Raw genomic sequence first — 468,664 nt, forward strand, 5'->3', positions numbered from 1 at the left:
GATATATCCACATTACACAAATTTAAAGAGTAATCAAGGTAACCAAGGTTATAGCGGTAATCAAAAGAATGTAATCCAGGGACAAAGACCAGACATGGAAAACCATAGTATACAACAAAAAACATATAGTAACTAAAATCATACATACAAAGTATCAAAAGCAAATGAGCAACTCGGACTCCACTATAAACTGGGATGTAGGGTAAGCGTCCACTGCAACATCTAGTTTTCTAGAGGTATTTTCTAAACCAGCAAAATTAAAACAATAATCAATTGCCGACCGATCAACCCACTGGGTGTTCTATCATTAAGTCGGAAGTGCCAATAGATGCAACAAAGACAGCCTTTCTTACAGCACACACGGTTTGCTTGAATTTACCAAAATGCTATTTGACTTATCCTATGTTAAAGCCACTTGTGCAAGACTTATGACATGTGTCCTTTTAGGACTCCGATGGAATTATGTGTAGTCTACATCGATGAATTTTTCAGATAGTTTGACAAACACATTACCAGACGGAAAACAATACTTAACCGCCTTGGTCAAGCAGTTTATAAAAATAGCTCAAAAAACCGCTATCCTTCTCAGGTTACATAATGAATTCTGGGGGCATTTCACCTGATCCGGCTAAAGCAGAGGCTATCAAGAACATGCCAATTCTAACCAATGTAAACGAATTTTGTTTTTCCTGTGCTCATGCAGTTATTATAGGATTTGCAACAATATCAAAATTTGTTAGGAACTTAAAATTTTACAATAAATCACAGATCTAGTCTTAAGAAAAGTGATGTCAATAGTTGTGCCAGAACTTGAAGAAACTACACAGACTTATTGTATCGCGCTAGAATTCTAACAAGTTGGCTTTTGGAACAGGGTAATGTTGCTGCAAGATTGAAGTCATCACTACAAAAGTTTTACGGTCGTCACCATGAACTCGTGGATCATTAAGGTGTATCCATCTGCGCCATTGAATCTGTTTAAATCATTTATTCAACGTGTCATAGTTTTTTCTTTCCATGTTTGTCTACCCAAGCGGATGTTTTTAGAAAAACAGACGACGCTTACCCTATCGGTGCACCTGGTCCATTCTCCCACTTTGTAGTGGATTCTGAGTTGCTCATTTGCTTTTATTGCTTTGTGTGTATGATTTTAGTTGCTTCATGTTCTTTGTTGTGTATGTCTGTTTTCCATGCCTGGTCTTTGTCGCTGGATTGCATTCTTTTGATTGCCGCAATAACCTTTGTTCCCTTGTTTATTCTTTATCTCATTGTCCCTGTCCCATTTGTAAACATTGAGATCAACAAATAAATCATTAAAACAGAATACCTTAGCAATTGAGCTTGACTCAGACAAACCTGAAATAACCCCAACATCAAGCAACTGAATAGAAAGTAAAGCTAATCATATTTAAAAAAAACTGACAACACAATCAAAACTACCAGCATCAGAAATAATCGGTCACTACAGTTCCGGTGGACTCGATTTTGAGTAGTAATGCAAGTACTAAATAGGCAAGATTCGATGTAGTGTTATACCAAAAAAACTTAGTTTTTTTTACGAAGGGATACAATTAGGGATCGAATATCTTTTGTGAAAACAATATCCAAAGAATGAAAATAAATTGGAAATCTATCATTTTCCAATAATCTAGTAAGGGCAGTCGATAAACCCATCGGATACAGATTGAATAAAAAAAACTATATTTCCGTAAACAAATTGGATGGGAAAACCCATTTTTAATCAACAATCTGCTAGTGATATTACATTACGTATGTCAGCCAGATATTAGCATTTCGTATTGCTCCCTGGCCTAGTGACATTGTTTGACCTCACTACGATTACGTCCGTAAGAACTGATTTTACTATAACATGTATAATGTTTACAATCTACAGTCCCGTTATAAAAAAGGTGAACTATTAATTTTTAGCACTTCGGATGTGACTTCTCATTTATTATGTTACCTATTAAAGTTTCTGATGAAGTGATAATTAAGTATTATTTAATTTATAAGTGTTTTGTTCTTTGTACAAAAGTGTTACTTTCAAGTCATTTTTGCGCTACATCTAATAGTCACGTTACCAATCAGAAATATTTAGGCACACCATCAGTGTTGACCTGTCTAACCTTCACAGTAGATTTATACACAAAAATTCAATACTCACTCCAAAGGAATCTTCGTTTCATATCTGTAAATAAAAGGAAAAAAATAAACATCAACATACGTTATTGCTAATGTGTAAATATGTGGAAATAGATATGGAATTGTTGTGAGTAGTTTGATATAAGATTCACATAACCGTTTGTATATTTTCCAAATCTGACCAAACACAATATTTTAATTAAAATCGATATTCTTATTATCATTTCTTCTTTGATCTCGTCTTGATGGCTTTTTAAGCGTATTTAATTCTTATTTCTGTTTTTCTTCTTTTTGCCTTCTATTAAAGATCTAAACATAATGTGAAATTTTGTTTACACCTTTTTTATTTACAATCTGACTGTATGGTATATCAAGACAAATACAAAATTTGTTTTTCGTTTGTGTATAACAATTTTTAATTCAGATTCCAATGGCATTGGAATTTCGTATAAATTACATTATACAATTTTGTAATACATACCCACATTTCTTACAGCGATAAAGTTTCGATTTTTTCTCACCAGGTTGCCTACAAACATAACATAAATCAATTTACATGATTTTTGTTTATGTCAGATTACTTTTAAATACATCAAAATATTAATGCGTTGGTTTTATAAGAATGATATATATCATTCTGACTTAACATTATTAACTATATTTCTGAATTTATCTTGTTGGTCTAGAACAAGTTACATGTTTCCTATTTCTGAATTAATTTTGTTGGTCTAGAAGAGATTACATGTTTCCTATTTCTGAATTTATTTTGTTAGTCTACACTAGGTTACATGGTTCCTATTTCTGAATTTATTTTGTTGGTCTAGAAGAGGTTACATATTTCTTATTTTTGTTAGGTTGCATGAAAGATCTCTAGGTGGTGCATCAAATCAAAACGTGCAGCAAATGAAATTAGTAGTTTCAGTCCAAGAAACGGTTTGGTGCAAAATTGTACTCATCAACATAAAGATGATATCTGGTACCTTTACATTCCTCCTTAACTAATAAAATTGTGGGCAAAAAATATTTCAGTGGATTCTTATCAGTAGAAGTCACATTTGTACCCTTATTATCAAATAATCTAGATGTTTGTAACTCAATTGCTCTAAAGTTTAAACCATCTTGACATTTAATAAATAATGAAAATAAGAAAATGTAGTAGCCTAATCTAATTATATCACAATTATTACAATTACATGTGTTTAGTGAAATGCACTTTTCGACAATTAGCGCTAATGTCTTTACTTATTGATGTTATATGTATTTCCAGAAGTACTATCGATCCAGAATATGAAAGATACTTGTTTTTGATAATGTCTAAATATATAGCCCTGCTCAATCCAAAAATTTACATATGGTTCAATGTTAAATTTTTCTTTAGCATTTACGCGGACTTACAGTAAGTCTTTCGATTATCATTTTTTTCTCTTCCGTTACTTCTTAAATGGATTTGGCAAGGAACGTATGCGACACATTGTTACGACACTTCAGGCTATAAGTCTAAATCACTATGGCTATGCGTTCCGTACTTGCAGGGAAATGACACATTAACGTGCCTTGAGTTATCTCCCCTAACACTGAGTTATCGTTTTTGCCTCTATGCTAGCATTCCACAGTATTTTAGAACTGCCTAATTTTGGTCTTGTAATCTGATGTTTTGTAACATTTGTCACCTTGAAAAAATGTCAAGCATCTTTAAATCTTTATATCTAGAAATAGCTCACGCCAAGGCTTGCAAGGATGCAGTAATTTTTTTCTGGAAAAAAAATACCTACAGCAAATAGGATTACCACAGAAACCATGCAGAAATATGCGAAAATTTGCAAAGAAGTTGATAAAATCAGATTTTACAATATCAAATTTCCCGCAAAATATCTTAAATTTTTATTTCAGGCCCTGAAACTGTCAAAACATTTTCCTTCGAAAACCCTTCCTCATATGGGCATCACCGGTTGGATTTTGAACTATTTCACTGTGTAATCCACTTATTAAATTTGGCATACTTTCACTTTCACAATGAAGTCAAATTGTCATTGAAAAAAAGCCCTTTTAACATTGAAAATATATAAAACATTGCAAAATACTTCTAAAAGTCTCCTTTTTCAGGAAATGCTTTATCAATAATAGATTCTGCATTTTCAATCACTATAGCAACCACCTGTTTCCATGACTGTCATTTTTCATTCCTAACCAAAATTGCGAAACTAAACTGAACAGTTGAATGCTGGCTATAGGAAAAACTTGTATAGATAATGACAAACTGACAAGTGCATAACATTTGTCTTGTACTTGGCCAACAAAAATGTCCCGTCGGTCAAAGCCATCCATGGATATTCCTCGAAAACCGTATTAGATAGAAGCAAGCATGGAATTGGAAAAATTATCGTCTTGTTAAGATTTACAATAATTCTATGATCACAAAACCCTCCGACCAACTATAAGTGAGTGATTGCCCATCAATCGAATTTTGACTAAACAATTCCCATGTACAGAGCCAAAACCATAAGAGGGGTAATGTAAATAGCAAAGTTGTTCAGGATATAAAAAAAAACGTATAAGAAAAGTATAGGGTTCCATTCAGTATTTATGAACTGTAGGAGTAATCGCCCATCAATCTTTTTTTTTATTAAAACTCGCGTATAGAGACAAAATCATAAGAGATAGAGGTGTCATGTAAATGACAAAGTTGTTCAGAACAAGAAACTCTACAAGGAAAGTATAAGGTTCCATTCAGTATTTTCAACACTGTTGGAATTATTGGTCAAAACCTGTTTTTTTAACGTTTTTGTCATAGCAACGGCCATTTTCTAGTATGAAGAGTACCTAGCAACTACATATTTTCTTCCTCAGTAATTTAATTGCTTCTTAAAAATACCAAGGTCAAAGATCAAAGGTCAAGATCATTTGATAATTCAATCGAAAACTATTCGTCGAACGGATTTTTTTTCAAATTCTGCAAATTTGGTGAAAGAAAAATAATGTTAACTGCTTTCAATCGACTTCTTAGCCTTTTCTGCTTCGTTTGAAATGTCGTTATGTATTTTTATCTTAAAAAATGGTGAATTAAAGGAATTGGTGGGAAAACACCGATTCACGACATTTTGCGAAAATTCAAAAAAAGTAAAACAAATTCACCGCCTTGTGATTGCGACACCAAAATATAATTTACTTGGTCATTTCCAGTGTTTGCAACAAATTTTATTACGGTCTATCCCCACAGGGGGATGGGGACCTTACTGTAATCGCCACAGGGGAGGGGGACCTTACTGTAATCCCCACAGGGGGAGGGGGGTCTTACTGTAATTCTTTTGATTATTATTACGTTTCCTCCTTTAAATTAATTCTGAAAATTGATTTGACAAAAAACGTATGAGACAAGTTGTTATGACACTTCAACTATAGATCTAGATCACCAGGACTATCCGTTACGGACTTGCAGGGAAATTACAAATTAACGCGCCTTGAGTTACCTCCCCAAACACCGATTTGTCGTTTTTTCCTCTATACGAAAAAAAACTTGTATAGATAGAGGCAAACTGACAAGTGCATAATGTTTGTCTTGTACTTGGCCAAAATGTCCTGTAGATCAAAGCAATCAAACTACTCCTTGTATGAGTTATATAACTTTTTTTAAGCCGTAAGGCGTAGAAACATAAGACTTTCACCATTCATCCTATGTGACATATAGTGTTTCCAAAATCAACAAATTCTAGCAATAAGAACATTCGTTTGTGTTATTGCAAGTTTGTTCACTCAAGGATGCTAAAAACTGTGTTTGTCTGGAACTATTGAAGGAAAAAGTCCGTTGATATTAAGGACTATATTTGAATACAACGAATTCGCGTGGTGCGCTTTGCACGGTGAGAATTATTTAATTTTAAACTTTTTCGTCTGCTTAAGTGTCTACTGTTTATGTTGTCTTGTTACTTTTTTGGTATCCCCTTTCCTTTGTCTATGTGTCCAGAAAATAGTACCATATATCTTCATTAATAAATCATTTCGATAATAACAATTAATTAGAATATTTTAGCAATAAAGATCATTAGTCAAATAACAGTTCTTCGAAAAATTATCAACATTTTCTAAAGTTTCTCCGTGTCTTTGCGCTTTACTATTCTAAATGTACGGATGTGAATACTACTTAGTTGATATCGTTGATATTCTGATACTGCATTACCACTCTAACCGGTATGGTTTAAACGTTCTGTTCCTGTTAATTAATCGCATCAGAAAGAAATACCCATGGTCAAAATTATATTACGTAAGGACAATTAAACTACAAATGTACCAAACAGCAATTACTAGAAATAGAAACAACTATCCATTGAAATAGCTATAGTCTATTAGAGCCAACACGTTTTTTAACAGTTGAATTATTCTTCAGAAAAATGATTAAAGTTGTCAAGAAATATTTTTACCTTTGGTTTTTAATAAAAATAACCGAAATAGGATATATAGCTGTCATCTGTTTTGATGCAAAAGCTATGCTTTACGAAGTTGGCATTTATAATGAGCTGACTGGTATAAATAGAATGACCGTGATGACCGTGCAAAACATACGAATAGCTGTAGCATTTTTGTCCGTATACAAGATTATCAAAAGTTAACATGTTTCGAAAGTGGTTGATCATGACAAACGTTTAATGCAAAAGATAGTTGAGGAACCTTAGTATATGGAGAACAATTCATGGTCATTTAAACTTCATGACAAGATGGAATCACTTACAATATATTATAATTGGGCTTTTATAATTAAATTGCGACAGAAATTAGGCCTAATTTCACAGACTGTTTCATATAAAAAAAATTAAACTGTCGTAAGAGTCGCTACCCTATCTAAAGGTGTGAAAAATCCAAATTATGAGCTTAAGGTGACGGTTATTGCATTAATAACATCAGTAAATCATTGTTGTAACTGACCATCAATTACATACACCCAGACGAATGCAAATGTGAATATATCAAGTTCAATGGATAGTTTTCTTTCACACGAAGATACAAAGAATATTGCATCAAGTTCGCAATCAGGTTCCAGTGGTAGTATATCCCCACATTCGGAAACGCAACATGAATCAATGAGTGCTGGTTATAATAATGACATAGAAAATTGAAACAATCAAAATGGCGATTTTTTTTACTCAGTCAACAAAGTGTCGGCCATGATCTATCTCAAATGCCAAACCAAAACTGTATTGAACATTTAGACAATGAGCTCCATGACAAGACAAAAGATGCATTTACATAGAAACATTACTTGATCTGATTAAAGCTGATGATAACGTCATAACGTGGTACTGAACTATGCTTACGAGCCGTGCTCCTACATTGACAGTGGCCCAAAAGGGAAGTTATGTAACAGAAAAACAACAAAAGCTAGTACATGCAGTTATAAATATGCAAGATAATGTTATATCATGAATCAGTTTATCCTCGGCGACTCTACAGTAATTCATAAAGTGTTTAGTAAATCGCATAACATAACCCCTCTGTTAGTACAACTCATGAAACTGAACGTCCGAATGTTAACATTGATTTAAATGCGTTAGTTCATTCACTTATTGATAGAGTTGAAATATTAGAGAATGAAATAAAGGAACGTAAAAATCAGAAATAAAACTTTCTTCTAGTCTTTAAACTGCTAATAAAACAACTATCGGCCTCCAAAATCAGCTGCAACGTCATATTGACGAGATCAACTCAAAAGTGACAAATTTGATTTCCTACAAGAAAACAGTTGATGATAAAGCTTTTTGCGAATTTCACTATGATAAATACACAAAACGTATTGCGTTTATTGAACAAAGCCACAAACGTGACATTAAAACAAATACAAACACTTCATGGAAATCATCTCAAATTAAACCCGACGCTGATCCCCAACAGACAACTAGAGTAGTAAACAAACAAATTGCTCGTGGCGATGATCTTAATTTAGAGACAGAGCTAACGGGTTCGAGGCGTAAAGAGATAAACAACTCAAATTCGTCAAGTATACCGTATGACAATAATAACACGCAAGCGCTTGAAGCTAAATCGATACCGTTGTACATGACGAGGCAAATATTAATTATAAGATACCGGTGTGTACTGATCGGCTTTCGTCTTAACCTGTTTCTTCTAAAGACTCCTCAGGCGTATTTTTGGTGTTGTACGGCGAAAGCGAAAAAACAAGTTTTTATGTTGATAATATTGATAAAAGATCAACGAAGTCTGGAATAGTTCATTTCATTTAGAGTAAAGGTCCGAGAGTAACCCATATCGCTATATCTAGTAGTACAAACGGTAAATTCGCCGCAAAAATTAACTTACACCGTGAACACGCTGAAATACTTGAACAATCCGATTTGTGGCCAGAAAATGTGAATTATAGGGGATGGTTCAATAACAATTATTGGCAAGAAAGAAGGGATAATTATTAAATTCGTTCTGGTGGTTTTGGCTACCCAAGGAATTAAACATCCCCAAAATGACAATGAGACACTCGATTATTCGTTTAATAGAGATAATTAGTCTATTGATAATGGCGGTAAATCTCTCAATTTTAACATGGAATGTACGAGGTGTTACATCGTCGTCGTTTTGCATAAATAAAGTTCTAGATGATTATAAATGTGATATACCTGTTTTTTAACTGAGATTGAACGAGAGATGTTTTGGTTTCATCCAAACTACAAGTTATGCGACGAACTGAATACAGACTATTTTCGGTACATTGGTGGTGGTAAACACGCATTACCTATAAATAATAACTTGTAGTTCAATTTTAATTGTATTGAACCACCTATAAAAAGTCGTATCAGCGAATGTTCATCTCAGACAATCAAAATATATTTGTGTTTGTGTTGTATCTTTCTTCAGACAATGCAATGCATGACTATAAGGATTCTATCCAATGCCTTGACGACTTTTTTAAGTACTATTCCCAGTTTGGTCCAGTGATATTTGCTGGTGATTTTAACGCACAGTTTGATACTAAGCCAGCATCAGCGATCGCCCAAAAGAAAACTGAATTATTCAAAGACTTCTTGCAGGTTAATTCTTTAGTACCTGTCAATAAAACTAACCTGTGCACCAGTCAAACATACACTTTCCCGACATTGAGAACAATGATTGACTATATCTTAAAACCGGAGACATTCCGAGATTGTATCTCAAATTGTGAAATAGATTCTTATTTGATTGATTATACGGATGACTTAGAAACCCAGATATTACTGTTGGGGTTTGAAACAGTTTTTTCGTTGCATTATTCTGGTTCTCATATTCCAGGAGAAGCAAGAAACTTGAAATGCGCAAGGGAAAATTATAATATTTTGTTTGAAAAGGTTAAAAAGGGAATTAAAAGCAGGACCTGTAGCTGGTCTGTTTAAATTATAATCAATACCATTTTTATCCGTATCCCCCTTAGGCTTAGTTCCAAAGGGTAAAGAAATGATTGATTCATCATTTAATTTATCCAGAAAAGTCCCCGTCAACTACTTCATCGATTCTACTAAATGTTATTAGCCACTAATTTTAAATCTATTAGATTTCAAGGTAAACAATCATTTTTTCTTTGACAAATGCTTTTCGTGCTTGGCATCAATCAGTTGCACCTTGTTTGAAAAATGTGCCACACTTTGACTGGGTCGTAGTGAAAGACAACCTGACTGATATATAATCCATTATTTAGTAATGTTTTTTTCCTGGCAAGGAAGGTGTCGAACAAATTTGAATTTACTTGAGACCTCGTAAGGATTTGTTAGGAACTAGGCATACCAGCGGCAGAAGAAAAACATGTGCTATCTAAAACAAAAATAACCTTCTTAGGTATTGAAATTGATACATTAGAAATGAAGCTAAAATACCAAAAGATAAGCTCGATGAGCTCTAAAGAAGATTCAACTCACGCTCAGTCGCGAGAAATTACCACTGCAAAAAGGCAATCATAGTTAGGATAATTAAAATTTACTTGCAGATTTATTTCATCCAGTAGAGCTTTCTGTAGAAGGCTCATTGATTCCCACGATAAGCGTAAAAAAAGAAACATCACAGAAACGAATCACTTCATCAATGAAAGCTGACTTTAGGCTGGCTTCATGGTCAACAAACTATGATTTAGACATTTTAAGTGATACAAATGTAGTTCGGGGGGGTTGGTTTCGGAATTTACTTTAGGGGAAATTGGTTCTACAGTGTGTCCATTGTTTTGTGTGGGTCTAACTTCAAAAGTAAGATTTTTTAACACTGAAAACTAGGCAGTTGTGTATTTGGCGAATAAGAACGCGTCCAAATCACCTGTGGTGATGTTAGTTGTACGGAAACTGGTATTTAAAACGCTTAAGTTTACTATTTGTATAAAAGCTGAAGATAATCTAGGCAAAAATAATTCTATTGCCTATGCACTTTCTCGTTGTCAGTGGTCCGGCAGGTAGCTCCAGACGCATGGAAAATGCCTACAGATTTACCGAACCATCTTTGGCTACTAAAGATATAGAGTCGGATAGACTGCAGGCCAGTTCTATATGCAATAGTTCAGGAAAAACGTATGAAACAACAATATTCACTTTTAAGTCATTTTAAAAACACTTCTTGGCCAATACCAGTTGAAAAAGTTACCAAATATATAGCATACCTTTCAATGAAAAAGTTGTTTGCCGAAAAAAAGTAAAACATGTAATAGCGGGATTTCCTTTTATCACTAGACACAAAATACCCAGGACACAACTAATAATTTTGTTATTTCAAAAATGTTAAATGCCATCCATAGGCAAAATTGCAGCAAAAATAGCAGGTTATCGATCACACTCATCATTACAAAAACGTATTAAGACTCTCCAAAATGTGTGTTTAAATGAGTACGAATCTACACTTTTAAGAACTTCCTTTATTTTAGTATTCTTTGACATGCTTAGAGTTAGAGACTTCACTTCTAATCGCAAAGGAAATACCAGTACATCAGCTATTCAAATGTCTGATGTCAGCATAAACGATAAACAACTAGGTATCAATGTTTGAAGGAGTAAAAACCATCAAAGAGGTTATTTTATAGTCATCATAATTAACAATTACGCTAACGCACAAGCATTTTTCCCATCGTTAACTAGAGAAAATTTCTAAATTCACGCCTAAATATTCCGGGATGTCAACAAGTCTTCATTCACTTAAGCAGTTCTACATGAACCCAGTATCAGGTGTCAGCTGTGCTATGTAAAACAATAGAATTTTGTGAAATACGAGGAGCGCACCTATTTAAATCCCATTCCTTTACATATGTGCCGCCAAGAAATAATTACCGGTATTAGCAACGATAAGATTAAAAATTAGGTAGATGGACATCAACTATATATGACCTTACATTGGAATACACATATTAACGATAAAGTAAATTCAAATTTTGATTTTCGGTCCAATTGTAGTTTGGACAATTGGGTCAGCAGGAGATGCAGCTAAAAAGCGAACTGGCGAGGATAACCCGAACCTTAATTACAAAAAAGTAAAGATAGACGGGATAACCAAATCTGGCATTAGGTGGTCCGAATTTGACCATGTCTTCAAGACAAAGTTACGGAATTCCTCGAAGTTCACCTTGGGGCTAACGACTTAGTATAGTCAAATACTAAAAACTAATTGAGAAAACATCAAATGTTTCTTTTGTAGAGCAAAACTGTTGGTACTTGACCTAAACATAATTTGGTCCAAGATGTTGCTAAGACTTCATTGGCACAGAACCCTGACACAAAAAATTACAGGTAAATCTAGATAGTGGCATAATTGCGCGATACGGTCATATATGATTAAGGAACAACAATTTCTTATTCGTTACATGTCAATCAAAGCATCAGAATTAGAGTTTTTCAGACATGACGCTACACATTTGTTACTACTCAGCAACATTAAAGGAGCACTTGAAACTTTCATTTTTGTTACGGACAGTTTTTCTCCCCCATCAGAATGCTAAGTTTGCAGGGAAAACTGTTTTGGTCGTGAGTTCATTTCTTTTCTATACGATAGAAATATATGCATGTGACGCCTTTAGGGACACAGTTAAGTGTTTTGTATTAACATTTTTTTCTAAATTATTATTAAGAGGTGCAATATTGCCATGGCGTCTTCCATGAATTAACAATTTCAAGTTCCTCATAGTATAATTTTTTTCATTTGATTCACCCCATATCCTACAATGGCTACTAATTCTATTTTCCGGATATATCCACATTACACAAATTAAAGAATAATCAAGGTAACCAAGGTTTTAGCGGTAATCAAAAGAATGTAATCCAGGGACAAAGACCAGACATGGAAAACCATCGTATACAACAAAGAACATATAGTAACTAAAATCATACATACAAAGTATCAAAAGCAAATGAGCAACTCGGACTCCACTATAAACTGGGAGTATGGACCAGAATTAGGGTAAGCGTCCACTGCAACATCTAGTTTTCTAGATATATTTTCTAAACCAGCAAAATTAAAACAATAATCAATTGCCGACCGATCAACCCACTGGCCGTTCTATCATTAAGTCGAAAGTGCCAATAGATACAACAAAGACAGCCTTTCTTACAGCACACACGGTTTTCTTGAATTTACCAAAATGCTATTTGACTTATCCTATGTTGAAGCCACTTGTACAAGACTTATGACATGTATCCTTTTAGGACTCCGATGGAATTATGTGTAGTCTACATCGACGAACTTTTCAGATAGTTTGACAAACACATTACCAGACGGAAAACAATTCTTAACCGCCTTGGTCAGGCAGTTTATAAAAATAGCTCCAAAAACCGCTATCCTTCTCAGGTTACATAATGAATTCTGGGGGCATTTCACCTGATCCGGCTAAAGCAGAGGCTATCAAGAACTAGCCAATTCTAACCAATGTAAACGAATTTTGTTTTTCCTGAGCTCATGCAGTTATTATAGGATTTGCAACAATATCAAAATTTGTTAGGAACTTAAAATGTTACAATAAATCACAGATCTAGTCTTAAGAAAAGTGATGTCAATAGTTGTGCCAGAGCTTGAAGAAACTACACAGACTTATTGTATCGCGCTAAAATTCTAACAAGTTGGCTTCTGGAACAGGGTAATGTTGCTACAAGATTAAAATCATCACTACAAAAGTTTTACGGTCGTCACCATGAACTCGTGGATCGTTAAGTGTATCCATCTGCGCCATTAAATCTGTTTAAATCATTCATTCAACGTGTCATAGTTTTTTCTTTCCTTGTTTGTCTACCCAAGCGGATGTTTCTAGAAAAGCAGACGACGCTTACCCTACCGGTGCACCTGGTCCATTCTCCCACTTTGTAGTGGTGTCCGAGTTGCTCATTTGCTTTTATTGCTTTGTGTGTATTATTTTAGTTGCTTCATGTTCTTTGTTGTGTATGTCTGTTTTCCATGCCTGGTCTTTGTCGCTGGATTGCATTCTTTTGATTGCCGCAATAACCTTTGTTCCCTTGTTTGTTCTTTATCTCATTGTCCCTGTCCCATTTGTAAACATTGAGATCAACAAATAAATCATTAAAACAGAATACCTTAGCCATGGAGCTTGACTCAGACAAACCTGAAATAACCCCAACATCAAGCAACTGAATAGAAAGTAAAGCTAATCATATTTAAAAAAATTACATCACCATCAAAACTACCAGCATCAGAAATAATCGGTCACTACAGTTCGGTGGACTCGATTTTGAGTAGTAATGCAAGTACTAAATAGGCAAGATTCGATGTAGTGTTATACCAAAAAAACTTAGTTTCTTTTACGAAGGGATACAATTAGGGATCGATTATCTTTTGTGAAAACAATATCCAAAGAATGAAAATAAATTGGAAACCTATCATTTTCCAATAATCTAGTAAGGGCTGTCGATAAACCCATCGGATATAGATTGAATAAAAAAAACTATATTTCCGTAAACAAAAATTGGATGGGAAAACCCATTTTTAATCAACAATCTGCTACTGATATTACATTACGTATGTCAGACAGATATTAGCATTTCGTATTGCTCCCTGGCCTAGTGACATTGTTTGACCTCACTACGATTACGTCCGTAAGAACTGATTTTACTATAACATGTATGATGTTTACAATCTACAGTCCCGTTATAAAAAAGGTGAACTATTAATTTTTAGCACTTCGGATGTGACTTCTCATTTATTATGTTACCTATTAAAGTTTCTGAAGAAGTGATAATTAAGTGTTATTTAATTTATAAGTGTATTGTTCTTTTTACAAAAGTGTTACGTTCAAGTCATTATTGCGCTACATCTAATAGTCACGTTACCAATCAGAAATATTTAGGCACACTATCAGTGTTGACCTGTCTAACCTTCACAGTAGATTTATAGACAACAATTCAATACTCACTCCAAAGGAATCTTCTTTTCATATCTGTAAATAAAAGGAAAAAAATAAACATCAACATACGTTATTGTTAATGTGTAAATATGTTCCATGTGGAAATAGTTATGGACGTGTTGTGAGTAGTTTGATATAAGATTCACATAACCGTTTGTATATTTTCCAAATCTGACCAAACAAAATATTTTAATTAAAATCGATATTCTTATTATCATTTCTTCTTTGATCTCGTCTTGATGGCTTTTTAAGCGTATTTAATTCTTATTTCTGTTTTTCTTCTTTTTGCCTTCTATTAAAGATCTAAACATAATGTGAAATTTTGTTTACACCTTTTTTATTTACAATCTGACTGTATGGTATATCAAGAAAAATACAAAATTTGTTTTTCGTTTGTGTATAACAATTTTTAATTCAGATTCCAATGGCATTGGAATTTCGTATAAATTACATTATACAATTTTGTAATACATACCCACATTTCTTACAGCGATAAAGTTTCGATTTTTTCTCACCAGGTTGATTTTTGTTTATGTTAGATTACTTTTAAATACATCAAAATATTAATGCGTTGGTTTTATAAGAATGATATAAATAACTCTGACTTAACTTTATTAACTATATTTCTGAATTTATCTTGTTGGTCTAGAAGAAGTTACATGTTTCCTATTTCTGAATTTATTTTGTTGCTCTAGAAGAGATTACATGTTTCCTATTTCTGAATTTATTTTGTTGGTCTAGAAGAGGTTACATATTTCTTATTTTTGTTAGGTTGCATGAAAGATCTCTAGGTGGTGCATCAAATCACAACGTGCAGCAAATGAAATTAGTAGTGTCAGTCCAAGATTGTTCCCCTCCTCATCAACATAAAGATGATATCTGGAACCTTTACATTCCTCCTTAACTAATAAAATTGTGGGCAAACAATATTTCAGTGGATTCTTATCAGTAGAAGTCACATTTGTATCCTTATTATCAAATAATCTAGATGTTTATAACTCAATTGCTCTAAAGTTTAAACCATCTTGACATTTAATAAATAATGAAAATAAGAAAATGTAGTAGCCTAATCTAATTATATCACAATTATTACAATTACATGTGTTTAGTGAAATGCACTTTTCGACAATTAGCGCTGATGTCTTTACTTATTGATGTTCTATGTATTTCCAGAAGTACTATTGATCCAGAATATGAAAGATACTTGTATTTGATAATGTCTAAATATATACCCCTGCTCAATCCAAAAATTTACATATGGTTCAATGTTAAAATTTCTAGAGCATTTACGCAGACTTACAGTAAGTCTTTCGATTATCATTTTTTTCTCTTCCGTAACTTCTTAAATGGATTTGGCAAGGAACGTATGCGACACATTGTTACGACACTTCAGGCTATAAATCTAAATCACTATGGCTATGCGTTACGTACTTGCAGAGAAATGACACGTTAACGTGCCTTGAGTTATCTCACCTAACACTGATTTATCGTTTTTGCCTCTATGCTAGCATTCAACAGTATTGTAGAACTGCCTAATTTTCGTCTTGTAATCTGATGTTTTGTAGCATTTGTCACCATGAAAAAATGTCAAGCATCTTTAAATCTTTATATCTAGAAATAGCTCACGCCAAGGCTTGCAAAAAAATTACCCACAGCAAATAGGATTACCACAGAAACCATGCAGAAATATGCGAAAATTTGCAAAGAAGTTGATAAAATCAGGTTTTACAATATCACATTTCCCGCAAAATATCTTAAATTTTTATTTCAGGCCCTGAAACTGTCAAAACTTTTTTCTTCGAAAAACCCTTCCTCATGTGGGCATCACCGGTTAGATTTTGAACTATTTCACTTTGTAATCCACTCATTAAATTTGGCATACTTTCACTTTCACAATGAAGTCAAATTGTCATTGAAAAAAGCCCTTTCAACATTGAAAATATATAAAGCATTGCAAAATACTTTTAAAAGTCTCCTTTTTCAGAAAATGTTTTATCAATAATAGATTCTTCATTTTCAATCACTATAGCAACCACCTGTTTCCATTACTGTCATTTTTCATTCCTAACCAAAATTGCGAAACTTAACTGAACTGTTGAATGCTGGCTATAGGAAAAACTTGTATAGATAATGACAAACTGACAAGTGCATAATGTTTGTCTTGTACATGGCCAACAAAAATGTCCCGTCGGTCAAAGCCATCCATGGATATTCCTCGAAAACCGTATTAGATAAAAGCAAGCATGGAATTGGAAAAATTATCGCCTTGTCAAGATTTACAATAATTCTATGATCACAAAACCCTCCGACCAACTATAAGTGAGTGATTGCCCATAAATTGAATTTTGACCAAACAATTCCCATGTACAGAGCCAAAACCATAAGAGAGGTAATGTAAATACCAAAGTTGTTCATGATAAAAAAAAACGTATAAGAAAAGTATAGGGTTCCATTCAGTATTTTATGAACTGTAGGAGTAATCGCCCATCAATCTTTTTTTTTTAAATTAAAACTCGCGTATAGAGACAAAATCATAAGAGATAGAGGTGTAATGTAAATGACAAAGTTGTTCAGAACAAGAAACTCTACAAGGAAAGTATAAGGTTCCATTCAGTATTTTCAACACTGTTGGAGTTATTGATCAAAACCTGTTTTTTAACGTTTTTTGTCATAGCAACGGCCATTTTCTAGTATGAAAAGTACCTAGCAACTACATATTTTCTTCCTCGGTAAGTTAATTGCTTCTACCAATGTCAAAGATCAAAGGTCAAGATCATTTCATAAATCAATCGAAAACTATTTGTCGAACGGATTTTTTTTTTTCAAATTCTGCAAATTTGGTGAAAGAAAAATAATGTTAACTGCTTTCAATCGACTTATTAGCCTTTTCTGCTTCGTTTGAAATGTCGTTATGTATTTTTATCTTTATAAATGGTGAATTAAAGGAATTGGTGGGAAAACACCGATTCACGACATTTTGCGAAAATTCAAAAAAAGTAAAACAAATTCACCGCCTTGTGATTGCGACACCAAAATATAATTTACTTGGTCATTTCCAGTGTTTGCAACAAATTTTATTACGGTCTATCCCCACAAGGGGAGGGGGGACCTTACTGTAATGCCCACAGGGGGAGGGGGTCTTACTGTAATTCTTTTGATTATTATTACTTTTCCTCCTTTAAATTAATTCTGAAAATTGATTTGACAAAAAACGTATGAGACAAATTGTTATGACACTTCAACTATATATCTAGATCACAAGGACTATGCGTTAAGGACTTGTAGGGAAATGACAAATTAACCCGCCTTGAGTTACCTCCCCAAACACCGATTTGTCGTTTTTTCCTCTATACGAAAAAAACTTGTATAGATAGAGGCAAACTGACAAGTGCATAATGTTTGTCTTGTACTTGGCCAAAATGTCCTGTAGATCAAAGCAATCAAACTACTCCTTGTATGACTTATATAACTTTTTTTAAACCGTAAGGCGTAGAAACATAAGACTTTCACCATTCATCCTATGAGACATATAGTGTTTCCAAAATCAACACATTCTAGCAATCAGAACATTCTTTTGTGTTATTGCAAGTTTGTACACTCAAGGATGCTAAAAACTGTGTTTGTCTGGAACTATTGAAGGAAAAAGCCCATTGCTATTAAGGACTATATTAGAATACAACGAATTCGCGTGGTGCGCTTTGCACGGTGAGAATTATTTAATTTTAAACTTTTTCGTCTGCTTAAGTGTCTACTCTTTATTTTGCCTTGTTACTTTTTTTGTATCCCCTTTCCTTTGTCTATGTTTCCAGAAAATAGTACCATATATCTTCATTAATAAATCATTTCGATAATAACAATTAATTAGAATATTTTAGCAATAAAGATCATTAGTCAAATAACAGTTCTTCGAAAAATTATCAACATTTTCTAAACTTTCTCCGTATCTTTGCGCTTTACTGTTCTAAATGTACGGATGTGAATACTACTTAGTTGATATCGTTGATATTCTGATACTGCATTACCACTCTAACCGGTATGGTTTAAACGTTCTGTTCCTGTTAATTAATCGCATCAGAAAGAAATACCCATGGTCAAAATTATATTACGTAAGGACAATTAAACTACAAATGTACCAAACAGCAATTACTAGAAATAGAAACAACTATCCATTGAAATAGCTATAGTCTATTAGAGCCAACATGTTTTTTAACAGTTGAATTATTCTTCACAAAAATGATTAAAGTTGTCAATGAACTATTTTTACCTTTGGTTTTTAATAAAAATAACCGAAATAGGATATATAGCTGTCATCTGTTTTGATGCGGTGTTTAGGACAATAATGCAAAAGCTATGCTTTACGAAGTTGGCATTTATAATGAGCTGACTGGTATAAATAGTATGACCGTGATGACTGGTGCAAAACATACGAATAGCTGTAGCATTTGTGTCCGTATACAAGATTATCAAAAGTTAACATGTTTCGTAAGTGGTTGATCATGACAAAAGTTTAATGCAAAAGATAGTTGAGGAACCTTAGTATATGGGGAACAATTCATGGTCATTTAAACTTCATGACAAGATGGAATCACTTGCAATATATTATTATTGGGCTTTTATAATTAAAGTGTGAGAGCAATTAGGCCTAATTTCACAGACTATTTCATATAAAAAAATAAAACTGTCGTTAGAGTCGCCACCCTATCTAAAGGTGTGAAAAATCCAAATTATGAGCTTAAGGTGACGGTTATTGCATTAATAACATCAGTAAACCATTGTAGTAACTGACCATCAATTACATACACCCAGACGAATGCAAATGTGAATATATCAAGTTCAATGGATAGTTTTCTTTCACACAAAGATACAAAGAATATTGCATCAAGTTCGCAATCAGGTTCCAGTGGTAGTATATCCCCACATTCGCAAACGCAACATGAATCAATGAGTGTTGGTTATAATAGTGACATAGAAAATCGAAACAATCAAAATGGCGATTTTTCACTCAGTCAACAAAGTGTCGGCCATGGTCTATCTCAAATGTCAAACCAAAACTATTTTGAACATTTAGACAATGAGCTCCATGACAAGACAAAAGATGCATTTACATAGAAACACTACTTGATCTGATTGACGCTGATGATAACGTCATAACTTAGTACAGAACTATGCTTACGAGCCGTGCTCGTACATTGACAGTGGCCCAAAAGGGAAGTTATGTAACAGAAGAAACAACAAAAGCTAGTACATGCAGTTATAAATATGCAAGATACTGTTATATCATGAATCTGTTTATCCTCGGCGACTCTACAGAAATTCATTAAGTGTTTAGTAAATCGCATAACCTCCGTTAGTACAACTCATGAAACTGAACGTCCGAATGTTAACATTAATTTAAATGCGTTAGTTCATTCACTTATTGGTAGAGTTGAAACATTAGAGAATGAAATAAAGGAACGTAAAAAGTCAGAAATAAAACTTTCTTCTAGTCTTAAAACTGCTAATGAAACAACTATCGGCCTCAAAAATCAACTGCAACGTCATATTGACGAGATCAACTCAAAAGTGACAAATTTGATTTTCTACAAGAAAACAGTTGATGATAAAGCTTTTTGCGAATTTCACTATGATAAATACACAAAACGTATAGAGTTTATTGAACAAAGCCACAAACGTGACATTAAAACAAATACAAACACTTCACGGAAATCATCTCAAATTAAACCCGACGCTAATCCACAACAGACAACTAAAGTAGTAAAAAAACCAATTGCTCGTGGCGATATTCATAATTTAGAGACAGAGCTAATGGTTTCGAGGCGTGAAGAGATTAACAACTCAAATTCGTCAAGTAAACCGTATGACAATAATAACACGCAAGCGCTTGAAGCTAAATCGATACCGTTGTACACGACGAGGCAAATATTAATTATAAGATACCGGTGTGTATTGATCGGCATTCGTCTAAACCTGTTTCTTCTAAAGACTCCTCAGGCGTATTTTTTGGTGTTGTACGGCGAAAGCGAAAAAACAAGTTTTTATGTTGATAATATTGATAAAAGATCAACGAAGTCTGAAATAGTTCATTTCATTGAGAATAAAGGTCCGATAGTAACGCATATCGTTATATCTAGTAGTAGAAACGGTAAATTTGACGCAAAAATGAACTTACCCCGTGAACACGCTGAAATACTTGAACAATCCGATTTGTGGCCAGAAAATGTGAAATGTAGGAGATGGTTCAATAACAATTATTGGCAAGAAAGAAGGGATAATTATTAATTTCGTTCTGGTGGTTTTGGCTACCCAAGGAATTAAACACCCCCCCCCCCCCAAAAATGACAATGAGACACTCGATTATTCGTTTAATAGAGATAATTAGTCTATTGATAATGGCGGTAAATCTCTCAATTTTAACATGGAATGTACGAGGTGTTACATCGTCGTCGTTTTGCATAAATAAAGTTCTGGATAATTCTAAATGTGCTATACCTGTTTTTTAACTGAGATTGAACGAGAGATGTTTTGGTTCCATTGATTCTATTCATCCAAACTACAAGTTATGCGACGAACTGAATACAGACTATTTTCGGTACATTGGTGGTGGTAAACACGCATTACTTATAAATAATAACTTGTAGTTCAGTATTAATTGTATTGAACCACATATAGAAAGTCGTATCAGCGAATGTCCCTCTCAGACAATCAAAATATATTTGTGTTTGTGTTGTATCTTCCTTCAGACAATGCAATACATGACTATAAGAATTCTATCCAATGCCTTGACGACTTTTTTAAGTACTATTCCCAGTTTGGTCCAGTGATATTTGCTGGTGATTTTAACGCACAGTTTGATACTAAGCCAGCATCAGCGATCGCACAAAAGAAAATTGAATTATTCAAAGACTTCTTGCAGGTTAATTCTTTAGTACCTGTTAATAAAACTAACCTGTGCACCAGTCAAACATACACTTTCCCGACATTGAGAACAATGATTGACTATATCTTAAAACCGGAGACATTCCGAGATTGTAGCTCAAATTGTGAAGATGTCAGTACGGCCGATACGGACATTGCTTCAGACCATTTTGCGTGTTCACTGTGCCAGTCGTGGCTTCAATACAAATGACAATGACTGACTTCCATGCTTTGGATTGAATAAGGGAACAACTGAGCACCTGATAAACTATCAGTTACAAGTAGACTGCAATTTAACGCCGTTGTTAGAGGTACCCGGTGACCGTTATTCCGTTGAATACATAGACCTTCTAAACGAATCGATAACTAATATATTATTAACGGCATCTTATAAGGCGATCTCGTATCAACATATCAACTCGAAATATCAACTCCCCTGTCTAAAAGTACTATTAAACAACATCGGTTAACTAGAAAACATGAAATAGACTACCTTAGTAAATAGTGAATTATTTCAATTGATGATACAGTTGTCTGTATGTAAACCTGCAGGAAACATAAAATAAAATGTCTCAGTAAAACAAGGTGTTCGTGCAAATGCCAAGATAAAAACATAATGACAAGAAGTAGGACGAAATATTATTGAGTTAATAAGTATTTCATTTATCAACAAGAGAGTCAATATTAGAATCAGTAAAAATATAAATCAAAGATATGACAATAATACGGTGACAATAACCCTTTTGGTTAGTTTATTGATTTTTTTTTCAGACTAAAGGATTATTTTTAATTGACATGTTCAGAACTCATGATCAATAAGAATACATTTAGAATTTTCATATGAATATATTAGATTTACAAAACCAAATGGATTTGTTTTCATATTTGTGTAAAAACAGGTTGAGTAATTTAAAAGTGAGGTATATAGTGTAATACAGACATATCTAGTTCTGATTTTTTCTAATGAAACGAGAGATAAGCTGGCCATTGAGAATGTCATACCTTACGGCACAATGCTGCAATTTACTTAAATTAATCGGACAATCTGTACGTGCCGATTCAAAACAGAGTTTTGAATTTATAAAACGTTTACAGTAACCGAGTTTGTTTCAATCAAAATGATTGTATACTCCTTTTCCAGTTCACAAGAGGGTCACTTTTGTTATACTTTGGGTACAGCTGGAACTGGAAAATCACAAATTCATATAACTGTCTAGATTAAAAATATGTCCTACTTATGTTTTTCAGCACGCAACCCAACCCGTCTATCATAACAGTTCTAAATTAAAGATCATTTACAAGAAATACATTTGTACCATCATTTTGAATAGATTTTTAAACAAAGATGTATCCAACAAGTTGTATAAAACCACACAATTGCTAATTGTTCTAACAAATCACTTAGTTCCTACAATATGTCAAGTCGCTCATGACATTTTCGCTCATGGCTATCAATTTTATAACTAACATTGATATAGTACATTTTATAACTAACATTGATATAGAACAGTAGAATATGTATGATCCAATAATATATTAAAACTCATGGCTATCAGCTGAAGCAGTTACTATTAAAATATAGCCCAACTGGTGATAATGGGGAAGTTTGTCTTAGCAATAAATATATTCGAGTTTTAGAAATATGGTCCATTGATATAGTATATTTTATAACTAACATTGATAAAGAACAGTAGAATATGTATGATCCAATAATATATTAAAACTCATGAAAATAAGACCGATTCCAGCGGTGTATACAGGTACATAGAAAATGGTCCCCATCATCCTGTTGTTATTAATCCTTGTTTACTTGTATAGGTAGACGATTTTATTTTTATCAAAAAAATTAACTTCATATCAATGCAAACTTTTGGTGCAAACTATAGTTAAATATCTTTTTTTTTTATTTCATTTTGATTATTTCATTATGTTTCTTCCTGTTTCGATTTGTTTTGCTTTATTTTGCTTTATTTCTTTTTGTTTCAATTTTGTCTTGCAGTGTATGGGTACCCGCCATAAGAATCACCTATTAACATAAATATCTATCATATCTGGCCAACCGCTGTATAGTTGTAACATTTTTAGATCAAATTTAATTTGAGACCGATAAATAAATGGTGGTGTTTCGTACGTATTTGCCAAAAAGTATGAAATATGCTTTTTATTACATAAAACATGTATTTTCTTTGCATGTAAAAGTTACAAACCTGAAATCAAAAGTCCCCAGGAGCTGCTTAACATCATTTTCCTTGACTTTGCCTGGAATGCATGTTATAGACGGTATCTCCGGTGGTTTTGTGGGGGTCAGTTGATCAATATCAAGTTGTAAGGCCTGGGGTTTCTTTATCAAAGCACCATCTGGGCGGGCTTTCTCTAGCATTTTTCTTTCAGTGTCCATGGTTTGCATTGATTTCAATTCTGTTTTCATCGAATTTAAAACCCGTTCAATATTCATTTTCTCTTGTTTCGATTTGTCTTGTACTGATTTTATCTTTTCCGCAATACATAAATCGATCATTGCTTTCATACGATTTCCTTCCTGTTCTATTGCCCTGATAACATGTGCAATTTCGCCTTCGAATTTCTGAAGCCCAGATGATACGTTCTTAATATTACGTTCAAGGTCCCGAATCTTTGGTTCCAACTTCAGGGAATTAGCCTCTCGAAATTCTGTACCAAAATCATGGATTGCGGAGAACTTGTGACCATAATGTTTTCCGGTTACACAAGTGCTACAAACGGGAACATTACATGTTTTGCAGAAGAAAGTGTAAGTTTCATTGTGATCATCACATTTTGATTTTACTTCCGGAATCACTTCTGTTGCCAACTGAAACTCGTGACTACGTGCATATTTCTGCTTTTTGTGAAGAACCTTACAGTTGTCGCAGTAGTATTGTTCACAATCCAAACAAAAGTGAGTTCCCGGTGCCTGTTCACAGATCTCACACGGTTTCGTTGAGACCTGCGCCATATTTGGTTTAGTGTACTGAACCACAGGTAAATATATCATGTGATTTAAATATGTAAACCAGGTAATTCTTTATCGCGGATAAATATTTATCGTTTTATGTATTGCATGCCGTTATCTTATAGTTTCCTGGTTAAATTTAGGTGCAGTCATTTGTAAAGTTACTTTCTCGAGTCGGATGAACCAAATTGAACTGAGAAAAACAACTACGAATTCTAGTTAAGTTAATAGTTAGCCTATTGATATTTCATTGAAATGTAAAACTGAGAAGTGATAGATTAGTAAGACAGTTCGTCAAGCAAATACACACAAACAAACAAGGAGCTGGATCTTAAGTGTGTTCTGTAATCATTTTATCACGAGCGTCTCCAAAGTTGTATGTATTAACCTATTACCAGATGGTAAGCGTGCAATGGCCGATAATAGTGGCAACAACTTAATTCTAGAGCCGTCAAATGACATATGGATAAAATATTGATTTACTGTATTGTAGCTGAAGGGATTTGGTCCTGCCTAATTTCACGTCTCACCTTAAACACTGAAAACACTTTTTATATTTGCAACGTATTTTGTGTTGTTTCTTTATCAATTTCAAATTTCAAATTTCATCCGACTGGATTTTTATAATTTTCACCCTTCGTCAAGGCTAATCTCATGCTTATCCTGAATGTTATTAGTTTTTATGCCATATCTTTGATCTTGAATTATTACTGCAATAGAAACTTGTGCTACATGTATATTCCCGACTCTACAGGTTCATTTAAAGGCACTTGTACAGATGTAAACTCAGTATTTTTTCGTTGAACACTTTGTGCTGTGCGTTTAATGTATATAAATAGTATCATAAAATGGAAGCTAATTACCCCTACAAAACTTAGATATCAATTCATTTTTTTGACAAAAAGTACATATGTGACTAATTGAGGTGTGTTTATTTTACGCCCCACTTGGCGTGGGGTAGTAAAATAATAAGGATAGCCGTCCATCTGTATTCAAAACTGTATTCAATACCAGTTTCGGAAACGTGATACGCAGATATACTTTTTTCCTAAATGGAAATGAAACATTTAACAATTCATATTAGAAATTCATAACTTTTATATTATAAGATCAAAATCATAGTTTGGGTAGTTTTCCTGCAGGAGAGAAATTTAGTGTCATCATGATATCAAGTCCTACTAGAACACAAGGTAATAATAATTTCCAAAAATGGTAATATTTACATTTGACATTTACGTCATATTTCTGTTATTAAGGACTACGATCAAAAGTTAGTATTTTTTGAAAAGTTTCATTATAAACGAAAACCCATGTGCAGTGGAATTACCCTTATAACATATTCAAAATCCATATCAATTCTTTATTCAAAAAATGTTGGAAATAGTTTTAAACATCTTTGATAACCTTATACTGCTCTTTAGTTAGGATACGTCAAGGAAATTTGGTTGCGTCCGTTGCTGGTGTTTTACTTTTTTACTTGACTTTCCAGAAATCCTCGTTTAAATGTACTAATAAATCTTGATAAAGATAGTATTGAAGCATATCAACAAGGTTCATATTAAAAAAAAGGCTACTTTTCAGTTACTGTCAATTATTGAAAAAAAGTAATTGAATGTCTACTAAAACAGACATATAATAATGGATTGTGTTTTGAACGGTTGCCCCACAGAGTCATGCAAATTGTATACTATCCATCACACACGAGCTTGACAAAGATGTTCATATTGTTCACAAAGGGGACATTTAAAAAAAACTGATGAATTCATTGGATTCGAAAACTATTTAAACTTAAACATATACATTTTGCTTGACTTATGCGTTGCTTATATGCACAGACTATCTTGGTAATTACTTTGAATGATAAGTATAAATTCATTTACAATTCTGGAAATGGCACTGGTAAATCATGCTGCAGATAAAGTAATACAAAACAAAAAAAGCTACTTGTTCAGTCTTCAATGCTGTGTTTGCACCTAGTAGTAGTCCTTTCTGTATTTACACGTGTACCTTAGAGAAAACCATATATTCCTCACCCAAGTCAAGAATAATATCTCTTGTAAAGTGCCAATTTCATAGACAATATAGCCAATGTGTATCTCAAAAGTACAAGAACCAATCGGTTAGCTAACATTGATTGTGTGGTTTTTAACTGTGTCTGAATAAAAGTGACATCTTTGGGTTCTTTTATGTACACAAATTTACTCCTGCCTGATATTATGTAGACTACCACTCGATAGTTCGGTCTGCCTGACAAATGATATGTATTTGTATATATTTTACCATCACCTTTGATTCAAAGTATCAAAATCATATATATATAGTGTATGAAACACAAAGGAATTTTCAATCCTCGTTTTTCAAACGGTAACTTTAGGAACTTTTATTTACTTTGCCTTGTGCTATCGAAGTAAAATGAAATATATACAGCATATGTTCATTTGGTGCCCGGTAAATGATCTTTTTCGAATTTAAACAAATCAAAAAGCATGACTGAGAAGTAAATTTGAAATTCAATAGTATTAGTTTTGTGTGTACTGGCCTACTGAAGATACAGACAAGTCGTGCCCTGTATACACACATTCAGTCTGTGACCTTTATATTTTGTGCAACCAACTAAATCTGATCGTGTGAAAAAGAAAAAATCAAAAAAATGAAAAAAAAAACAAAACAAAACAAAACAAACCAGAAACAAATAAATAACAGAAACTAAATAACAGAAAGCAAAAACAAAACAAAACAAAAAAACACTCAAAGGTACAATTAAGAATAACATTACTATATTAATATAGGTAGATGTGGTTGAAAATCTGAACATTAGTATGAAACAATGTTTTGTCAAAATTGCCTAAAACCTGTTATAATTTTAATTTGAAGATACATATACCTTAAAGTTACTATGTATCTGATTTTAAACATATACACAAATTTTCTTATGATTTAAAAATAACACAGAATTGGAGAAGGGTGACCACTTTAATAAGGTAATATAAACAAAATGTTAATTAAATGTCAAAAGGAAAACGTTTAACCACTTGACCTAAATGTTATTTTCTTGGGTGTATAATTTAATGTGATGCACGCACGATTTCAAAAATGATTTCTAAAAGAAATCGTGCTCAGTTTGGTTAGATTTTATGTCGTCTCTTACTCGACGTAGGTGTTAGCAATTTCTTAAACTTGCATTAGCACTGGTGTACGGTTTTATATTGCATTAAAGTATTTCGTTATTTAGAAGATATGCATTGAACATTATTTACTAAATCTATTGCATTAAATGAATGCTTACTCTAAATCCATGAACCAGTATACTCCATCCTTTCCCAACGGAGATAATTTAGTAGACTAATATAAGATTTGTAATTGGTGAATTAACGACACACTTTTTTATTTTTTTCCTAATTTAAATGCATCGCTATTTCATGATTTATATCCTAGATGGAGATTTACGTTATGCATTGTCAAATTTATTTTATCCATGGCAACAAGACATCATCGGAGTGGTTTGAACTGTTTCTCAACTAAAGCTTCAGAACTTTACCATAGCATTGAATAAGTATTATGAATCATATGTTTGCATCCTTTAAACATTGTTTAGCTAGAAATGAATGGAAAAAGAAGAGCACATTTGATGTATTTGTCTCAATTTTGTTTTTTTTTGTTTTTTTTGTTTTTTTTTTTTTTGTTTTTTTTGTTTTTTTTTTGTTTTTTGTTTTTTGTTTTTTTGTTTATTTGTTTGTTTTTTTTATTGTAGGAAGTGTGATTACAAAAATGTCTCATTAGCTGGCTATGTTATCAGCTTTACCTTAGTTTACCTATTTAGTTGTCAGTGTACACATCGTTTTTTGTTACATTATTACAGAAACTATCAAAGTACTAAATAGAATGACAAAAAGTTGTTGTTTATTTTGTTTATTTTTTTTTAATATTGTTTTAAGTATTTATATAATATGGTGGGTCACTTTCAAAATAAATTTTCAATATTTTCTGTGATAATTATACGTCAGATACAATATATCCCAGACATAAGAAATATTTTATTCGGTAAGAAATTTGACCAATTTAGCCATCGTTCCAGTCACTGACCAGCAGAAGGTTTCCTTGAGAATCATCAATATGACATCAAGAAAGAGATTTGTTTATTGTGTGAATTCTGATAACCTCTTTACATAGCTTGATAAAGAATTAGAATCTTATACCTACTATGTATATAAAGAGCATCCAAGGGAACCAAGGCTACAGCGGCAACCAAACGAACGCAATCCAGGGACAAAGACCAGACACGGAAAACAGACACACAACAAAGAACATAAAGCAACTAAAATCATACATACAAAGTAACAAAAGCAAATGAGCAACTCGGACTCTACTAAAATTGGAGCATGGACCAGGTGCACCGGTAGGGTAAGCTTCCTCTGTTTTTCTAGAAACACCCGTCGAGTTGCTCATAAAAAGTCAAGTCCGGAGTAGACAAATGAAGAAAGGAAAACTACGACACGCCGAACAAACGAGCTCTCATGGCGCAGATGGACACACGATCCACGAGTTCATGATGACGATTAATAAAACTTCCGCAGTGATGACTTGTAGTAACATACCCGTGTTCTAGAAGCCAACTTAGTCTAGTGCGATATTAAAATGTCCAGGCAGCTACGATAATCTCTGATATAACGTATGAGTTGTGATATGAACAATTCATACGCAGGTGCTGAAGAAATACTGCCACAGAAGAAAAGGAAGTTGACAATTCTGAATAAAAAATATCACGTTTGTCATGAATGTTGGTCAATATTTGACAACAGTAGTCATCTCAGCACTAAGATTTATGATCAAAGAGACGTCTTTAATTTTAATATCATCAATTTTCCTTGCATGTGCAGCAATATCCCTACATCTACTGTATATGGTTTTATATTTCACCATTGATTCGCTACGCTTGAGCAAGTACTAACTTCTCTAACCTCCTTGAACTCCATAAATATCTGCGTAACAGACTCTTGAATCCTGGGATTGAGGAAATATGTCTTAAATGGTTTCTTACCACATTAGATATCAGTCCTTGGTTAAAAAAATACTCAGTTTCTTCTACAACAATGCGCAATGATTTTTTTTTGTAAAATGTTCTTTGTGACGTAGATTTAACCCACCATTTCGTTTGAAGTGCCTGTACCAAGTCAGGACCATTGCGGTACCAGCTGCTTCGGTGGTGTTAAATCTATATTACCAGATTTAATTTGGACATGACGTGATTGAGTCTGATTAGTGTTTGGTAATTTTGTTGTCACCCTTATTTTCATGTTTCAAGTATCGGCCAATTTCTTGAATTTTAATACGCTTTGATATTGTTTACGACAGTATATGTTGTTAGATTTTAAATTTCGGTATCAATTGTTGTCCTTTTGATCATTTTTGTTAATATTTCCATAAAGTCATTAGATATTTGTCGTTGATAGTAATAAACACAAATTTTGATTTACAAGTTAATGTTAGTATATCAATACGATTCCAATTATATTGGAAAAAGACTTACTAGGTTGAAAGAGAAATTCTGAGAACCAGGATTCTAGCGGCATTTTATACTCTGCTCTAAGCCTTCATCTGATTCTGCAACTTAACATATATCACTAAAAGATTTGGTTAGATAACTTACGAGTTTGAATATGAACACATTATCAAACTAATATGGTGTTGTAATAAATGAACGAAAAGTGAATTCATAAAATGAAAGGCGAAAAGTTGAATAAAAACAAAGCTGGTAGTCGGACTGTATATATGCAGAGTTGTTCAGAAATTATCTCAAAGTGGAGAGTTTTTGTTCAAATGACGAAATACTATGTTTAGTTTCTGTGAGTATTCATTTGGTTTCTATAAGAGTATTGTTGTTTCTATAAACTCTATGCCTTGTAGAGGACGCTTACCCTACCGGTACACTTGGTCCATACCCCCAGAATTCCGTGGAGTATGAATTGCTCATTTACTGTTGTTTCTATGTACGTTTCTCATTTTGGTTATTTCACGTTCTTTGTAGTGTGTTTATGTTTCCCTGTCTGGTCTTTGTCCCTGGCTTACACTCCTTTGATTACTGTTACAATCTCGGTTCTTTTGATCACTCTTTGTTGGTTTACTTTTGATCATTAAAGTTTGCTATAAACACGTTTTGTTTTATACAACTCATGCAACGAACTTTGAACTGCACCACCTTTTACGTGGTCAGTTGTTGATTTTTCACTAACATACCATTAATGCACATACCTTAGGTGGCGAGAAAAAACGATACTTTTTTGTTACAGGGAAAACAAATCTCGTGTTGGCCTGAACTTTGTCAATGTTTTATGGAAAACATTGACAGATCTGTATATCCCGACCCTGGGGCCACTATCAGAAGTATTGGTCATATGTGGGTAAGAATATTTCATAAACTTTTGCACGTCATGTAAAAAACACCTGTTAATACCTACAATATAAAAGTAAAACGTATAACCACGAAGACTAAGAAGACAACTTTTGAATGCATGATTAATTCATAACCATAAAGGCAACAAATGCACCAGCGTATAACTTTAATACATAATAGTAACTACGTCCAGATTTCATCAAAATGTCTTCAGCACACCTATAAGTAAGCTTTGCAAGGCCACCACAACAAAAAGATTAAAATCAACGTTTACAGAACAATGTAACTTCTTCAGAATTAATTGTAACGTCAAATCAGGCATAATGACTTATTAATGATCAACAACTTCTGACAGTGGACATGCACATGCCTAATATTTTAATGTAGGGTCAAGCTCTGGCATAACGCATGAGTTGTGATATGAACACTCCATACGCAGGAGCCGAAGGCATGTTGCCACAGATGAAAGGACAGTTGACAATTCTGAATGGAAAGTCATCACGTTTGTCGTAAAGTTTGGTCAATAGTTTTCCTTTACCATCGATTTCTAAGTGTAGGTCAAGATATGAGGCTGACTTCGCAGTGTCTGTAGTATCCTTTATCTCAGGTTCTTTTGGATAGATGCAATGTATCAAATCCCCGAAATTAGGATTGTTTAAAAATAATACGTCATCTATTTAGCGGAATCTGAGATTGAAGGATCTAGCAGTCAGGCGATATTCTTTCCTTCTAATCAGATCAGCTATAAAGCCAGCCTCAGAAGAGTAAAGGAATAGGTTAGCAAGTAAAGGAGCACAATATGTTCCCATTGGAATGCCGACCGTTTGTTGAAAAACACGTCCACCACACTGGACAAATATGTTGTCGATTAAAAATTCCAGCATTTTGTAAGCATCTTCCTCTGTATATTTGAAAGATGATTTGGAATTATTTCTTACAAAGTATAGAGAATCTCTACCAAGAACTATATATTTGAAACCAATGTTCCAAGAATAGACAATGACTTTATAATAGCATCCTTTACGAATAAATTCATTAAAGGCATTAAGGAAACTTGATAAATTTCTCGGATGTTTTTGGAAAGAATGTGCTTGATAGATTGTGTTGATAATGAACTGGGTGAACAAAACCATTGTTTAACTAAAAAGCTGCATGTTCTATTATATTTTTGTATCAAACGATTGTAACGGGTAAAACAAATTAGTAAATAAGTTTGTGATATCGATATTTCTGGTGTAAAAGCTTTTCTGCGAAGAATATTCTCCGTTCATTATTATCTGACACTTTATTACAAAGAGAACAAACCAGTTTTTAAGAAAAATCAAATATTTCCGAAACATATACTTGAACATAACAATTTGGGTTTTTTTTAGAATAAAGGAATTAACAGCATGAATGAGAACCAAGTAACAAAGAAGCTTTATTATTTCATCATTAATGGAACATAGATTACTGATCTTGTCTTTTTAAGCAGTCACCTGAGAGATTTTATTTTTTTAGTCAGTTTGGGTATCCACTGTACCCTATAGTACTCTTGCCAAACGACGCCCAGTTCATTACAGGTGATATATAGATTTCTTCTTTCAATTGATTACCCACTTTACTCTTTAGTTCTGTTTAAGTCGAGTTTATTACAGTTGATTGCTAAGTTATGTACCTGAAATAGCTTACTTACTGAACACGGTAGTTACGATGACGTTTAAATCATTATGATGATTATCTTATAGAAAGTATGTCATAAAAGAGTCCAAAATGAAATTCTGAGTTTTTTTTAAGGATTAATTAATCATTACATAATTTAATTGTTTTTTTATATTTCCTTCCAGGTTTAAAAAATGTACTGTCTTTTCTGTTTTTCCCCACTTCGTGGTGCAAAACCAATTTTTTTCACGTTTTCCCGAACAATATACTTGATTTTTTTCAGGGAATCTTCCTCCTACCAACAGAAACTAGAGACAAATGATAAATTCTAGAACTTGTTCTGACGGTTCTTTGCCCAGGCCAAAATATGGTTGGGCACAGGGACGTTGTGACTATCTCAATTTTTGCAAGTTAGTTTACATAAATCTGTTTATATCAATTACGTTTAAAATATTCACTACAAGGTAGAATAATACAAGAATACAACTTATTTACTTTTTTTTTCAAATTTGGTTTGCTTTACAAGTATGTTAAAGAGTAACATGCAGCATTTAAAATAAATACATCGGAATACCTAAATAAAAAGAATGTATACAGGAAGTATTTTAAACAACAAATATAGAAAAATGTAGTCAAATCTAACAGCTCTGCCAAATACAATACAATAAATGGAACATCAGAGTTTTAAGGTTTATCAAAAATCCTAAAATACACAATTTCGATTAATAATCTTTGATATAGGTCAGACAAGTCTATTTCTGTTGCTGGTAAATACAATTGTTCCACCAACAGTGGTATCGATCAGTGGTTGTTATATACAAAACTACAAGCATGCCGCTCATACTCATATGTTGAAATGTATAATTTTCTTTTCTTCCTGTTTTTACTACGATGTATCTACCTTCAAAGTTTGTTCAATGTGCATTGGAGTGCTATTTATTGAAATTCATGTAAAGAATGTTTAGTTATTGCGATTCAGCTTTTTGGAAAATGCCTGATATGAGTTCATTCAAATGAGAAATGTATATCAAAATATACTAAGTGATAGGGACGGAGCATTGGCGACATCACATCCTATATACGTAGATACTCTGACAGATAAGTGGCTCAAAATTGTTCTGACAGAAGTGACGTATTTTGGAAATGACGTAGGCTGTAAGAAAGTTATTGTTGACCGATGCGCATTGTGTGTTAAAGGAAATTTAGTATTTTGCCGTTGGTGGAAGGATTAGGTTAAAACAGCAGCAATACAACAACTTTGCCGTATATTATCAAAAGAGTTTACTGTTAATTGAATATAAATATGTTCGTCTTTCATGAGCAAAGTCTAAGATCATATTACTGTTACAGTAGTAGACAGAACCTGTACTAAGACTGTGTAAATACAAATCCAAATTAAGACGACAATTTTACGTATAATTTTTGTTTTTAATTGTAGGTACATTGGTATTGTAAATGGATATGAGAAGTTTGATTGTGGAAATAATCACGTGATCGGAAGGAAAGCATTTGCCTGTTTTTGTTGTCCTAATGAGCACACTGTGTCAACTTGCACTGACTGTAAAGAGCAAGGATTTGTAAACGGTTGATTGAATATGAATACAAAATAAACTAATAAAATGAATAATATTCAAGTCTATCCATTTAATAATTCGTGTCTCTAAAGTGTCAAGAAATTTATATTCTTGTAGTGAAGTGTGTAAAACGAATATTTCTTTTGTTTTCTTGGTTATTTGTTTAACCGATATAAAGACATCCTCTATCGATGAGGACAGTGGTAGTTTTGATGTTTTGATTACTGTTAGATAACATTTTATATGCTTTTACGAAACCGTTTATATCGTCAGGACAGTAATTATGCAACACTTATTGCATACCTTGTTCTGTTCTGTTCTGTTACGAATCACAGTTTATGGCTAGAATAAATAAAGACTCTTCCAAATATTATTTGGTAGAAAATTTAATAACACCTGTAGATATTCGGACGATTTTTGGCTCTAAACAACGATGGCTGCAATGTTTATACCAAAGAACTTATATCCTGTTTAACTGTCATTGAATAAAGCGAATATTAAAAAAAGAAAGATCTTTTCTTGATCTTAGTATTATTATAGATAATAGTAAATCAAATACCAAAAGTGATGATTTTTAATTCTCTTTAGTCAACTATCCGTTTTATGATGGTGTCGTCCCTTGTCACCATGCATTATATGGTGTTTACATATCACAATGGGTTCGATTTGATCGTATCTGTAACAACGTTTCGAAATGTAACGTAAGGAATCTATATATAACCAAGAAATCACTTTATCAAGGTTTTTAATATCAAAAGCTCGTAAAAGAGTAATCAAGAAAAATCAAGATTCCAGCGGATATCAAAAGAACATAATCCGGGGACAAAGTCCAAACATGGAAATCAGACACACACACACAAAAGAAGATGAAATGACCAAAATAATACACAGAAAGTAACAAAAGTAAATAAGCAACTCGGACTCTACTAAAAACGGAGAGCATGGACTAGGTGCATCGATAGGACAGAAACACCCGCCGAGTCGTATGAATTGTGATATGAAAACTCCATAGGCGGGTGCTGAAGGAATTTTACCTCAGATGAAAGGAAAGTGAACAATACGGAGTGAATAATCATCGTGTTTGCTGTAGTTTTGTCAATAGTTTTCATTTACCATCGACCTCTAAGTGTAGGTCCAAATATGAGGCTGACTTCACAATGTCTGTAGTATCCTTTATCTCAAGTTCTTTGGGTTTGATGCAGTTAATAAAATCCCTGAAACAAGGATTGTTTAATGTTTAATATGTTATATGTATGGCGTAAACTGAGATTAAAGGATCTAGCTAACGATGTTCCTTCTTTTGAGTCAGATAAGCCATAAACTCAGCCTTATAAGAGTTAAAGAATAGGTCAGCAAATAGCTGAGCACTATCCGTTCTCATTGGAATGCCGACTGTTTTTTTTTTTTTTTTTTTTTTTTTTTTTTTTTTAAAGTTGTTAATTTTTAACATTTAATTAAAACATTTACACGTTTTTTCCCCTCAAGTACATATGTGCTTATAATGGATTGATACGTGCTGGTATCTCTAACCCTTTATTTTACGGTAAGATTGTATACAAAGCTCGATATGTTCGATGCTCAACCATTAAATTTACCTAACCGTTGAATGTGCTCATATTGTAGTCAAATCTTCTAAGATAGCATTTGTTTCGCTCACACGGTCTTTACCCAGGAATTGGAAAAAAAACTATATTAAAAAGCAATTTTTGGCATGACATAGATTGTGCTCTTATTGTTGGAAGCAATATGATGTACCGTGGTTCTCAACCCTACATTGGAAGAATAAGGGTTTTACATTCGATGGGGTATTTTTTGTAGGTTTAAACTGGTCTGAAGCTGGCATGTCAGTTAACTGCTTGTAGTCCTTAGATTGTACATTTGTGTAATATGTATTTAGTTACTTAATGTTCATTGCAACAAGGTTTTTTTTCACAGTGGCCATATTTTGTAAGGGGAGGGTTGTGATTAGGCCAAAGTATTTTTTGCGCTTGTCCCAAGTCAGGAATTTCTTGCCTCTATATGTCTTGTTTGGTGTCATCTTAGGTTTATTTTGTTACTTGAGTATATAAGAGCATCTCTTTTGTTGTTCATGTGAATAATGATGTATTGGAGCCAGCTGCAGCCTACCCAGTGGTGTTGGAATTTCTTGGTCGTTGATTGAAGACCTATGGGTGGCCTTGGCTGATATTTTCATACCGCTGGGTTTGTTTGACACATTCATCATATCTTTTCTTTATAAGTGTATATTTTTAAAGTCTTTAAATTTTTTTTCTTATTTTATTTTCCAAAAGAACAAGAGGTCAAAAACTTTGAACATTTCCAGGAAAAAGAAAGATTAATCTGGTTATATTTAAAACAAAATATAAATTACTGTGTCTCACACTTTTAGGTTTAATCAAACTTAGATATGTGTTAGAATGTCAACCACCTATTTGACATAAGTATAGTCTTGTTTATTATAGTTCTTAATAAATGGTATAGGATCAGTAAACATGTGTTTTTTGTCTTCTTTTCATCATAATGTTTTAATTCGAATCCTTACTTATTTGTATCAAATCGAACTTTCTTCACATAGATACAATAATGTGTTGCTCTGGTTTTAAATAGCCAAAACAGTGTCTCCTTAGGGTTCTCAACTTATATTAAATACCAGTAAGCCCCTTTTTAATTGACGCTTATTGCTGATTTATACGAGGAAATGTGGTTGAAATATATGTAATCGTAGTTTTACATTGTGTTATTAAATGACTATTCTCAAATTAAGAGTCTGTATTAAGTTCGAGGCTGTGGTATTGGCCAAGGGTCTATACAGCTGATAAAGTCCCAAGGCGACTGTTCAAGGACGTATTACAGTTTTATGAGAAAGAAAAAAATAATTCAATGAAACTTTTATAAAAATGCTAAGAATACGGAAACGGAAGTTTAAACAATACAAATAATACAAGGCATTGATATTAAGATTAAGATTATGAGGAAATGCATCAATGTACAGCTGAGTGATTTATGATACAGTAAAGTCTTTAAGACAATCGAGTTCTCGTTTCACAAAACTGAACATGGCTTGATAAATATGTCCATGCTTTTGTTTTGCTTGTCGCGTCGATCATCTGTAATATTGCTTGAGTAAAGAATTTTCAAGGCGAAAAATCGAGATGCGATATCGATATAATAAACGATAAGCTGCATAATTGCATTGGTATTTGCAGATATGTTTTAGTTTGAACTCAACTGAATGTGATAGAATGTATCAAGCGTATTCAGTAAGAACAAATATATTACAGTTTTCGGTGGTGTGAATTACTAGAAAGTGTCTCAATAGAAATTTATTCAAATTATTTAAATAATCACGTAAAATACCTCTTCCTCATAACTAAAACTAGAATAAAAATGTTACATGAAATTAAATAAAGTTACTCCTTGTTATTAATTTTGCATTATGTAATATTTGATTGCGGTACATCATTTTTTTTTCTCGTCAGTTTTTTTTTATCTTTTATTCAATGTTACACATACGCTGCAAAATGTATTTGTTGTGAATATTTTCTTCGCAAAACATAATAATTAATATCAGTGAGAGATCAGAAATCTTCCTAATCGTCTTTTGTTTACAACCTCTCTAGCTATGCAATCACTGGAGGTCTCAAAATGAAAAGCTTCGAAAAATGATATCTGGAACCTTCATTTTAAAATCATGCTGGACGCGATTGAAAAGTGAGGATAAAGAGGGAGAGAGGAAACTGAAACTAGAACTTCTATCACTGTCAGATTAGTTAAACAAACAGTTAGGTCTGCATGCATGATCGACCTAAATCATTATTCGAAATATGTCCCCTCTCTTCATCATGAACTCGTGGATCGTTACGGTGTATTCATCTGCGCCATGACAACTGATTTGTTCAACGTGTCATAGTTTTCCTTTCCTCTTTCGTCTGCCCCGGACTTGGCTTTTGATGAGTAACTCGGCGGGTGTTTCTAGAAAAGCAGTGGACGCGTACCCTACCAGTGCACCTGGTCCATGCTCCCAGTTTTTAGTGGAGTCCGAGTTGCTCATTTGCTTTTTTTACTTTGTATGTATGATTTTAGTTACTTTATGTTCTTTGTTGTGTATGTCTGTTTTCCATATCTGGTCTTTGTCCCTGGATTGCATTCTTTTGAATACCGCTATAACCTTGGTTCTCTTGATTACTCTTTCATGAGACATATGTTGTTGTTCCTGTGATCAAAGGTAATAACAACATCGTGTTTATATGTCAAACGCAATACTGTAAATGCTTTATGCCAGAGGTAGGAATAACTGATATTCGAGTAATTCTAAAGACAAACGCAATGCGTTCAGCGACGATGTAATCTTAACTAACCACAAGTCTTTAATGGTCTCATCGAATGTTCTCTTAGGACTACGTAAAATTCTACTTAAGCAAAGGTACATAGAAGGATCATCCACTTGTTCAACAAAAGTGCGGACGCGTGCCTCACCTAACTTTTGTCCGCAGTAAAGGTAGCCAGTCAAAATTCCGTGAAACTGATTACTCTGGTACTAGTATTAATCATATGTGGATTCTGGAAAACTCAAAAAACTTTAATATAATCTTAAATCTTCCTCCTTTGCAAAAGATATATCTTTTTAACTTTTCGACTTTTAACTTCATGTACAGCCTTAGTTAGAGATAAATTGAAACCCTGTCTGAAGGAAATCATCTACAAAGCAGAAACAAGGATTGTTATACTCACATAGTTTATGTTTTAGGCTACAATTCTACATATATTACCAATACAAAACAATAAAAGAAACAAACATATTTCACCGAGCAATAAGTGATCAGTATGTAAGACCATATCACTTTTGACGAAACAAATTTTTAACAAAGTATCTGCATTGGCCTCTTACTATGCCTCTCTCCTAGCTGATCTGTTACCATTTTTATGAATTGGATTTCCTTCAAAATATCGTGAAAATAAAACAAAAGGTAAAGTGGCTAGATCCTTTAATTTCACATATCGATATTTCATTCAACGATGGGCTACTGACACAATATCATTCACGTCATATCTAGACCTTCACCCCAAGTTTGAAGACAGTAGTTTTCTAAGTATAAAAATGTATGACAAATTAGACGATTTTAATTTTAAAATTATAAACTTTCCTTTATTGTGCAGTAATATATACCAGCTGTTCTGCATATTGTGTATATATTTCCCTGATGTTAAGGTATGTCAGAGATAGTAGCGACTATTCCGAATATATAAGACACCACCGTTACCCTAGAGACAGGCTTTTTGTACGGGATTATAAGAAAATACGTCGCATACGCTGCCTTAAAAATATTTCCGATATCTCTATCTTATTAAATATGTATATTAGTGTTATTATTTCATTTTGAATTTTACTCACATTCCAAACACATTTTAATTCACCTTGAAACTCGTTACTAATATATACATAATTATTGTTGCATTTTTTCTCTTTTTGTCACTCATTGTTCATATATGTATCTTCTGTACTGTTTTGAATACTGGTTTTACCGATTTTGACCGATGACAATTTTATGCTGCCCGTTTATGTTAAAATATATCGGAAACTATGAAGTGTAAAGAATGCGGGTTGTTTGGCACTCTATAAAATCTTTCATTTTGCGTCTGTTTTCCCTGTCTTTTCTTATCCTTGGAATATCTTCTTTTGGTTACAGCTCAAATCGTGCCTCTTGATTACACTTTCAGAACTGCGCGAAAAACAGACTGTTCGTAATGACCGTGAACAACGTGACGGCGAAACAATTGTTTACGTTGTTGTGGTCCCACATTGTTGTGTTCATTTGTGATGATAATCCAATTGTCAATCGCATAAATGATGGTAAATGAAACAACCACACGAAGAAGATTTTAACTGAAAGATATATTGGAAATATTCGACAAAACAATTAGTCTGAAAATAAAGGAATACCAATAATGGGTAGCACAGGACATTTTGCACAAGAAAAATGGCAGTGAAGCTTGCAATTTAACCTATAAACAAAGGTAAGATGTTAATGAGAACTTATTCTTGGTTTCGATTTTTGCCGTATGATATTAAACACTGGAATACGAAGAAATTGGAAGAAAGGTTTCATCATATTAATATAACACTTTGCAGACTTGTATTCATTAATATATGAAGTACAGAGCAGAAGATCTTATATGTTGAAAATGAGCAATTACACCCATGATTTCAAAATGTAGAAATGATACTTATATCGTATATCGATTCGTTTGGTTCCAGTTTAGGTTACAGACCACCATTTCAACCAATGAGCATTTGGAACGTACGCAAAAATAGTCCTACGCAGAAATTACCCCTGTTCCTCATAGTGCTGTGAAAAAAGTTCTCATCTTATTTAAAAAATTTAAACAGTTTCTGAAAGGAAAAACATTTCTGTACATTTTATAGGTGCATTTTGCTTCTTGTGATGTGAAGCCTAATCTCCATAATGATTTTTAAATATACCCCTATCTTGTGAAAACACTGGGATTTCCCATGCTATTTATAGACCCTTCACTTCCGGTGATCAGTACTGCACTGCAAGTCTGCTAACCCCACATGTCATTCTGAGGATTGTGAGCTGACATATGTAGAATCATGCTGATATATAGTCCTCTGCAGGTTAAAGTTAAGGTAAAGTCCAGAAAAGCCATTGAATATTGTGAAATTAGCATAGAAGCCTATGGGAAGTGGAATTAGTGGTTTTTAGCCTTTAATGGACCTTTTTCTAGACAGTTTATACACTGATTGAAAAAATGGAAACCTTTACTTGCTATGTTTCTACAACTCTATTATGCAATTTATAAAACAAATAAAATCCATGTTGGCTAATGTCCACTGTCTGTACATGATGTTTTATTACTGAATGATCCAATATTTTGTGATTATCTGTATATTATCCCTATATCGCAAGAATTTCAACGGAACAAAAATTACCTAAACTCAACGATAGTCACAACGAAGCTGTTAGTGAAATTCCTTTCCAGTGCAATTACATTTCAGCTACGATGTTAAGTAGGTATCACTGACATTATAAACTTAACAAGGATTATTAATGATATTTCCTCAATGGACTTTTGCAACCGTCAAGTATATCTCACAGGAAGCAAGAGTACATCTTGGGGTTTATTTGGGAAAGGGTTATTCGTTTTTCTATGTGTTATTATTATTATTATTATTATTGTACTTTTGTTTTTGTCGGCGTTAGCAGGACTTGGTTATATCACCTGCATTGTCCCTTCTTTCTAGGGAATTTCAGACATTTACAAACGGACTTATAATGAAATTATATATCTCATTTCACGGATACGTTTGCATCTTATATTGGCGCAATTACAGAAGTATGCAATTAACCAGACCCAGTTTTTTCTCGGCAAAATGTTGAATTGTTTTGTATTTCACACCTATGCCTAGGTATTGAAAACATGTATTTCTTTTTTAGAAAATAACCATCATCAGAACTAGTTACTGGTTTTGAATAATGAAATTCAACTTCCCCGATGTTTGCAAAATTAACTTGAGCAACGTGTATCATACAGTTTAGAACCAGTGATGTTATTCAAGTCTAATCATGTTTTGCAAACCTTATTTTCACTGTTTTATGAAAAAGTCTGGCAAAATAAACGATTCAGATCTTTTCCCCAAGACCTAATGCTTGTTTTATCTCAAAACAATAGGCGTCACAATATCAATATCAGCTTTCCATTTGTTATTTAGACCTTTCTTATATTTTTTAAGTTCAAACAAAAAGATTTTGCACGAAAATAAAGTGTTTACAGACGACTACGTAGGAGACAAAGAAGAGCAATTATATACGACCTCAATTTTTGATGGTCCTGTATAAAGCAACCATTGTATAGTAACATGACTTTTATGGAGAATAAACCAGTATACATATCTCATCAATCGTTGAATAATCTAAGTAGTTACACATATATGATAATTTATGAAACATGTTTGAGAGTTCGGGTTTACAACTTGGTACGGAAGGAGCTTCAAATGGACAAATCAACGGGTATAATAATCACAATATACATCTGTCGTTTCAAGCAGAAAAAATATAACATCATTTAAATCCGCGTGTAGTGTTCAACGGACTGTGCATAATTTAAAGAAAAAAACCTCGCCTGCAAGAACTATGATTGTCGTAGGTTTATTACACAAGTACCTAAATAACCTCGCCTGCAAGAATTTTGACTACCGTAGGTTTATTGCACAAGTACCTAAACAGACAAAATTTGTTATTGTTACCAAATGACATGAGTTCTGAGCTGTAGTGAGTCTGTATGACATACCGACAGTAACAAAATTCATGATGGGCTTTTATATATCTTTATATTAGTTTTCAAATTGCACATTAAATCATGCACTAAGGATAAAGTACAATATTTTTTCCAGATCTTTTCATATTTTTCTTATTTATAGGATTTTTTTGGAAAAATGTCCTTTTGTTAAATCTTATTTAATTAAATCAAAATATCTTGGCTATAAAGGTTAACGATATAATGATTTGTTGAAACTATTAAAATTACAAACGACAGCACTATACAATATAATAAAATTCAATTCAATAAACAAAATGAGTTACACATGCACGAAACTTTCGACTCAAAATCCTTACATTACATTCAACAATTTCCAGGTTTACAAAGTCTTAAAAACTAAATCAACGGTTGATTGTTCTTGATTGAAATAACTTATTCATATTTTAGTGATTTTTTCCTGATATGAGTGTAATGTTTGAGTTTCGTAAATTATCCAACACGATTTAATTAGTACAATTACATGATACTTCTGAACATAAATCACATAAAACATCAAAACATCAAGTCGGATCTACAAAACACACACATTAAAAAAAAGCTTAAACTTAACAAGTTAAGTTTTGTCTTTTGTCAGTATATTTGATTATTTTCTCTCTCTTTTCATTATTCAAACTTCTCCGATATACTCTATATGCCTACAGAAAAATAAGAAATATTAAACATTAAATACACAGATATATCCATATATTGTATTACAACATACAGTCTAAGAAAGGTTAATATAAAGAACCACCTGTAAATCGTTTATTTTTAATACGTATATTTTTGAATACTTTAAGTCTTTTGATTTCCGCTAGAATATTTGTTTACTTAATTACTCTTAAAACCAGCAACATCGCTACAGTGTTGATACTATTAAACCTAACCAGCAGCAAGATGTACTACAATAATATTTAAAAATGTCACCACAATAAATTCTACATCATATTGCAACAACTTTCATTTTCAAACAATTGAAAATTAAACGGATTATGAAACATAATACTCTTGATATATAAAACTGAAATATATTATCCAATGTAAATATTTTACCACCGAGGCAGTCATAAACAGTATCTCTTTTGCAAAGTATTTGTAAAATAATGATATTGTATCTCAAAATTAAAGTATAATGTAACATGAAAACTGTTCTTTAAAGTCTCTAACAACATTTACTTCATCAAAACGTAAAACTAATAGAACAAAAAAAACGTTACACTTCTAGTGTTAAAAACAATGTTTTCACTAATTTCATCCTTTATATGAAACCTGTATGAGTTGTAAAAGTAATAACACATGTTCGTCCTGACTGTGATGTTTCTATTATAATATTGTTTCGTACTTACGTGTTACATTTTGGACACGGCCTGAAATAAAAATCAGAATATATAGGAAAACTGAAACAAAACTCTATCTAACCTACAATACCTTGTTCCTACAATATCACGAACTTCTTCTGCATCAGTTCGATCACCATTTAAACGTGTCATATCATTTGTCATTAGCAAATTCAGTAAAAAAAAACCCTCTAGTCTCAATGGTAATAACTAATTAACTAAATTGCCTTGATAATCTACCATTTAGATTTCTGATTTATAAATAAATCAAAACAGAAATGACAAATATGAACAAATAAACATGAAGCATACGAATTAAAATGATTACAACAATTATTGATTTTAAACTAAAACAAGTCCTAAGCATGTTTAGTTTACATACATAATAAACATTACTTTATGTATATATTTTTGTCATGCGTATCAACTTAACCAAACAAAATATATTTGTTGTTATAGATAGTGCATACTGTGAAATACTATTGTTCGTGGGGAACATATTTTCATGGTTTTCAAGGATTCAGTTAACCACGAAAAAAAGGAAATTTTCCATTCATTTGTTTGGTAGAGTTTCTAATTCACGATATTATATCTTTCCCCTATACCTCGAACATTGGTCCCCTAGGAATAAATATACCTACATATTTCCGTCAAAAGTATAAATCATTACAAACAAATATTTTGAACTTGAATAAAACATTTTTTAATTAAATACAACAAAATATTAGGTGTATTTTAAGTTAAGTACAACATTAATCATATAAAATGTTTATTATCGTTTTTTTTTTTTTTTTTTTTGTTTAATATTTTGGTTTTTTTTTCTAACTTTTTTCTATTTTATAATTGACCACAAGTTATTGTTTAACGGTAACATTAGCTCCAGTCCAATATATTATGTGTCTTCTATCTAATTTGTCAAGCTGTTTCGCAATTTCTATCAGATGATTATCCTATACCCCAATCATTAAATTCCATTTTAAACTCACTCGGTATGAATTAGTATATACATCTACTTGCCTTACTGTCTATTAACATATACCCCCAGAATTTGCAAACATTTTTCTTGTAAAAAATACAAACGATATAAAATGTATAGTGTTCAAGGAAACCTCAACAATTGTTAAAGAAAACAAAATAGCAAAGGATAGATTACTATTTACGAAATAATTATTTAGGTGTTTGTTGATTAGTATTTGATATGTTCATGTTTGGTCAACAATGAATGTCTCGTATAGTTTTCATTCATATTTATAACATTTGTCATTTCAATTTTTCAATTAATCAGGAGATTACTGGCTCAAAGTGTCAACAAAAAATTTATAACTTTTAAAATAAGATGCGTTATACAATTTGGTCTTTGTCCTCTTCATTTTTTTCATTAGCATCTATCATAATTGCCTGCTATAACAAACTTATCTTAAATAGTATATTGTATATACTTAACAGTCGGATGAAATAAATACATGTACTTATCTTACTTTCTCTTGATACTTACTTCCTGAAATAAACAAAACAGATATATCTTCACTAACACGGATAGTAAACAGATCTTTTGTTTTATCAAATGAAAGCAGCAATGATATACAAAGATTATAGTTTCCTAATACGTATTCATTGATATAATGACGAAAAAGAGATAAATTTTTAATAGAATGGAGGCTTATAGTATTACTCAACAAAAGAAAAAAAAGCCTCAGTATCTGACATTGAAGTGGTTAGCTTATGTCATGACTGGTTACATGTATCTCTCATCGATAGTATTATCAGAACATACATTGTTGAAAATGTCAACAAATAGTGTCTGAATGACATAGAAGTTCATTTTAGCTGGTCAAATGCTATGTTAACATACATTTATAAACTGTCAGAATTTGATCATGATCATATATGAACAATTTTGTTATTAATTTTCTTTTTAATTTTTATCATTTTCATTTGATCTAGCTTGCTAATATCTATAACGTAAATATTATCTGTATCTGACAAGTATGGTTTTTTTTTTTTAATCTACTCAGTTTCAGTTGTAAATTCCGTCAAAATTATTGTTTTAAATTTTCTAGACTTGTATATTCACTATCAAACTGAGACACTCTGCATTGATCTATACATGTACTTATATAATTTTTGTCGATATTTACATACTCAAATAAAAGTATAAATCATTGCAAAAAAAATATTTTGAACTTGAATAAAACTCTTTTTAATGATATACAACTGAATATAAAAGTACTTTTTAGTTAAATACAACATAAATGATATCAAATAAGTATTATTGTTTTTTGTTTTTTGTTTTCTCTCTTTTTTTTCTATAATTGAACACGTTATTGTTTAACGGTAACATTATCTGCATTCCGATATTCTATCTTTATCTTCTATCTAACTTTTCAAGCTATTTCGCAATTTCTAACTGATGATAATCTTATATAAATATCTTTAAATACTTTTGTTAACTTACTCGGTCTGAATGAGTATATACATCTACCTGTCTTGCAGTCTATTAACAGATACCCCCAAAATTTCCAAACATTTTTGTTGTAAAAAATACAAACGATATAATATGTATAGTTTTCAAGGAAACCTTAACAGTAGTGAAAGAAAACAAAATAGCAAAGGATAGATTACTATTTACGTCATAATTATTTAGGTGTTTGTTGATTAGTATTTGATATGTTCATATTTGATCAACAAAGAATGTCTGATATAATTTTCATATTTATAACATTTGTCATTTCAATTTTTCAATTAATCAGGAGATTACTGGCTCAAAGTGTCAACTAATAATTTATAACTTTTAAAATAAGATGCCTTATACAATTTGGTCTTTGTCCTCTTCATTTTTTTCATTAGCATCTATCGTAATTGCCTGCTGTAACAAACTTATCTTAAGTAGCATATTGTATATACTTAACAGTCGGATGAAATAAATACATGTACTTATCTTACTTTCTCTTGATACTTACGCCCTGAAATAAACAAAACAGATATATCTTCACTAACAAGGATAGTAAACAGATCTTTTGTTTTATCAAATGAAAGCAGCAATGATATACAAAGATTATAGTTTCCTAATACGTATTCATTTATATAATGACGAAAAAGAGATAAATTTTTAATAGAATGGAGGCTTATAGTATTACTCAACAAAAGAAAAAAAAGCCTCAGTATCTGACATTGAAGTGGTTAGCTTATGTCATGACTGGTGACATGTATCTGTCATCGATAGTATTATCAGAACATACATTGTTGAGAATGTCAACAAATAGTGTCTGAATGACATAGATGTTCATTTTAGCTGGTCAAATGCTATGTTAACATACATTTATAAACTGTCAGAATTTGATCATGATCATATATGAACAATTTTGTTATTAATTTTTTTTTTTTAATTTTTATCATTTTCATTTGATCTAGCTTGCTAATATCTATAACGTAAATATTATCTGTATCTGACAAGTATGGTTTTTTTTTTAATTAACTCAGTCTTAGTTGTAAATTCCGTCAAAATTATTGTTTTAAATTTCCTAGACTTGTATATTCACTATCAAACTGAGACACTCTGCATTGATCTATACATGTACTTATATAATTTTTTTTCGATATTTACATACTCAAATAAAAGTATAAATCATTGCAAAAAATATTTTGAACTTGAATAAAACTCTTTTTAATGATATACAACTGAAAATAAAAGTATTTTTAGTTAAATACAACATAAATAATATCAAATAAGTATTATTGTTTTTGATTTTTTTTCTCTCTCTTTTTTCTATAATTTCTAAATATCTTTAAATACTTTTGTTAACTTACTCGGTCTGAATGAGTATATACATTTACCTGTCTTACAGTCTATTAATAGATACCCCCAAAATTTCCAAACATTTTTGTTGTAAAAAATACAAACGATATAATATGTATAGTTTTCAAGGAAACCTTAACAGTAGTGAAAGAAAACAAAATAGCAAAGGATAGATTACTATTTACGTCATAATTATTTAGGTGTTTGTTGATTAGTATTTGATATGTTCATATTTGATCAACAAAGAATGTCTGATATAATTTTCATATTTATAACATTTGTCATTTCAATTTTTCAATTAATCAGGAGATTACTGGCTCAAAGTGTCAACTAATAATTTATAACTTTTAAAATAAGATGCCTTATACAATTTGGTCTTTGTCCTCTTCATTTTTTTCATTAGCATCTATCGTAATTGCCTGCTGTAACAAACTTATCTTAAGTAGCATATTGTATATACTTAACAGTCGGATGAAATAAATACATGTACTTATCTTACTTTCTCTTGATACTTACGCCCTGAAATAAACAAAACAGATACATCTTCACTAAGAAGGATAGTAAACAGATCTTTTGTTTTATCAAATGAAAGCAGCAATGATATACAAAAATTATAGTTTCCAAATACGTATTCATTTATATAACGACGAAAAAGAGATAAATTTTTAATAGAATGGAGGCTTATAGTATTACTCAACAAAAGAAAAAAAGCCTCAGTATCTGACATTGAAGTGGTTAGCTTATGTCATGACTGGTGACATGTATCTGTCATCGATAGTATTATCAGAACATACATTGTTGAGAATGTCAACAAATAGTGTCTGAATGACATAGAAGTTCATTTTAGCTGGTGAAATGATATGTTAACATACATTTACAAACTGTAAGAATTTGATCGTGATCATATATGAACAATTTTGTTATTAATTTTCTTTTTAATTTTTATCATTTTCATTTGATCTAGCTTGCTAATATCTATAACGTAAATATTATCTGTATCTGACAAGTATGGGGATTTTTTTTAATCTACTCAGTTTCAGTTGTAAATTCCGTCAAAATTATTGTTTTAAATTTTCTAGACTTGTATATTCACTATCAAACTGAGACACTCTGCATTGATCTATACATGTACTTATATAATTTTTTTCGATATTTACATACTCAAATAAAAGTATAAATCATTGCAAAAAAATATTTTGAACTTGAATAAAACTCTTTTTAATGATATACAACTGAATATAAAAGTATTTTTTAGTTAAATACAACATAAATAATATCAAATAAGTATTATTGTTTTTTGTTTTTTTTCTCTCTTTTGTTTCCTATAATTGAACACGTTATTGTTTAACGGTAACATTATCTGCATTCCGATATTCTATCTTTATCTTCTATCTTACTTTTCAAGCTATTTCGCAATTTCTAACTGATGATAATCTTATATAAATATCTTTAAATACTTTTGTAAACTTCTTCGGTCTGAATGAGTATATACATCTACCTGTCTTACAGTCTATTAACAGATACCCCCAAAATTTCCAAACATTTTTGTTGTAAAAAATACAAACGATATAATATGTACAGTTTTCAAGGAAACCTTAACAGTAGTGAAAGAAAACAAAATAGCAAAGGATAGATTACTATTTACGTCATAATTATTTAGGTGTTTGTTGATTAGTATTTGATATGTTCGTATTTGATCAACAAAGAATGTCTGATATAATTTTCATATTTATAACATTTGTCATTTCAATTTTTCAATTAATCAGGAGATTACTGGCTCAAAGTGTCAACTAATAATTTATAACTTTTAAAATAAGATGCCTTATACAATTTGGTTTTTGTCCTCTTCATTTTTTTCATTAGCATCTATCGTAATTGCCTGCTGTAACAAACTTATCTTAAGTAGTATATTGTATATACTTAACAGTCGGATGAAATAAATACATGTACTTATCTTACTTTCTCTTGATACTTACAAACTGAAATAAACAAAACAGATATATCTTCACTAACAAGGATAGTAAACAGATCTTTTGTTTTATCAAATGAAAGCAGCAATGATATACAAAGATTATAGTTTCCTAATACGTATTCATTTATATAATGACGAAAAAGAGATAAATTTTTAATAGAATGGAGGCTTATAGTATTACTCAACAAAAGAAAAAAAAGCCTCAGTATCTGACATTGAAGTGGTTAGCTTATGTCATGACTGGTTACATGTATCTCTCATCGATAGTATTATCATAACATACATTGTTGAGAATATCAACAAATAGTGTCTGAATGACATAGAAGTTCATTTTAGCTGGTGAAATGATATGTTAACATACATTTACAAACTGTAAGAATTTGATCATGATCATATATGAACAATTTTGTTATTAATTTTTTTTTAAATTTTTATCATTTTCATTTGATCTAGCTTAGTAATATCTATAACGTAAATATTATCTGTATCTGACAAGTTTGGGTTTTTTTTAATTAACTCAGTCTTAGTTGTAAATTCCGTCAAAATTATTGTTTTAAATTTCCTAGACTTGTATATTCACTATCAAACTGAGACACTCTGCATTGATCTATACATGTACTTATATAATTTTTTTTCGATATTTACATACTCAAATAAAAGTATAAATCATTGCAAAAAAATATTTTGAACTTGAATAATACTCTTTTTAATGATATACAACTGAATATAAAAGTATTTTTAGTTAAATACAACATAAATAATATCAAATAAGTATTATTGTTTTTTGGTTTTTTTTCTCTCTCTTTTTTCTATAATTTCTAAATATCTTTAAATACTTTTGTTAACTTACTCGGTCTGAATGAGTATATACATCTACCTGTCTTACAGTCTATTAACAGATACCCCCAAAATTTCCAAACATTTTTGTTGTAAAAAATACAAACTATATAATATGTATAGTTTTCAAGGAAACCTTAACAGTAGTGAAAGAAAACAAAATAGCAAAGGATAGATTACTATTTACGTCATAATTATTTAGGTGTTTGTTGATTAGTATTTGATATGTTCATATTTGATCAACAAAGAATGTCTGATATAATTTTCATATTTATAACATTTGTCATTTCAATTTTTCAATTAATCAGGAGATTACTGGCTCAAAGTGTCAACAAATAATTTATAACTTTTAAAATAAGATGCCTTATACAATTTGGTCTTTGTCCTCTTCCTTTTTTTCATTAGCATCTATTGCAATTGCCAGCTGTCAAAAACTTATCTTAAGTAGTATATTGTATATACTTAACAGTCGGATGAAATAAATACATGTACTTATCTTACTTTCTCTTGATACTTACAAACTGAATAAACAAAACAGATATATCTTCACTAACAAGGAAAGTAAACAGATCTTTTGTTTTATCAAATGAAAGCAGCAATGATATACAAAAATTATAGTTTCCTAATACGTATTCATTTATATAACGACGAAAAAGAGATAAATTTTTAATAGAATGGAGGCTTATAGTATTACTCAACAAAAGAAAAAAAGCCTCAGTATCTGACATTGAAGTGGTTAGCTTATGTCATGACTGGTTACATGTATCTCTCATCGATAGTATTATCAGAACATACATTGTTGAAAATGTCAACAAATAGTGTCTTAATGACATAGAAGTTCATTTTAGCTGGTCAAATGCTATGTTAACATACATTTATAAACTGTCAGAATTTGATCGTGATCATATATGAACAATTTTGTAATTAATTTTCTTTTTAATTTTTATCATTTTCATTTGATCTAGCTTGCTAATATCTATAACGTAAATATTATCTGTATCTGACAAGTATGGGTTTTTTTTTTTCTACTCATTCTCAGTTGTAAATTCCGTCAAAATTATTGTTTTAAATTTCCTAGACTTGTATATTCTCTATCAATTTGAGACACTCTGCATTGATCTATACATGTACTTATATATTTTTTTCGATATTTACATACTCAAATAAAAGTATAAATCAATGCAAACAGATATTTTCCACTTGAATAAAACTCTTTTTAATGATATACAACTGAATATAAAAGTATTTTTAGTTATATACAACATAAATAATATCAAATATGTATCATTCTTTTTTTTCTTTTTTTTTTTTTTTTTTTTCTCTCTCTCCTTTTTCTCTAATTGAACACGTTATTGTTTATATTGTTTAACGTTAACATTATCTGCATTCCGATATTCTATCTTTATCTTCTATCTAACTTTTCAAGCTATTTCGCAATTTCTAACTGATGATAATCTTATATAAATATATTTAAATACTTTTGTTACCTTACTCGGTCTGAATGAGTATATACATCTACCTGTCTTACAGTCTATTAATAGATACCCCCAAAATTTCCAAACATTTTTGTTGTAAAAAATACAAACGATATAATATGTATAGTTTTCAAGGAAACCTTAACAGTAGTGAAAGAAAACAAAATAGCAAAGGATAGATTACTATTTACGTCATAATTATTTAGGTGTTTGTTGATTAGTATTTGATATGTTCATATTTGATCAACAAAGAATGTCTGATATAATTTTCATATTTATAACATTTGTCATTTCAATTTTTCAATTAATCAGGAGATTACTGGCTCAAAGTGTCAACTAATAATTTATAACTTTTAAAATAAGATGCCTTATACAATTTGGTCTTTGTCCTCTTCATTTTTTTCATTAGCATCTATCGTAATTGCCTGCTGTAACAAACTTATCTTAAGTAGCATATTGTATATACTTAACAGTCGGATGAAATAAATACATGTACTTATCTTACTTTCTCTTGATACTTACGCCCTGAAATAAACAAAACAGATACATCTTCACTAAGAAGGATAGTAAACAGATCTTTTGTTTTATCAAATGAAAGCAGCAATGATATACAAAAATTATAGTTTCCAAATACGTATTCATTTATATAACGACGAAAAAGAGATAAATTTTTAATAGAATGGAGGCTTATAGTATTACTCAACAAAAGAAAAAAAGCCTCAGTATCTGACATTGAAGTGGTTAGCTTATGTCATGACTGGTGACATGTATCTGTCATCGATAGTATTATCAGAACATACATTGTTGAGAATGTCAACAAATAGTGTCTGAATGACATAGAAGTTCATTTTAGCTGGTGAAATGATATGTTAACATACATTTACAAACTGTAAGAATTTGATCGTGATCATATATGAACAATTTTGTTATTAATTTTCTTTTTAATTTTTATCATTTTCATTTGATCTAGCTTGCTAATATCTATAACGTAAATATTATCTGTATCTGACAAGTATGGGGATTTTTTTTAATCTACTCAGTTTCAGTTGTAAATTCCGTCAAAATTATTGTTTTAAATTTTCTAGACTTGTATATTCACTATCAAACTGAGACACTCTGCATTGATCTATACATGTACTTATATAATTTTTTTCGATATTTACATACTCAAATAAAAGTATAAATCATTGCAAAAAAATATTTTGAACTTGAATAAAACTCTTTTTAATGATATACAACTGAATATAAAAGTATTTTTTAGTTAAATACAACATAAATAATATCAAATAAGTATTATTGTTTTTTGTTTTTTTTCTCTCTTTTGTTTCCTATAATTGAACACGTTATTGTTTAACGGTAACATTATCTGCATTCCGATATTCTATCTTTATCTTCTATCTTACTTTTCAAGCTATTTCGCAATTTCTAACTGATGATAATCTTATATAAATATCTTTAAATACTTTTGTAAACTTCTTCGGTCTGAATGAGTATATACATCTACCTGTCTTACAGTCTATTAACAGATACCCCCAAAATTTCCAAACATTTTTGTTGTAAAAAATACAAACGATATAATATGTACAGTTTTCAAGGAAACCTTAACAGTAGTGAAAGAAAACAAAATAGCAAAGGATAGATTACTATTTACGTCATAATTATTTAGGTGTTTGTTGATTAGTATTTGATATGTTCGTATTTGATCAACAAAGAATGTCTGATATAATTTTCATATTTATAACATTTGTCATTTCAATTTTTCAATTAATCAGGAGATTACTGGCTCAAAGTGTCAACTAATAATTTATAACTTTTAAAATAAGATGCCTTATACAATTTGGTTTTTGTCCTCTTCATTTTTTTCATTAGCATCTATCGTAATTGCCTGCTGTAACAAACTTATCTTAAGTAGTATATTGTATATACTTAACAGTCGGATGAAATAAATACATGTACTTATCTTACTTTCTCTTGATACTTACAAACTGAAATAAACAAAACAGATATATCTTCACTAACAAGGATAGTAAACAGATCTTTTGTTTTATCAAATGAAAGCAGCAATGATATACAAAGATTATAGTTTCCTAATACGTATTCATTTATATAATGACGAAAAAGAGATAAATTTTTAATAGAATGGAGGCTTATAGTATTACTCAACAAAAGAAAAAAAAGCCTCAGTATCTGACATTGAAGTGGTTAGCTTATGTCATGACTGGTTACATGTATCTCTCATCGATAGTATTATCATAACATACATTGTTGAGAATATCAACAAATAGTGTCTGAATGACATAGAAGTTCATTTTAGCTGGTGAAATGATATGTTAACATACATTTACAAACTGTAAGAATTTGATCATGATCATATATGAACAATTTTGTTATTAATTTTTTTTTAAATTTTTATCATTTTCATTTGATCTAGCTTAGTAATATCTATAACGTAAATATTATCTGTATCTGACAAGTTTGGGTTTTTTTTAATTAACTCAGTCTTAGTTGTAAATTCCGTCAAAATTATTGTTTTAAATTTCCTAGACTTGTATATTCACTATCAAACTGAGACACTCTGCATTGATCTATACATGTACTTATATAATTTTTTTTCGATATTTACATACTCAAATAAAAGTATAAATCATTGCAAAAAAATATTTTGAACTTGAATAATACTCTTTTTAATGATATACAACTGAATATAAAAGTATTTTTAGTTAAATACAACATAAATAATATCAAATAAGTATTATTGTTTTTTGGTTTTTTTTCTCTCTCTTTTTTCTATAATTTCTAAATATCTTTAAATACTTTTGTTAACTTACTCGGTCTGAATGAGTATATACATCTACCTGTCTTACAGTCTATTAACAGATACCCCCAAAATTTCCAAACATTTTTGTTGTAAAAAATACAAACTATATAATATGTATAGTTTTCAAGGAAACCTTAACAGTAGTGAAAGAAAACAAAATAGCAAAGGATAGATTACTATTTACGTCATAATTATTTAGGTGTTTGTTGATTAGTATTTGATATGTTCATATTTGATCAACAAAGAATGTCTGATATAATTTTCATATTTATAACATTTGTCATTTCAATTTTTCAATTAATCAGGAGATTACTGGCTCAAAGTGTCAACAAATAATTTATAACTTTTAAAATAAGATGCCTTATACAATTTGGTCTTTGTCCTCTTCCTTTTTTTCATTAGCATCTATTGCAATTGCCAGCTGTCAAAAACTTATCTTAAGTAGTATATTGTATATACTTAACAGTCGGATGAAATAAATACATGTACTTATCTTACTTTCTCTTGATACTTACAAACTGAATAAACAAAACAGATATATCTTCACTAACAAGGAAAGTAAACAGATCTTTTGTTTTATCAAATGAAAGCAGCAATGATATACAAAAATTATAGTTTCCTAATACGTATTCATTTATATAACGACGAAAAAGAGATAAATTTTTAATAGAATGGAGGCTTATAGTATTACTCAACAAAAGAAAAAAAGCCTCAGTATCTGACATTGAAGTGGTTAGCTTATGTCATGACTGGTTACATGTATCTCTCATCGATAGTATTATCAGAACATACATTGTTGAAAATGTCAACAAATAGTGTCTTAATGACATAGAAGTTCATTTTAGCTGGTCAAATGCTATGTTAACATACATTTATAAACTGTCAGAATTTGATCGTGATCATATATGAACAATTTTGTAATTAATTTTCTTTTTAATTTTTATCATTTTCATTTGATCTAGCTTGCTAATATCTATAACGTAAATATTATCTGTATCTGACAAGTATGGGTTTTTTTTTTTTCTACTCATTCTCAGTTGTAAATTCCGTCAAAATTATTGTTTTAAATTTCCTAGACTTGTATATTCTCTATCAATTTGAGACACTCTGCATTGATCTATACATGTACTTATATATTTTTTTCGATATTTACATACTCAAATAAAAGTATAAATCAATGCAAACAGATATTTTCCACTTGAATAAAACTCTTTTTAATGATATACAACTGAATATAAAAGTATTTTTAGTTATATACAACATAAATAATATCAAATATGTATCATTCTTTTTTTTCTTTTTTTTTTTTTTTTTTTCTCTCTCTCCTTTTTCTCTAATTGAACACGTTATTGTTTATATTGTTTAACGTTAACATTATCTGCATTCCGATATTCTATCTTTATCTTCTATCTAACTTTTCAAGCTATTTCGCAATTTCTAACTGATGATAATCTTATATAAATATATTTAAATACTTTTGTTACCTTACTCGGTCTGAATGAGTATATACATCTACCTGTCTTACAGTCTATTAATAGATACCCCCAAAATTTCCAAACATTTTTGTTGTAAAAAATACAAACGATATAATATGTATAGTTTTCAAGGAAACCTTAACAGTAGTGAAAGAAAACAAAATAGCAAAGGATAGATTACTATTTACGTCATAATTATTTAGGTGTTTGTTGATTAGTATTTGATATGTTCATATTTTATTAACAAAGAATGTCTGATATAATTTTCATATTTATAACATTTGTCATTTCAATTTTTCAATTAATCAGGAGATTACTGGCTCAAAGTGTCAACAAATAATTTATAACTTTTAAAATAAGATGCCTTATACAATTTGGTCTTTGTCCTCTTCCTTTTTTTCATTAGCATCTATCATAATTGCCTGCTGTAACAAACTTATCTTAAGTAGTATATTGTATATACTTAACAGTCGGATGAAATAAATACATGTACTTATCTTACTTTCTCTTGATACTTACGCCCTGAAATAAACAAAACAGATATATCTTCACTAACACGGATAGTAAACAGATCTTTTGTTTTATCAAATGAAAGCAGCAATGATATACAAAGATTATAGTTTCCTAATACGTATTCATTTATATAATGACGAAAAAGAGATAAATTTTTAATAGAATGGAGGCTTATAGTATTACTCAACAAAAGAAAAAAAAGCCTCAGTATCTGACATTGAAGTGGTCAGCTTATGTCATGACTGGTTACATATATCTCTCATCGATAGTATTATCAGAACATACATTGCTGAGAATGTTAAAAAATGGTGTCTTAATGACATAGAAGTTCATTTTAGCTGGTCAAATGCTATGTTAACATACATTTATAAACTGTAAGAATTTGATCATGATCATATATGAACAATTTTGTTATTAATTTTCATTTTAATTTTTGTCATTTTCATTTGATCTAGCTTGCTAATATTTATAACGTAAATATTATCTGTATCTGACAAGTATGAGTTTTTGTTTTTTTTTTAATCAACTCAGTCTCAGTTGTAAATTCCGTCAAAATTATTGTTTTAAATTTTCTAGACTTGTATATTGTCTATCAAACTGAGACACTCTGCATTGATATTTACATGTACTTATATAATTTCTGTCGATATTTACATACTCAAATAAAAGTATAAATCATTGCAAAAAATATTTTGAACTTGAATAAAACACTTTTTAATGATATACAACTGAATATAAAAGTATTTTTAGTTAAATACAACATAAATAATATCAAATAAGTATTATTGTTTTTTGGTTTTTTTTTTTCTCTCTCTTTTTTCTATAATTGAACACGTTATTTTTTAACGGTAACATTATCTGCATTCCGATATTCTATCTTTATCTTCTATCTAACTTTTCAAGCTTTTTCGCAATTTCTAACAGATGATAATCTTATATAAATATCTTCAAATACTTGTGTTAACTTCCTCAATCTGAATGAGTATATACATCTACCTGTCTTACAGTCTATTAACAGATACCCCCAAAATTTCCAAACATTTTTTTGTAAAAAATACAAACGATATAATATGTATAGTTTTCAAGGAAACCTTAACAGTAGTGAAAGGAAACAAAATAGCAAAGGATAGAATACTATTTACGTCATAATTATTTAGGTGTTTGTTGATTAGTATTTGATATGTTCATATTTGATCAACAAAGAATGTCTGATATAATTTTCATATTTATAACATTTGTCATTTCAATTTTTCAATTAATCAGGAGATTACTGGCTCAAAGTGTCAACAAATAATTTATAACTTTTAAAATAAGATGCCTTATACAATTTGGTCTTTGTCCTCTTCCTTTTTTTCATTAGCATCTATCATAATTGCCTGCTGTCACAAACTTATCTTAAGTAGTATATTGTATATACTTAACAGTCGGATGAAATAAATACATGTACTTATCTTACTTTCTCTTGATACTTACGAACTGAAATAAACAAAACAGATATATCTTCACTAACAAGGATAGTAAACAGATCTTTTGTTTTATCAAATGAAAGCAGCAATGATATACAAAGATTATAGTTTCCTAATACGTATTCATTTATATAATGACGAAAAAGAGATAAATTTTTAATAGAATGGAGGCTTATAGTATTACTCAACAAAAGAAAAAAAGCCTCAGCATCTGACATTGAAGTGGTTAGCTTATGTCATGACTGGTTACATGTATCTCTCATCGATAGTATTATCAGAACATACATTGTTGAGAATGTCAACAAATAGTGTCTGAATGAGATAGAAGTTCATTTTAGCTGGTCAAATGCTATGTTAACATACATTTATAAACTGTCAGAATTTGATCGTGATCATATATGAACAATTTTGTTATTAATTTTCTTTTTAATTTTTATCATTTTCATTTGATCTAGCTTGCTAATATCTATAACGTAAATATTATCTGTATCTGACAAGTATGGGTTTTTTTAAATTAACTCTGTCTCAGTTGTAAATTCCGTCAAAATTATTGTTTTAAATTTCCTAGACTTGTATATTCACTATCAAACTGAGACACTCTGCATTGATCTATACATGTACTTATATAATTTTTTTCGATATTTACATACTCAAATAAAAGTATAAATCATTGCAAAAAATATTTTGAACTTGAATAAAACTCTTTTTAATGATATACAACTGAATATAAAATTATTTTTAGTTAAATACAACATAAATAATATCAAATAAGTATTATTGATTTTTGTTTTTTTTCTCTCTCTCTTTTTTCTATAATTTCTAAATATCCTTAAATACTTTTGTTAACTTACTCGGTCTGAATGAGTATATGCATCTACCTGTCTTACAGTCTATTAACAGATACCCCCAAAATTTCCAAACATTTTTGTTGTAAAAAATACAAACGATATAATATGTATAGTTTTCAAGGAAACCTTAACAGTAGTGAAAGAAAACAAAATAGCAAAGGATAGAATACTATTTACGTCATAATTATTTAGGTGTTTGTTGATTAGTATTTGATATGTTCATATTTGATCAACAAAGAATGTCTGATATAATTTTCATATTTATAACATTTGTCATTTCAATTTTTCAATTAATCAGGAGATTACTGGCTCAAAGTGTCAACAAATAATTTATAACTTTTAAAATAAGATGCCTTATACAATTTGGTCTTTGTCCTCTTCCTTTTTTTCATTAGCATCTATCATAATTGCCTGCTGTCACAAACTTATCTTAAGTAGTATATTGTATATACTTAACAGTCGGATGAAATAAATACATGTACTTATCTTACTTTCTCTTGATACTTACGAACTGAAATAAACAAAACAGATATATCTTCACTAACAAGGATAGTAAACAGATCTTTTGTTTTATCAAATGAAAGCAGCAATGATATACAAAGATTATAGTTTCCTAATACGTATTCATTTATATAATGACGAAAAAGAGATAAATTTTTAATAGAATGGAGGCTTATAGTATTACTCAACAAAAGAAAAAAAGCCTCAGCATCTGACATTGAAGTGGTTAGCTTATGTCATGACTGGTTACATGTATCTCTCATCGATAGTATTATCAGAACATACATTGTTGAGAATGTCAACAAATAGTGTCTGAATGACATAGAAGTTCATTTTAGCTGGTCAAATGCTATGTTAACATACATTTATAAACTGTCAGAATTTGATCGTGATCATATATGAACAATTTTGTTATTAATTTTCTTTTTAATTTTTATCATTTTCATTTGATCTACCTTGCTAATATCTATAACGTAAATATTATCTGTATCTGACAAGTATGGGTTTTTTTTAATTAACTCTGTCTCAGTTGTAAATTCCGTCAAAATTATTGTTTTAAATTTCCTAGACTTGTATATTCTCTATCAAACTGAGACACTCTGCATTGATCTATACATGTACTTATATAATTTTTTTCGATATTTACATACTCAAATAAAAGTATAAATCATTGCAAAAAATATTTTGAACTTGAATAAAACTCTTTTTAATGATATACAACTGAATATAAAATTATTTTTAGTTAAATACAACATAAATAATATCAAATAAGTATTATTGATTTTTGTTTTTTTTCTCTCTCTCTTTTTTCTATAATTTCTAAATATCCTTAAATACTTTTGTTAACTTACTCGGTCCGAATGAGTATATGCATCTACCTGTCTTACAGTCTATTAACAGATACCCCCAAAATTTCCAAACATTTTTGTTGTAAAAAATACAAACGATATAATATGTATAGTTTTCAAGGAAACCTTAACAGTAGTGAAAGAAAACAAAATAGCAAAGGATAGATTACTATTTACGTCATAATTATTTAGGTGTTTGTTGATTAGTATTTGATATGTTCATATTTGATCAACAAAGAATGTCTGATATAATTTTCATATTTATAACATTTGTCATTTCAATTTTTCAATTAATCAGGAGATTACTGGCTCAAAGTGTCAACAAATAATTTATAACTTTTAAAATAAGATGCCCTATACAATTTGGTCTTTGTCCTCTTCCTTTTTTTCATTAGCATCTATCATAATTGCCTGCTGTCACAAACTTATCTTAAGTAGTATATTGTATATACTTAACAGTCGGATGAAATAAATACATGTACTTATCTTACTTTCTCCTGATACTTACAAACTGAAATAAACAAAACAGTTATATCTTCACTAACAAGGATAGTAAACAGATCTTTTGTTTTATCAAATGAAAGCAGCAATGATATACAAAGATTATAGTTTCCTTAATACGTATTCATTTATATAATGACGAAAAAGAGATAAATTTTTAATAGAATGGAGGCTTATAGTATTACTCAACAAAAGAAAAAAAGCCTCAGTATCTGACATTGAAGTGGTTAGCTTATGTCATGACTGGTTACATGTATCTCTCATCGATAGTATTATCAGAACATACATTGTTGAAAATGTCAATAAATAGTGTCTTAATGACATAGAAGTTCATTTTAGCTGGTCAAATGCTATGTTAACATACATTTACAAACTGTAAGAATTTGATCATGATCATATATGAACAATTTTGTTATCAATTTTCTTTTTAATTTTTATCATTTTCATTTGATCTAGCTTGCTAATATCTATAACGTAAATATTATCTGTATCTGACAATTATGGGTTTTTTTTAATCTACTCAGTCTCAGTTGTAAATTCCGTCAAAATTATTGTTTTAAATTTCCTAGACTTGTATATTCACTATCAAACTGAGACACTCTGCATTGATCTATACATGTACTTATATATTTTTTTCGATACTTACATACTCAAATAAAAGTATAAATCAATGCAAACAAATATTTTCCACTTGAATAAAACTCCTTTTAATGATATACAACTGAATATAAAAGTATTTTTAGTTATATACAACATAAATAATATCAAATATGTATCATTCTTTTTTTTTTTTCTCTCTCTCTTTTTTTTCTCTAATTGAACACGTTATTGTTTATATTGTTTAACGGTAACATTATCTGCATTCCGATATTCTATCTTTTTCTTCTATCTAACTTTTCAAGCTATTTCGCAATTTCTAACTGATGATAATCTTATATAAATATCTTTAAATACTTTTGTTAACTTACTCGGTCTGAATGAGTATATACATCTACCTGTCTTACAGTCTATTAACAGATACCCCCAAAATTTCCAAACATTTTTTTGTAAAAAATACAAACGATATAATATGTATAGTTTTCAAGGAAACCTTAACAGTAGTGAAAGAAAACAAAATAGCAAAGGATAGATTACTATTTACGTCATAATTATTTAGGTGTTTGTTGATTAGTATTTGATATGTTCATATTTGATCAACAAAGAATGTCTGATATAATTTTCATATTTATAACATTTGTCATTTCAATTTTTCAATTAATCAGGAGATTACTGGCTCAAAGTGTCAACAAATAATTTATAACTTTTAAAATAAGATGCCTTATACAATTTGGTCTTTGTCCTCTTCCTTTTTTTCATTAGCATCTATCATAATTGCCTGCTGTAACAAACTTATCTTAAGTAGTATATTGTATATACTTAACAGTCGGATGAAATAAATACATGTACTTATCTTACTTTCTCTTGATACTTACAAACTGAAATAAACAAAACAGATGTATCTTCACTAACAAGGATAGTAAACAGATCTTTTGTTTTATCAAATGAAAGCAGCAATGATATACAAAAATTATAGTTTCCTAATACGTATTCATTTATATAACGACGAAAAAGAGATAAATTTTTAATAGAATGGAGGCTTATAGTATTACTCAACAAAAGAAAAAAAGCCTCAGTATCTGACATTGAAGTGGTTAGCTTATGTCATGACTGGTTACATATATCTCTCATCGATAGTATTATCAGAACATACATTGCTGAGAATATTAACAAATGGTGTCTTAATGACATAGAAGTTCATTTTAGCTGGTGAAATGCTATGTTAACATTCATTTATAAACTGTAAGAATTTGATCATGATCATATATGAACAATTTTGTTATTAATTTTCTTTTTAATTTTTGTCATTTTCATTTGATCTAGCTTAGTAATATCTATAACGTAAATATTATCTGTATCTGACAAGGAGGGGTTTTATTTTAATCAACTCAGTCTCAGTTGTAAATTCCGTCAAAATTATTGTTTTAAATTTCCTAGACTTGTATATTCTCTATCAAACTGAGACACTCTGCATTGATATTTACATGTACTTATATATTTTTTTTCGATATTTACATACTCAAATAAAAGTATAAATCATTGCAAAAAAATATTTTGAGCTTGAATAAAACTCTTTTTAATGATATACAACTGAATATAAAAGTATTTTTAGTTAAATACAACATAAATAACATCAAATAAGTATTATTGTTTTTTGTTTTTTTTTTTCTCTCTCTCTTTTTTCTCTAATTGAACACGTTATTGTTTATATTGTTTAACGGTAACATTATCTGCATTCCGATATTCTATCTTTATCTTCTATCTAACTTTTCAAGCTTTTTCGCAATTTCTAACAGATGATAATCTTATATAAATATCTTTAAATACTTGTGTTAACTTCCTCCGTCTGAATGAGTATATACATCTACCTGTCTTACAGTCTATTAACAGATACCCCCAAAATTTCCAAACATTTTTTTGTAAAAAATACAAACGATATAATATGTATAGTTTTCAAGGAAACCTTAACAGTAGTGAAAGAAAACAAAATAGCAAAGGAAAGATTACTATTTACGTCATAATTATTTAGGTGTTTGTTGATTAGTATTTGATATGTTCATATTTGATCAACAAAGAATGTCTGATATAATTTTCATATTTATAACATTTGTCATTTCAATTTTTCTATTAATCAGGAGATTATTGGCTCAAAGTGTCAACAAATAATTTATAACTTTTAAAATAAGATGCCTTATACAATTTGGTCTTTGTTCTCTTCCTTTTTTTCATTTGCCTCTATCATAATTGCCTGCTGTAACAAACTTATTCTTAGTAGTATATTGTATATACTTAACTTTCGGATGAAGTAAATACATGTACTTATCTTACTTTCTCTTGATACTTACTTCCTGAAAGAAACAAAACAGATATATCTTCACTAACAACGATAGAAAACAGATCTTATATTTATCAAATGAAAGCAGCAATGATATACAAATATTATAGTTTCTTGAGTACGCAATACATACTCATTTATATAATGACGAAAAAGAGATATTTTTTTTATAAAATGGAGGCTTATAGTACTAAAGAAAAGGAAGAAAGCCTCAGTATCTGACATTGACATGGTAAGCTAATGTCATGACATGTATCTGTCATCAATAATCTTAACAGAACATGAACTGCTCGGGATTTTAATAAATATTGACATAGAGGTTCATTTTAGCTGGTGAAATGCAATGTTAACATACATTTATAAACTGTTAGAAGTTCATTTTAGCTGGTGAAATGCAATGTTAACATACATTTATAAACTATTAGAAATTGAGACTGATCTTTTATGAACAGGTTTGCTTTTACTTTTTTTTTGGATCGTTATGATGTATCCATCTGCGCCATGAAAACTGAAAACTGAATTATTCAACGGGTCATAGTTTCTCTTTCTTCGTTTGTCTACCCCGGACTTGACTTTGTATGAACAACTCGGCGAGTGTTTCTAGAAAAGCAGCGGACGCTTACCCTGCTGGTGCACCTGGTCCATCCTCCAAGTTTCTAATGGAGTCCGAGTTGCTCATTTGCTTTTGTTACTTTGTATGTTTGATGTTAGTTACTTTATGTTCTTTGTTGTGAATGTCTGTTTTCCATGTTTGGTCTTTGTCCCTGGATTACATTCTTTTGATTACCGCTATAACCTCGGTTCCTTGATTACTCTGTCAGAAGTGATTTATTTTCTGATTGTAATTAATTTAGTTGAATTTGAAGGTATTCAATATTGTGTATGTTGTAAACATCTTCCTCTGTATATTTGGAAGATGATTTTGAATTATTTCTTACAAAGTATGAGGAATCTCTACCAAGAACAATATATTTGTATCTAGGTATACTATCTTCTTTTTTAAAAAAAAAAAAAAAAAACAACGATGTATAGTGTTTTAAGAAAGGATAAATGTTAACTAAATCTGGTTTGTCTACCAGAGGGTGGTCAGTTCCCTCAACGCATTGTCTTTTAGCGTCTTTACAAACAGCAGAGTAAACTCGACTGGATTATTTGATGTCAAACCGAGTGTACTCTGCTGTTTGTAAAGATTTTCGTCTAGTGTGTTTTCAGCATATTCTTTATTATTGTCTACGCTGGGCGCAAAAACTTTGCAAACAACAAGTTCCTATTAGCTTCCAATGCAATTTTTTATTGGCTCGATTCATTTATTAGAAGCGATTTGATTGGCATTACATTTCATTGACGGCGATGGCTCGTGCCACGTACTTTCATTCATTTTTGTTTGTTTGTTTGTTAGGGTTTAACGTCCGAGAAGCAATATTTCAAATATATTCAGACGATGAACATGAAATGATGATGAAACGGGAAAAAAAGATGGGACACAAGGATAATAGGGTCGACAAATTTTGATTGCCACTAGAAAAAATGGGCGATGGTAAGGTCGGGCAATTTAGCCTCCTGTGGCGGAGCGCAAGGGTTGCTACTCCTATCGAATACCACAGCAGGGTTCTTTAACGTGCGAGGAACGTGGCATCTTTCCCAACACGGTGCACCACTGTGGTTTGCGGTCAGGTTTTCCATATTATAGCCTGACAACCCCAGCATGTAACCAGAGGTACCCCTTTTCACCAACTGGGGCACACATCCCAGTTGCTCTGTGCAAAAAGCGCCTAGCCCCCGGCTACGTTTCTGAGCACTATTTAGTCGCCTTTTACGACAAGCTTAGCGCTGCTGCAGGCCTATTCATTTGACACCCCGACCTGCACGGGGCACTTTTATTCATACATTTACCTCGAGAGTGCAATATGATATTTTAACCCACAAAAACATCTTTATGCTAAACAATATGTTAGAAAATTGAATATCACGTTTACTGCTTCTGGCCAATAGAAAAACAGTTATATAGAGCTATATGAAATAATATTGGTTATATTTATATGTGATCAATATAAGTTTGTCTTTATAATTTTCACGTTTTTGGAACTTCGAATTCTATTTCTTTTTTTAAATTCTATAATTTGACAAACAATTTCAAATTATTTCATGTCATCTGTAAGAAAAGTAACAAGAATATATATATAAGTCAGAATTTCCGGAGAAGAAACTATATGTCTTTCATACTTACGATTTTTACAAACAAACATTTGATATACACATGTGAATTCGTGGGCCTAATATTCCTACATCATAATGGAAGCAGAAAAAATGGGGATACTTACATTGGCTATGTGATTTTAACTGATGTCAATATACACTAATTTTCATTAATAAAAAAATTATAAACAGAACAAAATAAAAAACAAACGCAACAAATACTGAATTCCACAACAAACAAGCAATCCTTGTTTATTTAAATAAGTTTATCAAACTGATTATGAGTACCTCTACACTACGTAACATGGTCTTATTGCTGTTTATTATTATTAATTTCTATTATTTATGTTTCATTTTTTACTTTTACAACGACAATCCCAACAATACATTGTTTGGCAATAAACAGCTGGAGCACAACGCGGTAGTCGAACCCTCAACATATGAGGCTTGATACAGATTTGAATTGCGAATTGTGATTAAAACTTCACACAATTTATATTTTATCTACAATGGGAGTGACCAGAATCGAAATAAACATTTCAATATTATCGGGTAATTTGCAACTGACAGCTGCTAAGGATCGATAAACATTTATAATTAGGAAATGATTGAGGTGGAAAGTAATATATGTGCCTTCAGAGATGCCGAGTTCAAGATGGAGATGAGTCTCCTTATACTTGTCACCGAAGATGGTATGCATGAATTGGAGGAACATACAGTAAATATATAGATAATAAGTTTCCCGAACATCCGATCTGATCTTTGACCGGTTTTGTAAATTGGTCATGCAGCGACAAATTCCTAATCAAGAAGAAAAGCATCATTATGAAATCTCAGACTTGGGTCATATGAAGCTAAAATCTTCGGACGTGGTCCATCTTAGCGCAGAATGAAAGAACAGAATCAAAAATTATTTGTAACATTGTTTTAGGATTTTAACGAAAGGAATCTTTATATTACCGAGAAATGACTGCTTCAAGGTCTTCGATATCACTAGGTCATAAAAAAAATTGTCAACCAATCAAGGATTTCATTCTCATTTTCATACAGATGTACTTCTAAAGGATTAATACGTGCGGGTATTTCTCATTCTTTGATTAACGGTAATATTCTACACAAAGTACGAAAGCTTGATACTCACCCAAAATGCTAACTAAACCGTTAAATAGGCTCATTCGTAAGAGAAAAAAGTTATGATATTGTTGTCAGATTGTTAAGGGTAGTATTTTGGTATTAAAATTGATTCGCTCATAGGTCTTTACATAGAAATTATAACACTATAGTTTATTGCATGACATGGGTTGTGGCCTTATTGTATGGCTTATGATGTACCGTGATTTTCAACATCGCATGGGAAGAATTGGGATTAATTTCACAAGCGATGGGGACATAATTTGTTGTAACAAGGGACTCAGACCATTTTTTTAACCGATGTTAAGTGTAGCTAATTGTGTAATATATTTTACCACCATGGCATGAAGAGAATACTTAAAGTACTGAAAGTAAGGTTCATGTGCCAGGAAGTTTGAACAGGGACTAATAGTTATCTATGTTCGAAAACCTGATCGTTGAGTGTGGTGTGCAAGAAAGCCAATCTTTGCAAGGTGTTCTTTTGCCGAAGTAGAACGGCTATTTTGCGGTAACTTTTTAGACTCTTTCAACACAATGACAAAGCCAAGGAAGAAACATAGACACGTATCCATATTAATTACAGACAATACAATCGGTCTGAAGTTATCTATTGGTCGTCATTGGACTTATAGACTTCTTAAACTATTTATGCTTAAAGTAAAATTTTTGTAATTTATGCTTAAAGAATATCGAACATAAAATTAGCATTATGAAAGAGTTATCATTCATGATTTAACTGGTTGAAGAGTTTAAGAGAGGGGTATGTATATGGTATTCTCGAGCTCGAAATACAGATCTTTTACTGAAATGATAGTTATTGCCGACATCAGTTATTTTTTTTTTTTTGTTTTAAGATGATGTTGTCGTTCGCTTATTCGACTTTGAGACATTGTAGACTCACTAGTATAGTCCGACATTGATTGAAATTCCTTTTTTATTTTAAATTGGTTTATTATTATTTCAGAAGATGGATGTATGTCATCTTAACAAAAATAACTAAGTAACGTAATACATATGAAGAATACATACAACACTTTTGTTCGGGAAAGTTTTTTTTTCTAAACTTGTAACACCTATATAATTGAAGTATCTGGTTGTAATATAAGATTATTTAACATTTTTTTTCAGCGAGAGGGAGTTTCTCATGGTTATCTCGTCGAGCGGCTTTGCCTCGAGGCGAGATGCGCATGAGAAACTCCTGCGAGTTGAAAAAATATTTAATAATCTGTTTATCGCTGTTTTGCCGAATTGTAAGGTATTAGTTTTCTTTTATTTTCAGTTTTCTTGACGTAAATAAGTAAGTTTTATAAGCGCTGCAAAATTTCCATCTGCGATTTTTTATCTGTTGCTCTAGCTTGTATGTCACGCGGGGACATAGAAACTAGAGATAATTTTTATTCTCAATCGACTGGCGTGAAATTGAAAATTATCGTATAGCAAGATCAAAGGGATTTGTCACACAAAAAAGCGATAATACGGATTATTACTTGAAGGTTTAAAGACTTGGCTTTGAATTTGGTTAGTGCAACTCATTTGAATTTTGGTTGGTGTACCTCACTGTCTCGTACAATATATTTGACCCAACGAATTTTAATTACGAAATACACACATTGCGTTGTATTGTGCCAACTCAGGAGAAAGCATACCAATAATACCTACATACTAAAGGTATGTACATATTTAAGCAGATAAAACAGGGTATCAGACAATAATTCTGACTTCCTATCATTCAGTCTATTATCTATTATACATGTAGGATTTAGGCTTAGTAGACAGCTGAAATTTCTGTTTGATTTCCAAATAAACACATTTGTACTTAATTGAAAACTGCCTTTGTACTTAATTGAAAACTGCCTTTGTACAAAATCATCTCTCATAAGTATACAATAGAACCTTATCCTATGCATCATACAAGTCATCAAGAATCTTATAAAAATGTTCTGCTGTTTTTTTTTTTTTTTTTTTTTGGAGGTCTTAAAATTTTGATTAAACCAGATTTGATCAATCACTTCGATTCATCAAGCATGTTTTGTTTTTCTTTTTTCTATTGTTAACGCCTTGAATAAATAATTTGGCAATTTGGTAATTGAATTTCGGAATTTATATTGGCATTATAACATTATAATTACCAGTTGTTTTTACCATTAGTTTAAAATACGGACTAATTCGTGCTTGCTATAGCAATGCTCGAAGTGAGAAATCACCTAAAGGACAAAAGTCGCCATCGAAGGTGAAAGGATTAAGGAGGAGGAACGCCTTGAATTTGAGGACAAATAAATCGAGTAAGCGTGTAGGGACAGAATCTGAAAATTCGGTCGTTAGCGAAACTGAAATAGGTAAGTTCGTAATTGATTTCTCTAAAGCTCGTCAGGAAACCAGTGACTTGGGTGAAAAACCACTTCAAGCTTTTAATCAATTAGGTTTTAGGTTTTTTTGCAAAACAAATCAAGCTAACAAGAAAGCATATATGACTCTATAGGTTACTTCATTCCATGTAAAATATGAAAAAAGTCCGGAACAAAAATATGTCATCTAAACATCCTCATTAAATCTACAAAAGAGTAAGCCAATTTTCTACAGCAGAACGGGGAAGTTACTGTTAGGGACGGGCACATGCCAGTCGAATCCTTCCTTTCCCGTTCTATAACCAACATTTATTACTGGACAAGCGCGTTCATAGTATAAATGAGTTTAATGCTAGAGAAAAGACCAGGTATGTCAAAAGAATTACTGAAATACCTCCGTGACATGACGTTCGATTCGCGGCAAGTAAATCATCGTCTAAGACAAGCAAGGCGACCATGGCCATCATGGTGCATTATAAATCGAGATTTATTGTCTTTCTATATTACCTCAAGGAGAGACACTAATGATCACAACGTTCATTCCTCAGTACAGAAATTACAAACAAGTGACAATATATCCGCCATTTTTTCTTGGCAGTCTTTTCGTAGGGAATTAACCATGAATACACAAAATCATGCATTTCGTACAACTTCAACGGTAAGCGTTGTACCCAATCTGGCAAAAACCTTTTGCAAGAGTAATCAAGGGAACCAAGGTTATAGCGGTAATCAAAAGAATGTAATCCAGGGACGAAGACCAGACATGGAAAACAGACATACACAACAAAGAACATAAAGTAACTATAATCATACATATAAAGTAACGAAAGAAAAATGAGCAACTCGGACTCTACTAAAAACTGGGAGCATGGACCAGGTACACCGGTAGAGTAAGCATCCTCTGCTTTTCTAGAAACATCCGCCGAGTTGCTCATAAAAAGTCAAGTCCGGGGTAGACAAACGAAGAAAGGAAAACTATGACCCGTGGAATAAAGAAGTTTTCATGGTGCAGATGGATACACCATACCGATCCACGAGTTCATGATGACGACCATAAAACTTCTGTAGTGAAGACTTCAATCTTGTAGCAACATAACCCTGTTCCAGAAGCCTATTTGTTAGAGTTCTAGCGCGATACAAAAAGTCTGCGTAGTTTCGGCAAATTGTTGTGATATGAACACTCCATACGCAGGTGCCGAAGGGATGTTGCCACAGATGAAAGGAAAGTTGACAATTCTGAATGAAAAGTCATCACGTTTGTCGTAAAGTTTGGTCAATAGTTTACCTTTACCAAACGTAACCAAAGACTCATGCACAACATATTTGCTTGTTACCTGTAGTTCACCCATCAATATTGAAAAATAGATTCTTATTTGATTGATTATACGGATGACTTAGAAATCCAGATATTACTGTTGGGTTTTGAAACAGTTTTTTCGTTGCATTATTCTGGTTCTCATATCCCAGGAGAAGCAAGAAACTTGAAAAGCGCAAGGGAAAATTATAATATTTTGTTTGAAAAGGTTAAAAAGGGAATTAAAAGCAGGACCTGTAGCTGGTCTGTTTAAATCATAGTCAATACCATTTTTATCCGTATCCCCCTTAGGCTTAGTGCCAAAGGGTAAATAAATGATTGATTCATCATTTGATTTATCCAGAAAACTCCCCGTCAACTACTTCATCGATTCTACTTAATGTTATTAGCCACTAATTTTAAATCTATTAGGTTTCGAGGTAAACAATCATTTTTTCTTTGACAAATGCTTTCCGTGCTTGGCTTCAATCAGTTGCACCTTGTTTGAAAAATGTGCCACATTTTTGACTGGGTCGTAGTGAAAGACAACCTGACTGATGTATAATCCATTACTTAGTAATGTTTTTTTCTTGGCAAGAAAGGTATCGAACAAAGTTCGAATTTACTTGAAACCTCGTAAGGATTTGTTAGGAACTACGCATACCAGCGGCAGAAGAAAAACCTGTGCTATCTAAAACAAAAATAACCTTCTTAGGTATTGAAATTGATACATTAGAAATGAAGCTAAAATACCAAAAGATAAGCTCGATGTAAAGAAGATTCAACTCACGCTCCGTCGCGGGAAATTAACACTGCAAAAAAGCAATCTTAGTTAGGATAATAAAAATTTACTTGCAGAGTTATTTCATCCAGTAGAGCTTTCTGTAGAAGGCTCATAGATTCCCACGATAAGCGTAAAAAAGCGACATCACAGAAACAAATCACTTCATCAGTGAAAGCTGACTTTAGACTGGCTTCATGGTCAACAAACTATAATTTAAACATTTTAAGTGATACAAATGTAGTTCGGGGGGCTTGGTTTCGGAATTTACTTTAGGGGAAATTGGTGCTACAGTGTGTCCATTGTTTTGTGTGGGTCTAACTTCAAAAGTAAGATTTTTTTAACACTGAAAACTAGGCAGTTGTGTATTTGGCGAATAAGAACGCGTCCAAATCACCTGTGGTGATGTTAGTTGTACGGAAACTGGTATTTAAAATGATTAAGTTTACTATTTGTATAAAAGCTGAAGATAATCTAGGCAAAATAATTCTATTGCCTATGCAATTTCTCGTTGTCAGTGGTCCGGCAGGTAGCTCCAGACGCATGGAAAATGTCTACAGATTTACCGAACCATGTTTGGCTACTAAAGATATAGAGTCGGATACACTGCTGGCCAGTTCTATATGCGACAGTACAGAAAAAACGTATGAAACAACAATATTCACTTTTAAGTCATTATAAAAAATACTTCTTGTTAGACATTACTTGGCCAATACCAGTTGAAAAAGTTACCAAATATATAGCATACTTTTCAATGAAAAAGTTGTTTGCCGAAAAACGTAAAACATGTAATAGCGGGATTTCCTTTTATCACAAGACACAAAATACCCAGGACACAACTAATAATTTTGTTATTTCAAAAATGTTAAATGCCATCCATAGGCAAACTTGCAGCAAAAATAGCAGGTTACCGATCACACTCATCATTACAAAAACGTATTAAGACTCTCCAAAACGTGTGTTTAAATGAGTACTTCCTTTATTTTAGTATTCTTTGACATGCTTAGAGTGAGAGAGTTCACTTCTAAACGCAAAGGAAATCCCAGTACATCAGCTATTCAAATGTCTGATGTCAGCATAAACGACAAACAACTAGGTATCAATGCTTGAAGGAGTAAAAACCATCAAAGAGGTTATTCTATAGTCATCGTAATTAACAATTACGCTAACGCACAAGCATTTTTCCCATCGTTAACTAGAGAAAATTTCTAAATTCACGTCCAAATATTCCGGGATGTCAACAAGTCTTCATTCACTTAAGCAGTTCTACATTAACCCAGTATCAGGTGTCAGCTGTGCTATGTAAAACAATAGAATTTTGTGAAGTACGAGGAGCGCACCTATTTAAATCCCATTCCTTTACATATGTGCCGCCAAGAAATAATTTCCACGGTATTAGCAACGATAAGATTAAAAATTAGGTAGATGGACATCAAGTGCATATGACCTTACATTCGAATACACATATAAACGATAAAGTAAATTCAAATTTTGATTTTCGGTCCAATTGTAGTTTGGACAATTGGGTCAGCAGGTGATGCAGCTAAAAAGCGAAGTGGCGAGGATAACCCGAATCTTAATGACAAATAAGTAAAGATAGACGGGATAACCAAATCTGGCATTAGGTGGTCCAATTTTGTCCATGTCTTCAAGACAAAGTTACGGAATACCTCGAAGTTCACCTTGGGGCTAACGACGTAGTATTGTCAAATACTAAAATAAACTAATTGAGAAAACATCAAATGTTTCTTTTGTAGAGCAAAACTGTTGGTACCTGACCTAAACATAATTTGGTCCAAGATGTTGCTAAGACTTCATTGGCACGGAACCCTGACACAAAAAATTACAGGTAAATCTAGATAGTGGCATAATTGCGCGATACGGTCATTTATGATTAAGGAACAACAATTTCTTATTCGTTACATGTCAATCAAAGCATCAGATTTAGAGTTTTTCAGACATGACGCTACACATTTGTTACTACTCAGCAACATTAAAGGAGCACTTGAAACTTTCATTTTTGTTACGGACAGTTTTTTTCCCCATCAGAATGCTAAGTTTGCAGGGAAAACTGTTTTGGTCGTGAGTTCATTTCTTTTCTATACGATAGAAATATATGCATGTGAATCCTTCAGGGACACAGTTAAGTATTTTGTATTAACATTTTTTTCTAAATTATTATTAAGAGGTGCAATATTGCCATGGCGTCTTCCATGAATTAACAATTTCAAGTTCCTCATAGTATATTTTTTTTCATTTGATTCACTCCATATCCTACAATGGCTACTAATTCTATTTTCCGGATATATCCACATTACACAAATTTAAAGAGTAATCAAGGTAACCAAGGTTTTAGCGGTAATCAAAAGAATGTAATCCAGGGACAAAGACCAGACATGGAAAACCATCGTATACAACAAAGAACATATAGTAACTAAAATCATACATACAAAGTATCAAAAGCAAATGAGCAACTCGGACTCCACTATAAACTGGGAGCATGGACCAGATGTAGGGTAAGCGTCCACTGCATCATCTAGTTTTCTAGATATATTTTCTAAACCAGCAAAATTAAAACAATAATCAATTGCCGACCGATCAATCCACTGATGATGGCCGTTCTATCATTAAGTCGGAAGTGCCAATAGATGCAACAAAGACAGCCTTTGTTACAGCACACACGGTTTGCTTGAATTTACAAAAATGCTATTTGACTTATCCTATGTTGGAGCAACTTGTACAAGACTTATGACATGTATCTTTATAGGACTCCGATGGAATTATGTGTAGTCTACATCGATGAATTTTTCAGAAAGTTTGACAAACACATTACCAGACTGAAAACAATACTTAACCGCCTTGGTCAGGCAGTTTATAAAAATAGCTCCAAAAACCGCTATCCTACTCAGGTTACATAATGAACTCTGGGGGCATTTCACCTGATCCGGCTAAAGCAGTGGCTATCAAGAACTAGCCAATTCTAACCAATGTAAACGAATTTTGTTTTTTCCTGTGCTCATGCAGTTATAATAGGATTTGCAACAATATCAAAATTTGTTAGGAACTTAAAATTTTACAATAAATCACAGATCTAGTCTTAAGAAAAGTGATGTCGATAGTTGTGCCAGAGCTTGAAGAAACTACACAGACTTATTGTATAGCGCTAGAATTCTAACAAGTTGACTTCTGGAACAGGGTAATGTTGCTACAAGATTGAAGTCATCACTACAAAAGTTCAACGGTCGTCACTATGAACTCGTGGATCGTTAAGGTGTATCCATCTGCGCCATTAAATCTGATTTATTCAACATGTCATAGTTTTTTTCCTTGTTTGTCTACCCAAGCGGATGTTTCTAGAAAAGCAGAGGACGCTTACCCTACCTGTGGACCTGGTCCATTCTCCCACTTTGTAGTGGAGTCTGAGTTGCTCATTTGCTTTTATTGCTTTGTGTGTATGATTTTAGTTGCTTCATGTTCTTTGTTGTGTATGTCTGGTTTCCATGCCTGGTCTTTGTCGCTGGATTGCATTCTTTTGATTGCCGCAATAACCTTTGTTCCCTTGTTTATTCTTCATCTCATTGTCCCTGTCCCATTTGTAAACATTGAGATCAACAAATAAATCATTAAAACAGAATACCTTAGCCATTGAGCTTGACTCAGACAAACCTGAAATAACCCCAACATAAAGCAACTGAATAGAAAGTAAAGCTAATCATATTTACAAAAAAATGACAACACATCAAAACTACCAGCATCAGAAATAATCGGTCACTACAGTTCCGGTGGACTCGATTTTGAGTAGTTATGCAAGTACTAAATAGGAAAGATTCGATGTAGTGTTATACCAAAAAAACTTAGTTTTTTTTTTACGAAGGAATACAATTAGGGATCGAATATCTTTTGTGAAATCAATATCCAAAGAATGAAAATAAATTGGAAATCTATCATTTTCCAATAATCTAGTAAGAGCAGTCGATAAACCCATCGGATATAGATTGAATATATATATATATATATCCGTAAACAAATTGGATGGGAAAACCCATTTTTAATCAACAATCTGTGACATTGTTTGACCTCACTACGATTACGTCCGTAAGAACTGATTTTGCTATAACATGTATGATGTTTACAATCTACAGTCCCGTTATAAAAAAGGTGAACTATTAATTTTTAGCACTTCGGATGTGACTTCTCATTTATTATGTTACCTATTAAAGTTTCTGATGAAGTGATAATTAAGTATTATTTAATTTTTAAGTGTATTGTTCTTTGTACAAAAAGGTTACTTTCAAGTCATTATTGCGCTACATCTAATAGTCACGTTACCAATCAGAAATATTTAGGCACACTATCAGTGTTGACCTGTCTAACCTTCATAGTAGATTTATAGACAACAATTCAATACTCACTCCAAGGGAATCTTCTTTTCATATCTGTAAATAAAAGGAAAAAAATAAACATCAACATACGTTATTGTTAATGTGTAAATATGTTCCATGTGGAAATAGTTATGGACGTGTTGTGAGTAGTTTGATATAAGATTCACATAACCGTTTGTATATTTTCCAAATCTGACCAAACAAAATATTTTAATTAAAATCGATATTCTTATTATCAGTTCTTCTTTGATCTCGTCTTGATGGCTTTTTAAGCGTATTTAATTCTTATTTCTGTTTTTCTTCTTTTTGCCTTCTATTAAAGATCTAAACATAATGTGAAATTTTGTTTACACCTTTTTTATTTACAATCTGACTGTATGGTATATCAAGACAAATACAAAATTTGTTTTTCGTTTGTGTATAACAATTTTTAATTCAGATTCCAATGGCATTGGAATTTCGTATAAATTACATTATACAATTTTGTAATACATACCCACATTTCTTACAGCGATAAAGATTCGATTTTTTCTCACCAGTTTGCCTACAAACATAACATAAATCAATTTACATGATTTTTGTTTATGTCAGATTACTTTTAAATACATCAAAATATTAATGCGTTGGTTTTATAAGAATGATATATATCATTCTGACTTAACATTATTAACTATATTTCTGAATTTATCTTGTTGGTCTAGAAGAAGTTACATGTTTCCTATTTCTGAATTAATTTTGTTGGTCTAGAAGAGATTACATGTTTCCTATTTCTGAATTTATTTTGTTAGTCTACACTAGGTTACATGGTTCCTATTTCTGAATTTATTTTGTTGGTCTAGAAGAGGTTACATATTTCTTATTTTTGTTAGGTTGCATGAAAGATCTCTAGGTGGTGCATCAAATCACAACGTGCAGCAAATGAAATTAGTAGTTTCAGTCCAAGAAACGGTTTGGTGCAAAATTGTACTCATCAACATAAAGATGATATCTGGTACCTTTACATTCCTCCTTAACTAATAAAATTGTGGGCAAAAAATATTTCAGTGGATTCTTATCAGTAGAAGTCACATTTGTACCCTTATTATCAAATAATCTAGATGTTTGTAACTCAATTGCTCTAAAGTTTAAACCATCTTGACATTTAATAAATAATGAAAATAAGAAAATGTAGTAGCCTAATCTAATTATATCACAATTATTACAATTACATGTGTTTAGTGAAATGCACTTTTCGACAATTAGCGCTAATGTCTTTACTTATTGATGTTATATGTATTTCCAGAAGTACTATCGATCCAGAATATGAAAGATACTTGTTTTTGATAATGTCTAAATATATAGCCCTGCTCAATCCAAAAATTTACATATGGTTCAATGTTAAATTTTTCTTTAGCATTTACGCGGACTTACAGTAAGTCTTTCGATTATCATTTTTTTCTCTTCCGTTACTTCTTAAATGGATTTGGCAAGGAACGTATGCGACACATTGTTACGACACTTCAGGCTATAAGTCTAAATCACTATGGCTATGCGTTCCGTACTTGCAGGGAAATGACACATTAACGTGCCTTGAGTTATCTCCCCTAACACTGATTTATCGTTTTTGCCTCTATGCTAGCATTCCACAGTATTGTAGAACTGCCTAATTTTGGTCTTGTAATCTGATGTTTTGTAACATTTGTCACCTTGAAAAAATGTCAAGCATCTTTAAATCTTTATATCTAGAAATAGCTCACGCCAAGGCTTGCAAGGATGCAGTAATTTTTTTCTGGAAAAAAAATACCTACAGCAAATAGGATTACCACAGAAACCATGCAGAAATATGCGAAAATTTGCAAAGAAGTTGATAAAATCAGATTTTACAATATCAAATTTCCCGCAAAATATCTTAAATTTTTATTTCAGGCCCTGAAACTGTCAAAACATTTCCTTCGAAAAACCCTTCCTCATATGGGCATCACCGGTTGGATTTTGAACTATTTCACTGTGTAATCCACTTATTAAATTTGGCATACTTTCACTTTCACAATGAAGTCAAATTGTCATTGAAAAAAAGCCCTTTTAACATTGAAAATATATAAAACATTGCAAAATACTTCTAAAAGTCTCCTTTTTCAGAAAATGCTTTATCAATAATAGATTCTGCATTTTCAATCACTATAGCAACCACCTGTTTCCATGACTGTCATTTTTCATTCCTAACCAAAATTGCGAAACTAAACTGAACTGTTGAATGCTGGCTATAGGAAAAACTTGTATAGATAATGACAAACTGACAAGTGCATAACATTTGTCTTGTACTTGGCCAACAAAAATGTCCCGTCGGTCAAAGCCATCCATGGATATTCCTCGAAAACCGTATTAGATAGAAGCAAGCATGGAATTGGAAAAATTATCGTCTTGTTAAGATTTACAATAATTCTATGATCACAAAACCCTCCGACCAACTATAAGTGAGTGATTGCCCATCAATCGAATTTTGACTAAACAATTCCCATGTACAGAGCCAAAACCATAAGAGGGGTAATGTAAATAGCAAAGTTGTTCAGGATAAAAAAAAAAAACGTATAAGAAAAGTATAGGGTTCCATTCAGTATTTATGAACTGTAGGAGTAATCGCCCATCAATCTTTTTTTTTATTAAAACTCGCGTATAGAGACAAAATCATAAGAGATAGAGGTGTAATGTAAATGCCAAAGTTGTTCAGAACAAGAAACTCTACAAGGAAAGTATAAGGTTCCATTCAGTATTTTCAACACTGTTGGAATTATTGGTCAAAACCTGTTTTTTTAACGTTTTTGTCATAGCAACGGCCATTTTCTAGTATGAAAAGTACCTAGCAACTACATATTTTCTTCCTTAGTAATTTAATTGCTTCTTCAAAATACCAAGGTCAAAGATCAAAGGTCAAGATCATTTGATAATTCAATCGAAAACTATTCGTCGAACGGATTTTTTTTCAAATTCTGCAAATTTGGTGAAAGAAAAATAATGTTAACTGCTTTCAATCGACTTCTTAGCCTTTTCTGCTTCGTTTGAAATGTCGTTATGTATTTTTATCTTAAAAAATGGTGAATTAAAGGAATTGGTGGGAAAACACCGATTCACGACATTTTGCGAAAATTCAAAAAAAGTAAAACAAATTCACCGCCTTGTGATTGCGACACCAAAATATAATTTACTTGGTCATTTCCAGTGTTTGCAACAAATTTTATTACGGTCTATCCCCACAGGGGGATGGGGACCTTACTGTAATCGCCACAGGGGAGGGGGACCTTACTGTAATCCCCACAGGGGGAGGGGGGTCTTACTGTAATTCTTTTGATTATTATTACTTTTCCTCCTTTAAATTAATTCTGAAAATTGATTTGACAAAAAACGTATGAGACAAATTGTTATGACACTTCAACTATAGATCTAGATCACCAGGACTATCCGTTACGGACTTGCAGGGAAATTACAAATTAACGCGCCTTGAGTTACCTCCCCAAACACCGATTTGTCGTTTTTTCCTCTATACGAAAAAAACTTGTATAGATAGAGGCAAACTGACAAGTGCATAATGTTTGTCTTGTACTTGGCCAAAATGTCCTGTAGATCAAAGCAATCAAACTACTCCTTGTATGAGTTATATAACTTTTTTTAAGCCGTAAGGCGTAGAAACATAAGACTTTCACCATTCATCCTATGTGACATATAGTGTTTCCAAAATCAACAAATTCTAGCAATAAGAACATTCGTTTGTGTTATTGCAAGTTTGTTCACTCAAGGATGCTAAAAACTGTGTTTGTCTGGAACTATTGAAGGAAAAAGTCCGTTGATATTAAGGACTATATTTGAATACAACGAATTCGCGTGGTGCGCTTTGCACGGTGAGAATTATTTAATTTTAAACTTTTTCGTCTGCTTAAGTGTCTACTGTTTATGTTGTCTTGTTACTTTTTTGGTATCCCCTTTCCTTTGTCTATGTTTCCAGAAAATAGTACCATATATCTTCATTAATAAATCATTTCGATAATAACAATTAATTAGAATATTTTAGCAATAAAGATCATTAGTCAAATAACAGTTCTTCGAAAAATTATCAACATTTTCTAAAGTTTCTCCGTGTCTTTGCGCTTTACTATTCTAAATGTACGGATGTGAATACTACTTAGTTGATATCGTTGATATTCTGATACTGCATTACCACTCTAACCGGTATGGTTTAAACGTTCTGTTCCTGTTAATTAATCGCATTAGAAAGAAATACCCATGGTCAAAATTATATTATGTAAGGACTATTAAACTACAAATGTACCAAACAGCAATTACTAGAAATAGAAACAACTATCCATTGAAATAGCTATAGTCTATTAGAGCCAACACGTTTTTAACAGTTGAATTATTCTTCAGAAAAATGATTAAAGTTGTCAAGAAATATTTTTACCTTTGGTTTTTAATAAAAATAACCGAAATAGGATATATAGCTGTCATCTGTTTTGATGCAAAAGCTATGCTTTACGAAGTTGGCATTTATAATGAGCTGACTGGTATAAATAGTATGACCGTGATGACCGTGCAAAACATACGAATAGCTGTAGCATTTTTGTCCGTATACAAGATTATCAAAAGTTAACATGTTTCGAAAGTGGTTGATCATGACAAACGTTTAATGCAAAAGATAGTTGAGGAACCTTAGTATATGGAGAACAATTCATGGTCATTTAAACTTCATGACAAGATGGAATCACTTACAATATATTATTATTGGGCTTTTATAATTAAATTGTGACAGAAATTAGGCCTAATTTCACAGACTGTTTCATATAAAAAAATTAAACTGTCGTAAGAGTCGCTACCCTATCTAAAGGTGTGAAAAATCCAAATTATGAGCTTAAGGTGACGGTTATTGCATTAATAACATCAGTAAATCATTGTTGTAACTGACCATCAATTACATACACCCAGACGAATGCAAATGTGAATATATCAAGTTCAATGGATAGTTTTCTTTCACACGAAGATACAAAGAATATTGCATCAAGTTCGCAATCAGGTTCCAGTGGTAGTATATCCCCACATTCGGAAACGCAACATGAATCAATGAGTGCTGGTTATAATAATGACATAGAAAATTGAAACAATCAAAATGGCGATTTTTTTACTCAGTCAACAAAGTGTCGGCCATGATCTATCTCAAATGCCAAACCAAAACTGTATTGAACATTTAGACAATGAGCTCCATGACAAGACAAAAGATGCATTTACATAGCAACATTACTTGATCTGATTGACGCTGATGATAACGTCATAACGTGGTACTGAACTATGCTTACGAGCCGTGCTCCTACATTGACAGTGGCCCAAAAGGGAAGTTATGTAACAGAAAAACAACAAAAGCTAGTACATGCAGTTATAAATATGCAAGATAATGTTATATCATGAATCAGTTTATCCTCGGCGACTCTACAGTAATTCATAAAGTGTTTAGTAAATCGCATAACATAACCCCTCTGTTAGTACAACTCATGAAACTGAACGTCCGAATGTTAACATTGATTTAAATGCGTTAGTTCATTCACTTATTGATAGAGTTGAAATATTAGAGAATGAAATAAAGGAACGTAAAAAGTCAGAAATAAAACTTTCTTCTAGTCTTTAAACTGCTAATAAAACAACTATCGGCCTCCAAAATCAGCTGCAACGTCATATTGACGAGATCAACTCAAAAGTGACAAATTTGATTTCCTACAAGAAAACAGTTGATGATAAAGCTTTTTGCGAATTTCACTATGATAAATACACAAAACGTATTGCGTTTATTGAACAAAGCCACAAACGTGACATTAAAACAAATACAAACACTTCATGGAAATCATCTCAAATTAAACCCGACGCTGATCCCCAACAGACAACTAGAGTAGTAAACAAACAAATTGCTCGTGGCGATGATCTTAATTTAGAGACAGAGCTAACGGGTTCGAGGCGTAAAGAGATAAACAACTCAAATTCGTCAAGTATACCGTATGACAATAATAACACGCAAGCGCTTGAAGCTAAATCGATATCGTTGTACATGACGAGGCAAATATTAATTATAAGATACCGGTGTGTACTGATCGGCTTTAGTCTTAACCTGTTTCTTCTAAAGACTCCTCAGGCGTATTTTTGGTGTTGTACGGCGAAAGCGAAAAAACAAGTTTTTATGTTGATAATATTGATAAAAGATCAACGAAGTCTGGAATAGTTCATTTCATTTAGAGTAAAGGTCCGAGAGTAACCCATATCGCTATATCTAGTAGTACAAACGGTAAATTCGCCGCAAAAATTAACTTACACCGTGAACACGCTGAAATACTTGAACAATCCGATTTGTGGCCAGAAAATGTGAATTGTAGGGGATGGTTCAATAACAATTATTGGCAAGAAAGAAGGGATAATTATTAAATTCGTTCTGGTGGTTTTGGCTACCCAAGGAATTAAACATCCCCAAAATGACAATGAGACACTCGATTATTCGTTTAATAGAGATAATTAGTCTATTGATAATGGCGGTAAATCTCTCAATTTTAACATGGAATGTACGAGGTGTTACATCGTCGTCGTTTTGCATAAATAAAGTTCTAGATGATTATAAATGTGATATACCTGTTTTTTAACTGAGATTGAACGAGAGATGTTTTGGTTTCATCCAAACTACAAGTTATGCGACGAACTGAATACAGACTATTCTCGGTACATTGGTGGTGGTAAACACGCATTACCTATAAATAATAACTTGTATTTCAATTTTAATTGTATTGAACCACCTATAAAAAGTCGTATCAGCGAATGTTCATCTCAGACAATCAAAATATATTTGTGTTTGTGTTGTATCTTTCTTCAGACAATGCAATGCATGACTATAAGGATTCCATCCAATGCCTTGACGACTTTTTTAAGTACTATTCCCAGTTTGGTCCAGTGATATTTGCTGGTGATTTTAACGCACAGTTTGATACTAAGCCAGCATCAGCGATCGCCCAAAAGAAAACTGAATTATTCAAAGACTTCTTGCAGGTTAATTCTTTAGTACCTGTCAATAAAACTAACCTGTGCACCAGTCAAACATACACTTTCCCGACATTGAGAACAATGATTGACTATATCTTAAAACCGGAGACATTCCGAGATTGTATCTAAAATTGTGAAGTAGATTCTTATTTGATTGATTATACGGATGACTTAGAAACCCAGATATTACTGTTGGGGTTTGAAACAGTTTTTTCGTTGCATTATTCTGGTTCTCATATTCCAGGAGAAGCAAGAAACTTGAAATGCGCAAGGGAAAATTATAATATTTTGTTTGAAAAGGTTAAAAAGGGAATTAAAAGCAGGACCTGTAGCTGGTCTGTTTAAATTATAATCAATACCATTTTTATCCGTATCCCCCTTAGGCTTAGTTCCACAGGGTAAAGAAATGATTGATTCATCATTTAATTTATCCAGAAAAGTCCCCGTCAACTACTTCATCGATTCTACTAAATGTTATTAGCCACTAATTTTAAATCTATTAGGTTTCAAGGTAAACAATCATTTTTTCTTTGACAAATGCTTTTCGTGCTTGGCATCAATCAGTTGCACCTTGTTTGAAAAATGTGCCACACTTTGACTGGGTCGTAGTGAAAGACAACCTGACTGATATATAATCCATTATTTAGTAATGTTTTTTTCTTGGCAAGGAAGGTGTCGAACAAATTTGAATTTACTTGAGACCTCGTAAGGATTTGTTAGGAACTAGGCATACCAGCGGCAGAAGAAAAACATGTGCTATCTAAAACAAAAATAACCTTCTTAGGTATTGAAATTGATACATTAGAAATCAAGCTAAAATACCAAAAGATAAGCTCGATGAGCTCTAAAGAAGATTCAACTCACGCTCAGTCGCGAGAAATTACCACTGCAAAAAGGCAATCATAGTTAGGATAATTAAAATTTACTTGCAGATTTATTTCATCCAGTAGAGCTTTCTGTAGAAGGCTCATTGATTCCCACGATAAGCGTAAAAAAAGAAACATCACAGAAACGAATCACTTCATCAATGAAAGCTGACTTTAGGCTGGCTTCATGGTCAACAAACTATGATTTAGACATTTTAAGTGATACAAATGTAGTTCGGGGGGGTTGGTTTCGGAATTTACTTTAGGGGAAATTGGTTCTACAGTGTGTCCATTGTTTTGTGTGTGTCTAACTTCAAAAGTAAGATTTTTTAACACTGAAAACTAGGCAGTTGTGTATTTGGCGAATAAGAACGCGTCCAAATCACCTGTGGTGATGTTAGTTGTACGGAAACTGGTATTTAAAACGCTTAAGTTTACTATTTGTATAAAAGCTGAAGATAATCTAGGCAAAAATAATTCTATTGCCTATGCACTTTCTCGTTGTCAGTGGTCCGGCAGGTAGCTCCAGACGCATGGAAAATGCCTACAGATTTACCGAACCATCTTTGGCTACTAAAGATATAGAGTCGGATAGACTGCTGGCCAGTTCTATATGCAATAGTTCAGGAAAACGTATGAAACAACAATATTCACTTTTAAGTCATTTTAAAAACACTTCTTGTTAGACATTACTTGGCCAATACCAGTTGAAAAAGTTACCAAATATATAGCATACCTTTCAATGAAAAAGTTGTTTACCGAAAAAAAGTAAAACATGTAATAGCGGGATTTCCTTTTATCACAAGACACAAAATACCCAGGACACAACTAATAATTTTGTTATTTCAAAAATGTTAAATGCCATCCATAAGCAAAATTGCAGCAAAAATAGCAGGTTATCGATCACACTCATCATTACAAAAACGTATTAAGACTCTCCAAAATGTGTGTTTAAATGAGTACGAATCTACACTTTTAAGAACTTCCTTTATTTTAGTATTCTTTGACATGCTTAGAGTGAGAGAGTTCACTTCTAAACGCAAAGGAAATCCCAGTACATCAGCTATTCAAATGTCTGATGTCAGCATAAACGATAAACAACTAGGTATCAATGTTTGAAGGAGTAAAAACCATCAAAGAGGTTATTCTATAGTCATCATAATTAACAATTACGCTAACGCACAAGCATTTTTCCCATCGTTAACTAGAGAAAATTTCTAAATTCACGCCTAAATATTCCGGGATGTCAACAAGTCTTCATTCACTTAAGCAGTTCTACATGAACCCAGTATCAGGTGTCAGCTGTGCTATGTAAAACAATAGAATTTTGTGAAATACGAGGAGCGCACCTATTTAAATCCCATTCCTTTACATATGTGCCGCCAAGAAATAATTACCGGTATTAGCAACGATAAGATTAAAAATTAGGTAGATAGACATCAACTATATATCACCTTACATTGGAATACACATATTAACGATAAAGTAAATTCAAATTTTGATTTTCGGTCCAATTGTAGTTTGGACAATTGGGTCAGCAGGAGATGCAGCTAAAAAGCGAACTGGCGAGGATAACCCGAACCTGAATTACAAAAAAGTATAGATAGACGGGATAACCAAATCTGGCATTAGGTGGTCCGAATTTGACCATGTCTTCAAGACAAAGTTACGGAATTCCTCGAAGTTCACCTTGGGGCTAACGACTTAGTATAGTCAAATACTAAAAACTAATTGAGAAAACATCAAATGTTTCTTTTGTAGAGCAAAACTGTTGGTACTTGACCTAAACATAATTTGGTCCAAGATGTTGCTAAGACTTCATTGGCACAGAACCCTGACACAAAAAATTACAGGTAAATCTAGATAGTGGCATAATTGCGCGATACGGTCATTTATGATTAAGGAACAACAATTTCTTATTCGTTACATGTCAATCAAAGCATCAGAATTAGAGTTTTTCAGACATGACGCTACACATTTGTTACTACTCAGCAACATTAAAGGAGCACTTGAAACTTTCATTTTTGTTACGGACAGTTTTTTTCCCCCATCAGAATGCTAAGTTTGCAGGGAAAACTGTTTTGGTCGTGAGTTCATTTCTTTTCTATACGATAGAAATATATGCATGTGACGCCTTTAGGGACACAGTTAAGTATTTTGTATTAACATTTTTTTCTAAATTATTATTAAGAGGTGCAATATTGCCATGGCGTCTTCCATGAATTAACAATTTCAAGTTCCTCATAGTATAATTTTTTTCATTTGATTCACCCCATATCCTACAATGACTACTAATTCTATTTTCCGGATATATCCACATTACACAAACTAAAGAATAATCAAGGTAACCAAGGTTTTAGCGGTAATCAAAAGAATGTAATCCAGGGACAAAGACCAGACATGGAAAACCATCGTATATAACAAAGAACATATAGTAACTAAAATCATACATACAAAGTATCAAAAGCAAATGAGCAACTCGGACTCCACTATAAACTGTGAGCATGGACCATAATTAGGGTAAGCGTCCACTGTAACATCTAGTTTTCTAGATATATTTTCTAAACCAGCAAAATTAAAACAATAATCAATTGCCGACCGATCAACCCACTGGTCGTTCTATCATTAAGTCGAAAGTGCCAATAGATGCAACAAAGACAGCCTTTCTTACAGCACACACGGTTTGCTTGAATTTACCAAAATGCTATTTGACTTATCCTATGTTGAAGCCACTTGTACAAGACTTATGACATGTATCCTTTTAGGACTCCGATGGAATTATGTGTAGTCTACATTGACGAATTTTTCAGATAGTTTGACAAACACATTACCAGACGGAAAACAATACTTAACCGCCTTGGTCATGCAGTTTATAAAAATAGCTCCAAAAACCGCTATCCTTCTCAGGTTACATAATGAATTCTGGGGGCATTTCACCTGATCCGGCTAAAGCAGAGGCTATCAAGAACTAGCCAATTCTAACCAATGTAAACGAATTTTGTTTTTCCTGAGCTCATGCAGTTATTATAGGATTTGCAACAATATCAAAATTTGTTAGGCACTTAAAATGTTACAATAAATCACAGATCTAGTCTTAAGAAAAGTGATGTCAATAGTTGTGCCAGAGCTTGAAGAAACTACACAGACTTATTGTATCGCGCTAGAATTCTAACAAGTTGGCTTCTGGAACAGGGTAATGTTGCTACAAGATTGAAATCATCACTACAAAAGTTTTACGGTCGTCACCATGAACTCGTGGATCGTTAAGTGTATCCATCTGCGCCATTAAATCTGTTTAAATCATTCATTCAACGTGTCATAGTTTTTTCTTTCCTTGTTTGTCTACCCAAGCGGATGTTTCTAGAAAAGCAGACGACGCTTACCCTACCGGTCCACCTGGTCCATTCTCCCACTTTGTAGTGGTGTCCGAGTTGCTCATTTGCTTTTATTGCTTTGTGTGTATTATTTTAGTTGCTTCATGTTCTTTGTTGTGTATGTCTGTTTTCCATGCCTGGTCTTTGTCGCTGGATTGCATTCTTTTGATTGCCGCAATAACCTTTGTTCCCTTGTTTGTTCTTTATCTCATTGTCCCTGTCCCATTTGTAAACATTGAGATCAACAAATAAATCATTAAAACAGAATACCTTAGCCACTGAGCTTGACTCAGACAAACCTGAAATAACCCCAACATCAAGCAACTGAATAGAAAGTAAAGCTAATCATATTTAAAAAAATTACATCACCATCAAAACTACCAGCATCAGAAATAATCGGTCACTACAGTTCGGTGGACTCGATTTTGAGTAATAATGCAAGTACTAAATAGGCAAGATTCGATGTAGTGTTATACCAAAAAAACTTAGTTTCTTTTACGAAGGGATACAATTAGGGATCGATTATCTTTTGTGAAAACAATATCCAAAGAATGAAAATAAATTGGAAATCTATCATTTTCCAATAATCTAGTAAGGGCTGTCGATAAACCCATCGGATATAGATTGAATAAAAAAAACTATATTTCCGTAAACAGAAATTGGATGGGAAAACCCATTTTTAATCAACAATCTGCTACTGATATTACATTACGTATGTCAGCCAGATATTAGCATTTCGTATTGCTCCCTGGCCTAGTGACATTGTTTGACCTCACTACGATTACGTCCGTAAGAACTGATTTTACTATAACATGTATAATGTTTACAATCTACAGTCCCGTTATAAAAAAAGGTGAACTATTAATTTTTAGCACTTCGGATGTGACTTCTCATTTATTATGTTACCTATTAAAGTTTCTGAAGAAGTGATAATTAAGTGTTATTTAATTTATAAGTGTATTGTTCTTTTTACAAAAGTGTTACGTTCAAGTCATTATTGCGCTACATCTAATAGTCACGTTACCAATCAGAAATATTTAGGCACACTATCAGTGTTGACCTGTCTAACCTTCACAGTAGATTTATAGACAACAATTCAATACTCACTCCAAAGGAATCTTCTTTTCATATCTGTAAATAAAAGGAAAAAAATAAACATCAACATACGTTATTGTTAATGTGTAAATATGTTCCATGTGGAAATAGTTATGGACGTGTTGTGAGTAGTTTGATATAAGATTCACATAACCGTTTGTATATTTTCCAAATCTGACCAAACAAAATATTTTAATTAAAATCGATATTCTTATTATCATTTCTTCTTTGATCTCGTCTTGATGGCTTTTTAAGCGTATTTAATTCTTATTTCTGTTTTTCTTCTTTTTGCCTTCTATTAAAGATCTAAACATAATGTGAAATTTTGTTTACACCTTTTTTATTTACAATCTGACTGTATGGTATATCAAGAAAAATACAAAATTTGTTTTTCGTTTGTGTATAACAATTTTTAATTCAGATTCCAATGGCATTGGAATTTCGTATAAATTACATTATACAATTTTGTAATACATACCGACATTCCTCACAGCGATAAAGTTTCGATTTTTTCTCACCAGGTTGATTTTTGTTTATGTTAGATTACTTTTAAATACATCAAAATATTAATGCGTTGGTTTTATAAGAATGATATAAATAACTCTGACTTAACTTTATTAACTATATTTCTGAATTTATCTTGTTGGTCTAGAAGAAGTTACATGTTTCCTATTTCTGAATTTATTTTGTTGGTCTAGAAGAGATTACATGTTTCCTATTTCTGAATTTATTTTGTTGGTCTAGAAGAGGTTACATATTTCTTATTTTTGTTAGGTTGCATGAAAGATCTCTAGGTGGTGCATCAAATCACAACGTGCAGCAAATGAAATTAGTAGTGTCAGTCCAAGATTGTTCCCCTCCTCATCAACATAAAGATGATATCTGGAACCTTTACATTCCTCCTTAACTAATAAAATTGTGGGCAAACAATATTTCAGTGGATTCTTATCAGTAGAAGTCACATTTGTATCCTTATTATCAAATAATCTAGATGTTTATAACTCAATTGCTCTAAAGTTTAAACCATCTTGACATTTAATAAATAATGAAAATAAGAAAATGTAGTAGCCTAATCTAGTTATATCACAATTATTACAATTACATGTGTTTAGTGAAATGCACTTTTCGACAATTAGCGCTGATGTCTTTACTTATTGATGTTCTATGTATTTCCAGAAGTACTATTGATCCAGAATATGAAAGATACTTGTATTTGATAATGTCTAAATATATACCCCTGCTCAATCCAAAAATTTACATATGGTTCAATGTTAAAATTTCTAGAGCATTTACGCAGACTTACAGTAAGTCTTTCGATTATCATTTTTTCTCTTCCGTAACTTCTTAAATGGATTTGGCAAGGAACGTAAGCGACACATTGTTACGACACTTCAGGCTATAAATCTAAATCACTATGGCTATGCGTTACGTACTTGCAGAGAAATGACACGTTAACGCGCCTTGAGTTATCTCCCCTAACACTGATTTATCGTTTTTGCCTCTATGCTAGCATTCAACAGTATTGTAGAACTGCCTAATTTTCGTCTTGTAATCTGATGTTTTGTAGCATTTGTCACCTTGAAAAAATGTCAAGCATCTTTAAATCTTTATATCTAGAAATAGCTCACGCCAAGGCTTGCAAAAAAATTACCCACAGCAAATAGGATTACCACAGAAACCATGCAGAAATATGCGAAAATTTGCAAAGAAGTTGATAAAATCAGGTTTTACAATATCACATTTCCCGCAAAATATCTTAAATTTTTATTTCATGCCCTGAAACTGTCAAAACTTTTTCCTTCGAAAAACCCTTCCTCATGTGGGCATCACCGGTTAGATTTTGAACTATTTCACTTTGTAATCCACTCATTAAATTTGGCATACTTTCACTTTCACAATGAAGTCAAATTGTCATTGAAAAAAGCCCTTTCAACATTGAAAATATATAAAGCATTGCAAAATACTTCTAAAAGTCTCCTTTTTCAGAAAATGTTTTATCAATAATAGATTCTTCATTTTCAATCACTATAGCAACCACCTGTTTCCATTACTGTCATTTTTCATTCCTAACCACAATTGCGAAACTAAACTGAACTGTTGAATGCTGGCTATAGGAAAAACTTGTATAGATAATGACAAACTGACAAGTGCATAATGTTTGTCTTGTACATGGCCAACAAAAATGTCCCGTCGGTCAAAGCCATCCATGGATATTCCTCGAAAACCGTATTAGATAAAAGCAAGCATGGAATTGGAAAAATTATCGCCTTGTCAAGATTTACAATAATTCTATGATCACAAAACCCTCCGACCAACTATAAGTGAGTGATTGCCCATAAATCGAATTTTGACCAAACAATTCCCATGTACAGAGCCAAAACCATAAGAGAGGTAATGTAAATACCAAAGTTGTTCATGATAAAAAAAAAACGTATAAGAAAAGTATAGGGTTCCATTCAGTATTTTATGAACTGTAGGAGTAATCGCCCATCAATCTTTTTTTTTTAAATTAAAATTCGCGTATAGAGACAAAATCATAAGAGATAGAGGTGTAATGTAAATGACAAAGTTGTTCAGAACAAGAAACTCTACAAGGAAAGTATAAGGTTCCATTCAGTATTTTCAACACTGTTGGAGTTATTGATCAAAACCTGTTTTTTAACGTTTTTTGTCATAGCAACGGCCATTTTCTAGTATGAAAAGTACCTAGCAACTACATATTTTCTTCCTCGGTAAGTTAATTGCTTCTACCAATGTCAAAGATCAAAGGTCAAGATCATTTGATAAATCAATCGAAAACTATTTGTCGAACGGATTTTTTTTTTTCAAATTCTGCAAATTTGGTGAAAGAAAAATAATGTTAACTGCTTTCAATCGACTTATTAGCCTTCTCTGCTTCGTTTGAAATGTCGTTATGTATTTTTATCTTAAAAAATGGTGAATTAAAGGAATTGGTGGGAAAACATCGATTCACGACATTTTCCGAAAATTCAAAAAAAGTATAACAAATTCACCGCCTTGTGATTGCGACACCAAAATATAATGTACTTGGTCATTTCCAGTGTTTGCAACAAATTTTATTACGGTCTATCCCCACAGGGGAGGGGACCTTACTGTAATCCCCACAGGGGGAGGGGGTCTTACTGTAATTCCTTTGATTATTATTACATTTCCTCCTTTAAATTAATTCTGAAAATTGATTTGACAAAAAACGTATGAGACAAATTGTTATGACACTTCAACTATATATCTAGATCACAAGGACTTGTAGGGAAATGACAAATTAATGCGCCTTGAGTTACCTCCCAAAACACCGATTTGTCGTTTTTTCCTCTATACGAAAAAAACTTGTATAGATAGAGGCAAACTGACAAGTGCATAATGTTTGTCTTGTACTTGGCCAAAATGTCCTGTAGATCAAAGCAATCAAACTACTCCTTGTATGAGTTATATAACTTTTTTTAAACCGTAAGGCGTAGAAACATAAGACTTTCACCATTTATCCTATGAGACATATAGTGTTTCCAAAATCAACACATTCTAGCAATAAGAACATTCTTTTGTGTTATTGCAAGTTTGTACACTCAAGGATGCTAAAAACTGTGTTTGTCTGGAACTATTGAAGGAAAAAGGCCGTTGATATTAAGGACTATATTCGAATACAACGAATTCGCGTGGTGCGCTTTGCACGGTGAGAATTATTTAATTTTAAACTTTTTCGTCTGCTTAAGTGTCTACTCTTTATTTTGCCTTGTTACTTTTTTTGTATCCCCTTTCCTTTGTCTATGTTTCCAGAAAATAGTACCATATATCTTCATTAATAAATCATTTCGATAATAACAATTAATTAGAATATTTTAGCAATAAAGATCATTAGTCAAATAACAGTTCTTCGAAAAATTATCAACATTTTCTAAACTTTCTCCGTATCTTTGCGCTTTACTGTTCTAAATGTACGGATGTGAATACTACTTAGTTGATATCGTTGATATTCTGATACTGCATTACCACTCTAACCGGTATGGTTTAAACGTTCTGTTCCTGTTAATTAATCGCATCAGAAAGAAATACCCATGGTCAAAATTATATTACGTAAGGACAATTAAACTACAAATGTACCAAACAGCAATTACTAGAAATAGAAACAACTATCCATTGAAATAGCTATAGTCTATTAGAGCCAACATGTTTTTTAACAGTTGAATTATTCTTCACAAAAATGATTAAAGTTGTCAATGAACTATTTTTACCTTTGGTTTTTAATAAAAATAACCGAAATAGGATATATAGCTGTCATCTGTTTTGATGCGGTGTTTAGGACAATAATGCAAAAGCTATGCTTTACGAAGTTGGCATTTATAATGAGCTGACTGGTATAAATAGTATGACCGTGATGACTGGTGCAAAACATACGAATAGCTGTAGCATTTGTGTCCGTATACAAGATTATCAAAAGTTAACATGTTTCGAAAGTGGTTGATCATGACAAAAGTTTAATGCAAAAGGAAGTTGAGGAACCTTAGTATATGGAGAACAATTCATGGTCATTTAAACTTCATGACAAGATGGAATCACTTGCAATATATTATTATTGGGCTTTTATAATTAAAGTGTGAGAGAAATTAGGCCTAATTTCACAGACTATTTCATATAAAAAAATAAAACTGTCGTTAGAGTCGCCACCCTATCTAAAGGTGTGAAAAATCCAAATTATGAGCTTAAGGTGACGGGTATTGCATTAATAACATCAGTAAATCATTGTAATAACTGACCATCAATTACATACACCCAGACGAATGCAAATGTGAATATATCAAGTTCAATGGATAGTTTTCTTTCACACGAAGATACAAAGAATATTGCATCAAGTTCGCAATCAGGTTCCAGTGGTAGTATATCCCCACATTCGCAAACGCAACATGAATCAATGAGTGTTGGTTATAATAGTGACATAGAAAATCGAAACAATCAAAATGGCGATTTTTCACTCAGTCAACAAAGTGTCGGCCATGGTCTATCTCAAATGTCAAACCAAAACTATTTTGAACATTTAGACAATGAGCTCCATGACAAGACAAAAGATGCATTTACATAGAAACATTACTTGATCTGATTGACGCTGATGATAACGTCATAACTTAGTACAGAACTATGCTTACGAGCCATGCTCGTACATTGACAGTGGCCCAAAAGGGAAGTTATGTAACAGAAGAAACAACAAAAGCTAGTACATGCAGTTATAAATATGCAAGATACTGTTATATCATGAATCTGTTTATCCTCGGCGACTCTACAGAAATTCATTAAGTGTTTAGTAAATCGCATAACCTCCGTTAGTACAACTCATGAAACTGAACGTCCGAATGTTAACATTAATTTAAATGCGTTAGTTCATTCACTTATTGGTAGAGTTGAAACATTAGAGAATGAAATAAAGGAACGTAAAAAGTCAGAAATAAAACTTTCTTCTAGTCTTAAAACTGCTAATGAAACAACTATCGGCCTCAAAAATCAGCTGCAACGTCATATTGACGAGATCAAATCAAAAGTGACAAATTTGATTTTCTACAAGAAAACAGTTGATGATAAAGCTTTTTGCGAATTTCACTATGATAAATACACAAAACGTATAGAGTTTATTGAACAAAGCCACAAACGTGACATTAAAACAAATACAAACACTTCACGGAAATCATCTCAAATTAAACCCGACGCTAATCCACAACAGACAACTAAAGTAGTAAAAAAAACCAATTGCTCGTGGCGATATTCATAATTTAGAGACAGAGCTAATGGTTTCGAGGCGTGAAGAGATTAACAACTCAAATTCGTCAAGTAAACCGTATGACAATAATAACACGCAAGCGCTTGAAGCTAAATCGATACCGTTGTACACGACGAGGCAAATATTAATTATAAGATACCGGTGTGTATTGATCGGCATTCGTCTAAACCTGTTTCTTCTAAAGACTCCTCAGGCGTATTTTTTGGTGTTGTACGGCGAAAGCGAAAAAACAAGTTTTTATGTTGATAATATTGATAAAAGATCAACGAAGTCTGAAATAGTTCATTTCATTGAGAATAAAGGTCCGATAGTAACGCATATCGCTATATCTAGTAGTAGAAACGGTAAATTTGACGCAAAAATGAACTTACCCCGTGAACACGCTGAAATACTTGAACAATCCGATTTGTGGCCAGAAAATGTGAAATGTAGGGGATGGTTCAATAACAATTATTGGCAAGAAAGAAGGGATAATTATTAAATTCGTTCTGGTGGTTTTGGTTACCCAAGGAATTAAACACCCCCAAAATGACAATGAGACACTCGATTATTCGTTTAATAGAGATAATTAGTCTATTGATAATGGCGGTAAATCTCTCAATTTTAACATGGGATGTACGAGGTGTTACATCGTCGTCGTTTTGCATAAATAAAGTTCTGGATAATTATAAATGTGATATACCTGTTTTTTTAACTGAGATTGAACGAGAGATGTTTTGGTTCCATTGATTCTATTCATCCAAACTACAAGTTATGCGACGAACTGAATACAGACTATTCTCGGTACATTGGTGGTGGTAAACACGCATTACTTATAAATAATAACTTGTAGTTCAGTATTAATTGTATTGAACCACCTATAGAAAGTCGTATCAGCGAATGTCCCTCTCAGACAATCAAAATATATTTGTGTTTGTGTTGTATCTTTCTTCAGACAATGCAATACATGACTATAAGGATTCTATCCAATGCCTTGACGACTTTTTTAAGTCCTATTCCCAGTTTGGTCCAGTGATATTTGCTGGTGATTTTAACGCACAGTTTGATACTAAGCCAGCATCAGCGATCGCCCAAAAGAAAATTGAATTATTCAAAGACTTCTTGCAGGTTAATTCTTTAGTACCTGTTAATAAAACTAACCTGTGCACCAGTCAAACATACACTTTCCCGACATTGAGAACAATGATTGACTATATCTTAAAACCGGAGACATTCCGAGATTGTATCTCAAATTGTGAAGTTGTCAGTACGGCCGATACGGACATTGCTTCAGACCATTTTGCGTGTTCACTGTGCCAGTCGTGGCTTCAATACAAATGACAATGACTGACCTCCATGCTTTGGATGGAATAAGGCAACAACTGAGCACCTGATAAACTATCAGATACAAGTAGACTGCAATTTAACGCCGTTGTTAGAGGTACCCGGTGACCGTTATTCCGTTGAATACATAGACCTTCTAAACGAATCGATAACTAATATATTATTAACGGCATCTTATAAGGCGATCTCGTATCAACATATCAACTCGAAATATCAACTCCCCTGTCTTATTGGGCAGTCGACGTCAGAAAAGCACATAAATTCGGCAGAGAAAAGCGGACAATCTGGATTGACGAGGGAAGGCCGCGTGGAATAGAGGACGAATCATTTAAAAATATAAAGCTGCTAAACAATTATTTATTGACACACAAACTGACGCATACAATGAATACCAAGATAATGTTTTTCGTGAAATAGACGAGGCTACGGAATGTGATATTCGGTACTTCTGGAAATTGTGGAACGGTCAAACAAAGAAAATAACTGCTATATGTAAAGAATTGGACAATTGATAATTCCACATTCAGAAATCCTATTGACATAGCTAGCATCTTCTCAAAATTTTATAGCAAAATTGCTGATTCAACTGAAAGTCGAATCTATAGATAATCTTTTGGCAATATACCCGATGAAGTCGAAAATCAAATGTTGAACGATCATTTTTCCATAGGAGAAATAGACACTGAAGTGAAATCACTCAAGTTACATAAGGCCCCTGGAGTAGATAGAATTAATAACGAGCATTTGAGATATGCGGGAAAGAAAATGTTATTACTGTTAACAAAACTTTTTTAACGCCATCATCTCTGTTGGTTATATTCCAAATACATGGAAGAATGGTCTTATTATACCTGTACACAAAGGAGGATCAAAACCGTCTTATAAATAGCTCTGTTATGTGCGTTCTACAATTTGTTTGAAAAAGAGTGCAGAACTGGATTAAAACATTTTCAATTGATTTCCCAAACAAACAACATCAAGGATTCACAAAAACTCTAAATTGTGTAACAACGTCATTTACTCTGTCTGAGACCATCTGATCAGCTCTTTAGTCCAATAGTACTGTATTCGCCGCTTTCCTAGATATAAAGCTCGCATTTGGCACTCCGGACTTATACAAAAGCTAAAATCTTTAGGAATCAAGGGCCCGGTGTTACGAATTATAGACCAGTGTTATCTGTATATGAAAAAAGCTGTGTTGCTAAATGGTGTAACGTCAACATGGTTAACCGTCAAAAGAGGCGTTAGACAAGGGGCCGTTTTATCTACCTTCCTGATCAAACTCTTTATTGATGACTTGTTGAATCAACTGGAAGCATCAACTTATGGATTAAAACTTAGTAACATTGTCTGTGGTAATCCAGCATTCGCAGATGATTTTGCATTACTCGCCATCAGTCCAGCGTGGCAACAGTCCCTTGTTGATATATGTTACCAAAATGCTAATACGTGGTTGTTCGAATTCAGTAGTGAAAAGACTGACATTGTCATATTCCGAAAAGGCCGAGTAACTAATAAATTTCCTTATATGTTCTGACGCCGTAGTTAAGGCCTGTCACAAAGGCAGGAAATCCTTCCATGGACTTTTTGAGATTTGTAATATGAACACGGTATTTAATCCATTGACATACCATACATTTTATAAGAAAATCGTGCTTCCGTCAGCCTTATAAGGATTTGAGTTATGGACGAATTTAAGTATAAACGATACAAACTCTTTGCGTAAAATGCAACATTATTCACTAAAACGATTACTGAACTTAAGAACACTTACACAATCTGATATGGTGGAAACTTTGCTCGGTAAAATTGACATCATGTTTGAGATTGACAGAAAGAAAGTAATGTTCTTCCAGAAGTTGAGCCTAGTCATACAGCAAAGTGTGTATTCCTTCAGAGACTTTATTTGTTTTCCTGTGATACCAGTGACATGTATGGGTATATTGCAGATATATACAGGATATTTGTAAAATACAATTTGGAAAATTATTCTTGATAGTTATGTAACACCAAAACCAAAAACTTCCCACCTAAAATGGTTTGGAAACGAATTGTCACTCTCGCAATAGCTTCCAAAGCATATAATGAATATTTAACTAGAATGAACAGTGATACTGACTTCTCCCGCTTTAAAAACGTTCACACAACTGGTGTTTTCACTGGATGGTACGAATGAACTGTCTAACATATTTTTCATGTTAAAGCTGTTAACGTGTGTTCTACAAACAAACATGTCAGTGTGCAAGGTTTGTGGCAGACAATTTTACGACACAATTGAGCATTTCACTATGGACTGCTCATGTACTGACGTCATAAGAGACACATATTGGAACACAGTGTTTGAAGTTTTTGGGGTCGGAACATACGTTTACCTTGACGGGGACTTGTCTTAACTAACAGAGAACGCTTACTCCATGTGATTCTTGGTAATGTTACTGTAATATTGGAACATTGTCCAAGTCTAGAGTCTGATATCAACATATCTACAAAGTGTCTAAGAGAATCGGCACCTATCTATTTTTTTCTATTGAGTAGATAATTTGAAGAACTTTAATCGTTTTATAGTTGTCTTTTTTCAAACTGATCTGATAATTACTTCATGCACATCTCTCTTTTAATCTTTGTACATGCTTGCATATATATGACTATGTCTCAGGACAAACGAATATCATTAAGTGCTTATTTACTATTAATTAGCTAGTTGTCAATAATTGAAGTTGAAATTATTATAAAATTTAAAAAATATTATTAAATTCAATAGACAAAGTTGCGTTGCTATAAAAAGCTACAAATAGCCAACCAGATATTATGCAACTTATGGCATAACCTTATTTGATGAATAGTCATCAGCTTTTACTTTACCGAAATGAATGGAGGTGTTTTATTATGTATAGTTGTTGTAAATTCATATCAGATTTCATTTAAAATAAACATTTCTATTAACCTTCCTCAATACATTAATGCAACTTATATCTACGGAAAACTTGGAATTTTTCTAGCAAATCTAGTGCCTATATAAGAAGACTAATTACGGGATAATGAATACGGAATCATTTTGATGGGAACATTTTCAGATATATGAAGCTTAAATAAATGATAAACTCTGTTTGAATTATAAACAAATTGGAGATGTGGTATAATTGACAATGAGACAGGAATTCGCAAAATGCCAAGCAAAGAATATTTAAACTTCTACAGGTCATCATACGGTTTCAATGATGGGCGAAATCCATACAATAAAGCAAGCTGTAAAAGCCCCAAAATAGATGAATTAAAACTGTTCATAAAAGAAAAATACCAACCTAATCTAAGATAAAACGTAAAACGGGTAATAATGAACAACAACAACAAAAAAAAAAACAAAAACAAAAAACCTCTGTACTACAAGTGCCTGGCTTTGGATAGGCATGTAAAGTATGTGGCGGGTTTAATTATGTCTGTGAACGCCCATCCCTTCCCCAAACATGATACAGTAGTGAAAAATATAAACAAAAAGAAATATAAAAATATGATGAATTTGGATTTAGATTTTGAGATCGATACATAATACAAACGCACAAATAGGACAGAAATGGCAAACTGTATCTATTTCGAAAGAGTACTCGCTTTTTCTGTAAGCTATTTCAAAATCTTAAAACAACTGATAAGCACACCTTGTTTATTCAAACAAAAAATATCAATAAAAACACGTCCAACCGGATTTCATAAAACTATGTCATAGAATGTCTATAGGTAAAACAAGGTTTTCGTGCAAAAGTCAAGATGAAAAACAATAACGTTCAAATACGCTTGACATAATAATGCTATGTTGGATTCGTCTTGAACGTTGTAAAAGTACTATTAAACTACATCGGTTAAATAGAAAACATGGAATAGACTAACTTAGTAAATAATGTATTATTTCAATTGATGATACAGTTGTCTATATGTGAACCTGCAGGATTTATTAAAACATATAATAAAATATTTAAGTAAAACAAGGTGTCATGATAAAAATTTATGGCAGGAAGTAGGGCGAAATATTATAGAGTTAATTAATAACTAATTTATTGACAAGAGAGTCAATATTAGAACCAGGAAAATATAAATCAAAGTTTTAACAAAGATAACCCTTTCGGTTAAGTGTATTCATTTTTTTCAGACTAAAGGATTATGTTATTGACATGTTCAGAACTTCCGATCAATAAGAATAAATTTAGCATATTCATATGAATATAGTAGATTTACAAGACTAAATGGATTTGTTTTTGGAATTGTGTAAAAACAGGTTGATGAATTTAATAATTAGGTATATAATCCATGGTCTGGGATGGTCGATCTAGCACACCCCCTCTCATCAACTTCATGCTGATTCGTAGGTACCTTTATACCTCCCATTACAGAATCAATTTGTCGCTAAAGAATATTCTCGGATTCTTTTTCAGTATAAGCCTATATTTGTACCTCATTGGGTCAAAAAGCCAAGATTTTTCCGACTTAAATTGTATGAGAGTCTAAGCCCTCCTGGGATAACACGTGTAAAACAAACTAAGTAAATGTGGGTATCATCGTGTAGATTAGTGTTTCAGCTTTACAGTGAGACCAAGAAAGTTGCAGTAACACTTACAGTTATGGGATAAAAAAAACGTACCCCTACCCTGCCGAAAAAATACTTAAATTGACATATTTTTCAATGTCAAAACCCCTAGAGTAATAATGCTTCAGTAAAAATGGCCTATGTGGTATTTCCTGTTTAGTATTATAATAATTTATACTTCTTGGATTCTTCTGATGAATTTTGCAAGCAAATAGGATTTTCGATTTTTTTCGGTCAAACGTCACATAAATTCGACTCTACAAGTTAATGCTCAACTAAAACGTCTCAAATTTGGTATCATTCGATAGATAATTTAACTCTACATTCTACATAAATGAACCAAGATAAACTAATTTTCAAGAAAAGTGTTTAGAAAAATGTTAAAAATACTACCCCTACCCCTAGAAAACTGGTCTCAGTATCAAACAGAACTCTCATTCAAAACATATTGACATCGTAAAACTCAAGTGTAAGGTGTTCAGATTGAAGAAATTGATGTACCCAACATATATGATCAATCAAGGCGCTTAGATTTTCCTCTTGGGGTGACAATTACTATAAAATCGGAAAAAGGGGAATTTTCAGAATTTTAGAATTTTCCTCTCTATCACTTGAAATTGTTTTTTTTAGATAACCGTAGTTTAAACAAGCTTATGCCAAAAATTAACAGTTTAGTTCATGGGTAGGGGTGGCAATGTTCCACCTAACTTGACTTGGAAAAGTTCAAATATTTATTACTTGGACTCATTTAAAGCTTAGACACTATATTAAATGTACCGTATCACACAAAAGCTTGTTTGAACTACGGTAATCTTAAAAAAGACAATTTCTGATGATTTAGAAGAAAATTTTAAAATTCTGAAAAATTCCTTTGTTCAGGCTTTGTAGTAATTGTCACCCCAAGAGGAAAATCTAAGCGCCTTAATTGATCATATATGTTAGGTAAATCATTATCTTAGTTATGAATGCCTAAAATATGCGTTCCACGATGTCGATATGCTTTGAATGAGAATTCGATATTTGATACTGAGACCAGTTTTCAAGGGGAAGGGATAATATTTTTAACATATTTTTTTTTCTAAAAACCTTTCTTGAAAATTTGTTTTTCCTTGTTCATTGATATAGACAGTTAAATTATCTATCGAATGATACCAAATTTGAGACGTTTTTTATTGAGCAATAACTTGAAGAGTCGAATTTATATTACTTTTGACCCAAAAATCGAAAATCCCATCTTTATGCATTTTTTGATTAATTCTGACTACAAAAGTAGCCAAAAGTCATCAAAAGAATCACAGAAGTATAAATTGTGTTAATACTAAAAGGAAAATACCAAATAAGTCATTTGTTACTGAAGCGTTAATACTCTAGGGGTTTTGACATTGAAAAGTATGTCAATTAAAGCGAAATTTTCTGCAGGGTAGGGGTAGGTTTTTTTTCCATTTTACTGCAACATCCGTAGTGTTACAGTAACTTTCTTGAGAGTATTGTAAAGCTGAGATATTAGGCTACATGATGATACATATACCATGCCAGTTTGTAGAATCAAAAAACTTTTAGAAAAATAGTTTTTGCCTCAAAGAGGTATAAAAAGTAGCCAAAAAATACCAAAAAAATGTTTCAGTTTATATTTTGGCGACAAAAAGATTCGTAAAAGGTAAGTATTAAGGTATCTGAAAATCACATTTTGGTTGATGAGTGGGGGTGCATGGGGGTTATCTCAGCCCACGTACTAATACTGTTACACAGACGTATCTAGTTTTGATTTCTAATTTAGCGAGAGATAAGCTTGGCATTGAGAATATCATATCTTACGGCATAATGCTGCAATTTACTCTAATAAATCGGACGTTCTGAACATGCCCATTCAAAATGGAGTTTTTAGTTTATAAAAAGCTTAATTAAACCGAGTGTGTTTCAATCAAAATGATTTTGTACTCCATTTTCCATTTCACAAGTGGGTCACTTCTGTTATACTTTGGGTGCAGCTAGGACTGTAAAAGCACATATTCATACATTTTTTCTAGATTAAAAATAGGTCATATTCGTATATTTTTAGCATGCAATTACTACCCACATATAAATCTATCCTAACGGTTCTATATTAAAGATCATTTAAAAAAATACATTCGTAACATAATTTTGATCATTTTATTAACGATTAACGATAAATTGAGTGTCTCCAACAAGTTATGTAAAACCACACAATTGCTGATTGTTCTATCAAATCACTTAGTTCCTGCAATATGTGAATACATGACCATTTTGCCCATGGTTATCAGCTGAAGTAGACACTATTAAATTATAGCCCAACTGGTGATAATGGAGAAGTTTGTCTTAGCACTGAATATATTCAAGTTTTAGAAATAGTGCCCATTAATATAGTATATTTTATAACTAAAAACCCATTGATATAGAACAGTTGAAAATTTATGATTCAATAATATATTTAAACTCAAGAAAATAAGACGGATTCCAGCGGCATGTCTGTGTATACAGGTACATAGGCAATGACCCCATTATCCTGTTGTTATTAATCCCAGTTTACTGATAGAGGTTGATGATTTTATCCAATAAATTATAAAAATTTAATTTTTATATCAATGCAGTACTGTCTTGTTGGTGCAAACTATAGTTAAATATCTTTCTTTATTTCACTCTGTTTCTTCTTGTTTCGATTTATTCCTTTTTGTTTCGATCTTGTCTTGCAGTTTATGGGTACCCTCCATAAGAATGACCTGATAACATATATATCAATCATATTTGGCTAACTGCTGTATAGGTGTAACATTTTTAGATCATATTTAATTTGAGACCGATAAATGGTGTTTGGTACTTGCCAATATGTATGAAATATGTTTTTTATTAAACAAAACATATTGTCTGTGCATGTAAAAGTTGCAAACCTGAAATCGAAAGTACCCAGGAGCTGCTTAACATCATTGTCTTTTACTTTGCCTGGATTGAATGTTATAGACCGTATCTCTGGTGGTTTTGTAGGGGTCAGTTGATCAATATCAATGTGTAAGGCCTGGAGTTTCTTTATCAAACACCACCCGGACGGGCTTTCTCTAGCTCTTTTCGTTCAGTGTCCATGGCTTGCATTGATTTCATTTCTGTTTTCATCGCATTTAAAGTCCGTTCAATCTTCATTATTTCATGTTTCGATTTGCCTTGTACTGATTTTATCTTTTCCGCAACGCATAACTCGATCATTGCTTTCATGCGATTTCCTTCCTCTTCTATTGTTCTGATAACATGTGCAATTTCGCCTTCGAATTTCTGAAGCCCAGATGATACTTTCTTAATATTACGTTCAAGGTCCCGAATCTTTGGTTCCAACTTCAGGGAATAAGCCTCTCGAAATTCTGTAACAAAATCATGGATTGCGGAGAATTTGTGACCATTATGTTTTCCTGTTGCACAACTACAACAAACGGGAACATTACATGTTTTGCAGAAGAAAGTGTAAGTTTCATTGTGATCATCACATTTCGATTTTACTTCCGGGATCACTTGTGTTGCTAACTGAAACTCGTGACTACGCGTAGATTTCTGCTTTTTGTGAAGAACCTTACAGTTGTCGCAGTAGTATTGTTCACAATCCAAACAAAAGTGAGTTCCCGGTGCCTGTTCACAGATCTCACACGGTTTCGTTGAGACCTGCGCCATATTCGGTTTAGTGTACTGAACAACAGGTAAATATATCATGTGATTTAAATATGTAAACCAGGTACTTACACTGCTTCATCACGAATAAATATTTATCGTTTTATGTATTGCATGCCGTTATCTTATAGTTTCCTTGTTAGATTTACATCATACTATTTTACAATTTCATGGGTGCAGTCATTTGTAAAATTACTTTCTCGAGTCAGATGAACTAAAATGAATTGAGAAAAACAACTACGAATTATAGATAAATTAATAGTTAGCCTATTGATATTTCATTGAAATGTAAAACTGAGAAATGATATATTAGTAAGACAGTTCGTCAAGCAAAAACATACCAAAAAACAAGGAGCTGGATCTTAAGTGTGTTCTGTATGTTTTAACCTATTACCAGATGGTAAGCGTGCGGTGGGCGATAAGAGTGGAAACAAAGACTTAATTCCAGAGCCGTCAAATGATATATGGATAAAATATTGATTTACGATATTAAAGCTGGAGGGACTTGGTCCTGCCTAATTTCACGTCTCGCCTTAAACACTGAAAACACTTTTTATATTTACAATGTATTTTGTGTTGTTTCTTTATTAATTTCAAATTTCAAATTTCATCTGACTGGATTTTTATAATTCTCACCCTTCGTCAAGGCTAATCTCATGCTTATCCTGAATGTTATTAATTTGTATGCCATATCTTTTCTCTTGAATTATTACTGCAATATCAACCTGTGCTACATGTATATTCCCGACTCTACAGGTTGATTTAAAGGCACTTGTACAGATGTAAACACAGTATTTTTTCGTTTAACACTGTGTGCTGTGCGTTTAACGTATATAAAGAGTATCATAAAATGGAAGCTAATTACCCCTAAAAAACTTAGATATAAATTCATTTTTTTGACAAAAAGTACACATGTGACTAATTGAGGTATATTTATTATACGCCCCACTTGGCGTGGGGTAGTAATATAATAAGGATGGCCGTCCATCTGTATTCAAAACTGTATTCAATACCAGTTTCGGAAACATGATACGCAGATATATTTTTCCCTAAATGGAAATGAAACATAATTTTTAATAGGATTTTAAAACGATTCCGGTACGTTTGTAGATATAATATTAGTCAACATTTGTTAAAATATAGAATTGTTAGAAAGAAAAATCACTATAAAATTAGGAAACGCGGGTTCAAACGGTAATCAAGAATACTTTACAAAAAAATAACGACTAAGAAAATAGGCACACAAAACACAGATCATTGAATATCACGTTCAAAGTAACAAAAGTAATCGACTCCACTGAAATATGGGAGGATGGACAATGTGCAATGGTAGGATACGCATTCTCTGCTTTTCTAGTAGAATGTTCAGTAAAATATTTTGTCGTCTTATTTGCAAGTAAAAAGCTTCCGCTTGTCTTGGATTGTCGTTTAACAATCAATATTAGAAATTCATAACTTTTATTTTATGACATAAAAAATCATAGTTTGGGTAGTATTCCTGCAGGAGAGAAACGTCGTGTTATTATGATATCAAGTCCTACTAGAACACTAGGTAATAATAACGTTCAAAAAAGGTAATATTTATATTTGACATTTACGTCATATTTCTGTTTTAAGGACTACGATCAAAAGTTAGTATTTTTTGTAAAGTCTCATAAACGAAAAAGAAAAAGGAATTACCCTTATAAAATTCATATCAATTCTTTATTCAGAAAATGTTGGAAATATTACTTGAATTTTACTTTTTTAAATTTTACTTGACTTTCCAGAAATCCACGTTTACATGTACTAATAAATGTTGATAACGCTAGTATTGAAGCATATAAAAATAGTTCATATTAAAAAAGGCTACTTTTCAGTTACTGTCAATTATTGAAAAAAGTAATTGAATATCTAATATTGATTATGTGGTTTTTAATTGTGTCTGAATAAAAGTGACATCTTTGGGTTCTTTTATGTACACAAATTTACTCCTGCCTGATGTTATGTAGACAACCACTTGATAGTTCGGTCTGCCTGACAAATGATATTTATTTGTATATATTTTACCATCACCTTTAATTCAAAGTATCAAAATCAAATATATAGAGTATGAAACACAACCAATTTTTCAATCCTCGTTTTTTAAACGGTAAATTTAGGAACTTTTATTTACTTTGCCTTGTTCTATCGAAGTAAAATAAAATGTATACAGCAAATGTTAATTTGGTGCCCGGAAAATGATCTTTTTCGAATTTAAACAAACCAATAAGCATGACTGAGAAGTAAATTAGAAATTCAATAGTATCATTTTGTGTGTACTGGCCTACTGAAGATACAGACCAGTCGTGCCCTGTATACATACATTCAGTTTTTGACCTTTATATTTTGTGCAACCAACTAAATCTGATTTACTAAAGGGTAAAGTTGGTTTATATATTGAAAGAGTAATCAATGGAACCAAGGTTATAGCGGTAATCAAAAGAATATAATCCAGGGACAAAGACCAAACATGGAAAACAGACATACATAACAAAGAACATAAAGTAACTAAAATCATGCATACAAAGTAACAAAAGCAAATGAGCAACTCGGACTCCACTAAAGACTGGGAGCATGGACCAGGTGCACCGGTAGGGTAAGCGTCCTCTGCTTTTCTAGAAACACCCGCCGAGTTGCTCATAAAAAGTCAAGTCCGGGGTAGACAAACGAGGAAAGGAAAACTATGACCCGTTGAATAAATCAGTTTCCATGGTGCTGATGGATACACGATAACGATCCACGAGTTCATGATGACGACCATAAAACTTCTGTAGTGATTACTTCAATCTTGTAACAACATAACCCTGTTCCAGAAGCCTATTTGTTAGAGTTCTACGCAAAACATAAAGTCTGTGTAGTTTTGGCAAGCTCTGGCATAACGTATGAGTTGTGATATGAAAACTCCATACGCAGGAGCCGAAGGGATGTTGCCACAAATGAAAGGAAACTTGACAATTCTGAATGAAAAGTCATTACGTTTGTCGTAAAGTTTGGTCAATAGTTTTCCTTTACCATCGATCTCTAAGTGTAGGTCAAGATATGAGGCTGACTTCACAGTGTCTGTAGTAGTCTTTATCTCAAGTTCTTTGGTTTGATAGGATTGTTTAATGATGATACGTTATCTGTATGACGTAAACTGAAATTAAAGATTCTAACTATGTTCTTTCTTTTGGGTCAGATAAGCCATAAAGTCAGCCTCATAAGAGTTAAGGAATAGGTCAGCAAATAGCTGAACACTGTCTGTTCCCATTGGAATGAATTTTTAAAAGATTTGAATTAAAACATCTACATTTTTTCTTTCTCAAATACAGATGTAATTATAATGGATTAATAAGGGCTGGTATCTCCCACCCTTTGTTTTACGGTAAGATTGTATACAAAGCACGGTTAGCTCTATGGTCACCCATTAAATTTACTAAACCCATGAATGGACTCATTCGTGCAGGATATAGTTATGATATTGTAGTCAAATCTTTTAAGACGTAAACTACCTCTTCCTCATAACTGAAACGATTATCAAAATGTTACATGAAACTAAAATAAAGTTACTCCTTGTTACTAATTTTGCATTATGCAATATTTGATTGCGGTACATCATTTTTTTTTCTCATTTATTTTTTTTTCTTTTTTTCAATGTTTAACACATACGCTGCAAACTGTATTTGTTGTGAATAGTTTCTTTGAAAAACATGAGAATTAATATCACGATCAGGAATCTTCCTAATCGTCTTTTGTTTACTACCCCTCTAGCTATGTAATCACTGAAGATCTGAACATAATTCAAAATGAGAAGCTTCGAAAAATGATATCTGGAACCTTAATTTTAAAATCATGATGGACGCGATTGAAGATTGTGCAAAAGTGAGGATAAAGAGGGAGAGAGGAAACTGAAACTAGAACTTCTATCACTGTCAGATTAATTAAGAAAAAACAGTTAGGTCTTTGGTACAATGTCGCATTCCAAACCGCTAACGCTGCATGCATGATCGATCTAAATCATTATTCGAAATATTTCCCCTCTCTTCATCATGAACTCGTGGATAGTTACGGTGTATTCATCTGCGCCATGAAAAGTGATTTGTTCAACGTGTCGTAGTTTTCCTTTCCTCTTTCGTCTACTCCGGACTTGACTTTTGATGAGCAACTCGGCGGGTGTTTCTAGAAAAGCAGAGGCGGCTTACCCTACCAGTGCACCTGGTCCATGCTCCCAGTTTTTAGTGGAGTCCAAGTTCCTAATTTGCTTTTGTTATTTTGTATGTATGATTTTAGTTACTTTATGGTCTTTGTTGTGTATCTCTGTTTTCCATGTCTGGTCGTTGTCCTTGGATTGCATTCTTTTGATTACCGCTATAACCTTGGTTTCCTTGGTTACTCTCTCATGAGACATATGTGTTATTCCTGTGATCAAAGGTAATAACAACATCGTGTTTATATGTCAAACGCAATACTATAAATGCTTTATGCCAGTGGTAGGAATAACTGATATTCGAGTAATTCTAAAGACAAACGCAATGCGTTCAGCAACAATGTAATCTTAACTAACCTCAAGTATTTAATGGTCTCATCGAATGTTCTAGTATTAACCATATGTGGATTCTGCGTATATTATCACTACAAAACTATAAAAGAAACAAACATATTTCATCGAGCAATAAGTGATCAGTATGTAAGAATATCTCACTTTTGACGACACAACTTTTTAACAAAGGATCTGCATTGGCCCCTTACTATGCCTCTCTCCTGTCTGATCTGTTACCATTTTTATGAATTGGATTTCCTTCAAAATATCGTGAAAATAAAAAAAGGTAAAGTGGCTAGATCCTTTAATTTCACATATCGATATTTCATTCAACGACAGACTACTGACACAATATGATCCACGTCATATCTAGACCTTCATCTCGAATTTGAAGACAGTAGTCTTCTTAGTATAAAATGTATGACAAATGAGACGATTTTGATATTACAATTATAAACTTTCCTTTATTGTGCAGTAAAATATACCAGCTGTTCTGCGTATGGTGTTTATATTTCCCTGATGTTAAGGTATGTCAGAGATAGTAGCGACTATTCCGATTTTATAAGACACCACCATTACCTTAGAGACAGGCTTTTTGTCCGGGGTTATAAGAAAATACGTCGCATACGCTGCCTTAAAAATATTTTCGATATCCCTCTCTTATTATATATGTATATTAGTATTATTATTTAATATCTAATATCTACATAATTTTTGTTGCATTTTTTCTCTTTTTGTCACTCATTGTTCATATATGTATCTTCTGTACTGTTTTGAATACTGATTTTACCGATTTTGACCGATGACAATTTCATGCTGCCCATTTATGTTAAAATATATCGGAAATTATGAAGTGTAAAGAAAGCGGGTTGTTTGGCACTCTATAAAATCTTTCATTTTGTGTCTGTTTTCCCTGTTTTTTCTTATCCTTGGAATATCTTCTTTTGATTACAGGTCAAATCGTGCCCCTTGATTACACTTTCAGAACTGCGCGAAAAACAGACTGTTCTTAATGACCGTGAACAACGTGACGGCGAAACAATTGTTTACGTTGTTGTGGTCCCACATTGTTGTGATCGTTTGTGATGATAATCCAATTATCAATCGTATAAATGATGGTAAATGAAACAACCACACGAAGAAGATTTTAACTGAAAGATATATTGGAAATATTCGACCAAAAAATTAGTCTGAAAATAAAGGAATACCAATAATGGGTAGCACAGGACATTTTGCACAAGAAAAATGGCATTGAAGCTGGCAATTTAACCTATCAACAAAGGTGGAAACAAAATTTGGTCCATCTTTTGAAGAAGATGTTAATGAGAACTTATTCTTGGTTTCGATTTTTGCCGTAGATATTAAACACTGGAATACGAAGAAATTGGAAGGGTGAATGTTTTGACTATATTTTCATCCAGATGTTAAAAGAAAAGGGTTGAATCAGGAAAGCAAAGTAAACTGGTTAATTGGGATCAATCCATCAGGAAAGCAAAGTAAACTGGTTAATTGGGTATCAATCCATCAGGAAAGCAAAGTAAACTAGTTAATTGGGTACCAATCCATGAAGACTTTAGACAGCGTCAATCGTAGAGGTGATCTATGGTGCACAAAAATCCACAGAAGAAATAATGAAGTAGTCATTTATGTATTCAGGTCTGTAATTCTTAGACACCTTCCATTTATCACATCTTTGTTCTTATAATTAAGTTTCAAACTTTTAGTACCATATTGAGAAAGTAGACAATAGAAATTGTCAATGAAATGGTCAGTAATATCTGCAGTGGCAGTAAATAATTAATATTCAATTTACTTGACGTATGTAACATCAGTCACAGAGATTCCATTTACTTAAGATTTCACTTTTTTCTCTGCAAATGTTAAAAACAAACTATTTTCGGAGTGTTTCATTATATTAATATAACATTTTGCAGACTTGTATTCATTAATATATGAAGTACAGAGCAGAACATCTTATATGTTGAAAATGAGCAATTACACCCATGATTTCAAAATGTAGAAATGTTACTTATATCGTATATCGATTCGTTTGGTTCCAGTTTAATGGACCTTTTTCTATACACTGATTGAAAAAATGGAAACCTTTACTTGCTATGTTTCTACAACTCTATTATGCAAAACTTACAAAACAAATAAAATGCATGTTGGCTTATGTCCACTGTCTGTACATAATGTTTTGGTACTGAATGATCCAATATTTTGTGATTATCTGTATATTATCCCTATATCGCAAGAATTTCAACGGAAAAAAATTACCTAAACTCAACAATAGTCACAACGAAGCTGTTAATCAAATTCTCTTCCAGTGCAATAACATTTCAGCTACGATGTTAAGTAGGTATCACTGACATTATAAATTTTAACAAGAATTATTAATGATATTTCCTTTTCAACGAACTTTTGCAACCGTCAAGCATATCTCACAGAAAACAAGAGTACATCTTGGGGTTTAGTTGGGAAAGGGTTATTCGTTTTTCCATGTGTTATTATTATTATTATTATTATTATTATTATTATTATTGTACTTTTGTTTTTGTCGGCCTTTGCAGGACTTCGTTATATCACCTGCATTGTTCCTTCTTTCTGGGGAATTTCAGACATTTACAAACGGACTTGTAATGAAATTATATATCTCATTTCACGGATACGTTTACATCTTATATTGGCACAATTACAGAAGTATGCAATTAACCAGACCCATTTTTTCTCGGCAAAATGTTGGATTGCTTTGTATTTCACACCTATGCCTAGGTATTGCAAACATATATTTCTTTTTCAGAAAATAACTGAAAACGTCGCCATCATCAGCACTAGTTACTGGTTTTAAATAATGAAATTCAACTTCCCCGATGTTTGCAAAATTAACTTGAGCAACGTGTATCATACAGTTACGTTCACAATGTTAATCGTTTAGAAACAGTGATGTTATTCAAGTCTAATCATGTTTTGCAAACCTTATTTTCACTGTTTTATGAACAAGTCTGGCGAAATAAACGATTCAGATCTTTTCCCCAAAACCTAATGCTTGTTTTATCTCAAAACAATAGGCGTCACAATATCAATATCAACTTTCCATTTGTTATTAAGACCTTTCTTATATTTTTAAGTTAAAAAAGATTTTGCACGAAAATAAAGTGTTTACAGACGACTACGTAGAAGACAAAGAAGAGCAATTATATACGACCTCAATTTTTTGATGGTCCTGTATAAAGCAACCATTGTATAGTAACATGACTTTTATGGAGAATAAACCAGTATACATATCTCATCAATCATTGAATAATCTAAGTAGTTACACATATATGATAATTTATGAAACATGTTTGAGAGTTCGGGTTTACAACTTGGTACGGAAGGAGCTTCAAATGGACAAATCAACCGGAATCATAATCACAATATACATCTGTCGTTTCAAGCAGAAAAAAATATAACATCATTTAAATCCGCGTGTAGTGTTCAACGGACTGTGCATAATTTAAAGAAAAAAAATTCTCGCCTGCAAGAATTTTGATTGCCGTAGGTTTATTACACAAGTACCTAAACAACCTCGCCTGCAAGAATTTTGATTGCCGTAGGTTTATTACACAAGTACCTAAACAACCTCGCCTGCAAGAATTTTGATTGCTGTAGGTTTATTACACAAGTACCTAAACAGACCAAATTTGTTATTGTTACCAAATGACATGAGCTGTAGTGGGTATATATGACATACCGACAGTAACAAAATTCATGATGGGATTCTATATCTGTTTATGTTTATTCTTAGTTTCCAAATTTCATATTAAATCATGCACTAAGGATAGAGTACAATTTTTTTAACCATACATCTAGAAGTTCTTATGCTTTTTCTTATTCATGGGATTTTTTTTTTGGAAGAATGTCCTTTCATAAAATCTTATTCAAATAAATCAAAATATCTTGATTATAAATGTTAACAATACAATGATTTGTTTAAACTATTCAACTTATAAACGGCAGCAAGATACAGTACAATAAAATTGAATTCAATTCAATAAACAAAATGAGTTGAACATGTACGAAAAATTCGATTTAAAAACCTTATATTACATTCAACACTATCAATGTTTACAAAGTCTTAAAAACTAAATCAACGGTTGATTGTTCTTGATTGAAAAAAACAACAATCTACCATTACCTCCTTCAAAGGATTAATGTTAAAATTAGAAAGAAATAACTTATTCACATTTTAGTGATTTTTTCCTGATATGAGTGTAATGTTTGAGTTTCTTAAATTATCCAACACGATTTAATTAGTACAATTACATGATACTTCTGAACATAAATCACATAAAACATCAAAACATCAAGTCGGATCTACAAAACACACACATTTAAAAAAAAAGCTTAAACTTAACAAGTTAAGTTTTGTCTTTTGTCAGTATATTTGATTATTTTCTCTCTCTTTTCATTATTCAAACTTCTCCAATATACTGCATAGACCTACAGAAAAATAAGAAATATTAAACATTAAATACACAGATATATCCATATATTTTATTACAACATACAGTGTAGGAAAGGTTAATATAAAGAACCACCTGTAAATACGTATATTTTTGAATACTTTAAGTCTTTTGATTTCCTCTAGAATATTTGTTTTTTTAATTACTCTTAAAACCAGCAACATCGCTACAGTGTTGATACTATTAAACCTAACCAGCAGCAAGATATACTACAATAATATTTAAAAATGTCACCACAATAAATTCTATATCATATTGCAACAAATTTCATTTTCAAACAATTGAAAATTAAACGGATTACAAAACATAATGCTCTTGATATATAAAACTGAAATATATTATCCAATGTAAATAGTTTACCACCGGGGCAGTCATAACCAGTATCTCTTTTGCAAAGTATTCGTAAAATAATGATATTGTATCTCAAAATTAAAGTATAATGTAACATGAAAACTGCTCTTTAAAGTCTCTAACTACAATTACTTCATCAAAACATAAAACTAATAGAATAAAAAAACGTTACACTTATAGTGTTAAAAACAATGTCTGCACTAATTTAATCCTTTCTATTTTTAAGAAACCTGTATGAGTTGTAAAAGTAATAACACATGTTCGTCCTGACTGTGATGTTTCTATTTTAGCATTGTTTCATACTTACTTCTCACATTGTGGACACCAACTGAAATAAAAATCAGAATTTATAGGAAAACTGAAAAAACGATAAATGAACAAAACTCTATCTAACGTATAATACCTTGTTCCTACAAAATCACGAACTTGTTTTGCATTAGTTCGATCACCATTTAAACGTGTCATATCATTTATTTGTCATTAGCAAATTTAATCTTTTCACTAAAAAAACACCCTCTAGTCTCAATGGTAATAACAAACTAATTAACTAAATTGCCTTAATAATCTACCATTTAGATTTCTGATTTATAAACAAATCAAAACAGAAATTAAAAAATATGAACAAATAAACATAAAGTATACGAATTAAAATGATAACAACAATTATTGATTTTAAACTAAAACAAGTCCTAAGCATGTTTAGTTTACATATATAAGAAACATTACTTCATGTATATATTTTTGTCATGCTTATCAACTTAACCAAACAAAATATATTTGTTGTTATAGATAGTGCATACTGTGAAATACTATTGTTCGTGGGGAACATATTTTCATGGTTTTCATGGATTTAGTTAACCACGAAAAGGAAATTTTCCATTCATTTGTTTGATAGAGTTCCTAATTCACGATATTATATCTTTCCCCTATACCTCGAACATTGGTCTCCTAGGAATAAATGTACCTACATATTTCCGTAACAAGTATAAATCATTACAAACAAATATTTTGAACTTAATTAATTAAACTCTTTTTAATTAAATACAACAAAATATTAGGTGTATTTTAAGTTAAGTACAAAATTATTATCGTTTTTCTTTTTTTAATTTTTTTTCTCATTTTTTTCTATTTTATAATTGACCACAAGTTATTGTTTAACGGTAACATTAGCTCCAGTCCAATATATTATGTGTCTTCTATCTAATTTGTCAAGCTGTTTCGCAATTTCTATCAGATGATTATCCTATACCCCAATCATTAAATTCCATTTTAAACTTTCTCGGTATGAATTAGTATATACATCTACTTGCCTTACAGTCTATTAACATATACCCCCAGAATTTGCAAACATTTTTCTTGTAAAAATACAAACGATATAATATGTATAGTGTTCAAGGAAACCTTAACAGTAGTGAAGCTGATGAAATGCTATGTTAACATACATTTACAAACTGTAAGAATTCAAATGTGCTCATGTATGAAAAATGTTATTATTCATATTTTTGATAATTTTCTGGTTTTGATTTTATCTAGCTTGCTATCATTTATAACGTAAAAATTATCTGCATTTGACAAGTATGGGTTTTTGTTTTTCTTTAATCTGGAAAAGCAAAGCTGTACTGCCCTTCAAAATTAATGCTTTAAATCTCCTTAATTTGCATACTCTTTATCAAACTCAGACAATCTCCCTTGTTCAATAGATACACTTATCTTAATTTTTATCGATATTTACATACTCAAATGAAAGTATCAATCATTGCAAACAAATATTTTGAACTTGAATAAAACTCTTTTTAATAATATACACCTGAATATAAAAGTATTTTGAGTTAAATGCAACATAAATAATATCAAATATATGCTATTGTTTTTGGTTTTGTTTTGTTTTGTTTTGTTTTTCTCTTTTTTCTATAATTGAACACGTTATTGTTTAACATTTTTTTACCTTACTCGATCTGAATGAGTATATACATCTAGTTGTCTTACCGTCTGTTAACAAATACCCCCAGAATTTCCAAACATTTTTGTTGTAAACAATACAAACGATATAATATGTATAGTTTTCAATGAAACCTTAACAGTAGTGAAGAAAACAAAATAGCAAAGGATAGATTACTATTTACGTCATAATTATTTAGGTGTTTGTTGATTAGTATTTGATATGTTCATATTTGATCAACAAAGAATGTCTGATATAATTTTCATATTTATAACATTTGTCATTTCAATGTTTCAATTAATCAGGAGATTACTGGCTCAAAGTGTCAACACAAATAATTTATAACTTTTAAAATAAGATGCCTTATACAATTTGTTCTTTTTCCTCTTCCTTTTTTTCATTAGCATCTATCATAATTGCCTGTTGTAACTAACTTATCTTAAGTAGTATATTGTATATACTTAACAGTCGGATGAAATAAATACATGTACTTATCTTACTTTCTCTTGATACTTACAAACTGAAATAAACAAAACAGATATATCTTCACTAACAAGAACAGTAAACAGATCTTTTCTTTTATCAAATGAAAGCAGCAATGATGTACAAAGATTATTGTTTTCTTATACGTATTCATTTATATAAGGACGAAAAAGATATATATTTTTAATAAAATGGAGGCTTATAATATTACTCAACAAAAGAAAAAAATGCCCCAGTATCTGACATTGAAGTGGTTAGCTAATGTCATGACTGGTTCCATGTATCTGTCATCATTAATCTTAACAGAAGATATATTGTTGTGGATGTTAACAAACAGCGTCTTAATAACATAGACGTTCATTTTAATTGGTGAAATGCAATGGTAACATACATTTACAAACTGTTAGAATTTAAATGTGCTCATATATGAAAAATATTATTATTCATATTTTTTTTATAATTTTCCCGTTTTGATTTTATCTAGCTTGCTATCATTTATAACGTTAAAATTATCTGCATTTGACAAGTATGGGTTTTTGTTTTTCTTTAATCTGGAAAAGCAAAGTTGTACTTCCCTTCAAAAATAATGCTTTAAATTTCCTTAATTTGCATATTCTTTATCATCTCAGACAATCTGCCTTGATCAATAGATACACTTATCTTACTTTTTATCGATATTTACATACTCAAATGAAAGTATCAATCATTGCAAACAAATATTTTGAAGTTGAATAAAACTCTTTTTAATTATATACAACTGAATATAAAAGTATTTTTAGTAAAATACAACATAAATAATATCAAATATGTATTATTGTTTTTCTATAATAGAACACGTTATTGTTTAACGGTAACATTATCTGCATTCCGATATTCTATCTTTATCTTCTTTCTAACTTTTCAAGCTATTTCGCAATTTCTAACAGATAATTATCTTATATATAGCTATCTTTAAATACTTTTTTAACTTATTCGGTCTGAATAAGTACATACATCTACTTGTCTTACAGTCTATTAACAGATACCCCCAGAATTTCCGAATATTTTTGTTGGAAAAAATACACACGATATAATATGTATAGTTTTCAAGGAAACCTTAACAAAAGTGAAAGAAAACAAAATAGCAAAAGATAGATTACTATTGATGAAATAATTATTTAGGTGTTTGTTAATTGGTATTTGATATGTTCATATTTGATCAACAAAGAATGTCTGATATAATTTTTCATATTTATAACATTTCTCATTTCAATTTTTCAATTAATCTAGAGATTACTGGCTCAAAGGGTCAACAAATAATTTATGATTTTTAAAATAGGCTGCATTTTACAATTTGGGCCTTGTCCTCTTTCTTTTTTCATTAGCCTAAATCATAATTGCCTGTAACAAACTTATCTTAAGTAGTATATTGTATATACGTAACAGTCGGACGAAATAAATACAAGTACTTATCTTACTTTCTCTTTATACTTACATCCTGAAATAAAAAAAAACAGATATATCTTCACTAACAAGGATAGTAAACAGATCTTATTTTTTATCAAATGACAACAGCAATGATATACAAAGATTGTAGTTTCCTAATAAACAATACGTACTCGTTTATGTAATGACGAAAAAGAGATTTTTATTTTAATAGAATGGAGGCTTATTGTATTACTCAACAAACGAACAAAAGCTTCGGTATCTGACATTGAAGTGGTAAGCTAATGTCATGACGGGGTATCTGTCATCTATAATCTTAACAGAACACATATTGTTGTGGATGTTAACAAATAATGTTTTAACGACATAGAAGTTCATTTTAGCTGGTGAAATGCAATACATTTACAAACTGCTAGAATTTGAATGTGCTCATATATGAAAAATATTATCATTCATATTTTTTTTTATAATTTTCTCGTTTTGATTTTATCTAGCTTGCTATCATTTATAACAAAAATAATTATTTGCATTTTACAAGTATTGGTTTTTGCTTTTCTTTAACCTAGAAAGGCAAAGTTGTACTTGCCTTCAAAATGAATGTTTTGAATTTCCTAAATTTGCACATTCTCTATCAAACTGAGACAATCTGCCTTGATTTATACACATACTTATTTTACTTTTAATCGATACTTACATACTTAAATAAAAGTATAAATCATTGCAAAAACATATTTGAACTTGAATAAAACTCTTTTTAATTATATACAACTATATATAAACGTATTCTTTGTTGAATACAACATATATCATATCAAATGTTTATTATTGTTTTTTTCTCACTTTTTTTCTATAATGGAACACGTTATTGTTTAATCGTAACATTATCTGCAGTCCAATATTCTATATTTATCTTCTATTTACGTCATATTTCTGTTTTAAGGACTACGATCAAAAGTTAGTATTTTTTGTAAAGTTTCATTATAAACGAAAACTCATGTGCAATGGAATTACCCTTATAACTTATTCAAAATTCATATCAATTCTTTATTCAGAAAATGTTGGAAATATTACTTGAATTTTACTTTTTTAAATTTTACTTGACTTTCCAGAAATCCACGTTTACATGTACTAATAAATGTTGATAACGATAGTATTGAAGCATATAAAAAAGTTCATATTAGAAAAAGGCTACTTGTCAGTTACTGTCAATTATTGAAAAAAAGTAATTGAATATCTAATATTGATTGTGTGGTTTTTAATTGTGTCTGAATAAAAGTGACATATTTGGGTTCTTTTATGTACACAAATTTACTCCTGCCTGATGTTATGTAGACAACCACTTGATAGTTCGGTCTGCCTGACAAATGATATTTATTTGTATATATTTTACCATCACCTTTAATTCAAAGTATCAAAATCAAATATATAGAGTATGAAACACAACCAATTTTTCAATCCTCGTTTTTTAAACGGTAAATTTAGGAACTTTTATTTACTTTGCCTTGTTCTATCGAAGTAAAATGAAATGTATACAGCAAATGTTAATTTGGTGCCCGGAAAATGATCTTTTTCGAATTTAAACAAATCAAAAATCATGACTGAGAAGTAAATTAGAAATTCAATAGTATCATTTTGTGTGTACTGGCCTACTGAAGATACAGACCAGTCGTGCCCTGTATATATACATTCAGTTTTTGACCTTTATATTTTGTGCAACCAACTAAATCTGATCGTGTGAAAAAGAAAAAATGAAACAAATAAAAAAAAAAACAAAAACAAAAGCAAAAACAAAACAAAACAAAACAACACAACAAAAAGTAAAACAAACCATAAACAAATAAATAAAAGAAACTAAATAGGAGAAAGCAAAGACAAAAAACAAAAAACCACAAAAAAACAACACAAAAAAAACCTCTCAAAGGTACAATTAAGAATAACATGCCTATATTAACATAGGCAGGTGTGTTCGAAAATCTGAACATTAGTATGAAACAATGCTTTGTCAAAATTGCCTAAAACCTGTTATAATTTTAATTTGAAGATGAATATACCTTAAAGTTACTATGTATCTGATTTTAGACATACACAACACTTTTCTTATGATTTAAAAATAACACAGAATTGGAAACGGGTGACCACATTAATAAGGTAATATAAACAAAATGTTAATTAAATGTCAAAAGGAAAACATTTAACCACTTGACCTAGATATTTTTTTCTTGGCTGTATAATTTAATGTGATGTACACACGATTTCAAAAGTGATTTTTAAAAGATATCGTGCTCATGTTGGTTAGATTTCATGTCGTCTCTTACTCGACGTAGGTGTTAGCAATTTCGTAAACTTCCATTAGGACTGATGAACCAGTATACTCCATCCTTTCCCAAACAGAGATAAATTACTAGACTAATATAAGATTTGTACTTGGTGAATTAACGACATACTTTTCCATTTTTGTCCTAATGTAAATGCATCGCTATTTCATGATTTAAAATCCTAGATGGAGATTTACGTTATGCATTGTCAAATTTATTTTATCCATGGTAACAAGACATCATCGGAGTGGTTTGAACTATTTCTCAACTAAAGCTTTTTAGCAAATAATTTGAATTCAGAACTTTAACATATCATTGAATAGGTATTATGAATCATATGTTTTCATCCTTTAAATATTGTTTAGCTAGATATGAATGGAAAAGAAGAGCACATTTGATGCATTTGTGTCGATTTTTTTGTTTGTTTGTTTGTTTTATTGTAGAAAGTGTGATTACAAAAATGTCTTATTAGCTGGTTATGTTATCAGCTCTACCTTAGTTTAATTATTTAGTTGTCAGTTTACACATGGCTACCGTTCAATTCGCAAAAAACCGTTTGTTTGTTAAACCTTATTACAGAAACTATCACAGTACTGAATAGAATGACAATTTTTTTTATTTTTTTAAATTTTTTTTAATATTGTGTAAAGTATATATATAATATGGTGAATCAATTTCATAATAAATTTTCAATATTGTCTGTGATAATTATAGGTCAGATGCAATCTATCCCAGACATAAGAAATATTTTATTCGGTGAGAAATTTGACCAATAGCCATCGTTCCAGTCACTGACCAGCAGAAGATTTCCTTGAGAATCATCCATATGACATCAAGAAAGAGATTTGTTTATTGTGTGAATTCTGATAACCTCTTTACATAGTGTGATAAAGAAGTAGAATCTTGAACCTACTATGTATATAATCTGCCATCTACATACTATCTAACAGAAAGCATTAATGCTTCATAACCATATATATACTGTGGACAAGATAATTTAGATCCAAATTTAAATGATGTATGAATGAATAGTGGTTTGTTTATTACCTTAATTTCAAATTATTAATTGGGATTTCTAAAGTCTTGCAAACGTTTTTGAATCATTCGTATTTGCATTTACAAGTAATGCTCACTTGTAACATGCCATTCGGCGTGTATATTACGAGTATTTTTTTTATTATTAAACGTACAATATATGATTTCTTGAAATAAATTCAGAGAGCCAATAAACAATCATGATAGGATTGTTATAGGCATTAACATCAACAGCTCTCCTTTGCGATTGTCGCAGGTCTGGTGCGGGTATTTTGGTAAGTATTCTCGATAGATTTTTGTATTCAACCCCTGTTCACATCTCAGAATGGGAATAGTGTGCAATAGTCGTAGTTTAAAATCAATTAAATTGATTCCATATAAGTCCTACTGAGTGGTAATAACAGCTATATATATAATCTTTTGAATCGTTTTGCTGTCATATCGACGACACTATATTTGCATGGTATAAAACATGTTGAGATGGGATTATCCTGAAACATTTTCCTTTACCAAACTTTTGACCAATCAATTTGCTTGAAGTAGACAATTGGAGAAAAATCTTATTTTTTTGAGAATTTTATGAAACAGTTTTTTAAGCATAATATTGCAATCTATTCACCGACCTGCAATGATACTATGGACTTTATATTTCAATTTACAACAATGTGAATCTGGTTATTATGACATGATCACGACATTCACATCAAAGAAGGAGAAGCCAGATTTTTACAAAGAATTAAGAGTATTTTGTATGAAAACGTAGCGTATTACAATAATCCCCACAATAATGATATATATCGGACCCACATGTGGCAAGACATGAACCAGGTAATGTAATGGTTTCCTTATTATATCTTAAAGTAATCAAGGGAACCAAGATCCTAGCGGAAATCAAAAGAATGTAATTTAGGGACAAATACCAGACATGGAAAACAAACACAACAAAGAACATAAAGAAACTAATATAATACATACAAAACAAAAGAGTATATGAGCAACTCGAATTCCAATAAAAACTGGGAGCATAGACCAGGTACACCGGTAGGGTAGTTGTCCTCTGCTTTTCTAGAAACATCCGCCGAGTTGCTCATCAAAAGTCAAGTCCGGGGTAGACGAAAGAGGAAAGAAAAACTACGACACGCCAAACAAACCAGCTCTCATGGCGCAGATGGACACATCGCGACGATCAACGAGTTCATGATGACGATTAATAAAACTTCCGCAGTGATGACTTGTACACATAACCGTGTTCAAGAAGACTACTTGTAAGAGATCTAGTGCGATATTAAAAAAGTCCGCGCAGTTACGGCAATCTCTGGTATAATGTATGAGTTTTGATATGAAAACTTCATACCCAGGTGCTGAAGAAATACTGCCACAGAAGAAAAGGAAGTTGACAATTCTGAATAAAACGTCATCACGTTTGTCATAAATATTGGTCAACATTTGACAACAGTAGTCATCTCAGCAATAAGATTTATGATCAAAGAGACAACTTTAATTTTAATATCAAAAATTGTCCTTGCATGTGCAGCAATATCCCGTCATCTCCTGTATATGGTTTTATATGTTACCATTGATTCGCTACGTTTGAGCAAGTACTAACTTCTCTGACCTCCTTGAACGCCATAAATATCTCCATAATATATAACAGACACTTGAACCCCGGGATTAAGGAAATATGTCTTAAATGGTTTCTTACCAAATTCTTTTTTATATATCAGTCCATGGTTAAAAAAACTTAGTTTCTTCTACAACATTGAGTAATGATTTTTTTTTTTTTTTTTTTTTTTTTTTTGTAAAATGTTCTTTGTGCTTATGTGACATAGATTTAACCCATAATTTCGTTTGAAGTGCTTGTTCTAAGTCAGGACCATTGTGATACCAGCTGCTCCGGTGGCTTAAGTCTATATTACCAGATTTAATTTGGACTTGACGGGATTATGAGTCAGATTAGTGTTTGGTAATTTTGTTGTTACTCTTATTTTCATATTTCAAGTATCGGCCAATTTCTTGAATTTTGATACGCTTTGATATTGTTAACGACAGTATATGTCGGAGTTGTTAGATTTTAAATTTCGGTATCAATTTTTATCCTATTAATCATTTTTTAATATTTCCATAAAGTCATTAAATATTTGTCATTGGTAGTAGTAAACACAAATTTTGACTTGCAAGTTAATGTTAGTATAGCAATACGATTCAAATTATTTTGAAAAAAAGACTTATTAGGTTGAAAGACAAATCAAGAGAATCAAGATTCTCGCGGCATCTTAAACTCTGCTCTAAACCTTCATCTGATTCAGCACCTTAAAATATATTATTAAATGCTTGGGATAGATAACTTACGAGTTTGGATATAAAAAATCTATCAAACTAATATGATGTTGCAATGAATGAACGAAAAGTGACTTCATATAATGAAAAGTTGAATATAAACAAAGCTGGTAGTCGGACTGTATACATGCAGAGTTGTTCAGAAATTATCTCAAATTGGAGAATTTTTTTTTTTCAAATGAGTATTCAATTGGTTTCTATAAGAGTATTATTGTCTCTACCAACTCTAGATGACGCTTACCCTACCGATGCACTTGGTCCATCATATCCCAGAGTTCTGTGGAGTCCGAGTTTCTCATTTACTATTGTTTCTATTGGACGTTAAAGTTTGCTATAAACACGTTTTTTCTTATACACCTTCATCAAAGAACTTTGAACTGCACCACCTTTTACATGGCCAGCTTTTGATTTTTAAGTAACATACCTTAGGTGGCGAGTAAAAAGATATACATTTTTGTTTCTGAAAGGGAACAAAATTCGTGTTGGCCTGAACTTCGACAATCTTTCTATTGAAAACATTGACAGATCTGTATATCCGGACCCTGGGGCCATAATCAAAAGTAGTGGTCATATGTGGGTAAGAATATTTGATAAACTTTTGCACGTTATGTTACAAAAACCTGTTAATACCTACCAAATAGAAGCAAAACGTACAACTGTGGAGTGTAAGAACATAAGTTTTGAACGCAACAAATGCAGCAGTGTATGACCTCAAACATAATAGTAAATACTTTCAGATTTCATCAAAAGGTCTTGAGCACACCTATATTGATTACCACACTTCGTTGTGCAAAACCAACTATTTAACGTCTTCCCAAAAAATATATTTGATTTTTTAAGTAAGCGCTGCAAAGCCGCAACAACAAAAGTAATACAATCAACGGTTACAGAATACAAATTAGGACACAATGATAAATTAATGATCAACATTTTCTGACCGCGGACATGCAGATGTCTACTATTTTAATGTTAGATCAAACGAGAACTGAAACCACAAACAAATTTGATTAACAAAACATCGAATTCTCTTCATTTAATACATCATATAGACAAAATTAGAGAATTCGATTAAGGAACACTTGCAGTAACTGAACGCTGGAACTAAATATATGAAATAATGACAAAACCATCAAAATTACTAGCATCAGTAGACTGGATTGCTTTGGAGATGTGACGTCAATTACTAAATTTACACGATTTATATTTAATAAATTTAATACTTAAAAAAGATTTAATATTTTCAGGGGTCGAACATCCATTTGTGGAATCAAGGTTCAGAGAATAGACAATGAATTGAAAATAGCATCCTATACGAATAAATTTATGAAAGACATTATGGGAACTTGATAAAATTTCTCGGGTGTTTTTGAAAGAAAGTGCTTCATAGATTATGTGTTGGTAAAGAACTCGGTGAACAAGATATTTTTTTTATTAAAAACCTTCAAGTATTATATTAGTTTTGTATCAAACTTTTGTAACGGTGAATAAAATTAGTAAATAAGTTTGTGGTATCGATATTTCTGGTTTAAAAGCTTTTCTGCGAGGAATACTTTCCGTTCATTAACATCTGACACTTAATTAAAGTTACGAAGAGAACAAACCAGTTTTGAAATATTTTCAAAACAAAACTTATATTTGAACATAACAATGTTTTTTTTTTTTTGTTTGTTTTTTTTTCAGAATAAAGGAACTTAAAGCATGAATGAGAACCAAGTAACGAAGAGGCTTTACTATTTCATCACTAATGAAAGATAGATTACCGATCTTGTCTTTTAAGCAGTCAGCTGCGTGATTTTGTCACTAAGTTTGGGTATCCACTGTACCCTATAGTACTCTCGCCAAATGACGCCCAGTTCATTACAGATGATATTCAAATTTCTTCCTTCATTAAAACCTATGATTTTTCAACACTGTATACTTCTATTCCCCATACTCAGTTAAAATCCCGACTAAAAAACATTATACATCGTTGTTTTTCCAAAAAAGATGGTACACCTAGATACAAATATATAGTTCTTGGTAGAGATTCCTCATACTAAGAAATAATTCCAAATCATCTTCCAAATATACAGAGAAAGATGTTTAAAAAATGCTGGAATTTTTAATCGACAACATATTTGTCCAGTGTGGTGGACGTGTTTTTCAACAAATGGTCGGCATTCCAATGGGAACAAATTATGCTCATTTACTTGCTGACCTATTCCTTCACTCTTTTGAGGCTGACTTTATAGCTGATCTGATCCGAAAGAAAGAATATCGTTTGGCCAGATCCTTCAATCTCAGTTTCCGCTATATAGATGACGTATTATCTTTAAACAATCCTAATTTCGGGGATTTGATACATCGCATCTACCCAAAAGAACTTGAGATAAAGGATACTACAGACACTGTGAAGTTAGCCTCATATCTTGACCTACACTTACCAATCGATGGTAAAGGAAAACTATTGATTAAACATTACGACAAACGTAATGACTTTTCATTCAGAATTGTCAAGTTTCCTTTTATTTGTGGCAACATCCCTTCGGATCCTGCGTATGGAGTATTCATAACTCATACGTTATGCCAGAGCTTGCCGAAACTACACAGACTTTTTGTTTTGTGTAGAACTCTAACAAATAGGCTTCTGGAACAGGGTTATGTTGTTACAAGATTGAAGTCATCACTACAAAGGTTTTATGGTCGTCATCATGAACTCGTGAATCGTTATCGTGTATCCATCAGCACCATGAAAACTGATTTATTCAACGGGTCATAGTTTTCCTTTCCTCGTTTGTCTACCCCGGACTTGACTTTTTATGAGCAACTCGGCGGGTGTTTCTAGAAAAGCAGAGGACGCTTACCCTACCGGTGCACCTGGTCCATGCTCCCAGTCTTTAGTGGAGTCGGAGTTGCTCATTTACTTTTGTTACTTTGTATGTATGATTTTAGTTACTTTATGTTCTTTGTTGTGTATGTCTGTTTTCCATGTTTGGTCTTTGTCCCTGGATTACATTCTTTTGATTACCGCTATAACCTTGGTTCCCTTGATTACTCTCTCATGAGACATATGTGTTATTCCTGTGATCAAAGGTAATATCAACATCGTGTTTATATGTCAAACGCAATACTATGAATGCTTTATGCCAGTGGTAGGAATAACTGATATTCGAGTAATTCTAAAGACAAACGCAATGCGTTCAGCAACGGTGTAATCTTAACTAACCTCAAGTATTTAATGGTCTCATCGAATGTTCTAGTATTAACCATATGTAGATTCTGCGTATATTACCACTACAAAACAATAAAAGAAACAAACATATTTGACCGAGCAATAAGTGATCAGTATGTAAGAATATCTCACTTTTGACAAAACAACTTTTTAGCAAAGGATCTGCATTGGCCCCTTACTATGCCTCTCTCCTAGCTGATCTGTTACCATTTTTATGAATTGGATTTCCTTCAAAATACCGTGAAAATAAAAACAAAAGGTAAAGTGGCTAGATCCTTTAATTTCACATATCGATATTTCATTCAACGATAGACTACTGACACAATATGATTTTGATATTACAATTATAAACTTTCCTTTATTGTGCAGTAATATATACCAGCTGTTCTGCGTATGGTGTTTATATTTCCCTGATGTTAAGGTATGTCAGAGATAGTAGCGACTATTCCGATTTTATAAGACACAACCGTTACCTTAGAGACAGGCTTTTTGTCCGGGGTTATAGGAAAATACGTCGCATACGCTGCCTTAAAAATATTTTCGATAGCTCTATCTTATTACATATGTATATTAGTATTGTTATTTAATTTTATGAATTTTACGCACCTTCCACATACATTGTAATTCATTTTGAAACTCGTTACTAATATATACATAATTTTTGTTGCATTTTTTCTCTTTTTGTCACTCATTGTTCATATATGTATCTTCTGTACTGTTTTATACTGGTTTTACCGATTTTGACCGATGACAATTTTATGCTGCCCATTTATGTTAAAATATATCGGAAATTATGAAGTGTAAAGAAAGCGGGTTGTTTGGCACTCTATAAAATCTTTCATTTTGTGTCTGTTTTCCTTGTCTTTTCTTATCCTTGGAATATCTTCTTTTGATTACAGCTCAAATCGTGCCCCTTGATTACACTTTCAGAACTGCGCGAAAAACAGACTGTTCTTAATGACCGTGAACAACGTGACGGCGAAACAATTGTTTACGTTGTTGTGGTCCCACATTGTTGTGATCATTTGTGATGATAATCCAATCGTCAATCGTATAGATGATGGTAAATGAAACAACCACACGAAGAAGATTTTAACTGAAAGATATATTGGAAATATTCGACCAAAAAATTAGTCTGTAAATAACGGAATACCAATAAAGGGTAGCACAGGACATTTCGCACAAGAAAAATGGCAGTGAAGCTTGCAATTTAACCTATCAACAAAGGTGGAAACAAAAATTGGTTCATCTTTTGTAGAAGATGTTAATGAGAACTTATTCTTGGTTTCGATTTTTGCCGTAGGATATTAAACACTGGAATACGAAGAAATTGGAAGGGTGAATGTTTTGACTATATCTTCATCCAGATGTTAAAAGAAAAGGGTTGAATCAGGAAAGCAAAGTAAACTGGTTAATTGGGTACCAATCCATCAGGAAAGCAAAGTAAACTGGTTAATTGGGTACCAATCCATGAAGACTTTAGACAGCGTAAATCGTAGAGATGATCTATGGTGCACAAAAATCCATAGAAGAAATAATGAAGTAGTCATTTATGCATTCAGGTCTGTAATTCATAGACACCTTCCATTTTTCACATCTTTGTTCTTATAATTAAGTTTCAAACTTTTAGTACCATATTGAGAAAGTAGACAATAGAAATTGTCAATGAAATGGTCAGTAATATCTGCAGTGGCAGTAAATAATTAATATTCAATTTACTTGACGTATGTAGCATCAGTCACAGAGATTCCATTTACTTAAGATTTCACTTTTTTCTCTGCAAATGTTTAATGGACCTTTTTCTAGACAGTTTATACACTAATTGAAAAAATGGAAACCTTTACTTGCTATGATTCTACAACTCTATTATGCAAAACTTACAAAACAAATAAAATGCATGTTGGCTAATGTCCACTGTCTGTACATGATGTTTTATTACTGAATGATCCAATATTTTGTGATTATCTGTATATTATCCCTATACCGCAAGAATGTCAACGAAAAAAAATTACCTAAATTCAACGATAGTCACAACGAACCTGTAGGTATCACTGACATTATAGAGTTAACAAGGATTATTAATTTCCTTCTCAACGGACTTTTGCAACCGTCAAGCATATCTCACAGGAAGCAAGAGTACATCTTGGGGTTTAGTTGGGAAAGGGTTATTCGTTTTTCTATGTGTTATTATTATTATTATTATTATTATTATTTTTGTACTTGTATTTTTGTCGGCGTTTGCATGACTTGGTTATATCACCTGCATTGTCCCTTCTTTCTAGAGAATTTCAGACATTTACAAACGGACTTATAATGAAATTATATATCTCATTTCACGAATACGTTTACATCTTATATTGGCGCAATTACAGAAGTATGCAATTAACCAGACCCATTTTGTCTCGGCAAAATGCTGAATAGCTTTGTATTTCACACTTATGCCTAGGTATTACAAACATATATTTCTTTTCCCCAACACCTAACGCTTGTTTTATCTCAAAACAATAGGCGTCACAATATCAATATCAGCTTTCCATTTGTTATTAAGACCTTTCTTATATTTTTTAAGTAAAAAAAAAAAGATTTGGCACGAAAATAAAGTGTTTACAGACGACTACGTAGGACACAAAGAAGAGCAATAATATACGACATCAATTTTTTTATGGTCCTGTATAAAGCAACCATTGTATAGTAACATGACTTTATGGAGTATAAACCAGTATACATATCTCATCAATCATTGAATAATCTAAGTAGTTACACATATATGATAATTTATGAAGCATGTTTGAGAGTTCGGGTTTACAACTTGGTACGGAAGGAGCTTCAAATGGACAAATCAACGGGAATGATAATCACAATATACATCTGTCGTTTCAAGCAGAAATATGTAACATCATTTAAATCCGTGTGCAGTGTTCAACGGACTGTACATAATTTAAAGAAAAGAAAAAAACCCTCGCCTGCAAGAATTTTGATTGCTGTAGGTTTATTACACAAGTACCTAAACAGACCAAATTTGTTATTGTTACCAAATGACATGAGCTGTAGTGGGTATGTATGACATACCGACAGTAACAAAATTCATGATGGGATTCTATATCTCTTTATGTTTATTCTTAGTTTCCAAATTTCATATTAAATCATGCAGTAAGGATAGAGTACAATTTTTTTAACCATACATCTAGATCTTCTTATGCTTTTTTCTTATTCATGGGATTTTTTCGGAAGAATGTCCTTTCTTATTTCTTTTTCAATTAAATCAAAATATCTTGATTATAAATGTTAACAATAGAATGATTTGTTTAAACTATTCACCTTATAAACGGCAGCAAGATACAGTACAATAAAATTCAATTCAATTCAATAAACAAAATGAGTTGAACATGTACGAAAACTTCGACTTAAAAACCTTATATTACATTCAACACTATCCATGTTTACAAAGTCTTAAAAACTAAATGAACGGTTGATTTTTCTTGATTGAAAACAAACAACGATCTTCCACAATGTTAAAATTAGAAAGAAATAACTTATTCACATTTTAGTGATTTTTTCCTCATATGAGTGTAATGTTTCAGTTTCTTAAATTATCCAACACGATTTAATTAGTACAATTACATGATACTTCTGAACATAAATCACATAAAACATAAAAAAAATCAACTCGGATCTACAAAACACACAAACTTAAAAAAAAAGCTTAAACTTAACAAGTTAAGTCTTTTGTCAGTTTATTTTGTTATTTTCTCTCTCTTTTCATTATTCAAACTTCTCCAATATACTCCATAAAACTACTGAAAAATAAGAAATATTAAACATTAAATACACAGATATATCCATATATTTTATTACAACATACAGTCTAAGAAAGGTTAATATAAAGAACCACCTGTCAATCGTGTATTTTTAATATGTATATTTTTGAATACTTTAAGTCTTTTGATTTCCGCTAGAATATTTGTTTACTTAAAAACTCTTAAAACCAGCAACATCGCTACAGTGTTGATACTATTAAACCTAACCAGCAGCAAGATATACTACAATAATATTTAAAAATGTCACCACAATAAATTCTATATCATATTGCAACAACTTTCATTTTCAAACAATTGAATATTAAACGGATTACAAAACATAATACTCTTGATATATAAAACTGAAATATATTATCCAAGGTAAATATTTTACCACCGGGGCAGTCATAACCAGTATCTCTTTTGCAAAGTATTCGTAAAATAATGATATTGTAAAATTGCAAAATTAAAGTATAATGTAACATGAAAACTGTTCTTTAAAGTCTCTAACTACATTTACTTCATCAAAACGTAAAACTAATAGAATAAAAAAACGTTACACTTATAGTGTTAAAAACAATGTCTTCTTCAGTAATTTAATCCTTTATATGTATAAGAAACCTGTATGAGTCGTAAATGTAATAACACATGTTCGTCCTGACTGTGATGTTTCTATTATAATATTGCTTCGTACTTACGTGTTACATTTTCGACACCGCCTGAAATAAAAATAAGAATATATAGGAAAACTGAAAACATGATACATGAACAAAACTCTATCTTACCTACAGTACCTTGTTCCTACAATATCACGAACTTCTTCTGCATCAGTTCGATCACCATTTAAACGTGTCATATCATTTGTCATTAGCAAATTCAGTAAAACAAAACACTCTAGTCTCAATGGCAATAACTAATTAACTAAATTGCCTTGATAATCTACCATTTAGATTTCTAATTTATAAACAAATCAAAACAGAAATGACAAATATGAACAAATAAACATGAAGCATACGAATCAAAATGATAACAACAATTATTGATTTTAAACTAAAACAAGTCCTAAGCATGTTTAGTTTACATACATAATAAACATTACTTTATGTATATATTTCTGTCATGCTTATCAACCAAACAAAATATATTTGCTGCTATAGATAGTGTACACCGTGAAATACTATTGTTCGTGGGGAACATATTTTCATGGTTTTCATGGATATAGTTAACCACGAAAAGGACATTTTCCATTCATTTGTTTGATAGAGTTTCTACTTCACGATATCATATCTTTCCCCTATACCTCGAACATTGGTCCCCTAGGAATAAATAAACATACATATTTCCGTCAAAAGTATAAATCATTACAAACAAATATTTTTAACTTGAATAAAACTTTTTTTAATTAAATACAACAAAATATTAGGTGTATTTTAAGTTAAGTACAACATTAATCATATAAAATGTGTATTATCGTTTTTTCTTAATTTTTTTTTCTCACTTTTTTCTATTTTATAATTGACCACAAGTTATTGTTTAACGGTAACATTAGCTCCTATACCCTTATCATTAAATTTCATTTTAAACTTACTCGGTATGAATTAGTATATACATCTACTTGCCTTACTGTCTATTAACAAATACCCCCAGAATTTGCAAACACTTTTCTTGTAAAAAATACAAACGATATAATATGTATAGTTTTCAAGGAAACCTTAACATTAGTGAAAGAAAACAAAAGAGCGAAGGATAAATTACTATTTACGTCATAATTATTTAGGTTTTTTGTTGATTAGTATTTGATCTAATCATATTTGATCAACAAAGAATGTCTGATATAATTTTCATATTTATAACATTTGTCATTTCAATTTTTCAATTAATCAGGAGATTACTGGCTCAAAGTGTCAACTAATAATTTATAACTTTTAAAATAAGATGCCTTACACAATTTGGTCTTTGTCTTCTTCCTTTTTTTTCATTAGCATCTATCATAATTGCCTGCTGTCACAAACTTATCTTAAGTAGTATATTGTATATACTTAACAGTCGGATGAAATAAATACATGTACTTATCTTACTTTCTCTTGATACTTACAAACTGAAATAAACAAAACAGATATATCTTCACTAACAAGGATAGTAAACAGATCTTTTGTTTTATCAAATGAAAGCAGCAATGATATACAAAGATTATAGTTTCCTAATACGTATTCATTTATATAATGACGAAAAAGAGATAAATTTTTAATAGAATGGAGGCTTATAGTATTCCTCAACAAAAGAAATAAAAAGCCTCAGTATCTGACATTGAAGTGGTTAGCTTATGTCATGACTGGTTACATATATCTCTCATCGATAGTATTATCAGAACATACATTGTTGAAAATGTTAACAAATGGTGTCTTAATGACATAGAAGTTCATTTTAGCTGGTGCAATGCTATGTTAACATTCATTTATAAACTGTAAGAATTTTATCATGATCATATATGAACAATTTTGTTATTAATTTTCTTTTTAATTTTTGTCATTTTCATTTGATCTAGCTTAGTAATATCTATAACGTAAATATTATCTGTATCTGACAAGTATGGGTTTTTTTTTTAATCAACTCAGTCTCAGTTGTAAATTCCGTCAAAATTATTGTTTTAAATTTCCTAGACTTGTATATTCTCTATCAAACTGAGACACTCTGCATTGATATTTACATGTACTTATATAATTTTTTTCGATATTTACATACTCAAATAAAAGTATAAATCATTCCAAAAAAGTATTTTGAACTTGAATAAAACTCTTTTTAATGATATACAACTGAATATAAAAGTATTTTTAGTTAAATACAACATAAATAATATCAAATAAGTATTATTGTTTTTTGTTTTTGTTTTTTTTTTTTTCTCTCTCTCTTTTTTCCATAATTGAACACGTTATTTTTTAACGGTAACATTATCTGCATTCCGATATTCTATCTTTATCTTCTATCTAACTTTTCAAGCTATTTCGCAATTTCTAACAGATGATAATCTTATATAAATATCTTTAAATACTTATGTTAACTTCCTCAGTCTGAATGAGTATATACATCTACCTGTCTTACAGTCTATTAACAGATACCCCCAAAATTTCCAAACATTTTTGTTGTAAAAAATACAAACGATATAATATGTATAGTTTTCAAGGAAACCTTAACAGTAGTGAAAGAAAACAAAATAGCAAAGGATAAATTACTATTTACGTCATAATTATTTAGGTGTTTGTTGATTAGTATTTGATATGTTCATATTTGATCAACAAAGAATGTCTGATATCATTTTCATATTTATAACATTTGTCATTTCAATTTTTCAATTAATCAGGAGATTACTGGCTCAAAGTGTCAACTAATAATTTATAACTTTTAAAATAAGATGCCTTACACAATTTGGTCTTTGTCTTCTTCCTTTTTTTTCATTAGCATCTATCATAATTGCCTGCTGTCACAAACTTATCTTAAGTAGTATATTGTATATACTTAACAGTCGGATGAAATAAATACATGTACTTATCTTACTTTCTCTTGATACTTACAAACTGAAATAAACAAAACAGATATATCTTCACTAACAAGGATAGTAAACAGATCTTTTGTTTTATCAAATGAAAGCAGCAATGATATACAAAGATTATAGTTTCCTAATACGTATTCATTTATATAATGACGAAAAAGAGATAAATTTTTAATAGAATGGAGGCTTATAGTATTCCTCAACAAAAGAAATAAAAAGCCTCAGTATCTGACATTGAAGTGGTTAGCTTATGTCATGACTGGTTACATATATCTCTCATCGATAGTATTATCAGAACATACATTGTTGAAAATGTTAACAAATGGTGTCTTAATGACATAGAAGTTCATTTTAGCTGGTGCAATGCTATGTTAACATTCATTTATAAACTGTAAGAATTTTATCATGATCATATATGAACAATTTTGTTATTAATTTTCTTTTTAATTTTTGTCATTTTCATTTGATCTAGCTTAGTAATATCTATAACGTAAATATTATCTGTATCTGACAAGTATGGGTTTTTTTTTTAATCAACTCAGTCTCAGTTGTAAATTCCGTCAAAATTATTGTTTTAAATTTCCTAGACTTGTATATTCTCTATCAAACTGAGACACTCTGCATTGATATTTACATGTACTTATATAATTTTTTTCGATATTTACATACTCAAATAAAAGTATAAATCATTCCAAAAAAGTATTTTGAACTTGAATAAAACTCTTTTTAATGATATACAACTGAATATAAAAGTAGTTTTAGTTAAATACAACATAAATAATATCAAATATTTATTATTGTTTTTTTTTTTTTTTGTTTTTGTTTTTTTTTTTTTCTCTCTTTTCTATAATTGTAAACGTTATTTTTTAACGGTAACATTATCTGTATTCAGATATTCTATCTTTATTTTCTATCTAACTTTTCAAGCTATTTCGCAATTTCTAACAGATGATAATCTTATATAAATATCTTTAAATACTTTTGTTAACTTACTCGGTCTGAATGAATATATACATCTACCTGTCTTACAGTCTATTAACAGATACCCCCAAAATTTCCAAACATTTTTGTTGTAAAAAATACAAACGATATAATATGTATAGTTTTCAAGGAAACCTTAACAGTAGTGAAAGAAAACAAAATAGCAAAGGATAAATTACTATTTACGTCATAATTATTTAGGTGTTTGTTGATTAGTATTTGATATGTTCATATTTGATCAACAAAGAATGTCTGATATCATTTTCATATTTATAACATTTGTCATTTCAATTTTTCAATTAATCAGGAGATTACTGGCTCAAAGTGTCAACAAATAATTTATAACTTTTAAAATAAGATGCCTTATACAATTTGGTCTTTGTCTTCTTCCTTTTTTTTCATTAGCATCTATCAGAATTGCCTGCTGTCACAAACTTATCTTAAGTAGTATATTGTATATACTTAACAGTCGGATGAAATAAATACATGTACTTATCTTACTTCTCTTGATACTTACCCCCTGAAATAAACAAAACAGATATATCTTCACTAACAAGGATAGTAAACAGATCTTTTTTTTATCAAATGAAAGCAGCAATGATATACAAAGATTATAGTTTCCTAATACGTTTTCATTTATATAATGACGAAAAAGAGATAAATTTTTAATAGAATGGAGGCTTATAGTATTCCTCAACAAAAGAAATAAAAAGCCTCAGTATCTGACATTGAAGTGGTTAGCTTATGTCATGACTGGTTACATGTATCTCTCATCGATAGTATTATCAGAACATACATTGTTGAAAATGTCAACAAATAGTGTCTGAATGACATAGAAGTTCATTTTAGCTGGTGAAATGCTATGTTAACATACATTTATAAACTGTCAGAATTTGATCGTGATCATATATGAACAATTTTGTTATTAATTTTCTTTTTAATTTTTATCATTTTCATTTGATCTAGCTTGCTAATATCTATAACGTAAATATTATCTGTATCTGACAAGTATGGTTTTTTTTTAATTAACTCAGTCGAAGTTGTAAATTCCGTCAAAATTATTGTTTTAAATTTCCTAGACTCGTATATTCACTATCAAACTGAGACACTCTGCATTGATCTATACATGTACTTATATAATTTTTTTTCGATATTTACATACTCAAATAAAAGTATAAATCATTGCAAAAAAATATTTTGAACTTGAATAAAACTCTTTTTAATGATATACAACTGAATGTAAAAGTATTTTTAGTTGACTACAACATAAATAATATCAAATAAGTATTATTGTTTTTTGGTTTTTTTTTTCTCTCTCTCTTTTTTCTATAATTTCTAAATATCTTTAAATACTTTTGTTAACTTACTCGGTCTGAATGAGTATATATATCTACCTGTCTTACAATCTATTAACAGATACCCCCAAAATTTCGAAACATTTTTTTGTAAAAAATACAAACGATATAATATGTATAGTTTTCAAGGAAACCTTAACAGTAGTGAAAGAAAACAAAATAGCAAAGGATAGATTACTATTTACGTCATAATTATTTAGGTGTTTGTTGATTAGTATTTGATATGTTCATATTTGATCAACAAAGAATGTCTGATATCATTTTCATATTTATAACATTTGTCATTTCAATTTTTCAATTAATCAGGAGATTACTGGCTCAAAGTGTCAACAAATAATTTATAACTTTTAAAATAAGATGCCTTATACAATTTGGTCTTTGTCTTCTTCCTTTTTTTCATTAGCATCTATCGCAATTGCCTGCTGTCACAAACATATCTTAAGTAGTATATTGTATATACTAAACAGTCGGATGAAATAAATACATGTACTTATCTTACTTTCTCTTGATACTTACCCCCTGAAATAAACAAAACAGATATATCTTCACTAACAAGGATAGTAAACAGATCTTTTGTTTTATCAAATGAAAGCAGCAATGATATACAAAGATAATAGTTTCCTAATACGTATTCATTTATATAATGACGAAAAAGAGATAAATTTTTAATAGAATGGAGGCTTATAGGATTACTCAACAAAAGAAAAAAAGCCTCAGTATCTGACATTGAAGTGGTTAGCTTATGTCATGACTGGTTACATGTATCTCTCATCGATAGTATTATCAGAACATACATTGTTGAAAATGTCAACAAATAGTGTCTTAATGACATAGAAGTTCATTTTAGCTGGTCAAATGCTATGTTAACATACATTTACAAACTGTAAGAATTTAATCATGATCATATATGAACAATTTTGTTATCAATTTTCTTTTTAATTTTTATCATTTTCATTTGATCTAGCTTGCTAATATCTATAACGTAAATATTATCTGTATCTGACAAGTATGGGTTTTTTTTTTAATCTACTCAGTCGAAGTTGTAAATTCCGTCAAAATTATTGTTTTAAATTTCCTAGACTTGTATATTCATTATCAAACTTAGACACTCTGCATTGATCTATACATGTACTTATATATTTTTTTCGATACTTACATACTCAAATAAAAGTATAAATCAATGCAAACAAATATTTTCCACTTGAATAAAACTCTTTTTAATGATATACAACTGAATATAAAAGTATTTTTAGTTGTATACAACATAAATAATATGAAATATGTATCATTGTTTTTTTTTTGTTTTTTTTTCTCTCTCTCTTTTTTCTCTAATTGAACACGTTATTGTTTATATTGTTTAACGGTAACATTATCTGCATTCCGATATTCAATCTTTATCTTCTATCTAATTTTTCAAGCTATTTCGCAATTTCTAACAGATGATAATCTTATATAAATATCTTTAAATACTTGTGTTAACTTCCTCAGTCTGAATGAGTATATACATCTACCTGTCTTACAGTCTATTAACAGATACCCCCAAAATTTCCAAACATTTTTTTGTAAAAAATACAAACGATATAATATGTATAGTTTTCAAGGAAACCTTAACAGTAGTGAAAGGAAACAAAATAGCAAAGGATAGAATACTATTTACGTCATAATTATTTAGGTGTTTGTTGATTAGTATTTGATATGTTCATATTTGATCAACAAAGAATATCTGATATCATTTTCATATTTATAACATTTGTCATTTCAATTTTTCTATTAATCAGGAATTACTGGCTCAAAGTGTCAACAAATAATTTATAACTTTTAAAATAAGATGCCTTATGCAATTTGGTCTTTGTCCTCTTCCTTTTTCATTTGCCTCTATCATAATTGCCTGCTGTAACAAACTTATTCTTAGTAGTATATTGTATATACTTAACTTTCGGATGAAATAAATACATGTACTTATCTTACTTTCTCTTGATACTTACGCCCTGAAAGAAACAAAACAGATATATCTTCACTAACAAGGATAGAAAACAGATCTTATATTTATCAAATGAAAGCAGCAATGATATACAAATATTATAGTTTCTTGAGTACACAATACATACTCATTTATATAATGACGAAAAAGAGATACTTTTTTTTATAAAATGGAGGCTTATAGTACTAAAGAAAAGGAAGAAAACCTCAGTATCTGACATTGACATGGTAAGCTAATGTCATGACATGTATCTGTCATCAAAAATCTTAACAGAACATGAATTGCTCTGGATTTTAATAAATATTGACATAGAGGTTCATTTTAGCTGGTGAAATGCAATGTTAACATACATTTATAAACTGTTAGAAGTTCATTTTAGCTGGTGAAATGCAATGTTAACATACATTTATAAACTGTTAGAAATTGAGACTGATCTTTTATGAACAGGTTTGCTTTTACTTTTTTTTTGGATCGTTATGATGTATCCATCTGCGCCATGAAAACTGAAAACTGAATTATTCAACGGGTCATAGTTTCCCTTTCTTCGTTTGTCTACCCCGGACTTGACTTTGTATGAACAACTCGGCGAGTGTTTCTAGAAAAGCAGCGGACGCTTACCCTTCTGGTGCACCTGGTCCATCCTCCAAGTTTCTAATGGAGTCCGAGTTGCTCATTTGCTTTTGTTACTTTGTATGTTTGATGTTAGTTACTTTATGTTCTTTGTTGTGAATGTCTGTTTTCCATGTTTGGTCTTTGTCCCTGGATTACATTCTTTTGATTACCGCTATAACCTCGGTTCCTTGATTACTCTGTCAGAAGTGATTTATTTTCTGATTATAATTAATTTAGTTGAATTTGAAGGTATTCAATATTGTGTATGTTGTAAACATCTTCCTCTGTATATTTGGAAGATGATTTTGAATTATTTCTTACAAAGTATGAGGAATCTCTACCAAGAACAATATATTTGTATCTAGGTATACTATCTTCTTTTTTTTAAAAAAAAAAACAACGATGTATAATGTTTTAAGTCAGGATAAATGTTAACTAAATCTGGTTTGTCTACCAGAGGGTGGTCAGTTCCCCCAACGCATTGTCTTTTAACGTCTTTACAAACAGCAAAGTAAACTCGACTGGATTATTTGATGTCAAACCGAGTGTACTCTGCTGTTTGTAAAGATTTTCGTCTAGTGTGTTTTCAGCATATTCTTTATTATTGTCTACGCTGGGCGCAAAAACTTTGCAAACAACAAGTTCCTATTAGCTTCCAATGCAATTTTTTATTGGCTCGATTCATTTATTAGAAGCGATTTGATTGGCATTACATTTCATTGACGGTGATGGCTCGTGCCACGTACTTTCATTCATTTTTGTTTGTTTGTTTGTTAGGGTTTAACGTCCGAGAAGCAATATTTCAAATATATTCAGACGATGAACATGAAATGATGATGAAACGGGAAAAAAAGATGGGACACAAGGATAATAGGGTCGACAAATTTTGATTGCCACTAGAAAAAATGGGCGATGGTAAGGTCGGGCAATTTAGCCTCCTGTGGCGGAGCGCAAGGGTTGCTACTACTATCGAATACCACAGCAGGGTTCTTTAACGTGCGAGGAACGTGGCATCTTTCCCAACACGGTGCACCACTGTGGTTTGCGGTCAGGTTTTCCATATTATAGCCTGACAACTCCAGCATGTAACCAGAGGTACCCCTTTTCACCAACTGGGGCACACATCCCAGTTGCTCTGTGCAAAAAACGCCTAGCCCCCGGCTACGTTTCTGAGCACTATTTAGTCGCCTTTTACGACAAGCTTAGCGCTGCTGCAGGCCTATTCATTTGACACCCCGACCTGCACGGGGCACTTTTATTCATACATTTACCTCGAGAGTGCAATATGATATTTTAACCCACAAAAACATCTTTATGCTAAACAATATGTTAGAAAATTGAATATCACGTTTACTGCTTCTGGCCAATAGAAAAACAGTTATATAGAGCTATATGAAATAATATTGGTTATATTTATATGTGATCAATATAAGTTTGTCTTTATTATTTTCACGTTTTTGGAACTTCGAATTCTATTTCTTTTTTAAATTCTATAATTTGACAAACAATTTCAAATTATTTCATGTCATCTGTAAGAAAAGTAACAAGAATATATATATAAGTCAGAATTTCCGGAGAAGAAACTATATGTCTTTCATACTTACGATTTTTACAAGGAAACATTTGATATACACATGTGAATTCGTGGGCCTAATATTCCTACATCATAATGGAAGCAGAAAAAAATGGGGAAGCTTACATTGCCTATGTGATTTTAACTGATGTCAATATACACTAATTTTCATTAATAAAAAAATTATAAACAGAACAAAATAAAAAACAAACGAAACAAATACTGAATTCCACAACAAACAAGCAATCCTTGTTTATTTAAATAAGTTTATCAAACTGATTATGAGTACCTCTACACTACGTAACATGGTCTTATTGCTGTTTATTATTATTAATTTCTATTATTTATGTTTCATTTTTTACATTTACAACGACAATCCCAACAATACATTGTTTGGCAATAAACAGCTGGAGCACAACGCGGTAGTCGAACCCTCAACATATGAGGCTTGATACAGATTTGAATTGCGAATTGTGATTAAAACTTCACACAATTTATATTTTATCTACAATGGGAGTGACCAGAATCGAAAAAAAACATTTCAATATTATCGGGTAATTTGCAACTGACAGCTGCTAAGGATCGATAAACATTTATAATTAGGAAATGATTGAGGTGGAAAGTAATATATGTGCCTTCAGAGATGCCGAGTTCAAGATGGAGATGAGTCTCCTTATACTTGTCACCGAAGATGGTATGCATGAATTGGAGGAACATACAGTAAATATATAGATAATAAGTTTCCCGAACATCCGATCTGATCTTTGACCGGTTTTGTAAATTGGTCATGCAGCGACAAATTCCTAATCAAGAAGAAAAGCATCATTACGAAATCTCAGACTTGGGTCATATGAAGCTAAAATCTTCGGACGTGGTCCATCTTAGCGCAGAATGAAAGAACAGAATCAAAAATTATTTGTAACATTGTTTTAGGATTTTAACGAAAGGAATCTTTATATTACCGAGAAATGACTGCTTCAAGGTTTTCGATATCACTAGGTCATAAAAAAAATTGTCAACCAATCAAGGATTTCATTCTCATTTTCATACAGATGTACTTCTAAAGGATTAATACGTGCGGGTATCTCTCATTCTTTGATTAACGGTAATATTCTACACAAAGTACGAAAGCTTGATACTCACCCAAAATGCTAACTAAACCGTTAAATAGGCTCATTCGTAAGAGAAAAAAGTTATGATATTGTTGTCAGATTGTTAAGGGTAGTATTTTGGTATTAAAATTGATTCGCTCATAGGTCTTTACACAGAAATTATAACACTATAGTTTATTGCATGACATTGGTTGTGGCCTTATTGTATGGCTTATGATGTACCGTGATTTTCAACATCGCATGGGAAGAATTGGGATTAATTTCACAAGCGATGGGGACATAATTTGTTGTTACAAGGGACTCAGACCATTTTTTTAACCGATGTTAAGTGTAGCTAATTGTGTAATATATTTTACCACCATGGCATGAAGGGAATACTTAAAGTACTGAAAGTAAGGTTCATGTGCCAGGAAGTTTGAACAGGGACTAATAGTTATCTATGTTCGAAAACCTGATCGTTGAGTGTGGTGTGCAAGAAAGCCAATCTTTGCAAGGTGTTCTTTTGCCGAAGTAGAACGGCTATTTTGCGGTAACTTTTTAGACTCTTTCAACACAATGACAAAGCCAAGGAAGAAACATAGACACGTATCCATATTAATTACAGACAATACAATCGGTCTGAAGTTATCTATTGGTCGTCATTGGACTTATAGACTTCTTAAACTATTTATGCTTAAAGTAAAATTTTTGTAATTTATGCTTAAAGAATATCGAACATAAAATTAGCATTATGAAAGAGTTATCATTCATGATTTAACTGATTGAAGAGTTTAAGAGAGGGGTATGTATATGGTATTCTCGAGCTCGAAATACAGATCTTTTACTGAAATGATAGTTATTGCCGACATCAGTTAATTTTTTTTTTGTTTTAAGATGATGTTGTCGTTCGCTTATTCGACTTTGAGACATTGTAGACTCACTAGTATAGTCCGACATTGATTGAAATTCCTTTTTTTATTTTAAATTGCTTTATTATTATTTCAGAAGATGGATGTATGTCATCTTAACAAAAATAACTAAGTAACGTAATACATATGAAGAATACATACAACACCTTTGTTCGAGAAAGTTTTTTTTTTTCTAAACTTGTAACACCTATATAATTGAAGTATCTGGTTGTAATATAAGATTATTTAACATTTTTTTTCAGCGAGAGGGAGTTTCTCATGGTTATCTCGTCGAGCGGCTTTGCCTCGAGGCGAGATGCGCATGAGAAACTCCTGCGAGTTGAAAAAATATTTAATAATCTGTTTATCGCTGTTTTGCCGAATTGTAAGGTATTAGTTTTCTTTTATTTTCAGTTTTCTTGACGTAAATAAGTAAGTTTTATAAGCGCTGCAAAATTTCCATCTGCGATTTTTTATCTGTTGCTCTAGCTTGTATGTCATGCGGGGACATAGAAACTAGCGATTCTCAATCGACTGGCGTGAAATTGACAATTATCGTATAGCAAGATCAAAGGGATTTTTCAAACAAAATAGCGATAATATGGATTATTACTTGAAGTTTTAAAGACTTGGCTTTGAGTTTGGTTAGTGTAACTCATTTTGATTTTGGTTGGTGTAACTCACTGTCTCGTACAATATATTTGACCCAACGAATTTTAATTACGAAGTACACACATTGCGTTGTATTGTGCCAACTCAGGAGAAAGCATACGAATAATACCTACATACTAAAGGTATGTACATATTTAAGCAGATAAAACAGGGTATCAGACAATAATTCTGACTTCCTGTCATTCAGTCTATTATCTATTATACATGTAGGATTTAGGCTTAGTAGACAGCTGAAATTTCTGTTTGATTTCCAAATAAACACATTTGTACTTAATTGAAAACTGCCTTTGTACTTAATTGAAAATTGCCTTTGTACAAAATCATCTCTCATAAGTATACAATAGAACCTTATCCTATGCATCATACAAGTCATCAAGAATCTTATAAAAATGTTCTGCTGTTTTTTTTTGGTTTTTTTTGGGGGGGAGGTTTTAAAATTTTGATTAAACCAGATTTGATCAATCACTTCGATTCATCAAGCATGTTTTGTTTTTCTTTTTTCTATTGTTAACGCCTTGAATAAATAATTTGGCAATTTGGTAATTGAATTTCGGAATTTATATTGGCATTATAACATTATAATTATCAGTTGTTTTTACCATTAGTTTAAAATACGGACTAATTCGTGCTTGCTATAGCAATGCTCGAAGTGAAAAATCACCTAAAGGACAAACGTCGCCATCCAAGGTGAAAGGATTAAGGAGGAGGAACGCCTTGAATTTGAGGACAAATAAATCGAGTAAGCGTGTGGGGACAGAATCTGAAAATTCTGTCGTTAGCGAAACTGAAATAGGTAAGTTCGTAATTGATTTCTCTAAAGCTCGTCAGGAAACCAGTGACTTGGGTGAAAATCCGCTTCAAGCATTTAATCAATTAGGTTTTAGGTTTTTTTTCAAAACAAACCAAGCTAACAAGAAAGCATGTATGACTCTATAGGTTACTTCATTCCATGTAAAATATGAAAAAAGTCCGGAACAAAAATATGTCATTTAAACATCCTCATTAAATCTATAAAAGAGTAAGCCAATTTTCTACAGCAGAACGGGGAAGTTGCTGTTAGGGACGGACACATGCCTGTCAAATCCTTCTTTTCCCGTCCTATAACCAACATTTATTACTGGACAAGCGCGTTCATAATATAAATGAGTTTAATGCTAGAGAAAAGACCAGGTATGTCAAAAGAATTACTGAAATACCTCCGTGACATGACGTTCGATTCGCGGCAAGTAAATCATCGTCTAAGACAAGCAAGGCGACCACGACCATAATGGTGCATTATAAATCAAGATCTATTGTCTTTCTATATTACTTCAAGGAGAGACACTAATAATCACAACGTTCATTCCTCAGTACAGAAATTACAAACAAGTGGCAATATATTCGCCATTTTTTCTTGGCAGTCTTTTCGTAGGAAATTAACCATGTATACACAAAATCATGTATTTCGTACAACTCCAACGGTAAGCGTTGTACCCAATCTGGCAAAAACTTTTTTTAAAATCGCATGTTTCGAATGCAATGGACAGCATCCGGTCTACTTTTGCAAGAGTAATCAAGGGAACCAAGGTTATAGCGGTAATCAAAAGAATGTAATCCAGGAACAAAGACCAGACATGGAAAACAGACATACATAACAAAGAACATAAAGTAACTATAATCATACATACAAAGTAACAAAAGCAAATGAGCAACTCGGACTCTACTAAAAACTGGGAGCATGGACCAGGTGCACCGGTAGAGTAAGCGTCCTCTGCTATTCTAGAAACATCCGCCGAGTTGCTCATAAAAAGTCAAGTCCGGGGTAGACAAATGAAGAAAGGAAAACTATCACCCGTGGAATAAATAAGTTTTCATGGTGCAGATGGATACACCATACCGATCCACGAGTTCATGATGACGACCATAAAACTTCTGTAGTGATGACTTCAATCTTGTAGCAACATAACCCTGTTCCAGAAGCCTATTTGTTAGAGTTCTAGCGCGATACAAAAAGTCTGCGTAGTTTCGGCAAGCTCTGGCATAACGTATGAGTTGTGATATGAACACTCCATACGCAGGTGCCGAAGGGATGTTGCCACAGATGAAAGGAAAGTTGACAATTCTGAATGAAAAGTCATCACGTTTGTCGTAAAGTTTGGTCAATAGTTTACCTATACCAAACTTAACCAAAGACTCATGCACAACATATTCTCTTGTTACCTGTAGTTCACCCATCAATATTGAAAAAATAGATTCTTATTTGATTGATTATCCGGATGACTTAGAAACCCAGATATTACTGTTGGGTTTTGAAACAGTTTTTTCGTTGCATTATTCTGGTTCTCATATCCCAGGAGAAGCAAGAAACTTGAAAAGCGCAAGGGAATATTATAATATTTTGTTTGAAAAGGTTAAAAAGGGAAAAGCATGACCTGTAGCTGGTCTGTTTAAATCATAATCAATACCATTTTTATCCGTATCCCCCTTAGGCTTAGTGCCAAAGTGTAAAGAAATGATTGATTCATCATTTGATTTATCCAGAAAACTCCCCGTCAACTACTTCATCGATTCTACTAAATGTTATTAGCCACTAATTTTAAATCTATTAGGTTTCAAGGTAAACAATCAATTTTTCTTTGACAAATGGTTTCCGTGCTTGGCTTCAATCAGTTGCACCTTGTTTGAAAAATGAGCCACACTTTTGACTGGGTCGTAGTGAAAGACAATCTGACTGATATATAATCCATTACTTAGTAATGTTTTTTTTCTTGGCAAGGAAGGTATCGAATAAAGTTTGAATTTACTTGAGACCTCGTAAGGATTTGTTAGGAACTAGGCATACCAGCGGCAGAGGAAAAACCTGTGCTATCTAAAACAAAAATAACCTTCTTAGGTATTGCAATTGATACATTAGAAATGAAGCTAAAATACCAAAAGATAAGCTCGATGAGCTCTAAAGAAGATTCAACTCACGCTCAGTCGCGAGAAATTACCACTGCAAAAAGGCAATCTTAGTTAGGATAATTAAAATTTACTTGCAGAGTTATTTCATCAAGTAGAGTTTTCTGCAGAAGGCTCATAGATTCCCACGATAAGCGTAAAAAAGAAACATCACAGAAGCGAATCACTTCATCAATGAAAGCTGACTTTAGGCTGGCTTCATGGTCAACAAACTATGATTTAAACATTTTAAGTGATACAAATGTAGTTCGGGGGGGGGGGGGGTTGGTTTCGGAATTTACTTTCGGGGAAATTGGTGCTACAGTGTGTCCAATGTTTTGTGTGGGTCTAACTTCAAAAGTAAGATTTTTTAACACTGAAAACTAGGCAGTTGTGTATTTGGCGAATAAGAACGCGTCCAAATCACCTGTGGTGAAACTGGTATTTAAAACGCTTAAGTTTACTATTTGTATAAAAGCTGAAGACAATCTAGGCAAAAATAATTCTATTGCCTTTGCACTTTCTCGTTGTCAGTGGTCCGGCAGGTAGCTCCAGACGCATGGAAAATGCCTACAGATTTACCGAACCATGTTTGGCTACTAAAGATATAGAGTCGGATAGACTACTGGCCAGCTCTATATGCCACAGTTCAGGAAAAACGTATGAAACAACAATATTCACTTTTAAGTCATTTTAAAAACACTTCTTGTTAGACATTACTTGGCCAATACCAGTTGAAAAAGTAACCAAATATATAGCATACCTTTCAATGAATGAAAAAAGTAAAACATGTAATAGCGGGATTTCCTTTTATCACAAGACACAAAATACCCAGGACACAACTAATACTTTTGTTATTTCAAAAATGTTAAATGCCATCCATAGGCAAAATTGCAGCAAAAATAGCAGGTTACCGATCACACACATCATTACAAAAACGTATTAAGACTCTCCAAAACGTGTGTTTAAATGAGTACGAATCTACACTTTTAAGAACTTCCTTTATTTTAGTATTCTTTGACATGCTTAGAGTGAGAGAGTTCACTTCTAAACTCAAAGGAAATCCCAGTACATCAGCTATTCAAATGTATGATGTCAGCATAAACGATAAACAACTAGGTATCAATGTTTGAAGGAGTAAAAACCATCAAAGAGTTTATTCTATAGTCATCATAATTAACAATTAGGCTAACGCACAAGCATTTTTCTCATCGTTAACTAGAGAAAATTTCTAAATTCACGTCCAAATATTCCGAGATGTCAACAATTCTTCATTCACTTAAGCAGTTCTACATTAACCCAGTATCAGATGTCAGCTGTGCTATGCTATGTAAAACAATATAATTTTGTGAAATACGAGGAGCGCACCTCCTGACAACACAATCAAAACTACCAGCATCAGAAATAATCGGTCACTACAGTTCCGGTGGACTCGATTTTGAGTAGTAATGCAAGTACTAAATAGGCAAGATTCGATGTAGTGTTATACCAAAAAAACTTAGTTTTTTTACGAAGGGATACAATTAGGGATCGAATATCTTTTGTGAAAACAATATCCAAAGAATGAAAATAAATTGGAAATCTATCATTTTCCAATAATCTAGTAAGGGCAGTCGATAAACCCACGGATACAGATTGAATAAAAAAAAACTATATTTCCGTAAACAAATTGGATGGGAAAACCCATTTTTAATCAACAATCTGCTAGTGATATTACATTACGTATGTCAGCCAGATATTAGCATTTCGTATTGCTCCCTGGCCTAGTGACATTGTTTGACCTCACTACGATTACGTCCGTAAGAACTGATTTTACTATAACATGTATAATGTTTACAATCTACAGTCCCGTTATAAAAAAGGTGAACTATTAATTTTTAGCACTTCGGATGTGATTTCTCATTTATTATGTTACCTATTAAAGTTTCTGATGAAGTGATAATTAAGTATTATTTAATTTATAAGTGTTTTGTTCTTTGTACAAAAGTGTTACTTTCAAGTCATTTTTGCGCTACATCTAATAGTCACGTTACCAATCAGAAATATTTAGGCACACCATCAGTGTTGACCTGTCTAACCTTCACAGTAGATTTATACACATCAATTCAATACTCACTCCAAAGGAATCTTCGTTTCATATCTGTAAATAAAAGGAAAAAAATAAACATCAACATACGTTATTGCTAATGTGTAAATATGTGGAAATAGATATGGAAGTGTTGTGAGTAGTTTGATATAAGATTCACATAACCGTTTGTATATTTTCCAAATCTGACCAAACACAATATTTTAATTAAAATCGATATTCTTATTATCATTTCTTCTTTGATCTCGTCTTGATGGCTTTTTAAGCGTATTTAATTCTTATTTCTGTTTTTCTTCTTTTTGCCTTCTATTAAAGATCTAAACATAATGTGAAATTTTGTTTACACCTTTTTTATTTACAATCTGACTGTATGGTATATCAAGACAAATACAAAATTTGTTTTTCGTTTGTGTATAACAATTTTTAATTCAGATTCCAATGGCATTGGAATTTCGTATAAATTACATTATACAATTTTGTAATACATACCCACATTTCTTACAGCGATAAAGTTTCGATTTTTTCTCACCAGGTTGCCTACAAACATAACATAAATCAATTTACATGATTTTTGTTTATGTCAGATTACTTTTAAATACATCAAAATATTAATGCGTTGGTTTTATAAGAATGATATATATCATTCTGACTTAACATTATTAACTATATTTCTGAATTTATCTTGTTGGTCTAGAACAAGTTACATGTTTCCTATTTCTGAATTAATTTTGTTGGTCTAGAAGAGATTACATGTTTCCTATTTCTGAATTTATTTTGTTAGTCTACACTAGGTTACATGGTTCCTATTTCTGAATTTATTTTGTTGGTCTAGAAGAGGTTACATATTTCTTATTTTTGTTAGGTTGCATGAAAGATCTCTAGGTGGTGCATCAAATCACAACGTGCAGCAAATGAAATTAGTAGTTTCAGTCCAAGAAACGGTTTGGTGCAAAATTGTACTCATCAACATAAAGATGATATCTGGTACCTTTACATTCCTCCTTAACTAATAAAATTGTGGGCAAAAAATATTTCAGTGGATTCTTATCAGTAGAAGTCACATTTGTACCCTTATTATCAAATAATCTAGATGTTTGTAACTCAATTGCTCTAAAGTTTAAACCATCTTGACATTTAATAAATAATGAAAATAAGAAAATGTAGTAGCCTAATCTAATTATATCACAATTATTACAATTACATGTGTTTAGTGAAATGCACTTTTCGACAATTAGCGCTAATGTCTTTACTTATTGATGTTATATGTATTTCCAGAAGTACTATCGATCCAGAATATGAAAGATACTTGTTTTTGATAATGTCTAAATATATAGCCCTGCTCAATCCAAAAATTTACATATGGTTCAATGTTAAATTTTTCTTTAGCATTTACGCGGACTTACAGTAAGTCTTTCGATTATCATTTTTTTCTCTTCCGTTACTTCTTAAATGGATTTGGCAAGGAACGTATGCGACACATTGTTACGACACTTCAGGCTATAAGTCTAAATCACTATGGCTATGCGTTCCGTACTTGCAGGGAAATGACACATTAACGTGCCTTGAGTTATCTCCCCTAACACTGAGTTATCGTTTTTGCCTCTATGCTAGCATTCCACAGTATTTTAGAACTGCCTAATTTTGGTCTTGTAATCTGATGTTTTGTAACATTTGTCACCTTGAAAAAATGTCAAGCATCTTTAAATCTTTATATCTAGAAATAGCTCACGCCAAGGCTTGCAAGGATGCAGTAATTTTTTTCTGGAAAAAAAATACCTACAGCAAATAGGATTACCACAGAAACCATGCAGAAATATGCGAAAATTTGCAAAGAAGTTGATAAAATCAGATTTTACAATATCAAATTTCCCGCAAAATATCTTAAATTTTTATTTCAGGCCCTGAAACTGTCAAAACATTTTCCTTCGAAAACCCTTCCTCATATGGGCATCACCGGTTGGATTTTGAACTATTTCACTGTGTAATCCACTTATTAAATTTGGCATACTTTCACTTTCACAATGAAGTCAAATTGTCATTGAAAAATAGCCCTTTTAACATTGAAAATATATAAAACATTGCAAAATACTTCTAAAAGTCTCCTTTTTCAGGAAATGCTTTATCAATAATAGATTCTGCATTTTCAATCACTATAGCAACCACCTGTTTCCATGACTGTCATTTTTCATTCCTAACCAAAATTGCGAAACTAAACTGAACTGTTGAATGCTGGCTATAGGAAAAACTTGTATAGATAATGACAAACTGACAAGTGCATAACATTTGTCTTGTACTTGGCCAACAAAAATGTCCCGTCGGTCAAAGCCATCCATGGATATTCCTCGAAAACCGTATTAGATAGAAGCAAGCATGGAATTGGAAAAATTATCGTCTTGTTAAGATTTACAATAATTCTATGATCACAAAACCCTCCGACCAACTATAAGTGAGTGATTGCCCATCAATCGAATTTTGACTAAACAATTCCCATGTAGAGAGCCAAAACCATAAGAGGGGTAATGTAAATAGCAAAGTTGTTCAGGATATAAAAAAAACGTATAAGAAAAGTATAGGGTTCCATTCAGTATTTATGAACTGTAGGAGTAATCGCCCATCAATCTTTTTTTTTTATTAAAACTCGCGTATAGAGACAAAATCATAAGAGATAGAGGTGTCATGTAAATGACAAAGTTGTTCAGAACAAGAAACTCTACAAGGAAAGTATAAGGTTCCATTCAGTATTTTCAACACTGTTGGAATTATTGGTCAAAACCTGTTTTTTTAACGTTTTTGTCATAGCAACGGCCATTTTCTAGTATGAAGAGTACCTAGCAACTACATATTTTCTTCCTCAGTAATTTAATTGCTTCTTAAAAATACCAAGGTCAAAGATCAAAGGTCAAGATCATTTGATAATTCAATCGAAAACTATTCGTCGAACGGATTTTTTTTCAAATTCTGCAAATTTGGTGAAAGAAAAATAATGTTAACTGCTTTCAATCGACTTCTTAGCCTTTTCTGCTTCGTTTGAAATGTCGTTATGTATTTTTATCTTAAAAAATGGTGAATTAAAGGAATTGGTGGGAAAACACCGATTCACGACATTTTGCGAAAATTCAAAAAAAGTAAAACAAATTCACCGCCTTGTGATTGCGACACCAAAATATAATTTACTTGGTCATTTCCAGTGTTTGCAACAAATTTTATTACGGTCTATCCCCACAGGGGGATGGGGACCTTACTGTAATCGCCACAGGGGAGGGGGACCTTACTGTAATCCCCACAGGGGGAGGGGGGTCTTACTGTAATTCTTTTGATTATTATTACGTTTCCTCCTTTAAATTAATTCTGAAAATTGATTTGACAAAAAACGTATGAGACAAGTTGTTATGACACTTCAACTATAGATCTAGATCACCAGGACTATCCGTTCCGGACTTGCAGGGAAATTACAAATTAACGCGCCTTGAGTTACCTCCCCAAACACCGATTTGTCGTTTTTTCCTCTATACGAAAAAAAACTTGTATAGATAGAGGCAAACTGACAAGTGCATAATGTTTGTCTTGTACTTGGCCAAAATGTCCTGTAGATCAAAGCAATCAAACTACTCCTTGTATGAGTTATATAACTTTTTTTAAGCCGTAAGGCGTAGAAACATAAGACTTTCACCATTCATCCTATGTGACATATAGTGTTTCCAAAATCAACAAATTCTAGCAATAAGAACATTCGTTTGTGTTATTGCAAGTTTGTTCACTCAAGGATGCTAAAAACTGTGTTTGTCTGGAACTATTGAAGGAAAAAGTCCGTTGATATTAAGGACTATATTTGAATACAACGAATTCGCGTGGTGCGCTTTGCACGGTGAGAATTATTTAATTTTAAACTTTTTCGTCTGCTTAAGTGTCTACTGTTTATGTTGTCTTGTTACTTTTTTGGTATCCCCTTTCCTTTGTCTATGTGTCCAGAAAATAGTACCATATATCTTCATTAATAAATCATTTCGATAATAACAATTAATTAGAATATTTTAGCAATAAAGATCATTAGTCAAATAACAGTTCTTCGAAAAATTATCAACATTTTCTAAAGTTTCTCCGTGTCTTTGCGCTTTACTATTCTAAATGTACGGATGTGAATACTACTTAGTTGATATCGTTGATATTCTGATACTGCATTACCACTCTAACCGGTATGGTTTAAACGTTCTGTTCCTGTTAATTAATCGCATTAGAAAGAAATACCTATGGTCAAAATTATATTACGTAAGGACTATTAAACTACAAATGTACCAAACAGCAATTACTAGAAATAGAAACAACTATCCATTGAAATAGCTATAGTCTATTAGAGCCAACACGTTTTTAACAGCTGAATTATTCTTCAGAAAAATGATTAAAGTTGTCAAGAAATATTTTTACCTTTGGTTTTTAATAAAAATAACCGAAATAGGATATATAGCTGTCATCTGTTTTGATGCAAAAGCTATGCTTTACGAAGTTGGCATTTATAATGAGCTGACTGGTATAAATAGTATGACCGTGATGACCGTGCAAAACATACGAATAGCTGTAGCATTTTTGTCCGTATACAAGATTATCAAAAGTTAACATGTTTCGAAAGTGGTTGATCATGACAAACGTTTAATGCAAAAGATAGTTGAGGAACCTTAGTATATGGAGAACAATTCATGGTCATTTAAACTTCATGACAAGATGAATCACTTACAATATATTATTATTGGGCTTTTATAATTAAATTGCGACAGAAATTAGGCCTAATTTCACAGACTGTTTCATATAAAAAAAATTAAACTGTCGTAAGAGTCGCTACCCTATCTAAAGGTGTGAAAAATCCAAATTATGAGCTTAAGGTGACGGTTATTGCATTAATAACATCAGTAAATCATTGTTGTAACTGACCATCAATTACATACACCCAGACGAATGCAAATGTGAATATATCAAGTTCAATGGATAGTTTTCTTTCACACGAAGATACAAAGAATATTGCATCAAGTTCGCAATCAGGTTCCAGTGGTAGTATATCCCCACATTCGGAAACGCAACATGAATCAATGAGTGCTGGTTATAATAATGACATAGAAAATTGAAACAATCAAAATGGCGATTTTTTTTACTCAGTCAACAAAGTGTCGGCCATGATCTATCTCAAATGCCAAACCAAAACTGTATTGAACATTTAGACAATGAGCTCCATGACAAGACAAAAGATGCATTTACATAGAAACATTACTTGATCTGATTAAAGCTGATGATAACGTCATAACGTGGTACTGAACTATGCTTACGAGCCGTGCTCCTACATTGACAGTGGCCCAAAAGGGAAGTTATGTAACAGAAAAACAACAAAAGCTAGTACATGCAGTTATAAATATGCAAGATAATGTTATATCATGAATCAGTTTATCCTCGGCGACTCTACAGTAATTCATAAAGTGTTTAGTAAATCGCATAACATAACCCCTCTGTTAGTACAACTCATGAAACTGAACGTCCGAATGTTAACATTGATTTAAATGCGTTAGTTCATTCACTTATTGATAGAGTTGAAATATTAGAGAATGAAATAAAGAAACGTAAAAATCAGAAATAAAACTTTCTTCTAGTCTTTAAACTGCTAATAAAACAACTATCGGCCTCCAAAATCAGCTGCAACGTCATATTGACGAGATCAACTCAAAAGTGAGAAATTTGATTTCCTACAAGAAAACAGTTGATGATAAAGCTTTTTGCGAATTTCACTATGATAAATACACAAAACGTATTGCGTTTATTGAACAAAGCCACAAACGTGACATTAAAACAAATACAAACACTTCATGGAAATCATCTCAAATTAAACCCGACGCTGATCCCCAACAGACAACTAGAGTAGTAAACAAACAAATTGCTCGTGGCGATGATCTTAATTTAGAGACAGAGCTAACGGGTTCGAGGCGTAAAGAGATAAACAACTCAAATTCGTCAAGTATACCGTATGACAATAATAACACGCAAGCGCTTGAAGCTAAATCGATACCGTTGTACATGACGAGGCAAATATTAATTATAAGATACCGGTGTGTACTGATCGGCTTTCGTCTTAACCTGTTTCTTCTAAAGACTCCTCAGGCGTATTTTTGGTGTTGTACGGCGAAAGCGAAAAAACAAGTTTTTATGTTGATGATATTGATAAAAGATCAACGAAGTCTGGAATAGTTCATTTCATTTAGAGTAAAGGTCCGAGAGTAACCCATATCGCTATATCTAGTAGTACAAACGGTAAATTCGCCGCAAAAATTAACTTACACCGTGAACACGCTGAAATACTTGAACAATCCGATTTGTGGCCAGAAAATGTGAATTATAGGGGATGGTTCAATAACAATTATTGGCAAGAAAGAAGGGATAATTATTAAATTCGTTCTGGTGGTTTTGGCTACCCAAGGAATTAAACATCCCCAAAATGACAATGAGACACTCGATTATTCGTTTAATAGAGATAATTAGTCTATTGATAATGGCGGTAAATCTCTCAATTTTAACATGGAATGTACGAGGTGTTACATCGTCGTCGTTTTGCATAAATAAAGTTCTAGATGATTATAAATGTGATATACCTGTTTTTTAACTGAGATTGAACGAGAGATGTTTTGGTTTCATCCAAACTACAAGTTATGCGACGAACTGAATACAGACTATTCTCGGTACATTGGTGGTGGTAAACACGCATTACCTATAAATAATAACTTGTAGTTCAATTTTAATTGTATTGAACCACCTATAAAAAGTCGTATCAGCGAATGTTCATCTCAGACAATCAAAATATATTTGTGTTTGTGTTGTATCTTTCTTCAGACAATGCAATGCATGACTATAAGGATTCTATCCAATGCCTTGACGACTTTTTTAAGTACTATTCCCAGTTTGGTCCAGTGATATTTGCTGGTGATTTTAACGCACAGTTTGATACTAAGCCAGCATCAGCGATCGCCCAAAAGAAAACTGAATTATTCAAAGACTTCTTGCAGGTTAATTCTTTAGTACCTGTCAATAAAACTAACCTGTGCACCAGTCAAACATACACTTTCCCGACATTGAGAACAATGATTGACTATATCTTAAAACCGGAGACATTCCGAGATTGTATCTCAAATTGTGAAATAGATTCTTATTTGATTGATTATACGGATGACTTAGAAACCCAGATATTACTGTTGGGGTTTGAAACAGTTTTTTCGTTGCATTATTCTGGTTCTCATATTCCAGGAGAAGCAAGAAACTTGAAATGCGCAAGGGAAAATTATAATATTTTGTTTGAAAAGGTTAAAAAGGGAATTAAAAGCAGGACCTGTAGCTGGTCTGTTTAAATTATAATCAATACCATTTTTATCCGTATCCCCCTTAGGCTTAGTTCCAAAGGGTAAAGAAATGATTGATTCATCATTTAATTTATCCAGAAAAGTCCCCGTCAACTACTTCATCGATTCTACTAAATGTTATTAGCCACTAATTTTAAATCTATTAGATTTCAAGGTAAACAATCATTTTTTCTTTGACAAATGCTTTTCGTGCTTGGCATCAATCAGTTGCACCTTGTTTGAAAAATGTGCCACACTTTGACTGGGTCGTAGTGAAAGACAACCTGACTGATATATAATCCATTATTTAGTAATGTTTTTTTCCTGGCAAGGAAGGTGTCGAACAAATTTGAATTTACTTGAGACCTCGTAAGGATTTGTTAGGAACTAGGCATACCAGCGGCAGAAGAAAAACATGTGCTATCTAAAACAAAAATAACCTTCTTAGGTATTGAAATTGATACATTAGAAATGAAGCTAAAATACCAAAAGATAAGCTCGATGAGCTCTAAAGAAGATTCAACTCACGCTCAGTCGCGAGAAATTACCACTGCAAAAAGGCAATCATAGTTAGGATAATTAAAATTTACTTGCAGATTTATTTCATCCAGTAGAGCTTTCTGTAGAAGGCTCATTGATTCCCACGATAAGCGTAAAAAAAGAAACATCACAGAAACGAATCACTTCATCAATGAAAGCTGACTTTAGGCTGGCTTCATGGTCAACAAACTATGATTTAGACATTTTAAGTGATACAAATGTAGTTCGGGGGGGTTGGTTTCGGAATTTACTTTAGGGGAAATTGGTTCTACAGTGTGTCCATTGTTTTGTGTGGGTCTAACTTCAAAAGTAAGATTTTTTAACACTGAAAACTAGGCAGTTGTGTATTTGGCGAATAAGAACGCGTCCAAATCACCTGTGGTGATGTTAGTTGTACGGAAACTGGTATTTAAAACGCTTAAGTTTACTATTTGTATAAAAGCTGAAGATAATCTAGGCAAAAATAATTATATTGCCTATGCACTTTCTCGTTGTCAGTGGTCCGGCAGGTAGCTCCAGACGCATGGAAAATGCCTACAGATTTACCGAACCATCTTTGGCTACTAAAGATATAGAGTCGGATAGACTGCAGGCCAGTTCTATATGCAATAGTTCAGGAAAAACGTATGAAACAACAATATTCACTTTTAAGTCATTTTAAAAACACTTCTTGGCCAATACCAGTTGAAAAAGTTACCAAATATATAGCATACCTTTCAATGAAAAAGTTGTTTGCCGACAAAAAGTAAAACATGTAATAGCGGGATTTCCTTTTATCACTAGACACAAAATACCCAGGACACAACTAATAATTTTGTTATTTCAAAAATGTTAAATGCCATCCATAGGCAAAATTGCAGCAAAAATAGCAGGTTATCGATCACACTTATCATTACAAAAACGTATTAAGACTCTCCAAAATGTGTGTTTAAATGAGTACGAACCTACACTTTTAAGAACTTCCTTTATTTTAGTATTCTTTGACATGCTTAGAGTTAGAGACTTCACTTCTAAACGCAAAGGAAATACCAGTACATCAGCTATTCAAATGTCTGATGTCAGCATAAACGATAAACAACTAGGTATCAATGTTTGAAGGAGTAAAAACCATCAAAGAGGTTATTCTATAGTCATCATAATTAACAATTACGCTAACGCACAAGCATTTTTCCCATCGTTAACTAGAGAAAATTTCTAAATTCACGCCTAAATATTCCGGGATGTCAACAAGTCTTCATTCACTTAAGCAGTTCTACATGAACCCAGTATCAGGTGTCAGCTGTGCTATGTAAAACAATAGAATTTTGTGAAATACGAGGAGCGCACCTATTTAAATCCCATTCCTTTACATATGTGCCGCCAAGAAATAATTACCGGTATTAGCAACGATAAGATTAAAAATTAGGTAGATGGACATCAACTATATATGACCTTACATTGGAATACACATATTAACGATAAAGTAAATTCAAATTTTGATTTTCGGTCCAATTGTAGTTTGGACAATTGGGTCAGCAGGAGATGCAGCTAAAAAGCGAACTGGCGAGGATAACCCGAACCTTAATTACAAAAAAGTAAAGATAGACGGGATAACCAAATCTGGCATTAGGTTGTCCGAATTTGACCATGTCTTCAAGACAAAGTTACGGAATTCCTCGAAGTTCACCTTGGGGCTAACGACTTAGTATAGTCAAATACTAAAAACTAATTGAGAAAACATCAAATGTTTCTTTTGTAGAGCAAAACTGTTGGTACTTGACCTAAACATAATTTGGTCCAAGATGTTGCTAAGACTTCATTGGCACAGAACCCTGACACAAAAAATTACAGGTAAATCTAGATAGTGGCATAATTGCGCGATACGGTCATTTATGATTAAGGAACAACAATTTCTTATTCGTTACATGTCAATCAAAGCATCAGAATTAGAGTTTTTCAGACATGACGCTACACATTTGTTACTACTCAGCAACATTAAAGGAGCACTTGAAACTTTCATTTTTGTTACGGACAGTTTTTTCCCCCATCAGAATGCTAAGTTTGCAGGGAAAACTGTTTTGGTCGTGAGTTCATTTCTTTTCTATACGATAGAAATATATGCATGTGACGCCTTTAGGGACACAGTTAAGTGTTTTGTATTAACATTTTTTTCTAAATTATTATTAAGAGGTGCAATATTGCCATGGCGTCTTCCATGAATTAACAATTTCAAGTTCCTCATAGTATAATTTTTTTCATTTGATTCACCCCATATCCTACAATGGCTACTAATTCTATTTTCCGGATATATCCACATTACACAAATTAAAGAATAATCAAGGTAACCAAGGTTTTAGCGGTAATCAAAAGAATGTAATCCAGGGACAAAGACCAGACATGGAAAACCATCGTATACAACAAAGAACATATAGTAACTAAAATCATACATACAAAGTATCAAAAGCAAATGAGCAACTCGGACTCCACTATAAACTGGGAGTATGGACCAGAATTAGGGTAAGCGTCCACTGCAACATCTAGTTTTCTAGATATATTTTCTAAACCAGCAAAATTAAAACAATAATCAATTGCCGACCGATCAACCCACTGGCCGTTCTATCATTAAGTCGAAAGTGCCAATAGATACAACAAAGACAGCCTTTCTTACAGCACACACGGTTTGCTTGAATTTACCAAAATGCTATTTGACTTATCCTATGTTGAAGCCACTTGTACAAGACTTATGCCATGTATCCTTTTAGGACTCCGATGGAATTATGTGTAGTCTACATCGACGAATTTTTCAGATAGTTTGACAAACACATTACCAGACGGAAAACAATACTTAACCGCCTTGGTCAGGCAGTTTATAAAAATAGCTCCAAAAACCGCTATCCTTCTCAGGTTACATAATGAATTCTGGGGGCATTTCACCTGATCCGGCTAAAGCAGAGGCTATCAAGAACTAGCCAATTCTAACCAATGTAAACGAATTTTGTTTTTCCTGAGCTCATGCAGTTATTATAGGATTTGCAACAATATCAAAATTTGTTAGGAACTTAAAATGTTACAATAAATCACAGATCTAGTCTTAAGAAAAGTGATGTCAATAGTTGTGCCAGAGCTTGAAGAAACTACACAGACTTATTGTATCGCGCTAAAATTCTAACAAGTTGGCTTCTGGAACAGGGTAATGTTGCTACAAGATTAAAATCATCACTACAAAAGTTTTACGGTCGTCACCATGAACTCGTGGATCGTTAAGTGTATCCATCTGCGCCATTAAATCTGTTTAAATCATTCATTCAACGTGTCATAGTTTTTTCTTTCCTTGTTTGTCTACCCAAGCGGATGTTTCTAGAAAAGCAGACGACGCTTACCCTACCGGTGCACCTGGTCCATTCTCCCACTTTGTAGTGGTGTCCGAGTTGCTCATTTGCTTTTATTGCTTTGTGTGTATTATTTTAGTTGCTTCATGTTCTTTGTTGTGTATGTCTGTTTTCCATGCCTGGTCTTTGTCGCTGGATTGCATTCTTTTGATTGCCGCAATAACCTTTGTTCCCTTGTTTGTTCTTTATCTCATTGTCCCTGTCCCATTTGTAAACATTGAGATCAACAAATAAATCATTAAAACAGAATACCTTAGCCATTGAGCTTGACTCAGACAAACCTGAAATAACCCCAACATCAAGCAACTGAATAGAAAGTAAAGCTAATCATATTTAAAAAAATTACATCACCATCAAAACTACCAGCATCAGAAATAATCGGTCACTACAGTTCGGTGGACTCGATTTTGAGTAGTAATGCAAGTACTAAATAGGCAAGATTCGATGTAGTGTTATACCAAAAAAACTTAGTTTCTTTTACGAAGGGATACAATTAGGGATCGATTATCTTTTGTGAAAACAATATCCAAAGAATGAAAATAAATTGGAAACCTATCATTTTCCAATAATCTAGTAAGGGCTGTCGATAAACCCATCGGATATAGATTGAATAAAAAAAACTATATTTCCGTAAACAAAAATTGGATGGGAAAACCCATTTTTAATCAACAATCTGCTATTGATATTACATTACGTATGTCAGCCAGATATTAGCATTTCGTATTGCTCCCTGGCCTAGTGACATTGTTTGACCTCACTACGATTACGTCCGTAAGAACTGATTTTACTATGACATGTATGATGTTTACAATCTACAGTCCCGTTATAAAAAAGGTGAACTATTAATTTTTAGCACTTCGGATGTGACTTCTCATTTATTATGTTACCTATTAAAGTTTCTGAAGAAGTGATAATTAAGTGTTATTTAATTTATAAGTGTATTGTTCTTTTTACAAAAGTGTTACGTTCAAGTCATTATTGCGCTACATCTAATAGTCACGTTACCAATCAGAAATATTTAGGCACACTATCAGTGTTGACCTGTCTAACCTTCACAGTAGATTTATAGACAACAATTCAATACTCACTCCAAAGGAATCTTCTTTTCATATCTGTAAATAAAAGGAAAAAAATAAACATCAACATACGTTATTGTTAATGTGTAAATATGTTCCATGTGGAAATAGTTATGGACGTGTTGTGAGTAGTTTGATATAAGATTCACATAACCGTTTGTATATTTTCCAAATCTGACCAAACAAAATATTTTAATTAAAATCGATATTCTTATTATCATTTCTTCTTTGATTTCGTCTTGATGGCTTTTTAAGCGTATTTAATTCTTATTTCTGTTTTTCTTCTTTTTGCCTTCTATTAAAGATCTAAACATAATGTGAAATTTTGTTTACACCTTTTTTATTTACAATCTGACTGTATGGTATATCAAGAAAAATACAAAATTTGTTTTTCGTTTGTGTATAACAATTTTTAATTCAGATTCCAATGGCATTGGAATTTCGTATAAATTACATTATACAATTTTGTAATACATACCCACATTCCTCACAGCGATAAAGTTTCGATTTTTTCTCACCAGGTTGATTTTTGTTTATGTTAGATTACTTTTAAATACATCAAAATATTAATGCGTTGGTTTTATAAGAATGATATAAATAACTCTGACTTAACTTTATTAACTATATTTCTGAATTTATCTTGTTGGTCTAGAAGAAGTTACATGTTTCCTATTTCTGAATTTATTTTGTTGGTCTAGAAGAGATTACATGTTTCCTATTTCTGAATTTATTTTGTTGGTCTAGAAGAGGTTACATATTTCTTATTTTTGTTAGGTTGCATGAAAGATCTCTAGGTGGTGCATCAAATCACAACGTGCAGCAAATGAAATTAGTAGTGTCAGTCCAAGATTGTTCCCCTCCTCATCAACATAAAGATGATATCTGGAACCTTTACATTCCTCCTTAACTAATAAAATTGTGGGCAAACAATATTTCAGTGGATTCTTATCAGTAGAAGTCACATTTGTATCCTTATTATCAAATAATCTAGATGTTTATAACTCAATTGCTCTAAAGTTTAAACCATCTTGACATTTAATAAATAATGAAAATAAGAAAATGTAGTAGCCTAATCTAATTATATCACAATTATTACAATTACATGTGTTTAGTGAAATGCACTTTTCGACAATTAGCGCTGATGTCTTTACTTATTGATGTTCTATGTATTTCCAGAAGTACTATTGATCCAGAATATGAAAGATACTTGTATTTGATAATGTCTAAATATATACCCCTGCTCAATCCAAAAATTTACATATGGTTCAATGTTAAAATTTCTAGAGCATTTACGCAGACTTACAGTAAGTCTTTCGATTATCATTTTTTTCTCTTCCGTAACTTCTTAAATGGATTTGGCAAGGAACGTATGCGACACATTGTTACGACACTTCAGGCTATAAATCTAAATCACTATGGCTATGCGTTACGTACTTGCAGAGAAATGACACGTTAACGTGCCTTGAGTTATCTCCCCTAACACTGATTTATCGTTTTTGCCTCTATGTTAGCATTCAACAGTATTGTAGAACTGCCTAATTTTGGTCTTGTAATCTGATGTTTTGTAGCATTTGTCACCATGAAAAAATGTCAAGCATCTTTAAATCTTTATATCTAGAAATAGCTCACGCCAAGGCTTGCAAAAAAATTACCCACAGCAAATAGGATTACCACAGAAACCATGCAGAAATATGCGAAAATTTGCAAAGAAGTTGATAAAATCAGGTTTTACAATATCACATTTCCCGCAAAATATCTTAAATTTTTATTTCAGGCCCTGAAACTGTCAAAACTTTTCCCTTCCTTCGAAAAACCCTTCCTCATGTGGGCATCACCGGTTAGATTTTGAACTATTTCACTTTGTAATCCACTCATTAAATTTGGCATACTTTCACTTTCACAATGAAGTCAAATTGTCATTGAAAAAAGCCCTTTCAACATTGAAAATATATAAAGCATTGCAAAATACTTCTAAAAGTCTCCTTTTTCAGAAAATGTTTTATCAATAATAGATTCTTCATTATCAATCACTATAGCAACCACCTGTTTCCATTTCTGTCATTTTTCATTCCTAACCAAAATTGCGAAACTTAACTGAACTGTTGAATGCTGGCTATAGGAAAAACTTGTATAGATAATGACAAACTGACAAGTGCATAATGTTTGTCTTGTACATGGCCAACAAAAATGTCCCGTCGGTCAAAGCCATCCATGGATATTCCTCGAAAACCGTATTAGATAAAAGCAAGCATGGAATTGGAAAAATTATCGCCTTGTCAAGATTTACAATAATTCTATGATCACAAAACCCTCCGACCAACTATAAGTGAGTGATTGCCCATAAATTGAATTTTGACCAAACAATTCCCATGTACAGAGCCAAAACCATAAGAGAGGTAATGTAAATACCAAAGTTGTTCATGATCAAAAAAAAACGTATAAGAAAAGTATAGGGTTCCATTCAGTATTTTATGAACTGTAGGAGTAATCGCCCATCAATCTTTTTTTTTAAATTAAAACTCGCGTATAGAGACAAAATCATAAGAGATAGAGGTGTAATGTAAATGACAAAGTTGTTCAGAACAAGAAACTCTACAAGGAAAGTATAAGGTTCCATTCAGTATTTTCAACACTGTTGGAGTTATTGATCAAAACCTGTTTTTTAACGTTTTTTGTCATAGCAACGGCCATTTTCTAGTATGAAAAGTACCTAGCAACTACATATTTTCTTCCTCGGTAAGTTAATTGCTTCTACCAATGTCAAAGATCAAAGGTCAAGATCATTTCATAAATCAATCGAAAACTATTTGTCGAACGGATTTTTTTTTTCAAATTCTGCAAATTTGGTGAAAGAAAAATAATGTTAACTGCTTTCAATCGACTTATTAGCCTTTTCTGCTTCGTTTGAAATGTCGTTATGTATTTTTATCTTTATAAATGGTGAATTAAAGGAATTGGTGGGAAAACACCGATTCACGACATTTTGCGAAAATTCAAAAAAAGTAAAACAAATTCACCGCCTTGTGATTGCGACACCAAAATATAATTTACTTGGTCATTTCCAGTGTTTGCAACAAATTTTATTACGGTCTATCCCCACAGGGGGAGGGGGGACCTTACTGTAATGCCCACAGGGGGAGGGGGTCTTACTGTAATTCTTTTGATTATTATTACTTTTCCTCCTTTAAATTAATTCTGAAAATTGATTTGACAAAAAACGTATGAGACAAATTGTTATGACACTTCAACTTTATATCTAGATCACAAGGACTATGCGTTAAGGACTTGTAGGGAAATGACAAATTAACACGCCTTGAGTTACCTCCCCAAACACCGATTTGTCGTTTTTTCCTCTATACGAAAAAAACTTGTATAGATAGAGGCAAACTGACAAGTGCATAATGTTTGTCTTGTACTTGGCCAAAATGTCCTGTAGATCAAAGCAATCAAACTACTCCTTGTATGACTTATATAACTTTTTTTAAACCGTAAGGCGTAGAAACATAAGACTTTCACCATTCATCCTATGAGACATATAGTGTTTCCAAAATCAACACATTCTAGCAATCAGAACATTCTTTTGTGTTATTGCAAGTTTGTACACTCAAGGATGCTAAAAACTGTGTTTGTCTGGAACTATTGAAGGAAAAAGCCCATTGCTATTAAGAACTATATTAGAATACAACGAATTCGCGTGGTGCGCTTTGCACGGTGAGAATTATTTAATTTTAAACTTTTTCGTCTGCTTAAGTGTCTACTCTTTATTTTGCCTTGTTACTTTTTTTGTATCCCCTTTCCTTTGTCTATGTTTCCAGAAAATAGTACCATATATCTTCATTAATAAATCATTTCGATAATAACAATTAATTAGAATATTTTAGCAATAAAGATCATTAGTCAAATAACAGTTCTTCGAAAAATTATCAACATTTTCTAAACTTTCTCCGTATCTTTGCGCTTTACTGTTCTAAATGTACGGATGTGAATACTACTTAGTTGATATCGTTGATATTCTGATACTGCATTACCACTCTAACCGGTATGGTTTAAACGTTCTGTTCCTGTTAATTAATCGCATCAGAAAGAAATACCCATGGTCAAAATTATATTACGTAAGGACAATTAAACTACAAATGTACCAAACAGCAATTACTAGAAATAGAAACAACTATCCATTGAAATAGCTATAGTCTATTAGAGCCAACATGTTTTTTAACAGTTGAATTATTCTTCAGAAAAATGATTAAAGTTGTCAATGAACTATTTTTACCTTTGGTTTTTAATAAAAATAACCGAAATAGGATATATAGCTGTCATCTGTTTTGATGCGGTGTTTAGGACAATAATGCAAAAGCTATGCTTTACGAAGTTGGCATTTATAATGAGCTGACTGGTATAAATAGTATGACCGTGATGACTGGTGCAAAACATACGAATAGCTGTAGCATTTGTGTCCGTATACAAGATTATCAAAAGTTAACATGTTTCGTAAGTGGTTGATCATGACAAAAGTTTAATGCAAAAGATAGTTGAGGAACCTTAGTATATGGAGAACAATTCATGGTCATTTAAACTTCATGACAAGATGGAATCACTTGCAATATATTATTATTGGGCTTTTATAATTAAAGTGTGAGAGAAATTAGGCCTAATTTCACAGACTATTTCATATAAAAAAATAAAACTGTCGTTAGAGTCGCCACCCTATCTAAAGGTGTGAAAAATCCAAATTATGAGCTTAAGGTGACGGTTATTGCATTAATAACATCAGTAAATCATTGTAGTAACTGACCATCAATTACATACACCCAGACGAATGCAAATGTGAATATATCAAGTTCAATGGATAGTTTTCTTTCACACGAAGATACAAAGAATATTGCATCAAGTTCGCAATCAGGTTCCAGTGGTAGTATATCCCCACATTCGTAAACGCAACATGAATCAATGAGTGTTGGTTATAATAGTGACATAGAAAATCGAAACAATCAAAATGGCGATTTTTCACTCAGTCAACAAAGTGTCGGCCATGGTCTATCTCAAATGTCAAACCAAAACTATTTTGAACATTTAGACAATGAGCTCCATGACAAGACAAAAGATGCATTTACATAGAAACATTACTTGATCTGATTGACGCTGATGATAACGTCATAACTTAGTACAGAACTATGCTTACGAGCCGTGCTCGTACATTGACAGTGGCCCAAAAGGGAAGTTATGTAACAGAAGAAACAACAAAAGCTAGTACATGCAGTTATAAATATGCAAGATACTGTTATATCATGAATCTGTTTATCCTCGGCGACTCTACAGAAATTCATTAAGTGTTTAGTAAATCGCATAACCTCCGTTAGTACAACTCATGAAACTGAACGTCCGAATGTTAACATTAATTTAAATGCGTTAGTTCATTCACTTATTGGTAGAGTTGAAACATTAGAGAATGAAATAAAGGAACGTAAAAAGTCAGAAATAAAACTTTCTTCTAGTCTTAAAACTGCTAATGAAACAACTATCGGCCTCAAAAATCAGCTGCAACGTCATATTGACGAGATCAACTCAAAAGTGACAAATTTGATTTTCTACAAGAAAACAGTTGATGATAAAGCTTTTTGCGAATTTCACTATGATAAATACACAAAACGTATAGAGTTTATTGAACAAAGCCACAAACGTGACATTAAAACAAATACAAACACTTCACGGAAATCATCTCAAATTAAACCCGACGCTAATCCACAACAGACAACTAAAGTAGTAAAAAAACCAATTGCTCGTGGCGATATTCATAATTTAGAGACAGAGCTAATGGTTTCGAGGCGTGAAGAGATTAACAACTCAAATTCGTCAAGTAAACCGTATGACAATAATAACACGCAAGCGCTTGAAGCTAAATCGATACCGTTGTACACGACGAGGCAAATATTAATTATAAGATACCGGTGTGTATTGATCGGCATTCGTCTAAACCTGTTTCTTCTAAAGACTCCTCATGCGTATTTTTGGTGTTGTACGGCGAAAGCGAAAAAACAAGTTTTTATGTTGATAATATTGATAAAAGATCAACGAAGTCTGAAATAGTTCATTTCATTGAGAATAAAGGTCCGATAGTAACGCATATCGCTATATCTAGTAGTAGAAACGGTAAATTTGACGCAAAAATTAACTTACCCCGTAAACACGCTGAAATACTTAAACAATCCGATTTGTGGCCAGAAAATGTGAAATGTAGGGGATGGTTCAATAACAATTATTGGCAAGAAAGAAGGGATAATTATTAAATTCGTTCTGGTGGTTTTGGCTACCCAAGGAATTAAACACCACCCCCCCCCCCCCAAAAAAAAAATGACAATGAGACACTCGATTATTCGTTTAATAGAGATAATTAGTCTATTGATAATGGCGGTAAATCTCTCAATTTTAACATGGAATGTACGAGGTGTTAGATCGTCGTCGTTTTGCATAAATAAAGTTCTGAATAATTATAAATGTGATATACCTATTTTTTTTAACTGAGATTGAACGAGAGATGTTTTGGTTCCATTGATTCTATTCATCCAAACTACAAGTTATGCGACGAACTGAATACAGACTATTCTCGGTACATTGGTGGTGGTAAACACGCATTACTTATAAATAATAACTTGTAGTTCAGTATTAATTGTATTGAACCACCTATAGAAAGTCGTATCAGCGAATGTTCCTCTCAGACAATCAAAATATATTTGTGTTTGTGTTGTATCTTTCTTCAGACAATGCAATACATGACTATAAGGATTCTATCCAATGCCTTGACGACTTTTTTAAGTCCTATTCCCAGTTTGGTCCAGTGATATTTGCTGGTGATTTTAACGCACAGTTTGATACTAAGCCAGCATCAGCGATCGCCCAAAAGAAAATTGAATTATTCAAAGACTTCTTGCAGGTTAATTCTTTAGTACCTGTTAATAAAACTAACCTGTGCACCAGTCAAACATACACTTTCCCGACATTGAGAACAATGATTGACTATATCTTAAAACCGGAGACATTCCGAGATTGCTTCTCAAATTGTGAAGTTGTCAGTACGGCCGATACGGACATTGCTTCAGACCATTTTGCGTGTTCACTGTGCCAGTCGTGGCTTCAATACAAATGACAATGACTGACCTCCATGCTTTGGATGGAATAAGGCAACAACTGAGCACCTGATAAACTATCAGATACAAGTAGACTGCAATTTAACGCCGTTGTTAGAGGTACCCGGTGACCGTTATTCCGTTGAATACATAGACCTTCTAAACGAATCGATAACTAATATATTATTAACGGCATCTTATAAGGCGATCTCGTATCAACATATCAACTCGAAATATCAACTCCCCTGTCTTATTGGGCAGTCGACGTCAGAAAAGCACATAAATTCGCCAGAGAAAAGCGGACAATCTGGATTGACGAGGGAAGGCCGCGTGGAATAGAGGACGAATCATTTAAAAATATAAAGCTGCTAAACAATTATTTATTGACACACAAACTGACGCATACAATGAATACCAAGATAATGTTTTTCGTGAAATAGACGAGGCTACGGAATGTGATATTCGGTACTTCTGGAAATTGTGGAACGGTCAAACAAAGAAAATAACTGCTACATGTAAAGAATTGGACAATTGATAATACCACATTCAGAAATCCTATTGACATAGCTAGCATCTTCTCAAAATTTTATAGCAAAATTGCTGATTCAACTGAAAGTCGAATCTATAGATAATCTTTTGGCAATATACCCGATGAAGTCGAAAATCAAATGTTGAACGATCATTTTTCCATAGGAGAAATAGACACTGAAGTGAAATCACTCAAGTTACATAAGGCCCCTGGAGTAGATAGAATTAATAACGAGCATTTGAGATATGCGGGAAAGAAAATGTTATTACTGTTAACAAAACTTTTTTAACGCCATCATCTCTGTTGGTTATATTCCAAATACATGGAAGAATGGTCTTATTATACCTGTACACAAAGGAGGATCAAAACCGTCTTATAAATGTGAATCATATCGACCTGTAGCTCTGTTATGTGCGTTCTACAATTTGTTTGAAAAAGAGTGCAGAACTGGATTAAAACATTTTCAATTGATTTCCCAAACAAACAACATCAAGGATTCACAAAAACTCTGAATTGTGTAACAACGTCATTTACTCTGTCTGAGACCATCTGATCAGCTCTTTAGTCCAATAGTACTGTATTCACCGCTTTCCTAGATATAAAGCTCGCATTTGGCACTCCGGACTTATACAAAAGCTAAAATCTTTAGGAATCAAGGGCCCGGTGTTACGAATTATAGACCAGTGTTATCTGTATATGAAAAAAGCTGTGTTGCTAAATGGTGTAACGTCAACATGGTTAACCGTCAAAAGAGGCGTTAGACAAGGGGCCGTTTTATCTACCTTCCTGATCAAACTCTTTATTGATGACTTGTTGAATCAACTGGAAACATCAACTTATGGATTAAAACTTAGTAACATTGTCTGTGGTAATCCAGCATTCGCAGATGATTTTGCATTACTCGCCATCAGTCCAGCGTGGCAACAGTCCCTTGTTGATATATGTTACCAAAATGCTAATACGTGGTTGTTCGAATTCAGTAGTGAAAAGACTGACATTGTCATATTCCGAAAAGGCCGAGTAACTAATAAATTTCCTTATATGTTCGGACGCCGTAGTTAAGGCCTGTCACAAAGGCAGGAAATCCTTCCATGGACTTTTTGAGATTTGTAATATGAACACTGTATTTAATCCATTGACATACCATACATTTTATAAGAAAATCGTGCTTCCGTCAGCCTTATAAGGATTTGAGTTATGGACGAATTTAAGTATAAACGATACAAACTCTTTGCGTAAAATGCAACATTATTCACTAAAACGATTACTGAACTTAAGAACACTTACACAATCTGATATGGTGGAAACTTTGCTCGGTAAAATTGACATCATGTTTGAGATTGACAGAAAGAAAGTAATGTTCTTCCAGAAGTTGAGCCTAGTCATACAGCAAAGTGTGTATTCCTTCAGAGACTTTATTTGTTTTCCTGTGATACCAGTGACATGTATGGGTATATTGCAGATATATACAGGATATTTGTAAAATACAATTTGGAAAATTATTCTTGATAGTTATGTAACACCAAAACCAAAAACTTCCCACCTAAAATGGTTTGGAAACGAATTGTCACTCTCGCAATAGCTTCCAAAGCATATAATGAATATTTAACTAGAATGAACAGTGATACTGACTTCTCCCGCTTTAAAAACGTTCACACAACTGGTGTTTTCACTGGATGGTACGAATGAACTGTCTAACATATTTTTCATGTTAAAGCTGTTAACGTGTGTTCTACAAACAAACATGTCAGTGTGCAAGGTTTGTGGCAGACAATTTTACGACACAATTGAGCATTTCACTATGGACTGCTCATGTACTGACGTCATAAGAGACACATATTGGAACACAGTGTTTGAAGTTTTTGGGGTCGAAACATACGTTTACCTTGACGGGGACTTGTCTTAACTAACAGAGAACGCTTACTCCATGTGATTCTTGGTAATGTTACTGTAATATTGGAACATTGTCCAAGTCTAGAGTCTGATATCAACATATCTGCAAAGTGTCTAAGAGAATCGGCACCTATCTATTTTTTTCTATTGAGTAGATAATTTGAAGAACTTTAATCGTTCTGATCTGATAATTACTTCATGCACATCTCTCTTTTAATCTTTGTACATGCTTGCATATATATGACTATGTCTCAGGACAAACGAATATCATTAAGTGCTTATTTACTATTAATTAGCTAGTTGTCAATAATTGAAGTTGAAATTATTATAAAATTTAAAAAATATTATTAAATTCAATAGACAAAGTTGCGTTGCTATAAAAAGCTACAAATAGCCAACCAGATATTATGCAACTTATGGCATAACCTTATTTGATGAATAGTCATCAGCTTTTACTTTACCGAAATGTATGGAGGTGTTTTATTATGTATAGTTGTTGTAAAGTCATATCAGATTTCATTTAAAATAAACATTTCTATTAACCTTCCTCAATACATTAATGCAACTTATATCTACGGAAAACTTGGAATTTTTCTAGCAAATCTAGTGCCTATATAAGAAGACTAATTACGGGATAATGAATACGGAATCATTTTGATGGGAACATTTTCAGATATATGAAGCTTAAATAAATGATAAACTCTGTTTGAATTATAAACAAATTGGAGATGTGGTATAATTGACAATGAGACAGGAATTCGCAAAATGCCAAGCAAAGAATATTTAAACTTCTACAGGTCATCATACGGTTTCAATGATGGGCGAAATCCATACAATAAAGCAAGCTGTAAAAGCCCCAAAATAGATGAATTAAAACTGTTCATAAAAGAAAAATACCAACCTAATCTAAGATAAAACGTAAAACGGGTAATAATGAACAAAACAACAAAAAAAAAACAAACAAACAAAAAACCTCTGTACTACAAGTGCCTGACTTTGGACAGGCATGTAAAGTATGTGGCGGGTTTAATTATGTCTGTGAACGCCCATCCCTTCCCCAAACATGATACAGTAGTGAAAAATATAAACAAAAAGAAATATAAAAATATGATGAATTTGGATTTAGATTTTGAGATCGATACATAATACAAACGCACAAATAGGACAGAAATGGCAAACTGTATCTATTTCGAAAGAGTACTCGCTTTTTCTGTAAGCTATTTCAAAATCTTAAAACAACTGATAAGCACACCTTGTTTATTCAAACAAAAAATATCAATAAAAACACGTCCAACCGGATTTCATAAAACTATGTCATAGAATGTCTATAGGTAAAACAAGGTTTTCGTGCAAAAGTCAAGATGAAAAACAATAACGTTCAAATACGCTTGACATAATAATGCTATGTTGGATTCGTCTTGAACGTTGTAAAAGTACTATTAAACTACATCGGTTAAATAGAAAACATGGAATAGACTAACTTAGTAAATAATGTATTATTTCAATTGATGATACAGTTGTCTATATGTGAACCTGCAGGATTTATTAAAACATATAATAAAATATTTAAGTAAAACAAGGTGTCATGATAAAAACTTATGGCAGGAAGTAGGGCGAAATATTATAGAGTTAATTAATAACTAATTTATTGACAAGAGAGTCAATATTAGAACCAGGAAAATATAAATCAAAGTTTTAACAAAGATAACCCTTTCGGTTAAGTGTATTCATTTTTTTCAGACTAAAGGATTATGTTATTGACATGTTCAGAACTTCCGATCAATAAGAATAAATTTAGCATATTCATATGAATATAGTAGATTTACAAGACTAAATGGATTTGTTTTTGGAATTGTGTAAAAACAGGTTGATGAATTTAATAATTAGGTATATAATCCATGGTCTGGGATGGTCGATCTAGCACACCCCCTCTCATCAACTTCATGCTGATTCGTAGGTACCTTTATACCTCCCATTACAGAATCAATTTGTCGCTAAAGAATATTCTCGGATTCTTTTTCAGTATAAGCCTATATTTGTACTTCATTGGGTCAAAAAGCCAAGATTTTTCCGACTTAAATTGTATGAGAGTCTAAGCCCTCCTGGGATAACACGTGTAAAACAAACTAAGTAAATGTGGGTATCATCGTGTAGATTAGTGTTTCAGCTTTACAGTGAGACCAAGAAAGTTGCAGTAACACTTACAGTTATGGGATAAAAAAAACGTACCCCTACCCTGCCGAAAAAATACTTAAATTGACATATTTTTCAATGTCAAAACCCCTAGAGTAATAATGCTTCAGTAAAAATGGCCTATGTGGTATTTCCTGTTTAGTATTATAATAATTTATACTTCTTGGATTCTTCTGATGAATTTTGCAAGCAAATAGGATTTTCGATTTTTTTCGGTCAAACGTCACATAAATTCGACTCTACAAGTTAATGCTCAACTAAAACGTCTCAAATTTGGTATCATTCGATAGATAATTTAACTCTACATTCTACATAAATGAACCAAGATAAACTAATTTTCAAGAAAAGTGTTTAGAAAAATGTTAAAAATACTACCCCTACCCCTAGAAAACTGGTCTCAGTATCAAACAGAACTCTCATTCAAAACATATTGACATCGTAAAACCCAAGTGTAAGGTGTTCAGATTGAAGAAATTGATGTACCCAACATATATGATCAATCAAGGCGCTTAGATTTTCCTCTTGGGGTGACAATTACTATAAAATCGGAAAAGGGGAATTTTCAGAATTTTAGAATTTTCCTCTCTATCACTTGAAATTGTTTTTTTTTTTAGATAACCGTAGTTTAAACAAGCTTATGCCAAAAATTAACAGTTTAGTTCATGGGTAGGGATGGCAATGTTCCACCTAACTTGACTTGGAAAAGTTCAAATATTTATTACTTGGACTCATTTAAAGCTTAGACACTATATTAAATGTACCGTATCACACAAAAGCTTGTTTGAAATACGGTAATCTTAAAAAAAGACAATTTCTGATGATTTAGAAGAAAATTTTAAAATTCTGAAAAATTCCTTTGTTCAGGCTTTGTAGTAATTGTCACCCCAAGAGGAAAATCTAAGCGCCTTAATTGATCATATATGTTCAATATAGGCTGAATAAAAGTGACATCTTTGGGTTCTTTTATGTACACAAATTTATTCCTGCCTGTGGTTATGTAGGCAGCCACTTGATAGTTCGGTCTGCCTGACAAATGATATTTATTTGTATATATTTTACCATCACCTTTAATTCAAAGTATCAAAATCAAATATATAGAGTATGAAACACAACCATTTTTTCAATCCTCGTTTTTTAAACGGTAAATTTAGGAACTTTTATTTACTGTGCCTTGTGCTATCGAAGTAAAATGAAATGTATACAGCATATGTTAATTTGATGCCCGGAAAATGATCTTTTTCGAATTTAAACAAATCAAAAAGCATGACTGAGAAGTAAATTAGAAATTCAATAGTATCATTTTTGTGTGTACTGGCCTACTGAAGATACAGACCAGTCGTGCCCTGTATACATACATTCAGTTTTTGACCTTTATATTTTGTGCAACCAACTAAATCTGATCGTGTGAAAAAGAAAAAATGAAACAAATAAAAAAAAACAAAAACAAAAGCAAAAACAAAACAAAACAAAACAAAACAACAAAAAGTAAAACAAACCATAAACAAATAAATAAAAGAAACTAAATAGGAGAAAGCAAAGACAAAAAACAAAAAAACCACAAAAAAACAACACAAAAAAAACCTCTCAAAGGTACAATTAAGAATAACATGCCTATATTAACATAGGCAGGTGTGTTCGAAAATCTGAACATTAGTATGAAACAATGCTTTGTCAAAATTGCCTAAAACCTGTTATAATTTTAATTTGAAGATGAATATACCTTAAAGTTACTATGTATCTGATTTTAGACATACACAACACTTTTCTTATGATTTAAAAATAACACAGAATTGGAAACGGGTGACCACATTAATAAGGTAATATAAACAAAATGTTAATTAAATGTCAAAAGGAAAACATTTATCCACTTGACCAAGATATTTTTTTCTTGGCTGTATAATTTAATGTGATGTACACACGATTTCAAAAGTGATTTTTAAAAGAAATCGTGCTCATGTTGGTTAGATTTCATGTCGTCTCTTACTCGACGTAGGTGTTAGCAATTTCGTAAACTTCCATTAGCACTGATGAACCAGTATACTCCATCCTTTCCCAAACAGAGATAAATTACTAGACTAATATAAGATTTGTACTTGGTGAATTAACGACATACTTTTCCATTTTTGTCCTAATGTAAATGCATCGCTATTTCATGATTTAAAATCCTAGATGGAGATTTACGTTATGCATTGTCAAATTTATTTTATCCATGGTAACAAGACATCATCGGAGTGGTTTGAACTATTTCTCAACTAAAGCTTTTTAGCAAATAATTTGAATTCAGAACTTTAACATATCATTGAATAGGTATTATGAATCATATGTTTTCATCCTTTAAATATTGTTTAGCTAGATATGAATGGAAAAGAAGAGCACATTTGATGCATTTGTGTCGATTTTTTTGTTTGTTTGTTTGTTTTATTGTAGAAAGTGTGATTACAAAAATGTCTTATTAGCTGGTTATGTTATCAGCTCTACCTTAGTTTAATTATTTAGTTGTCAGTTTACACATGGCTACCGTTCAATTCGCAAAAAACCGTTTGTTTGTTAAACCTTATTACAGAAACTATCACAGTACTGAATAGAATGACAAATTTTTTAATTTTTTTAAATTTTTTTTTAATATTGTGTAAAGTATATATATAATATGGTGAATCAATTTCATAATAAATTTTCAATATTGTCTGTGATAATTATAGGTCAGATGCAATCTATCCCAGACATAAGAAAAATTTTATTCGGTGAGCAATTTGACCAATAGCCATCGTTCCAGTCACTGACCAGCAGAAGATTTCCTTGAGAATCATCCATATGACATCAAGAAAGAGATTTGTTTATTGTGTGAATTCTGATAACCTCTTTACATAGTGTGATAAAGAATTAGAATCTTGAACCTACTATGTATATAATCTGCCATCTACATACTATCTAACAGAAAGCATTAATGCTTCATAACCATATATATACTGTGGACAAGATAATTTAGATCCAAATTTAAATGATGTATGAATGAATAGTGGTTTGTTTATTACCTTAATTTCAAATTATTAATTGGGATTTCTAAAGTCTTGCAAACGTTTTTGAATCATTCGCATTTGCATTTACAGGTAATGCTCACTTGTAACATGCCATTCGGCGTGTATATTACGAGTATTTTTTTTTATTATTAAACGTACAATATATGATTTCTTGAAATAAATTCAGAGAGCCAATAAACAATCATGATGGGATTGTTATAGGCATTAACATCAACAGCTCTCCTTTGCGATTGTCGCAGGTCTGGTGCGGGTATTTTGGTAAGTATTCTCGATAGATTTTTGTATTCAACCCCTGTTCACATCTCAGAATGGGAATAGTGTGCAATAGTCGTAGTTTAAAATCAATTAAATTGATTCCATATAAGTCCTACTGAGTGGTAATAACAGCTATATATATAATCTTTTGAATCGTTTTGCTGTCATATCGACGACACTATATTTGCATGGTATAAAACATGTTGAGATGGGATTATCCTGAAACATTTTCCTTTACCAAACTTTTGACCAATCAATTTGCTTGAAGTAGACAATTGGAGAAAAATCTTATTTTTTTGAGAATTTTATGAAACAGTTTTTTAAGCATAATATTGCAATCTATTCACCGACCTGCAATGATACTATGGACTTTATATTTCAATTTACAACAATGTGAATCTGGTTATTATGACATGATCACGACATTCACATCAAAGAAGGAGAAGCCAGATTTTTACAAAGAATTAAGAGTATTTTGTATGAAAACGTAGCGTATTACAATAATCCCCACAATAATGATATATATCGGACCCACATGTGGCAAGACATGAACCAGGTAATGTAATGGTTTCCTTATTATATCTTAAAGTAATCAAGGGAACCAAGATCCTAGCGGAAATCAAAAGAATGTAATTTAGGGACAAATACCAGACATGGAAAACAAACACAACAAAGAACATAAAGAAACTAATATAATACATACAAAACAAAAGAGTATATGAGCAACTCGAATTCCAATAAAAACTGGGAGCATAGACCAGGTACACCGGTAGGGTAGTTGTCCTCTGCTTTTCTAGAAACATCCGCCGAGTTGCTCATCAAAAGTCAAGTCCGGGGTAGACGAAAGAGGAAAGAAAAACTACGACACGCCAAACAAACCAGCTCTCATGGCGCAGATGGACACATCGCGACGATCAACGAGTTCATGATGACGATTAATAAAACTTCCGCAGTGATGACTTGTACACATAACCGTGTTCAAGAAGACTACTTGTAAGAGATCTAGTGCGATATTAAAAAAGTCCGCGCAGTTACGGCAATCTCTGGTATAATGTATGAGTTTTGATATGAAAACTTCATACCCAGGTGCTGAAGAAATACTGCCACAGAAGAAAAGAAAGTTGACAATTCTGAATAAAACGTCATCACGTTTGTCATAAATATTGGTCAACATTTGACAACAGTAGTCATCTCAGCAATAAGATTTATGATCAAAGAGACAACTTTAATTTTAATATCAAAAATTGTCCTTGCATGTGCAGCAATATCCCGTCATCTCCTGTATATGGTTTTATATGTTACCATTGATTCGCTACGTTTGAGCAAGTACTAACTTCTCTGACCTCCTTGAACGCCATAAATATCTCCATAATATATAACAGACACTTGAACCCCGGGATTAAGGAAATATGTCTTAAATGGTTTCTTACCAAATTCTTTTTTATATATCAGTCCATGGTTAAAAAAACTTAGTTTCTTCTACAACATTGAGTAATGATTTTTTTTTTTTTTTTTTTTTTTTTTTTTTGTAAAATGTTCTTTGTGCTTATGTGACATAGATTTAACCCATAATTTCGTTTGAAGTGCCTGTTCTAAGTCAGGACCATTGCGATACCAGCTGCTCCGGTGGCTTAAGTCTATATTACCAGATTTAATTTGGACTTGACGGGATTATGAGTCAGATTAGTGTTTGGTAATTTTGTTGTTACTCTTATTTTCATATTTCAAGTATCGGCCAATTTCTTGAATTTTGATACGCTTTGATATTGTTAACGACAGTATATGTCGGAGTTGTTAGATTTTAAATTTCGGTATCAATTTTTATCCTATTAATCATTTTTTAATATTTCCATAAAGTCATTAAATATTTGTCATTGGTAGTAGTAAACACAAATTTTGACTTGCAAGTTAATGTTAGTATAGCAATACGATTCAAATTATTTTGAAAAAAAGACTTATTAGGTTGAAAGACAAATCAAGAGAATCAAGATTCTCGCGGCATCTTAAACTCTGCTCTAAACCTTCATCTGATTCAGCACCTTAAAATATATTATTAAATGCTTGGGATAGATAACTTACGAGTTTGGATATAAAAAATCTAACAAACTAATATGATGTTGCAATGAATGAACGAAAAGTGACTTCATATAATGAAAAGTTGAATATAAACAAAGCTGGTAGTCGGACTGTATACATGCAGAGTTGTTCAGAAATTATCTCAAATTGGAGAATTTTTTTTTTTTTCAAATGAGTATTCAATTGGTTTCTATAAGAGTATTATTGTCTCTACCAACTCTAGAGGACGCTTACCCTACCGATGCACTTGGTCCATCATATCCCAGAGTTCTGTGGAGTCCGAGTTTCTCATTTACTATTGTTTCTATTGGACGTTAAAGTTTGCTATAAACACGTTTTTTCTTATACACCTTCATCAAAGAACTTTGAACTGCACCACCTTTTACATGGCCAGCTTTTGATTTTTAAGTAACATACCTTAGGTGGCGAGTAAAAAGATATACATTTTTGTTTCTGAAAGGGAAAAAAATTCGTGTTGGCCTGAACTTCGACAATCTTTCTATTGAAAACATTGACAGATCTGTATATCCGGACCCTGGGGCCATAATCAGAAGTAGTGGTCATATGTGGGTAAGAATATTTGATAAACTTTTGCACGTTATGTTACAAAAACCTGTTAATACCTACCAAATAGAAGCAAAACGTACAACTGTGGAGTGTAAGAACATAAGTTTTGAACGCAACAAATGCAGCAGTGTATGACCTCAAACATAATAGTAAATACTTTCAGATTTCATCAAAAGGTCTTGAGCACACCTATATTGATTACCACACTTCGTTGTGCAAAACCAACTATTTAACGTCTTCCCAAAAAATATATTTGATTTTTTAAGTAAGCGCTGCAAAGCCGCAACAACAAAAGTAATACAATCAACGGTTACAGAATACAAATTAGGACACAATGATAAATTAATGATCAACATTTTCTGACCGCGGACATGCAGATGTCTACTATTTTAATGTTAGATCAAACGAGAACTGAAAACACAAACAAATTTGATTAACAAAACATCGAATTCTCTTCATTTAATACATCATATAGACAAAATTAGAGAATTCGATTAAGGAACACTTGCAGTAACTGAACGCTGGAACTAAATATATAAAATAATGACAAAACCATCAAAATTACTAGCATCAGTAGACTGGATTGCTTTGGAGATGTGACGTCAATTACTAAATTTACACGATTTATATTTAATAAATTTAATACTTAAAAAAGATTTAATATTTTCAGGGGTCGAACATCCATTTGTGGAATCAAGGTTCAGAGAATAGACAATGAATTGAAAATAGCATCCTATACTAATAAATTTATGAAAGACATTATGGGAACTTGATAAAATTTCTCGGGTGTTTTTGAAAGAAAGTGCTTCATAGATTATGTGTTGGTAAAGAACTCGGTGAACAAGATATTTTTTTTATTAAAAACCTTCAAGTATTATATTAGTTTTGTATCAAACTTTTGTAACGGTGAATAAAATTAGTAAATAAGTTTGTGGTATCGATATTTCTGGTTTAAAAGCTTTTCTGCGAGGAATACTTTCCGTTCATTAACATCTGACACTTAATTAAAGTTACGAAGAGAACAAACCAGTTTTGAAATATTTTCAAAACAAAACTTATATTTGAACATAACAATGTTTTTTTTTTTTTTTTTGTTTTTTTTTTTCAGAATAAAGGAACTTAAAGCATGAATGAGAACCAAGTAACGAAGAGGCTTTACTATTTCATCACTAATGAAAGATAGATTACCGATCTTGTCTTTTAAGCAGTCAGCTGCGTGATTTTGTCACTAAGTTTGGGTATTCACTGTACCCTATAGTACTCTCGCCAAATGACGCCCAGTTCATTACAGATGATATTCAAATTTCTTCCTTCATTAAAACCTATGATTTTTCAACACTGTATACTTCTATTCCCCATACTCAGTTAAAATCCCGACTAAAAAACATTATACATCGTTGTTTTTCCAAAAAAGATGGTACACCTAGATACAAATATATAGTTCTTGGTAGAGATTCCTCATACTAAGAAATAATTCCAAATCATCTTCCAAATATACAGAGAAAGATGTTTAAAAAATGCTGGAATTTTTAATCGACAACATATTTGTCCAGTGTGGTGGACGTGTTTTTCAACAAATGGTCGGCATTCCAATGGGAACAAATTATGCTCATTTACTTGCTGACCTATTCCTTCACTCTTTTGAGGCTGACTTTATAGCTGATCTGATCCGAAAGAAAGAATATCGTTTGGCCAGATCCTTCAATCTCAGTTTCCGCTATATAGATGACGTATTATCTTTAAACAATCCTAATTTCGGGGATTTGATACATCGCATCTACCCAAAAGAACTTGAGATAAAGGATACTACAGACACTGTGAAGTTAGCCTCATATCTTGACCTACACTTACCAATCGATGGTAAAGGAAAACTATTGATTAAACATTACGACAAACGTAATGACTTTTCATTCAGAATTGTCAAGTTTCCTTTTATTTGTGGCAACATCCCTTCGGATCCTGCGTATGGAGTATTCATAACTCATACGTTATGCCAGAGCTTGCCGAAACTACACAGACTTTTTGTTTTGTGTAGAACTCTAACAAATAGGCTTCTGGAACAGGGTTATGTTGTTACAAGATTGAAGTCATCACTACAAAGGTTTTATGGTCGTCATCATGAACTCGTGAATCGTTATCGTGTATCCATCAGCACCATGAAAACTGATTTATTCAACGGGTCATAGTTTTCCTTTCCTCGTTTGTCTACCCCGGACTTGACTTTTTATGAGCAACTCGGCGGGTGTTTCTAGAAAAGCAGAGGACGCTTACCCTACCGGTGCACCTGGTCCATGCTCCCAGTCTTTAGTGGAGTCGGAGTTGCTCATTTACTTTTGTTACTTTGTATGTATGATTTTAGTTACTTTATGTTCTTTGTTGTGTATGTCTGTTTTCCATGTTTGGTCTTTGTCCCTGGATTACATTCTTTTGATTACCGCTATAACCTTGGTTCCCTTGATTACTCTCTCATGAGACATATGTGTTATTCCTGTGATCAAAGGTAATATCAACATCGTGTTTATATGTCAAACGCAATACTATGAATGCTTTATGCCAGTGGTAGGAATAACTGATATTCGAGTAATTCTAAAGACAAACGCAATGCGTTCAGCAACGATGTAATCTTAACTAACCTCAAGTATTTAATGGTCTCATCGAATGTTCTAGCATTAACCATATGTAGATTCTGCGTATATTACCACTACAAAACAATAAAAGAAACAAACATATTTGACCGAGCAATAAGTGATCAGTATGTAAGAATATCTCACTTTTGACAAAACAACTTTTTAGCAAAGGATCTGCATTGGCCCCTTACTATGCCTCTCTCCTAGCTGATCTGTTACCATTTTTATGAATTGGATTTCCTTCAAAATACCGTGAAAATAAAAACAAAAGGTAAAGTGGCTAGATCCTTTAATTTCACATATCGATATTTCATTCAACGATAGACTACTGACACAATATGATTTTGATATTACAATTATAAACTTTCCTTTATTGTGCAGTAATATATACCAGCTGTTCTGCGTATGGTGTTTATATTTCCCTGATGTTAAGGTATGTCAGAGATAGTAGCGACTATTCCGATTTTATAAGACACAACCGTTACCTTAGAGACAGGCTTTTTGTCCGGGGTTATAGGAAAATACGTCGCATACGCTGCCTTAAAAATATTTTCGATAGCTCTATCTTATTACATATGTATATTAGTATTGTTATTTAATTTTATGAATTTTACGCACCTTCCACATACATTGTAATTCATTTTGAAACTCGTTACTAATATATACATAATTTTTGTTGCATTTTTTCTCTTTTTGTCACTCATTGTTCATATATGTATCTTCTGTACTGTTTTATACTGGTTTTACCGATTTTGACCAATTTTATGCTGCCCATTTATGTTAAAATATATCGGAAATTATGAAGTGTAAAGAAAGCGGGTTGTTTGGCACTCTATAAAATCTTTCATTTTGTGTCTGTTTTCCCTGTCTTTTCTTATCCTTGGAATATCTTCTTTTGATTACAGCTCAAATCGTGCCCCTTGATTACACTTTCAGAACTGCGCGAAAAACAGACTGTTCTTAATGACCGTGAACAACGTGACGGCGAAACAATTGTTTACGTTGTTGTGGTCCCACATTGTTGTGATCATTTGTGATGATAATCCAATCGTCAATCGTATAGATGATGGTAAATGAAACAACCACACGAAGAAGATTTTAACTGAAAGATATATTGGAAATATTCGACCAAAAAATTAGTCTGTAAATAACGGAATACCAATAAAGGGTAGCACAGGACATTTCGCACAAGAAAAATGGCAGTGAAGCTTGCAATTTAACCTATCAACAAAGGTGGAAACAAAAATTGGTTCATCTTTTGTAGAAGATGTTAATGAGAACTTATTCTTGGTTTCGATTTTTGCCGTAGGATATTAAACACTGGAATACGAAGAAATTGGAAGGGTGAATGTTTTGACTATATCTTCATCCAGATGTTAAAAGAAAAGGGTTGAATCAGGAGAGCAAAGTAAACTGGTTAATTGGGTACCAATCCATCAGGAAAGCAAAGTAAACTGGTTAATTGGGTACCAATCCATGAAGACTTTAGACAGCGTAAATCGTAGAGGTGATCTATGGTGCACAAAAATCCATAGAAAAAATAATGAAGTAGTCATTTATGCATTCAGGTCTGTAATTCATAGACACCTTCCATTTTTCACATCTTTGTTCTTATAATTAAGTTTCAAACTTTTAGTACCATATTGAGAAAGTAGACAATAGAAATTGTCAATGAGATGGTCAGTAATATCTGCAGTGGCAGTAAATAATTAATATTCAATTTACTTGACGTATGTAGCATCAGTCACAGAGATTCCATTTACTTAAGATTTCTCTTTTTTCTCTGCAAATATTTAATGGACCTTTTTCTAGACAGTTTATACACTAATTGAAAAAATGGAAACCTTTACTTGCTATGATTCTACAACTCTATTATGCAAAACTTACAAAACAAATAAAATGCATGTCGGCTAATGTCCACTGTCTGTACATGATGTTTTATTACTGAATGATCCAATATTTTGTGATTATCTGTATATTATCCCTATACCGCAAGAATGTCAACGAAAAAAAATTACCTAAATTCAACGATAGTCACAACGAACCTGTAGGTATCACTGACATTATAGAGTTAACAAGGATTATTAATTTCCTTCTCAACGGACTTTTGCAACCGTCAAGCATATCTCACAGGAAGCAAGAGTACATCTTGGGGTTTAGTTGGGAAAGGGTTATTCGTTTTTCTATGTGTTATTATTATTATTATTATTATTATTATTTTTGTACTTGTGTTTTTGTCGGCGTTTGCATGACTTGGTTATATCACCTGCATTGTCCCTTCTTTCTAGAGAATTTCAGACATTTACAAACGGACTTATAATGAAATTATATATCTCATTTCACGGATACGTTTACATCTTATATTGGCGCAATTACAGAAGTATGCAATTAACCAGACCCATTTTGTCTCGGCAAAATGCTGAATAGCTTTGTATTTCACACTTATGCCTAGGTATTACAAACATATATTTCTTTTCCCCAACACCTAACGCTTGTTTTATCTCAAAACAATAGGCGTCACAATATCAATATCAGCTTTCCATTTGTTATTAAGACCTTTCTTATATTTTTAAGTAAAAAAAAAAGATTTGGCACGAAAATAAAGTGTTTACAGACGACTACGTAGGACACAAAGAAGAGCAATAATATACGACATCAATTTTTTTATGGTCCTGTATAAAGCAACCATTGTATAGTAACATGACTTTATGGAGTATAAACCAGTATACATATCTCATCAATCATTGAATAATCTAAGTAGTTACACATATATGATAATTTATGAAGCATGTTTGAGAGTTCGGGTTTACAACTTGGTACGGAAGGAGCTTCAAATGGACAAATCAACGGGAATGATAATCACAATATACATCTGTCGTTTCAAGCAGAAATATGTAACATCATTTAAATCCGTGTGCAGTGTTCAACGGACTGTACATAATTTAAAGAAAAGAAAAAAACCCTCGCCTGCAAGAATTTTGATTGCTGTAGATTTATTACACAAGTACCTAAACAGACCAAATTTGTTATTGTTACCAAATGACATGAGCTGTAGTGGGTATGTATGACATACCGACAGTAGCAAGATTCATGATGGGATTCTATATCTCTTTATGTTTATTCTTAGTTTCCAAATTTCATATTAAATCATGCAGTAAGTATAGAGTACAATTTTTTAACCATACATCTAGATCTTCTTATGCTTTTTTCTTATTCATGGGATTTTTTCGGAAGAATGTCCTTTCTTATTTCTTTTTCAATTAAATCAAAATATCTTGATTATAAATGTTAACAATAGAATGATTTGTTTAAACTATTCACCTTATAAACGGCAGCAAGATACAGTACAATAAAATTCAATTCAATTCAATAAACAAAATGAGTTGAACATGTACGAAAACTTCGACTTAAAAACCTTATATTACATTCAACACTATCCATGTTTACAAAGTCTTAAAAACAAAATGAACGGTTGATTTTTCTTGATTGAAAACAAACAACGATCTTCCACAATGTTAAAATTAGAAAGAAATAACTTATTTACATTTTAGTGATTTTTTCCTCATATGAGTGTAATGTTTCAGTTTCTTAAATTATCCAACACGATTTAATTAGTACAATTACATGATACTTCTGAACATAAATCACATAAAACATAAAAAAAATCAACTCGGATCTACAAAACACACAAACTTAAAAAAAAGCTTAAACTTAACAAGTTAAGTCTTTTGTCAGTTTATTTTGTTATTTTCTCTCTCTTTTCATTATTCAAACTTCTCCAATATACTCCATAAAACTATTGAAAAATAAGAAATATTAAACATTAAATACACAGATATATCCATATATTTTATTACAACATACAGTCTAAGAAAGGTTAATATAAAGAACCACCTGTCAATCGTGTATTTTTAATATGTATATTTTTGAATACTTTAAGTCTTTTGATTTCCGCTAGAATATTTGTTTACTTAATTACTCTTAAAACCAGCAACATCGCTACAGTGTTGATACTATTAAACCTAACCAGCAGCAAGATATACTACAATAATATTTAAAAATGTCACCACAATAAATTCTATATCATATTGCAACAACTTTCATTTTCAAACAATTGAATATTAAACGGATTACAAAACATAATACTCTTGATATATAAAACTGAAATATATTATCCAAGGTAAATATTTTACCACCGGGGCAGTCATAACCAGTATCTCTTTTGCAAAGTATTCGTAAAATAATGATATTGTAAAATTGCAAAATTAAAGTATAATGTAACATGAAAACTGTTCTTTAAAGTCTCTAACTACATTTACTTCATCAAAACGTAAAACTAATAGAATAAAAAAAACGTTAATTTCTAGTGTTAAAAACAATGTCTTCTTCAGTAATTTAATCCTTTATATGTATAAGAAACCTGTATGAGTTGTAAATGTAATAACACATGTTCGTCCTGACTGTGATGTTTCTATTATAATATTGCTTCGTACTTACGTGTTACATTTTCGACACCGCCTGAAATGAAAATAAGAATATATAGGAAAACTGAAAACATGATACATGAACAAAACTCTATCTTACCTACAGTACCTTGTTCCTACAATATCACGAACTTCTACTGCATCAGTTCGATCACCATTTAAACGTGTCATATCATTTGTCATTAGCAAATTCAGTAAAACAAAACACTCTAGTCTCAATGGCAATAACTAATTAACTATAACTAAATTGCCTTGATAATCTACCATTTAGATTTCTAATTTATAAACAAATCAAAACAGAAATGACAAATATGAACAAATAAACATGAAGCATACGAATCAAAATGATAACAACAATTATTGATTTTAAACTAAAACAAGTCCTAAGCATGTTTAGTTTACATACATAATAAACATTACTTTATGTATATATTTCTGTCATGCTTATCAACCAAACAAAATATATTTGCTGTTATAGATAGTGTACACCGTGAAATACTATTGTTCGTGGGGAACATATTTTCATGGTTTTCATGGATATAGTTAACCACGAAAAGGACATTTTCCATTCATTTGTTTGATAGAGTTTCTACTTCACGATATCATATCTTTCCCCTATACCTCGAACATTGGTCCCCTAGGAATAAATAAACATACATATTTCCGTCAAAAGTATAATTCGTTACAAACAAATATTTTTAACTTGAATAAAACTTTTTTTAATTAAATACAACAAAATATTAGGTGTATTTTAAGTTAAGTACAACATTAATCATATAAAATGTGTATTATCGTTTTTTCTTAATTTTTTTTTCTCACTTTTTTCTATTTTATAATTGACCACAAGTTATTGTTTAACGGTAACATTAGCTCCTATACCCCTATCATTAAATTTCATTTTAAACTTACTCGGTATGAATTAGTATATACATCTACTTGCCTTACTGTCTATTAACAAATACCCCCAGAATTTGCAAACACTTTTCTTGTAAAAAATACAAACGATATAATATGTATAGTTTTCAAGGAAACCTTAACATTAGTGAAAGAAAACAAAAGAGCGAAGGATAAATTACTATTTACGTCATAATTATTTAGGTTTTTGTTGATTAGTATTTGATCTGTTCATATTTGATCAACAAAGAATGTCTGATATAATTTTCATATTTATAACATTTGTCATTTCAATTTTTCAATTAATCAGGAGATTACTGGCTCAAAGTGTCAACAAATAATTTATAACTTTTAAAATAAGATGCCTTATACAATTTGGTCTTTGTCCTCTTCCTTTTTTCATTAGCATCTATCATAATTGCCTGCTGTAACAAACTTATCTTAAGTAGTATATTGTATATACTTAACAGTCGGATGAAATAAATACATGTACTTATCTTACTTTCTCTTGATACTTACTTCCGGAAATAAACAAAACAGATATATCTTCACTAACAAGGATAGTAAACAGATCTTTTGTTTTATCAAATGAAAGCAGCAATGATATACAAAGATTATAGTTTCCTAATACGTATTCATTTATATAATGACGAAAAAGAGATAATTTTTTAATAGAATGGAGGCTTATAGTATTAATCAACAAAAGAAAAAAAAAGCCTCAGTATCTGACATTGAAGTGGTTAGCTTATGTCATGACTGGTTACATGTATCTGTCATCGATAGTATTATCAGAACATACATTGTTGAGAATGTCACCAAATAGTGCCTGAATGACATAGAAGTTCATTTTAGCTGGTCAAATGCTATGTTAACATACATTTATAAACTGTCAGAATTCGATCGTGATCATATATGAACAATTTTGTTATTAATTTTGTTTTTAATTTTTATCATTTTCATTTGATCTAGCTTGCTAATATCTATAAGGTAAATATTATCTGTATCTGACAAGTATGAGTTTTTGGTTTTTTTTAATCTACTCAGTCTTAGTTGTAAATTCCGTCAAAATTATTGTTTTAAATTTCCGAGACTTGTATATTCTCCATCAAACTGAGACACTCTGCATTGATCTATACATGTACTTATATAATTCTTTTCGATATTTACATACTCAAATAAAAGTATAAATCATTGTAAACAAATATTTTGAACTTGAATAAAACTCTTTTTAATGATATACAACTGAATATAAAAGTATGTTTAGTTAAATACAACATTAATAATATCAAATATGTATCATTGTTTTTTTTTTCTCTCTCTCTCTTTTTTCTATAATTGAACACGTTATTGTTTAACGGTAACATTATCTGCTTTCCGATATTCTATCTTTATTTTCTATCTAACTTTTCAAGCTATTTCGCAATTTGTAACAGATGATAATCTTATATAAATATCTGTAAATACTTTTGTTAACTTACTCGGTCTGAATGAGTATATAAATCTACTAGTCTTACAGTCTATTAACAAATACCCCCAGAATTTCCAAACATTGTTGTTTTAAAAAATACAAACAATATAATATGTATAGTTTTCAAGGAAACCTTAACAAAAGTGAAAGAAAACAAAATAGCAAAGGATAGATTACTATTAGGTGTTTGTTGATTAGTATTTGATATTTTCATATTTGATCAACAAAGAATGTCTGATATAATTTTCATATTTATAACATTTGTCATTTCAATTTTTCAATTAATCAGGAGATTACTGGCTTAAAGTGTCAACAAATAATTTATAACTTTTAAAATAAGATGCCTTATACAATTTGGTCTTTGTCCTCTTCCTTTTTTTCATTAGCATCTATCATAATTGCCTGCTGTCACAAACTTATCTTAAGTAGTATATTGTATATACTTAACAGTCGGATGAAATAAATACATGTACTTATCTTACTTTCTCTTGATACTTACAAACTGAAATAAACAAAACAGATATATCTTCACTAACAAGGATAGTAAACAGATCTTTTGTTTTATCAAATGAAAGCAGCAATGATATACAAAGATTACAGTTTCCTAATACGTATTCATTTATATAATGACGAAAAAGAGATAAATTTTTAATAGAATGGAGGCTTATAGTATTACTCAACAAAAGAAACAAAAGCCTCAGTATCTGACATTGAAGTGGTTAGCTTATGTCATCACTGGTTACATATATCTCTCATCGATAGTATTATCAGAACATACATTGAGGAGAATGTTAACAAATGGTGTCTTAATGACATAGAAGTTCATTTTAGCTGGTTAAATGCTATGTTAACATACATTTATAAACTGTAAGAATTTGATCATGATCATATATGAACAATTTTGTTATTAATTTTCTTTTTAATTTTTGTCATTTTCATTTGATCTAGCTTAGTAATATCTATAACGTAAATATTATCTGTATCTGACAAGTATGGGTTTTTTTTAATCAACTCAGTCTCAGTTGTAAATTCCGTCAAAATTATTGTTTTAAATTTCCTAGACTTGTATATTCTCCATCAAACTGAGACACTCTGCATTGATCTATACTTATATATTTTTTTTCGATATTTACATACTCAAATAAAAGTATAAATCATTGCAAACAAATATTTTGAACTTGAATAAAACTCTTTTTAATGATATACAACTGAATATAAAAGTATGTTTAGTTAAATACAACATTAATAATATCAAATATGTATTATTGTTTTTTTTTTTTCTCTCTCTCTTTTTTCTATAATTGAACACGTTATTGTTTAACGGTAACATTATCTGCATTCCGATATTCTATCTTTATTTTCTATCTAACTTTTCAAGCTATTTCGCAATTTCTAACAGATGATAATCTTATATAAATATCTGTAAATACTTTTGTTAACTTACTCGGTCTGAATGAGTATATAAATCTACTTGTCTTACAGTCTATTAACAAATACCCCCAGAATTTCCAAACATTGTTGTTTTAAAAAATACAAACGATATAATATGTATAGTTTTCAAGGAAACCTTAACAAAAGTGAAAGAAAACAAAATAGCAAAGGATAGATTACTATTTACGTCATAATTATTTAGGTGTTTGTTGATTAGTATTTGATATGTTCATATTTGATCAACAAAGAATGTCTGATATAATTTTCATATTTATAACATTTGTCATTTCAATTTTTCAATTAATCAGGAGATTACTGGCTCAAAGTGTCAACAAATAATTTATAACTTTTAAAATAAGATGCCTTATACAATTTGGTCTTTGTCCTCTTCCTTTTTTTCATTAGCATCTATCATAATTGCCTGCTGTCACAAACTTATCTTAAGTAGTATATTGTATATACTTAACAGTCGGATGAAATAAATACATGTACTTATCTTACTTTCTCTTGATACTTACGAACTGAAATAAACAAAACAGATATATCTTCACTAACAAGGATAGTAAACAGATCTTTTGTTTTATCAAATGAAAGCAGCAATGATATACAAAGATTACAGTTTCCTAATACGTATTCATTTATATAATGACGAAAAAGAGATAAATTTTTAATAGAATGGAGGCTTATAGTATTAATCAACAAAAGAAAAAAAAAGCCTCAGTATCTGACATTGAAGTGGTTAGCTTATGTCATGACTGGTTACATGTATCTGTCATCGATAGTATTATCAGAACATACATTGTTGAAAATGTCACCAAATAGTGTCTTAATGACATAGAAGTTCATTTTAGCTGGTCAAATGCTATGTTAACATACATTTATAAACTGTCAGAATTCGATCGTGATCATATATGAACAATTTTGTTATTAATTTTGTTTTTAATTTTTATCATTTTCATTTGATCTAGCTTGCTAATATCTATAAGGTAAATATTATCTGTATCTGACAAGTATGAGTTTTTGGTTTTTTTTAATCTACTCAGTCTTAGTTGTAAATTCCGTCAAAATTATTGTTTTAAATTTCCTAGACTTGTATATTCTCCATCAAACTGAGACACTCTGCATTGATCTATACATGTACTTATATAATTCTTTTCGATATTTACATACTCAAATAAAAGTATAAATCATTGTAAACAAATATTTTGAACTTGAATAAAACTCTTTTTAATGATATACAACTGAATATAAAAGTATGTTTAGTTAAATACAACATTAATAATATCAAATATGTATCATTGTTTTTTTTTTTTCTCTCTCTCTCTCTTTTTTCTATAATTGAACACGTTATTGTTTAACGGTAACATTATCTGCTTTCCGATATTCTATCTTTATTTTCTATCTAACTTTTCAAGCTATTTCGCAATTTCTAACAGATGATAATCTTATATAAATATCTGTAAATACTTTTGTTAACTTACTCGGTCTGAATGAGTATATAAATCTACTAGTCTTACAGTCTATTAACAAATACCCCCAGAATTTCCAAACATTGTTGTTTTAAAAAATACAAACAATATAATATGTATAGTTTTCAAGGAAACCTTAACAAAAGTGAAAGAAAACAAAATAGCAAAGGATAGAATACTATTTAGGTGTTTGTTGATTAGTATTTGATATGTTCATATTTGATCAACAAAGAATGTCTGATATAATTTTCATATTTATAACATTTGTCATTTCAATTTTTCAATTAATCAGGAGATTACTGGCTCAAAGTGTCAACAAATAATTTATAACTTTTAAAATAAGATGCCTTATACAATTTGGTCTTTGTCCTCTTCCATTTTGCATTAGCATCTATCATAATTGCCTGCTGTAACAAACTTATCTTAAGTAGTATATTGTATATACTTAACAGTCGGATGAAATAAATACATGTACTTATCTTACTTTCTCTTGATACTTACAGGCTGAAATAAATAAAACAGATATATCTTCACTAACAAGGATAGTAAACAGATCTTTTGTTTCATCAAATGAAAGCAGCAATGATATACAAAGATTACAGTTTCCTAATACGTATTCATTTATATAATGACGAAAAAGAGATAAATTTTTAATAGAATGGAGGCTTATAGTATTACTCAACAAAAGAAAAAAAAGCCTCAGTATCTGACATTGAAGTGGTTAGCTTATGTCATGACTGGTTACATGTATCTCTCATCGATAGTATTATCAGAACATACATTGTTGAGAATGTCAACAAATAGTGTCTTAATGACATAGAAGTTCATTTTAGCTGGTCAAATGCTATATTAACATACATTTACAAACTGTAAGAATTTGATCATGATCATATATGAACAATTTTGTTATTAATTTTCTTTTTAATTTTTATCATTTTCATTTGATCTAGCTTGCTAATATCTATAAGGTAAATATTATCTGTATCTGACAAGTATGAGTTTTTGTTTTTTTTAATCTACTCAGTCTTAGTTGTAAATTCCGTCAAAATTATTGTTTTAAATTTCCTAGACTCGTATATTATCCATCACACTGAGACACTCTGCATTGATCTATACATGTACTTATATAATTTATTTCGATATTTACATACTCAAATAAAAGTATAAATCATTGCAAACAAATATTTTGAACTTGAATAAAACTCTTTTTAATGATATACAACTGAATATAAAAGTATTTTTAGTTAAATACAACATAAATAATATCAAATATGTATTATTGTTTTTTGTCTCTCTTTTTTTCTATAATTGAACACGTTATTGCTTAACGGTAACATTATCTGCATTCCGATATTCTAATGTTATTTCCTATCTAACTTTTCAAGCTATTTCGCAATTTTTAACACATGATAATCTTATATAAATATCTTTAAAAACTTTTGTTAACTTACTCGATCTGAATGAGTATACACATCTACTTGTCTTACAGTCTATTAACAAATACCCCCAGAATTTCCAAACTTTTTTGTTGTAAAAAATACAAACGATATAATATGTATAATTTTCATGGAAACCTTAACAGTAGTGAAAGAAAACAAAATAGCAAAGGATAGAATACTATTTACGTCATAATTATTTAGGTGTTTGTTGATTAGTATTTGATATGTTCATATTTGATCAACAAAGAATGTCTGATATAATTTTCATATTTATAACATTTGTCATTTCAATTTTTCAATTAATCAGGAGATTACTGGCTCAAAGTGTCAACTAATAATTTATAACTTTTAAAATAAGATGCCTTATACAATTTGGTCTTTGTCCTCTTCCTTTTTTTCATTAGCATCTATCGTAATTGCCTGCTGTAACAAACTTATCTTAAGTAGTATATTGTATATACTTAACAGTTGGATGAAATAAATACATGTACTTATCTTACTTTCTCTTGATACTTACGCCCTGAAATAAACAAAACAGATATATCTTCACTAACAAGGATAGTAAACAGATCTTTTGTTTTATCAAATGAAAGCAGCAATGATATACAAAAATTATAGTTTCCTAATACGTATTCATTTATATAATGACGAAAAAGAGATAAATTTTTAATAGAATGGAGGCTTATAGTATTACTCAACAAAAGAAAAAAAGCCTCAGTATCTGACATTGAAGTGGTTAGCTTATGTCATGACTGGTTACATGTATCTCTCATCGATAGTATTATCAGAACATACATTGTTGAAAATGTCAACAAATAGTGTCTTAATGACATAGAAGTTCATTTTAGCTGGTCAAATGCTATGTTAACATACATTTACAAACTGTAAGAATTTGATCATGATCATGTATGAACAATTTTGTTATTAATTTTCTTTTTAATTTTTATCATTTTCATTTGATCTACCTTGCTAATATCTATAACGAAAATATTATCTGTATCTGACAAGTATGGGGTTTTTTTTTTAATCTACTCAGTCTCAGTTGTAAATTCCGTCAAAATTATTGTTTTAAATTTCCTAGACTTGTATATTTTCTATCAATTTGAGACACTCTGCATTGATCTATACATGTACTTATATATTTTTTTCGATACTTACATACTCATATACAAGTATAAATCAATGCAAACAAATATTTTCTACTTGAATAAAACTCTTTTTAATGATATACAACTGAATATAAAAGTTTTTTTAGTCATATACAACATAAATAATATCAAATATGTATCATTGTTGTTTTTTTTTTTTTTTTAATTTTCTCTCTCTCTTTTTTCTCTAATTGAACACGTTATTGTTTATATTGTTTAACGGTAACATTATCTGCATTCCGATATTCTAACTTTATCTTCTATCTAACTTTTCAAGCTATTTCGCACTTTCTAACTGATGATAATCTTATATAAATATCTTTAAATACTTTTGTTAACTTACTCGGTCTGAATGAGTATATATATCTACCTGTCTTACAGTCTATTAACAGATACCCCCAAAATTTCCAAACATTTTTGTTGTAAAAAATACAAACGATATAATATGTATAGTTTTCAAGGAAACCTTAATAGTAGTGAAAGAAAACAAAATAGCAAAGGATAGATTACTATTTACGTCATAATTATTTAGGTGTTTGTTGATAAGTATTTGATATGTTCATATTTGATCAACAAAGAATGTCTGATATAATTTTCATATTTATAACATTTGTCATTTCAATTTTTCAATTAATCAGGAGATTACTGGCTCAAAGTGTCAACAAATAATTTATAACTTTTAAAATAAGATGCCTTATACAATTTGGTCTTTGTCCTCTTCCTTTTTTTCATTAGCATCTATCGCAATTGCCTGCTGTTACAAACTTATCTTAAGTAGTATATTGTATATACTTAACAGTCGGATGAAATAAATACATGTACTTATCTTACTTTCTCTTGATACTTACGAACTGAAATAAACAAAACAGATATATCTTCACTAACAAGGATAGTAAACAGATCTTTTGTTTTATCAAATGAAAGCAGCAATGATATACAAAGATTATAGTTTCCTAATACGTATTCATTTATATAATGACGAAAAAGAGATAAATTTTTAATAGAATGGAGGCTTATAGTATTACTCAACAAAAGAAAAAAAGCCTCAGTATCTGACATTGAAGTGGTTAGCTTATGTCATGACTGGTTACATGTATCTCTCATCGATAGTATTATCAGAACATACGTTGTTGAAAATGTCAACAAATAGTGTCTTAATGACATAGAAGTTCATTTTAGCTGGTGAAATGCTATCTTAACATACATTTATAAACTGTCAGAATTTGATCGTGATCATATATGAACAATTTTGTCATTAATTTTCTTTTTAATTTTTATCATTTTCATTTGATCTACCTTGCTAATATCTATAACGTAAATATTATCTGTATCTGACAAGTATGGGTTTTTTTAATTAACTCAGTCTCAGTTGTATATTCCGTCAAAATTATTGTTTTAAATTTCCTAGACTTGCATATTCACTATCAAACTTAGACACTCTGCATTGATCTATACATGTACTTATATAATTTTTTTTCGATATTTACATACTCAAATAAAAGTATAGATCATTGCAAAAAAATATTTTGAACTTGAATAAAACTCTTTTTAATGATATACAACTGAATGTAAAAGTATTTTTAGTTAAATACAACATAAATAATATCAAATAAGTATTATTGTTTTTTGGTTTTTTCTTTCTCTCTCTCTTTTTTCTATAATTTCTAAATATCTTTAAATACTTTTGTTAACTTACTCGGTCTGAATGAGTATATACATCTACCTGTCTTACAGTCTATTAACAGATACCCCCAAAATTTCCAAACATTTTTGTTGTAAAAAATACAAACGATATAATATGTATAGTTTTCAAGGAAACCTTAACAGTAGTGAAAGAAAACAAAATAGCAAAGGATAGATTACTATTTACGTCATAATTATTTAGGTGTTTGTTGATTAGTATTTGATATGTTCATATTTGATCAACAAAGAATGTCTGATATAATTTTCATATTTATAACATTTGTCATTTCAATTTTTCAATTAATCAGGAGATTACTGGCTCAAAGTGTCAACAAATAATTTATAACTTTTAAAATAAGATGCCTTATACAATTTGGTCTTTGTCCTCTTCCTTTTTTTCATTAGCATCTATCGCAATTGCCTGCTGTTACAAACTTATCTTAAGTAGTATATTGTATATACTTAACAGTCGGATGAAATAAATACATGTACTTATGTTACTTTCTCTTGATACTTACAAACTGAAATAAACAAAACAGATATATCTTCACTAACACGGAGAGTAAACAGATCTTTTCTTTTATCAAATGAAAGCAGCAATGATATACAAAGATTATAGTTTCCTAATACGTATTCATTTATATAATGACGAAAAAGAGATAAATTTTTAATAGAATGGAGGCTTATAGTATTACTCAACAAAAGAAAAAAAAGCCTCAGTATCTGACATTGAAGTGGTTAGCTTATGTCATGACTGGTTACATATATCTCTCATCGATAGTATTATCAGAACATACATTGCTGAGAATGTTTACAAATGGTGCCTTAATGACATAGAAGTTCATTTTAGCTGGTGAAATGATATGTTAACATTCATTTATAAACTGAAAGAATTTGATCATGATCATATATGAACAATTTTGTTATTAATTTTCTTTTTAATTTTTGTCATTTTCATTTGATCTAGCTTAGTAATATCTATAACGTAAATATTATCTGTATCTGACAAGTATGGGTTTTTTTTTTTTAATCAACTCAGTCTCAGTTGTAAATTCCCTCAAAATTATTGTTTTAAATTTCCTAGACTTGTATATTCTCTATCAAACTGAGACACTCTGCATTGATATTTACATGTACTTATATAATTTTTTTTCGATATTTACATACTCAAATAAAAGTATAAATCATTGCAAAAAATATTTTGAACTTGAATAAAACTCTTTTTAATAATATACAACTGAATATAAAAGTATTTTTAGTTAAATACAACATAAATAATATCAAATAAGTATTATTGTTTTTTGGTTTTTTTTTTTTTTCTCTCTCTCTTTTTTCTATAATTGAACACGTTATTTTTTAACGGTAACATTATCTGCATTCCGATATTCTATCTTTATCTTCTATCTAACTTTTCAAGCTATTTCGCAATTTCTAACAGATGATAATCTTATATAAATATCTTTAAATACTTGTGTTAACTTCCTCAGTCTGAATGAGTATATACATCTACCTGTCTTACAGTCTATTAACAGATACCCCCAAATTTCCAAACATTTTTTTGTAAAAAGTACAAACGATATAATATGTATAGTTTTCAAGGAAACCTTAACAGTAGTGAAAGAAAACAAAATAGCAAAGGATAGAATACTATTTACGTCATAATTATTTAGGTGTTTGTTGATTAGTATTTGATATGTTCATATTTGATCAACAAAGAATGTCTGATATAATTTTCATATTTATAACATTTGTCATTTCAATTTTTCAATTAATCAGGAGATTACTGGCTCAAATTGTCAACAAATAATTTATAACTTTTAAAATAAGATGCCTTATACAATTTGGTCTTTGTCCTCTTCCTTTTTTTCATTAGCATCTATCGTAATTGCCTGCTGTCACAAACTTATCTTAAGTAGTATATTGTATATACTTAACAGTCGGATGAAATAAATACATGTACTTATCTTACTTTCTCTTGATACTTACGAACTGAAATAAACAAAACAGATATATCTTCACTAACAAGGATAGTAAACAGATCTTTTGTTTTATCAAATGAAAGCAGCAATGATATACAAAGATTATAGTTTCCTAATACGTATTCATTTATATAATGACGAAAAAGAGATAAATTTTTAATAGAATGGAGGCTTATAGTATTACTCAACAAAAGAAAAAATGCCTCAGTATCTGACATTGAAGTGGTTAGCTTATGTCATGACTGGTTACATGTATCTCTCATCGATAGTATTATCAGAACATACATTGTTGAAAATGTCAACAAATAGTGTCTGAATGACATAGAAGTTCATTTTAGCTGGTGAAATGCTATCTTAACATACATTTATAAACTGTCAGAATTTGATCGTGATCATATATGAACAATTTTGTCATTAATTTTCTTTTTAATTTTTATCATTTTCATTTGATCTACCTTGCTAATATCTATAACGTAAATATTATCTGTATCTGACAAGTATGGGTTTTTTTTAATTAACTCAGTCTCAGTTGTATATTCCGTCAAAATTATTGTTTTAAATTTCCTAGACTTGCATATTCACTATCAAACTTAGACACTCTGCATTGATCTATACATGTACTTATATAATTTTTTTTCGATATTTACATACTCAAATAAAAGTATAGATCATTGCAAAAAAATATTTTGAACTTGAATAAAACTCTTTTTAATGATATACAACTGAATGTAAAAGTATTTTTAGTTAAATACAACATAAATAATATCAAATAAGTATTATTGTTTTTTGGTTTTTTTTTTTTTCTCTCTCTTTTTTCTATAATTTCTAAATATCTTTAAATACTTTTGTTAACTTACTCGGTCTGAATGAGTATATACATCAACCTGTCTTACAGTCTATTAACAGATACCCCCAAAATTTCCAAACATTTTTGTTGTAAAAAATACAAACGATATAATATGTACAGTTTTCAAGGAAACCTTAACAGTAGTGAAAGAAAACAAAATAGCAAAGGATAGATTACTATTTACGTCATAATTATTTAGGTGTTTGTTGATTAGTATTTGATATGTTCATATTTGATCAACAAAGAATGTCTGATATAATTTTCATATTTATAACATTTGTCATTTCAATTTTTCAATTAATCAGGAGATTACTGGCTCAAAGTGTCAACAAATAATTTATAACTTTTAAAATAAGATGCCTTATACAATTTGGTCTTTGTCCTCTTCCTTTTTTTCATTAGCATCTATCGCAATTGCCTGCTGTTACAAACTTATCTTAAGTAGTATATTGTATATACTTAACAGTCGGATGAAATAAATACATGTACTTATCTTACTTTCTCTTGATACTTACGAACTGAAATAAACAAAACAGATATATCTTCACTAACAAGGATAGTAAACAGATCTTTTGTTTTATCAAATGAAAGCAGCAATGATATACAAAGATTATAGTTTCCTAATACGTATTCATTTATATAATGACGAAAAAGAGATAAATTTTTAATAGAATGGAGGCTTATAGTATTACTCAACAAAAGAAAAAAAAGCCTCAGTATCTGACATTGAAGTGGTTAGCTTATGTCATGACTGGTTACATATATCTCTCATCGATAGTATTATCAGAACATACATTGCTGAGAATGTTTACAAATGGTGCCTTAATGACATAGAAGTTCATTTTAGCTGGTGAAATGCTATGTTAACATTCATTTATAAACTGAAAGAATTTGATCATGATCATATATGAACAATTTTGTTATTAATTTACTTTTTATTTTTTGTCATTTTCATTTGATCTAGCTTGCTAATATCTATAACGTAAATATTATCTGTATCTGACAAGTATGGGTTTTTTTTTTTAATCAACTCAGTCTCAGTTGTAAATTCCGTCAAAATTATTGTTTTAAATTTCCTAGACTTGTATATTCTCTATCAAACTGAGACACTCTGCATTGATATTTACATGTACTTATATATTTTTTTTTCGATATTTACATACTCAAATAAAAGTATAAATCATTGCAAAAAAATATTTTGAACTTGAATAAAACTCTTTTTAATAATATACAACTGAATATAAAAGTATTTTTAGTTAAATACAACATAAATAATATCAAATAAGTATTATTGTTTTTTGGTTTTTTTTTTTTCTCTCTCTCTTTTTTCTATAATTGAACACGTTATTTTTTAACGGTAACATTATCTGCATTCCGATATTCTATCTTTATCTCCTATCTAACTTTTCAAGCTATTTCGCAATTTCTAACAGATGATAATCTTATATAAATATCTTTAAATACTTGTGTTAACTTCCTCAGTCTGAATGAGTATATACATCTACCTGTCTTACAGTCTATTAACAGATACCCCCAAATTTCCAAACATTTTTTTGTAAAAAGTACAAACGATATAATATGTATAGTTTTCAAGGAAACCTTAACAGTAGTGAAAGGAAACAAAATAGCAAAGGATAGAATACTATTTACGTCATAATTATTTAGGTGTTTGTTGATTAGTATTTGATATGTTCATATTTGATCAACAAAGAATGTCTGATATAATTTTCATATTTATAACATTTGTCATTTCAATTTTTCAATTAATCAGGAGATTACTGGCTCAAATTGTCAACAAATAATTTATAACTTTTAAAATAAGATGCCTTATACAATTTGGTCTTTGTCCTCTTCCTTTTTTTCATTAGCATCTATCGTAATTGCCTGCTGTCACAAACTTATCTTAAGTAGTATATTGTATATACTTAACAGTCGGATGAAATAAATACATGTACTTATCTTACTTTCTCTTGATACTTACGAACTGAAATAAACAAAACAGATATATCTTCACTAACAAGGATAGTAAACAGATCTTTTGTTTTATCAAATGAAAGCAGCAATGATATACAAAGATTATAGTTTCCTAATACGTATTCATTTATATAATGACGAAAAAGAGATAAATTTTTAATAGAATGGAGGCTTATAGTATTACTCAACAAAAGAAAAAATGCCTCAGTATCTGACATTGAAGTGGTTAGCTTATGTCATGACTGGTTACATGTATCTCTCATCGATAGTATTATCAGAACATACATTGTTGAAAATGTCAACAAATAGTGTCTGAATGACATAGAAGTTCATTTTAGCTGGTGAAATGCTATCTTAACATACATTTATAAACTGTCAGAATTTGATCGTGATCATATATGAACAATTTTGTCATTAATTTTCTTTTTAATTTTTATCATTTTCATTTGATCTACCTTGCTAATATCTATAACGTAAATATTATCTGTATCTGACAAGTATGGGTTTTTTTTAATTAACTCAGTCTCAGTTGTATATTCCGTCAAAATTATTGTTTTAAATTTCCTAGACTTGCATATTCACTATCAAACTTAGACACTCTGCATTGATCTATACATGTACTTATATAATTTTTTTTCGATATTTACATACTCAAATAAAAGTATAGATCATTGCAAAAAAATATTTTGAACTTGAATAAAACTCTTTTTAATGATATACAACTGAATGTAAAAGTATTTTTAGTTAAATACAACATAAATAATATCAAATAAGTATTATTGTTTTTTGGTTTTTTTTTTTTTTTCTCTCTCTTTTTTCTATAATTTCTAAATATCTTTAAATACTTTTGTTAACTTACTCGGTCTGAATGAGTATATACATCAACCTGTCTTACAGTCTATTAACAGATACCCCCAAAATTTCCAAACATTTTTGTTGTAAAAAATACAAACGATATAATATGTACAGTTTTCAAGGAAACCTTAACAGTAGTGAAAGAAAACAAAATAGCAAAGGATAGATTACTATTTACGTCATAATTATTTAGGTGTTTGTTGATTAGTATTTGATATGTTCATATTTGATCAACAAAGAATGTCTGATATAATTTTCATATTTATAACATTTGTCATTTCAATTTTTCAATTAATCAGGAGATTACTGGCTCAAAGTGTCAACAAATAATTTATAACTTTTAAAATAAGATGCCTTATACAATTTGGTCTTTGTCCTCTTCCTTTTTTTCATTAGCATCTATCGCAATTGCCTGCTGTTACAAACTTATCTTAAGTAGTATATTGTATATACTTAACAGTCGGATGAAATAAATACATGTACTTATCTTACTTTCTCTTGATACTTACGAACTGAAATAAACAAAACAGATATATCTTCACTAACAAGGATAGTAAACAGATCTTTTGTTTTATCAAATGAAAGCAGCAATGATATACAAAGATTATAGTTTCCTAATACGTATTCATTTATATAACGACGAAAAAGAGATAAATTTTTGATAGAATGGAGGCTTATAGTATTACTCAACAAAAGAAAAAAAGCCTCAGTATCTGACATTGAAGTGGTTAGCTTATGTCATGACTGGTTACATGTATCTCTCATCGATAGTATTATCAGAACATACATTGTTGAAAATGTCAACAAATAGTGTCTGAATGACATAGAAGTGCATTTTAGCTGGTGAAATGATATGTTAACATACATTTATAAACTGTCAGAATTTGATCGTGATCATATATGAACAATTTTGTTATTAATTTTCTTTTTAATTTTTATCATTTTCATTTGATCTACCTTGCTAATATCTATAACGTAAATATTATCTGTATCTGACAAGTATGGGTTTTTTTTAATTAACTCAGTCTCAGTTGTAAATTCCGCCAAAATTATTGTTTTAAATTTCCTAGACTTGCATATTCACTATCAAACTTAGACACTCTGCATTGATCTATACATGTACTTATATAATTTGTTTTCGATATTTACATACTCAAATAAAAGTATAAATCATTGCAAAAAAATATTTTGAACTTGAATAAAACTCTTTTTAATGATATACAACTGAATGTAAAAGTATTTTTAGTTAAATACAACATAAATAATATCAAATAAGTATTATTGTTTTTTGGTTTTTTTTCTCTCTCTTTTTTCTATAATTTCTAAATATCTTTAAATACTTTTGTTAACTTACTCGGTCTGAATGAGTATATACATCTACCTGTCTTACAGTCTATTAACAGATACCCCCAAAATTTCCAAACATTTTTGTTGTAAAAAATACAAACGATATAATATGTATAGTTTTCAAGGAAACCTTAACAGTAGTGAAAGAAAACAAAATAGCAAAGGATAGATTACTATTTACGTCATAATTATTTAGGTGTTTGTTGATTAGTATTTGATATGTTCATATTTGATCAACAAAGAATGTCTGATATAATTTTCATATTTATAACATTTGTCATTTCAATTTTTCAATTAATCAGGAGATTACTGGCTCAAAGTGTCAACAAATAATTTATAACTTTTAAAATAAGATGCCTTATACAATTTGGTCTTTGTCCTCTTCCTTTTTTTCATTAGCATCTATCGCAATTGCCTGTTGTCACAAACTTATCTTAAGTAGTATATTGTATATACTTAACAGTCGGATGAAATAAATACATGTACTTATCTTACTTTCTCTTGATACTTACAAACTGAAATAAACAAAACAGATATATCTTCACTAACAAGGATAGTAAACAGATCTTTTGTTTTATCAAATGAAAGCAGCAATGATATACAAAGATTATAGTTTCCTAATACGTATTCATTTATATAATGACGAAAAAGAGATAAATTTTTAATAGAATGGAGGCTTATAGTATTACTCAACAAAAGAAAAAAAGCCTCAGTATCTGACATTGAAGTGGTTAGCTTATGTCATGACTGGTTACATGTATCTCTCATCGATAGTATTATCAGAACATACGTTGTTGAAAATGTCAACAAATAGTGTCTTAATGACATAGAAGTTCATTTTGGCTGGTGAAATGCTATGTTAACATACATTTACAAACTGTAAGAATTTGATCATGATCATATATGAACAATTTTGTTATTAATTTTCTTTTTAATTTTTATCATTTTCATTTGATCTACCTTGCTAATATCTATAACGAAAATATTATCTGTATCTGACAAATATGGGTTTTTTTTTTAATCTACTCAGTCTCAGTTGTAAATTCCGTCAAAATTATTGTTTTAAATTTCCTAGACTTGTATATTTTCTATCAATTTGAGACACTCTGCATTGATCTATACATGTACTTATATATTTTTTTCGATATTACATACTCAAATACAAGTATAAATCAATGCAAACAAATATTTTCCACTTGAATAAAACTCTTTTTAATGATATACAACTGAATATAAAAGTTTTTTTAGTCATATACAACATAAATAATATCAAATATGTATCATTGTTGTTTTTTTTTTTTTTTTGTTTTCTCTCTCTTTTTTCTCTAATTGAACACGTTATTGTTTATATTGTTTAACGGTAACATTATCTGCATTCCGATATTCTATCTTTATCTTCTATCTAACTTTTCAAGCTATTTCGCACTTTCTAACTGATGATAATCTTATATAAATATCTTTAAATACTTTTGTTAACTTACTCGGTCTGAATGAGTATATACATCTACCTGTCTTACAGTCTATTAACAGATACCCCCAAAATTTCCAAACATTTTTGTTGTAAAAAATACAAACGATATAATATGTATAGTTTTCAAGGAAACCTTAATAGTAGTGAAAGAAAACAAAATAGCAAAGGATAGATTACTATTTACGTCATAATTATTTAGGTGTTTGTTGATAAGTATTTGATATGTTCATATTTGATCAACAAAGAATGTCTGATATAATTTTCATATTTATAACATTTGTCATTTCAATTTTTCAATTAATCAGGAGATTACTGGCTCAAAGTGTCAACAAATAATTTATAACTTTTAAAATAAGATGCCTTATACAATTTGGTCTTTGTCCTCTTCCTTTTTTTCATTAGCATCTATCATAATTGCCTGCTGTAACAAACATATCTTAAGTAGTATATTGTATATACTTAACAGTCGGATGAAATAAATACATGTACTTATCTTACTTTCTCTTGATACTTACAAACTGAAATAAACAAAACAGATATATCTTCACTAACACGGATAGTAAACAGATCTTTTCTTTTATCAAATGAAAGCAGCAATGATATACAAAGATTATAGTTTCCTAATACGTATTCATTTATATAATGACGAAAAAGAGATAAATTTTTAATAGAATGGAGGCTTATAGTATTACTCAACAAAAGAAAAAAAAGCCTCAGTATCTGACATTGAAGTGGTTAGCTTATGTCATGACTGGTTACATATATCTCTCATCGATAGTATTATCAGAACATACGTTGCTGAGAATGTTTACAAATGGTGCCTTAATGACATAGAAGTTCATTTTAGCTGGTGAAATGATATGTTAACATTCATTTACAAACTGTAAGAATTTGATCATGATCATATATGAACAATTTTGTTATTAATTTTCTTTTTATTTTTTGTCATTTTCATTTGATCTAGCTTGCTAATATCTATAACGTAAATATTATCTGTATCTGACAAGTATGGGTTTTTTTTTTAATCAACTCAGTCTCCGTTGTAAATTCCGTCAAAATTATTGTTTTAAATTTCCTAGACTTTTATATTCTCTATCAAACTGAGACACTCTGCATTGATATTTACATGTACTTATATAATTTTTTTTCGATATTTACATACTCAAATAAAAGTATAAATCATTGCAAAAAAATATTTTGAACTTGAATAAAACTCTTTTTAATAATATACAACTGAATATAAAAGTATTTTTAGTTAAATACAACATAAATAATATCAAATAAGTATTATTGTTTTTTGGTTTTTTTTTTTTCTCTCTCTCTTTTTTCTATAATTGAACACGTTATTTTTTAACGGTAACATTATCTGCATTCCGATATTCTATCTTTATCTTCTATCTAACTTTTCAAGCTATTTCGCAATTTCTAACAGATGATAATCTTATATAAATATCTTTAAATACTTGTGTTAACTTCCTCAGTCTGAATGAGTATATACATCTACCTGTCTTACAGTCTATTAACAGAGACCACCAAATTTCCAAACATTTTTTTGTAAAAAGTACAAACGATATAATATGTATAGTTTTCAAGGAAACCTTAACAGTAGTGAAAGAAAACAAAATAGCAAAGGATAGATTACTATTTACGTCATAATTATTTAGGTGTTTGTTGATAAGTATTTGATATGTTCATATTTGATCAACAAAGAATGTCTGATATAATTTTCATATTTATAACATTTGTCATTTCAATTTTTCAATTAATCAGGAGATTACTGGCTCAAAGTGTCAACAAATAATTTATAACTTTTAAAATAAGATGCCTTATACAATTTGGTCTTTGTCCTCTTCCTTTTTTTCATTAGCATCTATCATAATTGCCTGCTGTAACAAACTTATCTTAAGTAGTATATTGTATATACTTAACAGTCGGATGAAATAAATACATGTACTTATCTTACTTTCTCTTGATACTTACGAACTGAAATAAACAAAACAGATATATCTTCACTAACACGGATAGTAAACAGATCTTTTCTTTTATCAAATGAAAGCAGCAATGATATACAAAGATTATAGTTTCCTAATACGTATTCATTTATATAATGACGAAAAAGAGATAAATTTTTAATAGAATGGAGGCTTATAGTATTACTCAACAATAGAAAAAAAAGCCTCAGTATCTGACATTGAAGTGGTTAGCTTATGTCATGACTGGTTACATGTATCTCTCATCGATAGTATTATCAGAACATACGTTGTTGAAAATGTCAACAAATAGTGTCTTAATGACATAGAAGTTCATTTTAGCTGGTGAAATGCTATCTTAACATACATTTATAAACTGTCAGAATTTGATCGTGATCATATATGAACAATTTTGTCATTAATTTTCTTTTTAATTTTTATCATTTTCATTTGATCTACCTTGCTAATATCTATAACGTAAATATTATCTGTATCTGACAAGTATGGGTTTTTTTTAATTAACTCAGTCTCAGTTGTATATTCCGTCAAAATTATTGTTTTAAATTTCCTAGACTTGCATATTCACTATCAAACTTAGACACTCTGCATTGATCTATACATGTACTTATATAATTTTTTTTCGATATTTACATACTCAAATAAAAGTATAGATCATTGCAAAAAAATATTTTGAACTTGAATAAAACTCTTTTTAATGATATACAACTGAATGTAAAAGTATTTTTAGTTAAATACAACATAAATAATATCAAATAAGTATTATTGTTTTTTGGTTTTTTCTTTCTCTCTCTCTTTTTTCTATAATTTCTAAATATCTTTAAATACTTTTGTTAACTTACTCGGTCTGAATGAGTATATACATCTACCTGTCTTACAGTCTATTAACAGATACCCCCAAAATTTCCAAACATTTTTGTTGTAAAAAATACAAACGATATAATATGTATAGTTTTCAAGGAAACCTTAACAGTAGTGAAAGAAAACAAAATAGCAAAGGATAGATTACTATTTACGTCATAATTATTTAGGTGTTTGTTGATTAGTATTTGATATGTTCATATTTGATCAACAAAGAATGTCTGATATAATTTTCATATTTATAACATTTGTCATTTCAATTTTTCAATTAATCAGGAGATTACTGGCTCAAAGTGTCAACAAATAATTTATAACTTTTAAAATAAGATGCCTTATACAATTTGGTCTTTGTCCTCTTCCTTTTTTTCATTAGCATCTATCGCAATTGCCTGTTGTCACAAACTTATCTTAAGTAGTATATTGTATATACTTAACAGTCGGATGAAATAAATACATGTACTTATCTTACTTTCTCTTGATACTTACAAACTGAAATAAACAAAAGAGATATATCTTCACTAACAAGGATAGTAAACAGATCTTTTGTTTTATCAAATGAAAGCAGCAATGATATACAAAGATTATAGTTTCCTAATACGTATTCATTTATATAATGACGAAAAAGAGATAAATTTTTAATAGAATGGAGGCTTATAGTATTACTCAACAAAAGAAAAAAAGCCTCAGTATCTGACATTGAAGTGGTTAGCTTATGTCATGACTGGTTACATGTATCTCTCATCGATAGTATTATCAGAACATACGTTGTTGAAAATGTCAACAAATAGTGTCTTAATGACATAGAAGTTCATTTTAGCTGGTGAAATGATATGTTAACATACATTTACAAACTGTAAGAATTTGATCATGAACATATATGAACAATTTTGTTATTAATTTTCTTTTTAATTTTTATCATTTTCATTTGATCTAGCTTGCTAATATCTATAACGTAAATATTATCTGTATCTGACAAGTATGGGTTTTTTTTTTTAATCTACTCAGTCTCAGTTGTAAATTCCGTCAAAATTATTGTTTTAAATTTCCTAGACTTGTATATTCACCATCAAACTGAGACACTCTGCATTGATCTATACATGTACTTATATATTTTTTTCGATACTCACATACTCAAATAAAAGTATAAATCAATGCAAACAAATATTTTCCACTTGAATAAAACTCTTTTTAATGATATACAACTGAATATAAAAGTATTTTTAGTTATATACAACATAAATAATATCAAATATGTATCATTGTTTTTTTTTTTTTTTTTGTTTTTTTTTTTCTCTCTTTTTTCTCTAATTGAACACGTTATTGTTTATATTGTTTAACGGTAACATTATCTGCATTCCGATATTCTATCTTTATCTTCTATCTAACTTTTCAAGCTATTTCGCAATTTCTAACAGATGATAATCTTATATAAATATCTTTAAATACTTGTGTTAACTTCCTCAGTCTGAATGAGTATATACATCTACCTGTCTTACAGTCTATTAACAGATACCCCCAAAATTTCCAAACATTTTTTTGTAAAAAATACAAACGATATAATATGTATAGTTTTCAAGGAAACCTTAACAGTAGTGAAAGGAAACAAAATAGCAAAGGATAGAATATTATTTACGTCATAATTATTTAGGTGTTTGTTGATTAGTATTTGATATGTTCATATTTGATCAACAAAGAATGTCTGATATAATTTTCATATTTATAACATTTGTCATTTCAATTTTTCTATTAATCAGGAGTTACTGGCTCAAAGTGTCAACAAATAATTTATAACTTTTAAAATAAGATGCCTTAAACAATTTGGTCTTTGTCCTCTTCCTTTTTTCATTTGCCTCTATCATAATTGCCTGCTGTAACAAACTTATTCTTAGTAGTATATTGTATATACTTAACTTTCGGATGAAATAAATATATGTACTTATCTTACTTTCTCTTGATACTTACTCCCTGAAAGAAACAAAACAGATATATCTTCACTAACAAGGATAGAAAACAGATCTTATATTTATCAAATGAAAGCAGCAATGATATACAAATATTATAGTTTCTTGAGTACACAATACATACTCATTTATATAATGACAAAAAAGAGATATTTTTTTTTATAAAATGGAGGCTTATAGTACTAAAGCAAAAGGAAGAAAGCCTCAGTATCTGACATTGACATGGTAAGCTAATGTCATGACATGTATCTGTCATCAGTAATCTTAACAGAACATGAATTGCTCTGGATTTTAATAAATATTGACATAGAGGTTCATTTTAGCTGGTGAAATGCAATGTTAACATACATTTATAAACTGTTAGAAGTGCATTTTAGCTGGTGAAATGCAATGTTAACATACATTTATAAACTGTTAGAAATTGAGACTGATCTTTTATGAACAGCTTTGCTTTTACTTTTTTTTTGGATCGTTATGATGTATCCATCTGCGGCATGAAAACTGAAAACTGAATTATTCAACGGGTCATAGTTTCCCTTTCTTCGTTTGTCTACCCCGGACTTGACTTTGTATGAACAACTCGGCGAGTGTTTCTAGAAAAGCAGCGGACGCTTACCCTGCTGGTGCACCTGGTCCATCCTCCAAGTTTCTAATGGAGTCCGAGTTGCTCATTTGCTTTTGTTACTTTGTATGTTTGATGTTAATTACTTTATGTTCTTTGTTGTGAATGTCTGTTTTCCATGTTTGGTCTTTGTCCCTGGATTACATTCTTTTGATTACCGCTATAACCTCGGTTCCTTGATTACTCTGTCAGAAGTGATTTATTTTCTGATTATAATTAATTTAGTTGAATTTGAAGGTATTCAATATTGTGTATGTTGTAAACATCTTCCTCTGTATATTTGGAAGATGATTTTGAATTATTTCTTACAAAGTATGAGGAATCTCTACCAAGAACAATATATTTGTATCTAGGTATACTATCTTCTTTTTTTTTAAAAAAAAAACAACGATGTATAATGTTTTAAGTCAGGATAAATGTTAACTAAATCTGCTTTGTCTACCAGAGGGTGGTCAGTTCCCCCAACGCATTGTCTTTTAACGTCTTTACAAACAGCAGAGTAAACTCGACTGGATTATTTGATGTCAAACCGAGTGTACTCTGCTGTTTGTAAAGATTTTCGTCTAGTGTGTTTTCAGCATATTCTTTATTATTGTCTACGCTGGGCGCAAAAACTTTGCAAACAACAAGTTCCTATTAGCTTCCAATGCAATTTTTTATTGGCTCGATTCATTTATTAGAAGCGATTTGATTGGCATTACATTTCATTGACGGCGATGGCTCGTGCCACGTACTTTCATTCATCTTTGTTTGTTTGTTTGTTAGGGTTTAACGTCCGAGAAGCAATATTTCAAATATATTCAGACGATGAACATGAAATGATGATGAAACGGGAAAAAAAGATGGGACACAAGGATAATAGGGTCGACAAATTTTGATTGCCACTAGAAAAAATGGGCGATGGTAAGGTCGGGCAATTTACCCTCCTGTGGCGGAGCGCAAGGGTTGCTACTCCTATCAAATACCACAGCAGGGTTCTTTAACGTGCGAGGAACGTGGCATCTTTCCCAACACGGTGCACCACTGTGGTTTGCGGTCAGGTTTTCCATATTATAGCCTGACAACCCCAGCATGTAACCAGAGGTACCCCTTTTCACCAACTGGGGCACACATCCCAGTTGCTCTGTGCAAAAAGCGCCTAGCCCTCGGCTACGTTTCTGAGCACTATTTAGTCGCCTTTTACGACAAGCTTAGCGCTGCTGCAGGCCTATTCATTTGACACCCCGACCTGCACGGGGCACTTTTATTCATACATTTACCTCGAGAGTGCAATATGATATTTTAACCCACAAAAACATCTTTATGCTAAACAATATGTTAGAAAATTGAATATCACGTTTACTGCTTCTGGCCAATAGAAAAACAGTTATATAGAGCTATATGAAATAATATTGGTTATATTTATATGTGATCAATATAAGTTTGTCTTTATTATTTTCACGTTTTTGGAACTTCGAATTCTATTTCTTTTTTAAAGAATTTCCGGAGAAGAAACTATATGTCTTTCATACTTACGATTTTTACAAACATTTGATATACACATGTGAATTCGTGGGCCTAATATTCCTACATCATAATGGAAGCAGAAAAAAATGGGGAAGCTTACATTGGCTATGTGATTTTAACTGATGTCAATATACACTAATTTTCATTAATAAAAAAATTATAAACAGAACAAAATAAAAAACAAACGAAACAAATACTGAATTCCACAACAAACAAGCAATCCTTGTTTATTTAAATAAGTTTATCAAACTGATTATGAGTACCTCTACACTACGTAACATGGTCTTATTGCTGTTTATTATTATTAATTTCTATTATTTATGTTTCATTTTTTACATTTACAACGACAATCCCAACAATACATTGTTTGGCAATAAACAGCTGGAGCACAACGCGGTAGTCGAACCCTCAACATATGAGGCTTGATACAGATTTGAATTGCGAATTGTGATTAAAACTTCACACAATTTATATTTTATCTACAATGGGAGTGACCAGAATCGAAAATAAACATTTCAATATTATCGGGTAATTTGCAACTGACAGCTGCTAAGGATCGATAAACATTTATAATTAGGAAATGATTGAGGTGGAAAGTAATATATGTGCCTTCAGAGATGCCGAGTTCAAGATGGAGATGAGTCTCCTTATACTTGTCACCGAAGATGGTATGCATGAATTGGAGGAACATACAGTAAATATATAGATAATAAGTTTCCCGAACATCCGATCTGATCTTTGACCGGTTTTGTAAATTGGTCATGCAGCGACAAATTCCTAATCAAGAAGAAAAGCATCATTACGAAATCTCAGACTTGGGTCATATGAAGCTAAAATCTTCGGACGTGGTCCATCTTAGCGCAGAATGAAAGAACAGAATCAAAAATTATTTGTAACATTGTTTTAGAATTTTAACGAAAGGAATCTTTATATTACCGAGAAATGACTGCTTCAAGGTTTTCGATATCACTAGGTCATAAAAAAAAATTGTCAACCAATCAAGGATTTCATTCTCATTTTCATACAGATGTACTTCTAAAGGATTAATACGTGCGGGTATTTCTCATTCTTTGATTAACGGTAATATTCTACACAAAGTACGAAAGCTTGATACTCACCCAAAATGCTAACTAAACCGTTAAATAGGCTCATTCGTAAGAGAAAAAAGTTATGATATTGTTGTCAGATTGTTAAGGGTAGTATTTTGGTATTAAAATTGATTCGCTCATAGGTCTTTACATAGAAATTATAACACTATAGTTTATTGCATGACATGGGTTGTGGCCTTATTGTATGGCTTATGATGTACCGTGATTTTCAACATCGCATGGGAAGAATTGGGATTAATTTCACAAGCGATGGGGACATAATTTGTTGTAACAAGGGACTCAGACCATTTTTTTAACCGATGTTAAGTGTAGCTAATTGTGTAATATATTTTACCACCATGGCATGAAGAGAATACTTAAAGTACTGAAAGTAAGGTTCATGTGCCAGGAAGTTTGAACAGGGACTAATAGTTATCTATGTTCGAAAACCTGATCGTTGAGTGTGGTGTGCAAGAAAGCCAATCTTTGAAAGGTGTTCTTTTGCCGAAGTAGAACGGCTATTTTGCGGTAACTTTTTAGACTCTTTCAACACAATGACAAAGCCAAGGAAGAAACATAGACACGTATCCATATTAATTACAGACAATACAATCGGTCTGAAGTTATCTATTGGTCGTCATTGGACTTATAGACTTCTTAAACTATTTATGCTTAAAGTAAAATTTTTGTAATTTATGCTTAAAGAATATCGAACATAAAATTAGCATTATGAAAGAGTTATCATTCATGATTTAACTGATTGAAGAGTTTAAGAGAGGGGTATGTATATGGTATTCTCGAGCTCGAAATACAGATCTTTTACTGAAATGATAGTTATTGCCGACATCAGTTAATTTTTTTTTGTTTTAAGATGATGTTGTCGTTCGCTTATTCAACTTTGAGACATTGTAGACTCACTAGTATAGTCCGACATTGATTGAAATTCCTTTTTTATTTTAAATTGCTTTATTATTATTTCAGAAGATGGATGTATGTCATCTTAACAAAAATAACTAAGTAACGTAATACATATGAAGAATACATACAACACCTTTGTTCGGGAAAGTTTTTTTTTCTAAACTTGTAACACCTATATAATTGAAGTATCTGGTTGTAATATAAGATTATTTAACATTTTTTTTTCAGCGAGAGGGAGTTTCTCATGGTTATCTCGTCGAGCGGCTTTGCCTCGAGGCGAGATGCGCATGAGAAACTTCTGCGAGTTGAAAAAATATTTAATAATCTGTTTATCGCTGTTTTGCCGAATTGTAAGGTATTAGTTTTCTTTTATTTTCAGTTTTCTTGACGTAAATAAGTAAGTTTTATAAGCGCTGCAAAATTTCCATCTGCGATTTTTTATCTGTTGCTCTAGCTTGTATGTCACGCGGGGACATAGAAACTAGAGATAATTTTCATTCTCAATCGACTGGCGTGAAATTGAAAATTATCGTATAGCAAGATCAAAGGGATTTTTCACACAAAATAGCGATAATACGGGTTATTACTTGAAGGTTTAAAGACTTGGCTTTGAATTTGGTTAGTGTAACTCATTTGGATTTTGGTTGGTGTAACTCACTGTCTCGTACAATATATTTGACCCAACGAATTTTAATTACGAAATACACACATTGCGTTGTATTGTGCCAACTCAGGAGAAAGCATACCAATAATACCTACATACTAAAGGTATGTACATATTTAAGCAGATAAAACAGGGTATCAGACAATAATTCTGACTTCCTATCATTCAGTCTATTATCTATTATACATGTAGGATTTAGGCTTAGTAGACAGCTGAAATTTCTGTTTGATTTCCAAATAAACACATTTGTACTTAATTGAAAACTGCCTTTGTACTTAATTGAAAACTGCCTTTGTACAAAATCATCTCTCATAAGTATACAATAGAACCTTATCCTATGCATCATACAAGTCATCAAGAATCTTATAAAAATGTTCTGCTGTTTTTTTGTTTTTTTTTTTTGGGAGGTTTTAAAATTTTGATTAAACCAGATTTGATCAATCACTTCGATTCATCAAGCATGTTTTGTTTTTCTTTTTTCTATTGTTAACGCCTTGAATAAATAATTTGGCAATTTGGTAATTGAATTTCGGAATTTATATTGGCATTATAACATTATAATTACCAGTTGTTTTTACCATTAGTTTAAAATACGGACTAATTCGTGCTTGCTATAGCAATGCTCGAAGTGAGAAATCACCTAAAGGACAAAAGTCGCCATCCAAGGTGAAAGGATTAAGGAGGAGGAACGCCTTGAATTTGAGGACAAATAAATCGAGTAAGCGTGTAGGGACAGAATCTGAAAATTCTGTCGTTAGCGAAACTGAAATAGGTAAGTTCGTAATTGATTTCTCTAAAGCTCGTCAGGAAACCAGTGACTTGGGTGAAAAACCACTTCAAGCTTTTAATCAATTAGGTTTTAGGTTTTTTTGCAAAACAAACCAAGCTAACAAGAAAGCATATATGACTCTATAGGTTACTTCATTCCATGTAAAATATGAAAAAAGTCCGGAACAAAAATATGTCATCTAAACATCCTCATTAAATCTACAAAAGAGTAAGCCAATTTTCTACAGCAGAACGGGGAAGTTACTGTTAGGGACGGAAACATGCCAGTTGAATCCTTCCTTTCCCGTTCTATAACCAACATTTATTACTGGACAAGCGCGTTCATAATATAAATGAGTTTAATGCTAGAGAAAAGACCAGGTATGTCAAAAGAATTACTGAAATACCTCCGTGACATGACGTTCGATTCGCGGCAAGTAAATCATCGTCTAAGACAAGCAAGGCGACCATGGCCATCATGGTGCATTATAAATCGAGATTTATTGTCTTTCTATATTACCTCAAGGAGAGACACTAATGATCACAACGTTCATTCCTCAGTACAGAAATTACAAACAAGTGACAATATATCCGCCATTTTTTCTTGGCAGTCTTTTCGTAGGGAATTAACCATGAATACATAAAATCATGCATTTCGTACAAATTCAACGGTAAGCGTTGTACCCAATCTGGCAAAAACCTTTTGCAAGAGTAATCAAGGGAACCAAGGTTATAGCGGTAATCAAAAGAATGTAATCCAGGGACAAAGACCAGACATGGAAAACAGACATACACAACAAAGAACATAAAGTAACTATAATCATACATATAAAGTAACGAAAGAAAAATGAGCAACTCGGACTCTACTAAAAACTGGGAGCGTGGACCAGGTACACCGGTAGAGTAAGCATCCTCTGCTTTTCTAGAAACATCCGCCGAGTTGCTCATAAAAAGTCAAGTCCGGGGTAGACAAACGAAGAAAGGAAAACTATGACCCGTGGAATAAAGAAGTTTTCATGGTGCAGATGGATACACCATACCGATCCACGAGTTCATGATGACGACCATAAAACTTCTGTAGTGAAGACTTCAATCTTGTAGCAACATAACCCTGTTCCAGAAGCCTATTTGTTAGAGTTCTAGCGCGATACAAAAAGTCTGCGTAGTTTCGGCAAATTGTTGTGATATGAACACTCCATACGCAGGTGCCGAAGGGATGTTGCCACAGATGAAAGGAAAGTTGACAATTCTGAATGAAAAATCATCACGTTTGTCGTAAAGTTTGGTCAATAGTTTACCTTTAACAAACGTAACCAAAGACTCATGCACAACATATTTGCTTGTTACCTGTAGTTCACCCATCAATATTGAAAAATAGATTCTTATTTGATTGATTATACGGATGACTTAGAAACCCAGATATTACTGTTGGGTTTTGAAACAGTTTTTTCGTTGCATTATTCTGGTTCTCATATCCCAGGAGAAGCAAGAAACTTGAAAAGCGCAAGGGAAAATTATAATATTTTGTTTGAAAAGGTTAAAAAGGGAATTAAAAGCAGGACCTGTAGCTGGTCTGTTTAAATCATAATCAATACCATTTTTATCCGTATCCCCCTTAGGCTTAGTGCCAAAGGGTAAATAAATGATTGATTCATCATTTGATTTATCCAGAAAACTCCCCGTCAACTACTTCATCGATTCTACTTAATGTTATTAGCCACTAATTTTAAATCTATTAGGTTTCGAGGTAAACAATCAATTTTTCTTTGACAAATGCTTTCCGTGCTTGGCTTCAATCAGTTGCACCTTGTTTGAAAAATGTGCCACATTTTTGACTGGGTCGTAGTGAAAGACAACCTGACTGATGTATAATCCATTACTTAGTAATGTTTTTTTCTTGGCAAGAAAGGTATCGAACAAAGTTTGAATTTACTTGAAACCTCGTAAGGATTTGTTAGGAACTACGCATACCAGCGGCAGAAGAAAAACCTGTGCTATCTAAAACAAAAATAACCTTCTTAGGTATTGAAATTGATACATTAGAAATGAAGCTAAAATACCAAAAGATAAGCTCGATGAGCTCTAAAGAAGATTCAACTCACGCTCAGTCGCGAGAAATTAACACTGCAAAAAGGCAATCTTAGTTAGGATAATTAAAATTTACTTGTAGAGTTATTTCATCCAGTAGAGCTTTCTGTAGAAGGCTCATAGATTCCCACGATAAGCGTAAAAAAGCGACATCACAGAAACAAATCACTTCATCAGTGAAAGCTGACTTTAGACTGGCTTCATGGTCAACAAACTATGATTTAAACATTTTAAGTGATACAAATGTAGTTCGGGGGGCTTGGTTTCGGAATTTACTTTAGGGGAAATTGGTGCTACAGTGTGTCCATTGTTTTGTGTGGGTCTAACTTCAAAAGTAAGATTTTTTTAACACTGAAAACTAGGCAGTTGTGTATTTGGCGAATAAGAACGCGTCCAAATCACCTGTGGTGATGTTAGTTGTACGGAAACTGGTATTTAAAACGATTAAGTTTACTATTTGTATAAAAGCTGAAGATAATCTAGGCAAAATAATTCTATTGCCTATGCAATTTCTCGTTGTCAGTGGTCCGGCAGGTAGCTACAGACGCATGGAAAATGTCTACAGATTTACTGAACCATGTTTGGCTACTAAAGATATAGAGTCGGATACACTGCTGGCCAGTTCTATATGCGACAGTACAGGAAAAACGTATGAAACAACAATATTCACTTTTAAGTCATTATAAAAAATACTTCTTGTTAGACATTACTTGGCCATTACCAGTTGAAAAAGTTACCAAATATATAGCATACCTTTCAATGAAAAAGTTGTTTGCCGAAAAACGTAAAACATGTAATATCGGGATTTCCTTTTATCACAAGACACAAAATACCCAGGACACAACTAATAATTTTGTTATTTCAAAAATGTTAAATGCCATCCATAGGCAAACTTGCAGCAAAAATAGCAGGTTACCGATCACACTCATCATTACAAAAACGTATTAAGACTCTCCAAAACGTGTGTTTAAATGAGTACTTCCTTTATTTTAGTATTCTTTGACATGCTTAGAGTGAGAGAGTTCACTTCTAGACGCAAAGGAAATCCCAGTACATCAGCTATTCAAATGTCTGATGTCAGCATAAACGACAAACAACTAGGTATCAATGCTTGAAGGAGTAAAAACCATCAAAGAGGTTATTCCATAGTCATCGGAATTAACAATTACGCTAACGCACAAGCATTTTTCCCATCGTTAACTAGAGAAAATTTCTAAATTCACGTCCAAATATTCCGGGATGTCAACAAGTCTTCATTCACTTAAGCAGTTCTACATTAACCCAGTATCAGGTGTCAGCTGTGCTATGTAAAACAATAGAATTTTGTGAAGTACGAAGGGCGCACCTATTTAAATCCCATTCCTTTACATATGTGCCGCCAAGAAATAATTACCACGGTATTAGCAACGATAAGATTAAAAATTAGGTAGATGGACATCAAGTGCATATGACCTTACATTCGAATACACATATAAACGATAAAGTAAATTCAAATTTTGATTTTCGGTCCAATTGTAGTTTGGACAATTGGGTCAGCAGGTGATGCAGCTAAAAAGCGAAGTGGCGAGGATAACCCAGTCTTAATGACAAAAAAGTAAAGATAGACGGGATAACCAAATCTGGCATTAGGTGGTCCAAATTTGACCATGTCTTCAAGACAAAGTTACGGAATACCTCGAAGTTCACCTTGGGGCTAACGACGTAGTATTGTCAAATACTAAAATAAACTAATTGAGAAAACATCAAATGTTTCTTTTGTAGAGCAAAACTGTTGGTACCTGACCTAAACATAATTTGGTCCAAGATGTTGCTAAGACTTCATTCGCACGGAACCCTGACACAAAAAATTACAGGTAAATCTAGATAGTGGCATAATTGCGCGATACGGTCATTTATGATTAAGGAAAAACAATTTCTTATTCGTTACATGTCAATCAAAGCATCAGATTTAGAGTTTTTCAGACATGACGCTACACATTTGTTACTACTCAGCAACATTAAAGGAGCACTTGAAACTTTCATTTTTGTTACGGACAGTTTTTTTCCCCATCAGAATGCTAAGTTTGCAGGGAAAACTGTTTTGGTCGTGAGTTCATTTCTTTTCTATACGATAGAAATATATGCATGTGACGCCTTCAGGGACACAGTTAAGTATTTTGTATTAACATTTTTTTCTAAATTATTATTAAGAGGTGCAATATTGCCATGTCGTCTTCCATGAATTAACAATTTCAAGTTCCTCATAGTATATTTTTTTTCATTTGATTCACTCCATATCCTACAATGGCTACTAATTCTATTTTCCGGATATATCCACATTACACAAATTTAAAGAGTAATCAAGGTAACCAAGGTTTTAGCGGTAATCAAAAGAATGTAATCCAGGGACAAAGACCAGACATGGAAAAACATCGTATACAACAAAGAACATATAGTAACTAAAAGCATACATACAAAGTATCAAAAGCAAATGAGCAACTCGGACTCCACTATAAACTGGGAGCATGGACCAGATGTAGGGTAAGCGTCCACTGCATCATCTAGTTTTCTAGATATATTTTCTAAACCAGCAAAATTAAAACAATAATCAATTGCCGACCGATCAATCCACTGATGATGGCCGTTCTATCATTAAGTCGGAAGTGCCAATAGATGCAACAAAGACAGCCTTTCTTACAGCACACACGGTTTGCTTGAATTTACCAAAATGCTATTTGACTTATCCTATGTTGGAGCAACTTGTACAAGACTTATGACATGTATCTTTATAGGACTCCGATGGAATTATGTGTAGTCTACATCGATGAATTTTTCAGAAAGTTTGACAAACACATTACCAGACTGAAAACAATACTTAACCGCCTTGGTCAGGCAGTTTATAAAAATAGCTCCAAAAACCGCTATCCTACTCAGGTTACATAATGAACTCAGGGGGCATTTCACCTGATCCGGCTAAAGCAGTGGCTATCAAGAACTAGCCAATTCTAACCAATGTAAACGAATTTTGTTTTTTCCTGTGCTCATGCAGTTATAATAGGATTTGCAACAATATCAAAATTTGTTAGGAACTTAAAATTTTACAATAAATCACAGATCTAGTCTTAAGAAAAGTGATGTCGATAGTTGTGCCAGAGCTTGAAGAAACTACACAGACTTATTGTATCGCGCTAGAATTCTAACAAGTTGGCTTCTGGAACAGGGTAATGTTTCTACAAGATTGAAGTCATCACTACAAAAGTTTTACGGTCGTCACCATGAACTCGTGGATCGTTATGGTGTATCCATCTGCGCAATTAAATCTGATTTATTCAACGTGTCATAGTTTTTCTTTCCTTGTTTGTCTACCCAAGCGGATGTTTCTAGAAAAGTAGAGGACGCTTACCATACCGGTGGTCCTGGTCTATTCTCCCACTTTGTAGTGGAGTCCGAGTTGCTCATTTGCTTTTATTGCTTTGTGTGTATGATTTTAGTTGCTTCATGTTCTTTGTTGTGTATGTCTGCTTTCCATGCCTGGTCTTTGTCGCTGGATTGCATTCTTTTGATTGCCGCAATACCCTTTGTTCCCTTGTTTATTCTTTATCTCATTGTCCCTGTCCCATTTGTAAACATTGAGATCAACAAATAAATCATTAAAACAGAATACCTTAGCAATTGAGCTTGACTCAGACAAACCTGAAATAACCCCAACATCAAGCAACTGAATAGAAAGTAAAGCTAATCATATTTACAAAAAAATGACAACACATCAAAACTACCAGCATCAGAAATAATCGGTCACTACAGTTCCGGTGGACTCGATTTTGAGTAGTAATGCAAGTACTAAATAGGCAAGATTCGATGTAGTGTTATACCAAAAAAACTTAGTTTTTTTTACGAAGGAATACAATTAGGGATCGAATATCTTTTGTGAAAACAATATCCAAAGAATGAAAATAAATTGGAAATCTATCATTTTCCAACATTCTAGTAAGAGCAGTCGATAAACCCATCGGATATAGATTGAATAAAAAATATATATATTTCCGTAAACAAATTGGATGGGAAAACCCATTTTTAATCAACAATCTGCTAGTGATATTACATTACGTATGTCAGCCAGATATTAGCATTTCGTATTGCTCCCTGGCCTAGTGACATTGTTTACAATCTACAGTCCCGTTATAAAAAAGGTGAACTATTAATTTTTAGCACTTCGGATGTGACTTCTCATTTATTATGTTACCTATTAAAGTTTCTGATGTAGTGATAATTAAGTATTATTTAATTTTTAAGTGTATTGTTCTTTGTACAAAAAGGTTACGTTCAAGTCATTATTGCGCTACATCTAATAGTCACGTCACCAATCAGAAATATTTAGGCACACTATCAGTGTTGACCTGTCTAACCTTCATAGTAGATTTATAGACAACAATTCAATACTCACTCCAAAGGAATCTTCTTTTCATATCTGTAAATAAAAGGAAAAAAATAAACATCAACATACGTTATTGTTAATGTGTAAATATGTTCCATGTGGAAATAGTTATGGACGTGTTGTGAGTAGTTTGATATAAGATTCACATAACCGTTTGTATATTTTCCAAATCTGACCAAACAAAATATTTTAATTAAAATCGATATTCTTATTATCATTTCTTCTTTGATCTCGTCTTGATGGCTTTTTAAGCGTATTTAATTCTTATTTCTGTTTTTCTTCTTTTTGCCTTCTATTAAAGATCTAAACATAATGTGAAATTTTGTTTACACCTTTTTTATTTACAATCTGACTGTATGGTATATCAAGAGAAATACAAAATTTGTTTTTCGTTTGTGTATAACAATTTTTGGCATTGGAATTTCGTATAAATTATATTATACAATTTTGTAATACATACCCACATTCCTTACAGCGATAGAGTTTCGATTTCTTCTCACCAGGTTGCCTACAAACATAACATAAATCAATTTACATGATTTTTGTTTATGTCAGATTACTTTTAAATACATCAAAATATTAATGCGTTGGTTTTATAAGAATGATATATATCATTCTGACTTAACATTATTAACTATATTTCTGAATTTATCTTGTTGGTCTAGAAGAAGTTACATGTTTCCTATTTCTGAATTAATTTTGTTGGTCTAGAAGAGATTACATGTTTCCTATTTCTGAATTTATTTTGTTAGTCTACACTAGGTTACATGGTTCCTAGTTCTGAATTTATTTTGTTGGTCTAGAAGAGGTTACATATTTCTTATTTTTGTTAGGTTGCATGAAAGATCACTAGGTGGTGCATCAAATCACAACGTGCAGCAAATGAAATTAGTAGTTTCAGTCCAAGAAACGGTTTGGTGCAAAATTGTACTCATCAACATAAAGATGATATCTGTTACCTTTACATTCCTCCTTAACTAATAAAATTGTGGGCAAAAAATATTTCAGTGGATTCTTATCAGTAGAAGTCACATGTGTACCCTTATTATCAAATAATCTAGATGTTTGTAACTCAATTGCTCTAAAGTTTAAACCATCTTGACATTTAATAAATAATGAAAATAAGAAAATGTAGTAGCCTAATCTAATTATATCACAATTATTACAATTACATGTGTTTAGTGAAATGCACTTTTCGACAATTAGCGCTGATGTCTTTACTTATTGATGTTATATGTATTTCCAGAAGTACTATCGATCCAGAATATGAAAGATACTTGTTTTTGATAATGTCTAAATATATACCCCTGCTCAATCCAAAAATTTACATATGGTTCAATGTTAAATTTTTCTTTAGCATTTACGCGGACTTACAGTAAGTCTTTCGATTATCATTTTTTTCTCTTCCGTTACTTCTTAAATGGATTTGGCAAGGAACGTATGCGACACATTGTTACGACACTTCAGGCTATAAGTCTAAATCACTATGGCTATGCGTTCCGTACATGCAGGGAAATGACACATTAACGTGCCTTGAGTTATCTCCCCTAACACTGAGTTATCGTTTTTGCCTCTATGCTAGCATTCCACAGTATTGTAGAACTGCCTAATTTTGGTCTTGTAATCTGATGTTTTCTAACATTTGTCACCTTGAAAAAATGTCAAGCATCTTTAAATCTTTATATCTAGAAATAGCTCACGCCAAGGCTTGCAAGGATGCAGTAATTTTTTTCTGGAAAAAAAATACCTACAGCAAATAGGATTACCACAGAAACCATGCAGAAATATGCGAAAATTTGCAAAGAAGTTGATAAAATCAGATTTTACAATATCAAATTTCCCGCAAAATATCTTAAATTTTTATTTCAGGCCCTGAAACTGTCAAAACATTTTCCTTCGAAAAACCCTTCCTCATATGGGCATCACCGGTTGGATTTTGAACTATTTCACTGTGTAATCCACTTATTAAATTTGGCATACTTTCACTTTCACAATGAAGTCAAATTGTCATTGAAAAAAAGCCCTTTTAACATTGAAAATATATAAAACATTGCAAAATACTTCTAAAAGTCTCCTTTTTCAGAAAATGCTTTATCAATAATAGATTCTGCATTTTCAATCACTATAGCAACCACCTGTTTCCATGACTGTCATTTTTCATTCCTAACCAAAATTGCGAAACTAAACTGAACTGTTGAATGCTGGCTATAGGAAAAACTTGTATAGATAATGACAAACTGACAAGTGCATAACATTTGCCTTGTACTTGGCCAACAAAAATGTCCCGTCGGTCAAAGCCATCCATGGATATTCCTCGAAAACCGTATTAGATAGAAGCAAGCATGGAATTGGAAAAATTATCGTCTTGTCAAGATTTACAATAATTCTATGATCACAAAACCCTCCGACCAACTATAAGTGAGTGATTGCCCATAAATCGAATTTTGACTAAACAATTCCCATGTACAGAGCCAAAACCATAAGAGGGGTAATGTAAATAGCAAAGTTGTTCAGGATAAAAAAAAAACGTATAAGAAAAGTATAGGGTTCCATTCAGTATTTATGAACTGTAGGAGTAATCGCCCATCAATCTTTTTTTTTTATTAAAACTCGCGTATAGAGACAAAATCATAAGAGATAGAGGTGTAATGTAAATGACAAAGTTGTTCAGAACAAGAAACTCTACAAGGAAAGTATAAGGTTCCATTCAGTATTTTCAACACTCTTGGAATTATTGGTCAAAACCTGTTTTTTTAACGTTTTTGTCATAGCAACGGCCATTTTCTAGTATGAAAAGTACCTAGCAACTACATATTTTCTTCCTTAGTAATTTAATTGCTTCTTAAAAATACCAAGGTCAAAGATCAAAGGTCAAGATCATTTGATAATTCAATCGAAAACTATTCGTCGAACGGATTTTTTTTCAAATTCTGCAAATTTGGTGAAAGAAAAATAATGTTAACTGCTTTCAATCGACTTATTAGCCTTTTCTGCTTCGTTTGAAATGTCGTTATGTATTTTTATCTTTAAAAATGGTGAATTAAAGGAATTGGTGGGAAAACACCGATTCACGACATTTTGCGAAAATTCAAAAAAAGTAAAACAAATTCACTGCCTTGCGACACCAAAATATAATTTACTTGGTCATTTCCAGTGTTTGCAACAAATTTTATTACGGTCTATCCCCACAGGGGGAGGGGGACCTTACTGTAATCGCCACAGGGGAGGGGGACCTTACTGTAATCCCCACAGGGGGAGGGGGGTCTTACTGTAATTCTTTTGATTATTATTACTTTTCCTCCTTTAAATTAATTCTGAAAATTGATTTGACAAAAAAAGTATGAGACAAATTGTTATGACACTTCAACTATAGATCTAGATCACCAGGACTATCCGTTACGGACTTGCAGGGAAATTACAAATTAACGCGCCTTGAGTTACCTCCCCAAACACCGATTTGTCGTTTTTTCCTCTATACGAAAAAAAACTTGTATAGATAGAGGCAAACTGACAAGTGCATAATGTTTGTCTTGTACTTGGCCAAAATGTCCTGTAGATCAAAGCAATCAAACTACTCCTTGTATGAGTTATATAACTTTTTTTAAACCGTAAAGCGTAGAAACATAAGACTTTCACCATTCATCCTATGTGACATATAGTGTTTCCAAAATCAACAAATTCTAGCAATAAGAACATTCGTTTGTGTTATTGCAAGTTTGTTCACTCAAGGATGCTAAAAACTGTGTTTGTCTGGAACTATTGAAGGAAAAAGTCCGTTGATATTAAGGACTATATTTGAATACAACGAATTCGCGTGGTGCGCTTTGCACGGTGAGAATTATTTAATTTTAAACTTTTTCGTCTGCTTAAGTGTCTACTGTTTATGTTGTCTTGTTACTTTTTTGGTATCCCCTTTCCTTTGTCTATGTTTCCAGAAAATAGTACCATATATCTTCATTAATAAATCATTTCGATAATAACAATTAATTAGAATATTTTAGCAATAAAGATCATTAGTCAAATAACAGTTCTTCGAAAAATTATCAACATTTTCTAAAGTTTCTCCGTATCTTTGCGCTTTACTATTCTAAATGCACGGATGTGAATACTACTTAGTTGATATCGTTGATATTCTGATACTGCATTACCACTCTAACCGGTATGGTTTAAACGTTCTGTTCCTGTTAATTAATCGCATTAGAAAGAAATACCCATGGTCAAAATTATATTACGTAAGGACTATTAAACTACAAATGTACCAAACAGCAATTACTAGAAATAGAAACAACTATCCATTGAAATAGCTATAGTCTATTAGAGCCAACACGTTTTTAACAGTTGAATTATTCTTCAGAAAAATGATTAAAGTTGTCAAGAAATATTTTTACCTTTGGTTTTTAATAAAAATAACCGAAATAGGATATATAGCTGTCATCTGTTTTGATGCAAAAGCTATGCTTTACGAAGTTGGCATTTATAATGAGCTGACTGGTATAAATAGTATGACCGTGATGACTGGTGCAAAACATACGAATAGCTGTAGCATTTTTGTCCGTATACAAGATTATCAAAAGTTAACATGTTTCGAAAGTGGTTGATCATGACAAACGTTTAATGCAAAAGATAGTTGAGGAACCTTAGTATATGGAGAACAATTCATGGTCATTTAAACTTCATGACAAGATGGAATCACTTACAATATATTATTATTGGGCTTTTATAATTAAATTGCGACAGAAATTAGGCCTAATTTCACAGACTGTTTCATATAAAAAAAATTAAACTGTCGTAAGAGTCGCTACCCTATCTAAAGGTGTGAAAAATCCAAATTATGAGCTTAAGGTGACGGTTATTGCATTAATAACATCAGTAAATCATTGTTGTAACTGAACATCAATTACATACACCCAGACGAATGTAAATGTGAATATATCAAGTTCAATGGATAGTTTTCTTTCACACGAAGATACAAAGAATATTGCATCAAGTTCGCAATCAGGTTCCAGTGGTAGTATATCCCCACATTCGGAAACGCAACATGAATGAATGAGTGCTGGTTATAATAATGACATAGAAAATTGAAACAATCAAAATGGCGATTTTTTTACTCAGTCAACAAAGTGTCGGCCATGATCTATCTCAAATGCCAAACCAAAACTGTATTGAACATTTAGACAATGAGCTCCATGACAAGACAAAAGATGCATTTACATAGAAACATTACTTGATCTGATTGACGCTGATGATAACGTCATAACGTGGTACTGAACTATGCTTACGAGCCGTGCTCCTACATTGACAGTGGCCCAAAAGGGAAGTTACGTAACAGAAAAACAACAAAAGCTAGTACATGCAGTTATAAATATGCAAGATACTGTTATATCATGAATCAGTTTATCCTCGGCGACTCTACAGTAATTCATAAAGTGTTTACTAAATCGCATAACATAACCCCTCTGTTAGTACAACTCATGAAACTGAACGTCCGAATGTTAACATTGATTTAAATGCGTTAGTTCATTCACTTATTGATAGAGTTGAAATATTAGAGAATGAAATAAAGGAACGTAAAAAGTCAGAAATAAAACTTTCTTCTAGTCTTTAAACTGCTAATAAAACAACTATCGGCCTCCAAAATCAGCTGCAACGTCATATTGACGAGATCAACTCAAAAGTGACAAATTTGATTTCCTACAAGAAAACAGTTGATGATAAAGCTTTTTGCGAATTTCACTATGATAAATACACAAAACGTATTGCGTTTATTGAACAAAGCCACAAACGTGACATTAAAACAAATACAAACACTTCACGGAAATCATCTCAAATTAAACCCGACGCTGATCCCCAACAGACAACTAGAGTAGTAAACAAACCAATTGCTCGTGGCGATGACCTTAATTTAGAGACAGAGCTAACGGGTTCGAGGCGTAAAGAGATAAACAACTCAAATTCGTCAAGTATACCGTATGACAATAATAACACGCAAGCGCTTGAAGCTAAATCGATACCGTTGTACATGACGAGGCAAATATTAATTATAAGATACCGGTGTGTACTGATCGGCTTTCGTTTTAACCTGTTTCTTCTAAAGACTCCTCAGGCGTATTTTTGGTGTTGTACGGCGAAAGCGAAAAAACAAGTTTTTATGTTGATAATATTGATAAAAGATCAACGAAGTCTGGAATAGTTCATTTCATTTAGAGTAAAGGTCCGAGAGTAACCCATATCGCTATATCTAGTAGTACAAACGGTAAATTCGCCGCAAAAATTAACTTACACCGTGAACACGCTGAAATACTTGAACAATCCGATTTGTGGCCAGAAAATGTGAATTGTAGGGGATGGTTCAATAACAATTATTGGCAAGAAAGAAGGGATAATTATTAAATTCGTTCTGGTGGTTTTGGCTACCCAAGGAATTAAACATCCCCAAAATGACAATGAGACACTCGATTATTCGTTTAATAGAGATAATTAGTCTATTGATAATGGCGGTAAATCTCTCAATTTTAACATGGAATGTACGAGGTGTTACATCGTCGTCGTTTTGCATAAATAAAGTTCTAGATGATTATAAATGTGATATACCTGTTTTTTTAACTGAGATTGAACGAGAGATGTTTTGGTTTCATCCAAACTACAAGTTATGCGACGAAATGAATACAGACTATTCTCGGTACATTGGTGGTGGTAAACACGCATTACCTATAAATAATAACTTGTAGTTCAGTTTTAATTGTATTGAGCCACCTATAAAAAGTCGTATCAGCGAATGTTTCTCTCAGACAATCAAAATATATTTGTGTTTGTGTTGTATCTTTCTTCAGACAATGCAATGCATGACTATAAGGATTCTATCCAATGCCTTGACGACTTTTTTAAGTACTATTCCCAGTTTGGTCCAGTGATATTTGCTGGTGATTTTAACGCACAGTTTGATACTAAGCCAGCATCAGCGATCGCCCAAAAGAAAACTGAATTATTCAAAGACTTCTTGCAGGTTAATTCTTTAGTACCTGTCAATAAAACTAACCTGTGCACCAGTCAAACATACACTTTCCCGACATTGAGAACAATGATTGACTATATCTTAAAACCGGAGACATTCCGAGATTGTATCTCAAATTGTGAAATAGATTCTTATTTGATTGATTATCCGGATGACTTAGAAACCCAGATATTACTGTTGGGTTTTGAAACAGTTTTTTCGTTGCATTATTCTGGTTCTCATATTCCAGGAGAAGCAAGAAACTTGAAATGCGCAAGGGAAAATTATAATATTTTGTTTGAAAAGGTTAAAAAGGGAATTAAAAGCAGGACCTGTAGCTGGTCTGTTTAAATCATAATCAATACCATTTTTATCCGTATCCCCCTTAGGCTTAGTTCCAAAGGTAAAGAAATGATTGATTCATCATTTAATTTATCCAGAAAACTCCCCGTCAACTACTTCATCGATTCTACTAAATGTTATTAGCCACTAATTTTAAATCTATTAGGTTTCAAGGTAAACAATCATTTTTTCTTTGACAAATGCTTTTCGTGCTTGGCATCAATCAGTTGCACCTTGTTTGAAAAATGTGCCACACTTTGACTGGGTCGTAGTGAAAGACAACCTGACTGATATATAATCCATTATTTAGTAATGTTTTTTTCTTGGCAAGGAAGGTGTCGAACAAATTTGAATTTACTTGAGACCTCGTAAGGATTTGTTAGGAACTAGGCATACCAGCGGCAGAAGAAAAACATGTGCTATCTAAAACAAAAATAACCTTCTTAGGTATTGAAATTGATACATTAGAAATCAAGCTAAAATACCAAAAGATAAGCTCGATGAGCTCTAAAGAAGATTCAACTCACGCTCAGTCGCGAGAAATTACCCCTGCAAAAAGGCAATCATAGTTAGGATAATTAAAATTTACTTGCAGATTTATTTCATCCAGTAGAGCTTTCTGTAGAAGGCTCATTGATTCCCACGATAAGCGTAAAAAAAGAAACATCACAGAAACGAATCACTTCATCAATGAAAGCTGACTTTAGGCTGGCTTCATGGTCAACAAACTATGATTTAGACATTTTAAGTGATACAAATGTAGTTCGGGGGGGTTGGTTTCGGAATTTACTTTAGGGGAAATTGGTTCTACAGTGTGTCCATTGTTTTGTGTGGGTCTAACTTCAAAAGTAAGATATTTTAACACTGAAAACTAGGCAGTTGTGTATTTGGCGAATAAGAACGCGTCCAAATCACCTGTGGTGATGTTAGTTGTACGGAAACTGGTATTTAAAACGCTTAAGTTTACTATTTGTATAAAAGCTGAAGATAATCTAGGCAAAAATAATTCTATTGCCTATGCACTTTCTCGTTGTCAGTGGTCCGGCAGGTAGCTCCAGACGCATGGAAAATGCCTACAGATTTACCGAACCATCTTTGGCTACTAAAGATATAGAGTCGGATAGACTGCTGGCCAGTTCTATATGCAATAGTTCAGGAAAAACGTATGAAACAACAATATTCACTATTAAGTCATTTTAAAAACACTTCTTGTTAGACATTACTTGGCCAATACCAGTTGAAAAAGTTACCAAATATATAGCATACCTTTCAATGAAAAAGTTGTTTGCCGAAAAAAAGTAAAACATGTAATAGCGGGATTTCCTTTTATCACAAGACACAAAATACCCAGGACACAACTAATAATTTTGTTATTTCAAAAATGTTAAATGCCATCCATAGGCAAAATTGCAGCAAAAATAGCAGGTTATCGATCACACTCATCATTACAAAAACGTATTAAGACTCTCCAAAATGTGTGTTTAAATGAGTACGAATCTACACTTTTAAGAACTTCCTTTATTTTAGTATTCTTTGACATGCTTAGAGTTAGAGACTTCACTTCTAAACGCAAAGGAAATCCCAGTACATCAGCTATTCAAATGTCTGATGTCAGCATAAACGATAAACAACTAGGTATCAATGTTTGAAGGAGTAAAAACCATCAAAGAGATTATTCTATAGTCATCATAATTAACAATTACGCTAACGCACAAGCATTTTTCCCATCGTTAACTAGAGAAAATTTCTAAATTCACGTCTAAATATTCCGGGATGTCAACAAGTCTTCATTCACTTAAGCAGTTCTACATGAACCCAGTATCAGGTGTCAGCTGTGCTATGTAAAACAATAGAATTTTGTGAAATACGAGGAGCGCACCTATTTAAATCCCATTCCTTTACATATGTGCCGCCAAGAAATAATTACCGGTATTAGCAACGATAAGATTAAAAATTAGGTAGATGGACATCAACTGTATATGACCTTACATTGGAATACACATATTAACGATAAAGTAAATTCAAATTTTGATTTTCGGTCCAATTGTAGTTTGGACAATTGGGTCAGCAGGAGATGCAGCTAAAAAGCGAACTGGCGAGGATAACCCGAAGCTTAATTACAAAAAAGTAAAGATAGACGGGATAACCAAATCTGGCATTAGGTGGTCCGTTTTTGACCATGTCTTCAAGACAAAGTTACGGAATTCCTCGAAGTTCACCTTGGGGCTAACGACTTAGTATAGTCAAATACTAAAAACTAATTGAGAAAACATCAAATGTTTCTTTTGTAGAGCAAAACTGTTGGTACTTGACCTAAACATAATTTGGTCCAAGATGTTGCTAAGACTTCATTGGCACAGAACCCTGACACAAAAAATTACAGGTAAATCTAGATAGTGGCATAATTGCGCGATACGGTCATTTATGATTAAGGAACAACAATTTCTTATTCGTTACATGTCAATCAAAGCATCAGAATTAGAGTTTTTCAGACATGACGCTACACATTTGTTACTACTCAGCAACATTAAAGGAGCACTTGAAACTTTCATTTTTGTTACGGACAGTTTTTTCCCCCATCAGAATGCTAAGTTTGCAGGGAAAACTGTTTTGGTCGTGAGTTCATTTCTTTTCTATACGATAGAAATATATGCATGTGACGCCTTTAGGGACACAGTTACGTATTTTGTATTAACATTTTTTTCTAAATTATTATTAAGAGGTGCAATATTGCCATGGCGTCTTCCATGAATTAACAATTTCAAGTTCCTCATAGTATAATTTTTTTCATTTGATTCACCCCATATCCTACAATGGCTACTAATTCTATTTTCCGGATATATCCACATTACACAAATTAAAGAGTAATCAAGGTAACCAAGGTTTTAGCGGTAATCAAAAGAATGTAATCCAGGGACAAAGACCAGACATGGAAAACCATCGTATACAACAAAGAACATATAGTAACTAAAATCATACATACAAAGTATCAAAAGCAAATGAGCAACTCGGACTCCACTATAAACTGGGAGCATGGACCAGAATTAGGGTAAGCGTCCACTGCAACATCTAGTTTTCTAGATATATTTTCTAAACCAGCAAAATTAAAACAATAATCAATTGCCGACCGATCAACCCACTGGCCGTTCTATCATTAAGTCGAAAGTGCCAATAGATGCAACAAAGACAGCCTTTCTTACAGCACACACGGTTTGCTTGAATTTACCAAAATGCTATTTGACTCATCCTATGTTGAAGCCACTTGTACAAGACTTATGACATGTATCCTTTTAGGACTCCGATGGAATTATGTGTAGTCTACATCGACGAATTTTTCAGATAGTTTGACAAACACATTACCAGACGGAAAACAATACTTAACCGCCTTGGTCAGGCAGTTTATAAAAATAGCTCCAAAAACCGCTATTCTTCTCAGGTTACATAATGAATTCTGGGGGCATTTCACCTGATCCGGCTAAAGCAGAGGCTATCAAGAACTAGCCAATTCTAACCAATGTAAACGAATTTTGTTTTTCCTGAGCTCATGCAGTTATTATAGGATTTGCAACAATATCAAAATTTGTTAGGAACTTAAAATGTAACAATAAATCACAGATCTAGTCTTAAGAAAAGTGATGTCAATAGTTGTGCCAGAGCTTGAAGAAACTACACAGACTTATTGTATCGCGCTAGAATTCTAACAAGTTGGCTTCTGGAACAGGGTAATGTTGCTACAAGATTGAAATCATCACTACAAAAGTTTAACGGTCGTCACCATGAACTCGTGGATCGTTAAGTGTATCCATCTGCGCCATTAAATCTGTTTAAATCATTCATTCAACGTGTCATAGTTTTTTCTTTCCTTGTTTGTCTACCCAAGCGGATGTTTCTAGAAAAGCAGACGACGCTTACCCTACCGGTGCACCTGGTCCATTCTCCCACTTTGTAGTGGTGTCCGAGTTGCTCATTTGCTTTTATTGCTTTGTGTGTATTATTTTAGTTGCTTCATGTTCTTTGTTGTGTATGTCTGTTTTCCATGCCTGGTCTTTGTCGCTGGATTGCATTCTTTTGATTGCCGCAATAACCTTTGTTCCCTTGTTTATTCTTTATCTCATTGTCCCTGTCCCATTTGTAAACATTGAGATCAACAAATAAATCATTAAAACAGAATACCTTAGCCATTGAGCTTGACTCAGACAAACCTGAAATAACCCCAACATCAAGCAACTGAATAGAAAGTAAAGCTAATCATATTTAAAAAAAATTACATCACCATCAAAACTACCAGCATCAGAAATAATCGGTCACTACAGTTCGGTGGACTCGATTTTGAGTAGTAATGCAAGTACTAAATAGGCAAGATTCGATGTAGTGTTATACCAAAAAAACTTAGTTTCTTTTACGAAGGGATACAATTAGGGATCGATTATCTTTTGTGAAAACAATATCCAAAGAATGAAAATAAATTGGAAATCTATCATTTTCCAATAATCTAGTAAGGGCTGTCGATAAATCCATCGGATATAGATTGAATAAAAAAACTATATTTCCGTAAACAAAAATTGGATGGGAAAACCCATTTTTAATCAACAATCTGCTAGTGATATTACATTACGTATGTCAGCCAGATATTAGCATTTCGTATTGCTCCCTGGCCTAGTGACATTGTTTGACCTCACTACGATTACGTCCGTAAGAACTGATTTTACTATAACATGTATAATGTTTACAATCTACAGTCCCGTTATAAAAAAGGTGAACTATTAATTTTTAGCACTTCGGATGTGACTTCTCATTTATTATGTTACCTATTAAAGTTTCTGATGAAGTGATAATTAAGTGTTATTTAATTTATAAGTGTATTGTTCTTTTTACAAAAGTGTTACGTTCAAGTCATTATTGCGCTACATCTAATAGTCACGTTACCAATCAGAAATATTTAGGCACACTATCAGTGTTGACCTGTCTAACCTTCACAGTAGATTTATAGACAACAATTCAATACTCACTCCAAAGGAATCTTCTTTTCATATCTGTAAATAAAAGGAAAAAAATAAACATCAACATACGTTATTGTTAATGTGTAAATATGTTCCATGTGGAAATAGTTATGGACGTGTTGTGAGTAGTTTGATATAAGATTCACATAACCGTTTGTATATTTTCCAAATCTGACCAAACAAAATATTTTAATTAAAATCGATATTCTTATTATCATTTCTTCTTTGATCTCGTCTTGATGGCTTTTTAAGCGTATTTAATTCTTATTTCTGTTTTTCTTCTTTTTGCCTTCTATTAAAGATCTAAACATAATGTGAAATTTTGTTTACACCTTTTTTATTTACAATCTGACTGTATGGTATATCAAGACAAATACAAAATTTGTTTTTCGTTTGTGTATAACAATTTTTAATTCAGATTCCAATGGCATTGGAATTTCGTATAAATTACATTATACAATTTTGTAATACATACCCACATTCCTCACAGCGATAAAGTTTCGATTTTTTCTCACCAGGTTGATTTTTGTTTATGTTAGATTACTTTTAAATACATCAAAATATTAATGCGTTGGTTTTATAAGAATGATATAAATAACTCTGACTTAACATTATTAACTATATTTCTGAATTTATCTTGTTGGTCTAGAAGAAGTTACATGTTTCCTATTTCTGAATTTATTTTGTTGGTCTAGAAGAGATTACATGTTTCCTATTTCTGAATTTATTTTGTTGGTCTAGAAGAGGTTACATATTTCTTATTTTTGTTAGGTTGCATGAAAGATCTCTAGGTGGTGCATCAAATCACAACGTGCAGCAAATGAAATTAGTAGTGTCAGTCCAAGATTGTTCCCCTCCTCATCAACATAAAGATGATATCTGGAACCTTTACATTCCTCCTTAACTAATAAAATTGTGGGCAAACAATATTTCAGTGGATTCTTATCAGTAGAAGTCACATTTGTATCCTTATTATCAAATAATCTAGATGTTTATAACTCAATTGCTCTAAAGTTTAAACCATCTTGACATTTAATAAATAATGAAAATAAGAAAATGTAGTAGCCTAATCTAGTTATATCACAATTATTACAATTACATGTGTTTAGTGAAATGCACTTTTCGACAATTAGCGCTGATGTCTTTACTTATTGATGTTCTATGTATTTCCAGAAATACTATTGATCCAGAATATGAAAGATACTTGTATTTGATAATGTCTAAATATATACCCCTGCTCAATCCAAAAATTTACATATGGTTCAATGTTAAAATTTCTAGAGCATTTACGCAGACTTACAGTAAGTCTTTCGATTATCATTTTTTTCTCTTCCGTAACTTCTTAAATGGATTTGGCAAGGAACGTATGCGACACATTGTTACGACACTTCAGGCTATAAATCTAAATCACTATGGCAATGCGTTACGTACTTGCAGGGAAATGACACGTTAACGTGCCTTGAGTTATCTCCCCTAACACTGATTTATCGTTTTTGCCTCTATGCTAGCATTCAACAGTATTGTAGAACTGCCTAATTTTCGTCTTGTAATCTGATGTTTTGTAGCATTTGTCACCATGAAAAAATGTCAAGCATCTTTAAATCTTTATATCTAGAAATAGCTCACGCCAAGGCTTGCAAAACAATTACCCACAGCAAATAGGATTACCACAGAAACCATGCAGAAATATGCGAAAATTTGCAAAGAAGTTGATAAAATCAGGTTTTACAATATCACATTTCCCGCAAAATATCTTAAATTTTTATTTCAGGCCCTGAAACTGTCAAAACTTTTTCCTTCGAAAAACCCTTCCTCATGTGGGCATCACCGGTTAGATTTTGAACTATTTCACTTTGTAATCCACTCATTAAATTTGGCATACTTTCACTTTCACAATGAAGTCAAATTGTCATTGAAAAAAGCCCTTTCAACATTGAAAATATATAAAACATTGCAAAATACTTCTAAAAGTCTCCTTTTTCAGAAAATGTTTTATCAATAATAGATTCTTCATTTTCAATCACTATAGCAACCACCTGTTTCCATTACTGTCATTTTTCATTCCTAACCACAATTGCGAAACTAAACTGAACTGTTGAATGCTGGCTATAGGAAAAACTTGTATAGATAATGACAAACTGACAAGTGCATAATGTTTGTCTTGTACATGGCCAACAAAAATGTCCCGTCGGTCAAAGCCATCCATGGATATTCCTCGAAAACCGTATTAGATAAAAGCAAGCATGGAATTGGAAAAATTATCGCCTTGTCAAGATTTACAATAATTCTATGATCACAAAACCCTCCGACCAACTATAAGTGAGTGATTGCCCATAAATCGAATTTTGACCAAACAATTCCCATGTACAGAGCCAAAACCATAAGAGAGGTAATGTAAATACCAAAGTTGTTCATGATAAAAAAAAAACGTATAAGAAAAGTATAGGGTTCCATTCAGTATTTTATGACCTGTAGGAGTAATCGCCCATCAATCTTTTTTTTTAAAATTAAAACTCGCGTATAGAGACAAAATCATAAGAGATAGAGGTGTAATGTAAATGACAAAGTTGTTCAGAACAAGAAACTCTACAAGGAAAGTATAAGGTTCCATTCAGTATTTTCAACACTGTTGGAGTTATTGATCAAAACCTGTTTTTTAACGTTTTTTGTCATAGCAACGGCCATTTTCTAGTATGAAAAGTACCTAGCAACTACATATTTTCTTCCTCAGTAAGTTAATTGCTTCTACCAATGTCAAAGATCAAAGGTCAAGATCATTTGATAAATCAATCGAAAACTATTTGTCGAACGGATTTTTTTTTTTTCAAATTCTGCAAATTTGGTGAAAGAAAAATAATGTTAACTGCTTTCAATCGACTTATTAGCCTTTTCTGCTTCGTTTGAAATGTCGTTATGTATTTTTATCTTTAAAAATGGTGAATTAAAGGAATTGGTGGGAAAACACCGAAAATTCAAAAAAAGTAAAACAAATTCACCGCCTTGTGATTGCGACACCAAAATATAATTTACTTGGTCATTTCCAGTGTTTGCAACAAATTTTATTACGGTCTATCCCCACAGGGGGAGGGGGACCTTACTGTAATCACCACAGGGGAGGGGGACCTTACTGTAATCCCCACAGGGGGAGGGGGTCTTACTGTAATTCTTTTGATTATTATTACTTTTCCTCCTTTAAATTAATTCTGAAAATTGATTTGACAAAAAACGTATGAGACAAATTGTTATGACACTTCAACTATAGATCTAGATCACAAGGACTATGCGTTAAGGACTTGTAGGGAAATGACAAATTAACGCGCCTTGAGTTACCTCCCCAAACACCGATTTGTCGTTTTTTCCTCTATACGAAAAAAACTTGTATAGATAGAGGCTAACTGACAAGTGCATAATGTTTGTCTTGTACTTGGCCAAAATGTCCTGTAGATCAAAGCAATCAAACTACTCCTTGTATGAGTTATATAACTTTTTTTAAACCGTAAGGCGTAGAAACATAAGACTTTCACCATTCATCCTATGAGACATATAGTGTTTCCAAAATCAACACATTCTAGCAATAAGAACATTCTTTTGTGTTATTGCAAGTTTGTACACTCAAGGATGCTAAAAACTGTGTTTGTCTGGAACTATTGAAGGAAAAAGTCCATTGATATTAAGGACTATATTCGAATACAACGAATTCGCGTGGTGCGCTTTGCACGGTGAGAATTATTTAATTTTAAACTTTTTCGTCTGCTTAAGTGTCTACTCTTTATTTTGCCTTGTTACTTTTTTGTATCCCCTTTCCTTTGTCTATGTTTCCAGAAAATAGTACCATATATCTTCATTAATAAATCATTTCGATAATAACAATTAATTAGAATATTTTAGCAATAAAGATCATTAGTCAAATAACAGTTCTTCGAAAAATTATCAACATTTTCTAAACTTTCTCCGTATCTTTGCGCTTTACTGTTCTAAATGTACGGATGTGAATACTACTTAGTTGATATCGTTGATATTCTGATACTGCATTACCACTCTAACCGGTATGGTTTAAACGTTCTGTTCCTGTTAATTAATCGCATTAGAAAGAAATACCCATGGTCAAAATTATATTACGTAAGGACAATTAAACTGTACCAAATGTACCAAACAGCAATTACTAGAAATAGAAACAACTATCCATTGAAATAGCTATAGTCTATTAGAGCCAACATGTTTTTTAACAGTTGAATTATTCTTCAGAAAAATGATTGAAGTTGTCAATGAACTATTTTTACCTTTGCCTATGTTTTAATGCAAAAGCTATGCTTTACGAAGTTGGCATTTATAATGAGCTGACTGGTATAAATAGTATGACCGTGGTGACTGGTGCAAAACATACGAATAGCTGTAGCATTTGTGTCCGTATACAAGATTATCAAAAGTTAACATGTTTCGAAAGTGGTTGATCATGACAAAAGTTTAATGCAAAAGATAGTTGAGGAACCTTAGTATATGGAGAACAATTCATGGTCATTTAAACTTCATGACAAGATGGAATCACTTGCAATATATTATTATTGGGCTTTTATAATTAAAGTGTGAGAGAAATTAGGCCTAATTTCACAGACTATTTCATATAAAAAAATAAAACTGTCGTTAGAGTCGCCACCCTATCTAAAGGTGTGAAAAATCCAAATTATGAGCTTAAGGTGACGGTTATTGCATTAATAACATCAGTAAATCATTGTTGTAACTGACCATCAATTACATACACCCAGACGAATGCAAATGTGAATATATCAAGTTCAATGGATAGTTTTCTTTCACACGAAGATACAAAGAATATTGCATCAAGTTCGCAATCAGGTTCCAGTGGTAGTATATCCCCACATTCGCAAACGCAACATGAATCAATGAGTGTTGGTTATAATAGTGACATAGAAAATCGAAACAATCAAAATGGCGATTTTTCACTCAGTCAACAAAGTGTCGGCCATGGTCTATCTCAAATGTCAAACCAAAACTATTTTGAACATTTAGACAATGAGCTCCATGACAAGACAAAAGATGCATTTACATAGAAACATTACTTGATCTGATTGACGCTGATGATAACGTCATAACTTAGTACAGAACTATGCTTACGAGCCGTGTTCGTACATTGACAGTGGCCCAAAAGGGAAGAACAACAGAAGAAACAACAAAAGCTAGTACATGCAGTTATAAATATGCAAGATACTGTTATATCATGAATCTGTTTATCCTCGGCGACTCTACAGAAATTCATTAAGTGTTTAGTAAATCGCATAACCTCCGTTAGTACAACTCATGAAACTGAACGTCCGAATGTTAACATTAATTTAAATGCGTTAGTTCATTCACTTATTGGTAGAGTTGAAACATTAGAGAATGAAATAAAGGAACGTAAAAAGTCAGAAATAAAACTTTCTTCTAGTCTTAAAACTGCTAATGAAACAACTATCGGCCTCAAAAATCAGCTGCAACGTCATATTGACGAGATCAACTCAAAAGTGACAAATTTGATTTTCTACAAGAAAACATTTGATGATAAAGCTTTTTGCGAATTTCACTATGATAAATACACAAAACGTATAGAGTTTATTGAACAAAGCCACAAACGTGACATTAAAACAAATACAAACACTTCACGGAAATCATCTCAAATTAAACACGACGCTAATCCACAACAGACAACTAAAGTAGTAAACAAACCAATTGCTCGTGGCGATGATCATAATTTAGAGACAGAGCTAATGGGTTCGAGGCGTGAAGAGATTAACAACTCAAATTCGTCAAGTAAACCGTATGACAATAATAACACGCAAGCGCTTGAAGCTAAATCGATACCGTTGTACACGACGAGGCAAATATTAATTATAAGATACCGGTGTGTATTGATCGGCATTCGTCTAAACCTGTTTCTTCTAAAGACTCCTCAGGCGTATTTTTTTGGTGTTGTACGGCGAAAGCGAAAAAACAAGTTTTTATGTTGATAATATTGATAAAAGATCAACGAAGTCTGAAATAGTTCATTTCATTGAGAATAAAGGTCCGATAGTAACGCATATCGCTATATCTAGTAGTAGAAACGGTAAATTTGACGCAAAAATTAACTTACCCCGTGAACACGCTGAAATACTTGAACAATCCGATTTGTGGCCAGAAAATGTGAAATGTAGGGGATGGTTCAATAACAATTATTGGCAAGAAAGAAGGGATAATTATTAAATTCGTTCTGGTGGTTTTGGTTACCCAAGGAATTAAACACCACCCAAAATGACAATGAGACACTCGATTATTCGTTTAATAGAGATAATTAGTCTATTGATAATGGCGGTAAATCTCTCAATTTTAACATGGGATGTACGAGGTGTTACATCGTCGTCGTTTTGCATAAATAAAGTTCTGGATAATTATAAATGTGATATACCTGTTTTTTTAACTGAGATTGAACGAGAGATGTTTTGGTTCCATTGATTCTATTCATCCAAACTACAAGTTATGCGACGAACTGAATACAGACTATTCTCGGTACATTGGTGGTGGTAAACACGCATTACTTATAAATAATAACTTGTAGTTCAGTATTAATTGTATTGAACCACCTATAGAAAGTCGTATCAGCGAATGTTCCTCTCAGACAATCAAAATATATTTGTGTTTGTGTTGTATCTTTCTTCAGACAATGCAATACATGACTATAAGGATTCTATCCAATGCCTTGACGACTTTTTTAAGTCCTATTCCCAGTTTGGTCCAGTGATATTTGCTGGTGATTTTAACGCACAGTTTGATACTAAGCCAGCATCAGCGATCGCCCAAAAGAAAATTGAATTATTCAAAGACTTCTTGCAGGTTAATTCTTTAGTACCTGTTAATAAAACTAACCTGTGCACCAGTCAAACATACACTTTCCCGACATTGAGAACAATGATTGACTATATCTTAAAACCGGAGACATTCCGAGATTGCTTCTCAAATTGTGAAGTTGTCAGTACGGCCGATACGGACATTGCTTCAGACCATTTTGCGTGTTCACTGTGCCAGTCGTGGCTTCAATACAAATGACAATGACTGACCTCCATGCTTTGGATGGAATAAGGCAACAACTGAGCACCTGATAAACTATCAGATACAAGTAGACTGCAATTTAACGCCGTTGTTAGAGGTACCCGGTGACCGTTATTCCGTTGAATACATAGACCTTCTAAACGAATCGATAACTAATATATTATTAACGGCATCTTATAAGGCGATCTCGTATCAACATATCAACTCGAAATATCAACTCCCCTGTCTTATTGGGCAGTCGACGTCAGAAAAGCACATAAATTCGCCAGAGAAAAGCGGACAATCTGGATTGACGAGGGAAGGCCGCGTGGAATAGAGGACGAATCATTTAAAAATATAAAGCTGCTAAACAATTATTTATTGACACACAAACTGACGCATACAATGAATACCAAGATAATGTTTTTCGTGAAATAGACGAGGCTACGGAATGTGATATTCGGTACTTCTGGAAATTGTGGAACGGTCAAACAAAGAAAATAACTGCTACATGTAAAGAATTGGACAATTGATAATACCACATTCAGAAATCCTATTGACATAGCTAGCATCTTCTCAAAATTTTATAGCAAAATTGCTGATTCAACTGAAAGTCGAATCTATAGATAATCTTTTGGCAATATACCCAATGAAGTCGAAAATCAAATGTTGAACGATCATTTTTCCATAGGAGAAATAGACACTGAAGTGAAATCACTCAAGTTACATAAGGCCCCTGGAGTAGATAGAATTAATAACGAGCATTTGAGATATGCGGGAAAGAAAATGTTATTACTGTTAACAAAACTTTTTTAACGCCATCATCTCTGTTGGTTATATTCCAAATACATGGAAGAATGGTCTTATTATACCTGTACACAAAGGAGGATCAAAACCGTCTTATAAATGTGAATCATATCGACCTGTAGCTCTGTTATGTGCGTTCTACAATTTGTTTGAAAAAGAGTGCAGAACTGGATTAAAACATTTTCAATTGATTTCCCAAACAAACAACATCAAGGATTCACAAAAACTCTGAATTGTGTAACAACGTCATTTACTCTGTCTGAGACCATCTGATCAGCTCTTTAGTCCAATAGTACTGTATTCACCGCTTTCCTAGATATAAAGCTCGCATTTGGCACTCCGGACTTATACAAAAGCTAAAATCTTTAGGAATCAAGGGCCCGGTGTTACGAATTATAGACCAGTGTTATCTGTATATGAAAAAAAGCTGTGTTGCTAAATGGTGTAACGTCAACATGGTTAACCGTCAAAAGAGGCGTTAGACAAGGGGCCGTTTTATCTACCTTCCTGATCAAACTCTTTATTGATGACTTGTTGAATCAACTGGAAACATCAACTTATGGATTAAAACTTAGTAACATTGTCTGTGGTAATCCAGCATTCGCAGATGATTTTGCATTACTCGCCATCAGTCCAGCGTGGCAACAGTCCCTTGTTGATATATGTTACCAAAATGCTAATACGTGGTTGTTCGAATTCAGTAGTGAAAAGACTGACATTGTCATATTCCGAAAAGGCCGAGTAACTAATAAATTTCCTTATATGTTCGGACGCCGTAGTTAAGGTCTGTCACAAAGGCAGGAAATCCTTCCATGGACTTTTTGAGATTTGTAATATGAACACTGTATTTAATCCATTGACATACCATACATTTTATAAGAAAATCGTGCTTCCGTCAGCCTTATAAGGATTTGAGTTATGGACGAATTTAAGTATAAACGATACAAACTCTTTGCGTAAAATGCAACATTATTCACTAAAACGATTACTGAACTTAAGAACACTTACACAATCTGATATGGTGGAAACTTTGCTCGGTAAAATTGACATCATGTTTGAGATTGACAGAAAGAAAGTAATGTTCTTCCAGAAGTTGAGCCTAGTCATACAGCAAAGTGTGTATTCCTTCAGAGACTTTATTTGTTTTCCTGTGATACCAGTGACATGTATGGGTATATTGCAGATATATACAGGATATTTGTAAAATACAATTTGGAAAATTATTCTTGATAGTTATGTAACACCAAAACCAAAAACTTCCCACCTAAAATGGTTTGGAAACGAATTGTCACTCTCGCAATAGCTTCCAAAGCATATAATGAATATTTAACTAGAATGAACAGTGATACTGACTTCTCCCGCTTTAAAAACGTTCACACAACTGGTGTTTTCACTGGATGGTACGAATGAACTGTCTAACATATTTTTCATGTTAAAGCTGTTAACGTGTGTTCTACAAACAAACATGTCAGTGTGCAAGGTTTGTGGCAGACAATTTTACGACACAATTGAGCATTTCACTATGGACTGCTCATGTACTGACGTCATAAGAGACACATATTGGAACACAGTGTTTGAAGTTTTTGGGGTCGAAACATACGTTTACCTTGACGGGGACTTGTCTTAACTAACAGAGAACGCTTACTCCATGTGATTCTTGGTAATGTTACTGTAATATTGGAACATTGTCCAAGTCTAGAGTCTGATATCAACATATCTGCAAAGTGTCTAAGAGAATCGGCACCTATCTATTTTTTCTATTGAGTAGATAATTTGAAGAACTTTAATCGTTTTATAGTTGTCTTTTTTCAAACTGATCTGATAATTACTTCATGCACATCTCTCTTTTAATCTTTGTACATGCTTGCATATATATGACTATGTCTCAGGACAAACGAATATCATTAAGTGCTTATTTACTATTAATTAGCTAGTTGTCAATAATTGAAGTTGAAATTATTATAAAATTTAAAAAATATTATTAAATTCAATAGACAAAGTTGCGTTGCTATAAAAAGCTACAAATAGCCAACCAGATATTATGCAACTTATGGCATAACCTTATTTGATGAATAGTCATCAGCTTTTACTTTACCGAAATGTATGGAGGTGTTTTATTATGTATAGTTGTTGTAAAGTCATATCAGATTTCATTTAAAATAAACATTTCTATTAACCTTCCTCAATACATTAATGCAACTTATATCTACGGAAAACTTGGAATTTTTCTAGCAAATCTAGTGCCTATATAAGAAGACTAATTACGGGATAATGAATACGGAATCATTTTGATGGGAACATTTTCAGATATATGAAGCTTAAATAAATGATAAACTCTGTTTGAATTATAAACAAATTGGAGATGTGGTATAATTGACAATGAGACAGGAATTCGCAAAATGCCAAGCAAAGAATATTTAAACTTCTACAGGTCATCATACGGTTTCAATGATGGGCGAAATCCATACAATAAAGCAAGCTGTAAAAGCCCCAAAATAGATGAATTAAAACTGTTCATAAAAGAAAAATACCAACCTAATCTAAGATAAAACGTAAAACGGGTAATAATGAACAACAACAACAAAAAAAAAAACAAACAAACAAAAAACCTCTGTACTACAAGTGCCTGACTTTGGACAGGCATGTAAAGTATGTGGCGGGTTTAATTATGTCTGTGAACGCCCATCCCTTCCCCAAACATGATACAGTAGTGAAAAATATAAACAAAAAGAAATATAAAAATATGATGAATTTGGATTTAGATTTTGAGATCGATACATAATACAAACGCACAAATAGGACAGAAATGGCAAACTGTATCTATTTCGAAAGAGTACTCGCTTTTTCTGTAAGCTATTTCAAAATCTTAAAACAACTGATAAGCACACCTTGTTTATTCAAACAAAAAATATCAATAAAAACACGTCCAACCGGATTTCATAAAACTATGTCATAGAATGTCTATAGGTAAAACAAGGTTTTCGTGCAAAAGTCAAGATGAAAAACAATAACGTTCAAATACGCTTGACATAATAATGCTATGTTGGATTCGTCTTGAACGTTGTAAAAGTACTATTAAACTACATCGGTTAAATAGAAAACATGGAATAGACTAACTTAGTAAATAATGTATTATTTCAATTGATGATACAGTTGTCTATATGTGAACCTGCAGGATTTATTAAAACATATAATAAAATATTTAAGTAAAACAAGGTGTCATGATAAAAACTTATGGCAGGAAGTAGGGCGAAATATTATAGAGTTAATTAATAACTAATTTATTGACAAGAGAGTCAATATTAGAACCAGGAAAATATAAATCAAAGTTTTAACAAAGATAACCCTTTCGGTTAAGTGTATTCATTTTTTTCAGACTAAAGGATTATGTTATTGACATGTTCAGAACTTCCGATCAATAAGAATAAATTTAGCATATTCATATGAATATAGTAGATTTACAAGACTAAATGGATTTGTTTTTGGAATTGTGTAAAAACAGGTTGATGAATTTAATAATTAGGTATATAATCCATGGTCTGGGATGGTCGATCTAGCACACCCCCTCTCATCAACTTCATGCTGATTCGTAGGTACCTTTATACCTCCCATTACAGAATCAATTTGTCGCTAAAGAATATTCTCGGATTCTTTTTCAGTATAAGCCTATATTTGTACCTCATTGGGTCAAAAAGCCAAGATTTTTCCGACTTAAATTGTATGAGAGTCTAAGCCCTCCTGGGATAACACGTGTAAAACAAACTAAGTAAATGTGGGTATCATCGTGTAGATTAGTGTTTCAGCTTTACAGTGAGACCAAGAAAGTTGCAGTAACACTTACAGTTATGGGATAAAAAAAACGTACCCCTACCCTGCCGAAAAAATACTTAAATTGACATATTTTTCAATGTCAAAACCCCTAGAGTAATAATGCTTCAGTAAAAATGGCCTATGTGGTATTTCCTGTTTAGTATTATAATAATTTATACTTCTTGGATTCTTCTGATGAATTTTGCAAGCAAATAGGATTTTCGATTTTTTTCGGTCAAACGTCACATAAATTCGACTCTACAAGTTAATGCTCAACTAAAACGTCTCAAATTTGGTATCATTCGATAGATAATTTAACTCTACATTCTACATAAATGAACCAAGATAAACTAATTTTCAAGAAAAGTGTTTAGAAAAATGTTAAAAATACTACCCCTACCCCTAGAAAACTGGTCTCAGTATCAAACAGAACTCTCATTCAAAACATATTGACATCGTAAAACCCAAGTGTAAGGTGTTCAGATTGAAGAAATTGATGTACCCAACATATATGATCAATCAAGGCGCTTAGATTTTCCTCTTGGGGTGACAATTACTATAAAATCGGAAAAGGGGAATTTTCAGAATTTTAGAATTTTCCTCTCTATCACTTGAAATTGTTTTTTTTTAGATAACCGTAGTTTAAACAAGCTTATGCCAAAAATTAACAGTTTAGTTCATGGGTAGGGGTGGCAATGTTCCACCTAACTTGACTTGGAAAAGTTCAAATATTTATTACTTGGACTCATTTAAAGCTTAGACACTATATTAAATGTACCGTATCACACAAAAGCTTGTTTGAAATACGGTAATCTTAAAAAAGACAATTTCTGATGATTTAGAAGAAAATTTTAAAATTCTGAAAAATTCCTTTGTTCAGGCTTTGTAGTAATTGTCACCCCAAGAGGAAAATCTAAGCGCCTTAATTGATCATATATGTTCAATATAGGCTGAATAAAAGTGACATATTTGGGTTCTTTTATGAAAAAAAGTAATTGAATATCTAATATTGATTGTGTGGTTTTTAATTGTGTCTGAATAAAAGTGACATATTTGGGTTCTTTTATGTACACAAATTTACTCCTGCCTGATGTTATGTAGACTACCACTTGGTAGTTCGGTCTGCCTGACAAATGATATTGATTTGTATATATTTTACCATCACCTTTAATTCAAAGTATCAAAATCAAATATATAGAGTATGAAACACAACCAATTTTTCAATCCTCGTTTTTTAAACGGTAAATTTAGGAACTTTTATTTACTTTGCCTTGTTCTATCGAAGTAAAATGAAATGTATACAGCATATGTTAATTTGATGCCCGGAAAATGATCTTTTTCGAATTTAAACAAATCAAAAATGACTGAGAAGTAAATTAGAAATTCAATAGTATCATTTTTGTGTGTACTGGCCTACTGAAGATACAGACCAGTCGTGTCCTGTATACATACATTCAGTTTGTGACCTTTATATTTTGTGCAACCAACTAAATCTGATCGTGTGAAAAAGAAAAATGAAAAAAATGAAAACAAAAACAAAAACAAAAACAAAAGCAAAAGCAAAACAAAACAAAGTAAAACAAACCATAAACAAATAAATAAAAGAAACTAAATAAGAGAAATCAAAAACAAAAAAAACAAGAAAAACAAAACAAAAAACAAAACAAAAAACACACAATTAAGAATAACATGACTATATTAACATAGGTAGGTGTGCTCAAAAATCTGAACATTAGTATGAAACAATGCTTTGTAAAAATTGCCTAAAACCTGTTATAATTTTAATTTGAAGATACATATACCTTAAAGTTACTATGTATCTGATTTTAGACATACACAAAACTTTTCTTTGATTTAAAAATAACACAGAATTGGAAAGGGGTGACCACATTAATAAGGAAATATAAACAAAATGTTAATTAAATGTCAAAAGGAAAACATTTAATCACTTGACCTAGATATTATTGTCTTGGGTGTATAATTTAATGTGATGTACACACGATTTCAAAAGTGATTTTAAAAGAAATCGTGCTCATTTTAACTGGATTTTATGTCGTCTCTTACTCGACGTAGGTGTTAGCAATTTCTTAAACTTGCATTAGCACTGATGAACCAGTATATTCCATCCTTTCCCAAACAGAGATAATTTAGTAGACTAATATAAGATTTGTTCTTCGTGAATCAACGACACACTTTTTCATTTTTGTCCTAATGTAAATGCATCGCCATTTCATGATTTAAAATCATAGATAGAGATTTACGTAATGCATTGTCAATTTTATTTTATCCATGGCAACATGACATCATCGGAGTGGTTTGAACTATTTCTCAACTAAAGCTTTTTAGCAAATAATTTGAACTCAGAACTTTACCATAGCATTGAATAGGTTTTATGAATCATATGTTTTCATCCTTTTAATATTGTTTAGCTAGAAATGAATGGAAAAGAAGAGCACATTTGATGCATTTGTGTCAATTTTGTTTGTTTGTTTGTTTGTTTTATTGCAGAAAGTGTGATTACAAAAATGTCTTATTAGCTGGCTATGTTATCAGCTCTACCTTATTTTAATTATTTAGTTGTCAGTGTACACATGGCTACCGTTCAATTCGCAAAAAATTGTTTGTTTGTTAATTTTTATTACAGAAACTATCACAGTACTGAATAAAATGACAAATTATCTAAGTTTGTTTTTAAATTTTTTTGATATTGTGTAAAGTATTTATATAATATGGTGGATCAATTTCATAATAAATTTTCAATATTGTCTGTGATAATTATAGATCAGATACAATCTATCCCAGACATAAGAAATATTTTATTCGGTGAGAAATTTGACCAATAGCCATCGTTCCAGTCACTGATCAGCTGAAGGTTTCCTTGAGAATCATCCATATGACATTAAGAAAGAGATATGTTTATTGTGTGAATTCTGATAACCTCTTTACATAGTGTGATAAAGAATTAGAATCTTGAACCTACTATGTATATAATCTGCCAACTACATACTATCTAATAGAAAGCATTAATGCTTCATAACCATATATACTGTGGACAAGGTAATTTAGATCTAAATATAAATGATGTATGAATGAATAGTGGTTTGTTTATTACCTTAATTTCACATTATTAATTGGAATTTCTAAAGTCTTGCAAACGTTTTTGAATCATTCGTATTTGCATTTACAAGTAATGCTCACCTGTAACATGCAATTCGGCGTGTATATTATGAGTATTTTTTTGGATTATTAAACGTACAATATATGATTTCTTGAAATAAATTCAGAGAGCCAATAAACAATCATGACATGATTGTTATAGGCATTAACATCAACAGCTCCCCTTTGCGATTGTCGCAGGTCTAGTGCCGGTATTTTGGTAAGTATTCTCGATAGATTTTTGTATTCAACCCCTGTTCACATTTCAGAATGGAAACAGTGTGCAATAGCCGTAGTTTAAAATCAATTAAATTGATTCCATGTAAGTCCTACTGAGTGGTAATAACAGCTATATATAGAATCTTTTGAATCGTTTTGCTGTCATATCGACGACACTATATTTGCGTGGTATAAAACTTGTTGAGATGGGATTATCCTGAAACATTTTTCTTTACCAAACTTTTGACCGATCAATTCGCTTGAAGTAGATAATTGGAGAAAAATCTTATTTTTTGAGAATTTTATGAAACACAGTTTTTTTAAGCATAATATTGCAATCTATTCACCAACCTGCAATGATACTATGGACTTTATATTTCAATTTACAACAATGTGAATCTGTTTTTTTATTATGACATGATCACGACATTCACATCAAAGAAGGAGAAGCCAGATTTTTACAAAGAATTAAGAGTAATTTGTATGAAAACGTAGTGTATTACAATAATCCCAACCATAATGATATATATCGGACCAACATGTGGCAAGACATGATCCAGGTAATGTAATGGTTTCCTTATTATATCTTAAAGTAATCAAGGGAACCAAGATCCTAGCGGAAAGCAAAAGAATGTAATTTAGAGACAAATACCAGACATGGAAAACAAACACAACAAAGAACATAAAGAAACTAATATAATACATAAGAGTATATGAGCAACTCGAATTCCAATAAAAACTGGGAGCATAGACCAGGTACACCGGTAGGGTAACGTGTCCTTTGCTTTTCTAAAAACATCCGCCGAGTTGCTCATCAAAAGTCAAGTCCGGGGTAGACGAAAGAGGAAAGAAAAACTACGACACGCCGAACAAACCAGCTCTCATGGCGCAGATGGACACACCGCGACGATCAACGAGTTCATGATGACGATTAATAAAACTTCTGCAGTAATGACTTGTACACATAACCGTGTTCAAGAAGCCTACTTGTAAGAGATCTAGTGCGATATTAAAAAATTCCGCGCAGATACGGCAATCTCTGGTATAATGTATGAGTTTTGATATGAAAACTTCATACCCAGGTGCTGAAGAAATACTGCCACAGAAGAAGAAGAAAAGGAAGTTGACAATTCTGAATAAAACGTCATCACGTTTGTCATAAATATTGGTCAATATTTGACAACAGTAGTCATCTCAGCCATAAGATTTATGATCAAAGAGACGATTTTAATTATAATATCATAAATTGTCCTTGCATGTGCAGCAATATCCCTTCATCTCCTGTATATGGTTTTATATGTTACCATTGATTCGCTACGTTTGAGCAAGTACTAACTTCTCTGACCTCCTTGAACTCCATAACTATCTCCATAATATATAACAGACACTTGAATCCCGGGATTATGGAAACATGTCTTAAATGGTTTCTTACCAAATTCTTAGATATCAGTCCTTGGTTAAAAAAAACTTAGTTTCTTCTACAACATTGAGTAATGATTGTTTTTTTTTTCTTTTTTTTTTTTTTGTAAAATGTTCATTGTGCTTATGTGACCTCGATTTAACCCACCATTTCGTTTGAAGTGCCTGTACTAAGTCAGGACCATTGCGATACCAGCTGCTCCGGTGGTGTTAAGTCTATATTACTAGATTTTTTTTTGACTTGACGTGATTATGAGTCAGATTAGTGTTTGGTAATTTTGTTGTTACCCTTATTTTCATGTTTCAAGTATCGGCCAATTTCTTGAATTTTGATCCGCTTTGATATTGTTAACGGCAGTATATGTCGGAGTTGTTAGATTTTAAATTTCGGTATCAATTTTTATCCTATTGATCATTTTTTAATATTTCCATAAAGTCATTAAATATTTGTCATTGGTAGTAGTTAACACAAATTTTGATTTACAAGTTAATGTTAGTATAGCAATACGATTCAAATTATTTTGAAAAAAAGACTTACTAGGTTGAAAGACAAATCAAGAGAATCAAGATTCTCGCGGCATCTTAAACTCTGCTCTAAGCCTTCATCTGATTCAGCACCTTAAAATATATTATTAAAAGCTTGGGATAGATAACTTACGAGTTTAGATATAAAAACTCTATCAAATTAATATGATCTTGCAATGAATGAACGAAAAGTGAATTCATATAATGAAAAGCGAAAAGTTGAATATAAACAAAGCTGGTATTCGGACTGAATACATGCAGAGTTGTTCAGAAATTATCTCAAATTGGAGAGTTTTTTTTTTTTTTTTTTTTTCAAATGAGTATTCATTTGGTTTCTATAAGAGTATTATTGTCTCTACCAACGCTATGCTTTCTAGAGGACGCTTACCCTACCGGTGCACTTGGTCCATCATAGCCCAGAGTTCTGTGGAGTCCGAGTTTCTCATTTACTATTGTTTCTATTGGTTGTTAAAGTTTGCTATAAACACGTTTTTTCTTATACAACTCATACAACTTCATCAATGAACTTTGAACTGCACCACCTTTCACATGGCCAGCTTTTGATTTTTAAGTAACATACCTTAGGTGGCGAGTAAAAAGATATACGTTTTTGTTTCTGAAAGGGAAAAAAAATCTCGTGTTGGCCTGAACTTCGACAATCTTTTTATTGAAAACATTGACAGATCTGTATATCCCGACCCTGGGGCCATAATCAGAAGTAGTGGTCATATGTGGGTAAGAATATTTGATGAACTTTTGCACGTTATGTTACAAAAACCTGATAATACCTACCATATAGAAGCAAAACGTATGACTGTGGAGGGTAAGAGCATAAGCTTTGAATGCATGGTTAATTCATAACCATAAACGCAACAAATGCACCAGTGTATGACCTCAAACATAATAGTAAATACTTTCAGATTTCATCAAAAGGTCTTGAGCACACCTATATTGATACCACACTTCGTTGTGCAAAACGAACTATTTAACGTTTTCCAAAAAAAATATATTTGATTTTTGCTGCAAAGCCGCAACAACAAAAGTAATACAATCAACGGTTACAGAATAATGTCACTTCTTCAGAATTAACCGTGCCCTCAAATAAGGACACAATGATAAATTAATGATCAACATTTTCTGACCGCGGACATGCAGATGCAATATTTTAATGTTAGATCAAACGAGAACTGAAAACACAAACAAAGATACTATAAAATTTGTTTAACAAAACATCGAATTCTCTTCATTTAATACATCATATAGACAAAATGAGAGAATTCGATTAAAGAACACTCGCAGTAACTGAACGCTGGAACTGAATATATGAAATAATGACAAAACCATCAAAATTACTAGCATCAGAAATAATCGCAAACAATAGTTCCAGTAGACTGGATTGCTTTGGAGATGTGACGTCAATTACTAAATTTACACGATTTATATTTAATAAATTTGATACTTAAAAAAGATTTAATATTTTCAGGGGTCGAACATCCATTTGTGAAATCAAGGTTCAGAGAATAGACAATGATTTGAAAATAGCAGCCTATACGAATAAATTGATGAAAGACATTTTGGGAACTTGATAAAATTTCTCGGGTGTTTTTGAAAGAAAGTGCTTCATAGATTATGTGTTGGTAAAGAACTCGGTGAACAAGACCATTTTTTATTAAAAACCTTCAAGTATAATATTAGTTTTGTATCAAACTTTTGTAACGGTGAATAAAATTAGTAAATAAGTTTGTGGTATCGATATTTCTGGTTTAAAAGCTTTTCTGCGAGGAATACTCTCCGTTCATTAACATCTGACACTTAATTAAAGTTACGAAGAGAACGAACCAGTTTTGAAATATTTTCAAAACAAAACTTATATTTGAACAAAACAATTTTTATTATTTTCTTTTCAGAATAAAGGAATGTAATGGATGAATGAGAACCAAGTAACGAAGAGGCTTTATTATTTCATCACTAATGAAAGAGAGATTACCGATCTTGTCTTTTTAAGCAGTCAGCTGCGTGATTTCGTCACTAAGTTTGGGTATCCACTGTACCCTATAGTACTCTCGCCAAATGACGCCCAGTTCATTACAGATGATTTTCAAATTTCTTCCTTCATTAAAACCTATGATTTTTCAACACTGTATACTTCTATTCCCCATACTCAGTTAAAATCCCGACTAAAAAATATTATACATCGTTGTTTTTCCAAAAAAGATGGTACACCTAGATACAAATATATAGTTCTTGGTAGAGATTCCTCATACTAAGAAATAATTCCAAATCATCTTCCAAATATACAGAGGAAGATGTTTAAATGCTGGAATTTTTAATCGACAACATATTTGTTCAGTGTGGTGGACGTGTTTTTCAACAAACGGTCGGCGTTCCAATGGGAACAAATTATGCTCCTTTACTTGCTGACCTATTCCTTCACTCTTATGAGGCTGACTTTATAGCTGATCTGATCCGAAAGAAAGAATATCGTTTGGCCAGATCCTTCAATCTGAGTTTCCGCTATATAGATGACGTATTATCTTTAAACAATCCTAATTTCGGGGATTTGATACATCGCATCTACCCAAAAGAACTTGAGATAAAGGATACTACAGACACTGTGAAGTCAGCCTCATATCTTGACCTACTCTTAGAAATCGATGGTAAAGGAAAACTCTTGACCAAACTTTACGACAAACGTAATGACTTTTCATTCAGACTTGTCAGGTTTCCTTTCATTTGTGGCAACATCCCTTCGGCTCCTGCGTATGGAGTATTCATATCACAACTCATACGTTATGCCAGAGTTTGCCGAAACTACACAGACTTTTTGTTTTGCGTAGAACTCTAACAAATAGGCTTCTGGAACAGGGTTATGTTGTTACAAAATTGAAGTCATCACTACAGAAGTTTTATGGTCGTCATCATTAACTCGTGAATCGTAATCGTGTATCCATCAGCACCATGAAAACTGATTTATTCAACGGGTCATAGTTTTCCTTTCCTCGTTTGTCTACCCCGGACTTGACTTTTTATGAGCAACTCGGCGGGTGTTTCTAGAAAAGCAGAGGACGCTTACCCTACCGGTGCACCTGGTCCATGCTCCCAGTCTTTAGTGGAGTCCGAGTTGCTCATTTACTTTTGTTACTTTGTATGTATGATTTTAGTTACTTTATGTTCTTTGTTGTGTATGTCTGTTTTCCATGTTTGGTCTTTGTCCCTGGATTACATTCTTTTGATTACCGCTATAACCTTGGTTCCATTGATTACTCATATATAAACCAACTTTACCCTTTAGTACTGTTTAAGTCAAGTTCATTACAGTTGAATGCTTAATTATATTCCTAAGATAGCTTACTTACTCAACGCGGTACTTACCTTGAGTTCAAATCATTTCGATGATTATCCTATAGAATAGTGTGTAATTAAAGAGTCAACAATGAAGTTTTTTAATGGTTAATACATCATTACACGATATTTTTTTTTATTTTGTGTTTAGAATTTCCTTCCAAGTTTAAAAAATGTACTGTTCTTATTGTTTTTTCCCAAAACCTATATTACTTACCATACGTCGTTGTGCAAAACCAATTATTTCACGTTTTCCCGAAAAATATATTTGATTTTTTAAGTAAGCGCTGCAAAGCCGCAACAACAAAAGTAATACAATCAACGGTTACAGAATAATGTCACTTCTTCAGAATTAACCGTAACCTCAAATTAGGAAACAATGATAGGTTAATGATCAACATCTTCTGACCGCGGACATGCAGATGTCTACTATTTTAATGTTAGATCAAACGAGAACTGAAAACACAAACAAATATACTATAAAATTTGATTAACAAAACATCGAATTCTCTTCATTTAATACATCAAATAGACAAAATGAGATATTCGATTAAAGAACAATCGCAGTAACTAAACGCTGGAACTGAATCTTCCTATCAACAGAATCAAGAGACAGATGACAAATTCTAGAACATGTTCTGACGGTTCTTTGCCGTGCTAAAATATGGATGGACACATATCTCAATATTTGCAAGTTAGTATACAGACATCTTTTTTATCGTTCATAATGTTCACTACAAGGTACAATTATACAAGAATACAACGTATTCACTTTTGTCATCATTTTCTTTAAACTCCGGTATGCTTTACAAGTAATATAAAGAGTAACCTGCCATATGCAGCATTTGAAACAAAAAATACCTAAATAAAAAAATAAAATGTATGTAGGAAGTACTTTAAACAACAAATATAGACAAATGTAGTCAAATCTAGCAGCTCTGCCAAATGCAATACAAGAAATGGAGCATCAGTGTTTTAAGGCTAATCGATTGCTTAAAACTATAAATTTCGATAAATAATCTATAACATCAATCAGGTCAGTTGCTGGTGAATATATTTGGTTCACCAGCAGTGGTATATATTTGGTCCACCAGCAGTGGTATATATTTGGTCCACCAACAGTGGTATATATCAGTTGTTGCTATATACAAAAATACAAGCATGCCACTCATACTCATATGTTGAAATGTATAATTTTCTTTTTTTTTCCTGTTGTTTTCTACAATGTATCTATCTTCAAAGTGTGTTTGCTGTGCATTGGAGTGCTATTTATTGAAATCCATTCAAATAATGTTGAGTTATTGCGATTCAGCTTTTTTGAAAATGCCTGATAAGAGTTCTTTCAAATGAGACATAAATATTAAAATATACGTAGTGATAGGAACTGAGAGTTGGCGACGTCCTATATACGTAGATACTCTGAAAGATGAGTGACTCTGAGTGGTTCTGGCAGAAGTGACGTATTTTGGAAATGACATACAATGTACCCTGAGTGAAAGTTATTGTTGACCGGCGCACATTGTGTGCTAAAGGAAATCTAGTATTTTGCCGTTGGTCCAGGGATTAGGTCAAAACAGCAGTAATACAACATATTTGCGGTGCATTATCAACAGAGTCAAATCTTAATTGAATGGAAATAGGTTCGCTGCTCATGAGCAAAGATCACATTACTATTACAATAGTAGGCAGAATCTGTGCTACATTTGTAAGACAGTGTAAATATAAATCCAAATTAAGACGACAATTTTACGTACAGATGTTTTTAATTGTAGGTACATTGGTATTGTAAATGGACAGGAAAAAATTGATTGTGGAAATAATCACGTGATAGAAAGGAAATCATTTGCCTGTCTTTGTTGTCCTTATGAGCACACTGTGTCAACGTGTATTGACTGTAAATAGCAAGAATTTGTAAACGGTTTATACGAATAAAATGAATAACATTCAAGTCTATCAATGGAATAATTCGTGTTTCTAAAGTGCCAAGAAATTTATATTCTTGTAGTGATGTGTGTAAAACAAATATTTCTTTTGTTTTCTTGGTTATATTTTTAACCGATATAACGACATGTTTCATCGATGAGCGCAGTGGTAGTTTTGATGTTTTGATTAATGTTAGACAACATTTTTATATGTTTTTATGAAACCGTTTATATCGTCAGGTTATTGGAATTCACATGAACACTAATTATGCACCATTTATTGCAGACATTTCTATATGCTTTTACGAAACCGTTTATCGTCAGGTTATTGGAATTTCCATGGACACTAACAATGCACCACTTATTGGAGACCTTGATCTGTTCTCTTATGAATCACAGTTTTTGGCCTATAATAAATAAAGACTCTTCCAAATATCATTTAATAACATCTGTATTTGGACGATGTTTGCCTCTAAACAATGATGACCTCAATGTTTATACTAAATCATAAATCCTGTTACACTGTCTATGAATAAAGCGAAGATTAAAAAAAAAGGAAGTCCTTTTCTTGGCCTTAGTATTGTTATCGTTAATAGTAAATCAAATGCCAAAAGTGACGATAAAAGGGATGATTTTTAATTCTCTTTAGTCAACTATCCGTTTTAAGATGGTGTCGTCTCCTGTCACCATGCATCATATGATGTTTACATATCACAATGGGTTCGGTTTGATCGTATCTGTAACAATATTTCGGAATTTAACATAAGGAATCTATATATATCCAAGAAATCATTTTATCAAGGTTTTTAATATCACAAGCTCGTAAAAGAGTAATCAAGAAATTCAAGATTCCAGCGGAAATCAAAAGAACGTAATCCGGGGGAAAAGACCAAACATGGAAAACAGACACACACACATAATAAGAACATGAAATAACCAAAATAATACATAGAAAGTAACAAAAGTAAATGAGCAACTCGGACTCTACTAAAAACTGAGAGCATGAACTAGGTGCATCGATAGGATAGGCGTCAAGTGCTGTAGTAGAACCCCCCCCCCCCCCGAGTTGCGCATAAAAAGTCAAATCAAGGGTAGACGATATAGGAAAGGTAATACATCACAAGTTGAACAAATAAGTTTTCATGGTGCAGATGGATACACCGTAGCGATCTACGAGTTCATGATGACGACCCTAAAACTTTTGTAGTCATGACTTTAAATTTGTAGCAAAATAACCCTATTCCGGAAGCTTTAGTGTGATAAGTCTAGCGCAATACAAAAAAATATGCGTAGTTACTGACAGCTCTGGCTTAATGTATTAGTTGTGATATGAAACTCCATAGGCATACTGAAGGGATGTTACGACAGATGAAATAAAGGTTTATAATACGGAATGAATAATCATCGTGTTTGCCGTAGTTTTGTCAATAGTTTTCCTTTACCATCGATCTCTAAGTGTAGGTCAAGATATGAGGCTGACTTCACATTGTCTGTAGTATTCTTTATCTCAAGTTCTTTGGTTTGATGCGATTCATAAAATCCCTGAAACAAGGATTGTTTAATGATGATACGTTATCTGTATGACGTAAACTGAGATTAAAGATTCTATATTCTTTCTTTTGGGTCAGATAAGCCATAAAGTCAGCCTCATAAGAGTTAAGGAATAGTTCAGCAAATAGCTGAGCACTGTCTGTTCCCATTGGAATGAATTTTTAACGATTTGAATTAAAACATTTGCATTTGTTTCTTTTACCATTTTTATGAATTGGATTTCTCTCAAAATATCGTGAAAATAAAAAAAAGGTAAAGTGGCTAGATCCTTTAATTTCACATATCGATATTTCATTCAACGATAGACTACTGACACAATATGATCCACGACATATCTAGACCTTCACCCCGAATTTGAAGACAGTAGTCTTCTTAGTATAAAAATGTATGACAAATGAGAGGATTTTGATATTGAAATTATAAACTTTCCTTTATTGTGCAGTAATATATACCAGCTGTTCTGCTTATGATGTTTATATTTCCCTGGTGTTAAGGTATGTCAGAGATAGTAGCGACTATTCCGATTTTATAAGACACCATCGTTACCTTAGAGACAGGCTTTTTGTCCGGGGTTATACGAAAATACGTCGCATACGCTGCCTTAAAAATATTTCCGATATCCCTATCTTATTATATATGTATATTAGTATTATTATTTCATTTTATGAATTTTACGCACCTTCCACACACATTTTAATTCATTTTGAAACTCGTTACTAATATATACATAATTTTTGTTGCATTTTTTCTTTTTTTGTCACTCATTGTTCATATATGTATCTTCTGTACTGTTTTGAATACTGGTTTTACCGATTTTGACCGATGACAATTTTATGCTGCCCATTTATGTTAAAATATATCGGAAATTATGAAGTGTAAAGAAAGCGGGTTGTTTGGCACTTTATAAAATCTTTAATTTTGTGTCTGTTTTCCCTCTCATTTCTTATCTTGGAATATCTTCTTTTGATTACACTTTCAGCACTGCGCTAAAAACAGACTGTTCTTAATGACCGTGAACAACGTGACGGCGAAACAATTGTTTACGTTGTTTTGGTCCCGCATTGTTGTGATCATTTGTGATGATAATCCAATCGTCAATCGTATAAATGATGGTAAATGAAACAACCACACGAAGAAGATTTTAACTGAAAGATATATTGGAAATATTCCACCAAAAAATTAGTCTGAAAATAAAGGAATACCAATAATGGGTAGCACAGGACATTTTGCACAAGAAAAATGGCAGTGAAGCTTGCAATTTAACCTATCAACAAAGGTGGAAACAAAGATTGTTTTATCTTATGTAGAAGATGTTAATGAGCACTTATTCTTGGTTTCGATTTTTGCCGTAGGATATTAAACACTGGAATACGAAGAAATTGGAAGGGTGAATGTTTTGACTATATCTTCATCCAGATGTTAAAAGAAAAGGGTTGAATCAGGAAAGCAAAGTATAACTGGTTAATTGGGTACCAATCCATGAAGACGTCAGACAGCGTAAATCGTAGAGGTGATCTATGGTGCACAAAAACCCACAGAAGAAATAATGAAGTAGTCCTTTATGTATTCAGGTCTGTAATTCTTGGACTCCTTCCATTTTTCACATCTTTGTTCTTATAATTAAGTTTCAAACTTTCAGTACCATATTGAGAAAGTAGACAATAGAAATTGTCAATGAAATGGTCAGTAATATCTGCAGTGGCAGTAAATAATTAATATTCAATTTACTTGACGTATGTAGCATCAGTCACGGAGATTCCATTTATTTAAGATTTCACTTTTTTCTCTGCAAATGTTAACAACAAACTATTTTTGGAGTGTTTCATCATATTAATATAATATTTTGCAGACTTGTATTCATTAATATATGAAGTACAGAGCAGAGGATCTTATATGTTGAAAATGAGCAAATACACCCATGATTTCAAAATGTAGAAATGTTACTTATATCGATTCATTTGGTTCCAGTTTAATTGACCTTATTCTAGACAGTTTATACGCTGATTGAAAAACTGGAAACCTTTACTTGCTATGTTTCTACAACTCTATTGTGCAAAACTTATAAAACAAATAAAATGCATGTTGGCTAATGTCCACTGTCTGTACATGATGTTTTGTTACTGAATGATCCAATATTGTGTGATTATCTGTATATTATCCCTATATCGCAAGAATTTCAACGCAAAAAAATTACCTAAACTCAACGATAGTCACAACGAAGCTGTTAGTCAAATTCTCTTCCAGTGCAATAACATTTCAGCTACGATGTTAAGAAGGTATCACTGACATTATAAACTTAACAAGAATTATTAATGATATTTCCTTTTCAACGGACTTTTGCAACCGTCAAGCATATCTCACAGGAAGCAAGAATACATCTTGGGGTTTAGTTGGGAAAGGGTTATTCGTTTTTCCATGTGTTATTTTTATTATTATTATTATTATTATTATTATTGTACTTTTGTTTTTGTCGGCGTTTGCAGGACTTGGTTATATCACCTGCATTGTCCCTTCTTTCTGGGGAATTTCAGACATTTACAAACGCACTTATAATGAAATTAAATATCTCATTTCACGGATACGTTTACATCTTATACTGGCTCAATTACAGAAGTATGCAATTAACCAGACCCATTTTTTCTCGGCAAAATGTTGGATTGCTTTGTATTTCACACCAATGCCTAGGTATTGCAAACATATATTTCTTTTTCAGAAAATAACTGAAAACGTCGCCATCATCAGCACTAGTTACTGGTTTTAAATAATGAAATTCAATTTCCCCGATGTTTGCAAAATTAACTTGAGCAACGTGTATCATACAGTTACGTTCACAATGTTTATCGTTTAGAACCAGTGATGTTATTCAAGTCTAATCATGTTTTGCAAACCTTATTTTCACTGTTTTATGAAAAAGTCTGGCGAAATAAACGATTCGGATCTCTTCTCCAAGACCTAATGCTTGTTTTATCTCAAAACAAGAATTAGGACCTTTCTTATATTTTTAAGTTAAAAAAAAAGATTTTGCACGAAAATAAAGTGTTTACAGACGACTACGTAGAAGACAAAGAAGAGCAATTATATACTACCTCAATTTTTTTATGGTCCTGTATAAAGCAACCATTGTATAGTAACATGACTTTTATGGAGTATAAGCCAGTATACATATCTCATCAATCATTGAATAATCTAAGTAGTTACACATATATGATAATTTATGAAACATGTTTGAGAGTTCGGGTTTACGACTTGGTACGGAAGGAGCTTCAAATGGACAAATCAACGGGAATCATAATCACAATATACATCTGTCGTTTCAAGCAGAAAAAATATAACATCATTTAAATCCGCGTGTAGTGTTCAACGGACTGTGCATAATTTAAAGAAAAAAAAACCCTCGCCTGCAAGAATTTTGATTGCCGTAGGTTTATTACACACGTACCTAAACATCCTCGCCTGCAATAATTTTGATTGCCGTAGGTTTATTACACCAGTACCTAAATAACCTCGCTTGCAAGAATTTTGATTGCTGTAGGTTTTTTACACAAGTACCTAAACAGACCAAATTTGTTATTGTTACCAAATGACATGAGCTGTAGTGGGTATGTATGACATACCGACAGTAACAAGATTCATGATGGGATTCTATATCTATGTTTATTCTTAGTTTTCAAATTTCATATTAAATCATGCACTAAGGATAGAGTACAAATTTTTTAACCATACATCTAGAAGTTCTTATGCTTTTTCTTATTCATGAGATTTGTTTGGAAGAATGTCCTTTCATAAAATCTTATTCAATTAAATCAAAATATCTTGGCTATAAATGTTAACAATACAATGATTTGTTTAAACTATTCAACTTATAAACGGCAGCAAGATACAGTACAATAAAATTGAATTCAATTCAATAAACAAAATGAGTTGAACATGTACGAAAAATTCGACTTAAAAACCTTATATTACATTCAACACTATCAATGTTTACAAAGTCTTAAAAACTAAATCAACGGTTGATTGTTCTTGATTGAAAAAAACAACGATCTACCACTACCTCCTTCAAAGAATTAATGTTAAAATTAGAAATAACTTATTCACATTTTAGTGATTTTTTCCTGATATGAGTGTAATGTTTCAGTTTCTTAAATTATCCAACACGATTTAATTATTACAATTACATGATACTTCTGAACATAACTCACATAAAACATCAGAATATCAAGTCGGATCTACAAAACACACACATTTAAAAAAAAAAAAGCTTAAACTTAACAAGTCAAGTTTTGTCCTTTGTCAGTATATTTGGTTATTTTCTCTCTCTTTCCATTATTCAAACTTCTCCAATAGAATTCATAAAACTACAGAAAAATAAGAAATATTAAACATTAAATACACAGATATATCCATATATTTTATTACAACATACAGTCTAAGAAAGGTTAATATAAAGAACCACCTGTCAATCGTGTAATTTTAATACGTATATTTTTGAATACTTAAAGTCTTTTGATTTCCGCTAGAATATTTGTTTTTTTAATTACTCTTAAAACCAGCAACATCGCTACAGTGTTGATACTATTAAACCTAACCAGCAGCAAGATATACTACAATAATATTTAAAAATGTCACCACAATAAATTCTATATCATATTGCAACAACTTTCATTTTCAAACAATTGAAAATTAAACGGATTACAAAACATAATGCTCTTGATATATAAAACTGAAATATATTATCCAATGTAAATATTTTACCACCGGGGCAGTCATAACCAGTATCTCTTTTGCAAAGTATTCGTAAAATATTGATATTGTATCTCAAAATTAAAGTATAATGTAACATGAAAACTGTTCTTTAAAGTCTCTAGCTACATTTACTTCATCAAAATGTAAAACTAATAGAATAAAAAAACGTTACACTTCTAGTGTTAAAAACAATGTCTTCACTCATTTCATCCTTTATATGTATAAGAAACCTGTATGAGTTGTAAAAGTAATAACACATGTTCGTCCTGACTGTGATGTTTCTATTATAATATTGTTTCGTACTTACATGTTACATTTTGGACACGTCCTGAAATAAAAATCAGAATATATAGGAAAACTGAAAACATTATAAATGAACAAAACTCTATCTAACCTACAATACCTTGTTCCTACAATATCACGAACTTCTTCTGCATCAGTTCGATCACCATTTAAACGTGTCATATCATTTGTCATTAGCAAATTCAGTAAAAAAAACCCTCTAGTCTCAATGGTAATAACTAATTAACTAAATTGCCTTGATAATCTACCATTTAGATTTCTGATTAATAAACAAATCAAAACAGAAATGACAAATATGAACCAATAAACATGAAGCATACGAATTAAAATGATAACAACAATTATTGATTTTAAACTAAAACAAGTCCTAAGCATGTTTAGTTTACATACATAATAAACATTACTTTATGTATATATTTTTGTCATGCTTATCAACTTAACCAAACAAAATATATTTGTTGTTATAGATAGTGCATACTGTGAAATACTATTGTTCGTGGGGAACTTATTTTCATGGTTTTCATAGATTTAGTTAACCATGAAAAGGAAATTTTTCATTCATTTGTTTGCTAGAGTTTCTAATTCACGATATATCTTTCCCCTATACCTCGAACATTGGTCCCCTAGGAATAAATATACCTACATATTTCCGTCAAAAGTATAAATCATTACTAACAAATACTTTGAACTTGAATAAAAAATTTTTTTAATTCAATACAACAAAATAGTATGTGTATTTTAAGTAAAGTACAACATTAATCATATAAAATGTTTATTATCGTTTTTTTTAATATTTTGTTTTTTCTTTTTAACATTAGTGAAAGAAAACAAAATAGCAAAGGATAGATTACTATTTACGTCATAATTATTTAGGTGTTTGTTGATTAGTATTTGATATGTTCATATTTGATCAACAAAGAATGTCTGATATAATTTTCATATTTATAACATTTGTCATTTCAATTTGTCAATTAATCAGGAGATTACTGGCTCAAAGTGTCAACAAATAATTTATGACTTTTAAAATAAGATGCCGTATACAATTTGGTCTTTGTCCTCTTCCTTTTTTTCATTAGCATCTATCATAATTGCCTGCTGTAACAAACTTATCTTAAATAGTATATTGTATATACTTAACAGTCGGATGAAATAAATACATGTACTTATCTTACTTTCTCTTGATACTTACTTCCTGAAATAAACAAAACAGATATATCTTCACTAACAAGGATAGTAAACAGATCTTTTGTTTTATCAAATGAAAGCAGCAATGATATACAAAGATTATAGTTTCCTAATACGTATTCATTTATATAATAACGAAAAAGAGATAAATTTTTAATAGAATGGAGGCTTACAGTATTACTCAACAAAAAAAAAAGCCTCAATATCTGACATTAAAGTGGTTAGCTTATGTCATGACTGGTTACATGTATCTGTCATCGATAGTATTATCAGAACATACATTGTTGAGAATGTCAACAAATAGTGTCTGATAACATAGAAGTTCATTTTAGCTGGTCAAATGCTATGTTAACATACATTTATAAACTGTCAGAATTTGATCGTGATCATATATGAACAATTTTGTTATTAATTTTCTTTTTAATTTTTATCATTTTCATTTCATCTAGCTTGCTAATATCTATAACGTAAATATTATCTGTATCTGACAAGTATGGGGTTTTTTTTTAATCTACTCAGTCTCAGTTGTAAATTCCGTCAAAATTATTGTTTTAAATTTCCTAGACTTGTATATTCACTATCAAACTGAGACACTCTGCATTGATCTATACATGTACTTATATAATTTTTTTTCGATATTTACATACTCAAATAAAAGTATAAATCATTGCAAACAAATATTTTGAACTTGAATAAAACTCTTTTTAATGATATACAACTGAATATAAAAGTATTTTTTTAGTTAAATACAACATAAATAATATCAAATAAGTATTATTGTTTTTTGTTTTTTTTTCTCTCTTTTTTTTTTCTATAATTGAACACGTTATTGTTTAGCGGTAACATAATCTGCATTCCGATATTCTATCTTTATCTTCTATCTAACTTTTCAAGCTATTTCGCAATTTCTAACAGATGATAATCTTATCTAAATATCTGTAAATACTTTTGTTAACTTACTCGGTCTGAATGAGTATATAGATCTACTTGTCTTACAGTCTATTAACAAATACCCCCAGAATTTCCAAACATTGTTGTTTTAAAAAATACAAACGATATAATGTGTATAGTTTTCAAGGAAACCTTAACAAAAGTGAAAGAAAACAAAATAGCAAAGGATAGATTACTATTAGGTGTTTGTTGATTAGTATTTGATATGTTCATATTTAATCAACAAAGAATGTCTTCTATAATTTTCATATTTATAACATTTGTCATTTCAATTTTTCAATTAATCAGGAGATTACTGGCTCAAAGTGTCAACTAATAATTTATAACTTTTAAAATAAGATGCCTTATACAATTTGGTCTTTGTCCTCTTCCTTTTTTTCATTATCATCTATCATAATTGCCTGCTGTAACAAACTTATCTTAGATAGTATATTGTATATACTTAACAGTCGGATGAAATAAATACATGTACTTATCTTACTTTTTCTTGATACTTACGCCCTGAAATAAACAAAACAGATATATCTTCACTAACAAGGATAGTAAACAGATCTTTTGTTTTATCAAATGAAAGCAGCAATGATATACAAAGATTATAGTTTCCTTATACGTATTCATTTATATAATGACGAAAAAGAGATAAATTTTTAATAGAATGGAGGCTTACAGTATTACTCAACAAAAGAAAAAAAAGCCTCAGCATGCGGCATGGAAGTGGTTAGCTTATGTCATGACTGGTGACATGTATCTGACATCGATAGTATTATCAGAACATACATTGTTGAGAATGTCAACAAATAGTGTCTGAATGACATAGAAGTTCATTTTATCTGGTCAAATGCTATGTTAACATACATTTATAAACTGTCAGAATTTGATCGTGATCATATATGAACAATTTTGTTATTAATTTTCTTTTTAATTTTTATCATTTTCATTTGATCTAGCTTGCTAATATCTATAACGTAAATATTATCTGTATCTGACAAGTATGGGGTTTTTTTTAATCTACTCATTTTCAGTTGTAAATTCCGTCAAAATTATTATTTTAAATTTCCTAGACTTGTATATTCACTATCAAACTGAGACACTCTGCATTGATCTATACATGTACTTATATAATTTTTTTCGATATTTACATACTCAAATAAAAGTATAAATCATTGCAAAAAAATATTTTGAACTTGAATAAAACTCTTTTTAATGATATACAACTGAATATAAAAGTATTTTTTAGTTAAATACAACATAAATGATATCAAATAAGTATTATTGTTTTTTTTTTCTATAATTGAACACGTTATTTTTTAACGGTAACATTATCTGCATTCCGATATTCTATCTTTATCTTCTATCTAACTTTTCAAACTATTTCGCAATTTCTAACAGATGATAATCTTATATAAATATCTTTAAATACTTGTGTTAACTTCCTCAATCTGAATGAGTATATACATCTACCTGTCTTACAGTCTATTAACAGATACCCCCAAAATTTCCAAACATTTTTCTTGTAAAAAATACAAACGATATAATATGTATAGTTTTCAAGGAAACCTTAACAGTAGTGAAAGAAAACAAAATAGCAAAGGATAGATTACTATTTACGTCATAATTATTTAGGTGTTTGTTGATTAGTATTTGATATGTTCATATTTGATCAACAAAGAATGTCTGATATAATTTTCATATTTATAACATTTGTCATTTCAATTTTTCAATTAATCAGGAGATTACTGGCTCAAAGTGTCAACAAATAATTTATAACTTTTAAAATAAGATGCCTTATACAATTTGGTCTTGTCCTCTTCCTTTTTTTCATTAGCATCTACCATAATTGCCTGCTGTGACAAACTTATCTTAAGTAGTATATTGTATATACTTAACAGTCGGATGAAATAAATACATGTACTTATCTTACTTTCTCTTGATACTTACTTCCTGAAATAAACAAAACAGATATATCTTCACTAACAAGGATAGTAAACAGATCTTTTGTTTTATCAAATGAAAGCAGCAATGATATACAAAGATCATAGTTTCCTAATACGTATTCATTTATATAATGACGAAAAAGAGATAAATTTTTAATAGAATGGAGGCTTTTAGTATTACTCAACAAAAGAAAAAAAGCTTGAGTATCTGACATTGAAGTGGTTAGCTTATGTCATGACTGGTTACATATATCTCTCATCGATAGTATTATCAGAACATACATTGCTGAGAATGTTAACAAATGGTGTCTTAATGACATAGAAGTTCATTTTAGCTGGTGAAATGCTATGTTAACATTCATTTATAAACTGTAAGAATTTGATCATGATCATATATGAACAATTTTGTTATTAATTTTCTTTTTAATTTTTGTCATTTTCATTTGATCTAGCTTAGTAATATCTATAAGGTAAATATTATCTGTATCTGACAAGTATGGGTTTTTTTTTAATCAACTCAGTCTCAGTTGTAAATTCCGTCAAAATTATTGTTTTAAATTTCCTAGACTTGTATATTCTCTATCAAACTGAGACACTCTGCATTGATATTTACATGTACTTATATAATTTTTTTCGATATTTACATACTCAAATAAAGGTATAAATCATTGCAAAAAAATATTTTGAACTTGAATAAAACTCTTTTTAATGATATACAACTGAATATAAAAGTATTTTTAGTTAAATACAACATAAATAATATCAAATAAGTATTATTGTTTTTTTTTTCTATAATTGAACACGTTATTTTTTAACGGTAACATTATCTGCATTCCGATATTCTATCTTTATCTTCTATCTAACTTTTCAAACTATTTCGCAATTTCTAACAGATGATAATCTTATATAAATATCTTTAAATACTTGTGTTAACTTCCTCAATCTGAATGAGTATATACATCTACCTGTCTTACAGTCTATTAACAGATACCCCCAAAATTTCCAAACATTTTTCTTGTAAAAAATACAAACGATATAATATGTATAGTTTTCAAGGAAACCTTAACAGTAGTGAAAGAAAACAAAATAGCAAAGGATAGATTACTATTTACGTCATAATTATTTAGGTGTTTGTTGATTAGTATTTGATATGTTCATATTTGATCAACAAAGAATGTCTGATATAATTTTCATATTTATAACATTTGTCATTTCAATTTTTCAATTAATCAGGAGATTACTGGCTCAAAGTGTCAACTAATAATTTATAACTTTTAAAATAAGATGCCTTATACAATTTGGTCTTTGTCCTCTTCCTTTTTTTCATTAGCATCTATCATAATTGCCTGCTGTAACAAACTTATCTTAAGTAGTATATTGTATGTACTTAACAGTCGGATGAAATAAATACATGTACTTCTCTTACTTTCTCTTGATACTTACAAACTGAAATAAACAAAACAGATATATCTTCACTAACACGGATAGTAAACAGATCTTTTGTTTTATCAAATGAAAGCAGCAATGATATACAAAGATCATAGTTTCCTAATACGTATTCATTTATATAATGACGAAAAAGAGATAAATTTTTAATAGAATGGAGGCTTATAGTATTACTCAACAAAAGAAAAAAAAGCCTCAGTATCTGACATTGAAGTGCTTAGCTTAAATCATGACTGGTTACATATATCTCTCATCGATAGTATTATCAGAACATACATTGCTGAGAATGTTAACAAATGGTGTCTTAATGACATAGAAGTTCATTTTAGCTGGTGAAATGCTATGTTAACATTCATTTATAAACTGTCAGAATTTGATCATGATCATATATGAACAATTTTGTTATTAATTTTCTTTTTAATTTTTATCATTTTCATTTGATCTACCTTGCTAATATCTATAACGTAAATATTATCTGTATCTGAGAAGTATGGGTTTTTTTTAATCAACTCAGTCTCAGTTGTAAATTCCGTCAAAATTATTGTTTTAAATTTCCTAGACTTGTATATTCACTATCAAACTGAGACACTCTGCATTGATCTATACATGTAGTTATATAATTTTTTTTCGATATTTACATACTCAAATAAAAGTATAAATCATTGCAAACAAATATTTTGAACTTGAATAAAACTCTTTTTAATGATATACAACTGAATATAAAAGTATTTTTAGTTAAATACAACATAAATAATATCAAATAAGTATTATTGTTTTGTTTTGTTTTTTTTTTCTCTCTCTTTTTTCTACAATTTCTAAATATCTTTAAATACTTTTGTTAACCTACTCGGTCTGAATGAGATATATCTTCACTAACACGGATAGTAAACAGATCTTTTGTTTTATCAAATGAAAGCAGCAATGATATACAAAGATTATAGTTTCCTAATACGTATTCATTTATATAATGACGAAAAAGAGATAAATTTTTAATAGAATGAAGGCTTATAGTATTACTCAACAAAAGAAAAAAAGCCTCAGTATCTGACATTGAAGTGGTTAGCTTATGTCATGACTGGTTACATGTATCTCTCATCGATAGTATTATCAGAACATACATTGTTGAAAATGTCAACAAATAGTGTCTTAATGACATAGAAGTTCATTTTAGCTGGTCAAATGCTATGTTAACATACATTTCCAAACTATAAGAATTTGATCATGATCATATATGAACAATTTTGTTATCAATTTTCTTTCTAATTTTTATCATTTTCATTTGATCTACCTTGCTAATATCTATAACGTAAATATTATCTGTATCTGAGAAGTATGGGTTTTTTTTTTTAATCTACTCAGTCTCAGTTGTAAATTCCGTCAAAATTATTGTTTTAAATTTCCTAGACTTGTATATTCTCTATCAAACTGAGACACTCTGCATTGATATTTACATGTACTTATATAATTTTTTTCGATATTTACATACTCAAATAAAAGTATAAATCATTGCAAAAAAATATTTTGAACTTGAATAAAACTCTTTTTAATGATATACAACTGAATATAAAAGTATTTTTTAGTTAATACAACATAAATAATATCAAATAAGTATTATTGTTTTTAGTTTTTTTTTTTTTTTTCTCTCTCTTTTTTCTATAATTGAACACGTTATTTTTTTAACGGTAACATTATCTGCATTCCGATATTCTATCTTTATCTTCTATCTAACTTTTCAAGCTATTTCGCAATTTCTAACAGATGATAATCTTATATAAATATCTTTAAATACTTTTGTTAACTTACTCGGTCTGAATGAGTATATGCACCTACCTGTCTTACAGTCTATTAACAGATACCCCCAAAATTTCCAAACATTTTTCTTGTAAAAAATACAAACGATATAATATGTATAGTTTTCAAGGAAACCTTAACAGTAGTGAAAGGAAACAAAATAGCAAAGGATAGAATACTATTTACGTCATAATTATTTAGGTGTTTGTTGATTAGTATTTGATATGTTCATATTTGATCAACAAAGAATGTCTGATATAATTTTCATATTTATAACATTTGTCATTTCAATTTTTCAATTAATCAGGAGATTACTGGCTCAAAGTGTCAACAAATAATTTATAACTTTTAAAATAAGATGCCTTATACAATTTGGTCTTTATCCTCTTCCTTTTTTTCATTAGCATCTATCATAATTGCCTGCTGTCACAAACTTATCTTAAGTAGTATATTGTATATACTTAACAGTCGGATGAAATAAATACATGTACTTATCTTACTTTCTCTTGATACTTACAAACTGAAATAAACAAAACAGATATATCTTCACTAACAAGGATAGTAAACAGATCTTTTGTTTTATCAAATGAAAGCAGCAATGATATACAAAGATTATAGTTTCCTAATACGTATTCATTTATATAATGACGAAAAAGAGATAAATTTTTAATAGAATGGAGGCTTACAGTATTACTCAACAAAAGAAAAAAAAGCCTCAGCATGCGGCATGGAAGTGGTTAGCTTATGTCATGACTGGTGACATGTATCTGACATCGATAGTATTATCAGAACATACATTGTTGAGAATGTCAACAAATAGTGTCTGAATGACATAGAAGTTCATTTTATCTGGTCAAATGCTATGTTAACATACATTTATAAACTGTCAGAATTTGATCGTGATCATATATGAACAATTTTGTTATTAATTTTCTTTTTAATTTTTATCATTTTCATTTGATCTAGCTTGCTAATATCTATAACGTAAATATTATCTGTATCTGACAAGTATGGGTTTTTTTTTAATCTACTCAGTTTCAGTTGTAAATTCCGTCAAAATTATTATTTTAAATTTCCTAGACTTGTATATTCACTATCAAACTGAGACACTCTGCATTGATCTATACATGTACTTATATAATTTTTTTCGATATTTACATACTCAAATAAAAGTATAAATCATTGCAAAAAAATATTTTGAACTTGAATAAAACTCTTTTTAATGATATACAACTGAATATAAAAGTATTTTTTAGTTAAATACAACATAAATGATATCAAATAAGTATTATTGTTTTTTTTTTTCTATAATTGAACACGTTATTTTTTAACGGTAACATTATCTGCATTCCGATATTCTATCTTTATCTTCTATCTAACTTTTCAAACTATTTCGCAATTTCTAACAGATGATAATCTTATATAAATATCTTTAAATACTTGTGTTAACTTCCTCAATCAGAATGAGTATATACATCTACCTGTCTTACAGTCTATTAACAGATACCCCCAAAATTTCCAAACATTTTTCTTGTAAAAAATACAAACGATATAATATGTATAGTTTTCAAGGAAACCTTAACAGTAGTGAAAGAAAACAAAATAGCAAAGGATAGATTACTATTTACGTCATAATTATTTAGGTGTTTGTTGATTAGTATTTGATATGTTCATATTTGATCAACAAAGAATGTCTGATATAATTTTCATATTTATAACATTTGTCATTTCAATTTTTCAATTAATCAGGAGATTACTGGCTCAAAGTGTCAACAAATAATTTATAACTTTTAAAATAAGATGCCTTATACAATTTGGTCTTGTCCTCTTCCTTTTTTTCATTAGCATCTACCATAATTGCCTGCTGTGACAAACTTATCTTAAGTAGTATATTGTATATACTTAACAGTCGGATGAAATAAATACATGTACTTATCTTACTTTCTCTTGATACTTACTTCCTGAAATAAACAAAACAGATATATCTTCACTAACAAGGATAGTAAACAGATCTTTTGTTTTATCAAATGAAAGCAGCAATGATATACAAAGATCATAGTTTCCTAATACGTATTCATTTATATAATGACGAAAAAGAGATAAATTTTTAATAGAATGGAGGCTTATAGTATTACTCAACAAAAGAAAAAAAGCTTCAGTATCTGACATTGAAGTGGTTAGCTTATGTCATGACTGGTTACATATATCTCTCATCGATAGTATTATCAGAACATACATTGCTGAGAATGTTAACAAATGGTGTCTTAATGACATAGACGTTCATTTTAGCTGGTGAAATGCTATGTTAACATTCATTTATAAACTGTAAGAATTTGATCATGATCATATATGAACAATTTTGATATTAATTTTCTTTTTAATTTTTGTCATTTTCATTTGATCTAGCTTAGTAATATCTATAAGGTAAATATTATCTGTATCTGACAAGTATGGGTTTTTTTTTAATCAACTCAGTCTCAGTTGTAAATTCCGTCAAAATTATTGTTTTAAATTTCCTAGACTTGTATATTCTCTATCAAACTGAGACACTCTGCATTGATATTTACATGTACTTATATAATTTTTTTCGATATTTACATACTCAAATAAAGGTATAAATCATTGCAAAAAAATATTTTGAACTTGAATAAAACTCTTTTTAATGATATACAACTGAATATAAAAGTATTTTTAGTTAAATACAACATAAATAATATCAAATAAGTATTATTGTTTTTTTTTTCTATAATTGAACACGTTATTTTTTAACGGTAACATTATCTGCATTCCGATATTCTATCTTTATCTTCTATCTAACTTTTCAAACTATTTCGCAATTTCTAACAGATGATAATCTTATATAAATATCTTTAAATACTTGTGTTAACTTCCTCAATCTGAATGAGTATATACATCTACCTGTCTTACAGTCTATTAACAGATACCCCCAAAATTTCCAAACATTTTTCTTGTAAAAAATACAAACGATATAATATGTATAGTTTTCAAGGAAACCTTAACAGTAGTGAAAGAAAACAAAATAGCAAAGGATAGATTACTATTTACGTCATAATTATTTAGGTGTTTGTTGATTAGTATTTGATATGTTCATATTTGATCAACAAAGAATGTCTGATATAATTTTCATATTTATAACATTTGTCATTTCAATTTTTCAATTAATCAGGAGATTACTGGCTCAAAGTGTCAACTAATAATTTATAACTTTTAAAATAAGATGCCTTATACAATTTGGTCTTTGTCCTCTTCCTTTTTTTCATTAGCATCTATCATAATTGCCTGCTGTAACAAACTTATCTTAAGTAGTATATTGTATGTACTTAACAGTCGGATGAAATAAATACATGTACTTCTCTTACTTTCTCTTGATACTTACAAACTGAAATAAACAAAACAGATATATCTTCACTAACACGGATAGTAAACAGATCTTTTGTTTTATCAAATGAAAGCAGCAATGATATACAAAGATCATAGTTTCCTAATACGTATTCATTTATATAATGACGAAAAAGAGATAAATTTTTAATAGAATGGAGGCTTATAGTATTACTCAACAAAAGAAAAAAAAGCCTCAGTATCTGACATTGAAGTGCTTAGCTTAAATCATGACTGGTTACATATATCTCTCATCGATAGTATTATCAGAACATACATTGCTGAGAATGTTAACAAATGGTGTCTTAATGACATAGAAGTTCATTTTAGCTGGTGAAATGCTATGTTAACATTCATTTATAAACTGTCAGAATTTGATCATGATCATATATGAACAATTTTGTTATTAATTTTCTTTTTAATTTTTATCATTTTCATTTGATCTACCTTGCTAATATCTATAACGTAAATATTATCTGTATCTGAGAAGTATGGGTTTTTTTTTAATCAACTCAGTCTCAGTTGTAAATTCCGTCAAAATTATTGTTTTAAATTTCCTAGACTTGTATATTCACTATCAAACTGAGACACTCTGCATTGATCTATACATGTAGTTATATAATTTTTTTTCGATATTTACATACTCAAATAAAAGTATAAATCATTGCAAACAAATATTTTGAACTTGAATAAAACTCTTTTTAATGATATACAACTGAATATAAAAGTATTTTTAGTTAAATACAACATAAATAATATCAAATAAGTATTATTGTTTTGTTTTGTTTTTTTTTTTCTCTCTCTTTTTTCTACAATTTCTAAATATCTTTAAATACTTTTGTTAACCTACTCGGTCTGAATGAGATATATCTTCACTAACACGGATAGTAAACAGATCTTTTGTTTTATCAAATGAAAGCAGCAATGATATACAAAGATTATAGTTTCCTAATACGTATTCATTTATATAATGACGAAAAAGAGATAAATTTTTAATAGAATGAAGGCTTATAGTATTACTCAACAAAAGAAAAAAAGCCTCAGTATCTGACATTGAAGTGGTTAGCTTATGTCATGACTGGTTACATGTATCTCTCATCGATAGTATTATCAGAACATACATTGTTGAAAATGTCAACAAATAGTGTCTTAATGACATAGAAGTTCATTTTAGCTGGTCAAATGCTATGTTAACATACATTTCCAAACTATAAGAATTTGATCATGATCATATATGAACAATTTTGTTATCAATTTTCTTTCTAATTTTTATCATTTTCATTTGATCTACCTTGCTAATATCTATAACGTAAATATTATCTGTATCTGAGAAGTATGGGTTTTTTTTTTTAATCTACTCAGTCTCAGTTGTAAATTCCGTCAAAATTATTGTTTTAAATTTCCTAGACTTGTATATTCTCTATCAAACTGAGACACTCTGCATTGATATTTACATGTACTTATATAATTTTTTTCGATATTTACATACTCAAATAAAGGTATAAATCATTGCAAAAAAATATTTTGAACTTGAATAAAACTCTTTTTAATGATATACAACTGAATATAAAAGTATTTTTAGTTAAATACAACATAAATAATATCAAATAAGTATTATTGTTTTTTTTTTCTATAATTGAACACGTTATTTTTTAACGGTAACATAATCTGCATTCCGATATTCTATCTTTATCTTCTATCTAACTTTTCAAGCTATTTCGCAATTTCTAACTGATGATAATCTTATATAAATATCTTTAAATACTTTTGTTAACTTACTCGGTCTGAATGAGTATATACATCTACCTGTCTTACAGTCTATTAACAGATACCCCCAAAATTTCCAAACATTTTTGTTGTAAAAAATACAAACGATATAATATGTATAGTTTTCAAGGAAACCTTAATAGTAGTGAAAGAAAACAAAATAGCAAAGGATAGATTACTATTTACATCATAATTATTTAGGTGTTTGTTGATTAGTATTTGATATGTTCATATTTGATCAACAAAGAATGTCTGATATAATTTTCATATTTATAACATTTGTCATTTCAATTTTTCAATTAATCAGGAGATTACTGGCTCAAAGTGTCAACTAATAATTTATAACTTTTCAAATAAGATGCCTTATACAATTTGGTCTTTGTCCTCTTCCTTTTTTTCATTAGCATCTATCATAATTGCCTGCTGTAACAAACTTATCTTAAGTAGTATATTGTATATACTTAACAGTCGGATGAAATAAATACATGTACTTATCTTACTTTCTCTTGATACTTACGCCCTGAAATAAACAAAACAGATATATCTTCACTAACAAGGATAGTAAACAGATCTTTTGTTTTATCAAATGAAAGCAGCAATGATATACAAAGATTATAGTTTCCTAATACGTATTCATTTATATAATGACGAAAAAGAGATAAATTTTTAATAGAATGGAGGCTTATAGTATTTCTCAACAAAAGAAATAAAAAGCCTCAGTATCTGACATTGAAGTGGTTAGCTTATGTCATGACTGGTTACATATATCTCTCATCGATAGTATTATCAGAACATACATTGTTGAGAATGTTAACAAATGGTGTCTTAATGACATAGAAGTTCATTTTAGCTGGTGAAATGCTATGTTAACATTCATTTATAAACTGTAAGAATTTTATCATGATCATATATAAACAATTTTGTTATTAATTTTCTTTTTAATTTTTGTCATTTTCATTTGATCTAGCTTAGTAATATCTATAACGTAAATATTATCTGTATCTGACAAGTATGGGTTTTTTTTTAATCAACTCAGTCTCAGTTGTAAATTCCGTCAAAATTATTGTTTTAAATTTCCTAGACTTGTATATTCTCTATCAAACTGAGACACTCTGCATTGATATTTACATGTACTTATATAATTTTTTTCGATATTTACATACTCAAATAAAAGTATAAATCATTGCAAAAAAATATTTTGAACTTGAATAAAACTCTTTTTAATGATATACAACTGAATATAAAAGTATTTTTTAGTTAAATACAACATAAATAATATCAAATAAGTATTATTGTTTTTAGTTTTTTTTTTTTTTTTCTCTCTCTCTTTTTTCTATAATTGAACACGTTATTTTTTTAACGGTAACATTATCTGCATTCCGATATTCTATCTTTATCTTCTATCTAACTTTTCAAGCTATTTCGCAATTTCTAACAGATGATAATCTTATATAAATATCTTTAAATACTTTTGTTAACTTACTCGGTCTGAATGAGTATATGCATCTACCTGTCTTACAGTCTATTAACAGATACCCCCAAAATTTCCAAACATTTTTCTTGTAAAAAATACAAACGATATAATATGTATAGTTTTCAAGGAAACCTTAACAGTAGTGAAAGGAAACAAAATAGCAAAGGATAGAATACTATTTACGTCATAATTATTTAGGTGTTTGTTGATTAGTATTTGATATGTTCATATTTGATCAACAAAGAATGTCTGATATCATTTTCATATTTATAACATTTGTCATTTCAATTTTTCAATTAATCAGGAGATTACTGGCTCAAAGTGTCAACAAATAATTTATAACTTTTAAAATAAGATGCCTTATACAATTTGGTCTTTATCCTCTTCCTTTTTTTCATTAGCATCTATCATAATTGCCTGCTGTCACAAACTTATCTTAAGTAGTATATTGTATATACTTAACAGTCGGATGAAATAAATACATGTACTTATCTTACTTTCTCTTGATACTTACAAACTGAAATAAACAAAACAGATATATCTTCACTAACAAGGATAGTAAACAGATCTTTTGTTTTATCAAATGAAAGCAGCAATGATATACAAAGATTATAGTTTCCTAATACGTATTCATTTATATAATGACGAAAAAGAGATAAATTTTTAATAGAATGGAGGCTTATAGTATTACTCAACAAAAGAAAAAAAGCCTCAGCAGCTGACATTGAAGTTGTTAGCTTTTGTCATGACTGGTTACATGTATCTCTCATCGATAGTATTATCAGAACATACATTGTTGAGAATGTCAACAAATAGTGTCTTAATGACATAGAAGTTCATTTTAGCTGGTGAAATGCTATGTTAACATACATTTATAAACTGTCGGAATGTGATCGTGCTCATATATAAACAATTTTGTTATTAATTTTCTTTTTAATTTTTATCATTTTCATTTGATCTAGCTTGCTAATATCTATAACGTAAATATTATCTGTATCTGACAAGTATGGGTTTTTTTTAATTAACTCAGTCTCAGTTGTAAATTCCGTCAAAATTATTGTTTTAAATTTCCTAGACTTGTATATTCTCTATCAATTTAAGACACTCTGCATTGATCTATACATGTACTTATATATTTTTTTCGATATTTACATACTCAAATAAAAGTATAAATCAATGCAAACAAATATTTTCCACTTGAATAAAACTCTTTTTAATGACATACAACTGAATATAAGAGTATTTTTAGTTATATACAACATAAATAATATCGAATATGTATCATTGTTTTGTTTTTTTTTTCTCTCTCTCTCTTTCTTCTATTATTGAACACGTTATTGTTTATATTGTTTAACGGTAACGTTTTCTGCATTCCGATATTCTATCTTTATCTTCTATCTAACTTTTCAAGCTATTTCGCAATTTCTAACTGATGATAATCTTATATAAATATCTTTAAATACTTTTGTTAACTTACTCGGTCTGAATGAGTATATACATCTACCTGTCTTACAGTCTATTAACAGATACCCCCAAAATTTCCAAACATTTTTGTTGTAAAAAATACAAACGATATAATATGTATAGTTTTCAAGGAAACCTTAATAGTAGTGAAAGAAAACAAAATAGCAAAGGATAGATTACTATTTACATCATAATTATTTAGGTGTTTGTTGATTAGTATTTGATATGTTCATATTTGATCAACAAAGAATGTCTGATATAATTTTCATATTTATAACATTTGTCATTTCAATTTTTCAATTAATCAGGAGATTACTGGCTCAAAGTGTCAACTAATAATTTATAACTTTTAAAATAAGATGCCTTATACAATTTGGTCTTTGTCCTCTTCCTTTTTTTCATTAGCATCTATCATAATTGCCTGCTGTAACAAACTTATCTTAAGTAGTATATTGTATATACTTAACAGTCGGATGAAATAAATACATGTACTTATCTTACTTTCTCTTGATACTTACAAACTGAAATAAACAAAACAGATATATCTTCACTAACAAGGATAGTAAACAGATCTTTTGTTTTATCAAATGAAAGCAGCAATGATATACAAAGATTATAGTTTCCTAATACGTATTCATTTATATAATGACGAAAAAGAGATAAATTTTTAATAGAATGGAGGCTTATAGTATTTCTCAACAAAAGAAATAAAAAGCCTCAGTATCTGACATTGAAGTGGTTAGCTTATGTCATGACTGGTTACATATATCTCTCATCGATAGTATTATCAGAACATACATTGTTGAGAATGTTAACAAATGGTGTCTTAATGACATAGAAGTTCATTTTAGCTGGTGAAATGCTATGTTAACATTCATTTATAAACTGTAAGAATTTTATCATGATCATATATAAACAATTTTGTTATTAATTTTCTTTTTAATTTTTGTCATTTTCATTTGATCTAGCTTAGTAATATCTATAACGTAAATATTATCTGTATCTGACAAGTATGGGTTTTTTTTTAATCAACTCAGTCTCAGTTGTAAATTCCGTCAAAATTATTGTTTTAAATTTCCTAGACTTGTATATTCTCTATCAAACTGAGACACTCTGCATTGATATTTACATGTACTTATATAATTTTTTTCGATATTTACATACTCAAATAAAAGTATAAATCATTGCAAAAAAATATTTTGAACTTGAATAAAACTCTTTTTAATGATATACAACTGAATATAAAAGTATTTTTTAGTTAATACAACATAAATAATATCAAATAAGTATTATTGTTTTTAGTTTTTTTTTTTTTTTTTCTCTCTCTTTTTTCTATAATTGAACACGTTATTTTTTTAACGGTAACATTATCTGCATTCCGATATTCTATCTTTATCTTCTATCTAACTTTTCAAGCTATTTCGCAATTTCTAACAGATGATAATCTTATATAAATATCTTTAAATACTTTTGTTAACTTACTCGGTCTGAATGAGTATATGCACCTACCTGTCTTACAGTCTATTAACAGATACCCCCAAAATTTCCAAACATTTTTCTTGTAAAAAATACAAACGATATAATATGTATAGTTTTCAAGGAAACCTTAACAGTAGTGAAAGGAAACAAAATAGCAAAGGATAGAATACTATTTACGTCATAATTATTTAGGTGTTTGTTGATTAGTATTTGATATGTTCATATTTGATCAACAAAGAATGTCTGATATCATTTTCATATTTATAACATTTGTCATTTCAATTTTTCAATTAATCAGGAGATTACTGGCTCAAAGTGTCAACAAATAATTTATAACTTTTAAAATAAGATGCCTTATACAATTTGGTCTTTATCCTCTTCCTTTTTTTCATTAGCATCTATCATAATTGCCTGCTGTCACAAACTTATCTTAAGTAGTATATTGTATATACTTAACAGTCGGATGAAATAAATACATGTACTTATCTTACTTTCTCTTGATACTTACAAACTGAAATAAACAAAACAGATATATCTTCACTAACAAGGATAGTAAACAGATCTTTTGTTTTATCAAATGAAAGCAGCAATGATATACAAAGATTATAGTTTCCTAATACGTATTCATTTATATAATGACGAAAAAGAGATAAATTTTTAATAGAATGGAGGCTTATAGTATTACTCAACAAAAGAAAAAAAGCCTCAGTATCTGACATTGAAGTTGTTAGCTTTTGTCATGACTGGTTACATGTATCTCTCATCGATAGTATTATCAGAACATACATTGTTGAGAATGTCAACAAATAGTGTCTTAATGACATAGAAGTTCATTTTAGCTGGTGAAATGCTATGTTAACATACATTTATAAACTGTCAGAATGTGATCGTGATCATATATAAACAATTTTGTTATTAATTTTCTTTTTAATTTTTATCATTTTCATTTGATCTAGCTTCCTAATATCTATAACGTAAATATTATCTGTATCTGACAAGTATGGGTTTTTTTTAATTAACTCAGTCTCAGTTGTAAATTCCGTCAAAATTATTGTTTTAAATTTCCTAGACTTGTATATTCTCTATCAATTTAAGACACTCTGCATTGATCTATACATGTACTTATATATTTTTTTCGATATTTACATACTCAAATAAAAGTATAAATCAATGCAAACAAATATTTTCCACTTGAATAAAACACTTTTTAATGACATACAACTGAATATAAGAGTATTTTTAGTTATATACAACATAAATAATATCGAATATGTATCATTGTTTTGTTTTTTTTTTTTTTTTTTTCTCTCTCTCTCTCTTTTTTCTATTATTGAACACGTTATTGTTTATATTGTTTAACGGTAACGTTTTCTGCATTCCGATATTCTATCTTTATCTTCTATCTAACTTTTCAAGCTATTTCGGAATTTCTAACAGATGATAATCTTATATAAATATCTTAAATACTTGTGTTAACTTCCTCAGTCTGAATGAGTATATATATCTACCTGTCTTATAGTCTATTAACAGATACCCCCAAAATTTCCAAACATTTTTGTTGTAAAAAATACAAACGATATAATATGTATAGTTTTCAAGGAAACCTTAACAGTAGTGAAAGAAAACAAAATAGCAAAGGATAGAATACTATTTACGTCATAATTATTTAGGTGTTTGTTGATTAGTATTTGATATGTTCATATTTGATCAACAAAGAATGTCTGATATAATTTTCATATTTATAACATTTGTCATTTCAATTTGTCAATTAATCAGGAGATTACTGGCTCATAGTGTCAACAAATAATTTATAACTTTTAAAATAAGATGCCTTATACAATTTGGTCTTTATCCTCTTCCTTTTTTTCATTAGCATCTATCATAATTGCCTGCTGTCACAAACTTATCTTAAGTAGTATATTGTATATACTTAACAGTCGGATGAAATAAATACATGTACTTATCTTACTTTCTCTTGATACTTACTCCCTGAAATAAACAAAACAGATATATCTTCACTAACAAGGATAGTAAACAGATCTTTTGTTTTATCAAATGAAAGCAGCAATGATATACAAAGATTATAGTTTCCTAATACGTATTCATTTATATAATGACGAAAAAGAGATAAATGTTTAATAGAATGGAGGCTTATAGTATTACTCAACAAAAGAAAAAAAGCCTCAGTATCTGACATTGAAGTTGTTAGCTTTTGTCATGACTGGTTACATGTATCTCTCATCGATAGTATTATCAGAACATACATTGTTGAGAATGTCAACAAATAGTGTCTTAATGACATAGAAGTTCATTTTAGCTGGTGAAATGCTATGTTAACATACATTTATAAACTGTCAGAATGTGATCGTGATCATATATAAACAATTTTGTTATTAATTTTCTTTTTAATTTTTATCATTTTCATTTGATCTAGCTTGCTAATATCTATAACGTAAATATTATCTGTATCTGACAAGTATGGGTTTTTTTTAATTAACTCAGTCTCAGTTGTAAATTCCGTCAAAATTATTGTTTTAAATTTCCTAGACTTGTATATTCTCTATCAATTTAAGACACTCTGCATTGATCTATACATGTACTTATATATTTTTTTCGATATTTACATACTCAAATAAAAGTATAAATCAATGCAAACAAATATTTTCCACTTGAATAAAACTCTTTTTAATGACATACAACTGAATATAAGAGTATTTTTAGTTATATACAACATAAATAATATCGAATATGTATCATTGTTTTGTTTTTTTTTTTCTCTCTCTCTCTCTTTTTTCTATTATTGAACACGTTATTGTTTATATTGTTTAACGGTAACGTTTTCTGCATTCCGATATTCTATCTTTATCTTCTATCTAACTTTTCAAGCTATTTCGGAATTTCTAACAGATGATAATCTTATATAAATATCTTAAATACTTGTGTTAACTTCCTCAGTCTGAATGAGTATATATATCTACCTGTCTTATAGTCTATTAACAGATACCCCCAAAATTTCCAAACATTTTTGTTGTAAAAAATACAAACGATATAATATGTATAGTTTTCAAGGAAACCTTAACAGTAGTGAAAGGAAACAAAATAGCAAAGGATAGAATACTATTTACGTCATAATTATTTAGGTGTTTGTTGATTAGTATTTGATATGTTCATATTTGATCAACAAAGAATGTCTGATATAATTTTCATATTTATAACATTTGTCATTTCAATTTTTCAATTAATCAGGAGATTACTGGCTCATAGTGTCAACTAATAATTTATAACTTTTAAAATAAGATGCCTTACACAATTTGGTCTTTGTCTTCTTCCTTTTTTTTCATTAGCATCTATCATAATTGCCTGCTGTCACAAACTTATCTTAAGTAGTATATTGTATATACTTAACAGTCGGATGAAATAAATACATGTACTTATCTTACTTTCTCTTGATACTTACTCCCTGAAATAAACAAAACAGATATATCTTCACTAACAAGGATAGTAAACAGATCTTTTGTTTTATCAAATGAAAGCAGCAATGATATACAAAGATTATAGTTTCCTAATACGTATTCATTTATATAATGACGAAAAAGAGATAAATTTTTAATAGAATGGAGGCTTATAGTATTCCTCAACAAAAGAAATAAAAATCCTCAGTATCTGACATTGAAGTGGTTAGCTTATGTCATGACTGGTTACATATATCTCTCATCGATAGTATTATCAGAACATACATTGTTGAGAATGTTAACAAATGGTGTCTTAATGACATAGAAGTTCATTTTAGCTGGTGAAATGCTATGTTAACATTCATTTATAAACTGTTAGAATTTTATCATGATCATATATGAACAATTTTGTTATTAATTTTCTTTTTAATTTTTGTCATTTTCATTTGATCTAGCTTAGTAATATCTATAACGTAAATATTATCTGTATCTGACAAGTATGGGTTTTTTTTTAATCAACTCAGTCGAAGTTGTAAATTCCGTCAAAATTATTGTTTTAAATTTCCTAGACTTGTATATTCTCTATCAAACTGAGACACTCTGCATTGATATTTACATGTACTTATATAATTTTTTTCGATATTTACATACTCAAATAAAAGTATAAATCATTCCAAAAAAATATTTTGAACTTGAATAAAACTCTTTTTAATGATATACAACTGAATATAAAAGTATTTTTTAGTTGTATACAACATAAATAATATCAAATATGTATCATTGTTTTTTTTGTTTTTTTTTTTTTTTTTTTTTTCTCTCTCTCTTTTTTCTCTAATTGAACACGTTATTGTTTATATTGTTTAACGGTAACATTATCTGCATTCCGATATTCTATCTTTATCTTCTATCTAACTTTTCAAGCTATTTCGCAATTTCTAACAGATGATAATCTTATATAAATATCTTTAAATACTTGTGTTAACTTCCTCAGTCTGAATGAGTATATACATCTACCTGTCTTACAGTCTATTAACAGATACCCCCAAAATTTCCAAACATTTTTTTGTAAAAAATACAAACGATATAATATGTATAGTTTTCAAAGAAACCTTAACAGTAGTGAAAGGAAACAAAATAGCAAAGGATAGAATACTATTTACGTCATAATTATTTAGGTGTTTGTTGATTAGTATTTGATATGTTCATATTTGATCAACAAAGAATATCTGTTATAATTTTCATATTTTTAACATTTGTCATTTCAATTTTTCTATTAATCAGGAGTTACTGGCTCAAAGTGTCAACAAATAATTCATAACTTTTAAAATAAGATGCCTTATGCAATTTGGTCTTTGTCCTCCTCCTTCTTTGTCATTTGCCTCTATCATAATTGCCTGCTGTAACAAACTTATTCTTAGTAGTATATTGTATATACTTAACTTTCGGATGAAATAAATACATGTACTTATCTTACTTTCTCTTGATACTTACACCCTGAAAGAAACAAAACAGATATATCTTCACTAACAAGGATAGAAAACAGATCTTATATTTATCAAATGAAAGCAGCAATGATATACAAATATTATAGTTTCTTGAGTACACAATACATACTCATTTATATAATGACGAAAAAGAGATACTTTTGTTATAAAATGGAGGCTTATAATACTAAAGAAAAGGAAGAAAGCCTCAGTATCTGACATTGACATGGTAAGCTAATGTCATGACATGTATCTGTCATCAATAATCTTAACAGAACATGAATTGCTCTGGATTTTAATAAATATTGACATAGAGGTTCATTTTAGCTGGTGAAATGCAATGTTAACATACATTTATAAACTGTTAGAAGTTCATTTTAGCTGGTGAAATGCAATGTTAACATACATTTATAAACTGTTAGAAATTGAGACTGATCTTTTATGAACAGGTTTGCTTTTACTTTTTTTTTGGATCGTTATGATGTATCCATCTGCGCCATGAAAACTGAAAACTGAATTATTCAACGGGTCATAGTTTCCCTTTCTTCGTTTGTCTACCCCGGACTTGACTTTGTATGAACAACTCGGCGAGTGTTTCTAGAAAAGCAGCGGACGCTTACCCTGCTGGTGCACCTGGTCCATCCTCCAAGTTTCTAATGGAGTCCGAGTTGCTCATTTGCTTTTTTTACTTTGTATGTTTGATGTTAGTTACTTTATGTTCTTTGTTGTGAATGTCTGTTTTCCATGTTTGGTCTTTGTCCCTGGATTACATTCTTTTGATTACCGCTATAACCTCGGTTCCTTGATTACTCTGTCAGAAGTGATTTATTTTCTGATTATAATTAATTTAGTTGAATTTGAAGGTATTCAATACTGTGTATGTTGTAAACATCTTCCTCTGTATAATTGGAAGATGATTTTGAATTATTTCTTACAAAGTATGAGGAATCTCTACCAAGAACAATATATTTGTATCTAGGTATACCATCTTCTTTAAAAAAAAAAAAAAAAAAACAACGATGTATAATGTTTTAAGTCAGGATAAATGTTAACTAAATCTGGTTTGTCTACCAGAGGGTGGTCAGTTCCCCACAACGCATTGTCTTTTAACGTCTTTACAAACTCGACTGGATTATTTGATGTCAAACCGAGTGTACTCTGCTGTTTGTAAATTCATTCATTTTTTTTTGTTTGTTTGTTAGGGTTTAACGTCCGAGAAGCAATATTTCAAATATATTCAGACGATGAACATGAAATGATGATGAAACGGGAAAAAAAGATGGGACACAAGGATAATAGGGTCGACAAATTTTGATTGCCACTAGAAAAAATGGGCGATGGTAAGGTCGGGCAATTTAGCCTCCTGTGGCGGAGCGCAAGGGTTGCTACTACTATCGAATACCACAGCAGGGTTCTTTAACGTGCGAGGAACGTGGCATCTTTCCCAACACGGTGCACCACTGTGGTTTGCGGTCAGGTTTTCCATATTATAGCCTGACAACCCCAGCATGTAACCAGAGGTACCCCTTTTCACCAACTGGGGCACACATCCCAGTTGCTCTGTGCAAAAAACGCCTAGCCCCCGGCTACGTTTCTGAGCACTATTTAGTCGCCTTTTACGACAAGCTTAGCGCTGCTGCAGGCCTATTCATTTGACACCCCGACCTGCACGGGGCACTTTTATTCATACATTTACCTCGAGAGTGCAATATGATATTTTAACCCACAAAAACATCTTTATGCTAAACAATATGTTAGAAAATTGAATATCACGTTAACTGCTTCTGGCCAATAGAAAAACAGTTATATAGAGCTATATGAAATAATATTGGTTATATTTATATGTGATCAATATAAGTTTGTTTTTATTATTTTCACGTTTTTGGAACTTCGAATTCTATTTCTTTTTTAAATACTATAATTTGACAAACAATTTCAAATTATTTCATGTCATCTGTAAGAAAAGAATATATATATAAGTCAGAATTTCCGGAGAAGAAACTATATGTCTTTCATACTTACGATTTTTACAAGGAAACATTTGATATACACATGTGAATTCGTGGGCCTAATATTCCTACATCATAATGGAAGCAGAAAAAAATGGGGAAGCTTACATTGCCTATGTGATTTTAACTGATGTCAATATACACTAATTTTCATTAATAAAAAAATTATAAACAGAACAAAATAAAAAAACAAACAAAACAAATACTGAATTCCACAACAAACAAGCAATCCTTGTTTATTTAAATAAGTTTATCAAACTGATTATGAGTACCTCTACACTACGTAACATGGTCTTATTGCTGTTTATTATTATTAATTTCTATTATTTATGTTTCATTTTTTACATTTACAACGACAATCCGAACAATACATTGTTTGGCAATAAACAGCTGGAGCACAACGCGGTAGTCGAACCCTCAACATATGAGGCTTGATACAGATTTGAATTGCGAATTGTGATTAAAACTTCACACAATTTATATTTTATCTACAATGGGAGTGACCAGAATCGAAAAAAAACATTTCAATATTATCGGGTAATTTGCAACTGACAGCTGCTAAGGATCGATAAACATTTATAATTAGGAAATGATTTAGGTGGAAAGTAATTTATGTGCCTTCAGAGATGCCGAGTTCAAGATGGAGATGAGTCACCGAAGATGGTATGCATGAATTGGAGGAACATACAGTAAATATATAGATAATAAGTTTCCCGAACATCCGATCTGATCTTTGACCGGTTTTGTAAATTGGTCATGCAGCGACAAATTCCTAATCAAGAAGAAAAGCATCATTACGAAATCTCAGACTTGGGTCATATGAAGCTAAAATCTTCGGACGTGGTCCATCTTAGCGCAGAATGAAAGAACAGAATCAAAAATTATTTGTAACATTGTTTTAGGATTTTAACGAAAGGAATCTTTATATTACCGAGAAATGACTGCTTCAAGGTTTTCGATATCACTAGGTCATACAAAAAATTGTCAACCAATCAAGGATTTCATTCTCATTTTCATACAGATGTACTTCTAAAGGATTAATACGTGCGGGTATTTCTCATTCTTTGATTAACGGTAATATTCTACACAAAGTACGAAAGCTTGATACTCACCCAAAATGCTAACTAAACCGTTAAATAGGCTCATTCGTAAGAGAAAAAAGTTATGATATTGTTGTCAGATTGTTAAGGGTAGTATTTTGGTATTAAAATTGATTCGCTCATAGGTCTTTATACAGAAATTATAACACTATAGTTTATTGCATGACATGGGTTGTGGCCTTATTGTATGGCTTATGATGTACCGTGATTTTCAACATCGCATGGGAAGAATTGGGATTAATTTCACAAGCGATGGGGACATAATTTGTTGTTACAAGGGACTCAGACCATTTTTTTAACCGATGTTAAGTGTAGCTAATTGTGTAATATATTTTACCACCATGGCATGAAGAGAATACTTAAAGTACTGAAAGTAAGGTTCATGTGCCAGGAAGTTTGAACAGGGACTAATAGTTATCTATGTTCGAAAACCTGATCGTTGAGTGTGGTGTGCAAGAAAGCCAATCTTTGCAAGGTGTTCTTTTGCCGAAGTAGAACGGCTATTTTGCGGTAACTTTTTAGACTCTTTCAACACAATGACAAAGCCAAGGAAGAAACATAGACACGTATCCATATTAATTACAGACAATACAATCGGTCTGAAGTTATCTATTGGTCGTCATTGGACTTATAGACTTCTTAAACTATTTATGCTTAAAGTAAAATTTTTGTAATTTATGCTTAAAGAATATCGAACATAAAATTAGCATTATGAAAGAGTTATCATTCATGATTTAACTGATTGAAGAGTTTAAGAGAGGGGTATGTATATGGTATTCTCGAGCTCGAAATACAGATCTTTTACTGAAATGATAGTTATTGCCGACATCAGTTAATTTTTTTTTTTGTTTTAAGATGATGTTGTCGTTCGCTTATTCGACTTTGAGACATTGTAGACTCACTAGTATAGTCCGACATTGATTGAAATTCCTTTTTTTATTTTAAATTGCTTTATTATTATTTCAGAAGATGGATGTATGTCATCTTAACAAAAATAACTAAGTAACGTAATACATATGAAGAATACATACAACACCTTTCTTCGAGAAAGTTTTTTTTTCTAAACTTGTAACACCTATATAATTGAAGTATCTGGTTGTAATATAAGATTATTTAACATTTTTTTTCAGCGAGAGGGAGTTTCTCATGGTTATCTCGTCGAGCGGCTTTGCCTCGAGGCGAGATGCGCATGAGAAACTCCTGCAAGTTGAAAAAATATTTAATAATCTGTTTATCGCTGTTTTGCCGAATTGTAAGGTATTAGTTTTCTTTTATTTTCAGTTTTCTTGACGTAAATAAGTAAGTTTTATAAGCGCTGCAAAATTTCCATCTGCGATTTTTTATCTGTTGCTCTAGCTTGTATGTCATGCGGGGACATAGAAACTAGCGATTCTCAATCGACTGGCGTGAAATTGAAAATTATCGTATAGCAAGATCAAAGGGATTTTTCAAACAAAATAGCGATAATATGGATTATTACTTGAAGTTTTAAAGACTTGGCTTTGAGTTTGGTTAGTGTAACTCATTTTGATTTTGGTTGGTGTAACTCACTGTCTCGTACAATATATTTGACCCAACGAATTTTAATTACGAAGTACACACATTGCGTTGTATTGTGCCAACTCAGGAGAAAGCATACGAATAATACCTACATACTAAAGGTATGTACATATTTAAGCAGATAAAACAGGGTATCAGACAATAATTCTGACTTCCTATCATTCAGTCTATTATCTATTATACATGTAGGATTTAGGCTTAGTAGACAGCTGAAATTTCTGTTTGATTTCCAAATAAACACATTTGTACTTAATTGAAAACTGCCTTTGTACTTAATTGAAAATTGCCTTTGTACAAAATCATCTCTCATAAGTATACAATAGAACCTTATCCTATGCATCATACAAGTCATCAAGAATCTTATAAAAATGTTCTGCTGTTTTTTTTTTGTTTTGTTTTTTTGGGAGGTTTTAAAATTTTGATTAAACCAGATTTGATCAATCACTTCGATTCATCAAGCATGTTTTGTTTTTCTTTTTTCTATTGTTAACGCCTTGAATAAATAATTTGGCAATTTGATAATTGAATTTCGGAATTTATATTGGCATTATAACATTATAATTACCAGTTGTTTTTACCATTAGTTTAAAATACGGACTAATTCGTGCTTGCTATAGCAATGCTCGAAGTGAGAAATCACCTAAAGGACAAACGTCGCCATCCAAGGTGAAAGGATTAAGGAGGAGGAACGCCTTGAATTTGAGGACAAATAAATCGAGTAAGCGTGTAGGGACAGAATCTGAAAATTCTGTCGTTAGCGAAACTGAAATAGGTAAGTTCGTAATTGATTTCTCTAAAGCTCGTCAGGAAACCAGTGACTTGGGTGAAAATCCGCTTCAAGCATTTAATCAATTAGGTTTTAGGTTTTTTTGCAAAACAAACCAAGCTAACAAGAAAGCATGTATGACTCTATAGGTTACTTCATTCCATGTAAAATATGAAAAAAGTCCGGAACAAAAATATGTCATTTAAACATCCTCATTAAATCTATAAAAGAGTAAGCCAATTTTCTACAGCAGAACGGGGAAGTTGCTGTTAGGGACGGACACATGCCTGTCAAATCCTTCTTTTCCCGTCCTATAACCAACATTTATTACTGGACAAGCGCGTTCATAATATAAATGAGTTTAATGCTAGAGAAAAGACCAGGTATGTCAAAAGAATTACTGAAATACCTCCGTGACATGACGTTCGATTCGCGGCAAGTAAATCATCGTCTAAGACAAGCAAGGCGACCACGACCATAATGGTGCATTATAAATCAAGATCTATTGTCTTTCTATATTACTTCAAGGAGAGACACTAATAATCACAACGTTCATTCCTCAGTACAGAAATTACAAACAAGTGGCAATATATTCGCCATTTTTTCTTGGCAGTCTTTTCGTAGGAAATTAACCATGTATACACAAAATCATGTATTTCGTACAACTCCAACGGTAAGCGTTGTACCCAATCTGGCAAAAACTTTTTTTAAAATCGCATGTTTCGAATGCAATGGACAGCATCCGGTCTACTTTTGCAAGAGTAATCACGGGAATCAAGGTTATAGCGGTAATCAAAAGAATGTAATCCAGGAACAAAGACCAGACATGGAAAACAGACATACATAACAAAGAACATAAAGTAACTATAATCATACATACAAAGTAACAAAAGCAAATGAGCAACTCGGACTCTACTAAAAACTGGTGCATGGACCAGGTGCACCGGTAAAGTAAGCGTCCTCTGCTATTCTAGAAACATCCGCCGAGTTGCTCATAAAAAGTCAAGTCCGGGGTAGACAAATGAAGAAAGGAAAACTATCACCCGTGGAATAAATAAGTTTTCATGGTGCAGATGGATACACCATACCGATCCACGAGTTCATGATGACGACCATAAAACTTCTGTAGTGATGACTTCAATCTTGTAGCAACATAACCCTGTTCCAGAAGCCTATTTGTTAGAATTCTAGCGCGATACAAAAAGTCTGCGTAGTTTCGGCAAGCTCTGGTATAACGTATGAGTTGTGATATGAACACTCCATACGCAGGTGCCGAAGGGATGTTGCCACAGATGAAAGGAAAGTTGACAATTCTGAATGAAAAGTCATCACGTTTGTCGTAAAGTTTGGTCAATAGTTTACCTATACCAAACTTAACCAAAGACTCATGCACAACATATTCTCTTGTTACCTGTAGTTCACCCATCAATATTGAAAAAATAGATTCTTATTTGATTGATTATCCGGATGACTTAGAAACCCAGATATTACTGTTGGGTTTTGAAACAGTTTTTTCGTTGCATTATTCTGGTTCTCATATCCCAGGAGAAGCAAGAAACTTGAAAAGCGCAAGGGAATATTATAATATTTTGTTTGAAAAGGTTAAAAAGGGAATTAAAAGCATGACCTGTAGCTGGTCTGTTTAAATCATAATCAATACCATTTTTATCCGTATCCCCCTTAGGCTTAGTGCCAAAGTGTAAAGAAATGATTGATTCATCATTTGATTTATCCAGAAAACTCCCCGTCAACTACTTCATCGATTCTACTAAATGTTATTAGCCACTAATTTTAAATCTATTAGGTTTCAAGGTAAACAATCAATTTTTCTTTGACAAATGGTTTCCGTGCTTGGCTTCAATCAGTTGCACCTTGTTTGAAAAATGTGCCACACTTTTGACTGGGTCGTAGTGAAAGACAATCTGACTGATATATAATCCATTACTTAGTAATGTTTTTTTCTTGGCAAGGAAGGTATCGAATAAAGTTTGAATTTACTTGAGACCTCGTAAGGATTTATTAGGAACTAGGCATACCAGCGGCAGAGGAAAAACCTGTGCTATCTAAAACAAAAATAACCTTCTTAGGTATTGCAATTGATACATTAGAAATGAAGCTAAAATACCAAAAGATAAGCTCGATGAGCTCTAAAGAAGATTCAACTCACGCTCAGTCGCGAGAAATTACCACTGCAAAAAGGCAATCTTAGTTACGATAATTAAAATTTACTTGCAGAGTTATTTCATCAAGTAGAGTTTTCTGCAGAAGGCTCATAGATTCCCACGATAAGCGTAAAAAAGAAACATCACAGAAGCGAATCACTTCATCAATGAAAGCTGACTTTAGGCTGGCTTCATGGTCAACAAACTATGATTTAAACATTTTAAGTGATACAAATGTAGTTCGGGGGGGGGTTGGTTTCGGAATTTACTTTAGGGGAAATTGGTGCTACAGTGTGTCCAATGTTTTGTGTGGGTCTAACTTCAAAAGTAAGATTTTTTAACACTGAAAACTAGGCAGTTGTGTATTTGGCGAATAAGAACGCGTCCAAATCACCTGTGGTGAAACTGGTATTTAAAACGCTTACGTTTACTATTTGTATAAAAGCTGAAGATAATCTAGGCAAAAATAATTCTATTGCCTATGCACTTTCTCGTTGTCAGTGGTCCGGCAGGTAGCTCCAGACGCATGGAAAATGCCTACAGATTTACCGAACCATGTTTGGCTACTAAAGATATAGAGTCGGATAGACTACTGGCCAGCTCTATATGCCACAGTTCAGGAGAAACGTATGAAACAACAATATTCACTTTTAAGTCATTTTAAAAACACTTCTTGTTAGACATTACTTGGCCAATACCAGTTGAAAAAGTAACCAAATATATAGCATACCTTTCAATGAATGAAAAAAGTAAAACATGTAATAGCGGGATTTCCTTTTATCACAAGACACAAAATACCCAGGACACAACTAATACTTTTGTTATTTCAAAAATGTTAAATGCCATCCATAGGCAAAATTGCAGCAAAAATAGCAGGTTACCGATCACACACATCATTACAAAAACGTATTAAGACTCTCCAAAACGTGTGTTTAAATGAGTACGAATCTAAACTTTTAAGAACTTCCTTTATTTTAGTATTCTTTGACATGCTTAGAGAGAGAGAGTTCACTTCTAAACTCAAAGGAAATCCCAGTACATCAGCTATTCAAATGTCTGATGTCAGCATAAACGATAAACAACTAGGTATCAATGTTTGAAGGAGTAAAAACCATCAAAGAGTTTATTCTATAGTCATCATAATTAACAATTACGCTAACGCACAAGCATTTTTCACATCGTTAACTAGAGAAAATTCCTAAATTCACGTCCAAATATTCCGAGATGTCAACAATTCTTCATTCACTTAAGCAGTTCTACATTAACCCAGTATCAGATGTCAGCTGTGCTATGCTATGTAAAACAATATAATTTTGTGAAATACGAGGAGCGCACCTTTTTAAATCCCATTCCTTTACATATGTGCCGCCAAGAAATAATTACCACGGTATTAGCAACGATAAGATTAAACATTAGGTAGATGGACATCAAGTGCATATGACCTTACATTCGAATACACATATAAAAGATAAAGTAAATTCAAATTTTGATTTTCGGTCCAATTGTAGTTTAGACAATTGGGTCAACAGGAGATGCAGCTAAAAAGCGAACTGGCGAGGATAACCCGAATCTTAATGACAAAAAAGTAAAGATAGACGGGATAACCAAATCTGGCATTATGTGGTCCGAATTTGACCATGTCTTCAAGACAAAGATTACGGAAAACCTCGAAGTTCACCTTGGGGCTAACGACTTAGTATAGTCAAATACTAAAAAAAACTAATTGAGAAAACATCAAATGTTTCTTTTGTAGAGCAAAACTGTTGGTACCTGACCTAAACATAATTTGGTCCAAGATGTTGCTAAGACTTCATTGGCACGGAACCCTGACACAAAAAAATTACAGGTAAATCTAGATAGTGGCATAATTGCGCGATACGGTCATTTATGATTAAGGAACAACAATTTCTTATTCGTTACATGTCAATCAAAGCATCAGAATTAGAGTTTTTCAGACATGACGCTACATATTTGTTACTACTCAGCAACATTAAAGGAGCACTTGAAACTTTCATTTTTGTTACGGACAGTTTTTTTCCCCATCAGAATGCTAAGTTTGCAGGGAAAACTGTTTTGGTCGTGAGTTCATTTCTTTTCTATACGATAGAAATATATGCATGTGACGCCTTCAGGGACACAGTTAAGTATTTTGTATTAACATTTTTTTCTAAATTATTATTAAGAGGTGCAATATTGCCATGGCGTCTTCCATGAATTAACAATTTCAAGTTCCTCATAGTATATTTTTTTTTCATTTGATTCACCCCATATCCTACAATGGCTACTAATTCTATTTTCCGGATATATCCACATTACACAAATTTAAAGAGTAATCAAGGTAACCACGGTTATAGCGGTAATCAAAAGAATGTAATCCAGGGACAAAGACCAGACATGGAAAACCATCGTATACAACAAAAAACATATAGTAACTAAAATCATACATACAAAGTATCAAAAGCAAATGAGCAACTCGGACTCCACTATAAACTGGGAGCATGGACCAGATGTAGGGTAAGCGTCCACTGCAACATCTAGTTTTCTAGAGGTATTTTCTAAACCAGCAAAATTAAAACAATAATCAATTGCCGACCGATCAACCCACTGGGCGTTCTATCATTAAGTCGGAAGTGCCAATAGATGCAACAAAGACAGCCTTTCTTACAGCACACACGGTTTGCTTGAATTTACCAAAATGTTATTTGACTTATCCTATGTTAAAGCCACTTGTGCAAGACTTATGACATGTGTCCTTTTAGGACTCCGATGGAATTATGTGTAGTCTACATCGATGAATTTTTCAGATAGTTTGACAAACACATTACCAGACGGAAAACAATACTTAACCGCCTTGGTCAAGCAGTTTATAAAAATAGCTCCAAAAACCGCTATCCTTCTCAGGTTACATAATGAATTCTGGGGGCATTTCACCTGATCCGGCTAAAGCAGAGGCTATCAAGAACATGCCAATTCTAACCAATGTAAACGAATTTTGTTTTTCCTGTGCTCATGCAGTTATTATAGGATTTGCAACAATATCAAAATTTGTTAGGAACTTAAAATTTTACAATAAATCACAGATCTAGTCTTAAGAAAAGTGATGTCAATAGTTGTGCCAGAACTTGAAGAAACTACACAGACTTATTGTATCGCGCTAGAATTCTAACAAGTTGGCTTTTGGAACAGGGTAATGTTGCTGCAAGATTGAAGTCATCACTACAAAAGTTTTACGGTCGTCACCATGAACTCGTGGATCGTTAAGGTGTATCCATCTGCGCCTTTGAATCTGTTTAAATCATTTATTCAACGTGTCATAGTTTTTTCTTTCCTTGTTTGTCTACCCAAGCGGATGTTTTTAGAAAAACAGACGACGCTTACCCTATCGGTGCATCTGGTCCATTCTCCCACTTTGTAGTGGATTCTGAGTTGCTCATTTGCTTTTATTGCTTTGTGTGTATGATTTTAGTTGCTTCATGTTCTTTGTTGTGTATGTCTGTTTTCCATGCCTGGTCTTTGTCGCTGGATTGCATTCTTTTGATTGCCGCAATAACCTTTGTTCACTTGTTTATTCTTTATCTCATTGTCCCTGTCCCATTTGTAAACATTGAGATCAACAAATAAATCATTAAAACAGAATACATTAACCATTGAGCTTGACTCAGACAAACCTGAAATAACCCCAACATCAAGCAACTGAATAGAAAGTAAAGCTAATCATATTTAAAAAAATGACAACACAATCAAAACTACCAGCATCAGAAATAATCGGTCACTACAGTTCCGGTGGACTCGATTTTGAGTAGTAATGCAAGTACTAAATAGGCAAGATTCGATGTAGTGTTATACCAAAAAAACTTAGTTTTTTTTACGAAGGGATACAATTAGGGATCGAATATCTTTTGTGAAAACAATATCCAAAGAATGAAAATAAATTGGAAATCTATCATTTTCCAATAATCTAGTAAGGGCAGTCGATAAACCCATCGGATACAGATTGAATAAACAAAACTATATTTCCGTAAACAAATTGGATGGGAAAACCCATTTTTAATCAACAATCTGCTAGTGATATTACATTACGTATGTCAGCCAGATATTAGCATTTCGTATTGCTCCCTGGCCTAGTGACATTGTTTGACCTCACTACAATTACGTCCGTAAGAACTGATTTTACTATAACATGTATAATGTTTACAATCTACAGTCCCGTTATAAAAAAGGTGAACTATTAATTTTTAGCACTTCGGATGTGACTTCTCATTTATTATGTTACCTATTAAAGTTTCTGATGAAGTGATAATTAAGTATTATTTAATTTATAAGTGTTTTGTTCTTTGTACAAAAGTGTTACGTTCAAGTCATTATTGCGCTACATCTAATAGTCACGTTACCAATCAGAAATATTTAGGCACACCATCAGTGTTGACCTGTCTAACCTTCACAGTAGATTTATAGACAACAATTCAATACTCACTCCAAAGGAATCTTCTTTTCATATCTGTAAATAAAAGGAAAAAAATATACGTTATTGCTAATGTGTAAATATGTTCCATGTGGAAATAGATATGGAAGTGTTGTGAGTAGTTTGATATAAGATTCACATAACCGTTTGTATATTTTCCAAATCTGACCAAACAAAATATTTTAATTAAAATCGATATTCTTATTATCATTTCTTCTTTGATCTCGTCTTGATGGCTTTTTAAGCGTATTTAATTCTTATTTCTGTTTTTCTTCTTTTTGCCTTCTATTAAAGATCTAAACATAATGTGAAATTTTGTTTACACCTTTTTTATTTACAATCTGACTGTATGGTATATCAAGAAAAATACAAAATTTGTTTTTCGTTTGTGTATAACAATTTTTAATTCAGATTCCAATGGCATTGGAATTTCGTATAAATTACATTATACAATTTTGTAATACATACCCACATTCCTTACAGCGATAGAGTTTCGATTTCTTCTCCCCAGGTTGCCTACAAACATAACATAAATCAATTTACATGATTTTTGTTTATGTTAGATTACTTTTAAATACATCAAAATATTAATGCGTTGGTTTTATAAGAATGATATATATCACTCTGACTTAACATTATTAACTATATTTCTGAATTTATCTTGTTGGTCTAGAAGAAGTTTCATGTTTCCTATTTCTGAATTTATTTTGTTAGTCTACACTAGGTTACATGGTTCCTATTTCTGAATTTATTTTGTTGGTCTAGAAGAGGTTACATATTTCCTATTTTTGTTAGGTTGCATGAAAGATCTCTAGGTGGTGCATCAAATCACAACGTGCAGCAAATGAAATTAGTAGTTTCAGTCCAAGAAACGGTTTGGTGCAAGATTGTTCCCCTACTCATCAACATAAAGATGATATCTGGTACCTTTACATTCCTCCTTAACTAATAAAATTGTGGGCAAACAATATTTCAGATTCTTATCAGTAGAAGTCACATTTGTACCCTTATTATCAAATAATCTAGATGTTTGTAACTCAATTGCTCTAAAGTTTAAACCATCTTGACATTTAACAAATAATGAAAAGAAGAAAATGTCGAAGCCCAATCTAATTATATCACAATTATTACAATTACATGTGTTTAGTGAAATGCACTTTTCGACAATTAGCGCTGATGTCTTTACTTATTGATGTTCTATGTATTTCCAGAAGTACTATTGATTCAGAATATGAAAGATACTTGTTTTTGATAATGTCTAAATATATACCCCTGCTCAATCCAAAAATTAACATATGGTTCAATGTTAAAATTTCTAGAGCATTTACGCAGACTTACAGTAAGTCTTTCGATTATCATTTTTTTCTCTTCCGTAACTTCTTAAATGGATTTGGCAAGGAACGTATGCGACATATTGTTACGACACTTCAGGCTATAAATCTAAATCACTATGGCTATGCGTTACGTACTTGCAGGAAAATGACACGTTAACGTGCCTTGAGTTATCTCCCCTAACACTGATTTATCGTTTTTGCCTCTATGCTAGCATTCAACAGTATTGTCGAACTGCCTAATTTTGGTCTTGTAATCTGATGTTTTGTAGCATTTGTCACCATGTCAAGCATCTTTAAATCTTTATATCTAGAAATAGCTCACGCCAAGGCTTGCAAAAAAATTACCCACAGCAAATAGGATTACCACAGAAACCATGCAGAAATATGCGAAAATTTGCAAAGAAGTTGATAAAATCAGGTTTTACAATATCACATTTCCCGCAAAATATCTTAAATTTTTATTTCATGCCCTGAAACTGTCAAAACTTTTTCCTTCGAAAAACCCTTCCTCATGTGGGCATCACCGGTTAGATTTTGAACTATTTCACTTTGTAATCCACTCATTAAATTTGGCATACTTTCACTTTCACAATGAAGTCAAATTGTCATTGAAAAAAGCCCTTTCAACATTGAAAATATATAAAACATTGCAAAATACTTCTAAAAGTCTCCCTTTTCAGAAAATGTTTTATCAATAATAGATTCTTCATTTTCAATCACTATAGCAACCACCTGTTTCCATTACTGTCATTTTTCATTCCTAACCACAATTGCGAAACTAAACTGAACTGTTGAATGCTGGCTATAGGAAAAACTTGTATAGATAATGACAAACTGACAAGTGCATAATGTTTGTCTTGTACATGGCCAACAAAAATGTCCCGTCGGTCAAAGCCATCCATGGATATTCCTCGAAAACCGTATTAGATAAAAGCAAGCATGGAATTGGAAAAATTATCGCCTTGTCAAGATTTACAATAATTCTATGATCACAAAACCCTCCGACCAACTATAAGTGAGTGATTGCCCATAAATCGAATTTTGACCAAACAATTCCCATGTATAGAGCCAAAACCAAAGAGAGGTAATGTAAATAGCAAAGTTGTTCATGATAAAAAAAAACGTATAAGAAAAGTATAGGGTTCCATTCAGTATTTTATGAACTGTAGGAGTAATCGCCCATCAATCTTTTTTTTTTAAATTAAAACTCGCGTATAGAGACAAAATCATAAGAGATAGAGGTGTAATGTAAATGACAAAGTTGCTCAGAACAAGAAACTCTACAAGGAAAGTATAAGGTTCCATTCAGTATTTTCAACACTGTTGGAGTTATTGATCAAAACCTGTTTTTTAACGTTTTTTGTCATAGCAACGGCCATTTTCTAGTATGAAAAGTACCTAGCAACAACATATTTTCTTCCTCAGTAAGTTTATTGCTTCTACCAATGTCAAAGATCAAAGGTCAAGATCATTTGATAATTCAATCGAAAACTATTTGTCGAACGGATTTTTTTTTTCAAATTCTGCAAATTTGGTGAAAGAAAAATAATGTTAACTGCTTTGAAATGTCGTTATGTATTTTTATCTTTAAAAATGGTGAATTAAAGGAATTGGTGGGAAAACACCGATTCACGACATTTTGCGAAAATTCAAAAAAAGTAAAACAAATTCACCGCCTTGTGATTGCGACACCAAAATATAATTTACTTGGTCATTTTCAGTGTTTGCAACAAATTTTATTACGGTCTATCCCCACAGGGGGAGGGGGACCTTACTGTAATCACCACAGGGGAGGGGGACCTTACTGTAATCCCCACAGGGGGAGGGGGTCTTACTGTAATTCTTTTGATTATTATTACTTTTCCTCCTTTAAATTAATTCTGAAAATTGATTTGACAAAAAACGTATGAGACAAATTGTTATGACACTTCAACTATAGATCTAGATCACAAGGACTATGCGTTAAGGACTTGCAGGGAAATGACAAATTAACGCGCCTTGAGTTAACTTCCCAAACACCGATTTGTCGTTTTTTCTTCTATACGAAAAAAACTTGTATAGATAGAGGCAAACTGACAAGTGCATAATGTTTGTCTTGTACTTGGCCAAAATGTCCTGTAGATCAAAGCAATCAAACTACTCCTCGTATGAGTTATATAACTTTTTTTAAACCGTAAGGCGTAGAAACATAAGACTTTCACCATTCATCCTATTTGACATATACTGTTTCCAAAATCAACACATTCTAGCAATAAGAACATTCTTTTGTGTTATTGCAAGTTGGTACACTCAAGGATGCTAAAAACTGTGTTTGTCTGGAACTATTGAAGGAAAAAGTTCATTGATATTAAGGACTATATTCGAATACAACAAATTCGCGTGGTGCGCTTTGCACGGTGAGAATTAGTTAATTTTAAACTTTTTCGTCTGCTTAAATGTCTACTCTTTATGTTGTCTTGTTACTTTTTTTGTATCCCCTTTCCTTTGTCTATGTTTCCAGAAAATAGTACCATATATCTTCATTAATAAATCATTTCGATAATAACAATTAATTAGAATATTTTAGCAATAAAGATCATTAGTCAAATAACAGTTCTTCGAAAAATTATCAACATTTTCTAAACTTTCTCCGTATCTTTGCGCTTTACTGTTCTAAATGTACGGATGTGAATACTACTTAGTTGATATCGTTGATATTCTGATACTGCATTACCACTCTAACCGGTATGGTTTAAACGTTCTGTTCCTGTTAATTAATCGCATTAGAAAGAAATACCCATGGTCAAAATTATATTACGTAAGGACAATTAAACTACAAATGTACCAAACAGCAATTACTAGAAATAGAAACAACTATCCATTGAAATAGCTATAGTCTATTAGAGCCAACACGTTTTTTAACAGTTGAAGTATTCTTCAGAAAAATGATTAAAGTTGTCAAGAACTATTTTTACCTTTGGTTTTTAATAAAAATAACCGAAATAGGATATATAGCTGTCATCTGTTTTGATGCGGTGTTTAGGACAATAATGCAAAAGCTATGCTTTACGAAGTTGGCATTTATAATGAGCTGACTGATATAAATAGTATGACCGTGATGACTGGTGCAAAACATACGAATAGCTGTAGCATTTGTGTCCGTATACAAGATTATCAAAAGTTAACATGTTTCGAAAGTGGTTGATCATGACAAAAGTTTAATGCAAAAGATAGTTGAGGAACCTTAGTATATGGAGAACAATTCATGGTTATTTAAACTTCATGACAAGATGGAATCATTTGCAATATATTATTATTGGGCTTTTATAATTAAAGTGTGAGAGAAATTAGGCCTAATTTCACAGACTATTTCATATAAAAAAATAAAACTGTCGTTAGAGTCGCCACCCTATCTAAAGGTGTGAAAAATCCAAATTATGACTTAAGGTGACGGTTATTGCATTAATAACATCAGTAAATCATTGTAGTAACTGACCATCAATTACATACACCCAGACGAATGCAAATGTGAATATATCAAGTTCAATGGATAGTTTTCTTTCACACGAAGATACAAAGAATATTGCATCAAGTTCGCAATCAGGTTCCAGTGGTAGTATATCCCCACATTCGCAAACGCAACATGAATCAATGAGTGTTGGTTATAATAGTGACATAGAAAATCGAAACAATCAAAATGGCGATTTTTCACTCAGTCAACAAAGTGTCGGCCATGGTCTATCTCAAATGTCAAACCAAAACTATTTTGAACATTTAGACAATGAGCTCCATGACAAGACAAAAGATGCATTTACATAGAAACATTACTTGATCTGATTGACTATGATGATAACGTCATAACTTAGTACAGAACTATGCTTACGAGCCGTGCTCGTACATTGACAGTGGCCCAAAAGGGAAGTTATGTAACAGAAGAAACAACAAAAGCTAGTACATGCAGTTATAAATATGCAAGATACTGTTATATCATGAATCTGTTTATCCTCGGCGACTCTACAGAAATTCATTAAGTGTTTAGTAAATCGCATAACCTCCGTTAGTACAACTCATGAAACTGAACGTCCGAATGTTAACATTAATTTAAATGCGTTAGTTCATTCACTTATTAGTAGAGTTGAAACATTAGAGAATGAAATAAAGGAACGTAAACAGTCAGAAATAAAACTTTCTTCTAGTCTTAAAACTGCTAATGAAACAACTATCGGCCTCAAAAATCAGCTGCAACGTCATATTGACGAGATCAACTCAAAAGTGACAAATTTGATTTTCTACAAGAAAACAGTTGATGATAAAGCTTTTTGCGAATTTCACTATGATAAATACACAAAACGTATAGAGTTTATTGAACAAAGCCACAAACGTGACATTAAAACAAATACAAACACTTCACGGAAATCATCTCAAATTAAACCCGACGCTAATCCACAACAGACAACTAAAGTAGTAAACAAACCAATTGCTCGTGGCGATGATCATAATTTAGAGACAGAGCTAATGGGTTCGAGGCGTGAAGAGATTAAGAACTCAAATTCGCCAAGTAAACCGTATGACAAAAATAACACGCAAGCGCTTGAGGCTAAATCGATACCGTTGTACACGACGAGGCAAATATTAATTATAAGATACCGGTGTGTATTGATCGGCATTCGTCTAAACCTGTTTCTTCTAAAGACTCCTCAGGCGTATTTTTGGTGTTGTACGGCGAAAGCGAAAAAACAAGTTTTTATGTTGATAATATTGATAAAAGATCAACGAAGTCTGAAATAGTTCATTTCATTGAGAGTAAAGGTCCGAGAGTAACGCATATCGCTATATCTAGTAGTAGAAACGGTAAATTTGACGCAAAAATGAACTTATCCCGTGAACACGCTGAAATACTTAAACAATCCGATTTGTGGCCAGAAAATGTGAAATGTAGGAGATGGTTCAATAACAATTATTGGCAAGAAAGAAGGGATAATTATTAAATTCGTTCTGGTGGTTTTGGCTACCCAAGGAATTAAACACCCGACCCCCCCCCCACCCCCCCAAAATGACAATGAGACACTCGATTATTCGGTTAATAGAGATAATTAGTCTATTGATAATGGCGGTAAATCTCTCAATTTTAACATGGAATGTACGAGGTGTTACATCGTCGTCGTTTTGCATAAATAAAGTTCTGGATAATTATAAATGTGATATACCTGTTTTTTAACTGAGATTGAACGAGAGATGTTTTGGTTCCATTGATTCTATTCATCCAAACTACAAATTATGCGACGAACTGAATACAGACTATTTTCGGTACATTGGTGGTGGTAAATACGCATTACTTATAAATAATAACTTGTAGTTCAGTATTAATTGTATTGAACCACCTATAGAAAGTCGTATCAGCGAATGTCCCTCTCAGACAATCAAAATATATTTGTGTTTGTGTTGTATCTTTCTTCAGACAATGCAATACATTACTATAAGGATTCTATCCAATGCCTTGACGACTTTTTTAAGTACTATTCCCAGTTTGGTCCAGTGATATTTGCTGGTGATTTTAACGCACAGTTTGATACTAAGCCAGCATCAGCGATCGCACAAAAGAAAATTGAATTATTCAAAGACTTCTTGCAGGTTAATTCTTTAGTACCTGTTAATAAAACTAACCTGTGCACCAGTCAAACATACACTTTCCCGACATTGAGAACAATGATTGACTATATCTTAAAACCGGAGACATTCCGAGATTGTATCTCAAATTGTGAAGATGTCAGTACGGCCGATACGGACATTGCTTCAGACCATTTTGCGTGTTCACTGTGCCAGTCGTGGCTTCAATACAAATGACAATGACTGACCTCCATGCTTTGGATTGAATAAGGGAACAACTGAGCACCTGATAAACTATCAGTTACAAGTAGACTGCAATTTAACGCCGTTGTTAGAGGTACCCGGTGACCGTTATTCCGTTGAATACATAGACCTTCTAAACGAATCGATAACTAATATATTATTAACGGCATCTTATAAGGCGATCTCGTATCAACATATCAACTCGAAATATCAACTCCCCTGTCTAAAAGTACTATTAAACAACATCGGTTAACTAGAAAACATGGAATAGACTACCTTAGTAAATAGTGAATTATTTCAATTGATGATACAGTTGTCTGTATGTAAACCTGCAGGAAACATAAAATAAAATGTATCAGTAAAACAAGGTGTTCGTGCAAATGCCAAGATAAAAACATAATGACAAGAAGTAGGACGAAATATTATTGAGTTAATAAGTATTTCATTTATCAACAAGAGAGTCAATATTAGAATCAGTAAAAATATAAATCAAAGATATGACAATAATACGGTGACAATAACCCTTTTGGTTAGTTTATTGATTTTTTTTTTCAGACTATTTTTAATTGACATGTTCAGAACTCATGATCAATAAGAATACATTTAGAATTTTCATATGAATATATTAGATTTACAAAACCAAATGGATTTGTTTTCATATTTGTGTAAAAACAGGTTGAGTAATTTAAAAGTGAGGTATATAGTGTAATACAAACGTATCTAGTTTTGATTTTTTCTAATGAAACGAGAGATAAGCTGGCCATTGAGAATGTCATACCTTACGGCACAATGCTGCAATTTACTTAAATTAATCGGACAATCTGTACGTGCCGATTCAAAACAGAGTTTTGAATTTATAAAACGTTTACAGTAACCGAGTTTGTTTCAATCAAAATGATTGTATACTCCTTTTCCAGTTCACAAGAGGGTCACTTTTATTATACTTTGGGTACAGCTGGAACTGGAAAATCACAAATTCATATAACTGTCTAGATTAAAAATATGTCCTATTTATATTTTTCAGCACGCAACCCAACCCATTTATTTAGTCTATCATAACAGTTCAGTTCTAAATTAAAGATCATTTACAAGAAATACATTTGTACCATCATTTTGAATAGATTTTTAAACAAAGATGTATCCAACAAGTTGTATAAAACCACACAATTGCTTATTGTTCTAACAAATCACTTAGTTCCTACAATATGTCAAGTCGCTCATGACATTTTCGCTCATGGCTATCAGCTGAAGCAGATACTATTAAAATAAAGAAATTTATATTTAAATTAGATTACATTTTATAACTAACATTGATATAGAACAGTAGAATATGTATGATCCAATAATTTATTCAAACTCGTGAAAATAAGACCGATGCCAGCGGTGTATACAGGTACATAGAAAATGGTCCCCATCATCCTGTTGTTATTAATCCCAGTTTACTTGTATAGGTAGACGATTTTATCTTTATCAAAAAAAATAACTTCATATCAATGCAAACTTTTGGTGCAAACTATAGTTAAATATCTTTTTTTTATTTCATTTTGATTATTTCATTATGTTTCTTCCTGTTTCGATTTGTTTTGCTTTATTTTGCTTTATTTCTTTTTGTTTCAATTTTGTCTTGCAGTGTATGGGTACCCGCCATAAGAATCACCTATTAACATAAATATCTATCATGTCTGGCCAACCGCTGTATAGTTGTAACATTTTTAGATCAAATTTAATTTGAGACCGATAAATAAATGGTGGTATTTCGTACGTACTTGCCAAAAAGTATGAAATATGCTTTTTATTACATAAAACATGTATTTTCTTTGCATGTAAAAGTTACAAACCTGAAATTAAAAGTCCCCAGGAGCTGCTTAACATCATTTTCCTTGACTTTGCCTGGAATGCATGTTATAGACGGTATCTCCGGTGGTTTTGTGGGGGTCAGTTGATCAATATGAAGTTGTAAGGCCTGGAGTTTCTTTATCAAAGCACCATCCGGGCGGGCTTTCTCTAGCATTTTTCTTTCAGTGTCCATGGTTTGCATTGATTTCAATTCTGTTTTCATCGAATTTAAAACCCGTTCAATATTCATTTTCTCTTGTTTCGATTTGTCTTGTACTGATTTTATCTTTTCCGCAATACATAAATCGATCATTGCTTTCATACGATCTCCTTCCTCTTCTATTGCCTTGATAACATGTGCAATTTCGCCTTTGAATTTCTGAAGCCCAGATGATACTTGCTTAATATTACCTTCAAGGTCCCGAATCTTTGGTTCCAACTTCAGGGAATTAGCCTCTCGAAATTCTGTAACAAAATCATGGATTGCGGAGAACTTGTGACCATAATGTTTTCCGGTTACACAAGTGCTACAAACGGGAACATTACATGTTTTGCAGAAGAAAGTGTAAGTTTCATTGTGATCATCACATTTTGATTTTACTTCCGGAATCACTTCTGTTGCCAACTGAAACTTGTGACTACGTGCATATTTCTGCTTTTTGTGAAGAACCTTACAGTTGTCGCAGTAGTATTGTTCACAATCCAAACAAAAGTGAGTTCCCGGTGCCTGTTCACAGATCTCACACGGTTTCGTTGAGACCTGCGCCATATTTGGTTTAGTGTACTGAACCACAGGTAAATATATCATGTGATTTAAATATGTAAACCAGGTAATTCTTTATCGCGGATAAATATTTATCGTTTTATGTATTGCATGCCGTTATCTTATAGTTTCCTGGTTAAATTTAGGTGCAGTCATTTGTAAAGTTACTTTCTCGAGTCGGATGAACCAAATTCAACTGAGAAAAACAACTACGAATTCTAGTTAAGTTAATAGTTAGCCTATTGATATTTCATTGAAATGTAAAACTGAGAAGTGATAGATTAGTAAGACAGTTCGTCAAGCAAATACACACAAACAAACAAGGAGCTGGATCTTAAGTGTGTTCTGTAATCATTTTATCACGAGCGTCTCCAAAGTTGTATGTATTAACCTATTACCAGATGGTAAGCGTGCAATGGCCGATAATAGTGGCAACAACTTAATTCTAGAGCCGTCAAATGACATATGGATAGAATATTGATTTACTGTATTGTAGCTGAAGGGATTTTGTCCTGCCTAATTTCACGTCTCACCTTAAACACTGAAAACACTTTTTATATTTGCAACGTATTTTGTGTTGTTTCTTTATCAATTTCAAATTTCAAATTTCATCCGACTGGACTTTTATAATTTTCACCCTTCGTCAAGGCTAATCTCATGCTTATCCTGAATGTTATTAGTTTTTATGCCATATCTTTGATCTTGAATTATTACTGCAATAGAAACTTGTGCTACATGTATATTCCCGACTCTACAGGTTCATTTAAAGGCACTTGTACAGATGTAAACTCAGTATTTTTTCGTTGAACACTTTGTGCTGTGCGTTTAACGTATATAAAGAGTATCATAAAATGGAAGCTAATTACCCCTACAAAACTTAGATATCAATTCATTTTTTTTTACAAAACGTACATATGTGACTAATTGAGGTGTGTTTATTTTACGCCCCACTTGGCGTGGGGTAGTAAAATAATAAGGATAGCCGTCCATCTGTATTCCAAACTGTATTCAGTACCAGTTTCGGAAACGTGATACGCAGATATACTTTTTTCCTAAATGGAAATGAAACATGATTTTAAATAGGATTTTGAAACGATTCCGGTAAGTTTGTAGATATAATATTAGTCAACATCTGTTTAAATATAAAATTGTTAGAAAGAAAAATCACTATAAAATTAGGAAACGCGGGTTCAAACGGTAATCAAGAATATTATACAAAAACAAATAACGACTAAGAAAATAGGCACACAAAACGCAGATCATTGAATATCACGTGCAAAGTAACAAAAGTAATCGACTCCACTGAAATATGGAAGGATGGACAATGTGCACTGGTAGGATACGCATTCTCTGCTTTTCTACTAAAACGTTCAGTTAAATATTTTGTCGTGTTATTTGTAAGTAAAAAGCTTCCGCTTGTCTTGGATTGTCGTTTAACAATCAATATTAGAAATTTATAACTTTTATTTTATAAGATCAAAATCACAGTTTGGGTAGTTTTCCTGCAGGAGAGAAATGTAGTGTCATCATGATATCAAGTCCTACTAGAACACAAGGTAATAATAACTTCCAAAAATGGTAATATTTATATTTGACATTTACGTCATATTTCTGTTTTAAGGACTACGATCAAAAGTTAGTATTTTTTGTAAAGTTTCATTATAAACGAAAACTCGTGTGCAGTGGAATTACTCTTATAACATATTCAAAATCCATATCAATTCTTTATTCAGAAAATGTTGGAAATAGTTTTAAACATCTTTGATAACCTTATACTGCTCTTTAGTTTGGATACGTCAAGGAATTTTGGTTGTGTCCGTTGTTAATACATATATTTGTTATATCTTTCTTGCTGGTGTTTTACTTTTTTACTTGACTTTCCAGAAATCCTCGTTTACATGTACTAATAAATCTTGATAAAGATAGTATTGAAGCATATCAAAAAAGTTCATATTAAAAAAGGCTACTTTTCAGTTACTGTCAATTATTGAAAAAAAGTAATTGAATGTCTACTAAAACAGACATATAATAATGGATTGTGTTTTGAACGGTTGCCTCACAGAGTCATGCAAATTGTATACCATCCATCACACACGAACTTAACAAAGATGTTCATATTGTTCACAAAAGGGACATTTAAAAAACAGATGAATTCATTGGATTCGAAAACTATTTAAACTTAAACATATACATATTGTTTGACTTATGCTTTGCTTATATGCACAGACTATCTTGGCAATTACTTTGAATGATAAGTTTAAATTCATTTACAATTCTGGAAATGGCACTGGTAAGTTATGCTGCAGATAAACTAATACAAAACAAAAAAAGTTACTTTTTCAGTCTTCAATGCTGTGTTTGTACCTAGTAGTAGTCCTTTCTGTATTTACACGTGTACCTTAGAGAAAACCATATATTCCTCACCCACTAAGATCAGCCAAGTCAAGAATAATATCTCTTGTAAAGTGCCAATTTCATAGACAATATAGCTAATGTGTATCTCAAAAGTACAAGAACCAATCGGTTAGCTAACATTGATTGTGTGGTTTTTAACTGTGTCTGAATAAAAGTGACATCTTTGGGTTCTTTTATGTACACAAATTTACTCCTGCCTGATATTATGTAGACTACCACTTGATAGTTCGGTCTGCCTGACAAATGATATTTATTTGTATATATTTTACCATCACCATTGATTCAAAGTATCAAAATCATATATATATAGTGTATGAAACACAAAGAAATTTTCAATCCTCGTTTTTCAAACGGTAACTTTAGGAACTTTTATTTACTTTGCCTTGTGCTATCGAAGTAAAATGAAATATATACAGCATATGTTCATTTGGTGCCTGGTAAATGATCTTTTTCGAATTTAAACAAATCAAAAAGCATGACTGAGAAGTAAATTTGAAATTCAATAGTATTAGTTTTGTGTGTACTGCCCTACTGAAGATACAGACAAGTCGTGCCCTGTATACACACATTCAGTCTGTGACCTTTATATTTTGGGCAACCAACTAAATCTGATCGTGTGAAAAAGAAAAAATGAAAAAAAATGAAAAAAACAAAACAAAACAAAACAAACCAGACACAAATAAATAACAGAAACTAAATAACAGAAAGCAAAAACAAAACAAAACAAAAAAAAACACTCAAAGGTACAATTAAGAATAACATTACTATATTAATATAGGTAGATGTGGTTGAAAATCTGAACATTAGTATGAAACAATGTTTTGTCAAAATTGCCTAAAACCTGTTATAATTTTTATTTGAAGATACATATACCTTAAAGTTACTATGTATCTGTTTTAAAAATATACACAAATTTTCTTATGATTTAAAAATAACACAGAATTGGAAAAGGGTGACCACATTAATAAGGTAATATAAACAAAATGTTAATTAAATGTCAAAAGGAAAACATTTAACCACTTGACCTAAATGTTATTTTCTTGGGTGTATAATTTAATGTGATGCACACACGATTTCAAAAATGATTTTTAAAAGAAATCGTGCTCAGTTTGGTTAGATTTTATGTCGTCTCTTACTCGACGTAGGTGTTAGCAATTTCTTAAACTTGCATTAGCACTGGTGTACGTTTTATATTGCATTAAAGTATTTCGTTATTTAGAAGATATGCATTGAACATTATTTACTGAATCTATTGCATTGCTCTAAATCCATGAACCAGTATACTCCATCCTTTCCCAACGGAGATAATTTAGTAGACTAATATAAGATTTGTAGTTGGTGAATTAACGACACACTTTTTTTATTTTTTTCTAGTGTAAATGCATCGCTATTTAATGATTTAAAATCCTAGATGGAGATTTAGGTTATGCATTGTCAAATTTATTTTATCCATGGCAACAAGACATCATCGGAGTGGTTTGAACTATTTCTCAACTACAGCTATTTAGCAAATAATTTGAATTCAGAACTTTACCATAGCATTGAATAAGTATTATGCATCATATGTTTTCATCCTTTAAACATTGTTTAGCTAGAAATGAATGGAAAAAGAAGAGCACATTTGATGCATTTGTCTCAATTTTGTTTTTTGTTTTTTTTGTTGTTTTTTTTTTGTTGTTTTTTTTTGTTTGTTTGTTTGTTTGTTTGTTTATTGTAGGAAGTGTGATTACAAAAATGTCTTATTAGCTGGCTATGTTATCAGCTTTACCTTAGTTTACCTATTTAGTTGTCAGTGTACACATCGTTTGTTTGTTACATTATTACAGAAACTATCAAAGTACTGAATAGAATGACAAACAGTTGTTGTTTATTTTTTTTATTTTTTTTAATATTGTTTAAAGTATTTATATAATATGGTGGGTCAATTTCATAATAAATGTTCAATATTTTCTGTGTAATTATAGGTCAGATACAATATATCCCAGATAAGATATATTTTATTCGGTGAGAAATTTGACCAATTTAGCCATCAATCCAGTCACTGACTAGCAGAAGGTTTCCTTGAGAATCATCAATATGACATCAAGAAAGATATTTGTTTATTGTGTGAATTCTGATAACCTCTTTACATAGCTTGATAAAGAATTAGAATCTTATACCTACTATGTATATAAAGAGCAACCAAGGGAACCAAGGCTACTGCGGCAACCAAACGAACGCAATCCAGGGACAAAGACCAGACACGGAAAACAGACACACACAACAAAGAACACAAAGCAACTCAAATCATACATACAAAGTAACAAAAGCAAATGAGCAACTTGGACTCCACTAAAATTGGAGCATGGACCAGGTGCACCGGTAGGGTAAGCGTCCTCTGTTTTTCTAGAAACACCCGTCGAGTTGCTCATAAAAAGTCAAGTCCGGGGTAGACAAATGAGGAATGGAAAACTACGACACGCCGAACAAACGAGCTCTCATGGCGCAGATGGACACACGATCCACGTATGAGTTGTGATATGAAAAATTCATACGCAGGTGCTGAAGAAATACTGCCACAGAAGAAAAGGAAGTTGACAATTCTAATAAAAAATATCACGTTTGTCATGAATGTTGGTCAATATTTGACAACAGTAGTCATCTCAGCACTAAGATTCATGATCAAAGAGACGACTTTAATTTTAATATCATCAATTTTCCTTGCATGTGCAGCAATATCCCTTCATCTACTGTATATGGTTTTATATTTCACCATTGATTCGCTACGCTTAAGCAAGTACTAACTTTTCTAACCTCCTTGAACTCCATAAATATCTGCGTAACAGACTATTGAATCCTGGGATTGAGGAAATATGTCTTAAATGGTTTTTTACCACATTAGATATCAGTCCTTGGTTAAAAAAAAAACTCCGTTTCTTCTACAACAATGAGCAATGATTTTTTTTTTTGTAAAATGTTCTTTGTGACGTAGATTTAACCCACCATTTCGTTTGAACTGCCTGTACCAAGTCAGGACAATTGCGGTACCAGCTGCTCCGGTGGTGTTAAATCTATATTACCAGATTTGATTTGGACATGACGTGATTGAGTCAGATTAGTGTTTGGTAATTTTGTTGTCACCCTTATTTTCATGTTTCAAGTATAGGCCAATTTCTTTAATTCTAATACGCTTTGATATTGTTTACAACCGTATATGTTGTTAGATTTTAAATTTCGGTATCAATTGTTGTCCTTTTGATCATTTTTGTTAATATTTCCATAAAGTCATTAAATATTTGTCGTTGATAGTAATAAACACAAATTTTGATTTACAAGTTAATGTTAGTATAGCAATACGATTCCAATTATCTTGGGAAAAGACTTACTAGGTTGAAAGAGAAATTCTGAGAACCAGGATTCTAGCGGCATTTTATACTCTGCTCTAAGCCTTCATCTGATTCTGCAACTTAACATATATCACTAAAAGATTTGGATAGATAACTTACGAGTTTGAATATGAACACATTATCAAACTAATATGGTGTTGTAATAAATGAACGAAAAGTGAATTCATAAAATGAAAGGCGAAAAGTTGAATAAAAACAAAGCTGGTAGTCGGACTATATATGCAGAGTTGTTCAGAAATTATCTCAAAGTGGAGAGTTTTCTCAAATGACGAAATACTATGTTTAAATTCTGTGAGTATTCATTTGGTTTCTATAAGATTATTATTGTTTCTACAACCTCTATGCCTTGTAGAGGACGCTTACCCTACCGGTACACTTGGCCCATACCCCCAGAATTCCGTGGAGTATGAATTGCTCATTTACTATTGTTTCTATGTACGTTTCTCATTTTGGTTATTTCACGTTCTTTGTAGTGTGTTTATGTTTCCCTGTCTGGTCTTTGTTCCTGGCTTACACTCCTTTGATTCCTGTTACAATCTCGGTTCTTTTGATCACTCTTTATTGGTTTACTTTTGATCATTAAAGTTTGCTATAAACACATTTTGACTTATACAACTTCATCAAAGAACTTTGAACTGCACTACCTTTCACATGGCCAGCTTTTGATTTTTAAGTAACATAATATTATTGCACATACCTTAGGTGGCGAGTAAAAAGATATACGTTTTTATTTCGTGTTGGCCTGAACTTCGACAGTCTTTTTATTGAAAACATTGACAGGTATGTATATCCCGAACCTGGGGCCACTATCAGAAGTAGTGGTCATATGTGGGTAAGAATATTTGATAAACTTTTGCACGTAATGTTACAAAAACCTTTTAATACCTACCGTATAGATGCAAAACGTATAACTGTGGAGGGTAAGAAGATAAGTTCTGAATGCATGGTTAATTCATAGCCATAAACGCAACAAATGCACCAGTGTATAACCTCAAAACATAATAGTAAATACTTCCAGATATCATCAAGGTCTTTAGCACACCTATATAAAATATTGATAAACACATGGATGTTGTGTCTATCTCAATATTTGCAAGTTAGTATACAGACATCTTTTTTATCGTTCATAATGTTCACTACAAGGTACAATTGTACAAGAATACAACTTATTCACTTTGTTCATCATTTCTTTTAAACTCCGGTGTGCTTTACAAGTAATTTAAAGAGTAACCTATCATATGATTTTAATTCTCTTTAATCAACTATCCATTTTAAGATGGTGTCGTCCCCTGTCCCCATGCATCATATGATGTTTATATATCACAATGGTTCGATTTGATCGTATCTGTAACAATGTTTTGGAATTTAACGCAAGGAATCTATATATAACCAAGAAATCACTTTATCAAGGTTTTTAATATCAAAAGCTCGTAAAAGAGTAATCATGAAAATTATTACTCTAGTGGAAATCAAAAGAACGTAATGCGGGGAAAAGACCAAACATGGAAATCAGACACACACATACAAAGAGAATGAAATAACCACACTAATACACAGAAAGTAACAAAAGACTCTACTAAAAACTGAGAGCATGGACCAGATGCATCGATAGGACAGGCGTCAAGTGCTGTAGTAGACCCCCCTTCCTCCGCGTTGCTCATTTAAAAGTCAAATCAAGGGTAGACGAAATAGGAAAGGAAATATATGACACGTTGAACAAGTAAGTTTTCATGGTGCAGATGGATACCCCGTAACGATCTACGAGTTCATGATGACGACCGTAAAACTTTTGTAGTGATGATTTTAAATTTGTAGCAAAATAACCCTATTCCAGAAGCCTAATTGTGATAAGTCTAGCGCAATACAAAAAATCTGCGTAGTTACGGACATATTTGGCTTAACGTATAAGTTGTAATATGAAAACTCCACAGGCAGGTGTTTAAGGGACGTTACCACAGATGAAAGGAAAGTTAACAATACGGAATGGATAATCATCGTGTTTGCCGTAGTTTTGTCAATAGGTTTCCTTTACCATCGATCTCTAAGTGTAGGACAAGATATGAGGCTGACTTCACAGTGTCTGTAGTATTCTTTATCTCAAATTCTGTGGTTTGATGCGATTCATAAAATCCCTGAAACAAGGATTGTTTAATGATAATACGTTATCTGTATGGCGTAAACTGAGATTAAAAAATCTAGGTATGTTCCTCCTTTTGGATCAGATAAGCCATAAGGAGGACGCTTACCCTACCGGTGCACCTGGTCCATGCTCCCAGTTTTTAGTGGAGTCCGAGTTGCTCATTTACTTTTGTTACTTTGTATGCATGATTTTAGTTACTTTATGTTCTTTGTTGTGTACGTCTGTTTTCCATGTCTGGTCTTTATCCCTGGATTACATTCTTTTAATTACCGCTATAACCTTGGTTCCCTTGATTACTCCCTCATAAGAGTTAAGGAATAGGTCAGCAAATAGCTGAGCACTGTCTGTTCTCATTGGAATGCATTTTTAAAGTTGTCAATTTTTAACGATTTGAATTAAAACATTTACATGTTTTTTTCTTTCTCAAATACAGATATACTTATAATGGATTAATACGTGCTGGTATCTCCCACCCTTTGTTTTACGGTAAGAGGGTATTCAAAGCACCGTAAGCTAGATGCTCACCCATTAAATTTACTAAACCGTTGAATGGACTCATTCGAGTAGGATAAAGTTGTGATATTGTAGTCAAATCTTTTAAGATAGCATTTTTTCGCTAACACGGTCTTTACCCAAGAATTGAAAAAAACTACATTAAAAAGCAATTTTTGGCATGACATAGGTTGTGTTATTGTTGTTTGACATATGATATACCATGGTTCTCAACCCCTATGGCAGAATAGGGATTTTACATACGATGGGGACATTTTTTGTTTAAACTGGTCTGAAGCTGGTATGTCATTTAAATGTTTGTAGTCCTTAGTTTGTACATTTGTGTAATTTGTATTTAGTTTCTTAATATTCATTGTAACAAATTTTGAAGGAAGGGTTGTGATCACGCCAAAGTATTTTAACTCCGCCGCATTTTGTGCGCTTGTCCCAAGTCAGGAATTTCTGGCCGCTATATGTCTTGTTTGGTTTCGTCTTAGTTTTATTTTATTACTGAGTATATAGGAGCAACCCTTTTGTTGTTCATGTGAATAATGATGTATTGGGGGTCAGCTGCAGCCTACCCTGTGTTGTGAGGATTTCTTGGTCGTATTGTGCAGAAAACCCACAGACTACATACCATGAGCCGTAAAATTCTCGTGGCTGTTTTATTTTCGCTACTTTTCTAAAAAAAAAAAAAAAAAAAAAAAAAAAAAAATTAAAACGCAAAAAGAAAATTGTTGCGAATATTTTTTGTGAAGATCATTCTAAAGCAATTCGGGGAACGATCGCGAATTTTAAGCTGTGCGAAAATAGATTAATCGTAGAAAACCGATTTACTGTGTGTTATACTTTAGTAGTCCTATGTGTATTCCGATCGGTATTTTTGAGATAACATACTAGTATTCATAAAATTGATCGCTACGTTGCGTATTCATTAATATATAAAGTACACGACAGAAGATCTTCTTTATATGTTAAAATGTGAGTCATAACACCAAAGATGTTGAAATATTACATCGATGTATCGATTCATTTGTTTTCAGTTTAATGGATTTTTTTAGACAGCCTATACAATGTACAACGATAGGAAAATTGTGGAAACCTTAACTTGCATTGTTTCTACAACTATTGTATGCATCCTTAATATAAAAAAATAAATAAGATACAAATTGGCAAAGTCCATTTCCATTTTCTGTAAATAATGTTTTGTTACTGATTCATCCCATATTCTGTGACAATCTTCCTATTATCCCTTTATCGCAAGAGTCTCAAGGGTAAAAGTACCTAAACTCACTGATAGTCACAAAGACGCTGTCAATCACATTTCTCTCACTATGCAGTAACAGTTTATTTTTGGAGATTTTGTCGGCTCCCAACCTACATCCTTTCAGAGAAATTTAAACAAAATATCTTACATTAAGTACTTAACAAGGACTATGATCTTTTCTTTTCAACGGAGTGATGCAACCGTCAAGCATATCTTACATGAAGCAAGAATTAGGTTGGGAAAGACCTATTCGTTTTCTACGTGTGTGTGTTGTTTGTAAATCATTTTCTGTTGTTCTTTTCTTGTTGTAAGCGTTCGCATCTTAAAGGATTTTCTTTGTTTGTATTCCTAGCCTTGCCACTTCTTCCTAGGGGATTTCGAAAATTTCCAAAATACAAAATATACCAGTTTTATACATCGTAAATTTCGATATGTTGTACACGTGTTTCAAGGAGTAACCTCTCATCAGCAGCATTAAAATCAAATATGTAGGAAGATTATAAGCAAAATATTACTTATATACAAGAAGTACTCAAAGCCAAAACTATCGAAAGAGAAAGCCATATCCATCACCGAGAGATTCTGCCAAATGCGATGCACGGAGTGAAGCCTCAGTGTTTCACGTATTTCTAAATTTGGAATATTGCAAGATTTCATTAATAGGGTAGATAAAATGTGATATAATGTCGGTGTCAGACATGTCTGAATACTGGGTTGGTAAATACCCTCGGGGACCTCAGGTTTATCAGCAGCGGTATCGACCCAGTGGTTCTTAAGAACAAAATATACCGGGTTTATATATTGTAAATTTTGACATGCTGTACACGTGCTGCAAGGAGTTAACTTTTAACAGCAGCATTAAAAATCAAATATGTAGGAATATCTTAATCAAAATATTAGTTGTGTACAAGAAGTACTCATAACAAAATCTATCGAAACTGGAAGCCAAATCCATCACTGAGAGGTTCTACCAACTATATATAAGATTATTTATTTTATTTCACTGATACGTTGTCATCTTATATTGGCGCATTTACAAACGTATGCAATTATTTAGTCCTTTTCCTTCCTAAAATGTTGAAATGCTTTGGCTTTTTCACATCTATGCCTAGGTATTGCAAATATGTAACTCATTTAGAAATCAACTGCAAACATTGCCATCTTCAGCTCTGATCATCGGTTTCGTTTAATGGCATTTAATTCCCAGTATGTGCTAAATGACATTAAGCAACGTGTATCATACTGTTATGTTCACAAAGTTACACTGTTGGAACCAGTGATGTTAAACAAGTTGAATCATATTTCGCAAACTTATTCTTTACAGTTTTATAAAACAGCCTAATGAAATAATAGATATAACACTCAATAAATGCCGCTTTGTACAATTAAAGTGTTATATCGTGATTATTACCCTTTTTACTATCGTCTAAATATCGTGTAACGGGTAACCGGAATGTGTCGAACCGAATAAAGGACAAAATTTTGTTTTGTCTAAACGAAAATCTTATAGTATAAACTTATCATTTAGCCGATTTCATCAGTTCATACCTATGTAAACAATTTTTGCAGGGTATAGTTTCATACGACCGAGGAGTTTGCCAAGAACAACTAGCACCGGGGCAAGTATGATCACACTATTCAAAGTCGACACAGCTTTGTATTTTGAGTTTGGTTAAATATTCCACAATGGATATAATTTATCAGATTAAGAACTTCCATATGCTATAATTTTAAAAGATTCATTACAATTTTCTCAAGTAATCATCCAGACATCAGACAAAGGCTTATGTCTGACCCTTTGTCTTTCGCGACTGTAGTTATTACCCTGATGGATGTCCCACCTTTTTACTAGTCAAGTTATTATCTGAACAGCAGGAAAACGCTTCTTTATTTTGGAACCTCATTCCTGAATAATTCAAATCTTTTCACAAAAAAAAAATGCAAATAATGTGTGTTTTTTTTTTTGGATAGATTGAAGTCATCACTACAGAAGTTTTATGGTTGTCATCATGAATTTGTGGGTCGTCACTGTGTATCCATCTGCACCACGACAACCGATTTGTTCGACGTGTCATAGTTTTTCCTTCCTCTATCGCTTACCCCTGACTTGACTTTTTACTAGCAGCTCACTGGGTATTTTCGAAATGTTTTTAGTGGTGTCCGAGCTTCTCACAATCTTTTGATATTTTGTACGTATTATTTTGATAATTCTATGTTCTTTGTAGTGTGTCTGTTTTGCATGTCTGGTCTATGTCCCGGGATCACATTATTTTTATTTCCGCAAGAATCTGAATGTGCATAATAAACAAACCTTCGCCTATAAGAATTTAGATTGCCGTATGTTTATTAAATAAGTTAATAAACAAACTAAGCTTGTTATTGTTACTAGTTGAATTAGGTCGTTATTTGAACTGTATTAGGCATCTATGGCAAAATTCATGATAGAGTTTATATCTGTTATATTCATATATATTTAATCTTAGTTTTTTTTTTAATTCCACTTTCAATAATGCCCTTCGGATAAGGTACAATTGTCGTAACCATAGATGTAGAACTTATTCTTTGTTTTTTTTGAAGAATGTACTTTAGTTATATCATATTCTGCCAACCCTAAGTTTGAAAAGTACATGTCTGGCCTTTGCTGACAAGAATATAAAAAAATTGGAACCGAGATTCAACACTGCTATTAATGATAATAGAAAATAAATATATTGTAATGTTTAAAAAAATCTGTCCGTCAAAAAGTCAACCAGACTAAATCTGCCAGTCTTGTTCTTTTTCAGAAGCAAAGAATTTCTCATCAGACTACGATTTTTAGACCAACATTTTACAATAAGACACATGTATGGCAAGTCAAAGTGGACTTGGATTTGGAGGCATCAAGTACTAAATTTGCAAGATTGGATGTAGTGCAATACTTAGAAAAAAATAATATCGGGGGTCGAATATCTCTATTAACGAAACCAATGTTCCAAGATTAGACAATGATTTATAAATAGCATCCTTTACGAATAAATTCATTGAAGTCATTAAGGAAACTAAATAAATTTCTCGGATGTTTTTTGAATGAATGTGCTTTATAGATTGTGTTGGTAATGAACTGGGTGAACAAAATCATTTTTTTAACTAAAAACCTGCAAGTTTTATTATATTTTTGTATCAAACGATTATAACGGGTAAAACAAATTAGTAAATAAGTTTGTGATATCGATATTTTTGGTGTAAAAGCTTTTCTGCTAGGAATTTTCTCCGTACGTTATTATCCAACACTTTATTACGAAGAGAACAAACCAGTTTTTAAGACAAATCAAATATTTCCAAAACATATACTTGAAGATTACACTTTGTATTTTTTTTTAAATAAAGGAATTTACAGCATGAATGAGAACCAAAGAAAGAAGCTTTATTATTTCATCATTAATGGAACAGAGATTACTGATCTTGTCTTCTTAAGCAGTCAGCTGAGAGATTTTGTCACTCAGTATCCACTGTACCCTATAGTACTCTTGCCAAATGACGCACAGTTCGTAACAGGTGACATATAAATTTCTTCTTTCAATTTCCTAACCACTTTACTCTTTAGTTCTGTTTAAGTCAAGTTTATTACAGTTGAATGCTTAGTTATGTTCCTGAAATAGCGTACTTATTGACCGCTGTAGTTACGATGACGTTAAATCATTTCAATGATTATCTTACAGAAATGGTGTCACAAAAGAGTCCAAAATGAAATTTTGGGTTTTTAATGGTTAATAAATCATTACACATTTTCATTATTTCATTCATTTTTTTTTTAATTCACCTTCAAGGTTGACAAAAATCTGCTGTTCTGCTGTATTCCCCCCTCCGTTGTGCAAAAACAAATGTTTTCACGTTTTCCCGAAAAAAATATACTTAATTTTTTTAAGGAATCTTCCTACCAACAGAAACAAGAGACAAATGACAAATTCTAGAACTTGTTCTGACGGTTTTTGTCCATGTCAAAATATCATTGGACACAGGGACGTTGTGACTTTCTCAATTTATGCAAGTTAGTATACAAAAATCTGTTTATATTAATTATGTTCATAATATTCACTAAGCGGTAGAATAATACAAGAATACAACTTGTTTACTATTATTTTGTTTTCAAATTTCGGTATGCTTTACAAGTATGTTAAAGAGTAACCTATCATATGCAGCATTTAAAACAAATACACCGGAATACCTTATTAAAACAAATATGTATGGGAAATACTTTAAAACAAATATAGAACAATGTAGTCAAATCTACCAGCTCTGCCAAATATAATACAATAAATGGAGCATCTATGTCTTAAGGCTTATCAAATTCCTAAAATAACAAAATGTCCAGGGAAAACAAAATTAATCTCGTTATATTTAAAACAAATATTAATTACTGTGTCTCACACTTCTAGATTTAATCAAACTTGGTTATGTGCTCACAGTAGTATATTTGCCGCCAAAAAAGTTTAGTTATTCTCCTAATTAAGAATGTAATCCACCTATGTGACATAAGCATAGTCTGGTTTATTATAGTTCTTAAGAAGTGATATGAGATCTGTAAACATGTGCTTTTTGTCTTCTTTTCATCATAATGCTTTAATGCAAATCCTTACTTATTTGTATCAATTCGAACTTTCTTCACATAGACATAATGATGTGTTGATTTGGTTTTTTAAATAGAAAAAAAAAACAGTGTCTTCTCAGGGTTCTCAACTTATATTAAATACCAGTAATTCCCTTTTTTCTGTATTAGGTTCGAGGCAGTCGTGTTGACCAAGGGCCTATACAGCTGATAAAGTCCCATTGCGACTGTTCGAGGACCTATTACAGTTTTATGAGACAGAAAAAAGAATTCAATGAAATTTTAATAAAAAATGTTATTAAAACGGTAACGGAAGTTTAAACAATACAAATGATTCAAGGCATTAATATGAATTAAGAATAATATGAGGAAATGCATCAATCTACAGCTGAGTGATTTAAGACACGGTGGTGAGAATTACTAGGAAATAACTCAACATAAATTTATTCATATTACTGAAATACTCAGGTCAAATACCTCTTCCTCATAACTGAAACAATTATCATAATGTTACATGAAATTAAAATAGCATTACTCTTGTTAATAATTTTACATTATGCAATATTTGATTGCAGTACACCTTTTTTTCGTCAGTTATTTTTATCTATTTTTTACGGTAAGACATACCCTGCAAAATGCATTTGTTGTGAATATTTTCTTCGAAAAATATAATAATCTGTATCCCTGAAAGATCTGGAATCTTAATTATCTTCTTTTATTTACAACCCCTCTAGCCATGTAATCACTGGAGATCTGAACATAATTAAAACTGAGAAGCTCCGAAAGATGATATCTGGTACCAGAATTTTAAAATCATGATGAATGCAGTTAAAGATTATAACAAAAGCGAGGACAAAGAGAGAGAGAGAGAGAGAGAGAGAGAGAGAGAGAGAGAGAGAGAGAGAGAGAGAGGGGGGGGGCTGGAACCAGATTTTCTATCGCTGTCAGATTAGAGAAAAACACAGTTAGGTCAACGTCGCATTCATAACTGCAAACGCTGCATGCGTGATCGACCTAAATCATTATTCAAAACATCTCCCCTCTCTTCATGAAACATATCTTGTTGTTCCTGTGATCAAAAGTAATAAAACCACTGTGTTTGTGTGTCAAACGCAATGCTATGAATGCTTAATGCAAGAGGTAGAAATAACTGATATTCGAGTAATCCTAAAGACAAACGCAATGCGTTCAGCAAGGATGTAATCTTCACTAACCATAAATCTGTAATGGTCTCATTGAATTATCTCTGAGGACTACGTGACGTTCCACTTAAGTAAAGGTATATAGAAGGATCATCTACTTGTTCAAAAAAGTGTTGACGCGCGCCTCACTTAAAGTTTGTCCGCAGTAAAGGTAGGGCAGTCAAAATTCTGTAAAACTGATTACTCAAGTACTAGTATTAACCATATGTGGATTCTGGAAAGAAACCTTTAGATAATCTTAAATCTTTTCCTCATTTGCAAAAGGTGTATCTTTTTAACTTTTTGACTGTTTAACTTTATATACAACCTTGTCCTAGGATAAAATGTAAGCCTCTCTAAATGAAATTGTCCATAAACCATTTAGATGCAAGGCTTGTTATGCTCACAGATTGGATATTTTAGGCTACGATTCTAAAGATATTACCACTACAAAACAATAAAAGAAATAGAGATATTTCACCGAGCGATAATTAAGTGATCAGTATGCAAGAATATATCCCTTTTAAGGAAACAAATTTTCAACAAAATATCTGCATTCCAAATGTCCCTTAATGTGCCTCTCTCATAGCTGATCTGTTACTTTTTTATGAATTGGATTTCATTCAAAATATCGTGAAAATCAAGAAGGGTAAACACGCTAGATCCTTTTATTTCACATATCGATATTTCATTTAACGATAGAGTATAGACTCAATATCATCCACGTCATATATAGACATTCACCCCGAATTTGAAGACAATAGTCCTCTAAGTATAAAACATATGACAAATGAGACTATTTTGATTTTAAAATTATAAACTTTCCTTTATTGTGGAGTAATAAATACCAGGTGCTATGTATATGGTGTTTATATTACTCTCGTGTTAAGGTATTCAGAGCTAGCACATTTGAAGTCATTTTGAAACTCGTTACTAATATACACATATTTTTTTGCATTTTTGCTTTTTTTTCACTCATTGTTCATGCATGTATTTTCTGTACTGTTTGGAATACTGGTTTTACCGATTTTGACAGGTGACAATTTTATGCTGCCTATTTATGTTAAAATATACCGGAAATAATAAAACGTAAAGGAAGCGGGATTTTAAGCACTCTATAAAATCTGGTTAAACCAATCTTTCATTTTTTGTCCGTTTTCCTTGTCTTTTCTTATCCGTGGAATATCTTCTTTTGATTACCGCTCAAATTTTGCCCCATGATTACACTTTCAAAACTGCTCGAAAAAAACAGATTGTTCGTAATGACCGTGAACAAAGTGACGCCGAAAAAAATATTTACGTTGTTGTGGTCCCACATTGTTGTGATCATTAGTGATAATAATTCAATCGTCAATTATATAAATGATGGTAAATGAAACAACCACACAAAGACGATTTTAATTGAAAGAAATATTGGAAATATTCGACCAAAAGATTAGGCTGAAAATAAAGGAATACCAATAATGGGTAGCATATGACATAAGAACAATGGTAGTGAAGCTTGCAAAGACGGAAACAAAAATTGGTTTATCGTGTGTGGAAGATGTTAATGAGAACTTATTCTTGGTTCCGATTTTTGTCATAGTATATTAAAGACTGGAAAAGGAAGAAACTGAAAATGTGAATGTGTCGACTGTATATTCATCCAGACGTTGACGGAAAAAAGTTAACATTAGCAAAGCAAAGTGAACTGGTTAATTGGGTACTAATTAAAGACTAATCCTTGAAGATTTTAGACAGTGTAAATAGTAGAGATGATTTAAGGTGCAAAACAAACTATTTTCGGAGTGTTTCATTATATTAATATAATACTTTGCAGACTTGTATCCATTAATATATGAAGTACAGAGCAGAAGATCTTATATGTTGAAAATGTGCCATAACACCCATGATGTCAAAATATAGAAATGTTACTTATATTGTGTATCGATTCATTTGGTTCCTGTTTAATGGACCTTTTTCTAGACAGTTTATACACAGAGTGAAAAAATAGAAACCTTTACTTGCTATGTTTCTACAACTCTATTATGCAAAAATTATAAAACAAATAAAATGCATGTTAGCTAATGGCCACTGTCTGTACATGATGTTTTATTACTCAATGATCAAATATTTTGTGATTATCTGTATATTATCTCTATATCACAAGAATGTCAACGGAAAAAAATTACCTAAACTCAACGATAGTCACAACGAAGCTGTTAGTCAAATTCTTTTCCAGTGCAATAATTATTCAGCTACGATGTTAAGTAGGTATCACTGACATTATAAACTTAACAAGGATTATTAATGATATTTCCTTTTCAACGGACTGTTGCAACCGTCAAGCATATCTCACAGGAAGCAAGAGTACAGCTTGGGGTTTAGTTGGGAAAGGGTTATTCGTTTTTCTGTGTTATTTTATTATTATGATTATTTTGTTTTTGTTCTTTTGTTTTTGTCGGCGTTTGCAGGACTTGTCTTTGCCTATATCACCTGCATTGTCAATTCTTTCTAAGGAATTTCAGACATTTACAAACGGACTTAAAATAAAATTATATATCTCATTTCACTGATACGTTCGCAATTACAGATGTATGCAATTAACCAGACCCATTTTTTCTCGGCAAAATGTTAAATTGATTTGTATTTCACACCTATGTCTAGGTATTGCAAACATATATTTCATATATATAAACTGAAAACTTCGCCATCTTCAGCACTAGTTACTGGTTTTGAATAATTACATTCAACTTCCCATGTATGCAAAATTAACCTGAGCAACGTGTAGCATACAGTTACGTTCACAATGTTAATCGTTTAGAACTAGTGATGTTATTCAAGTCTAATCATGTTTTGCAAACCTTATCTTTACTGCTTTATGAAACAGAATGGCGAAAATAAACGATTCAAATCTTTTCCCCAAGACCTAATGCTTGTTTTATCTCAAATAGGTGTCACAATATCAATATAAGCTTTCCATTTGTTATTAAGAACTTTCTTTTATTTTTTAAGTTCAAACAAAAAGATTTTACACGAAAATAAAGTGTTTACAGACGACTCCGTAGCAGACGAGAGCAGCAATTATATTATACGACCGCAATTGTTTTATGGTCCTGTATAAAACAACCATTGTATAGTAACATGACTTTTATGGAGTATAATCCAGTATACATATCTCATCAATCATTGAATAATCTAAGTAGTTACATACATATGATAATTTATGAAACATGTTTGAGATTTCGGGTATAGAACTTGGTTCGGAAGGAGATTCAAATGGACAAATAAACGGGAATCATACTCACAATATACATCTGTCGTTTCAAGTGGAAAAAATATAACATCATTTAAATTCGCGTTTACTGTTCAACGGACTGTGCATAATTAGAAAAAAACCTCGCCTGCAAGAATTTTGATTGCCGTAGGTTTATTACACAATTACCTAAACAGACCAAATTTGTTATTGTTACCAAATGACATGAGTCGTAATCTGAGCTGTAGTGGGTATGTATGACATACCGACAATAACAAAATTCATGATGGGCTTTTATATATCTTTATGTTTATTCTTAGTTTTCAAAGTGCACATTAAATTATGCACTAAGGATAAAGTACAATCTTTTTAAGCCATATATCCAGATCTTATGGTTTTTTTTTTTTTTTTTTTTTTGTTAAATCTTATTTAATTAAATCAAAATATCTTGGTTATAAAGGTTAAGACTACAATGATTTGTCGAGACTATTAAAATCATAAACGGCAGCACTATACAGTATAATAAATTTCAATTCAATTCAATAAACAAAATGAGTTGCGCATGTACGAACAACTCGACTTAAAAACTTTATATTATATTCACCAATTTCCATGTTTACAAAATCTTAAAAACTAAATCAAGGGTTGATTATTCTTTATTGAAAACAAACAACTACCTCCTTCAAAGGATTAATGTTAAAATTAGAAAGAAATAACTTATTCACATTTTAGTGATTTTTTCCTCATATGAATGTAATGTTTGAGTTTCTTAAATTATCCAACACGATTTAATTAGTACAATTACATGATACTTCTGAACATAAATCACATAAAACATCAAACAATCAACTCGGATCTACAAAACACACACATTTAAAAAACAGCTTAAACTCAACAAATCAAAACAGCAACTCGGATCTACAAAACACACAAATTTAAAAAAAAAGGCTTAAACTTAACAAGTCAAGTTTTGTCGTTTGTCAGTGTATTTGGTTATTTTCTCTCTCTTTTCATTGTTCAAATTTCTCCAATATACTTCATAGACCTACAGAAAAATAAGAAATATTAAACATTTAATACACAGTTTTATCCATATATTTTATTACAACTTAGAGTCTAAGAAAGGTTAATATAAAAAACCACCTGTAAATCGTGTATTTTTAATATGTATATTTTTGAATACTTAAAGTCTCTTGATTTCCGCTAGAATATTTGTTTTTTTAATTACTCTTAAAACCAGCAACATCGCTACAGTGTTGATACAATAAATTCTATATCATATTGCAACAACTTTCATTTTCAAACAATTGAAAATTAAATGGATTATAAAATATAATGCTCGTGATATATGAAACTGAAATATATTATCCAATGTAAATATTTTACCACCGGGGCAGTCATAACCAGTATCTCTTTTGCAAAGTATTCGTAAAATAATGATATTGTATCTCAAAATTAAAGTATAATGTAACATGAAAACTGTTCTTTAAAGTCTCTAACTACATTTACTTCATCAAAACGTAAAACTAATAGAATAAAACAACGTTACACTTCTAGTGTTAAAAACAATGTCTGCACTAATTTAATCCTTTATACGTATAAGAAACCTGTATGAGTTGTAAACGTAATAACACATGTTTGTCCTGACTGTGATGTTTCTGTTATAGTATTGTTTCATACTTACCCTCCACATTGTGGACACATTCTGAAATAAAGTTCAGAATATATAGGAAAACTGAAAACGTGATAAATGAACAAAACTCTATTTAACGTATAATACCTTGTTCCTACAATATCACGAACTTGTTCTGCATATTTCGATCACCATTTAAACGTGTCATATCATTTGTCATTAGCAAATTCAGTAAAGAAACACCATCTAGTCTCAATGGTAATAACAAACTAATTAACTAAATTGCCTTGATAATCTACCATTTAGATTTCTGATTTGTAATTAAATCAAAACAGAAATGACAAATATGAACAAATAAACATAAACCATACGAATTAAAATGATAACAACAAGTATCGATTTTCAACTAAACCAAATCCTAAGCATGTTTAGTTTACATACATAATAAACATTACTTTATTTATATTTTTGTCATGCTTATCAACTTAATCAAACAAAATATATTTGTTGTTATAGATAGTGCATACTGTGAAATACTATTGTTCGTGGGGAACATATTTTCATTCTTTTCATGGATTTAGTTAACCACGAAAAGAAAATTTTCCATTCATTCGTTTGATAGAGTTTCTAATTCACGAACTTATATCTTTCCCCTATACCTCGAACATTGGTACCCTAGGAATAAATATGCCTATATATCTTCGTCAAAAGTATAAATCATTGCAAACACATAATTTGAACTTGAATAAAACTCTTTTTAATTTAATACAACTAAATATAATTCTATAATTTTCATATTTATAACATTTGCCATTTCAATTTTTTTCAATTAATGTACAGATTACTGGCTAATGATTTATGATTTTTAAAATAATCTGCATTTTACAATTTGGGCTTTTTCCTCTTTCTTATTTCATTAGCCTAAATCATAATTGCTTGTAACAAACTTATCTTAAGTAGTATATTGTATATCCTTAACAGTCGGACGAAATAAATACATCTACTTGTCTTACTTTCCCTGATACTTACGGACTGAAATAAACAAAACAGATATATCTTCACTAACAAGGATAGCAAACACATCTTATGTTTTATCAAATAACAGTAGCAATTATATACAAATATTGTAGTTTCACCATGAACAATACGTACTCATTTATATAAAGACGAAAAAGAGATTTTTTTAATAGAATGGAGGCTTATTGTATTACTCAACAAAAGAACAAAAGCTTCTATATCTGACATTGAAGTTGTAAGCTGATGTCATGACGTGTTAAAAGTATCTGTCATCTATAATCTTAACAGAACATATATTGCTGTGGATATTAACAAATAATATTTTAATGACATAGAAGTTCATTTTAGCTGGTGAAATACAATGTTAACATTCATTTACAAACTATTAGAATTGAATGTGCTCATACATAAAAATATATCCTTCATATTTTTTTTTATAATTTTCTCGTTTTGATTTTATCTAGCTTCCTATCATTTATAACGAAAAAAATTATCTGCATTTGACAAGTATGGGTTTTTGCTTTTCTTTAACCTAGAAAGGCAAAGTTGTACTTGCCTTCAAAATTAACGTTTTGAATTTCCTAAATTTGCATATTCTCTATCAAACTGAATCAATCTGCCTTGATCTGTACAAATACTTATCTTACATTTAATCGATACTTAAATAAAAGTGGAAAAAATACACACGAAATAATATATATAGTTTTCAAGGAAACCTTAACAAAAGTGAAAGAAAACAAAATAGGAAAGGATAGATTTATGAAATAATTATTTAGGTGTTGGTTCATTGGTATTTGATATGTTTATATTTGATCAACAAAGAATGTCTTCTATAATTTTCATATTTATAACATTTCTCATTTCAATTTTTCAATTAATCTAGAGATTACTGGCTCAAAGGGTCAACAAATAATTTATGATTTTTAAAATAAGCTGCATTTTACAATTTGGGCCTTGTCCTCTTTCTTTTTTCATTAGCCTAAATCATAATTGCTTGTAACAAACTTATCTTAAGTAGTATATTGTAAATCCTTAACAGTCGGACGAAATAAATACATGTACTTATCTTACTTTCTCTTTATCCTTACATCCTGAAATAAACAAAACAGATATATCTTCACTGACAAGGATAGTAAACAGATCTTATGTTTTATCAAATGACAGCAGCAATGATATACAAAGATTGTAGTTTCCTAATAAACAATACGTACTCATTTATGTAATGACGAAAAAAAGATTTTTATTTTAATAGAATGGAGGTTTATTGTATTACTCAACAAACGAACAAAAGCTTCGGTATCTGACATTGAAGTGGTAGGCTGATGTCATGACGGGTTAAAAGTATCTGTCATCTTTAATCTTAACAGAACACATATTGTTGTGGATGTTAACAAATAATGTCTTAATGACATAGAAGTTCATTTTAGCTGGTGAAATGCAATGTTAACATACATTTACAAACTATTAGAATTTGAATGTGCTTTGATTTTATCTAGCTTGCTATCATTTATAACGAAAATAATTATTTGCATTTGACAGGTATTGGTTTTTGCTTTTCTTTAGCCTAGAAAGGTAAAGTTGTACTTGCCTTCAAAATTAATGTTTTGAATTTCCTAAATTTGCATATTCTCTATCAAACTGAGACAATCTGCCTTGATTTATACATATACTTATTTTACTTTTAATCGATACTTACATACTTACATAAAAGTATAAATCATTGCAAACAAATATTTTGAACTTGAATAAAACTCTTTTTAATTATATACAACTATATATAAACGTATTCTTAGTTGAATACAATATAAATCATAAAAAATGTTTATTATTGTTTTTTCTCACTTTTTTTCTATAATGGAACACGTTATTGTTTAACCGTAACATTATCTGCAGTCCAATATTCTATATCTATCTTCTATTTACGTCATATTTCTGTTTTAAGGACTACGATCAAAAGCAGTATTTTTTGTAAAGTTTCATTATAATCGAAAACTCATGTGCAATGGAATTACCCTTATAACTTATTCAAAATTCATATCAATTCTTTATTCAGAAAATGTTGGAAATATTACTTGAATTTTACTTTTTTAAATTTTACTTGACTTTCCAGAAATCCACGTTTACATGTACTAATAAATGTTGATAACGATAGTATTGAAGCATATAAAAAAAGTTCATATTAAAAAAGGCTACTTGTCAGTTACTGTCAATTATTGAAAAAAGTAATTGAATATCTAATATTGATTGTGTGGTTTTTAATTGTGTCTGAATAAAAGTGACATATTTGGGTTCTTTTATGTACACAAATTTACTCCTGCCTGATGTTATGTAGACTACCACTTGGAATTGGAAACGGGTGACCACATTAATAAGGTAATATAAACAAAATGTTAATTAAATGTCAAAAGGAAAACATTTAACCACCTGACCTAGATATTTTTTTCTTGGCTGTATAATTTAATGTGATGTACACACGATTTCAAAAGTGATTTTTAAAAGAAATCGTGCTCATGTTGGTTAGATTTTATGTCGTCTCTTACTCGACGTAGGTGTTAGCAATTTCGTAAACTTCCATTAGCACTGATGAACCAGTATACTCCATCCTTTCCCAAACAGAGATAAATTACTAGACTAATATAAGATTTGTACTTGGTGAATTAACGACATACTTTTCCATTTTTGTCCTAATGTAAATGCATCGCTATTTTATGATTTAAAATCCTAGATGGAGATTTACGTTATGCATTGTCAAATTTATTTTATCCATGGTAACAAGACATCATCGGAGTGGTTTGAACTATTTCTCAACTAAAGCTTTTTAGCAAATAATTTGAATTCAGAACTTTAACATATCATCGAATATGTATTATGAATCATATGTTTTCATCCTTTAAATATTGTTTAGCTAGATATGAATGGAAAAGAAGAGCACATTTGATGCATTTGTGTCGATTTTTTTGTTTGTTTGTTTGTTTTATTGTAGAAAGTGTGATTACAAAAATGTCTTATTAGCTGGTTATGTTATCAGCTCTACCTTAGTTTAATTATTTAGTTGTCAGTGTACACATGGCTACCGTTCAATTCGCAAAAAACCGTTTGTTTGTTAAACCTTATTACAGAAACTATCACAGTACTGAATAGAATGACAATTTTTTTTATTTTTTTAAATTTGTTTTTAATATTGTGTAAAGTATATATATAATATGGTGGGTCAATTTCATAATAAATTTTCAATATTGTCTGTGATAATTATAGGTCAGATGCAATCTATCCCAGACATAAGAAATATTTTATTCGGTGAGAAATTTGACCAATAGCCATCGTTCCAGTCACTGACCAGCAGAAGATTTCCTTGAGAATCATCCATATGACATCAAGATAGAGATTTGTTTATTGTGTGAATTCTGATAACCTCTTTACATAGTGTGATAAAGAATTAGAATCTTGAATCTACTATGTAGATAATCTGCCAACTACATACTATCTAACAGAAAGCATTAATGCTTCATAACCATATATATACTGTGGACAAGGTAATTTAGATCCAAATTTAAATGATGTATGAATGAATAGTGGTTTGTTTATTACCTTAATTTCAAATTATTAATTGGGATTTCTAAAGTCTTGCAAACGTTTTTGAATCATTCGTATTTGCATTTGCAAGTAATGCTCACCTGTAACATGCCATTCGGCGTGTATATTACGAGTATTTTTTTTTTTATTATTAAACGTACAATATATGATTTCTTGAAATAAATTCAGAGAGCCAATAAACAATCATGATAGGATTGTTATAGGCATTAACATCAACAGCTCTCCTTTGCGATTGTCGCAGGTCTGGTGCGGGTATTTTGGTAAGTATTCTCGATAGATTTTTGTATTCAACCCCTGTTCACATTTCAGAATGGGAACAGTGTGCAATAGTCGTAGTTTAAAATCAATTAAATTGATTCCATATAAGTCCTACTGAGTGGTAATAACAGCTATATATATAATCTTTTGAATCGTTTTGCTGTTATATCGACGACACTATATTTGCATGGTATAAAACATGTTGAGATGGGATTATCCTGAAACATTTTCCTTTACCAAACTTTTGACCAATCAATTTGCTTGAAGTAGATAATTGGAGAAAAATCTTATTTTTTTGAGAATTTTATGAAACAGTTTTTTTAAGCATAATATTGCAATCTATTCACCGACCTGCAATGATACTATGGACTTTATATTTCAATTTACAACAATGTGAATCTGGTTATTATGACATGATCACGATATTCACATCAAAGAAGGAGAAACCAGATTTTTACAAAGAATTAAGAGTATTTTGTATGAAAACGTAGCGTATTACAATAATCCCAACAATAATGATATATATCGGACCCACATGTGGCAAGACATGAACCAGGTAATGTAATGGTTTCCTTATTATATCTTAAAGTAATCAAGGGAACCAAGATCCTAGCGGAAATCAAAAGAATGTAATTTAGGGACAAATACCAGACATGGAAAACAAACACAACAAAGAACATAAAGAAACTAATATAATACATACAAAACAAAAGAGTATATGAGCAACTCGAATTCCAATAAAAACTGGGAGCATAGACCAGATACACCGGTAGGGTAGTTGTCCTCTGCTTTTCTAGAAACATCCGCCGAGTTGCTCATTAAAAGTCAAGTCCGGGGTAGACGAAAGAGGAAAGAAAAACTACGACACGCCAAACAAACCAGCTCTCGTGGCGCAGATGGACACATCGCGACGATCAACGAGTTCATGATGACGATTAATAAAACTTCCGCAGTGATGACTTGTACACATAACCGTGTTCAAGAAGACTACTTGTAAGAGATCTAGTGCGATATTAAAAAAGTCCGCGCAGCTACGGCAATCTCTGGTATAATGTATGAGTTTTGATATGAAAACTTCATACCCAGGTGCTGAAGAAATACTGCCACAGAAGAAAAGGAATTTGACAATTCTGAATAAAACGTCATCACGTTTGTCATAAATATTGGTCAACATTTGACAACAGTAGTCATCTCAGCAATAAGATTTATGATCAAAGAGACAACTTTAATTTTAATATCATAAATTGTCCTTGCATGTGCAGCAATATCCCGTCATCTCCTGTATATGGTTTTATATGTTACCATTGATTCACTACGTTTGAGCAAGTACTAACTTCTCTGACCTCCTTGAACGCCATAAATATCTCCATAATATATAACAGACACTTGAACCCCGGGATTAAGGAAATATGTCTTAAATGGTTTCTTACCAAATTCTTTTTTATATATCAGTCCATGGTTAAAAAAAACTTAGTTTCTTCTACAACATTGAGTAATGATTTTTTTTTTTTTTTTTTTTTTTTTTTTTTTTTTTTTTTTTGTAAAATGTTCTTTGTGCTTATGTGACCTAGATTTAACCCATAATTTCGTTTGAAGTGCCTGTTCTAAGTCAGGACCATTGCGATATCAGCTGCTCCGGTGGCTTAAGTCTATATTACCAGATTTAATTTGGACTTGACGGGATTATGAGTCAGATTAGTGTTTGGTAATTTTGTTGTTACTCTTATTTTCATATTTCAAGTATCGGCCAATTTCTTGAATTTTGATACGCTTTGATATTGTTAACGACAGTATATGTCGGAGTTGTTAGATTTTAAATTTCGGTATCAATTTTTATCCTATTAATCATATTTTTAATATTTCCATAAAGTCATTAAATATTTGTCATTGGTAGTAGTAAACACAAATTTTGACTTGCAAGTTAATGTTAGTATAGCAATACGATTCAAATTATTTTGAAAAAAAGACTTATTAGGTTGAAAGACAAATCAAGAGAATCAAGATTCTCGCGGCATCTTAAACTCTGCTCTAAACCTTCATCTGATTCAGCACCTTAAAATATATTATTAAATGCTTGGGATAGATAACTTACGAGTTTGGATATAAAAAATCTATCAAACTAATATGATGTTGCAATGAATGAACGAAAAGTGACTTCATATAATGAAAAGTTGAATATAAACAAAGTTGGTAGTCGGACTGTATACATGCAGAGTTGTTCAGAAATTATCTCAAATTGGAGAATTTTTTTTTTCAAATGAGTATTCAATTGGTTTCTATAAGAGTATTATTGTCTCTACCAACTCTAGAGGACGCTTACCCTACCGATGCACTTGGTCCATCATATCCCAGAGTTCTGTGGAGTCCGAGTTTCTCATTTACTATTGTTTCTATTGGACGTTAAAGTTTGCTATAAACACGTTTTTTCTTATACACCTTCATCAAAGAACTTTGAACTGCACCACCTTTTACATGGCCAGCTTTTGATTTTTAAGTAACATACCTTAGGTGGCGAGTAAAAAGATATACATTTTTGTTTCTGAAAGGGAAAAAAATTCGTGTTGGCCTGAACTTCGACAATCTTTCTATTGAAAACATTGACAGATCTGTATATCCGGACCCTGTGGCCATAATCAGAAGTAGTGGTCATATGTGGGTAAGAATATTTGATAAACTTTTGCACGTTATGTTACAAAAACCTGTTAATACCTACCAAATAGAAGCAAAACGTACAACTGTGGAGTGTAAGAACATAAGTTTTGAACGCAACAAATGCAGCAGTGTATGAGCTCAAACATAATAGTAAATACTTTCAGATTTCATCAAAAGGTCTTGAGCACACCTATATTGATTACCACACTTCGTTGTGCAAAACCAACTATTTAACGTCTTCCCAAAAAATATTTTTGATTTTTAAGTAAGCGCTGCAAAGCCGCAACAACAAAAGTACTACAATCAACGGTTACAGAATACAAATTAGGACACAATGATAAATTAATGATCAACATTTTCTGACCGCGGACATGCAGATGTCTACTATTTTAATGTTAGATCAAACGAGAACTGAAAACACAAACAAATCTACCATAACATTTGATTAACAAAACATCGAATTCTCTTCATTTAATACATCATATAGACAAAATTAGAGAATTCGATTAAGGAACACTCGCAGTAACTGAACGCTGGAACTGAATATATGAAATAATGACAAAACCATCAAAATTACTAGCATCAGTAGACTGGATTGCTTTGGAGATGTGACGTCAATTACTAAATTTACACGATTTATATTTAATAAATTTGATACTTAAAAAAGATTTAATATTTTCAGGGGTCGAACATCCATTTGTGAAATCAAGGTTCAGAGAATAGACAATGATTTGAAAATAGCATCCTTTACGAATAAATTTATGAAAGACATTATGGGAACTTGATAAAATTTCTCGGGTGTTTTTGAAAGAAAGTTACTCATAGATTATGTGTTGGTAAAGAACTCGGTGAACAAGATATTTTTTTATTAAAAACCTTCAAGTATTATATTAGTTTTGTATCAAACTTTTGTAACGGTGAACAAAATTAGTAAATAAGTTTGTGGTATCGATATTTCTGGTTTAAAAGCTTTTCTGCGAGGAATACTTTCCGTTCATTAACATCTGACACTTAATTAAAGTTACGAAGAGAACAAACCAGTTTTGAAATATTTTCAAAACAAAACTTATATTTGAACAGAACAATGTTTTTTTTTTTTTTTTTTCAGAATAAAGGAACTAAAAGCATGAATGAGAACCAAATAACGAAGAGGCTTTACTATTTCATCACTAATGAAAGATAGATTACCGATCTTGTCTTTTAAGCAGTCAGCTGCGTGATTTTGTCACTAAGTTTGGGTATCCACTGTACCCTATAGTACTCTCGCCAAATGACGCCCAGTTCATTACAGATGATATTCAAATTTCTTCCTTCATTAAAACCTATGATTTTTCAACACTGTATACTTCTATTCCCCATACTCAGTTAAAATCCCGACTAAAAAACATTATACATCGTTGTTTTTCCAAAAAAGATGGTACACCTAGATACAAATATATAGTTCTTGGTAGAGATTCCTCATACTAAGAAATAATTCCAAATTATCTTCCAAATATACATAGAAAGATGTTTAAAAAATGCTGGAATTTTTAATCGACAACATATTTGTCCAGTGTGGTGGACGTGTTTTTCAACAAATGGTCGGCATTCCAATGGGAACAAATTATGCTCATTTACTTGCTGACCTATTCCTTCACTCTTATGAGGCTGACTTTATAGCTGATCTGATCCGAAAGAAAGAATATCGTTTGGCCAGATCCTTCAATCTCAGTTTCCGCTATATAGATGACGTATTATCTTTAAACAATCCTAATTTCGGGGATTTGATACATCGCATCTACCCAAAAGAACTTGAGATAAAGGATACTACAGACACTGTGAAGTTAGCCTCATATCTTGACCTACACTTACCAATCGATGGTAAAGGAAAACTATTGATTAAACATTACGACAAACGTAATGACTTTTCATTCAGAATTGTCAAGTTTCCTTTTATTTGTGGCAACATCCCTTCGGCTCCTGCGTATGGAGTATTCATAACTCATACGTTATGCCAGAGCTTGCCGAAACTACACAGACTTTTTGTTTTGTGTAGAACTCTAACAAATAGGCTTCTGGAACAGGGTTATGTTGTTACAAGATTGAAGTCATCACTACAAAGGTTTTATGGTCGTCATCATGAACGCGTGAATCGTTATCGTGTATCCATCAGCACCATGAAAACTGATTTATTCAACGGGTCATAGTTTTCCTTTCCTCGTTTGTCTACCCCGGACTTGACTTTTTATGAGCAACTCGGCGGGTGTTTCTAGAAAAGCAGAGGACGCTTACCCTACCGGTGCACCTGGTCCATGTTCTTTGTTGTGTATGTCTGTTTTCCATGTTTGGTCTTTGTCCCTGGATTACATTCTTCTGATTACCGCTATAACCTTGGTTCCCTTGATTACTCTCTCATGAGACATATGTGTTATTCCTGTGATCAAAGGTAATATCAACATCGTGTTTATATGTCAAACGCAATACTATGAATGCTTTATGCCAGTGGTAGGAATAACTGATATTCCAGTAATTCTAAAGACAAACGCAATGCGTTCAGCAACGATGTAATCTTAACTAACCTCAAGTATTTAATGGTCTCATCGAATGTTCTAGTATTAACCATATGTGGATTCTGCGTATATTACCACTACAAAACAATAAAAGAAACAAACATATTTGACCGAGCAATATGTGATCAGTATGTAAGAATATCTCACTTTTGACAAAACAACTTTTTAGCAAAGGATCTGCATGGGCCCCTTACTATGCCTCTCTCCTAGCTGATCTGTTACCATTTTTATGAATTGGATTTCCTTCAAAATACCGTGAAAATAAAAACAAAAGGTAAAGTGGCTAGATCCTTTAATTTCACATATCGATATTTCATTCAACGATAGACTACTGACACAATATGATTTTGATATTACAATTATAAACTTTCCTTTATTGTGCAGTAATATATACCAGCTGTTCTGCGTATGGTGTTTATATTTCCCTGATGTTAAGGTATGTCAGAGATAGTAGCGACTATTCCGATTTTATAAGACACCACCGTTACCTTAGAGACAGGCTTTTTGTCCGGGGTTATAGGAAAATACGTCGCATACGCTGCCTTAAAAATATTTTCGATAGCTCTATCTTATTATATATGTATATTAGTATTATTATTTAATTTTATGAATTTTACGCACCTTCCACATACATTGTAATTCATTTTGAAACTCGTTACTAATATATACATAATTTTTGTTGCATTTTTTCTCTTTTTGTCACTCATTGTTCATATATGTATCTTCTGTACTGTTTTATACTGGTTTTACCGATTTTGACCGATGACAATTTTATGCTGCCCATTTATGTTAAAATATATCGGAAATTATGAAGTGTAAAGAAAGCGGGTTGTTTGGCACTCTATAAAATCTTTCATTTTGTGTCTGTTTTCCCTGTCTTTTCTTATCCTTGGAATATCTTCTTTTGATTACAACTCAAATCGTGCCCCTTGATTACACTTTCAGAACTGCGCGAAAAACAGACTGTTCTTAATGACCGTGAACAACGTGACGGCGAAACAATTGTTTACGTTGTTGTGGTCCCACATTGTTGTGATCATTTGTGATGATAATCCAATCGTCAATCGTATAAATGATGGTAAATGAAACAACCACACGAAGAAGATTTTAACTGAAAGATATATTGGAAATATTCGACCAAAAAATTAGTCTCTAAATAACGGAATACCAATAATGGGTAGCACAGGACATTTCGCACAAGAAAAATGGCAGTGAAGCTTGCAATTTAACCTATCAACAAAGGTGGAAACAAAAATTGGTTCATCTTTTGTAGAAGATGTTAATGAGAACTTATTCTTGGTTTCGATTTTTGCCGTAGGATATTAAACACTGGAATACGAAGAAATTGGAAGGGTGAATGTTTTGACTATATCTTCATCCAGATGTTAAAAGAAAAGGGTTGAATCAGGAAAGCAAAGTAAACTGGTTAATTGGGTACCAATCCATCAGGAAAGCAAAGTAAACTGGTTAATTGGGTACCAATCCATGAAGACTTTAGACAGCGTAAATCGTAGAGGTGATCTATGGTGCACAAAAATCCATAGAAGAAATAATGAAGTAGTCATTTATGCATTTAGGTCTGTAATTCATAGACACCTTCCATTTTTCACATCTTTGTTCTTATAATTAAGTTTCAAACTTTCAGTACCATATTGAGAAAGTAGACAATAGAAATTGTCAATGAAATGGTCAGTAATATCTGCAGTGGCAGTAAATAATTAATATTCAGTTTACTTGACGTATGTAGCATCAGTCACAGAGATTCCATTCACTTAAGATTTCACTTTTTTCTCTGCAAATGTTTAATGGACCTTTTTCTAGACAGTTTATACACTAATTGAAAAAATGGAAACCTTTACTTGCTATGATTCTACAACTCTTTTATGCAAAACTTACAAAACAAATAAAATGCATGTTGGCTAATGTCCACTGTCTGTACATGATGTTTTATTACTGAATGATCCAATATTTTGTGATTATCTGTATATTATCCCTATACCGCAAGAATGTCAACGAAAAAAAATTACCTAAATTCAACGATAGTCACAACGAACCTGTTAGTCAAATTCTCTTCCAGTGCAATAACATTTCAGCTACGATGTTAAGTAGGTATCACTGACATTATAAACTTAACAAGGATTATTAATTTCCTTCTCAACGGACTTTTGCAACCGTCAAGCATATCTCACAGGAAGCAAGAGTACATCTTGGGGTTTAGTTGGGAAAGGGTTATTCGTTTTTCTATGTGTTATTATTATTATTATTATTATTATTTTTGTACTTGTGTTTTTGTCGGCGTTTGCATGACTTGGTTATATCACCTGCATTGTCCCTTCTTTCTAGAGAATTTCAGACATTTACAAACGGACTTATAATGAAATTATATATCTCATTTCACGGATACGTTTACATCTTATATTGGCGCAATTACAGAAGTATGCAATTAACCAGACCCATTTTGTCTCGGCAAAATGTTGAATAGCTTTGTATTTCACACTTATGCCTAGGTATTACAAACATATATTTCTTTTCCCCAACACCTAAAGCTTGTTTTATCTCAAAACAATAGGCGTCACAATATCAATATCAGCTTTCCATTTGTTATTAAGACCTTTCTTATATTTTTTAAGTAAAAAAAAAAAAGATTTGGCACGAAAATAAAGTGTTTACAGACGACTACGTAGGACACAAAGAAGAGCAATAATATACGACATCAATTTTTTGATGGTCCTGTATAAAGCAACCATTGTATAGTAACATGACTTTATGGAGTATAAACCAGTATACATATCTCATCAATCATTGAATAATCTAAGTAGTTACACATATATGATAATTTATGAAGCATGTTTGAGAGTTCGGGTTTACAACTTGGTACGGAAGGAGCTTCAAATGGACAAATCAACGGGAATGATAATCACAATATACATCTGTCGTTTCAAGCAGAAATATGTAACATCATTTAAATCCGTGTGCAGTGTTCAACGGACTGTGCATAATTTAAAGAAAAGAAAAAACCCTCGCCTGCAAGAATTTTGATTGTTGTAGGTTTATTACACAAGTACCTAAACAGACCAAATTTGTTATTGTTACCAAATGACATGAGCTGTAGTGGGTTTGTATGACATACCGACAGTAACAAAATTCATGATGGGATTCTATATCTCTTTATGTTTATTCTTAGTTTTCAAATTTCATATTAAATCATGCACTAAGGATAGAGTACAATGTTTTTAACCATACATCTAGATCTTCTTATGCTTTTTTCTTATTCATGGGATTTTTTCGGAAGAATGTCCTTTCTTATTTCTTATTCAATTAAATCAAAATATCTTGATTATAAATGTTAACAATAGAATGATTTGTTTAAACTATTCACCTTATAAACGGCAGCAAGATACAGTACAATAAAATTCAATTCAATTCAATAAACAAAATGAGTTGAACATGTACGAAAACTTCGACTTAAAAACCTTATATTACATTCAACACTATCATCCATGTTTACAAAGTCTTAAAAACTAAATGAACGGTTGATTGTTCTTGATTGAAAACAAACAACGATCTTCCACAATGTTAAAATTAGAAAGAAATAACTTATTCACATTTTAGTGATTTTTTCCTCATATGAGTGTAATGTTTCAGTTTCTTAAATTATCCAACACGATTTAATTAGTACAATTACATGATACTTCTGAACATCAATCACATAAAACATAAAAAAAATCAACTCCGATCTACAAAACACACAAACTTAAAAAAAAAGCTTAAACTTAACAAGTTAAGTCTTTTGTCAGTTTATTTTGTTATTTTCTCTCTCTTTTCATTATTCAAACTTCTCCAATATACTCCATAAAACTACAGAAAAATAAGAAATATTAAACATTAAATACACAGATATATCCATATATTTTATTATAACATACAGTGTAGGAAAGGTTAATATAAAGAACCACCTGTAAATACGTATATTTTTTAATACTTTAAGTCTTAATAAATCTTAAAACCAGCAACATCGCTACAGTGTTGATACTATTAAACCTAACCAGCAGCAAGATATACTACAATAATATTTAAAAATGTCACCACAATAAATTCTATATCATATTGCAACTTTTCATTTTCAAACAATTGAAAATTAAACGGATTACAAAACATAATGCTCTTGATATATAAAACTGAAATATATTATCCAATGTAAATATTTTACCACCGGGGCAGTCATAACCAGTATCTCTTTTGCAAAGTATTCGTAAAATATTGATATTGTATCTCAAAATTAAAGTATAATGTAACATGAAAACTGTTCTTTAAAGTCTCTAGCTACATTTACTTCATCAAAACGTAAAACTAATAGAATAAAAAAACGTTACACTTCTAGTGTTAAAAACAATGTCTTCACTCATTTCATCCTTTATATGTATAAGAAACCTGTATGAGTTGTAAAAGTAATAACACATGTTCGTCCTGACTGTGATGTTTCTATTATAATATTGTTTCGTATTTACGTGTGTTACATTTTGGACAAGTCGTGAAATAAAAATCAGAATATATAGGAAAACTGAAAACATGATAAATGAACAAAACTCTATCTAACCTACAATACCTTGTTCCTACAATATCACGAACTTCTTCTGCATCAGTTCGATCACCATTTAAACGTGTCATATCATTTGTCATTAGCAAATTCAGTAAAAAAAAACCCTCTAGTCTCAATGGTAATAACTAATTAACTAAATTGCCTTGATAATCTACCATTTAGATTTCTGATTAATAAACAAATCAAAACAGAAATGACAAATATGAACCAATAAACATGAAGCATACGAATTAAAATGATAACAACAATTATTGATTTTAAACTAAAACAAGTCCTAAGCATGTTTAGTTTACATACATAATAAACATTACTTTATGTATATATTTTTGTCATGCTTATCAACTTAACCAAACAAAATATATTTGTTGTTATAGATAGTGCATACTGTGAAATACTATTGTTCGTGGGGAACTTATTTTCATGGTTTTCATAGATTTAGTTAACCATGAAAAGGAAATTTTTCATTCATTTGTTTGCTAGAGTTTCTAATTCACGATATTATATCTTTCCCCTATACCTCGAACATTGGTCCCCTAGGAATAAATATACCTACATATTTCCGTCAAAAGTATAAATCATTACTAACAAATATTTTGAACTTGAATAAAATTTTTTTTTAATTCAATACAACAAAATAGTATGTGTATTTTAAGTTAAGTACAACATTAATCGTATAAAATGTTTATTATCGTTTTTTTTAATATTTTGTTTTTTTCTTTTTAACATTAGTGAAAGAAAACAAAATAGCAAAGGATAGATTACTATTTACGTCATAATTATTTAGGTGTTTGTTGATTAGTATTTGATATGTTCATATTTGATCAACAAAGAATGTCTGATATAATTTTCATATTTATAACATTTGTCATTTCAATTTGTCAATTAATCAGGAGATTACTGGCTCAAAGTGTCAACAAATAATTTATGACTTTTAAAATAAGATGCCTTATACAATTTGGTCTTTGTCCTCTTCCTTTTTTTCATTAGCATCTATCATAATTGCCTGCTGTAACAAACTTATCTTAAGAAGTATATTGTATATACTTAACAGTCGGATGAAATAAATACATGTACTTATCTTACTTTCTCTTGATACTTACGACCTGAAATAAACAAAACAGATATATCTTCACTAACAAGGATAGTAAACAGATCTTTTGTTTTATCAAATGAAAGCAGCAATGATATACAAAGATTATAGTTTCCTAATACGTATTCATTTATATAATGACGAAAAGAGATAATTGTTCAATAGAATGGAGGCTTATAGTATTACTCAACAAAAGAAAAAAAAGCCTCAGTATCTGACATTGAAGTGGTTAGCTTATATCATGACTGGTTACCTGTATCTGTCATCGATAGTATTATCAGAACATACATTGTTGAGAATGTCAACAAATAGTGTCTTAATGACATATAAGTTCATTTTAGCTGGTGAAATGCTATGTTAACATACATTTACAAACTGTAAGAATTTGATCATGATCATATATGAACAATTTTGTTATTAATTTTCTTTTTAATTTTTGTCATTTTCATTTGATCTAGCTTGCTAATATCTATAACTTAAATATTATCTGTATCTGACAAGTATGGGTTTTGTGTTTTTTAATCTACTCAGTCTTAGTTGTAAATTCCGTCAAAATTATTGTTTTAAATTTCCTGACTTGTATATTCTCCATCAACCTGAGACACTCTGCATTGATCTATACATGTACTTATATAATTTTTGTCGATATTTACATACTCAAATAAAAGTATAAATCATTGCAAACAAATATTTTGAACTTGAATAAAACTCTTTTTAATTATATACAACTGAATATAAAAGTATTTTTTGTTAAATACAACATATATAATATCAAATATGTATTATTCTTTTTTTTTTCTCTCTATTTTTTCTATAATTGAACACGTTATTGTTTAACGGCAACATTATCTGCATTTCGATATTCTATCTTTATCTTCTATCTAACTTTTCAAGCTATTTCGCAATTTCTAACAGATGATAATCTTATATAAATATCTTTAAATACTTGTTTTAACTTACTCGGTCTGAATGAGTGTATACATCTACTTGTCTTACAGTCTATTAACAAATATTCTCAGAATTTCCAAACATTTTTATTGTAAAAAATACAAACGATATAATATGTATAGTTTTCAAGGAAACCTTAACAGTAGTGAAAGAAAACAAAATAGCAAAGGATGTATTACTATTTACGTCATAATTATTTAGGTGTTTGTTGATTAGTATTTGATATGTTCATATTTGATCAACAAAGAATGTCTTCTATAATTTTCATATTTATAACATTTGTCATTTCAATTTGTCAATTAATCAGGAGATTACTGGCTCAAAGTGTCAACAAATAATTTATGACTTTTAAAATAAGATGCCTTATACAATTTGGTTTTTGTCCTCTTCCTTTTTTTTTTCATTAGCATCTATCATAATTGCCTACTGTTACAAACTTATCTTAAATAGAATATTGTATATACTTAACAGTCGGATGAAATAAATACATGTACTTATCTTACTTTCTCTTGATACTTACGAACTGAAATGAACAAAACAGATATATCTTCACTAACAAGGATAGTAAACAGATCTTATGTTTTATCAAATGAAAACAGCAACGATATACAAAGATTATAGTTTCCTAATACGTATTCATTTATATAATGACAAATAAGAGACAATTTTTTAATAGAATGGAGTATTACTCAACAAAAGAAAAAAAAAACTCAGTATCTGACATTGAAGTGGTTAGCTTATGTCATGACTGGTTACATGTATCTGTCATCGATAGTATTATCAGAACATACATTGTTGAGAATGTCAACAAATAGTGTCTTAATGACATAGAAGTTCATTTTAGCTGGTGAAATGCTATGTTAACATACATTTACAAACTGTAAGAATTTGATCATGATCATATATGAACAATTTTGTTATTAATTTTCTTTTTAATTTTTGTCATTTTCATTTGATCTAGCTTGCTAATATCTATAACGTAAATATTATCTGTATCTGACAAGTATGGGTTTTTGTTTTTTTTTAATCTACTCAGTCTTAGTTGTAAATTCCGTCAAAATTATTGTTTTAAATTTCCTAGACTTGTATATTCTCCATCAAACTGAGACACTCTGCATTGATCTATACTTATATATTTTTTTTTTCGATATTTACATACTCAAATAAAAGTATAAATCATTGCAAACAAATATTTTGAACTTGAATTTTTTAATGGTATACAACTGATTATAAAAGTATTTTTAGTTAAATACAACATTAAAAATATCAAATATGTATTATTGTTTTTTGTTTTTTTGTTTTTTTTTTCTCTTTTTTCTATAATTGAACACGTTATTGTTTAACGGTAACATTATCTGCATTCCGATATTCTATCTTTATTTTCTATCTAACTTTTCAAGCTATTTCGCAACAATATACTTAACAGTCGGATGAAATAAATACATGTACTTATCTTACTTTCTCTTGATACTTACAAACTGAAATAAACAAAACAGATATATCTTCACTAACAAGGAAAGTAAATAGATCTTTTGTTTTATCAAATGAAAGCAGCAATGATATACAAAGATTATAGTTTCCTAATACGTATTCATTTATATAATGACGAAAAAGAGATAAATTACTAATAGAATGGAGGCTTATAGTATTAATCAACAAAAGAAAAAAAAGCCTCAGTATCTGACATTGAAGTGGTTAGCTTATGTCATGACTGGTTACATGTATCTGTCATCGATAGTATTATCAGAACATACATTGTTGAAAATGTCAACAAATAGTGTCTTAATGACATAGAAGTTCATTTTAGCTGGTCAAATGCTATGTTAACATACATTTATAAGCTGTCAGAATTTGATCATGATTATATATGAACAATTTTGTTATTAATTTTCTTTTTAATTTTTGTCATTTTCATTTGATCTAGCTTGCTAATATCTATAACGTAAATATCATCTGTATCTGACAAGTATGGGTTTTTGTTTTTTTTTTAATCTACTCAGTCTTAGTTGTAAAATTCCGTCAAAATTATTGTTTTAAATTTCCTAGACTTGTATATTCTCCATCAAACTGAGACACTCTGCATTGATCTATACATGTACTTATATAATTCTTTTCGATATTTACATACTCAAATAAAAGTATAAATCATTGCAAACAAATATTTTGAACTTGAATAAAACTCTTTTTAATGATATACAACTGAATATAAAAGTATGTTTAGTTAAATACAACATTAATAATATCAAATATGTATTATTGTTTTTTTTTCTCTCTCTCTCTCTTTTCTATAATTGAACACGTTATTGTTTAACGGTAACATTATCTGCTTTCCGATATTCTATCTTTATTTTCTATCTAACTTTTCAAGCTATTTCGCAATTTCTAACAGATGATAATCTTATATAAATATCTGTAAATACTTTTGTTAACTTACTCGGTCTGAATGAGTATATATATCTACTTGTCTTACAGTCTATTAACAAATACCCCCAGAATTTCCAAACATTGTTGTTTTAGAAAATACAAACGATATAATATGTATAGTTTTCAAGGAAACCTTAACAAAAGTGAAAGAAAACAAAATAGCAAAGGATAGATTACTATTAGGTGTTTGTTGATTAGTATTTGATATGTTCATATTTGATCAACAAAGAATGTCTTCTATAATTTTCATATTTATAACATTTGTCATTTCAATTTTTTTTATTAATCAGGAGATTACTGGCTAAAAGTGTCAACACAAATAATTTATAACTTTTAAAATAAGATGCTTTATACAATTTGGTCTTTGTCCTCTTCCTTTTTTCATTAGCATCTATCATAATTGCCTGCTGTAACAAACTTATCTTAAGTAGTATATTGTATATACTTAACAGTCGGATGAAATAAATACATGTACTTATCTTACTTTCTCTTGATACTTACGCCCTGAAATAAACAAAACAGATATATCTTCACTAACAAGGATAGTAAACAGATCTTTTGTTTTATCAAATGGAAGCAGCAATGATATACAAAGATTACAGTTTCCTAATACGTATTCATTTATATAATGACGAAAAAGAGATAAATTTTTAATAGAATGGAGGCTTATAGTATTAATCAACAAAAGAAAAAAAAGCCTCAGTATCTGACATTGAAGTGGTTAGCTTATGTCATGACTGGTTACATGTATCTGTCATCGATAGTATTATCAGAACATACATTGTTGAAAATGTCAACAAATAGTGTCTTAATGACATAGAAGTTCATTTTAGCTGGTGAAATGCTATGTTAACATACATTTACAAACTGTAAGAATTTGATCATGATCATATATGAACAATTTTGTTATTAATTTTCTTTTTATTTTTTGTCATTTTCATTTGATCTAGCTTAGTAATATCTATGAGGTAAATATTATCTGTATCTGACAAGTATGAGTTTTTGTTTTGTTTTTAATCTACTCAGTCTTAGTTGTAATTTCCGTCAAAATTATTGTTTTAAATTTCCTAGACTCGTATATTATCCATCACACTGAGACACTCTGCATTGAACTATACATGTACTTATATAATTTATTTCGATATTTACATACTCAAATAAAAGTATAAATCATTGCAAACAAATATTTTGAACTTGAATAAAACTCTTTTTAATGATATACAACTGAATATAAAAGTAGTTTTAGTTAAATACAACATAAATAATATCAAATATGTATTATTGTTTTTTGTCTCTCTTTTTTTCCATAATTGAACACGTTATTGTTTAACGGTAACATTATCTGCATTCCGATATTCTATTTTTATTTTCTATCTAACTTTTCAAGCTATTTCGCAATTTCTAACAGATGATAATCTTATATAAATATCTTTAAATACTTTTGTTAACTTACTCGGTCTGAATGAGTATATAAATCTACTTGTCTTACAGTCTATTAACAAATACCCCCAGAATTTCCAAACATTGTTGTTTTAAAAAATACAAACGATATAATATCTATAGTTTTCAAGGAAACCTTAACAAAAGTGAAAGAAAACAAAATAGCAAAGGATAGATTACTATTAGGTGTTTGTTGATTAGTATTTGATATGTTCATATTTGATCAACAAAGAATGTCTTCTATAATTTTCATATTTATAACATTTGTCATTTCAATTTTTCAATTAGTCAGGAGATTACTGGCTCAAAGTGTCAACAAATAATTTATGACTTTTAAAATAAGATGCCTTATACAATTTGGTCTTTGTCCTCTTCCTTTTTTTCATTAGCATCTATCATAATTGCCTGCTGTAACAAACATATCTTAAGTAGTATATTGTATATACTTAACAGTCGGATGAAATAAATACATGTACTTATCTTACTTTCTCTTGATACTTACGCCCTGAAATAAACAAAACAGATATATCTTCACTAACAAGGATAGTAAACAGATCTTTTGTTTTATCAAATGAAAGCAGCAATGATATACAAAGATTATAGTTTCCTAATACGTATTCATTTATATAATGACGAAAAAGGGATAAATTTTTAATAGAATGGAGGCTTATAGTATTACTCAACAAAAGAAAAAAAAGCCTCAGTATCTGACATTGAAGTGGTTAGCTTATGTCATGACTGGTTACATGTATCTCTCATCGATAGTATTATCAGAACATACATTGTTGAAAATGTCAACAAATAGTGTCTTAATGACATAGAAGTCCATTTTAGCTGGTCAAATGCTATGTTAACATACATTTACAAACTGTAAGAATTTGATCATGATCATATATGAACAATTTGTAATTAATTTTCTTTTTAATTTTTATCATTTTCATTTGATCTAGCTTGCTAATATCTATAACGTAAATATTATCTGTATCTGACAAGTATGGGTTTTTGTTTTTTAATCTACTCAGTCTCAGTTGTAAATTCCGTCAAAATTATTGTTTTAAATTTCCTAGACTTGTATATTCTCTATCAATTTGAGACACTCTGCATTGATCTATACATGTACTTATATATTTTTTTCGATACTTACATACTCAAATAAAAGTATAAATCAATGCAAACAAATATTTTCCACTTGAATAAAACTCTTTTTAATGATATACAACTGAATATAAAAGTATTTTTAGTTATATACAACATGAATAATATCAATTATGTATCATTGTTTTTTTTTTTTGTTTTTTTTTCTCTCTCTCTTTTTTCTTTAATTGAACACGTTATTGTTTATATTGTTTAACGGTAACATTATCTGCATTCCGGTATTCTATCTTTATCTTCTATCTAACTTTTCAAGCTATTTCGCAATTTCTAACAGATGATAATCTTATATAAATATCTTTAAATACTTGTGTTAACTTCCTCAGTCTGAATGAGTATATACATCTACCTGTCTTACAGTCTATTAACAGATACCCCCAAAATTTCCAAACATTGTTTTTGTAAAAAATGCAAACGATATAATATGTATAGTTTTGAAGGAAACCTTAACAGTAGTGAAAGAAAACCAAATAGCAAAGGATAGAATACTATTTACGTCATAATTATTTAGGTGTTTGTTGATTAGTATTTGATATGTTCATATTTGATCAACAAAGAATGTCTGATATAATTTTCATATTTATAACATTTGTCATTTCAATTTTTCTATTAATCAGGAGTTACTGGCTCAAAGTGTCAACAAATAATTTATAACTTTTAAAATAAGATGCCTTATACAATTTGGTCTTTGTCCTCTTCCTTTTTTCATTTGCCTCTATCATAATTGCCTGCTGTAACAAACTTATTCTTAATAGTATATTGTATATACTTAACTTTCGGATGAAATAAATACATGTACTTATCTTACTTTCTCTTGATACTTACTCCCTGAAAGAAACAAAACAGATATATCTTCACTAACAAGGATAGAAAACAGATCTTATATTTATCAAATGAAAGCAGCAATGATATACAAATATTATAGTTTCTTGAGTACACAATACACACTCATTTATATAATGACGAAAAAGAGATATTTTTTTTATAAAATGGAGGCTTATAGTACTAAAGAAAAGGAAGAAAGCCTCAGTATCTGACATTGACATGGTAAGCTAATGTCATGACATGTATCTGTCATCAATAATCTTAACAGAACATGAATTGCTCTGGATTTTAATAAATATTGACATAGAGGTTCATTTTAGCTGGTGAAATGCAATGTTAACATACATTTATAAACTGTTAGAAGTTCATTTTAGCTGGTGAAATGCAATGTTAACATACATTTATAAACTGTTAGAAATTGAGACTGATCTATTATGAACAGGTTTGCTTTTACTTTTTTTTGGATCGTTATGATGTATCCATCTGCGCCATGAAAACTGAAAACTGAATTATTCAACGGGTCATAGTTTCCCTTTCTTCGTTTGTCTACCCCGGACTTGACTTTGTATGAACAACTCGGCGAGTGTTTCTAGAAAAGCAGCGGACGCTTACCCTGCTGGTGCACCTGGTCCATCCTCCAAGTTTCTAATGGAGTCCGAGTTGCTCATTTGCTTTTGTTACTTTGTATGTTTGATGTTAGTTACTTTATGTTCTTTGTTGTGAATGTCTGTTTTCCATGTTTGGTCTTTTTCCCTGGATTACATTCTTTTGATTACCGCTATAACCCCGGTTCCTTGATTACTCTGTCAGAAGTGATTTATTTTCTGATTATAATTAATTTAGTTGAATTTGAAGGTATTCAATATTGTGTATGTTGTAAACATCTTCCTCTGTATATTTGGAAGATGATTGTGAATTATTTCTTACAAAGTATGAGGAATCTCTACCAAGAACAATATATTTGTATCTAGGTATACTATCTTCTTTTTTTTTTAAAAAAAAACAACGATGTATAATGTTTTAAGTCAGGATAAATGTTAACTAAATCTGGTTTGTCTACCAGAGGGTGGTCATTTCCCCCAACGCATTGTCTTTTAACGTCTTTACAAACAGCAGAGTAAACTCGACTGGATTATTTGATGTCAAACCGAGTGTACTCTGCTGTTTGTAAAGATTTTCGTCTAGTGTGTTTTCAGCATATTCTTTATTATTGTCTACTCTGGGCGCAAAAACTTTGCAAACAACAAGTTCCTATTAGCTTCCAATGCAATTTTTTATTGCCTCGATTCATTTAGTAGAAGCGATTTGATGGCATTACATTTTATTGACGGCGATGGCTCGTGCCACGTACTTTCATTCATTTTTGTTTGTTTGTTTGTTAGGGTTTAACGTCCGAGAAGCAATATTTCAAATATATTCAGACGATGAACATGAAATGATGATGAAACGGGAAAAAAAGATGGGACACAAGGATAATAGGGTCGACAAATTTTGATTGCCACTAGAAAAAATGGGCGATGGTAAGGTCGGGCAATTTAGCCTCCTGTGGCGGAGCGCAAGGGTTGCTACTCCTATCGAATACCACAGCAGGGTTCTTTAACGTGCGAGGAACGTGGCATCTTTCCCAACACGGTGCACCACTGTGGTTTGCGGTCAGGTTTTCCATATTATAGCCTGACAACCCCAGCATGTAACCAGAGGTACCCCTTTTCACCAACTGGGGCACACATCCCAGTTGCTCTGTGGGCAGAGCGTCTAGCCCCCGGCTACGTTTCTGAGCACTATTTAGTCGCCTTTTACGACAAGCTTAGCGCTGCTGCAGGCCTATTCATTTGACACCCCGACCTGCACGGGGCACTTTTATTCATACATTTACGTCGAGAGTGCAATATGATATTTTAACCCACAAAAACATCTTTATGCTAAACAATATGTTAGAAAATTGAATATCACGTTTACTGCTTCTGGCCAATAGAAAAACAGTTATATAGAGCTATATGAAATAATATTGGTTATATTTATATGTGATCAATATAAGTTTGTCTTTATTATTTTCACGTTTTTGGAACTTCGAATTCTATTTCTTTTTTAAATTCTATAATTTGACAAACAATTTCAAATTATTTCATGTCATCTGTAAGAAAAGTAACAAGAATATATATATAAGTCAGAATTTCCGGAGAAGAAACTATATGTCTTTCATACTTACGATTTTTACAAAGAAACATTTGATATACACATGTGAATTCGTGGGCCTAATATTCCTACATCATAATGGAAGCAGAAAAAAATGGGGAAGCTTACATTGGCTATGTGATTTTAACTGATGTCAATATACACTAATTTTCATTAATAAAAAAATTATAAACAGAACAAAATAAAAAACAAACGAAACAAATACTGAATTCCACAACAAACAAGCAATCCTTGTTTATTTAAATAAGTTTATCAAACTGATTATGAGTACCTCTACACTACGTAACATGGTCTTATTGCTGTTTATTATTATTAATTTCTATTATTTATGTTTCATTTTTTACATTTACAACGACAATCCCAACAATACATTGTTTGGCAATAAACAGCTGGAGCACAACGCGGTAGTCGAACCCTCAATATGTGAGGCTTGATACAGATTTGAATTGCGAATTGTGATTAAAACTTCACACAATTTATATTTTATATACAATGGGAGTGACCAGAATCGAAAAAAAAACATTTCAATATTATCGGGTAATTTGCAACTGACAGCTGCTAAGGATCGATAAACATTTATAATTAGGAAATGATTGAGGTGGAAAGTAATATATGTGCCTTCAGAGATGCCGAGTTCAAGATGGAGATGAGTCTCCTTATACTTGTCACCGAAGATGGTATGCATGAATTGGAGGAACATACAGTAAATATATAGATAATAAGTTTCCCGAACATCCGATCTGATCTTTGACCGGTTTTGTAAATTGGTCATGTAGCGACAAATTCCTAATCAAGAAGAAAAGCATCATTACGAAATCTCAGACTTGGGTCATATGAAGCTAAAATCTTCGGACGTGGTCCATCTTAGCGCAGAATGAAAGAACAGAATCAAAAATTATTTGTAACATTGTTTTTGGATTTTAACGAAAGGAATCTTTATATTACCGAGAAATGACTGCTTCAAGGTTTTCGATATCACTAGGTCATAAAAAAAATTGTCAACCAATCAAGGATTTCATTCTCATTTTCATACAGATGTACTTCTAAAGGATTAATACGTGCGGGTATTTCTCATTCTTTGATTAACGGTAATATTCTACACAAAGTACGAAAGCTTGATACTCACCCAAAATGCTAACTAAACCGTTAAATAGGCTCATTCGTAAGAGAAAAAAGTTATGATATTGTTGTCAGATTGTTAAGGGTAGTATTTTGGTATTAAAATTGATTCGCTCATAGGTCTTTACATAGAAATTATAACACTATAGTTTATTGCATGACATGGGTTGTGGCCTTATTGTATGGCTTATGATGTACCGTGATTTTCAACATCGCATGGGAAGAATTGGGATTAATTTCACAAGCGATGGGGACATAATTTGTTGTAACAAGGGACCATTTTTTTAACCGATGTTAAGTGTAGCTAATTGTGTAATATATTTTACCACCATGGCATGAAGAGAATACTTAAAGTACTGAAAGTAAGGTTCATGTGCCAGGAAGTTTGAACAGGGACTAATAGCTATCTATGTTCGAAAACCTGATCGTTGAGTGTGGTGTGCAAGAAAGCCAATCTTTGCAAGGTGTTCTTTTGCCGAAGTAGAACGGCTATTTTGCGGTAACTTTTTAGACTCTTTCAACACAATGACAAAGCCAAGGAAGAAACACAGACACGTATCCATATTAATTACAGACAATACAATCGGTCTGAAGTTATCTATTGGTCGTCATTGGACTTATAGACTTCTTAAACTATTTATGCTTAAAGTAAAATTTTTGTAATTTATGCTTAAAGAATATCGAACATAAAATTAGCATTATGAAAGAGTTATCATTCATGATTTAACTGATTGAAGAGTTTAAGAGAGGGGTATGTATATGGTATTCTCGAGCTCGAAATACAGATCTTTTACTGAAATGATAGTTATTGCCGACATCAGTTAATTTTTTTTTTGTTTTAAGATGATGTTGTCGTTCGCTTTGAGACATTGTAGACTCACTAGTATAGTCCGACATTGATTGAAATTCCTTTTTTATTTTAAATTGCTTTATTATTATTTCAGAAGATGGATGTATGTCATCTTAACAAAAATAACTAAGTAACGTAATACATATGAAGAATACATACAACACCTTTGTTCGGGAAAGTTTTTTTTTCTAAACTTGTAACACCTATATAATTGAAGTATCTGGTTGTAATATAAGATTATTTAACATTTTTTTTTCAGCGACAGGGAGTTTCTCATGGTTATCTCGTCGAGTGGCTTTGCCTCGAGGCGAGATGCGCATGAGAAACTCCTGCGAGTTGAAAAAATATTTAATAATCTGTTTATCGCTGTTTTGCCGAATTGTAAGGTATTAGTTTTCTTTTATTTTCAGTTTTCTTGACGTAAATAAGTAAGTTTTATAAGCGCTGCAAAATTTCCATCTGCGATTTTTTATCTGTTGCTCTAGCTTGTATGTCACGCGGGGACATAGAAACTAGAGATAATTTTCATTCTCAATCGACTGGCGTGAAATTGAAAATTATCGTATAGCAAGATCAAAGGGATTTTTCACACAAAATAGCGATAATACGGATTATTACTTGAAGGTTTAAAGACTTGGCTTTGAATTTGGTTAGTGTAACTCATTTGGATTTTGGTTGGTGTAACTCACTGTCTCGTACAATATATTTGACCCAACGAATTTTAATTACGAAATACACACATTGCGTTGTATTGTGCCAACTCAGGAGAAAGCATACCAATAATACCTACATACTAAAGGTATGTACATATTTAAGCAGATAAAACAGGGTAGCAGACAATAATTCTGACTTCCTATCATTCAGTCTATTATCTATTATACATGTAGGATTTAGGCTTAGTAGACAGCTGAAATTTCTGTTTGATTTCCAAATAAACACATTTGTACTTAATTGAAAACTGCCTTTGTACTTAATTGAAAACTGCCTTTGTACAAAATCATCTCTCATAAGTATACAATAGAACCTTATCCTATGTATCATACAAGTCATCAAGAATCTTATAAAAATGTTCTGCTGTTTTTTTTTTTTTTTTTTTGGGGAGGTTTTAAAATTTTGATTAAACCAGATTTTATCAATCACTTCGATTCATCAAGCATGTTTTGTTTTTCTTTTTTCTATTGTTAACGCCTTGAATAAATAATTTGGCAATTTGGTAATTGAATTTCGGAATTTATATTGGCATTATAACATTATAATTACCAGTTGTTTTTACCATTAGTTTAAAATACGGACTAATTCGTGCTTGCTATAGCAATGCTCGAAGTGAGAAATCACCTAAAGGACAAACGTCGCCATCCAAGGTGAAAGGATTAAGGAGGAGGAACGCCTTGAATTTGAGGACAAATAAATCGAGTAAGCGTGTAGGGACAGAATCTGAAAATTCTGTCGTTAGCGAAACTGAAATAGGTAAGTTCGTAATTGATTTCTCTAAAGCTCGTCAGGAAACCAGTGACTTGGGTGAAAATCCGCTTCAAGCATTTAATCAATTAGGTTTTAGGTTTTTTTGCAAAACAAACCAAGCTAACAAGAAAGCATGTATGACTCTATAGGTTACTTCATTCCATGTAAAATATGAAAAAAGTCCGGAACAAAAATATGTCATTTAAACATCCTCATTAAATCTATAAAAGAGTAAGCCAATTTTCTACAGCAGAACGGGGAAGTTGCTGTTAGGGACGGACACATGCCTGTCAAATCCTTCTTTTCCCGTCCTATAACCAACATTTATTACTGGACAAGCGCGTTCATAATATAAATGAGTTTAATGCTAGAGAAAAGACCAGGTATGTCAAAAGAATTACTGAAATACCTCCGTGACATGACGTTCGATTCGCGGCAAGTAAATCATCGTCTAAGACAAGCAAGGCGACCACGGCCATAATGGTGCATTATAAATCAAGAGTTATTGTCTTTCTATATTACTTCAAGGAGAGACACTAATAATCACAACGTTCATTCCTCAGTACAGAAATTACAAACAAGTGGCAATATATTCGCCATTTTTTCTTGGCAGTCTTTTCGTAGGAAATTAACCATGTATACACAAAATCATGTATTTCGTACAACTCCAACGGTAAGCGTTGTACCCAATCTGGCAAAAACATTTTTTAAAATCGCATGTTTCGAATGCAATGGACAGCATCCGGTCTACTTTTGCAAGAGTAATCAAGGGAACCAAGGTTATAGCGGTAATCAAAAGAATGTAATCCAGGAACAAAGACCAGACATGGAAAACAGACATACATAACAAAGAACATAAAGTAACTATAATCATACATACAAAGTAACAAAAGCAAATGAGCAACTCGGACTCTACTAAAAACTGGGAGCATGGACCAGGTGCACCGGTAGAGTAAGCGTCCTCTGCTATTCTAGAAACATCCTCCGAGTTGCTCATAAAAAGTCAAGTCCGGGGTAGACAAATGAAGAAAGGAAAACTATCACCCGTGGAATAAATAAGTTTTCATGGTGCAGATGGATACATGATGACGACCATAAAACTTCTGTAGTGAAGACTCCAATCTTCTAGCAACATAACCCTGTTCCAGAAGCTTATTTGTTAGAGGTCTAGCGCAATACATAAAGTCTGCGTAGTTTCGGCAAGCTCTGGCATAACGTATGAGTTGTGATATGAACACTCCATACGCAGGTGCCGAAGGGATGTTGCCACAGATGAAAGGAAAGTTGACAATTCTGAATGAAAAGTCATCACGTTTGTCGTAAAGTTTGGTCAATAGTTTACCTATACCAAACTTAACCAAAGACTCATGCACAAAACATTCTCTTGTTACCTGTAGTTTACCCATCAATATTGAAAAAAATAGATTCTTATTTGATTGATTATCCGGATGACTTAGAAACAGTTTTTTCGTTGCATTATTCTGGTTCTCATATCCCAGGAGAAGCAAGAAACTTGAAAAGCGCAAGGGAATATTATAATATTTTGTTTGAAAAGGTTAAAAAGGGAATTAAAAGCATGACCTGTAGCTGGTCTGTTTAAATTATAATCAATACCATTTTTATCCGTATCCCCCTTAGGCTTAGTGCCAAAGTGTAAAGAAATGATTGATTCATCATTTGATTTATCCAGAAAACTCCCCGTCAACTACTTCATCGATTCTACTAAATGTTATTAGCCACTAATTTTAAATATATTAGGTTTCAAGGTAAACAATTAATTTTTCTTTGACAAATGGTTTCCGTGCTTGGCTTCAATCAGTTGCACCTTGTTTGAAAAATGTGCCACACTTTTGACTGGGTCGTAGTGAAAGACAACCTGACTGATATATAATCCATTACTTAGTAATGTTTTTTTTTCTTGGCAAGGAAGGTATCGAATAAAGTTTGAATTTACTTGAGACCTCGTAAGGATTTGTTAGGAACTAGGCATACCAGCGGCAGAGGAAAAACCTGTGCTATCTAAAACAAAAATAACCTTCTTAGGTATTGCAATTGATACATTAGAAATGAAGCTAAAATACCAAAAGATAAGCTCGATGAGCTCTAAAGAAGATTCAACTCACGCTCAGTCGCGAGAAATTACCACTGCAAAAAGGCAATCTTAGTTAGGATAATTAAAATTTACTTGCAGAGTTATTTCATCAAGTAGAGTTTTCTGCAGAAGGCTCATAGATTCCCACGATAAGCGTAAAAAAGAAACATCACAGAAACGAATCACTTCATCAATGAAAGCTGACTTTAGGCTGGCTTCATGGTCAACAAACTATGATTTAAACATTTTAAGTGATACAAATGTAGTTCGGGGGGGTTTGGTTTCGGAATTTACTTTAGGGGAAATTGGTGCTACAGTGTGTCCAATGTTTTGTGTGGGTCTAACTTCAAAAGTAAGATTTTTTAACACTGAAAACTAGGCAGTTGTGTATTTGGCGAATAAGAACGCGTCCAAATCACCTGTGGTGATGTTAGTTGTACGGAAACTGGTATTTAAAACGCTTAAGTTTACTATTTGTATAAAAGCTGAAGATAATCTAGGCAAAAATAATTCTATTGCCTATGCACTTTCTCGTTGTCAGTGGTCCGGCAGGTAGCTCCAGACGCATGGAAAATGCCTACAGATTTACCGAACCATGTTTGGCTACTAAAGATATAGTCGGATAGACTACTGGCCAGCTCTATATGCCACAGTTCAGGAAAAACGTATGAAACAACAATATTCACTTTTAAGTCATTTTAAAAACACTTCTTATTAGACATTACTTGGCCAATACCAGTTGAAAAAGTAACCAAATATATAGCATACCTTTCAATGTATGAAAAAAGTAAAACATGTAATAGCGGGATTTCCTTTTATCACAAGACACAAAATACCCAGGACACAACTAATACTTTTGTTATTTCAAAAATGTTAAATGCCATCCATAGGCAAAATTGCAGCAAAAATAGCAGGTTGCCGATCACACTCATCATTACAAAAACGTAATGAGTACGAATCTACACTTTTAAGAACTTCCTTTATTTTAGTATTCTTTGACATGCTTAGAGTGAGAGAGTTCACTTCTAAACTCAAAGGAAATCTTAGTACATCAGCTATTCAAATGTCTGATGTCAGCATAAACGTTAAACAACTAGGTATCAATGTTTGAAGGAGTAAAAACCATCAAAGAGGTTATTCTATAGTCATCATAATTAACAATTACGCTAACGCACAAGCATTTTTCCCATCGTTAACTAGAGAAAATTTCTAAATTCACGTCCAAATATTCCGGGATGTCAACAATTCTTCATTCACTTAAGCAGTTCTACATTAACCCAGTATCAGATGTCAGCTGTGCTATGCTATGTAAAACAATATAATTTTGTGAAATACGAGGAGCGCACCTTTTAAAATCCCATTCCTTTACATATGTGCCGCCAAGAAATAATTACCACGGTATTAGCAACGATAAGATTAAAAATTAGGTAGATGGACATCAAGTGCATATGACCTTACATTCGAATACACATATAAAAGATAAAGTAAATTCAAATTTTGATTTTCGGTCCAATTGTAGTTTAGACAATTGGGTCAACAGGAGATGCAGCTAAAAAGCGAACTGGCGAGGATAACCCGAACCTTAATGACAAAAAAGTAAAGATAGACGGGATAACCAAATCTGGCATTATGTTGTCCGAATTTGACCATGTCTTCAAGACAAAGATTACGGAATACCTCGAAGTTCACCTTGGGGCTAACGACTTAGTATAGTCAAATACTAAAAAAAAAACTAATTGAGAAAACATCAAATGTTTCTTTTGTAGAGCAAAACTGTTGGTACCTGACCTAAACATAATTTGGTCCAAGATGTTGCTAAGACTTCATTGGCACGGAACCCTGACACAAAAAATTACAGGTAAATCTAGATAGTGGCATAATTGCGCGATACGGTCATTTATGATTAAGGAACAACAATTTCTTATTCGTTACATGTCAATCAAAGCATCAGAATTAGAGTTTTTCAGACATGACGCTACATATTTGTTACTACTCAGCAACATTAAAGGAGCACTTGAAACTTTCATTTTTGTTACGGACAGTTTTTTTCCCCATCAGAATGCTAAGTTTGCAGGGAAAACTGTTTTGGTCGTGAGTTCATTTCTTTTCTATACGATAGAAATATATGCATGTGACGCCTTCAGGGACACAGTTATGTATTTTGTATTAACATTTTTTTCTAAATTATTATTAAGAGGTGCAATATTGCCATGGCGTCTTCCATGAATTAACAATTTCAAGTTCCTCATAGTATTTTTTTTTCATTTGATTCACCCCATATCCTACAATGGCTACTAATTCTATTTTCCGGATATATCCACATTACACAAATTTAAAGAGTAATCAAGGTAACCAAGGTTATAGCGGTAATCAAAAGAATGTAATCCAGGGACAAAGACCAGACATGGAAAACCATCGTATACAACAAAAAACATATAGTAACTAAAATCATACATACAAAGTATCAAAAGCAAATGAGCAACTCGGACTCCACTATAAACTGGGATGTAGGGTAAGCGTCCACTGCAACATCTAGTTTTCTAGAGGTATTTTCTAAACCAGCAAAATTAAAACAATAATCAATTGCCGACCGATCAACCCACTGGGTGTTCTATCATTAAGTCGGAAGTGCCAATAGATGCAACAAAGACAGCCTTTCTTACAGCACACACGGTTTGCTTGAATTTACCAAAATGCTATTTGACTTATCTATGTTAAAGCCACTTGTGCAAGACTTATGACATGTGTCCTTTTAGGACTCCGATGGAATTATGTGTAGTCTACATCGATGAATTTTTCAGATAGTTTGACAAACACATTACCAGACGGAAAACAATACTTAACCGCCTTGGTCAAGCAGTTTATAAAAATAGCTCCAAAAACCGCTATCCTTCTCAGGTTACATAATGAATTCTGGGGGCATTTCACCTGATCCGGCTAAAGCAGAGGCTATCAAGAACATGCCAATTCTAACCAATGTAAACGAATTTTGTTTTTCCTGTGCTCATGCAGTTATTATAGGATTTGCAACAATATCAAAATTTGTTAGGAACTTAAAATTTTACAATAAATCACAGATCTAGTCTTAAGAAAAGTGATGTCAATAGTTGTGCCAGAACTTGAAGAAACTACACAGACTTATTGTATCGCGCTAGAATTCTAACAAGTTGGCTTTTGGAACAGGGTAATGTTGCTGCAAGATTGAAGTCATCACTACAAAAGTTTTACGGTCGTCACCATGAACTCGTAGATCATTAAGGTGTATCCATCTGCGCCATTGAATCTGTTTAAATCATTTATTCAACGTGTCATAGTCTTTTCTTTCCTTGTTTGTCTACCCAAGCGGATGTTTTTAGAAAAACAGACGACGCTTACCCTATCGGTGCACCTGGTCCATTCTCCCACTTTGTAGTGGATTCTGAGTTGCTCATTTGCTTTTATTGCTTTGTGTGTATGATTTTAGTTGCTTCATGTTCTTTGTTGTGTATGTCTGTTTTCCATGCCTGGTCTTTGTCGCTGGATTGCATTCTTTTGATTGCCGCAATAACCTTTGTTCCCTTGTTTATTCTTTATCTCATTGTCCCTGTCCCATTTGTAAACATTGAGATCAACAAATAAATCATTAAAACAGAATACCTTAGCAATTGAGCTTGACTCAGACAAACCTGAAATAACCCCAACATCAAGCAACTGAATAGAAAGTAAAGCTAATCATATTTAAAAAAAAAATGACAACACAATCAAAACTACCAGCATCAGAAATAATCGGTCACTACAGTTCCGGTGGACTCGATTTTGAGTAGTAATGCAAGTACTAAATAGGCAAGATTCGATGTAGTGTTATACCAAAAAAACTTAGTTTTTTTACGAAGGGATACAATTAGGGATCGAATATCTTTTGTGAAAACAATATCCAAAGAATGAAAATAAATTGGAAATCTATCATTTTCCAATAATCTAGTAAGGGCAGTCGATAAACCCATCGGATACAGATTGAATAAAAAAAACTATATTTCCGTAAACAAATTGGATGGGAAAACCCATTTTTAATCAACAATCTGCTAGTGATATTACATTACGTTTGTCAGCCAGATATTAGCATTTCGTATTGCTCCCTGGCCTAGTGACATTGTTTGACCTCACTACGATTACGTCCGTAAGAACTGATTTTACTATAACATGTATAATGTTTACAATCTACAGTGCCGTTATAAAAAAGGTGAACTATTAATTTTTAGCACTTCGGATGTGACTTCTCATTTATTATGTTACCTATTAAAGTTTCTGATGAAATGATAATTAAGTATTATTTAATTTATAAGTGTTTTGTTCTTTGTACAAAAGTGTTACGTTCAAGTCATTTTTGCGCTACATCTAATAGTCACGTTACCAATCAGAAATATTTAGGCACACCATCAGTGTTGACCTGTCTAACCTTCACAGTAGATTTATAGACAACAATTCAATACTCACTCCAAAGGAATCTTCTTTTCATATCTGTAAATAAAAGGAAAAAAATAAACATCAACATACGTTATTGCTAATGTGTAAATATGTTCCATGTGGAAATAGATATGGAAGTGTTGTGAGTAGTTTGATATAAGATTCACATAACCGTTTGTATATTTTCCAAATCTGACCAAACACAATATTTTAATTACAATCGATATTCTTATTATCATTTCTTCTTTGATCTCGTCTTGATGGCTTTTTAAGCGTATTTAATTCTTATTTCTGTTTTTCTTCTTTTTGCCTTCTATTAAAGATCTAAACATAATGTGAAATTTTGTTTACACCTTTTTTATTTACAATCTGACTGTATGGTATATCAAGAAAAATACAAAATTTGTTTTTCGTTTGTGTATAACAATTTTTAATTCAGATTCCAATGGCATTGGAATTTCGTATAAATTACATTATACAATTTTGTAATACATACCCACATTTCTTACAGCGATAAAGTTCCGATTTTTTCTCACCAGGTTGCCTACAAACATAACATAAATCAATTTACATGATTTTTGTTTATGTTAGATTACTTTTAAATATATCAAAATATTAATGTGTTGGTTTTATAAGAATGATATATATCACTCTGACTTATGATTATTAACTATATTTCTGAATTTATCTTGTTGGTCTAGAAGAAGTTACATGTTTCCTATTTCTGAATTAATTTTGTTGGTCTAGAAGAGATTACATGTTTCCTATTTCTGAATTTATTTTGTTAGTCTACACTAGGTTACATGGTTCCTATTTCTGAATTTATTTTGTTGGTCTAGATAAGGTTACATATTTCCTATTTTTGTTAGGTTGCATGAAAGATCTCTAGGTGGTGCATCAAATCACAACGTGCAGCAAATGAAATTAGTAGTTTCAGTCCAAGAAACGGTTTGGTGCAAGAGTGTTCCCCTACTCATCAACATAAAGATGATATCTGGTACCTTTACATTCCTCCTTAACTAATAAAATTGTGGGCAAACAATATTTCAGATTCTTATCAGTAGAAGTCACATTTGTACCCTTATTATCAAATAATCTAGATGTTTGTAACTCAATTGCTCTAAAGTTTAAACCATCTTGACATTTAACAAATAACGAAAATAAGAAAATGTAGTAGCCTAATCTAATTATATCACAATTATTACAATTACATGTGTTTAGTGAAATGCACTTTTCGACAATTAGCACTGATGTCTTTACTTATTGATGTTCTATGTATTTCCAGAAGTACTATTGACCCAGAATATGAAAGATACTTGTTTTTGATAATGTCTAAATATATACCCCTGCTCAATCCAAAATTTATATATGGTTCAATGTTAAAATTTCTAGAGCATTTACGCGGACTTACAATAAGTCTTTCGATTATTATTTTTTTCTCTTCCATAACTTCTTAAATGGATTTGGCAAGGAACGTATGCGACACATTGTTACGACACTTCAGGCTATAAATCTGAATCACTATGACTATGCGTTACGTACTTGCAGGGAAATGACACGTTAAAGTGCCTTGAGTTATCTCCCCTAACACTGATTTATCGTTTTTGCCTCTATGCTAGCATTCCACAGTATTGTAGAACTGCCTAATTTTGGTCTTGTAATCAGATGTGTCCTAACATTTGTCACCTTGAAAAAATGTCAAGCATCTTTAAATCTTTATATCTAGAAATAGCTCACGCCAAGGCTTGCAAGGATGCAGTAAATTTTTTCTGGAAAAAAATTACCCACAGCAAATAGGATTACCACAGAAACCATGCAGAAATATGCGAAAATTGGCAAAGAAGTTGATAAAATCAGGTTTTACAATATCAAATTTCCCGCAAAATATCTTAAATTTTTATTTCATGCCCTGAAACTGTCAAAACTTTTTCCTTCGAAAACCCCTTCCTCATATGGGCATCACCGGTTATATTTTGAACTATTTCACTTTGTAATCCACTTATTAAATTTGGCATACTTTCACTTTCACAATGAAGTCAAATTGTCATTGAAAAAAGCCCTTTCAACATTGAAAATATATAAAACATTGCAAAATACTTCTAAAAGTCTCCTTTTTCAGAAAATGTTTTATCAATAATAGATTCTTCATTTACAATCACTATAGCAACCACCTGTTTCCATTACTGTCATTTTTCATTCCTAACCAAAATTGCGAAACTAAACTGAACTGTTGAATGCTGGCTATAGGAAAAACTTGTATAGATTATGACAAAATGACAAGTGCATAATGTTTGTCTTGTACTTGGCCAACAAAAATGTCCCGTCGGTCAAAGCCATCCATAGATATTCCTCGAAAACCGTATTAGATAGAAGCAAGCATGGAATTAGAAAAATTATCGTCTTGTCAAGGTTTACAATAATTCTATGATCACAAAACCCTCCGACCAACTATAAGTGAGTAATTGCCCATAAATCGAATTTTGACTAAACAATTCCCATGTACAGAGCCAAAACCATAAGAGGGGTAATGTAAATAGCAAAGTTGTTCAGGATAAAAAAAAACGAATAAGAAAAGTATAGGGTTTCATTCAGTATTTTATGAAAGGAGTAATCGCCCATCAATCTTTTTTTTTTAAATTAAAACTCGCGTATAGCGACAAAATCATAAGAGATAGAGGTGTAATGTAAATGACAAAGTTGTTCAGAACAAGAAACTCTACAAGGAAAGTATAAGGTTCCATTCAGTATTTTCAACACTGTAAGAGTTATTGGTCAAAACCTGTTTTTTTTTACGTTTTTGTCATAGCAACGGCCATTTTCTAGTATGAAAAATACCTAGCAACTACATATTTTCTTCCTCAGTAATTTAATAGCTTCTTAAAAATACCAATGTCAAAGATCAAAGGTCAAAATCATTTGATAATTCAATCGACTATTTGTCGAACGGATTTTTTTTTCAAATTCTGCACATTTGGTGAAAGAAAAATAATGTTAACTGCTTTCAATCGACTTATTAGCCTTTTCTGCTTCGTTTGAAATGTCGTTATGTATTTTTATCTTAAAAAATGGTGAATTAAAGGAATTGGTGGTAACACACCGATTCATGACATTTTGCGAAAATTCAAAAAAAGTAAAACAAATTCACCGCCTTGTGATTGCGACACCAAAATATAATTTACTTGGTCATTTCCGGTGTTTGCAACAAATTTTATTACGGTCTATCCCCACAGGGGGAGGAGGACCTTACTGTAATCGCCACAGGGGAGGGGGACCATACTGTAATCCCCACAGGGGGTGGGGGGTCTTACTGTAATTCTTTTTATTATTACTTTTCCTCCTTTAAATTAATTATGAAAATTGATTTGACAAAAAAAGTATGAGACAAATTGTTTTGACACTTCAACTATAGATCTAGATCACCAGGACTATGCGTTACGGACTTGCAGGGAAATGACAAATTAACGCGCCTTGAGTTACCTCCTCAAACACCAATTTGTCGTTTTTCCTCTATCAAAAAATATTTGTATAGATAGAGGCAAACTGACAAGTGCATAATGTTTGTCTTGTACTTGGCCAAAATGTCCTGTAGATCAAAGCAATCAAACTACTCCTTGTATGAGTTATATAACTTTTTTTAAACCGTAAGGCGTAGAAACATAAGACTTTCACCATTCATCCTATGTGACATATAGTGTTTCCAAAACCAACAAATTCTAGCAATAAGAACAGTCTTTTGTGTTATTGCAAATTTGTACACTCAAGGATGCTAAAAACTGTGTTTGCCTGGAACTATTGAAGGAAAGAGTCCATTGACATTAAAGACTATATTCGAATACAATGCATTCGCGTGGTGCGCTTTGCACGGCGAGAATCATCTAATTTTAAACTTTTTCGTCTGCTTAAGTGCCTACTGTTTATGTTGTCTTGTTACTTTTTTGGTATCCCCTTTCCTTTGTCTATGTTTCCAGAAAATAGTACCATATATCTTCGTTAATAAATCATTTCGATAATAACAATCAATTAGAATATTTTAGCAATAAAGATCATTAGTCAAATAACAGTTCTTCGAAAAATTATCAACATTTTCTAAACTTTCTCCGTATCTTTGCGCTTTACTATTCTAAATGTACGGATGTGAATACTACTTAGTTGATATCGTTGATATTCTGATACTGCATTACCACTCTAACCGGTATGGTTTAAACGTTCTGTTCCTGTTAATTAATCGCATTAGAAAGAAATACCCATGGTCAAAATTATATTACGTAAGGACTATTAAACTACAAATGTACCAAACAGCAATTACTAGAAATAGAAACAACTATCCATTGAAATAGCTATAGTCTATTAGAGCCAACACGTTTTTTAACAGTTGAATTATTCTTCAGAAAAATGATTAAAGTTGTCAAGAAATATTTTTACCTTTGGTTTTTAATAAAAATAACCGAAATAGGATATATAGCTGTCATCTGTTTTGATGCGGTGTTTAGGACAATAATGCAAAAGCTATGCTTTACGAAGTTGGCATTGATAATGAGCTGACTGGTCTAAATAGTATGACCGTGATGACTGGTGCAAAACATACGAATAGCTGTAGCATTTGTGTCCGTATACAAGATTATCAAAAGTTAACATGTTTCGAAAGTGGTTGATCATGACAAACGTTTAATGCAAAAGATAGTTGAGGAACCTTAGTATATGGAGAACAATTCATGGTCATTTAAACTTCATGACAAGATGGAATCACTTGCAATATATTATTATTGGGCTTTTATAATTAAAGTGTGAGAGAAATTAGGCCTAATTTCACAGACTATTTCATATAAAAAAATAAAACTGTCGTTAGAGTCGCCACCCTATCTAAAGGTGTGAAAAATCCAAATTATGAGCTTAAGGTGACGGTTATTGCATTAATAACACCAGTAAATCATTGTAGTAACTGACCATCAATTACATACACCCAGACGAATGCAAATGTGAATATATCAAGTTCAATGGATAGTTTTCTTTCACACGAAGATACAAAGAATATTGCATCAAGTTCGCAATCAGGTTCCGGTGGTAGTATATCCCCACATTCGCAAACGCAACATGAATCAATGAGTGTTGGTTATAATAGTGACATAGAAAATCGAAACAATCAAAATGGCGATTTTTCACTCAGTCAACAAAGTGTCGGCCATGGTCTATCTCAAATGTCAAACCAAAACTATTTTGAACATTTAGACAATGAGCTCCATGACAAGACAAAAGATGCATTTACATAGAAACATTACTTGATCTGATTGACGCTGATGATAACGTCATAACTTAGTACAGAACTATGCTTACGAGCCGTGCTCGTACATTGACAGTGGCCCAAAAGGGAAGTTATGTAACAGAAGAAACAACAAAAGCTAGTACATGCAGTTATAAATATGCAAGATACTGTTATATCATGAATCTGTTTATCCTCGGCGACTCTACAGAAATTCATTAAGTGTTTAGTAAATCGCATAACCTCCGTTAGTACAACTCATGAAACTGAACGTCCGAATGTTAACATTAATTTGAATGCGTTAGTTCATTCACTTATTGGTAGAGTTGAAACATTAGAGAATGAAATAAAGGAACGTAAAAAGTCAGAAATAAAACTTTCTTCTATAGTCGGCGTCACATAAATAACATACTGTTAAAATTTGAATAAAAATATTTTCTACGACTTTATTGACACCTACCGTCGTTTAAATTGTCTTAAATGACTTGCTCATTCGTTTAGCCAAACGGCTTCTCCCTAAACATTGAATCGTTAAATTCCGGTCAGATTTTAATTCTAGGTGGCAATATTTACATTGTAAAAAGTCGGCCATGTTTATAGTGATCGGGTTGCTAGGAGATGTTGTTTACGTTTAAATGGTTTGTCCAAAAACCGAAGAACCCAGAATGCAATTCGGCGTTATTTCGGATATCTCGGATTTATTTTACGCGAACAACGTACAATACCGAGAAGTTGATCAAGCAGACGATTGTCACCGGAGTTCGACGGGAACTTACGCACTTCGTTTGTAAACAAATCGTCCCGTAAAAACCAACATGGCGGATATTAGTATGGGATTTTCCCGTAAGGATTTGTTACGCATGATTTAAGCTAATAAGCGACTTGTTTTTGAGAAGCTGTTTGGCTAAACGAATGAGCAAGTCATTTAAGACAATTTAAACGACGGTTGGTGTCAATAAAGTCGTAGGAAATATTTTTATTCAAATTTTAACAGTATGTTATTTATGTGACGCCGAGTATAGTCTTAAAACTGCTAATGAAACAACTATCGGCCTCAAAAATCAGCTGCAACGTCATATTGACGAGATCAACTCAAAAGTGACAAATTTGATTTTCTACAAGAAAACAGTTGACGATAAAGCTTTTTGCGAATTTCACTATGATAAATACACAAAACGTATAGAGTTTATTTAACAAAGCCACAAACGTGACATTAAAACAAATACAAACACTTCACGGAAATCATCTCAAATTAAACCCGACGCTAATCCACAACAGACAACTAAAGCAGTAAACAAACCAATTGCTCGTGGCGATGATCATAATTTAGAGACAGAGCTAACGGGTTCGAGGCGTGAAGAGATTAACAACTCAAATTCGTCAAGTAAACCGTATGACAATAATAACACGCAAGCGCTTGAGGCTAAATCGATACCGTTGTACACGACGAGGCAAATATTAATTATAAGATACCGGTGTGTATTGATCGGCATTCGTCTAAACCTGTTTCTTCTAAAGACTCCTCAGGCGTATTTTTGGTGTTGTACGGCGAAAGCGAAAAAACAAGTTTTTATGTTGATAATATTGATAAAAGATCAACGAAGTCTGAAATAGTTCATTTCATTAAGAATAAAGGTCCGATAGTAACGCATATCGCTATATCTAGTAGTAGAAACGGTAAATTTGACGCAAAAATGAACTTATCCCGTGAACACGCTGAAATACTTGAACAATCCGATTTGTGGCCAGAAAATGTGAAATGTAGGGGATGGTTCAATAACAATTATTGGCAAGAAAGAAGGGATAATTATTAAATTCGTTCTGGTGGTTTTGGCTACCCAAGGAATTAAACACCCCCCAAAATGACAATGAGACACTCGATTATTCGTTTAATAGAGATAATTAGTCTATTGATAATGGCGGTAAATCTCTCAATTTTAACATGGAATGCACGAGGTGTTACATCGTCGTCGTTTTGCATAAATAAAGTTCTGGATCATTATAAATGTGATATACCTGTTTTTTAACTGAGATTGAACGAGAGATGTTTTGGTTCCATTGATTCTATTCATCCAAACTACAAGTTATGCGACGAACTGAATACAGACTATTCTCGGTACATTGGTGGTGGTAAACACGCATTACTTATAAATAATAACTTGTAGTTCAGTATTAATTGTATTGAACCACCTATAGAAAGTCGTATCAGCGAATGTCCCTCTCAGACAATCAAAATATATTTGTGTTTGTGTTGTATCTTTCTTCAGACAATGCAATACATGACTATAAGGATTCTATCCAATGCCTTGACGACTTTTTTAAGTACTATTCCCAGTTTGGTCCAGTGATATTTGCTGGTGATTTTAACGCACAGTTTGATACTAAGCCAGCATCAGCGATCGCACAAAAGAAAATTGAATTATTCAAAGACTTCTTGCAGGTTAATTCTTTAGTACCTGTTAATAAAACTAACCTGTGCACCAGTCAAACATACACTTTCCCGACATTGAGAACAATGATTGACTATATCTTAAAACCGGAGACATTCCGAGATTGTATCTCAAATTGTGAAGTTGTCAGTACGGCCGATACGGACATTGCTTCAGACCATTTTGCGTGTTCACTGTGCCAGTCGTGGCTTCAATACAAATGACAATGACTGACCTCCATGCTTTGGATTGAATAAGGGAACAACTGAGCACCTGATAAACTATCAGTTACAAGTAGACTGCAATTTAACGCCGTTGTTAGAGGTACCCGGTGACCGTTATTCCGTTGAATACATAGACCTTCTAAACGAATCGATAACTAATATATTATTAACGGCATCTTATAAGGCGATCTCGTATCAACATATCAACTCGAAATATCAACTCCCCTGTCTAAAAGTACTATTAAACAACATCGGTTAACTAGAAAACATGGAATAGACTACCTTAGTAAATAGTGAATTATTTCAATTGATGATACAGTTGTCTGTATGTAAACCTGCAGGAAACATAAAATAAAATGTATCAGTAAAACAAGGTGTTCGTGCAAATGCCAAGATAAAAACATAATGACAAGAAGTACCACGAAATATTATTGAGTTAATAAGTATTTCATTTATCAACAAGAGAGTCAATATTAGAATCAGTAAAAATATAAATCAAAGATATGACAATAATACGGTGACAATAACCCTTTTGGTTAGTTTATTGATTTTTTTTTTCAGACTAAAGGATTATGTTTAATTAGCTGAAGCAGATACTATTAAAATAAAGCCCAACTGGTGATAATGGGGAAGTTTGTCTTAGCAATAAATATATTCGAGTTTTAGAAATATGGTCCATTGATATAGTACATTTTATAACTAACATTGATATAGAACAGTAGAATATGTATGATCCAATAATATATTCAAACTCATGAAAATAAGACCGATGCCAGCGGTGTATACAGGTACATAGAAAATGGTCCCCATCATCCTGTTGTTATTAATCCCAGTTTACTTGTATAAGTAGACGATTTTATCTTTATCAAAAAAATTAATTTCATATCAATGCAAACTTTTGGTGCAAACTATAGTTAAATATCGTTTGTTTTTTTTTTATTTCATTTTGATTATTTCATTCTGTTTCTTCCTGTTTCGTTTTGTTTTGCTTTATTTCGATTTTGTCTTGCAGTTTATGGGTACCCTCCATAAGAATCACCTAATAACATAAATATCTATCATATCTGGCCAACCGCTGTATAGTTGTAACATTTTTAGATCAAATTTAATTTGAGACCGATAAATAAATGGTGGTGTTTCGTACGTACTTGCCAAAATGTATGAAATATGCTTTTTATTAAATAAAACATATATTTTCTTTGCATGTAAAAGTTACAAACCTGAAATCAAAAGTCCCCAGGAGCTGCTTAACATCATTTTCTTTGACTATGCCTGGAATGAATGTTATAGACGGTATCTCTGGTGGTTTTGTGGGTCTCAGTTGATCAATATCAATTTGTAAGGCCTGGAGTTTCTTTATCAAAGCACCATCCGGGCGCGCTTTCTCTAGCTTTTTTCTTTCAGTGTCCATAGTTTGCATTGATTTCAATTCTGTTTTCATCGCATTTAAAGTCCGTTCAATCTTCATTGTTTCTTCTTTCGATATGCCTTGTACTGATTTTATCTTTTCCGCAATACATAAATCGATCATTGCTTTCATGCGCTTTCCTTCCTCTTCTATTGTTCTGATAACATGTGCAATTTCGCCCTCGAATTTCTGAAGCCCAGATGATACTTGCTTAATATTACCTTCAAGGTCCCCAATCTTTGGTTCCAACTTCAGGGAATTAGCCTTTCGAAATTCTGTAACAAAATCATGGATTGCGGAGAACTTGTGACCATTATGTTTTCCGGTTACGCAACTGCTACAAACGGGAACATTACATGTTTTGCAGAAGAAACTAAAATTTTCATTGTGATCATTACATTTTGATTTTACTTCCGGGATCACTTCTGTTGCCAATTGAAATTCGTGATTACGTGTTGGCTTCTGTTTTTTGTGATGAACTTTACAGTTATTACAATAGTATTGTTCACAGTCCAAGCAATAGTGTGTTCCTGGTGCCTGCTCACAGATCTCACACGATTTCTTTGAGACCTGCGCCATAGTTGGTTTTGTTCATTGAATGACAGGTGAATATGTCATGTGATTTAAACAGTAAACCGGGTTCCGATAAGTGATCATAAGTAGACTATTCATATCGTTTTAAGGAATGTTTACATATTTTCTGTTTTGTATTCATGTAATGATAAGGCATTTTTAACATATAAATGCCCAACCAATATTTATGTCACGTAAACAAAAAATTAATTAGATACACTGACTGTATTCATAACTATTGACGGTTACGGGAGTTTATAACATTTTTGTACGAGTTCGCTTATCTATTGGGAAACAAATTGATTTTTGTATCGAAATATATTTCTTCAAAGTTTTTCGGAAATCATTCGGTGGTAACTAGGTAAGGTAACAGTAATTATTTATTTCCAGGGTTGGCAAAACCGTATGGGGTCATAAAAATGGAACCATTTACATTTATCATTAATCTGCTTTCGTTTTCTTAATACTAGGCAAAAACTGATAAAAACTTTAAAAATGACACTTCCAAGAGCCATAACTTCAAGAAGGGTCAACAGATTTTTCTGAAATATGCATCAAAAATAGATATTCAAATACTGTAGATGTTATCAATTTACAGTAATCATCAATCTTCTTTCGTTTTCTAAATAATAGGCAAAAACTTATAAAAACGTCCGAAATGACACCTTCAAGAACCATAACTCCAAGAAGGGCAACAGATTTTTCTGAAATTTGCACCAAAAATAGACATTGAAATACTTAACATTTTATAAATTTGCATTTATCATCAATCTGCTTTCGTTTTCTAAATACTAGGCAAAAATAATAAAATTAAACATCATAAGTGACACTTTCAAGGGTCACAACTCCAAAAATGGTCAACAGATTTTTCTGAAATTTGCACCTATAATAGATACTTAAATACTGAACATTTTATTTAATTACGTTAATCGTTAATCTGCTTTCGTTTTCTAAATAATATGCAACAACTGCCAAAAAATCTGAAAGTATCCAAAAAAAAAAATGTCTCAGATTTCTTACATCTATTATGGTTTTTGAGATATAAACAAACATAAATGGCAATACCCCTATGTTCTATCTTTAGTAACAATGGCCATTTTTTGCAAAGGACCATAATGGATATAATTTGTGGAGTAGACATGCCAAGCATGATTGTCACCAAGGTTTCTCAAATTCCGTTCATTGGTTTCAGGGAAGAAGATTTTTAAAGACAAGTTAACGACGGATGCCGAGTGATGAGAAAAGCTTACATGGCCTTTTAGGGCAGGTGAGCTGAAAGAGAAAATCATCAAAATTGAATGAGAAATAAAGCTTTCACTTGTTTTTTTACCAGTAAATAAACACTCATTTCACTCCTTTTGTCACATTTTTTGCAGAACGGTAGAGGCCAGTGACCCTGTTTTATAAAGCCAGCTTCCTCTAGCAGCAGAGTAACAATATACCAAAATGTCATGACATTTGGTTCAATACAACTTAACTAAAAACATTAACAATGATGCCTGACAAAGACGACATCATCATAACATAAAACAACTACATTTTTGTGATCATATAAAAATAAACAATATCCTGCGTATGTGCCTGTATCAAAGCAGGAAATCTAGCTCATTTGTTTCATCTATATAAAGCCAGACATCAAATTGAAATAAATCTATCAGATTGGAGACAGACAGATGCCCAGAGGGTATGAAGGACAAACAGGGTGATTCCAATATACCATCTAATCATTGAGGGGAGATATAAAAAGATAGTGACCTGAGCCCTTATAATAACAGCTGTTCAAAGTTTAAAATGACAGAAGGATTTGTGATGTTGAAAAGTAATGGTATAATCTTACTAAAATGGTAACAAAAGTAAGATTTAACCACACTATATAAGAATCATGCAAAATGAAATCCTACATATTTTTATTTTTAATATTTTTAAAATGTTATAATACAGAAATTCATATAACCCATGTTCTTAGAAGATAAAAATAATACAGAATAAACTGTAAAATTTAAAACTAAGGGAAATAACTCTGTAAATGACACTAAAATACAATAGAAACTGTTTGATTTTCGATGTGGATGATCTCCTAAGAGCACACAGATTGGAATGAATAATTATCCATTCCATAATATAGACCTATAAAGCAACTTAAAAAAATTAAAAATGTGTAGCCTTTTTTTGGGGTGTATCACATATTACTGAATTAGCATGATTCCTACAAAAACTTTTGAATAACTTCAGTCTTATAGGTGTTGAGTCTCCTTCTTTCAGGAAAAGCCTCCCAATATTCCCTGATAAATTCTACAATCTCCAGCTGTGTGAAAGTGGGATTTGGTTGCATTCACAGGAATTTCATGTTTTATTTGAAAGTTCAGCTTAAAAATACTTCAATTATTGTAAAATAAATTGTGGCAAAAACAAAAACTCATAAAAAAAAATTTGAGAGGAAAATCTCCAGCTTCAGAAATTTCGACAGTTACCACCTATGCAATCTTGATTTTGAAAATATAACCCCATGCTGAATAAGAAGAAAGAAACTAATAACACATTTGTCAAAATGTCTTTAACTACCAGCTTCAAATAATGGCTAAGTTTACATTTAAAATGATAGAAACAGTAATTAAGTATTTAATTAAACCTCAGTCATTAAACACTAGAAATAGATGGTCATTTTATCTTCTTGTCATATTTTCAACTTTAACTTTAATATAAACTTCAGCAAATATTAAATTTCAAAAGTGTTCCTTCTCTCAATTGGAGGTAAAAATGTCAAAAATTAGCATGTTGAAGTATTCTAAATATCATTCCATTATAAACTACTATAAGTGAATATATATTTTTGTAATATCTAACAAAGACACTTCATAATTACTTTATTCAATTATTTTGTGACTTGTTGTCCTACGAAGTAGAAATTAATTGTGACTTTATGTCCTACCAATTTTGTAACTTTTTGTCCTGGGACTTTCTGTTTGTTTACCTAACTGCACAGTGCCATGTGATTATCTGTAGATGAACATAAATAAAAGTTCTGTCACATGACTATGTGTAATAGCACAGTGTCATGTGATAATATGTAACTATATATACTGCATATTACATGTCAAAATCTGTATTTTATGTGGTATCAACCAAGAGACTCCTATATCACCCAAGGGCCACCAGCCCATGGGGTGATATAGGTCGCGGGTTAATACCACATATGATACAGATTTTCAAATGTCATGTTCAGTATATCATATATTTTAACTATACTTCAAGCATGGTCCGTGAAGGGATGCGATATAGGGTATGCGATACAGGTCTAGAGGTGTGATATTGGGTAAACGATATAGGTCTAGAGGTGTGACATAGGGTATGTGATATCGGGTAAATGATATAGGGTTTAAACAAACACTTATAATGCATATACAAAAATGGTATATTGTAATCTAAATATATGTTATATATACATAAATGTAACATGATATTCTAAAATATGACAATCTGTCTTATGCACTCTATCATGTGGTAAACTATAACTCTAAAATAAATCCAATGATAAGCAGCATAAATGCAACAGTTAACCAACTTTCACATGAATATGTGTAAATACATTATCAAGAAAAGAATTATAACTGATTTAGGACAGTGTCCCAATCAGGTAAATTCTACTGCTGTATACATTGTCACTTGATAATTTCTATGTGTCTTCTATGCCTCTGACTTTTAAATATTGTGTAATAGGTTTTAAATCATCCACTGGTATCCATTTCTGTGACAGTATTTCTCTTCTTAAATTCAGACACACTATTCTGTATAAAAGAGAAAGTTGATTTTGAATACCACAAGAGGCTGAATAAATATATACAATATTTAAATTAAATAATCTGTAATCTTTAAAAGCAACTTTGACCACCTGAGTCAGTTTGTTTTATTTTAATAAGTACTTCAAAGTTATTTGCCAACCTATAGATTTCAATTCTATCACATAACAACTAGTTTGACATTTTTGCTTGCACCATTTATGTTTTTTTTTTGTTTCTATTAAGCTGTTTTTCATTGGATTCCATTAACTTTGACATACATGTACATAAAATAAATCATCACAATTGATCTCCCCTTTCTCTTGGTACTTCTCTTTGCTTAAAGCATGTTTAATTACCAGAATGCAATGCACCTCATAAGATTTGTATTGACTTATTAAAAGCTTATTAAAAATACTCTCAAGACACAATGGGCCAATTTCTCATTGAAATGTATCAAACATTGTTTTGATGTTTATACAACAATTAGGGTTTCTTCAGTTACTGTGAAAGTACTCTTGTTTGTGGGGGTATCAGTTTTTGTGTTTGACTGGGTAGGCCAGGCCAGACCATGAAATTTGGTTTTCAACAAAAAGGAGATTCCCTTTAATGTGTATAATTTTAATGTGTATACTGAAAACCTCAAAACCATGAATTCAAGAATCAACAATCTTGTGTATCCACCCTAATCCCAAAAAATTGGTATTTCTGTTTTTGAATAAACATTGGGGTTTAGTTGTCATGTATTGTTAATACATCTAATAATGTAACATGACAGTGTAGCCAGATCCAAAAGGGGGCACTCCTTATGTTAAAAAAATAAGAAATCACAGGAGCACTGGTACAATGAAATCTAAAAACCGAAGTCAGTTTATGATGCACAAGTAAGCAAGAAACAAGACCACGTAGACCAAATAAATCATTGTTAACATTCCTATCAAGTATTCCTATCCTGTCTGTGTGTAAAAATTAAACCTTCATTTTCAGACTGGATTTTTACACAGAAATAAGATGTCTGTATTCCTACTCCCTCCAGAAAGAACTTAAAATGGAAAAAGTTTGCTCATTTCAACTGAACAGCAAATAACCTGATGAAGTTCTCTTGCACAGATTTTTTTTAACTATCTTTTAGGTAAAAATGGGGGGAGAGCAAATAATACACAAATGCAGACTATACTTGACTTATTACTCTTAACTTATTTTTCCAAAAACCAACATGAAAGTTTTACCTCAAATGTTTTCAGCACATGTTCACAGGCTAAATTTAAATCTTTTAAACCATTTTTCAAGACATCAACAGCAGATTTTCCTAGCAAAAATAAAAATCACATGATGCATTAAGCTTATTATCAATAAGCAAATTAAAATATACATATGTAAGAAAATTCCAATATACATTTAAAATAAATGTCGTAAACTTCATTATGTTGTATACATGTTTCAAAAGGTTACTTACATCAGCAACATTAAAACCAAATACCTAGGAAGATTGAGAGATTATGTTGTACATGTTTCAAAAGGTAACCTCTTACATTAGCAAGGAAGATTGAAAGATTATGTTGTACATGTTTCAAAAGGTAACCTCTTTACATTAGCAAGGAAGATTGAAAGATTATGTTGTACATGTTTCAAAAGGTAACCTCTTACATCAGCAACATTAAAACCAAATACCTAGGAAGATTGAAAGATTATGTTGTACATGTTTCAAAAGGTAACCTCTTACATTAGCAACATTAAAACCAAATACCTAGGAAGATTGAAAGATTATGTTGTACACGTTTCAAAAGGTAACCTCTTACATCAGCAACATTAAAACCAAATACCTAGGAAGATTGAAAGATTATGTTGTACACGTTTCAAAAGGTAACCTCTTACATTAGCAACATTAAAACTAAATACCTAGTAAGATTGAAAGATCGAGATCTAAAGAAAAACAAGAGGCTCCCAGGAGCCTGAATCACTCACCTGGTTGAATTTTGCCTTTCAAAGGCAATAAAATTAAGAAGATGTCAAACAATATTGACCAAAGGAGACTTTGGTAAGACTTATCATATGGATCATTTCAAATATTGAAGTTTCTTTCTATCTATCATAGTTTTCCAGATAGTGGCTGAAAACTGTAAAAAAAAACAAAAACAAAACAAAAAATTTTGGAGATATATGCAAAAAACTACTGTCTGACCGCTATGTTCTATTTTTAGAAAGGGCAGCCATTTTTTCAACAATCAAAAACCCCATATCAGTTCTATGCACAATAACCCAAGGAACATGCATACCAAGTTTGGTTCAAATTGGTCAAGTAGTGTCAGAGGAGAAGATTTTTGAAAGAAATAACATTAAAAATAGCAAAAAAAAACATTGAAAAAGGGCAATAACTCCAACATGGCTTACCTGATTAAAATAAACATTTGACCACAGATAGATCTCATCATGCTGAACACTTTAACCCCGTCAAAATTTGGCTAAACCAAAGGTTTTGGGGATATATGCGAAAAAAAACTGTTGGACCCCTTTGTTCTATTTTTAGTAACGACTGCCAGGTTTTATGACGGATCAAAATCTCCACATCAGTTCTATGCACAATACCCCAAGAAACATTCATACCAAGTTTGTTTCAAATTGGTCAAGTAGTGTCAGAGGAGAAGATTGTTGAAAGAAATAACATTAAAACTATCAAAAAAACGTTGAAAAGGGGCGATAACTCCAACATGGCTTAACAGATTAAAAAGAAAATTTGACCAAAGATAAATCTCATCGTGCTGAATGCTTAAATCCTCATGTCAGAATTTGGCTAAACCTAATGGTTTTGGAGATATATGCAAAAAACTTCTGTCTGACTGCTATGTTATATTTTTAGTAATGGCGGCCGTGTTTTTCGGCAAATCAAAAATCCCCAAATCAGTCCTATGCATGATACCCCAAGGAACATTCATAAAAAGTTTGGTTCAGATTGGTCAAGTAGTGTCAGAGGAGAAGAGTTATGAAAAATTGTTAACGACAACGACGGACACCAAGCGATGGCAACAACAAGAACAACCAATCCTCCCCCACTCACACAAATAGAAAAAAGAATCAAATATATCATCAATGGGTTTTTTCATATCCCATCTTTTAGCAAATCCGGGACACCCATATCTTCCCAAAATTATGCTCATGGCCTAATCAATTCTAGAGCAAAAAAATTCTTTACAGCATGGCCAAATGTATTCTACTAACCATATGTCTGTATTCTGAAGTTGATCTTACTTTCTGATGGGTGAGGAATGCTATACCCACAAAACTTTACATTTGGACTGAAAAATTAATGACATCTTATTTATTTGGCTCTACAATTTACATTTCTGTTGTAGCTGAGGTCCATATTATGTTTTACTAAGAACCCTATAAGTCATGTTTTCTTTTGTTTTTTTTTTTGCAAATGTGATTTCTTGTTACTAAACACAAAAATAAGTAGCACTTCAGTGGACTAGCCAAAACAATCAGCTTTGGAATTACATATCATAAGGTCCAGATGGTGATTAAAGTACATAAGAAATGAAAACATGGTACAGTGTAGTTATTTTAGTGTTGAATTACTAAACAATACTCTTTTGATGGAAAAAATGAATGTGCCTTTCTGGTGAGCAGAAAGTCAACAACAAAACACATGCAGTGTTCTAGGATTTTTCTAAATGTTTGGTTGCAATAGGAAAGATTGACTTTCCCACACTTGACAGTTTACTTTCTGGACTAAAAAAATCCTCTCAACAATTCAAGCATTCTACTTGCCAAAGCAGAAGTGGGGCATAATAAACAACTTCCCCACACCAAAATTGCACTTGTCCTGTGTAACAGGAAAGTCCAATTGACATTTACATGACATTTTATGAGCAACTCAGCATGTGTTTCTTGAAAAGTAGATGATGATTACCCTACTGGTGCACCTGGTCCATGCTCTAGGTTTTTAGTGGAGTCCAGATTGCTCATTTGCTTTTGTTTCTTTGTATGTTTTATTTTGGTATACATTTTAAGTTGTTTGTGTCTTACTTTCCCTGTCTAGTCATTATACTTTGATAATATTCCTTTGATTATCGTTTGAATCCTGATTTCCCTGTAAAACAAAATATAAAACAAAACAATAGTCTAACCAATAAGTGATTCCTGGTTCATAAAAATACGTCCTTTGTATTTTGTATTTGTACAATTTATCTACATGTACTGTAAGGCAACAGCATAAAATTATTTATTTCTGGCTGCTTTTAATTTTTTCTTTGGTATCATGCCATATAAATATATATCATAGAATAATACATACAAAAATACTAACTTTTTCATTATGATATATCTAAGAGAGTTTCCTAAGGTGTGATCTTCATTGTGAAATACAAATGTTTTACAAGTCTCACTGTCTTCTCCTTGGTTCTCTATCTGAAATTGGTCAAAGATATCCTAAATTGTGAGCTCAAAGATTGACTTAATAAAAGTAAATTAATACTGACATGTGAATACTTGTACATTGAAATAAAATGCATTGTGGGCGCATGCAGCGTGATGGGTACAATAGAGGTCATATACATATTTATTCTCAAAAATCAAAATTACAATGGTATAGAGATAAACAATGATACAATAGTACAAAACAAGCAAATTACATACAAAAGTAAGATTGTGAGTAAAAACAGTCCTCATAATGGTAGTAAACACAAATTTCAGATATACACATTACAGGTTTTGAGTGCTGATATCTGACTATTACTAGATTATACTCGGCTAGCAGTGTGAGGGATATACTAATCCCTTTTGGGATTCGGCGCTGGAGATATTTTTTGTATTGACCACCACAGATGGTGGTCAAAACAAAAAATATCTCCAGTGCCAAATCCCAAAAGGAATTAAGGGGTATACCACTTATGATATTAAGGGGACAACCATTTGATTCTTAGGAAATATGTTTTCTTTTTAATTTTGTGAGACAGGAAATTATTTTTTGGAACAGGAGAGCATGATTTGACTCACAAAATTAATTATACTCCGTCACCGAGGATCCTTTAGCAAAGTCAATTGACTGGCTATTTCAATCTCACTATCTACTACAATGCAGGTAGGTCGTCCTGCAACATTTTCAACCACATTAGGGCACGATTATTTATTTCCATTTCTCTATAATGAAGTATCTTGACAGAGGTGGGATATTTTACCTATTTTTCAATTCAAGGAGGTGTTCATGAACTATTTGCATAAAATCAAATACTTCTCATGTCTGAAAATGACAAACAAATAAATATATCAGCTTACAACTTCAAGACGGCGACTGCCAGATTCAGACGTGTTGCCTGTCATTCTACTGTCCGTAGTTAATTAGTAAATTTGTGAAATGGAAACAGGAAAGTGAAACATGTGCAACTTCCGGTTTATAGTATAGTGCTCGGTCTGGCTCGGTCACGGACATAAACTAAAATTGAAACTGAAAGTAGAACAGTGATGACAAATTTTTAAGAATTGCTAGCAGGCAGAAGAAGTGACAAACGTGGTGATTTCTTTTAAGTTGTGGACAAATAGGCAATACATGCTGCATAAATTTTAACTTGAAGATTTTGAATATGAAACTTAGCCATTTTTTGGCTTTATTAAAATGAATGTTCTAGCTAAATAGCAAATCAACAACTATTTTGCCCTCTATTTTTGTTTAGAATTCTTTTAATGCTAGAGGTAAAGTCTTCAATAGCGAAGTCGTGTAAATTATACAGTGTCTAAAAATTGCAGTTATCTGTCTCATGTAAATTGCAGTTATCTGTCTCATGTTTATTGAAATATTTCAATCTGTTGTAATGTAATTATTATAGACCGTAACCATACTCTATCAATCTAATAAAAAACCAATCTCGCAGCTCCCGGTTTTGTGGTATGTCACCTGACATAAGAGAAAAACGGGTGTTGCAAGATTGATGCTCTAGTATATGAGTTTATGCTAGTGTAATATTCTATTGTTCATGTATGTTATATTGTATGTTATCTTGAAATATGGGTCAAAGGTGACCAAAAGATTTTTCCTAATATTTTTGACAATAATTTGAGTTAAAAATAAAGCGAAAGGATTTCTTTGAAATTGTACCAAAGGTGCAAACCTATAAAGGCCTTAGATTGACTGAGGAGGTTGTGTTGACTTAATTAGACTGCAAAAGAGTATTGTGACAAAAGGAGATCATAAAAAATAATTCTCATGTCTGGACAATAGCTTGAATAAATAGTTAGCATGGGGATTTCTTGGAAAGTGAAACACAAGGTCCAAGAACTTTGAAGGATGGTTGGGAATTACATTAGTCATTGTGACTTTAATTATGTTGGACATCAGGGCAAAAAACTGGCACTTTAACAAAGTTAAGACCTGAATCAAGATAAATGGTATGTTCATACTTGCCTAAACTGTTTTTGAGGTTCATCCTCTGTATTAATCTGGTGTAGACATGCATGCAAAGCATTTTAATTTAAAATATAAAAATTAATACCTGTATTTTAAATATCTTCAAAATAAACGATATAGGGTTTAAACAAACACATATACAAACATATAAACAAATGCATATACAAAAATATATATTTTATATGATATATGTATTTAGAACAGAATAGAATAGTACATTTCAAGTACAAGACTGTTTTCATATACATTTCATTTCATTTGTGAAACACACATGCAAACAGAAACAAACACTACATACAGTGTTTTATAATACATTAAAGATTTTTGTTTAATTTATAGGATATCATGAACTGACAATATGATTAGTGGTCTACAGCTTCTCTACAAAGTTATCTGGGTATATCTTCTTGTTAATCTTTGTGAAGGTAATAATATTAAGAAAATTTACTGGTATGCTTTATGATATAAGGATGTTTGCTGGTGATATGTTCAGCCATTTTTTTCAGACTCGTCTGCTTTTATGCATTTCATAGCACAAAAATCTGGAAAAATCCTTTTAAATGCTTATATATAAAAACAAACACACTGACATATTTATTTTTTTTTCTTTTTATATATTGTTCTAGTGTAAAAGGTCTTAAAAAATTTCACAACCGTTTGAAATCTTTGTTATTCTTCTATAGAGCCGCAAACATCCTTGATTTAGACATAAAGATATACACACATATTGACATTACTAGCAGATCATGAAAATTCCTCTGCTAAAATGTTGAAATAGATGCATATGCATACACACAGTCTCACAGTGACATACACAGGGACAATTGTATCCATCCCCCCCCCCCCCTCCCACCATAAACACATTGGTATTACAGGATTGTAAAAACTGTAAACCTATACAGATTAAATTATAATCGATACGAGTTGAGTTTCACCTATGAGTGTGACAGAACTATTTGTACACAAATAACTCTTTGTTGATAATGCCCCACTATGTTGTAATTACATGTATGTGTATGTGTATTGCTTATGCCTCCATCAACAGAAACATGCAAGACTGCCTATACCACATGCTCTGCATCTGTGCAAAAAGTTCAAACAATCATGACTTATCTGCATGTGTTAATCCATTTATGGTTTAGAGTATATACATTTTATATAGCATGTCTCTGATGATTTTACCGTTTTTGAGTGATTTAATACTTGTTGAGTCTATACGCTTTCCAGTTTTTATTTAAAGTTTGTGTTACTGTATTTGCAGGAACCTTAAATGTATTGTTCATTGTCGCGGATGACCTTCGACCTTCACTTGGCTGTTATGGATATAAGCACATGATAACCCCAAATATAGACTATTTAGCAAGTCAGTCAGTTGTTTTTAATAAGACATTTGCACAGGTAAGACATCAGAAATTTTCCACATAAATCTTAACATATAATGCCTTCAGTGAGAGTTATGAAATTTATTTTAGTTTTAAAGCATTATTTTGAGAATAACAAAGTTTACAAAAGTAAATAATTTATTCAGTTTTTGCAATAAAAAAAACAGGTAATAGCTAGAGCTGGGAAGTTATTTGGTAGAAATTAACTTGATCTGTAGAAATTTAGTACATGTATTACATATTTAACTTAAGCTGCCCCTATTTTTATTAGCAAGCTATATGTGGTCCTAGTAGAGCATCTTTCTTGACAAGTCGCAGACCTAACTCTACACAGGTTTTTGATCAGTTCACATATTGGAGAAAAAAGGGAGGCAACTTCACAACTCTTCCTCAGCATTTCAAAAACAGTGGATTTGCTACATATTCTGTTGGGAAAATCTTTCATCCAGGTGAGAAAATTCTTCGTTAAACTTTCGTTCAGGCTAAACTATAGTTGAAAAATAGCTTCCTTGTATATGTACTGTTCTTCTTAAAGAACAAGCACAAATAAGTTACTGGGTATAAAAATATCCTAGTAGGTTCACAAAGTGTGTTAAGTACCAGTCCATATAAAATTCTGACACTGCCATGGGATAAGTGGTTCATGGTGTAGAAAAACCCACCAAACAAACAATGCTTTTTCCGTCTACTTATGCAATACTTCCACATAACAATAATTATTTCTGCATTCATATCTGCCTTTTTTTAGAAAAAACATACATTCATCTCCCACTATAATCAACCAAATGAAACCAAATTAAGAACAATAAATCTTGCAAAGTGACAATTTCATGATCAATCTATATAATTTTTTTCTCAAAAGTGCAAGAACCAAATGTATAACAAAGACTGGATATGTGTTCAGTAACTGTTTTTGAACAAGAAATAACACTGAATTTGATGCTATTTCTTGAAATATCCTCTCCGCAGCAAAAAGTAGCCTAATACAGAACATACACTGGATCACTGTCCATGCATAGGGTCATTCATATATTTAGAATGAAATAACAACCCGACAATAGTCTATAAATTGGGTGCCTATTACTACATGTACTTTTAATTTCCTTACTGATAAATCTACTATTACAGTGATAAAAATATAGTGTCCAAACAAATATTGAACTTTCAAAAATGCATTACAAATTATGCCCCATTGAAAGCTGTCAGTCAGTGTTGTAGGAGGAACTCCACAACTTGGTAGATAAATTCTTGTAAGGCTTCAAAAATACAAATAATAAGGTTAGAATGAGAAGAATGCAAAGATGTAGTAGTAATCTAAATTGCATATCTATGCTTTACTTTATTGTAACAGGGAGAGCTTCAGGGAAGACAGATGATTTCCCCTATAGTTGGTCTGTACCTTCATATCACCCCTCTACGCAACAGTACAAAATGGCAAAGGTTAGTTTATTTTTTTGCATAAACTCAAAATTATACCTTACTATGTAATGAAGAAGTAGAATTCTTAGTAACATTTTTGTAACATGTTAAGACATAGTTCATACAATTACTTTTACATATTTATTTTCTCTCTTCTCATCGCTGCTCGGACGTTAAACCCCAACAAACAAACAAACAATCTCTTCTCATCTTATATCATTTGCCCTGATGAAAGGTCATAAAACTGAAAATTTTGGCCTCCTTTTTTGTTTTTGCACACTTTATATTTTATTTTATTGAATTCTATTTTTTACCATTTAGATATGGTTTCTTTTAACTTTGATATTACTATTTAGAATTTCACATAATTTAGTATATGTAGAAAAGACACAATATGAAGTTGTACACTCTTAAATAAATGTGGATCTATCAAATATGGTTTTAGACATGCCTCATTTGAACTCAGTTTCCTGAAATTCACTTAATGAAAAATCCTTTTAGTGACATGCTGTCAAATGTGGCCAATTATCATAGCCCCTGCTGGAAAAGTGGGAGGTATATATTGATCATGATGTCCGTCTGTTCATTCATCCATCCGTTCCTTCATAGGTCATTTCATCCATCCCCTCTTCTTATCTGCAACTCCTCTGAAACTGCTTAATGGAATTTGATGAAGCTTTCACTGATTCATTATTACATGATGACATTTTGCAATTCCTGTTTTGTTTTTCCATCTGAATGACTATATGACTATTGGGTTTCCTGGTGCAACACATTGACTTTGACATTTGTCAACCAGGGGTCCAATCCGCAGCTGAATGGGATTTGAAGAGGCTAGCATTTTCCTGAAATCCAGACAATAAGTTAATTGATTATGAGTATAAATATGGCTTTGAAATTGTACTACAAGGTGCCATACCATCAAAGAAAGGCTTGGATTCATTTTTGTTTTTTTTTTTACTTGAAATAGTTTGGAATGAGGGGCCAAAAAAAAGCCAGAAAAAAAGCACTTTTTGATGTATGTATACAATAAATTGAGTGAGAGGGAATGGATCCTTCATGAAATTGAACCATAAAGTGCTTTATCTCCTGAAGGAAAGTTGGGATTGATTTTTGAGGTGTGAGGAACAATTTGGAAAGGAACCACTTTGAAGCTGGTCAAATTCTTATCATGTGTCAAACATTTAATTGCAATTAAAATTCAAAGCAGTATCAAGCTCGAATCATGTGTCCATCTTGGCTGCAACTTTTCAGGGTTTGACCTCTGTGATTGTATCAAGCTGTGCCCTGCAAATTGTTACTTCTATTTGATTTTTTTCAGGATTTGTAAAATCTGAATAAATTCATAGGAAAGTATTCTAGCAGATGCTTTAAACATGTATACTACAATTATATATGAATTAAGACTATATAGGTCTGTCAACAGAATTTAGATTAAATACACCATGTTTTGTCACTACATGTATCTGGAACTTTGTTAGGACTGGAACTCAATACTTATTGCATACAAGTAGTGTCATGATGGATGTGGACGTGATAACATTCTTGAAATTTGAGCTGCCATTTTTTTTTTCAATTTGGGCTTAGCCTATTGAGATAGGTTGGGCAGGGATGAGAATCTACATCAACATACATGCTTAGTATGAAACAGATTTCGGGGTGAAATATAAAGATGATTTTTTAGTCAATTAGGTATAGTTATTATTATCTACACAGCAGTGAGTTATCTAATGTTCCCTGTGTAATAAATTTCAATAATTCATATGTGAAAAAAAAATCTGTACTATTTCTCTTGGACTTCTCCCGTCACAACACTTTTTATTTGTGAAGTTATCTTTATATAACTATTTTGAATATAAATCTGCCAAACACAAAATATGCTGGTAGAATTTATTTGAAAATAGCATTATTTATGAAAGCTATATTTTAATTTGTGAGGATAATCTGTTGGTTATTGAATATTGACATGAGTATTTTGATTTTGGTTATTCAGAATAACTTACTCTGAATAACCAAAATTTAAATACTCATGTCAAAAACACTTAAATTTTTAACTTCTTGTCATAATTTGGTTATTCGCTATTTATCTTATAATTATTAAAGGTTTGTCCTGGTCCTGATGGAAAATTATACATGAATATAGTGTGTCCAGTGAATGTTTCAGTCATGCCAGAGAAAACACTGCCTGATCTTCAAAGTACCCAGCATGCATTGCAGATTCTACAAAGTCTGTCTAATCAAAAGAAGCCATTTTTCCTTGCTGTTGGTTACCATAAACCACATATTCCATTGAAGTATCCTAAGGAATATCAAGGTATGCGTGTAAGAATATTTATGGAATTTGACAACTTTCTTATGTTGAATATATTTACATGTATATCCTGTCTCAACTTATGAATTTGGACAAATCTTGAATATTGAATATTATTGATATATGATATGGTATATGTAACTGTAAAAAATATAACACTGAAACCTGAAATGGAGGAGGAGTTATAAAGGCTCTCAATGGCCTTAAATCACAACTGAAAATTTATCAAAGAGTTTTGAAAGTATTAACTGTGATTTATTAGACTTGAATCCTTAACAAATGGGAAAACATAAGGACTTGTGATAATTCTTGCATTAGAAGGACAAAAGAATTGCTTGAAGTTTACCAAAATTCAGATGTTCTGTCAATTTTCTACTATTTTGGTCACTTTGAGGTAATATATTTTAGCGAGGAAAATGTGTCCACACTCAAGTAATAACTTCATATTTAATGAATACATGTTACTTCATAGTTCACATGTGCAAATATATATTTCTGGATACAAATTATGTAAAAAAAAAAAAACAACAACAAAATTTACGATTCTCAGCAGTTTTTGTTTAATGACATATAAGAGTGGCACCATTATGACGTCATTATACAATTATTTAATTTCAGAAAATAACACAGTTTCTGATTGGATAAAAAATTGGGTCCATCATCTCATAGACTAAATTTTGTAATGACTGTGATGTCATCAAATCTTTTTTAATGATTTATTCGTTGAACTCCGATTGCTGTGCAGGTTATTGATTGCTATGTAGGTTATTGGTTGCTATGCAGGTTATTAAGTGTGTGTCACATGATAAAGATTATTTCTTCATAGACAGAAAAAATATTACAGTTATTCCTTAAATGAACAAATGCCACTACCATTGTTTTCCCTTATATTTGTGTTACTATGTTTTGATAAATTTTTATGCTATTACAATAAAGCTGATATTTTTGGGTAATATTCATAGCCTAATGCCCGTTCTCCTTTCTTGTTTGTTGTTGTTATGGGTCTGCTTTCCATTAACAATGAAATTCACTTGTCATCATGTAAACTGAAGTAACAATCTATGCTTTCAAACCAACATTTTCTAAGTAGAATTAATTCTTCTTGTTTGCCAAAAAAATATTAATTTTCTTTAGTGAAAGTGGGGGTATCACTAGTGAGCCATTGCTCACAAATTTCTTGTTCATATTATCCTTATCACTACGTTAAAATAACAAACCAACAATTATGTTTTTAAAAACAAAATTTTTATGATCTGTTTTAATAGTAATCAAGGGAACCAAGATTTAGTGGAAATCAAAAGAATGTAATCCAGGGACAAAAACCAGACATGGAAAAAAGACACACACAACAATGAACTTAAAATAACCAAAATCATACATACAAAGTAACAAAAGTAAATGAGCAACCCAGACTCCACTAAAAACTGGGAGCATGGACCATATGCACTGGTAGGGTAAGCATCCTCAGCTTTTCGAGAAACACCCACTGAGTTGCTCATAAAAAGTCCAGTCCAGGGTAGACAAAAGAGGAAAGGAAAACTATGACACATTGTACAAATCAGTTTTCATGGATACACCGTAATGATCCACGAGTTCATGATGACGACCATAAAACTTCTGTAGTGATGACTACATTAATGGATGAACATTTTTTTAGAAACAAAATTTGGTAAGTGCCATCCCCTGCTTCGGCCTTTTATGGACAACCACTTAATTTTTTTCATCGGTAGTCAGGAATTTTTTATCTTTGATCATGTTGATAGATATTTCTCTATTTCGCGTATATGACAAGATATTAGAAAATATTTATCAAAACTTTGGGAGTGGTTATGACATCATCAGATCCTTTTAGAATTCTTTGAATGAAAATGACCTTGAGAACCAAGAGTGTGTGTAGTTACACTACTTGGTATTTTGCATGACAAAAGTGGACCAAAAAATAAATGTACCTTAAATGATTAAAAATGCTTTATTTGGATTACCATTAAACAGAATAATAGTTACCTTCAATTTTGATACTTAAATCATCCATGATTCAACAATAACAACAGTCCAATGACCTGGTGCCCACAAAAATTTTAGGACTACATGAAATTCTGCAAGAAAAAATCCTTTGGACTGCCATAAATTTGCATGAAGAAATGCAAATGAGTTGGGGCAAACCAATGAATATTTTCTAAGGCCTCAAAATATAGCAAACCTGTTGTCTGTTTTAGGGGACTTAACCCTCAGACCTGTTGAAATGAAATTTGACCTCCAAACTTTCTTCATCTATTTTACTAAATACCACCACCTTTAAGTGAATTATTTTGTACTAGAAAGTTCCACAGTCCTCAACTTGCAGAATTGTGCACGCTCCAACACCATTAAAGTATCTGGACTCTCAGGAATACCACCCCGCTATAAAGACTATAAAATTTTTTTAATAAACTTTTGCTTTAGACTACTTATTTAGTAAAGTTAGTGTAAACCTCTGATATCATAGAGAATATCAAACTCACCTTTGTTTATGATATTGTCAGTATCAAAGTCAGAAGTACCAGTTATTCTTCATGTCTTTTACCTTTCAGATCTTTATCCTTTAGATGGGATACATTTAGCACCTGATCCAAATCTCCCACCAAATTTACCACCAGTAGCATGGAATCCATGGGCAGATTTAAGAAAAAGAGATGATGTCAAAATGTTAAATGTTAGCTTTCCATATGGTCCACTCCCAAAACATTATCAGGTAGATTTATAGGTAATAAATAATGTAATTGCACAAATTGATGTAAGTAGCAGTCTGTAAAAATCATGCAAAATTTGAAAAATGTGATATACCCCAAAAAAGGCTACATCTTTTTTTTCTTAGTTTGTTATTTTATGGGTCTGTATTATGAAATGTGTAATTGTCTGCTCTTAGGAGATAATCAACATAAAAAATCCAATTGATTTTATTGTATTTGAGTGTCATTTATAGAGCTAATTTTGAAATTTACAGTGCATTCTTTTTAATTTTTATCTCCTAAGAACATGGTTATATGAAAAACTGAATGTAAATTTCTGTTTCCAATGGCAATTCAAACTAAATATAAAAAATAAAAATATGTAGGCTTTTCACCCATGAATCACCCATGAATCACATTTTGCATGATTCTTAGCTAGACAGCTACTTAAGAATTCACCTTATCAGTGAATGGTGCACCTGTTTTATACAACATTCATCTGTAGACATTTGGTTTCTAGATGATAATTCATAAATATGCTGGGTCATCCCAGTACTTCGAGCCTTGATTGCATGTAACAACTATGAAGCCTAAAAATAGTTGCAATAAGATTGTTTTTGTTTTTAAAATAATTTATGAGAAAAATAATCTACATTTACTCATTGATTATGAAATGACTCGCATCTCAAAAATTTCAGAATTAACTCTTTATCATTGTAGATTCTATGTTTATAGAACTTTAACTTTGCCTGTTTTAGTTATTAGTGAGACAAAGTTACTATGCTGCTACCTCCTACATGGACGATCAGGTTGGACAATTGTTACAGGGTTTAGATCGATACAAACTATCCAGGAATACAGCAGTTATATTTATAGGAGACCATGGTAGGTTTATACATATGTAAGATTTCATTGAAAGCATTTCAATCTTAGAAATAGAGATACTATTATTAAATAATATGTAAAAATTGGCCATTATATGCTAAAATTGGCATGACAAATATGTTTCCCATTGCCCTAGTCAATATGAATATATACATTTATGTAAATTAATATGAACATCTACCCAGTTAATAGCTTTTAATTTTCCAATTGGAAGTTTAAAAAATTGATTGGATTGGATGTCCAGTAGGAATGCTATTCTGTTCTGTGAAATTTAAAAGAACCTTGGGGAACACTAAATTTTCCAAGACTTAAAAAATCAGAATTTCTAAAATATTGGAATTGGTTTGGACTGGCTGTCTGAAAACAAGATAGTTATGATGACTCTGGCCAATAGATATGTTTGGGTAAGGCAACCTATAGTAATGTCATTTATTTGTGGTTCTTAAACCAATGTTATCCTGCATTTGAATTTACAAAACTTAAATACATGTAGTTGATATACAAGTAATTAATTTATTCCAGGATGGTCATTAGGAGAGCATCAAGAGTGGTCGAAGTTTAGTAATTTTGAGGTTGCAACACGTGTGCCATTTATTGTTCATATACCTGGTGTGACAAACAGCAAAGATAATTTACACAGAAAAGAAATTTTTGATCGACTATCTATAAAATTAGCTGAAAATAAACAGTTGAGAGTTACAGAATCTAAGCGAAAAATAAAGAGCAGCATGAAAAACATTGTAGACAAATTTTCATTTCAAGTTTCAAATGCTTTAGTTGAACTTGTTGATGTATTTCCAACCTTAACAGATATTGCTGGGATTAAAATGCCACCATTATGTCCACAAAATAGTTCTGACATTGACCTTTGTACTGAGGGCACAAGCGTAGTTCCTCTCATAAAAAACCTAATGAATGATGTGAAAAGTAGAAACTTTACGTGGAAGAGTGCAGTGTTCAGTCAGTATCCACGTCCATCTGACAAACCACAGGAAAACAGTGACCAGCCACGACTAAAAGATATCAAAGTAATTGGATACACAATGAGAACAAATAAGCACCGTTATACTGAGTGGGTGGGGTTTAACCCTGTAAGTTTTGAGACAGACTGGAAAGATTTACATGCTGTTGAGCTGTATATTCACAACGAAGATCCAGGAGAGGATAATAATGTGGCTAGGAATCCTTACTATTCTAGTCTAGTTAAGGACTTGTCTAAAAAGCTGCATGAAGGATGGAGGAGTGCATTACCAACTGCTTTTTTGGAAAATCAGTACCAATGATCTGTGTATACCCCTCCTTTATACCAGGGGTCGCACTGGGCTTCAACATTGCGATTTTTTATTTTATCTGGCGACAAAAATAGCCATTTGGCGATTTTCTTTGCGCCTAGGTTTTGTATATTAAAATTGACAGGAAGCTTATCAGCAAGATATTCTCTCTAAAGTCTAATTAAACAATTGTGTTGATACCTGGTCACAGTTGATTGACCATGACCAATTTACAACTGAAGGCAATTAGAGGTAATTAAACCAGATGACCGTGACTGACAGTATCCTCATGGGAGGTGCCAATCAAATGTAAATATACTATTGAGCCAATCAAAACTCTCATCATCTGGTCAAAGGTAAACCCAATTATGGCCATGTGCACGTGGCTACATACAAGCTTCACAGCCCTGTTTAACCATGTGATACATTCAGAGACAGACTTACTTAATAGCAGAATAAATTTATTCCAATTAACAATGATTATCCCATCAGGCAGTGTCTAAACACTTCGAAATGAAAGAAGTGATGAAAAATGATTACATTTGTTTACACTTTTGCCATGTGACTTTTTTGTCAGGAAAATCGGTTAACAAATAGAATGGGGATTCCCAAAATCTAATTTAGGAAAAACTTTTCAGATATCAAGATAATTAAGCAGGGACACATTTAATGGTCAATGTAACAAAATGGTAGAAACTTTATTACCTGAAAAAAAGAATCAAGTTTGTTAAAAACATAAAAAAAAAAATCAAATTATATTGTAAGATAGGGCAATCATGTTTTAAAATCAGGGACTACATGTATATGAGAATAGTAATATAAAGTCCTTGATAGAAATGAAACACCTGTTTCTGGGGTAGAAATTTATTATTAGTGGCAGACTAGAGCTAAAAACCTGCTTTATACATGCATCAAAAATGAATCTTGGGTACATGTATGTCATGAATGGAAAGGTTATTTTGATAAATTAACAAAGATAATTTATCAGTGGACTTAATACTGTCTTTTTTTAAAAAAAAATGTATAATCTTTGCTTGCACTCTCTGGCTCTAATTTCTGAAAACTGGTGACAAAATATGGCAGCTGGAGATTTTTCTGGCAACAGAATTTTGAAAGCCAGAGCATCCCCTGTTTATACACCTTAGTCATTGTGTTATACCACTGTCCTGGTCTGTCCCAAAAATCTATGACAATTGCCTTTGGGAAACATGCATGAGAATAGTCTGAAACTTTTCAAGCAACATCATTGAAGCATCATAGGTTGAACTGTATATACAATTAGGTCCATCTATCCTACATCCATTTTTGTCCCATTCATAGGACATTGGTATTCAGAACTACTTAGTACTCAGCCGTTTCAACTACAATAGAAATTTACCTCAGGTGCAGAAAGTAAAATTTCTTCTTGTAATATTTCCCAGTATTGTAGTGATACATGTAGCTATGTATTTCTATCCACCAGGTGGCACTGAAATTTTCGGTTAGTTATCACTAGAAATAAAGAACAATAACCCTTCAAAGAATTTTTGATGCAAAGATAAGAGCTTAGAAAATAAAATGTTTCACATGGCCTAGCTTGATATTATCTACAGAGGTTGAACAATGAACAGACTTGACACAGCTTTCAATTTTTATTACAATTAGACATTTGACACAGGATAAAAAATTGACCAGGACTGCAGTGGTCACTTTTTGGCCATTATTCCTAAATGATTGCAATCAAAACCTGCAAAATAAATCCTGAACTTCCTAGGGGATATGACACCTTGTGGTACACATTCTAAACAATCAATTACTACACTCAAATTTTCATATAGAAATGAAAAAAAAATACTTGCTTCTGACCATTGTGGTAAAATATATTATGGGAAACTTTAGACATTCCAATACTTTTACTGGTTATATAGTTAAATTCTTTGAAACATTTGTTTCAGTCCCCATTTGGCCCCTAATTTACAACAATTTGGGCCATAAGCCCCAACATCAATACCATCCTTCCTTTGTGGTTTGGAACCTTGTCCTTATTAATTGGTTATACTCAAATTTACCACGAAAACCAAGTGTCTTCAGACGGCGATAGCGCCATACCAATATACAACCGCAAGTTGTTTTTTTTTGTTGAAGTATAAATTGTAATGGAACTCAACCAGTTCAGCTGTAATTTCAGAATCAGACAGATTTTTTTCTGCAGGGCATACAAGATTTTTCTTCTGTGTACCAGAAATGAAAAAGCTGAGAAGTTGCACTTGAGGACATTGGTGATATTTTGTCTTATGTATTTTTTATTAATAATTTTGAACTCTACATGAGAAAGTTTTTGATTTAATGTAGCTTCAGATGGATAGGGTGTAATATTCTGTGTAACTTGAATCTGTTATGCAACAAGTTTTTGTTGACCATATACATGTATCTTTGAGTAAAGGTTAGTTCTTTGGGCTCTTTCTCCTTACTATTTGTCAACTGGTCTATTTTAAAGACCAATATTTCAAGCAACTTCACACATTATGAAAAAGTTTTGTTTAACAGTTAACAAAGGAAGAAGAAAACTTCAATAAAAAATTTATTACAAGGACTAAACTTTTTACATTATTTTACAATGTCACAAAGTTCATGACAATATAAATATACAGACAAATAAAAACTTGTCACTTGATATTAATAAAAGCAACAAAGCACCATAACAAACGCAGACAAAAAGGCACATAATCTTGTTTACTGCTACCACTCATCCCAACATACCTCAGAAATTTAAAAAAAAACTAATATTATACAACAAAACTACATGAAGCATTTATTTTCAACCTATTCAATATCATACAACTATTCATGATGTTAACTGCTTATGTTAGTCCAAGAATTGTCTCAATATGTCGCAGAAAGAAATGCCATTCATATTCTAAAAATCTACTTTCATGACCTAAAATCTTACTAATCAATGAAAAAATATACATGTACTAATATACTACAGGATTATGCCATTGGAACATAAAATGGAATGAATATATTTTTCTCACAAACCTTATTTGTTTATATCTGGTAGCATTAAACAAGATCATTTTTTTTGTTTTGCCTATAGACAATCCAACAACATTAAGCATAAAAAATAATGAGACAGGCAAAACAAGGGTTGACAAACATTGGGACAAATAAACAGATCCTCATGTCAGCATTTTAATACGAGATCAGATTGAGAGATTACCATTAATCTATATAGATAACTATAAAACAAAGTATGATATTTAGGAAAGAGTAATTAAGTAATTAGATCTATAAAAAATAACTGCAAGCAATAATACCATAACATGGGAAAGTTAAGCAAGGTTGCAGAGGTTCAAATTTACTTTTCCTGGACTTTTTTGCATTATAAATATGAGGTCCCCCAGAAGTCCTCAATACGAGTAAATGTAAAACATGGCATGTCAAAGACCAAGAGAAATTTCAATGGTCCTGCATAAAAAAAACTGAGATCAGTGCTAATTTGAAACCCTGTGACTGTGAACTGACTTGTGTTATTCATTGGGAAATGTACATGCAATTAGTAGCTCTTATATTAGGTAAAGTTAATTACAAACAAAAATATTTTGAAGTTTCACCCCTATCAGTTACCTGCTAAAAGGCCTATGTTATAAAACACTGGTTTATTCAAAATTAAACGCATTATGAATATCGGTAAAAACATTTTCAAACATGAATTTAACTAAATTTGCAGATTGTAAATTGATACATATTAGACCTTAAAAATTGTAAAATATATATAAACAAATAAAAATGACATTGTTGCAAATAAGACAAAACATGTCAAAGAACTGTAGTCTTGCAAACCATTAACTTACAAATTTAGTAGGAATTCAACCATAATATGACCCAATTTTTTTAACTGGTCAGTCTGAGAATTGTTACATATTATTTATTTGCCTACCATCTATGCAGGATATAGCAATGTACTGGTAAAAGACCACTATTAATTTCACAGTATATTTCAATACATCAATTTTTGACAATAAAAAAATCCATGTTTTAAACTCAACTAATACAGAAACTTCAACGTGAGAGTTACAGAAAATTCACTATCATTTTTAACTTTTAACAACTATAGTTTGGTGACCCAATAAACATGAAATATGACCATTTGCAAATGTACTTAATTTTGACCTTATATGACAGGACCAAATCACAGCTTCCACATGAAATTGCAACAGGAAGAAACACTAAAAAAGGAATTATATTTGCACACAAGGAAAAACAAATGTGAGTTAATTGTGATCTTGAACCTACATGTAAGAAGCCATACACAATGAACCGAATATGGATTTTGATTATTAATTTAATGTACAATTTACATGTATCAACAAATAATACAAGAATGGCCAATGGTAGAATTTAATCATTTTTACTTTAGCTACCAAAAGCAAAAGCATTCAATTTCTCTTTTTTTTTCTTGTATGGGAATAGCTACTTCATTTTATTCCTAGTATTAAGTTTTTTTTTGGTGGGCATAAAAAAAAACTAGAGAAAAATTAACATACTTATTTAGCTTCCATGAAACTAAAATTTACCTCCAATCAGAACTTCCAAGTATACAGCAGGTTAAAGCCCACGATACCCCTTTTATCCAGACCACTGACCATCGGTTAGAAACGAAAAATCAGAAAATAACGAAATAAAAAAAATAATAAAGCGAGTTTTTTTACCTATAAAACAAGCCTTGCTTAACAAAATAATCTAAAAATTCCTGTAAGTTTGAAGTCTACAACATGATTATAAAAACGGGATGTACAAATATTTCAACATTGGCGGGCACATATCTACAAATATATATAACATATTAAATTGCACACATGTACATGTATTGGTCATGATGAAATCAACACATGATCATGCCGTACTTACTGTAAAATATGATTTACATTTTACTTAATTATAATTAACATGGTCATAGCAATTTACACAACTTGGCATGCCTGATAAAAAGTAATTATGTTTGATACGAAAGCCCAGAATAGCATTGCCCCTAATACATTGCATGTATAAATAGCTGAACAAATTAACAAGACCATTAACAACAATTGCACACAGGTCAAATTAAAATTGGAAGGATAAAAATAAAAACTTTTAAAACAAATTATATACAAATACATGTATATTCAAAACATTAACGATACAAAGGCCAATTAAAAAAAGTTTTGAGTATAAAACTAATCTAACCTGTCAAACTTACAGTATTAAAGCCTAACATAATGACTCAGACTCATCAATTATACTATTCAATCTAACAGATGACTAATGATCATAAACTGATGGTATACCCAAGTAACAAAAGACTTCTGTAAGAATATTGAATGAAATCAAAGCCCAAAAAACATGAGCCTAATGCTTAATAATGTTATCAGTTTTGCTAAAATTGAACAGATTAATAAAGATTTGTTTAGAAAAGAACACAGTGAGAAAACCATAATAATTGGTCCCTTATAGTCATCGTTCATAATTTAATCCAATATTTTAGGCAAAAGTATGCTAATGAAACATGAACATTGAACTATTTACTGATCTTTATCTAAAATTTGTAAGAATTATAAATGGAAACAAATCTATGCAATTTTATCTTGCCCCATCCTCTCAATAAATTTAAACTTGCTGCCTTCATACCAATGGGTCATCAGTTCTAAAATGAAATTCTTTAACAACTACGATAACAAATTTTAAAAACAAAGTTTAAAATTCAACCTTTCATATCTACATGTACATGTTAGAATTGAAGACAAAGTCTTTAATCAGTCTGTACAAGTTTACCTATTTAGTAGAGCTTTAAAGATTCCACTCGGTCACAATCCAATACATACAGGGCCACAATATTTATTACATAAGAATGATTTTTTTTATTCCAATTCCTGTGATAACGAAACAAGATTAAAAATGACCACCAGAATGTGTGGGCAATGTGGACAGAGATCAACCACACGTCCACAGTCGGCCGGTGGGAACAATGTCATGTTAATAAGTATGATTAATCTTTATTCCTTACAGTTTCAGTAAATCTGCAATGTTATATAACTGCAGATTCAGTAGTTTCTGATTGAAAGACAAAATATCTAGCAGTCATAATTCTGATTTTGACTTCCAGTTTAACTAATTGAGGAATTGGATCTGAATCACCAAACTGATTTTAGTATCCATATCCAGATCGTAACTGGAAAGATCATGATGCATCAATGTACAGTTGGATAAATAACCCTTATATTGACCAAAGAGCAAAATATATAGTATACTACTTAGTTTGTTCTTTTATCTATCTACCATTTTTTGTGGTAACATTTTATCCTTTAACTTTTGATTACAGTAAACCATGAATAACTGATTGGGAAATACATCAATGTCTAATAAAATTTCAACAGACCTTATCAATTACAACTTACTAAAACTATAAGCACTAAACCTGTATATCTAAAAAAAAAAAACAAAATAAACTATGAATAAAACATCTTTACTAACCTGAAAACATAAAATTAACAGTTCCCACAAAAATTTGCCATAAAAAATCCTGATGATTACTGGTTTCCTGTTTAATTAGGATCCATCATACTGGTTCCCAAAAGATTCCATCAGGAGGCTATCATAGCCTTGCTCTTGGGTAACACAATTTATGTGTTCTTCTGTACTGGTAGAAACACAGACATTGTTATTATTTATAGAAACCTGCTGTTGTTGTATATAAATAGGGTTATTTTCCATCTCATTGCTGCCATTCATAAAAACACTATTCTGATGGTCTCCAAGGAAACCGATTTGACCTGTATGAAAACCATTTTGTCCTTGATGAAAACCATTTTGTCCCTGGTGAAATCCATTTGGAGATGCATGAAAGCCATTTTGAAATTTTCCATTAAGGTGGGTATATCCATTTGTTCCATTTTGTTTCATTGCATTTTGATGGGTGTAACTAAAGCCATTTTGTGAAAGATCTTTACTGCTGTTGTTGAGTAACCAGCTGGTAGGTTCTGAAATAAAACAAATATTATTAAAGAATTCCTTTTCTGAATGAAAGTAATTTAAGTTAGTCATCTTAAAAACTTTAAAGAATTAGCCATTCAAATCATTTGTTGTAATTGCAACAGACCCATATTAACACTTATTATACTGAGGCAAATAAAGAGCTACAGGGGGCATAGCATAACGCCACTGAAGTGGTCAAACCCTGAAATGTACAGTATAGCACAAACTTTGAAATTCAATAAAAATATTCAAAACTGGACCATATAGCTCCTTAGGCTCCTTATAACTGGAAATCTGATATCTGATTGATAAATGCAGTCAGAGATTTTCAAGGAATCCTATAAAAAAATCTAACCAAAAATTTTAAAAATGATTTTTCAGGAAGTGGCCTGGCCCATTTGCCTCCTTATAACTCAAAAAATGAAAGAGATATCTGAAATCTAATCAACAAATGCAGGCAAGAATTTTCACAAGGAAGCCAATAAAAAAAATTGAAATCGGACCTAAAATAAAAAGACTTTTTGGGTCCCTTTGACTCCTTATAGCTCAAAAACCATAAGGAATATCTTAAATTTGATTGAAAGACGTAGACAGGAGTTTTCATAAGAAATCTTATATAAAACAATTTTCAAATTCAGACTAATAATAAAAACGTAATTTTTTTTAGCATGGCCCAATTTTGTACCTATTTTTCTCCAAAATAGTTAAAGCCTATCCAGTAATAAACTTCTACAACTTACTTTCAGAAGAAAGAGATTGACAACTGAATCATAAAAATTGGATCAACCATATGTTTTTCCTATCAATGATAAAACCCATTTTCCACCTTTAGCCCCTTATTTCAAAAAGGGGTGGGGCAAAAACATTCAAAAACTGCAGGGCCTCCCACCCAGTCCCTAGGAACAATTTTATCAAAATTTCAAAAAGGTCAAATATGTTTTACTCAATTTATCATAAATTAACTAAAATTTACAGATGCCAGCAACGATGACGGCCAAAAAAAATTCAGTCATATAAAAATATTAATCAAACTGCAAACTCAAATAAATAAAAGGGACATATATACAATAAAGACAAAGAATCATATAAGATACTGAAAATTTATATAAATAGGAACAGAAACACCTGTATAACTAAAGTTGTAATGTATAGCAGTGAGTATTAGGACATTTTGCCTATTCTAAACTTTATGTCAAATAACATTCAACTGACTTGGACCAATCATTGCTTAGAAATGCTGTTTGTAAAGTACAAGCAAACCTCCTAAAACATTTTCCTGCAACTTGGAAGCAGACATATACAAGAGGTGAACTGAGTAAAAATAAAAACATGTACATTGAAAAACTAATGTCATGCAGCCCTCTGCCAATATCTAATGATTATGTACATAGATTTTATCACTGAAAAATATCATATTAATACATACTCTTTTCTACAGCATTGTCAATCTTTTTCACACCATGTTTTAAGTATGTAATGCCAATAAAAACATAAATTTACAAACAGTAAAATTTTAGTAAAGTGGAGGTATAAAAACATGAGTACAATGAAGTGTGGCAACACCTCACCATGTAGAACTTTACTCCTAAATCAAGAACAATGTAATCAATTAGTACAAGCCAAGAATGGTCAAAAGGCTTCTTTTAAAGATTCACAAGAAAAAACAGCTAACTTTTAAGTACCTTGTACATTCCTTTTGTCATTTTACTGGTGAGGAGATACTGGAGACTGAATATCATGCACATAACCTAAGGCCAAGAAAAATATGTCTGTTTAAGGTTACAAAAATGAAAAAAAATAGGGTAGGTAGGGTAGTCAGGTAATTCAGTTTTGTTTTTTTATTTTTTTACTTATTTTATATAAACACTTATGGGAGGATTTCTTGACTTAGGGGTCAAATGTGCTCGACGAAAAAATGACAGTTTAGACGCATTTCATCAAAACTACCAATAAAATGTACTAAGGAATGTCAGGTAACCTTAAACAATTTTTTTCTCTGGCCTTAGTACTATGTCTTATAATACACATGTATGATCAAAACTGTACTTACTAACATGTATCATATGTCATTAAATATAATGAGAATACAACATGGAACACTTGGTAGCTCTGTATTTCAAGGAGGGGCCATTTATGGAAAGTCCCCCATTAAAACATTGAGATCTGTTTGCTTGTAGTAGGCCATTATAGTCTAATTGTACTTCTCCTTGGGCTGCTACTAATGGACCTGAGAAAGATTATTTATAAGGGTGTTGGATGTGTAAGTGTACATAATATTAGATAACAAAAATCTCATCTTTAATGCACTATTTTTTACTATTAGTATAAATTTACTTTTACTGCCTTTCATGTTTAGGAAGATGAAAACACTAATAAACTATGTTAACTTAAACAGACAGCTGTAAATTTTATAATATTATATGGCCAAAGACAGATTTTGCAGCAAAATTGAAATTAAAATTGAAGTGCAATTTTTATCTAGTGACATCAATGCTAAACAATCCTCAAGTCAAATTGTGAATTGTATCCCTCAATCAAGGAAAATCAAATCATTTTCAATAAATGCATGAATGCAGTGTTTTCTCCAAGAATTATTTGACTAATTTTTATTTGTTTTTTGATAAAGTACTTTACCGTAATTTGCCCAGTATTCAAGGGTAGATACATTTTGCCCATATCTTTTAACAAGCCATTCTAATGTCAAGAGCATGGTAACACATTAGCTTAGTTTCACTTTATAAGTACCAAATTAAAACATTTAGATATGATGTGTTAAATTTAAGGTAAATAAATTGCTTTGATGATCTTATGCTTAAAAATGGTAAATATCATTAACTGCTTCACAGGGTGCAGCTTGATATGACAGGAAAAGTTGTAACTTGAACAGTTGGGACAAGTATTGACACACAATGATACAGCTTAGAAGATTGCAATAAGACATTTGACAGAGGACAGGAGTTTGACCATGATTAAATCAGCCTTTGTGGGCCTTTAATCTTAAGTTGTTCCAAGTCAAAATATCTGAACTTTTCTTTGATGGAACTGCACTTTGTGATATAATTTCAAAGAGACCATCCCCTTTTACTCATGTCATTTGGAGATTTGGAAAATGCCTAATTCTAGTCTGGCTCCTTTTCAGCCCCTTATTCTCATCATGAGTCAAGTCAAAACTCAAAAAAATATTTTCCAGCCTACCTTTTGTGATACGATACTTTGTGATACAATTTCAAAGAGATCCATTCCCTTTTACTCCAGTTATCATTTTGACATCAGGAAAATGCAAAACTCCAGCCCCTTTTTGGCCCATATTCTTAACAAGGGTCAATTCATAACCCCCAACACAAAGATACATTGATGGACAATTCCTCAGATAAATTTATTTCTGGTAACTTATTGTTCTGACCTCAGAAAAATGCTTGCTCCTAAATGGTTCAAATATAATCCCCTGAAATAAATCTCTGTATGACTTTTAAGGTAAAAAATATTGCACAACAATACCATAAACATCCATGTGCTTTAAAAGGAGTTTATAGTTAAAATCAATCAAATGCTTGCGCTACCCCACATTTATTACACTCAAATCCAAAAGACTGGGCTATAACCCTCAAATAAATAATTCCGTTTGTAGTGTGAAACCAGTTGTAAAATTTTATGAAGAACAAGCAACTGATATTTTAATCATGTAAATCATGTAGACAAGTGTCTATGGGAAACTACAATACTGACTGCTACAGTGCAATATCAATATACATGTACATGTACAACCATAAATTGTTTGTGGTTGTATATTAAAATGAATCGGAGACTGATCTTTCATTCCTGTTATTTTTTAATATGTTTCACAAGGTATTATCAATATCTTGCTTCAAAATGCTAAATCCTCATCAAGATCTAATTCACAATTTAGGAGATGTATTTATAACCTTAAGAATTATGTCTAAAACACTTTACATGGATTATATCCCTTTCAAATAATATCATATTTAAAATAAAATGAAGACAGCTAATGTATATACATATGAATACAAAGAAGGCCAAGTATATGGTAAATTCTCATCCAACCTTCACAAAAAATATGGGGCAGATGGGAGTATTTCAGTTTTTATTTCTTACCAGATATTTGCTAGCCTTATTTTAGCTATTTGTACAGATACGTATATGTTCAAAATCTGTAGCCACATCAGTTTCAGGGAAGACACATCGTTTTAGTCACCAAGAAACTAAAGATTTGTGTGTTATGGTATTTCAATACTAGAAACTGACATAGAAAAAATCCTATTTCGAAATTCCCATCCAAATGTTTTCTTTATTATTTGTCGATTTTTTTAGGGACGAGACGGGATAAGAATCTACTATCAATCAAATTATATGATTGATGATGAAACAGATGACAGGGAGTGTCATTCAATTTTGTGACCACAAAATTTTGTGGTTATATAAAAAATTGTAAAGCATTGTCGCATACTGTAACATGATGAAAATCCTGATATTCCATGCATTCCCCTACAAAACAATCAGACAAAACAAAACATGCAGCACTGGTGAACGTGTCAGATAAAGTCCTCCAAATTAAAAGAATTTTTCAGGTAACAGTATTTTGACTAATTAAACCAAACAAGTATCCCGATTGTAAGTCCACAGTGGGTCAGAGAACATGGAGGTAATTAAGTAGCACTCCAACGAAGAATCATGCAAAATGTGATTTATGGATAAAAAGCCTACATATTTTTATTTTGGATATTTTGTTTGAATTGCCATAGTAAACAGAAATTAACGTTCAGTTTTTCATATTACCCTTGTTCTTAGGAGATAAAAATTGTATAGAATGAACTGTACATTTCTAAATTAAGGGAGATAACTCCATAAATGACACTCAAATACAATAGAATCTATTGGATTTTCTATGTTGATTATCTCCTAATAGCAGATAGATATGAATGAATAATTACACATCTCACAATTTTGACCCATAAAACAACTTAATTACAAAAATAAAAATATGTAGCCTTTTTTTTCAGATTGTGCATGATTCTTACAAGGACAGCTACTTAAATTTTAATTTCATTCACATTTTGAGGGTTAATTTTGAAATAGATATTTTTCCACAAATCCTACCAAAGAGAAAAATTTTTTTTTTCAAATTTACATAAATAAGAAATGAGTTTCAGTCTAGTTTCAAAATAATACAAAAATAATATTATAATCTTATAATAATTCAATGGGGAAGTAAAATTTAATGAAATACATGAACCTAACTATGATTCTGTATCTACATATTTATATTTCACAGATTCTTTACAGCAAATAATATATGATAGAGAAATTTATGAAACATTTCACATGTTTTTCTGAAAAGAACTATGGAACATTAAAATAATACAAATCATTTTTCAGATTTACATGAAAGTCATTAAAAGCAAGTGTAATTGAGAAATAGAAACATTTGGGTTTTTTTTCAGAACATACATGTATCGTCTTTTAAAACCCAAAATCAGAGTCTATTTTTTGAAGAAAAAAAATGAATGAAACATGTTTTAGATTCTTAAAAAAGAAAAGCACACCTGAGATTGTAACTTATGAGAACATATCAATAGTTATACATGGAAAGCACAGACTGATTTTGTATGTACTGAATAATTATCAACTTAATAAAGATGATGATTCAAGGACATGATTCCAGACATATGTCATCACTTTGCCAATAAGAATAGAAATAATTTCTTCTTAATACTGGACAATCAAAAACTGAGAGTGACCTCATCATATCTGTTCTTTTCTTCCCACTCAGGACATATACCATAACAAGTTCTCTCCCTTTCCTTTGCCATATGTTGTGCTTGTTAAGGTGTATACCATCTCCTGTAGTAGACAAAACTTCTCCAGATGGTACTAGGTCTGCCAGGCTTTCTTTTTCCAGGTGTTGTTCATTGGCAGTTAGTAATTAGCCAATATGTAAACATGATCTAACCATCAAAAGTGTTCTTATTAGAATTCTATACCACCGCATTGGCATTTGCACTTTCTAAGGTGTACTTCCTTTATGACCTTCATTGGCAAAAAATACTCCTGGAATTTAACCTTGGAGTGACCTCACCGAACAATAACAACAGCTTCCACTGAAAACTTATGCATGTTATATGAAAATCAGTAGTTTCACACTCTCCTCTTGCAAGTATATTACAACATCTATCATGAATATCTACATGTTATAATACCTAATCTGTATCCATGGTATGAAATTCATCAAAACCACATACAAAACAATTTATGAGGACATAAAGACAGTATCATTCAGTACACCCTCTACAATGCTTTGTTTGCTATGACTATATAAAAAGAGAAGTTCCTCAATTCCAATTATTTTTTTCTGGTACATGTTAATGAGGAAACTGCAACTATTCTTTCTATGCAGATTGGATAACCTTTGGACTTGTAAGGTTTACTATCTTTCATTTAGCAAATCGCTTATACCAGCAATGCTTCTGTACAAAATATATCCTGTATTTTTCACAATAAATAAACCATTGCTTTATTAAACTTTTAGTTTCAATCACTTATAATTATCATTTTCAATAACTTAATAAGACCACATCATTAATTAACAATATGGTAGATCTATAATCATATGTACCCCAAATACTGGTGAAATTCAAAGTAGTTAAAGAACAACAACTCTTGTTAAATTAATCTAGTTGAGGTGATATGATCAAGAATATAAAGTATCCAACTATAAACCACAGGGTTTGACACTAACAGTAATCCTGTAGTACTGTCCCACCCTGACTTACACTAACAGTAATCTAGTAGTACTGTCCCACCCTGATTCACACTAACAGTAATCCGGTAGTCCTGTCCCACCCTGATTTACACTAACAGTAATCTGGTAGTCCTGTCCCACCCTGATTTACACTAACAGTAATCTGGTAGTCCTGTGCCACCCTGATTTACACCAACAGTAATCCGGTAGTCCTGTCCCACCCTGATTTACACTAACAGTAATCTGGTAGTCCTGTGCCACCCTGATTTACACCAACAGTAATCTGGTAGTACTGTCCCACCCTGATTTACACTAACAGTAATCCGGTAGTCCTGTGCCACCCTGATTTTGGAGAGGAACATTTGAAAAAAAATCATGGTAGTCCTATGGGCTATCTTAATTTTGCCTTAATTTTCATAAGATCTAAGAACAGCAGCCCTTTTCACAAAAAATCGTAAGAGTAAAATTAGTCATGAGTTGTGATGTCACAATACTTAATTCTATTATGACATCATAACTTACGACTAATTTTATGCTTACGATTTTTTTGTGAAAAGGACCGCTGAACCATAACTACCTTCTGCAGACTACCTGTTATACCTTTCAAGTAGTCCTGTTGACCACCAAACATATGAAGTTAAGTGTCAAACCCGGAATCATATTTTCAACAAAATCCAAACTCAAGTAATATCAAAGTACCTATAACAGAAGTACAACAACATGCTATTATTTGGTCCCTTTACTGCTGTCATTGACACAAATAATAATCTGTTTGGGGAAAAAAATTTACAGCTAAAACCATCAAAAAATAATAAAAATAAATAAAAGCTTTTCAACGGCAATCTCCAAACTGAGGATAATTAACAAAAAATGTATGCATGTAGCTAAAAATAAATTGAGGATAAAAGGAAAATTCAACCAAAACTAATCAAAATACTTAAATCTTCCTCTTGGTTAAGCATGTCTTTATAATGGCCATGCTCAAAAACTAACCTCTACATGAACAAGGAATGCTTTCCGTCAGCTAATAATGGTGCCCTCTCGTCTGGTAACGATGGCGACCCTTGCTCAGCTAACAGGAATGGTGCAGTAGATATAGCAAGTACAGATTGATAAGATGTTATAATAGTATTGTTCTCAATAGCTAGAGTCTTCATGGCTGAAAACAAAGTCATGTTACCAATGCAGAGAATTCCTACTGAATACAGTGTTGTCTTGCCACTATTTATAAGGATGTGTGATTTTTAAATAATGATGGTTTTTCTACATTTCTTTTAATTCTGTAATTGGCCGAAAAAGAAATTGAAATTAAATGCGTTGGAGGGCTAGATAGTGCTGTCTTGCAATTTTTGTCTCATAGGCATTTTCTCGGATTATATTCTTTTGATTACCGTTATAACCTTGGTTCCCTTGATTACTCTTTTATAATATTATAGACCCCAAAAAAATCATGTTTATCCTACCAGTGCATTTCTTCTTATTATTAGAATAAAAAATCACTTCAAGTTAGACTAGTGTCTATCAGGTGAAAAAAAAAATGATGATAAGTTGTAAATCACACTCTTCAATTCTGTGTTTACTGAGTTACAACACTTTCAGTATCAAAAACATACAATGTCATTTCACCCCTCCCCTTCCCCATTGACCATCAGTACATCTATGGGATATACAAAGACATTCAGTCATTCCAGAAACAAACTACATTTAGAAATGACATGGTTGTTATCATGGTTTAGATATTTTATCAAACTCAGATTAATGGTGCAAGTGAAGGAAAATAATGAAAAAAGTCCCTTTTTTTTTGCAGTGGTTTATTTTTTTTTTATTTCCACTGTCTAACCTGTGGCACAATGTTTTTTTTATAAATGCCAACAATTTAAGAATAAATAATGAATTTCAAACAGTGCATAAGTAGATTGATTGCTAAAACTGCAATATAAAAAAAAACAGTGAGACTACCAGTCATTCACCAAGTTCTGTACACCCCCAGTAGCTGATAAAAGTTTCATTTTATATTAATCAATTAAAAATAATCATAGATTTTGTTATTTTAATTATATGTGCTGTTGACTTACATTGGCCAGATGCCTATCATTCCGCATCATTATGTTTCAAAGAGTTAACTACACTAAAAATACTATGAGCATGCTCACAAAAAAGTACCCTACTTCAAATGGATTTCAATGTTAAAATTGACCATCTCCCTTTAGAATCCCCTGACATTTATTAAATTCCTCCATGCACATCCCATACAATGCCCAATTTTCCTATAAAATTTCATAAAAATCCTAAGGCAGTTCAGGAACAGTTGCGTTAACAAGATTTTAATATGTAAAACCCTTAAGTTGAATTATATACTTTGGGAGTCTTCAGCACCTGCGTATGGAGTGTTCATATCACAACTCATACTTTATGCCAGAGCTTGCCGAAACTATGCAGACTTTTTGTATCGCCATAGAACTCTAACAAATAGGCTTCTGGAACAGGGTTATGTTGCTACAAGATTGAAGTCATCACTACAGAAGTTTTATGGTCATGAACTTGTGGATCGTTATGGTGTATCCATCTGCACCATGAAAACTGATTTATTCAACGGGTCATAGTTTGCCTTTCCTCGTTTGTCTACCCCGGGCTTGACTTTTTATGAGCAACTCGGCGGGTGTTGAAAAGCAGAGGACGCTTATCCTATCGGTGCACCCGGTCCATGCTCCCATGCACTTATGTGGACAGACAAACGGAAGGATGGACAGAGAGATGACGATTCCTATGTATCTCCCTAAACTTTGTTTTTGGAATATAATGTCTGAATGCAAAATTCATAGCGATCTAAGCATTTAGCTTGGTATTATGTTACCAATGGACAAGTACATGTAACTTAGCAGCTACCTAATGTCAACAAGGCTCAGAACAAGAGATATTATTCAACACATACTGTCAGAATGTGAACAGCAATTATCTCATTCATCATTGTCTTGAAGCATCTAGTCAAGAGTACATTACATGTAGTCTAATGTTGGGTATTGGATGAAAATCCATTATCATTTAATCTGAATAACTGATGTCGCCAGTATGTCGAAATCTTGAACCTTACCTCAAACAAGAGGCTCCCAGGAGCCTGAATCGCCCACCTGGTTGAATTTTGCCTTTCAAAAGCAATAAATTTAACAAGAAGTTGTCCAACAATTTTAACTCAAGTTTTTGGCAAGGCTTATCATAAGGATCATTTCAACAATTGAAAGTTTCCTTTAATCTATCACATTTTTCAAGATATTGACTGAAAACTGTTTAAAAAAAAATTATTTTTTTCCCTTTCAAGGTCAATAACTCTTACAAGGAGTCATCTGACAACTTTTATCCCTGAAAACTTCTGTAGTCCTAATAATAAGGATCATTTCAGGTATTGAAAGAATTTGGCTAAATCCAACGGTTTTGGAGTTTTTTTATGCAAAAAACTACTGTTTGACCCCTACACTGTATGTTCTATTTTAAATAATGGCTCCTATGTTTTTTGATGGATCAAAAATCCCCCCATCAGTTCTATACACGATACACCGAGGAACATTCTTACCAAGTTTGGTTCTAATTGATCAAATAATGCCAGAGAAGATTTTTGAAAGAAATAACATTCAAAATAGCAAAAATCGTTTAAAAAGGGCAATAACTCCAAAACAGCTTAATGGATTAAAACTAAAATTTGAACAGAGATAAATCTCATCATGCTGAGCACTTCTACCCCACGTCAGAGTTTAGCTAAACCTATCAATTTTGGAGATATATGTGAAAAACTACTGTCCGACTCCTATCTTCTATTTTTAGTAACAGCGGCAATGTTTTTCGACAAATCACAAATCCCCACAAGAGTTCTATGCAGGATACATCAAGAAACACTTATACCAAGTTTAATTCTAATCAATCAAGTAGTTTCAGAGGAGAAGAGTTTTGTATAATTGTTAACGACGACAACAGACGCCAAGTGATGGCAATAGCTCACCTGACTTTTGGTCAGGTGAGCTAATAATTTGCAACTGAAGATATTTTGAACGTACTATGCTAGATTTTATCCTGAATATTCTCAATAAAAGTCCACAAAAATTAAATAGTTGGAAACTTGTAAAGTAAACTTTAAAATTTCAATGGGGAATTTGTATTGAATAAGGGATTTAGCAGGAGTTCTGCTCAAAACCACAACAAAATAAAATAATCAATACAGTTTTTTTTCAGTACATAGTGTATGTCATCCAAGTACATATTGGATATTATTATAGGGTAAAAGTAATTACAATACAAAGAGTTTTAACATTTTGATTCAAGTTTTTAATCAAATTTTCTCTACCTAAAAATTTCCAACAAATCAAAGATGCCCTTTTTTCCTAAATGATTTAAATCACAACCTTAAAAATCATTTACAGTCTTTATTTTATTGTATTGCTTCTTGTGGTACAATTTCATAAGTATCCACACTGTTTAGAAACCAAATCGTCTACAGATGACAACAAAGACAGCATGATACCATAGTAGGACCATATTTTTTCAGTTTACAAAAAAAGGTAGAACAAAAACGGATGTAGGTTTTAAAAAAAAATTATTTTCGGAAGATGTGCTTCCCTTTTCTAATAGAAAACAACATATGAATATTTTTGTTGATTTTTTTCAGCACTATTTAGGATATATATGCATTTCAGCAAACTTAAATTCAAAATAACTTCAGTTGCACTTGGTCTAGGGTCAAACTATACTTTGAATAGACTAAACAGATAACAAACATCTCCCCTTATAGAATGTCACTGTAGGGAAAAAAATGTTTTTATTCTCTCAAGTATTGGTGTTTTATCAACATTTAAAGTCTTCTTCATTTATAAATACTTATCTTATGGTTTACTTTATTAAAAGAGGATAAGAAAAGGTTTTCAATTTAAAATTCTTAGACTTTCAGCTGCATTCCAGCATGTACACTCTTAAAAGTCAAATAACTCATTTAAGTGTAAGTATTTGTAAGAATCAGGCAAAATGGGAAAAATAAGAAACATGTATGTCAAAACCATATCAATCTGACAATAAATCACTAAAGGATGCTCTCTCTTTTTGGACAGAATATTATTTCATCTCTGGATCACAGGATTTGCTCAGAATTTTTTCAATAGAATGTTATAAAAACGAAGTTTTTGACAGTTATTTGCCCTTTAAATGTTCATTTACAGTGCATTTCAATGAAATTATAACTCAATATACCAACATGATATGGAAAATCTTGTCTTTGTCTTGATTCTGAGTGTGCAAATAGTCAAATTTAACTTTCAAAATGGTGGGTTTTATCATACCATGTTTCACCCACTGTCTGATTCTTAAAGAAACTGACACTTAACAAGTTTAAAGATGTTAAATTAAGCTCATACAAGGGCCTAGTTGTTCAAAACTAAATTCAATAGATATGTATGTATCAACTGGTTAAACAGAATAGATTTTACTAGGCTAATCTAGTGGATAAATTAACTTTATGAACATCCAGATCATGTAGGCTACAATTATAAGTTTAAACATGTACAAAGATTGGCCAGATATTACAGCACACCTATATCAGATAACAACACTATTTAAAAATGCACGTGTGTTAACAATTAATAACTTGACAGAAAATATAAAACAGATTAACTACAAAAAAAATATAGCAAACTCTTATAATAAGATGAAGTTGCACAGGTTGCCATGCTAGGCATACCCCCACTCGTACAGGAAGTTAATATTGTAGACCAACCCAAATATGCCCTTACTATATGAAGTAACACACGAAATTTGAAATCAATCCATCCTTTGGGAAGCAAGATTTTTGGAACTAAAATTTTACCTTCCAATCCATAATTATAGTGAAAAGTGGCAAAGTCCCACGAAAGTTGATATCCGACAGCACCCAAAATGGCTAACATTGTATGCCCCATCTGTATGAAGCTACACACCAAGTATTTGAAATCCATTCCTTGGGAGCTGAGATTATTGCAATGAAAGGTAGACAGACAGATGGACAGACGAAATAATGGATGGACAAGGTGATTCCAAAATACCACCTACTTTTTGAGTGGGAGTATATGAACTGGATTATAAGAATGGTAGGTCCAAACCTGCTACTTTTGTGGAAAAATGTACTTCTAAATTATTCACACTGAAAATCATTCAGTACATCATACCTTAAAATGTGAAGCTTTTGTGCAGTAAGTGACAAATGTTAGTTCTTATTATTTTAATATATATTAAATAGTTTAGTTGCATACAATATTGATTCCAGTAAATGTAAACCTAGTTCACATTGTGATTTAGATAACTCTTAGCCTAGCCAATGAATGTCTAATGAACATGATGAAGTCTTTAACATATCAAGTACATTATACAAAGTCTTCACTTACCTATCCATCATTATGTCCAATCAATCAAGCACAAAATGGGCCTTAATATCACTAATTGCAACACAAGAACTCGGTATCAAATGCGCAATGATTAACAAAGATAAATTTCTCATAAAACAAATGAGGGCAGATAAAATTTCGGCAAAATATTTTCATTCAGAGTTTTTACATTTCTGACAAAAGAATTTCAAAATGAGCCTATAACCATATAACAATTAACGTATTAATTTTCCCAGTATCCTAATTTTCTTTATTTTTGTAGCACACAGAGAAGCACAAAAAAAACGAACCCGCAAAATAGATTTTTCTTTTTTTTTTTAATTGATACCCACTAAATGGTCACTCGACAGACTGTAAAAATTAACAATCCTAAAAATTAATATGTTAACAGTACTGTTTCTGTGTAAGGCCATCATAAAAAAAATTCCTAGATTCTCATCCATCCATTTTTTTTTTTTTAAAAAGGGGCAGGCAGGTTTTTCTTTATCATCATTTTTTATCAATTTAAGAGAAAAATGCTGTCAATCTGAACAAAATTCTACAGGAAATTTTTCAGGCAGGGTAAAAAAAATGGGTCAGGAGGGGATGACAGTCTACGATATTTTAGGCCAATGCATTGTTAAAGTGTATTTTCAGCATAAAAATAGGCTTACTCTTCTTTTTTTACAGTGTTTCAAAATTTCAACAACTTTTTCAGTGAATATATAGAATACAGACTAGTAATTTTTATTTTTGAGTTTTTATGTTGCAAGTAGCTTGGGGTCAAACTTATATTTTAACAGGATAAATCGTTTCCATCAAAATGCATTGTACAAGTCTGTTAAAATGAGGCCAAGAAAAAAAACCTGTGTTTCCACTAACAGGCTTTAAAAACCAAGGTTTGGTAGGTGAGCAAATTTGTTTTTATTTTTTCAAAAGCTTTTGGCTGGTTTGTGTTGTAGGCAAGTTAAAACTTTAATAGTTCTTGTCAAAATATGGAAAAAAAATAAATTAGGGCTGGTAGGGTTAGCAGAAACAAAGGTAATTTTATTTTAGGCCTAAATAGACTTAAAAAACAACCACTTATTGTTTTCTCTCAACACATGATGTGATGATATATATATTAAATCAGTTCCCAGTTGTTAAAATAGAGAGGTTAATATTCCTAATCAATGTACAACAGTAAAGAATCTCATACTTACCATAGATGAAAATTTAAGTTTCCAGGAAAATCAAAATTTCAGATATTTTTTTTTTCAAAACTGTGAACATACAAATTGTATTTACATTTATGTGAATAAGTTTTCATTACAGAAAATTACATTCAGAACTTATCGATGGCTCATCCAAAAGTAAAAGTACAATAAAATGTACTTCCACAAATCTAGCCAAATGCTTAAAAAAACCATACCATCACGTCTAGACTTTTTACACTCTTCATCATCACAATCATCCCTTCCTCGTTTAATTCCAGCTAGAGGGTTTACTTTGTAACTAGATGGCATGAGATCAGTATCCATGTCGTCATCTTCCATAGCGTTGCCATTGGTAACGACACCATTTTGTTCAGTTCTGAGATCTTTGGACGGATTGACAGATGGGAGACTACACACTCCCTGAGCTTGTTCTATTTGTGCTGCCCTTTCTATATAGGCAGCACAGTCTTGATAACCACAATCTGCTGCTAACTGACTAGGCGTTTGACCATTGTGGTTTCGTATACTGAAAATGAATTGTGCATCATTCAAATTCAAATTAATTGTTTATATGCTTAAACTTTTTTCTAAGTAAGTCAATAAATCTAATATTGTGTCCTATGTACATTACATATTGTAGCAAATACTTTCATCATGTTTCAATTAGATTGTTAATACCAGTCACTACTGACATATCTAAAAATAACTTTGCCACTTTTTAAAGTAGACACTGTGTTCACTGTTACGTACTCCATTCTTAGCTTTTATCAACTGACTCTTCGAAAAGAGAACTCTGAAATTTTAACACATCTTTATAGTTGAGATCACATGTTTTATGATATCATTTAAAATATTGTGTTCTTCCAATGACTACTTACGATAATTTTGCACCTTGAGATATAAGTAAACTGACACATTCCATATTTCCTGTTCTGGCACATTTATGTAGTGGTGTTTCACCCATGTAATCCTGCAATGTAAAGAAAGTAACCAATTATTACATACCAAATGTCTATTGTTATACACACTAACTCTAATGTATTTGCTTCAGACTACTTTGTACAACTTGATGCGCTTCACATTACAAACACAAATGGTTTATTAAATAATTAACATGTACATGTACAAATGAAATGTACATGTAATTTTTTGTGAAGGTGTTCTAATTTCAGGAAACAGCTGTACAATATCATTTGTAAAGTTGTCTAATAGGTAATAAACAGAGAAAAGAATTATGCCCATTGTGTTTAGAACTTTCTAGATAATCAAGGCATTAACAAAACTGATGTTTAAATAAAGGTACAAATATGCGGTTTTTTTTGTTACTTTTTAAATTACATCTGTATAGTTAAATGCATGTGATAATTGGCAACTGTGCCTATCAATTTAATGTACCTTCTCACCTTTAACCCTGTCCTTTACGGAAGTTTACATCCTTCATTTTAATATTAATGTATACAAGCTTCACGATATACATTATGTACCTTCAACCGGATGACATGAATACTAGCATCAGTAGTATATACAACAAATGTATATATATATGTACTGTATAAAAATCATTAACCTTACATTCAAGTAGCATCAACTACATTTCAATCTGGAAGTCTGCTTCTAGTGTTACTTGCTTGTGAATCACTTACGAGGTTTTTCACTTGCATGTATAAATGTACCTATAACTTGTACATTGTAGATTATAGTTCTGCTAACACTGTAGATGGTGAAGACATTGCACAACATTGCAATTGCTTGCAAAGAAAATTTCACCTGAACAATCATGGCCTCGGATACATTTTCTCTCCAAAGAAATCTACAATGACTTTTACCTGTACTGTAGCTCTGGCCCCAGTTTGAACAAGCCACTGAACACAGTGTGGATGACCAGATTGAGAGGCAAGATGTAAGGCTGTTTGTGAAAACTTGGATGTAATTGTATCCAGACCAATACTTCTTTCTATCACCAATTTTCTCAAACAAGCAAGCTGTGAAATAAAGAAAGTAAGGCCTAGAATTGAAAGTCTGTTCTTCTGAATATTTGTCTAATTCTGATGAAGTTTCATTTCATCTATGCCACATTAGCAGACAGACAGCTCACAATGTAGCATAAAAAGAAAACTACCAGAAAGAGACAAAAAATGTATCAATGGGTCCAATACTGATGCACATGGACAGGGACTCACTGTTACTTACAGGTGCCTCTGGTTATACAACATATTGTAACATCATCTAACACATCTTAAGTTTCAAGATACAATGTACCTGTCTATTTATTGCAGCCCCACAATGCAGCAGCCATTTTAAACAATGACCCTTCCCATTAGTAGCAGCTAAGTGAAGAGGTGTCTGATTGAAGCGTTCCGTGGGGAAATCACAACTACAACCATGTTCTATGAGTCTTGTAAGGCATGAAAACTAAAAGGAAAATTCATAAAACTTATATAAACTGAAGCTTGATTCAGACAATATTACATAAGTAGAACAAAACTAAAATATAAATTTGTGGAATCCCAATCTTTCCAAGCAAAAGCCAATTACCTGTAAGTACATTTTTTAGATTATTAAATTTACTTATTTTGAATAAATGGAAATATTAATGCTAAGTGACCAGGTTAGCCAGAAAAACTAAAAAATATATATTTCATTTTGTTTTGGCAATAAAAATTGGGAGCTGCAACTTGTATACATTTTGTGTACATTGTAGATGTTTATGTAGGATTGGGGAAACAAACAATATTCACAAACAACAGTTTGCATTCTACATGTAAACAAAACATTGCTGTACCACAAATTCAATTACACATACACAAATATCAAGGTACATGTAAGAATTGGGATTTAATTTGTTAGTAACATGAATTATATAGTTTTAAGAAGCTTGGTGGATTGGAAATTTGTCAATTACATGATTACCTTTTGTGCTTATTTATTTTCAAATCTATGAATTAAGAAAATGTCAAACAATTAAACACTTTCCTCTTCATTTAAGGGATTACACAACACATAAGGGAAATAACTATAAAAATCAGCATAATGTTTTATTTTGTGACATTCTGATATCAAACTCAAAGCATCTTATTGATCAAAAGTTTTGTTAACGAAGCTACTTAATGTTCATTGAAATTATTCCCATGAAACATTTGGCAAAAATTTCTTGGAATTCGTATATTTTGCTTCTTTTATCAAAGTAAAGGACAGAAAAAAATTTCAAGAAATTTCAACGAACCAAATAAATTTTAGTGAAGATGCTAGGAACCCCCTTAAACCACCTCGAGTCAACAGGTTCACACTTTTATTAAACAAAACTGTTGTATTCATTATTTTTTCTATTTTATTTAATTTGCTATTAGTTTTTTTAGTGCAATAGTGTAAAATTGTAATCCATTTCTTCAGAAATGAAAATTAATTTCCAGGAAGTTTCAGCTCGTATCATCAAAGATAACTGCTGTAATTACAATACGGTAAGGTAGAAAAAATATCCAATATCTTGTTTTTATAATATTTCTTCGAAAATTGCTGGCATTCACTTTATATACAACCGGATTACAATGTTTACAAAAGCTGCGTAGGAACATTCGAATAAAATAAGCCAAGAATCATCCAGAAAACAAGTCCATTTTACTGACATAATTTTCCGGATATTTTTTATTTGATCAGAAACACAAGCGTTTTGAAAGGGCTAACTGGGCAAAACCTCATCAAAATCAGACATAACTCCTCCTTAAATTCTCTCAACGAATTTACACTAATCTCAAAAATGACCAAAATCGCCCCCAAAAAACAGAAATCCACGGATCCGCAGATAACATCCATCCCTGGATATAATACTGTTTTATGGGCAGCCAATCATATTCAAAATACAAATGTATTAATTTCTACTGCCCAAATTATATGATATTTGAAAAATTTTGTCAATTTAGCAGGTCTTAATTTTGTAAACTGTGTGTAAAAAATTTTTAAAATTACCACTGTTGATGCAAAATGTCAGTTACCTACTTTATAATTTTCTCTTTTTTTTTTTACATTTTCGGTAATTTTAACAGAACAATATATTTCCCAAATATTGTTTGCAATACTGAACAGTTATAGTAAATAATATTCCTTTACAATGGCAATGGTCTTGGAAATTGGTAGAATAGAAGCATTCTTGAATATTAGTTACATTTCCCCAAATAATTTACCTCATGGTAAGCAGTTAATAAAAAAGGTCTTCCAAGCATTACATGCTCTTGTTGAGTCTGTTTGAGAACATGAAGTGTTACATACATGTATATACATGTACATGTATAGTCATGAAGGTTACGCACATGATTGAGTGAACTCTTAATATTTATAACAGGAAAAAGAGAGATATTCCAATTCTAGAGTATTCAGCATAGCTTTTCAAGGAAACATGTGTTTTTCATAAAGTTCACTCATAATTTACATGTACTTGTTACGCCATGAAATGAACACTGATAAAAAACCTCAAGTTTTCAAACCAAATCTCCAGTTTTGAAGGAACCATTTTATCACATGTACATGTAAAATGTATGGGTGTAAGATTAGAAGACATTGCAATGGGAGCCAAGGAAACAGAAACTTGATTACTACAAACAAGAGGCTCCCAGGAGCCTGAATTGCTCACCTTGTTGAATTTTGCCTTTCAAAGGCAATACAATGTAAATTTAACAAGGAGTTGTCCAATAATTTTGACTCAAGAAGTCTTTGGTAGGACTTATCATATGATCATTTCAACAATTAAAAGTTACTTTTAATCAATCATAGTTTTCAAGATATTAGCTGAAAACAGTAAAAAAAACAAAAACAAAAAAAATCAGTTTTCCCCTTTCAAAGGCAATAACTCTTACAAGAAGTCGTCTGACAAATTTGATCCCCGAGTACTTTTGTAGTCCTAACAATAAGGATCATTTTACCCCATGTCAAGATTGGCTTAACCTAACGGTTTTGGAGATGTATGCGAAAAACTACTGTCTGACCCCTATGTTCTATTTTTAGTAATGGCCGCCATAAAAAATGCCAACATCAGTTCTATGCACGATACCCCAAGGAACAATCATAGTAAGTTTGGTTCCAATTGGTCAGGTGGTTTCAGAGGAGAAGATTTTTTAAATATAACATTCAAAATAGTAAAAAAAACATTGAAAAAGGACAATACTCCCACATGGCTAAACATACATGTATCAAAATGAAAATTTGACCACAGATAGATCTCATCATGCTAAACACTTTCACCCCTTGCCAGAATTTGGCTAAACCTAACGGTTTTGGAGATATATGTGAGTAACTACTGTCAGACCCCTATGTTCAATTTTTAGTAACGGCGGATCAAAAATCCCCACCCCACATCAGTTCTATGCAGGATACCCCAAGGAACATTAATACCAAGTTTGGTACCAGTTGGTCAAGTGGTGTCAGAAGAGTTTTGAAAATTTGTTAACGACAACAACGACGGACGCCAAGTGATGGTAATAGGTCACATGGCCTTCAGCCAGGTGAGCTAAAAAATCTAAATGACACATACATGTATTTGTAAATAATATACATTGTATAGAAGCATTTCAGATTTTTTTTGTTTTGAGACGTATTTCCACATTACTATAATCTATTACTGTTCATGTAGCCTTCAAGTCTTGATTTTTTTTTTGTCTAGTATAAAACTGTTACCACCAGATGAAAATGATAAGTGTGCAAGCTGTCTATTTGTAATTAATGTGTCCTAAACATCAATTTAACTCTCACTTTAATACTTTTCATGAAAATTTTATGAAATTTTATAAAAGTGAGCGAGCATATTGGAGTAAAAAGAAAACGCAACTACTACATGTAGACCAGATAATCATGACATTAGATACACGTAAAGCATTTTTAATCTAGACATGCATGCCTCATTAAATTAGCCTCCCAAGACAGCATGCTTATTTGGACTAAAATGTATTAGTACTAGTACTACTACTAGACACCATGCCAATTTAATCAGGTCCCAATGATATAACTACTTTTTATCGCATATTTGACTCATAATGACCTATCAAAAATGGAGTAGATGCCAAAATAATAATCAATTACTTCTGGTAACATATCCCCAGCTCAAAATCTTAATCAGGCCAATGTAGCCTTATTATTATATGCCATAATATTAAAATTAATATCTCTATGTTAATGATGTTTCAAACTGTGATAAAAAGTCAAAGCTTTTCTTTAAATAAATAAGAACCTTTCCAAAGTGTGCAGCCCAATGTATAGGTGTCCAACCGTAAAAACCGTCTTCTTGGTACAACTCAACCTCAATGGACCCCAGTAACAAAGAAAGCGCCTCCAAGTCGCCATCTCGACAAGCTCTGTGTACAGGATACTGAGAGTTCAAAAGATCTTCAGATGCAGGGGTCCAGTTTCCAGATTCTTGTATCCCTTCCATTGCATTGACGAGTAACAGTCATGCAACCACGAGACAAAATAATAAGCTTTTTTGTGTTCTTTTCATAACATGCCGGTCTTTTCCAATGTTTATTATTTCTTTATCCGGGCACTAGTTATTTTATCAATCGGTACTAATAAATTTCACGGAACGAAGTAAAGAATTATACATAAGTAATTAAGAAAATGTGTATTTTCTTTTAAGATTAAGCCAAAAAAACTATTATACTTCCTTTTCCAATTATTGAATTGATTTCATGTCTTATTTGATAATGTTTTTTTTATTCGTTCCGTTAGCTATTCATTATTCTTTTTTAGTTAAGCAGACAGCTTTTGTTTTGGTGAATGAAAGGATTATTTCCATCTAACATGCTTCTTTATCAGTAGCTAAATATCAAGGTAACATATACATGTTGAATGATACTACATAGTAAGGCAGGGACCAGGGCTTGAACAGTAATGGAAATGAATTGTAATCCAGGAATAAAACTGATTAAGACTAAGAAAACAAACACAGCAATTTTAGCAAACAACTTGAATTTTGAAATAACAAAAATATGTATCAGTAAATGAGCAACCACTAAGAACTTGGAGCCAGTACCAGATGCAAATGTAAGTGTCCTCTGCTTTCTAGGGGCACCCAGGCTGCCCATAAAATGTCATGTAAATTGTAAATTGTATGAGGCCATTGGCATTGAGTGAAGTCACTGAAGAAGAAAGCTATGTACATTATTTTGTAAGCCACTGTAAACAAATCTGTTCTCATGGTGCAGAAAGATTGGGATTGAAAAGAAATTTGCAATAAGATTGAGTACATCCTGATGTAATGAAATGATATTTTCATTGTCATGTTCATGTTTATGAATAACAAAATCCAAGACAATCTAGATTACTGTCTCTTCACAATAGCCTTAAAAACTGTTGATTTTCCACCTAGAAAACAATGTGTCAGTCTTGTAAGAATCAGGAAATGCCCACCCTTCACCTAAGTGTTCCATTCATACTTTATCACTAACATTCAATGTTTATGTAAATTATGAATGAGCATGCTTACGCACAGTCTGGAGCTGGCAGTGACTTCAATTTAAAATTTAATGCATGATGCTATTATTAGAAATGAAGTATCTTCACAATCATTTTGTTTCAGTTGAAACTAAACAACTGGATGTTACAGCTAGTTATTACTTATGAAGACTAAAAGATGAAGCCAAAAGAGATAACTCTCTGCTGTACTGGTGTTGGTTTAGCTGCAGTTCTTCAATATTATGACTTACTTTTTTTGGTACTGTTCTTACTTTTCCTGACTTTGATATCTGGACTTGGAATTTATCTGAGTGTATCTTGGTCTTTGGTTAGAGGGAAGCAATATAAACCATCCAGTCAACCAACAGAACCTACAGAAGTTAAAAAACTGTTGGAACAATTAATTGTAATTATATTTTTAATGTTAGATTGTAAAAACATATGATTGGTTTAGACAGTTGATTGATCCTCTCTAAAAGATGCATTGCTTTTGCGCCAAAAAAATAAACTTTTATATGTGCCACTTATAATATTTCATTCGAGCCTAATATAGGTGATTTTGATATAATAAAGTGACTTAGTCATACTTTTTATATCAGTATTACACGTCGTTCAAAGTAAACTTTGAAACTGCATATATGAATCAAAGGGTTTAGAGACAAGATTTCTTTGATCCAAAAGCATTCTTCTAATTCTCAATCATAGTTTTCCATTTCTTCATAACAAACCATGATTGTGCTTGTTCAGTTTTAACAACAGTTTTGTCATCTACATCTGTTGTTAATCTGGTTTTTGCAAGGTTTTTTAACACTATGATTTATCCCATTTTTCAAAATGTAAATGTATTAGGCTGTCACATATTATGGATCTACATGTATGCATGACTTCTCGAAACTTTGAGAACAAGTACAACTTTCGTGTGCAAATCTTTATAACTTTTACTATAAATTTAATTTATACCTCCCTTTACCAAACAGTTACCTGAAAAACAGTGCAAATGGAATAATTAGACTTTGGTGCAAATGAAATACAATGTACCATCCTGTTTGTGCCAAATGAAATAGTGAAAATTTCAAGAATTGGGACAAAAGCATGATGCTAAAATAAATCATACTCTGCAAGCATTTTATCTCCTTTTTATTTTATTTGATAGATTTTATGGATTGGTAATATAAACTAGTTGTTGATTTTATTTTATTTGTCTCAGCTCACTAGTAATTTAGCTTACTCGTATGAAAGGAAAAATATGCTCCTTATCATTAAAACTTTTTCCTGTTGAGTGAGTTAGAAAGCTTCACATAAAATAAATAATAATATTTGAAATTTTGTGCAGTAAATTTGTTTTTGTAGTAGATAAATAGACAAAAATGTCAATACTGTTATTTTTCAAACAGAATTTACTATAGCTTCTCCTTGTCACCAATGTCTAGAACAGGCCCTGATTGTATAACACGTCTTTTGTAAATAGGTAATACATTCGTAATACAGTTAAGTGTATGATGCACTGAATATCATATATAATATACTAGAAACATGTTTTGGACTGAATACCTGCAATGAATGATCATCAAATACAAGTTGTTGAGTACAAAGTAGACTTGTACTGTTCTTTTCCAAGAGTTGTACTCTAAACTGTTTTGATATTTTTTCATTCACTCTTCAGCCTTAACTGTTTCTACTATATTGATAGGAAAAGAAATCTGACTCTAAAGAGGAATCAAAGAAAACTATTGTATCTCGAAATATTGACCATGCTATCAGTGAAGTTATGGATAACGTCATCAGAGACTTTGTGTTGTCATGGTATTCTGATCTGTCTGCAGACCCAAAAACAGCTGTGAATGCTATCAAGTAGGTATCAATTTCTACAGAAAAAAATCAAGTCTACAAGATTTTCTACACTTTTGAATAGTGCTTGCATTTTGTATTTTTGTATTGTTAAAAACTCAAAAAAATGGAAAAAATATAAAAATGTGTAAACATGCAAGAACTGTCTATAAATGTAGTTTACCAAATGTTATTTATTTACCTCATGGAGGGAACAGCTAGCCTACAGTAAAGAATGTTTTCCCTATGCTTACATCATTTTTTACCTTATACCTAATTTAGTTTTTTTTATTGCATTATCAGAATTAGACCATCCTAGCAAATTATTTTAAAAATAGACAAAATTCAACTGTCAGAAATTAATGAAATGTTGTTTTTGTGAAATTTATAGGTATAAAACACCTCAGTGTTTGTTACTTATATTTGTCATAGACATAGACCCCTTAACTTAACTCATGTTTCACTTGTCTTTGTGTTATGTACATGTTTATTGTTGTCTTCATGATTTTAGAAATGATGCTTGGATTGTGGTGCAGAATTTAAGTAACCGAATGTCAAAGATCAACAAAGTCAAGTTAATGACCCAGGATTTTATGGAAATAGCTTACAAGCACTTCCATAAGATAAGAGCATGCTCTACAAGGTATTCTAAAAATTAATGTATGACTTGATCTCTTCAATGTAGTAGGTTAAAAATAACGTATAGCTTTAAAATGTATGAGTTTTTTAAGTATCAGTCTTTCTAAAAATCAGACAGAAGATGATTCATGCATGTTAAAAACCCACCGAATGCAGTCTTATTTCTTGTTCAGAAACAATTTATGATCACATAACCAGTCTTAGTTTTTCATTAGGTTGTTGTGCTTTTGAGATAAAAATCATATAGATTGTACATGAAATTTGCACTTTGGAAGAGTTATCGTTCTTGATTTGGCTTCATTTGGTTGATTTCATTGGGAGATGAATGTATAATTTTCCTAAAATTGCAGATCTGAATGCAGAAATGGTTATTGTTCTTTGAAAGTATAGCATATGTAGACTGAAAAAGCATCATTTGTTTGGTGGGTTTTTCTTCACCATGAATCACTTTACCATTGGCAGTGTCTGAATTTTATGTGGACTGTTACTTAATTAAGTTGTTTAAAAGCTTTTGATTAAGCTTGATGACTTTTAAGTGGCCTACATAATGGAACAATAGAACACATATGGTGTGTTTATAATATATTGTTAACAACCTTTATCATTTTACCTCAAAGTTATCTCTCTGTTAAATTAGTAGTGAGTTTTCTGGACCAGTTTAAATGGAATAGTAAGCAAATCACCAACCATTTTGCTTATGTGTTTTAGCAGTGGAAGTGTTGCATTCAGTACTGGTCATTTTAATCAATAGTCTGTATTGCATGTATGTACATTTTTGTTATGGCAATATATCTGTAGTTGCATAGCTTTAATCAGACTTATGAATAAATTTTTATACCTTGTATATGTCGTATTTACATGTCTATTAAATTAAGTTGTGATTTTAGTAAGGGTCCAGATCAAAGAAAGTTTATTCTGCATGCTTGGTTAGCTGGTGAAGATACTGAAGTGGAGTTTTTAAGGAAGCTCTGTGATGCTTTGTTGATTGTGCTGTTACCAGCCCACTACAGAGGGTGTATCAGTATACGTCATTTACTAAGAGAAATCATCACATCTTCAGGTAGATTATATGGTTGTACACCAGTATACATCATTTCATGATAATCATTGGATAATACATAGCAATATTTCTTGATTAATTTCTTGTTTACTAGTTGTTGGAATTTCTCAGACATTGATAGATATTCCTCCGACCCACAGAATATTTCTTTATTTATAGTTGATAAACATGCTATGCTTTTCTTTTGCAAGTAGTCAGCATAATTGATTAAGTTTGATGGTCAGTCTTAGTAATGCTATCAAAATAACAGAAACAGAATTTTGTTTTAAGCAGCAAGTATGCTAGAACTTGTTTGTATTAAATGACAGGCTTGTTTTCCATTAAATATTTATTTCAGTTCTGAAACCTACAGTTGACATGCTATGTGACCCTGATTATATTAACAGGAAGTTGATAAGCTATATTGACTACCGCCAGAGACTCTCGGAGGTCACCAAGAAGACTTACACTTATGCTGCTACATATGAAGATTTTATCAAGCTGATTGACAAATGTAATGACATAGAACATCTGAAGCAGATTAGGTACATGTATAAACATTTTTAAGATAGCCCTGCTAACAAGGTCAGAGTATATAGGAATCTCCATGTTCTTCATCCATCTATCTTGTTAGCACAACTCATCTAAACTGTTAAATGGATTAGAATGAAACTTTATATGAATATTGAGTATACATGGTATAAAAATGTGCACAAGAGAATACAACTTTTGTGAAAGTCTTCCAAGGGGAAGTAATGCAATTTCAAGGATTTTTTTTTTTACATCAGTGAAGTTGGATTCACATCATATTGACATTAATACATCATTATAAATAACTAATGGAAAATAATGAAAAAAATCAGTACTGATATGATACACATAGATCTTTCCAATATTATTATAGAATTCAACTATCTCCCACTTACGTGCCCTTGATAATGCTGGAGATTTAGCAGCATTTGGAAATTTCCTGTGTTTTATTTGAATTTTCCGCTTAAAATACATGTAGTAATAAATTACTTCGATTCTTGTCAAAACAAATTCATCTCAACTGTGTGATTAAGACCATAAATTTACTATAATTGTAACAGGGATACATTGTGGGTCATCTTTCAAGGGAGTGGATGCCACAAGGAATTGAAATAGTGAAATAGGATTTAAGTTCAAATAAGGTCTAATGCCGAACATAAAACTTGTTGTGAAAACTAAACCTAGGCAAATCTTCCACTTTGAGAAAATTTTGAGAGTGAGATCTCCTGCTTCAGAATTCTCAAAGGTTAACACCTATGCATAATGCAGAGTTATAGTATCTGATATGGTTTGTTAGCCCAATTCTTTGGGACTTTCCCCTGTATTATATGAACCATGACTTCTATACATAATTTTTACACTTCTTATAACAGATACAACATCTTAACAGAGATAATACATGCCACTACCATTGATAATCTGAAGAAGGAGCAAGGTACAGGACCTACACCAGGTATACTTTTCTTTTAAAGGATAATTCCATTCTTCTTAGGTTTTAATGACAAAAGTAGGTTTAACATCTGTATTCTTTTCAGTGATTTATGTTGATAACTTAACACCATAATGTTTCATTGCTTTGTCATTTGAATGGCACTTCTTGATTTTAATTCAAGGAGCATATGGTACATTCTTTTCTTTATCCAGGGAGTTCTTTGCTGATTTTCTTCTACATGTATTACAGATATAGCTAGTAGTTCTGCGGGTATTGGGAAAGGGGAGCTACTCAAAGCAAGAAACCTCAAACGCTATATTAATCAGGTATACTCATTTAAAATTGAAATATAGTGGTCCTTCATAGTCTGTCTGTCTACAAGCATCAGTACTATTACTTATAGTCACTAAAACACACTGATGAAATTTTGATGTTATGCTAACTATTGGGTCAATAGAAGTACTAACTAGTAATCTCTAATTCACGCTTCTTATGTTACTGAGTAGTTTCTTTGACAAATTTTTGTTGTGGTTGCTGGTGCATCACATGCATTGGTATGCATCAGTGATTATTCAATGTCAATAAATTTGATTACATGTTTCTGCATTATGAGCAAAGTGAATGCCAAAATGTAATGCTTGCGGGACTTCTGGTCTATTTTTGATATGAATTATCATATTTAAAATGTCTAAACCATTGTATTTATGTGCTGTCATGGATTTATGATTCTCTAATTGCTATATATTTATTTTGTTATTACTTTCCAACTTTGGTGATTTAAGATACTGTATGGCAGGTTATTTTGGTAGACATAAAATTTGGCATTTTAAAGGCAAAAAGGTTTGCAAAAAAAAATTTGTTTCTACTTTGGAATATGCAGAATTTATTTTGGCACTTTAAGACAGACCATTAAAATATGCGTAGCAAAAGCACTCCATGAAAATTCCAACATTTCAAATCCAGATTTTACCGATACAATTCTTTTTTTTAATGTATATTGACTTTTAAGCTTGCTAATTTCTGCTTTGTTTGTTGACCTCCTAAAATGACCCACTATACTGTGTATAACTTGTCTATTTTACAGTTGTCAGTGGCGAAGAATAAATGTGAGAAGAGATTACACAGACTTGGTGGACCAGAATACAAAGCGTATGATCTACAGAGTGATTCTGTGGATACTAGTCAGAAAGTAGGCCAAATCTTATACCTTCAAATCAGAGACAGATTGTAACAATGTAGACCAAATTTTATACATTCAAATCAGAGACTGGTTGTAACAATGTAGGCCAAATTTTATACCTTTAAATCAGAGACCAGTTGTAACAATGTAGGCCAAATTTTATACCTTTAAATCAGAGACCAGTTGTAACAATGTAGGCCAAATTTTATACCTTCAAATCAGAGACCGATTGTAAGAATGCAGGCCAAATTTTATAGCTTCAAATCAGGTTTTAATGATTTCCAGAAGTTCCCTGCATCAACAGATGCACTATAAACAATAACAAGCATTAGCTTGTTTGTTATTCCTTTATAATTACTCTGTGGAAACAACTTCTTTGTGACTGACTTTCTATCGGATTTTGCTCGAATTTTTCTAGGGTACTGGTTTGACATCATAATTTTGGATTACCAATTTTTCAGCAGTGATGGGAATCCAGTGTTTTGTGTTTCATATTTAACTAGGGATGATTTATCTTCAGTATACAGTCAAAATTAATTTAAACTGTGATGTCAAACAGGAAGTTGTTGTTATCCATACCCAAAATCAATTCCAAATATATGAAGTTTTTGTCAAAATATTACGTGACTGTTACAAGTAATTGCAGAGAAAAATTGTTATGAATATGTTGTCATTGATAATAAAGGCTTGAAAAATTCTCTAAGTCAGTGAACAGAAAGTAGAATTACAAAAGGTCTGTCTGAGTTTGGTAAAGGAATCCAGATGAGGTTCTATTCCAAATATTAAGTATCTGTGACATGTTGTTTAGAAAAAAAAAGAACAAAAATATTTGTTTGGGACAGTTTGCCATCTATCTATTCAATGAAGTCTGTTACAAATGTATACATGACATTTTCAGGTGCTGACATTCCAGGAAGTGTTAGATAGTCCAACTGCCAGAGCTGAGTTTCTCAAGTTTCTGAAAAATGCTGATTGTGACTCACTGTTAGGGTAAGATGTGTTATTATATATACCTCTCTGTAACAAAATTAAAGAGGATTACAAAAATCTCAATGTCATTCCTTCACAGAATATTGTAAGAATCATGTTATTATATTGTTATTTGTTAATTCCATTGTATCTTTAAATGAATTACTTGTATCAAATGCAGATGTGCTTTAAGGAAGGTAATTATTGTGGCATTCTTTCAAAGAAATGTATTAAATAATTTACATATTAAGTAGCAGATTTTATCAAAATTATGCAGGAGGTGATTCAAGCATATCAAAAATATACTGTAATCACTTTTATTTCTAATTCAGAAGCAGTAACAAGTCTTAAGTTTGTCATTTGGTTATTTCATTTTCAAAATTAAGTTACATAGCTCTGTTATTTTCTGGAGTTATCGTTCTTGATTTTGTTTGATTTCGGAAATGAATGTATGGTAATCTACAAAATGCAGGACTATTCTTATGTAAAAATGTAACATATGTGAAACAAAAAAACATCATTTCTTCAATGGGTTTTTCAATTCCATGAATCACCTTTACTGTACACAGTGTCTGAATTTTATATGGACTGGTGTTAAAAGTCCTATAGTTAATTTTGGTGAGTTTACATATTTTCTTTGTTGGTATTATATGTACTATCCTCAGAATGATCCTGGTTTAAGTTGCTATTAATTATTGTAGTGCCCTAGTGCCTTAAACAAACAAGAATAGAATTACATTTTGTATATGGAAAAGAAAGTTGAAATAGAATTTAAAAAGTTAACTTTCAGATTATTGATATCCATGTTTGTGCCTGACTTTTGTTTGGTTGTCATGACATTCAGAAAACATACACTTAACCTTGATTGCAGATTTGTTGGTACTGTTGACAAGCTCAGAACTATGGAAAAGGTAAAAACTTAATGGATTTTAGCTTTCACACCAGTAAACACAGTCAATCATGAGTACTTGTTTCATCTAAAGATATTGTATATTTCTTATAAAGACACATGTAATCAGAATACCCTCTAGTTTTTTTTTGCATTTTGGGGTTCAGGCACCCCTGACTTTGAACTTGGACGGTTTCTCTAATTACACAAATTACCTGACGTACTTAGACTACCGCTGATATTTAACGTAATGTAATCAAATATTATTCCTGTGTGTTGATGCATTATGACAATTAATGAACGATCTGTTCTTGAAGACAGAACTAACAGAGGACCAGAAGTTGAAAGATTAAAATAAAATTACCAGTATAATATTGTTATTGTACATTTTGACTTGTGAAATTGTACATGCAAGATTTTTATTGAACATGAAAACTTACTGCAGTATGTGAATTGATATGCTGATAGTATTTCATTTTATCTTATGTTCATCTATATGGACATGTAGCAGCAAAATAATAGACGTAGAATTTTTATCTGTGATAAAATTATAACCAAAGCTACAATGATTTGGAGAGTTTAGTGTTTTTGACATGCACATGTTGCTAAGAAATTTTTATGTCATCAGTTGTGTGAGAGATATGCAATATTTAAAATAGTCTTTTCATATGTGCAATTCCTCCCATTGTAGAGACAAAAGTAGTCAATTTGTTTTTGATTGTATTATCATTTAGTGACATTCTCCAACCTTAAGCTTTCTCCATCAATATGGGTGCTGGATGTGCTAATATACTGTAAACATATTAATTTTTACGTTTGCTAATTTGGATTTTGTCATGTTATGTAGTACACCATGAAAATTTATATGTCTGAATTTACTCTAAGTTCTTTTGATGTGTAAGCAGAGATGTCCTTTTTCTTTGAAAGAAAATTCCACAATTTCAAGACTTAACAAGTGTTATAATTTTTTTTTAAATTTGCTTACACATGCTTCATGTAAGTCCAATTTTGCCAATTTCTGTTTTAAATCCATGCAATAGATTTTTATTATGAACAAAAATAGTTTTAGTGAATTCAATTTGTCAACTTTCTTTTTTTTCCAGAAGTTACAACATCATCAGGCCTCGTTGATTTATCAACAGTTTATCAATAGTGGAAGGAGTGCTGTTAAACTAGACAAGTCAACCATAAAAGGAATGGAGGCTTTCCTGTTAGGCAATCAGGTTCGTCATGAAAACTTGCAGCACTTCATAGCAAGCAAGAAGCTATAAAAGTAGCCTGTGCCAGTAAAGTGGTTTTTTTTTTGTGCCATGACCATTCTATCTGAGCAGACATAATGCATTGACTTCATATTTACAAGTGATATGCAGTCACTGACTGAGTATAAATGTAAATTTGTCACAAATATTTTTTTGTTTTGAAATACATAAATGTAGCAATCAAATCAGAAACAATGTTATTCAGGTTTAAAATAATGTTTTGATGTTTTGTTTTGTCTTTAAAAAAAGTTAGTGCCCAGTAATCCCACCTAAAGTGCTGGAGGTGATGGGCTCAATCCTCAGTCATACCAGAACAGGCTTGGGTTCCATAAAAAAAAAAATCAAGTTGAGAATATCCTGAAGTCGTGTGTGTTTCCACAAATCTTCAATTTCAAGGGATCTGATTGGTCATAATTTGACTTTGTGTAGGATCTGAAGAAAATCTCAGTTTTAGATGTTTTATGAAACTGGATCAAGGAAAGTAATCCCATTGGTCAAAATTATTGTGATTGAAAATTTTAGGCACCATTGCCACTTAAAAGAGGGTATCCATGCAAAAACTAGGCAGTGGGTGACAAATGATAAATTTTCATCCATTTCTTATCACAAATGCATTCTTTCTCAAAGATAAATTTTGGTTTTTGATTAACTGCAGCAATTAAAGAGACATACATTACATGAAAAGCATTGAAATTCTTGAAATGGGATATAACTTTTATTTTGTGCAAAATTTGGTTGATTTGTCAGGGAAATTTAAAATCATTTATATTGCCTATTAAAAAATATTTGACATACATACATTTTGTATGATATAAACATTACATTGGAACAAAAAATTCAGTGGAAAAAAATTATGTTGTGCCACCCATATCATAAACTTTTTAGCTCATCTTTCAAAGATATGTTCCATCTTCATAGAAATGTTCTGTATTTCTCATTCATTGCATTTTGGTACTTCTATTCTCATTGTTTTGATAGGGTCCAGAATCTTTCTATGAAGGTCAGATGAAGGTGTTACATGTATTAGAGATGCAACATTACCCATCATTTCTTGTCAGTGAGATATACAACAAGTATGTACGCTGTCTGGAGGAAGGTAGCTTGGAAATTAAAACTGAAACATCTAAAGGTATTTTATTATCATTGAAAGACTCCAAAGGGAGATAATTTAAGATATTTTATTATCATTGAAACTTTAATTCGTGGATACCAATTTATGTGGATTATGGAAGAAATACAAGTTCTTTGATCATTTAATTTGTTTTTTTTTTAAGTTTTCAGGATACACATCTTCTTTTTGTTGAGACAAAATTATGTGGTTTGGTCCACCCAGGAAAACCGCAAAAAGCCTCTCAAAAGGTAACTGAATATTTGAATACAATTTCAAATGTCCTATGCGAGTTTAACATCAGTATACTTTTCTTTGAAAATTATTTCTTCTCCCCAATTAAATTAATTTACTTCACAGACTACCTGTTATTTGAGCCAAAAGAGCAGTTTGTTGATCCCGATGAGGAGGATGAGGAGATGTTTGCTAGTCAGTCATATGAAGCCCAAGCTAGAATACAACAGCTTGATGAGAAGATCCAGACTAAAAGACAAGCACTAGAAGCTCTAAGAGCATCAAAACTTGTAACATGTGATGATGTTAAAGATATCAAGGTACATTGTTCCTTCACATAAAATATGTCTCTAGTGTTTGTAAGGATTTGATGGTGCTGATTCTGTTATAACGTGTTTTCTTAACTTGTGATTTTAGATGTTGATGGGTCACCGATACTCATACATAAATACAGTTGAACTTCGATGTGTCGAACTTGAAAGAGTCAAAATCACGGATAACTCGAACTAATTCCAAAGTCCCAGCAAATTTCCCCTTACTCCAATATAATTTTACCTTGGATGACTCGAACTCAGATGAATCGAATTATCGGGTAGCTCGAAGTTCTCGATCAGTCCCATCGATAGGACTTTGAGATTAATTATCCCTTATGTCTCGAATTCAACTAATTAATCAGGAAACTGATTGCTTTGTTACAACACATGATCGAAGTGTGTTTTTACAATGATTAGATTGGCTTTTAAAATTATTTGTGGACACTCTATATGGCTTGATTTGTGAATTTAATTAATCCAAAATAGCGCAGTGTAGTGAAAAGAAATGAATTGAATTTTATAACCACACGTTGGAATTCACACTAACAGTGATATGGATTATTTTTATCAAAATAAAAAAATACAGATGAATTGTAATGAATTCTGAACTTTTAATTAAATGTCAAACAAACAATAGTTAGTGTATTTTAACGACTACATTTGTTTCGCTAGTGAATCTGCAGTTTTATCGTGGTAATGTAGAGCACATGGTTTTGACAAAACTCCTGGATTGTGAGTCATAGAAAGCAGCATGTTATGAACTTCTGACGTTTCGATGTAGAAAAAATAGAAAGGAAATTTCCTTAAAACACTCGATGCTGAACAGTATTTAATTAAAATGATATACAACACATAAAAAAATATCTTTTTGATAAGAAATGCAGGACATCATGACAAGTGAAGTACTAGCACAACAAATGATGTAAATACAGAAACAATTATCGACCAAACTATTTCCAAGATATACTCAACCTCGGATGACTCCAACCTCGTATAACTCAAACATTTTTGCCTGGTCCCTTCGACTCCGACTTAACGAGGTTCGACTATTTATTGTTTCTTGGGGTTATTGTACATGGATATTGAACTTATTGTATCTTAAAGTTATCGTATATAGGTAAAAGAGTTTGCAATTAGCTTCCAGAATACATATCAAAGTAAAATTGTCTAAACCAACCAAAATCAGATGCTTTCAGAATACATTTCAAATGGTTTCAATACATTTTGAACCTGCCATGACTGAATAATAACTTAAGTACTAAGAGAATATTTTTGTTTACCATGTTAAAAATGATTTTCTCCTTTTAAGATTGAAAGAGAGTTGTTAGGGGAAATAGATAACTTCATACATGAAAAGCGGTTAATAGAAGCCCATATCTTAAGAACCAGAACATGGATTGAGAACCTGGGAAAATGGAGGGTACATGTGTATGGTGCTGAGGTATATACTGTTGATTCAGATATTGTTGATATCATTTTTATTAATGGTGCAGTCTCCAATGGGTTGTGTATTGCCTTTTGTGATTGATGCAGTTGTAGGGAACTATTTATTTTAATAGTTTAAGCCCTCTGTAGGATTTTGTATTAGGTTTTGTGATTGTGATGTACTGTTTTTTTTTTAGGAGAAATAAAATGGTCATGGTGTCTGTCTGTCTTTAAGTCCATTAACAACTTTTTTTAACAGTTTTCTGCTACTACTGTTCACATTTACATGATATTTTGACTGAAGCTTTATATAGGTATACAATGGATTCCACTTCAGTGCATACTTCTTAATTACACAATATTCCTGTAAATTGCATAGGAATTCAAAAAACAAAACCATTGCACATGTAAAAAAATTACTCTTAATTGCATTAATATTTTTTTAAATTACCTAATTGAATAAAACAACTGTATTATTGTTGAAATCTGCCAGTTTTCTCAAGAAATCTGTTTTTATAACAATTATTTTCTCTTTCTTTTGGCTTAACACCGAAACAGGAATCTAATTACAGGTAGACATAAAAAAAATATATCCCTCTTTAAGATTGAAAACTATTGAATATTTTCCCTTAAAATGATAATTTTTGTTTATTGCCCTTTGTGATTGTTGCTGTAACTGACTATATTTTACCTTGTGCAATACTCCAATAATATTGTTATTAGGTTGTTGAGGAGCAGGACAAGAAGATTGTGGTGTATGTATTAGTAGTTTATCTGATGGGGACTGATGCCAGTAGCCAGAACCTACAGAATAGTACTAATGGTTGGACAGCTTCCAGAAATCTGGCAGAGTTTCAAACTCTACACGAGAGCCTATGTCAGGTAGTTAATTACGACAATAAAAGTTGAGATCACATTTAATTATCAAATGACCCTGCAATAGAAAGACGGAGAAATCTCATGCACAGAATGGTAAGATTTTAAGTCTAGTCAGAAAACATTGAAATCTTACCTAACAGTGTCTTGAGACTTTCTATTGTTCTGGAATAGAAACTTTCTATAGAAGATGCCCCATTGCAGATCAGTGTACAATATCTCAACTACAATTTATATTTAGAAGACATTATACTTCATTTTACTTGGAAATAAAGTTTCATAAACAATGTCTGCAAATACTTTGTCAACATCACATTTAAATGGAAGTTGTGGGAATCATTATGATATTCTCCTATAAAACTATAATGTCCTGGAAATTGTGGTGCTTTTCTGTAGAAATATGCACTGAAACTTATCCAGATTGAAAAATTTCTGGATTCTTTCAGTGATAAGAGAAACTGTCTGTATTTCGGATCGTTTGTTTGTGCTTCATTCATGAAAAGATGAGATTTCTTCAAAACCAGATCTTTTGTATGACATCCCATGCAAATTGTTGTCACAAATATTAACCTTTGAAAATTGTCAATCATGAGTTCTCCCTTTCAGTGAGATTTGCTAAAGTTTTGTTTTCACAAATGACTTATGTTTAGCAACAGACCTTAATTAAACTATTAATGCAATTTCACTATAACCATTTATCATGCTGTATCATCCCCTGAAAGATGACACACAATGTTTGTTTCCCTTTATTACAATGATAATAAATTAATGGTCTTTATCACAGGTTCAAGGTCAATTTGTTTTGGCAGGATTTGAAGTAATTTATTAATATTCAAAGTTTAAAATTCAAATCAGACAGGAGAAATTTCCAATAGCAGCTAAATCTCCAATGTTGACATGGGCATGTTAGTGGGAGATTTAAAAAAAAAAATTTATGAAATATTGTGAAGCTCCTGCTAATAGGGGGAGACTTGACACCTATTCCTGTTTTACTTGATCGTGTTTTCTGAAATGCTGTTTGAAATATAACTGGAATAACAGTATTAGATTCATGTTCTTTATCTATTGCAGATTGGTCCATGGTTGAAGAAGAAAGAGTTACCTTCAGTCAGTAGATTTAATATGTTCAGTTCTATAGATGAGAAATTTATTGAGGAGAGTAAAAAGACCCTTACTAACTACTTAGAGGTAAGAAATTTAACTATCTACACTGGATTTTTTTATAATGTGCATCTGTCTATCTGTATACTTTGATAAGTTATCTGTCTGTACTTAAGCCAGCACTCCACAGCATTGTAGAACTGCCTAATTTTGGTCTTGTAATCTGATGCTTTGTAACATTTATCACTTTTAAAAAATGTCAAGCATCTGTAAATCTATGTATCTAGCAATAGGTCAAGCCAAGGCCTTCAGAATGCATTAAAAAATTCTGGAAAAAATTTACCCACAATAAATAGGGTTACCATAGAAACCATGCAAAAATATGAAAAAAACTTGCAAAAAAGTTGATAAAATCATGTTTAAAAATATCAAATTTCCTGCAAAATATCATAAATTTTTATTTCATGCCCTGAAACTGTCAAAACTTTTTCCTTGGAAAACCCCTTTTTAGCTATTTCACTTTGTAATCCACTTATCAGATTTAGCATGGTAAAAAATTGACTTACTTTCACTTTCACAGTGAAGTCAAATCGTCATTGAAAAAAGCCCCTTCAACATTGAAAATTTATTAGACATTGCAAAATACTTTTAAAAGTCCCCCTTTTTTAGAAAATATTTTATCAACAATTGATTCTTTATTTTTAATCACTATAGCAACCACCAGTTTCCATTTATGTCATTTTTCATCCCTAGCCAAAAGTGTGAAACTAAACTAAACTGTGGAGTGCTGGCTGATCTTCTGGTAACTGTTTCCTGTATATGTTGAATCATCTGTTAATAGTCATCATTCTATACTGGAGCCTCTGATGACAGTCATCTGTCTATACTGGATCTTCTGATAACTGTTTCTTGTATATGTTGAATCATCTGTTAATAGTCATCATTCTATACTGGAGCCTCTGACGACAGTCATCTGTCCATACTGGATCCTCTGCTGACAGTCATCTGTCCATGTAGGACCCTCTGTTAACTGTTTCCTGTCTATGTTTAATCATCTGTTGACAGTCATCTGTATATACTGCATCCCCAGGAAAAGTCATCTGTATATACTGGATCCTCTGGTGACAATCATCTGTCCATACTGGATCCTGTGGTAACTGTGTCCTGTCTATGTTGAATCATTTGTTGACAGTCATCTGTATTTACTGGATCCCCTGGTGACAGTCATCTGTCTATACTGGATCCTCGCTGACAGGCATCTGTCTATACTGGATCCCCTGGTGACAGTCATCTGTCTATACTGGATCCTCGCTGACAGGCATCTGTCTATATTGGATCCCCTGGTGGCAGTTGTCTGTCTATACTGGATCCCCTGCTGAGTCATCTGTCTATACTGGATCCTCTGTTGACAGTCATCTGTCTATGCTGGATCCTCTGGTAACTGCTGACTGACACTGAATCCCCATGGAAACTATTTCCTGTCTGTGTTGAATTATCTGTGGACAGTCATCTGTCTATACTGGATTCTTTGGTGATAGTCATCTGTCTATACTGGATCCTCTGGTGATGGTCATCTGTCTGTAGAGAATCCTGTGGTGACAATTACCTGTATCTTAACTTAATCCTATATTAAGTGTTTGCTGTCGATATTGAATCCATTGGTGACAGTCACCTGTCTATACTAGGCTTTTTTGGTGACAGTACTGTATATTCAGGATCCTATGGCGACAGATGACTTCTTCTCTAGTTTCCATATTTAAGTAACAGTCTTTATAAAAATCAGACAGTATGTGATTCATGCATGTCAAAAACCCACAAAATTCAGTTTAATTTCTTGTTTAGAAACAGTGACTGACCACATAACCAGTCTTAGTTTACATTTGGTTGTTATGCTTTTGAGATAAAAATGATACAGATTGTACATGAAATTGGCACTTTGCAAGAGTTATCATTCTTGATTTTGTTTCAATTGGTTGATTTAAGTGAGGGATGAATATATGATTTTCTAAAAAGTGCAGAAATGATTATCATTATATAAAGGTATAGCATATGTAGACAGAAAAGGCATCGTTTGTTTGGTTGGTTTTTTTACACCATGAATCACTTTACCATTGGCAGTGTTTGAATTTTATATGGACTGGTACATAATTTGATAATAATACTATTTAGTATATCTACATATACCTTCATGTATCTTCAATTCTTACAGGTAGTTCTAAAGGATGAGAGAATGGCCCACAGTGAATCACTTTATGCCTTCCTGTCACCCTCCCCTGAATATTGTAAACAGACCAAACCAGATTCAGAGAAAGGAAACTTCTTCATTAGAACATTGTTGAAGAAGTAAGTACCAATTATCGTACCATTATATTTATAATTTAAGGTGTTGTCTAAACAATTGTACTCAAATAACAAATTCACTTTGTTGATAATACACTGTTTTATTTTGATGTTGCTGTTGTCTCAACCAATGGGAACATGCGAGACTTCCTATAACACACGCTGTGCCTTTACATTTAAAGTTCAAACAATCACTTCCTAACTGCATTTTTTATTTCCGAAATAGGTCACATCCGACATAACAATTTTGAGTAATTTGTATATATAGGGCATTGCTGATGCTCCTTCCCTATACATCTCTCTATTGACAGATTCATTAGTTTGTGTACTTGTCTTATAATGATTTCAAATACATTCATGGAGTTAATAGATTGTTCACCGTGGCAGAAGAAAGCCCTCTTTCGTAAATAATTGTTTTCCATTTTTTTATCTATGAAAGGAGATTTTTTAGACATCTGAAAGGGGACATGCATAATATGTAATTGAATTTACTACAGCTGTTCTTTTTTAATACTAGAACCTAATTCTCAATCAATTTTATATGATTTGAGGCTTTGCCTATGAAGATGGAGCTATTGTACTCTATTCGTGTATTGATCTACATATGTAGGTTGTTACATACACTCCATCCATATTAATAACTCAATGCAAAACTATACATGATAAACAACTTCATCAATAGAACATAACTTTTATGTTGTATTAAGTACTTGATTTAGTTGAAAGAGTAATCAAGGGAACCCAACATTCTAGCAGAAATCAAAAGAATGTAATGTAGGAATAAAGACCAGACATGGAAAACAGAAAAATACAACAAAGAACATGAAGTAACTAAAATAATACATACAAATAAACCAAAGTAAATGAGCTACTCAGACTCCACTAAGAGCTTGGAGCATATTTGAATATGTACTGTTTTCCAATTAATAACAAAAGATTTCATTTGATATCTGCCTCAGCAACACCAAAAAAGAAAGTGCTTTTTTTTTCATAACAAAATCAGAATAATATTTTCTAAGAAAAATCTGAAAATCATATAAGACATTTGAAGTGACTAAGCAGTCAAAAAACAGATGTTCTAATGTCTCTATACTCTGATTACAAAAAGAACACAAATTTGAATCTTTTATATGAATCGTGTACAAAAAATATTTGTAAGTACAACTCGATGTAAAAACTTTGTATTGGAAATTGCCAAGATAAGCATTACTACAACACTTCTTATTCAGATCAAAATATTTTTTCCATATTCAGAACAAAGTATTTTTTCCAATCTGGAATTTCAGTATATAATTCACTTTCCCATTTCAAAAATTTTTCATTGAGAAGATAGCATTGTAATATCACTAAATGACGATAAATAAATCTAATACATTTATTATTAACAAGCAGTTTCAAAAATGAATTCTCAACAGTGTGTATCACTGTGTTGTCTACATTTTTTTTAATAAATTGTCTTAAATCAGTAGGAATACTTGATATTAAGGAAAAATATTTCACAAAGTTTTGTGTATGTACCTTGCATTTCAGTTCTGTAAAGGTGAGGAATTTTTTCCCCACTATATCAAACACATCACTAAGATATTTGACATTTGAGTCTTCCCACTTAACAAAGTAAGAAAAATCTTGTAAAGGCACAAAATATCTAAGCTTAAGCACTAGTTTATATCTGTAAGTTTTTGTATTGGTTCAGAGAACAGTGAATAAGGCATAAAATACACCTTTTCAAAACAGATTTTTAATATTTTTTATACTTCTAATAACTTCCCCTTTTGTAAAGAAAAGGCTCTCTAAGAATCAGGCAAAATGTGTTTAAGATGCAGCACTTGAAAAAATAATGCAGAGATTTTATTGCATTATCAAAGTAATTATACCTCTTAACCAATAGAAAAAACATCAAAGTTTTTGTCATGTTTGCCTTTTTTAAGATATTGGTAGGTCAAATTTAGTTGAAATATATTATGGAAAAATGGGATGAAAATTTTCCTACAAATTTTCCTTATATAGGCAGTCAAAAAATTATCTAAGTAACAGATCCTTCATGATAAATTTAATTTGCATGTCAGTTGTTTTCTAGATGTATTGAATATGTTTGAGTCATAAAAGACTAAATGGAGAAAAATAATGTGCCACTCTCATTACCTCAGTATTACACAAAATGGTACTTCAGATGGACTTTCTGCTTGTGTGTATTTTAGGATACCTAGCAGACAACCTAACAGTCAAGAGACAGATGAAGATTCAGCATTTAACAAGGAAGAAGAGTAAGATCCTTGATTTAGTAATCAATGTTTTGAAAGAGTAATCAAGGGAACCAAGGTTGTAGCGGTAATCAAAAGAATGTAATCCAGGGACAAAGACCAGACATGGAAAACAGACGTACACAACAAAGAACATAAAGTAACTAAAATCATACATACAAAGTAACAAAAGCAAATGAGCAACTCAGACTCCATTAAAAACTGGGAGCGTGGACCTAAGCATCCTTTGCTTTTCTAGAAACACCCACTGAGTTGCTCATAAAAATTTACACATTTATTTTGACAATTTGGTTTCCATTTTTAAGAATAAGCATTCTGCTTCAGGCTTATCGGGTTCTTAGTCTGAAACAAGTGAATTTTAACAGACTAATAATTGAATATATGAATGTTATGCAAAATATGATAGATTGGGAATTAGTGTTGCTCAATAGAGGGTATGGTCTATGTAGTTTCTTCAACTGGAGAGCATGTATATTGTAAAGGCACTAATTTTTTCACGGTGTACTAATTTTAGCTATTTTTGGGATGGACAGAAAACCACGAAAAATAGTACATGTGAAATTTATTTTTGACACTATATAATGTAAATTATATTTTTGAAGTCACGAAAATTTATATCCGGGAATATGTTTACTTGACTAAATCTGCGAAAATTAATATGTTTACAGTACTTGGTTATTATTGGTTCGTTATGCCCCCAGAGTGTGGACGGTATATAGTAATCACTGTGTTCATTTTTTATACCTTTCAAAACAAAGTGGTGAGGTTTCATCTCTGGAAAGTTGTCTGTCCAACTCATAGTGGTTTCCAAATGATAACGTGATAAACAATCGGTGAACTTTTTAAAAATTTGCACAGATGTTAAATACCTTAAGATACAGGTAAAGTTTAATTTCCAGCAAAATCCAAAATGTAGTTTAAGTTTGAAAAAAGTAATCAAGGGAAGCAAAGTTATAACGGTAATCAAAAGAATGTAATCCAGGGACAAAGACCAGACATGGAAAACAGACATACACAACAAAGAACATAAAGTAACTAAAATCATACATACAAAGTAACAAAAGCAAATGAGCAACTCGGACTCCACTAAAAACTGGGAGCATGGACCAGGTGCACCGGTAGGGTAAGAGTCCTCTACTTTTCTAGAAGCACCTGCCGAGATGCTCATAAAAATTCAATTCCGGGGTAGACAAATGAGGAAAAGAAAACTTTTGACCCGTTGAATAAATCAGTTTTCATGGTGCAGATGGATACACCATAACAATCCACGAGTTCATGATGACGACCATAAAACTTCTGTAGTGATGACTTCAGTGTTGTAGCAACGTAACCCTATTCCAGAAACCTATCTGTTAGAGTTCTAGCGCGATACAAAAAGTCTGCGTAGTTTCAGCAAGCTCTGGCATAACGTATTATTTGTGATATGAACACTCCATACACGGGTGCTGAAGGGATGTTGCCACAGATAAAAGGAAAGTTGACCATGTTGAATGAAAAGTCATCATGTTTGTCGTAAAGTTTGGTCAATAGTTTTCCTTTACCATCGATTCTAAGTGTAGGTCAAGATATGAGGCTGACTTCACAGTGTCTGTAGTATCCTTTATCTCAAGTTCTTTGGGGTAGATGCGATGTATCAAATTCCCGAAATTAGAATTATTTAAAGATAATATGTCATCTGTGTAGCGGAAATTGAGATTAAAGGATCTAGCTAAACGATATTCTTTCTTTCTGATCAGATCAGCTATAAAGTCAGCCTCATAAGAGTGAAGGAAAAGGTCAGCAAGTAAAGGAGCACAATTTTTTCCCATTGGAATGCCGACCGTTTGTTAAAAAACATGTCCACTACACTTGATGAATATGTTGTCGATTAAAAATCCAGCATTTTGTAAACATCTTCCTCTGTATATTTGGAAGATGATTTTGAATTATTTCTTACAAAGTATGAGGAATCTCTACCAAGAACTATATATGTGTATCTAGGTGTACCATCTTTTTTGGAAAAACAAAGATGTTTAATGTTTTAAAGTCAGGATTTTACTGAGTATGGGGAATAGAAGTATACAGTGTTGAAAAATCATAGTTTAGATGCTATTATATTCAGATAATAGTCTTGAAGTGATTGTCTCCAAAAGATCTTTTGAATTTTTCAGGATCCACATTGAATTAATACCACTACGGGAGTAACAAGTGTTGTGGTAGGACTGTAGACCTTCTTTGACAGTTGTGAGTATAGAATTTAAAAGTTTTGAAAGAGGTTTGATGATACATTTTGCAGATCCAGCTATGAAACGTTGTTTGTATGGATTCTTGTGGAGTTTAGGAATCCAGTACATAGACGGTAAATCACAGTCATCGTCCTTGGTATAGAGACCACATATTTATTGTTTTCCACAATCTCTTCTTTGGAGAGTGTGGTAGCAGTATAGGTCTTATCACTGCTTTTATTTTCTACATCAGCCTCTGATAATAAACATTGGATGTAAAATGTTTTGCAGACAAAAACAATGTTGTTTTGAGCTTTGTCTGCTGGTATGACAACATATTTGTCATCTGTTGTAGACAATGTTTTTGCTGCATCTGGGTCTTTGAAAACTGATGTAGCCTTGGCACTCATTGACCTACTTAAAACTTTCATTCATTTCAAAATTAAAGACCTCACGGCCTTTAACCACTCTGACAGAGAATCAATGTCTTCTTGTTCTCGTTTTTTCCATTTACTTGCATAGTCCTCGACGGCATCGATAAGAACTTTAAAGTTAATTTCAATTTATGGAGCGTGGTTCACGGTACTTGGGACCTTTAGAAAGGATACTAAGCAGAGATTCATTTTAGATGATGGTTAAATCTCCTGTAACAACGTGACCGGAAGGACCATATTTGAATTGAGAGTTTTGCAAGAAAAGTCAGGTGGTTTAGCCTTGGAGTCCCCAATCTTGAGGATATGCAATAGCCTTTTATAATTGAAAATTCTGGATGCAATGAGTGAAGTATAGGAATATGAAATAATTGGTATGGATTTGTCTTTTAAATATGGGGAATTTTGTTGATAATGTTTTTGTGATGGAGGATGTTAGCCAAATTAATTGCATCTATACCTTTGTTGTCAAACGGTAGTGGAGAAATGATCGTTTTTCATCATCTTGACTTTTCACACAAACTGGTTTAAAGAGTCGGTGGAAACCAATGTCCAAAATGATGGCAACAAGTCTGTATAATGATGAGGTGGGGTCAGAAACAAGAGTGTCAAAACTTGTTTTGTAAAGGAAGTGAAGTAAAGAGAGAGGTGTAGAATAAAGTTTGGTTCTAATGTGATGAAGTACAAGAGGTTTTTATATGAAAGGGAGGAGACCATCTATGGAGACATCATGTAACTTAGGTGACGTATAGTGGCGATGGCCATGACTCCTTTCCCGTCTTTGATTTTTGTCAAATAAATTCATCACATTTATGTTATTGTTATATTGGCTTGAAAGGTTTCCTATACTTTTGATGTTGTAATTGCATCCGTAAGGTATTGCAGTATCTAGTCTGTGTATCAAGTACTCCTCTCTTTCCCTACGATAGTTTTTACTTAGAACAGGACTGTTCATAGGATGGTAAATTTTTTCTAAAATACAAACTTTCATAGAGAGGATTGAATGATCTTGTTGATTAAAGTGTTGATAAATTGTCGGGAATTTGGTGGTGTTAATTCCAGAACGATGACCGCACATTCTTTTGTTTAATCGTTCTTGCGTTTCTCCGACATATAGTAAACCACGTAAGTTGCATTCTAATCCGTATATTAAGTTGACACCTCCTTTTTTTCACATTACATGGTAGGATATTACTTGATGTTCCATTAATGTTCCATTTTTTTATTCATTCATTCATCTGCTATCTATCTCACACTTCTTTCATCAACAGTTTTCTCAGCTTATCCTAATCATTTAATTTTTTGTTTCCTGTTTATTGCCACTATGCCTAACCATAAATTTCAAAGTTAGATTTAATCAGTTTTGTTTTTTTAGGTCTAAGCTGGACAGAAATGTAGACTCTATAGCTGAACCATTCTACAGACTGGTAAATGAAGTGTTTGAGTCGAGAGGAATGTTTAAATGGCTGCGGAAAAGTTTTATTATGTTTGTTGAAGTGACATTTGGTAGGACCATCAACAGGTTTGTAGTTTAGCCTTTTTTTGCAGGGATGATTTTTTTTCTGCTTTTTAGTTGAATTCTGCTCATTGAAGTCCGGATTTTACCGTTACAATTCTTTTTTCACTGTTTCTTTATTTCCAATGTTACCAATTTTCGTTTTGTTTGATAACCTCATAAAATTATCCTTGTTTTTTGTATACAGCGAAATCTGTCTAAACCAAACACTTTTTAAAGTACCATTAGATCATTTTAAATGCATTTTGAATATTGATAAACTGAACACTTTTCCAAATCAGACTTAATTTTAAAGTTCAAAAAAAGGGTTATGTTCAAACAGGTTTTACTGTCTATATACATGTATATTGTAAAAGTTCAAAACATATAAAGCTCCTTTGATTTCTTTTCTCAATTTTTTTCTAAAATTTTTTGAATTTCTCTTGAAATCTTTAACTTCACGCAATGTAATTGGTTGAAATTTTAGTTAAAGAGGCGTGCTAGGAAATTTCACCAATGTCTTATATTAATGTGAATCATCATTGGCTTAATAGAGTTTAATCAAACATTAAGTCCATAATTATGGTTTCCTCTTTAACAGTCAAGGTTGATTCAAGGTCATTTTTTACAGAGCAACAGTATACCATACAAGTTTTATATTTGATTTTTGTAAAAATGAAAAATTCATAATAGCAAATGTTGTGTCAATTTAAAGATCAACAAAATCAGAAGGGAAAATATTCGAGCTTGTCATTTGAAAAATTGGAACATCTCCCATTATTTGAGCGACAAGTTTAAACTTAATAATGTTCAATTTTCAATGCACATTTATTATTTAAGACAACATATTGAAACAGCTAAGTGAGACAGTAGATTGGCTGATTTATTTATTATTTCAGACAGCTATGTGAGACAGTAGACTGGTTGTTTTATTTATTATTTCAGACAGCCAAGTTAGACAGTAGATTGGATATGTTAATTTATTTTTAGTCCCCTACCAGCATCTCTCAGCTAAGGGAACTTTTTGTTCGCACTTCGTCGGTCACAAAAAATAAATTTTCATCTTCATATTGCCATGCTATATTCTCACAATGCTTGTTATTTTAGACAACTAAGTTGAACATTAGATTACATGTTTTATTATTTTAGACAACTTAGTGAGACCGTAGATTGGGTGTTTTCCGAGCCAATGATTATCTACTATATCCAGCAGTTTACACTCTCCATGTGGCCTGATGGGAAACTAAGTGAGCCTGAACAATCCAGGAGTGACGAGGAAAAACTCAGAACTAGAATGGAGGCTAAGGAAAAGTTTCTACAGAATATGCCTGGTAATTATACACTTAAAGAATGCTGTCTTCAGGACATTCCTTTAATCAATCACATAGAGATGTGGACCAACCACACATTGATGTTATTGTTGCATGCTAACTTTTTAAGGGGAATGAAATTTACAAACTGAAAAATCAAAAAAATATCGTGCAATCTAATTTTGAAAAGGTCTTACTTCAATGTGGCTCCTGTTGAATGTCCACTTTAGATGACTGAACAACATTCAGTTAGAGGTCTTATTAGGAATCAAAGTGAATGCATTTTAGAATCTGTCAGACCTATTACAGAATCAAATTGATAAAAAAAACATTTAGTGTGACATTGACAGTACTATAATTGGTCAGTCCATAATATTTTCATATTAACCCCTGATATGAAATCCTATGAAATACATCTTCTGTATTAAGTGGATATTTAAGGAGGAGCAACATTGAAGATTTAATTTCTACTAGATTGAATTCACTTGCTATTGAAACCAATTTCATTTTCTTAAGTGCTCTGGTCTAATCTTCATTTTAAAGTGTGTTTGTATTACTCTGTTCTTAAGTGAACTGACTTTAAAGTTTTACTCAAGACTTGTTAAGAGGGTGTCCATGAAAATACCAGGCAGTGAATGGCACATGACAAATTTTGTTTTCAAAAATTTTTCACCCATTGCATTTCTCAAATGCATCCTTTCGCAAAGTTGAATGTTGGTTTTGGATCAACTGCAACAAAAAAAGAGAAATGAATTATATAAATTCATTGAAAAAAAGGGAGATAACTCTTTAACTTGAGCAAAACTTGGTTGCTTTGTAAGGGAAATTTAAAATCACAATTTATATAGGTAAAATTGCAAGAAATATTTTCCTGCCATTTTTCCGTAGTACATTTCAACTAAATTTGACCAATCAGTATCCTGAAACTTGACAAACAAATGCAATTTCTGGAAAATAATGAGGTATAAGTAATGCAATAAAATCTATGCATTTTTTATTCATGTGCCACACCTTATACACATTTTGCCTGATTGTTAGACAGAGAAGTACATAATGTGTATTCGCTAAGGCATGTTCATGTTACAGATGCTGTAAAAACACTTCTAGGAGAAGATAATGGAAGGAGAGGAAGTATCAAAGTATTTGAAGTTTTACAAGACACTCGTCTTAATAAACAACTATTCTATGTGAGTTAATCCTATTTTTCAGTCGTACTTATGATATATTATTTATAATGAGAAAAACATGGCATGGGATTCAGAATTCTCGTTTAGATTTGATGAAACATAATTATTTTTTAAGTTTTACTACAAAGGAAAAATTGATTAATCAACTTACCTATTTTTGCTTAACTCGTTTTAAAGAAAATTTGTAGCTTTAGTATCATTTTTATTAAAAAAAAAAAAAAAAATTCAGAAGCTTTAATATTAAATTTTGTAGGACATTCTGAACTTGCTGACCCTTGAACTCTGTCCAGAAATTAAATCAAAGAAGCCATTTATACCAGAAGTGGTAAAAGATATGAAGACATAGCCTTGGGGGGAAACAATTGTGTCACAAGTACTAATGTTTTGGAAGGAATATATAATTAATATCAGTTATTAATAACAGTCGGATTCATAACGCATTTCTAATGACTAAACAGGATATAGGTCCAGAACAAATATTGATACACAATGTCACTTTATGGGAATTCCTTTGGAAGTAAATAAAAAAAAAACCATAGTCATGAAATATATAGTTAGCATGTACATCATTATGAGATATTTGCTTACTATGAAGGTAATTAAGGTTTTATTTGGGTATGTGCAATACATCATTTAATTGTTTTATAATAAAAATGTTTATTTGTTTCTTGTTGTTAGCAAATTTACAAATTTTTACACCTGAGCAAAGTCCTTTTTCATATTCCTGATTTTGACTATGTTTTTTTTTATTATTTAATTGAAGCAAAGGGAAATAAATTTCTACATTTTTGTAATCCAACTGACTGGTTTACCATCTAATTGGAGCAATGGAATGTAGTAGACTTCAAATTCAAGTATTCAATTTATTAATGCCATGGTAAATACTTGGATACTTTTAAATAACTTATTTCAAACCATTCAAGTGCTTACCAAATAATAGTTTCAAGTTTCCAAGAAAAATATTTACTCACTTTCCTTTTCCCAATGAGACCACCAAACAGCTTGTCATGCATTGATGGGTAATGTCCCTTTGAAAAAACTTGCTAAAATGGCTTGCATTCCATAAATATGAAAAAGGACTATTAAGAGTCATATATTCTTTTGAATGAATGTTTTTTGCATCCTTAACAAAATTCTAAGTATTTATCTTTAAATTCAAAATTTAGAGAATAAATATTATACTATAGGTCTATGCAATTCTTTAGCAAAAGATGAAAAGCAAAGGCCACAGAAAAGCAATCAACATTCTTTAGTAGATTTCAGACCAAACTTGCTACAGGTACAAAATAATGTAGAAACCTATTTCATCATTAGGTAAAAGGTCACAGGGTCATATTTCCATTCTGTAACTTACTTGGATTTTGACCAAACAGTACATTCTTTGTCCATTGAATAAATATGATACCCTGTGAAGCTTGATATAGGTGCACCGATGTATATGATCAGAAATTCAGCCCAGGAAGAGTGTGGACACAGAACCAAATTGATAAAAGAATACTAGTTAAAGAAGTTTGCAATCCTGTGGCAGTTGCATATAAGTAAATGTATACATTGCTCAGTGAGGTGTAATTCTAGTAACCCTATGGTAATACAGTAATTCTTTACTGAGCAAACTAATCTTTTGATGATAAAAATATTAAATTGTTATACTTGGACTTGTTGATTAGGTCTTGAAACAGGCTGGTGTTGATGAATCTTGATTTGGCATGTCTCATCGATAATGTGGTAAAATTGACCTTTTTTTGTTGATGATTAATGTGGTAAAATATATCTGATTGATTGATTGACTGATTATATAGAACATTAGTCAAGTCTGTTTGACAATGTGGTGTAATAAACCTATCTAGTTAATGATTTAGTGTGCCCTGGCTGATACTGTGGAAAGATAGACCTACCTGGTTGGCAATGGTGTAAGATAGATCTTGTCTGGTTGGCAATGGTGTAAGAAAGACCTGTCTGGTTGGCACTTTCATAAGATTAACCTTGTCTGGTTGGCAATGATGTAAGATAAACCTGTCTGGTTGGCAATGATATAAAAAGTCCTGTCCGGTTGGCAGTTGTGTAAGATAGACCTTGTCTGGTTGGCAGTGATGTAAGATAAACTGGTCTAGTTGGCAGTGATGTAAGATAAACTGGTCTAGTTGGTAATGGTGTAAGATGGACATGTCTAGTTGGCAATTGTATAAGATACACATGTCTGGTTGGTTATGGTGTAAGATAAACATGTCTAGATGGCAATGGCGTAAGCCCTGTCAAGTTGGTAATCTTGTAAGATAGACATATCTAGTTGGTAATGGTGTAAGATAGACATGTCTAGTTGGCAGTGGTATAAGATTGACCTGTCTGGCTGGTAAAGGTGTAAGAAAACGTTTGAAGTTGGCAGTTGTGCAAGATAGACATGTTTAGTTGGCAAAGGTGTCAGAAAGGATTTCTGTTGGCAGTGGTCTTAGAAAGATCTGTCTTGTTGGCAGCGGTTTCAGGTAGATATGTCTGGTTAATGATTTGGTAAAAAAGACCTGTTAGATTAATCACAGGGGCTTGCTCGAGTTGTGAAATGGAGCATGAATGCGTTTCCCGGGATACTTCTACCTAATTCATTCGACATAGTCTATTTGTGTCTGACCCCGATGAATGCGTTTATAAAAATTTCGACTGAAAAAATACTTAAATGAATTCTTTTAAGTTACATATAATAAAAGAAAAGGTGTGTATTCTAAGAAATATTTGAAGAACTTTTGGTTATTTATGAAATTAGGAGCGAAAGAAATCAGTTTGCATGCGAGTTTTCGAAAAAAATCGAAAAATCTTTTGGAAACTCTCAATACAAGATTGTTATCAGAATACACTAGCATTAATACCTATGATTTTTCAACTCATTGTACTTCTATTCCCCATACTCAGTTAAAATCCCGACTTAAAAACATTACACATCGTTGTTACTCGAAAAAAGACGGTACACCTAGATACAGATATGTGGTTCTTGGTAGAGTTTCCTCATACTTTGTCAAAACGAATCCCAAGTCATCTTCCATATATACCTAAGAAGATGTTTTCAAAATGCTCGAATTTTTGATAGACAAAATATTTTTCCAGTGTGGTGGACGCACTTGCTGGCCTATTCCTTCACTCTTATGAGGCTGACTTTATAGCTGATCTGATCTTAAAAAAAAAAACATCGTTTAGCTAGATCCTTTAATCTGAGTTTCCGCTATATAGATGCCTTCTTATCGTTAAACAATCCTAGTGTCGGGGATTTGATACATCGCATCTACCCCTACTGAGAAATTGAGATAAAAGATACTACAGACACTATGAAGTTAGTCTCATATTTTGACTAACACTTAGAGATCGATAATAAAGAAAAACTATTGACCAAATATACGACAAATGCGATGACTTTTCATTCTGAATTGTCAACTTTCCTTTCATCTGTGGCAACATCCCTTCAGCACATTGGTATGGAGTTTTCATATTACAACTTAAACGTTATACCGGAGCTTGCCGTAACTACGCAGACTTTTTATGTCGCGCTAAATTTCTTATAATTAGGCTTCTGGAACAGGGTTTTGTTGCTACAATATTGAAATCATCACTACAGAAGTTTTATGGTCGTCACTATGAACTCGTGGATCGTTACGGTGTATCCATATGCACCATGAAAACTTATTTGTTCAATGTGTCATCGTTTTCCTTTCCTCCTTCGTCTACTCTGGACTTGACTTTTTATGAGCATCTCGTCGTGTGTTGCTAAAAAAGCAGATGACGCTTACCCTACCGGTGCATCTGGTCCATGCTCCCAGTTTTTAGTGGAGTCCGAGTTACTTATTTACTTTTGTTACTTTGTGTTACTTTGGTTATTTTATATTCTTTGTTGAATAGGTCTGTTTTCCATGTTTGGTCTTTTTCCCTGGATTACATTGTTTTGATTTCCGTTAGAATTTTTGTTCCCTTGGTTTCTTTTTCAATGATTTTAAAGAAGGAAATGTGACGTGAGCTCTTTTTATAGTAAATATAAATATATATTTATATACATTCATACATATTTAAATAATATTGACAAGAAGTCGAAACATTCTGTGATAGCCATTCACCACACATGGTAATTAATGCTGATGACGGCAAGATATGCACCTCGTTAAAACCCGGAAACCGAACAGAAATGATCAGCTATGCACGATACCCAAATAGCGATCAACACAGACATTCAAATGGAATTTCTAAAAAAAAAAAGCCCGTATTTTTCATATGAATTCCTTATTTTTTTATGTTATTTCACTACTGTCGTAGGAGTTTCAAAAAATAACCTTGCAGTTTTTGGTTCAATGACTGCTTGTTGTGTAATTGAGATATCTATAAATGTTGTCTTCATCGTATGTAATCAGGTGTTCTTCTGTCGTGAATTCACAAAAGACACGAAAGAAAGATCGCAAAATTCCTAGTTTTTACCTGGATTAGCCCTAAAATTAGCCCTCATTTTTGTCAAAAGGTGCTGGACGGCATGTACAGATCAAAGAAAAGAAACGCAAACCCACGAGACAAAATTTTAAACTTAATAAACGGGAAGTTTTTTTTTAACCAAACTTTTTTCTTTTATTATATTATATTTACTGCTCTATATCACACAATTTTAAGCGAAATTCACAAGTTTAAAAAGCAAATATCTCCTTAATCTTTTGAGTCTTTTGTATAATTCCATAATAACCCGCAACTTCCATGCATTTTTTTTTCGTTGTAGTTTAACAACCCTGTCAGTAATGGAAGTTTCTTGGCATTTGGCATTTATAGAATCTGCATTAATACGAACATGTGTTCGTATGAACTCATACATACGGTACCATGGGTGGGAGCTAGGTTATTTCAGATATTTTTCACCAAGGCGAAGGGATCCGCATGAACATGACTTCATGACCAGACACTTGTCGAAAGGGGCCACACGTTTTGTTCTTATTAGAATATCGCTTACTGTTAAAAATTCAAAATATTGTATTTGACTTTTTAGACTTCGCAAAAGCTGTGTGCAAATTTTCGTCAAGTTAAGTCAAACGGTTTAAAAGAAAATGACAAAAAACTAATGTGTCTTTAATGTTGAACGTTGACCTTTTTTTAAATGCGCCACAGAAAACTTTTACGACAGACCTTAATCATCAAATTGATACCCAATTCAGCCGTGTGGTATTTTGGTCCATTAATTTTCCAAATTTACCCATTTGTTCCCGTACTCTCAGGGGCCGACCCGGGATTTCAGGTTAGGCTCGTAAATAGAATTACAGGCGAAGCAAAATGTGTATATATGGCATATTTGAGTCGAGTAGTATTCTTTGCAGGTAAAAGTTCCTTGTTTAATTAGCCGCCCTAATCAATTAAAAGATTACTTATCCCGCACCTGAGCTTGGGTACTTCTTTGTCGGAAATTTTCCATGCGGAAACATTGTGATTTTGAACTATGAAGCCAGGCAAGAAGACTTTGGGGTAGAATTTGTGAAAAATTAAGATTTCAGGCAAAAAAATATTGTTCTCAATAAAAGATTGGGTCAACCCCGCCCCCTATGAATCCGTGCCTAGTTGTATAAAAAAGTGAACTTAAATACTATCAAAACGACTTTATTTATTTAGTGTAGTTCGAGAATAGAAATTCTCATTTTCTCACGCACTAATACATGTACTTGTTTCGGGATTCTATATATAAAAAAGTGTCCATGTTTTCAGTTCTGTAATTACAAGACTATTACTATATTGACAAGCAATTTGATCTTTTCGCGGAATGGCAAGTCAACTGGCATCAACAGGCGGGATCATAGTATGATAAATATAGGGTTGTTATGTAGTGTGCTATAGAGTTCAACCATTTTTTTATCAAAAAGTTCGATCACTACTCTAGATCTTTAATGCAAAAAAAAACAAACGGATTACAGTCAGAAATGCAAATAATTATAAATACTCTTATGGATTCAGGTAAGTGAATTAATTCCACTTCCCAATTATGTGTCAAAAATTAGGTAATATAAAATCAAAAGTGTAGCGTATGAAATAGTAATCAAGGGAACCAAGATTCTAGTGGAAATCAAAAGAATGTAGTCCAGAGACAATGACCAGACATGGAAAACAGAAAAACACAACAAAGAACATAATGTAACTAAAATAATACATACAAGTAACAAAAGTAAATGGGCAATGCCAACTCGGACTTCACTATGGACCAGGTGCACCGGTATGGTAAGTCCTCTGTTTTTCTAGAAACACCCACCGAGTTGCTCATAAAATGTGAAGTTCGGGGTGTATCATATAATATATCATAGGACAAGAATTTAGTAGAATTGGATCTGATGTATTTTAGATGCATTGGTAGATCATTAATGAGCATCTTAAATAAATTAGGTCTTCAATTATCGCCCTGTTTAACTCCTAGGTTATTTGAAAAAAGTCAGTACATATGTTTTGTGTAATCTTTACACAAGATTTACTAATAGTATATATATATGTTTTACAACATTATAAAATTTGGTACCAACAATCATTTTCAAAAGTTCTAGTATTGTAACAGAGTGAATGACAGGGCCAAAAGCTTTTCGTAGGTAAACAAAGCAGGCATACATTCTACCATCTTCATGGGAACAATATTTCAGTTATACATTTAAGAATAAACATATGATCAAATGTTCTTGCTTTTCGTCTCAAGCCAATTCGACAATCATCGATAGGATTGTGTTTTTTTTAAAAATGGTCCAGTCTAGTATTGAGTAAAGAATTGAATAATTTTCCTATTGAACTGGTTCAAGTTAGACCTCTGTAATTATTTGGATTATTAACATTATTATATTTGTACAGTGGCTTAGTTTATTTTCTGGTGTTTTTAGTCTATCATTTTGTAATGATGCATTCTACTTTCGTTTTACTGTAAAGCCCGACTGTAAAGTGTTATTTATTTTTTTTATTTTTATTTTATTTTATTTTATTTTTTTTTTTGGTGTGGACAGCGAATGAAGTTGCGAAGTTGTGACGTTTAAAAGTTATTTGTGTTGATAAAAATGCATTGTACGGTAAGCTAGATAAAAAAGATTTTTATCTGTCTTTCTTTAAACCAGTTCTTATGGTTTATATTTTATTGCCCGTCCTTAGATGGCAAAAGATTATCTGAGAATGAATTGTTCGAAATCAACTCGATAACGTGAATCTTATCCATGCGCCGACTATCTTTTACAAAGTTTTTATTTTATCAATTTAGATCGAAGAGCAGAAATGATATAGCAGTCGGCGGAGCCTTTTGATTTGAAAAGCCTGATAGCATCTTCAATTATCTTACACTTCTTACATCTTACTTACAAACCCAATTGATGTTCAAATACAGATAGTTAGGTCCATTTTACAGGTATTTCTAAAATATCAAATTTAATTCTGCGTTATTTACACCAATAAACAAACCAAATAAACAACTTTTACTGTGAACTAAATATGTTGATTAATTAGGACTGTACATTTGTACTAACAACGATCTAATTAAAAAAAAATTGTCTATTACTTCTGACATCTTATGGACCTATATTACTGCGGTGCTTTAATTATCTATTTGTAAACGATCTCCCATAAATTCGGGTCAGATAGATCTCCATTTTTGGATACTTTGGCTTTCAGACGCTGTTTTTTTTTTTTTTTTTTTTTGTGTACTGACAGTGTCCTGACCTAATTATACCAACATGTATTGATAGAAATCTTAGTTACACACTTGACTGTGGAATACTGATCTTAGTAAGATATTTAGCTATATTATATGTACAGTCCTAAAAAGACAAACAGGTATTGCGGTACCTGAAGGTACTTGTACACAAAATGATTTTTAAGTAAATCAAAGTACTCGTGTACTGAATCAACTTATATCGATAGTTTGAATTTAAACGTGTTAAATAATCGTCAAATAGCAGAAATATGGGATAAAAGGATAGTACGGGAACCGAACGTATCTTATATCTTAACACAAGCCTATTGTTATAAATGGTAAGAGTTGAACTATTTTTTTTAATTCACCATTCTGATTACGAAGGACATTTAAATACACACACACACACACACACACACACACACACACCGAAATACACGATGCATCGTTGCAATGCGTTAGTTTGTGTTATATTCAGGTCCGATGTCGGTTTATGTGGAACACCTAGATGAATTAACACAAAACTCTCCGGCAAAGTGCATTATTGAACTACAAACTACTAGTTGGTCATACCAGTTTTTAAATTTTCACGTCGAATTTCAATTTATCGACCTTCGGGTCAAAACTGTCTATTAAATCATTCAAACTTAATCCACAATCATTGAAATATAAATCATATCCTTAAATACATTTAAATCATATCCTTAGATACAAGTTCCTCTCAAATAGCTACATTTCTCGGTTACCACTACAAGTTATTCCATAGACACCTATGTATCATTTAAAAATTTCTGGGCAACTAGTTCCAGAGACACGTACATTAGCATAAACGATAACGTATTATGATATTATTTCACCAATCTTGGTGCAGGAAACATTAGCCATGCACTTTCAATGCCCTGGAACACCTACAGCTCTATTATTATACCATACAAATGACCAAAATAGCCCAAATAGAATAATTTTTGCAATAAACAATAATTGAAACAATTCCCGAGAAACGCATTTTCGAAATTCCTATGCCATGGTCTAAAGATGTTTATTGGATTTGTTTATTGGCGTGAATAACATAAAATCAAAATTGATATATTAGAAATACCTACCAATTAGACCTAACTATCTGCATTTGAATCTTAATGGGGCATGCCAATGGGACTATTTTCTCGTGTCAGTGTAAGATAATTGCAGATGCTATCAGGCTTTACAAATATAAAGACTTAGGCGACTGCTTTATCAATTCTGATCCCCGATCTAAATTGATAAAATTGTCATATTTGTTTGAAAATATACTTTTTAACTTTATGCCAAGTCCTCCAGATTTCTGGAAATGTCCGTAACTCAGTTTTACAGTTAGTTGAAGGACAGTTTTCTTTTTGCTAAGGGCATATAAACATAGACCTGTAATTGTAGGTCTTTGGTACTATGGAGACATATGCACTACAGTAATAGATTGTGAGTAGGTAAATGCCAAATGAATAATATAACTAGAGGCGAGTAGAGTTATTACCTGTGCATGCAAAAATCTCTTGTATGTATAAGTTTCATATAATTTTGCCAATCTTGTTCAACTAAATATGGCATTTTTAAACTACCAAGCGGATGACCTCAGCTACCTTGTATTCCAAAATTTTGCATATCGATTGCTTAAAGTCTTTCACAGTTTTTTTTCTGTATAGGTTGGTGAATATTAATTGGTGCTTATGATTTTTGTTTATTCACACTTCACAGATCTCTGACAAAGTGTAAAAAAGTGTCAATTCGATCGGGCGTTTTCCTTTTGCGCCAAATTTATGCCTTTTGCGCCAGTTTACTTTTCGATTTTCGTAGTAAATTGCGCCAATAAATTAATGATAGTTTTGCCCCAGAATACAAATAAATTTACATTTGAGTTACATTAGATGTGTGGTGTGGTTATTGTATATTATTCACCATTTTTTCAATCTCTTTACAATTGGTTGTTCATCGTATATTTTAAGAAAATCTAAATGACTGCATTACAAAATTACATTCGTAAACCAGTGAATATGGCCTTCTTTTTGAATCAGCTATGGGACATGTTAGCGACTGACGGACGGACGAGCAATACTTTATCTATTATAAAATAGAAGAACTATTAAACCATTTACATGCAAGTTATCCAGTTATTTCTCCTTTCTTTCTTGTTCATTTTAAAATTTAATGAAAAACAAATGATTACAATCAAATTAAAATGAAAATAAAAAAACGATAATTATAATAAATAATTTGTATTTGGTTTTTATTCTGGATACATTTTTAATATATATGCATTTTTATGTGTCTTTTCTTTAATTCATTTCTAATTCATTTTCTTTATTTTATGATCATTTTGCTTTAGATTTTTTACTTCTTTGATATTTAATTTCCTTATCTTTATTTGGCGCAAAAGGTAGTATTTTCCTTGCGGAAGAATATTTTTTAGCGCAATTTAACTACGATTTTATATCCAATTGGAGCAAAAGGACGATGCCCATTCGATCACCCTGATGTTTTAAAAAAACGGACATTACTGTACATTTATCAAGATTTCACCTCACTTGTAATGCAATCTATCGAAATCTGTTCTTATCTTTCTACGATCTGAAATTTTTTCAGTGCGGACGTCCTGGAAACCACCTCATTATGAACGCGAACCTCGGAGTACACTGGTTTTATGATACAGACTATAGAAAAATGTAATATAGACTAGACTATAGCACTGAACACGTCCATTTTACAACACGTGACACCGGCGAAACTGATCCACTTCCTTTTATCTTATCACCACATGGTTGCAACCTTTCTTGCGATTTTGTCACAGTTTACTACCGCAATGAGTCAAGCAAGAGAAAGATCTTTCATTATGGTTAAGCCAGATGGAGTCCAGAGAGGATTAACTGGCGAAATCATCAAAAGATTTAACAACAGGGGCTTCAAATTGGTTGCATGCAAAATGTTACATGTAGGTGACCGAACTAATTATTACTAGGTAGACATGTTAAGTTACTGATTTCACTCTGAATAAGGCCCATTGTCACCATTCTAAAGACTAAGTTCTTTTACTACTTGAATGTGCAGTCCGATATTCGCATAAAAATCACATACTTGAACTGTTTAAAAGATGAATTTAAAGGGAAGTTGAACAATAAGAGCTCGCAGATTGATCTTTCAAGTTGAAATAAAATGAAAATTCTATTCAGGTGTGGATTATTGTGGGGCAGTCCCAGAGTTAGCCTCCTTAAAGTTTGAAAAAAATACTTTGCATGAAATGCTGATTTTTTTCACACATTTTACACCAAGTAGGCTGTCAATTCCTTTTGCATCACACCATCAGGATGATCCCCACAACCTGGAATTCTTGGTCCCCCTTCTATATGCTGAAGTAGGTTATTGGGCACATGTAAGGCTCAACGATAAAAAGGGGGGTTTGCAATTATCATTATCACTGATATTTTTTAACACAATTTACTAAATAACCAAGGGAAATTTTTTTCTGAAACGACACACATAGGCCAGAACTATGTAACTTAGTAACTCTTGGTGACAGTGTGTTATAATTTTGAGAAAATTGACTTGATAGATTTTACCTGATTACATTATCAGTTTAATACGAGTGAAAAAACAGTGGGTAATATTTCCTAAATCCATAGACTGCCATCCACTTTAATTCAGGGCTCATGTCAAAAGTGTATCACAGGTCTGACATAAAAGTAAATTCCCTTTATTTTCACAATTTTACTGGAGCCTAAGTAAGGCTAACAACCCGTGCAGGTCCGGGTGTAAAAAAAATAGGCCTGCAGCATGGCTAAGCTTGTCGTAAAAGGCGACTAAATAGTGCTCAGAATCCTAGCCAGGGGCTAGGCTGCTTTGCCCACAGAGCAACTGGGTTGTGTGCCCCAGGTGGTGGAATGGGGTACCCCTGACTGTTACATGCTGGGGTTGTCGGGCTATAATACAGAAAATCTGACCGCAAATTGTAGTGGTGCACCTTGTTGGAAAAGATGCCATGTTCCTCGCAAGTTAAAGAACCCTAGAGTCAGGGGGTTGAAAATTCCTAAAGCCAGACGCCAGGGACTAAAAAAATTGAACCTCTGACTTGCCTTTTTTCAATGAAATAAGTCAGTCGGATATGGCAAATCTAAAAAAATAATAACTCTTTTTTGAAAGATTTTGTCATTATTATTTAGACCATGTCTCTCGATCTATTTCCTGACCTATAAATAGTTATAACTTTATTTTTAGAATCGGTATTCACTAGATCAATCTACATGTATTGATTAGTCATTCTAAAGTCTGAATCACACCTGCACTTGATCATGCGCATTTTGTGACATACAACAAATTTTATTAATCAAGCGCTGATATGATAAAGATCAAATTTTGTTGATAAACTTTTGAAGAAAATATAGTTGCTCAATTACAATTTCACGGTTAAAAAACTGCAGAAACGGAAAGCTGATGACAAGGCATCAGACCGGGAGACGGAATAAGCCGACACTGTGTCTTCTTCCCTGCAAACAGTGCAAACAGAAATATACATTAAAATATCAGGTATCAAAACTGCATTTAGATATATATATATATATATATATATATATATATATATATATATATATATATATATATATATATATATATATATATATATATATATATATATCTTATGATTGGGACTTGACAAAACATTGTCGGGCTTAGTGTACAAAAGATGAAAAAGTCCAGGGCTCGGGTCTTCCCTTAAAATTTTTCAACCCCTGCCTACTGTGGTATTCTCCCGGAGTAGGAACCATAGGGCTCAGCCACAGGAGGCTAAATTGCCCGACCCTACCCACCTCTCCCTATTTCCAGTGGCAATCAAAATTTCTTGACCCCATTTTCTTTGTGTCCCATCCCATTTTTCATTTCATCATCATTTCATGTTAATTTTATCATCCACTAAATAGTCATCGCCTGAATATAGCTGAAATATTGCTGCTCGGGTGTTAAACCCCAACAAACAAACAAACGAAAAGCAATTTTTTTAGTGATACTGACTAGGACTCATTCTTTTTTTCAAAATTAAATGTATGTCAATATCAAATTCTGGTTTCAAGACCAATAAAAAGGATCTTCAAAGGAGACCTTAAAATGTCAAATTACATTTCACCTGCTTTGGCTAGACATTTATCCTCCTGTTGTTATCAAAATATTCTTAATATGAAAGTTTTGTTCTCTTCCCATCTATATTATTCATATATGTCCTATTCATTTTCTGTTGTACTTAGACAGAATTATTAATTTTTTTTCACATTTTCTATTGCATTGGAAGACTGAGAGAGGGTTAAATGTTATCTTTTGGCTTAAATATTGCATTGTCAATGTTTCAAAGCAAATGGTCCTTTAAAGTGTCTCAATTGTCCCATGCATTGCTTGAAAATGGAGCCATTATTTCTATCATTAAAAAAACCTTTCCTGATCACTGCATATCACATGAAAAATAAATGTCTTTAATGTAAATTCCACAATTCAGTGAAATAGCTGGTCCACTTATGAACTACTGTCCCTATATGACATCTCTAGACCATTTGAGATTTCATGTGGTTTTTAACATCTTATTTCAAAATAAGACAAGAAGACAGGAAATCTGTGGTAACTTTTAACGTCCTCTACCTTCTAGTGTACATTGTAATTACCACAGGTCCTGCTGTAGTTTGGGGACTAAATTCTTTACTTTAAGGTTAAAAAAATATACATGATCTTTTGGTTCACATTGGTCCAAGGGTCCGGAAATTTTGACAGCCCATGCCGGACATTTTATCAAACTTCAGTAGACATTTTTTGTCAGTCTTTTACATGCACAGATCAAAAATAAGCTTAAAAAAAACGTATGTATATATCTTAAGATAAATATTGGAAGGTGTGTTACGTCATCACATACTATGTCTTTTACAAAATATCAAGAGCGAGTGAGCGGGTTTGGTTTCGACCACACATGGGCGTTCTAACATGTAAACAAAACATTGTATCTCTCAGACTATTTCATCACATAGGCAAACAGCCGAAAACTTGTGAGTGACGAAAAAAATATTGATTATTAATAAAAGAAAATCACGAACACATTTTGTATATTATTGATTTAAATGGTCTGTTGACTTCTGTGTTAAAACAATTCAATCGACAAATTAATAATTACAAACTTTGATTGATTCGTAGTTTCAGTTCCATGTGCTTTCGTGACCTCTGGAAGATCAGCGGGAAAATGACAGACTTGTCAATCTTTTTTTTAATTAATCAACTAATAAATGTATGAAGATTCTCCAAGTTACTTCAATTAATTTGTAAACTTAATGGGGCTGCATGCGTATCGTTAATTCAATTATGCAATCAACTAATCAGTTAACAGGTAAAACACAGTCACCGGTGGCTGCACATCCGCTAAAATTGACACACACCTGTCAATTAATTTCCAATAAGGCCGATAAAAAATATGTCTGTTTCGGGTTTCCTGACCGACCGACCGAATAGGAGACTTATTTATATCATGTAAATCCAAGTGTAAATACAGTGTACTTATATTTTGTTCAAAATTCCTACAAAAAATAAGTGTATTGTAATAAAAGACATGATTAATAGCTGTGTATGTTAAAAATTAAACTTTCTACATAAAACCATACACTTTCATGTCTTAAACATGATGCTATTTTATAAGTATAGGCTAAACTTAAGTCGAGAAAAAATAAAATGAAAATGCCTACCTACCTACCCTATTTTTGGGAGGAATGTAACCATTAACAGACTCTTTTTTTTGCCTTAGGAGACTGGAAGACCGGTTGTTTATACACTAATAAAAGCACACAGACTGTAATTTTTTTTGGATTGACGATTTTTTATGTCAGATTTTGGAAAATGGTCTTTGCTCGTATGCAAAATTTATCGGTCAATGACCGGCATTTTTTACCGTTTCCGGATCCATGCATTGGGTATACATGTACCATGAAGAAAATTGGTATTGAATCATAATCCTATAATTTACATGTTACATAAACAACACAGCTTAATGTAGATGTCATAATTAGTTTTATATTCCAGCCATCTAAAGATCTGTTGAAACAGCACTATGCTGATCTATCCAGTAAACCATTCTTTAATGGACTTGTAGAATACATGTCATCAGGACCAGTGGTTGCATGTGTAAGTATTTATAGGACGGCTGAAAAAAATTGTGATGTTCACATAATGTTCTGGTAGTGTTGTCTATCAACATTTGGAATTTGAACACCCAAATTTATTGCTGAAAAAAATGCACTTAGTTAAGGCTAATGGAAAAATATATCAACCACTAGCCCACCCAATCTATTTTAACAGCTTATCCTTTCTTTTATGACAAGCATTAACAATTAACTTATTAAAAGATTGAATAACAAAAATGCAACCATTAATGGTTCAAATGAATATTCAGTTCTATGCTTAATGGGCTGACTAATCATTCTCAGGGAGAAAAGGCCATGGGGAAAATGCTGAATTTATTCCCTGAACGGAAGAGAAAATTTATTTATTTAGTACAATGTGTTTAGTTACATGTATTAATGTACTTTAGTGAATGTAGCAGTCCATATTAAAATGATTAGTAACATAATCAACATTCATGTCCAAAACTTGTCTAGAATTGCTCATGTTCTTCAATACAGGTATTTGAAGGAAAAGATGTGGTGAAAACTGGCCGTAAAATGTTAGGAGCAACAAACCCCTTGGATTCCAACCCAGGAACTATCAGAGGAGATTTCTGTATAGATGTTGGCAGGTATGTGCTTGACATTTTTAGCTCACTTGATCTAAAGGCTGTGTGGGCTATTGTCATAACTTTGCATCAGTTGTCTGTCATCAGTCTTTCTTTTTGGTTTATATAGTGTACTTTCCTGAGTTGAATGGTGATTATGAAAATGTTGTATAACCATGATTTAACTTCATTTTATGTTCTTTATTGGCAAATATATATTGGGCTAATGATCCCTAGATCTGGTGGATGTACATTGCATCGGGAGTCCCCTGCCAAAGGCATTTCCAACATTTTTCAGTGCCTTTATAGGTACTCAGTTGAACTTAGAGCATTCATCAATATATGCTCTTTTTCGGTAATTTTTAGCTCACCTGGAAGCTGAAGGCCATGTGAGCTATTGCCATCACTTGGCGTCCATCGTCGTCAACAATTTTTCAAAACTCTTCTCCTCGGAAACTACTTGACCAATTGGAACCAAACTTGATATGAATGTTCCTTGGGGTATCCTGCATAGAACTGATGTGGGGATTTTTGATCCGTCGTTTAGGTTTAGCCAAATTTTGACAGGGTAAAAGTTCTCAGCATGATGAGATGTATCTATGGTCAAATTTTCATTTTAATCTGTTAAGCCATGTTGGAGTTGTTGTCCATTTTCAATGTTTTTTACTATTTTTAGCTCGCCTGGCCGATGGCCAAGTGAGCTTATGCCATCACTTGGCGTCCGTCGTTGTTGTGGACAAATTTTAAAAAATCTCCTCTGAAACTACTGGACTGACAGGTTTTAAACTTGGCATGATTGTTTGTTAGGGTGTTCTGCACAAAATGATTTTTGGGATTTATGATCCATGAAAAAACATGGCCGCTGTTACTAAAAAAAGAACATACGTTGTCAGATGGCAGTTTTTTTGCAAATAACTCAAAAACCGTTGCCTTTAGCAAATTTTTGGAAGAGGTAATATTGTTCAGCATCATGAGATGGACCCATGCCAAAATTTGCAAAACGATTGGTCAACTGATGTAGGAGTTATGGCCCCTGTAACAGTTTTCTTTGCATTTTTCGCATGTGCAACTTTGAAAATCTTCTCAAAATCCATTGCACAGAATTCAATGAAAGTTGTCATATATGTTCCTTAGGGTATCCCACACAAAATGACCATTGGGATTGTTGATTAATGAAAAAACATGGCCGCCATTACTAAAAATAGAACATAGGGGTCAGATGGCAGTTTTTTGCAAATAACTCAAAAACCGTTGCCTTCAGCAAATTTCTGGCGGCAGGTAAAATTGTTAAGCATCATGAGAAGGACCTATGCCGAAATTTTCAAAACCATTCATTGACTAATGTAGGAGTTGCAACCCCTCAAACATTTTTTTTGGTGTTTTTTTTTTTCACATATACAACTTTGAAAATCTTCTGTAAAACCATTAAAGATCATTGAATGAAAATAAGCATAATAGTTCTTTAGTTGTATTGTGCTCAAAATGACTGTTGTGATTTTTAATCCGTGAATAGATATGGCTGCCTATACTAAATTGGAACTTTTTTTTACGTTAGCAAAATTCTGGTTCAGGTCATGAAAATACTATGAATGATTTTAGTTGATTTTAACTTAGCCTGTCTCATTCCTCATGTTTTTCAAATAAGCAAATGGTTAACCAGGTGAGCGATTCAGGCTCTCTTGAGCCTCTAGTTAATGTTATTTCTTTCAAAAATCTTCTCCTCTGACACAATTTTACCAATTGAAACAAAACACGGTATGAATGTTCCTTGGGGTATCCTGCATAGAATTGAAGTGGGGTTTTTTGATCTGTTGAAAAACATGGACACTGTTACTAAAAATAGAACATAAGGATCAGACAGTAGTTTTTTGCATATATCTCCAAAACCGTTAGGTTTAGCCAAATTCTTTCATTAGCTGAAATGATCCTTATTTTTAGGACTACAAAAGTCTTCAGTCATAAAATTTGTCAGATGCTTTCTCATAAGAGTTATTGCCCTTGACAGGGAAAAATGACAGGTTGTTTTTTTTTTTTTTTTTTTTTTTTTTTTTTTTTTTTTTCAGCCAATGTCTTGAAAACTGATAGATTTATACTTTCATTTACTGAAATGATTCATATGATAAGTCCTATCAAAGTGTTCTTGAGTCAAAATTATTGGACAACTTCTTGTTTAATTTATTGCCCTTGAAAGGCAAAATTCAACCAGGTGAGGTATTCAGGCTCCTGGGAGCCTCTTGATTTATTTACATGTACTTTTGTTTGCCAGTTGAGCGATTCAGGTTCTTCCTTAGCCTCTTGTTGTTGAGTGAAATTCCCAAGTTGAAATTTTTCAAAATTCCCAGATGACTGAAATAATTTTTGTGCCTTGGGTATGGAGATCAGGGATAATAGTACATTTAGAGGAATCAACTGATAGTTGTGGATACTGATTTGTCATGGTTGTTTTGCGACTTAATTTTTCCTAGCTAAAGCAATCAAGTTGATTGATTGTGTAGTAGATTTCATTTATTGCAGACCTATTATTTAATCACAGTTATATAGTAACTCAAAAAGCAAAAACATTTTGTAAAAAATTCCTCTTAATTGCATTGATATTTCTCAAAATTTACTCAGAAACAGGTGTATGACTGTCTATTCAAAATTTCTTCACCTGAATTATTAATTTTTATCCAAGTATTCAAGTTTAAAAAAAATGAAGTATGAACAATAAAAAAGTATTTTTTCCTTGAACAGATACAACAGTAATCAGAAATGAAATTTGATTGATTAATTAATATTGTTACAATTAATAGCTTTATAAAATTGAAATGGTTATTTATATAAATATTACAGAAATATATGCCACGGAAGTGATGCAGTAGAAAGTGCCAAGAAAGAAATAGATCTGTGGTTTAAACCAGAAGAAGTAATCACCTACTCGCTTGTAGAGGATCCAATGGTGTATGAATGACTTTCCAAGATGTGATATTTAAATTATCTTCCTTTAGCAATGTGAACTTGTTTGATTGTATACACACTGGTCTGTGATATACACTCTCTGACTATTCATCTATTTAAAGTGCTAAAATTGTGACCATCAGTAATAAAATTCTAAATCCCTTAATCGTTGTGTACATATTATGACCAAACCTTGGACAGTTGGACTAGGCTGTATACATATTAAACCTTGAGGGTCATTGTTCCAACCTTTACTGGATAAGAAATTCTGTCGACTTACAGTTCAGGGGAATAAATTCAGAATAGAATTAGGATGACTTATTATCAGTATGTTGTTGCTAGTTAGGATAGATTACCAGGGTTGTTCACGAACTACTTTTTAGGTTGTACAATTCAAAAAACAAAATGAGTACATTACCTTTGTGAAATTAAAATTGTAGTATCTATACTGGGTTGATGTAAACTTGGGTATTCAAACAGTTCTATATGCACAGTTCGTATATATAATTCACAACTCAATGGTAGGAGAAACTCTCCAAATTGTGAGTAACACTTTATCCTTGTCTTTCACGTAGACAAGTGTCTTAATTCCAATGGACCAAAGATTACATTATTTTTCATGAATCAAGGACACTCTGGGTATATTTAATTGTACGTTACATTTCATAAGCTAGATAGCAAATGGTTTCCCTATGGAAAGTTCTTGGTAAGCTGATAGACAAATGCATAGGAAGACCAATTTATTTATTAAAAATTTTGATTTCTTCAATTCTAAGGAGGGTGCTCAGTGTTTTAGGGTTTTTTTTTCAAGGGAGACACTTCTGGAATACTTAAAGCATTTTCCAGTATGGCCTTTCACATAAATATAAATTGATTTTCTCAGAGTTAACAGCATTAATACACAAGTAGGTAGTAGTTTAAATAGAAAGACCAATTTACAAGATATAAGCTGGTTCCTAAGTGTGTAGAGGTTCTATAAAGCATCATAGTATGAAATATATGCCTATTGAGTAATATGGTAGTCTGAAACTTTTAATGGCATCATCTAAGCTTAATTGTTTCCTGGGCAAAATGGATGGTATAGCAGTGAAACAAGTGTAAGTAAAAATTATTAAACACGACATGGTTCTTCCCGGAATGCACCAAATTGGTTCTAAGCAAACATTTGTCTTAACATGGTGCCTGTTGTGAAGGCATAATCAATATACTTTGCAGGGACTAGGTAGAGGATCAGGATTAGGTTACACTTTTTAGCTCACCTGGCCATATGAGCTATTGCCATCACTTGGCGTCCATGGTCGTCATTAACAATTTCTTCAAGCATCTTCTCTGAAATTATTGAATAGATTTGTGTGAAAGTTTTAATGTTTGTTTTTTTAGAGTATCCTGCACAAAATAACCATTTGGATTTTTGATCGGTCAATAAACATGGCCCCTGTTACTAAAAGTAGAACATAGGTCAGACAGCAGATTTTTGCGTATATCTCCAAAATCGTTAGGTTTAACGAAATTCTGACCGGGAAGTATTCACCATGATGAGATCTATCTGTGATTAAATTTTGGTGAAAATATATTGACCTATATTGGAGTTATTGCCCTTTTTTGGACTTTTTTTGTTGTTTTTGATGTTATTACATTGAAAAATCTCCTCAGAAACCACTATACAGAATTCAATTGAAGTTGGTATCCTAAGGGATTTGTGCAGGATACTCTAAAAAAGGATTTTTAGGGTTTCAGTGTTTGGGGTTTTGATCAGTAAAAACATGGCCGCCGTTACTAAAAATAGAACAGCGGTCGGACAGTAGTTTTGTGCATATATCTCTAAAACTTTTAGGCTTAGCTAATATCATTCAACTGCTGAAATTATCTTTATTATAAGGCCTACAAAAGTCTCCAAGGGATCAAAGTTGTCAGACGACTCCATGTAAGAGTTATTGCCCCTGAGAGGAGGTAAATGATAGGTTTTTTTTTAGTTTTCAGCTAATATCTTGAAAACTATGATGGATAGAATATGAGTCTCTAATGCTGAAATTATTCTTATATAAGGCCTACAAAAGTCTCCGAGGATCAAAGTTGTCAGACGACTCCATGTAAGAGTTATTGCCCTTGAAAGACAAAAGAAAATACGTTTTCAGCAGTTTTCAGCCAATATATTGAAAATTATAATAGAATGAAACTTTAGTTGATGAAATGATCTTTATGATAAGTTCAGCCAAAGTCTACATTTGAGTTAGAATTGTCAGACAACTCTTTGTTAGAGTTATTGCTCTTGAAAGGCAAAAATTTAACCAGGTGAGCGATTCAGGCTCCTGCGAGCCTCTTGTTTTATCAGTACTAGTCCATATAAAATGCAGACACTGACTATTGTAGGGGTGATTCATGGTGTAGAAAAACCACGGCACAGACGATGTTTGTTTGGTCTACAAATGCTATATTTGTATGTGACAATAGTCTTTTCTGTATTTAGATCTGTACTGTTGAGAAAACGACACTTTAATCTCCCACAAAAATCAACCATATTAAGAATGATAACTCGTGCTAAGTGCTGATTTCATGTACAATATGTATAAATTGTATCTCGAAAGCGCAACAACCAAATGAAAACCTAAAACAGGTTTTGTGGTCAGCAACTTATACTGAACAAGCAAAAAGTGACTGACTATGATTTTATTCTCACAAACTATGACATAGCTACAGAGATAATAACATATGTACAAAATACAGATACGAATGCATGTGTGGAAATACATGTGCATAAATACAGTTACATAACCAGGAGAATTTATGACAGTAGATATATATTTTTTAAAGCGACACAATTTTTTAGTTCAGCTAAATTATGGGATGAGAACAACTGTTTAAACTTCAAAATATTATTTTGCCAATAACGGCAAGAAAGATATTTCTTCCTTTCATTTCGAAAATAATTACATGATAGTATGTAATGGAACTCATCGCCGATGTCAGGGGAGTCGCAGAGGTGACACAATCTATCCGCTCTTGGAATGTTATGCCACCTCCCCACCTCCGCCGACTGTCGATGATTTCTACATCTAAACTTTCAGAATGTATATACAAAACTAAATAGTAAAATAGAAATATAATCTTCTAATTCGAAGTCTATATAGTTTAGACCTTTTGATGATTCATTCATGTCGGCTGAACATTGTTGTCTAAATTGGTCTTTTAATCGTTGTCCAACTGAAAATACGATCCACTCTTTGGAAAAGAATTCTGGGTTGCGCCATACGTTTGACATGCCACAACTATCAAATATATTTTTGATGAATGTTAGCCAATTGTTCTCGTAACTCTAGTTGTTATAAAAGACAAACAAAAGGTTATACAATATGGAGGAAATCTTGTTTTCTGTTGTGTAGTGGGTTAATTATGGGTCAGTAATTAGTAAATGATAATTAGCTAGATCAGGATTAAGATGGTATATTTTTGTTTAAACTTTTCAAATCTTTTTAACCTGTTTTTTTTTTTATGAAACGCAAAGGTTATAATTCCTGGAAAGTTTACGATGGGATGTAACATGTGTAGCATGTTTGATGTTTGGAATGCATTTGCCATGGGTTGCTAATTGTCAAAGTATGGATACTTTCTTGTTATGTTGTGATTGGATATTTTTTGTACCAATTTTTTTTATGAACTGCAATGGTAACAATGTGTTGATCCTTTACACATAAATGTTTGAAAAGTGAAATGGTCACGATTGATAAATTTTTACATTTGCCTATATTATATGCTAGAAATTATACATTGTGAGAATTAATTATTTTCTTCATTATGTATGTGTGAAATGAATCTTTGTTTATCTAGTGCGCAAAGGTAAACAGTACGAATGTGCTTTGTGTAACTGAAATAATGAATTTTTAATTTTTAATTTTCATGAAACATTTCAAGAGTTTTGTAGCTCTGCTAGCATGGCATATTATATGTAATTTATCACATGATTCATGCATTAAGTAATAGATACTATGATTATTATTATTTATTTTTTTTTATGAGTAGTTTAACAAACATTGTATATATTTTGTAAATATGTTCTCTTATTATATAATTCTAAATATTTTGTTTTCATTATATTTACAGACCCATTGTAAAATTTGTAGTCAAATTTTATTTTGTCGGCGGGGATGTTATGTATTGGGTTAATTATGGTTGGTAATTAGTAAATGATAATTAGCTAGATCAGGATTAAGATTGATGTTAACAGTTGTATGCACAGACTTTCTCACGACCATCTGTTGATTGATCCCAGCATCACAGGATAAAGATCTATAGTTTTATTTTGATAACATTTTATGACACTATCCCCTGTTGAACATTACACTGATCTAATGAATTGCTTTTGACAAGTAAATATTTTGGTTCGATTGAACTTAAGAAAGTTAGCCATCGGTCAGAGTTAGAATTTTTAATGTTTTATTTATAATTTGTAGGAGGAGTGTTGGGGGTGTTTTAATTCTCTGCACGTTTTGTATCTTTAGTTAGCTTACCATCATGCTCCGCTCTTGTAACATCGAGCATTACTTATGTTATTTGTAAAATATTGTACCACCTTTATAACATCATAATAAACGATATATTTAGAACAATGGATTAAGTACTTGAAATAGTGGAATGCCCAGCTCCTATTTATTATTTGGTTGACTTTACCGGACTTATACTTTAATAGTTGAACAACGTGTCCCCAGTTGTTTACATTTCTCTTGCAAAATTAGGTCGAATCCAAAATTGTATCATTCTTAATTTTAAAATAATTGAAATAGGATTTTAACATGCATGAATCACCGCCCGTAGCCATCACTTGGTGTCCGTAGTCGTTAACAATTCTTTAAACATCTTCTCCTCTGAAACTACTGAATGGATTTGGATGAAACTTGATATGATTGTTACTTAGAGTATCCTGCACAAAATGACTGTTTGGATTCTTTATCAGTGAAAAAAAATATGGCCGCCGTTACTAAAAATAGTACAAAAGGGTCATACAGTAGAATTTTGCATTGTATCTCCAAAAACTGTTAGGTTTACCCGAATTCTGACTTGGGATAAAAGTGTTCAAATTGATGACATCTATCTGTTGTCAAATTTTGGTGAAAATCTGTTCACCCATGTTGGAGTTATTGTCCTTTTTGAACATTACTTGTTTTTAATGTTATTACTTTCAAAAATCTTCTCCTCATAATCTAAAGTACAGACTTTAATGAAAGTTGTTATTACTGATTTTAGGGAATCCTGCACAAAAAGTCCGATCAAAAAACATGGCCGCTGTTACTAAAAATAGAACATATGAGTCATGCAGCAGATTTTTGCATTACATTTCCAAAAACCGTTAGGTTTACCCAAATTCTGACTTGAAATAAAAGTGTTCAAAATGATGAGATCTATCTGTTGTCAAATTTTGGTGAAAATCTGTTCACCTAAGTTGGAGCTATTGTCCTTTTTTAACATTACTTGTTGTTTTTAATGTCATTACTTTCAAAAATCTTCTCCTCATAATCTAAAGTACAGAGTATAATGAAAGTTGGTATTACTGTTTTTAGGATATCGATCTGCACAAAATGACCGGTGAAAAAACATGGCCGCTGTTACTAAAAATCGAACACAGGGGTCGAAATACAGTTTTTTTGCAAATAACTCAAAAAAAGATTGAGAACTTTAGAATTGTCAACTTTCCTTTCATCTGTGGCAACATCCCTTCAGTACCTGCGTATGGAGTTTTTATATCACAATTCATCTGTTATGCCTGAGCTTGCCGTAACTACGCAGACTTTTTGTATCGCGATAGGTTATAGATACAAGAACAAAGTCATTAAATATTGAAGTGTATCATGATTAGAAAAAAAATCATTATCAAACACATTTAATTCCGGTAGAGGAAAAACTAAATCTTACATCTACAGAAATGGGCATCTAAACTTTGATAAAAATTTGAGTAAGAAAATCCCACTATCAGGATAATGATGTAATAGATAACCGTAGTATGACGCCTACCACGAATGGATGGTATTTTTTTAAAAAGTCAAAGTGAAAAATGTACCATCAAAGTACTTAAGTAATCTTGACCTTTCAAAAGATTATTGGCAAATCGAACTAGAAGACAGCATTTGTTACACCATTTGGATTGTACCAATTCAAAATAATGCCAATTAGACTACATGCAGTCCCATCTACATTTGCAAAGTTCATGAGATCATTTCTAAGAGGTCAAGGAGAGTATAGTGATACTTACTTTTGTGATCTAATTGTATTTAGCAAAACATGGGTGGGACACCTTACCCATCTGAGAAGTACATTTCAAAGAATATCAGACGCAGGACTAACTCTCCGATCGGCTAAGTGTGTTCTTTAGGCACTTGAGATAGAAATGATTGGTCATGTTGTTTGAAATCGAAAAATCAGAACAAAAACGGACAAGGTAAACATTAACAATTAAGTAGTCTTGTATATAATATAGTAAGTATAACCACATACATGTAATTAGCTTAGCCATAGCCTTAATTTGTCTGATGTCTGAATTGGGTCATCATGCACCATATTAAGTCATTTTTGTCAGATTGTCTATTTGATCATGTTTTAATGATGTAAGAAATTCATGCGTTAGTCCTTCCATATTAATTTAAAATATATAGGCTACCAAATTATTAATTAAATAGATTACTAATTGGTAAATGAGTGTGTCTCATCCATTCATCAGTTTCAAACTTTAGTTAGTGTCGGTCTCAAACAGGATACTAAAGGGAAAAGTATTAACTGAATATATAAACATTTACTCTTGTAGCTTACTGAATAAACTTTATTAGTTAATCTGTGTGCCGGATTTCATTTTGTCGCAAGCCTCAAACCTTTCATCTCCTAATATTTTTTTTTTATATTTTACTATGTTTTGAACAATTTTTATTGTATGAATATATATAGTTGATATTTTTTTTCACAATTAAAA

The 468,664-nt window shown here is 31.7% G+C and overlaps 7 protein-coding genes, 11 long non-coding RNA genes and 1 pseudogene across 39 annotated transcripts; 9 read left to right on the forward strand and 10 right to left on the reverse strand.

The window, feature by feature from the left end:
• Positions 1 to 2,160: 2,160 nt before the first annotated feature.
• On the reverse strand, positions 2,161 to 24,417 carry LOC148604623 (tripartite motif-containing protein 46-like). The gene is made up of 4 exons (XM_088550210.1): positions 23,611 to 24,417; positions 14,498 to 14,521; positions 2,624 to 2,671; positions 2,161 to 2,188 (listed from the first exon to the last, which is right to left on the reverse strand). The coding sequence occupies exons 1-4, from the start codon at positions 24,414 to 24,416 to the stop codon at positions 2,161 to 2,163; spliced, it is 906 nt and encodes a 301-aa protein (XP_088406336.1). The 5' UTR covers position 24,417.
• Positions 24,418 to 25,545: 1,128 nt separating this feature from the next.
• LOC148604624 (uncharacterized) lies at positions 25,546 to 34,040 on the forward strand. Its single transcript, XR_015916162.1, has 5 exons — positions 25,546 to 25,564; positions 30,662 to 30,772; positions 32,139 to 32,327; positions 32,690 to 32,816; positions 33,845 to 34,040. It is a non-coding gene; the product is annotated as an uncharacterized LOC148604624 (long non-coding RNA).
• A 7,807-nt stretch (positions 34,041 to 41,847) lies between these two features.
• Positions 41,848 to 45,835, reverse strand: LOC148604625 (uncharacterized). The gene is made up of 2 exons (XR_015916099.1): positions 43,646 to 45,835; positions 41,848 to 42,955 (listed from the first exon to the last, which is right to left on the reverse strand). It is a non-coding gene; the product is annotated as an uncharacterized LOC148604625 (long non-coding RNA).
• Positions 45,836 to 75,758: 29,923 nt separating this feature from the next.
• Positions 75,759 to 368,921, reverse strand: LOC148604626 (transcription intermediary factor 1-beta-like). Of its 17 annotated transcripts, XM_088550083.1 has the most exons (9): positions 368,155 to 368,921; positions 359,521 to 359,568; positions 359,054 to 359,078; positions 231,956 to 232,002; positions 231,490 to 231,513; positions 147,623 to 147,670; positions 88,130 to 88,153; positions 76,244 to 76,291; positions 75,759 to 75,801 (listed from the first exon to the last, which is right to left on the reverse strand). In XM_088550083.1, exons 1-9 carry the CDS (start codon positions 368,919 to 368,921, stop codon positions 75,774 to 75,776), a joined length of 1,059 nt encoding a protein of 352 aa, XP_088406209.1. In that variant the 3' UTR covers positions 75,759 to 75,773. The 17 variants fall into 17 exon arrangements, with proteins under 17 accessions (XP_088406209.1, XP_088406210.1, XP_088406212.1 ...); XM_088550084.1 differs by lacking the exons at positions 359,054 to 359,078; positions 359,521 to 359,568; positions 368,155 to 368,921 and adding exons at positions 294,230 to 294,254; positions 303,220 to 304,031; XM_088550086.1 differs by lacking the exons at positions 231,956 to 232,002; positions 359,054 to 359,078; positions 359,521 to 359,568; positions 368,155 to 368,921 and adding exons at positions 219,157 to 219,180; positions 303,220 to 304,031.
• On the forward strand, positions 88,118 to 89,049 carry LOC148604627 (uncharacterized). The gene is made up of 2 exons (XR_015916102.1): positions 88,118 to 88,241; positions 88,892 to 89,049. It is a non-coding gene; the product is annotated as an uncharacterized LOC148604627 (long non-coding RNA).
• LOC148604628 (E3 ubiquitin-protein ligase TRIM71-like) lies at positions 101,947 to 103,499 on the reverse strand (annotated as a pseudogene).
• Positions 111,250 to 113,839, reverse strand: LOC148604629 (uncharacterized). The gene is made up of 2 exons (XR_015916096.1): positions 113,174 to 113,839; positions 111,250 to 112,492 (listed from the first exon to the last, which is right to left on the reverse strand). It is a non-coding gene; the product is annotated as an uncharacterized LOC148604629 (long non-coding RNA).
• Positions 128,296 to 131,608, reverse strand: LOC148604630 (uncharacterized). The gene is made up of 2 exons (XR_015916045.1): positions 130,107 to 131,608; positions 128,296 to 129,408 (listed from the first exon to the last, which is right to left on the reverse strand). It is a non-coding gene; the product is annotated as an uncharacterized LOC148604630 (long non-coding RNA).
• LOC148604631 (uncharacterized) lies at positions 159,482 to 160,413 on the forward strand. The gene is made up of 2 exons (XR_015916101.1): positions 159,482 to 159,605; positions 160,256 to 160,413. It is a non-coding gene; the product is annotated as an uncharacterized LOC148604631 (long non-coding RNA).
• LOC148604632 (uncharacterized) lies at positions 182,469 to 189,694 on the reverse strand. Its single transcript, XR_015916020.1, has 2 exons — positions 184,278 to 189,694; positions 182,469 to 183,576 (listed from the first exon to the last, which is right to left on the reverse strand). It is a non-coding gene; the product is annotated as an uncharacterized LOC148604632 (long non-coding RNA).
• LOC148604633 (uncharacterized) lies at positions 231,478 to 232,409 on the forward strand. Its single transcript, XR_015916103.1, has 2 exons — positions 231,478 to 231,601; positions 232,252 to 232,409. It is a non-coding gene; the product is annotated as an uncharacterized LOC148604633 (long non-coding RNA).
• LOC148604634 (uncharacterized) lies at positions 258,923 to 263,647 on the reverse strand. The gene is made up of 2 exons (XR_015916097.1): positions 260,338 to 263,647; positions 258,923 to 259,642 (listed from the first exon to the last, which is right to left on the reverse strand). It is a non-coding gene; the product is annotated as an uncharacterized LOC148604634 (long non-coding RNA).
• On the forward strand, positions 304,032 to 309,536 carry LOC148604635 (uncharacterized). Its single transcript, XR_015916100.1, has 3 exons — positions 304,032 to 305,081; positions 305,456 to 305,536; positions 308,360 to 309,536. It is a non-coding gene; the product is annotated as an uncharacterized LOC148604635 (long non-coding RNA).
• On the forward strand, positions 316,097 to 318,666 carry LOC148604636 (uncharacterized). The gene is made up of 3 exons (XR_015916126.1): positions 316,097 to 317,214; positions 317,586 to 317,707; positions 318,437 to 318,666. It is a non-coding gene; the product is annotated as an uncharacterized LOC148604636 (long non-coding RNA).
• On the forward strand, positions 368,810 to 391,502 carry LOC148604637 (iduronate 2-sulfatase-like). Of its 5 annotated transcripts, XM_088550079.1 has the most exons (10): positions 368,810 to 368,947; positions 370,108 to 370,182; positions 379,431 to 379,516; positions 380,353 to 380,489; positions 380,745 to 380,922; positions 381,825 to 381,913; positions 383,996 to 384,206; positions 386,774 to 386,934; positions 387,670 to 387,796; positions 388,319 to 391,502. In XM_088550079.1, the coding sequence occupies exons 3-10, from the start codon at positions 379,450 to 379,452 to the stop codon at positions 389,077 to 389,079; spliced, it is 1,731 nt and encodes a 576-aa protein (XP_088406205.1). In that variant the 5' UTR covers positions 368,810 to 368,947; positions 370,108 to 370,182; positions 379,431 to 379,449; the 3' UTR covers positions 389,080 to 391,502. The 5 variants fall into 5 exon arrangements, with proteins under 5 accessions (XP_088406205.1, XP_088406203.1, XP_088406201.1 ...); XM_088550077.1 differs by lacking the exons at positions 368,810 to 368,947; positions 370,108 to 370,182 and adding an exon at positions 378,087 to 378,197; XM_088550075.1 differs by lacking the exons at positions 368,810 to 368,947; positions 370,108 to 370,182 and adding an exon at positions 378,090 to 378,200.
• On the reverse strand, positions 370,806 to 378,111 carry LOC148604638 (DNA-directed RNA polymerases I and III subunit RPAC2-like). Its single transcript, XM_088550101.1, has 5 exons — positions 377,966 to 378,111; positions 376,998 to 377,098; positions 375,908 to 375,984; positions 373,921 to 374,000; positions 370,806 to 372,700 (listed from the first exon to the last, which is right to left on the reverse strand). Exons 1-5 carry the CDS (start codon positions 378,008 to 378,010, stop codon positions 372,641 to 372,643), a joined length of 363 nt encoding a protein of 120 aa, XP_088406227.1. The 5' UTR covers positions 378,011 to 378,111; the 3' UTR covers positions 370,806 to 372,640.
• A 112-nt stretch (positions 391,503 to 391,614) lies between the features above and the next one.
• Positions 391,615 to 416,923, reverse strand: LOC148604639 (uncharacterized). 2 transcript variants are annotated; one of them, XM_088550080.1, is made up of 5 exons: positions 416,599 to 416,923; positions 412,211 to 412,366; positions 411,263 to 411,354; positions 410,600 to 410,910; positions 391,615 to 396,062 (listed from the first exon to the last, which is right to left on the reverse strand). In XM_088550080.1, exons 1-5 carry the CDS (start codon positions 416,797 to 416,799, stop codon positions 395,632 to 395,634), a joined length of 1,191 nt encoding a protein of 396 aa, XP_088406206.1. In that variant the 5' UTR covers positions 416,800 to 416,923; the 3' UTR covers positions 391,615 to 395,631. The 2 variants fall into 2 exon arrangements, with proteins under 2 accessions (XP_088406206.1, XP_088406207.1); XM_088550081.1 differs by lacking the exon at positions 412,211 to 412,366 and adding an exon at positions 412,644 to 412,796.
• A 180-nt stretch (positions 416,924 to 417,103) lies between these two features.
• Positions 417,104 to 444,037, forward strand: LOC148604640 (sorting nexin-25-like). Its single transcript, XM_088550074.1, has 23 exons — positions 417,104 to 417,197; positions 417,946 to 418,227; positions 419,512 to 419,672; positions 420,160 to 420,291; positions 421,175 to 421,347; positions 421,685 to 421,871; positions 422,730 to 422,809; positions 423,038 to 423,114; positions 423,873 to 423,977; positions 424,867 to 424,958; positions 425,809 to 425,848; positions 426,930 to 427,049; positions 428,064 to 428,214; positions 428,554 to 428,747; positions 430,051 to 430,182; positions 430,890 to 431,048; positions 432,114 to 432,230; positions 434,353 to 434,486; positions 436,682 to 436,747; positions 440,755 to 440,901; positions 442,024 to 442,205; positions 443,271 to 443,371; positions 443,625 to 444,037. Exons 2-23 carry the CDS (start codon positions 418,000 to 418,002, stop codon positions 443,715 to 443,717), a joined length of 2,871 nt encoding a protein of 956 aa, XP_088406200.1. The 5' UTR covers positions 417,104 to 417,197; positions 417,946 to 417,999; the 3' UTR covers positions 443,718 to 444,037.
• Positions 444,038 to 453,753: 9,716 nt separating this feature from the next.
• On the forward strand, positions 453,754 to 461,878 carry LOC148604641 (uncharacterized). Its single transcript, XM_088549066.1, has 4 exons — positions 453,754 to 453,981; positions 458,088 to 458,189; positions 458,687 to 458,799; positions 461,608 to 461,878. Exons 1-4 carry the CDS (start codon positions 453,808 to 453,810, stop codon positions 461,723 to 461,725), a joined length of 507 nt encoding a protein of 168 aa, XP_088405192.1. The 5' UTR covers positions 453,754 to 453,807; the 3' UTR covers positions 461,726 to 461,878.
• The last annotated feature ends 6,786 nt before the right edge of the window (positions 461,879 to 468,664 follow it).

The sequence above is a fragment of the Perna viridis genome, chromosome 10, assembly GCF_037379345.1.
Source record: "Perna viridis isolate PV_CMFRI_1.1 ecotype Kerala chromosome 10, ASM3737934v1, whole genome shotgun sequence".
In the NCBI taxonomy this organism is placed as follows: domain Eukaryota; kingdom Metazoa; phylum Mollusca; class Bivalvia; order Mytilida; family Mytilidae; genus Perna; species Perna viridis.

Coding starts and splice junctions, on each gene's coding strand:
- LOC148604623 (XM_088550210.1), bottom strand. CDS start 24,416: ATGATATATTTACCTGTGGTTCAGTACACTAAACCAAATATGGCGCAG. Junction 14,522..23,610: donor CTGGGGACTTTTGATTTCAG/GTTTGTAACTTT, acceptor TTTTATTTACAG/ATATGAAAAGAAGATTCCTT. Junction 2,189..2,623: donor TATCGCTGTAAGAAATGTGG/GTATGTATTACA, acceptor TTTTATTTACAG/ATATGAAACGAAGATTCCTT.
- LOC148604626 (XM_088550083.1), bottom strand. CDS start 368,921: ATGGCGCAGGTCTCAAAGAAATCGTGTGAGATCTGTGAGCAGGCACCA. Junction 359,569..368,154: donor CTGGGGACTTTTGATTTCAG/GTTTGTAACTTT, acceptor TTATGTTTGTAG/GCAACCTGGTGAGAAAAAAT. Junction 88,154..147,622: donor TATCGCTGTAAGAAATGTGG/GTATGTATTACA, acceptor TTTTATTTACAG/ATATGAAAAGAAGATTCCTT.
- LOC148604638 (XM_088550101.1), bottom strand. CDS start 378,010: ATGACAGGCAACACGTCTGAATCTGGCAGTCGCCGTCTTGAAGTT. Junction 374,001..375,907: donor CTTCAGAATACAGACATATG/GTTAGTAGAATA, acceptor TATTTTTGCTAG/GAAAATCTGCTGTTGATGTC. Junction 372,701..373,920: donor ATGTGCTGAAAACATTTGAG/GTAAAACTTTCA, acceptor TCTTTTATACAG/AATAGTGTGTCTGAATTTAA.
- LOC148604637 (XM_088550079.1), top strand. CDS start 379,450: ATGATTAGTGGTCTACAGCTTCTCTACAAAGTTATCTGGGTATATCTT. Junction 386,935..387,669: donor CACTCCCAAAACATTATCAG/GTAGATTTATAG, acceptor TGCCTGTTTTAG/TTATTAGTGAGACAAAGTTA. Junction 387,797..388,318: donor TATATTTATAGGAGACCATG/GTAGGTTTATAC, acceptor AATTTATTCCAG/GATGGTCATTAGGAGAGCAT.
- LOC148604639 (XM_088550080.1), bottom strand. CDS start 416,799: ATGGAAGGGATACAAGAATCTGGAAACTGGACCCCTGCATCTGAAGAT. Junction 412,367..416,598: donor GGGCTGCACACTTTGGAAAG/GTTCTTATTTAT, acceptor TTTATTTCACAG/CTTGCTTGTTTGAGAAAATT. Junction 396,063..410,599: donor TAAAAAGTCTAGACGTGATG/GTATGGTTTTTT, acceptor GTTTTATTTCAG/AACCTACCAGCTGGTTACTC.
- LOC148604640 (XM_088550074.1), top strand. CDS start 418,000: ATGAAGCCAAAAGAGATAACTCTCTGCTGTACTGGTGTTGGTTTAGCT. Junction 430,183..430,889: donor TACATGTGTATGGTGCTGAG/GTATATACTGTT, acceptor TATTGTTATTAG/GTTGTTGAGGAGCAGGACAA. Junction 436,748..440,754: donor GCATTTAACAAGGAAGAAGA/GTAAGATCCTTG, acceptor TTGTTTTTTTAG/GTCTAAGCTGGACAGAAATG.
- LOC148604641 (XM_088549066.1), top strand. CDS start 453,808: ATGGTTGCAACCTTTCTTGCGATTTTGTCACAGTTTACTACCGCAATG. Junction 453,982..458,087: donor TTGCATGCAAAATGTTACAT/GTAGGTGACCGA, acceptor TTTATATTCCAG/CCATCTAAAGATCTGTTGAA. Junction 458,800..461,607: donor TTCTGTATAGATGTTGGCAG/GTATGTGCTTGA, acceptor TAAATATTACAG/AAATATATGCCACGGAAGTG.